This window comes from Lepidochelys kempii, chromosome 1 (genome assembly GCF_965140265.1).
Source record: "Lepidochelys kempii isolate rLepKem1 chromosome 1, rLepKem1.hap2, whole genome shotgun sequence".
Classification (NCBI taxonomy): Eukaryota; Metazoa; Chordata; order Testudines; family Cheloniidae; genus Lepidochelys; species Lepidochelys kempii.
In genome coordinates this window covers 336,864,269-337,349,240 of record NC_133256.1, presented here as the reverse complement: position 1 = coordinate 337,349,240, position 484,972 = coordinate 336,864,269, and the positions used below count along the sequence as shown (strand labels likewise).

Genomic DNA, 484,972 nt, shown 5'->3' with positions numbered 1-484,972 from the left:
GACGGTAGCAGTGTAAGTTCTTCATATGCTGCCTTGCTAGTGGGTCTGAACCCTGAGCTACACTTAACAACTTTAAAGGGAGCCTGATAGTTAACAATGGGAGCTGTTGGATTCTGAGCACCTTGGAAAGTTTGTCCATAAGGGTCCCTTCCTGAAACCTGCATTCAGGCAATGCTCCCACTGACTTCAGCAGAAGGTGAGAAGAAGCACTTTAAGAGTTCCCAGAGTTTCCCTGTATCAGTGGGTGTTTTGCCTAACTAAGGATTTCAGGCCTTCTTGAAGTAGCTAGAGCACCAGATCCTTGTTTTGATATGTGTTCTTTCTTCAAAAAGCATCTGACTGAAAGAGGAATAAGGAAGAAAAGGGAAGTGAGGACAGAAACGCACATTCAAATGACATCCCCCATCTTCCTCTTTCAGCTCTGGTGTGTTTGGGGGTGGAAGTGGTGCTGTTTTCCCTGAAAAGAAGCTGAGACACAAATGGAGGGAGTGGAGGGGAGTGTGTGTGTAAAGTAAAATAAAACTCAAATCGAAGGCCAGATACCTTAGGACAATGACTTTGATCTAAGGACCCCATCTGAAACCCCTTATGTGTGAGTAACCTCGTTACAGTCAATAGGTCTGTTGGAGGAGGAGGAGAGCACATAGGTGCTCGTTTATAGGAAACGAGGTTAATTCGTGTGATAGTTAATGGTTTCAGGAGAACTGTTCTCCCTGTAACATTACGGCACTGTGAAGAGACCTAACCCATCATCTTTTGTATTTATGTAGCCCTTGCAAATGGGTATTATTTCTTTCTAGGAGGAAATAGGATTGTGGTTAGTAAATGGGTACAAAAGTCTTGAGTTAAGCCCTTGTTCTTGGAATGTGCCCTTATTAAGAAATAGGATTTGGTGCTTGTGATGGGTTGGATCACAGAAACCCCCTTTGGGATTGCCAACTGATCTGCCAAGACTACTTCTGCCCTTGCTTTCCCTGCCAGCTTGGGACTCCAGAACCCTGCCTGGTTGTGCCACCTACAAACCCAGACCCAGGTCTGAACCACGTCCCACAAACTGCAGGCTTAACTGAAAGCAGTTTAAGAAGTGTTCCTGTCTCCAACACCCAGATGCCTAGTACCCAATGGGGTCCAAACCCAAAATAAATCCATTTTACCCTGTATAAAGCTTATACAGGATAAACTCATAAATTGTTCACCCTCTATAACACGGATAGAGAGATATGCATAGCTGTTTGCCTCCCCAGGTATTAATACATACTCTGGTTTAATTAATAAGTAAAAAATGATTTTATTAAATACAAAAAGTAGGATTTAAGTGGTTCCAGATGATAACAGACAGAACAAAGTGAGTTACAAGCAAAATAAAATAAAACACACAAGTCTAACCCTAATACAGTAAGAAGCTGAATACAGATAAAATCTCATCCTCAGAGGTGTTCCAATAAGCCTCTTTTACAGACTAGCCTCCTTCTAGTCTGGGTCCAACAATTACTCACACCCCTGTCGTTACTGTTCTTTGTTCCAGTTTCTTTTAGGTATCCTTTGGGGGTGGAGAGGCTATCTCTTGAGCCAGGTGAAGACAAAATGGAGGGGTCTCCCAGAGCTTTATATAGTTTCTCCTTGTGGGTCTAAACCCCTCCCTCCACCTGTGCAGAATTACAGCTACAAAATGGAGTTTTGGAGTCACATTGGCAAGTCACACGTCCATGCATGACTCAGAACTTTACAGGCCAAGCCACATAGCCAGGAAAGCTCAGGTGTGGATTGGCATCTGTCAAAGTCTATTATAAGCTTAAGTGTTGATTGGGTACTTAACTTGCACATTCCATCATATCTAAAGAAGCTGATGAAATGCCTTACTCAAGCTACTTAAAATCAAACAAGTACACAGCCAACTTCATAACTTTGAATACAAAACTGATACATGCATACAAATAGGATGAATATATTCAGTAGATCATAACCTTTACAAAGATATGTTACATGGCATATGTAGCATAAAACATATTCTAGTTATGTCATATATACATTCATAGGCATATCTCCATAAAGCCTTATGAGGTGCAACGTCACAGTGCTCTTCAGTGCTTTTTGTACATGGAACTAACTGATGGAAAAAAGTTTTTTAAAAAATCCCAGTAATCTTCTGATTTTTTTAACTTCTTTAAATTTTGAAATCTGTCAAAATTGTCAATTTTTTGAGTTTTCAAAAAATTTCAACCAGCTGATAGGAAAACCTCAAAAAATTTCAACTAAAATTTTTGTTGACAGTTTTTTCCCTTTGAAAATAAAAATAATAATAATAAAGAAGTCAGCTGAAACCTTGAAATTGGTGCAATGTCAGCTCTAGTTTCAGAGCTATCTCATTAGTGCCACTCCCTGGCATACACAGTTTATACTGGTGCAGTGCTTCCCTTCCCCCAGAGTTTGAAACTAGAATAAACTGCATTATGAGTTTGTTCTGGTAATTGATATGATGATAATATCTAGGTCTTATATAGTACTTTTCGTTAGATCTCAAAGAACTTCACAATCTTTAATGTGTTTATCCTCATAACACTCCTGTGATGCAAGGAAGTGCTGTTATCCTGTATTTTACAGGTGGGGAACTGAGGCGCAGAGAGGCTAAGTGATTTGCCCGAGGGCACACAGGAAGTCTGTGGTAGAGCAAGGACTTGACGCTGGGTCTCCAATGTCCTAGGCTGGTGCCTCTACCACTGGACTTCCTGTAGACAGTCCCACTGGAGACAAGGCCTACAACTTAATCCCTTCAGAAACCAACACTTGGTGGGGCTCCAGAAGTAGACTGGAAAGAACTGTTTAAAAGCAATGACTGCTGGCACCTGAATTCATGTGTTAAAGCACAGAAGATCATCATATTTGTATTTCTGGTCCCCTTTTCCTTTTGTTTAAAGTTTAATTGCAAACATGATTTTCCAATCCACTGTGGAAACAATTCAGTTTGAGGTTCTTCTAGGCTAGTGTCCTTTGACATACGTTTCCTAAATAAGAGATCATCCACTTCTCTTTAATCTGCACATTTAATTCCTTATCAGTTACATTGTTTCAATACTTACCAGGGATAATTCTCCTTAATTATTACCTCCAGCACATGGCTGCACATATGCTGTTTCCATAGCCTCTTTCTCTTGTGTGGAAGTCTACGTTAAACTTCGAAGTTTTGTTAAATTCTGCAGAGTGATGATAAGTTAGTCAGTCTGAGGCTCCCCCATGTTGAGAGCTGAGGGCTGGAATGACCTCATGGCTGTGGAATCCACTTTAAAAATAACATCATGGAGGGGAAAAAACCCAGCCCTGGAATAAATTAACTAGAGTCCTGTCACTTTCAGACACCTGAAATTGCTACTTCTAAACATCTGGCTTTGAGTCACAGGCTTTACAGCCAGAGAAATGTGCTTCTCTTAGAAAATGCCCTTAACACCTCATGGAAATCTTTGGAACCCAAGAGCTGTTTTGCATGCTGTGTGTATATATAGCATAATTTTGGTGTTTTTCTTCCTTTGATCTTTAACCAATGAGGACATTTGCATGCAAATAGAATTTCTGGATGGGATTCTCCTCTCCACTCTGGCCTCTATATGCTGCTCCAGTGGCACCTTGGGGCCTTATAAGCCCTGCAGCACCCGCACAGGGCTACCATAAGTGGTCCTACACTGTTCCTTCCCCTACTTCCAAGCCTTGTCATAGGGGGGATGCTGGGAGTGGGAGGGGACATGTTGGAACAGTCACTATACTATGGAAATTTTGAGCTGCAAGCACCTTATAGACTGCCCTCAGGAGGTTGCTGTAAATTAGAGCATCCAGAAACTCCACACCAGCTCCACGTAACAAACCAGAATAGCATGGGCACAAGGATGTCTTAAAATCACCTTCACCTCCCACTCCTTGGTTGTGCATTCTGTGCTGTACCTCCAGGGGGTGCCACAGAGAATCCCTCCCTCTGTTTTTAAGACCCCCTTTTCCCTTGCTGCTTGTTCCCTGCATGATGATGTAATCTTCTTTGTATGACATCACAGGTATTGCCACAGCAGCCAGTTATGATGTCACTTGTAGAGAGAGTTATGACCTAAGTTTCCTCTAAGCTGTGCAGCCACCCAGCTGGCTATTAAGGGCTGCGCAGGTGGAGAGAGGCGCCTCAACCCGGCCCCAGCCGCGGAGCTGCCCCAGCTGGGGAAAGGTGCATCTCCCCTGGCCCTGGAGCTGCCACAGCCAGAGAGAGGTGCCTCTCCCCAGGCTGCTGCAGCAAGAGAGGGCTGGGGGGAGTCCTCTCTCCTTGCCACAACCCCGGCGCAGCCTGTACCCTAAATCCTGCATCCCCAGCCCCACCCCAGAGCCCGCACCCACAGCTGGAGCCCTCACCCCCCCTCCCCAACCCTCTGCCCCAACCCTGAGCCCCTTCCCACACTCCGAACCCTTCGGCCCCACCTCTGCCACACATCACCTCCATATTGGTGCATACAACAAAATTCATTCCGCACATGGATGTAAAAAATTAGAGGGAACATTGGTTAATACTTCATCAATGGAACTCCCTAATCTAGCTACTAGCCAAGAAGATCTCTTTATGGGGAGCAGCCAAGCGGGGAATAGGTAGCAGGAGCAGATGCAGTTGAAACAAAGGTCTTGTTTTCCTGCAAATACCTTTGTTAGTAAAGACCAAAATAATTATACAAAAATAGGAGAGTTGTGTGTGTCTCAACATCTGTCCACAATCTTCTTTCAGATCTATTCTTTGAATTCCCATTTAAGTCACATCTGGTGCTCTGACATCAATGTATGTACATATGAAAGCAGAATTTGGCCCATAATGTTTTTCAAAGTTTTCCATAAGGCTCAGACAGCTCATTAAACAAGATAATCCTAGCTAATGTTTCCGTTTGTAGATCTGGTACGGGTGCCCTAGTTAAAGGCAACAGCCCCCATTCAACTGTGTTTCCTCTATTTACAGGGTTAGGTTCATCTTTATATTAAATTAATTAACAGTACACAAAATAATTAACATTAAACACTAAAAATATCATGTTATATTTGCAAAGAAAGTAAGTCAGGTGCTATTATGAAGCCTGATCATCCATTTTATTAAAAATGCAATTTGCAGATTCTGAATTCTAGACTTTGCTTTTTTTTTTTTCTTCTGTTTGGTCATGAAAAGCCTGAGCTGCTATTCAGTGAGTTAAAGTATCATTCAGTTCCATTTAAAAGCTAGTTTTGTTTTGCTTTTTAAATACCTACCCTTCCTTACACAGTTATCCAAAATTAAATGTTCACAATTTCATTCTGTGGTGGGAAACTTCAATACAGGACATCTGGCTCCTTGGAGAATGGACTTTGAAGAATTCATTTTGCCTAACGGCAATCTTCCACAACTCTCATGGGTTTGAAAGTTTAGCTAGATCTCAAATTGTAGCAGATTCTCATTTGGCATAGGAGAGACTCTGCGGGCACAATAGCACAGAGAAGGGAGAGAGTGTAATTCAGATGTGGGGGGAAAAAAAACCAGAGTGAAAATGCAGAGTAAAGCACAGCAGAGTGCAAAATCTAGGCCCTCATCTTGTAAAGACAGGTTTCAGAGTAACAGCCGTGTTAGTCTGTCTTTGCAAAAAGAAAAGGAGTACTTGTGGCACCTTAGAGACTAACCAATTTATTTGAGCATAAGCTTTCGTGAGCTACAGCTCACTTCATCGGATGCATACCGTGGAAACTGCAGTAGACATTATATACACACAGAGACCATGAAACAATACCCCCTCCCACCCCACTGTCCTGCTGGTAATAGCTTATCTAAAGTGATCATTAAGTTGGGCCATTTCCAGCACAAATCCAGGTTTTCTCACCCTCTGCCCCTCCACACACAAACTCACTCTCCTGCTGGTAATAGCCCATCCAAAGTGACCACTCTCTTCACAATGTGCATGATAATCAAGGTGGGCCATTTCCTGCACAAATCCAGGTTCTCTCACCCCCTCACCCCCCTCCAAAAACCACACACACAAACTCAATCTCCTGCTGGTAATAGCTTATCCAAAGTGACCACTCTCCCTACAATGTGCATGATAATCAAGGTGGGCCATTTCCAGCATAAATCCAGGTTTTCTCACCCCACCCCCATACACACACAAACTCACTCTCCTGCTGGTAATAGCTCATCCAAAGTGACCACGCTCCCTACAATGTGCATGGTAATCAAGGTGAGTCATTTCCAGCACAGATCCAGGCTTTCTCACCCCCCCACCCCGGAACACACACACACATAAACTCACTCTCCTGCTGGCAATAGCTCATCCAAACTGACCACTCTCCAAGTTTAACCAGAACGTCTGGGGGGGGGGGTAGGAAAAAGCAAGGGGAAATAGGCTACCTTGCATAATGACTTAGCCACTCCCAGTCTCTATTTAAGCCTAAATTAATAGTATCCAATTTGCAAATGAATTCCAATTCAGCACTTTCTCGCTGGAGTCTGGATTTGAAGTTTTTTTGTTGTAAGATAGTGACCTTCATGTCTGTGATTGTGTGACCAGAGAGATTGAAGTGTTCTCCGACTGGTTTATGAATGTTATAATACTTGACATCTGATTTGTGTCCATTTATTCTTTTACATAGAGACTGTCCAGTTTGACCAATGTAAATGGCAGAGGGGCATTGCTGGCACATGATGGCATATATCACATTGGTGGATGTGCAGGTGAACGAGCCTCTGATAGTGTGGCTGATGTGATTAGGCCCTGTGATGGTGTCCCCTGAATAGGTATGTGGGCACAGTTGGCAACGGGCTTTGTTGCAAGGATAGGTTCCTGGGCTAGTGGTTCTGTTGTGTGGTATGTGGTTGTTGGTGAGTATTTGCTTCAGGTTGCGGGGCTGTCTGTAGGCAAGGAATGGCCTGTCTCCCAAGATTTGTGAGAGTGTTGGGTCATCCTTCAGGATAGGTTGTAGATCCTTAATAATGCATTGGAGGGGTTTTGGGCTGAAGGTGATGGCTAGTGGCGTTCTGTTATTTTCTTTGTTAGGCCTGTCCTGTAGTAGGTGACTTCTGGGAACTCTTCTGGCTCTATCAATCTGTTTCTTCACTTCCGCAGGTGGGTATTGTAGTTGTAAGAAAGCTTGATAGAGATCTTGTAGGTGTTTGTCTCTGTCTGAGGGGTTGGAGCAAATGCGGTTGTATCGCAGAGCTTGGCTGTAGACGATGGATCGTGTGGTGTGGTCAGGGTGAAAGCTGGAGACATGTAGGTAGGAATAGCGGTCAGTAGGTTTCCGGTATAGGGTGGTGTTTATGTGACCATTGTTTATTAGCACTGTAGTGTCCAGGAAGTGGATCTCTTGTGTGGACTGGACCAGACTGAGGTTGATGGTGGGATGGAAATTGTTGAAATCATGGTGGAATTCCTCAAGGGCTTCTTTTCCATGGGTCCAGATGATGAAGATGTCATCAATATAGCGCAAGTAGAGTAGGGGCTTTAGGGGACGAGAGCTGAGGAAGCGTTGTTCTAAATCAGCCATAAAAATGTTGGCATACTGTGGGGCCATGCGGGTACCCATAGCAGTCCCGCTGATCTGAAAGTATACATTGTCCCCAAATGTAAAATAGTTATGGGTGCGGACAAAGTCACAAAGTTCAGCCACCAGGTTAGCCGTGACATTATCAGGGATAGTGTTCTTGACGGCTTGTAGTCCATCTTTGTGTGGAATGTTGGTGTAGAGGGCTTCTACATCCATAGTGGCCAGGATGGTGTTATCAGGAAGATCGCCGATGAATTGAAGTTTCCTCAGGAAGTCAGTGGTGTCTCGAAGGTAGCTGGGAGTGCTGGTAGCGTAGGGCCTGAGGAGGGAGTCTACATAGCCAGACAATCCTGCTTTCAGGGTGCCAATGCCTGAGATGATGGGGTGCCCAGGATTTCCAGGTTTATGGATCTTGGGTAGTAGATAGAATATCCCAGGTCGGGGTTCCAGGGTTATGTCTGTGCGCATTTGATCTTGTGCTTTTTCAGGAAGTTTCTTGAGCAAATGCTGTAGTTGCTTTTGGTAACTCTCAGTGGGATCATAGGGAAACCAGTCGGAGAACACTTCAATCTCTCTGGTCACGCAATCACCGACATGAAGGTCACTATCTTACAACAAAAAAACTTCAAATCCAGACTCCAGTGAGAAACTGCTGAATTGGAATTCATTTGCAAATTGGATACTATTAATTTAGGCTTAAATAGAGACTGGGAGTGGCTAAGTCATTATGCAAGGTAGCCTATTTCCCCTTGCTTTTTCCTACCCCCCCACCCCAGACGTTCTGGTTAAACTTGGATTTAAACTTGGAGAGTGGTCAGTTTGGATGAGCTATTGCCAGCAGGAGAGTGAGTTTATGTGTGTGTGTTCCCCGGGGGCAGGGGGGGGGGTGAGAAAGCCTGGATCTGTGCTGGAAATGACCCACCTTGATTACCATGCACATTGTAGGGAGCGTGGTCACTTTGGATGAGCTATTACCAGCAGAAGAGTGAGTTTGTGTGTGTATAGGGGTGGGGGGGTGAGAAAACCTGGATTTATGCTGGAAATGGCCCACCTTGATTATCATGCACATTGTAGGGAGAGTGGTCACTTTTGATAAGCTATTACCAGCAGGAGATTGAGTTTGTGTGTGTGGTTTTTGGAGGGAGGTGAGGGCGTGAGAGAACCTGGATTTGTGCAGGAAATGGCCCACCTTGATTATCATACACATTGTGAAGAGAGTGGTCACTTTGGATGGGCTATTACCAGTAGGAGAGTGAGTTTGTGTGTGGAGGGGCGGAGGGTGAGAAAACCTGGATTTGTGCTGGAAATGGCCCAACTTAATGATCACTTTAGATAAGCTATTACCAGCAGGATAGTGGGGTGGGAGGGGGTATTGTTTCATGGTCTCTGTGTGTATATAATGTCTACTGCAGTTTCCACGGTATGCATCCGATGAAGTGAGCTGTAGCTCACGAAAGCTCATGCTCAAATAAATTGGTTAGTCTCTAAGGTGCCACAAGTACTCCTTTTCTTGTAAGACTTACCCATGTGCTTATTTTTGCACGTGTTGTGTGAACTCCTGGCTCCACTGAAATCAATGGCAAAACTCCCATTGACTTCAGTGGGGCCAGGATTTCACCCATGCTGAATAGCCCCGTTAACTTCAATGAAACTACTGTACTCACAATGGGTAAAGTTAAAGGGGTGCATAAATCTTTCCAGAATTGAGGTTCAAATATGGGGAGGTTGAAAGAGGGACCAGAGCAAGAGACAGAGAAGCAATCCAACCTGGAAAAAAATAAAGGTCATAACATACCCCTTTGTGCCAGCTGAATTATTTTTGTTGTGTTATTTTGTTTGTGGTTGGTGGTGTTTTGTGTGGGTTTCTTTGCTTAGCGTCACATAGCAGAGAGTTTCCTTTATGCAGAAAAATAGCTTGCTTGTTAAATGAAACCATCCTGGAAAAACTAGGAAAACTCATACTTGCTTTGTGCACCTGAATGTAGTTTGAGAGTTTTGCAAAACCTCAACTTCTGTGAGGTTCACCAGCAGGTGCCCTTAGTTTACAAGGTGCTAAGTGCTATTGTTCTTTTCAGAAGTAAGTTACAATAGTCTGATTTGTTTAAATAGCTAAAGGAGTTTTCCACAAGATGGCTCCATCCAGTCTGTAGTGTTTTTTGAACTCACCAGCCCTTGAATTAAAAGGAAAAATACCATCACACAGTCACCAGTGGGGAGAGAATTAAATCAAAATGGGGCCCACAGAATTGTTTATTTTCCAACAGATGTTGTAATGTGGGTTTTAGATTATTCGATGGTTTATTGAATCAATATACAAAGTGCATTTAAAGCTAAGTGTATCCTTGATAGAATGACACCAGATATTAATTTGGCCCAGAGACAGTACTATTGCACTTGATCATGCAAATTAGTGTCTGCATGAACGTATGTATGTGCACCTGAAGAAGAGCTCTGTGTCACCAACAGAGGTTGGTCCAATGAAAGATATGACCTCACCCACCTTGCCTCTCTAATATCCTGGGACTGACATGGCTACTACTGTACTTCATAAAAAGCATTAAAGCCAAATCCTGCCTTGGAGGGGGATGCAAGGAGGAGCAGAAATAGCAAGCTGCTCAATGCTTATGCTTCAGTAATGAAGGCCATATAAGTAACGAAATAGGCAGATGCTGCCAACATGTCCTGCACTGAAAGAACCTGCCAAAGAGGGTAATGTTGGGCATAGGCGCTGACTTTCCAAAGTGACCCAGGCCTTGCCCCCAATCCACCCTTTTCCCCAAAGCCCCACCCCACCCTGCCTCTTCCCACCCTTGCTCCACCCCACCCCACCCCTTCCCGCCCAGTTCCGTCTCCCCAAGCATGCCGCATCCTTGCACCTTCCCCCCTCCCTCCCAGCTTCCTGCATGCCGCAAACAGCTGTTTCGCAGCGAGCGGGAGGCATGGGGAGGGAGGGGGAGGCACTGACGGCCCTGCAGGTCCCTTGGTCCACTACACTCCTCCTGGTGGACGGAGCTGGGCCAGCCTCCCCCGCTCATGCTGGAAACGGGCATGACAGGAAGTAGAAACAGCTCAGTTGGGCTGGAGCCCGGAAAGGAGGCAGATGTCTCCAGGCCGCTGCAGAATGCCAGAGCTAAACCTGCGCTGTGCAGCACCCTGCCCTGCAGGAGACCAACCCTGGGGAGGAGTTGGCGGACAGCTGTCTGCAGCGTACCCTGAGGAGACAGAGGGCCCTTGGACTGTGGAGCCTCCCCACCCAGACTGTGGTAAGAAGTAGCCCAGGGAAACCAGACTTTAGTCCAGGTTTGTTGCTGGAGCACAAGTCAGCATGTTTTGGTGGGATCTCCGCTGACCCTGAGGTGGAACTGTTCGCCACTGTCGGGGCCCTGGGCTGGGACCTGGTGGAGCAGGGAGGACTTGGGTCCCCTTACCCTCTGCCGCCAACCCCATCCCTGGGGGGTGTCGGCCTTTTCACCCCTAGGTCAGAAGGCCTGTGATTTGCTTGTGGCTTGCCCCAGCCAGGAGACTGTGGGCCCCAGACTGCATTGGCTGGCTCCCGTAGCTAGGAGGCTTAGGCTGAAGTCTGCTTCCTGCTCACCCTCGCCCTGAGGGCCAGGGGCCCTGGCTGTGACTGGCCCTTCCTGAGCCCCAAGGCTTGGCGTGGGGACCGCTTATCGTGCTGCCTGCCAGAGGGCCAGAGCCATAGACTGTTAATCGACTGTTTGTTGCCTGATGCAGCAACACTCAGTGGCCTCCCTCTGGGCCTGAGCCTGAGGGACCACTACGAGCAGATATACTCTAGGGCCCATTTTGCTGCTCTAAGCAGTAGGAGGGTGAACCCCTGCCTTCTGCTTGTAGCTTAGGGTGACCAGATGTCCCGATTTTATAGGGACAGCCCTGATATTTGGAGCTTTGTCTTATATAGGCACCTATTACCCCCCACCCCATATCCCGATTTTTCACACTTGCTATCTGGTCACCCCTATTGTAGCTGTCTGTGTGCGGGGTGACAGCACACATTACCTAGCAGGCAAAGGGCAGCAAAACCCTCTGCCCAACAAGATGTACAGCCAGAGACACAGCACAGGTTAGCTCAATGCCCAAAAGCACTATGGGGGAACAGAGAGTCACGCTGAGGAATTTCTGAGATGCATTTTGAAACTTTGCAAGTCCTTGTAACTTTGATTATAGCTATTTCTGGTCCGGAAGTGAGCAGCTCATTTGTTCGCCCACTCTCTCTTGCTCCCTCCTTCCATCCTACCTTCATTCATTTCCTTCCAAAGAGCATCTTCCGTCCTTCAAACAAAAACAGCTCGTTAGGACGGCCAGTTTGTCTAAAGCCAATATTCCGTGTGAAAAGTCATTAACGTTAAACTAGGAGTCCTAAAGATGGAACCCACACCGGGGCCACTGTAAATACTATGTGATGATTTGAAGCATAGAAGCCAATTTGCACCTGTATGACTCCTAATTACATAGGCTTAGCTTCAATGAGGGTGCTTTGGCCAGATCCTGAAAGGTGCTGAGCCACACTCAGCTCCCGTTGACCGCAGGGATTGCAAAGTACCCTCGGTTTCCTTGGCTCACAACATTTCGACGTGTGCCAACGAACCGAATGCCTGTCCAATCAAATAAGGGACGGAGGGTTTCTTTTCTAAGGACAGGTTTCAGAGGAACAGCCGTGTTAGTCTGTATTCGCAAAAAGAAAAGGAGGACTTGTGGCACCTTAGAGACTAACCAATTTATTTGAGCATGAGCTTTCGTGAGCTACAGCTCACTTCATCAGATGTTTACCGTGGAAACTGCAGCAGACTTTATATACACACAGAAATCATGAAACAATACCTCCTCCCACCCCACTGTCCTGCTGGTAATAGCTTATCTAAAGTGATCAACAGGTGGGCCATTTCCAGCACAAATCCAGGTTTTCTCACCCTCCACCCCCCCACACAAATTCACTCTCCTGCTGGTGCTAGCCCATCCAAAGTGACAACTCTTTACATAATCAAGTCAGGCTATTTCCTGCATAGATCAAGGTTTTCTCACATCCCCCCCACCCCCATACACACACAAACTCACTCTCCTGCTAGTAATAGCTCATCTAAACTGACCATTCTCCAGGTTTAAATCCAAGTTAAACCAGAACATCTGGGGGGGGGGGGGTAGGAAAAAACAAGAGGAAACAGGCTACCTTGCATAATGACTTAGCCACTCCCAGTCTCTATTTAAGCCTAAATTAATAGTATCCAATTTGCAAATGAATTCCAATTCAGCAGTTTCTCGCTGGAGTCTGGATTTGAAGTTTTTTTGTTTTAAGATAGCGACCTTCATGTCTGTGATTGTGTGACCAGAGAGATTGAAGTGTTCTCCGACTGGTTTATGAATGTTATAATTCTTGACATCTGATTTGTGTCCATTTATTCTTTTACGTAGAGACTGTCCAGTTTGACCAATGTACATGGCAGAGGGGCATTGCTGGCACATGATGGCATAGATCACATTGGTGGATGTGCAGGTGAACGAGCCTCTGATAGTGTGGCTGATGTTATTAGGCCCTGTGATGGTGTCCCCTGAATAGATATGTGGGCACAATTGGCAACGGGCTTTGTTGCAAGGATAAGTTCCTGGGTTAGTGGTTCTGTTGTGTGGTATGTGGTTGTTGGTGAGTATTTGCTTCAGGTTGCGGGGCTGTCTGTAGGCAAGGACTGGCCTGTCTCCCAAGACTTGTGAGAGTGTTGGGTCATCCTTTAGGATAGGTTGTAGATCCTTAATAATGCGTTGGAGGGGTTTTAGTTGGGGGCTGAAGGTGACGGCTAGTGGTGTTCTGTTATTTTCTTTGTTAGGCCTGTCCTGTAGTAGGTAACTTCTGGGAACTCTTCTGGCTCTATCAATCTGTTTCTTTACTTCTGCAGGTGGGTATTGTAGTTGTAAGAAAGCTTGACAGAGATCTTGTAGGTGTTTGTCTCTGTCTGAGGGGTTGGAGCAAATGCGGTTGTATCGCAGAGCTTGGCTGTAGACGATGGATCGTGTGGTGTGGTCAGGGTGAAAGCTGGAGGCATGCAGGTAGGAATAGCGGTCAGTAGGTTTACGGTATAGGGTGGTGTTTATGTGGCCATTGTTTATTAGCACTGTAGTGTCCAGGAAGTGGATCTCTTGTGTGGACTGGACCAGGCTGAGGTTGGTGGTGGGATGGAAATTGTTGAAATCATGGTGGAATTCCTCAAGGGCTTCTTTTCCATGGGTCCAGATGATGAAGATGTCATCAATATAGCGCAAGTAGAGTAGGGGCTTTAGGGGACGAGAGCTGAGGAAGCGTTGTTCTAAATCAGCCATAAAAATGTTGGCATACTGTGGGGCCATGCGGGTACCCATAGCAGTGCCGCTGATCTGAAGGTATACAAATCAGATGTCAAGAATTATAACATTCATAAACCAGTCGGAGAACACTTCAATCTCTCTGGTCACGCAATCACAGACATGAAGGTCGCTATCTTAAAACAAAAAAACTTCAAATCCAGACTCCAGCGAGAAACTGCTGAATTGGAATTCATTTGCAAATTGGATACTATTAATTTAGGCTTAAATAGAGACTGGGAGTGGCTAAGTCATTATGCAAGGTAGCCTGTTTCCTCTTGTTTTTTCCTACCCCCCCCCCCCAGATGTTCTGGTTTAACTTGGATTTAAACCTGGAGAATGGTCAGTTTAGATGAGCTATTACTAGCAGGAGAGTGAGTTTGTGTGTGTATGGGGGTGGGGGGGATGTGAGAAAACCTTGATCTATGCAGGAAATAGCCTGACTTGATTATGTAAAGAGTTGTCACTTTGGATGGGCTAGCACCAGCAGGAGAGTGAATTTGTGTGGGGGGGTGGAGGGTGAGAAAACCTGGATTTGTGCTGGAAATGGCCCACCTGTTGATCACTTTAGATAAGCTATTACCAGCAGGACAGTGGGGTGGGAGGAGGTATTGTTTCATGATTTCTGTGTGTATATAAAGTCTGCTGCAGTTTCCACGGTAAACATCTGATGAAGTGAGCTGTAGCTCACGAAAGCTCATGCTCAAATAAATTGGTTAGTCTCTAAGGTGCCACAAGTCCTCCTTTTCTTTTTTCTTTTCTAATAATACTTTGAGGGTCGAATGCTGGTCTCGTTGAAATCGATGGAAGTTTTGCTACTGACTTTAATGAGACCAGAATTTGACCATGGGTATAATAGTCTGTTGGGTTTTACTGGGGTTTCCCAGCAACCTAAAGCACGTGGGCTAAAAGGGGGGAAAATGTGTCTGAGCTCTACAGCTAGGGGGCCTGAGCCAATGACCACTGACTTCCATGGACACCAGATTAGGGCCTGTGTGCAGAATGTAATCTGAGCTGGGTTTAAGTAGGGATGTAGCTGGTTTATGCCTGAATTGGAGCTGTGCAGGTCAGGGCAACAGACACAACAGCCTACGTTACACTCTTGGCACAATTCTGAATGTTGTCTCCCCCGGGTCGTCTGTGCTGGTTTGGTGAGTACTTCAGATAAAAGATGGGTCAGGGCCATACCTGAGCAGCTTCAGGCTTTCAGAAATTTCCTGGGGGATATGGGAGCTGCCTCCTACATTTCAGTGGTGCTGAGACTATTGAGTCCCACTGTTGGCCACATTCATTTGAAATAAGGACTATACTGCTGATCTAACTCCGAGTGGAGTCAATTGACTTCAGATGGAGTTGGACTGGGCCCTATATCAAGTGGCCATATATGATCTAGAGAAATTAATAGAGAATTGGGAGCCAGCAGCTCATACATTTAAACTTGGCTCTGTCACTGACTTGCTGTGTGGCCTTGGGGAGGGCACTTAATTTTTTTGTGCCTCAGTTTCCCTTCCTTTAAATAGGGATAGGAAATGGATTTTTGAAGGGAGTTGAAGAAGAAAGTCCAAGTGATCTTCTCAGAGATCCTTCCAGTCCCAAGAGCAAGAGAAGGCAGAAAATACCCCAGAGAACTGTTGACTGTGCACCTGGTGTGAAGCTGAAGGTTTTGGTTTTGTGGAGCATTGGGCCACGTTCCAGGAGGAGAGCGGAGCTGTACAAACAGGATGGCTTGCATCTCACAGGTAGAGGGGACTAATCTTCTTCTCAGGTGGAGACTATCTGGAGCAGTCAATTAATGGGTTTTAATTAGCAATGTAAGAGGAAAGTACTAAGAAAGCAAATGTGGTACAAGCTCACACACTCAGACTCAGCGTGTTGTGAACAAATTGAATCGATGTGACAAAGAATGTGAGAGGAAGAGAAAAAAAGAGAAGAAAATTTTCAATTGTTTATATATATATATACACATACACAATATAACATATACACACACAATATAATATAAATATTGCTAGGAGTCTGGGTAACAAGCACAAGGAATTAGAAATTCTCACTAATGAGAAGAAATTTGATATAATTACCACTAAAATCTGATGGGCTGATTCTCATGACTGGAATGTTAAAATCACTAGCTATAACTGGTTTAGGAAGGATAGAGGGGGTAAAAGGGGTGGTGGGGGCTAGCACTCTATGTTAAACACATCATGACCTGTTTTAAAGTTAGTGATAACTCAGAACCAAGTGACACCATCACAGGACCTAATCACATTAGCCACACCATCAGGAGCTCATTCACCTGCACATCTACCAACGTGATATATGCCATCATGTGCCAGCAATGCCCCTCTGCCATGTACATTGGCCAAACTGGACAGTCTCTACGTAAAAGAATAAATGGACACAAATCTGACATCAGGAATCATAACATTCAAAAACCTGTAGGAGAACACTTCAACCTCTCTGGCCACTCAGTAAAAGATTTAAGAGTGGCAATTTTGCAACAAGAAAAGGAGTACTTGTGGCACCTTAGAGACTAACCAATTTATTTGAGCATAAGCTTTCGTGAGCTACAGCTCACTCACGAAAACTTATGCTCAAATAAATTCGTTAGTCTCTAAAGTGCCACAAGTACTCCTTTTCTTTTTGTGGATACAGACTAACACGGCTGCTACTCTGAAACCTGTCAGAACCACAGTATCTTGAATGCCTATGGATCACTGTGTTAACTAACAAAGCCAAAGAGGGCATACTGATGGGGGTCTGTTACAGACCACAGAAGCAAATCAAAGAACAGGATGAACTACTTCTTAAACACTTCCCTGTTCTCTGTGGAAAGCAACTGTGTTGTTATGTGGGGTGTCACACTGTCTGGAGTGGCTCACGACTGTGAATGACTATCTCAGAGCAGACTGTCAGAAAACAAGGGCAGACGCTCCAAACTGGTGGTATGTTTTATAGTTAGATTTTACAAAGCCAATAACAAATATGAACTCCTGGATCACTGTAACAGTCTTACCATGGAATCACAGACAGTCCCCTTGACCTCTCCAGTCTATCTTGCCACCCAGACAAACTGAAATTTGTGATAAAAGGTTATTAAAACCAAAAATCACACTACATCAGGTTGCTCCTCAGTCTCTCGCCCAGATCAATTGGTACTCCAGACCCTACACCAAAGACAATGCTGGCAGCCAATTCTATAGTAAACTAACTATAGGTTTATTAGCTAAGAAGAAGAATGAGAGCTACTGAGAGTTTAAAGTAGATAAAAATATAATAACAGGTAAATCACAGCTGGTAACTCCAAATGCTGCCAGTCTCCCAAAAGTCTCTTCAGGGCTACCCAGAATAACTCTGGGGATCTCTGTCTTCTCGTTCAGTTATTCTGCACTGTTAGAATCCAAATAGCCCAGATATAAAGGATCTGTCCTTGAATCCATATTTATATCTTCTCATGGGAGACAAACTGACTTTCTTTCTACCCACATGGGTTTTTCCTTTGATGATAGTGAGTGAGGAAGGCACTTAGACATTTGACCCCTCACTATACACACAATGACAGGTTTCAGAGTAGCAGCCCTGTTAGTCTGTATTCGCAATGGTCACCTGCTGTGAAATTAACAGAAAATGCAAAGGTCCTTAAGTCCTTCATTAGCATTTCACAAGATTTCTTTAATGGGTAGTTTAGTTACAAGGGTATTGACCATATAAATGTTTGCTATTACATTATGAAAGGAATAGATAAGCAAAAACAATACTACTAACCTTCCATTAAGAAAAAGAGTACTAGTGGCACCTTAGAGACTAACCAATTTATTTGAGCATAAGCTTTCGTGAGCTACCTCTAGCTCACGAAAGCTCATGCTCAAATAAATTGGTTCGTCTCTAAGGTGCCACTAGTACTCCTTTTCTTTTTGCGAATACAGACTAACACGGCTGTTACTCTGAAACCTAACCTTCCATTAGTTTTATGAAGTTTAAACACACAAACCATTTCTACATTTATAATCAATTTGATCTAATACACAAGAGAATTGACCTGAATACATTAGTCTAGCATGACCTTCTCAGCCAGCATCACAGGGGGCTTCAATCTGGGAGCCAGATGCTGGAGCTCTCAAGCAGCCAATGGTAAGTAAGCATTATTGGAGTTCTAAAAATTGTAGATGATTTTCTAGCACAAACGGTATTGCAGCAATATGCGGTAACGCTATTTTGGACCTTGTTATGTAGGGAAAGCTGAATTAATCCCTAGACTGGAAGTTGGTGGTTGCCTAGGGACCAGTTAGCATGACCTAACTGCATTCAATATGGGCTAACAGAGATTATCCCAACCAGTAATATGTGTTTACTTGATGCTTCAAAAAGGGCTGATTTCCCAAAGCTAAGCAAATTATGAGCAAAATTGATTGGGAACAAACATTTAGACAAAAATGTGAATGGAAATTGGGAGTTCTTTAAGAAGACTTTATTAGATGGCCAAAAAGCCACACTTCCACACTCAAGAAAGAGGACAACTTTGGCTGAAAGCCCATTCTGGTTCAGTGACAAAGTGAAGGCAGCAATCAGAAAAAAAAGCAATTTATGTCCAATGGAAAAAGGGGGAAACAGCAACTGATACAAATTAGAAGTTATGGAATGTAGAAAATTGCTATGTGGAAGCTAAGCACATCAGGGAAAAATCCATGGCTAGCAGGGCTAAGGATAACGAAAAGCAGTTTTTAAAAATATATTAAAAACAAAAGCAATCCTAGCAATGGTACAGACCCCTTACTAGATTGCCAGGGTTAGATGTTAATAACGATTCAGAAAAGGTAGAAATATTCAACAAATATTTTTGTTCTCTATTTGGAAAGAAGCAGGAGGATGTATTCATAACACATGAGGATGGCAAAATATTTTCCAGTCCATTATAACGAAGGAAGAGTTAACGTCTATTTGGGATAAACATTTTTAAATGAGCAGGTCCAGAAAACTTGCACGCAAGAGTCTAAAAAGAGTTGGGTGAGGGGATCTCTGGCCCACTGATGTTCATTTTTAATGAATCTTAGAATACTGGAAAAATTCCAAAAGACTGCTAATGTTGTTCTGATATTCAAAAAGGGCAAGCAAGATGACCCAGGTAACTATAGGCAAGATAGCCTGACATCATTTCCCAGCAAAATAATGGAAAAGCTGATATGAGACTCAACTGATAAAGATTAAAGGATTAGGACTACAATTAATGGGGTGTTGGCTCTGGGAGGGGCTCAGGGCTGGGACAGGGACTTGGGGTGCAGGAGGCGGTATGGGGGGCTGGCTCTGGGAGACTGCAGGTTGGGTGGGGGAAGAGCTATTCAGAACCTGCCCATTGAAGGGGACGGCACTTACTTCAGGTGGCTGCTCCTGGGGGGGCACGTGGCTCTGCGCGCTGCCCCTCTCTGCAGGCACCACTCCCGCAACTCCTGTGGGTCACAGTTCCTGGCCAATGGAAGCTGTGGGGGCGGTGCTTGCAGGCAGGAGCAGCACACGGAGACCTCTGCTCTCCCCCCTTAACCCCCCCGGACAGTGTGATCGACAGGGAGCCGCACTTAGGGTCCATGGGAGCTACCACTGGTTTGTGGGTTGTGCAGTGAAGAACACTGCTCTAGAAAGATAATACCTATTCCTACTTCAGCGCAGAAGACTGAACTAGATGAACTATGGAGGTCCCTTCCAGTCCTACATTTCTATAGTTCTGTGATTCTGTAGCAGGCGTTCTCAAACTTCATTGCACCACGACCCCCTTCCGACAACAAAAATTACTACATGACCCCAAGAGGGGGGACCGAAGCCTGAGCCTGCTCAAGCCCTGGCATCCTAGGTGGTAGGGCCAAAGCCCAAGGCCCACATCCTGGGCGAGGGGGGGCCAAAGTCAAAGCCCAGTGGCTTCAGCTCCAGGCAGGGGCCTGAAACCTGAGCCCCGGTGCCCAGGGCTGAAGCCCCCTCTTCCCCCCATGCACAGGTGTCCCCCTCTCCCCACCTGTGTACCTGATTTCCACTAAGTTGGGGTGAGGGCACAGGGGGAATCTGTGTGTGCTTCTGCCTCTCTGGGTCTGGAGCTGCTGGCAGCTGCTTGTGTCTGACCCTGAGTGCTTTCTTAAAAAGACAGTACTCACTCAAGCAGGCACACACACTCCCCTCAATACAACACACACCATCACACACTCCCGTCAACACACACACGCCTTCACACAGTTCCCTCAACACGCAGCCCTAGAGGGCTGTGAAGGGGAGCAAGGACCGATGTCAGGGCTCCCTGCATCCAGGTTACTTCCCCACCTGGGCTGTGCTGAGGCATCAGGAGATGCTGCTCTCCTGGCCTCCCCTTACACAGCCCCCAGAGAAAGTGACCTGGATGCAGGGAGCCCTGACATAGCTCCTTGCCCCCCCTCACAGCCCCCTAGGGCTGCACCCGGGGGAGGAGCAGCAGTCCAGTGGGGGAGCCAGCAGCAATGCCAGCTGCTTTGTGCATCCAGTTCAGTTTCCCCACGTGGGTACAGAAGGGGGATGCCAGGGTTAGGGGCAAAGGGAGCACAGTGAAGGGGTTAGGGGCTCAAGAAGGAAGTAGAGGAGGTAGGAGTGAATGGGGCACAGAGCTGGGGTTAGGGGCACAGGAGGGGAGGGCAGGGGTTGGGGTGAAGGGGGCACAGTACAGGGGTTAGGGGCATGGGGGGCAGCTGTTGGGGTGCAGGAAGAGGGCAGGGTTGGGGTGAGGAGGCATGCACATTGCAGGGGTTGGGGCTCAGGAGAGAAGTGTATGGGGTAGAAGTGAAGGGGTGCAGGGATTAGGGCACAGGAGGGGAGTGCAGGGGTTGGGGTGAAAGGGGCACAGTGAAGGGGTTGGGGCACAGGAGGAGGCTAGTGTTGGGGTGCAGGAGGGGGGCAGAGATTGGTAGTGAAGGGGGTGTAGGGATTAGGGGTGGAGGAGGGGGAGCAGGCATTAGGGGCAAAGGGGGCACAGTGCAGTAGTTAGGAGGGATGGGAGGGCGGGGAGCCTGGGGTGCCCATGGGGGCCGGGGCAGGTCGGGGGGGTACCATGCCCACGGGGGCCAGAGGCACCAAAATGCAAGTTCGTCCAGGGTGCCATTTTCCCTAAGGCCGGCTCTCATGAAACGTGTATTGTAAATGTTAATTATTTGCTATTTTTCTTTATTAAAATAATGTCATTTATTTTATAGTGATGGAGGGGAGGGGTAGCCAAGAAGAAAATCTCAGGCTTTCTAGTTTGCCACTTTAAGCAGTAATGGTCAGATTCTGTGTAACCTTCACTGCTGGGAACTGAATCATGGACTCTCTGCTCTGAAGGGGGCCTCACTGCTCCTACATGGACTAAATGGGTCTGTTTGCTCTTAGCAGTAGTGCTAGCAGGAATCTTTACAATTTACATCTTCTCCCAGGCATCCAGCTACTAGAGGGCAAGGTTACATACATGGCCAAGTATTAAAGCCCTTGACCTCTCAGTGCATAAACACCCAGGCCTATTGCAGCACGGGTTGTCCTAGATAGTACATTTTCCCAGAAGGTGTATGCCAAGTTACATCAGACTCATGTGGGTGGTGTCTAAATTGGATTTCTGAAGCCATCAGCCACCTTTAGTAAAAAGACAGGTTTCAGAGTAGCAGCCGTGTTAGTCTGTATTCGCAAAAAGAAAAGGAGTACTTGTGGCACCTTAGAGACTAACAAATTTATTTGAGCATCCGATGAAGTGAGCTGTAGCTCAAGAAAGCTTATGCTCAGATAAATTTGTTAGTCTCTAAGGTGCCACAAGTCCTCCTTTTCTTTAGTAAAAAGGGACTATGGTCCTGGAGTTAGAGCAGGGGATTGATAGTCAGCACTCTTGGGTTCTATTTATGATTCTGCCTCTGACTTGCTATGTAACCTTAACCTCTTTGTGCCTCGGTTTACCCTATCTGTAACATGGGGATGCAACAGCTTCCGAACAAAGGAGTTATGAAGCTTTCTTAATTATGGTTTCTCAAGTACATTGCGATGAAAGTTATTAATTAGCACAAAGTACTGAAGTTACTTTGCCCATTAATGGTAGAATCACATCCTCCTTTGACTAACGTAAATTTAACTCTGAGAGAGGACTGCTAGGACTTGAAGTTAAACATAGCATATCTAGCTCTATCAAAGAGTGGATTGTTCTATTTTTCTGAAACAACTCAATAACACAGACAGTAGGTCAGCAATCCTAACCATAATGCAACAATCTGGTTTAGGTGACCCTAATCTATAGGTACCCAGATTAGCTTAGACCTGGCCTGCATGCTATTTTTGTTAAGGTACAATTATGTCAGGGGAGTGATTTTTTTTTTTACATTAGTTATACCAGTACAACTCCTAGCATGAATGCCGTTATACCAGATATACCCATCCTGTACAGGAATAAGCACAATTATACTGGTATAACTGTGTCCACATGGGGAAGGGGGCATGTATACTTTTAACTACTCTGGTATAGTTAAAGTGGTACAGCTTGAGTGTGTAGACAAGACCTAAGTCATTCGTTGACTGTTAGGTACTCAGAATCCAAAAGCTTTTTTTAAAGGTTATAATAAAATGAGCTGTAATAAAAGTGACTCTGTTGTGTCTCTCCTGATGGAGTCTGTCTCGGTTATGCTCCTTCAGGTACTAGAATAACATTATTATTTCTTATATAGTTTCTAAAAGGGCTAGAAAACTTAATTGGCAGTAGAAAGAACTATTATCTCCTACTGGACAAAAAAAAATGTCCTTTTTGTGGCTTTCAGATACATAATTCCAGGCCCCCTGTGTATACTCCATCAGCAGAAAGATATTTTCTACAGCATGTTTTAATGACTGTACCAGACTGTCGGTCCATTAAAGGTTGGGGAACTTATCATGTGTTGTTGTTTTTCTGAGCCTAATGTGAAAGCAGAACTCCCAGAGCTCTCAGTATACTGATAAGGAAACCCCTACCCTCCAATCCTAGCCATTAATTTAGAGTTTAGTTTTGCCCAAGAAAGTAGAAAATCCAAATGTTTTCTTATAATTAGAAGAGCAAATTGTTATTTCTGCCAGTAGTGAGAGCTCAGCTAACAAAGCCAAATAATGGAGTCTCTAGACTGGAGAGACAAGATGGCTGAGGTAATATCTTTTATTGGACCAACTTCTGTTGGTGAGAGAGAGAAGTTTTTGATCCACACAGAGCTCTTCTTCAGGTCTGACCAATAAAAGGTATTACCTTACTGACCTTGTATCTCTAATATCCTAGGACCGACAAGGCTAAAACTGCACTGCATATAACCTCAAGACTGGAGACATTTTTATCATGTCTCCCTTTAGAGGAATAGTTTTCCTTTCCTTTCAGAAATTGGGATATAAGTAAAATATTCTACTTAGTTCAGGTCTTCTAATTTTTCAAATACTAGGCCAGATCCTCTGCCGGCATAAATTGGCATAGCACCAAATTTCAGTAATCTGAAGATCTGTCCTGTAACTTTTAGAAATAATTTTACAATAGTAATGCATTAAAGAGCACTGTGTTTTTTCAATATTTTTGTACATGTTGGTGGGGATTTAGAAAGTTTGAACTGATCATAGACTTAGTGAACCAAATTCTGCCCTGTGCAAGCTACAGTGCGAGTCAGAGGCGTTACTCACAGTGTCTAGGACGTCTGTTGGACAATATGGACGACTGAGGGGAAAAATCCAGCAACATTGGTCTGCGTATTGCACTTAGACAGTCTCTCTCTAAACTTCCCCATGCTCAGGGTAGTTCTGCACTGCCCCAGCATGGGCCTCTGCCTACTGCTCATGATGTCACCCCAAGTTACCTGCCTTAGGTCACAGAGAAAAGATCATGAAAGCTAATAAGAGAACAGAAAAGTCAAGAAGGCAGAATCTCAGCTAGCATAAATCAGCCTCAGGTGCCCCAGTCCCATGACCTAACCATTAGATAGCATTCTGGCTCTAAAAAAGAGACACGTCTTCACCCAGTATCTTCAATGGACAAGTTTCTACTAGTTTAGCCTGAGGAGAATTCTTCTGAATAGAACTATCAGCAGTGAAACATGGAAATTATAGCTGTAAAATACCTGTTAGATCCTTTAGCTTATACTCCTGTCAGTGCAGGATTGTTCACTACCAAGTATACCAAGAGTCAGAATGTCTTTCAGTTAATCTAAACACCATTTTTACATTAATGTATTGTTTGTATTGTGGGAGCACCTCTGAGCCTCCCTCACTAGGCAATATCCAAACACAAAACAAAAAGACAGGCCCTGCCCCAAAGATCCTACATCTAAGGCCTTGTGTCCACTGCACCATGGTGTCGCCTGCAGGGGTGTGAATAGCAGTGTGCACCGAAGTGTTGCATTCTAACTGTCCTGTGTGGACACTGCTGATGTGAACTAGAAGGTTCCAAGTTCACATTAACTTGGTCTACATTAATACAAACTAGGAACTTTTGAGTTTGTGCCAGTACCACCACCCAGGGCACTTAGATCACAACACTCTGGTGTGCTCTGCATTGCACACCTCTGTAGTACACCCTGCAGTGCAGTCTAGGCATAGCCATAATATAAGACAAGAGCCCACGGGTGGAAACAGACACATGGGAGAGAATGAGGAAACAATGCACTAATATTGGTCAGCATGACAGGCAGTGACAGCTGTGTAATTGATGTAAAGTTTTTTGTTGGCATTACAGCAAAGAAGAGTTTTAAGGAGGGATTTGCGGGAGGACAATGAGGCAGCTTTTACAGGGAGCTCCTAACATGCATGAAGAGCGGCATGGGCAGAAGCACAAAGGTGCTTGTTTGAAAATGTAAGAAGGGAGAGATGCAGGATTATTGCTATTTTTGATAAATGTATATACTTTAGGCAACTTTTTTGGGTTTTTCGGTTATCTCTCAGAGTGCTTTACTAGGAATTTTACAGTTAATAAAGTCTAAGTGTTTACAAAGAACGATCAATTAAGGTACTGCATTACTCCAATTTTATACTGAAGTGACTCCCCTGGAATGCAAAGGATCAGTGACTCAGGTCATGTTAAAGATTTAGGCCTCAATCCTAGCAATACTTAGGCACATACTTAATTTTGCTATTGTCAGTAGTCCCAGTGAAATTAATGGGGGTGCTTAGGGTAGCAAAGTTAAGCATGTACGTATGTGTTTGCAAAATCAAAGCCTTAACTTCCTTACATTTTAGACATTTCTTTAAAAAAAACAACCAAGTGTCAACACTCACTTTAGACTTTGGGGAAAAAAGATTGTAGGGAAAAAGTATGCTGTACTATCTGAGAAACAATCTGAGCTCACATAATTAAAGATTGAATCATAATGTGTCTACAGATTAGGGAGTAGAGATAAGGTTGAATATTTAGTCTCATCCTTGGGCCCAGTCCTACAAATCCTTGTTCAGGCAATCAGATTTTTCACATGGGATCCCACTGAAAAATTGGAGTACTCATATATGTAAAGCTTTACAGAATGGGGCCCTTTTACAGTTCCTGACTTTCTAGTGTTCAGCTGCGCAACCTTACTATTGCATGAATAGAGAGACATAGGAATTACTGCACTGGATCAGAGCAGTGAATCACGTAGCTCAGAGTCCTGTCTCTGACTGCGGTCAGCACCAGATGCTGAGGGGAAGGTGCAGAATGGATTGTGCAGACACAGGGCTGATTTGCGAACTTGTTGCCACACCCCTTGATTTTTCTTTGCATGACGGGACTTCAGCTGGGGCTGCGGCCTGCCTGGCAACGATGCAAGAAGCTCCAGGCCTCTCATCTAGTGAATTTTAGCCCTGCGTGGGGGAACACCCGTCTGAGGGTATGTCTACACTGCAATTAAAAACCCAGGGCTGGCCCATACTTGCTGACTTGAGCTTGCAGGGCTCAGGTTAAGGGGCTGTTTAATTGCGGTGTAGGCATTCAGGCTCAGGTGAGAGCCCAGGCTTTAGGACACTGCAAGGAGGGAGGGTCAAACAGCCTGAGCCCAAACATCCACACTGCAATTAAACATCCTCTTAGACGGAGCCCGAGTCAGCTGGCATGGGCCAGCTGGGGATGTCTAATTGCAGTGTAGACATACCCTGAGTGGCTGTTGGCCCCATCTCCGGGGGAAGAGCCAGAGCTGCTGCAGGAAGCAGGCAGAGCTCTCTCACCTCAGGAGCTCACACTGTTCCCACGGGAGGGGAGGGAGCGGGCAGCAAAGAAAGCCCTGTGGCTCAGGGTGGCTCAGTGTCCTCTTCACCCCATAAGCAATGGGAGAGCTCCTCTGCGCCCTCCCTGCAACACCCGGCCTGGGTTGCCAGGTGTCTGGTTTTTGACTGGAACGCCCGGTCGACAAGGGACCCTGGTGGCGCCAGTTAAAAGTCCAGTCGGCAGAGCCATTAAAAGTCCAGTCAGCAGCACAGGCTCTTCCCTGAATGCAGGCTCCCTGAATGCTCTTGGTCCGCGTGGCCTCCAGAAGCGGCCGACATGTCCCTGTGGCCCCTAGGCACAGGTGCAAACAGGGAAGCTCCGTGTGCTGCCCTCGCCCTAGGCGCTGGCTCTGCAGCTCCCATTGGCCGGGAACCGCGGCCTATGGGAGCTGCGGGGGTGGCACCTGCAGGTGCCGGCAGCGTGCAGAGCTGCCTGGCTGTGCCTGCACCTATGGCTGCTTCCGGGAGCAGCACAAACCCTCTGCACCACTCAGAACTCCCTCCTGTAGCCCACACCCCAACCCCTTACTCCAGTCCTGAGCCCACACCCAAACTTCCTCCTGGAGCCCGCACCCCAAGCCCCTGCCCCAGGCCTGAACCCCCGCCTACACCCGAACTCCAGCCCTGAGACAGCGCCCAAGCCCCCTCCGACACCCCACTCCCCTGCCACTGCCCTTATCCCGCTCCTGCATGCCAAACCCCTCGTCCCTGGAGCCTGCACCCCAGCCCTGAGCCCCATCCTGCACCCCAACCCCCTGCCCCAGTCCTGACCCCACTCCAAACCCCTTGGCCCCGGCCCAGAACCCCCTCCTACACCCCAAACCCCTCATCCCCAGCTCCACCCCAGAGCCTGCATCCTCAGCTGGAGCCCTCACCCCCTCCTGCACCCAACCCCCCTGCCCCAGCCTAGAGATCCCTCCAGCACCATGAACCCATCATTTCTGGTCCCACCCTGGAGCCTGTACCCCCAGCCAGAGCCCTCACCCCTTCCCGCACCCCAACCTCCTGTTCCAGCCCAGTGAAAGTGAGTGAGGTTGGAGGAGAGTGAGCACTGGAGGGAGGGGGGCTGGAGTGAATGGAGCAGGGGCGGGGCAAGAGTGTTCAGTTTTGTGCGATTAGAAAGTTGGCAACCCTAGCCTGGGATGGGGCAGAGGGCATTGAAGAGCCCCTGGAGTCACCCTCCCCACGCAGGATCAGACACGAGGCTGGGTGAGGGGCTGGGCAAATATAGAGCCAGAACTGACTGGGAAGCAGACCTGATGAGGATATCAGGGGGGAAGGAGGGGTTGAATTAGGGGTTGAAGGAGGGGGGAAGGAGGGGTTGCTGTGCAGGGGACGGACAGATGTAGGGAGTGAAAGCACCTGCAGCGGGAGCTCAAATCACCTTCATAAATGTGGGAGAGCAGACAACACTAAGGGTGGGCAGGGGGAGTTCAAAATCAAAGAGAGAGCCACAAACTGCAATATAAGCTTTAAATAAAAAAATCTTATGGTTTGTTGTGGGTCTCTGACTCATGATTTTTGAACCTTTGGGTTGGCAATACTGATTCTGCATATGACCTGGTTATTGAGAGAGTTAGCATATAGCTTACATTGAGTTATTGCCATGCTTCCCGTATGCATATGTTGACTTAGTTCAATAGCAGAACTGTTAGGGAATTAACAGGAAGGCAACACAATGTCTCTAGATAAATAACCCCCCTGGTAAACATAGTGGGGTTTATTAAGAAATAATGTCAAACTACCAAGCTGTGAAGATGCTTCTTCCTTGGCCGCAGCCCAAAGTTATACAGCTGTTTTGCCACAGCTGGAAACGGGCAGACTGAAAGGACATGAAATGGTTACAAAGCAACTGGAGCGACGAGGAAGCAGTTGTCAGGCTTGTTCATGAGGAACAGGCTGACACAGGGCCAGGCCCTTGCGGATGGGGTCTGAAGCAGCTGAGCCTTCCAAAGCTTCCAGGGATGAGATAGAGACTGTTTTATTGTGTTTAAAATCCTGGTGCCTTATGCTTTGCTCTGTTCCTGCTGTTCAGGTTAAACAATACTTTGGTTTAGGAAAGCTATCTGGTCACTGTATTCATGACTGGCCATGGCTCCCAAAAGGAAGAATTGTATAGGCAGAACCCAGCCAGGCGTGTTGAGTAATCACGGTTGGTACACATGGGGATGTAGGTTGGGGACCCAGTCTAAAAGTGATAAACTCTCAGGATTCCACTCCAGGACAGGTGATACCTGGGGTCGGGGGGCAATCTGAGAGACCAAGGAGGGCTCAGAGGTTCAGCTAACCCTGTAATTGAAACATGGACAACCGTGGGATAACTTGCCCATAGTGGAAGAGTCTTCCTAGTCAAGTAGTGATTGGCTTATGGCCTGAAGCATGAAAAATTACAGTATACCCTTTTTATCCTAATTGTGACATACCCAGGGTACAATCTAGACTAGTGAGTAGTTGCATCACCCCTGCCCGCTAACCTGGGGTGTCCTTTACACTGCTTTGCTGTTTTTGCCTCCACTCCTAGACTGCTCACAAACAGCCTCTAACATGTAAGTAGCCCCCAGCTATGTCTATGTGCACTTGCAAACTGCCAGTCACACTCAGGCTTTCTCTAGCTTAAAATGCACTGCAGAGTGACCCCGACACACTCACCGTCCCAGACTTTCCCCAGTAATGTATGTCCCGTACTGCCCAGCCCTCTCCTGGACAATACAAATTCACATAAAGGCCATAATTTTATTAATAGAAACGATATGCACAAATCCTGTTATCCCAAATGGAGTTTCCAAAGCACTTCAATTCAAACACATTGGTTTAGATAAAACAATAAAGTAAGTTTACGTACAAAGAGATTACTTGTATTCACTTAAAAGCTATGAGGCATAAAAGTCAGAAATGGCTACACGAGAAATAAAGATAAAACACAACGAATGCCTAACTTAATAAACTATGTTAAATTCAAAGCAAAGTTTCTCTCACCACATGTTCTCATTAGTCTTGTTGGCCAAACTTTTAGGCCGGGACCTGTTCTTCTGTGTAATACCTGCTTCCTTTGTTCCTTCTGGTGCAGTGAATTGATAGACAGAGAGAAGGAGGGAGGTGGGGCACCTTGAAGTGTTTGGCCTTCATTTTTATAGTGTTACTCCCCCTCTTCGAAAACATTTCCAGTGGCATTTCAGGAGACAAAAAGTTTACAGGGGAGGATATCTCCTGCTAGTTTTCCTACTTGTTGGAACTCCCTTTGTGCTTGGTGACTCTGATTACTGCTTAAATGCAAATTAAGCAGAGCACACATTCTTTTGTTTGAGACAGATCTGTTTGCCACCTTCTGTTTGGGCAGGGCTGTGGTGTGAAACATGTTAATAACATCATACGGTGGCATCTTATAACTTTTACAATGTTGCCACAAATATTTTATCAGGACAAGTACTGACCAGCAAATTTTGAGTTTTCAGATGATACCTCACAGGGCATACTTTGTACAAAGATAATTACAATAGTGTGCAAGGGGTGAACACAGGGGTACAGACCGTCTCACTAATGTAACTGTACATGCAGTTAGTATCCAGAGAGATTTCTACTTTTTTGAAATCCTGCTAAGTGTTTGTCCTCAATGGCATTTTGTGGCAGTGAGTTCCACAGATTAATCAGGACTTATGTTAAGAAAAGAATATTTTCTGTCAGTTTTATATTTCAGTTTTATTAACTGTCCCTTGTTCATGAGTTATGATAGAGGGTAACTAGGAGTACCCAATTTTCCTTCTCGATAGCACTTGTTCTTTTGAATAATGTCCCTTAACATAGATCTTTGCATGTATATAATAACTCCAGCAACAAATTAGTTGAGAATGGCTGCATTATCATTGTTTTTATCGTTCACACTAAAAAATTGCACCAAGGCCACTGTGTGTCAACATCAAATTGGCACCCCAGAAGGGATAAGAAGATGTCACCTTCAGATTTGTCGGTCTCCGCTTAGTACTGAGAGCACAGGCGTCAGGAACATAAAACCATCGCACACAATTGGACAGGATTAAGAATCCCCGATTTGCAAGAGCCCAGACTAAACTAGCATGAAAATTGCATCAACCATCAGGCCATTTGCTGTACGTACTGACTTGACGTTGGGGAAGTGAATACTGTCTTTGTCTGAGCTGTGAATAAATACAGGACACCAGCTTAAAGATGTGTTTGCTGTTCAGTAAAATAATTCAGAACCAAATCGATCTGATTGTGTTAATAATTACTATCTCCTTTTAAAATTCCGTAACCATGGACAGGAGGATGTCATGAACACATTGAGAGGAACACCCCAACACACATCAGCTCACTCCATTATTAACAGCAAATGCCAATCTCCTGCTCACATACATACTCATTGACACCCATCCTGTTGCCTGATTGGTTAGTTTTTTACAGAATTGTAGTCTGAAAGCAAAGTGTTCACAGTCTTCAAAATCCTGACCTGTTGCCGTCTGCTATTGGTCTCTCTCTTTCAGATTCACCATACTGAACTGGCATTCTTGAAAAACAGAGCATGAATGAGAAACAGAGGGTCCCCCTTGAAATGTTATTACCTTATTATATGCGGTGTTGCTGTATCTGTGTTGATCCCAGGATATTAGAGAGACAAGGTGGGCCATGTAATATCTCTTATTGGACCAATTTCTGTTTGTGAGAGACACAAGCTTTCCAGCCTACACAGAGCTCTTCTTCAGGTCTACCTTATTATGGCAGTACAGAGGCAGATTGATGGCAGACAGCAGGAGTGGTTAGGGAAAGAGACAGAACAGGAGGGAAAGGAAAGGAGACCTTTAAACTGTCCTTTTTCTTAGGAAATATTCCAGGGATGGACATCTACAGAGCAAACATGATTCCACACCCCCTTCTCTAATTCTTACTCATAATGTCATCTATAATCCTATGTTTGGAGTGTCACAGAATATTCCTGGGCCTGTAATGTGATGCCATAGATCCAGATTATTTTCTACATGTTGCTATAGGAAAACACAGCTTTGTCCAGTAGGTGAGGCGTGCCAAACAATAGGTTCCCCATCCAAAGGGATAATAGGGTATGGGTACAGACTGGGACAGAATGGGATGAAACAATGCATCGACAGAGAGAGGGGCGGGTGGACATTTTAATTAGATTGCATCATGGAAGAGCAGGGTTGTGAGAATATTTTTAAAGGAGAAGAGGGAGGGGATTTAGTGTATGTTAGTTCAGTGGCTATTCAGTGTAGAAGAGGTGGCATGGAAGAAGGTTTGTAGTTGGCAGTGGGAGAATGGGACAAAGGGAAAAGGCAGGAAAGAAGCAAAGTGAAGGGGGCATTACTACTGGAAATACGGCAAGCAACCTGAAAAGCAGTCCTGAGAAGTGAATTGTCACATATCAGCTGGTGAACTCCACAGGCTCTTCCATCACAGTGTGTCTCTGCTTCTGAGAGGCAGAAGCTGCTTATCTGAAGTGCTACTGTGTTCTTGTTTGACCAGGAGGAAGAATAGCATTGAGCACAGCAGGACTCAGGGAAGGGTGATCTGATGTGACAGCTGGTATTCAGAGAGGAACAACCACTCCCTAGCAGCTGGTGTGTACTTCTGCAATAGCTTTTTTGGCTAACAACAGCTAACAATAGCTTTTTGGCTAACAAATAAAAGGAAGTTCTTCTTCACTCAGCGCATAGTCAACCAGTGGAACTCCTTGTCTGAGGAGGTTGTGAAGGCTAGGACTATAATAGGGTTTAAAAGAGAACTGGATAAATTCATGGAGGTTAAGTCCATTAATGGTTATTAGCCAAGATGGGTAAGGAATGGTGTCCCTAGCCTCTGTTTGTCAGAGGGTGGAGATGGATGGCAGGAGAGAGAGCACTAGATCATTACCTGTTAAGTTCACTCCCTCTGAGGCACCTGGCATTGGCCACTGTCGGTAGACAGGATAGAGGGCTGGATGGACCTTTGGTCTGACCCAGTATGGCCATTCTTATGTTCTTAACAGTTGAGTGAAAGTTTGGGAAAACAGCTGAAATTCCCATTTGCTCATTTGACTCACAAAAAAGAACATTTAGAGTCAAACAGACTTGTACAGTTCACCTCCTTATACAGATAGCCCAGGGCATACATGGGAGTCAGCATTGTATAGAGTATGGGATTGGCAGTCAGATCACTTGGGTTCTAGTTTTGATTCTGCCCTGATTCCTGGCTATATACCCTGAGTGATACCTGTGTAGTCCCATTGCCTTCAACGGGGCTTGCATAGGTCTAACTGATTGGACCTTAGTAAACAATTCGGTAGATGCTTTGGAAGGAATAGCCTCCAGCCCACTCTCTTTTAGCTGGATTGCCTTTGCAGAACTAATGGAGTAACTGTTATGATCACTAATGCAAGATCTGACTCTAGATATACCCAGCAGCTGCTGGTCTCTAAAAAGGTGTAATTTAGTCAAAGTAGAACTGCACTCTACACACAGTTGTCTCCAGCCTGGAAAGCTTACCAGAGAAGGTTAGCAAGGGATTGTGTGCATGTGTGTACATGCATGCAGTCTCAAAGAGTTGTAATCCCTCAGGGTCTGTAAATATTTGTGCTAAGAAATCTTTGTAAGATAAATAAACAAAGTTGCTCCTTAGCAGACCGGTGTCACCTACTTACCATTTGACCCTGGCTTCTAGGGTTCTGAGTTAAGGCTGATTAAGACTGACAAACCCTGGTTATGTAACACTTCATAGGCATGTGGCATCCATCTGGATAAGAAAGAAAACATTCCCACAGGTTTTTGCCCTACAGTTCTGTGCATCACTAGAGATGTAGATGAAAAAGATTTGTGCACTGCTCCTTATTTAGAAATTATGTAGAAATCATCTCTTTCTTCTTCCTTTTTTTTTTTTTTTGTGTGTGTGGACTACATAAAGCATTAAACAAAGTCTGTGTGCTCAGACAACCTTTGTAGATTTGCTCTATAACTAGAACCAGAAACTGGATTATTACAATCTCAGGGTTTATTAGCCTTAGATACTGTGCATTCACTTCTGAGCAAGTCCTTCAGCTGCGAGTGATAGCTTAGAAGAAGCCGGCAGGCTTTTAGATGTTGGAAAGTCAGGCAGATGAAGTTTATGGATACGTTTTCCTAGATCTCATCTGTCAAGACTCATTTCAGAATGAATGTTGTCGTTCAGATACTTAAGGTCTTACTGTTGATGTGAAAACAGAGTGGGCATTCATTCTGGTGAGTGATCATAGGGAAAGATGGCTTGGTTCCAAAGCCAGGTTAAACAGGGATAAAGTGAGGTCCACACAGAGTTGAAAACTCTTTTGTTGAAGAGATTGTGTGGAGGCCCAGAGGTAGGTGATAGAGATTTCACCAAATCAGCCTATGAATAGAGGTGGGATTTTTATGGAAGCCATTTTGCACAGTGTAAACATTCCCCTGCAGTGAATGACATTCACAACACAGACACTCCCTTCTACCCCTAAACTCCTAGCATGGGAAAGGTAAAAGAAAAAAAATAATAAAAACCCTCCGGTCATGGGGCACAAAGTCTGATTTAAGTGATAGGTTATATACCACAGTTAATAGTTCTGCAATTTCATATTTTAGATACTTCAGAACTCTTGGGTGAATACCATCTGGTCCTGGCGATTTATTACTGTTTAATTTATCAGTTCTAAAACCTCCTCTATCAACACCTCAATCTGGGACAGTTCCTTAGATCTGTCACCTAAAAAGAATGGCTCAGGTGTGGGAATCTCTCTCTGGAGTGAAGACGAATGCAAACAATTCATTTAGCTTCTCCTAATGGCCTTGACTTCCTTGAGTGCTCCTTAGCACCTCAATCCTCCAGAGGCCCCATTATTGTTGAGTTTTCTGGTTTTGTAGTCTCTCCAATCTCCCTGAGCATTTCACAACCACTGTCACTATTTTAGTTTGATAATATATTACTACGGCTATACTCTTATTATTCAAGCATGGAATTTCTATCCATAGGGTTTCTATGGTACAGGTCGCCCTGCCCACTGTTTTGGGTGGAGTTAGGCAGCCTCTGATCAGACTTCAGAGTAACAGCCGTGTTAGTCTGTATTTGCAAAAAGAAAAGGAGTACTTGTGGCATCCGATGAAGTGAGCTGTAGCTCACGAAAGCTCATGCTCAAATAAATTGGTTAGTCTCTAAGGTGCCACAAGTACTCCTTTTCTGATCAGACTGTGCATGTGATACAGGGGTGGTCTACACTAGAAAATTAGGTCAACCCAGCTACATTGCTGAGGGGTGGAAAAAGTCCAACACCCTGAGCAACATAGTAAAGATGACCTAACCCCATGTAGACAGCGCTAAGAATTCTTCTGTCAAGTTAACTACTGTCTCTTGGAGAGGTAGATTACCCATTCCAGTGGAAGAACCTCTCCCATTGGCATAGGTAATGTCTACACCAAAGCTCTACTGTGGCGCAGTATGCCGAATGCCTGTCTCCCTTTGGTTCATGAATCACAAGCAGAGATAGGCATCTCCCTGCAGCCTGGCCATTGGTGCCAAACTCAGAGTGGGGCGGGAAACACACCTCTTGTTGACATCTCCACTGGCTAGCTTAGGTGGCTCCTCCCCTAGCATGATGGCTTTGTGAATCTCGGGTGCCACAGGGACATTAAGTATCAGGGTGTAGCCGTGTTAGACTGTATCCACAAAAACAAAGAGAAGTCCAGTGGCACCTAAAAGACTAAGGGATTTATTTGGGCATAAGCTTTTGTGGGTAAAAAACTCTGAAGAAGTGGAGTGTTTTTACCCACAAAAGCTTATGCCCAAATAAATCTGTTAGTCCTTAAGATGGCACTGGACTCCTCGTTGTTTTTACAGGGACATTGGCTGCCTCACATAGGCTTTGTGGTTTTGTACTGAGTTCCTAGGATTTTCCTAGGCACCTAAAAGTTCAGTGTTATGATGCTCAAGTGTCACAACGCCTTAGACTGTTTTATGGATCTGGGCCTCAGATCTTAAGATGATGGGTGGCAGTATAAACCCTTAGCTAGCTAGCTCAGGGGTGGGCAAACTTTTTGGCCTGAGGGCCACATCGGGGTTGCGAAACTGTATGGACGGAAGGCTGTGCCTCCCCAAACAGCCTGGCCCCCGCCCCCTCCCACTTCCCACCCCCCTCAGAACTCCCAACCCATCCACCACCCCTGCTCCTTTTCCCTCTGCCTGCTCCTTCCTGGGACCCCCCCACCCCTATCCAACCCCCCCATGCTCCCTGTCCCCTGACTGCCCCAACGGCTATCCACTCCCCTGCCCCCTGACAGGCCCCCCAGGACTCCCACCCCCCTATCCAACCCTTCCTGCTCTGACTGCCCCCTGGAAAATCCTGCCCCTTATCCAACCCCCCCACTCCCCGCCCCCTTACCATGCTGCTCAGAGCGGCAGGACTGGCAGCCACGACACCGTGCTGCCCGGCAGGAGCAGCAAGCCAGAGCGCTGGTGGCACAGAGAGCTGAGGGGGAGGAGGGAGGGGGCTGGGGGCTAGGATGGTCCCGCAGGCTGGATGTGGCCCACCAGCCATAGTTTGCCCACCTCTGAGCTAGCTAGTATTGGCAATCCCAACACATCAGCATGGCACTGATTAGATCTTAGTGCTCAGACCCCCGCAATTCATGAGCAGACATTTCTCAAGAGGAAGAGAGGTGACCAATCTCCCCTTGAGGGCTCTCCCTGGCCCAATCAATGAGAGCAGGAGGGAAACAGGGGCAATTGAGGGTGTCAGGAGAGTCAGCGTGGTACAGAGTGTAGGAGAGAGTCAAGGGGCAGGGCAGATGGATTTTGTTAGGTTCGGAGGAAAGAGCCTGAAGGATTGTTGGGTTGATGGGAGACCAGGTACTGCGTGGCAGTGGGCCGTGTGTGTGGAGAACCCAGAGAGCATTGCTGCAGGGCACTGGCCCGCACCAGTTGTGCCCTCATCCTGTCTCTTAATTCTGCTCCCCTCCGTCACTGCCTTTTCCCCCATTCTGAAGAACACATGGGGGTGCGGGAGTGTCATCCGGGCTTTCACTGATAATATTCTGTGGTGCCCAGAGACTTGGGTGATGAACATTCTTCTGAGCTCACAAACAAAACTAACTCATGGGAGCTTAACCCCAGTTCTGCCACCAACTCGCTGAGGGGCCTTGGGCAAACCACTAAAGCCCTGATTAGGCGCTGCAGCTGCTCAGTGTAACTCACTAGGATACAGTGAGGGGCTTTGTCTCCTCTATTTGTGCTTCTGATATTCAGGCCAGTGACCCCTCTGTGCCTCAGTTTCCCCACCTGTACAAGGAGGATGATTATATTTATCAGGGTGAGGCTATGCAGATTTATAAGTTAATGCTGCTGCAAAATTTTGAAGCTGTGAAATACGAAATAGTGTTATTTTTCAGTTTGATGTATTACAAATCTGCATGCAAAAGGTCTCTTTAGTTGCAGTTCGTGGTTGTTATGGCTGTTAAACAGTCCATCATTCAAGTGACTGGGGCAGTAGCTACTCATAACCCCGATAGGGCAGAGCTGACTGAAAGACAGGCAGCGTGGAAATATGTGAAGTGGTGGAAGAAGGTCTGATTCAGCAATGTGGCTCTTGTTACAGGAGCTCTGACAGTTCTGTCTTGCAAAGAATAGAGTGTGCTAGGGAAAATGGATATTGCTACATAAAAGGAATGGAGTTTGATAAAGAGCCCTGACCCTGCTCACCTTATATGCTTATGCAAATTTAATTAAGAGAGAGAGTGTTTAAAATATGCTATTCAATTAAATAGTTTCAAAGAGTGCAACGTGAGCATCAGTTCCATCAGGGACAGCACCTACATTTTGGCACTTAGATTAGAAACACCCCTTTGATTTACACAGTATAGCAACTTTTATGGAGTTTAATCTTTCATACCAATCAGCTGGAAGCACATTTTTACAGCTGAGTTATAGATCTCTGAAAAAATGAGATTCGACCTTTTCCTAATAACACTCCTTTCTCCCAAACCTCTGCATAACTTACCTTTTAGAGATCTTCTCACAGTCCACTCACATCTTGGTAGACAAGAATTTGGAAAGCTGGAAGAATTATAGTGGCTGATTCCAGCACTTGGACAGTTGAGTGCATGTAAGCAATTCCATTAAAAACTCAGTAAAAACCATCAGCTTTTGCAAAAAAAAAAAAAACAACAAAAAAAAAACAAACCAAACCAACCTTGTGACTCCCGTCTGGAAATTAGAACTGGTCAGGAATTGTCTGACAAATGCCAGTTCATCAAACCCCAAATGTTTTGTGGAAACATGCTGGGTTTGACAATCTTCTGGCAATCCACAGGCAGCTTACCTGCTAGCTTGTCTGGTGGGCCACTGGGGAGCCCAGGCTTCCAGGATCGGCAGCTCCAGGACAGTCCCACAACACAGACTACTCTGAGGCAGGGAGTCCTGTTCTTTCTAGGGTCTGTGGCTCAGCCCTGCCATGTGGACTGTCCTGGAGCCAGGGAACCCCAGGGCTTCCGGTCTCCCTGCTGCGGTACTGGGAACTTGAAAACCCTGGGAGCCCCAGGTCCCAGGACTCCGAGTCTCCTGGTTCAGCTGTAGTTCCCTGTGCATCTAGGCTTCTGTCTTCTGGCAGTCTGCTAGGATGGATGGGGAGCCAGGCCCCTAGAATTCTTGGGAGTCACAGCTGAGCTGAATTTTGGAATTTGGGTCAATTTCACTTTGAAATGTTTTGATTATTTTGATTTTTGTTTTGTTTTGTTCAGAATTTCCCTTCTCGGGAAAACTTTGAAATTCTGCTTTCAAAATATCCCATAGAACAGAAATTCGGGCATTTGACTAGCTCTGTGGTCCCTAGTAGAAGCAACCTCTTGAAGTCACTGCAAATTTTGCCTGAGTAAGGATTGCAGGATCAGAGCCTTTTATCATTGTGACCTGCAAGTGGATTTTATTTTTACCAAATTTGGACATGCTCCTTTAATGAAGGAAGAACAATTTTTATTTTCTTTAAAGTTTGGTTTCTGATGCATCCTTGTAGCTATCCAAGACTATGTTCATGTTGTTGTTGTTAATATTTCTTGCTTGTAATAATGTAGCACTTAGAAGCTCCAGTCATGGACCAGGACCCCACAGTTTTAGGCACTGTACAAACACATAACAAAAAGACAGTACCCGCCCCAAAGAGTTTATAATCTAAATATGTCTGTGTATAGAAGGTTAGGGGTCCCATTGCCCACTTTGGAGGAATAACACTCCCAGGGCAAGGAAATTCCATGAGTTTCCATTCATGGAGCTCCCCATGAATTATTCCATTGTCTGTGTATGGTTTATTCCATCATGGAAAAGAATCTGTGGATCCACACAGTTATTGGGGGCTCTGCAAGAGGGGCATCTTGTGTGGGTGCATCTTGGCTCTTTCCTATCACTGTGATCCTGGAGCACAGCTCTGCTTCCAAGGAGCTGCTCCCGGATGATGGTGGTTGCCCCATCAGGCAAGGGTCAGGGTCTATAACAGAGCGGGGAAAGTGCATAAATGAATATAAACTCAGGCTGTCATATCCTGGATTCTGCTTGGATAGAAGAATTTTGGAGGAGCCACATGGTTCTCCCATCCTGCCTTCCTCCGACCCATCTTCTTTGTTCAGGGTGGCTGATCCCTTCACAGTTCCCATGTGGGGCTTCTACAGGGGAGGGAAGAAGCATGCTGCCTTGACAGAAATCTTCCCTTCATTGGGTCCAGGCTTCCTTCCATGCATGGAAGTTGTTTTGTAGTGAGATAAGTGTGGCCAACTCTTGTGATATTACTGTGAGTCCATGATATTCACGATTTTATTTTATAGCTCTTGTTCCTGGAGCCAAGTGATTATATGAGAATCTCAGCTTTCATTTAAAAAGAGTGCCTTTCTGGCTTCATGGTTGTAGTGAAAAGCTTGACAATGTACCCTAAGTGCACCTTTATAGGCTCACAAATCAGAAGACGAAGCCCAAAATGTATTGATTTTTTTTTAAACTCGTGGTTTTTAAGTCAATCTTATAATTTCTTGAAACCTGACTCATGACTTTTGAATGCTTAGGGATTGGACAATATTGAAATAAACAACTTTTACAGGCCATAAAGACCCTAATGTAGACTACTCTCCTGTGGTGCTTAAAAGTTTTAATTATTTAAATAGACACTGATGCAATTGATTTGCCAATTGTGTAATTGGATGGGATCTTTGTCTAATAGGATGGGATCTTTGTCTAATAATCCCCATTTCATTGACAAAGTTTTAAAAATCATCACCCCTATTGTGGGACCAACAGAAACAATATAGCTCCAGTCCAGCAGTAGTGTCCCATGTGCATTTCCTGTTGAGGCCAATGAGATTTTTAGTATAGCACTGGACATAATATAGTAGCAGTGGTTAATTAACAAACCCACTTCCCTCTTCACTGTTCACTATTCAATGATGCTAATGCTCAGACAAGGAAAGAACAAAATGAGCCAAGTTAATTTCAGCTCTGTGAGGAACACAGGGAAACAGAAGTGTCTGCCAAATGGAAAAGGAGAAAATTAGGAGATAAAGAAATTTTAATTTCCAGTTTCTAAGAGGGGTATTACCAAACAACAATATAAAAGATGATGGAGTATCCTGTTGAAATGAGAGAATTGATTATTTCACGAGATACTGAATTACTTTCCAGATCTTTTCTTCCCTGCTTGTGTCTCTTAATTTCTTTCTCCCTCTGCTATTACTATTTGACTCTGTAATTGTAGTATACAGTTCTATAGCTTTATGCTGAATTCTGCGCTTGTTTATACTGGTGGCAATTCAGAACAACACTGGTTTCAATGGAACTACTCTGGATTGACACCAATGCAACTGAATTATGTTCATGCAACATTAATGCACAGATGAGCATGCAAAAAAGTTAACTGTAAATGTGCAGCGTTAACCTTAACTTTGCATTATAATATACAGCCAAATATTGCTTTCCCACCGAATGCAACCGCATGGAAACCACCAATGGAACTGAAGAGAGAACAGAATTTGGCACTGAGAGCCAGAGCCAGATCCACATCCACAGCTGGTGTAAATCACTGGATTTACACCATCCAGTGAGGTGACCCACAGATTTTAACTTTATGATCATGTACTCAAACAGATTTCTCAAACAGATTTAACATTACATTTAAAACCCCTATGTTTAGAGGACATGAAGGTTGCAAAGTCAAGCTCTCAAAAGTTAAGATATGCCAGAATTAAGGTTCATTGTTTAGTAAATTGTTAGGCCATAAGGGACTATTGTGATCATCTAGTCTGACATCCTGCGCAACTTTAATTTGGCTCTGTGACCCAAGGACCTCTTGAGGGCAACTGTCAGAGGCACCAGAGGGAAAATGGGTTACAAGGATCCTCGGGGAGTTATATTTACATTGTAGTTCACCAAAGAATGTCATGTAAGGTCTCTAAGAAAGCCTGTGTCACATGGATCATCATGATCATTATGAGATGTATGTGCGGATAAGGTGTAAGAAGATACACATATATATTGGAAATTATGTTCTTAAGGCCTTGTAGTTAAAGGCAGGTCTCCTAGAGGTACCATGCCTTGAGACAAACTTGTCCAGACAGGAGGTGGGAGACACTTATCTCCCCAGCTACCAGTTGTGTGTCTTACAATAGAAGTCAATTAGCCTCCTGTGTCAAATGCTAATGAAGAGCTCGCCAGGGACTTCAGAGGGAAATTAATAGGAAGAGGTAAAGGGGCGGTGGGGGGAGATGATCCTGTTTTAGAGGTAGGGTGACCATATTTTCCAAAACGAAAACAGGACACTGTGCTGGGCCCCCTCAGCTGCTCATCTGAGACCCTCCCTCCATGGGGCTGGCCCCAGCTGCTCACCCAAAGTCCCCACCCCATGCGAAGTGGTCGCTGGTCACTCAAACCCAGCCAGTCCCCCAGCACGTGGCCGTCACTGGTCACTTGAAACCTGCTCCCCCTGGCCAGGCTGTCTCTAGTCACTGTAACCCTGCTGTCCCCCTGTGCGCTGGAACTGATCAATTTGGCAAGAGCAAATGGGACAAATGCCCACTTTTGCTAAAAAAGTAGTCAGGACAGCCAGAGCAGGGCTTAAAAAAGGGACTGTCCTGGCCAAAACGGGACGTATGATCATCCTATTTAGAGGTGAAGAGCAAAGGACTGGTCTGGAATATCTGGGGAGTGCAAACAGATGCCCTGGCACCCTTCACTGGGGAAGTAAACTGACAGTGTATTTGCTTCCCCCAAAAGGGTATCTCAGCCAGGCTTGGCTGAAAATGCTGGGAAGAACTTGGGTCAGATACATTTCTGTAGACAGCAGGGTTACTTGCTAGTTAAGTTGAGGCCATAAGTATGTTATTATTTTGGTTCCCTTTGTTTCCAGTTCTGATGAAGTGGGAATTTTTGTAATTTTTTTATGAAGCCTGTGTGCGCCTCAGTTTTCCCTATACATTGTATTGTTATGGTACCCAGTGGGGAAGGAGGGGATAAGTTTGCTCTTAGGTCAAACTAAGAGACATAGCTGTGTACCCATCCACCCTGTCTGGGTGGAATGAAGAGTCATTAAGGAATTGGTTGAAACCAATCCAGATCAACCAGGGGACCAGAGAGTTCCCTGCAAACCCCAGTGACTCATGGATTTCCCAGCCTCTCAGCAGGGAAGCTGGGCAGAAACCCCAGCTTGAGAACAAAGGACTGGAAGGTGTGAGGTATAAAGGAATAAAGGGTTTTGTTCAATATCTTCATAAATGATCTGGAGGATGGTGTGGATTGCACTCTCAACAAATTTGCGGATCATACTAAACTAGGAGGAGTGATAGATAAAGTGGCAGGTAGGGATAGGATACAGAGGGACCTAGACAAATTGGAGGATTGGGCCAAAAGAAATCTGATGAGGTTCAACAAGGATAAATGCAGGATCCTGCACTTAGGACGGAAGAATCCAATGCACCGCTACAGACTAGGGACCGAATGGCTAGGCAGCAGTTCTGCGGAAAAGGACCTAGGGGTGACAGTGGACGAGAAGCTGTATATGAGTCAACAGTGTGCCCTTGTTGCCAAGAAGGCCAATGGCATTTTGGGATGTATAAGTAGGGGAATTGCCAGCAGATCGAGGGACGTGATCGTTCCCCTCTATTTGACATTGGTGAGGCCTCATCTGGAGTACTGTGTCCAGTTTTGGGCCCCACACTACAAGAAGGATGTGGAAAAATTGGAGAGAGTCCAGCGAAGGGCAACAAAAATGATTAGGGGTCTGGAACACATGAGTTATGAGGAGAGGCTGAGGGAACTGGGATTGTTTAGTCTGCAGAAGAGAAGAATGAGGGGGGATTTGATAGCTGTTTTCAACTACCTGAGAGGTGGTTCCAAAGAGGATGGTTCTAGACTATTCTCAGTGGTAGAAGATGAAAGGACAAGGAGTAATGGTCTCAAGTTGCAGTGGGGGAGGTTTAGGTTGGATATTAGGAAAAACTTTTTCACTAGGAGGGTGGTGAAACACTGGAATGCGTTACCTAGGGAGGTGGTAGAATCTCCTTCCTTAGAAGTTTTTAAGGTCAGGCTTGACAAAGCCCTGGCTGGGATGATTTAATTGGGGATTGGTCCTGCTTTGAGCAGGGGGTTGGACTAGATGAGCTCCTGAGGTCCCTTCCAACCCTGATATTCTATGATTCTATGGTTGGCTTCTGGAAGGAGTCTAGGCTCTCTTACCAGAAAGCTGAGTAAGGAAAGAAATCAGAGCGAGAGAGAGGCAGAGCCTGAAAATAGAGTTCACTCCAGCTTGGTTCGGTGGATTGCTCTGGGCTAACTAGAATGTGCTATGCTTTAACCTTCATTTCTCTATGATAACCTCAGGACTTCCAATGCGGTGTTCCACTCGATTAATAAGCGCTACTGTTTTAAGAACTCTACTTGAGTGTCACTATAAATACTCGGTGAGGTACATTAATGCCAGCAGAGTGTACAAGTCTCTGCCAGGAGTCTATCTCAGTTGGACTTACTGAACAGAGCTCACAGGGTGAAGCACGACAGAGGTTCAGTCTCAGGAGGCAGTGAGGCCTACCCTGAAGGAAAAGCGAGACCCGATCAGAAGGGGCTTCTCCAAGAGTCTGTCCCAAGTTGTGGGTGTAGCACTGATCCTCTGGGTCTGGGCCACCAATATTTCTGTTTGCTACCATAGGAATCTCTATTTGTTAAATAAACATATACTTGCTTTCTCTATAAACAAACCCAAATGATGCATGTTAAGTGGAGCTGTGTTCTAAGGTTGACTAGCAAGTGGTGGTCTACTGTTCCTTTGGGAACAGTAGGTCTGGTCACTCTGTGAATGTCCAGGGGATAAGGGGCTGGACACTCCAGGGGATGCTCGGGTTGAAGTGTACCTCTCATTAACCTGTAAAGAGAGAACAAGGCATGAGGAGGCTTAGAGCGGAGTGCTCATGTTGCCAGTTCTGTCAGGGAGCTGACCCTGGGCTTGAACAGATGAGGCTCACTCATGTTAAGGGCAGGTGGTAGCAAGGTGCCTCAGAAGCTTGGGTAGCCCTGGGGAACGTCACAGGGCCTCGTGTGTGTATGCATTATTATACAATCTTTAATTACATGATCACACACTGCTGTTTGTTTGCTTTTTATTTATAATTATTTAACATTTCTTTGTATCCTTCTCATTCAATGTATGGCCCCAGGCTTTATTTAATAGTTGCCATTCAAACCATGTACTGAATAGAACATTAATTTCCTCATGGGCTTTTCTATGGCACTCATCACTATAGTATCTGAGTACTGCACGGAAAATAATTCATTGATCTTCACAATGCTCCAGTGAGGTGAGGAGGTGGTATTATCCCCATTTTACAGATGAGGAATTGAGGAACAGAGATTCAGGCCAAGGTGGTCCACTAATTTTGGGTGAGATCAATTTGCAATACCTAGCGCCTGGTTTTTCAGAGTATTTAGCATTTTATAGCACTTCATGTCCAAAGCACAGCTCCCACTAACAAAAGTTGCAGTCACAAGTCTCAGCTCTTGTGCAAATCTGGCCACAATTGTCTCCTGTTGGGTTCTCAGGAAACCAGGCAGAGGACCTACAAACAGTCTCTATAATCATCACTATCAGTCTCTTCAATCTCAAACTCTGATTCCTCCCCAGAGCACTGTCCATCCTGCACACTGAAAGCGAGGTAGGGGACCCACCTCCCCAAAAAAGAGTATGTGGTCATGTAATCAAAGACCGTATCATAATGCAGGTTGCTCAAACAAATTTAATTCTAGCATTTCCTAATTTTTGAGGGCTTCACTTTGCAACCTTAATAATGTTCTTCTAATGTAGTGAATGTAATTACCTAATAGAATTTTTTTCAGCTTCTCTTTTTTTATTTCATGGAACAATATTGACTCTAACTTCTATCATCAGCAGGGTTTGGACCTTTAGATCTTCAGCACTGACCTCTGAGCTAATGGAGTAACTGAAAACAGTAGTAGGCTATCATCTTGTGTGGACAGGCTACTGTAAGGGCATGAGAGACACTTTGTCAGTGGGTTTCACAGTTATTTGTTGACAGCAGAGAAAGGGAGACTCAGGATTCCTAGCTGCATTTCCAGAGTGTGGTCTAGTGGGTATAGACCCTTCTGCTACTGGGACCCCAGCCTGCCCCTGTACCATCCTACTCCTATCCTGCCCCGTCCTCCATCTACTTCTATCCCAGAGGTGCCAAACTTGCTCGGAGACTTTTGCTGATGTTTGGGGGAAAAATTAGGGAAGTGTGATGGTGGCAGACCAGGTGCCAGCTCATGCCAAGGTTCCCATGCCTCAACTGAATGCTGACCACTACATAGCTGTAATCAGTCTGGCTCACCTGTGTTAGTATTGTTAAAAACAGGTATTAGAATACGTTTAGACTTCATTGAATGCTTGTGAGTTGCTACATGCATTAATCTCACTTACAACATCTGTATCCCATATTGTAATGTAATATTTGAATGGCTGAACTATAAGCCTCTGGCACTATATAAATCAGACAGGAGCGAGAGATTAGCTAGTGTAAAGTGCTAATCTGCAACAGAAGGTGTTCTATCCTGCCCACCAGGAAAGGTTCATCAACACCAGACGGACTATTGTGGGACGTTACAGAGGACAAAAGACACAGTTGTCTTGCTCCCCCTGCCCCGAAGATGAGTCATGCAAACAAATTCCTCCCATCAGCTGAGTTTGCAGCTCAGAGCACATGGCAGGAGAGGGATAAAAACCCCAAGGAGAAGGAACTGATTATCTCTGTTACTTGGACTCTGGGGGGCCCATGTTTACCAAGGATAAGCAAGAGATCCTCAGTGCTTAGCCTGGGATAGCCCTAAAGGGCATAGAGAGATTGCTTATTACAGAGGCTTCTGTTATTTTTTGAAACTAAAGATTGTAAATTGTTTATGTATATATATATATATATATATGTTACCTGCTTTAATCTTGTAAAAAACTCTTATTTCCTTTTCATATTTAATAAATCTTTATATATAGTTTATTATAGGATTGGCAGTAATGTTGTCTTTGATGTGAGGTCTAAGATGCAATTGACCTGGAATGAGCGACTGGTCCTTTGGGACTGAGAGTCACCTGAATATTGCTGTGATTTGTGGTGTAAGGGACCATCTACCCCAAAGGCATGCTCACCTGAGTGGCAATGTAGATCGGAGTACCTATGGGGACTGTCTGACTAATGTTTAAGTTGTTAAAGTGCCTGAGGACTTTACAGATGATGGTTGGTGAAATCTAAGTCTAGCCCTCACAGCCCATTTGTGGTTTGTGACCTGGTTCTTAACCATCTGCCCTGAGGTTGGTACTCATGCTCTTGAGCCACTTCAGGCAGCTTGACAGGACGAATTAGGGAAATTGTTTGGACCTCTTTCCCCCTCCCTTTCTCCATAGAGACTGAGACCTCTCTCCTGGCAGAAAATGGGAGCTTTTCTCATTTCCTTTCCCTATCTGTGGCTGAGGGAGGGGGACTGGGACCGTTGGGCTCCCACCCCCCATAGGGAGAAGGGGAAGATCAGCCCCAGGAAAGTTGCCCTACTTTGCCACCTAGGGCCCTTAATTACCTTGGTCAGTACCAAGCCTGGACCTCCTTCCTGGGATGACAGATTTCAGAGTAGCAGCCGTGTTAGTCTGTATCCACAAAAAGAAAAGGAATACTTGTGGCACCTTAGAGACTAACCAATTTATTTGAGCATAAGCTTTCGTGAGCTACAGCTCCCTTCATTGGATGCATAAAGTGGAAAGTACAGTGAGGAGATCCCCTATATACACACAGACCATGAAAAAATATACATTGCAAGGAGAGTGATCACTTAAGATGAGCCATTACCAGCAGGAGAGTGGGGTTGGGGGAGAGAAAACCCCTTGAAGTGACAATCAAGGTGGGCCATCCCCAGCACATCTCCAGGAGTTAACAAGAACGTCTGAGGAAGAGTGGGGGGGGGGAGACAAACAAGGGGAAACAGCTCCACCCAGTATAATGACTCAACTACTCCCAGTCTCCATTCAAGCCTAAGTCAATTGTATCCAATTTGCAAATCAACTCCAACTCAGCAGTCTCCCGTTGGAGCCCGTCCTCGAAGTTTTTTTGTTGAAGGATAGTCACTTTGAGATCAGAAATCGAGCGTCCAGAGAGACTGAAGTGTTCTCCGACTGGTTTATGAATGTTATAATTCTTGACATCCGATTTGCGTCCATCTATTCTTTTATGTAGAGACTGTCCAGTTTGCCCAATGCACATGGCAGAGGGGCATTGCTGGCACACGATGGCATACATCACATTGGTAGATGTGCAGGTGAACGAGCCCCCAACAGTGCAGCCGATGTGACCAGGCTCTATGACGGTGTCCCCCGAATTGACACGTGGGCACAGTTGGCAATGGGCTCCATTGCAAGGATAGGTTCCTGGGTTAGTGGTTCCGTTGTGTGGTGCGTGGCAGCCGGTGAGTATCTGCTTCAGGCCGGGGGGCCGTCCGCAGGCAAGGACCGGCCCATCTCCCAAGATTTGGGAGAGTGATGGGTCGTCCTTCAGGACAGGCCGCAGATCCCTGACAATGCATTGGAGAGGTTCTAGTTGGGGGCTGAAGGTGACGGCCAGTAGCGCTCTGCTACTTTCTCTGTTGGGCCTGTCCTGCAGTAGGTGACCTCTGGGCACTCCTCTGGCCCTGCCAATCTGTTTCTTCACCTCAGCAGGTGGGCATTGCAGTTGTAAGAATGCTTGATAGAGATTCTGTAGGTGTCTGTCTCCGTCCGAGGGGCCGGAGCAAATGTGGCTGCATCGCAGAGCCCGGCCGCAGACAATGAATCGCGCGGTGCGGTCTGGGCGAAAGCCAGAGGCATGTAGGCAGGAACAGCGGCCAACAGGTTTCTGGTATAGGGTGGTGTCTATGCGACCATTGTAGGGCCTGGTCACATCAGCCGCACTGTCGGGGGCTAGTTCACCTGCACATCTACCAATGTGATGTATACTGTCGTGGAGATGTGCTGTGGATGGCCCACCTTGATTGTCACTTCAAGGGGTTTTCTCTCCCCCAACCCCACTCTCCTGCTGGTAATGGCTCATCTTAAGTGATCACTCTCCTTGCAATGTATATTTTTTCATGGTCTGTGTGTATATATGGGATCTCCTCACTGTACTTTCCACTTTATGCATCCAATGAAGGGAGCTGTAGCTCACGAAAGCTTATGCTCAAATAAATTGGTTAGTCTCTAAGGTGCCACAAGTACTCCTTTTCTTCTTCCTGGGATGATCCTCCTTCTCTTCTTCCTTGGTCACATTCCCTCTCTCCTCCTCCGCCAGCTCCTCCTCCCTTGCAGACTGCACAGTGAGGGCCTCTTAGGAGGCCTGCTGCAGTGATTGTCAGTTGGGCTTGGGGTCCTGGATTCACCATCTGAGCCACAGGCTGCATACTGCCCTGTGTGGATCCTGCTGGTGCACTGTAGGGTCCTGGAACGCATCACAGTCCAGCAGGGTCCACACCAGGCAGTCAGAGTGCAATATGCTGCCTGTTACTTGGATGGTGAATCCAGCAGTGCCCCAACCCATTCAAAATCACCAAGGCTTGCTTCCTATCATACCCGCTCTGCACATGTGCCCTAGGTGGCCGCGGTGTACTTTGTTGTGTTTGTCAGACCCAAGGGGTGGTGAATCACACACACACTGATGCACGCTGCTTGCAAAATTGGTAGATTTAAATCTGAATTAGTAATTGTTGCTATCCACCTCTCCCTCCTACAAGCCCTCCGCTATCCACTCCTGCTCCCCTCACACTCTGCTCCTATCTACCCCATCCCCTCCTGGCTACTCTCTACTCTCCCTCTGCTCCCATCCATGTTTTCCAATGTGCATTACTTTGCATTTATCAATATTGTAGGAAAAAAACATTACCCCAACTACACATATAAAATGATGGGGTCTAAGTTAGCTGTTACCACTCAAGAAAGATCTTGGAGTCATTGTGGATAGTTCTCTGAAAACATCCATTCAATGTGCAGCGGCAATCAAAAAAGCAAACAGAATGCTGGGAATCATTAAGAAAGGGATAGATAAGACAAAAAATATCATATTGCCTCTATATAAATCCATGCAACGCCCACTTCTTGAATACAGCTCGCAGATATCGCCCCATCTCAAAAAAGATATATTGGAATTGGAAAAGGTTCAGAAAAGGACAACAGAAATTATTAGGTTTCAGAGTAAAGGGGTATGGAATGACTTCCAGATGAGGAGAGATTAATAAGACTGGGACTTTTCAGCTTGGAAAAGAGATGACTGAGAGGGGATTGATTGAGGTCTATAAAATCATGACCAGTGTGAAAATAGTAAATAAGGGCATGTTATTTACTCCTTCTCATAACACAAGAACTAGGGGTCACCAAATGAAATTAATAGGCAGCAGGTTTAAAACAAACAAAAGGAAGTATTTCTTCATACAGTGCACAGTCAACCTGTGGAACGCTTTTCCAGAGGATGTTGTGAAGGCCAAGACTATAATAGGATTCAAAAAAGAACTAGATAAATTCATGGAGGATAGGTCTATCAATGGCTATTAATCAGGATGGGCAGGGATGGTGTCCCTAGCCTCTGTTTGCCAGCAGCTGGGAATGGGCGACGGGATGGATCACTTGATTATTACGTGTTCTATTCATTCCCTCTGGGGCACCTGGCATTGGCCACTGCCGGACGACAGGATACTGGGCTAGATGAACCTTTGGTCTGACCCAGTAGGGCCGTTCTTATGTCTTAGACAGTCTTAAGGCAGGTCTACATTTAAAATGCTGCACTGGCGCAGCTGCGCCGCTGCAATGCTTGAGTGAAGATGCCCCTACGCCAATGGGAGAGCTTTTCCTGGCGGTGTAGTTAATCCATCTCCGTGAGAGTTGGAAACTACGTTGACAGGAGAAGCTCTCCCACCAGCATAGCACTGTCTACACCAGGGATTAGGTCAGTATAACTACGCCGCTAAGGGGGGGTGGATTTTTCAAACCCCTGAACTACCTAATTATACTGATATAAATCTGTAGTGTAGACCTGGCGTTAGATACAAACATGTGTATCCAAGACACATGATCATGAATTGAAAGATTTTTTTTTTTTGTAAAGCATAATGTGCCAGGGGAAGAGTTAGAGTGATAAGTCAGGAATTTTAAAAAAAGTGAATATTTGAGTGTTTAAATGTGTAATCTTAACCTTACATTAACATAGTGTGTATCACTATTTAATTTCCTAGACTTAATCAAACAAAAATAAAAGAAAGGAAGAAAAGTTCCCATTTTAAAAGTAGTAGACATCAATAGATGAAGGTCAGCTGTTGCCGATCAAGATCTTCAGAAATCTGTGCCCCTGTGGACTTAACAGGCCCCAGATGGCCAAAGGGCAATTAATGTCTAACTGTAGGTTAAGTATATACATTATACAGACATGGTTTAAAAAAATCCTTAGGGCAACTGTGACAGGGTTGGGGAAAACCCCATCCAGTGTGGGGCAAGTGCAGCCCGTCACACTCCTAACCCCAGTCTATATATGCACCTTTCTTAGTGGGAGAATGCAGCCCAATGGCCAAAGTCAATGAATTGGCCCCAGTCGGCAGGGCAGTAAGGCCCAGTGGCTACGGTCAGTAAGTTCACCCTAATGAGACAGGGCAATGTGTCCCAATGGCCAGCATCAATAGATTCACTCCTCTTAGCAGGGTAGTAAGGCCTAGTAGCCCCAATCAGTACATTTGCCCTTGGGGAGACAGGGCAGTAAGGTCCTAGCAGCCCAAGTTAATAGGTTTGCCCTTGTCGGCAACACAGTGAGGCCTAGTGGCCAAACGCAGTCAGGGAGGGGGCACCATGCACAAAGAGGGGGTGGCAGCCCTGGTAGGGGTGTCCAGGCCCTCCCTCTCTGCTGGACCCCAGCTCAGGGCCCTGGTAGTGGCAGGCACATGTGCCATTGAGTCAGCAGGGAGGTTCCGACCAAAACACACTGACTCACAATGCTGGTTCACTATCTAATTCCCCTGGGCTGCTTCCTACCATAGTTCCCATTGCTGCAGTCTGGGCACCTCTGTTTTATACAGGTTTCCTGGTCTGCGCTGTCCCCTGCAACTCCGGATGCAGCGGGGCCTCAGTAGGTACCTTTGCATCTGCTTGGGTTACAGTATCTCCAGCCTCATACTTCAGCTGATCCTCAGCTGAAGCCAACAGAGAACATCCTTCCTCCCCAGCAGTCAGCCCCAACTGAGCTGAGCTGCTTCCTTTTATACCAGTGCACTTGGCGCATGCCCAGTAGAGTAAAGGGGGCGTGGCTTCCTGAACTCACAATGTAGGGTTAACCCTTCCCTGTCCAGTGCAGGGCGAGTGCACCCCGTCACAGCAACATAAACCCCTCCCAATCGTTAAAGCAGAATAAGCTCCAAACTTTTATAATCTTTTTGTCCCTAACTTGTGTGTTTTGGGGCTCATTTTTTAGCAGTTTGTGTTGATCATCTTAAAGAGCTTAAACTGATTAAAGGCTTTAGACTGATTTAAGATGCAGTAAGGACGTAGATCATTTTAACCTGTCAAAATGGAATAAAAATACAATTTGGGGTGGTAGGCAACTTGGGACTTAAAAGATGGGGATAGGGATGGGGATGCGGATGGGAGGATGCAAGTTAAGGGGTCCCATCTGAGGACTCTGAACCAGTTTAGAAAAGTGCATCTTTAAAATGCTACACACACCTGTCCAAATAAAAATCGAAGAAAAACTCTCTAAAACATTTGCCAAAAAACCCCAACCCAAATCCACTTTTTTTCCCTGTAAGGTTGTACCTAGAGAATGCTTGATAGTGTGGTGTGGTTTACAGGTTTTATTGGCACTCATTTAGGATGACCAAATAAACCATTAAGACTCCATATCCTAATATCTATTATAGGCAGTTGTGCAATAAAAATAGGCAACCTTAATTTTGGTATTTCTTAACATTTGAGTGCTTGCTTTTGCAACCTTAATAAAGTTATTTTAATGTACTTTTTGTGTATAATTACAGTTAATATAGTTATATATAGCCGTTCTATCCCAGCATGTATTGTTATATACTTTCACCTTAGGGGAAGGGTTTCATGTAAGATTTTTCATTTTTTAAAATATACAATAGTTCTCCTGGATCATGTCAATCAAATAGTATTACAGTCTCTCTGAGTTCACCCTGACATGATAGACTATTATGACTGTGAAAGAGCTGATATGGTCTATTGTGTTGATGATCCTTGGCTTATGGGAGTGTCTGATGTACTTAAAATCGTAAAGGATACTGAGGATTCCTACCTTCCTTGTTATTTCAAATATGCGTTATATTCGCGCACAAAAAAGTATATTATATTAGTATGATAAGAGTGTGAGTTAAATTGCCAAAAGAAAACTTGGAGTTATAGGCTGACATCCTGCTTTCTACTCACATGGTTTTGGTGCCTAGAAATTGCAGCATGCACAATACTAGCTAAAATTGTAGGTAGCGTGAGTGTCTGTTGCATTGCCTAGGCATAGAGATGTATGAAAAATCTCTTAGCGTGCTCATACGCAAATGTAGAACGTGATGTGCAACAAAGGGACATCATAAATAAATCCGATGAAGTGAGCTGTAGCTCACGAAAGCTTATGCTCAAATAAATTTGTTAGTCTCTAAGGTGCCACAAGTACTCCTTTTCTTTTTGCGAATACAGACTAACACGGCTGTTACTCTGAAACCTGTCATAAATAATAGTGATGGAAGCTTATGTTATGCTAGTCCTCAAAGAGAAGTTATAAACTTGAGGCAGATTTTATTGGTGAGATTCTTTAGCCTGTGTTGTGCAGGAGGTCAGACTAGATGACCATAATAATTCCTATGATTCTATGACTCTATGATTCTTATGATGATGATATGAACATAAGAACTACCAAATCCTTACCCCTTGAGCGAAAGGAGAACTTTTAATACTGTAAGGCCTATGACACACAGTTAAGCAGATCTTATTCCATCCAGTAGAGGGCAGTATTACACATGCAAACGAGCCAGTTTATTACCATATTGTGTTGTGAGACTGTAATTTAGATTGATATAATTTGAAATCACTGTTAGTATACTACCTCTCATTGGTGTCAAGTATCAGGGGGTAGCCGTGTTAGTCTGTATCCACAAAAACAACAAGGAGTCTGGTGGCACCTTAAAGACTAACAGATTTATTTGAGCATAAGATTTTGTGGGTAAAACCCCACTTCTTCCAGGCATCTGAAGAAGTGGGGTATTTACCCAAGAAAGCTTATATTCAAATAAATCTGTTAGTCTTTAAGGTGCCACCGGCCTCCTTGTTACCTCTCATTGTTGGCCCTCATTATGAGGTGCATCTCAGTTCTGACCCAAACGAATCCACTGCTGAACCCCACAATCCTGGTGTTATTTCACTGTTGATATTTGTCAGTTATTGACATTATTTTCTAATCTTGAAATTAAGATTATAAGAAACTTTACACGTTAAAGAATCTCACAGCATTTTGAACTTTACCCCCTTACTATTTTCCGCTTTGAGAGTGAACTTTGTCACTTACTATATTAAAAAAGGCAAGTATCATACATGTGGGTAGTGGAGGGTAGAGGATAAGGGTAGTATTACATGAGGCAGGTATTCTTTATTAATTTACTGCATTTTAAGGGGGACTGGATAGCTCATGGGATTGGCAATATGGGCTACAGAGACTTTTACCCCTAAATTGCTGGTTGAAATCCAGCCTTTGTCTGTCATGATTAATAATACTTTGCATCTAATTAGTAGCATTACTGTAGTAATTGCTGTAGTAATTAATAATATTTTTCACTTACATAGTGCTTTTCATGTGAAAATATCAACATGCCTTTTTAATGTGGGTAAGCATTGTTGGTCAGATTTTTAAGATCGGGTGCCTGAAGTTAGACACTTAAATCCAAATTTAGGTTCCTAAATTAGGAGCCAGATTTTAGGCCTGATCCAAAGCCCACAGAGGCAAGAGGACTATCCCCAGCTACTAGACGCCTCTGAAAGTGAGGTCACTGATTTAGGTGTCACATTTTAGGCACCCGCTTTTGAAAACACTGGCCTATTTACTTCCATCTTACTAGTGGGGAAACTGAGTCACAGAGAAGTTAACTATTTGAACCTGGTTTCTCACTAAGCCAGTGGAAGATATGAATCTCGAATCTATGTCTCCTGACTGTCACCTGCATGATCTATCCTAGTGCCTGCCACCAATGCCTCCCTTGAGTTGAAGGTTGTTTCGTGGCCTATGTAAAGACACTCAGGGGGGTTGAGTTTTAGAGCAGAAAAATGATTTTGCTGCTAAGGCACTGGACTGAGATTCAGGAGATTAGATTTATTGTGTGACCTTGGGTAAGTCAATAATGTGCCTCAGTTTCTCATCTGTAAAATGGGGATAATCACCCTGCTTTTGTCTCTCTTGTCTATTTAGACTGGAAGTGCTTTGGGCCATGTTTTTTTTTTTCCCTGCCGTGCTCCTACAATGCACCCTGCCCCCCGCGCCCCCCAACCTGGGCGCTACAGCAATGCAAAGACCGATAGCCGCCCAGTTTCCAGTGGACAGGTGTCCATCTGGCCCCCTTGTTTGACAGTCCCTTAGCAAAGAGGCCTTGGAGCTGCCTTGGGCCACTCAGAAAAGTGGGGTGTGGGCGCGGGGCTCGGGCAGCTCCAGCACAGCCTGCAGCGGGCGGCGGAAAACTCCTGGCACGTTCAGTCAAATCCAGCGCTGGACCCCCCGCCCGCCCCCGCTCACCACCCCTCCCAGGCCCGCTTCGCCGGCCCTCTGCAGCGTCCCTGTCGCATCCCTGCCCTTGCTGCACTCACCCCTGCGCCCGCCAGCCGCCGCGGGGCGGGGGGGCAGAGCTAGGCGGGCGGCTCTCCCCTGCAGGGCGGCCGTGCGGACAGAGGGAGGCGGCCCCCGCCGCTCCGGGCTGGCGGGGGCTCTGTGTGGACCGGGGCCCGGGACTGGGGGGGGGGGTTGACGTGCGCGTGTTTTGGTGCAATGCGAATTATCGCCAGTCAGTCAGTCAGTCAGTCAGGAGGGGCACTGACAGGCGGCGCGGCAGCGGGAGAGTCTGGGGTGGGGGTGGGGGGGCGCGGTGGGACAGTGTGTGGGGGGGGCTGTTTCCCCCTCCGCCTCCCATTGCCATAACAACCAGCCACCACAGCCACGGTGCCGGTGCCAGCAGCGGCGGGGGCAGCCTCAGACAAGGGTGGGGAGGGGGGGCCCGGCGGGGGACCCGGGCGCGCTCCGTGGCTCTCGCGCACTAGCTCGGCTCGCTTGGCGCGCACTAAACCCTCCCCCCCCCCTCCCTCCCCTCTTTAGTCTCCTGCAAGAAAACTAACCCGGGCGGGCGCAGTCTCGGAGAGAGAAAACGACTCTGCACTTTGCTGCGGGGGGGGGGGGGGGGGGCAGCAAAAGTAACTCGAGCAGCGGCGTCCAAGCGCGCTCTGCTCCCTGCAGCTGAGTTCGGCTGGAAACCCCGGCGGGGGGGGGGGGGGAATAAAACCCGACAAGGAAATCCCCCCGGCAGGCGGCAGCCCCCCTCGGTGAGAGAGGGGGAAGGAGAGCCGGGAAGAGAGGCAAGGACAGGGACAAGCGGGAAGGGAGAGGGGAAGAGAGGGAGGGCACCGGGAAAGGGAGGGGGGAAGAAAGAGAGGAGGAAGAAATAAGAGCGGGGGGGGGGGGGGGAGGCAGAGAGAAGGGAAGGAAGAAGCCAGGCGCGGGAGCGGAGGAGGGAAGCTGGGTCTGCTGCTGGAGCCAGGCGGAAACCCCAGCCGCCGCCGCCGCGAGCAGGAAGCCTGAGCGGCAGCGCGGAGAGCGGGTGGGAAGAGGAAGCGGCAGCGCAAGAGAAAGCAAAAGCTGCCCGTGCCGCCGCCCGCCCGCCCGCGCTGGGCTCCGCATCCCCGGCTCCTGCCCGGGCGGGAGAGCTGCGCCGCCGCTGCCATGGCCCGGGAGAACGGGGAGGGCAGCGCCTCCTGGAAGAAGCAAGCCGAGGACATCAAGAAGATCTTCGAGTTCAAGGAGACCCTGGGAACGTGAGTGCCGGCGCGGCCGGGTTGCCTCCTGCTGCTGGGGGAGGGTGGGAGCCGGACCCACCGTCCCGCTCAGCTGGCGGGGCCGGGCGGGCTGGCTGCTGCCCATCCATCCCCATCAGGCTTGCGTGTGTGAGTTAGACGCAGATGGGGGGTGTGTGTGTGTATTTGTCTGAGACTGTGTGTCCCTGGTGCCCGTGTGCCAGCTTGCACCCGAGGGTGTGTTTGGTGGGGTGCGATTGTGTGGACGAGCCAAAGCGTGTCTCTTGCTGCGTGTGTGTCGGTGTGTGTGTGTCTGGGATGCATGGGTGTTGGCGTGTCTTGTTTCTGTCTCGTGAGTGTGTCTTTGTGTGTGTCGAGGAGGTGGGCGCTGTGTATGGTGGTGTGTTTGTAGGCATTTGAGTGCGTGGGTTTGTGTTTGTCTCATGAATGTGTGTTTGAGAAGGTTTGTGTTTGTGTGGATTGGGGATGTATGGGTGTGTTTGTATGCATCTGAAGGCTTGCTGATTTGGGATTGTGTCATTTTCGTGTGTGTGGTGTTTCATATATGTTTGAAAATGTGTTAGAATTAGTGTGTGTGTGCTGGTGTATGTCTTGATAGGTATTAGTTTGTATATAAGACTATGTATGCATATATTGGTGGCTATATGTGTTTTAGTAAGTGCGTGAGTGTGTTTGGTTTGTGTTACCGTGAGTGCATGTGCGTGTGTGCGCTATTCTATCCAGCACTTTGGTGGGCACGAAAGCATCCAAAAGACAGCCCTGCTTATAAAATACTGTATCTCACTCTTTTTTTTCCCCATTGTGTGTGGAACGACGTTGAATCGGTAATAGAAATAACAATATATTTGTATGCAGAGAAAATGGGTGTATATCTAATATTGACCCCCCCCCCCAACTGACTCCCTGGTCACTAACCTCAGTATTCAGACTAGTATGTTTGTTTTTATCAAAAATATTAATAGAAGTGTAATTTAAAATATACATAGGCTGAGAAAGAGAGAGAGAGTGCTATCTTGATGGGACAATGAGTCTGACTTCCATGCTTTCTGCTAAAGCTGATGGCAGTCTCTTCGTAGAAAAAATATCAGAAATAATAAGAGTGGGTTGGATGTGTTTCATCTGGTACATTACCATAGTTTAACTGTTGCTTCTTTCACTGTTTTGTTTTATTTGGTGTCTGTTCATAAAGATTAGTAAAATGTTAGACTTTTTGAAGGTTCAGAATAAAGTGTACAGATGGTTAAAAAAAAGGGAACAGGATGTAGTAAAATACTTTTCACTTCAGCAAGGAGGCATGTGTATTTGTTTTAAAAAAGTTTGTTTAAAAGACATTATGAATGTGGATGGCTGTGAGTTCTAGGAGAGGTTAGCATATGGACTGCTTGTATTTGTTGACTGTAGGCTTCTAGAGCATCTGGCTTGGTCACGTTCTGCGTGTCCCTGGCAGCTGTATTTTGAGAAGCTTTACACGCAACTTTAGGATGACTATAAGTGATATTAATTCTAAGTTGTACTTTACATACTGAGCACTGTATATGCCACTTACAAAATACAGTCTAACATAGTATTTCAATTTCTTTCTGCTTCCAAGGGAGGGCTCTCTGTAAACATTAGTATATTTTTGGTTCACCAACTCACTGGTTTGTTTCCTTGTGAACAAACTGTGAGTAAGGATCAGACTAGACATTTAATGTTGAACTAGGTCATGCATCTGGATTATAATAAGTAGACATTGTAATATTTAGTACAATGCATAGTTTAGTTAATCAAACTAATGTTTTACAGCTCTTTCAAGATGCAAAATGCAGTATAAGTGCTAAATGTTATTATTTTAGTTTATTCTCATTCTCTTTGTCTAGTTCTTGTACTGACAACATTTGGTGTAATAAGAAACATGTCCTTACTTGTCATCATAGGTATGTAATTCTTTGCCTGCACCAAAGGGTGTTGGAAAAAGTAAAATCATAACATGAAGAGATTAATTAAAGCTGCAAGTCTGTTCCCTCTGGTTTTCACTATAAATAGGCTTGGCATAATTCAATTTTAATTTTTTTTGATGGATAATATCAATATTTATTTTAAAGCATTTTTTATTTTCATCTAATTAAATTTTCATAGTTGTAGGAAATTATGGGAGGGTCAGACAATAGGAGTGACAGATAATTGTAATTTAATGCTGAGATTAAAAAATTAAAGTTTTATAACCATTAAAACACAAATTGTCAACATGACATGTCAAAGTGTACGAAGTAAATTTAAATCAAATTCTAATACATTGTCTTTGCCTGTTTGTAAATTTCGATTATCAATGGAAATATTTTTGTAGGTTTGTGTGTATGATGAAATCAACATTTACTGACATCTACTTATTAAAAATTGAATCCTTCCAAGCCTAATTATAAACCTCTGTCACCACAGAAGATTGTCTGTGAAGTTCTCCACATTGTTTGAGTTGTGCCACCGAAGACTGCCTACGTCTGGGGACTGATCGATCCTGTCTCCATTGAAATCAGTGGAAGCACGTTAGAGCCCCAAGGTGGCTATGTGCATTTTATCCAATGGTTCAAATATACTGGTGTGACTGTTGCCATTGAAATTCATTAAATGTAGCCACTGAGTAGTTTGTGCCCTTAAAGATTATTTGTTAATGGCACAATTTGCAAGCTCTGGTTATAGGACTCTATTTAACTACAGTTGTAAGCAACAAAGTTTTTAGATGTGACTTAGTTTAATAGTCAAACTGCAAAGTTTTGCACACAAAAAAAGGCAAATTAAATTAGAAATAATTAACATATTATGGAAGCCAGATCAAAGTCAAAGGGAGCTGGCATAAGTAAAGTAGGACTGGCCCTATTATGACAATTATAAATATTTTTACATTTAAAACCCAATATATGTGAATCAGTTCCTTTACCACTCCCGGAGAGAGCATGCCCTAGTAGCAGTGTGCAGGCATATTAGTCAGGAAATCTGAGTTCTAATTTTGTTTCTGCCACAGATCTTCAAAGGTGCCGAGCACCTGCCAATTTCATTGACTTAAATGGGACTTGTCATGCTCATATCTTCTGACAAATTAGGCCATTTGCTGTGCAACTCACAAAGCCCAGATCCTCAAAGGTATTTAGGCAAGGCTCCTAATTTCCATTAAAATCAGTGGAAGGTTGGAACGTAAATAACTTTGAGGGTCTGGGTCCAAGGCCCCAAAGGCCCTCCCATTAAAGTCTGTGGACAGGCTCTCAGTGTTTTAATCGGGAGTTATCTCAGGCTATGAGGGTCAAGTGATCGAGTTCTTTATAACATGATTTACAAACAAAGCTGAAGTCTGGTTTGGTCCCTTCTACAATATAATGCTGAACCACGTTGGAAATGACATATGTAAGCCAATCCCACAATATAATAGATTTTCATAGTGTAGATGGGACCTTAATTTTCTTGACTCAGTTTCCCCATCTGTAAAATGTGTAGAATAATACTTATCTGCCTCAGAGCTGAAAAACTTTGCAGCCCTCAGATGAAAGGTCCTAGATGAAGGTGCATATATTTTGTACTTCTCTTTCACCTTTTATCTAAAAATGTCAAAGGGCTAAAAGCACCTATAACACAAGAGCAGCCCTTTTTCTGTGTTCTCAGCATCTCTCTAGGTGGCTGTGATGAAATCAGCTGTGGTAAGGAAAGCACAGAACCCCCAAATCAGGACAGAAAGTGAAAGAAAAACTGTTTTTCAGATATAATACAGTAGCAGGGACACATAGGGAACTGCCTCCTGTTAGAATGCTGAAGTCTTGGTCATTTGCCTTCAGTGAATGCTCTTGTGCAGTGGTGTTTTCTTAAGGAGTTGGCTGTAGTATGAAACTGGCTTAGATCATACTTCCCCAGGTGCTGGTAGCAGCATGAAATTGACTAGGGTCATAAACATAGCCCTGGTCAATTTCACACTAGGGCTTGGACTACAGGGGAAAAGCTTCTATTCAACAGCAAAATCCCAGTAAATCTCTGCTCCTTGGCAACCCTGAAAGTATGAAAAAGAGGCAACCAGGAAAGGACATAAGAGAGACAGACATAAAGAGACAGAGATAAAAAAGTGAGGTGTGTGAGAGAGAGATGTAAACAGAGAAGAAAAAAGGGGAAGGAGACAGAAATGGAGATGAAGAGGGCAGAAAAGAAATACCAAAGCGGAAATGCTCAAAAAGGAGAAGTGAGAAGATGAAGACATGGGAAGGAAGGAAAGCAAGAGTGAGAGAATACTTTTGAAAAATATCTCTTGGAGCCCAGTCCTGTGGTCCTTACTCAGGCAAAATTCCCATTGACTTCAGGAATTGGGTTCTTTTGTTTTGTATTGACATCACTTTGCACTGGAAATTATGGTCCTGATTTATCCATGTGTTACTCCAGTTTCACCCCATCCAGTGGTGTAAAAATAGAATAAGATGGTGGTGAACCAGACTCTATGTAGGTAAGTTTGGTAGTGCCTTTGTTGCTCCCTTTATCCTCATTTTTGAAGTTGCATGTGTTCACTCCTGAATATTGTGTTGGGACAAATAACTAAAAGTCCAGTTAAAGAGGAAGGTCAATGCAGAAGGAAATATATTTCCCCTAAAACCAAACAAAAACATAGTGATAAATACTGGCCCAGTTCCGCAGCTGATGGACATCGTCATGGCTGCATTAAAGTCAGTACAGTTACATCAATTTACACTAGCTGAGGAGCTGTCCCACTGTTTATCTTTACAAAGTTCATCAAATTCACCTGTTGTAGCTCTAGACAATCAATTCACCTACATGGACAGGTGGAAAACTGCCTCGACTTGCCACTGGGAGATGTAAAGTTTCACAATAGCAATGGAACCTGTTAAGAAAATAGATAATCATTTAAATACCATTCTCTCTGTAACCCCCTGAAATTTTAAAGCCAGGTCAGTGTCATTTTTAAAGCTGATAATGTGACATTCCAAGAGATCATGAGATGCAGAATGCTATCTATGCATTAGGTTAAGAACATAAGAGTGGCCATACTGGGTCAGACCGAAGGTCCGTATAGCCCAGTATCCTGTCTTCCGACAGTTGCCAATGCCCAGTGCCCCAGAGGGAATGAACAGAGGTTGGGAAGGGGAGAAAGCCTTAGGTTGGTCAGCTGGTCTGTTTGATCTAATCATCCTGCATTTCTAAAGCATCTATCATTGTAGAATTTAGGCTCTGTTTACATTACAGTTATAGCTCTGTTGGGGCCATCATTTTGCATGTTTAGAAGGGAGCAAACTCTATTATATCTATGTTATGGGGCTGTTCCTCTTGTTCTGAAAAGGTGGGGTGGAATGCGATTCCCTTAATTTGGTATTAAAGAGATATGGCCCTATTTGCACAGACAATCCCAAACTATGTTATAATAACACCGTTGTTGTGCATGGCCACAAGTGAACTGTAACTGGGTCCCAACCTGGTTGTAAAGTGCAGTGTAGAAGGAACCTAGAGGTGGCACTGTCTGAGGGCCTATCTGTACAAGTCCTGTGTCCTCACTCTTCCTTTCGTATTCAGACACTCACTGTGACATTACTTTTCACTCCCCTCCCACACACTCATTCGCACTCTGTCACACATTCACTCAAAGACTGTCCCATAAGCACTCTCCTCTCACACTCCTTCTCTGTCTCTCACACACAGACTAAAGGCTTTTCTTGCACACATGCACAATGTCACGTATGCTGTGTCTCAATCAATGCTGTGTGTGGGGTGGTGGTGGAGAGTGAGAGTTGTTGCTGTAGCTGCTGCTGAAAGGGTTCCTTAAGGAAGCAGTTTGGGAAAAGAGTTAGTGGCTCAGAGTCCAGAAGCACTGCAACCCCCTGGCTACAAAGGGATGAGACTACAGGCCTGGGAATGGATGTGCCCAGGTGAGCTAAGGGGAGAGACTGAGCGGAGCCTGGGAAATTGTGCCTGGTAGAGAGGATTGCAGTTGTAGGCAGAGAGACCTCTGGGAGGAGGGATGTGCCCAGGAGGAGACTGGGGCAGCAGAGGCGGGAGAGAGTTTGCTCTGGGTTTGACTTTAGGTTTATTTGATGTTAATAAACCAGTCCCAAATAAAGGGTGTTTGTTATTGGACATACACCTCTTTGGATTATTCCTGGGAACCTGTGAAAGGTAAATTGAGGCAGGATGCTGCACAGCCATGTTGGCCAGCAGGGGGCACTACACAACAGGCATGCTCACTGACAGAGTTCCATTCTGCTGCTGACATCACAAGCAGTCCCCGTTCACATGTTATGACTGTCGAGTGGAGTTAAATGGAGAAAATACTGGGTTTTATCATCTGTTTTTCTCAGTTTGATATTCTCTCTGCTTAATTGTGTTAAGAGGACATACATGGGTACCAAGGTATCATACCTTCACATGGATAAAATACAGTGTGCTGCAGGGTTGTTGAATCTAACAGAGAAAAGCATAATAAGCACCAATGGCTGGAAGTTAAAGCCAGGCAAATTCAAATGGGAAATAAGCTCCCCCCTCCTTTTTATTTTTAAACACTGATGGTGATTAACCATTGGAACAAGCTTTGACGGGAAGTGGTGGGCTCTCCATCTCTTGAAGTCTTTAAATCAAGACTGTGTAATATGTCTTCTGTAACACATGCTTTTAGTCAAACCCAAGTTATTGGGCTCAATACAGGAATAACTGGATGGAATTCTGTGGCCTGTGTTATACCACAGGTCAGACTAGATGATTTAATGGTCTCTTCTGGCCTTAAACTCTATGGATCATTGCCATTGGAGCACCTGGATACAAGAGTTGGTTGTGATGTCACAACAGCATGGAACATACAACAACTTCTCTGGGTGGAGGACTCAAAGCTGAGGTACAAATACTAACATTTCTTTACATGTTGTGAAACTGCTGAGAAGTTTTAATGGATACAGTTTTATTGATCCAGGATCAATAACTTATTCTTCCTAATACTTTTACGGTGATACTCATGTTTTTAAAATCAGGTCATTCTGATTGCTATCTTGCAGCCTGACTTTAGAAACCAGCATTTACTAGAGTTAGAAATGATGGGTTTCTACAAGTTGCAAAGTGGATTTTAGGCTCATAGATAGTATAGAACATTAGGTCTAATATTAATGGTAATAGGGCATTGAAATGGGAGGGGGAAAAAAGGCAAGATGGTAATCAGAATTAAAGTCTGATAACTAGTGAATCAACAAGGCTAGAGGAAAAAAACTGCTGTCCATTGGCTGAAAGAGGGAATTCTTTCCAGCGCTGAAGTGATTTATAGCATTACTTTCTAGCCACGATGCTTCATCAGATACCAGATTTTGAAGTGGTCACTGGTCCACTAAACCAAGCAAAACTACTGCCCAGGTACCACAGAGGTCAGGTTGCCTTAAGCCTCCTAAACATCCAGGGCAGGTCTGAAAATATTGTTTAATCAAAGAACTGCAAAAAGGCAGATTGTTGGGGGTAGCCAGTTCACATACAATACCGGTTCCCTGGCATGCGCCAGTTTACTTTACAAATGTTAGCTTCCACGACTTCCCTCTCAGCGCCTTCCCCCTCATCTAGCACCACCCTCCTTTCTTTTTCCACAGTTTGTCTTTCCATATCCTCCATCACTGCAGTCGTTGAGCGCCTCTCAACCATTCATGTATTTATCCTCCCAACTTCCCTGGGACATAGAGAAGTACTGTCATTCCCACTAAACAGTGGGGGTGGGGGTGGGGAGGAGATGGTTAGAGCAGCAATGCAGCATTCGTATGGATTAATAGTAAGCACTTTGGGGCTTTTTTGTTCTGTGCTTGTACAGCGCCTAGCACAACAGGCTCCGGGGCCATGAGTGGGGCTCCTGGGTGCTACTGTAATGCAAATCATTAATAATAATTCATCGATCGGCAATTCACCATAGCATGGCACCTGGTACACCAGAACAAAGTGAGTATAAAATACTGCCATTCTTCAGTAGTGTTCCGCACAGGTATAAATGGCTACATGAGGTGTGCAGCAACAGTCCCAGAGACACAAAGGCCTGGTCTATACTAGGAAATGAGGTTGGTATAACTACATTGCTCAGGGGTATGAAAAGTCCCAACCCCTGGTGTAGACAGGACTAGGTTGACGGGAGAATTCCGTTGACCTAGCTATTGCCTCGCGGGGAGGTGGAGTACCTGCGCTGATGGGAAAACCGCTCCGGTTGGAATAGGTAGTATCTTCCCTGATGCGCTACAACGGTGCAACGGTACAGCTGCAGCATTTTCAGTGTAGATAAGCCCTAACTTGGCTAAGGTTATACAGGAAATCTGTGGTAGAGCATAGAGCTCAACCTGGGTTTCCCAAGTCCTGCATTAGTGCCTTAACCACAAGACCATCCTTCCTCTCTCCATCTCATTGCTGCTGGTGTGAAATCCTTCTTCTCTACATCTCTTGCCACCTGGAGCAGCCTGCCTGCCTCCTTCACCATCCACCTCTTTTCAAATATCAGCTGGAAAAAAAATTCTTTTCTCCCTCTGCTACTCACCTCAAATACTTTTATTCCCTACACGGTGTATTTACATGTTGCTACATGCCGAATATGGTTTTGAATTATTTTTAATTTACATCTGTAAAGCATCAAGTGGTTTGAGCATTGGCCTGCTAAACCCAGGGTTGTGAGTTCAATCCTCCAAGGGGCCACTTCGGGATATGGGGTAAAAATTGGGGATTGGTCCTGCTTTGAGCAGGGGGTTGGACTAGATGACCTCCTGAGGTCCCTTCCAACCCTGATATTCTATGATTCTATGAGTTTATACCAAATAAAGTTGCACTGTTTTGGTTTGTATGATAATAATGAAAGCTTATAATAAGGTTCTCAATTTATTGCCAGTAATGGCATTCACTTAACTGGTGAGTCACAGTTTACACTCATGATTATTTAATAGGACTTAATTTTCCAGTCATTTCCAGTAGTATGAAAACAAGGTTGAACTGAAAAGATATTATTAGGAAGCAGATTAATGAATCAGATGAGGAATGAAAGAGTTCCTCGGGGCAGAGATCTGGCACTTTTTCAGTCTGTAAATAGATTTGAACATCAGTAGTGCAGTATAAATAATAACAATAATAATAATAATGTACGTAGCTGCAAATATATTACTTAATGACAAATCAAATAGCCTAGCTATCAAAATATTTCTGTTGTCATCATTTTCAAAAATCATTCTGACTCATAAATCTAGCTAATCTAACTACTGATGTGTGTTGTCTGGCTTAGCAGTTCCTATAGTTTTCTGTAGATGTGTCAATCACTCTTTTTTTTTTCTTTTTTAAAAAAGGAAAGTATAAAAAACAGATTTTGCAATGAACTTTCCAAGGCCCTTTTCTGGTGTTTTCACATTGAAATCTTTGTATTGAGTTTTATGCCAGATTTAATCACCAAACAACTTGCATAGGTTAAATTAAACTAATATGTATTTTTGTTGTTCAAATTTCTTGGCTGAATTGAAAAGCGACATTTTTTTTTTAACACTAGCTGTGCTGAGAAAAATCTGTTGAGATAATGAGACTCTTGGATTTGATTTGACTGTAAAACATCTGAGACCAGAGCTTCGGCATTCCTATTGCAATAGATCAATGATTTCTCTTGCTCTTTTCCTTGGTAGTATCAGATATCACATTTAGAAAGAACGGTTACTTTGGACAAACAGCCTAGGTAACCAGGGAGAAGAACTAAAATACCATTCCCCCCCCCTTTTTTTTTCAGAGGTTGGAGGCAGAGTGCATGTGGAGAGGTGATTTTGGATTAAAAAAATCAAGTTCTCATAAGGAATCCCTTTTAATTTTCACATAAATTTCCAATTTAAACAATATAGTTGCAGTCTAATTACACTTTCCAGGAGGAACAAAAGAAAAGACTCTTTTTAACAATGCAAATGAACACGGAGAGTTAACATCAGTAGCAATGTAATTAGGAGCCCTGAACAGAGGCTCTTGGAATTGACAGTTAACCTGCTCTCTCCTTTAATATTCTATGGGTTCCATTCCTGCCCTGTTCTCTTGCTCTCTCTCAAAACCTGAGGGCACCTGAAGCAGTGGCATGATCATCAGAGATGCAGAGGACTCACAAATCCAAGCCAACGTTAATAGGAGTTATGGGTGCTCTGTACCTCTGGAGAAAATCGTTTGTGAGTTTTGGTACCTGGATCTACACATCTTGGTCTTTATTAAACTCTGTTAGTTTGGTTTCTCTGTTTGTAATGCTTGAGCTTGCACCACGGAAGTCAATGGCAGTTATGGCATAGGTTTCTATGAGGGCAGCATCAGACCCTAATATATTTTTCAGCAGTGTTGTGAAAATGAATTCAGACTTGCACATCCTTCTAAGATCTTCAAATGAAGGTTGTTCTGTTAGTGCAAGGTATCATTATTCAAGTGTTAGAATATTATAGAAACATGGTTATATCCCTATGGTTTAACAGAATACCCCATTAAAAATGCCTGCCCAACTATGTTATTCTACTACCCAGAAATATGCTTACATTTATGATGCTTGATATGTAAGAGTTCTCAGAAAAGGGTGGAGCGTTGGTAGTTCAAAATGCTACAACACAGTGACCAACCCACATTTGAGAATGATCTTGGGTTTTTTTTGTTTGTTTGTTTTTGATTTGGGAGACTAGCAAATACTGAACATATTGTATATGTTTGGGTCTTGGCCCTGATGAGGGGAATGTAAAGATAACATCACTCTAATTATTATTTGTATTATAGTACCTTTATATAGCTGTGAACTGTAATACTTTGGTCTAATTTTGGTTGTTGGGTTTAGTTTGTGGGAGCTGGGTGCTGTTGGTGGCCTGTGATGTACAGGAGGTCAGACGTGGTGATCTGGTGGTCCCTTCTGGCCTTGAACTCATTAATAGTCCTCAACACAGGTCAGGGCTCCATTGTACTAGTCACATAGTAGTCTATACATTACATAGTAAGAGAAAATCCCTATGTAGAAGAGTTTGCAGTCTATAGGTAACACAAAGGGTGGGAAACAGAGTTAGTCAAAGGTCACACAAGATCTTAGTAGCAAAATCAGGGCTAGAACCCAGGTTTCCTGAATCCTAGTTCAGTGCCCCTATAAACTGGACTGTGCTGTCTCTTGAAGGTGGGTGGTGGGTCAGCACCAGCTTCTTCTAGACATATTTATATAACTTTCCACCTGGGACTGTATATCTAATTAATTTTAATTAGTTAACACTCGTAAAAGACTTTGAACATATAAAGGACTAGCTATGCACTATTGCCACTACTTTATTTTTACTCTTATTACCCAGCTGCTTAAAGATAAAGTGGAATTGATGAATCATAGAAAGAAAAGAGGGAGTAGAATAGTTAGTCTATCTACATGGACAGTGCAGGATCATTCGCAACAGAATTCCATCCTCCTGGGCTTTGCTCAATCTAGTCTTTTCCCCACCATTTCCCTGGAGACTATTCCATTGTCTAATTGCTCTTGCCATTAGGAATTTTGTCCTGATATCAGTGTAAATATTCTTTTTATTTAATTTCAATCCTATACTTCTATTTATACCCCCTTGGCCCACCCTAATAGGTTTCTTTTTTTTTTATCTGTGTTTACTTGGGCTAGAAATTATAATAAAGGAAATAACAGGTTTGAAAGGGTGAGAGAAAACCTAATAAGAACATAAGAATGGCCATACGGGTCAGACCAACAGTCCATCTAAGCCAGTATCCTGTCTTCCAACAGTGGTCAAGGCCAGATGCTTCAAAAGGAATGAACAGAACAGGGCAATTACCAAGTGATCCATCCCTTGTCATCCAGTCCTAGCATCTGGAAGTCAGAGGCTTAGGGACATCCAGAGTATGGGGTTGCATCCCTGACCATCTTGGTGATAGCCATTGGTAGACCTATCCTCCATGAACTTATCTAATTCTTTTTTGAACCCAGTTATAGTTTGGTCTCCACAACATCCCCTGGCAATGAGTTCCAAGGTTGATTCTGAGTTATGTGAAGAAGTTACTTTCTTGTGCTTATTTTGAACCTGCTGCCTATTAATTTCATTGGGTGACCCCTGGTTCTTGTGTTACATGAAGGGTTAATTAACGCTTCCTTATTCACTTCCCCTACACCATTCATGCTTTTATAGACCTCTATAATGTGCTCCCATAGTCGTCTCTTTTCCAAGCTAATGTCCCACCTTACTGACTTGGGGAGCGCTTGTGCTTTTTACCAGGTAAGAATCAGCTCACATGTAGAAAAGAAGTCGGGAATGAGCTGAAGTTTCAACAGAAAACTTCTCAAAGGTAAACAGGTTCAAGGTGCTCAGATACTAGAGTGATAAGGGCCATGTAAGAACCTAGATATATAGAAAACTCTTCGTGCATCACTTTAAGTAGGAGATGTAGAAGGGAAAAAGAGAGTTGTCTGCTGTCATTTACACCAATGTAAATCTTGAGTAATTTTATTGATTTCAGCTGTTCCAGTTTTCTGTAGTTGCTCCAGATTGACACTGAAGTAACCGAGAACAGAAGCTGGCCAACAAAAGTACATCAGACTTGGATTGTTATATTTGTATTTCTAATGCAGAATTGACATTTGCATTGGATAATGCAGTGTACTTTTAGCAGAAGCCGTGAGACCATGTTGTTCAGAGAGATGTTATAGACATAAATCCTAGCCTATTAAAAGATAGAGCTAGATAAAAGGCTTTAGAGAGCTTCACAATCCAGGACATTGAATCAACTGTTATAATTGGTCCTGTCACTTCCCATTTAAAAAAAAAATCAAGCAACTTTAATATTCTTTACTGACAGCTCAGATAATTCTTACTCAGACAAGCAAGCAGGTGCAACCCTGACACATATTAATAGAGATCATAAACAGAAATAAAACTGAAAATATATTAATATGACAGGTAAGCATAGTCGTGTGGCATTATCTGCAATAGGGGAAAGTCAAAAGACCGAGGATGGTCTATTGGTTAAAGCACAGTACTGAGAGGTCTGGGTTGTAGTCCCATCTATGTCCTAGGTTGCCGATGTACAAAAGTCAATGGGAGATCAGTACCTAACCTGCTTAGTTGTTTTTTGTAAGTCCTACTAGATGCCTATCTGTGTCTTTAGGTGCCTAAATACCACTGTAAATCTGGCCCTTAATGCCTCTCTGCTTTTCCCTCCTTGTTTGTGAAGTGGGAATAATAATACTGACCTACCTTACAGGAGTGTTGTGCAACTTAATTCATTAGTAGAGGCCCTCCCCCCCACCAACATACTAAAAAAACGCCAGGGACCAGTGGGAGGCCTTGGGGCTCCTATCTTCGGCCACCAGGTATATATGTATGTGTGTGTGTGTGTGTGTGTGTGTGTGCACTCAGGGCTCTGGACTTCAGCCACTGGGCGGGCTGGGATTTCAGCCACAGGGTGAGGAAGGCTCAAGTCTCCAGGCAGGGCATGGGAGCTTGGGGCTTTCACCCCATGGGGGCACTGGGGCTCAGGGCTTTAGACAGGGCGAGTGCTGGGGCTCGGGGCTTTAGCCCTGAGGGAGTGCTGGGGCTCAGGGCTCCCCGCGGCTCCACTCCCAGTTTCAACCCCATGGGGCAGTGGGGCTCACGGCTTCAGCCCCATGGCTCTGTTCTCGGTTTCAGCCTTGCGGGGGTGCCAGGATTCGGGGCCCCGTGGCGCCCTGAAACCAGCTCACAGCCACCGTAGGGGCTGTGGACTCCTGGTTAAGAACCGCGGTACTATAGGAATGCTAAATTTAAAAAACAAAACAAAGCGTGCAGATAAAATCCCAGATGATGAAGTTGCCACTCTGCCATAAGGCACAGTTTCTGTGGACAGTGGAATGCATACGCTAGGCCTGGTGGCTCTCAACCTTTTTTCACCGAGGACCTAAACACCACCTGAAGTTTCATGTTATGACTCAAGTCCCGCATGCCTATGTCTAGTTTGGGGATAGGGTGATGCTACAGCAACTCTTCTCTTCTTGTGGCTGTTGATGGGGTCCAGTGGTTATGGCAGAACAATGGAAAGTATGATTTTTGAGTTCTGTTCCTGATTTTGCCATGTGTGAACTGAGACAACTTTCTATGTACATGTGTGTTAAATGGATTCTGTGATACTGACCTTACATGTGTGGCTTCATTAATCAGTGCTGGAAAATACCCAGAGATCTTTGGATGAAAGAAGCTGCATAAATGTGTTGTGGTGTTATTACGTAGTTCATATTTCTGTAGTGATGTCAAATTCAAGGGAATACTGGGTCAAATTCAAGTGGAATCATGCCCATGTACACCATAGCTGAATTCGGCTGGTTGTTTTTAATGATGGGTCAAAACCAAAACTCAGCATGTGAATACCTCCACACATTGATTAAAATTTGCCTCTGGATTCAAATTTTGCAGCTCAAGCCAATTTCTGTTCATCTTCTGCTATATGCAGTGGCTTCATGATGCTGTTTTTGTGGTGCATTACTGTATCTTTCCATCTGCTGAAGGGAAAAACCTTTTCAGCTAGACTAAGAATAGGAAATCAAGTTAACTATATGCAGCATTTATTCTCAGTTCCATATGTGAAGCATCCTCTATATGAAAGCTATATCCTTCAGGGGGAGGTGGATAATATGATATAATAGTTCTTTCCCATCTCTAATGTCTGACATTATTCTTTGGTGGTAACTCTTGTAGTGTTTCCGGGACTTTTAACTCATATGGTGTCTGGTGGAGTATACCATGCATGCAAGTTACAAAGCAGCTGTAGTGTATGGGCACAACGTTCTCAAGATAAGAAAGACAGATAGTGAAAGGAGGCATGTAAGTATCTAGACTGGGCCAGTTCCTCTCCAGTTTCTTTCTTATGACTTCATTTTGAGCATTCGTGCTGCCTCATGCACCTGGCAAGTTTCCCACATAATGTGTAGAATATTACAGGAGGGAGAATGACAATGTTGAGTAAGTTTGAACAAAGGAACCAACAAGTGGCCCGGTGTTCATTCAAATGACTTGAGACCCCAGTGTAGGTGAGAGGTGAAGTCTCCTCTTTCTTCATCTGATTCTTCCTCTTTTGCCATCCCTTCTGGTATATTGAATAATTGCTTTCTGGGTCCTTTCTTTGTTCCACATGAATCACTTAACTGGGTGTGGTAGCGGGATTCACAACTTTCCATGGGTTTGCACAGTTTGGGGGGCTGTGAGTGGAGTTCTTCCTTTGGGGTCAGTTTGGGCCTATGGGTATGTCTACACTGCAATGTAAGCCTAGGGTTAGTAGAACTCAAGTTGCAAACCCTGGGTTTGTTAACCTAGGGCTTGCACATCTACACTCATTTGTAATCCCAGGTTAGGAATTGTTGAACCCTTGGTCCCAACCTGGAGCTCCAGCATCTAGACTGCATTATGAGGCCTGAGTCCAATCACCCATATCCCAAACTTCCTAGCATCCTCCCAAACTGCTCTAGCCCATTGTTCGCGATGCAGTGTGGGAGGACTTGTCTATCCACCAAACTTGATTGTCCTGAGGACAAAGAAAGTCAGTCTTTGGGATTGTGGGATACATTTTCTTAATTTTTGTTACCGGAAATGATACTAAATAGCAGAACAAGAACATGAAAGACAAGGGGAATAACTAGAAGAAATATCATTTAAGGAGCAGTTTATATTTTTGATTCCAGATATGTTCTGCTCATTACGTATCGGCTCAGTAGCGTGAACAGGAGTATCATAGAATCACAGAATCATAGAATATCCGGGTTGGAAGGGACCTCAGAGGTCATCTAGTCCAACCCCCTGCTCAAAGCAGGACTGGTCCCCGACTAAATCATCCCAGCCAGGGCTTTGTCAAGCCTGACCTTAAAAACTTCTAAGGAAGGAGATTCCACCACCTCCCTAGGTAATGCATTCCAGTGTTTCACCATCCTCATAGTGAAAAAGTTTTTCCTAATATCCAACCTAAATCTCCCCCACTGCAACTTGAGACCATTACTCCTTGTTCTGTCATCTGCTACCATTGAGAACAGTCTAGAGCCATCCTCTTTGGAACCCCCTTTCAGGTAGTTGAAAGCAGCTATCAAATCCCCCCTCATTCTTCTCTTCTGAAGACTACACATCCCCAGTTCCCTCAGCCTCTCCTCATAAATCATGTGTTCCAGACCCCTAATCATTTTTGTTGCCCTCCGCTGGACTCTTTCCAATTTTTCCACATCCTTCTTGTAGTGTGGGGCCCAAAACTGGACACAGTACTCCAGATGAGGCCTCACCAATGTAGAATAGAGGGGAATGATCATGTCCCTCTATCTGCTGGCAATGCCCCTACTTATACATCCCAAAATGCCATTGGCCTTCTTGGCAACGAGGGCACACTGCTGACTCATATCCAGCTTCTCGTCCACTGTCACCCCTAGGTCCTTTTCCGCAGAACTGCTGCCTAGCCATTTGGTCCCTAGTCTGTAGTGGTGCATTGGGTTCTTCCGTCCTAAGTGCAGGACACTGCACTTATCCTTGTTGAACCTCATCAGATTTCTTTTGGCCCAATCCTCCAATTTGTCTAGGTCCCTCTGTATCCTATCCCTACCCTCCAGCGTATCTACCACTCCTCCCAGTTTAGTGTCATCTGCAAACTTGCTGAGGGTGCAATCCACACCATCCTCCAGATCATTTATGAAGATATTGAACAAAACCAGCCCCAGGACCGACCCCTGGGGCACTCCACTTGATACCGGCTGCCAACTAGACATGGAGCCATTGATCACTACCCGTTGAGCCCGACAATCTAGCCAGCTTTCTATCCACCTTATAGTGCATTCATCCAGCGCATACTTCTTTAACTTGCTGGCAAGAATACTGTGGGAGACCGTGTCAAAAGCTTTGCTAAAGTCAAGGAACAACACGTCCGCTGCTTTCCCTTCATCCACAGAGCCAGTTATCTCGTCACAGAAGGCAATTAGATTAGTCAGGCATGACTTGCCCTTGGTGAATCCATGCTGACTGTTCCTGATCACTTTCCTCTCCTCTAAGAGCTTCAGAATTGATTCCTTGAGGACCTGCTTCATGATTTTTCCAGGGACTGAGGTGAGGCTGACTGGCCTGTTGTTCCCAGGATCCTTCTTCTTCCCATTTTTAAAGATGGGCACTACATTAGCCTTTTTCCAGTCATCTGGGACCGCCCCTGATCACCATGAGTTTTCAAAGATAATGGCCAATGGCTCTGCAATCACATCCGCCAACTCCTTTAGCACTCTTGGATGCAACGCATCCGGCCCCATGGACTTGTGCTCGTCCAGCTTTTCTAAATAGTCCCGAACCGCTTCTTTCTCCACAGAGGGCTGATCACCTTCTCCCCATGCTGTGCTGCCCAGTGCAGTAGTCTGGGAGCTGACCTTGTTCGTGAAGACAGAGGCAAAAAAAGCATTGAGTACATTAGCTTTTTCCACATCCTCTGTCACGAGGTTGCCTCCCTCATTCAGTAATGGGCCCACACTTTCCTTGACTTTCTTCTTGTTGCTAACATACCTGAAGAAACCCTTCTTGTTACTCTTAACATCTCTTGCTAGCTGCAACTCCAGGTGTGATTTGGCCTTCCTGATTTCACTCCTGCAAGCCCGAGCAATATTTTTATACTCATCCCTGGTCATTTGTCCAATCTTCCACTTCTTGTAAGCTTCTTTTTTGTATTTAAGAGCAGCAAGGATTTCACTGTTAAGCCAAGCTGGTCGCCTGCCATATTTACCCTGGTCTGGTGGTCTATAGTAGAATCCCACCACGACATCACCCTTGTTGCTCATACTTCTAAACTTAATCCAGAGACTCTCAGGTTTTTTTGCAGTTTCATACTTGAGCTCTGAGCAGTCATACTGCTCCCTTACATAGAGTGCAACTCCCACACCTTTTCTGCCCTTCCTGTCCTTCCTGAACAGCTTATATCCATCCATGACAGTACTCCAGTCATGTGAGTTATCCCACCAAGTCTCTGTTATTCCAATCACATCATAATTCCTTGACTGTGCCAGGACTTCCAGTTCTCCCTGCTTGTTTCCCAGGCTTCGTGCATTTGTATATAGGCACTTGAGGTAACCTGCTGGTCGCCCCTCTTTCTCAGTATGAGGCAGGAGCCCTCCCCTCTCACGCGCTCCTGCTCGTGCCTCCTCCCGGTATCCCACTTCCCCACTTACCTCAGGGCTTTGGTCTCCTTCCCCCGGTGAACCTAGTTTAAAGCCCTCCTCACTAGGTTAGCCAGCCTGCTTGCGAAGGTGCTCTTCCCTCTCTTCGTTAGGTGGAGCCCGTCTCTGCCTAGCACTCCTTCTTGGAACACCATCCCATGGTCAAAGAATTCAAAGCCTTCTCTCCGACACCACCTGCATAGCCATTCGTTGACTTCCACGATTCGACGGTCTCTACCCAGGCCTTTTCCTTCCATGGGGAGGATGGATGAGAACACCACTTGCACCTCAAACTCCTTTATCCTTCTTCCCAGAGCCATGTAGCAGCAGTTCTGCAGAAAAGGACCTCGGGGTTACAGTGGACGAGAAGTTGGATAGAACTTGTTTGTATCAGTGAAGTCAACAGATAGCACTCAGACACTCAGGGTGTCTTTCTCCATTGTTCTGTGTCTTTTGTGTTGTCATTACAACTGTGCAGATTGGATGTAAACTGCTACCAAATCACCACAGCAGTGTTTTATGCCCAGTTTGCAAGATGCAAATGTCAATGCAAGATATAAAGCAGTGGAGAATCAGGTCCAGAGTGTCTTTGAGTCACATCTGCTGACTTCACCGATACAAAGTTTTGCTCCACTTTACTCTGCAGAACCAATATATACGCAGAGGAGCGAGCAGGATTTTTTCTCCCTGCCTCATGCATCTTTAAAAAAACCCATCAGCCGCAGTACATTCTGATTGCAGGATCTGCGTTGCTGGGGATTATGTCTGAGTCAGAACACAACTGGTCTTGCAGATCCCAGGTTGAATTGCAGTGCCAGTGGTTCCTGAACTCACCTTAAGAGTTGTAAATGGAACCAGTTATACCTGAAATCATGGTGAGGAAACAGAACACCACAATGTTCTTTTGATAGAGTTACTTTCCTGAGTCTCACTACACTTTAATATGAGGGGGAAAAAATCACAAAAATGGGTTACATCTCTATCATAGTTCCTTAAGCAATTATTCAGTTTGTTCAAAGAAAAGGAGTACTTGTAGCACCTTAGAGACTAACCAATTTATTTGGGCATAAGCTTTCCTGAGCTACAGCTCAGATGAAGTGAGCTGTAGCTCACAAAAGCTTATGCTCAAATAAATTGGTTAGTCTCTAAGGTGCTACAAGTACTCCTTTTCTTTTTGCGGATACAGACTAACACGGCTGCTGTCAGTTTGTTCAATGGCTTGACAAGAGAAGCATGAAAAAATCAATTTATAGAGCAGATAATATAAGTGTGCTGTGTTTTTCAGTGAGTATCATAAAAATGTTATGATTTTTATCAGTACAATCCCGATCCATTCATTTGTTTTCAGCGGTATTGCTCAGATAAAGTCCTTCATGGCCAATAATGACATTATTCTCTAGATCACTTGTCATTTATCCATCTCTGTTCTAATCATAGTTTGGTGTGGACCTAAATTAATTATGTAATTGATGTATGATTATGATGTAATTAATTGATGCAGTGTAGCTATGCTTTTTGCTCAGCTCTAAGGCTGGAATTTTCCAAGGGACCTAAGCGGTGTGGCACTCAGCTCCCATTGACTCTCTCAGTCTAAATTGTTCTTGGTGTTTTGTTTTATTTATTTAGTAGCAGAAAGGTTGGTGCAAATGTGAGAGATTTTAAATTATTTTTCTCTAGGAACCAAAAAATCCCAAACCCACATGCGAATAAGCATTGTAAGCTGGAGAGATGTGGGGGTTTACTGCAAACCATGCCTTTCATTATACTGCACTGAATGGCCCTGGATGATGCAGCGGGTTGGCTGCTGGCTGTAATCTGGCTGGTGAAATTTGTCAGTTTATAATGGCTGTTTGGTCCTGTGGGAAAAAAGCTGATGGTCTTAGTTCAGTTCCTAGTGGCAGGGTATGAACCTTTAAAAAAACAAAAATGAAACAAACAAACAACTGGACCGGAATTGTGCCAACTGGCATTGACGAATATACTGGATGGTATTCTTGGCAGCAAGATGGATTGGGTATGTTTGTTCAGCTGCCCTTAGATGGCTAATCACACTGAGGTACGTTAGGAGGGCAGCATTGGGGAAGCTAGTCTGTGGTGATGTGCCTGTTTTATGGATAAATAGATTTCATTTTCTACTGTTGTCAGTGTGGCACTTTCACCAGCATTAAAAAGTTGGGGGGGAAGGGGGGGAGAGGAAGCACTCTGAATTCTGTGAGATCCGTATTATATGCTGCTGTTAAATGGCAGTTCCATGGCAACCAGCTTGTTTCAGGTCATCTGAGCCTTAAATATGTAGGTGTTAGTTGGTCTTATTCTTTGTTTGTTCTCTTCTGTTCTCCCCATGCACTTGGCTAGCGTGATGTAAAATTCGCTCTATGCCACCACCTTCTAAAATGTAAGGTGTTTGAACCTTGTGTTCGTCTTCACGTGTGTCCCACACGTGGAACGCTGAAAGGCCAGGGCTTAATTTGTGCCAGGGCTGAGCCCCAGCACATCTAGGTTTGGCCGTCCATAGCCCCTGCATCTCTGGGCTTGCCGCACCAGTTATGAAAGCAAATCATTGCTTGAGCCCTGGCACCTCTCTTCTTGAGCCCCAGCTCCTCTTTCATTACAAATTGTTGGGAGTCTGAAAGGACAGGAAACAGGAAGGAGGGGGGAGGAGTTGAGAGGCTGGGAGAGAGCTACAGAGGGTGCGGCAGCAGCTTGGTAAAGAGGTTTCCACTTTGAAAATAAAGTCCTGTTGAAGCTTGTTAGTATCTTGCCTGGGTGATGCAACATTTTGGCGACGAGGATGGATCTTCTGCCTCTGAACCCACTTGCACCCTTTCTGCAAATCCCAGGTGAGCCTCCAATTGCTTTTACTACCTGGATCCATATGTTTGAGACTTATCTGCTTGCAATCAGTGCTACAGAGATTTCTGAAGTAAGAAAGCGTGCTCTGCTAACTGCCTCGGAGCAGAAGGGCAGAGTATATTTTACACTTTTCCCCTTGCAGATAATAAATATGAGACTGCACTCACTGCATTAAAGAATTTTTTTGTGCCAAAAGTGAATGTAATAGCTAATCGCTACAGATTTCACCACCGTGAGCAGAAACCAGGGGAAACTATAATGCAGTATATTGCTTCCCTGAGGAGTCTGATTGTAACTTGTGACTGGAAATATGGCAGATGAGATGATTAGGGACCAGCTCATTGAGAAAACAACCATGCTTTATGTAAGAGAACGCTTACTTCTGGAACCACAATTTACACTAGAAAAAGCAATAACCATTGCTACTCAGATTGAGTCAGCCACACCTGAAGCCAAAATAATGAGCATGGATACAGGAGGCACAGTCCAGGCTGTGACTCCTTTGTGGAAAAGTTCACTAACACTGCAGACACACAATTGCAAGAGGAAAACTAATGAAAAACCACCGAATCAGCAAATTCAAAATACAGTAAAAGCATGTTTTCGCTGTGGATCCGCACAACACCTTGCAAGCTACACAGGATGTCTGGCAAAAGTAGCTCAGTGCAATCATTGCAAAAAGATTGGGCATTTTGCTAAAGTATGTTGCAGTAGCCAGTTCAATCAACAGTTGCATGCAGTTACAATACCAGATGTTACTGTGCTGAGGGGGGACAAAATCACTACTGCACATATTCCAGAACATATAAATTGCACTGTAAACATTTCCGCCATACCCTCAGGCAAACCACACTCTATTCAGCTAATGTTGGACACTGGCTCAGCAGTTTCTATACTACCTGATTCCATCTATCTGCATTACTTTAAAGATGTGCCTCTTACTGAACCCAAACTTCACTTGGTGTGCTATTTGAAAAACCATATTCCAGTAGATGGCTTCCTGCCAGTAATAGTTACTTTTGGTGATCGCTGTGTAACTGCAGAGTTCTACATTGTCCACAAAGGCACTCCTATCCTTGGCAGAGATTTATTGGCTGCTTTAAATCGCAGTGTAGTTAATGGACTAATTGATCTTCCTCAGCAAAGCACTCTTGCGGTACACACACCAGTTTCAGCTGGGACCCAACAGTAGGTTGAAGAGAAACTCGGCTGTGCTTATGGGTTTCTTCATAAAGTTAAAATGCGGAATAATCTGATGCCTGTACGACAGAAGTTACGGCGCTTACCATTTTCAGTTAGGGAAGCTGTTTCAGAGGAACTTAGAAAACTTGTTTAAAAGGACATTATTGAAGAGATTGACTCCTCGGAATGGGTTTCACCTATAGTAGTGACGCAGAAGAAGGGTGGAGGCATTCGCCTTTGTGTGGACTTAATGGAGCCAAATAAAGCTATTGTGATTGACAGCCATCCTCTTCCTCACATAGAAGAAGTATTTGCAGAACTCCATGGAGCAAAGATGTTTTCTACTCTTGATTTGCAGAGCGCATATCACCAGGTTATGTTGCATGCAGATAGCAGAGACCTCACAGCATTCATTACACATGAGGGACTATTTAATTTTAAACGTGTTCCATACAGTCTCACATCTGCCCCAAGTGCCTTTCAAAAAATTTATGTCATTGATTCTGAAGAATCAATATGGAGTTCAGTGCTATCTGGATGATATTATTGTGTTTGGAAATACTTCTGAGGAGCATGACAATAACCTGCAGTCTGTACTAAACTGCATCAGCACCGCAGGCGTCCAGCTCAATAGGTCCAAATGCAAATTTAGAGAAACTGAACTCTCCTTTCTGGGGCATACAGTTTCACAGGCTGGACTAAAACCTGATCCAGATCATATCCTGGCAATTTCAAATGCTCCTCCTCCAACAGATTTGCAAACCTTACGTTCCTTCTTGGGTCTTACCTCCTGGTATGCAAAATTCGTTCCCAATTATGCTTCTGTCATTGAACTGTTACGGGAATTACTACAGAGAAGTTCAACCTTAGTGTGGACAACGGATGCACAAGCTAGTTTCGAAATGGTGAAAGACTTGATTGTACATAGGCCAGTACTTGCACTATTCACTCCTGCATTGCCCACAATTATAACTACTGATTCTTGTGATTATGGCCTTGGGGCTGTTCTCACACAACTGCATGAGGACAACACAGAGAGGACTGTTGCATTTGCTTCAAGGACACTAAGTAATGCTGAGAGAAAATATTCTACAGTTGAAAAAGAAGCACTTGCTTGTGTCTGGGCTACTGAAAAATGGAGAACTTACCTGTGGGGCCATATGTTCAAGTTGTGCACAGACCACAGTCCTTGGACGATGTTGCTCACCACGAAAGGACTGGGAAGAGCAGGATACCGTATTGCTCGATGGTCTGCAAGACTACTCTCTTTCAGTTATGAACTGAAATATAAGCTTGGAAACCAAAATGTGGTCGCTGATTGCCTTTCTCGCCTGCCTTTGCCTTCACCACATGGTCCACTGGAGGATAAGGATGTAGTGGTTGCACTTATTACAAGCACTCTCACTGCAGTTACAAGAGAACAATTTCAAACTGCTCGTTCAGCGTGTCCAATTCAACAAAAACAACGGGACTTTCTGACAAAGAGATGGCCCAGTCACCCTAAAAACCTTGACCCAGTTTTGCTGCCTTATTTTAGAGTTCGGGATGAACTTTCTTTGTTTGATGTCTGTGTGCTACGAGGTACACACTGGCTCCTTGTGCCAGAAGAATTACAGTCAAAACTCATACACCAGGCACACAATACTCATCAAGGAATTGTCTGAACCAAACAACGACTACGGGATCTGTATTGGTGACCAGGGATGGACTCTCAAACTGAAGCACTCATAAAATCCTGTGTCACTTGCCAAATGCATGATAAGACAGCAGTGACATGTACCCCTCCATTACAGCCTGTTCCTCTTCCTGAATCTGCATGGGAAAAAGTGGCGATTGACATTGTAGGACCCGTTGATACTGCTCCAGTTGACTGCCGTTATGCCATCACTTTAATAGACTATTTCAGTAAATGGCCTGAGGTAGCGTTTACAGTGCAAATCTCTTCTGCTACAGTAATTAAGTTCCTCTCTTCAGTTTTTAGCAGGGAAGGTAACCCCAAAGAACTGGTTTCAGATAATGGTAGTCAATTTACTTTCCTGGAGTTTGAAACTTTTCTAGCAGAGAGGAACATTTTACACAGAAGGTCATCCCTATATTACCCTCAAGCCAGTGGGGAAATGGAATGGTTTAACAGAAGTTTGAGAGAGAGTTTGCAAATGGCTAAACTGGAAGGGCAATTGTGGATACCCTTCACTACTGATTCCTTGCAAGCATACTGGGCTACACGACATGCCACAATGCAAAGATCACCAGGAGAGTTACTGCATGGGGAACAGATGAATACTAAACTGAACATTGCTGGATTGTTAAAGGCACGACCTGATGCCCCAAACGAGGATGATGTGAGAAAAACCGTTGAACAGAACCAAGCAAAGTCTAAGGCTTTCAGAGACAAGCGGCTGAGTGCTAAGGAACCAAAGTTTGAGTGTGGTTCCTTCGTTAGAATATGAAAACCTGGAATTTTACGCAAAGGGAACCATAAATTCACAGCTCCTCTTAAAATCATCGAGAAGAAGGGACGTTACACCTATTGACTTTCTGATGGGCGGGTATGGAATGCTTCTTATCTTGCACCTGCCTATGCACCAAGAGGAGATTATGCCAACACCCAGTCTGCATTGGATGACTTCACTGTAGTACCAACACAACAAGACATTACACTGGATCCGGGGGTTGAGAGACGGCCTGTCAGACCCAGACAACCACCTGTCTGGACTAGAGACTGTTATGTAGTATACACAGTGTTTTCACTGTAATATTTCTGCCAACAGTATAGTGTCTTGTTTCATATTTGTTCCTGTGGTTAGAACAATAATGTTTATTTTAATTGGGAGAGTTTCTTAAGAGAGGAGGGAATGTAGTGTTTAGATGTTGCTTGTAATTATTAGAATTGGGAGCACTGACTGTTGGGAGTCTAAAGGACAGGAAACAGGAAGGAGGGGGGAGGAGTTGAGAGGCTGGGAGAAAGCTACAGAGGGTGCAGCAGCAGCTTGGTAAAGAGGTTTCCACTTTGAAAATAAAGTCCTGTTGAAGCTTGTTAGTATCTTGCCTGGGTGATACAACACAAATGAAGCACTGCCTCAGGTGTATCTGAGTAGGGCTTTCTTCTGCTCACCTTAGAAAAGATGTGGGAGTTCTCTTTGAATCCTTTTGCCTCTTACATAGTCTATAAGAAGACATCAGTATACTTGCCTACACATTTTAGTAGGCACCTAACTTTGTTGTATATCATGGGTTCTCAAACTGGCAGTCACAGGCAAATTTCACCGAGTCATGACCACCTTTTCTTTCTTTATGGCTAGACAGGAAGGTTCCCAATTTTTTTTTCTGTTGTAACTTGGAGTTTTGGCATGGGAAAGGTTGAGAGCCACTGATCTAGGTTATATGGCTCTCAACACCTATATATGAGACTTGTCACTATAGTTTGTGAATTTCTTTGACCAGGGCCATATAAGTGCCTAGAGAGAGAGAAGGCAAGCATAGTGGCATAGTGAACCATGTAGTCAGTTATAATGAGGGATCTGGCTTAGCCACATATACTCCTGCAGCAAGTCCTTTCTTAGCTGCACGCCTAATAAACTTAGCAAAAACATTTGCTATACATACTTAATATGCTAATTTCTAAGGCTCCTAACTCAGTCAAATGAAAACTAGTACAATCAAAGGCATATCTTGTCAGTGAGGACTACATCAATGGTACATTTCAAATTTCAACTTCTAGCCATCTAGGCTGTAGAGCTGTTTAGAAAAATGGTCATGAGGTTTTTTTGTACTATTGGAAAAGTATATATTTTGTCACTCTCCTTATAGGAGATGTTTTGTTTTGTTTTGTTTGGTTGGTTTGCTCAAACTTTCAAAATATATTCAGCTGCAGGCAGAGGCCAGGAATGGAAATCTTCATCACAAAAGGTGAAAGTTCTGATTTGAGTGAAAAGAGGAGGTTAGAATGGAAACCAATATATAACATTAACTGTAGGTTAACAGTTACTCCCCATTTGTGACTAACCTAGCCAGTGTAAACTTCTCCTGGTAAAGTACAAGAAATAAAGTGCACTCCAGAGAATGCAATTATATGCCATCTGCCATGTAGGCATTTGCAAGCAGTAACTATGGCAAGGCAGTTGGTTATTCCAGGTCAAAGACAGTTCTAATTCCCCCCACAATAACTGTTTTGTCACTCTTGGAAGGTAGCCTGGGGATTATTTAGTTCGCCTAAAATACCCTATTTTTGGCCCTTTCCTCTGCTCTGTTAGCAGTAAGTCACAGTGGTGGAAGAACGGTGCAGAATGGGAAATAGTTACTCTTTCCTGCAAGGTAGTATGAGGAGAAATCACTGCAACCCCCCGAGTCTGACTATGACCCTGAAATCTTGGGCCCTCATATGTCTACCAGAGTTCTGCATGACAATGCCTTGCATGTTCTGGTCCTTCAGTGTCAGCTTAACATCCTGCTTTATTTTGACTGTTGAACTGGGGTACATACTGCATTTCTTTATCTATTGTTGCATTGTTGCTGTCCTCCTGGACTTTATGTTTCGGTTTTCTGGCTAATAGTTTTTTTATTAATGGCTTCATTAAGAAACAGATGTACAGGTCTCCTCTTTGTTTTTGTAACTGCACTCTTGACATACTGTATATGCCCTTGATTGATTTTATTCAGTGTAATACCATCTTCTGGCATCTGTTTATGTTGTCACTATTGCTGAATACTTATATTTAACTTGTGTTGTAAGGACTAAGGTCTCTGCCAATGCTTACTCCAATGCAATCTCACTGACTTCACTGCATTTTCAATGATGTCAATGACAGCAGAATTGGGCCTTAAGAGCAAATTTTATATAACACACACACACATTAATCTCGGGTATAACTCTATTGATTTAAATGGGCGTACTTCAGGGATAAATTTGTCCCAGCGTGTGCGTTGGTCTCTCCAATTTTGCTGATAGTTTTGTGTCTGTAAATGTGTCAGAGCTAAAATATTCCCCCCAGTTTGGAGGAGAAGAGCTCCTTGAAATTATAATTGGATGCTGTCAGTCACAAAATGACACACATTAAACTTTTATACCTGCCTGATCTCCTGAAGCAAAACTTTGTTCAAGGAACAATCAAGATTTTAGTAATCCTTAAACAGACGGATGGGCTTTTCGTCAGCTTTGCCCTTCAGCACAGCATTGTGTATTCCCATATGGAGCTTCTGGTGGCAAAAATAGTGCTGGGCAGGCACTGGATGAAAAATCCACAGAGGGCTGGACTAGGAAAATGCATGCAGAGTCTCACACAGAGCCCTCAATGAAGTCTTCCTTTTTGCGCAGGGCAACGTGGCTGACTTGTTAAGATGCTGTCATGTCAAGTTTAGCTTTGTGTCCCCAGCTCAGTCCTTTTTATAAGCTGGAGTCTGCACTGTCTGTAGGTTTCATCACAGCTGCCATGTTCATGCCCTGGCTGTGAAAAGAAGTAGAGGATTTCATTTCCCATCAGTATCTGTCTCTGCTGTATGACAAGTGCAAGCAGATGTCAAAATGACTTAGAGTGGGATTTTCAACAGTAACTTAGCTCTGCTCCCAGTGAAGTCTGTAGACTGTAGGAATTTTACTATTTACTCCAGTGGGAGCAGAATTAGGCCAATGCTGAGAACTTTTGAAAGTCTCACTCTTAAGGCACCAGGACCCAGATCATGCAGGGCGATAAGCTTTCCCGTTCAAGTCAATGGGATGTGGGGTTGCTCAGCCCCTTATAGGACTGGGTCACAGGTTTTAAATACCTAGACTCCCTGGGACTTTGAATCCCAGCTGGGCTGATTTGACCTTTCATCCCTCCAAGGAGGTTAGATTCAGTTCCATGAAGTTTACTATGGATGGAGTCAGATGAGAACTTAAAAGCAGAGTGGTGTCTGCTGCTCTGCATGCATATTAAAGCTCCCAGTAAGCTGTGTGTAAGGGAATGTGTTTCCCTCAGTGTCCTTCACCAAAAGGTCTCCTCTCCCCTGAGTGCTGGCTGCTGCTGTCTACAAATATATATATATATATATATAAAATTAGTTTTTTTATCTGCCTTCTGGTTTTTGAGCCTTTAAGGGTCACATTTTCCAGGCTTTTCTCTACAACCACAGTGACTAGAAACTTATTTTCCCTTCTGAAAAATGAAAATCCGAGGTTTTCTTAGAATTGCATGACATGGGAGCTGGAGAAAAACACCAGATATGAAGCTGGTGACTAAATCAAAAGTGCAGCCAGTACTGTCTATCCCAGAGAGTGTTGCATTTCATTAGTGCTGGAAAATTGATAGGGTGCCATCCTAAATTCCATGTGTATGGAAAATTGCTACAGAGGTCAATGAGTTTTGGGTGCAGAAATCTTGCAGGCTGGGATCATTGAGATGAAATGGGCTCTCTGAGAGGTGGTGTTGCCTAGTGGATAGTGCACTAGGCTGGAGTTCAGATACCAGGCTTCTGTTCTGAGCGCTGCCACTGGCCTGCTGCGTGACCTTTGGCAAGACACTGCATTTATCTTAGTTTCCTCATCGGTGTAATGGGGATAATGATACTGATCTCCTTTGTAAGGTGTCTTGGGAGCTACAGATGACAAATGCTATATAAGAGGTAGCTTAATGTAAATGATTATCAAAGTCTTCACCTTCACACTAAGATATATTCTAGTGTGTTAGGACTCGGTCTTAATGAAGCATGAGCATCTTGTGAGTGTGCTTGTATGTGAGACACTCAGTGTTGCTAAGGCCCTGTTTTGCTCCCATGGACAACAATGAGCCTTTTGCCATTGACTCCAGGGAGAGCAGGATTGGTCTCCAGAGGACCAATTAGAAATAGGGCAAATAAGCCAAATCAAATGAAATATTTCATTTTTTCTGACACTGTTGAATAACTCGTCTCAGTGTGGGTGGGGAATACAGACAGGGCAGTTCTAGAGGGTTTTGTTATATTTGTATCCAGCCCACTGGTGGTTTTACAACAATGTTTGCTTTAGATGTATGACGTTACCAGGAAATGCTAAAGAGATTGTAACCCAGATAATGTCGGATGCATTCAGTGGAATTCACTGAGTGCATCCGATGAAGTGAGCTGTAGCTCACGAAAACTTATGCTCAAATAAATTTGTTAGTCTCTAAGGTGCCACAAGTACTCCTTTTCTTTTTGCAGATACAGACTAACATGGCTGCTACTTTGAAACCAGATAATGTCGTTATGGGGTTTTCCCTTCCTCTGTTAGCTGAGTTGTAGGTGGGTATGGCTTAGGAGAAGCTGGGAGGGGATGCAAAGTGAAAGTTTGGGGATGGCTGTAGGATTGCAATGGGAGACAGGAGGTGCTACGCGTGGGCTACAGTTTCATTAAAGAATTTTTTGATACTAAGACAGTGTGGTCTCTCTGCATTCATTTGGGCACCCCTACTGTTATGCTATCACCCATTACTTAATTTTAATGCTTGCTTAAATTTGTTAGTCTCTAAGGTGCCACAAGTACTCCTTTTCTTTTTGCGGATATAGTCTAACACGGCTGCTACTCTGAAACCTTAATTTTTTTCGTGCCTCTTGACAGTTACTCACTTATTAAAGGCACTGTAGTAAGAGATCATGGTGAGCCTAGTTCCCGTTTACCCATTGTTGTTCTAAAATGTCTTTTGTAAGTGGAAAACATTTTTATTTTTTCTTTGGCTCTGGAGAAAGGGAAAGTTTGCAGCTTAAATTGTGGAAAGATTTTTCATTAAAGCTGCATGATTTACATCTGCCGGGGAGGTCTGCTGCATTAGAGTGTTCAGCATCCATCAGAAAATCTCCAAGCCCTAAACAGTTTTATTATGCAAAGTTATATACTCGGAAGGTAAAGCACTTTATCTCTTTCTTTTTTGAAGTACAGTTCTGGCTGATGGATGGCCTGTTGAATTTCTCATAAACTCATAGAAAAAGCAAATGACATTGAGCCTCATTCTGCAAAATCCGGAGCATCTTCTGCAAGATACAGGGAGCCCTGAAATTCCATTTTTCTCCTTGGGAATTGAGGGTGCTCTTCAGACTGAATGAGGGGGCTCAAACAGGCCTGAGACCTCAAGAAAACAACCTTCTTCAGGATAGCACATAAGCATGTGCTTGCAGCTAAGCATGTGCTTAAGTGCTGTCCTGAACAGAGATGGATTTAAACGCTTTGAAGTGTTTCAGAATTGAGGCTCCAGTGTCGAGCTGTATAAGTTATTATTTTAATAGTATAAAATAGTGTACTCTTGCTCACCCTTGTTCAGGGGCTTTTTACCCAATAGCTTAACCTACTGGGATTTTTCAGAGATTTCAGTGAGCCCCTTTGGACTGAAAACATGAAGCGGAGAAAGTTGCAGTGAGCCCAAGCCCAAATGTCTACCCTGCAATTTTGTAGCCATGCAGCCTGAGCCCTGCCAGCCCAAGTCAGCTGACAAAGGCCAGCTGTGGGTGTTTTGTTGCAGTGTAGACATACTGTTAGGGTCCCAATTTCAGCAAAGCTTTTAAGTGTAAATGTCAGTCCTTTCCCGTTCAGCACTTAAGCACATGACAGACTCTAAGCATGAGGTTAAGCCCCGTTGGAGGGGTGAAGTCAATGGGTAGGTCTATGCAGCCTGTGGACGTGAGCTTCCCAGCTCAGGTCGACAGACCTGGCCTAGTGGGGCTTGCAGTAGCACTCTAAAAACACCTGTGTAGACAGCACTTTGATGTTGCGGCTTGGACTCTGAAGCCCACCCCTTTCCCTAGGCTTCAGAGCCCAAACTCCCGCTCAAGCCACAACTTCAAAGCACTGTCTACGCCGCTATCTTTAGAGCACTAGCGTAAGCCCTGCTAGCTCAAACCATGAGGCTTGCTTCTGTGGACTGTGTAGACATGCCCAATGAGACTTAGTGCTTACATGTCGGGGTCTGGAGGCGTCACTAGGATCTCTGAAGAGCTGTAGCTTTTCTGGGATGAGGGCTGAAGCAAAAAAGAACCTACGGCTACCGACTCGGCCCTGAACAAAAACAATTTCTTGTGCCTAGTTTGAGTCTATTTCTTGTGTGGGCTGCATAATTTTTGTGGGTGGACCACCCGTATAGTGGTAGAGGCAACTGAAGACTGCTGTTAACATTAAAGATCTACTGTGAGGGACTGAAAAGCCTGTGAAACCCTGCAGGAAATCAAAGGAAATATGCATTATTTACAGGGCTTTGTTTCCTGCTCTGAAGGACCTGCAACGTTTACAGAAAGCACTGCCCTTTTCAGATGAATCCTTAAATAACTTCTAAAAAAATAAAGTAAAATAACCAGATTCCCCCAGCCAAATTCCCATTTAAGGCCACCACTCGTCTCAAGCTGCAGGAGGACCAGCACTGGAGGGACTCTGTACCTACAAGGAAGCTTATTGAAATCGCATCAAGTACAGTGCCAGAATTCTGACAGAAAACCAGAAATGGCTGAATGCCTGAGAGATATGGAAATGGGACCCCTACATTGCTGATTTGAATCCAGTCCATTGTGTTAGTGACTGGAAGTCAATGCCACTTGGTGGCTGGGTTGTGACTTACAGATTGTACATCCATTTAGTTGGTGGTGTTAGACCAGTTCCTAGCATACTAGTGCCCACAATGCAAAAACTGCCATCCTAGCTGGAACAAATTGGCCCTTTTGTTCACAGACTTACCAGAGAGGCCAAGTTGCGGGTGCTCTCCACTTCTGAAATCAGGCCACAGGTGAGTCAAGTTGGACAACCAAAACCAGGGGCCATTTTTGAAGACTATGTGCGTGACTTGCCCATAGTCACTTAGGAAACCTGTGACAGAGCTGGGCTTAGATTCCAGGTCTCCGGACTCTTAGACCCGTACTCTAATCACTAGTCCAGAATTAGGTCAGTGGAAGGTTTGGTTGTGCAGAACTAGATCCTGCCTATGTGTAATGCCAATGCCCCATTGGTGGGTTGTAGGCAGTGGGGATCAAACCTGGAACCTTTTGAGCTTAAGGCATGAGCATCTACTGCCTAAGCTAAAAGATGTAGCTCTCTTAGACAAGGCAAAAGCAAGGTAATCAATCTCTAGCTCGCCTAGCCACCACTAGAGGAGGACAAAGCGACACACTGAGCAAGCAGGGGTTCCATACGTAATACTGCTGATGGTCCTGGAGGCAGGATATGATGGATATAGCAACGTGCCTTCCCCTGGTTGGGTCTAATGCAGTTACTTTACATTAGTGTGTAAGATGTTGTTGCTTTGAAGGCTTACTTATAATGCAGTTGAAGGGTTACTATAGTTTGGCAGTCAGTGGAAATTCCCAGCCGCATACTTTGGTGGAGAAAAGGCAAAAAGAATAATAAAAAAGGAGCCAACTTGTAAAATCTTCCATTGCTGGCAGAAGGCAACATGCCCTCAGCTGGGATGGCCTTCGTTCCCTTAACTTTCTTGCTTATTTTTTACCAGCTTTCGAAATGTCTCTGGAAATTTAAGCTAATCTTTCTCATTCCACTGAGGGAGGCAGCCCTTTTATTCCTTGCACAGATTCAGTTGGCATACATAAGACTTGGCTCTTAGGCTGATGCTTTTCAAAAAAGCCTTTAAAAAGAAAAATAAAAAACCCCCAAACTACCCTTCCCTACCATTTGAGCTGGCCTCCTGAAGGAAGCCTCCTTTATAGACATTCACACTGAATTTTGTTATGCAGAGAGGAGCATCTGTTGTTGAACACAGACAACAGAAATTAAACATTAACTCTCCCTTTGATTGAAAATAGCCATCATCCTTTTGAATACCTCTTAGTTTTTTAATGTGAGTTCTCCATATCAGCTTTGAAAGCCCATGCCTACCCTTTATCTGAGTTGGCATTTACACTGAAAGGTGATTCGGACCCTGCAGTGTCACATCAATGCAGACAATCTGCTGAAAATTATTTCTGGATCATTATGTAGAAGAGCAGGAATTTTTACAAATGGTTCAGTGGTTGATACCTTATGCTCATTTTGTAGCCTCCCTTGGTAAAATTGATGGAAGGAGGCTGCAGGAAAGTCAGCCAGGAGATCCTGGTGGAGATCAGGTCAGTGCTCCCTTCAACAGGTGGGGCATTGGGTGGTGGCAGAGAAAGCTCTATAGAATCTAGGGATCTACAGGAAAAGGAGGGTGCAGATCCATGGATGGGTCTACCCCTCTGTGCTGTCCCCTGAGACATGCCCTCCGGTGGTTAACACCTCATGTATCTTCAGCAAAGAACACGCGTTAATGCTGGTGTTGGCAGCAAACTGTCCCCTTGGCTTTGCAGTCTGTGTTTCTATTGGGTTGGAGGGAATGGTGCATGCCACATAAAGAGGCCTTTCCCCACTCCCGCTAAGGCATGCCATGAACCCCGTGGAAGGACTTGTGGGCGGGGGCAGGTTGCAGAGCCCTTTCATGCCCCTTGCCCAGTTCCTCTTGGCTTCAGCTCCCTGGATAAATGGTCCCCAAGTCTAAATATATTTCATAATGTAGAATCTTAATCTTACAGTACCCTCCTGGGATGGTGTAACTCTAATTCCAGAGTTCAGCACTGCTGCAAGAGCCCTTTGGTGGGGTAGAACTATTAAAGCCTTTTCTGAAACCTACTATTAAAGTCCTTTACGGGTGACAAATTGGAGGGGTGGGCTGCTAGAGAGACTGACCAATCTTGCAGGCAGGAAGGGGTTCTCAGCTTTAATATTTCAGCTCCTGATTTTGTGTCTGTTGAAGCTGGTGGAGTTTTGGCCACTGATCTCAATGGAAGCAAGATCATACCCATAGGTATCTGCTGCGCTCCTCAATGAACATTGTTTTAATGTCTGTCAGTATATGTCCATGTCATCTCCTCTCCAGCCTCACCATTTCAAGCTGTCCAGCAACAGTGGCTCACAAGCCAGAAATTCTCTAGCAATTGGTGGTGTTGACTCAACAGCACAAGTCATTTAAATACCCTCCCTAGTATTTCCCCCTCTTCCAGGAAGCAGCTCTCTGAAGGGCACTCTTGACTGGTTTCATGAGAGCCAGAAACATGCTGTTTTTAAAGGTTCTGATTTTGTTTTAACCTGATTGGGGGCTGAATTATGGTTCTAGGGAGAAGGATGCTTTGTGCAGCAGCCCTGGGTCTGGTGAGCAGCTGTGCCTGCAGGATCTTAAGACAATTTAGCTCTGATGCATAGCACAGTCAGATCTGGTTCATCTGAATCCTGATTTGTAAGGTTGGTTTTAATTAATTTTTTTAAAAAGCAGATTAAATTGATTAGTTTGGAAAATTAATTTTTCTCCCCATTGAAGTGTTTTCCAGCATCTGGCTAGAGACAGAGACGTTATATGGAATATATTTATTTTTTATTTTAAACCTCATTTAATGACTTCTGAAAACTTCCCTGGTTTGAAAATAAAATAAGTGGTGGTCTTCTTCCCAGACCCTCGGACCCCCCATATTTATCTGTATCTCAAGTATAATTGAATACTATTGCAAAATAGCATGGATAATTTCAAGTATATCCTGAAAATGTGAAGCAATAATAGAAACAAAAAAAGCAGTTTGAAGGGGAATCAGTATGGACCAGTGGATGAGGGGCCAGGGCTGCAAGTCAGGACACTTAAAATCTCTTCATGACTTTGTCAGGTACTCATTGTGTGGCCTTAGGCCTCATAACCTCTCTATGGCTCAGTTTCTCCCTCTAAAGTGGGGATAAGGAATAGGAGGCTCACTCTTTAAAAGTGCTTTGAGATCTATGTTTGGAAAGTGCTATGCAAGTGCTAAGCATTATTATTTATTTATTATTCATTAAAATGAGGGTGTCAGGGTTCTTTCCCACTCTGAACTCTGGGGTACAGATTTGGGGACCCGCATGAAAGACCCCCTAAGCTTATTTTTACCAGCTTAGGTTAAAACTTCCCCAAGGCACAGATTCCTTTCTTGCCTTGGGATTGCTGTCACCACCAAGTGATTTAACAAACAATCAGGGAAGGACCACTTGGAGTCCTATTCCCACAAAATATTCCCCCAAGCCTACACCCCCTTTCCTGGGGAAGGCTTGAGCATATATCCTCACCAATTGGTTACAAAAAGATCAAAGACCCAAACCCCTGGGTCTTGGAACAATGGAAAATCAGTCAGGTTCTTAAAAAGAAGGATTTTATTTAAAGAGAAAAAGGTAAAAGAATCACCTATGTAAACTTGGGCTGGTAGTTAACCTTATAGATAGCAGAAAATTCAAAGAGCACAGAGGAACCCCCTCTAGCCTTAGTTTCAAAGTTACAACAAAACAGGGATAAACCTCCCTCTAGCAAAGGGAAAATTCACAAGTTGAGAAAACAAAGATAAACTAATACACCTTGCCTGGCTGTACTTACAATTTCTGTAGTATGGGAGACTGGTTCAGAATGGTTTGGAGGACATGGATTGATGTCCGGTCCCTCTTAGTCCCAAGAGCGAACAGCCACAGAAACAAAGAACCCAAAACAAAACCTCTCCCCCCCCCACCAGATTTGAAAGTATCTTTTGTCCCCATTAAAAAGAAAAGGAGTACTTGTGGCACCTTAGAGACTAACCAATATATTTGAGCATATGCTCAAATAAATTGGTTAGTCTCTAAGGTGCCACAAGTACTCCTTTTCTTTTTGCGAATACAGACTAACACGGCTGTGACTCTGAAATTTGTCCCCATTGGTTCCTTTGGTCAGGTGCCAACCAGGTTACTTGAGCTTCTTAACACCTTACAGGTAAGGAGGAATTTAGGCTATCCCTATGGTTATGACCGAGGGACATGACAAAACAGCTGCTCAGTCCTTTATATGATGATTTGCTCACACTTTATGTTTAGGTTCCATTTTTAAATAGTTTGTAAGGGGTTAATAAATGATTTGTAGATGTTTTAATAGATGGTTAATTAGTTGTTATAGTTTGTTACATGCAACAGATTGCTTATAACTGTCTATGATCCTTTCTACTAATGTGCTTATAGTCATCTATGACACATTGCTCATGTCTGTCACATGCTTACATCTATTAATAGTTTATTAACCTTTTACTAAACTATGAATGAATAGAACTTTAGAATAAAGTGTGACTGATCATTCTTTCAGCACTAGACCGTTATTGTCTTTTCATTGAAGAAATCAGAGTCCGACCTTCATGCAAATCGACAACTAATTGATATACTGATCTTTCCCAGTCCTACTTTTGTAAGGCTTGATCCTGCATTTCTGACTCATGCCCCCCTCAGCACCCTTTCATCTTGATGGGAGTTTGGGGTGCAAAAGCAATGGAGGATTGGGCCTATGACCTGTTTCCGTTACTCTTTCCATTCTCCATCAAATAAGGAATGATGACTAGTCAGTTCTGGCACCTAATTTTTTCCTCCTGAATGTTTAATGAGAGTTTTTGCAGGAATAAGATGTGCAGGATCAAGCTCTTTATTTGTAAGAGTGTAAAAGTCTTTTACTCCAATTTGCTATATCAACACACATTTATAAGAGGAATAACCTTTGATTCCAAGAAACCCCTAAGTATATAATTCCCATAGTTAGCCATATGATTTGCCATTTTAGCAACAGTGTATGTGAGTAGGCAATTATTCTTTGCTAATACTGGTAGGCAGTAATGCTTTACTAGCCCCCTTTTCTTCTTTGCCATAATAAGCTGAATACTTAGAATAAGTGGTCCTAGTATTTACTGGGTAATTATTTAAGTGGATTCCATATTGACATAGAGAGGGGTGACCAGACATACAGGGACAAATTCAGCCACTTGTCTGGAGCCAGCTGTGTTACCTAGGGGATGAATTTGAACGAAGATATAAGATAGAACCAAGCATAGAGCAGAGCAGTTTATCTTGCAGCTCTGATAGCTGTCAAGTTATACCATTTAACACCTATTGAGACACTTTTCACTTTCTTTTGCAAGCTCCCCAGTTACATTTGAGAGATGGGAAGATGAAGTGCGATAACCAGGGAACGTGAGCATTCCTGGTTTGCTGTCACACTGGTCAAAGGAGCCTTCAAGCTCCCTTTGACTGCACGTCCTCTGCTTGGTTTACAAGTTCCTGGATTCTGAGGGCTGGGCTATGCTCAATCTTATGCGAGTGCACAAGGTGGAGAGAGAGTGGAAGGAGCACAGATGTGCTCTGAAGAGCTGCCACTCACTGTCCTATAGTGTTTTATTCAGTCTGTCCATCCCTACGCTAATGCATCCGTCACCATCATGCATAGTCGTACTTTACAATTGCCATGCTCCCTGTATGGTAAGATCTTCATACAAAGATTAAGCTCCCCTCTCAGTAACTAAAATTAACTTGGCTATTAGATATCCTTCCTCCTTGTGTGATGGTCAGAATCAACTTTGAGACTCGTAGGAGTTGGCGATGCAAGCGTGGGAGTAAGAGCAAGCACTTCACAATGGCAAAGGAAGTACTGACTTTCTACTCTATCAACGCACTCAGTATCCACCTGTCAATAGTGTGATATTGCACTCCATATGATGTTATGAAAATATGCTAATGAGTGTGAATATAATGTAACTGGTATATTCTTCATGCAAAAGGTCTCTTGTGAGGTATTACAAAGCTTATAATCTACTGAATGTGTTCATCCTAATTCTATAAATGTATCACTCTTGTATCTGAAACTAGAAATATGAAATATAAATCTGAGGTCCTATATTAATTATGCAAAGTGAGGGTCTTTAATGGGGTTAGGAATCTTTAATGGGGTTAGTCTCCCATTTACCAGGACAATTAACTGTAGATGGCTCTGTTTACTTGTAAGTCTTCTTGTATACATGTGTGCTGGCAAGTGGGTAATGAAATCTTACAGTGACATGTGATCATGCCACCTGAACTAGAATCCATCTTTAACTTGGTGCTTTTCCATTTAGAAGGAGGGGTGGGAACCCAGAGAGGGACAAAGGATTCCCGCCTTGTGCAAAAGATATATAAGGGAGTGGAACAGAACAAAGGCGGCGGCAGTCATAAGAAATCCCCTAGCTACCACCTGAGCTGGAACAAGGACTGTACCAGGGGAAAGGATTGAGCCCAGATTAGAAAGAGGCTAGTCTGTCAAAGAAGCTTATTGGAACATCTCTGAGGGTGAGATTTACCTGCATTGTTTCCTACTGTGTTAGACTTAGACTTGCGTGTTTTATTTTATTTTGTTTGGTAATTTACTTTGTTCTGTCTGTTATTACGTAGAACCACTTAAATCCTACTTTTTGTAGTTAATAAAATCACTTTTTAGTTATTAAATAACCCAGAGTATGTATTAATACCTGGGAGGGGGACAAACAGTTGTGCATGTCTCTCTATCATAGAATCATAGAATATCAGGGTTGGAAGGGACCTCAGGAGGTCATCTAGTCCAACCCCCTGCTCAAAGCAGGACCAATCCCCAATTAAATCATCCCAGCCAGGGCTTTGTCAGGCCTGACCTTAAAAACTTCTAAGGAAGGAGATTCTACCACCTCCCTAGGTAACGCATTCCAGTGTTTCACCACCCTCCTAGTGAAAAAGTTTTTCCTAATATCCAACCTAAACCTCCTCCACTGCAACTTGAGACCATTACTCCTTGTCCTGTCCTCTTCCACCACTGAGAATAGTCTAGAACCATCCTCTCTGGAACCACCTCTCAGGTAATTGAAAGCAGCTATCAAATCCCCCCTCATTCTTCTCTTCTGCAGACTAAACAATCCCAGTTCCCTCAGCGTCTCCTCATAAGTCATGTGTTCCAGACCCCTAATCATTTTTGTTGCCCTTCGCTGGACTCTCTCCAATTTATCCACATCCTTCTTGTAGTGTGGGGCCCAAAACTGGACACAGTACTCCAGATGAGGCCTCACCAATGTCGAATAGAGGGGGACGATCACGTCCCTCGATCTGCTCGCTATGCCCCTACTTATACATCCCAAAATGCCATTGGCCTTCTTGGCAACAAGGGCACACTGCTGACTCATATCCAGCTTCTCGTCCACTGTCACCCCTAGGTCCTTTTCCGCAGAACTGCTGCCTAGCCATTTGGTCCCTAGTCTGTAGTGGTGCATTGGGTTCTTCTGTCCTAAGTGCAGGACCCTACACTTATCCTTGTTGAACCTCATCAGATTTCTTTTGGCCCAATCCTCCAATTTGTCTAGGTCCCGCTGTATCCTATCCCTGCCCTCCAGCGTATCTACCACTCCTCCCAGTTTAGTATCATCCGCAAATTTGCTGAGAGTGCAATCCACACCATCCTCCAGATCATTTATGAAGATATTGAACAAAACCGGCCCCAGGACCGACCCCTGGGGCACTCCACTTGACACCGGCTGCCAGCTAGACATGGAGCCATTGATCACTACCCGTTGTATGCTTTCTTGGTGCAACAGTGCACAGTCAAAGACACAGCAGCAGAAGACCTTTTTGTCAAAGGAATCATTCGATCAAAGTGACCGTCTTGTTGTAAATCCTGTTGGAAAGGCCTCTATGTGCACAATGTAAATTTCAGCTCGCTGGATTCAGTGTGCAACACTAAGCGGCACATGTTCATGGGCTACGTGGAATTTTAATCTCCCCTTGATATCAATAAGGATGTCTCTAGGTTGAAAACCGATTTGACTTCACTTTCAGTGTGGGCCTCATTCTGCAGATGCTTCCTGCACAGAATTCTAGCTGGGGTCTAAGGCAGAATAGGGGCAAGAGTGGAGCAAACAATTTACAGAATAATGACTTGTATTTAGAGTTTGTTGGGAACGCTCAATAGAGTTATGTGAGCTACATTCCTGTAATCTTCTTACTGCTTCAGGGCCAAATTCTGCTCTCGGTTACACCTCTATGAATGTGGATTATCTCCAAAACTGGCATATCTAATGTCAATTTAGCTTATTGACTTTTTTCTGGACTTCTTTACACCAGTGTAACTAAGAGCAGAATTTGGCTGTTAGCCATTAGAACGCTGTACTGACAGAGAACTAGTGAAATGAAAGAGAGAGTGAGGGAGAGAATAAGAGAGAGAGAATGTAGTGATGGACCCCAGGTGGTTTCAGTTTTGCAGAACCAAAGCCATGAGTAGCATGGATCCACATCCTATTTTTTCTTCTTCCAGGGTTTGGGTAAATTACCTCTCTCTAATCAAAATGCCCTTAAATACTGACCCATAGATTTAATGAAAAAGCAGGTCCCTCCTCTGAGGAATGTTTTTTATTTTCATACTGTCTGTTTCACTATGCACTGCTGTGCATTTTGAGTTGATAAGATGAGCTGTACTGACAAGTGATGTATGACAAAACACATGCTTACTTTATCCAACATGATAAAGACCAAGTGAAAAGTAATGGACACTGCTGTCATTTCTATGCACAAAGATAAGCTAATGACCATTGTCTCATGGCGAAACATCCTGACTCAGTCGTAGAAACAGTAGCTTGGGCATTCAAAACAGCAACAATAGCAGGCGACAGTAAGACAGAGTCTATCCTTAGTGCCACCCTCCCAAACTCCCCCTGCTAACATAGCTGAAAGTGGTTTTGAAGACGTGTATGAGTAGGAAGCATAGTGTGTGTGTGTGAGGGGTATATGTGAGGCTCATAACATGCAATCAATTTCCCACTGACTTCTGTTGATATTTGTATATTAGTTTTCTTGACAGTGCAATCCTATTAGCCTCTTTCCCCCACTATCTTAATAAAACTAGCATAGTATATTAATACCTCCCCTCTGAAACTTTGATGGGACCTTCCAAATGGTACTCTTCGCATGAAAACATAAAAGTAATGGTAAAATATTGTGACGCTGGCAGACCTGGTGCTAGTTCTTGCCAAGGCTTCAGGCCTCAGCTGAGCACTGACAAATTCATTGCTGGAAACCAGTGTGTTTCACCTGTGTGGTAGTGTGCTTAAAATGGGTATTGGACTTATAACAAAGTGTTTAGATTTTTATGAAATGTAAGTTGCTTCGTGCATTAACCTCACTTATAATATCTTGATCATGTGCCATAGAGGTAATATTTAAGTTCTTGCTCTGTAAAGTGAGCTGTAGCTCACAAAAGCTTATGCTCTAATAAATTGGTTAGTCTGTAAGGTGCCACAAGTACTCCTTTTCTTTTTGCGAATACAGACTAACACGGCTGTTACTCTGAAACCTGCTCTGAAACTGTGGATTCAATTAGGAGGGATTGTCTCCTGCCCAACAAGAAGGCTTATCAAAACTAAATGGGCCATTGTGGGACATCACAATACAAAGGCTTTGTTAATTGTCCCTTACTCCCATGAAGAGGCTATGTGCAAAAGGGCTCATCTTATCACCTTGAATTCTGGAAGAAGGACATAAAAATAGCTGACAAGAAAATATTTCCTCTCTTTTGCTGTTTGGACTCTCACAGGGCCAGAGCTATGAAACACAAGCAGAGATCTCCAGGGTCAACCTGGGTTAGCCCTGAAAGACATTCAGATCTGACACATTACTACAACTCTATCACCTTTTGAAACTATAGACTGCAGCTCATTTGTGTATATATGTTAGTTTTTAACCTTTGTAGTAACTCACTTGTTTCTTTTTTCTAGTTAATAAATCTTTAGTTAGTTTATTACAGGGTTGGTTACATTGTCTTTGAGAGATCTAAGGCAATGTTTCTCAGCCTTTCCAGGTTACTGTACCCCTTTCAGGAGTCTTGATTTGTCTTGCGTCCCCCAAGTTTCACCTCGCTTAAAAACTGCTTGCTTACAAAATCAGACATAAAAATACCAAAGTGTCACAGCACACTCTTGCTGAAAAGTTGCTGACTTTCTTATTTTTACCATATAATTATAAAATAATTGGACTATAAATATTGTACTTACATTTCAGTGTATAGCATCTAGAGCAGTATAAACAAGTCTTTGTATGAAATTTTAGTTTGTACTGACTTTGCTAGTGCTTTTCTGTAGCCTGTTGTAAAACTAGGCAAATATTAGATAAGTTGATGTACCCCCAGGGGTATATGTACCCCTGGCTGAGAACCTCTGATCTAAGGTACAAATTGACCTAGGGTAAGTGACTGGTCTCTTGTAACAACCTGAATGTGAACAACAGTGGTTTCCTTAACCCACCCAGCAATATTGTTAATCTATCCAGCTATAGTCTTAGCCCAGCAGAAGAATCAGTCCTGTCTCGGGGCCTCTCCTTCTGCCCCTCCACCCCCACGACATAATGATACAGTTCTGTGGTGACCTAGAATCCTTATTTTCGACATCTCCGACTCAAGAAATATTTCCAACACACCTCTGAACAGCATACTAACTCACAGAGACCTTCCTACCAACACTACAAAAAGAAGGATTCTGGGTGGATTCCTCCTGAAGGTCGAAAAAACAGCCTGGACTGCTACATAGAATGCTTCCGCCGATGTGCACGGGCTGAAATTGTGGAAAAGCAGCATCACTTGCCCCATAACCTCAGCTGTGCAGAACACAATGCCATCCACAGCCTTAGAAACAACTCTGACATCATAATCAAAAAGGCTGACAAAGGAGGTGCTGTCGTCATCATGAATAAGTCGGAATATGAACAAGAGGCTGCTAGGCAGCTCTGCAACACCACGTTCTACAAGCCATTACCCTCTGATCCCACTGAGGGTTACCAAAAGAAACTACACCATCTGCTCAAGAAACTCCCTGAAAAAGCACAGGAGCAAATCCGCACAGACACACCCCTGGAACCTCGAGCAGGGGTATTCTATCTGCTACCCAAGATCCATAAACCTGGGAATCTTACGCCCCATCATCTCGGGCATTGGTACTGACAGCAGGATTGTCTGGCTTTGTAGACTCCCTCCTCAGGCCCTATGCTACCAGCACTCCCAGCTATCTTCGAGACACCACTGACTTCCTGAGGAAACTACCAATGAAGTGAGCTGTAGCTCATGAAAGCTTATGCTCTAATAAATTTGTTAGTCTCTAAGGTGCCACAAATCCTCCTTTTCTTTTTACAATCCATTGGTGATCTTCCTGAAAACACCATCCTAGCCACTATGGATGTAGAAGCCCTCTACACCAACATTCCACACAAAGATGGACTACAGGCCGTCAGGAATCGTATCCCTGATAATGTCACGGCAAACCTGGTGGCTGAACTTTGTGACTTTGTCCTCACCCATAACTATTTCACATTTGGGGACAATGTATACCTTCAAATCAGCGGCGCTGCTATGGGTACCCGCATGGCCCCACAGTATGCCAACATTTTTATGGCTGACTTAGAACAACGTTTCCTCAGCTCTCGTCCCCTAATGCCCCTACTCTACTTGCGCTACACTGTTGACATCTTCATCATCTGGACCCATGGAAAAGAAGCCCTTGAGGAATTCCACCATGATTTCAACAAGTTCCATTCCACCATCAACCTCAGCCTGGACCAGTCCACACAAGAGATCCACTTCCTGGACACTACAGTGCTAATAAGCGATGGTCACATAAACACCACCCTACCACCCTATACCGGAAACCTACTGACTGCTATACTTATCTACATGCCTCCAGCTTTCATCCAGACCACACCACATGATCCATTGTCTACAGCCAAGCTGTACAATACAACCACATTTGCTCCAACCCCTCAGACAGAGACAAACACCTACAAGATCTCTATCAAGCGTTCTTACAACTACAATACCCACCTGCTGAAGTGAAGAAACAGTTTGACAGAGCCAGAAGAGTACCCAGAAGTTACCTACTGCAGGACAGACCCAACAAAGAAAATAACAGAACGCCACTAGCCATCACCTTCAGCCCCCAACTAAAATTTCTCCAGCGCATCATCAAGGATCTACAACCTATCCTGAAGGATGCCCCATCACTCTCACAGATCTTGGGAGACAGGCCAGTCCTTGCTTACAGACAGCCCCCAACCTGAAGCAAATACTCACCAGCAACCACATACCACACAACAAAACCACTAACCCAGGAACCTATCCTTGCAACAAAGCCCGTTTCCAACTGTGTCTATTCAGGGGACACCAACATATCTATTCAGGGGACACCATCATAGGGCCTAATAACATCAGCCACACTATCAGAGGCTTGTTCACCTGCACATCTACCAATGTGATATATGCCATCATGTGCCAGCAATGCCCCTCTGCCATGTACATTGGCCAAACCGGACAGTCTCAATGTAAAAGAATAAATGGACACAAATCAGATGTCAAGAATTATAACGTTCAAAAACCAGTCAGAGAACACTTCAATCTCTCTGGTCACTCGATTACAGACCTAAAAGTGGCAATTCTTCAACAAAAAAACTTCAAAAACAGACTCCAACGAGAGACTGCTGAATTAGAATTAATTTGCAAACTGGACACCATTACATTAGGCTTGAATAAAGACTGGGAGTGGATGTGTCATTACACAAAGTAAAGCTATTTTCCTCATGTTTATCCCTCCCCATCCCCCGCCCCCACTGTTCCTCTCACATTCTTGTCAACTGCTGGAAATGGCCCACCTTGATTATCACTACAAAAGGTTTTTTTCCTCTCCTTCTGGTAATAGCTCACCTTACCTGATCCTATCGTTACAGTGTGTATAGTAGCATCCATTGTTTCATGTTCTTTGTGTGTATAAAATCTCCCCACTGTATTTTCCACTGCATGCATCTGATGAAGTGAGCTGTAGCTCACGAAAGCTTATTGTTAGTCTCTAAGGTGCCACAAGTCCTCCTTTTCTTTTTGTGATCTTTGGTGTATAGCAACCAACTATCACAGTCCAGCTTGCCTGAGTGGCAGGATAGACAGGGATGCCCAAGGGGACTGTCTGTGACTCTGTGGTAAGACTGTTATAGTGCTTAAGGAGTTCACATTTGTTACTGGGTTGGTGAAATCTTATTATAGAACCGTAGGTGCTGGAACTATGGGTGCGGCACCCCCTGGCTTGAAGTGGTTTCCATTATATACAAGGTTTACAGTTTGGTTCAATGGCTCTCAGCACCCCCACTATACAAACTGTTCCAACACCCCTGTATAGAACATGCAACCAGTGTGGAGTCTCTGCCCTGCTTCTTGACAGTCTGCCCTGTGGTTGGCATTCATGGTCATGAGCCTCTTAAGACAGCATAACAAATATATGTTATCTTCACCAGTTACATACTTAATATTTTTTTATTCTGGCATTCAGAAAGTATATACTTTAAGTAGATCTTGCTGCAAGTGCAGTGTAACCTTTGGTGAATGAGAACTTTATTCTCTGCTTATGGTTTAATCTAGAGATGGGTCAGAACTTGACTCTTTTATCTGAACTCCCCTTGAATTTGATAGTTTGGATAAAATGGAAACTCTTTCAAATCGTATCCCACACAGAGCAAAATAGGAACATAGGACTTGCCAGACTGGCTCGGACCCGACATCCAATTAGCCTGGTATATTGTCTCTGACAATGGCAAGTACCAGATGCTTCAGAGGAAGGTGTAAGAATCCTGCAGGAAGCAGTTGTGTGATAATCTCCCTCCCCTGCCCCCCCCTTTACTATATCTCATCTTGATCTCTAATACTTAGAAATTGGCTTAAACCGTGAAGCATGAGATTTAGTATCCCTTCATAGCCCTGAGGCATGAGGTTTAATATCCCTTCAAATACTTTTATTACAACTCTGGACAGTCTTGTTATCCATATAAATGTCCAGTCTATATATACAGACTCTCATATAATTTGTATACAAATGCTATGTAGGTAGATCATGTTTTGTCTACTGATTTTGTGTGTGTTCATCTAGTGGGTGTTTCTAGCTGTTAAGGATTTTTGACTTGTATGTCGTCATACTCTCATGTATGTTTCAGACACAAATATATGTTGATATGTATTAAATACATTACAGCCCCCCCCCAACATATATAAAAATGACATATTCTCTCCATACATGAATCCCATAGGCCAGGGGTGAGCAAACTTTTTGGCCCGAGGGCCACATCGGGGTTGCAAAACTATATGGAAGGCCAGGTAGGGAAGACTGTGTCTCCCCAAACAACCTGGCTCCTACCCCCTATCCGCCCCCTCCCACTTCCCGCCCCCTGACTGCCCCCCTCAGAAACTCTGACTCATCCAACTCCCCCTGCTGCTTGACCCCTGCCCCTAACCCCCCCCCCCACTCCCTGTTTCCTGACTGCCCCGGCGCCATCCACCCCTCCACCCCCTAACAGGCCCCCCCGGGACTCCCACGCCTATCCAGCCCCCCCTTTTCCCCGTTCCCTGACCTCCCCCCCCAGAACCTCCGCCCCCTGCTCTCTGTCCTCTGACTGCTCCCTGGGACCTCCCACTCCCTGCCCCTTACCATGCTGGAGCCAGCCACGCTGCCACGGTGCCTGGCAGGAGCGGCGGACCAGAGTGCTGGGGCCCAGTGTGCTGAGGCTGCGGGGAAGAGGAAACAGCGGGCCGGGGGCTAGCTTCCCTGGCCAGGAGCTCAGGGGCCCGGCAGAATAGTCCAGCGGGCTACATATGGCCCGCCGTCCATAGTTTGCCCACCTCTGCCATAGGCCACTTCCATTGGTCCATAATAGTGGGTCTTCCTGGTTCATCTCTAGATTATTGTTTTAACTTGTAGCTATGCATTTACCAGAGTTTTCTTTTATTTGGTATTCTTCTTTACAACTCTTCCAGCTTATTTCCAACACAGCCTGAACATAATTGACTGGCCTCTTTTTTCTGTATTAAAAAATGCCTTGGTCACATGTTGCCCAAGGATTAAGCAGTGAATTAAAAGCAAGCAATTTCGAGAACCACAAATACCCCTTTAAACAACCCCCACCACCCAAAAGGGAGAACGATAAATCAGTTCCTAAATAAACAAATCCTCCTTGCTTGAAGTTGGTAGGGTGTTCTTTCCCCATCCCTTACTGGCCATATCACACATGAATTGTGTTGCATGTTTGTGAATGGTCCAGTTCAACCTCCCCCAGTGCTGAGGGCTTGAATTACTTCATATGCATTTCACCTGGTCATCTGGGTTAAAGTTTTATCTTAAACTGCGTGAAGAGTTTAGAACAAGACCATTCCTCCGTAACTCTTTTACTATTTTTAGTTAATCTCTGTGGTTCCCTTACAGGTGAACAGAGTTTATACTAACGAGCAGAGACAGTCACTGGGGAAGTTAATGATTTGTCTGCTGAGGTCTGTAACTCACTTGCTACTGGTATAGTTAGATTAGGTTTATTTTTCCCCTGAGGTCTCTAAGATCTTTTATCTGAGTCCTCCGCTCTCTCATTTTGAATGGGATCTCTCTGGAGATTTCTGTTTAGGTTATAAATATGCCCCATAAAACATAATATACTTTGCATACATTGTTCTCATGTTTTGCTCCTGCCTCACACTTGCTTAATGTAGCGACTTGTTGAGTAAAGCTAAAAATGGCTCATTCTTTATATCAATGAAAATTACTTTTTGGAGGAGTGGGGAGTTGGGAGAGAATTAGACCCCAGGAGTATTAACATAGTCTTGCATAGTAACAGGTTTCAGAGTAACAGCCGTGTTTGTCTGTCTTTGCAAAAAGAAAAGGAGTACTTGTGGCACCTTAGAGACTAACCAATTTATTTGAGCATGAGCTTTCGTGAGCTACAGCTCACTTCATCGGATGCATACCGTGGAAACTGCAGTAGACATTATATACACACAGAGACCATGAAACAATACCCCCTCCCACCCCACTGTCCTGCTGGTAATAGCTTATCTAAAGTGATCATTAAGTTGGGCCATTTCCAGCACAAATCCATGTTTTCTCACCCTCCCCCCCACACACACACACAAACTCACTCTCCTGCTGGTAATAGCCCATCCAAAGTGACCACTCTCCAAGTTTAAATCCAAGTTTAACCAGAACGTCTGGGGGGGCGGGGGTAGGAAAAAGCAAGGGGAAATAGGCTACCTTGCATAATGACTTAGCCACTCCCAGTCTCTATTTAAGCCTAAATTAATAGTATCCAATTTGCAAATGAATTCCAATTCAGCACTTTCTCGCTGGAGTCTGGATTTGAAGTTTTTTTGTTGTAAGATAGTGACCTTCATGTCGGTGATTGCGTGACCAGAAACATTGAAGTGTTCTCCGACTGGTTTATGAATGTTATAATTCTTGACATCTGATTTGTGTCCATTTATTCTTTTACATAGAGACTGTCCAGTTTGACCAATGTAAATGGCAGAGGGACATTGCTGGCACATGATGACATATATCACATTGGTGGATGTGCAGGTGAACGAGCCTCTGATAGTGTGGCTGATGTTATTAGGCCCTGTGATGGTGTCCCCTGAATAGATATGTGGGCACAGTTGGCAACGGGCTTTGTTGCAAGGATAGGTTCCTGGGCTAGCGGTTCTGTTGTGTGGTATGTGGTTGTTGGTGAGTATTTGCTTCAGGTTGCGGGGCTGTCTGTAGGCAAGGAATGGCCTGTCTCCCAAGATTTGTGAGAGTGTTGGGTCATCCTTCAGGATAGGTTGTAGATCCTTAATAATGCATTGGAGGGGTTTTAGTTGGGGGCTGAAGGTGACAGCTAGTGGCGTTCTGTTATTTTCTTTGTTAGGCCTGTCCTGTAGTAGGTGACTTCTGGGAACTCTTCTGGCTCTGTCAATCTGTTTCTTCACTTCCGCAGGTGGGTATTGTAGTTGTAAGAAAGCTTGATAGAGATCTTGTAGGTGTTTGTCTCTGTCTGAGGGGTTGGAGCAAATGCGGTTGTATCGCAGAGCTTGGCTGTAGACGATGGATCGTGTGGTGTGGTCAGGGTGAAAGCTGGAGGCATGTAGGTAGGAATAGCGGTCAGTAGGTTTCCGGTATAGGGTGTTGTTTATGTTACCATTGTTTATTAGCACTGTAGTGTCCAGGAAGTGGATCTCTTGTGTGGACTGGACCAGGCTGAGGTTGATGGTGGGATGGACATTGTTGAAATCATGGTGGAATTCCTCAAGGGCTTCTTTTCCATGGGTCCAGATGATGAAGATGTCATCAATATAGCGCAAGTAGAGTAGGGGCTTTAGGGGACGAAAGCTGAGGAAGCGTTGTTCTAAATCAGCCATAAAAATGTTGGCATACTGTGGGGCCATGTGGGTACCCATAGCACATTGTGAAGAGAGTGGTCACTTTGGATGGGCTATTACCAGCAGGAGAGTGAGTTTGTGTGTGTGTGGGGGGGGGTGGGCGGAGGGTGAGAAAACCTGGATTTGTGCTGGAAATGGCCCAACTTAGTGATCACTTTAGATAAGCTATTACCAGCAGGAGAGTGAGTTTGTGTGTGTATGGGGGTGGGGGGTTGAGAAAACCTGGATTTGTGCTGGAAATGGCCCACCTTGATTATCATGCACATTGTAGGGAGAGTGGTCACTTTTGATAAGCTATTACCAGCAGGAGAATGAGTTTGTGTGTGTGGTTTTTGGAGGGGGGTGAGGGAGTGAGAGAACCTGGATTTGTGCTGGAAATGACCCACCTTGATTATCATAGACATTGTGAAGAGAGTGGTCACTTTGGATGGGCTATTACCAGCATGAGAGTGAGTTTGTGGGGGGGGGGGGCGGAGGGTGAGAAAACCTGGATTTGTGCTGGAAATGGCCCAACTTGATGATCACTTTAGATAAGCTATTACCAGCAGGACAGTGGGGTGGGAGGGGGTATTGTTTCATGGTCTCTGTGTGTATATAATGTCTACTGCAGTTTCCACGGTATGCATCCGATGAAGTGAGCTGTAGCTCACGAAAGCTCATGCTCAAATAAATTGGTTAGTCTCTAAGGTGCCACAAGTACTCCTTTTCTTTTTGCAAAGACAGACAAACACGGCTGTTACTCTGAAACCTGTCATTATGCAAGGCACTGCATTTAGCAGTATGGAGTGGAAATCTATCAACTGCATGAAAAAACTTGTAGAGATACAGACAGACATCATTTTCCTTTCCAAATGCAAACAGATGGACATCGTACCAAAAGGACTGAAGGTAAAAAATCCATTACAATCTACATACCACACAGACTATGCTGACAGCTTGTGCCACTCGCTCTCAAAGAAACTGCGGAATCACCTGATCAACATCCTCTACAGCAAACAGGGAAAGATTAAGAATGAGCTCTCAAAAATGGATACTCTCATAAAAAACCAACCTTCCACACAAACTTCCTCGTGGCTGGATTTTACTAAAACTAGACAAGCGATTTACAACGCATACTTTGCTTCTCTGCAAAAGAAAAAGGACACTAAACTTTCTAAACTACTACATGCTACAAGGGGCCACAGCAATGGTTCCCTCAACCCACCCAGCAATATTGTTAACCTATCCAACTATACTCTCAGCCCAGCAAAAGCAGCTGTCCTATCTCGGGGCCTCTTCTTCTGCCCCTCCACCCCCACGAACATGATACAGTTCTGTGGTGACCTAGAATCCTATTTTCGACGTCTCCAACTCAAGGAATATTTCCAAAATACCTCTGAACAACATACTAATCCACAGAGGCCTCCAAACCAACACTACAAAAAGAAGGATTCTAGGTGGACTCCTCCTGAAGGTCGAAACAGCAGACTGGACTTCTACATAGAGTGCTTCCGCCGACGTGCACGGGCTGAAATTGTGGAAAAGCAGCATCACTTGCCCCATAACCTCAGCCGTGCGGAACACAATGCCATCCACAGCCTCAGAAACAACTCTGACATCATAATCAAAAAGGCTGACAAAGGAGGTGCTGTTGTCATCATGAATAGGTCGGAATATGAACAAGAGGCTGCTCGGCAGCTCTCCAACACCTCTTTCTACAAGCCATTACCCTCTGATCCCACTACAGCATTTGCTCAAGAAACTTCCTGAAAAAGCACAAGATCAAATCCGCACAGACACACCCCTGGAACCCCGACCTGGGATATTCTATCTACTACCCAAGATCCATAAACCTGGAAATCCTGGGCGCCCCATCATCTCAGGCATTGGCACCCTGACAGCAGGATTGTCTGGCTATGTAGACTCCCTTCTGAGGCCCTACGCTACCAGCACTCCCAGCTACCTTCGAGACACCACTGACTTCCTAAGGAAACTTCAATCCATCGGCGATCTTCCTGATAACACCCTCCTGGCCACTATGGATGTAGAAGCCCTCTACACCAACATTCCACACAAAGATGGACTACAAGCCGTCAAGAACACTATCCCCGATAATGTCACGGCTAACCTGGTGGCTGAACTTTGTGACTTTGTCCTTACCCATAACTATTTCACATTTGGGGACAATGTATACCTTCAGATCAGCGGGACTGCTATGGGTACCTGCATGGCCCCACAGTATGCCAACATTTTTATGGCTGATTTAGAACAACGCTTCCTCAGCTCTCGTCCCCTAAAGCCCCTACTCTACTTGCGCTATATTGATGACATCTTAATCATCTGGACCCATGGAAAAGAAGCCCTTGAGGAATTCCACCATGATTTCAACAATGTCCATCCCACCATCAACCTCAGCCTGGTTCAGTCCACACAAGAGATCCACTTCCTGGACACTACAGTGCTAATAAACAATGGTAACATAAACACCACCCTATACCGGAAACCTACTGACCGCTATTCCTACCTACATGCCTCCAGCTTTCACCCTGACCACACCACACGATCCATCGTCTACAGCCAAGCTCTGCGATACAACCGCATTTGCTCCAACCCCTCAGACAGAGACAAACGCCTACAAGATCTCTATCAAGCTTTCTTACAACTACAATACCCACCTGCGGAAGTGAAGAAACAGATTGATAGAGCCAGTAGAGTTCCCAGAAGTCACCTACTACAGGACAGGCCTAACAAAGAAAATAACAGAACGCCACTAGCCGTCACCTTCAGCCCCCAACTAAAACCCCTCCAACGCATTATTAAGGATCTACAACCTATCCTGAAGGATGACCCAACACTCTCACAAATCTTGGGAGACAGGCCATTCCTTGCCTACAGACAGCCCCGCAACCTGAAGCAAATACTCACCAACAACCACATACCACACAACAGAACCACTAGCCCAGGAACCTATCCTTGCAACAAAGCCCGTTGCCAACTGTGCCCACATATCTATTCAGGGGACACCATCACAGGGCCTAATAACATCAGCCACACTATCAGAGGCTCATTCACCTGCACATCCACCAATGTGATATATGCCATCATGTGCCAGCAATGCCCCTCTGCCATTTACATTGGTCAGACTGGACAGTCTCTATGTAAAAGAATAAATGGACACAAATCAGATGTCAAGAATTATAACATTCATAAACCAGTCGGAGAACACTTCAATCTCTCTGGTCACACAATCACTGACATGAAGGTCACTATCTTACAACAAAAAAACTTCAAATCCAGACTCCAGCGAGAAAGTGCTGAATTGGAATTCATTTGCAAATTGGATACTATTAATTTAGGCTTAAATAGAGACTGGGAGTGGCTAAGTCATTATGCAAGGTAGCCTATTTCCCCTTGCTTTTTCCTACCCCCGCCCCCCCCCCGACGTTCTGGTTAAACTTGGATTTAAACTTGGAGAGTGGTCAGTTTGGATGAGCTATTGCCAGCAGGAGAGTGAGTTTATGTGTGTGTGTGTGTGTGTGTGTATGTGTGTGTGTGTGTGTGTGTGTGTTCCCCGGGGAGGGAGGGGGGATGAGAAAGCCTGGATCTGTGCTGGAAATGGCCTGCCTTGATTATCATGCACATTGTAGGGAGAAAGAAAAGGAGTACTTGTGGCACCTTAGAGACTAACCAATTTATTTGAGCATGAGCTTTCGTGAGCTACAGCTCACTTCATCGGATGCATGATGGCATGCATCCGATGAAGTGAGCTGTAGCTCACGAAAGCTCATGCTCAAATAAATTGGTTAGTCTCTAAGGTGCCACAAGTACTCCTTTTCTTCTTGCATGGTAGGGATTTCAAGCTGTATTGGTTATATGCCTGGTGATAAAATGTTGTGTAGGAAGAAGGACAAGATGGATGAGATAATCTCTTTTATTGGACCAACTTCTGTGGTAAGGGAGACAAGCTTTTGAACTTACACAGAGCTCTTCTCCAGGTTCAGGAAGAAGGCGAGATGCTGCTGCTTTGTCTTGTAACTTTATGTTATCGTGTCTTTTAAATGTCTATGTAGGGTACCCAGAATTTTGGATGGGTTCCCTTGGGTGCGGAGTTCCTTTTAGACTGAAACCTAAATAAACCTGGTTTCAGAGTAACAGCCATGTTAGTCTGTATTCACAAAAAGAAAAGGAGTACTTGTGGCACCTTAGAGACTAACCAATTTATTTGAGTATAAGCTTTCGTGGGCTAGGACCCACTTCATCAGATGCATGTAGTGGAAAATACAAGAGCAGGTATAAATACATGAAAAGATGTGATTTGCCTTACCAAGTGTGAGGTCAGTCTAACAAGATAATTCAATTGACAGCAGGATACCAAGGGAGGAAAAATAACTTTTGCAGTGGTAATGAGAGTGGCCCATTTCAGACAGTTGACAAGAAGGTGTGAGTAACAGTAGGTGGAAATTAGTATTGGGGAAATTAGGTTTAGGTTTTGTAATGTAGATTAGGTGACTGCTCCCAAGTGGCTGAGCTGAGAACTGAAGTCAGGTCTGTTGTGTGGCAGGTCAGTGCCCCATCCTCAAGGCATCCTTCCTAAATGACACACAGCACCATCCCCAGACTTAATAATGAACTGTACTGAAAACATGGAACAACTTCTGGCATCTTCACCAACACCAAAAAAAGGGCTCAATTAAATTTTTTTAAAAACAGTGATTTCAGCCAACAGAGATGATTGCACAGAAGGGCCTCCTAGCACAGGGCCAATGCCACACAGACTGTGCAAATCAAGAGAGGTAGAAACCTCATTCTACAGAGCTTCTTGGATAGAATTGAGGGACAGTGTAGCTCACTGGCTCTCAGATGTTCTGGACTCGCTGTATGGGGAACTCTCCTCTGTTTTTAAAAAGAAATCCTAGATCCCTTGTCAAATAAACATACCTACCATGCTAAGAAAAACTCAGGCACTTTGCAGACCTCATGGAAAGTTGCATTGGGTGTTGTGGTCCACCACCAGAGAACTCAAGTCTGTTATATCTCTCTGATCTGGTCTCACTTGTCACCGTAGCTTGTGCTCCCACTGCTCAACTGATGTTAATTTGATCTTCAGGCCTGGTGCTTCAGGAAGGGACTTTCTGCTGTTTGGATTAATTGAATTTGGGAGGGTGCTGTTTAAAGCCATAATTTCCTGCTCACATAAATGGATATTCACTCCCTCATCAGCTTATTTTATCTTCTTTGTTTTTTGTGTAGTACTGAGTGTAGCTACTTTACAAACATGTAGCACAGCACCAAAGGAATCACTACTCCAATTAGATGAGCCTAGTATAGATGCATCTATTCTGTTCCATTCTATTCAGGTTCTTATACCGCCCTCATCATTGTAGCATCTGAGTTCCTTCCAGTAGTGCATCAAAATAGTGTAACTCACACCTGTTATGTGAGGTTTGTTCTTTCCTTCATCCTCTGTCGTCTCTCAAAGTCATTAGAAGGAGGGTGGGACTGAAATCAAGAACATGTGAAAATGAGGGATGAGGCATAGTGTGACAACTATGGGCACCAAGAAAATCTAGAATAATATATCCATTCTGGATTTTCTCCTTCCAGAGGCAAATAGGCCTGACCCAGAACACTGGATAGGAAACCAGCCTGAGTTTTGGGGAAGTTTGGATTGAATTCAGAGCCAGCTATTAACTGGGCCATTTGGGGCTGTCTGTAGCTCTGGATGTGATGGTTGCTGTATAAATGGAAGTGGGGGGAAATGTACTAAGTGTTTTGGCTAGTGTGTGGGAGGTAATACTGTTCTCGAAATGGGACTCCGTTCGCTACTCTTCACATAGGCAAAATTCCCTTTGATTTCACAGGAAGACGAGGCTGCATGAGGGGTGGGGGATTAGGTCCATAATGTTGTTGGCCAAGCAAAGTGAAGGCTAAGGCCAGGTGTACGCTACTGACTTCTGCCAGCATAGCTGTGCAAGTCAGGGGGTGTGAAGAGGTGTGATCCCTGACCTGACATAGCTGTACCAGCAGAAGCACCTAATGTAGACACAGCTATACCAGTAAAACTGTGCTTCTGCAGGTATACCTTATTCCCCTCGGGGAAGGGCTGGAAGCCCAGTTTTGCTGATATAAGCTGCATCCACATTAGGGACGCTTTGCTGGTATAAGAGTAGCAGCCGTGTTAGTCTGTATCCACAAAAAGAAAAGGAGGACTTGTGGCACCTTAGAGACTAACCAATTTATTTGAGCATATGCTTTCGTGAGCTACAGCATCATGCATCCGATGAAGTGAGCTGTAGCTCACGAAAGCTCATGCTCAAATAAATTTGTTAGTCTCTAAGGTGCCACAAGTCCTCCTTTTCTTTTTGCTGGTATAGTGTGCCGGTATAGTGTAGACATGGCCTCTCTCTCAACTCAGTGCCATTTCTCTGTCTGCAACACTATAACTTTTGAACGCTGTATCAATCTATTCCAAACTTTTAGGGAATGTTCTAGGAATCAATGGGCAGAACCCTATTGATTTTGGGGAGAAATTGAAAAAAATCAAAAGGAAGAAATGGGGAACACACAGAGCCTCTGGCATGTGGTTAGCAAAGCCAGCCACTTTAGCCACCTCTGTAATGGTCTGTAGATCAAAGAACTGGTTGATGGCAGCAATTAACACCTTCCAGCATAACAACACCTCAGTTCCAGCTCTGCCCCTCCTCCCAATAAAGCTGTAAAATGTTGCCTTCCCAGTCTTATATTTTTTTCTTTTTTAGGGTGCCATGAAGAAATGGGGTGCACATAGCCCCGGCATGGAGGAGAGACTAGGGGCCTTTGGCATGGGGGAATGGTGAGACTTGGTGGGGGGAAGGAGAGATGGGGGAACTCATAAGGAAGGGAGGGGTTACAGGGAGTTCATGAAGTAGAGGGGGACGGGAGGGTGGCACACAGGGAGTTTGCAGGGGGACGTAGGGATGCAAGGAGCTCTTGGTGTATGCAATGGACTTGGTCCCCAAAAGCTGCAATGTGTACAACCCCTTAGCTTTAAAGGCTGCCAAAAAAAGAGAGAGATGTGCTACGAGGACAATATTACTGTACTTATAGGAGGCTATAGGTAGGGCGTTAGCTATGTAGTTAATAAATTAGGGTTTAGGTACTACAGTAATTTGGTGCTCAATAAGCACCTAAAATAGATTAATATGCAATTCAATCAAGTCCAATAAGCAAACGTACAATCTCTGCCTAGTGCTATGGCCACTTTAAGTCCACCCACCCCACGACTAATTTTAATACAGAGAGGGAAGCAATTTGCTGACAAAAAACATTGTAACAGAATGTGCTAATAGCTAACTGTAAGGAGAGGATGTTGGATTTTGAGGCAGCCTAGCAACCACACTCAGGTCTGCTGGTGTTTTGGGAAGGGTTCTCTAGGCAGCTACCAAGCTCTAGGGGGTGCAATGCCTTGGGGTGGCAATCCAGTTGGTGGGCTTTCATATGACCCAGTGGAGGAGAAAGCACTGTGCTGTGCGTGTCAGTTGAAGGATGATGGAGGACAGCTTGGTGTTTAGATGCAGACAGATGTCATGCGGGAGGTGGTGGGAAGAGGAGAAGCAAGAGTCAGCGCTAGGTTGAGGGTGGAGGAGGGAAGAGATGGGAGGGGTGAGTGGGAAGGAGCTAGACAGCTGGGAAGGTGGGGAAGGAAAGGCAAAAACTGGGGGAGGAAAGGAAAGACATGGGTTCCGAGGAAATGTCTGGTGGTTAAGGCAGGGGACTGGGAGTCAGGACTCCTGCATTCTAATTCACTTTGCTTTGTGGCCTTGGGCAAGTCACTTAACCTGTGACTTCCTTTTATGCTCTAGAGAATGGGGACAATGGCACTACTGACCTACCTCATGGGGTGTCATGAGCGGTCATCTGTAACTGTGGGGGTCCACGAAGGGACTTAGGCATTGGACAGTGAGCATCATGGTGCCTAACCTTTGGGGGTGCAAAACCTCCAGTAAATTCCAAATCTTCCCTTGGCATCCCCTTTTTTACTTCCCGCACTTCATTTCAGAATCAGCTGAATTGGCAAATCTTGCTTACTGTTCCCTGCCAGGGCTGGACCTGCAGTATATGCTTAAAAGTTGTGGGAGTCATCATTTGCTGTGCTCAGCTCTGCTGATGAGGGGACAGCAGACCTCATGGCATCTTCTGTAACCTGGGTGACCCCAGGTACTTGGTTGGCAGAGCCTGGCTGCTCACCTTTGCCTGCTGGCTAGTCTTGCCTGGAGCCTGTTCTGTAAGAATCAGCCTGTCTATAATAAGCTAATGAGCCATGCAAATGCAGCACCTCCTTCCGCCTTACCTTAGGATCCAGGTTATTGCATAAGCAGGCTGGAGAATTGCTAATATAGTACCTATTTTAAGAAAGGGAAAAAAGGTGATCCAGGAAATTATAGGCCTATTGGTTTGACTTCAGTTGGATGCAAGCTCGTGGAAAGAGAAAGTAGTTAAGGACATAGAGGTAAACAGTAATTGGGATAAAATACAACATGGGTTTACAAAAGGTAGATCATGCCAGACCAAAGTGATCTCTTTCTTTGAGAAGATAACTAATTTTTTTAGACAAAATGCAGTAGATCTACCTGGATTTCAGTAAGGCATTTGATACAGTTCCACATGGGAAATTATTAAAGTGGAGACAATGAGGATTAATATGAGAATTGAAAGGTGGGTAAGGAACTGGTTAAAGGGGAGACTATAACAAGTCATTCTGAAAGGTGAACTTTCAGGCTCGAGGGAGATTATTAGTGGAGTTCCTCAGGGATCGGTCTTGGGACCAGTGTTACTTAACATTTTCATCCATGACCTTGGCACAAAAAGTGGGGGTACACTAATAAAATTTGAGGATGACACAAAGTTGGGAGGTACTGCCAATACAGTAGAATCTCAGAGATACGAACACCTTGGGAATGGAGGTTGTTTGTAATTCTGAAATATTCGTAACTCTGAACAAAATATTATGGTTGTTCTTTCAAAAGTTTACAAATGAACATTGACTTAATACAGCTTTGAAACTTTACTATGAAGAAGAAAAATGCTGCTTTCCCTTTACTTTTTTAGTAGTTTACGTTTAACACAGCAGTGTATTGTATTTGCTTTTGGGGGGAGGGGGCGTGTCTCTGCTGCTGCCTGATTGTATACTTCTGGTTCCAATTGAGGTGTGTGGTTAACTGGTCAGTTTGTAACTCTGGTGTTGTTAACTCTGAGGTTCTACTGTACAGTGGAGGACTGGAATACCATACAAGAAGATCTGGAGGATCTTGAAAACTGGAGTAATAGAAATGAGATGAAATTGAATAGTGCAAAGTGCAAACTCATGCACCTAGCAGCTAACAATGAGAATGTTTGCTATTACTTGGGGACGTATCAGTTGGAACCAACAGAGGAGGAGAAAGACCTAGGTATATTGGCTGATCACAGTATGACTATGAGCTGCCAATGTGATGAGGCCATGAAAAAGGCTAATGCAATCCTAGGATGCATTAGATGAGGTATTTCCAGTAGAGACAGGGAAGTGTTAGTACCATTATATAAGGCACTGGTGAGACTTCATCTGGAATACTGTGTGCAATTCTGGTCTTCCATGTTTAAGAAGGATGAATTCAAACTGGAACAGGTGCGTAGAAAGGCTACTAGGATGATCCGAGGAATGAAAAACCTACCTTACCAGAGGAGACTCAAGGAACTTGGCTTGTTTAGCCCAACCAAAAGAAGTCTGAGGGGAGATATGATTGCGCTTTACAAATACATCAGAGAGATAAATACCAGGGAGGGAGGGGAGTTATTTAAATGCCAGTGTTGACACAAGAACAAATGGAAATAAACTGGCCATCAGCAAGTTTAGGCTTGAAATTAGATGAAGGTTTCTAACTGTCAGAGGAGTGAAGTTCTGGAATAGCCTTCCAAGGGGAGGAATGGGGGCAAAAACCCCTAACCCCTGTAACTTGAAGTCTTTTAAATCTTAATTTGAGGGCTTCAATAACTCAGCCAAAGGTTATGGGTCTATTACAGGAGGGGATGGTTCAGGTTCTCTGGCCTAGGATGTGCAGTAGGTCAGATTAGATCAGTGGTGCCCAATCTTTTCCTGCCACACCCTCCCTTACCCATAATGGAATCTGTCTGCACCCCTTTACCCCCACCCCCGTCCTCCCCACAGTTTCAGGACCACTGGACTAGATGATCACAATGGTCCCTTCTGGCCTTAAAGTCTATGAGACTCTACAACTCTGACTCAAGGAGGCTACCTTGTGTTATGGGCCCCTGTGTGTACCATTATTATGGCATGCATTTCTGAGCTGTCCCGTCGTGTCTGCCTGCCATTGACCCCAGTGTGTCCAACTCCTGGACCTGATTCCCTCCATGGGCTCTTCAGTGAGAGTGCTGAATTCTGGCTGTGGCAAGGTGTAGCATATATGGGTCAATATCTGTGTCACAGGTAAATGAACTCTGTGGAAGGCGCTCCTTGTGTTATTTCTGTCTCAGCACCAGGGCCCTTGCTCTTAAGAATGCATTTCCAGCTGTGCTATTTCAGGACAGATCACCACAAGTAGGATTTTGAAGTGTGCAGTGAGCATCTAATCCAGGACACCTTGTCATCTCTGGTAATGGGGGGAGGCCTATGTGAAGGGTGTCTCTTTTCAAGGTGGATGGTGAGAATCTTTGACTTGCAGCTTCTGGCTGTTTGTGTTCCTCTGTGCTCCTATTGACTTCAAAAGAGGTGAGGCTGCCTCTCTCCCTTGCACGTTATGTAGAATCTGCTTGGGATGGGGCAGACGGCATTAGCCCCTGCTATCCCCTCCTAATCCTCCCTAACCAAGGAGCAGGGTTGCTACCCTATAAAAACAAATAAGTGATAATATTTTTTATATAGAACCTTTCCTACCAAAAGCTCTTCACCCATTTTAACTACTACAGGGACTGGACAGGTTCTGTGGCTAAAGACCTGGAGTGGGAGTTGGGTGATCTGGATTTGATTGCTGGCTCTACCTCAAGCTCACTCAATGACTTTGGGCAAATCACTTGGGAGAGGATTTTCAAATGCGCCCAAGCGATCTCGGAGCAGAAGTACCACTGAAAATCAATGGGACTTGCGCTCCTAAATAATTTAGGAGTTTTGGAAAATCCCATCCTTAATCTTAGGCCCAGCTCCACAAAAGTATTTAGGCACCTAACTTCCATGGAATACCTTTGAATAGCCTGAATACCTTGGGAAACTGACATCCAGATCCACAATCTGTAAAATGAAATTGGTACCTGTCTCACAGTGGTGGCTGGGGACTAATTCAATCATTTATGAAATCTTTTGACATCTTCAGATGAAAGAGGCTACAGGAGGGCAAAATATACGATAGAGATATGGGCCTGGAAACTTGATTCCACCCACCTTGGAATTTGGGGTCGTTCTGGGACTGAATTTTGTGGCTAGGGCTCATCTCAAATTATGTATTATTTGTACAGAAATTACTTCACCCACCACTGAAATGCAGCCATCTCTGGGGCAGAATAATGTAGCTTTTTAACACTCCACACACCAGCTTAAAGCAGGAGGGCAAAAACATCATTTCCCAATAAAAATGCAAGGAGAATTTAGGTAGTTAGGATCTAATTAGTCAATTAGAATTTCATAAGACAGAAGGGCCCAAATCTCCAGCTGGTGTGAATCAGCATAGCTCTATTGCAGTCAATAGCACTGTGCCAATTTACGCCAGCTAAGGAACTGGCCTGTGTCTTTGGAGGTTAACGAGAATTAAGTGTGCGTTACTGTGTTTGAAAATGTGTGTTTAACACAAGAAATGTTACACAGAATTTCAGAAGAGAAGCATTTTTTTCCTGCTTTAAAAATAAAACACAACTGTGCTGCTTTAGATGACACAAACTGCACTGTAACAAATCTGTGCTTTGGTCTTCAAAGCTGCAATGGAGCATCGGTCATTTTTCTTAAGCGCTGGAGTTTGCAAAGGGAGACAGACTAGGCACGTTAAATAAAGTCCCAGGATAGTATTCACTTCAGATTTCACTTTACTAAGCATTTCCCTTGTTGAATCAAACACGGATCGGGCAGACCTTGATCTGAACGGTGGTTGTTAGAGCTGAGGTCTCCTAGAGTTTATTAATTTTAGAAATGAAATGGGTATGAGACCTCTGAACGAGGAAAGACCTCTGCTTGTCTATCTGAAACATGTTTAAATTCTTTCTCATGCTCCAGCTTTGGCCACACAGAGACTGCAAACTCATACTGGATGTCCTTGCCTAGCCTGCCAAGTGGCTGATTTCAGTTTCTTTTAGAGTATCCCTTCACAGTGAGTTACAAAGCCTAAATAACAGTTGAGCCTGACTGTTACAAATTGGGCCCTGAGCAAGAGTTGTCTGGGGCTGTTTTCTTAGGGCTGGTTTGGATGTTGCCCGCTGGTAAGGATTTTGGGATTTGGGCCCAGAGCGAGAGAAGGAGGGATTCTTCTGCTTTCTAGGGACCCCTATATGTCACTGTGCTAACATGCTAGGGTTGTGCAAGCCTCTTAGCCAGCCCTGGAGAATTCACTTGGAGCTAGATTCACAAGGCTTAGGCACCTAACTCCAGGAGAGGGTTCATGGTTGTGAATCTTGGGTGGAGAGCGGTGTTGCCCTCTAACCTGGACTTAAGGAACATCTACACTGCTGCTGGGAATGTGCTTCTGAGCTTGAGTAGACAGGCATGCATAACTTCTGCTCTAGCCAGTGCACTAAAAATAGCAGTTTAGCCAGGAGTAACACTGGCAGTGGCTTGAGCTAGCTGCCTGAGTACAAATGCATCTGGACCCTGTGGGTAGTGTGACAAAGTTCCTGCTCTACCTTGGTGGATCTTGCACTTATTGGTGGATTTGCTCGCCTGGGAGCTTTATGGCAGCCCTCAGCTTGGCCGTTTTCTGAATTCACAGTCCAGGTCGACTCCTCCTGTGTCTGACCAGGAGTTGGGAGAATTTGGGGGGAACCCGGGCCCGCCCTCTACTCCGGGTTCCAGCCCAGGGCCCTGTGGAATGCAGCTGTCTAGAGTGCCTCCTGGAACAGCTGTGTGACAGCTACAACTCCCTGGGCTACTTCCCCATGGCCTCCTCCCAACACCTTCTTTATCCTCACCACAGGACCTTCCTCCTGGTGTCTGATCATGCTTTTACACCTCAGTCCACGTTCTCACTCTCTGCTCCTAGTGCCTCTTGCTCCCAGCTCCTCACACACACACCACAAACTGAAGTGAGCTCCTTTTTAAAACCCAGGTGCCCTGATTAGCCTGCCTTAATTGATTCTACCAGCTTCTTGATTGGCTGCAGGTGTTCTAATCAGCCTGTCTTAATTGTTTCCAGAAGGTTCCTGATTGTTTTGGAACCTTCCCTCTTACCTTACCCAGGGAAAAGGGACCTACTTAGCCTGGGGCTAATATATCTGCCTTCTATTACTCTCCTATAGCCATTTGGTCCGACCCTGTCCCAGTATCTACTTAGGTGGGTTTTGAGTCTTGAAGGTTCATATTTTCAAGCTTTTCTCTGTAGCCATGATGGTTAGAAACTTATTTTATATTTCAAAATGAAACCCCATGTAATCATATGACTCCAGGATCTGGGTCTTTGGGGAAAATGCCAAATATTGCAAGAGTTGGCAATACTGACCCAATCCCCAAACCACAGAATACAGAATATCTTGGTAATAAAAACCTACACCTGAAACCAGATTGTAAAGTACATTTTATATTGTTTTACATGGATTAATGATTTCAACCAATATTATTTTTCTCATTTGTATCTGGTGAGTAATAGCAGTGACACAACTGTTAAGGAATATTTTCCCCAGCCTTTCTCTGTCTTTAGCAGTGGCTACATTAGAAGCCTGGAGTTTGTTTGAGCTTCCTCATTTGTCTCTAGTATTTGTCATTTGCTTTGGCTAGAAGATTGCAGGGCGGCAGCGGTTACTGATCCCTGAGGAGTTCGTTTTTTTCCTTCAACTCCTTTTATACCAATGGGAGTTATTTATACATACTGAGGAGATTAGTTAATGAGCTGCAGTGCAAAATCCAGCTGGGCTTGTCTCTCCCATGGCTATAATAATACCATGTGCTCTTGTGATTTCAAAGGCCCAGATCCTCAAGTGTATTTAGGCTCCTAACTTCCACTGCAATCTATGGATGTTGGCCTCCTAAATACCTTTTGAGTATCTGGGCTGAAATGCTTTACAGTCAATTAATTACGCTGTGCAATGCCCCAGTTGGGAAAGTAAATATTATCCTTTCTTCACAGATGGGAAAACTGAGGCCCTGCCCATTCGAGAGGTGGAGGACTGAGGCAGTGGGAGATTAAGCCATTTGCCCACAGTTGTGGTAGTGAAAATAGCGAGGGATAATATGGTAGTGTTAGGACGAGTCACTGAATACGTCCCCATTATGTCCAGTGGAGTTACTGTTCACTGTGCAGTGACTACGTCAATATTTGCACAACCACTGTACTCTAATTGAAGCCTGCTTTGGGTTTGGTGTGTTTGCTCTGAGTGAGCCGAGTATTTTGGAACGGTGTCTAGGAATTACTAATGCAACCACAGTACAGCACATCTACCCTTGGCCAGATCTTCAGACCAAACACACGACACCACTGAGGCCTTGACCCTGACTACTGTAGCTAGTTTGGGGGTTTGTGACAGAGGCACAGAAAACCTGGAAATCAGAGATGGAAAAGACCTATGAGATCATCTCCTCTGCCCCGGCCCAGTGCAGGATAATGTCCTACATAATAGTTTCCATTGCCTTGTCCAAAGTACCCAGAAATGACTCAAGCAATGGGTTTCCCACTGCTTCCATGGTGATACTGTATCCTGCAGTCTGCCAGTTTTAATTCATTTGCTTCTGATCTTTAGCCTAAAGTTTCCTATTGCCTACTCTGTATTCCCACCCTGCAAAGAGCAGCAGCAGCAGCGAGGGGGAATCCTGCAAATAGAATACAAATCCCTCAGCCCTCCTGTAGTATGTGAAAGTTAGGAAGAGTTTGGAATCAGGGGGTTAAACTATCTGTCTTTGCGTGGGTGCATGGAGGATAAGAGGAGGTTGCCACGAGTCTCCTCTCTTCCCATTCCACCCTTTGTGAACCCTCTCTGTAGGAACAGGGTACAATTGCAGACCCTGCAATCAGGGGACTGCACCCTTGTACCACTCTCTGGGGCACAATCCACCCCAAAGGGAGAAGGGGGGGTGGGCAGGAGATGAAACCATGGCTGTACCCCCCTCATGAGGTGGTGTTCACTCTACATCACCCCTGAAGGTGTTAAAATGGCTCAGAAGGGGCTACTTGACAGGATGGGCTATACCTGGGTGAGGGGTAGGCTGGCTCCACAACCCTAACTGAACATGAAACCCATCTGGGCAGGAAGAGGAGGGGCTTGTCTAAAGCCAGGGAGGAGAGCTGAGGGGCTGGAGGGAGTGAGAGTTGGCAGTTGCTCTCAGAGTTGAGAGAAAGGAGTAGACAGAAGCCTAGGGAAAACAGCAGCGAGGGTGAGACTGCAAGGACCTTAGCTGCTGGTTGTAGGGTTCCTAGGCTGGAGTCCAGTGTAGAGGGCAGGCCTGGGTTCCCCTACCAGCTACTGGGGGAGTGGCACACACAGGGTGGTGGACTTTGAACACTGCCAGAAGCGGTTTGGTTAGAGAGACTTTTGATATCCTTAAAGGGGGGAGATTACAGTGACCTGGTCAGAGGGGCCAAGCCATGAGGAGGAAGCGCTGCAGCTCGTGGGGCGTGAGGGAGGCCGCTGAGTGAGAGACTGGGACAAGGCGATTGAGAAACTGCAAGAGGAGGCGTCAAACCCATGGTGAGCTAATCCCCAGGTGAGCCACAAGGAGGGGCATTGGTGATGAGTGGAGCAAACCCCGGGGCACTTCTCCATGCTCCCTGTACGGTGCAGCCAGCCAGACATGCTGGCTACCTCATCCTAAGGGTGTAGTGCACTCCCCTTGTGTGCTGAGATGTGCCAGAGGGCTTGCACTGCCTGCAGTATAATCCCTCCTAGCCCCCTCTTCTCTAAAATAGGTGTGCATGGTAACCAGATGTTCAGTCCCTGAGAGGTCCGTGAGTGAGAAGAGGAGCATGCACGGCTTGAAAACCCAACTGCCACACACCAAGGGCACAGTTGTTTGGTTTGCTTCCTAGAGGCTAAGCACAAAATGCAGAGCTCCAGACTGAGGGTCCAATTCTGTTCCTATCCAAGTAAATGGCAAAGCTCCCCTTGTCCTCACTGGGACCATGCTCCAGGCCCTAAGTATGATATGCACCTGATGAATGAGAGATGGATTAGAGTGTTCCAGTTTGACTGAGTGTTCCTGTTCCTGGGTATTAAAGTGTCTTTAACCCATGCAGAGACAGCAGGCTTAAAACAGAAAAGCTGAATTTAGTCACGTGAAAAGCCCAACCTCCAGTCCAATGGACCTGTCAGGATTTAATAACAGCTTAGTAGTCCTACACGGTGCTTATACTATGCTTTTCATCCAAGGATCGCAAAGCGCTTTACAACCATGAATTAACGTAGGCTTCATGACGGTGAGGTGGATAAGCCGTATTACCCTTGCACCTGTGGGAGGCTAGCACTTACATTTTCAAAAGTGTCCACTAGTTTTTGGATGGCTCAGTTTTTGGTGCACAACCTGAAACACCAACGTGTTGCAAACCAGGGAAGCCCCCAAATCGGAATGGGGCCTTAGCCACACCCTCAAGCCACCTGGTCAGGCACCACTCTACACTCCAGCATGAAATTCACTCCTGTGTAGAGGATCCACTCAAGACCCAATGTACCACTGCACTCCTTAACGTAGGGCTTGAGTGGTGCCCGGTGCATTGAGCAAACTTCTCTATTCAGGAGAGAATTTTACCAAAGTGCTAGCTGCAGCCAAGTGGCTGCTTTCCGTGCTTATGTGCTCAGGATAGGATGGTGCTTGCACAGCGTGGTCCTATATTTCCTAAACCTTCCCTCAACCCTTGTCTCCACAGTGCTGTGAAGAGTGCTTCACTGTTTCAGCAAAAAACATTAAAAAATACAATTTAAAAAATACTTAAAAACACCAGCAAAACATAATCTCCTTCGAAGATTTAACATACAATAATTGAAGACTGTATTTTAATACAAATTGGAATTATTTAAAAAAATCCAATATTATTTTATTAGAAACATTGTAAAAGGAAAGAATTTCTCACTTCAGGGTTCAGACCCTGTATGCCAAGTTTGCAGCCTGCAGCCAATTTGTACATCTGTTCTAACTCTATGACACTGGGGGAGTAAATGGAAACCCCGAGACTCTTAGTTCTGGCAGTACTAGTGGATGCCACTACAGGTTTTTTACCAGCTCTTAATAGGAGCTAGTTCTTACTTGAGACAGTGTTCCTGTAGGTGATAATTATGGTGAAATTAACTCCAGAGCAAAGGGTCTGTACAGGGCCTTGTGGGAACATCTACATGAGTAAATTTCATCCTGCTAGCATTGAGCACCCATAATAAAACCTGAAAGTTTCTAAGCTGAGAACTGAGCCCAGGTCTGGTGAGACCAATAACCCTTTTAGATGAATATGGGGAATCCTCTTCCTTCTGTGGGTACTGGGGAGGGATATATAGTTGCAAACTGAAATCACACAAAACATAGCAATTTCAGCCAAATTTTCAGGTTAGTTCAAGTCTGAACCTCAGAGGATGTGGACTTGCAGTAGATGACAGCAAATGGAGCCTGTTTCTATGGTCCTTCCTCAGCCAGTCGGAGTTTTGCCTCAGATCAGGCCCCATGTGAAGTGAAACCACTGAGTTTTGCGCAGCTTCAGTCCATCCCTCACCTTCCAGCAGGGTCAGTGCACAATATTACTCTGTAGGGAGCAGGGGCACCCCCTGGTCCCAGCAAACAGGGGGTTAACTCCAGCGTTACCCTTTGTACAGGTACTGAGGGGAAGGGCTGCAGGAGTGGCTGCTTGGGAGACAGGGGAGGGGTGGAAAGTCTTTGGACAGGTCAGCCTCTTTTCTCCACACTCCTTGCTGTATGTATTCCAGTGTGCTGTTCGCTATGCCTGGAAGAACCTTGTGTGTCCCTTCACCAAGCCCCATCTCTAGTTCTTCCTTCCAATACCTCCTTAAAACCCCCTTTACACTAGAAATACTTCTTCCTTCTCCTGCTCCCCATAAATCTCACCACACTCTTCCTTTCCTAAACTCCTCCCCACCCTCTGCCCATGCCTTTCATTTGCCCGGTTTACCTATGATTTGTAAACTCCTTAGGGGGCAAGGGATGTCTATGAAGCACCTTGTAAATGGATGTTGCTTTACATGTGATTTATCTCCCCCCCCCCCCCGGCTCGCAATCATCATATAAAGGGTGGTAGCTCCAAAAATATAACCCACTGTGCACTGTCCAAGTTTCACCTGTCAGTTCCCAGTGTCCATCTGAGTCTTTCTAGTAAAATGAGGACTCTTCTATTTACATAGGAACCTAAACCCCAGTGCCCTAAAATAATAAGTCCTGGCACAGAATCATATACACAAGCAATCTTGCTCTTCTGAGTCATAGAATAACCAATGCCGTAGTCATAGGTACCATTTTAGCTCTGCCTTGACATCATCTCTCTCTATCCACTTATCACTTAAGAATGCTGCCTTTAGAGTAGTCAGTCTCAACCATTAGTTTCAGAGTAGCAGCCATGTTAGTCTGTATCCGCAAAAAGAAAAGGAGGACTTGTGGCACCTTAGAGTCTAACAAATTTGTCGTGAGTTACAGCTCACTTCATCGGATGCATTCAGTGGAAAATACAGTGGGGAGATTTATATACACAGAGAACATGAAACAATGGGTGTTACCATACACACTGTAACGAGAGTGATCAGTTAAGGTGAGTTATTACCTTACCAGATCACTCTTGTTACAGTGTGTATGGTAACACCCGTTGTTTCATGTTCTCTGTGTATATAAATCTCCCCACTGTATTTTCCACTGAATGCATCCAATGAAGTGAGCTGTAGCTCACGATTAATTTGTTAGTCTCTAAGGTGCCACAAGTCCTCCTTTTCTTCAACCATTAGTGTCCCTTTGCTCTTTGAGCTTCAGCTGCTTCATTGCTTTGCACTTTTATGTCAGCTCACTGAGGCATGGTTCATTTGTCTCATCATTCTGTCAAGAGGACAAAGGGTAGCGGAGCAGCAGTTCTGGGGATTGGAAGATTGAGTCTTTCACGTCCAGGTCGTTAACTATGACCCAGGTCAATACAGGACGAAAGCTGTTACAATCTGATGGCCTTTGTGAAACAATTTGGAGGTCATAGCTAAGTTCTTAGTAGGTAGGTTTCAATGTTGCAAACAAGCCCCTGTTGGAACTGGTGCTCTTGTCAGCAGAAGGCCATATGGCATAAGTTTACACTGCTGCTACTCATGCTGTGTCTCTTCTGTGGATAAACAGAGGACTTCATTTTGCAGTGCTGCCATTCTGGAACCTTTCAGTAGCAGTGAAATTTGCTTGTAAAAAAAAAAAAAATCGACTGACCCTTCCCCCTGCAAAAAAAACTATGTTTTCTGGGGAGACACCCTCCGAGTGTGGTGTACAGAGGTTGGTTTGCAGAATGATGACAATCTTTGTTATGACTTTATCATTTGAGGACAAATCCTTGTTACCTTGCTCATACAAAATTCAGTGATTTTGACTACAATGGACCTCCTGCATGAGTAAAGTGAGCAGGTTTTAGCCATTCCTAGCATTCAGACCAAATGTAAGTCTTCTGAAGATACATTCCAAAATTCATACGTATATTCAGTAGCTGAATCCCTACTTCAAGTGTAAATCTCAATGTAATCTCAACTATTGAACTGCCCTGGCACTATAGTTTCAGGGTAGTGGAGAGAGGGTTTGATATACTGGGCTCACAAATACAAATAATTAATAATGATGTATTACAATAATGTCTAGAGGCTCTACTGATATAAGGGGACTCCCATTGTGCTGCCTGCTGTATACATAGTGAGAGACAACCCCTGCCTCAAAGTGCTTCCAATTTAGACAAGACAGACCAAGGGTGGGAGGGAAAAGATAAGAAAAGCATAGAAAGACTTGCTCGTGGTCATACATCTGCATACAGTAGAAGCCAGGTCTTCTGAGTCCTAGTCTTGGGCCCTGTCACAGTGCCTCTCCAAATAGATGTGAGGAGCTCCCACTGCCAGCGGCTGTGTGCATATATCTAATGGTAGAATGTGGCCCCATAGCATACAGTAGAACCTCAGAGTTACGAACACCTCGGGAATGGAGGTTGTTCGTAACTCTGAACAAAACGTTAGGGTTGTTCTTTGAAAAGTTTACAGCTGAACACTGACTTAATACAGCTTTGAAACTTTATTAGGCAGAAAAAAATGCTGCTTTGTATTTCCTCTTTGGGGTCTCTGCTGCTGCCTGATTGTGTACTTCTGGTTTCAAATGAGGTGTGTGATTGACTGGTTAGTTTGTAACTCTGAGGTTCTACAGCTGGAAATGGCCCACCTTGATTATCACAACGAAAGGTTCCTCTCCCGCCTCCCCCCCCCCCCCCCCCCCCGCTCTCCTGCTGGTAATAGCTCACCTTACCTGAAAAGGAGTACTTGTGGCACCTTAGAGACTAACCAATTTATTTGAGCATGAGCTTTCGTGAGCTATCACCTTACCTGATCACTCTCGTTACAGTGTGTATGGTAACACCCATTGTTTCATGTTCTCTGTGTATATAAATCTCCCCACTGTGTTTTCCACTGAACGCATCCGATGAAGTGAGCTGTAGCTCATGAAAGCTCATGCTCAAATAAATTGGTTAGTCTCTAAGGTGCCACAAGTCCTCCTTTTCTTTTTGAGGTTCTACTGTATATGTTGATGATCTGCTGGAAAGGGTACATATAACACCCAAGCAGTATTTTTTGTTTGTTTGTTTTTTAACCTAAAAATAAATCTGTTTTGGATTAATTTGGGGGAAAAAATCTCCTCCAAAGTTGCCCGCCATTATTCTCCCTTTCCTTTGAATTTCAGTGAGCTGTTTTCTGTCAGAAAGTGTTCTTTTCCGCATAATGTAACATTACTGAAAAAAGACCAAACACTCCCATTGTAGCTCCAAGTTGCAAACACATGGTTTTCTTTGGAAACCAAGCAAGACCATGTCTTGTCTGTGGAGACTTTTCCCCCTCACTGAGGGTTTTACAGTTAGTAGAACATTGAATCTTGCTGGCACTCTGCAAGAACTGAGCAAAACTGAATAGTCTTAGTATGTAGTTGGGTGAGGTCGTTGGTTGGTAGAAATAATGCTGGGTGACTGGCACCTATTGTGGGGTGAGAGGGAATCTCTTGACTCCCAGACCAGATTGAGACCATTTTCTTTTTATTCCTCTAGGTTCTTAGCCTCAATAATTCTGTCTGGCAGTAGATGCCAATCATGCAAAGCAGGTCAGAATTTGGCCCTCAATCTTCATGGCATGCAGTCATTCTTCAGCAAAAGTGGTGCTTATGTAAGGGTCACCATTCTGGCTGACAGTAGGGGTTGAAGTGGGATCTTCAGCACTAGGAAGCATGGAGCTCAAGCTAAACAACCAGATTTATTAGCTAGGGCCTGTAAGAGACTCACATACTATGTGGATTGGGCACAGCGGGGGACATATACTCTGAGCAGTGGGTTACACTTCCAATATAATCCTTTGTTTAGAGTGACCAGGTAGCAACTGTGCAAAAATGGGACAGGGAGTGGGGGTGGGGGGTAATAGGTGCCTATATAAAAAAAAGTCCCCAAAACCGTATAGATGTCCTATAAAAACGGGACATCTGGTCACCCTACCTTTGTTGCCATTTTATACTTTGGTAATTTTTCACACAGCATTTATAATGAGAGTACCATTAGTTTGCATGATTAAGGAAACAATTATTACTACCCTTTGTACTTTAAACTTGCAGAAGATGAAGGAGAGCCATGATTTGTTTTTGTTTTTTTTTAATGTAAAAACAGATAACTGTGATCAGGTGCTGTGGTGGAGTTTATAGCCCCCTACACTAAACCAGAGCAAGGCATGGAGCAGTACTGGGCCAGGGAGGTGCTACCCCTCCACAGCTGTGCAAGGAATGCTCCAGGTGGAGGGTCAGTTTAAAAAGGGCACTGGTAGCCCAGTGACAGGGGGAAGCAGTTACAGGCTGTGCTAGGAGGTAAAGTTGACAACTGCAACAGTGGGTAGAGCAACTGTAGCATTGGTAAAGCAACTCCAGGAGCAATGATTCATATTTTCCACCCCACCCCCCAAACTTGGAGCTGAGAGGCCCTCAAGAATTGGCTGTTGTCCCCTGGCAGATGAAGCAAATCCTACTGAGACTGTGACCATGCCCTCAGATGGAGGAACCATAGCCTGGTAGGAAGTGGCCTTGGGGGAGGATAGCTTGGGGTGGACCAGTAAGTGGTCCGGACACTGCTGCCCCTTTGGGGTTGGCATCTGGTGGAATGGGAAGGCCTGGGTCCCCTCTCTTGGATGCCTCCTCTCCTCCCCTTAGTGTTCAGTCACCACAGAGGGGAGGGGGAGCTGGGGAGACTGAGGCCAGTCATATATGACCTGGCATGGTCCCTCTGGGACAGGCAGACTGAAAAGAACTGTGAATCCACTGCCTGACCATTAGGCCAGCTGGTCATTGGACTGACCTGCTACAGATGCCAACAAGATGGTATTTCTGCCACAGAAGAGAGGTGAGTATTTGCAGCAGTATATAGTGTGTCTGTCTCAACCCATTTCTGGCTGGCATCTGGGACACAGTGACTTACATAAATGGTTAATAATAATAACATAGCAGCTTTTAGCTGGCAGTATACTATCAGTATACACATGAGCGTAAGCATAGGGAGCCAAGCAAGCATGAGTTTTGCATCCAAAGTGGGTATTAAATCAAGATGACTCTGTGCATGTGTTCAGGAGTCAGAGATAGGTATTAAAATTGCCTAGCCTTCTTTGGTTTTATTTTTTTTTAAATCAGGGTGTGTGTGTGTTGGGAGTGGGGGGTCTAGTCTGTTTACACAGGATAGACTTGCTAATCAAAGGTGGGAGGGTCGTCATGTGGTTAAGATGCATGCATGAGGCTCGGGAATCTTGAGTGCTATTTATGGATTTTTTCAGAGACTCCGTCTGTGCCATTCTCCAAGCCACAGGGCTGCTCTGTGCCTCAGTTTCCCCATCAGTAAAATAATATCCACTTACCTCAGTGGGATATTACAAAGCATAATGAATTAGTGACTGATGGGTTTTGAGAACCTCAGATGGAAGTATAATTATAACATGCTCTTTCCTGACAGCTTATGATTCTATTTAGAAAACAATGTTGTGGGGTGACTGGGTTTCTGTTTAGGTCAGAAATGTCTGAATCTGAAATGACTCCTGGGGTTTTGATGTTGTAAGCCCAAGTAGCTGAGAATTCAGGCCCTTGCTTTTTGAACAAGTATCTAAAAGTCTTCAGGTCAGGTTCTGCTACCCTTATGCTGAAATCAGTAAGATTATGTGCATAGTAAGACACCATTCAACGTGAGGAAGGCTGGCAGAATCAGACTCTCTGTGGTCGATTTCTTTTGTCTGTCTCCTAACCATATTGTGGAGGAGAGTCAAAGGACAAAATAATTCCTTTTTCCAGGCCATAGGAAGGGCTTCCTTTGGCAGGAGAGTCTCACTTTTTCTAGTTTGAAGCTTTTTACACTAAAGGAAAAATAAACTCCTCAAGACTTAGATATGTAAAGTTCATCTGGGTTAGCACTGCTGAATAAACCTATTATTCTGTTTCAAGGTTGCAGTTTGTCACAAGGAATACATGTCTGTGATGACTAATTTTCCTGGCTCTTTAATCTGAGAGTTCCCCGTGGGATAAACAGAATAGGAATAAAGGTGGTAGTTCATAATTGTCAAGGTGAAAGGAAAGAAAATACCCATATGCTGCACTATGGTGACACTCAGAAATGTGCCAACTTTGCCTAAAATAGATATGGTTCCCTCAGTATCTGCAGTCTTCCAGTGTACTTACTATACTAAATACCTTGAATGCTACATATAGAGAGGAAGCATGGCCTAGTGATCATGCTACTAGCCAGAGATTTAGGAGCCCAGGGTTAATGTCCCAGCTCCATCAGCCTTCCAGTCTGGCCACAGTCTCTTTGGGCCTCCATTTCCCTTCTGTACAATGGGGCTAATAGCACTTTCTACCTGCCTGGGGTGTTGTGAAGATAAAAACATTAAAGATTGTGAGGTGCTCAAATATTCGGGTGATTGGGGGGAGGGATACACACCATCTACAGAAATATTGAGGTCATCTCACTGCAAATATTGAGATATCTAAGGCAGCTGGCAAATTCTTTAGGGACACCATGATATATCATGCTAGTTCATGGAATCAGTTATGTCCCAGTGTAAAATAAAAGTACAAAACTATGGACCCCTTTCTCTCCTGCCTCCAAGCTCTGCTCCACAGATGTATGTGAGGCTTCGAAGTAGCTTATAATGGCCCCCTAATCCTATGGCCATTTTATGCCAGCCTTGGCTCCAGTGTGAGCTAGAGCTGTCCCTAAGCTGCTCTAATTTATGCCACTGGTGTAAGATACCTTAGAGGCTTTATGCCAGTGAAAGAACACAGTAGCATAGAGTAGCTTTACACCCCCCATCTCAATATGCCCATTGTGCCAGGGTTAGGGGAGAAGCTGACTTCACTGGCTTAATGCCAAAAGCTAGGTCCCCTCCGGCAGGGGAAATCCTAGCTGGGACGCTATGGCCAGAATCCAGCTCCTATGCGTAACCAGAATGTGAATAGGCCAATGTGTCCATTGTAAGTAAACTACATCCATTCTGTATTAGTGCCACTAATGTCTTGGGAAAATAATAGGCATTGGAAAAGGAATATCCACAGAAAGGGATGAGCCAAAGTCCATTAAAGAGCAATGAGGAGACTGCTGTGCTTGGAAGTGACATCAATGAAATAGTAATACTTAGCACTTCCATCGAGTCTCACAGCGTGCTTTACAAACTCCAGTGAATGAAGGGCTCACAACACACCTGGGAGGTAGGTAAGATTACTGTATTATCCTTATTCTACAGATAGGGAAACTAAGGCACAAAAAGAGAGGTCACATTTTTCAAACTTGTGTGCATATAGTTAGGCACCTAAGTCTGTATTTAGGCATCTAAATTCTAAAAATCATAATTCATTTATGTGCCTAAATATGGATTTAGGTACCTGTCTATCAATACACAGGATTGAAAATGTTAGCCTAAATGTCACAGAGCATCAGTCTCAGACTCAGACTCTAAGATCTGTTGGTTCCCAGTCCTGTGCATTAACCACAAGATCACTCTGTTATAACAAACTGAATTATTATTTATTAATTACCGTAGAGCCTAGGAACCCTAATCATGGACCAGGACCCCATAGTGTTAGGCGCTGTACAAACACAGAACAAAAAGAGCTTACAACCCAAGTATAAGACAAGAGACAACAGGTGGATGCAAACAAATATGGGGGAAGGGAAAGACAAAAGGAAGTCTGACTGTTCTTTTGTAGAAAACCCTTCTGCGATTAATTAACTTTTGATGTGGGGTAATCTCATTATCAACTTGAGTGTATTATTTTTGTTAGTAGAGAAATGTGTATTTAAAGCTGTAAATGTCCTTGTTACAATGGTTATGATCTACTGAAAATTGAAAGCACACAGAAATTATTGAGAAAGAACCTTGGGACATCATCTGTCTTTCTAAAACGCTGGTCTGAATGTCTTAGGAAGAATATTATTGCAGCAAAGCTTGTGGCCATTTGAAATATTTTTCCGTGTTCACTTTGATACATTCTTGCTGTAATATTTTCTCTCTGGTCTCTGAGCAGACGAAAGATTAATAGAGGTTTTTAAACTGGAATGATTTTCAGGAGGAGATTGATTTTCTTGCCACCTCGGGATCAGTTTAATTTTTGTGTTACTTATGAGCTAATGAGAGAAATGGGACGAGGCATGGAGTACAGACTGTTGACCGATTGTATCTAAAATGGGAGGAACATTGCTCATATATTCAAGACCCATAATCATATAATGGAGATCAGAACTTACGGAAGTGAGCTGACTGCCAATGATGCATCAAGCAAAATGGATAGATATATTTGTAGCCATCCATAAATTGGTGTGCTCTTGTTACTCAATGACTGAGAACTAGGGGTTTATTAATTTCTTAGGGCTGTAAGATACCCTACCCTGTGGTGTGTGTATTGTTGTTTTTAAGGCAAGTTAGTAGCAAAACTCTGCAGCTTTGATATTTGGAAAACCAGTTACGGATGTTGCCAGATAGTGTGCTCTCAGAAGGGTGAAATTCATCCCCTATGCAGAGGGCTATTAAAGGCCAATGCATCCTTAAGCTTGCGGGGGAATTAAGGGAGGAATAGACCTTGTGCTGGTACTTTGCACAGGGGTGAAATTCAGCCAGCAGTGCACAACAATGTCTAGTTGTTCTTCCAGTGGAGATGGTTGCAAAAAACATATACAGACAGGATTACAGGAGTTGCTTAGAAGGACCCATGTACAGGAGCAGCCCTAGGTGTTTTGCTGGCCACGGCAGAAAATGTTTTTGGCACCTCTCTAGAAGTGGCTGAGCAAACCCCCTCATAACAATGGCTAGCCACAGTTCCCTGGAAGCTGGCACCCAGGGTGACTGTCCTGCTCTCCCAGCCGTAGAACTGACTCTGCCCATGTATGTGTGATGACGGCCTTTTTCACTAATTGAATGAGGGCTTCTACAGCCAAAAGCATAAGCTGCAACAGCTTGCATTAATGAGTCAAGGCTTTGTATTTAGGGGTAGTGACAACCCCTGTCCTCTGTGGGTTTGCACAGAGGAGAACCTGCTACAAACACTCACCAGTGGGTTACATATGCATGGTCTGGAAACTGGAAAGCCAGATAAATGGAAGTAGCCTTGTCACAATGCAGTGCAGCCTACATAGAGAAGTAGCTGTTAACTTTTTTCATTTGCGACGCCTAAACATTTTTAAATGGAGGTGTGGAGTGGATCTCTTTGGAAACCTTAGACATAGTCTGCGAATCCCAGAGGTCCGCAAACCACAGGTTGAAAACCCCTGCCATAGGCAACCACCTCTGGGGCCTGAAGCAACTACCCCTGAGGTCAGTGGAAGTCTGTCCATTGATTCTGGTGGTAGTTGGATACAGCCTGTAGGATGGTGCTCACGTTGCGTGCCTCTTCCCCCTGTGCCACAAACTCATCTAGCAGTTATGCCAGCAGGAACTTTCAGTCCACAGCAACGGATGTAAACTCCTGTGTAGAACTGTACCGGAAGAGACCTCAAGACGTCATCTAGTCCAGTCCCCTGCACTCATGGAAGGACTAAGTATTATGTGGACTATCCCTGACAGGTGTTTGGCTAACAATCTGCTCTTAAAAATCAACAATGATAGAGATTCCACAACCTCCCTAGGCAATTTATTCCAGCACTTAACTACCCTGACAGGAAGTTTTTCCTAATATCCAACCTAAGCCACCCTTGCTGCAATTTAAGCCCATTGTTTCTTGTCCTATCCTCAGAGGTTAAGGAAAACAGTTTTTCTCCCTCCTCCTTGTAACAACCTCTTATGTACTTGAAAACTGTTATGTCCCCTCTTGGTCTTCTCTTCTCCAGACTAAACAAACCCAATTTTTTCAGTCTTTCCTCACAGGTCATGTTTTCTAGACCTTTAATCATTTTTCTTGCTCTTCTCTGGATTTGCTCCAGTTTGTCCACATCTTTCCTAAATGTGGTGCTCAGAACTGAACACAATGCTCCAGTTGAGGCCTAATCAGTGCGGAGTAGAGTGGAAGAATTACTTCTCGTGCCTTGCTTACAACACTCCTGCTAATGCATCCCAGAATGATGTTTGCTTTTTTTGCAACAGCGTTACACTGTTGACTTACATTTAACTTGTGATCTACTATGACCCCTGGATCCCTTTCCGCAATGCTCCTTCCAAGGTAGTCATTTCCCATTTTGTATGTGCGCAACTGAAATTCTGTTCTCCCCACAATGTACGTTGCCCGCTGACTGTAAGTTATAGGGCTTGAGAAAGCCCCTTGTCCTTTTGCCTGTGGGAAGCCAGAAGCTTTCCTGGGATTAGCCTCTGCAGAAGGTGAATGCACTAGTTCCTATTAAAAAGAAGAGTTTCTAGCATTTAGCTAAGGTAAAGGTGTGTGGGGGTGGGGAACAAAGCAACAAGACCCCTTCCAAGTAAAATTTTAGTGTTAACGACTGTCTTCCTGAACTTCAGTGCCTTTTGCTGTTATGCTGAACTTTTCCAAGCTGCTGCAGTGTGAAAACTTTGGCTCATTTCACCCTCAGCTAAATCCATTGATAGTAGCCTTGCAGGTGAGCACATGCTTTGCTTGCTGAGCAGATGGGATGCTATGACAACTCAAGTGGATGCTATTATGAGTATTAACCAACCCAACCAACAACTGAAGCAAACAATTAGCCAAAGAAAATAATAGCAAGAGGAACAAATAAAGAGCCTAGTCCTGCAGCTCTTATTCATTGTGAGAAGTCACATCTCTACTCAAGAACAGATCAGATCCTCATGCATGCTCTTGAAATCGAGAAGAAGAGTCATGAGTAAGGGCTGCAGGATCAGGCATTATTCATTCATTCCTGCCTTTGCAATCACTTGGAGCAAATTTCCTTTTTTTTTATTTAAGAAAAGTCAAATTTTGTAACAAAAAGCCCTTTTCATTTTTCCAGTTTTATATACAACTGAGCACCTCCAACACAGTACAGGATAGTGTGTCCTCCTCCTCCTTCTCCGTGCCTCATTGTAATCACTGTCCAGAAAAATAGATATGTAAAAGAACTGAGGGAATTAGGTATGAATCAGTGGTTTAGAAACACTGACGGTAGAGAAGAAAGAGAAAGAATCAGTTGTGTATTCGCTCCCATGTTTTCCTGCTACCATCAAGGCAAGTGACATTCAATAGCTAACAGCACATTTTAAAATTAGTGCTGAATCGTTCATGATTTGAAAAGACCTAGCCCTGCTGGTGTAATTATGCAATGCACAGCTAAACGGGTTCACCTTCCTTTCTTATAACAATAACACCCTCTATGTTAAAAGGATGTGTCACAATCAATACCTCTGGTCCTTTTACTGGCTTATTGTAGGAAAATGCCTTATATCTACAAGTAATTACTTGGTTCTAAACATGTCTCGTATGGGGGGAGGAGAAATCCTACAGAACACAGCATCCCTTAGAATTTGTGCTGCAGCTGACGGTGCATTTAATTCTGTAGAGCAACTTCAGCTTTAATCACGTCCTCCTGATATAATGAGTCCTGACATAGCCTAATTCATCACATTCATTTCCATTGAAGACCTAAAAAGACTTTAAAGGGACTGTGGCTGTTCCAAATCCAACGAGGCATTCGATAACCACAGGTTGGTCTTTTCGATGCTCTCCCTTATGAGCAGGTACTTTCAATTTACCTGATTTTATTTTTATTGGTATAATGTACATAATCACTATCACTTAGTGTTACAATTTTTGACACACTCATACATCTCCTCGAGCAGCAGGAGAAGAAAAAGAAAAGCACTTCTCCTTAGAAGTTGGTGGAATGGCTCTGCAGTAAAAAGCAGCCTCTCAGGAAGGTTTCCCGGAAACCCTGGCTTCCTGTCTGTGGCTCAGCTGTATGTAGTTTACAACACAAAAAGCAATAAAGTTCTTATAGAAAAAGGCCTGCTTATCAAGAAGCTCTTAATAGTAGTTGGTTTTTCTTAACATCCCTTCCTGGCATTACTTTATCACCTGAAAATCTCATTTTGCATTAAAAAACTATTTGTGGTTGCAGATAAAAGCTAAAGGGTTAAAAACTAAAAAGCATATATAGCTCAGGAGGATCCTGGTCCACCACTAGAGCCCATAGATGCTGTGGTAATACAAATCATAAACACTTAATAAGCCAGAATTTAGTATTGATAAAATCTCATGGTATTTGAATGCTTGGGGTTGGCAGTGCTGGCTTTATTACAGCTGCTTGTGCAGCACTGTCTCCTCAGAAGCCTTTCAGCCCTTGATGGTCAGAAGATACTTCTGTCTCATTCCCTGGTTCGCCTTGATCAAGCCTTCAGTCCCAACCCTGCATCAGTTACTCCGCCCTGTACGTGTTACACTCCCAGATGAGGAAGCTGTTATTTCATGAAAAGAAAAGGAGGACTTGTGGCACCTTAGAGACTAACCAATTTATTTGAGCATGAGCTTTCGTGAGCTACAGCTCACTTCATCAGATGTTTACCGTGGAAACTGCAGCAGACTTTATATACACACAGAAATCATGAAACAATACCTCCTCCCACCCCACTGTCCTGCTGGTAATAGCTTATCTAAAGTGATCAACAGGTGGGCCATTTCCAGCACAAATCCAGGTTTTCTCACCCTCCACCCCCCCACACAAATTCACTCTCCTGCTGGTGCTAGCCCATCCAAAGTGACAACTCTTTACATAATCAAGTCGGGCTATTTCCTGCATAGATCAAGGTTTTCTCACATCCCCCCCACCCCCATACACACACAAACTCACTCTCCTGCTGGTAATAGCTCATCTAAACTGACCATTCTCCAGGTTTAAATCCAAGTTAAACCAGAACATCTGGGGGGGGGGGGGGTAGGAAAAAACAAGAGGAAACAGGCTACCTTGCATAATGACTTAGCCACTCCCAGTCTCTATTTAAGCCTAAATTAATAGTATCCAATTTGCAAATGAATTCCAATTCAGCAGTTTCTCGCTGGAGTCTGGATTTGAAGTTTTTTTGTTTTAAGATAGCGACCTTCATGTCTGTGATTGCGTGACCAGAGAGATTGAAGTGTTCTCCGACTGGTTTATGAATGTTATAATTCTTGACATCTGATTTGTGTCCATTTATTCTTTTACGTAGAGACTGTCCAGTTTGACCAATGTACATGGCAGAGGGGCATTGTTATGTTAACAGGGGCACCTGTTATTTCATGGTGCAGCATTGTACAGTAATTCCTCACTTAACGTCATCCCAGTTAACGTTGTTTCGTTGTTACGTTGCTGATCAATTAGGGAACATGTTCGTTTAAAATTGCTCCATGCTCCCTTATAATGTTGTTTGGCAGCCGCCTGCTTTGTCCACTGCTTGCAGGAAGAGCAGCCTGTTGGATCTAGCTGGTGGGGCGTGGGGGCGGAACCAGGGTGGGCCGGCAACCCCCCTATCAGCTCTTCTAAATTCCCTCCGCGGCAGCCGCCCAGCAGGCTATCAATTGCCGGTCAGTTCAGCTGTCCCTTCTCCGACTGCCGTGTGCTGTTCCTGCCCTCTGCCTTGGAGCTGCTTCCAGGAGCCTCCTGCTTGCTGTGCCGGGGCGGGGTGTGTGGAAGAGGGGTGCTAATGTCAGGGTGTCGCCCTCCCCCCATTCCTGTACCCCATCCCCACAGAGCAGGGGGGACGCACGACAGGGCTCACGACAGAGGGAGCTTGCTGGCAGCAGCTGCTGTCTCTACTTGCTGATCTACTTAAAAAGGCAATGTACTTAGAGTTGGGTCAGTGTACTTAAAGGGGCAATGCGTGTCTCTCTCACACAGGGTGTGTGTCTCTGTCTCTCTCTGCCATGCTGTCTCCTCTCCCTCCATTCGTGCTGCCTTGTAGAATGTGAGGCTACATTAACAGCAATGTGTTAACCCTTGAAGGCTCAGCCGAGTGCTAGTTCATCATTTAGCAGTAAGGCATTCCCTGGGAAATATCCCACCCTCTTCCATCCTCTTGACTTCACCATCTCAACCAAGCTTCACAATCATCATTGTTGTGTACAGTATTCAACTGTTTGTTTAAAACTTATACTGTGTGTGTGTGTATGTATATGTGTGTGTATATATATATATATATAAATATATTTTTTATTTATATATATATATATATATATATAAATGTATGTACACATATATACAAAAAAATTTTGTCAGACAAAAGACGAGATATATACATATACATACATATATATCGTCTTTTGTCTGGCAAAATTTTTTTTCCTGGAACCTAACCCTCCCTATTTACATGAATTCTTATGGGGAAATTGGATTCACTTAGCATTGTTTCACTTAAAGTAGCATTTTTTCTGGAACATAACTACAACGTTAAGCGAGGCGTTACTGTATTTATATTTTTGCAAGAATCACACCTGCACAGAGCTCACAAAAACCCACTGCTTGGGTGTTTTCCAGCATCTCTCAGCTCTGGTGCAATCACACCCTGCTCACAAGAGCAGTGGTCATTCAGTAGTGTAGTAACCCTTAAAAAAACTGGGCACTGAGAAAGAGACCTTGCATTACATCCAGTTGTGTGTAAAGCAGACAAGTAACACCCCAAAACAGACCACATTTGCTGTAGCTAGTGTTGCCAGGTGTCCAGTTTTCGACTGGAATGCCTGATTGAAAAGGAACTCTGATGGCTCTGGTCAGCACTGCTGACTGGGCCGCTAAAAGTCCGGTCAGTGGCGCAGCGGGGCTAAGGCAGGCTCCCTGCTTGCCCTGGCTCTCTGAGGCTCCTAAAAGCAGCCACCATGTCCAGCTCCTAGGCACAGGGGTGATCATGGGGGTTCCTCACGCTGCTCCCGACCCAGGTGCCAGCACCGGTTTCACAGCTCCCATTTGCTGGGAACCATGGCCAATGGGAGCTGCGGGGGTAGTATCTGCGGATGCAGACAGCACGCAGAGCCTCCGGCACCTCTGCCTAGGAGCTGGATATGCCGGCTGCTTCTGGGAGCCGTCTGAGGTAAGCGCTGCCCAGCCAGAGCCTGCACCCCGAACCCCCTCCTGCACCCCAACCCTCTGCCCCAGCCCTGAGCTCCTTCCCTCACCCAAACTCCCTCCCAGAGCCCACACCCCCTCCCGCACCTCAGCCCTGAGCCCCATCCTGCACTCCGAACTCCTCAGCCCCAGCCTGGAGCCCCCTCCTGCACCCCAAACCCCTCATCCAGGCCCCATCCCAGAGCCTGCACTCCCAGCTGGAGCCCTCACCCCACCTGAACCCTGGCCCCAACCTGGTGAAAGTGAGTGAGGGTGGGGGAGAGCGAGCGACAGAGGGAGGGGAGATGGAATGAGTGCTGGGTGGGGCCTCAGGGAAGGGGCGGGGCAGGGGTGGAGCAAAATTGTTCCATTGTGTGTGATTAGAAAGTTGGCAGCCGTAACCCTAGCATGTACATTATGACTTCGGAGTGCTACATAAACCCATGGGAAGGCTACACGGTGCTAACTCCCTGCCTGCTGGTAACAAGCTAGACCCTCTGCATTCTGTCACAAGGCTATTAAACCATGCCAATGAAATTTTAATTGGACATAGAAATACATGCAGGGCCTCTCATTGAAGCATGGGGGGCATCTCATTGACTTGACTTCTAGGGGTGCTTGAGGACAGAATTTGTTCATATATTGGGAGAGCCAACCAATTGTAAATACTAGTTTCAAATAATGTTTTGTGCTCAAGACAAACCCATAGAGAAATTCTAAGGAGACTTAAGCATCATGGGATGGATAAGGCCCGATTTCGAAAAGAAATCAGCACCCAGTAGCTCACTTTGGAAATCTGATCATCTCATTTAGGTGCCTAATCCTAAAGGAAAAGGAGTACTTGTGGCACCTTAGCGACAAGGTGCCACAAGTAATCCTTTTCTTTTTGTGGTTACAGACTAACACGGCTGCTACGCTTAATCCTAAAGGCACTCTACAGTCTTTAACTTTCAGGAATCTTCCTATCTGTCTACCACTTTCCATTTGTGTTTATTATCTCTTTCCTGCTATTTGACAACAATTACAAAAAGATCTGCAGCCAGGGTTTAAAAAAACCCCAAAACTAGTATAACAGTTACGCCTGTCATTTGCACTTCTATAGCTTCTGTTATCTAAAGATCCTGAAGCATTTTGCAAGCATTCATCAGTTAAACCTCAGAACACTCCTCTGAAGTTGGAAAGGGATATGCATAGAGATCACATTATCCACCACTGAAATCGGTCACCTCTGGACCAGAAAGCAGCAGCTGTTTAAAATCACACTGCAACATTGCACAAGCCCCGCACGTCACAGTTTGCAGTAGTTCAAAATAATACACTGCCAGGTGGTATGTCTGCTGACATAGGGCTTGTCTACACTGGAAACGTTAAAGCTTTAACGTGGCTTGTGTAGTCGTAGCTCTCCCAGCGCTCTAAAATAACCACCTCCATGAGGGGCATAGCTATCAGTGCTGGGAGCGCGACTCTGGCACTTTACAGCGCTGAAACGAGCAGCGCTCGAGGGAGGAGGGCGTGTTTTTTCACAACCCTGAGCGAGTAAGTTGCAGCACTGTAAAGTGCCAATGTAGACAAGCCCATAGCTAGAAGAGCACCATTTACATTCACCACTTATGAAATCTGAATATGTGACTGAATGCCAGTGCTCAGATTGTCTGAGGCCTGGTACACAGATCCAGTTGAATTGTATATGCGGAAGCTAGGAAGCAATCAGTTATGTTTGGACCCAAAAGTGGTTTCAGCTCACCAGGGGAGAATGCTTTTAAATCAGGGCAAGGGATTGAAAGTCAGAGGCATCTTGGGTTTCATTCCCAGCTAACCCTCTGATTCTTTGTGACACCTTGTGTAAGTCATTTCTCCTACTTGTTCTTCAGTCAACTCAGTTGAAAAAGCTGGATCTCACCAAAAACCAAGTGCTTCCTCTGGCTTGGGCTGAGTTTTGTTAGGTAAATACATTAATAAGACAACAACTAGTAAGCAAGGTTTATCAAGCAGCATGTGCATGAAGGGGAGTAAAAGCCCATGAGTCTTAGGGTACGTCTATACATACAGCTCTGCAGTGGCACAGCTGGTGAAGACGCTCTGTGCTGATGGGAGAGAACTCTCCTGTTGGCATAAAAAACCCACCTCCATGAGCAGCAGAAGCTATGTAGACGGGAGATGCTCTCCGTCTGACATAACGCTGTGCACACGAGTGCTGTAGTAAGAAAAGGTGTACTTGTGGCACCTTAGAGACTAACAAATTTATTGGAGCATAAGCTTTCATGAGCTACAGCTCACTTCATCAGATGCATGCAGTGGAAAATACAGTGGGGAGATTTATATACACAGAGAATATGAAACAATGGGTGTTACCATAAACACTGTAACAAGAGTGATCAGGTAAGGTGAGCTATTTCCAGCAGGAGAGCGGGGTGTGCGGGGGAACCTTCTGTAGTGATAATCAAGGTGGGCCATTTCCAGCAGTTGACAAGAACCTGTGAGGAACGGTGTGTGTGTGTGTGGGGGGAATAAATGTGGGGAAATAGTTTTACTTTGTGTAATGACACATCCACTCCAAGTCTTTATTCAAGCCTAAGTTAATTGTATCCAGTTTACAAATTAATTTCAATTCAGCAGTCTCTCATTGGAGTCTGTTTCTGAAGTTTTTTTGTTGAAGAATTGCCACTTTTAGGTCTGTAATCGAGTGACCAAAGAGATTGAAGTGTTCTCCAACTGGTTTTCGAATGTTATAATTCTTGACGTCTGATTTGTTTCCATTTATTCTTTTATGTCGAGACTGTCCGGTTTGGCCAATGTACGTGGCAGAGGGGCATTGCTGGCATATGATGGCATATATCACATTGGTAGATGTGCAGGTGAACGAGCCTCCGATAGTGTGGCTGATGTGATTAGGCCCTCTGATGGTCACCTGAATAGATATGTGGACACAGTTGGCAACGGGCTTTGTTGCAAGGATAGGTTCCTGGGTTAGTGGTTTTGTTGTGTGGTGTGTGGTTGCTGGTGAGTATTTGCTTCAGGTTGGGGGGCTGTCTGTAAGCAAGGACTGGCCTGTCTCCCAAGATCTATGAGAGTGTTGGGTCGTCCTTCAGGATAGGTTGTAGATCCTTGATGATGCACTGGAGAGGTTTTAGTTGGGGGCTGAAGGTGATGGCTAGTGGCGTTCTGTTATTTTCTTTGTTGGGCCTGTCCTGTAGTAGGTAACTTCTGGGTACTCTTCTGGCTCTGTCAATCTGTTTCTTCACTTCAGCAGATGGGTATTGTAGTTGTAATAAAGCTTGATAGAGATCTTGTAGGTGTATGTTTCTGTCTGAGGGGTTGGAGCAAATGCGGTTGTATCGTAGAGCTTGGCTGTAGACAAGGGATCGTGTGGTGTGGTCTGGATGAAAGCTGGAGGCATGTAGGTAGGAATAGTGGTCAGTAGGTTTCCAGTATAGGGTGGTGTTTATGTGACCATCACTTATTAGTACTGTAGTGTCCAGGAAGTGGATCTCTTGTGTGGACTGGTCCAGGCTGAGGTTCCTGGTGGGATGGAACTTGTTGAAATCATGGTGGAATTCCTCAAGGGCTTTTTTTCCATGGGTCCAGATGATGAAGATGTCATCAATGTAGCACAAGTAGAATAGGGGCATTAGGGGACGAGAGCTGATGAAGCGTAGTTCTAAGTCAGCCATAAAAATGTTGGCATACTGTGGGGCCATGCGGGTACCCATAGTAGTGCCGCTGATTTGAAGGTATACGTTGTCCCCAAATGTAAAATAGTTATGGGTGAGGACAAAGTCACAAAGTTCAGCCACCAGGTTTGCCATGACATTATTGGGGATACTGCTCCTGACGGCCTGTAGTCCATCTTTGTGTGGAATGTTGGTGTAGAGGGCTTCTACATCCATAGTGGCCAGAATGGTGTTTTCAGGAAGATCACCGATGGATTGTAGCTTCCTCAGAAAGTCAGTGGTGTCTCTAAGATAGCTGGGAGTGCTGGTAGTGTAGGGCCTGAGGAGGGAGTCTACATAGCCAGACAATACTGCTGTCAGGGTGCCAGTGCCTGAGATGATGCGGCGTCCAGGATTTCCAGGTTTCTGGATCTTGTCTAGCAGATAGAATACCCCTGCTCGAGGTACTTAGGGGTGTGTCTGTGTGGATTTGTTCTTGTGCTTTTTCAGAGAGTTTCTTGAGCAGATGGTGTAGTTTCTTTTCATAACCCTCAGTGGGATCAGAGGGTAATAGCTTGTAGAAAGTGGTGTTGGAGTGTTGGAGTGTAGACATAGCTTTACACTCCTCTGAGCTATAGAGTAGTGAATTCTACATTGTAAAAATATTTCATAAGGACAGAAGAGGCGAATTAGGAAAGTTCTAGTTGCTAATTAGGAAAGTTCTAGGGATGGTCTGGTTTACTTGGCCCTGCCTCTGAAAAGGGGCTGGGCTTGATTACCACTTTTGGTTCCTTCCAGCCCTATGCTTCTACTATTTCTATGAAAATGATCTATTCAACCGGGTGGTAGTAAAAAGCCAGATGAGAATGTCTGGAGTCTTGCCAAGGGTACAGAATGGGATTCCAGGCCTGACACAACAGCTTTCAGTTCAGTTGCTTCAGTGGGCCCATGCCCAGATGTGTGTGTACAGGAGCTTTTGATTGGAGTAGGGAACAGTTCATCTTCTCTGGGTTCTGTTCTCCCATCTTTACATAGAGAAGAATACAAATATGTGTTGTACTTTTCTACTACCATTAGCATGAGAGTCAATGGGAAGGAAATGGGGAAAAAATGACTTATAGACTTTAAGGCCAGAAGGGACCATCATGATCTAGTCTGACCTCCTGCACATTGCAGGCCACAGAACCTCACCCACCCACTCCTGTAGTAGACCTGTAGCCTCTGGCTGAGTTACTGAAGTCCTCAGAATGTGATGTAAAGACTTCAAGTTACAGAGAATCCACCTTTTTACTCTAGTTTAAACCAGCAAGTGACCTGTGCCTCAATCTGCAGAGGAAGGCAAAAAAACCCCAGGGTCTCAACCAATCTGAATTGAGAGAAAATTCCTTCCCAACCCCAAATACGGTGATCAGTTAGACTCTGACCATGTGGCCAAGATGCACTAGCTAGACACCTGGGAAGGAATTCTCTATGGTAACTCAGAGCCCTCCCCATCTAGTATCCCATCTCCAGCCATTGGAGATATTTTCTGCTAGAAGTGGCAGATTGGCTACATGCCATTGTAGGCAGTCTCATCATACCACCCCCTCCATAGACTTACCAAGCTCAGTCTTCAAGCCAGTTAGGTTTTTTGCCCCCACCGCTCCCCTTGGAAGGCTGTTCCAGAGCTTCACTTGTCTGATGGTTAGAAACCTTCATCTAATTTCAAGCCTAAACATGTTGATGGCCAGCTTACATCCATTTGTTCTTGTGGTATCATTGGCGCTTACATTAAATAACTCCTCTCCCTCCCTGGTATTTATCCTCTCCCTCCCTGGTATTTATCCCATTTATGAATGGGCCACAAGCAGAGGGGAATAGAAACAGAGGAAGGGCTCAACCCTGCCTCCCCACCTCTGGACTCTCCTGATGTCCCTGCTTTTAGTTTGGGTTACATTAGTTATTCCCTCTCTGTCCAGGAGAGAATAGCTGATGCAGTGGTCCCCCCTTCACGACTTGGTGTGTTACATTTTCTTCCCCAAAGCGGTCTGTAGACACCTTGCTATCTGAAACTGGATTAAGTGGTGTTTAGGAATGAGTCACCCCTTCCTGGCTTCAAACCAATGCACTGGGAAATACTGGGCTATCCAAAGCTTCACCTATGTGGCTAGAGGGGACCCAGTTTACTGAGCTAAGCAGCTAATTTGAAATACTTAACGCCAGATTGTCACATCGCTGAGTTTATGCTTTGTGTGTTGAGGTGGGCATGGGCTTTAAGCTGCCTTCCCACCTTGCCATTCCTGCGCCCACTGGGGCTAGTTTTGATCCTTAGTTTCAGGCTAAGTTATGTGGGCTGCAGACAGTGTTCCCCTAGGGACTACTCCACTGGCCAAGGACATCCCCTGGACACTCCCCGAACATGCCCCTTACCTGGAGGTTGTGGTTAGCATAAAGCCGTGTAAGCCACCTGGGGTATTCCCTTGTGCTAGGGGAATCTCTGGCTGCCTGAGCATCACAAGGCAGCTGCCCCTGGACTCTTTGGAATTTTAGGTTCAAATTCTGGTAGGGCTTGTTCAACCCTTCATCTGTCCCAAGCAGATTCCTGTGAGTACCACATATAAGGATACGATTTAGTCATGGAGGTGATGGATTCCATGACTTTAATGAACCTGCTGACTTCTTGGCTTCAGCCCCCTCCGCAGTGGTTGCAGCTGTGGTGGGGCTGGAGCTGTCAGAGAACTCCCTTTTGTCAGGCCCTGCTAATCTTCTGTTTCTCCTCCCGTGATTTTCCTTCCTGTGCTCTTCTACCCAATCTCCTTGTTAATGAGTCAATTAGCTCATTCACTACCCAGCCCCAATCTGATCTGGTAATCAGGAAGTCCTTTCCGTAAATCCCCTTCCCCGGGGACTAATGGGTTAAACAGTGACCCACAGGGTGATTCCCAGCATTCTGTCACATGGACTTTTTCAGGTGAAGCGTTAAGAAACATTGTGTTGTCTGCTCAACATGGTTGGTAAAGATCCCACTAGCTCTTTAAGTGTGCTTGGCCCTGTATTGCTGTGTGGTTGGTTGCCACTCTCCCACCCCAGTGGCGCTGGTTATATGTGGTCTACGAACCACTGGATCCTTTAGGGTGATGTGGACTAATCCATGTACAGCACTTCAGAAATATGAAGTGCTAAGAGTTGTTACTATGGAGGGTGTTGTCATTTCTGTGTGTTCAGTACTGACAGTGTGCCTGGTGCTGCACAAGACTCCGAAGGAGACAGGTTACCTGTCCCTCGTATTCTGCATTGTGGTACTTAGAATAAATGGGAAGATTCTACCAAACAACACTTTATACTTAACATCATTGTAATGAAGCTTTTGTTGTGTGACTCTTCTTGGATGTAATTACATCATTAAACAAACATACTTCAATGTCAACCACAAAAATGCATTGTTAGAACCTAAAATTACATCATTTAATGACATTACATAACTCTTTGTAATTTTATATGAAACAAACCGTGTGCTGTGGATGCTCTCCACATGTAACTCTTGTTTTGAATTTCAATATCTTAGCTGGTGTGGATGTCTCAGTAGATTGGTGTATAGATAGCATGGGTTTCTCCACCAGCACCTTCATGCTGGGAACTCTTATTCAAGCATGTGACTTTATGTACAGGAGTAGTCTCATTGGATTTGAAGGGACCACTCCTGTTCATAAGTTTTTGCCGGATCAGGGTTGTCAGTTGAAATTCAGCCTAAGTTAGCAGAGATTGTTAGTGGTTTGGTGACCTATGTGTAGCTCTGGCTATTTCTGAGGATCCAAAAAGAGGAAGGACTCAAAGGTGCCTGAAATATGAACAGCCAGAAGGGGCTGAACCAGGACCCTGAGTGACGTGCCAGGGAAGCTCAGAGACACAGCACCTGAGTTGGCTGGAGAGAGATGCTCTAGCAGCAGGAAGAGATGCTGCCCCTTGCTGTTCTTGGAAGGAGGGGAGGTGTACAGAACGCTTGGGTCTCAAGGTGGGTGACAGCTGGTTAGAAGGGAGGAATATGTATACTATATCCTGCTTTGGGACCCAGGCTGCTCCACCAGGGGGCTCTATCCATATATGTAGAATGTTTGCTAGCACTCATGCAGTTCCCAGAGAACAGGCGCCAAGTCCATCAGAATTGATACCACTCTGGGCATTCTCAACCGAGAAGCCAAGGACTGACTTCACAATGGACACTGAAGTGGAGCCGTTGAGAGAGCTGGGGAGACAACCTGAGCTGAAGTGCCAGCAGCCCCCATGCATCTGTTATGTCAAATGCAAACAGCACGAGATGTTTCCCGGCTTTCTCGTGTCTCTGCTTAGACATTGGAGTGATGGGGGCACATAAGTACCCAGTCGGAGAGAACGAATTGCTGCTGCTCTGTCTCTCTCTCTCTCTTCCCCCTCTTGCCCCCCCCAAAATGCTTCAGCGTGCTACCTCCTGCTTAGGGCCTAGGCACATTGTCAGAGCAGCATATGGTAATAGTGTTACACCTGTCCCATGGATAAAAGCTTTCAGTCTCCTGGGCTCTCTGTCCAGCTATTTTCATTAGAACAAAAATCCACACGTTCACCAGATAATTTTAAAGGTTACTTTTAATTTTTTGTTTGAAAGAAAACAAAATGTTGGTTTCTTTAAACGTGTTTTTTTAATTAAAAAAAAAAATCAAAACAGGCACCTAATTTTAAAGGGCACACAACTCAGGAGTTATAGAAGCAGCTCGCGTCCTTTCAGCTTTTAAATAAATTCATGTCCGAGAGACGTATTTTCTTTTCTGTTTCTGCTATTTTCAAATTCCCGGAACCTCTAAATGAAATCTGACTCTAAATGTGCATCCTTGAGAAGTGCAACTGCCAAAATTGAAGTCAGACTGTAAAACTGGACTTTTGTCTTGAAAATAATTTATCCTGATGGTTTTTTCCCCCTCCCTGTTTGATTTCATTGATTTAATTTTTGTAAGTGGCTCGAGTGCCTGACAAAGTTGTCTGCATGACAACATGGGAAACTGAAATCCTCTCTCTAGCCACAGAACAGGCAGGGGCAGTGCAAGCTATCCTATACTGCACACACCAATATGCCTCAACTGGATCTGCATGGGCCACCTATAGGGGTGACAGAAGAGTTCTGTCTTCATGAATCTTTTGATCTGAGACTGATAATGGGGTGTCAGTTAGTGTCACTTTTGATGGTATTTTCAAAGGGACAGATTATTCCCTCCATGCCATGCCAACCCTGCTGAAGACAAAGGAGTGGCAAAGGTGTATGTGGAGGGGCAGATTTTGAACCATATAATTGAGCTACCAATGGGACTCCAGTCTGGGTAGCAGCAGAGTTGGCAAGAAAGCTTTGCAATGACTGCTTTACCTCACAGCATTCTCAGCCTCTCCCCACAATATGGTTACTAGAAGGAACAATTGGGGGAGCTTCTGATGAGGTACTAGTAATCTGATGATTAATTACTGATGCAAAACTACTTTGTTCCTTTTCTAAGTGACTTTACTATTCATGCCAGTACAAAGTAATCATCTGCCTTCCTCAGACATGACCAAAGTAAATCCCTATTTGTGTGGTATTATTTTGTTTATTATTAAAGAGCAAACAATACCCACTACTAATATTAAAGGACTACATGGCACACCTTTGGTAGGATATGGTTATTCTGCAAACATAACACCACCCTTCTGTATCTTTAAAGAACATACATTTGTAAAAGTGCTCAGTTTTAAAATGGCTGCTTTCTTCTATGTTTTTTATTTTTTCATGGAAAACTGTTACTTTACATATTGCATAGGGATAAGAGAAAAGCACAAGCTAATAATCACTGCAGTAGGTCTAGAGAAATATTTCAGCACCATATTTAGAGCTAACCTCACATTGCTTGCCTAAGTGTTTTTCTTGATATGCATTTGTTTATTTGTCTCTCTGATTCTCTAAAATTGCCAGCAAAAGAATATTTTACTTAAGACCTGAGCTGAGTCTTAGGTCTGTTAGCTGGGGCATTTACTCCAATTTTACTGGAGTGAAAAACTGAACTCTGCTTTTGGCTAGGCAGAGTCAGGGGCAGTGAGAAGTTACTTTGCCATCCTGCCTACAAAAAAACATAACAGCTGGGCGGCTGGTGTGCTGAGACCACTGCTTACTGTGCTGACCAGTATTGTCCCATTGTTTCCTCGTGCTCCCCTGTCTGTCTCTATCTGTCATGACTTGTTTTATACTTGGACTGTAAGTACTTTGGGACAGGAATTGTCTTTTTATGTGCTGTGTTTGTATAGCACCTAGCACAGTGTGGTCCAATAAACGCTGGACCCCCTAAGAACTTGTGGTAAGGTAAATGATAATAGCTTCCACTTTAGGTAAAAGATTGAGAGTACAGAGAAGGCTGCAATCTCCTTCTCCAAATGATGCCAACAGAAAGGCAGGTGTTGGACCGTGTTCTGCTGCCACCACCTCTGCTCCTTGGTTGCTCAGAAAAGCTGGGCTGAGCTTATTATGCTGCAGCAACTGCACTGCTGGGCTGGGTGAAGACATCAGGCTCCTTGTAGCAAATCAGCTTGTGGTGGTATGTGGCGAGTTGGCAGCCAAGTTGCTAGGTGGCGAATATGGCACTCTGTCCTTGCCTTGAAAGATGGGGTAGGTATTTGGGGCACCCTAATGCACTTTGATGTAGCTGTGTTTACAACTTGGGGGCATCCATTATGCACTTCGAAATTTCCACTGAAATCCCTTGCATTTTGGCTCTGTCGGGAACTTGTTTCCAGGCTTTCACAGGGAGGAAGGTTGATTTTGTGGGTAAGACACTGGGCTGGGATCTGGAAAGTTGTCTTTGATTCCTAGCTCTGCCACAGATTTTCTGTGTGATTTTGGGCAGGTTGTTTAATCTGTCAGTGCCTCAGTTGGCCCCTCAGGAGTGCTGTGAAGATAAATTAATTAGTGCATGTGAGGTACTTTGGGTCAGGGGCTACAGATGAACCTAGATAAATGCACACTAGAGAATTAAGGAGCGACATAGCTTTATGGGCAATGAGCTCTATTATGGAACCTGTAAAAAATAATGAAAAGAGAAAAAAAATTACACTGTCTTTGTGAAAAGGTAGCTCAAAAGGGTACTCTGGCTAGTGCTCTCTTTCCTGGGGTTAGAGTCCAGCACAGAGAATCAGGAGCCCTGGCTGAGGCTCCCAGCACAATGAATGGGAAGAGACAGGTGCCTCAGAATGGGATTCACAAAAAACAGTGTGCTAGGCGGCTCCTCACATAAGGTAGCCAATGGGAGGTGCCAAGCCAAGGGGTGTGTGCTAAGCCTCGCCCCCTCACAGAGGTAGCTGCTTAGGTCCGGGCTGCAGGGAAGCGCCTCCTCTCTTGGAGTTTGGCACCTATGCCAATTAAGCAAGAAGTTGTGGGAGGGCGGGCAACATCTTCCCACATAAGGTGTAGTCAAGGAGCTAGGGTTCTCAACTGGGAAGTGGGAGATCCTGGGTCAAGTTCCCCCTCTGTATGAGGGGAAGAAGGGAGATCTGCCACCTTTCAGGAGAGTATTCTAACCACAGAGCTATGGAATAGTCTCATGTGAGAATCTCTCCTTTTGAAACTGTTCCACTGTGGATGAATAATTTTAAAAAATCATTGGAGCAGGAGGACTGGATCTTGGGTCTCTCACCTACAGTGTGAATGCTCTAACCACCAGGCTACAGAATCATTCTTGTGCTTGTTCTCTCTCTGACACTCTGATTCTTGTATTAATTATTCATAAGGCTATGATTATGTCATGGAGGTTGCGGAAGTCACGGAATCCGTGACTTCCAGAAACCTTGTGACACTGGGGGCCCCACAGCTGACCAGCCACTGCTGGCGGCGGAGGGACCCCCCACAGCTCCCAGCCACCGTGGATGGTGCAGGAACCCCAAAGCTCCCCAGCTGCCGGTGCTGGCAGGGACCCTAGAGCTCCCACCCCGCAGCTGTTCAGCCATTTGAGCAGCTGGGGTCCTCCCCGCAACCCCCACCCCAGCTCCCAGCCCAGCAGGGCAGTGGGTCCCTGCAGCTCCCAGCCACTGTAGACAGGGGGCAGGGTGCTGTACCCTCCTCCTTCCCCATATTGTCAGGGATGTTTTTAGTAAAAGTCAGGGACAGGTTGCGGCTTCTGTGAATTTTTGTTAATTGCCCGTGACCTGTCCCTGACTTTTACTAAAAATATCCATGACAAAATCGTCATCTTAATTATTCACGGTGGAACAGCGTCAACTGGAGAGACTGAATATCCCATAGCCAAGGCCCTTTGTTTTCAGTTTTTATTTTGTTTAAATATTCCTGGAAATTTATCAGTGTTTGTTACAAAAAGTAAAATGGATGAAAATCAGTGCAAAAAATTATAATAGTAATTGTTTTCTGGATAAATATAGGGGTTAATATTGGGTGATGAGAGGACAATAGAAAGCAACAAATAGAGAAAAGTAGGAGTATTGAAATAAAAGCAGTTTAATGCTGTATTTTGTATCACAGACTGTACATTAACAGTATGTACGCGTGCACACACATGAATGTGTCTGTGTATCTTCTAGAACATTATCGTACTTTAACAGCCAACCTTGCATTTATACTCAGGCTAATGTATTATTAACATAAACACATTTACTTAATGGAATATATTGGATTTTCTTAACATAACTGGGATTTTCATGCACATGAGTAGTCCAAAATTTGGGTGAAAATCAGTAAAAAAAACAAATAGCTTTTGTAATACCTGGGAATTCTAAAGTAAAAATCAGTAAAAACTGAAAACAAAGGGTCTGACCCATAGCCAGATGGTTAGGGCACTCACCTGAAAGGTGGCAGATCCCAACTGAAATCCTTTCTTCTTCTCAGGTGGAAAGTACCACATCCCAGGTGAGTACTGTTAGTATATAGGTCTGTTTGTCAGCCTGAGATAGAATTTTGGGTATGACTTTTTGAGACTCTTGTATCTTATATTAACATGTGTGGACAAAGGACAAAGACACTGTGTGCTGCTTCTGCCTGGCCAGATGGGTTTGTTAGTGTAATGGGAAGAGATAAGGGATAGAATTAAAGTGTTACAGGGTATGATGGGAGTATAATATATGAGCATACACTGGAAGGCTGCCTGGCTCCTCTCTCAAGCCAAGGTCAAGCAACCAGTTAGGAGGGGTAACGGGGTTGGGGGCGGGGGGAGGCATAAGACACGCTAAAAACCAAAGAAAGGCCTGGCCTTGGCCAGAACACAACCTCACTCCTTACCTCTCCCATGGGATACAAAAGAGGTGGGACGAAGACCCCAGACTCACGACCCTCCAAAATAGAACGTGACTGTAAGTGGTAAGGGGTGGGACAGGGGCATGCATTTTAGGTATATTTGGGCCTGCTAAGAAGGAGGAGGTGGGAATGGGGAAACAGGCAAGGCTCTGCCGTGTCAGAGCTAGGAAGGGGGACACCGGGTAAATGCTCTGCGGCGTCAGAGCTGGGAACAGAACACTGGGAAACAGAATCTGCTGGTGTGTAGAGCTATGGATGTGCTTGCTTGGAACTAACCCCAATAAACATTGCATTGCCTGCACTTCGGACTTCTGGTCTTCCGCTTACTGTCTGCATGACAGAAACCAAGGGAGGGGGTGAGGGCAAAGCTCTCTAACAAGTGCCCTAACCACTGGGCTAAAGGTTATGAGGGAGATCCTCTTTGTCACCTCTCCCCAACCGTTTAGTGTAAGCTTCTCCATAGAGGCCAAATCCGGTAGGCAAGCTGTGATCACACCTACTGGCTATGGCCCTGCATGTGAGTTAGCTGGAGGAACACCTATCTTCCCCTGGTTCAGGCAGCACTCTGGGGTTTAGGTGTCTGGACACCTGGCATGGGTCTACAGTGCACATGCTCAGAATAAGAAACAGAGGTGCCTAGGAAACTTTTACTGTGAAAATTTAGGTGCTGAGCAAGTTTAGGCACCTACAGGGTTCAGGGGAAGCTGAGTGGGGCTTTGTAAATCCCAGAGGGGCCTGATGCTGGGATTGAGGTGCCTAAAGTGGCAGTTAGGGCCCTTAAGTTCTTTTGTGAATCTAGCTCTTAGCTTCATAGTTTATCTCACTGGTAATTTGTGGATATTAATATTTACACCGCAAGGGTGTCTGTAAAGTGCTTTTGGAATCCTTGGATGGAAGATGGTTTCAATGCACAGGCCTATACATTAGTCTGTCATCACAGCACAGTTTAAAGGTGTTACAAAGCAGGGGCGACACAGTGCCAGAGTCACACTCCTACATAGCTGTAACTCACTTATCACCCTAAGAGGCAGTGCTAAGAGTACTATGTCTACACCACAATTAAATAGCCCTGTAGCCCGAGCCCTTAGCTTGAGTCGCTGACACAGGCCAGTTGCAGGTGTTTAATTGCAGTGTTGACATATCCTAAGGGTATGTCTACGCTGTAATGTAAGCCCAGGGTTAGTGGAACTTGAGTTAGCTGATCCTGGGTTTGTTAATCGAGGACTTGAGCATCTCCACTCATTTGTATCCCCAGGTTAAGAATGGTTGAACCCTATGTCCCAACCTGGGGCTCCAGGATCTACATTGCGTTATGCAGGCCCAAGTCCAACTGCCCATATCCTATTCTTCCTAGCGCCCTCTCAAAATGTGATCGCTCTAGCCCTTTGTTCGTGGTGCAGTGTGGGAAAACTTGACTGTCGACCAAACTTGACTCTCTTCAGAGGACCGAGAAAGTCAGCCTGTGGGATTGTTATACTTCTGGGAGACTCCCAGAGCACAAGTCCAGTGGGACTGCGTCTACACTGTGAAGAAATAGTCCCAGCTTGGCTCAGGCTTGCACCCTCCACTCCCGTGGGGTCCTGGGACCCTGGTTTAGCATGATTTGTGTGTTGACAGAAGGTGGGTTAGGCTTGAGCCTGAGTTCTAACCCTGAGCTTACACTGCAGTGTAGGCATATTCTTAATGTGGTGCCAACACAGCAGGAGAGCTTAATGTGCATTGAAAGTACCAGATTCACAGATGAACTTTGATTTGGTTGTGTCTTGAAAACCCCTCATTTTCCAGGCTTTTATTATTGCAGTTTATACCTAGGAACAAAGCCATATGCCCTTAGGATGTGCCAAACACTACATATGCAGCAGCCCTGGTCTCTGTGAACATGTCACCTCAGTGCTCCACTCTCAACGCTGGCTCCCTGTTGAATATGGAGCCCAGTTCAAGGTGTGTCCTGATTTTCAAAGCCTTCCATGGGTCTGGCCTTTACTGCCTCAGGCCACATGACCTCCCATGGTAGCTGTGTTCCACCAGTACAATGTAAATGCCAACAAACAGGCACATGGGTGGAGCTGTGCAGAGGAAGGTAATTCCTTCTGTGGAGGAGTTTGATATTTTTAAATTGGATTTTGTTCTGCTTCAGAATGACAACCAAAAATTTTGAAATTCTCTGCACAAGGGAATAGACCACCTGCTTCAGGACAGTTGACCTCACGGGGTGTCCCAGACCTATGGACCCTGGAAGACGGGGCTCCTCGTCTCTTAGGCAGTCTGGCAAGGCAGGTTGCCAAGGACCCAGACTGTTAGGAAACTAGGCAAGTTTTTGGAAAGCCAGGTTCTGTTAGATCCCTGCCTGTGTTCTTTCAGAATTTAGTCAAAATTGAACCATCTCCACACAGCATTGCAACTTTGAACTGGCAAATTCCAATGAAAATATGTTTCTTCAGAATTTTTCCGACCAGCTGTACTCATGGGTGCAACAGACGGAACTTTCACAGCAGCTGGATCTAGCCTATGGAACTCATCCTGTAAGGGATAAGAATGACTCACCATTTCCTGAACTAAATGCAAAACTCAGTCCTTTGACTTTGCTTTACACACGCACCCATTCACACAAATAAACAGAGACAAAGAAATAAAAACAAACAAAGAACTATATGCCAATCAAGCTATTTCTCTTACAGGTGCAGAAGGAAGATAAATAGAAAGATGGGTATTGTTTACGAATGATGAAAGGGAGGGGTAATATATAAGTATCTAGATAGATGAATGTTGTTCCATATCTATCTTACTTATATGCAACAATGTGCATGTGTAGTTGATGAGAACCTTGCCTGTCATGCTATGAGGGATCACTTATAAACACCATCTGTGACAGGTTCGGTCACAGAGATCCCCTTGGGACTGTCACCTGATGGGCTGAAATTACCTCTGAGCCCGTTTTCCCTGCCAGCTTGGGACTCCAGAACCCTGCCTTGTTGAGCTGGACACGCTAGCCTGCTGCAACACAGACCCAGGGTCTGGGCCACGCCCCGAAAGCTGCAGACTTTAACTAAAAACCTCTCAAGAGGTTATCTGTCTCCAGCTCCCAGGTCCTAGTGGGATCCAAACCCCAAATAAATCCATTTTACGCTGTATAAAGCTTATACAGAGTAAATTTGTAAATTGTTTGCCCTCTATATCACTGATAGAGAGATATGCACAGCTGTTTGCTCCCCCAGGTATTAATCACTTACCCTGGGTTTATTAATAAACAAAAGTGATTTTATTAGTATAAAAAGTAGGATTTAAGTGTTTTCAAGAAATAACAGCCAGAACAAAGTAAGTCACCAAGCAAAATAAAGAAAATATGGAAGTCTAAGCCTAATACATTAAGAAACTGATTACAGGTAATCTCTCACCCTCAAAGATGTTCCAATAAGATTCTTTCACAGACTACACTCCTTCCTAGTCTGGGCCCAATCCTTAGGTGGTAAGCAGTGACTGGCAGCCCCTTTTGTCCTGCTCCACCCCCTTGACTGGCAGCCCCTTTTGTCCTGCTCAACCCCCTTGTATAGCTTAGGCACAAGGCAGGAATCTTTTGTCTGTCCTTTTCCCCACCCTGCCTCATCAATGGAAAAGTACAAGGATTAAGATGAATTCCAGTATCATATGACATGGTCACATGTCCCTAGTCTCCATTTTTCCTGGGTTGGCCCACACATACACAGGAAGGCTTGAAGGTAAATAAACAATTTACAACCAGTTGTCCTAGTCAATGGGAGCCATCAAGATTCTAAACCACACTTTGCATAATTACAATAGGACTTCAGAGTGATACTTCATATTTTTAGCTTCAGATACAAGAATGATACATGCATACATATAGGAGGAATATATTCAGTAGTTTATAACCTTTGTTATGATACCTTACAAGAGATCTTTTGTATAAAGCATATTCCAATTACATCATATTCACACTCATAAGCATATTTCCATAGAACATATGGAGTGCAACATCACACCAACATCATATATTTACCTATATCAGAGATATACAGCCAGAAACCTGGAGACATGGGTCTAGATTTTGTTGAACCCTCAAAATGTGGAGGAACAGTTATAGCCAGGGTTTTGATTTGACTTCCTTGTCAAACTGGAGAGGTAATACCTGAGTTTGGAGTTTGAACACCAGGGCCCAGATCTGTGGTTTTGTTTCTGGCCCATCTCTAAAACAAAGGCTAATTTTATTCTGAGTAGGTGGCTCACAGTCTTACAACTCAATTGTGAATGAGAGATTTCAGAAAAGTTAAAATTATACCAATACATATCTTCTTAAAAAAACAGAGCTTTTCCTGTTATAGCAGATACAGTCTCCATATACAAATCTCATCCAAAACCCAGGGGAGCCAGTTGATCGCTTTGTATGAATTTTAACACACACTTTGTCTGAACCATCAAATACATAAAATTCAACAGAAGACTCTGAATAGGCCTCACAGGAAGTTACTCGGACACAACTTACAACTTTGCTGTTGTAGTAGCTACTCTCTCACTGTGATGTTATCAGAACTCAGTCAGTTCTGCTTTCCAGGGCCCTAAATTCCATCTCTGGATTTGTATACACAACTCTTACGGAGGCTATGTCTACACTGGCAATTGAATGACTTTTGTTTTTCAGAGGTGTTAACCCCCCTGCTTCTCCCCAAAAGACAAAAGTTTTGTTGCGACAAGTGCCAGTGTGAACAGTGTGTTGTTGGCATGAGCGCTTTCCTGCTGACAACGCAAACGCTGCTTGTTGGGGGTAGACGTTTTTTGTCGGCAGGAGAGCCAACAAACAGCGGTTAGACTGCGTGACTTTTAGCAGTCACTAAAAGCTGTGTAGTGTAGACATGGCCTGAAGTCAGCTGAAGGTAGGGAACATAGCCCATATATTTAGTGTGAGCTGGTACATATTTTGATTATGAAGTCAGCTACTGCTCTAATAGTAGCTGATTTTCCAATAGATGCAGGGTAGAACTGATGACTCCTGACAGATCTTTTCTCTCATGCACTGGTTAAGTTACCTTTGCAGTATCTTCTTCTAACTTCTTATTCCCTCCTCCTCTCTCTGTTTATATGTGAGTAATTTCCTGCAAGATATTTTTTCCCATATGTTTATTTTTAGGTCTTCATTTGTTTACTGAAATCTGTCTAAAGTCCTGCAAGATAGCAGCTCAGAATTCATTCATTGATTTGTAGCACTCATTAGTTTAAATGCCTACTTGAAGCTGAAGGTAAAGAGGTCTTTTTATCTTTCATTTCAAGAGCCTTTTGTTTTAAGTTAGCCATTTGTGGTCTATTGTGCCTGAATCAATTTTATGTAGGTTTAAAGAGGGATCATCTACATTATTCTATTTTATGTTTACTCTTTGGCATGAACATCTGGTTATTGCTGCTTAAAACGGAAACAAAGTTAGATACAGAAACTGCTGAGTTCAGTGATCATTTGCCAGAGAAAACATGTAAAGGAAGATCTATGTAAGAAACGAATCCCAAAGATTTCCCCAGGAAATGCCTTTTTAATAAAACCAGAAATAAGAAAAAATGGGTAATTTAAAGATTAGGCCAATTATTTTGTTTTTCAGCAAGCCACTGCACTTCTTTGATAGATTCATAGATTCCAAGGCCAGTAGGGACCATTGTGATCATCTCACCTAACCTCCTGTATAACCCAGGCCAGAGATAATTCCTAGAGCAGATCTTTTAGAAAAATACTCAGTTTTGCCTTAAAAATTGCGAGCGAGGGAATTTTCACCATGATCCTTGGTAAAGTGTTCCAATGATTAATTATCCACACTGTCAAAATTTACACCTTATTTCCAAGTCTGAATTTGTCTAGCTTCAACTTCCAGCCATTGGAGGATTGTGTTTATCTTTCTCTGCTAGATTGGAGGGCCCATTATTAAATATTTGTATTTGAGTGGGAGCCAGTGTTTAAAATGCGCCCCAAAAGTAGTCACATTTAAATCCCTGTGCATGCCCCTGACTATAAGGCAGGTTTTCTAATCCTTTAATCATTCTCGTGGCTTTTCTTTTCACCCGCTCCAATTTATCAACATCCTTCTTGAATTGTGGGCACCAGAACTAGACACAGTATTATAGCAGTGGTTGCAGCAGTGCCAAATACGGAGATAAAATAACCTCTCTACTCATACTTGAGATTCCCGTGTTTATGCATCTCAGGATTGTATTGGTTCTTTTGGCCACAGCATCACATTGGGAGTTCATGTTGAGCTGATTATCCACCGTGAACACCAAATCCTTTTCAGAGTCACTGCTTACCAGGATAGTCCCCTACCCTGTAAATCTGGCATACATTCTTTCTTCCTAGATGTATGCATTTACATTAGCTGTCTTAAAAAAAAACGTATTGTTTACTTGTGCTGAGTTTAGCAAGTGATCCAGATCTTGCTGAATCAGTGCCCTGTCCTCTTCATTATTTACCATTCCCCCAATTTTTATGTCATCTGCAAAGTTTATCAGTGATGATCGGGGCATGCTAAAGGTGGGGAAAAACAGGGGCACGGTGCCCCCAATAATTGTTGGGGTCACAGAACTCCTCCGGTCCTGGGGCCGCAGTGTGGGGGGAGAGTGAGCTCCTCCAGGGCTGTGGGGGTGGGGGGAAGGAAGAGTGAGCTCCTGCCGGGGAGGTTGGGGGAAGGGAAAAGCGAGCTCCTCTTGGGGCCGGGGCAGGAGGGGCACAGAACATGTACCCCCAAAAGGGGTCAAAGTTAAATTTCTGCCTACGCCCCTGAAAGCTTAAGATTCTGTCACGGGTATTTGTAGTAAAAGTCAACGACAGGTTGCGGGCAATAAACAAAACTTCATGGAAGCCCATGACCTGTCCCTGACTTTTACTACAAATACTTTGCGACAAACAGAGCGCTGCCGGGGTTTGCAGCTGCTCCAGCCCCGCCACTTGCTCGTGGGGCTGACCATGGCTGCTGTTCTGGCAGCTGCTGCTCCGTTAACCCAGGGCTGGCTGTCAGTCAGCTGTGCTGGCAGACCCCCCCCCCCCGCTGTAAGTCTTTTCCTTGGGAGGTTGACACATAGGGACTAGGTTTTCAAATGGAACTACCTGACATAACTCTAGTGGGCCTGATCCAAAGCCCATTGAGGACAATGGGAGTTTTTCATTGCCACACTCGCATTTGCAAGTAGATAATTGCTTGCCTAGCCACTTGATTTTTTCCAAGTGCAAACTGCATCTGTGCACACAAACAGCCTTGTTGCATGGGCAGTATTGCAAGTAAAATTTTAGAGGCCATTTTTGACAATTATGCCCCAGGGTTCCAGTTTTCAAAAATGGCTGCGTAAATTACATTTACAAACCCAGATTTTGAGTGTGAGCAGATATCCACCCATGTGGCATAATTGCCCATTTGCCTACCTAACTGGCATTTGCAGGTGCAAATGCATGATTTATACATGCAGTTTAGATGGATACTTTTGAAATTTGACCCTAGACATAAAACTAGATTACAAAATCAAGAAAAGCTTTTTTTTCTTTTTCTTAAAGAAGTATGATACTGCCCTTTATACCTAAGTTTCAGCTGTTTGAATTCCAATTGTTAGCCCAGAATATTCTATTTCCTGTCTAGCAGCTGTGTTCAATGACAACTGAATGAAATGACGTACAGAAAAAATTAAAAACAATTGGACTGTGAAAGTGTTTACTCAGGAATGTTCATTTTTATATATTATAAAAAAGTTACAAAGTGCAGCCTAGAAGATAGAATATTTTATTACAAAAATTCTGAAATCAGTAGCTAGGCAGAATAAATGATATTTCACTACAGAGAAATTTATTGAAGCAACATCTCTGTTATTGGGAGAATGTAATTGCATGTAAATGCAGTTCTTTATAAAATATTACAGCAGCAATATGGCATGCTTCCAAGAGCTGAACTCTGGGAAGCAAATATTTGAAAAGAGGAGGAAAAAAAAATCTGTAGTATTTGTACCAGCGATTGGTTTTGTGCCTGCAGTTCTTACGTTTCAGTAGGGGATCAAAAATGTCCTTTAGAAAATATGTTGACATGGAAACGTGAGACTCTGCAGAATAAACATCCACACAAACCAGCTTGTGCTGTGATGCTGTCAGATGTCACAAACTAAGAAGGGCCTGGTTTGGTCAGTTATTTATGTCTTATTGCATATTTCACATCTTGGAATCCCTACTTAGTTTTTGTTTATTCCTGGCTCAGGCAAATATCCCTCTGGAGTCTGAGTTTTGCCCGAGCAAACACTAAATAAGGACTTCAGGATATGGCCCATTTTTAAATTTTACAATAGCACTTAGGGGCCCCTGCTGAGTTCAGGATCCCAGTGTGGTGGGTGCTGTACAACCACATGGCGAGAGACAGTCCCTGCCATAAAGAGCTTGATATCTAAATAGGCAAGATAGGCAAAGGGTGGGAGGGGAAACAGAGGCACCAAGAAGTGATGTGACTTGTCCATGGTCACACAGCAAGTCAGTGGCACAGCCAGAAATAGACACCCCTGACCCCCGACCCTCCCTTTAGTCCAGTATGCGATCCACTCTGCTACCTCCAAGGACTATTAACTTTTAGTTATTTTGTTATTATATGATTATTATTATTATTAATTGATTTCTGTAGCACGTGCATGGTGCTTCACAAAACACATAGGAAGACAAGGGCTGTGTGCTAACAATCTAGGCATCCAATTCCGCACGCTTTATTCATGCTTTGAAGGGGCTACTCACGTGGATAAGAGGTACTGGTGTGACGAAGGACTGCAGGATCAGGCTGTAAATAGTGAGTCAGGTACAACGGAACAAGAGAAGTCGAAGATTTTGTATCAGAGTGGTAGGTGGCAATATGGGGTGAATGTAGCAGATGGAAGGCTAAGTAGAAGAAGGGAGTTTAGAGGAGAGCTAGAAAATAGGAGAATAGGGATGTGGTTTGATGTGAACGAGAAGATAAATTGACGATCCTTATATATATGCCTTTTTGATGAGACCTTAAAAACCAAGAACCTATCTGCTTTGTGTGGAAGTTAAAGATTCAACAGCGGTTGTTATAAGAATCCCCCTAGTGTCTGCCCAAAATGTACCATTATTAGACTATATTTTACATTTTTATTTCCATCCCAGAGCATCTTTATGGACATGGGGAGCAGCACAGCAAAAAAATGTTATATTCACACACATATACACACACACACAGTTCCAGTGTTGTAATTTGAAATATTCATTAACAAAAAATAAACAGTTACAGAAATGGCATCATATAAAACCTACAGGAGGGGAAGTGGGTTTACATAGTAATTGCTAAAGAAAATAAAAAGTTTGGGGGAGGGGAGGAACAGAGCAGATGCATTGGCTCTTACCAAGTCTGGTGTCTCTTGTCAGGCCATTCTCTATCAAGGTGTCCCACCAGAGATGAATCTGGCCTGCTTGTTGCAGCAAAACCTCCAGGAACTGTTCTGTTCCTTCTCACTCCCGAAAGGTTCATTTCCTAACTGATACATCTGTGCAGAGCTCACAGGCTACTCTAAAGTCCTCTGCCACGCGCTGTCAGCTCTAAGGCTAAATTCTCAGAGAAGTTTTGCAGGTTGGGGGCAGGTCTCTGCACTCCTAAAACCCAACCAGCATCCATCTCTCTCTCACTCACTGAAAATGGTAAAAATGAGGAGGCTGCTGGTTGTATTCAGCAGAGGTACAGCACTGCCCATGCTCTGCAGGAAATCACTGGAGCAGAGAAGTTTTCTCTAGGTGGTGTGATCAAAATGTCACCATGTAGGCAGGAGCTAATCTAAAGAGCTATTAAAAAACTAACTGTAGTTTGGGGTACATAACATCTGAATTATTTTAACATTCTACATTATAATATATTAACAGTAAGGGCAGATGGAGGGAAAAGGAGGGTGGGGTTCACAACAGCTAATATTTAGGGCCAGATTCAGTCCTCCACTGTGCACCGGCAGGGGAGCAGGTTGTGGGGAACTTCTCCGCACAGCAAAGCAGCAGGGGAGGATTCCATCTTAATGCTCAAGGATGGCGGTAGTAAGCCAGCTGTGGACAGCTCCCCCTACCAGCCATCTGCAACACAGGCTAGCCAGCACTGCATGGTATTCCTTTCCAAAGTTATGTTCCCCTGCACAATCAATCCCATCTTCCTGGCTGCCAAGATTTTTGGAGCAGACAGATGCACTGGCCAAGGTTCCTACATCCTTTCTCAGCACAACCTTGGTAGGATTAGTACCAAGTGTTTTTCTTCACTTTGCAATGCAGTGCTGCCAACTCAGCAATTTTATCGCAAGTCTCACAATTGTTTCCTAAAGCCCTACCTCACAGAGTCATGTGATTATGTGAGACTCTCAGCTTTTTTTTTTTTTTTTAAAATTACGTTTCTAGCCCTCATGGTTGCAGAGATAAACCTGAAATCTTGAATCTTAAAGGGTCAGAAACCAGAAGGAGAATACAAGAATCCCAACATGTATTATTTTTGTAAAATCTCAAGATTTTTCAGCTAGTTTTATAGTTTTGGGGCCTGACATATGATATTTTAAACACTCCAGGTAAGCAGTACTGGCTATGTTCCACTTTTTTTCATCCCATTAACCCAGCCCTTAGGAGACAGGGAAAACTCTTTAAGTTTTTATACTCACTGATATTTAGCAGTGAACTCAGGCAGACAGAACATTTACTGAAAGAGGAAGTAGGCTTCTAGAGGTGACTCTTTCTCAGCAGACATTGAAATCCCTTATTAAAATAACCCACAGGAATGTTTTTGGGGATCATATTTCCTTTGGGTCAGACACAATTCTTCTTCTAGCATTAACCTTACAAAACACAAACTCTGAAACTCTCTGAGGCAGCCAAGGCGGCTAGATTGCACCGGGTTAGCATGTTAGTTTCCAGAATGATGATGTACATTTAAACAGCACCTTTCATCCCACAGTGCTTCACAAACTATATACAAATCTTGCCCTCCCTTACATAGATGCCCAAGACCCCCAAATCAGTGAAACTGCCACAGTTCAACTATGCAGGCTACAAGGTGGTAAGGGAGAGCGCTGCTCCATGGCAGCTTTCTCTGCAACTGTGCAGGGGACATTGAGGGCGGATGGGGCAGGATCATGGGGTCTGGGAACTATGCAGATCCACTGTCCGCTTCTGTGTAGTGGGGGTTGACTGAAGTAGTGGCTGCTGTTAAGAGCTGCGAACAGGAAGCCATGTATATTATAAAACAACAACTTTATTGAACCTGCAAAGTTATGAACAATACTGCTAGGGTTGCTAACGTATTTCAAAAATAAGGGACTGTTTTCTTAGCACCTCTGTTTCACCCCTCCTCCTGATATCATTATTATTTTGATCACAATAATTAATAAGTGACTCCTGATCTTGTTTTAGAGAGGTGGAAAAAATAAGGGATGCCCCTTGAAATAAGGGACTGCTGGCAACCCTAAATACCACAAGCACTATTGTTTTTATGTGCCACTCGATGCCCATCTTTACATACTATTTTTATATACAACTCTCATAACTGCCACAATGCCAAGGTTGGGAACAGAGAATTCTGTACCCTGACCCCAGCAGAGTTCTCCTGATATGAAGTCTACCTAGCTGGGCTTTATATGGGGGATAAGAATTTGGCCCTAAAGTATTTTGCAGATATTGATCTCACTTTGGGCAGGGCTGGAATCCTGACCTGGCACAGTCTTTTGCAGCACTAGTGTGATCCCACTGCAGTAGAGAAGGAAAGAGTGCTTTCCCTGTGGGGAGCAATGGGATAGATACTGTGAAATTACAAAGTTGTAGCACTCCAGCAGAGCATCTGATAGCAGCCAACATGTTAGTCTGTTTATCACAGTGGTGGCAGGAGAAAATGTTATAAATATCATGTAAAGAAAGTGGATCTGTGAGACTTAAATAAAAACAGCAGACCCCGAAGTCAAGGTATTCAGCAGCATTCAAGGGGAATCTAGGGTCAGACTGAGTCCTTCACTCTTTGGCTGGCAGAGTCTGGGAGCACTGTAGAAGCAGCAAGACAGATAGGGAAACATCTGGGAAGAGAAATCACTTGTCCACAATCACTCGGCAAACCAGTAACAGGGTCAGGACTAGGCCCTAGGTCTTGGCAGCATCCTTGCCACTAGGCCACAGCAGCTTCCATAGTAGTAGTAGTTTTGTTCACCAGAAGTTTATCTGGTTCTCTGTTATCTTCAGTGCGAGTTTTGCCTGAGTGAGAGAGGTGTTGGCCTTTATGTTGTCCAGTGAAATTATTGAGAAGTTCCGATGGAAGACATGACTAAGGGTATGTCTACACTACGAAATTAGGTCGAATTTATAGAAGTCGGTTTTTTTTAAATCGGTTTTATATATTCGAGTGTGTGTGTCCCCACAGAAAATGCTCTAAGTGCATTAAGTGCATTAACTCGGCGGAGCGCTTCCACAGTACCGAGGCAAGCGTCGACTTCCGGAGCGTTGCACTGTGGGTAGCTATCCCACAGTTCCCGCAGTCTCCGCTGCCCATTGGAATTCTGGGTTGATATCCCAATGCCTGATGGGGCTAAAACATTGTCGCGAGTGGTTCTGGGTACATATCGTCAGGACCCCGTTCCCACCCTCCCTCCCCCCGTGAAAGCAAGGGCAGACAATCATTTCGCGCCTTTTTTGTCTGCTGCCAGCCAAAGATGTAAAGGATAGATGGAGTGGGTCAGAACAAGAAATAGACCAGATTTGTTTTGTACTCATTTTCCTCCTCCCCTGTCTAGATCACACTGCAGTCAGTCACAGAGAAGGCGCAGCGAGGTTAATCTAGCCATGTATCAATCAGAGGCCAGGCTAACCTCCTTGTTCCAATAACAACGATAACTTTGGTGCACCATTTCTTATTGGAACCCTCCGTGCAGTCCTGCCTGAAATACTCCTTGATGTACAGGCACACCCTTTGTTGATTTTAGCTCCCTGAAGCCAACCCTGTAAGCCGTGTCGTCAGAATGGAGCACTCTGGGATAGCTCCCGGAGGCCAATACCATCGAATTGTGTCCACAGTACCCCAAATTCGAGCTGGGAACGTCGATTTAAGCGCTAATCCACTTGTCAGGGGTGGAGTAAGGAAATCGATTTTAAGAGCCCTTTAAGTCGAAATAAAGGGCTTCACTGTGTGGACGGGTGCAGGTTTAAATCGATTTAACGTTGCTAAATTCGACCTAAAGTCCTAGTGTAGACCAGGGCTTATTCTGACAGCAGCAGGTTGATTGAACCAACATCTGTCACTGACAGGAGGGTATTGGTGGAGTGTCAGAAATGTGAAAAGTTCATCACACTTCAAAACTAACTGAGGGGAAGCTAAAACAAGAGTTCTCAGCATCCTACTGCATATTTCAGCAGGAACACGTATTCCAAAGTTAATGAAGGGATGCTGCCAAAGTTGATAAGGTGGAAGTTGGCCATGAAAATTTTCGTCTGTTACAGATGTTGTGTAAGAGCACATTGGCCCCTGATTTGTTTACAACAGGATGTGTATATAAGTAGGGACTAAACCCTGTCCTGTGGTGTTTGGATGTTTAAAGGGGTAAGAACTAGATATGGGAGGAAGAGGGTATATGGAGCCTTTTCTTTTTCTATCTGAGTTGATTTGGAAAAGAGAAGGCATCGGGCCATATGTGCTTTATATCTTACTTGCTTGGTATTAATGGTGCTTTGCTAATTTCGGAGAAATGCAATCTGTTGAAGATGATGAGTTAAAGAAACTGGATGGTTCATGCTTACACTTGTTTGCTGTGTAGGACTGCAAAGAGTAAAGAATGCTATCATCTGCCAGATTGACATACTGGATTTGGAGCTCAACAATGGACAACACTTAATCATAGACTTTATCTTTTAAACCAGCTGTTCTCAGATTTGTTCATATTGACGACTACTGCTTAAGTCAGAGATCCTCCTGTAGATCCAGTGCCAGTCCCACAGGTTCTCTTTACCAGCTAGTGCCTGATTACATGGAAAAGCAAGTTCAGGGCAATATTAAGGAATGGCCGTGAAAATAAGCAGAATACTTGCAGTGCATGGTTATAGCCCACCATTCTGCATTTACAGGGGGTGCCTCTGAGGAGCCATGCTCTCAGAGATACTGCTGGGGCTCCTGTCCAGTCTGGGGTAGGCTGTAAGCGGGTAGAACTTTAAGGGATCTAGTGCTCCCCAGTTTCTGAGATCCAGTCTGGGGGAGTACCAGGGAGAGCCTCAGCTAGCCCCTTCTCCCTACCCTCTGCCACCCCCCCCGACTTCTGCAGCCAGTGCTGGGGCTTTGTCCATTCTGCCCAGTCAGCAGAGGATTCTGAACATACATCAGTTTTATGCCAAGGTAACTCCATTGTTGTGAGACACTCCTGATTTACACCAGGGTGTGTCTATGTTAGAGAGATCTGAATTAAGACAAAGGCCTTAATTTTCAAAAGTGACTAGTTTTTGGGTGCTTCTGTCTTTGGGTGCCCAAAATGAGACCCTTTCAAAGGGGACTGATTTTTGGGGGCTGGATGTTCAGTACTTCCTGAAAATCTGACTCTTCTGAGGGGTCTCAAGTTGGGCACCCAAAATCACCAGTCACTTTAAAAAGTTTGAGCAAAAAAGTCTCTGGATTTCCAGTAGATCACAGCCATCCTCTGCTTTGAAAATAAAAAATGTTATACAAGGCCTAAATATTAGTAGGACACCTTTCAGAAGATTATAGGGACACTTCATGTTACCATACCATTTGTTTTTCAGATAATGGATGGGTAGCAATTGTTTCTTGTGTTGTGGTCTTGTAGACCATTTAGTGGGAAGGGAGAACTTTCCACCTTCCGTTGTTAGCATTTCTATCCCCGGTCCCCCGGCCCTCCAGTTTCCATAATATTGTTCCCCAGCGTGGTCTTTCTTCCCATGTCCAAAGATGGAGAAACAAACCTGCCATCGCCACACTGAGTGCTAAGAGACCAGAAAACCGATTGTACGTTGTCCTAGCATTTCAGCACAGCCTGTGGGGCCGTTTGAGCCTGAAGGAATGTGCTGCTGTACATGATGTTCCTTGGAAAGGGTAAAAAATGGGTAGGGATGGAGGGGAGGAAGGAAGTGAAATGAACATTGGAATAGTTTTAAAGGCTGCTTGTCTCTCCTATTGAACATGTGAACATTCTGAAAAGTTCAGTCGTTTTGGCTGAGTCAGTGTGTCACAATCCTATCAGAATGCAGCTACCAACAATTACATTGATCAGAGTGTTTGTTTTCTTTTGGTAAAGGGGCAAAGGAAGCATCCATATTAGCTGTGAATACGGTTTAAAATTTACAGTGATTCCCTGCTCTTCTTTCTGAGAATGTCTACACATAGAAGCTAGTCCACACATAAACACCAGTTTAACTAAAATGGATTTAGAAAACAGTTTAGTTAAACGAGTGCAAACCCCTGTGTGCATGCTGTCAGACCTTGTCTGCATTAGACATGCTGTAGTGATATACTGGTATAGGAAGTCATACAACCCCTCCTAGTGTGGATGCAGTTACATTGTTATAAAGTATCAGGGGGTAGCCGTGTTAGTCAGTATCCACAAAAACAACAAGGAGTCCAGGGCGACCTTAAAGACTAGCAGATTTATTTGGGCAAAAGCTTTTGTGGGTAAAAAAACTCTGAAGAAGTGGGGTTTTTACCCACAAAAGGTTATGCCCAAATAAATCTGTTAGTCTTTAAGGTGCCACTGGACTCCTTGTTGTTATTGTTATAAAGATGCTTTGTACCAGTATAGCTATTCCTGTGCAGGAAGGGGAATAAGCTATACTGGTGTAAGGCATGTCTATACTGCTATAACTGCATCCAAGCTAGAGACGGTACTAATAAAACTGTAGTGGTAAAAAATTCCACCTCTAATCAGCATAGCATACCAGTACAAAAACTGTATGTAGGCCAAGCTGTAGATCAGTTGTAAACTGATTATGTCAGTTTAGCTTGTGCCTCTATATTTACCAAAGCAAACTAAATTGAAGTAAGTCAGATTGAAATTGGTTTAAGAGGGCCTAGGCCCCAAGCTGTAATAGGTATAAAATCCCCCTTTTTGTTAAACCAATTCATCTTTGTGTGTGGTCAAGCCCGATCAGGATCTGAATCCTTCCTGCACTGTCAGACACCACTTAGAGCACAAACAAGGCTCCACCATCCCTAACTATCCTGGGCCACTCTTTGCATGTCTCCAGCGTTGTTAAATCCTGTATGATTTCCCTTTCTGAGTATGGTCCACCAGAGGGTATCTTTTGGTTGCTCCCTCTTATGTGTTCCTCCAGCTACTCATGTATCCTATGATAGATGCTCTGGCTTCATTCTTAGCACATGTCCCGGATGTTTTTTTCTTTTCTGGATAACTTTGGAGATAAGTTTGTTGTTGCACTCACTGATGAATCTTGGCATTTGTTATAAATTCATTCTATTTAATATCTATTGTTTTTCTAAGGCATTTGCTTTGGAAGGTATTTAGATATCTAGCTGTACCCTTTGTGGATTAACAGTTTACACAGGCATATGCTGAGGTGGAAATAACATTTGAGTTGAGGATTAGTAGTTTGCTCTTTAAGTTGGAGATTTTTGATGACCAAAACTTGTTTAAGCTGGTGAACGCAGCTGCTGCCTTGCCAAATTCATGACCTCATATCCTTCTAGGTGTCCCCATTGCTTTGCATGTTACTGCAAAGGTATATGAAGTGACTCGTCTCTTGCACTCCTTTACCTTCTAACATAATGCTTGAGTTGGGAGTTGCTGCAGTTCTCCTTTGATTTGTTGTTTTACAGCTAATTATTAACCCTGTTGTAACACGGCCAGCTGACTCTTGAGCCCTGCCTGCCCTGTCACTCTGTGGCACCCTGCCTCTCTCCCCAACTTTAGGGCCTCCTTGAGATCTGCAGACAGGCATCTGAGTTAACATCTCCCCTTGTCTGAGGCTGGTTTAATGACAGAAACAGTTCATGACAATCCTCAGTGTCCCAAAATAAAATCCATCACTTCACACAAGTTCTTCTCTCACCACCAGAGCTTTTTTTTCTATCCCATTCTGTTCTCACAGCCTGTCCTCCCAGCTCCTCTCAACTGGAGCTGAGTCTTCTGGCGTTGGTTGCAGACCCAAACCCAGTCAAGGCCTCCTCCTGGAGCCTCCTGCTCTCTGGGCCTGGCCCCCAATTTAAACTCCCTTGGTGTCAGGGTCTTCTCTGCAGCAATTGGTCTCACTCACTGCAAGTTCCTGAGCTGCCCCCCTTCCCTGCTGCTTGCTGCTGCCCTTCATAGGGAAAAGAGCTAATCTCTCTCAGGTATGCCTCTTTAGTAATCAGGGTTGGCTAGCTCCAGGCACTCCAGCCCTTAAAAGGTGAGACTGAACATAAGAACGGCCATACTGGATCAGACCAATGGTCCATCTAGCCCAGTATCCTGTCTTCCAATAGTTGCAGTTACATAGGACTTTCTCGCAATGCTGGACAATCATCTGGTCTTTGCTTGCATGTTGGCTGAGCTGTCTTGGAGAAGAGCTATGTCATCAGCAAAATCTAAATCTTCCAGTGTCTAGTTGTTAAACCATGAAATGCCTGTGCTTCATAGATTCCAAGGCTTGAAGGGACCCTTGTAGTCAGATAGTCTAACCATCAGTTTAACACTGGCTATAGAACATCCACAAAATAATTCCTTTTGAACTAGAGCTTATCTTTTTAAAAAAAATGTCGCATCTGTCAAACCCCAAATCATTTGACCTGGGAGAACTTAGTGTATGTCATATTTTGGTAAACATCCATGGTTGTGTTATCTGACCTGGGAATGCTACGGAAATGTAAAATGAATGATAACTTGTTTCAAAATTAATTACGGTGAGATAAGTGTTGTGAAACATAGCTGCTGCACTTGGAACTGTCATCACGTTCCCTATGACTGCCTCACCATTGTGTCACTTTCTCGTGTCTACTGAACACTGCCTCACTTAGACAGTCAACTAGCACCTACTAATGTTAAAGCCAGTTTATGGTCTTTCCCATGGTTTTGACGTATACACCATAATGGTATGGCATTTGAATCAGACAAAATAGAGGCCCAGTGTCCCTTTGCCACATACTGAGAAACTTTTGTCCTTTTATCCCGCAATGTACCATATAGATCCAGCATCCCTTTGCCACTCTTAGAACTAAGTTGTATCTATTTGTGAATTTATCTTAGGGAGGAATGTGATAGTTATGCAGCTCCCATTGACTTCATATCCAGCAAGGACCTCAAAACATAGCCAGGGAATCCAAGCTACAGGGTAATTCAGTTGGAAATTTACCACCAAATAAATTAGACATCTGATCAGCACCATTAAAATAACCTTTCTGAAGACAGCATGTTGGAAGCAGTTGTTTAACTGGGCAAATAGTGTAGTTGTGCCCACGTGCACAAGCATTTGGGAAGTAGTTTCTACAAATAATAGACAGGGTGATGGGAGGAACAATACTTAGATCTGACAACTTTAACTGTCACATAATGTTAATGGTTTGAAAATCTGTCACCTCCAAACAAGAAACGAGTAGCTTCAAGGAATAATATACACAAGGTAAATATTGTTGAGGTAAGATGGTGAAATTCATAACTACCTGTAATTAATTAATTATTGTATTTATGTATTTGTATTGTGGTAGTGCCTAAAGGTCCCACTCATGAACCAACCCCCACTATGTTAGGCACTCTACAAACATAGAACAACAAGATAGTCCCTGCCATAAAGAGATTACAGTTGGTTTCCTTGTATGGGATAAAGAGTGCTTATGAGGGGATGCTATAACTGGCTTCTGTTCCTGGCTCTGCCACTAACCTGACAGAGTGAATCCTTTTTCCTGTGCCTTAGTTTTCCCATCTGTAAAATGGGATGATATTTACTTTCATCTGTAACATGCTGTGAGATACAAGGATGAAAAACAATAGAGAAATCTTGACTGTCATTTAATGTTTTATTGATTAAATGGTAATCTGATGTTAGTTTAAAAAAAAGCCCAGGGAGGACTTCTGGAGATTTATAATAATTTAAAATAATCCAGATGCAGGAGAAAATTAATATAGTGATCTGTTCTAAGAATAAGAGGCAAAGACCTCCAAAATCCATTCTTTCATATTAAAAGAGTGTACAAAGTCTTAAGGATCTCTTTGAATTTAAATCATACTTATGAAAGGCTAATGTACCTAGGGATAATATTGGATTAATATATTTATTCTAAATTATCCTATAATCAACCCTATAATTAGGACTTCTGATTTTTGGTTTGAACTGTGTTGATGAGTGGCTGCCTCTCAGCGCCCCCTAGTGGCCTCAAGGGAGCCCTGCATGCAGCCCTCACCTCAGTTTCTCTTCTTGGATCCACACATAAACTCCACCCTGGGTTTTTCCAATCCAGTCACAACAGCTGTCCTTAGGGCCTGATTTATCAACTTACAGTTCAGAACTAAACACAAAAGTTCTGCCTTCAGCCAGATATAGCCCAAACTCCCCTGGTCTGGTCAGAATCCTTTCTGCCTTAGCAGGCTACTCCTGGCCCTTCTAAGCTGGAACAACTCTCTTGGTCTTCCCTGCAGGAGCCTCTCACTACAGCCTCTGAGCTTACTGCATCCACCTTCTGCTCTCCCCCCACCCCCCCAGGCAGGAGCATTTTCTTTATTTACATATAGAAAACATGTCCCCAAAGCATCATTTACTTCAGAGGAATGAACCTAGATGCGTGGGTGAGGCACCCATACCAGGTATGCCATGTTTCACTGGCTTGTAAGTGATGGAAAACTCGCCCAGGTAGTGGCCAATCATCTCGGGCTTGATTTCCACCTAGTTGAAGGTTTTGCCATTGTATACGCCAACCATGCTGCCCACCATCTCGGGGAGGATGATCATGTCGCGCAGGTGAGTTTTGACTATCTCTGGCTTCTCCATGGGAGGGGCCTCCTTCTTGGCCTTGCGAAGGTGCTTCAGGAGGGAATGCTGCTTATGATGCAGGCTGTGGTTCAGACGCCTGTGCTGGCGAGCACTGTACAGCTGCATCAGCTTCTCATAGGACATATCGAGGAGCTGATCCAGATCAACCCCTTTCTTGAGGTACCTTATTCCCCTTAGGTGGGGCTCCTTCTGTAACCAGGGTTGGTGATGCCACAGGCTCTCCAGCCCAGGAGCAAGCTGCCCTGTTACAGGCCAATAAACACCAATAAAACTCCCTGACACAAAACCCCAAACTGTGTTTATCCAATGAATCCTGGAAAAACACCGGAAATGGTTACTTGTACCTAAGCACTTGTCTATAAGGAACAGCGATGGGGGCTATTGGGGTGCGATTTCTAAAGCACACTCATGTGTTGTGCATTAATTGGTCCAAGCAGACCCTGCTGGTTCTCAGTGGTGTTTGAAACACTATGACGCTAAAGCACACCAGGGACTATTACAAAGAGATTACTTGTTACAGTATATATTACAGTTAGCTATTTCAATGTGGAACCTCCCCTCCCCACCCTTTTTGCCAGTGAAGACCTAGCCTTACATCTCTGCAAAGTGGGTATAAAATGATACCAAAACATTTTACTCCTACCTTGCACTAGTGCAGTGGTTCTCAAACTTTTGTACTGGTGACCCCTTTCACATTGCAAGCCACTGAGTGCGACCCCCCCTTATAAATTAAATACACTTTTTTATATATTTAACACTATTATAAATGTTGGAGGCAAAGTGGGGTTTGGGATGGAGGCTGACAGCTAGCGACCTCCCATGTAATAACCTTGTGACCCCCTCAGGGGTCCCAACCCCCAGTTTGAGAACCCCGGCACTAGTGTAAATGACTACAAGACGGGTTAGGTCTGTACTTAGTGTTATGTGGGTAAACCTTTGGAGCAGGAATTTTTCTGGTTGTGGCCTAATCCTCACCCATTTTCCATGTTTGCTTGATTTTGTCACATTTCTTCCACTTGGAATTTGGTTTTGCCTCTGTGTTCCCATGAAATCTAATGAAATTCATTCTTTCTTTCACACACTAGCCAGCTGCTTTGAGAACCACAGAATGAACCCAATGACTAGCGTATATTGTGGAGTGTTAGTTTTTTTCTTGCTTAAGATATTTCCTAGTTGGCTCCTTTTCAAATAAATGCTGCTGTGCAAATGCGAATCAGGTTCTCATGTTTCACGGCTCCCTCTTATGCAGGGGATTTGAGACATGCCTGTTTGGCGAGCCATCGTTTGCAGCTCTTGAGTGCTCTGTTGAAAACATATTACCCTAATAATCCTTTTTGGATTCTTCTGGATTTTCAGCTAATTTATTAGTTTGAACCATTGTCTACACCCCAGGAGGGCAGGGGGTCCTTATTTGTAGGAGGAGAATGACTCAAATTACAAGTGCTTATTGGTTTCTTTTCTATGAATGGTGGTTTCCATAGCTCTATTTTGTTGATAATCAGGCAGTCTAAGGCTGTTGGAAAATTTAGGCTGCAGGAGTAGTTCTTCCATGTGATCATGTGTTGTGATACAGTACTTATCCTCTCCAGAAAAGGCTGCACAGTATGCCGCTTTGAGAATTTTCTAGCCACTTCTCTCTAGGAACCTGATTTGAATCCAGCTGTGTGGCTGGAAGAACGCTTGCTCTCTGATGGCTTTTTCATAGCTTATATGAAATGAGTTGATCTCAGTCCAGCTCTCAGTGGATGCAGGTGTCCACACCACAGAACTGGCATTAATTATCATCTCCGCAGACAGGCCAATGACTGAGTGGACAGAGGAGCTTATCTTTTAAGTTTGCCTTTCCAGCCGAGGGTTGATTCACGTTGGTGAGGAAGCCAGAAGCTGTTACTAGCTGTCCCCCCTGCTTTACCTGTTTGGTGGATGATCAGGACTTCACTGGATAGAACAGTCAGGCTGGTCCTGAGACCACCTGATCAGCCTACACATAGGAATGTCACAGAGGGGTAGAGAGGTTATTTCACCTCTGTAATTGGCACTGGTGTGACTGCTACTGGAATACTGTGTCCGGTTCTGCGTCCACAATTCAAGAAAGATGCTGAAAAAGTGGAGAGGGCTCAGGGAAAAGCCATGTGAATTATTAAAGGATTAGAAAACATGTGTTATTATGAAAGACTCACTGAGCTTAATCTACTTAGTTTATCAAAGAGAAAAGTGACTAAATCATTCTATAAGTACTTACATGGGAAACAGAAATTTGATAACAAAGGGCTCTTGAATCTAGCAGACAAAGGTACAACATGATCCAGTGGCTGGAGGCTGAAGCTAACCCAAATCAGACTTGAAATATTTAACAGTGAGGGTAATTAACAATTGGAACAACTTACCAAGGAATGTGGTGGATTCTCCATCACTGGAAGTTTATTTAAATCAAGATTGGATGTTTTTTCTAAAACGTATGCTCTAGTTCAAACAGCAATTAATTCAGGGAAGCCCTTTGGCCTGTTTATACAGTAGATCAGACTAGATGATGATTGGTCCCTTCTGGCCTTGGAATCTGTGGCTCAGTGAACTACTTCCTGGCATTGGCCAAGATGGCCATCCATCAGCCCAGGGGAAAGGAGCTCAAGGGCAAGTGGTGTATATGTTTTGTGACTGAGCCATTTTCCCAGTTCCTAGTCGATGGATGCATCTGGGCAGAGTTCCTCTGGGTGACATCGACTGCTTTCTCGGACTCCTTCTAGGGGCACTGGGCATTGTCTGGTTCTTTCATGTTGACCCTTTGACCTGTGACTCTTTGACTCCCATCCCTGTGTTTTCATTCTTTGTCCCCCATATTTAGGCTACGTCTACAGCTTACGTCAGCATAACTCATGTCACTCAGGGGTGTGAATAACCCCCCCCCCCCCCGAGCGACGCAAGTTACACTGACAGACGCGCCAGTGTGCACAGCACAATGTTGGTGGAAGAGCTTCTCCCACTGACATAGCTACTGCTGCTTGCAGAGGTGGTTTTATTATGCCGATGGGAGAGAGCTGTCCCCTCATCATAGAGCGTCTTCCGCAGATGTTCTGCATCGGTGCGGCTGCACCGCTGCAGCACTGTATGTGTAGACAAGCCCTTAATTAAATTCTGGGCATTGTAGAACCTCCCTCAGCTCATCTGAGGGGTGGCCCTTTAGTGATTCTGGTAGACTCTGCCTACCATCCAAGGATGTAAATAGCTTGGTACCATTCTCAAGCATTGAATACTCACTCAGCAAAAACAAAACACATAACCCTGCCCCACAGAAAATCCCATTAAACTAGTTACCTACACATTAAGAGAGAGACTCTGTGTGTGATGTGCAAACTTTGATTGTGGATCACTATTGTTTTATCTTCTGCAATAGCTTCAATCCACATGAGGGTGGCTGTCTATTTCATATCTGTATAAGCACCTCTATGACACTCATGCCTATGCACACATTGAGCACTTCGTCTGTCTGTCCCCCTCGTTTCTGTCAGCCACTGATAACCTCTCTCTCTCTTTAATCTATACATTTCTAATATGCACATCACCATGGTTCCTGGCTGCCACGTACACTGTAAAATAAGAGCAGAAATTGGCCATAGACTCCCCAGTTCTTTTCTGACTTGATGTTGTTTCTGATTCTGGATTAAATAAATAAAGTAATAATCTATGCACTTGAATCATTGCAAATATGTTTTGTCAGCTGCATCAGCTGTATTTCTTAGGGATATGAAAGGAAATGGCAGCTTTCATTTGTAAACTGAGCAAATAGACATTACTCTTGTTGCCTGGGACCAATACAGCTACAATGACACCGCTCATAAGCAATTCACATTTACTAAAAAGTAACTATGCCACTCTGTACAAATGAATATTACATCAACAGAGGTTTATCCCTCTGTGCTTTATAGTAATACATTTTTACAGAAGGATGGAAATAATGTAATTAAGGGTAAGCAACTAAATTGAAATGAGTTTTGATTTGCCTTTTATTGAATGCTCCTAGTCTGAGGTTAAAAAATACCTTGTTTAAACAATCTGAAAATGGATTTTAAAATATGATTAGGGCCAAATTCTGACTTTAGCTGCATGTGTGCAAATCTCCTTGATCTGAGTGGGAGTTCTGTGTTCATGTCTTTTGGGCACATAGATAGGTGTTTATCAGCAAGTTACAGGTGTGGTTTGTGATGGGTTTGGCCACAGAGACCCCCTTGGCACTGTCATTCCTTATGTGCTGGAATTACCTCTGAGCCCATTTTCCCTGCCAGCTTAGGACTCCAGAACCCTGCCTTGTTGGGCCAGACACACCAGCCTGCTGCAACACAGACCCACGTCTGGGCCATGCCCTCAAAGCTGTAGACTTTAACCAAAAACTGCTCAGCAGGTCACCTATCCCCAACACCCAGACACCCCGTTCCCAATGGGATCCAAACCCCAAATAAATCCATTTTACTCTGTATAAAGCGTATACAGGGTAAACTCATAAATTGACTGCCCTCTATAATGCTGATAGAGAGATATGCACAGCTGTTTGCTCCCGCAGGTATTAATCACTTACTCTGGGTTAATTAATAAACAAAAGTGATTTTATTAAGTATAAAAAGTGGTTTCAAGTAATAACAGACAGAACAAAGTAAGTCACCAAGCAAAATAAACAAAACATGCAAGTCTAAGCCTAATACATTAAGAAACTGAATACAGGTAAATCTCACCCTCAGAGATGTTCCAATAAGCTTCTTTCACAGATTACAGAGTAACAGCCGTGTTAGTCTGTATTCGCAAAAAAATTGGTTAGTCTCTAAGGTGCCACAAGTACTCCTTTTCTTTTCACAGATTAGACTCCTGCCTACTCTGGGCCCAATCCTTTCCCCGGTACAGTCCTTGTTAGTTCCAGCAGGCATCTTAGGTGAAAAGCAGGGGCTCTCTCATGACTGGGACCCCCCATTGTCCTGCTCCACCCCCTTTTATAGGTTTGCAACAAAGCGGGAATCTTGTGTCTCTCTGGATCCCCACCCCTCCTTCTAAATAAAAAAGCACCAGGTTTAAGATGGATTCCACCATTCTTCCTGGGCTGGCTTACAGGAACACAGGAAGGCTTGCAAGTAAACAGAGCCATTTACAGCTCATTGATACTGAAGCACCCTTAATGGCCTCCACTTAACATGTTTACCTTAGTAATACAAGTTTATATCTTATTCTCCTAACTCCAGACATAGAAATACATGCAAACTAATGGGATGAACACACTCAGTTGATTATAAGCTTTGTAATGATACCTTACAAGAGACCATTTGCATAAAGGATATTCCAGTTACATTATATTTACGCTCATAAGCGTATTTCCATAAAACATTATGGAGTGCAATGTCACAGAGTCCTGTGCCATAGTGCAGGCCTCCAAAATGTCCTTGTCCGATGGCCCATAAGTAGCAGATATTATGAATCTGCAGATCAGTAGAGGCAAGACACTCTGATCTACACCCTGCTTCTCATCTTCCTTCCACACAACACATGTTTCACCTACAGAGGTCATAGAGATTGGAAGGATGTAGAGAAATAGGAGCTATTGGGTACAGAAAGCTTTGCCAATCAGCTGAGCTATCCCCAGTTTCATTTCTTCTCTCTCTCTTCACCAGCTTCTTTCATCAGCTCTCTTTTAATTCAGACCTGCAACACTGAAGGAGAACCTTTTGTGTCTCCAATAGTAAGTGACTGGCAGTCTAGCTGGGGGTACAGAAAAATGTAGCCCACAGGCACCTCATGATTTATCCCACCTTTTCAGTGTGAATAACTTACCTCCTGAACAGTATGTATTATTCTCTATCTGAGGGGGAGGTCAGGATGGCATGGAACTCTGCTGTCCATTTGTAAGTCAATGGGACCACTCCAGTGAGTACCGATTCTCAGGATTGGGCCCCAATCAAATAGTTTTAGACCCTAATAAGTTTAAGTGTGCCAACAATGGAATTAAATATTTGCTGGTCTCAACTATACTATTATCCCCCGCCTCCCTCCAGTCTCAATGGAGGAACAGATTGTGCAAATAGACAGTGAACATTCAAGAATGATTCTTTGTGGCCCTGTACCATGTGCAGTCATTTACACTAGTACGAAGTGGGTGTGCAATACTACCATTATGCATGGTAGCATTTTCCACCCACGTTACTCTGGTGTGAGTGACCGCACAAAGTGTGTTGGAATGGAGAATCAGGCTCTTAACCATTAATAAAACCCCTCAAGTAGGAAATGATGCTTTTAACTTCTGTATTTCCAGCTGATCTTCTAGAGGAAAAATCCAATCACCTGCACATTGAAAAGAAGAAAATAAAGACATTCAGCAGTGAACAAGGCAAAGGGAATTAGCCTTTTATGAATCCTATGCATTAGTCCCCTATATTGTTGTTGTCTGAGAGGACTCTCTTCCATAGCTGCCCCTCAATTAATTATTAGTATTGCTGTTGTGGTAGCACCTAGAAGCCAAGGCTCCATTTGTGCCAGACCCTGTACAAACATAAAAGAAAGACAACCCCTGCCCCAAAGAGCTTACAAGCTACATCTACACTGGATAAGATAGACAGGGGGAGAAGTGTGTTAGAACAGAGGATCTTGTCTCCCTTTCTATTCTATATGATTTTTATTTATTTTTAAAGAGTTTTAGTGAAATTATAGTTATTTCTAGTTTGCCGCATCAACAATCTCTCTAGCTTCAGTTTAACAGCTTTCATGTAGACCTGTTTTATGAACAGATAACCCTGTTCTTTTCTCATGAACGATCAGGGCTCATAATGACGGCATCTGTTGCACTACCTTTGTAACCCTGCTGAAAATTGTGTAACACCTGTCAAGGGAATTGTTTAGTTCGTTAGAACTATGACAGGATTCTTCCAATTACCACATGGTCAGTGTCTAATAGATTACTACATTTTGGGTGCTTTACACATTTTTACAAACACTTAATGTTCTGTGCTTTCCTCTGTAATTTACTTAGCACTGGTAGTGCACATTTCTGGTTGACAGACTAATCAGAAGAAAGGTCAGAGACCTAGGGAGCTTACAATAAGACAAATAAGCACAATGAGAGAGGATGACAGGCCCTGAGAGGAGCAGAGGAAAGGCAGGGGAGAGGAGAGAACAGGGTAGAAGGAAAACTGCTCCTGGGAGAGCATTTTTTGCAAAGAGTTCAGATCAGGTATTATCCTGCAGTTCCATGTTTTTGTCATTTTAGTTTCTTTGTTTTGCTGTTGTGGGCTGTATTTTGTTTTTTAGCATAATCAAGTGTGAGATTGAGAGCTCCTAGGATTGGAGTTCTGTTTACTGATGGAATAAAATAAGCAGACCAAATAGCTGTATTCATACAGCCCAGAAATCCTATACTAATGATTTCATAGATTCAAGATTTCACCCAGTGAGCCTGTTGACTTCAGTGGGGGTTTTGGTATTGACTTTAATAGAGTCAATATTTCATTCATAGATTTTAAGGCCAGAAGGTACCATTAGGATGATCTAGCGTGACTTCTTCCATAACACCGGCTATTGCATTTCCCCTAATAATTCTTGCACCGAGCCCATAACTTCTGGTTGAATTACAGCGTCTTTTAGAAAGACTAAATCTTGATTAAAAGGCTTGAAGTGGTGGAGAACCTGTCCCATCCCTGGATAAATTTTTCCATTAGTTAATTACCCTCATGTATAGAAATGTATACCTTATTTGAATTTGTCTGGCAAATTGGCCATTCACCTACTGTGTGACTTTGGGCAAGTCACTTCTCTCTGTGTCTGTTTACCCTCTCACCCTTTTTTTTGTTGATGTGGATTTTAAACTCTTCAGGGGAGGGAGAGCATTTGTGCATTACCTGCACAGTGGGGTCTTGATCTAAGTTGGGGCATGTAGATAGGCATGGCTGCCCCATAGCACCCCTTGCTGGTCAAGTGTAGTGTGGCTGGCACTCCCTGCCTCAGTTTCCCTCCCCCAAGATTGGTCTCCTTAGCTTTCCAGATAAGTCAAGGCTGGAGATGTGGCTTAGTCCTCTGGCCAAGTCACAAAAAACTTCACCTTTCCAGGGTAGCAAAAGTTCAAATTAAAAATCCCAAACAAACAAAAAGATTAATAAAAAGAAAAGGAGTACTTGTGGCACCTTAGAGACTAACCAATTTATTTGAGCATAAACTTTCGTGAGCTACAGCTCACGTCATCGGATGCATAAAAGTGGAAAATGCAGTGAGGATGTTTTTATACACACAGATCATGAAAAAATGGGTGTTTATCACTTCAAAAGGTTTTCTCTCCTCCCACCCCACTCTCCTGCTGGTAATAGCTTATCTAAAGTGATCACTCTCTTTACAATGTGTATGATAATCAAGGTGGGCCAGGTCCAGCACAAATCCAGGGTTTAACAAGAATGTCGGGTGGGGTAGGAAAAAACAAGGGGAAATAGTGTTGAATAGAGACTGGGAGTGGCTAAGTTAATTATATCCAATTTGCAAATGAATTCCAATTCAGCAGTCTCTCACTGGAGTCTGGTTTTAAAGTTTTTCTGTTGTAATATCGCAACTTTCATGTCTGTAATCGCGTGACCAGAGAGATTGAAGTGTTCTCTGACTGGTTTATGAATGTTATAATTCTTGACATCTGATTTGTGTCCATTTATTCTTTTACGTAGAGACTGTCCAGTTTGACCAGTGTACAGAGGGGCAAAGGGGCAATACCCTCTGCCATGTACATTATTTAGGGGGAAACATTTTGGTCTTCTTTAATTATTATTAAAAAGCCAAAAACCGTGTCAAATCCTCCTTTATTCTAATCCTATGCAGGTCACCTTTAAGGTTGTACATACCTAACCCTCAACTTCTGATTAGAAATAGGCTGAACCAGAGCCCGAGTTCTCACATTTCAAAGTGTTCAGAATAGAGATCTGAATTTTGAAGTTCAAGCTCATTTTTCAGCATCGATGGGCCAGGTGACCTTGCCATACAACTTTCCCTAAATTACACAATTGCTATTTTTCAAATAAAATTTTGGGCTTGAGTCGTAGCCACTCAGCGGGTGAAATCCACACCTTTGCAGACAGCCAGCACAAGGACTATTCACTACTTAAATCCCACTTAAGCCCGTAAAATATGGATTAAGTAGGATTTAAGTTATACATAAGCCTCTGACTAGTCCCTGCAGGAGGGTGAATTTCAGTCAATCTGTGAAACTTGACTGAATGTTTTTTTTTTTTTTTTAATTACACTGACCCTCACTGAGATCATCAGATGGCTTTTTGGTGCTTTCCATAGTCGGTGTAATGGAACACCTTCCTTGTAGACTTCTGTAACATAATTACATGTGAGACAATACAAAACTGCTACATAGGAAGATTTGGATAAATGCAGTTTCTCCAAAGCAGAGTTTCTTTAAAGAGCAAATTCTGCTCTAAAAAATTATTCTAGCAGTGGCTTCATGAGGTTCCATGTTTATTATCTCAATAATTTCCATATATTCCATACTCAGTTTACAAGTAAAAGCTGTTTTTCCCCCCCCCTTACTGTCATCCCTGTAAACTCAGCCTGGGGTCTGAGTCAAGCTGGGTTCTTTCCTTCTCAGCCAGTCACTCATAATAAAGAGCATAACTTGGCCACCAAACTCTGGTAGGCTTGTGCAACCTCCATTTCTTTAATTGGGGTTGCACAGGTGTAACAGATTGGAATTTAGCTAACCATTCTGCTGACACTGCACAAGAAGGGGCAGAAGTGAGCTCACTCTTCCTTAGCTGAACTGCCTTGTTGGGGAGAACTCATTTGTGTGAGTAAATATTATACCAAATACACAGAAAGAACAGATCCATTGAGTAAGAAGGTGCTGTTTCTACACAGTTCTTTTTCAGAGTAGAAGTGTGCTGCAACATTTTATTTTTAAATAAGTAGTTCTATAACAGATTTAAAAGTAGCTATATTTGAAGAAAAAAATGTCAGAAACAGACTTCTAAGAGAAACTGCAGAACTAAAATTCATTTGCAACTTTAACACCATTAATTTGGGCTTGAATAGGGACTGGGAGTGGCTGGCTCACTACAAAAGGAGCTTTGCCTCTCCTGGAATTGATATCTCATCAATTATTGGGAGTGGACTACATCCACCCTGATCGAATTGGCCCTGACCTCAGAAGTGGAGAAGCAGTGTTGAAACTCCCTTCATGTGTCAGTATAATAATGCCTGCATCTGTAATTTTCACTCCATGCATCTGAAGAAGTGGATTTTTTTACCCACGAAAGCTTATGCCCAAATAAATCTGTTAGTCTTTAAAGTGCCACCAGACTCCTTGTTTTTGTGGTTACAGGCTAACATAGCTACCCCCTGATAAATAAGTAGTGTCAGTCCTATTGGTAAATCGAGAGTTAAATATAAAATAGCATCCAGAGCCGATTCATGCCATGCAATGTCTGTGTCAGATGTTATGCCTGCCCCACTCTTTAAATGGATAAGACTCAAACACGTGAAATTTGGAAAGGCTGGATTAAAAGGTTCCGTGCAGTCTCTCATCCTCTGGCTTCACTTTTTAGCATTTTATTTATTTTTATAGTCTTCTTTTCTGTTTATAAGTGGGAACTGCACTGTGTTTGATGTGGGTAATTTTTCTCTATGTTGTGCCTTCCTATTGGCATTTATGAATTAAACAGCAGGACGACATACCAGCAAGAGAGCACCATTGTAGTACAATTAGCAACTTAATCATACAGAGTCAATTATGAGGCAACTGGCTTGGGGAAAATATCACAGATGTTAGAGACAAGCATAACATAGATATAATCTTTGTGCATCGCATCAGGTGGTCCCAGAACTAATTCAGGGAATCCCAATAGCATTTTATGTGATGCTTTGCTCCAGGGACGAAAGGTGAAAGGGTGTTTTAAAAAAAGACAGTGGTAGGCCTGGTCCTGCTCCCAGTGACATCAACTGGGATTTTCTCATTGGCTTCAATAGGAACAGCATAGTAATTGTTAGTTAGGAAGTGTAACTCCACTGTCTTCAGTGGAATTGCTCCTGGTTTCCCACATGCATGCGTGTGGGTGGGGGTCTCTGACCCTTGCAATATTAGGTCACAATCCTACCTGGAGTTGCACAACAATAGGTCCCTGTGGAAGACAATGCACTTTGGGTAGTGACTGCTACACCTGGGAGTGTTTGCAGAACTGGGTCAGTAGAAGGCAAAATTCAGATTTAACACTGGGGGGAAAGTGATATGACATACAAGCAACAAGTTTGTGTGTGTATGGGGGTGGGGGGGATGTGAGAAAACCTTGATCTATGCAGGAAATAGCCCGACTTGATTATGTAAAGAGTTGTCACTTTGGATGGGCTAGCACCAGCAGGAGAGTGAATTTGTGTGGGGGGGTGGAGGGTGAGAAAACCTGGATTTGTGCTGGAAATGGCCCACCTGTTGATCACTTTAGATAAGCTATTACCAGCAGGACAGTGGGGTGGGAGGAGGTATTGTTTCATGATTTCTGTGTGTATATAAAGTCTGCTGCAGTTTCCACGGTAAACATCTGATGAAGTGAGCTGTAGCTCACGAAAGCTCATGCTCAAATAAATTGGTTAGTCTCTAAGGTGCCACAAGTACTCCTTTTCTTTTTGCGAATACAGACTAACACGGCTGTTCCTCTGAAACCAAGCAACAAGATAGGTTGTGCAACCCTTACACCCATTAGTGAGCATTCACCCAAGCCAGGTGTGCTTTCTGCAGTCATTCACATTACTTGTATGTATGAGTGCTCCCCCATGTAAGGGTTACACACCCTACTCTCAAGGAATCAGAGTGATGACTGGAACTCACCTCATTAGTTCCATGATATTTTAAGTAGCCTGTCCCAGAATGCCCATCTCTAGCCACTGTTAGTTCTACTTAAAAACAAACAACTATCCTCAATCTGCACTTTTAGCTACCTAGGAGTCCCCTGCCTACTTATTCTCCGTTGCCTAGCTGATTGAACAGCCCATTTAGGCTGAAATGTTGTTCTTGTATTTTAAAGAAGGGGCATTTTTCAGGTAGCTGATCAGGAATGGCAGGAGCTTTCTTCTTTGTTCAGTCCTCTAAACCAGTGGTTCGCCACCTATTTACCATTGTGGGCCATATTTGCAGCTCTCTATGTGTTATTGGGCCGCAACCACACAATATATATATGCTACCTGTATGGCCCAGAGGATATCGCATGGGCCGCAGCTGTGTGCTGATTAGGCTGCAAGTGGCCTATGGGCCACAGGTTGAGAACCACTGCTCTAAACGTTTTCCTTTTCCTTCAACAACAGTTCATAGACCAAAAATCATCTGGTCGAGCTTTCTGAAGTGCCACGTTCTCCTGCCCACAAGTTAGAAGGAAACCACTGGGAACTTTATTTGGTCTTACCAGAGAGGATGGGTGTACACAAGTTTTGCCCTAGATTGTGACTTTAGGCACCGCCCTGAGCCAAGGGTTGCTATTTAAGATGCTCCACTTCAGAAGTCACTCCAGGAGGCATTGTGACTCAGAGATACCCGTTGGAATCACAGTTATTCCCCTATATATCCTGGATACGGGGATCAGTAATTTACTGCTGGCCTATACCACAAAATAGTACCTCAATTCTGTGCTAGCTCAGCTTCTCTAGTCACTCATTTCCTGCCTGCTCTGGGAGGTAGTGAGCAAATAGCCCTGTTTCTTCCTACCTGCCTAGAACACTTTTGTTTTTCTGAAGTTTTAATGGAGGGTACTTTGGATACTTATGTAAAATGTTTTTGGTTTTTTGGACAAAGTATGATGGAGGTCTGCTGTATTCCACTGGAATTTTTTGGAGTAAAAGATCCATGGGCAACCATGGAGAAAAATGTTTTACTTCCTTTTTGAACAGTCTCAAGGTAAAGACACCACAAGTTAAGGCAGCTGTGTGGCAATAATTGTACTTGGTGGCTAAGTTGTTGCAGGGAAATTACACTACCTTAAAGAACTGAATGTAGGAGTAAGTGATTTAAAGAAGTAAGTCAAAAGTTACAAATACCTTTTGCAGAAATTGATAATACAGAGTTTGGAGGAAAGGAAACATTTGGGAGTTGTGGAAATGGTAAAAGGTAACTGTTGTGAAGATGTTAAAGAGTAACAGTTGTGGTGTGACAAGAAGGAAGTTTTGGTTTAATGATAAAACCCAGTTATATAAATGTAACTGTATGTGCAACTCTGTGCAGTCACATTGGATGGAAGCTTGGTAATTAAATTATCCAGGGGGGTCAGGTAGAGTGGCTGCTACCACCACTCTGCTTCTGTCCCCAGAAGCCTTTACAGCTATTCTGAGGGAAAATAGGCCCTTTTCCCACAGAAATGGTCTATAAGGGACTGCTGCAGGCAGCAGGCGGAGAAATAATCTGATCAAAATTATTTGACTATTGGGTAATGTAATCAAAATCACTAAGATGGGAGTGGTTCCCTGGACAACACATAGTTCAAAGCTTCAATCTAGCCCTTTCTTAGTATGCAAAGATAATATCAATTGTGGCTGATTATCTTGAAAAGATTCACATTAGAGGAACTTGGCAAGGAGATGCTGTATGTTTTATAAGTTCACAGGCATTGTATTTCCTTGTGCTTCTATTGCACGTATCAGCATGCAGTGTCCTTTTGTGTGTGTTTATAATTCTGATTGGTGCTACCGAGAGTTGCCCGTGTATCTAAACAGGAGAGTTGCTCTGTTTCACCTCCAAACCCAGAACTATAGAAAAAAGTTTGGTTTTTTTCATCTAGATACACTACGTCATAGTAATTTAGTGCTCAATCATGTCTAATATGAATCATGCCAAATCATTTAGTCTTATTAAGCCCTTAAGGCTGAAAATCTATATATCTTTTTATAAATATTGTTTTGTTCCTTCTGAATCTGAAATAAATGGAGTGCTTGTTAAAGGACTGATAACTCTGGAGGAGTTAAGCCTCCTTATTTGTCCACAGAATAAGGATAGTCCAGGACCTGTCAGTGTAAAGTTTTTCTCAGTGCATATGCTCACCCTGGAGGGGCAGTCTCTAGGGTTAATAGGCAAGTTCATTCTCTGTGGCTCCTTGGCACTATTGCTGATACTGTCAGGATGGGTTGCAGGTCACTAGTTGTGGTTTTTGTGCTGTGGACACGCATCTGGATTGCGTCCACCAAACTCATTACACACTGAAAAAACACCGCCTGGTAACAACTTTCCGAGCACTACTGATCTGGTCTGGCTTTGAACTGGTGACCTAGTGGTGGAAAGGGACCTAGACAGTTTTATTATTAATTCTTTAGTAGCATCTTTTTTATATTGTCAAGGCATTTCAGGTCCCCATATACAAACACATTAAAAATGCATCATCTTAACTGCCTCTTTTTTTTTCCTTTCTTTTTTTTAAAAAAGCACTGTGTGCACTCTGCCTACTTCTCCCATGGCCGCCCCCTCTGAATGAGTCCCTGGTGTGATGGAAGGAAGAAATGGCGCTGTGGTGACAGCTGAGCCCCCGCTGTGTTTGGAAGGGGGAGAAACGCATGATGTTGTGCCATGATTGTGCCCTGTGTGTTTTCTAAGTTAACTAAAAATTATGACAGTCTGAGCCTTTTATTAATTTAGGCTATTAAAAGACACTTGGTGATGCTCGTGCTTTATTCTTAGTGGGTGAAATTCAGCCTCATCTGGAAGGCATGCTAAAGGACCATGCACAACGTAAGATCCACTTAAGCCCTCAAAATAGGCCCTCAGTGGAACTTACGAGATGGATAGGCCTTGAACTGGCCCTTAGCACAGGGGTGAATGTACACATTATGTGTAATTAAAAATAAGGATATATGTTTAAAATGACGTGATCCTCAGCTGGTGTAAATTGTTCTAGCTCTATGGAATAAGTCAGCATCACTCCTTCAATGGAGCTATGTTGATATGTACCTGCTGAGGATCCAGCCCATAAATTATTTGTCAATAAATAATTTTAGAACCTAGGCGTAAAATAAACAGACTTTCCCTCGTGGGAGAAAAAGAGACCTGAGGTGCTGGTTGTGCTCTGAGATGCTAAATATGTATAAGAAAGATGAAATAACTTCCCCCTATTACATAGAAATAAATAAACAGTAATTGTCAGTCACTCTGTGCATCTGAGGCTTTTAAACCCCCTCCCTGAAACAATTTAAATACAAACACCTGCTAATGTCCATGTAAAATAAGTGCTCCTCTGAAGCTTTTGCCAACAAATTGGAAAGATTTATTTCCTCATAAAGGCTTTGTTGTCAGCTCAGCCAATATGTATTTACACTGTTTACTTTAAGTTATATAAATGAATCCACTGACAAACGCAGAAACCAATATAATGAGTTTACTTAACCATAGAATGTAGTGGCTTGACTTAAAAAGTCACTGGTTTACATGCTGAAATACTGCTTTTTATGTGTGTGCAACTTAGCAAAATAGGAAACGGGGCATCATTTTAATAAAGGCTAATAAAACTTTAAAGTGCAATCCTACTCTGAGAAGTGACTCTAAAAATGGAACCATCTTACTCTCCCATAAAACCGGCCATACTGGGTCAGACCAAAGGTCCATCTAGCCCAGTATCCTGTCTTCCGACAATGGCCAATGCCAGGTGCCCCAGAGGGAATGAACAGAACAGGTAATTATCAAGTGATCCATTCCTTGTCGCCCATTCCCAGCCTCTGGCAAACGGAGGCTAAGGACACCATCCCTGCCCATCCTAGCTAATGGCCATTGATGGACCTACCTCCATGAACTTATCTAGTTCTTTTTTGATCCCTGTTATAGTCTTGGCCTTCACAACATCCTCTGGAAAAGAGTTCCACAATCTGACGGAGCGTTGTGTGAAAAAATACTTCGCTGATCTGTTTGCTGTGTATATTCACAGTCTGTTCTGCTTTCTGTAGTGAAAAATTAAATTTTGCTACTCTTGCTCCTGACTGCCTTGTGGATCTAACACAGCTCTGGGAGAATGAACTGAATTCTGTTCTGGCTCGTGCATCATCAGCAGAATTGTTAATGAAGTTCCCTTTACAGGACTATCTCTACAATCTCAGTGACACCTGTATGACCCCGCTAAAGCAAAGGCTGAGTGTGCAGGGCTGGAACAGACTACACGATCTTTTTTATTTGTGAAATGAGCAAATTTGATATGGAGCCACCGATACAAGATCAGTGTGGAACGATGCCATTTTCACAAAGTCACTTTTCAGAGCAGAACCACATTTCAATACATATAATGGATGATATGTATTTGGGGGACAGTCACTCAGTTACACAGGAGAGAGATACTTGGAAGCAATAATGCTGGAAAAGGTGTGTGGTAACAGTGGACAGCTAGCTGCACCTGAGCACACATTCAGGTTAATGGGCTTCAGTGTTCCTTTGCAATGAACTTTTTAATGTTCATAAAACTGGTATGTGCTGAGGTGGTTTAAAGCATAACACAGGCTTTTAGGTTTGCTAATCTGTGAACCTCTCTCTGCCTCTTTGAGATTTCATTATTATTTATTTTTTGCTGGTCATAATGTGGGAGGGTCTCCTCTCCACCCTCTGCTCATGAGGTTATGTATGTGTCTTGTAGATACTAAAAATCTCTTGCCGGTACTGCGTACTGAAGAGTACCGCCCTACTTGCACTACTGAGGAGAGGGCAGGAAGTTAATGAGAAAGGAAGAAAGAGTGGTCATGGGGAAAGGGAGCAAGGCTATGGGTGAGTGAAAAGAGAAGAAAGATTAGTGGTGAAGAGTTCAAAACTAGCATTTGAATGGGAAAAAGAAACCAACAAGGGGAGACAAAAATATTAGAAGAGGCTGAGTGATGGGGCGGAGGAGGGAAGGAAGATTCTTTCTCGTTGAGTAGAGCATAGCTCTTGGAAAGACATCTCATCTTGATATAAAGACTTCAAGTGATGGAGAATCCCGTCCGTCCCTTAGTAAATATTGTGGTAAAGACCTCTCTACATGACACATGGCAGAAACAAATAATTTAACCCTGGAGTGTGTAAATTTAATGTGCACATTTCCACTGCTTTGGGTGACTTTCATGCTCCTCACGTTATCTTTTCCTTTAAATTCAAGGAAGTGGCAACTTTCACACCCAAATTATGTGGAATTTCTCATTTCAGTTGTTGAATCTGAAGTCTCCTCCCACTTGGCATGGGCTCCTTTTCACTTGCTGATGAATGCGTTTTACTGTGGAAGGGGCTAATTTTTGTGCAAAAGGTATATGTGAAAAGGCGAAATGTGAATTTCCAAATGGAATGGACACAAGTTTTCCAGTTCATAGCAAAATGCAAATATCTCCCGCCCCCAAAACATCAACTTCCGTTGTCTTTTATTGTAACTATTCCACATCTGTATTTGAGCAAAATTAGGAAATCTGTCTGTCAGGCTGTTCTTCTAGCTGTCATATATTTAAAAGACAAAAAGCTTATTTATACATTGTGACCCTTCTTTTGATCACTGAGGGGACGCTGTCCCACTTTGATACGTTTCTAAAATGTCCCCAGGGAGTTCCGTGTGTTCTTAGGCAGAAACTCACTACATCTCCCCCTCCCCCCGACCCCACCCAAAGCCTTTTCAGTCAGAGTAACCCAGAAGGAGGGGTTAGGGGGGTGGAATGCACCACTCTTAATCTGTTTCATTGCTGTGCAGCCTGTCGGTAGCGTCTGTTCCATCCTATGGGCTGGAATGCTAGCCCAGTGGTTCCCACACTTGTTCTACCGCTTGTGCAGGGAAGGCCCCTGGCAGGCCGGGCCGGTTTGTTTACCTGCCGCGTCCGCAGGTTCGGCCGATCGCGGCTCCCACTGGCTGCAGTTTGCTGTGCTCAGCCGAAGTGGCACGGGCCAAGGGACGTACTGACCGCTGCTTCCAGCAGCTCCCATTGGCCTGGAGCAGCGAACCATAGTTTCTGCCTAAGAGCACATGGAACTCCCTGGGAACATTTTAGAAACGTATCAAAGTGGGACAGCGTCCCCTCAGTGATCAAAAGAAGGGTCACAATGTATAAATAAGCTTTTTGTCTTTTAAATATATGACAGCTAGAAGAACAGCCTGACAGACAGATTTCCTAATTTTGCTCAAATACAGTGTGGAATAGTTACAATAAAAGACAATGTAAGTTGATGTTTTGGGGGCGGGAGATATTTGCATATTTGTTTACCTGCGGACGCGGCAGGTAAACAAACTGGCCCAGCCCACCAGGGGCTTTCCCTGCACAAGTGGTGGAAAAAGTTTGGGAACCGCTAGGCTAGCCAAAAGTCATCCATGCCACCTGCTTCAGGTGGATGTTCTCAGCAGCTGGGTCAGCAGAAGGTTGGACCACTGATTCCTTCCCCTGCTCTCCTGAAGTGGCCCATTCCATGCCATAATATTTAGTCACCATCTGTCGTGCATTGGGAGTGCAAAATCCCCCTCTTCCTTGCCATTCCACCAGTGTCCTCATACCAAACTACAGTGGGGCTTAAATAGGTCTGCTGGGGTGAATTTCACCCTGGGAGGATATGTCACTTCCTTTTTGTTCATGTTAAAATGATAGAATTAAAAGAAACATAAAGATTAGCAGCTTCAGGTTTCCAGGGATGTATCCCTCCTTCCTTCCCCACCCCCCCCAAATCAGTATTCATATTACAGTGTCCTCTCAAACATACTGTCCGAGATCCATGCCAGGTTGTTTCGAACTGTTTTACTGATGAGAAGCACAGTGACAGCAGTGTCTGCCATGGTGTGTGCAATGTGTACAAACCAGCATGAGATGGAAATGAGTTCTTAGAAGTTTTATTTTTAAAAATAGGTGGCAGCAATCTCCTAGGAAACTCATATTCATATTAGGAGAATATAATGTATGGTAATGATATATCAGATAGAATAGACTAGAAGTGGCTGTCAGATTGTTTCTGCTAACGTATTCTAACAGGGAAGGTCACAAGTCTATAACAGTTAGTTATGGTTGGCGTTCTTGAAAGGGTTGCCATACTGAGATTATTCCTCTTATGTCATTGCTCTCAGAAAAGCAAGTAATGAGGAGCTTATGGGGTTTGAGAATGGCATACAGAGACTCTGACCTCTAGTTCGGCAGTCCAAGGCAGTAGTGACTGAGAGCCGTTACTGTCGGTGACTTCTGGGTGAAATGTTCTTGGGCTCACGTAGGGCAAATGTAACCTGCTGGTGAGTGTGTTAGCGATCCTTTTGGTGCTCAGTCTGCAGAGGGCGTGAGTCTGTTACAGCCCCACCAAGGGAAGCTTGGTCCTCTAGCTTAAGCTGCAGCACCTCCTGCTGTTATCTTGGAGGTCCCTGGTTTAATACCTGGTGTGTTGGCCAGAATGGTGACCATCACACCTAGATTTTATGCTGTCCTCTGTTCCGTGACTGTCACACAAAGTGAATTTGTGCCCTCAAGGTGAAATTCAGCTCCATGCAGAGAACCGGCATGAGGCCTACACATCACTTAAACTCTGTTTTGAGGGTTTAAATAGGATTGAAGTGGTGCATAGGTCCTTTGCTGGCCCTTTGCACAGAGGCGAATTTCACCCTCAGTTCTATTGTCGGCAGACAGGAGTCCGCGTAACAATGAGGGACCTGTATCTCAACCTGTATTCACCCCTTTTCTGGCAGTGTCAGCAGAGAGGCCAGAGGTGAAAGTAAGCTGTTACGCCCCAGTATGTGTTGTACCAATAAAATAAAAACCAGCAGGATCTTATTAAAGGGAAAAAGGCAAAACACCACATTTATTGTGAATACAGAAAGAATCATAGTAAGCAGTTAGTTATAGTTATAACATTCCATTCAATCTCAAATTTATTCTCACATTCATTCATTCATACAAACATACACACACACACACACAGGTTCTGCAAGGTTGTTATCATAGTTACCAGCCTTAGAGTTGCTCATGCCAAGTCACTGGCCAGGTGGCCTGGACATGAGGAGGGAGCAGGGCCTTGTCAGATGCTCATCTGATGCTCCTGGAAGTTGGTTTGCAGAATCAGACCCCAAAGTTCTCACTTTTTAGAGTCTATTTTTATAGGAATTTCTTCCTATGCCAGTCTATGGGAATTGCTTCATCATGCTGTTGCTGAATCAATCAGCAGATAGCACATTCCTGACGGCTCCAAGATGTTATCTTGTTCTTTGGTTCTCCCATCCTTGAGGCTGTTGGGTGGATTCCAGTCTGCCCTCCGGGTGGGGTCCTCTGGTTATTTCCACTTGACACCTTCTTCAGCCGATGGACACTGGATTCTTAGGCTGGCACCTCCCTGATCATTCAGTTATTATCCACACCAAGCATCCATCCACATACATCCTCTATCTCTATTTTAATCACAATGGTTAATGCAACAAAAGGGCGGGGAGTCTCTGGGTGCTGTTTCTGTTGTTAGAGTATTGCTTTGAGTCTCTCTCTGTGTGAATTGCTTTGAGAACAGACTCTGTCTTAGAATGTACTAACACAATTAGCAGCTTGCAAGTTTCACACATAGAGGGAGAGAAACAGTACCAAAAACCAAGAGACCTCTTAATTAGTAATACCCTGGAATTTAAACTCTGGAGAATCAAACTCATTTGTGATTTTAATACAGAACTTCTTTAATATGATCCAACATAATCCCCCTTTTGACACTAAGATTTATAATCGTCAGTGTCACTTTCTATGTAGCCTATTCAAGAGAAAGTACTGTGAGGCAATTTGAGTTTGTGATTCCAATTCATGCCACATACATGATCCTAGTGATGTATCTTTACTACAAGGTTCTGGGGAAACAGGCAAGGTGAGGCACACCCACTTTTGAGGAGTCCATTCGGTACAACCTCTAGTGTCCAATAGCTTCCCTCCCTCCCCAGCCCACTGGCTCAAGGTCCAGGGTAGCCAAAAGGATCCCATGTGTAATATGGGGAGTGGGTTAACCTTCAATACCTTTGCCTCCAGGGACTGTTGGTGTGCAATTTTGACGACAATTTCTCCCATTAACAAGTCTGGTTTACAATACTGGAAACATATTGCATCCATTCATATTGATAAGTGTCAAACAATGATCTCTTTCTTTTTTAACAAATGCATCAAACCCTTAATATTTCCCAGTATGACCCAGAACATTTTGTGTTCCAAAGTAGCTAGTGCAAGTATCTGCATTTCAGTGCATCCCATAGCTATGGCTGTGTAGTTTCCTATTTCTAATATTTTTTTTTTCTTATGGATAAGCCATGTGGTAGTATTAAGCCATTACTAAAGATTCCATTGGTCTTTTAGGTTACCCAGACCAGTTTGGACCAAGTCTACATTGGCATGTACTTGTTTTTGTATCAGGCTGTCCTGTAGCTGGGACAGAAAGCTTAATTTATTTTTAAGTTCCTACAGGTCTTCAGTATTTTTTTTTTAACACACAACAGTGCTAGCAACAACACAAAACACAAGACAAAACATAGAACACAGAACACAATTTCTATTGTGACAGTAGATTCATGGTATTGGGTTGCTTTTCAGCTGGCAGCTTTTCCTGATTTTCTGAAAGACAAAAAGAACATGTTTCTACCCCTTTTGGGGTGGCAGATTATTGCTTAAAATATTTCTTTTACAAATACCCTTGCTGATTGCAGGCAAAACAGAGAAATTGCCCCCATATTTTCCTGTTTTTGTTCTATAGGCAGGCTAGGTTTCAAAGGCTTTTATCTTTTAAGGGTTATGGGGAAATTATCCCACTGTTTAGTCATTAAATCCCTGAGTTTTCCTTCTTATACAGCAGACCAAGTTTATAATGTTTTTTCTGCTGTGTTAAGCTTTAAGTTTTATTTACAGGTAATAACTGAGAAGCATCATTACCATACGACCTTAAAGGATTTTTCCAAAAATCATACACACTATATGTTGTTACAGGGATACTTATTATCATTAAATTTATTAAAATTATCTTGTTATCCCATGCCTTTTATTTAGACAATTTGTTTGCTGTAGGTATGTCCTTTATCTGCAGCTCCTTTGTGCTGCTAGTTCTTTCCTTCCTTTATCATTTAGGTAATTTGCATTTTCACAGAAACTTCCTGCTTTTGGATTTAAAGCCATCAGCAGCTCAGAGACTCTATCTTAAAAGGGACACAATCAACTTTCACCAGAGTTTTGATTACTTTTAACTTCTGCTTCCAAAACACACAGCAATCTGAAAAAGAAAACCCAACCTATTGTGGCTCCCTTTGGAGCCCTAATAGCATTTTAATTAAGTAGCATGGTATGTTTGCATTTCTTTTGCCCCTTCTACAATATACCCTGCACATGTTCTGGGGCAAATGCACATTCCTTCCATAGTTTAACTTCTATAACATTATCCAGATCCATTTTTACATAAGGTGTCACTATTTCTTTTTTTGCTTACAGAGTTTTCATGTACCTTTATCAAAGTGACAGTCTGATTACTCAGAGCCATTTTAAGACTCAGTGTTTCTAACATTGCTTCTTTTTGTTTTGTGCACCTCACCCCTGCTGTTGCTTCAGAGAGGCACTGTCTTTTTTTAATTTTTTTTTTTACTACAACTCTCATCTGCTGTTTTGTTACAAAAACAAACAAACAAAAAACAAACAAACAAAAAGAATCCCAAAATTTTTTTTTTTATATTCTCCTGATTTTGACTGCCCTGCTGCAGCCACAACTTAAAAACATTTTAAATTTTGTAAAGCATTGAGTTACCTTTTAAGGGTTAAATGCCAAATCCCAAAGCCAAACAACACTAATTACCTGTGTCTAGCAAAAAGGTCTGTCAGTTTTGCAACTTTGAATTAAAGAGTCAAATGGATTTTTAGTGGCATTATTTAAAACAAAAACAAAACTAACTGGTCCTTAGAACTTTACATATTTACACACACACAGACAGATACATACACATTTTCTTTTCCTTAACATCCCTTCCACACTGCTCTGTTTTTTACATCTTACATTCCCTTTATACATTTGAGGCAGTTAAGTTCCAATAGAACCCTCTTATGTTCTTTTAGCAAATTTGACTAAATTGTCCAGTCAAATTATTTTAATCAGATAGTTTATTTTTGCCTGGCTAATTTACAGACATTCCTTTGGAAAAGGGCCCATTTTTCTTTCAGAATGGCTGCAAAGAAACCAAGAATGCTCTAACACTTTTCCTTTTTAACATTTTCGGTTAAAAGTTGTTTGGGTGAAATACAAAGTTTAACTGCTTAATTCCCTCCAGCCTCTGCAGAGTTAACTTTCTTTTTTTTTTTTTTTTTTACTCTCTTTTCTCTTTGTAATTATGCCTGGGGGTGCCGTACATAGGACCTTCTCCCCCTTTACCTGCCTCCCTCCAGCCTCTGCAGAGTTAACTTTTTCACTCTTTTTGTATTCCTGGAGTGCCTCTTTCACTATTTTCAGCTGGCTTTGGATATTTGTAGCCAGCACCTTCCAATTGTCTGCTCCCTTTTCCATTTGTGCCTTTTCCTCTTTACATGAAGACAAGCGGAGGGAAGAATCCTTACATGCCTCCCACAACAACCAAATTGCTGCTGCATCTCTTTTGGCAGCACTAGAAGGTTTGTATATGAGGATATACTGAGCCAATCTATCCTCTAGGTCCGAAATAGTGCAGACATCAGCTAGGGCTTGTTTAGTCCAAGGACTGTGCCCACATTTTTGAAGGATTTGTTTAAAAGGTGTAATTTCTTTAACAAAAGGTGAGGTTGGAGTTCCTTCTGACTCCATTCCTCCCTCTGGTACTGGCTTACCCTGTTTTCTTTTAAACATCTTAACATGGATATTTCAATCTCTTTGTCACTGCTGGTATTACTTAGCAAGTGACACAGCCTAGATTCTGAAATCATAGCTTAATCTATGCGTTTTTCCCCCTGCTACCTTCCCGGAGGCCAGCAGGTCCCCTGCTACCTTCCCAGAGGCCAGCAGGTCCAGTTAACCTATTTCTCCCTGCTACCTTCTCGGAGGCCAGCAGGTCTGGTTAACCTGTTTCTCCCTGCTACCTTCTCGGAGGCCAGCAGGTCCAGTTAACCTGTTCTTCCCTGCTACCTTCTCGGAGGCCAGCAGGTCTGGTTTAATCTGTTTTCCCTACTACCTTCTCGGAGGCCAGCAGGTCCCCTGCTACCTTCTCGGAGGCCAGCAGGTCTGGTTTAATCTGTTTTTCCTGCTACTTTCTCGGAGGCCAGCAGGTCCCCTGCTACCTTCTCGGAGGCCAGCAGGTCTGGTCTAATCTGTTTTCCCTACTACCTTCTCGGAGGCCAGCAGGTCCCCTGCTACCTTCTCGGAGGCCAGCAGGTCTGGTTTAATCTGTTTTTCCTGCTACCTTCTCGGAGGCCAGCAGGTCCCCTGCTACCTTCTCGGAGGCCAGCAGGTCTGGTTTAATCTGTTTTTCCTGCTACCTTCTCGGAGGCCAGCAGGTCTGGTTAACCTAATAGAAATGCCTAGCTCACTAGAGCTGGCGGTGTGCACACCAATATTTACAATAACTGAGGTTTTTTACCAATATTCCCCCTTTCGCAATTCTCCACCAAAATGTTGTACCAATAAAATAAAAACCAGCAGGATCTTATTAAAGGGAAAAAGGCAAAACACCACATTTATTGTGAATACAGAAAGAATCATAGTAAGCAGTTAGTTATAGTTATAACATTCCATTCAATCTCAAATTTATTCTCACATTCATTCATTCATACAAACATACACACACACACACACAGGTTCTGCAAGGTTGTTATCATAGTTACCAGCCTTAGAGTTGCTCATGCCAAGTCACTGGCCAGGTGGCCTGGACATGAGGAGGGAGCAGGGCCTTGTCAGATGCTCATCTGATGCTCCTGGAAGTTGGTTTGCAGAATCAGACCCCAAAGTTCTCACTTTTTAGAGTCTATTTTTATAGGAATTTCTTCCTATGCCAGTCTATGGGAATTGCTTCATCATGCTGTTGCTGAATCAATCAGCAGATAGCACATTCCTGACGGCTCCAAGATGTTATCTTGTTCTTTGGTTCTCCCATCCTTGAGGCTGTTGGGTGGATTCCAGTCTGCCCTCCGGGTGGGGTCCTCTGGTTATTTCCACTTGACACCTTCTTCAGCCGATGGACACTGGATTCTTAGGCTGGCACCTCCCTGATCATTCAGTTATTATCCACACCAAGCATCCATCCACATACATCCTCTATCTCTATTTTAATCACAATGGTTAATGCAACAAAAGGGCGGGGAGTCTCTGGGTGCTGTTTCTGTTGTTAGAGTATTGCTTTGAGTCTCTCTCTGTGTGAATTGCTTTGAGAACAGACTCTGTCTTAGAATGTACTAACACAATTAGCAGCTTGCAAGTTTCACACATAGAGGGAGAGAAACAGTACCAAAAACCAAGAGACCTCTTAATTAGTAATACCCTGGAATTTAAACTCTGGAGAATCAAACTCATTTGTGATTTTAATACAGAACTTCTTTAATATGATCCAACATAATCCCCCTTTTGACACTAAGATTTATAATCGTCAGTGTCACTTTCTATGTAGCCTATTCAAGAGAAAGTACTGTGAGGCAATTTGAGTTTGTGATTCCAATTCATGCCACATACATGATCCTAGTGATGTATCTTTACTACAAGGTTCTGGGGAAACAGGCAAGGTGAGGCACACCCACTTTTGAGGAGTCCATTCGGTACAACCTCTAGTGTCCAATAGCTTCCCTCCCTCCCCAGCCCACTGGCTCAAGGTCCAGGGTAGCCAAAAGGATCCCATGTGTAATATGGGGAGTGGGTTAACCTTCAATACCTTTGCCTCCAGGGACTGTTGGTGTGCAATTTTGACGACAATTTCTCCCATTAACAAGTCTGGTTTACAATACTGGAAACATATTGCATCCATTCATATTGATAAGTGTCAAACAATGATCTCTTTCTTTTTTAACAAATGCATCAAACCCTTAATATTTCCCAGTATGACCCAGAACATTTTGTGTTCCAAAGTAGCTAGTGCAAGTATCTGCATTTCAGTGCATCCCATAGCTATGGCTGTGTAGTTTCCTATTTCTAATATTTTTTTTTTCTTATGGATAAGCCATGTGGTAGTATTAAGCCATTACTAAAGATTCCATTGGTCTTTTAGGTTACCCAGACCAGTTTGGACCAAGTCTACATTGGCATGTACTTGTTTTTGTATCAGGCTGTCCTGTAGCTGGGACAGAAAGCTTAATTTATTTTTAAGTTCCTACAGGTCTTCAGTATTTTTTTTTTAACACACAACAGTGCTAGCAACAACACAAAACACAAGACAAAACATAGAACACAGAACACAATTTCTATTGTGACAGTAGATTCATGGTATTGGGTTGCTTTTCAGCTGGCAGCTTTTCCTGATTTTCTGAAAGACAAAAAGAACATGTTTCTACCCCTTTTGGGGTGGCAGATTATTGCTTAAAATATTTCTTTTACAAATACCCTTGCTGATTGCAGGCAAAACAGAGAAATTGCCCCCATATTTTCCTGTTTTTGTTCTATAGGCAGGCTAGGTTTCAAAGGCTTTTATCTTTTAAGGGTTATGGGGAAATTATCCCACTGTTTAGTCATTAAATCCCTGAGTTTTCCTTCTTATACAGCAGACCAAGTTTATAATGTTTTTTCTGCTGTGTTAAGCTTTAAGTTTTATTTACAGGTAATAACTGAGAAGCATCATTACCATACGACCTTAAAGGATTTTTCCAAAAATCATACACACTATATGTTGTTACAGGGATACTTATTATCATTAAATTTATTAAAATTATCTTGTTATCCCATGCCTTTTATTTAGACAATTTGTTTGCTGTAGGTATGTCCTTTATCTGCAGCTCCTTTGTGCTGCTAGTTCTTTCCTTCCTTTATCATTTAGGTAATTTGCATTTTCACAGAAACTTCCTGCTTTTGGATTTAAAGCCATCAGCAGCTCAGAGACTCTATCTTAAAAGGGACACAATCAACTTTCACCAGAGTTTTGATTACTTTTAACTTCTGCTTCCAAAACACACAGCAATCTGAAAAAGAAAACCCAACCTATTGTGGCTCCCTTTGGAGCCCTAATAGCATTTTAATTAAGTAGCATGGTATGTTTGCATTTCTTTTGCCCCTTCTACAATATACCCTGCACATGTTCTGGGGCAAATGCACATTCCTTCCATAGTTTAACTTCTATAACATTATCCAGATCCATTTTTACATAAGGTGTCACTATTTCTTTTTTTGCTTACAGAGTTTTCATGTACCTTTATCAAAGTGACAGTCTGATTACTCAGAGCCATTTTAAGACTCAGTGTTTCTAACATTGCTTCTTTTTGTTTTGTGCACCTCACCCCTGCTGTTGCTTCAGAGAGGCACTGTCTTTTTTTAATTTTTTTTTTTTACTACAACTCTCATCTGCTGTTTTGTTACAAAAACAAACAAACAAAAAACAAACAAACAAAAAGAATCCCAAAATTTTTTTTTTTATATTCTCCTGATTTTGACTGCCCTGCTGCAGCCACAACTTAAAAACATTTTAAATTTTGTAAAGCATTGAGTTACCTTTTAAGGGTTAAATGCCAAATCCCAAAGCCAAACAACACTAATTACCTGTGTCTAGCAAAAAGGTCTGTCAGTTTTGCAACTTTGAATTAAAGAGTCAAATGGATTTTTAGTGGCATTATTTAAAACAAAAACAAAACTAACTGGTCCTTAGAACTTTACATATTTACACACACACAGACAGATACATACACATTTTCTTTTCCTTAACATCCCTTCCACACTGCTCTGTTTTTTACATCTTACATTCCCTTTATACATTTGAGGCAGTTAAGTTCCAATAGAACCCTCTTATGTTCTTTTAGCAAATTTGACTAAATTGTCCAGTCAAATTATTTTAATCAGATAGTTTATTTTTGCCTGGCTAATTTACAGACATTCCTTTGGAAAAGGGCCCATTTTTCTTTCAGAATGGCTGCAAAGAAACCAAGAATGCTCTAACACTTTTCCTTTTTAACATTTTCGGTTAAAAGTTGTTTGGGTGAAATACAAAGTTTAACTGCTTAATTCCCTCCAGCCTCTGCAGAGTTAACTTTCTTTTTTTTTTTTTTTTTTACTCTCTTTTCTCTTTGTAATTATGCCTGGGGGTGCCGTACATAGGACCTTCTCCCCCTTTACCTGCCTCCCTCCAGCCTCTGCAGAGTTAACTTTTTCACTCTTTTTGTATTCCTGGAGTGCCTCTTTCACTATTTTCAGCTGGCTTTGGATATTTGTAGCCAGCACCTTCCAATTGTCTGCTCCCTTTTCCATTTGTGCCTTTTCCTCTTTACATGAAGACAAGCGGAGGGAAGAATCCTTACATGCCTCCCACAACAACCAAATTGCTGCTGCATCTCTTTTGGCAGCACTAGAAGGTTTGTATATGAGGATATACTGAGCCAATCTATCCTCTAGGTCCGAAATAGTGCAGACATCAGCTAGGGCTTGTTTAGTCCAAGGACTGTGCCCACATTTTTGAAGGATTTGTTTAAAAGGTGTAATTTCTTTAACAAAAGGTGAGGTTGGAGTTCCTTCTGACTCCATTCCTCCCTCTGGTACTGGCTTACCCTGTTTTCTTTTAAACATCTTAACATGGATATTTCAATCTCTTTGTCACTGCTGGTATTACTTAGCAAGTGACACAGCCTAGATTCTGAAATCATAGCTTAATCTATGCGTTTTTCCCCCTGCTACCTTCCCGGAGGCCAGCAGGTCCCCTGCTACCTTCCCAGAGGCCAGCAGGTCCAGTTAACCTATTTCTCCCTGCTACCTTCTCGGAGGCCAGCAGGTCTGGTTAACCTGTTTCTCCCTGCTACCTTCTCGGAGGCCAGCAGGTCCAGTTAACCTGTTCTTCCCTGCTACCTTCTCGGAGGCCAGCAGGTCTGGTTTAATCTGTTTTCCCTACTACCTTCTCGGAGGCCAGCAGGTCCCCTGCTACCTTCTCGGAGGCCAGCAGGTCTGGTTTAATCTGTTTTTCCTGCTACTTTCTCGGAGGCCAGCAGGTCCCCTGCTACCTTCTCGGAGGCCAGCAGGTCTGGTCTAATCTGTTTTCCCTACTACCTTCTCGGAGGCCAGCAGGTCCCCTGCTACCTTCTCGGAGGCCAGCAGGTCTGGTTTAATCTGTTTTTCCTGCTACCTTCTCGGAGGCCAGCAGGTCCCCTGCTACCTTCTCGGAGGCCAGCAGGTCTGGTTTAATCTGTTTTTCCTGCTACCTTCTCGGAGGCCAGCAGGTCTGGTTAACCTAATAGAAATGCCTAGCTCACTAGAGCTGGCGGTGTGCACACCAATATTTACAATAACTGAGGTTTTTTACCAATATTCCCCCTTTCGCAATTCTCCACCAAAATGTTGTACCAATAAAATAAAAACCAGCAGGATCTTATTAAAGGGAAAAAGGCAAAACACCACATTTATTGTGAATACAGAAAGAATCATAGTAAGCAGTTAGTTATAGTTATAACATTCCATTCAATCTCAAATTTATTCTCACATTCATTCATTCATACAAACATACACACACACACACACAGGTTCTGCAAGGTTGTTATCATAGTTACCAGCCTTAGAGTTGCTCATGCCAAGTCACTGGCCAGGTGGCCTGGACATGAGGAGGGAGCAGGGCCTTGTCAGATGCTCATCTGATGCTCCTGGAAGTTGGTTTGCAGAATCAGACCCCAAAGTTCTCACTTTTTAGAGTCTATTTTTATAGGAATTTCTTCCTATGCCAGTCTATGGGAATTGCTTCATCATGCTGTTGCTGAATCAATCAGCAGATAGCACATTCCTGACGGCTCCAAGATGTTATCTTGTTCTTTGGTTCTCCCATCCTTGAGGCTGTTGGGTGGATTCCAGTCTGCCCTCCGGGTGGGGTCCTCTGGTTATTTCCACTTGACACCTTCTTCAGCCGATGGACACTGGATTCTTAGGCTGGCACCTCCCTGATCATTCAGTTATTATCCACACCAAGCATCCATCCACATACATCCTCTATCTCTATTTTAATCACAATGGTTAATGCAACAAAAGGGCGGGGAGTCTCTGGGTGCTGTTTCTGTTGTTAGAGTATTGCTTTGAGTCTCTCTCTGTGTGAATTGCTTTGAGAACAGACTCTGTCTTAGAATGTACTAACACAATTAGCAGCTTGCAAGTTTCACACATAGAGGGAGAGAAACAGTACCAAAAACCAAGAGACCTCTTAATTAGTAATACCCTGGAATTTAAACTCTGGAGAATCAAACTCATTTGTGATTTTAATACAGAACTTCTTTAATATGATCCAACATATGGAGTACCGGCAAGACCCAGTGCACCATACTGGGGCAGCCCGGCTTCCCTAGGGGGCAATTTAAAGGGCCTGGGGCTCCCAGCAGTGGCTGGAGCCCCAGGCCCTTTAAATTGCCTCCAGAGCCCTGCTGCTGGAGCCCTGAGGTAGTGGCTGCGGGGCTCTGGCGGCTATTTAAAGGGCCCGTGGCTCCCCTGCTTCTGTCGCCCCAGCCATTTAAATAGTCACCGGAGCCCCACCGCTGCTACTTCAGGGCTCCGGGGGCTATTTAAAGGGCTGAGGCTCCAGCTGCCTTTGCCGCTCCGGTCCTTTAAATAGCCACTGGAACCCCACCACTTTCACAGGGCTCCGGTGGCTAATTAAAGGACTGGGGCATTAGAAGCAGGGGAGCCCTGGGCCCTTTAAATAGCCCCCGGAGCCCTGGGCTGCTGCTGCTACCCCGGTGGGGGGGGAGGAGGAAAAGGAGTGGGGGGGCACTTATCTTACAGGGTGGGCTGGGGCTGGCTCTGACCCCCCAGCCCCGCCCCTTCCGTCCTAGGCCCCGCCTCTTCCGGGGGCCAGAGCTGGCCCCAGTGTACTAGTAAGTCACTCGACTTACTTTCACCTCTGCCAAAGGCTGAGTCCACTGCGGAGACTGAACTACCCAATATTAGAATGAGGTGCCAAGGGCCCCCAGGAAAGACAGATGAATGGGATCTCCCAGGGTGGGGTAGGTGCTGGTGGCTAATGCAGAGTTTACCTACTGCCTTCCCCTCTAAGGTCCTGGGGGCAGTTACAGTCTTCCCTCCTTTCAGATAAAGGCACCGGAAGCAGCTCTGTCACCGCATCGTGCTGCTGCGATTCTCTGGTGGGCTCAGATGTCACAATGACTGGCCTGCCATGTGAGCTGGCTTCCTGCTGTTTGCTGCCTTTTGCCTTTGAGTTTAGCTCAGCATATGCCCCCCATGCCCTATAATAATTACAACACAGTTGCTTGCTAGCTTCAAACACAAGAGTCAGCACTGGGCAGTCAGGGACAGCCCCTGCTCTCCCCTAGTCACCACCTGTGCCTTCTGGTCTGACACTTCTCTGTTGGTGAGGTCACACCAGGTTGGTTCTGTTGATCTAAGTTGTGTTGGGCCCTGGGTTCCCTGCTACCAGGACTCAGAACCACAGTTCAGTAGAAGCTGTGCTTAATGTGCCAGGCTTTGAATGGAATTAGGGGAGACTTCCAATTCTTGAGGTCTTCGGGAAATTTCTCTGTAGGTCACTGTTGTTTTTGTGAAGATGGAATATATGGGCACAAAAAGTCAAAGGTATTAACATGACACAGTCACTGTCCAACATGAAACAGTATTAAACAAGGCTTGGGGTTCGGTATACAGAGACCTCAGCCTGTTCAGTACCATAGCAAACACATCATTAAAAATCTCTTAAGCCATTTATTAAAGAAACAGAAAAGAAGGTGGGGAAGGTTAAACATTTGAATACATTTCAAAGTATTAAATAAGTCATTCACTTTAACAGCATTCCTTGTTCCCCTTCTCTTTAGCTGGAGAGAGACTTTAGAAGGAAAAAACACTTTGTGTCACAGTCTCTTAGGTTTCAGAGTAACAGCCGTGTTAGTCTGTATTCGCAAAAAGAAAAGGAGTACTTGTGGCACCTTAGAGACTAACCAATTTATTTGAGCATGAGCTTTCGTGAGCTACAGCTCACTTCATCGGATGCATACCGTGGAAACTGCAGCAGACTTTATATATACACAGAGAATATGAAACAATACCTCCTCCCACCCCACTGTCCTGCTGGTAATAGCTTATCTAAAGTGATCATCAGGTTGGGCCATTTCCAGCACAAATCCAGGTTTTCTCACCCTCCACCCCCCCACACAAATTCACTCTCCTGCTGGTGATAGCCCATCCAAAGTGACAACTCTTTACACAATGTGCATGATAATCAAGTTGGGCCATTTCCTGCACAAATCCAGGTTCTCTCACCCCCTCACCCCCCTCCCAAAAACCACACACACAAACTCACTATCCTGCTGGTAATAGCTCATCCAAAGTGACCATTCTCCCTACGATGTGCATGATAATCAAGGTGGGCCATTTCCAGCACAAATCCAGGTTTTCTCACATCCTCCCACCCCCATACACACACAAACTCACTCTCCTGCTGGTAATAGCTCATCCAAACTGACCACTCTCCAAGTTTAAATCCAAGTTAAACCAGAACATCTGGGGGGGAGGGGGAGGAAAAAACAAGGGGAAATAGGCTACCTTGCATAATGACTTAGCCATTCCCAGTCTCTATTTAAGCCTAAATTAATAGTATCCAATTTGCAAATGAATTCCAATTCAGCAGTTTCTCGCTGGAGTCTGGATTTGAAGTTTTTTTGTTTTAAGATAGCGACCTTCATGTCTGTGATTGCGTGACCAGAGAGATTGAAGTGTTCTCCGACTGGTTTATGAATGTTATAATTCTTGACATCTGATTTGTGTCCATTTACTCTTTTACGTAGAGAATGTCCAGTTTGACCAATATACATGGCAGAGGGGCATTGCTGGCACATGATGGCATATATCACATTGGTGGATGTATCACATTGGTGGATGTGCAGGTGAACGAGCCTCTGATAGTGTGGCTGATGTTATTAGGCCCTGTGATGGTGTCCCCTGAATAGATATGTGGGCACAATTGGCAACGGGCTTTGTTGCAAGGATAAGTTCCTGGGTTAGTGGTTCTGTTGTGTGGTATGTGGTTGTTGGTGAGTATTTGCTTCAGGTTGCGGGGCTGTCTGTAGGCAAGGACTGGCCTGTCTCCCAAGATTTGTGAGAGTGTTGGGTCATCCTTTAGGATAGGTTGTAGATCCTTAATAATGCGTTGGAGGGGTTTTAGTTGGGGGCTGAAGGTGACGGCTAGTGGCGTTCTGTTATTTTCTTTGTTAGGCCTGTCCTGTAGTAGGTGACTTCTGGGAACTCTTCTGGCTCTATCAATCTGTTTCTTTACTTCTGCAGGTGGGTATTGTAGTTGTAAGAAAGCTTGACAGAGATCTTGTAGGTGTTTGTCTCTGTCTGAGGGGTTGAAGCAAATGCGGTTGTATCGCAGAGCTTGGCTGTAGACGATGGATCGTGTGGTGTGGTCAGGGTGAAAGCTGACCCTGGGAGCTGGGAGTGCTGGTAGCGTAGGGCCTGAGGAGGGAGTCTACATAGCCAGACAATCCTGCTGTAAGGGTGCCAATGCCTGAGATGATGGGGCGCCCAGGATTTCCAGGTTTATGGATCTTGGGTAGTAGATAGAATATCCCAGGTCGGGGTTCCAGGGGTGTGTCTGTGCGGATTTGATCTTGTGCTTTTTCAGGAAGTTTCTTGAGCAAATGCTGTAGTTGCTTTTGGTAACTCTCAGTGGGATCATAGGGTAATGGCTTGTAGAAACTCGTGTTGGAGAGCTGCCGAGCAGCCTCTTGTTCATATTCCGACCTATTCATGATGACAACAGCACCTCCTTTGTCAGCCTTTTTGATTATGATGTCAGAGTTGTTTCTGAGGCTGTGGATGGTGATGTTCTAGTGATAACTGTCCTATTTGGGGAAAAGTGAAGAAGAGAAGAAATTAGTTGAAATGGGCTGGAGCTGTCATTGCTGCTGTTTTTAAAGTCCAATTCTGTTTCCTAGAAAATGAAACAAGACGCACAAAGGGGAAAAGAACAGCAAAGAGAAAATGCACCTGTCTCAGGTGTTGACTTTCACTTGCAAAATTCACTGCTGGAAACATACAGACACAGCACATGGTCTTGTCAGCCACGCCAAGACCTGGCAAACTTGTATCAGCATCAGGTTGCTTAGGGCTTTGCTTTTAGCTGCCTTTCTGATCACAGGCTTACAGCAGTGCTGCAAAGTATTCAGTCTTGGCTGGCTAAGCCAGAGTCTTATTAGACAGAAGGAAAAAGGAGAGAGAAGAAGAAATAGGGTAGGGAAGGAAAAGGATCCATTTGGAGGTGGGGTGCAGACAAAGTCTCACATCTCAGGAGATGCTTGGGATTTAGCCAGAGCTGGTGGAGGTGGCAGTGTCATCTGGGTCCCTCTCTTTGGCCTGGTCTGATCAGGACATCTCTCAAGATTAACATGAAGGTGGTCAGGAGTCCCAGGAGATGGTGTGGGTGGCAGCCATAATGGTGAAACTTGCTCCTTCCCCCTGCTCTTGTCTTTCAGTCAGCCAGTGTCACAGTAGCCAACTTTTCCCCACCCCTAGAGTCTCTTTTTGAGGACTGCAAATGGAGTGATGGTCAGAATAGCCCATCTTCTCATTATTTTGTCCACCAGTTAGGCCTAATTTCCGACACACCAATTTGGGTTCATTGATTTCCGGTCCCATAACACAGTCCTTGAGTTATATCACTAGGCCTTCTTGTTTGGACTAATTTAGTCTTTCTGTCTCCCTTTTGCATCTTTTCCCATCAACATTTACTGTTCTAGGTTTTCGCAATACTTTAAAAACTTTCTCACAGTTGAGCTCACAATTAAGGTCAGTTTGTAGGCCCAATTATTACAACACCACAGCAAGCCTGGAACTACCCAATAATCTCAGGAATTGTCCTTTCAGAACAGCACTGAGGCGCCCTGAGTGGTTAGTATGGGGAAATTTGTGCTGGTCCTGTACCTGTTCTGTGAATAACCAGGGATATCAATGGAACAATTTACACATGGACCAAGGACCAAATTCTGATCCCATTCATGTCAATAGCAAAAATCCCATTGCACCCACTTCAATGGGAACAGGATTAGGCCCTTATTGTACTTTAAAAAACAAGTCAAACTTGTTTGCAGAAGTTGCTACATGTTCCAGCTTTGCTCGTAACTTCCCTGTACAATTGCACTGAACTAATCTTCTCCAGAATGTTTATTCTTAAACGCACCAGTTACTAGGCAAACAAGTCCATTAGATTTCTTAATGTTCCTCATCTTGGACATAAAACCACAATTCGGATCCTTGAGTTAGTGAGCTCGGGGTGGGGGTGGGAAAGCAAACACCTGTTGTTGGTCTGTGAGAAGTCTGTTAACAATGAGGCTGTAGCTGGAATTCTAACTGCTGAGGTTGTTAATATTAACAGAGTTAGATTCTGAACAATGACAAATTTCGCATTCTGTGGTGCTCGCTCTCTCTCTGTCACGTTCTCTCCTTGTTTTAACTCTAAGCTGTGATTAAGAGTGGGCAAAGATACAACATACACATCCTTCTGAGTCCAAATATTTAAAACAGACAGACACTCATGCCCGGCTGGATGGGTAACAACAGAATAAGAACAAGCCAATTAATGTTTCATAGCCATACAAAGGGGATATTACACAACGGCTCAGCTGTGTGGTGCCGCAGCCAGGAAATGGCCTGTGTCTGCAGTCCTTACTTGGGCTGATGGATCATCAAATTCAGGGGGAGTTCCTCCTGAGTGCAGACTGTGGATGCAGGTCTAAAGGGTTAATTTGGAAAAGGCAGATCTTAAACGTTGAGTCTTGGCCTCAGGATCTGATTGACAAAGCTGAGTTTGCTCTTCAAAGAGGGGAGGGTTGTGGTCTAGTGGATTAGTCATGGGTCTTGGAGACTTGCTGGACTTAATCCTAGCTATGACGTTGATTTACAGTTCCTTCGCGCAACTCACTTAGGACCTGGGCCTTCATCATTTCAACCAGAGCAAGCTCAGACCCTTAACCTCTCTATGCTTCAGCTCACTCATCTGTAAAATGGGGATATGTAACACAGAGGCCCATTGGTGCGTCACTACTCTGTCAGCAACTCTTGTCAGGCCTGACATACTCACTACACCTCAACGCTGTTGTCATAATCTGTATCTAAAAGGTGTCATGTAAGGGTTCATATACAAACTGGTAACATGCTGGTCCTGGAAATCATTGTGGGATGTGTATACAGGATGTCTAGAATGGGTTATAAATATGTGCTAGAATTATGTTCTTAAAATGGAAAGCAATGCCTAATTCATGCCTGTTCCAGACAAAGGCATGTGGTTCTGCCTGTTTGAATGTGTCTGCGATGTACATTAGGCAAAGCGTGACCAAAGACAAAGAAAAGCACATTTACATGCAAGGTAAACAAAGCCATCAACCTAGCGCAGAGGTTCCCAAACTTTTTTTATTATGTACCCCTTTCCAGACCTACCAGCTGACCATGTACGGCATGCCTTCTCATCACTGATACTTTGTGTGTTCTTCTTAACACTACCTGACTTTAGCCATCTGTCAATATTTCACTGTTACAAACAGATATAGTTATAGTGCGACATATACAACTGAAAAAAACCCTGATTAAGTTCCGAGTGCAGTTAGAATGGACAGTTGCTGGGCAACTGAACCTGCGCTGTATGGTGATAGGAAGTGAGGGCTCTGTACATAAGTGTCTCAGTGTATCTGTGTTCTCATTGGTACATCTTGACATAAATTAACTACCGTATGTTATATAATAAATTCCCATAGTTTTAAAGCTCTGTCTGAGTAGCCTCTTATGAAAATGCAATAAATAAAATAATTAATAGATAAAATCCACCATTATACAATTTCTCCCGTGCACCCCCAGAGATGTCTCGTGTACCCCCAGGGGTATGCATGCCATAGTTGGGGAACTCCCGACCTAGTGAATGGGGGAGGGAGATAGCCTCTTAACAATCATGACAGGGGGTGAAGAGTGCACCCCTCCAGGAAACCTTCCTTCTTCTTGAAGGATGGTCAGTGAATTTTGGGGGAAAGCATGGCATCTATCCTCCTGCAGAAGAGAGAAAGGCTTTGTCTGGACTTAGTTTTCAAAGAATACATTTCAAAGGTTTACTGGACTATATAAAAAAGGAGGGAGAATCTCATAGGGGGTCTATCACTTGGAGCAATCAAGGGGCCAGAACTCTTGAAATCACAGCAGGTTGGGTCCTTCAGCCAAGCGGGCTGAACTCTCTGGGAAGTGAGGCAAAGATTGTAACTTGCTGAAGTTAAGTTTCAGTCTTAGAAGCCTAGTTTTACTTTTTGTTTGTAATTATCTGTCTTTACCTCTCATACTTATTATCACTTAAACCTTTGACCTTTTCTTCAATAAACGTAGTATTGCCAATTTCAAGAGATCAAAAATCATGAGTTGGACCCCCCCAAATCATGAGATTTTAAAAAAGATGATATTGTGTTTCTTAGGTCAGTAACTCCCCCTGCCCATCCCCAGGGTGTGCGCATGTGACAATGAGTGTCAACCGCTCTCCCACATGTGTTGGATAGTGTGATTTTGGCCCCTGTTGCAGGAGCTCTCAACCACTCATCTGCTCATCTCCTGACCAACAATTAATGCTGTCTCCCAGTGCCCCATCAGTTCTGTCCCCCAGCCCCTATTATCACCACCCATATCAGCACAGCCCCCCTACTTCATTGTTGCCCACTGCCCTCAGTTCACCCTCCCAGCACTCACCCCATCTGCTCAAAATCCACCATCATACAGTCTCCCACCCCTTCACTCGCCCTGCAGTTCCCAGGCCATAGTTCATCCCTCCCAGCCTCATCTCTGCGTCTCTTAGCATCCTTCACCCTCCCTAGGCCTGGGGGTGGGGGCTGCAGTGGGGGCCTCTCTCCCACTTCTTAGGCTGGCAGGGGAGCCCCTTCTTTCAGGGCTGACAGTGGGAGCATCACCACCTGGGACTGACAGCAGGAGACCGCGAGCAGAGGCTCCCACAGTCAGCCTTGCGAGGTGGGGCTCCGACTGTCAGCCCCAGGCAGCTGGGCTCCCACTGTCAGCCCTGGGTGGCTGGCCTCTGGCTGTCAGCCCTGCGAGGAGGGACTCCAGTTGTCAGTCTTGTAAGGAGGAGCTCTGGCTGTCAGCCCTGGGTGGCCAGGCTCTGGCTGTCATCCCCGCAAGGAGGGGCTCCGGCTGTCAGCCCCACGAGAAGGGGACAAGGGAGGCTGACAGCGGGAGCCCGGCTGTCTGGGGTTGACAGCAGGAACCCCGCGGCCCTGGACTGTTGGCAATTTCTAAGTAAAATTAAGCCTCACTCATGATTTATTTAGAAATCACATCTCTCATGATAAATTTCCCTGTGGATACCATCTGATTCTTTTTTAACTGACCCAGCTGTTTTGGACAATGAATCATTGCCCATCAGACAATTTCTCACATGAAAAGCACCATGTCAAGAAGGGGAAAAAGCATGATGTTTTTAATTGATGTAATCTGCTTTACATTATCAGACAGGATCACCAGAAAACAGATGTGCTGTAATACATGTCTGGAATCTGAGTGTCTTAACTGGGAGAGAGATTTGGAAAACAGTTATGCAGATCAGTTATGCCTCTTTAAAGGTTTGAGTTTAGCATTCAAAACAGAGAGGTTACTACTTTGCTAGCTTGCTCCCACCAGATAAGCCCTAGGAGATGATGAACTCCTTTTGTCTTATAAGATGACAGAGAAAAACACTTTGTGATCACTTTGGAGAGAAAATAAACTGCTTAGCAGTTCATTTCTGATGAGTATAATGGAGAAAAAGCTCAATACTGAGAGCTGTTTGTACAGCCTTTGATTCAGGATAATGCTAATGCAATTATGCCGCAAGGGACATAGATGTAATAGGTCTTTAAAGATAACACTTGCCTTTTTAATAGAGGTAAAGATTAATCATAAAAGAGGACAGTTCAGGAAGGAGGGCTGAAATAAGGGAGTCATGACAGTATTGGGTCAGGTTTTTTTGTCCCTTTATATCTTTGTCTCGGGGGAAGACGTGGCATCCTATTAAAATTTGCACACAACAGGTAACTGAGGACAATGAGTTGATACCAAAGTGGGAGGGGTCCCTGGAAAGGGTACCACAGCCCTTTCGGGTGAGTGCCTGGGAAGACAAACTGCTAGCATATTAAGGGATCTGAGGTGAGATTTGAGACCACAAAGCAAGGGAGTTCTTTTGGATTTCCACCTGGGTGGCTAATGTGGGGATAACCAATTAAAGTGGGATTTCTACATGCAACTTCTCCTACTAATCCATGATCTTAGAATTTGGTCCATGACTGAATGTATATGCTGGAAAAAGAGTTTGGTTTGGGGCATGATGAAGGGGCACGCGCACACACACACAAACGTATATATGAATAACAAGGTAAACTAAGCTGCTCTTTTCCAGTTGAACATCTCAACTATAGGGTTGTCCCAAAGTGTACTCCCAGATAAGGTCTTCAGAACCCTAAAAACGGGTTAGAGCTGCCCTTTCATGATAACTGCGTGATGAGGGCAAAGCTGATCAGGTACTTGGTGTTGGACAGAAACAATAATCAGTTTCTACTAATCTGTCATATAAGATACAAGTACAGGACAATATTAGGTGCTGATTGCATATATTTGTGTTACTTGTTATTTACGGTGCGTGTTGATGCAGATAGATTAAGCTAACCGTAATCTAGATCAAGAGGGCTTTAATTTTAACTGGCTGGTGGCCTGGACTTGGAGGGTGAGATGAATGTCTGGAATAGCTTTCCAAATGGGAGACAGATCTAGTGTAATGGTTAGATCAGAGGACTGGGAGTCAGAACTTCAGGTTCTGTCCTCAACTCTATGTGGCTTACTCACTCCGTCTGTACAATGGGGATAATGATACCTTTGTGAAGGTCTTTGAAACTCTCCAATGAAAGCTGCTATGTAAGTACAAAGCATTATTATTGAAATATATTTTAGGTCACGTAGGACTTCACAATGTGCTGCACACCATGGTGCTCACCCAGACTAGCATGTGACAGGACTCAGATCTTTAGGCTCTAAAACCACAGGCTACTATCTCTTGAGCTAAAAGAGAAACACCTCTGCCTGACAGCAGTAGAAGGCCTGTGATAAACATCTGAAGAGTTTGGAATCTCTCCGGTAGAGGGTAGTAGCACATACGAGCATGTATGTATGCATGGACACACCTACGTACACACACATATACACACGCACACATTCACTCTCTCTTCCTAGCCATTACATTCTAAGTACTAAAGTGGCAGTAGAATATACTGACACACCGTATTGTCGTCCCTTAAAAAGTGTGAGGAAATATGGAGAAATGTGCAAGAAAATTTCTGGAAGTGGTATCTTCCCAGGGAAAAGGCTTGAGAAACGTGAGGTTCTACAAACTTTCCTGACAGCTCCCACTGCTCCTCAATGGATAGCAACTCGAGGAGTGATAGTCACAAAAGTGTGGGAAAATAATATTACAACTTACAAATAATACTTGACATTTTTTAGAATGTTTGCTAGCATATGGGATTTGATCCATTGGGAGAGGGGAAAAGACACTGTTTTTGTCAGTGAACACAGCTATTCACATGGTGAAATTTTGTAATGAGCAAAATAGCAAATATTCTTGCATGTGGAAATGTCTTTTTTTTTTTTTTTTCCAAATAGACAGTTTTTCCGTTTTCATAGCAAAACAGCATTCTTGTAGTCAGATGCAGGGCATTGTACTTTTATTTATTTTTTGGTCTGTGAAAAAATTATGATCTGTGAAAAGGTTAATTCCTTAGATTGTAAATTCTTTGGGATTGGGAGTGTCTTTTTGTTCTGTGTTTGCACACCCCCAGCCCAATGAGGTGATGGTCTGTGACAGGGGCTCCCAAGTGATCTTCCAGTACAAATAATCAATAATAACAAGAATAATTAATAGGAGAAGTTGCTAGATAAGTGTCCTGCCCTCAGGGTACAACCAGCCAGTGAGAGTTTGTTCTGATGATGTAAGGCTTGTCATTTAGTATGTTACCTGGGCCTGGTGTGGGTGAGGTTCTGGGAGAACGGATTTCTTCTGCTAAGAGAACTGCACCGCTCTCTAGCCTCTCACGGAGCTAAATCTTTTTTAGTTCTGAACATTTACTGCCCGTAAACCCCTACATGTTCTTTATGAAAATCTTGCTGTGATCTATATGTTATGGCTCGTCTCACGTCAGTACATTAAGGGCCAGTTAGAGCCTCTCTTCCCCCTTAGTGCTTTTGCACTGGAGATAACCAGGGGTCGCTGAGTGCCGGGAGTGGGGACGCTAGCATTGCAGGCAATGATGAACTCCCCATAGGGGTTTATGTCTGGGTGGGTTGGGGCTGTGGTCCAAGCTCCCTCTGCTGCTGCACATTGGCATATGCCGGGAGGCCAGGGCTCCCCTTTTTCCTAAGATGTATCATGACACGCCTGTGGGTATGTTCCACATGGAGTCTGTGCTATGTCTGCACTGCAGTTAGACACCTGTGGCTGGCCCCTGCCAGCTGATTTGGGCTCCCAGGGCTTGGGCTAAGGGGCTGTTTAATTGTGGTGTAGAAGTTCTGGACTGTCTCTGTTCTAGGCAGACCCAATGCCTCTAGCTACCACTGCTCAGGTGGCACATCTCGCCTTCCTCCCTACTGTCCCTCCACCCATGTAGCTCTGTCTCTAGGAGCTTTAGCTGAGCCCTGTTCATGGATTCCCCCCCTCCTCCCCCCCAACAGCCACCAATTAACAACTTGGATTATCTGGCTAATCACTTTGCCAATTTCCTGTGTTAAAATGAGGGCATCTCTGCTGGCTGTGTTTGCAGTTTGCTAAGTGTTGAGCACTAGGCATATATTTAAACTGTCAATTCATTCGTTTCATTTCTGTTCATCTGATTTACATAACTCTGGGAATTTCCTTATCTGTGAGGACCAACGCTGGGTTTGCTGCTAAGCTTTGAAAAAACGTCTCTTGTGCTGCTGACCCATCCCATTTAATAGCTCCCTTCAGAATCACAAATGTCTTTCATTTACATGCTGAGAAAGGAGGGATGATGATGTTGCAAGGCTAGGACAAGACTCGTTTGTCTAAAATTTTGCACTTTTTGCTGGCACCTTTTAAAAGAATCTTCTTGGTTGGGAGCTGGAAGATGGCTAAGGGGAATTGCTGGACATGAGATATGGAGCCTTTCCTACAGAAGCGCAACTGTAGTGATCTGAGTTCCTGCATGGGTCGCCAGCAGGGTGCGAACTGGGGATTTTCAGTACCGGAGCAAAAACTAAAGGCGTGACTCCATTAGCTCATAGTAGTAGTAGGCAAATATCCGCTAGCAGACCAGCCAGTAGAGGGAGACGTGACACAGACTTTGCAGCTATGATATACTACCACATTACAATAGGGCAACCAGATGTCCCATTTTTAAAGGGACAGTTCTGTTTTTGGGGACTTTTTCTCATATAGGCGCCTATTGCCCCCCACCCTCTGTCCCGTTTTTTCAGTTGCTATCTGATCACCCTACATTAAAACATGTTGGGTGTGGGAGGGACGGGAACCCTGGCGTGACAATGCATTAGTCCTGCATCAGCCTGGGAAATTAAATATGACAAACTCGGTTAAGGAAATCTTAGGGTTGCAGTTTTAAGACCAAAAATTACCAGGAAGTGCTAAAGTTCAGTGGTCTACAACACTGTGAACTTGCCCACTCATCTGTATTGCATATCCGTAGTGTATTCTACTTGTCTCTTTCCTATGTAGTATCTAATGTAATACACTGACAGCATTTGTTAGTATATTAAATTCTATATTGATTTGCAAGGAAGGATGATCAGAGGGAGGTTATGAAAAGAAATACGTTAAAGATTATGAGGCACTCTGATACTATGGTAATACAATAATATCTCACATAGGAAGAAGCAAAAAGCTCAGATAGAAAACTCAGCTTCAGTGTTCGTTTAAATACTAAGAATATCCATTTTCTCTTCATAAATTTGTCAGTGAATGGAGTGTTCCTGAATCTGGGGGACAGATGGCATAAGATGCCAAGCATAATGCAGCAGTCAATCTGCAAACATCCTTATACGGCTGTGGCTGCATTGCAGTTCAGTCTTAACCTGCAATATCCCGACTTTTCCAGTGCTTGATCGCTATAGAATAGAGACTTATTCATTGCAGAATTGTGTGGTGACTGTGCATACAAGTCCCATGTATTTGTTGGAGCCTCTTTTAGGGTGAATTGCAAAGGCTTGATATGTGAATGTTGTGCAGATTTCAACCATAATAATAATAACACTTTTCATTTGCAGAGTATTGTACAAATAACCTTTCTAGCAAGGTATTATCACCCCCTCTTCCCCAATAGATGGAGCGAAGAAGGCAGAGACTTCACAAACTACAGTGAGTCAGTGGCAGAGCTAGGATTAAAACACTGGAGTTCCTGATTCTTAACCCCTTGTTCAGCCCACTAGGCTATATTTCCTAGTGGTAAAATAGGACATGAATGTACTTTAGAGCAGAAACCATCAAGGCCTCATTTCCTTTCCTGGCAAGTCCCGAGTTCAGTATTTTGTGTTTGGACTGCAGCAGTTTGATGAAAGCAATGCAGGAAAAAAGCTCCCTGCTTTATTTTAGTTGTGTGCAGTGTACCAACTATTGAATGGGGGAGAACCCAAAAGTTTAACCATGCTAAGAAAGTTTCACATTGTGCTTTACAATGCATTTGTAATTAATGTAATATATTCTCTTAGGGTGAAATCTACCCCCGAGCAAAGGGCTAGTTTTCAGTATCAGTACTGTCTTCAGTATTGCGGCAGTTTCCTAGTGGAATAAAACCTTTTGGCCTGTTAACAAGGAGGTATCTTCTGGTTTTCAGTTGTTCTGCAGAAGGTGAATTGAGTAGAGTTAAGGATGTTAGGGTGACCTTACCTCTGCATTTCCATAGTTTCAAACATTTTTGTTATTGGTTACAACCTTAAATTTGAATTTCCTGGCTTTCTAACAACCGTTCTTTTGTTAAACTACAGCCTTCTTCCAAAGAGCTTTCCTCCAACATGTATTGTCAACCTTACCTCCAGGTGAATTAAGTTTTTTTTTTGGTCTGGGAACTTAAAATATGGAAGATTTAAAACAAAAAGAAATCAGACTAAAATAAACATTGGAATTCTTATAACTCATTGTGGTGGCAAAGACGGTCAAACCCCTAATCTGTAATGGTAGCTAATAGTGCAACAAAGTGGGAAATGGATCCAGACAAGTCCACACTCCTCTTATGACTATTTAAGATTGAAATTTCGCGATACTGCATTTGCACAGGGCTCTTTGCCAGCATGGAACGTACTGGAGCAAGAAAACCAGGCAGCTTTTGCAAAGGATATAAAACCTCATGTTTCAGGGCATAAGGCAACCTCTATCTAATGGGGGATAGGAAGAAACTTTCCTTGGGAGCAGATTATTATTTTGATAGTAGGGTAGCACCTAGAGGCACTGGCTGATCTCAAGGCCCCATTTTGCTAGGTGCGGTGCAAACTCATAGAAGATGCAGTTCCCTGAGGTTCTTACAGTCCAAGAGTGGAAGGGGAAAGAGATGAGCTCATGTTCACCCAGTAAGTGAGTGACAGAGTTATAGAACCTAGGTACCCTTATTCCTATGGCAGTGCCCTACGCTCTAGGCCACCCTACCTCCCATGCTAACCCATAACTGACTACTATAGAGTTTTGCACTTTCCTCAGAGGCAGCTGATACTGGCCACTGGAGGCTACTGGAGTAGCTGGACCAGTGACCTAATTCAGTATGGCAACTCCTATGTTCCTGTGTACTTTTAGAGGATGTAGGAAAGGAACCTGGGTATCAGCAGAGAAACATAATCTACTTTATTGTCTAAATAATATTGCAATACTTTTTACCTGGAACAAAATTAACCCCCTAAAATGTGGAGCTTTATTGGGGAACCAGGTCTGTGTCTGCGGAGAGGAATGGCAGTGATGCAGGAAAGAACCACTTGCTTCATCAGCAGTGCAGTGAAGAATAACTCTGACCCTTGCCCTTGTTATTCAGTTGTCCATTAGGCAAACAGCAACAATGTTTTAAGCAAGCCTAACAGCATTGTCCGTTGTCTGGAACACGTAATAACAGCATGGTGAGTGAGAGGTTTTTTAAAATTTGTGATAGATGGTTTGCATGGGAAAACAAGCAGCACAGCTGTGTTGTGCAATAGAAGTCAGGGAGAGAGGGAATATTGTGAGTTATGTTACTAAAGCAACACTGGAGCGAATTTCTTCTAGGGTTATGTTAGAGACAAACACGGCCCACTAGGTATAAGGCAAATTTTTCAAACTTGGGTGGCTAACTTTAAGCAAGCGCCAACTCTGAAATTTTTGGCTTTAGCTCATGGGGTATGATTCTGCAGTGCTTTTTCAGACAAAATGCCTTTTAACTTCAATGGGGATATTGCTTGAGCACGGACTGCAGGACTCGGTCCGTTATGTATGATGAATGAGAACAGACAGAAAAAACACTTGCTCTGTGATACAACAGAGTATTGTGAATGGACCAGAAAGTTTCAGTGTGGCCTTTCCCATTCTTTTATATCGATCTATTCTGAGATATGTAGACGGAGAGTCTGGAGACCCATGTTCTGTTATATATGCCACTGACTTGTATGTATGTATGACCTTGTCTTAGTCACTTAATGTCACTGAAATTTCAAAGAATAAACCTGTCAGGCATGGTCTAGATAATACTTAGTCCTGCCTTGAGTGCAGGGAGCTGGACTAGAAGACCTCTCGAGGTCCCTGCCAGTCCTATGATTCTATGTGTAAATGTTTGACTACAGTACAGTAGTAGTACATTACAGTACAGTAGATATTGCACATCCTGGAAGTCCCTTGTTCCTGGCCAGGACACAGATAGAAATACCCCAGCAGTAGTCACTCTTGGTTTCACACTGGACTAGAGTGGGGCCCGGAGCACATCCTCTCATCCAAATACCCATGAACTTTGGGGAACTTTGGATCCAAGTCCAGGTCTGAACTTGGCAGTGTGGGTCCATTTCTACACAGACCCAAGTGCTTTCTGGGACATGACTTAGTGACCAAATTTTTTTACTTTCAGTTATTAGTTTTGTGTTGGTTTGGGTGGTGTGGGTGCTGGGATGGGAAATGACAACAGGCATTAAGTCAGTTGTGGAACCAGCAACAGAATCAGACTCCCGCTTCCCTACTCTGACCAGTAAACCACCCAGTCTCTTAGCTGATAAGAGGTGACAGTGCGACCAGCTAGAACCTTAAGGCATGCTGGAGCTTACCTATTATGAAAGTGCCTGTGAAGACTTTTCCTATTTATTTGTGCCAGTGTGTTTGGTGATTTAAACTTAGCCTGTCTGTGGAGAATCCAGGAAGAGAGAAACAACAATCTGTGGTTGTTTAAGATCTTTTTTGTGAAATGGCTTACTGTTGTTTGGTCAATTTCACATCTCAGAGGACTCTTCACACTGGAAACGGTGTATTTTCACACCATTAGTGCTCGCTGATTACTTTCCATAGCATGGCTAGGGTAAAGTGCACAACAAAACCTAACTGTATCATAATTAAGATTGTTAGCTATATAGAGCTTGACGATGTGAAATCTGCTGCATGACTACTGTTGATTTAGTATGACAGATCACCTGCTAATGCAGTGGAAAACTGTTCAACGTGTAAGTCTCAGTGAATGGAAAATTTAAGTTTTATTCCTTCATTGGCTGTTTGTTTGACAGGGCCTGTATTTGTATTTTTTGTGGCAATGAAGCACATTGAGATACTATGGCAAATGCACTCTGCCATAAGTACATTTCATTCATTTTATCTCAGGATTTGAATTTTCATATTTAAATCACAGTTTGAACAGTGGTTCTCAAACTAGGGGCGCCACTTGTTCAGGGAAAGCCCCTGGCGGGCCGGGCCGATATGTTTACCTGACGCATCTGCAGGTTTGGTCAATTGTGGTTCCCATTGGCCGCGGTTTGCTGCCCCAGACCAATGTGGGCTGCGGGAAGGGCGGCCAGCACATCCCTTGGCCCGCGCCGCTTCCCGTAGCCTCCAATGGCCTGGAGCGGCGAACTGCAGCCAGTGGGAGCCGTGATCGGCCGAACCTGCGGAAGCGGCAGCTAAACAAACCGGCCCATCCCACCAGGGGCTTTCCCTGAACAAGTGGCTCCCCTAGTTTGAGAACCACTGCAGTTTGAACAAACTAGAGAAATGTGGAAGGGCAAAGATTCTTGCACCTTAATACATCTTTATATGCACTACAGTTTAATATTGTAGCTATTGTTTTCTGTTAGAAAACTGGCAAAGATGGAATGCATTTGGATGCAAATACGTGTTCTAACAAAGTTCTTGAAACCCTAATCTGTGCTTGTAACTCTATATTAAAGAGAGTAATTAGGATGGGAAATGATACAAACAAATTCAAATTATAGAAGGTGGACGTCTTGTGGGATGCTGCATGGTCCAATGGTTTTAGACAGTGATAGGGTATCAGGATTCCTTGACTGTCTTCCAAAGTTTGATCACTGGCTGTGTGATGCTGGGCAAGTCACTTAATCCCTCTGTGCTTCTATTATACCCTTTTTTGAAACGTGTTAAAAACGTACCTAGATCACAGAAGCGTTTTGTGGCTTAATTAAAGGTTTGCAAAGACCCAAGCCCCTAGGATGAAAAACTGCATGGCCAAGACTTCTAAAAATAGGAGCCCAAAATTCAGCTCCTAAGTCCGTATTTAGGCACCTAAATAGGCGGTCTGATTTTGCAGAAGAGCTAGGCACCCACCAGCTCCCATTGATTTTCACTTTTGAAAATCAGATTCCTTATTTATTTAATATACTATATTAACTTTAGATGTAGGCTGGGATTTTCCAAGGTGCTTAAAAGTTTTGGAGACTTGGGATGGGATTTTTCTAAATTGCTAAGGGATTTAGGAGTAGTAAATATGCTTCTAATTCCCTTAAGCACTTTGAAAGTCTCACCCTTCGCTATTTCCCATTTAATGGGAACTGGGCATCCAAATCACTTAGTAGCTTTAAAATCTCAGCCATTAGGTGCCTAACTTTAGTCTAATGTTTTTTAAATCTTGGCCTATCTGTGAAAAATACCATACAAGTTTTCCCTTTAGTGTGAAAATAATTTATTGGTCACATTGTGGGAGAGGGACAAAATCCTGCAGGACATTTTCACAAGGTAGAAAACTCACTTCACTTGCTGTCTTCAAAGGCATTGTACTTTTCCACCCATGAAACTTCCGATAAAAATACATTCACACTTCAAAATCTTACCGATCAGTTTGTAAAGACATTGATTTTTGCCATTGATTCTGTCATCCCCAGCATAGTCTTGCCTTCCACAGTTTCAGGACTCCACAACTAGTTTGGAAATGTAGCTTCCATAAGACAGCTCCTTTTAGGGAGTGGATCTGGCAAACACTTAAGCACCTTCATAGCCTCATTAAATGCAATGGGCACACTCACATGCAAAAAGTTTCTCATACTTAAATGTTAGCAGGAGAGGGACTTATGAGAACTTTGTAGAGAGACAGGCTATGTGCATCACGGATTTAAGCCCTGATGCAGGAAAGCATTTAAGCAAGTGCTTGACTATAGGTATGTGCTTACATCCTGTTTGCTTCAGTGATGTAAGCACAAGCTTAAAGTTAAGCAAATGCAGAAGTGCTTTGTTGAAGAGGGGATGGACTTAAGCATGTGCATAAGTGTTTTGCTAAATAGAGGCCTTAATACTTTGGTCACCTTAGAATCAGGAGGGAACTGACCACTTCCTTCCCTGGCTTTCCCCACGGTCTGAGTAATGGATCTACCAGTCTTAGCAGACTACATGAACCATCCTTCCAGCAGCAATACCATGTGGGATGTCATTTGATAGAACTCATCAGCTTAGCAGCAGACTGGAGTCTGATCAATACTTGGAAAGGAAACTCCCAAAGAAAACTCAAGTTCTATGGGAAATATCGATGGAGGTTCACGTAGTGTGTTACTGAGCCAGTGCCGTGGCATGCTGGAATGTGCTATTTGTATGCGATGCAAATGGGAAATCTTGAATCTCTTCTTGTCATTAAAGATCATGTGGCACTTCTTGTTAGATTAGAGGGTTCAGCGTCCTGTACAAATTCCAGGTGTGCAGTTGCATTCTGCTTGTCTAAAAATTCCCCCTGTTCTTTCTACACTTTTGTCTTGTAATGTTGCAGGGCACTGTTAAACAGCTGCTGCCTTCCGCCCAGTAGGAGAAAACTTTGGGATATTTGGATGAAACATACTTTATAAATTGCATTCATTCATCTATAAAGATTGCATTTGCGGTCAACAAGGGAGGGAGGAAAATACCCAAAGATAAAAGTGGGTTGCTGTAAACTAACACCATGGAATGATCGGCAAGTGTCTGCGAGCCCCCACGCAGCTAATACTGCAGATAAAGTTGTCTGTCCAGAGAATATTAGGGAACAGAGTTCAGAAAAGCATTGTAGTGTACAATGGAAATAACTAACTCAGGATGGAATAAGACTGGATTTTGGATTGAATTTACTTATTATCCCTAGTGATGTTTAATAAAATCTGTGTCCTTGATAATCATGCTGCTTTGATGTTGGGTATACAGTGTTTACTAGAACTAAGCAGCCTTTTATAGAGAGTAACATGCAGAACTTTTGCTTATTTTAACCCTAAAGAGGAACAAAGATTTCAAAATATTGAAGACCCCAGAACTAAATTTTTGCTCTTGATTAAAATCTTGATGTTAAAGGAGACATTAGAGCCTTAAACTAAAAATATTCTCTAGCTGGACTGATGGGCTCAGTGGTTCTGGAGCGCTCTGGCTAGGAAGGAAAGTAAGGGATATAGGACATACATGAACAAAACATGAGAACAGAAATGGGTAATGATTGTGGTTTCCTATGCCTCCATTTGCATTTGTTCATTTCTGGGGAAGAGTTGGTGGTGACCTTGCAAGAGGCTGTAGGTCTGCCTCCTTGAATTCAGGGGAAAAGTTGCTATTGTGGGAACTAGTGAGAAGGATTGAAATGTTGGAAGCTGGGGTAAGAGAGTCAATTCCGAATAATGAGGTGGCAGAATGTTCTGATGCTTGGTTGGTTTTGGGAGGAGGAGGAAGAGGGGGTAAGGAGAAGGGAGGGAGAAATACAGTTTGCACAAATAAATGAATAAATACAGCAGACATAGATTCTAAAGTGAGAAGGGGCTCATCAAGTCAGCCCCCCTGCATATCACAGGCCATGAAACCTCCCTAAAATAATTCCTGTTTGAACTGGGCAATGTGCATCTCTGGTGCAACTTCAGTGATTATGCTAGAGTTGAATTTGGCCCTTAAGGCTCAATCCTGCTCCTGCTGAAGTCAGGAGAAGTTTAATGGGAGTTGGATCAGACCCTTAAGGATGGATGAATGTGGCCCAGTAGCTCTACAATTAAACTAAATTCCAGTCCATCCATACACTTTAATCTCTCCCCCCTACATCACCGATGACAACTTCACCAAGACTGTTTGGAGCTGTCTGTAGGTATGTCTACAGTGCAGTCACAGTGTGCTTGCAGCACGTGTAGACAAACCCCAACTAGTTTTAATGTAGCTAGCAGTCAGGCCTCGGCAGTATGTGCGTGAGCACAGGCTGTGCAAGCCCATCCCAGAACCCCGATAATTACTTGTGCACGCTGAAGTCTGTGCTGCTATGGCTTTGCTGCTATCACACCCGGTGGTGGCAACATACCCTTTGATTCCTCTCTCTCTCTCTCTCTCTCTGGCTCTTGCTAAGCCCTGTTCCTTCTTCCTCTATCATATCTATGCAATCCTTTCCTTCCTCTTGATCTCCATCCCTAATTCCCTGGGCCTTTCCTGAATTAATCCCCTCTTGACTACTACAACCTCCTTCTCTTTGGCTTCCGATATGTCTCTCCTCTCCCTTTTAGTCTTAAGGTTGTCGCTGTCTTTCATTGCTCCCCTGGTTACATCCTCTCCCTAACCAGTGATGCCACTTTGGGGGCTGTGAGCCCCCAAAGGAGAGGCGGTTGTAGGTGCCCACCATTGCTGAAAGTTGTCACTCTCGGGATACTTTTCACCACCACAGGCTGCATGAATCTAGCCCAGTGTTTGTTCAATACTCACAACGTGAAGAGTGGTCTGTGAGTGCCAAAAGCTATCATTCAGCGAGGATTGTCCCATTTTGTCCTTCGAATGACAACAACCATTAAAGAAATACGGTGTTAATTATAGTGAGTAGAACTCTTAAGTTCCCAGGAAACATTCAAGGGGCAGTAAATTCACATCCAGGGTCTGGTACAACTTCTGTGCCCAGAGTCTTGCCAGTAAATGGAGGAGGAAACACATTAAAATTTTTACGGCAGCTGAAACCCAGGCATTTCCTAGAGCAGTGCCTACTGAAAAGGAACATAAAAGCCGGGTCTTCATTTGTTTCATTGTTTTAGAACGGCAATGAACTTGAGTTCAAAATGGAAGCTTTCTTTAGTTTTACAGCACCATGAATGTACACAGTAGGTAAAACGAGCTGCCCGGATAAGCGATCCCTTCCTTGAAGCACTTGCAGGCTAAAGACAAGAGACTGCTGTGGTACACAACCAAACGCATGCAGAGCACAGGGTTGTTTATATGCGTCAAAAGCATCCAAGAACAGGCCCCGAGGAGTTCTTTGGAGGAACAGGAGGGTGCTTGGGGGCAATCCTATGAGCGAGAGGCTGAGCACCCTCATTGCCTACAGAAGTCAATGGGAATTGAAGGTTCTCAGCAGCTAGCTGACTCAGGACATGTGTGATCATTGACTAAGCTGTTCTAAGCATTAGGGTTGGCGTGAAAGTAGGGTGACCAGATGTCCCAATAAAATTGGGACTGTCCCAATATTTAGTTGTTTGTTCCGTGTCTCAACCGATGTACGGTCGGGACGCCATTTGTCCCGATATTTTGCTTCGGTGGCACTCTGGCTTTTTTTTTTTTGCTTGGGGCGGCAAAAAACCTAGAGCCGGCCCCGGTGGGGGCATGAGCCTGTGGCTGCCCCCCCACGTGTCCCGTTTTTTTGTTCTTGTCATCTGGTCACCCTAAGTGAAAGAATAATTTCATTCATTAAATAACTACAAGTATTCAGGCGTAATGAAATCACTGCATAGGTCTTTACAAATCCTGTTGCCCTGCTTGGTTCTTTATTGCTCAAGCCGTTAGATACAATGTGTGTGAGCCCCAGAATGCAGTGCATTGGTTCCACGGTGCACCGAAAAGCTATTATCTAAGCCCAGAAGCACTGAGCAGAAGTCAGTGAGGTTACCCTGTTTGTAGAAACGCACAAGTCAGATCAGAATCTGGGCCCATTGTTTAGTGAAAGACCTCTGGAACACCATGCTATCCCGTGCTTAAAAGGTCACTTCTGCACGTAGGCAAAATTCACAACATACCCTTTGTAGCAATCCCAATAATCTATTCCTAACTTCCTGTTATAGTTTCCTTATTACTTACTATGAACTACAAAAGTCTTTCTGTGTAAACAGAAGCGTTCTCTTTCCTAATCACCATCCTCCTGCGCTTCTCGGATTCATTTATCCATTCATGCAATTATTCATTCAGTTCTTTCACATCCAAGGGAGCAATTGTGAGGTCACAAATGCTTGACTGTGTCATCAGATCTATGGATCATGAAGGAAGAGCCTGGCTATGAAAAGGAAAAGCTTCTGTTTATTCACAGACACCTAGATAACCAGCAATCCTGGGAAATGAAAAGTCAGAGAAAGTTCATGGGAGTTTAATGAGGTTGTGATCAAATATTAACATTTTAAGAGCTTGCTGGAGCATGGCTGTGGTTTGTTCAGGTTGCTAGTGACTTGTCTTTTTATGGAGTGCCATGTGGTTGGCAGAATAATGTACTGCTTGAAGGAAAACATATCCTGGTTCTTTTTATTTGATAAAAATATGATAATACAGCTGTATGACCGTAGGCTGTTATCTTGTCAGATAAGCAATTGGCTGTGAGACCTATAGGGCAAACCAAGGTGCTGCAGGAAATATTTTTTGATTAGCCGTACCGTAGAAATTGCCATTCTGAACCAGAACCAATGTTCATCTAGTGTAGTATCCTGTCTCTGACCAGTACCAGATACTTCAGAAGAAGATATAAGAGAGATACATTAAAGGCGGGGGTTTTTTCCCCCACTCTTGGAAGTTAGTGGTTGGCTTGTACCCTCAAACATATATATCCTTTATACATTTTCTCCTATCTGATGTAACTGTGGATGTTCATATTATTCACGTACACACCTGATCCTGTTTTGAATCCTCTTACGCTCTTTCCTTCAGTAATCTCTTGTAGCAGTTTGTTCTGAGGATTAGTTTTACATTGCGTAAAAAGACTCATTAGCTAGTCTTCTTCTCCATCTGAATCAGGATTGAACAAATGGTGCTGGGGCACACTGGGCTGCTGAATGTGCCATCTCATCTTTCAAGGGAGATTTACAGCTCTGGTCCTGACCTCTGGTGATCCTTTCAGATCCCATGGCACTTTTAACAATAATTGGGAAGTTATTCCAAGTATCTTGGCCAAGGATCACTAAGCAAGCGCTTATGAACATTTATGAACAAGGCCTCCTAAAATCTCAGAGAGTGAAGTATTATTATAGGTGGGAAATTTAGGCAGAAGATACTAAGTGACTTACCTGAAGTCACATGTTAAGTCAGTGGCAAAACTAGGAATAGAATTTTGGAGGTTCTAGGTTACAGACCTGTGCTTATACTACGTTGATTGTAAGCGCCTTGGGCAAGAACTTTTCTGTTTCTTCTGTGTTTATAAAGCTCCTAGCACAACAGGGTCCCAGTCCATGCCTAAGCTTTTAGGTGCTGTTGTAATACTACTACTAATAATAATTAATAAAAATAGACCATGATTCTTTATTAAAACTGTCCATTTACTCAGTAAGCCTTGGCAACAGGAATATGCCATGAATGTTAACATATGCATAGTTTATAAAGCAAATGAAAGATGCTATATATGTGTAAAATGTTGTTCTTGATAACACAGATGAGTATAGCAGCTTTCATAGACCTACGTCCACACCTGAAGTACAGGTACAGAAAGGATATATTTTGAGACCAATCTTTTCCTTCTTTCAGGGGTGCGTTTTCTGAAGTAGTTTTGGCCAAAGAGAGAGCTAGTGGAAAACTATTTGCAGTCAAGTGCATCCCCAAGAAAGCACTGAAGGGGAAGGAAAGCAGCATAGAGAATGAAATCGCAGTCCTGAGAAAGTAAGTATTGAATACCTGTATCTCCTTCTACAGTTTGAATTGGCGCGTTTGTCCGCTCTGCGGAGCAGGAAAGGCTGTGGTCAGTGAACAAGAATTGTGATTTGTAAATGTGACTGAGTTGCTCAGCTTATTGCAGGTGGTTGGGAACATCTGGGCATAAACTGTACTGTAAATGTTTTCAGAAATTATCTGTTCTCCTTGTGCATTAATTAATGCATAGTGGTGGGGTGGGGGGGAACGGGTCTGGGGAGCGTAAGATCCCTTAAATGAGGCCTGATCCTGCTTCCACTGAAATCAATGGTGATTTGGCCATTGACTTCAGCGGGTGCAGGAGCAGGCTCATAGATTAACTGCTCTAAAGCAATCTTAAGCCAACCCTAACTCCATGGGATGCAGACTGTTTTAGCTGGTGGCGGCACCTTGTATCACTGAGATTAAATCTTCCCGTCTCTGTTATTGACTTCTCAGTACAGTTCCATTGTAGCTCATTTGTGCATCTCCTATAGTTGCCTCTCTTCATTTACTGCAACATTTGACTGCTAAATTCAATTCAGTGTGTCCTATTTTAACATTTCTCATGATAAAGCAGGATCGCTGGGAAATAGATATAACCTTTTAGGGCCCAAGCCTTGCATTTTTCACACACACCCCAAACTCCTACTGACTCTGACGGGAGGTTTCGGTGTGCAAAGACTGCAGGATCAGGCCCCAAGTCTTGATCATTTGTAAAGTACACATGGATAATCATTTCAGCAGCGTGCAACAAAACCAATCCCAAAGCTTCAAATCAAAACTGCCACAACCATGCTAAAGACACAGACAGTGAGAGCTGAAAGATTGGGGCAAAAGGGAAAACTCAGTCACTCTCAGGCAAACCATCCCAGTAGATGAATGGGATCCATTCCCGTGGAGTGAAGTCGATGGAGCTCCATGAGGGTCTCAGGGGTCTGCCCCAGTTGCAAGATCAAGGCTTAAATTAGACCCCCTACAACAAAAACACATACGGTTCAGGCACAAGAGTGGGAGGGGGCTGCCCCAAAGAGGAGATTGGCAAGGGAAGGTTGAGAGAAAGAAGTGTGTTTTAAGGAACGAGTTGAAGGAGGAAGAACAGGTTGTTGGCATAACCCACAGGTCTCAAACCTGGGCCCGCAGGGTTCATGGGAGCAGCCATACTCTAGTCCTCTACCTGGTAGTATGCTGACAATAGCTTACCTGGGACCCATGAAACCCAGCCCCAGTGTGAGGCTCTGCCCCTAAGGTCCTGTTGGCAGAGTGGCTGTTTGGCCCCCTGGCCCTGCCTAAGCCAGCAGTAGGATCAGGAAGCTGTCTGAACAACTAGGCTCTGCCCTGCTCTGGACTCTGTGCCTTGTGCTACCTGCTTCTGCTTCTCCTGCTTGATTTCCTGGTATCTCAACCCATCTTGACTCCTGGCATATAACTTGTGGTTCCCAATCTCCAGTTTGTCTCCTGCCGCTTACCCCGGGTATCCTGACCTGGCCTGATTCTGGTTCGTGCCTTGTGGTTCTGATCTCGTCTGTCCTCTGCTTCTGACCTCCTGGTCTCCTCACCCAGCTGACTCCTGTCTTGTGATGGTGGACTCTGGCTCTGACTATTAGGTCTGACTGCCCACGACCTGGCTGTGACAGTTGTGTATTGTTGCCGAGCAACAAAGCTCATCTGCAGTTTAGTGGCCACATCCAGGCAAGAGGGGCCAGCAGGACCATCGGGCAGCCTGGAGTAAATGTTGCTCCGATGGAACCATCCAACAATGTTTACATCTTGGTACGAGACTGGTAGTTTTTCCTAGAGTAACGATGGCTTTGCATAAACCTTGGCCCCAGGGATGCAGAGCAGAGAAATCTTTTGGGGTCAGTTCTTGCTTTCTGTTTTGTGAAGTATTGCTCCTATTTTCTGACAAAGCATTTTTTGAGAGAAGAGGGGGCAACAGCACAGGCTACACCATGCGAACTGCAGTGGCAAAGTAGCGTGTGGGTGAAACATGCCTTACTTGTCATACAGTTAGATCCACTTGGTGTGCTGCCCACCCAATGGCGGATTTAGAGTTTGTGGGGCCCTGGGTTCAGCTTCATTTTCGGGGCCCCTCCTTGGGACTCAGCCAAGAAAAAGAACATTCTCTCTTATCTCCCCCCTGCCCCCGTTTTTCGTTCTTTTTCTCTTTATCCTCCTCCTATAAGTAATAGGAAGTAAATGAAAATAAAGTGAGGTACCTTGATGGTTTTTCTAGTCTAAATTATTTTTCTACAGACCACTTGAAAATTGCTGAGGGTCTCAGCGGACCACTTAATGATCTTTCCAAATATTGTTTGTACCGTTAGCTAACTATTGTAAAGCTCTTTGAATAAGAGCACTTTTATTTAAAAAAAAAAAATTGTTAAAAAGCATTGGCGTGTGGGGTCTGGCCAGGATGTATGGTGTGGGACGGGGCTCAGGGCTGGGGGTGCAGCGTCTGGGAGAAAGTTAGGGTGCAGGAGCAGGCTGGGGGTTGGGGTGCAGGGTCTGGCCAGGAGTTAGGGTACGGGAGGGGGCTCAGGGTAGGGGCAGGAGGTTGGGGTGTGGAGTGCTTACCAGGAGCAGCTCCCATTTGGTGCGAGGGGTGCAGGTGGGAACATGGGGTGTGTGTGTGCAGGAGCTCCCGTTTGGTGCTCAGGGTAGGGGTGCGGATGTAGGGGGTTGGTGCAGGAGTCAGGGAGGGCAGGGGGCTGGAGGTGTGTGAGGGGGGTGCAGGAGTCAGGGCAGGGGGCTGGGGTTGTGGGCTGGGGTCATGGGGGTGCTCCCAGCCCCCTGCCCCACCCCAGCCCCCTACCCTGAGTGGCTCACGGCAGAGGACTGGGGGGGCTATGTGTAGAGGGAGTGCGGGGGCCCCACTCCGCCCTGCCCCGATTCCCCCCCCTTCCCCAAGGCCGCAGCCCCACCTCTTCTCCGCCTCCTCCCCTGAGCGCGCTGTGGTCCTGCTCCTCCCCCTCAATCCCGGAACGACCTGAGCACCGGCAAACAGCTGTCTGGCAGTGGAGGAAGCGCTGGGAGGGACAGGGAGGGACGGGAACGCAGCACGCTCGGGGAGGAGGCAGGGAAGGGGTGGGGGAGGGAGGAGCTTGGCTGCCGGTGGGTGTGGAGCCTGCAGCAGGATCCCCAGGAGCCAGCAGGACCAAGCTTCTGCCCCCACAGCTGCCCGACCCTGGAGCCCCCTGTCGCTGGGGGGCCTTTGCCAGGGCACCCTGTGTTTCACTGTAAATCCACCTCTGTGCCCACTGCACATTAGGAGTTTGCTGCAATGAGAAAGACTTGTTCATTTTTATCTCGTAATGTCTCCTACTTAGTTGTTGCTAATACAACCTTAGGTGGTCTCTGTATTTACTCTGAAAATAGATTCACTTTGTTAATGATCCCAGTATTGAATTTGTGTGTGGCACCAGGGAAACACTGAATTTAAAACAAAAAACCCCCACCTTTCTGTTCACAATTGAGGAGGGAGTGGGAAATCAGCCTATTTCACTGCTCAAACAGACACTCCAAATGAATTCTCTCTTTGATAGGCAGATATTAGACATAGCTTTAAACATGGTTGGGTGGATCCTGAGCTGTGGTTCCTAGGCTGCCAAGGTATCTCTAATTGTCCTGCTTTTGTTTCTGGTGAGCTTAATGCCCAGGGTAACGTTTAGTGTGTATGTTGTCTAATTACTGGTTGGAGTGCCAGAGCCTTGGGCTGATTTACAAGACGGTAAGGATTGGTGGTAGCCCTGTCTGATCCCGAGAATGGTGCATGATTGTAGGAGGTGATAGAGATTCACCCCCATTCCATGAGAGAGAAGGCTAGAGGTACTAGGAGTAGATGCAGAGATCACATACTAATAGATTCTACGGCCAGAAGGGACCACTGTGCTCATCTAGTCTGACCTCCTGCATAACACTGGCCATGGAACTTCCTCAAAATAATTCCTGTTTGAACTAGAGCTTATCTTTCAGAAAAAGCATCTCATGTGAATATGCAGACCTCTTTGGATCCCAGTCCTTCCCTTTGTCCTTGCACTGTCCCCAGGTTGCTAATGCCATTAGCTCTCACAGGAGAAGAGAAAGGACCACTCTAATTGTGACACAAACATAATATTTGTGACCTCTTTGGGGAAGAGTCTCTGGCCAGGAGTTCTGTCTTCCCCCTCCCTCTGCCCAATCTGCAAAGGATGACAGTCTGTTACAGCCCCAGCTAGAGAGTGTTACCTCAAGCTGTGACAGCCCATTCTTTTAGCTGTGGAGGTCCCCAGTGCAATCCCTGGTGGCTTGGCCAAGAGTAGCATCCATCACATAAGGAAACCACCCAAACTAGTGACAGAGGCATGGGGGGTTCACCTGAGAGCTAGGAGATGACACTGAGGAGGCACTCAGCACTCACAGTACTGCCCTGACTCCATGATGGGGGTTGCTTCCTCACAACTGATAGGCAACCACAGGAAACCTGAGAGGGGCAGTGTGCAACAGCACTCTTCGCTGGATGACAGCTGCCAGGAGACAAGGCCCCATGAAGATGAACAACCCAACCCCGACCCAGTCAAACGTAGGAGGGAGAAGACAGAACTCCTGGCCAGTGGGTTACACTTACCCCATTGCTCCAGAGGAGGTTTGTCTGCGCCTCCCTTCCAAGTCCATGTAGGTCTCTGCAGCTGCAGAGTCCCACCAAATCATGCAGTTCTGACACATGAAGAGTCATAGAGTATCAGGGTTGGAAGGGACCTCAGGAGGTCATCTAGTCCAACCCCCTGCTCAAAGCAGGGCCAAAAGTGCCAGACTGATGATTTGGATCCTAGTGAGTATATCATATATTAAAATGGAGCGTAGTATTACCTTTCGTTGGGGATTGGTCCTGCTTTGAGCAGGGGGTTGGACTAGATGACCTCCTGAGGTCCCTTCCAACCCTGATATTCTATGATTCTATGATTCTTTCTATTTAGGATCAAGTTTACATATCATAAAACCTAATATGAGAGCAGGAAATGGGATTCAGGACTCCTGGATCCTATTCCTGGCATGCCATTGATTTCCTCTATCACCTTAAGTATCTCACATCTTATTTTATGCAGCTATAGTTTGTGAAACAATTTTTTTCCTATTAACTTTTTATTAAATTAATGTATATAGAACAACAAACTATACATAAAACTTCTTATAAAGTGTCAACCACTGGCTACCTAATCTTAACTATATTTAAAACATTTGATTATATATAATATGAATGGTTAAAGTATAAATTAATTATTTTTATTGCACAGTTTACAAACAAACATTGTTTATTGGGAAAACAAAATTAAAATAAGGTAAATAACAGAAGCAAATGTTAGAGGAGGGGAAAAGAGAAGAGGAGGGAAGAAAGTGGGCAGAGAAGAGGTGAAGGTGAGGGGGGCCTGTACTCATTTAATAGGATCATCCTGATACTTCCAGGAGAGCATTCCATATCTCTGAGATACTGGGTATTTCAGTTATGGTATACACTTCTTTACAGGGTGGCCAATCTTATGATGTCTGTGCTCCAATCTTCAATTGTGGGTTGCTTTTTGGATTTCCATTTTTGTAGCACTAGTCTTTTAGCAATTATTAGTGTCAAAGTTTTTCATATTAATTTAGCTTCCAATTAATATCCATTAGGTTTAAAATTACATGTTTAGCTTGTTACACAATTTTATTTGTTAGGAAAAAAATAACAGCAATTAAGTTCTGGCCAAATATTCAGATGTACGAGCATTCGTGGAGCACATGGGGGGTTAAATTAGCGTCTGCTGAATTACACCGGCAACATTTGTCTGACTTAGCGGCACCTGTTGTGAACAATCGGAGAGGGGTCCACTGCATCCTCCGTATGAGTTTCCACAAGATTAATCTTAACCAGAGGTCCAAGGAGCAATTCAAAGCACTGGCTAAAATTTGTTTCCATTAGTTAGCAGAGAATAATTGGCCTATTTCCTCCTCTTGTATCTTTTCTAGGAAATCCATGTTTAATTCAAGTTTGCTGGCCAGATTCGCAGATAGTGTTGCCATAGGTTTTGGTAATCTGGGTAATATCTGAAGAAATGAAAGCAGTTCATCTGAGTCTGGGATAGTGCAGATATCAGGGCCAAACTAATGGGAGATGGCATGTTTAAGTTGGATGTATTGCCATTCCTTCTTAGTCTCTAGATAAGGGGTAGTCAATAGGCGGACTGTGAGCCAAATCTGGAGCGCCAGAGGCTTTTGAACGGACCGCAAAATATTTTTATTATTATCATTATTGTTATTTTTATGTACAGAGAAATTGGAAAAAAATTATTAGAATAAGATATCAGTGAATTGAAAGGATTAATCAATAAACAGAGAAATTGGAAAAAATTTATAAGAAAATTTAGGAGAAATCCATTCAAAAGTTTCTCAAAAATCCATTCTCAAAATCTTAAGTGTTCCTTCAGTGAGAGCTCATTCCTTTCCCACTGAAATCAATGGCAAAATTCTCTATTGCACAGGAGGAGCAGGCCTTTGAACACAAACAATGCAATACCAGAACAGAACAATGATGCATCTCGTCTGGCGGCCTGTCCCTGACAAAAGCTGGTGGCCCCATTTCACCCTTTAGCACATGCCTAACTTTAAACAGTGAACCGTCCCAGTAAAGTCAATGGACTGTTCATGTGCTTAACTTTAGGCACGTGCCAAAATATATTGCTGAAGCATCGGATACTTCAGACAAGGATGAAAATCCCACAGTACACCTGTGTTCAGTACTACCCCAAAAGAGCCCCACACCAGGGACCAGGTTATGCCCTGACGCATGATGGTTAATAGCCTTTGTGATTGCTACCCCAGCTGTATGTAACTGCACAGAACGCAGAAGGTTGGCCAAAGTTGTAAACACATTATATTTCACTGTGCACAAAATCTAGTTTCAGATCAGAATCTGGGCTTTATTATTTTAGGCCACTCAGTGATTTAATTATTTTTAAATGGAAATGTTGAGATACTATGTGCTACAATTAGTTAGGGGAGGAAAGCTGCTTACCATTTATTAAGGCCTCAGTAAGCACTTGGGGCTTGATCCTAAGCCCACAGTGGAAAGATTCCCATTGATTTCAGTGGGTTTTGTATTAGGCTGTAGGTGCCCCACCTAAAAGGGAATAGGGAACGCAGCGTGTTCTCCACCTTGCTGCTGGACTGGTCTGCTGGCCAGCGTGGAATGGGGAGAGGAAGGGCCATGGTCAACTTTTTCCTTCCCGTTTGGGGTGGCCAGCACGGCTACTGCCACAGGCCTTAACCAGATCTTTCACTGAGAGAGGTGCAAGGACTGTGATAGATGGACCATGGAACCAATCCTGTACCATTGAAATCAATGCATGTTTACCAGTAGCTATGGTATAGGATCAGACCCCAGGTGTTACTTGCATCCCCCGCATGCCCCCTTTCACATCTGTGCAAGGGCCACGTGTGACTTCCATCTTGACTGTCACATCAGGGAGAGAACTGGGGATCTCCAGAGCTAAAACCATGAGCTGCTACAGCTTGAGCTAAAAAAGACATGCGTTCTAGATGGAGATGTAACAGATTCATATCCCCTGTGGAAGGGGCACAGTGGGGAACCTGTAACACACACTCACCAGTGTGTTACACAAGCACCCTGTGACCCTAAATGAAAAACTGCAAGAAAAATACAAAGATGTGGGGGGAGGGATGGGGGTGGGATATTCTGATTTACTTCCTGCTTTTTAAGCAAATAGATCAATGAACTCCACTCAGTTGCTTTTGTAGAATAGTACAAAATCCTTCCATTCATGGTTATTGTGCGGGTGGGAATGTGTTGAAAGATGAATTTACTTTTAAACAGATTCTCATCGAGGGTAGGTGATGTGGTAGACTCCAAACAAGCACCAGTGTGCGGCTCTATTTAAATTTTTTAAAATTTTCTCTCTTTTAAAACACAGGGGAAAAAATCTGCTGGATTTTCCTCTCAGTTGCACTGGTTTAAGTCAGGAGGAACGATACTGGTCAGTGGAATTACATCTGTGGAAAACCAGCACGCCAAAATGGAGATTCAGGCCCATTGAGTTCAATCGCTGACTAAAAAGAAGCAATAACCCATGGTTAAGAACAGTGCATGTCCCAGAGTTTAGACATGTTTTTAATTTGACATCAGTGATTTGAGCAGCCTGTGTGTTGTGAAACAAATACCGTATGCTACTCTAACCATAGTCTGCTTTAGCTATTTCCCACCGAACATGCTCAACAGTGGTTTTTTTCCAATTCCCTGTAAATGATCTGATTGTTCCCCCCCCCACAAACCTATAAAAAGCCCTTAAACTCATTACCACAGAACATGCCACTTTTCTTTAAAAAAAAAAACAACCCTCCCCCCACCACTGTACCTACCCCCATTCCCAGAAAAAAGAGTGCTAACTCCTTCCCATAATCCCAAATCGTTAAAAATTTTCTTAAAATTGGGGAAAGGGTGAGTGTGTAATTATTGCTGTCTCGTAACTCAAAAACAGCCAAAGGGGTCTCAGGCCAAGAGGTTTCAGAAAGGTATGAGCTTGTGAAAACAAGAGATTAGAATGGAAACTGCTGTGGAACCTTAATAACATTATTAGTTGTATTGCACTAATACCCAAAGGAGTGGTTCAGATTCCGTTGTGCAAGGCCCTGTACATGCATAACAAAAAGACCCCAGTGAGCTTGCAATTTAAGTAATATAAGCAGGTGAAGTCCCCACCCAACTGACACACGGTAACAAACTCTGTAAAAAATATCACCCTCTCCTGGGGTTTATTTTAAATGAACACAAGGATCATTGAAAAATATAATATCATCTAACCCTTCTTCCCCACCCCTATGACAACTCCCTTTGAGAGGTCTTTGTCCTAGGCCCCCACCTCCTTTTTACTCAGGATGGACTCTAATGAGCTATGGCTGCCCCAGTGAGTCACTAGTTATTACCCTGCAGGGTTTCAGCACCAGCTAACCAGGTTCAGCAACAGCATAATGTTGTCACCCAGTGGCCAAGCTTCACTGCTGACTGCTATCATATTCTCACACAGTAAGGGGTAAGATCCACAAAGCTACTTAGGCACCTAAACCCCAGACTTAGGCACATAAGTCCCTGTTTTAGGCGTCTAAATCCCAGTTTTGGCTCCCACTGAACCCCATAGGCACCTAAGCTCACCCAATGCCTAGATTTTTCAGAGTAAAATTCCCTGGGCACCTGTATCTTCCTCTGGGCATGCTCACTGCTCCCTCTTTCTAGACGTTTGGATGCCTGTCCTCCACCTAAGCCCTAGAGCAGTGATGGCCAACCTGCGGCCAATCAGGGTAATCTGCTGGCGGGCCGCGAGACAGTTTGTTTACATTGACCGTCCGCAGGCACAGCCACCCGCAGCTCCCAGTGGCTGCGGTTTGCCGTTCCCGGCCAATGAGAGACGTGGGAAGCGGTGCGGTCCGCCAGTGGATTATCCTGACAGGCCGCGTGCGGCAGGTTGCCCACCACTTCCCTAGAGGGATATACAAACCAGGGGAAGACAGGCATTCAGCCTCCTAAGTTGCATAGGGGGCCTGATCTGGTAAGCGGAATCAGGGGGTGCCTACTGGATCATTCAAAAGCAGCAGCAGCTGCTGCCACCCACCTTGTAACTTTTAGCCCAGCAGTTAGAGCACTTGCCTGGGATATGAGAGACCTGGGTTCCAGTCCCCTCTCTCTGCCAGAGGGAGAAGGAAAGTATTTGAACAGGGGTCCCCAAGCTATCAAGAGAGTACTCTAACTACAGAGCTATGGGATAGCCTCATGTGGGGCTCCCTCAGTCTCTCCTGTTGAAGCTGTTCCACTGTGAATAAAAAAAGAAAGAGTGATTGGAACAGAGGACTGGACACAGGGGTCTCCCATCTCTTAGGTGGATGCCCTGCCTAACCCCTAGACTACAGAATCATTCTTGCTCTTTGGCCCAATAACCATTTAAGTGTTTATCCACAGTCACTGGGCCAGAGAGACAGACAGACAGACACTGGCCACTGCCTTAATTCATAGTAATCAGCACTCTTCCCCTTTTTGGAAATGAACAGCATGTCTGGGGCGGGGGGAGACCCACTTAGCATCTCAGTCTGTCAAGTAATATTATTATTTCTCTGAAACTGCCCGTATAGACAAAACAGGCTTTTTTTTTTCCAATGAATAATAATGAGAACATAGGTTGCCTCAGCAAGAATTGAAGAGACAGCTGGTCATTATATTAAGCAGTCACTTTCAGAGCAAGCTTTTATGTAGATTTACTTGTTAAAATCTGGCTAGCTCATGCTGTTGCTATTTTGCTGTAATGACAGAAGTTTAAATCACTATCGAGTGCAAATTCAGTGCTTCCTAATGGCCAGATCCTGCCCAGCCCTCACCATGGATACTGAAGGATAGTGTTTCTATGTAAGGTTGGAAGGCTGTGGAGGAGACATGCAAATGGTCCCAAATCCTCCTCGGTATCATGGAACTATGTTACTCTCCTCATAGCACCATGAAAAGGTGGCTCGTGACTGGGGTGTAGATCGTGGAGTGTGACCAAAGGATTCCTGACTGTACTGTTGTTATTCTTACTTATGAGTTATATTGCAGTGGCATCTAAGAGCTCTAGTCATGAACCAGGATCCCGTTGTGTTAGGCACTCTACAGAATGAAAAGGCGACTCCTTCTCCAAAGAGTTTACAACCCAAGTATATCCGCTGAGCTGTTGGGCAACCTTGGGCAAATTGCTTCACCTCTGTGTCTCGGGGTCATCATGAGAATAATGATATAAGCCTCCCTTGTAGAGCACTTTGTGATCTATGGTTGTAAAAGTACTATATTAGAGCCAGAGGGATCATTATTACATGGATTGACTAGCCAAACACCTGTGAGGGCATGCAGAGTATAGCTGCTACTAAGGCCAGCTCCCTGTCCTGGCGGGGCAGAGGCTCCTGTCCCACAGGGAGCTGTAGCTGATGCTCTCCTGGAGAAATACTAATGCAGCTCTCAATTCCTCCTGAGCAAAATCTGTTTGCTAATCATAGAAAATGGGCCGGTACCTCAGAGCAGATAGTGGGACTTCAGGTGAAGTGCAGGTAACTCTTTGTTAGCCTGATCATGTATTCCTTTAACAACCATGTCTCCCATTAGCTTCTAGGAAGTTTAGGGCACTTCCGGAATATAGAATTGGCCAGATCATCCCCTCAGCCTCTGCGAAACAGACATAAAAGCACAGAGTCTGCTGGGTAGTCAGCCTGCAAGAGAGGAGCCCTGCCACCTTCCCTATTTTCCTGACTCGGTAGGAGCCTGCACCAGGCCTGGAATCTGTGTTATTGAGGGGCCTGGTCCTCTGGGAAGTCTCAAACACATCCCCCCTCCCAGGGACAATGTGAAGTTGGGTTCCTCAAACCCCTGTTGTGGGCCTCCCCTGGGGAAGGGTCCAGTTGGGTGCATTAGATCGGATCCTGCAAGGTGCTGAGGTGGCTAGAAGTGGAAAAGCCCACTAAATACCTTTGAAACTCTGGCCCTGAGTCTGTGCTGCGAAGAAGAAAGCGCCATGACAACAGGCAGAATCAAGGAGGGGGGAAGGAAAGAGAAACACAGGAGCTGTAGAGAGAAAGGTGCTATCTAGGAGCCCACACCTGTGTATTAGATGTGTGTGGTGATGGGTAGTGTATGAATTGCCATTAGTTTGGGATACCTCATAACTTATGAGTGGCAGAGTAAAGTGAGTAATAGGACAGATATTCTATATTATGCCATACTAGAGGGGGTGTTTATATCACAATTACTGCAAGGGAAATCTGAACATCAGACTCCATGGCGTAAGCTGATCAGCTGTGGGAGTTGGCAAGGCGTTCTCTTTTGACAATTTGTTAGTCTCTAAGGTGCCACAAGTACTCCTTTTCTTTTGACAATATGCAGCAGCATTACATATATTTCCATCTTCCACTGAAATGTGAGATATTCGCTATGGCTGGACTGGAGAGTACCAGACTAAATGGAAAGTCTTATCTGGCACACGCTGGTATTTCTATCTTCAGTGTGTGTCTAAAATATGTTTGCCGTGTTTATAAGTTGCTTGTGATATTTTTTTTTGTAGAAATTGGAGATTTTAAAAAAGCCTGGTAAATTATCAGGTCAATAGGGGCTTTGTCTGGGTGCAGAGGGTTCACCTGCTGGGAGCTTGTGGCTGAATCAGGGCCCTTGTAAGTATATGTGTCTGGACACGCCGACGTTGCTAAACTCGGTGGGTCAATTCGTCATTGTCCTGTGGTCTCTTTGTGCCAGCTAGGCTGATAAAATGGGGCCTCAGGCAGGCATTAAGTTCCCCTCCGGGGAATATCCTGAGGCAGGGGACCTCTACGCCCAGCCACAGAACTGGCGTCACCAGCTCTGCACCATCTTCTCAGCAGCCCCAGGTTTGGGCAAGTCAGGAGTACAATGGGGGCAGTTCCTGCAAAGTTCCTTTAGATAGGAGAGGACAAGCTAGTGCAGATCCCAGGGGCAGATCTTGCAAGCTCCTGAACAGAGGAGGTGCAGACTGCATGAACTGCTGCCCGTCTGTCCCAAGCACCAGTGCAGCAATGCTTCTGACCTGCATATGGGACAGTGCATCTTTTGCAGTTGTACTATTTTAATGCTGCTTTAGCAACAGACTCTCTGCTGCTTATGCCCATGTCATGACCCGAAGAAGAAAAGTACTTTTGCTAAAGATGGAATCAAATAATTCCACAGTCAAAAGTCATCCTATTTCTGACCAACTGAAATGTTTTGACACTTTGTAGAGGGAGCCCTAAACACCCAGGATTGCTAAACATCACTGGTTTATGTTTCCTGGTAGATTAAACCTAAGTAGACATGGGGAAGCAGATCAAGGCTTCATAAAAATCCTAAAATACATTAAATGAGAGAGAGAAATTCCATTGAGACTAGTAAGAGTCACAAAATCCTTTATATCCTCTCCAGTTCTACAGAGTTGTAGCTAGTTTCATCTACATGCAATATGTTCAATAATTGCTTTAGTAATGTTATGTTATAAGTCTGTGTATTTCAGCACACCATATTACTATATATACCTAGATCATTTAAATGGTACATAGTATGATAAGTCAATTTTACTCTAATTGTTTCAGGGCAATCAGGCTCTATTTTTTCTTTCTTTTTTGGAATACTGAATCTCAGTTACATAACTGTTCTTCAAGGTCAGCGTAAACCCTGACTCATAAAATTGACATATCCTGAGAGAAAGGGTAGGTCAGAATTGATTAAAGAACATCATAGCTCAGAGGGCTGGCCTATATAATAATGTAGCTGCAGAAGCAGCTGCTTCTGAAATATCCATTTTAAAGTGTTTGCAGATTCACGGTCTGGATTTTGCAGCCTTAGTAAGAACTTCTTTTCAGTGCCAACTGTGTGTTTCGTTTAGAGAGACAGGGATGGTAAGGTAATAGCTTTTATTGGACCAACTTCTGTTTGGTAAGAAAGACAAGCTTTCAAGCTTACGCAGAAGTCCCCCCAGTCACTGTGATCAGTGGCAAAACTTCTGTTCATTTCAGTGGAAGCAGAATCAAGCCCAATATCTCATTAACATAAATAGTAATAATTATCTTACATTTTATATATAAATTAATACAGAAAACTACTGCAAAAGAACATTAAGGATGCAAAATCAAGCACTCAAATGTTGGTAAATGCCAGAAATAAGGTTAACTGTGCATCTTTAATTTAGCCCCCCAGTCTGTGTGCATTATAATACAGTCTTTAGTTACAGAGCTGTATGTAAGCTCGAAAGCTTGTCTCTTTCACCAACAGAAGTTGTCAAATAAATGATATTACCTTGCCCACATTGTCTCTAATAATAATATATATTTTTAAAATCCTCAGAAATATTTTGGTTTTTAAATGAAAAAGCAAAATTAAAAAAAATAAGTTTTCAAAATGATTTGCAGTAAAACTTTTTTCAAGTTTTGAAAAAAACATTTTTTTCTTTTTGTCAAAAAAAAAGGGACAATTTTTGACCAAAATGAAAGTTTTACATGAGAAGCCATTTTATTTTTTAAATAGTTAAAATAATTTAAAAAATAATTTAAAAAATATTTCAATAAAAAAATGTGTCCAGCTCTAGTTAAAAATCTCATTGCATGATTTGCAAAAATAAATGTGTCCTGGTCAAATTCTGAATTGTATATTACAGTCTTCCTGTCTACGGTGACTTCACCTTAAGTATTAATTGGGTGTAGTAGTCTTTGGTTCTTGCACTAAAATATTGTGATGTATTGTTGGCCACCACTTTCCAGATCAAAGATGGCTGCATTTCAGTGATGTGAGAAATGACTTGTACATCCATATGTGTAGTCTTACAGCCTCATTCACTATTCCTTCACATCTGTTTTATGCCACTGAAATCAATGGCATTACACTGGTGTAAAACTGGTGTTCCAGAGCAGTGAATCAGATCCACTGTTCGTAAAGCACTGTGCAAAGGTAAGAACAGAGGCAAACAGGGCCTTCAGTTTGGACAGCCTACTCTTAGACCAGTTTTCCTCTCTACCCAGATACACACAGATTTCAGCAGATTTGTGGGTTTTAGGAACTAGCCAGCTACCCTCAAGGACTAATCTAGAAGAAAAGGAGGAAAACTCATGTGGATTACTCCTGTGTAGGAAACAAGCTGTGTCTAATTAAGCAAGAATGGATAGCTATGTGGATTCTACTAATATGTAAAGTAAGCTAAAACTAAAGGCTTTGATGTTTAATTAGACTGAATTTTTCTCTAGTGCGCAGGTGCAACTCTACTGGATCAATGAAGCTGTAGCAGTGTAACTGAGAGGAGAATTTGGTCCATTATCTTTATTTGGCTTTTTCACAGAACAAGGCAGGTTGGTGTACTGCAGGGGTAGGCAACCTATGGCACGCGTGCCAAAGGTGGCACGCGAGCTGATTTTCAGGGGCACTCACACTGCCTGGGTCCTGGCCACGGGTCCGGGGGGCTCTGCATTTTAATTTAATTTTAAATGAAGCTTCTTAAACATTTTAAAAACCTTATTTACTTTACATACAACAATAGTTTCATTATATTATTATTGACTTATAGAAAGAGACCTTCTAAAAACGTTAAAATGTATTACTGGCATGCAAAACCTTAAATTAGAGTGAATAAATGAAGACTCGGCACACCTCTTCTGAAAGGTTGCTGACCCCTGGTGTACTGTAATGAGCATATCCATGCCTTAAACTGCTAAGAATGAGGCTTAACTACATGCAGCAAAACTCCCTCTCTGATCTGAAAGCACTGATATGCAACTTCCGAAGAGATCAGAGTTGGCAAGAAGACACACGGGAAGTATTTGAAGAATAACTATTCCAGAAATGAGAAACAGGATTCCGACACCAGATTAGAGTAGTTTGCATTTGCATTCTTTCATCCAAGGAACTCAGAGGGCTTTATGAACCCTGGGGCCCTATTTTATCGTTAAAACCTAGGAAGCTAGGTATGTAATATTACCAGTGGGTCAAATTCTGTTCTGTGACACCCCAGTGTAAAATACAAAATAACTCAGTTGGAGTCAGTGGAACGACTCTGAATTGACTGAGAGCAGAGGATGGGCCCTGTTACTGTAAATGCTTTACAAATGGATAAAACGTGAGGCTAAGTGACTTGTGTGGAGGCACAGTGAATCACTGTTTGAAGTGTCAGTGGAACCCTGTGGCTCAGTCTTCCTCTGCATTTGCCTATACTTCTGTCCAAAGTTCTCATGAGAGGATGGATACGCTTACAATTCAGGGCCCTTCCTGCTTAACGTAGGACATTTAAAACGGCATTTGCTTATGTGAGGAAAAAATACTTCTTGGTTGCTTTACAGTAGAGAAGGGCCAGAACCAGAACACTGGATCCAAATACCTTCTCACATTTGGCGAAGTTTGCTTGAAATCTGACTGTGGATCGACCACTCAGCTAAATCCAAGAGCTATAAATCAGGGCCCCACCTCCATATTTAGGCACCTTCCTCATTTTCAAAAGCACTGAGCACCCAACAGCTTCCACAGAATATTCCGGATATGGACCAGGCCTTATGGAAGAGTGCCATTGAATTTATTTGGGACTAAACCCATACATTTCTCTAGCAATGTAACAGGGTTCTGTAGAAGTTACTATGAATTTAATAGAGGGTATTATCACTATAGGTATTTTGAATCATTTCTATTAAATTTTAGGGGATGGCTCAAAAATTCCATATGAGAGGATATGATTTTCTGTAGGACTTTGTAATAAGGGAAGTGGCATAATGCCATGTAATATTATATATGTTCACATACTTGGACCTAGATTCAAGGTTGGTCTCGGTGCATGTTTGATGGTGATGTGGGGCAAAGGTGACCTTTACTCATCATTATCCACACCTGTAAATCTGGGCCTGATCAGCTGCTAGTCTGGTCTCCAGTGGCAGCTCCTCTTTGCTCTGACAGCCAGCAGCTCTGACAGCCATTGCCAAGACATGGAGATGTTCCAGCCATGGTGCCATTCACTCAGATATGCTGGGATAGATTTGGCTAGATATGCCCTCCTACACTGGAGGAATCTTCAAGGGGCCAGACACATTGGCTTTCCAGTTGCGTTGTACTGCTGAAGTGGTGCAAAGTAGCTGGAGTGAGGGTCCAGGTTCCAAATCCTACAATATATTCTGTGTGTGATCTGAAATTCAGTTATCTGGGAGGCTAGAGAACTGTTCTGTGTTTAATGTGTATTTGTTTTAGTGTTTTAAGTTGTTTTGGACTATTTTATTTATCTTGTAATTTGGTATTTTTTATTTATAATAGCTACTTAATTTTTTAAATTAAATGTATTTTAAACCGCCTCCCCGCCCACACACATCTTATAATAGATAAAGACAAAATAAGTGAAATAAAATCCAAAGGAAGTATTCTTAAAGTGTTTGGGCCAAATTCCAAGCTCAGATATAGGCAAGAGCTGATTTTGATTGTAACAGAATTGCAAATCATGTGTATCTGAGAAATAAAATTGTCATATCTTGAGAGACAGGCAATATAAACTTTACCTTGGTTAAGAATTTGGCCTGCTAATAACCTGCTAACCCATTGTTTGTATAAAATAAAAGTTTACATCATGTCTCTGATTAATGGCTTGATCCAAAGCTTTTTGAAATCAATGGAAGCTTGATTTAAATGAGCTTTGGATCAGGCCATAAGTCGATGGGACAGTATTTGCATGAAATTCTGCTTTCAGTTACACCAGTGTAAATCCAATAGCAGCCCCACAATTTTGGAGCTATCCTGGAATTATAGCCATATAAATAAGACTGGTATTTGGCCCATTATGTTAAAAGGAGTCACCTGTATCACATATTGCGCCCCGTCTTGCAATCCTTACTCATGCAAAACTCCCTTTGACTTCAGTGGGAGTTTTGCATGAGAAAATTTTTTTAGGTTTGGGCCTTGTATTTTAAGTAGGAGACCGATATGAAAGATTTTCTTATCCTTTGGGCTAGTCTAACAGTTGAGCACAGAGTGGTGTGGACAGGGCTTATTTCAGATTAAGAACAGCTTGTTTTGGTTTTGCTTACATTGGTAAGAAATCATCTTAATCAAAATGGAAATAGGACATTCTTAATCTGAAATAAGTGTCCACACTAGGGAGTTGCACTGATGTAACTACAGTAAAACCTCAGAGTTACGAACACCTCAGGAATGGAGGTTGTTTGCAACTGAAATGTTCGTAACTCAGAAGAAAACATTAGGGTTGTTCTTTCAAAAGTTTACAACTGAACATTGACTTAATACAGCTTTGAAACTTTATTACGCAGAAGAAAAATGCTGCTTTCCCTTTATTTTTTTAGTAGTTTACGTTTAACACAGTACTATACTGTATTTGCTTTTTTTTTTTTTTTTTTTTTTGGTCTCTGCTGCTGCCTGATTGTGTACTTCCGGTTCCAAATGAGGTGTGTGGTTGATTAATCAGTTTGTAACTCTGGTGTTTGTAACTCTGAGGTTCTACTGTATTTTGGATTCTAAACCCTTTTAGTTAGATCAGTGCTCGAACGTTGTGTAGACAAGACCTTTGACAAAATAAAGACTAATATTTCCTCTGAATTGCATCCACACTTAGTTATTTCTGTATGTGGTTAGCAGAGATATTTTCACTCAGGTTTTTAATCTTTATAAGAGATATAGAGCTCTGTGGGTTAGTTTTGTTTTCAGTACGGACAGTTTATGTGATTACATGGCCTATGGAATCATTTCCCAAAGGAAATATGGCAAGAGGCTTTTACTTTGCCAGACGTTATATCAAATTAAAATTACGGAGGGTTACGTTAAACAGACACTATTGCCTCCTTTATCTCACTTGTGCAATTTTTTTTCCAGGACAGCAGACATAATAAGTCAACACGACCTTATTTATAGGCAATCAGTTGCTTTTTAAAATTTTTATTTTTATTTTTAACTACATAGATTTCTTCTCTAAAAGTACAATATCAAATGACTGTAATAAAAACTTTGAAAAGGAAACGTTAACAAGTAATCTTAAAAAGAAAAGGAGTACTTGTGGCACCTTAGAGACTAACCAATTTATTAGAGCATAAGCTTTCATGAGCTACAGCTCACTTCATCAGATGCATATCGTGGAAACTGCAGCAGACTTTATATATACACAGAGAATATGAACCAATACCTCCTCCCACCCCACTGTCCTGCTGGTAATAACTTATCTAAAGTGATCATCAGGTGGGCCATTTCCAGCACAAATCCAGGTTTTCTCACCCTCCACCCCCCCACACAAATTCACTCTCCTGCTGGTGATAGCCCATCCAAAGTGACAATAGAATATCCCAGGTCAGGGGGGGATATCCCAGATAGAATATCCCAGGTCGGGGTTCCAGGGGTGTGTCTGTGCGGATTTGATCTTGTGCTTTTTCAGGAAGTTTCTTGAGCAAATGCTGTAGTTGCTTTTGGTAACTCTCAGTGGGATCAGAGGGTAATGGCTTGTAGAAACTCGTGTTGGAGAGCTGCCGAGCAGCCTCTTGTTCATATTCCGACCTATTCATGATGACATGATGACATGATGAAAGAAGCCCTTGAGGAATTCCACCATGATTTCAACAATTTCCATCCCACCACCAACCTCAGCCTGGTCCAGTCCACACAAGAGATCCACTTCCTGGACACTACAGTGCTAATAAACAATGGTCACATAAACACCACCCTATACCGGAAACCTACTGACCGCTATTCCTACCTGCATGCCTCCAGCTTTCACCCTGACCACACAACACAATCCATCGTCTACAGCCAAGCTCTGCGATACAACCGCATTTGCTCCAACCCCTCAGACAGAGACAAACACCTACAAGATCTCTGTCAAGCTTTCTTACAACTACAATACCCACCTGCAGAAGTAAAGAAACAGATTGATAGAGCCAGAAGAGTTCCCAGAAGTTACCTACTACAGGACAGGCCTAACAAAGAAAATAACAGAACGCCACTAGCCGTCACCTTCAGCCCCCAACTAAAATCCCTCCAACGCATTATTAAGGATCTACAACCTATCCTAAAGGATGACCCAACACTCTCACAAATCTTGGGAGACAGGCCAGTCCTTGCCTACAGACAGCCCCGCAACCTGAAGCAAATACTCACCAACAACCACATACCACACAACAGAACCACTAACCCAGGAACTTATCCTTGCAACAAAGCCCGTTGCCAATTGTGCCCACATATCTATTCAGGGGACACCATCACAGGGCCTAATCACATCAGCCACACTATCAGAGGCTCGTTCACCTGCACATCCACCAATGTGATATATGCCATCATGTGCCAGCAATGCCCCTCTGCCATGTACATTGGTCAAACTGGACAGTCTCTACGTAAAAGAATAAATGTACACAAATCAGATATCAAGAATTATAACATTCATAAACCAGTCGGAGAACACTTCAATCTCTCTGGTCACGCAATCACAGACATGAAGGTCGCTATCTTAAAACAAAAAAACTTCAAATCCAGACTCCAGCGAGAAACTGCTGAATTGGAATTCATTTGCAAATTGGATACTATTAATTTAGGCTTAAATAGAGACTTGGAGTGGCTAAGTCATTATGCAAGGTAGCCTGTTTCCTCTTGTTTTTTCCTACCCCCCCCCCCCCACAGATGTTCTGGTTTAACTTGGATTTAAACTTGAAGAGTGGTCAGTTTGGATGAGCTATTACCAGCAGGAGAGTGAGTTTGTGTGTGTATGGGGGTGGGGGGGATGTGAGAAAACCTGGATTTGTGCAGGAAATAGCCCAACTTGATTGTCATGCACATTGTGTAAAGAGTTGTCACTTTGGATGGGCTATCACCAGCAGGAGAGTGAATTTGTGTGAGGGGGTGGAGGGTGAGAAAACCTGGATTTGTGCTGGAAATGGCCCACCTGATGATCACTTTAGATAAGCTATTACCAGCAGGACAGTGGGGTGGGAGGAGGTATTGGTTCATATTCTCTGTGTATATATAAAGTCTGCTGCAGTTTCCACGATATGCATCTGATGAAGTGAGCTGTAGCTCATGAAAGCTTATGCTCTAATAAATTGGTTAGTCTCTAAGGTGCCACAAGTACTCCTTTTCTTTTTGCGAATACAGACTAACACGGCTGTTACTCTGAAAGTAATCTTAAGTGTTTACTTGATAGCTACAATGCTAAACCTAGAACAGATGGATTATGAACAGCAGTGAGGTGTTCAGGGTGTGTTTATATACACTCATGGAGACGCCTGCCTGTACAATCAAGAGCTTAGTCAAAAATCTTGTACATTTTATCTGTTCTGTTTCCAAAAGTGCAGCAAGAGCGCGATCCAAAATTCATTTGAAGTCTTTGAGTATGTTCTGGATAAGCTGCAAATCTGCATCCCCTGCCTTGGCTGCCACCTTGATTGACATATTGGGGATTAAACTGGGGACCTCTAGAACTAAAATCATGAATATCTACAGCTTCATCTAAAGAGCAAGCTCTGTAGTTGGGAGCTATAATAGTCTCACAGATGCTGTGGATTGGACACTGACAGTGATGTGTAACACACGCTGAGGCATAATTGTTTGAAAAATAGACATCAACATGGAATGTACTTGTTGTTTCAACTTTCTTTTAATTACTTTTTACCAAATACCAAACAGAAGAGTCTGCATGTAGTAGCTGTATTTGGCATAGTAAATATCACCCCTTAGTCATCTGTTTTCTAAGCTGAACAGCCCTAATCTTTGTAGTCTTTCCTCAGATGGAAGGGATAGAGTGTTTTTCCAGATGGAAAAATAAGAGGAAAGGGTTATTATTAGTTTTTAAAATTACAGTCTATGCATCACCACAAACATATGTATGTGGCATGATACACAAAACTATATGAATAATTGTACCTGGCTCTTACATAAGGATTTTCATCAGTAGATCTCAGAGTGCTTTACAAATGGAGGTCAGTATCATTATCCCCATTTTACAGATGGGGAAACTAAGGCAGAAAGAGGTGAAGTCACTTGCCCAAGGTCACCCAGCAGGCGCGTAGCAGATTGGGGAAAAGAACCCAGGCCTTCAGAGTCCCAGGCCAATGCTCTATCTGCTAGGCAACCTCCCTATTCTAGTCTTCCCCAACTTTTTTAGGATGGATAAAGTACAGTTGTGTAAGGGTGCTATCATAGCTACCTTTACATTTTTTTAGACCTGGAGGAAGTTGATGAAAATTTTTGTAAAATTTTGGTTTTCATCCTTTTTGTTTTTTTGTTTTGTGGGAGGGAGGAGGGAGGTGAAAACTTTTTTTGTGCTGCTCATGTGCTCAGAAACTTTTTTTGTGCTGCTCATGTGCTCAGCAAGGTCCAGAACCCTAAAGACATCATCCCTGCCCTATTGCAACACACACATCGCTAGTTACAAAATACAGGGATTTACCCAGGATAAATAAGCTCTCCCTTTTTCATTGGATGCAGTAGAAACCCAGGGCTTGACTTGCTTCCATTGAAGTCATGGAAAAATTCAAATGTAATGGAACTATAGGCTCTTATAAAAATCCAAGCCTCAGCTCATACCAAATAGGAGAAAAAAATTAAAATTGACTCCAGGAGCTACAGAGTTCACCCTAAACCTCTTCATTGCTTCACACTAAGACATACATGCCTGCATAATTTCATGGAGATCAGATTTTACTCTGTGCTTTGATTCTTCAGTATTAAAGTGAGAAGGAAAATATGATGCTGAGCAAGAATATTCCTGCATTCTGCCCATACATTTCTTTATGAATAATAGGGTGCACTTAGTAGGGTGGAAGGCAAGATTCCGCTGTCATTTATACTGGTGCCAAACCAGAGTAACTCCATGGAAGTTAATGGGAGTTAGTCCAGATTTTCAACAGTGTAATTGAGAGCAGAATGATTAGGCCTGAGCAAACATACGAAAGGAAGTATAGTACCATGGCTAGTATTGGGCCCCATTTACTCCCTTGAGGATTATTCTCTGCAGTCTCTGAGATGGATTCTTCTCCCACACAAATTTCACACTGGCATCGCTTCTTTGATTACTATGGTATTACTCCTGATTTACCCTGGCATAACTGAGACCAGAATCAGGCCCTCACTCCACACCAGCTTACGCTGCTTCGCTCCACAGGAACTTCAGAGACTCCAGCAGACAGCTGCCAGCCCCCCTCCATCATCTCTCCTTCTAGCCAGAGCTGGAACCTTGTGGAACATCTAGGGAGAGCTTCTGTGAAGGGCTAACTAATGCATGTCCTGGAGGCAGAACTTTTCCTTCCATGTCTTCCCATCTGGACTGGGTCCCCTCTTCTCTGCATGTGGACATTATGACAGCAAATCCCCACCAAGCTCAGTCCTGAGACGACTGGAATGATGGATTGAAATCTCCTTCTGTCACACTGAGTCCATAAAACTCAATAGCTGAATTTGGTTAAACTCCCCCCTTAGAAGCATATACTTCTAACATGCTTGCCTGTGGTGACATTGTTTTCTTTCAGCTCTAACGTGAGAGCTGTTTTTATAATAGAGCCAAGTATATTTGGGATCATTCTAAATGTCTTTTGGAGCGGAAGACTGCTGTCAGTGTTTCCGGCCGTTCTTTAGTGTTGTCTCCTATGACTTACAGCTGGCTAAATGATCTTCAGGCTTGGAACAATCTTTTTTCTCACTGCCTGTACGTGTTCCTAACACAGCTGGGCTAGGCAGTCTGAGCAAGATGATTTGTGGGGGTAAGTACTTAAAAAAAATGTGTTTGGTTCAAGTGAATATGAATGGTTCCTCTCTACACCATTCCACATGCATGGGGATTTTGTGAGCGTTAAGGTTCTGATCCTGCAGACTTTGAAGTCAGTGAGTGCAGAATGGGACCCTAAGGGCCAGATTTTGAAAAGCATTTCGACACTTAAAGAGGCAGATAGATGCCTAGTGGGATTTTCAAAGGTGCCTAAGCAGGTTAAATATCTGACTCTCACTGAAGTCTCTTAACTCAATGGGAATGAGGTGCCTAACTCATTTAGCTGCTCCTTCCAGTTGTAGAGGACTAGATGGTACTCCCTTCAGAGCTCATCATCATGCCTTAATTAACCATCATGAGTCAATGGTGAGTGATGCCGACTGTTCCCTCCACTTATGGGCTAATAATGTATTCTCTCCTCCAGCCCCTAGCAGTCATGGGCCAGCATCCAAATCTGATTCAATCCTACATGTCTGTAGAGAGCCCAATCACTAGACCACTAGCAGGCTAACACAGGATTCTTCTCAGTGTGGGTATCTGGGATTTTCGGATCTTTTGAAGGCAATAGGATTTCAGGCTGAAACGATGAATATTTTATAGCACTCAAAGCTTCCTAGGTGCTTTACTTGCATTTGGTAGTCTCCTTAGTATGGGGTGTGGCTTTTTTCAACCCATTTGCTTGTGACTGGAGGGATAATTTACACAGTGGGGCATGAAGGGTGAAAGGAGAGGGGGGTTTTCAGTTGGTAAATTGGCTCATTTGAGCAGTGCACATTTTCTTCTCCTGTCAGGCAGCTTTAGCTTTCCTATGCAGCAGTGAACCAGCAGGTGGCCCTTGGTACTTTGCTGACCTTCACAGCATGACAGAGTCACTTTAACATGGATGAATGATTTCCCTCTTGTGTACCAGATACAAACAGGAAGCCTTCAATATAGGGTCTGCCTGCCTTCTCTTTAGTCTGCCTCTTTTCTCTCTTTCTCAGAGGTGTTTTTCCTGTGCCTGTCATGAAGAGAAAACTCCCTTCTGCATTAACGATTGGGCTTCTCCATACCGTGGCTCTCCATTCAGAGTGCAAGGACCTGTGTCATTTAGGAAACCCCTTTAAAACTCTGTTCATAGAATCATAGAATATCAGGGTTGGAAGGGACCTCAGGAGGTCATCGAGTCCAACCCCCTGCTCAAAGCAGGACCGATCCCCAATTAAATCATCCCAGCCAGGGCTTTGTCAAGCCTGACCTTAAAAACTTCTAAGGAAGGAGATTCCACCACCTCCCTAGGTAACGCATTCCAGTGTTTCACCACCCTCCTAGTGAAAAAGCTTTTCCTAATATCCAACCTAAATCTCCCCCACTGCAACTTGAGACCATTACTCCTTGTTCTGTCATCTGCTACCGCTGAGAACAGTCTAGAGCCATCCTCTTTGGAACCCCCTTTCAGGTAGTTGAAAGCAGCTATCAAATCCCCCCTCATTCTTCTCTTCCGTAGACTAAACATCCCCAGTTCCCTCAGCCTCTCCTCATAAGTCATGTGTTCCAGTCCCCTAATCATTTTTGTTGCCCTCTGCTGGACTCTTTCCAATTTTTCCACATCCTTCTTGTTGTGTGAGGCCCAAAACTGGACACAGTACTCCAGTTGAGGCCTCACCAGTGTCAAATAGAGGTGAATGATCACGTCCCTCTGTTGTTAAAGAGCCATGGCCAAAATCCACAAAGGGATTACATGTTGCAATGCCTAATTTCTAGGCAGCTAGGAAATCGCTGGAACAACAATCGGATCCACAAAACCTGAGTTACGCGCCTAGGCTCCCTATACAATGAATGGGGAGAGACAGATGCTTAAGAATGTGATCCACAAAAGCCAGCATGCTAGGTAGGCAGCTGCCTAAACTAGCCAAGGGGAGGTGCTGAGGAAAGGGATGTCCCCTCAGCCCTGCCCCTCAGGAGTTTGTGCCTATCTCTGATAGTGAACCACAGCCAGGAACCCTGCACCTGGAGTCAGGCAGCTTAGGTGCTTGCCTAACGCCACAGAAAACAGCCAGGGAAAGGAAGCAGCAATAGCCTCCCCTATAGCCCAGTGGTTCGCATACTCATCCACCATGTAGGAGACCCCAATTCAGTTCTCCCTTGGGCCTGATGAGGGGAATGGATTCAAACAGGGGTCCTCCTGCCTTTCAAGAGAGTACCGAAAACTGGACTATGAGATATTCTGATGGGGTCTGGCTCAATCTCTCTTGTTGAAGCTGTTCCACTTTAATTGACTATTAATTGGAGCAGAGAGAGTGAGAATCACTCTATAGTCCAGTGGTGGGAGAGCGCCTGTTCAAATGTCTTCTTATGAGGCAAAGGCAGGAAGTGAACCAGGATCTCCTATATTCCCTCCTCCGTCTATCTACCCCCCTGTTTGTGGCTGGTAACTAGGTTTAGGTGAGAAATAGGTATCTGTCCGCATAGAGTGAGCCAGCAGTATGCACACCCAGAGGCAGAAACATAGGCACCTATAGGACCGTTCGAGTGGAAATTTAGGCACCAAGGGTAGGTGCCTACAAGGTGACATGGCAGTCATGTGGGGGTTTTGTGGATTGTGGTGGTGCCTAAAATCGGGATTTAGGTGCCTCAGTCCCCCTGTGGATCTGAACAAATGTGTCCATATATGAAATCTTCATTCTACCTAGAGATAGGCCCAAGCCACAAAGTTTAGATCAAGACATGAACTTCCCCATAGGCGTATTTGGAACAGGGTTTTCGGTTTAGACATATCTCTAAAATGAAACCTGCCTTTATTCCTAGATTCATAGAGTTTAAGGGCCAGAAGGCACTATTAAATTATCTCGTCTGACCTCCAGTGTAACACAGGACACATGAACTTCCCCATAGGCGTATTTGGAACAGGGTTTTCGGTTTAGACATATCTCTAAAATGAAACCTGCCTTTATTCCTAGATTCATAGAGTTTAAGGGCCAGAAGGCACTATTAAATTATCTCGTCTGACCTCCAGTGTAACACAGGACACATTATTTCATCCAATTACTCCAGTATTAAGCCTAGTAACTAGATGGAGATCCACCACTGCCCTTGAAAAGGAGTACTTGTGGCACCTTAGAGACTAACCAATTTATTTGAGCATAAGCTTTTGTGAGCTACAGCTCACTTCATCGGATGCATACTGTGGAAAGTGTAGAAGATCTTTTTATACACACAAAGCATGAAAAAATACCTCCCCCCACCCCACTCTCCCGCTGGCAATTGCCCATCTAAAGTGATCACTCTCCTTACAATGTGTATGATAATCAAGTTGGGCCATTTCCAGCACAAATCCAGGTTTTCTCTCCCCCCGCCCCCACACACACAAACCCACTCTCCTGTTGGTAATAGCTTGTCTAAAGTGACCACTCTCCTTACAATGTGTATGATAATCAAGGTGGGCCATTTCCAGCACAAATCCAGGGTTTAACAAGAACGTCTGGGGGGGGGGGGTAGGAAAAAACAAGGGGAAATAGGTTACCTTGCATAATGACTTAGCCACTCCCAGTCTCTATTCAAGCCTAAGTTAATTGTATCCAATTTGCAAATGAATTCCAATTCAGCAGTCTCTCGCTGGAGTCTGGATTTGAAGTTTTTTTGTTGTAATATCGCAACTTTCATGTCTGTAATCGCGTGACCAGAGAGATTGAAGTGTTCTCCGACTGGTTTATGAATGTTATAATTCTTGACATCTGATTTGTGTCCATTTATTCTTTTACGTAGAGACTGTCCAGTTTGACTAATGTACATGGCAGAGGGGCACTTCAATCTCTCTGGTCATGCAATTACAGACAAGAAAGTTGCAATATTACAACAAAAAAACTTCAAATCCAGACTCCAGCGAGAGACTGCTGAATTGGAATTCATTTGCAAATTGGGTACAATTAACTTAGGCTTGAATAGAGACTGGGAGTGGCTAAGTCATTATGCAAGGTAACCTATTTCCCCTTGTTTTTTCCTACCCCCCCCCCCCCAGACGTTCTTGTTAAACCCTGGATTTGTGCTGGAAATGGCCCACCTTGATTATCATACACATTGTAAGGAGAGTGGTCACTTTAGATGGGCAATTGCCAGCAGGAGAGTGGGGGTGGGGGGAGGTATTTTTTCATGCTTTGTGTGTATAAAAAGATCTTCTACACTTTCCACAGTATGCATCTGATGAAGTGAGCTGTAGCTCACGAAAGCTTATGCTCAAATAAATTGGTTAGTCTCTAAGGTGCCACAAGTCCTCCTTTTCTTTTTGCGAATACAGACTAACACGGCTGTTACTCTGAAACCACTGCCCTTGGTAGTTTGTTTCAGTTGCTAATCACATTCACTGTTTTTTTTTAAAAGTGCCTTATTTCTAATTTGAATTTGTCTGGCTTTAACTTCCAGCCATTATTTCTTGATATGTCTTTCTCTGCTACATTAAAGAGTTCCTTAATACCGTGCATTTTCTCATAGACTCACAGGGCTTGGCTACACATACATTTTATAGCGCTCTAACTTGCTGGCTCAGGGGTGTGAAAAATCACCCCCCTGAGCGCAGCAAGTCAGAGAGCTTTAAAGCGCTAGTGTAAACAGGCTCCGAGCGCTGGAAGCCGCGCTCCCAGCACTCGGAGCTAATCCCCTTGTGGAGGTGGATTACCAGGAGCCCTGGGAGAGCTCTCTCCCGGCGCTCGCGCGCGACCACACTCGCACTTCAAAGCGCTGCCGCAGGAGCGCTCCCGCAACAGCACTTTCAAGTTTCCAGTGTAGCCATGCCCATAGATTCCAAGGCCAAAAAGGAACCACTGTGATCACCTAGCCCAGGGATGGGCAAACTTTTTGGCCTGAGGGCCACATCGGGTTTCAGAAATTGTATGGAGGGCTGGTTAGGGGAGGCTGTCAAGGTTCCTCCCCCACTCTGAACTCTAGGGTACAGATGTGGGGACCTGAATGAAAAACCTCCTAAGCTTATCTTTACCAGCTTAGGTCAAAACTTCCCCAAGGTACAAAATATTCCACCCGTCGTCCTTGGATTGGCCGCTACCACCACCAAACTAATACTGGTTACTGGGGAAGAGCTGTTTGGACGCGTCTTTCCCTCCAAAATACTTCCCAAAACCTTGCACCCCACTTCCTGGACAAGGTTTGGTAAAAAGCCTCACCAATTTGCCTAGGTGACTACAGACCCAGACCCTTGGATCTTAAGAACAATGAACAATCCTCCCAACACTTGCACCCCCCCTTTCCTGGGAAATGTTGGATAAAAAGCCTCACCAATTTGCATAGGTGACCACAGACCCAAACCCTTGGATCTGAGAACAATGAAAAAGCATTCAGTTTTCTTACAAGAAGACTTTTAATAAAAATAGAAGTAAATAGAAATAAAGAAATCCCCCCTGTAAAATCAGGATGGTAGATATCTTACAGGGTAATTAGATTCAAAAACATAGAGAACCCCTCTAGGCAAAACCTTAAGTTACAAAAAGATACACAGACAGAAATAGTTATTCTATTCAGCACAATTCTTTTCTCAGCCATTTAAAGAAATCATAATCTAACACATGCCTAGCTAGATTACTTACTAAAAGTTCTAAGACTCCATTCCTGGTCTATCCCCGGCAGAAAAAAGCATATAGACAGACACACAGACCCTTTGTTTCTCTCCCTCCTCCCAGCTTTTGAAAGTATCTTGTCTCCTCATTGGTCATTTTGGTCAGGTGCCAGCGAGGTTACCTTTAGCTTCTTAACCCTTTATAGGTGAGAGGAGCTTTCCCCTGGCCAGGAGGGATTTCAAAGGGGTTTACCCTTCCCTTTATATTTATGACAGAGGCTCTGTCAGGCTGTGCCCCTGCTCCCTATCCGCCCCCCCCCCCCCCGTGCTTCTCGCCCCCGGAACTCCTGCCCCTGACTGCCCCCCACCACCCCCATCCAACCCCCGTCCTTCCTGACTGTCCCCCCCGGGACCCCTGCCCCCTGTTCCCTGTCCTCTGTCTGCCCCGACCGCATCCACACCCCCGCCCCCTGACCACCACCCCAAACTCCCCTGCCCTCTATCCAAACTCCCTGCCCCCTTACCGCGCAGCACAGAGGACCGGTGGCTGGCGGGGCTACAGCCGCGTTGCCCGGCCGCCCAGAGCATTGCGCTGGTGCAGTGTAGTAAATTGCTCTCCCTAACGGCTACCAGTAGCACATTCCTACGCAGAGCAGTTTAATACACTACACCAGCAGCATGGCACGCTGAGGCTGCGGGGGAGGAGGAAGAGGGGGAGGGGCTTGGGGCTAGCCTCCTGGACCAGGAGCTCAGGGGCCGGGCAGGAAGGTCCCACGGGCCAGATGTGGCCCGCGGGCTGTAATTTGCCCACCTCTGACCTAGTCTGACCTCCAGTGTAACACAGGCCAGAGAACGTCCCCAAAATAATTCCTAAAGTTTATCTCTGATACATCTGATCTTGATTTAAAAATTGCCGACGGAGAAGCAACCACTACCCTTGGTACATTTTTCCAATGGTAAATTACTCTCACTGTTAAAAAATTTCCACCTTCTATTTCCAGTCTGCATTTGTCTAGCTTCAACTTCAAGCCAATGGATCATGTTATACCATTCTCTGCTAGATTGAAGAGCATACTTTAATCAACCCACCCCTCAATTTTCTTTTTGATAAGCTGGACAGACTGAACTCCCTAAGTCTTTAGACCAACCCCATGGTGCTAAGGGGACAACGTATGGCCTCTTCTCTTATATACTCTCTTCTCCAGAATCCTGTGAAGCTAAGGGATGGATCTGCCGTGATTTATAGAAGATCCATGGGACAAAAATAATACACCGGCAGGAGTCTAATCCTGAAAAGAAAGCTTGATTTAGTAATAGTCCACGGCTGTATTTTCTCTTTGTTTATAAAGTAAATTCTTGCAGTAGGGTTAGATTAACTCAGCTGAAATGCTGATTCACTGGTTGGGAGCTGATTTAACTCTGTGAGCTCAACCTCTGGTACCAGCAAAGTACAGGGTATATGTGTGGAAACTGAGGAGGGGAAGCAGCAGGGGAGAAAGAGAAGGATAGATTGGAGACCCTAAGGATTAGGAGAGGAAGCTGCAATGGGAGCAGGTAGTGTTGGCAATGGGCTGCACTAAGGTGTAGCTAAGACTGGGATAATATTGATTAGGCACAGCATGGACTGTCCGGAAAGGCTGCAGTGGAAGTAGGACGTAATGAGGATTCAAAGAGAGTCACAAATGGACTGGACCAGAAATCAGGGAGACTGTCCTGTACAGGGAATTTTGTGGGGGATTGGATATGCGTCTCTTGTTGCACCCCTCAGGATGAGGCTTTGAGTAAGGACCACAGGATTCGGCCCATGGGCTTGGCATCTCCTGTGAATGAATACATTATTTCAAAGAGCATATTATTATTATTTGTACTGCAGTTGTGATCCAGGACCCCATTGTCCTAGGCACTGTACAGGCACAGAATAAAAAGATGATACCTGTCTACCAGCAATCTAAATATAAGACAAGAGGCAACAGATAGATACAGCAAATAGATGGGGGAGCAGTGGTGCTGGAACAGTTTTAATGTTGGGGGTGCTGAGAGCCATTGAACCAAACTGTAAACCCTGTATATAATGGAAACCATTTCAAGCCAGGGCTTGTGGCAACACCTCCAGCAACCCTAGTTCCAGCACCTATGTAGGGGAGCACAAGGAAATAGCGAGACAATCTTTGTCAGCATGATAACTGTGGACTCAGCACACCAGCTGCTTAACCTCCTTTGTCAAATTTTTTGTAAGCCTCACAACAAAGGAGAGTTTTAAGGAGGGATTGGAAGGAGGACAGTGAGTTAGTTTTGTGGCTGTTTACAGGGAGATTCTCCCAAGTGTGAGGGACAGCATGGGAGAAAGCACCAAAATGCTTGTTCAGGTCTGTGTGCAAACTAAACTCTTCTTTGCATCTCTTTCTCTCAGCAGCCTGGCATGTGCTTTTTACTCTGAGATTCTCCTGCTTAGCAGCAGGACAGAGCTATGCGTCAAAGCTCATCAAATGGTTACAAAGCCCCAAATAAATAATTTTTCTGATACAGAAATGTAACTATTGTTGGTCTATATAAAAATACGTGTTTGGCAACATCATCTAGAGCCAAAGGATTGTGGGATAAAAACAAAAATTAATTAAAAGCTGCTTTGCAACCCCCTGCTTTGCCTTGTGTTAAAAATAAAACTGAGCCTCATGAACAGTTGGTCTTGCAGGTTTGTAAACAGTTTTCTTCACACCTCATCCTTTCAATTTTGATAATGTTGGGGAATTATGTTGCTTATGAAAGAGCACTGCTTAGAGCAAAACGTATAATGTAGTCAGGAGTTATGCATGCTTTTCTGCACAGTTCCCTCAATGGAACTTGATCCTTCTAGCCTGTGATAGATAGTTGTGTGGGCCCTCAACACTGGGATTCTTTTACCTTTCCCTAATATATATAGCACAGGCACCCCTTTATATAGGGAAATAAGTTCATATATAAAATAATAATATCGAGCTCTTTTCATCCATAGGTCACAAAGCACTTTCATTAAAAGTTCAGGGTCATTATCTGCATTTCACAGGTGGGGAAACTGAGGCACAGAGCAGAGCTGTGACTTGCCCAAGGTCACACAGCAGGCCAATGGCAAAGCCAGGAATAGAACCCATGTCTCCTGACGAGTAATCTATATGCTAGTCGACAGTGACTTCCTATGTATAACATATGGGTGTGTTTGGATAGTTTTATTACTGAATCTCCCTTGGGGACAGTCAAGAAAGGGTCTAAATCACAAGAGAAAGGTTTCACAAACTTGAACTCAAAAAAGGTACTAGAGGTTCCCAAAATGTCAACCCCTGCAAGGCTGGTGGGTCCCCAATATAGAATAGAAAACACTCCTGAAAGAGGAGTGCTTTTGGGAAGTTCTATAGCCTTTGTTATACAGGAGGTCAGACTAGATGATCACAATGGTCCCTTCGGCCTCTGGAATCTATGAACAGGTAGGAATCTAAACTAGAATTCTGAACCCCCTCAAATGCTGGCAAAGTTTGGATTTGCCTATAGATCTGAATTTTACAGCTAGCCTCTAACTTTATAATGAGCCAAGCCAATCCTGGGTCAGACCATAGCTGGACTTGGGAAAATATCACCAAACTTCATCACTAAGATTGAAACACAGGGCCCGATCCTAATTTTGGTTACATCAATGTAAATCCATTGACATGAGTGGATTGTTCCAGTTCTATGCCAGTGTAATTGAGATCAAAATCTAGCCCATTATGGAAAAGGGGCTTTGATCTCCATCATCGTTTACCGTTTGAGTCAATCAACAGGAATCCATATCTGTGTTGTAAAGGAGTGGCTAGTTCAGGAGCTCATACACTAACTGAGCAGATGATAGAATAAATCATTTTAATTTTGCATGTTGCATACAGACAAACAGAACAGCCTGCTGCTTGAAGCAACAGTTCCTGTTCTATGTTAGTTTCTTGGTGAGATGCTCAAAATAATTTATCCGTTTAGAAAACCGTTTTTGGGGGGGGGCGAATAAATTGTCTCATACAGAAGAATGGTGCACAATCTATTACCAAATAGGCTTGTGTTAAAAAGAAGCTGGTAATAGCCTGTCTGAAATAAACACGCTCAGGAGCCTTGTTTTGCTGGACAGCAGACAATATGATTTCTGTAATTTGCATGTGTGCTTCTGACTTGGGAAAGGCTAAAGAAGTTCAATATTGTCAGTGCATGGCATGCATGTCAACGCTAGTGTCTCCAGACTTAAAGTCACAAGGCTTTTGGTGTTTTGGTGCTTTACTAGTGTCATAGGCACCACAGTAGTATAGGCAGGTCACTGTCCCTATCCTCTACATTTGAGCACACTGCTGGGCTTTCTTCTGGTCTGGTTCTTTGGGAAGTACTTTGTTGAAGAAATGAGTCTGGCAGCATGATCTGAAGATGGAAAAAGTATTGTTACGAGTAGGATTTATTATTTGTTTTGCAATGGTAGTACCTAGGAGCCACAGTCTTGGACCAGGACCCCATTGTGCACTATTAGAAACTAGGAGTGGATGCTGTAGTGAATGGGGAGCCAGTGTAGCATGCTGGGATAATCGAATACGATAATTGTTTTGACCCACGGTAGAAGCAAACTTCGTTATGCATGAGCCCTAGTTTCTTTGTGAACTCTTTGACCAGAGCTATGTAGAGTGCCTTACGATAGTCCAGAATAATGGTGATGGCCACAGAGGACTGGATGCTAACTGGAGTTGAAAGAAGGGAGTTTTAGTGACTGCTGTATTTGAGTGCCCAGGGCCAGTCATGAGGCCAGCACAACCCCAAGGCTTCACTACAGTTGGACAAATGTCCTCAAATGAGGATGAGGTGGTGATGCTTGCCAGTTCTTTGAAATCTTTCCTTCTTCCAGTGAATCTATTGTGTACTAAACAATGCCATGAACCCAGTGAAGTTGCATGCTGGACTAGATTGTACATGGTTTGTTTATTTTGCACTGATGATTTCATTCAGGTAGCCAGGTGTGGCTCCATGCTTACGTGACATTGTAACCAAGCCTCTAAGGAATGCAGTTGTGTACGTACATGTAAATAAACACGTCCTCTAATTATTATTTTAATTACCTCACATGGAACTGTGCAACAGCAAATAATTGTGTAGGGTGTGACACTTGTCAAACTGGCATTCAACTGAAAGAAAATGTTGTCTTCAAGATGTAGCGTCTTGTCTTTTATATTGAGCAAGTTTCTTAGCCCTAAGCTATTAAGGCTTTGGGTGTGATATTTGCTAGTGTGGGATCTTTATCTTGGCGATCACTTTTGTTTATTCAGTGTCTGTTTAAAAAAACAAAAAAGCCCCCTGCAAGTAAAGACACATTTTTCTCATCAGTAGATTCTATATTTGTCACTGATTTATCTTCCATGCCTATAATAACGTGCTTGTGTGAAAGTGTGACAGATTTTCGTTACCAATCTGCCTGGGGCCACAGCTGATCAGGCTGGGGCCACAGGATCTTTTTGGGGAGGAGATGACGAGGCACACCAAGTGTCTAAATTTTAAAACTTTATTAATAAAATAATAAAATAACAGCTGAGAGCCTTGGGAATGCTTCCACGTCACTCAGGGGAAGAAAGAAAGCATTAATGCCCCAAGCCCTAACCCACCTTCATATTCACACACGCATGTCCCAGACTGGCCAAGTCTGGATTTAATGTCAGAAGAAGGGGCGGGGGAAGGTGGACGGGAGTGCTGTCCTGGGCCCAGGCTGTCCAAGTCTTGCTGTTGCTCTCCGAGTTGCTCCAGCTTTCAGGAGAGTTTTAAGTCCTGGGCTCCTTTGGGGGTGTTTCATTCTGCGACCTCTGTTCCTGGTGCTCTTTGTGTCAGTCCAAACCAGCTTTCTGTGGTCTCTTCACCTTTCCCAAAACACCCCGGTTCCAGAGACACAGGTTGTCTTGTCGGTGTTTTTACTTTCCGCAGCCCTGGACTGTGTTTCGATCAGGCTGACCTAGCTGTTTTTCAGGTCTGTGCAGTTGGATTTTATTTTCTTACAGCTGCTTGGGAAAGCCTCAAGCCCCCGTCTTTTGGCTGTCAGACAAGTCTCAGCTGTGAGCAGTGTCCTTGTCCTTCTGGGGCCAGCGTCTTGTCTTCTGACTGAGCTAGCTGAAATGTTGAGTTAACCCGTTCTCTGCTCTCTTCTTCTTCTCCCCCCCTCGGCAAAGGAAACTTCCACTCCCCACTCACACACCTTTGACCCTCCCAAAAATGCTTTGCGATTCTTGCAACAGTGTTAGCCACATACAATGCTGATCTGCCTTCCCCGGAGACTCCCTGAGGGAGGAGGGCCATTGAGATGTGACATCCCCCCCTTGACCCCTGTCAAGGTTCATTCCCCACTCTGAACTCTAGGGTACAGATGTGGGGACCTGCATGAAAAACCTCCTAAGCTTATTTTTACCAGCTTAGGTTAAAACTTCCCCAAGGTACAAACTATTTTGCCTTTTGTCCCTGGACTTTATTGCTGCCGCCACCAAGCATCTAACAAAAATAACAGGGAAAGAGCCCACTTGGAAACGTCTTTTCCCCCAAAATCCCCCCAAGCCCTACACCGCCTTTCCTGGGGAAGGCTTGATAAAAATCCTCACCAATTTGCATAGGTGAACACAGACCCAAACCTTTGGATCTTAGGAACAATGAAAAAGCAATCAGGTTCTTAAAAGATGAATTTTAATTAAAGAAAAACTAGAAGAATCACCTCTGTAAAATCAGGATGGTAAATACCTTACAGGGTAATCAGATTCAAAACACAGAGAATCCCTCTAGGCTAAACCTTAAGTTACAAAAAGACACAAAAACAGGAATATACATTCCATTCAGCACAGCTTATTTTATCAGCCATTTAAACAAAACAGAATCTAACGCATTTACATTGTTGCTTTTTTCCCCTTTTCCTTTGTTAACAAAACAAGGCAGTAATAGCAAAAGCCCAGAAACACCACAAACAGAAGTGGTGAAACTGCTCTTGCTGCTTTAAATCTGCAAAATTCGTCAGGGCAAAACAATGTATGTCTGGTGGTATTTCTCTCTAAAAATCCTCGGGTTCCTAATGTTTGGGCCTCCATTATTAATTTTACCACTGTTCAAAATTGGCCATAGTAAAAAAAAAGGTCAATTATCCATTGACAGAGGGCGCAATTGTAGCTTAGCATCCTAAAAAAGTGGGATCACATGTTGTCTGGGATTGAGTGGTCCATCACAACGTGTAAAAGGTGACTCCCACCAATAACATGGCTAAGCGGTATGTGCTGACTACATCTTCTATCAGCACATATGGATTGCAGAGGGCAACACTTGGCAGCTGTGGCCTATAAAGCCCCCTCAAATAATATGTAAAAAAAAGGCAATGCCAGGCCGCTTTTATAAGGTAGGTCAACACATCTGCTGAAAAGGGAAGGCACCAAAATATGCCCCCCACTAAGGCCCATGTGTTTACCAATACCTCTGCTTGTGTTTGGAGGACCACCTACCCCAGGGTGTCCCTTAATTTGCTGTTACACTCTCAGGTGCAAAATTTTTCAGTGCATTGGCTATGCAATGGTTATGCAAAGTATGGTTAATATCTCTAACTATGTTGTGTTTAATTTTTCATAAATTACACCCAATGTTTTCCTGCCCTTGACGCACACCTGGGAACAACTAACCATATTCCAAACAAATGCCTCCTCCTTTACAGTGTTGCAATATACGTTTTTTCTGAAAAAAAGCTGCCTTTGTCACAGCCATTCGGACAGGGCATGTATGTCAACAGGGGGATGTGTTATGCTGTGTTCAATTACATACAGGATTTTAGTGAAATGTTTTTACTGCCGGGCTTTGGAGCAACAGGGAAGGACAAGCACACCCACTTTTGAGGACTTTACTACGTACAACCTTTGGTGTTTAATTGCTTTTTTTTTTTTTTTTTTTTTTTTAAAGTCCACTAGCTTGTGGTTTGGGGTAGCCAGAAAGATTTCATGTGCCATATGAGGTGTAGGCTAACTTTTTATATTTTTGCTTTTAGAGCCTGTTGGTGTGCAATTTTAACAACAATTTTTTTTAATTAAAAAGTTTGGCCTTACTATGCTAAAAACGTACTGCATTTATTTGTACTGACAAGTATTAAACAGTGATTTTTTTTTTTTGCTTTAGCACGTGTGTTAAAACCATAGTGTTTTTTTATATTACCCAAAACATTTTGTGTTTTAAGATGAACAAAGCAAGTATTTGCATTTTAGTACATTTTTATAGCTATAGAAGTATTTTTTTTTTAAATTTTTATTTGTTTTTGTATTTGGCTGTTCTGTAGCTGTATTCAGGCAGGACTCAGAAATGAATACCAATATATAAAAGAAAGTGTGAAAGAGGGAAAAAGTACCTCATAACATGTGTGAGTCTGTACAGTTCACCACCAAAAATCCATTTACATTCCAGAAAATAAGTGTTTGTTTAAATAATTTCCTTCCCTCAAAATTCAGCCAGGGGATTTCTTTTTCATACTCTTCCTCCTGGGATGATGATGTTTTTGCATTCCTAAATCTCTTGGTTTCATCAAAATTAAGTATATTTCAGCACAGGGTAACTTTAAGTTACACAGTGAGATATTGCAGCTGCTGGCTCCGTGATGTGTATTTAATAAATTTATATTCCTCTTTCTAAGTGGGATTGCTTGTGATGTGTCAAGAACTATGTGGAGAACGAGGGAAATATCTGTATAATTTTGATGAATATCACGTGCACTTCAGTTTACTTGTTTCATATTCTCCTGCCTGACTGCAAGGAGTTAAATCAAAGAAGGCTCTTAGAAGGAAACACACGGGAAATGAAACAATGGCATGGATAAGATAGGTCAGAGAGAATACCAAAGGTCCTTGAAGAAACAATAGGGATGCTATTAATTGGGGGAAATGCCCACATGTCTGGTTCCAACTAGACTAGTAAGGTTTATGCTTAGGGTTGCCAACTTTGTAATATTTAAAAAACTGACACTCCAGCAGGAGTGGCGGAACCTCCCTTGCCCCTCATCTTCATCACAAGGTCCACCCCCTGCCCCATCTCCTCCCTGAGGCCTTGCTCCTGCCCCACCCTGCCCCTGAGGCTCTGCCCCTGCCCCACCCCTACCCCCGAGGCCCTGGCCCCATTCCCTCCTCATTCCCTCTACCCCCATCGCTCGCTGCTCTTCCCCCTTCCTCCTCCCTCTCTGCCTGGCTTGGGAGAGATTTGCTTGTGGAGCCAGGACTGGGAGCTGCAGATGCTTGAGACAAGTAGGAGGCGGCCCTGGCTCAGTATGGTCTGGCGCGGGTGATGGCACAGTGCCTCCCTGCCTCCCCTCTGACAGTAACTGGACTTTGGGTGTCCGGTCAGTAGATCTGACCGGACACTGTCAGATCCCCTTTTTGACCAGACTTTCCGTTCGAAAACCCAACACCTGGCCATCCTATTTATGCTGCCCAGGCCCAAACATAGGATAAAAGGGGTTACTAAAACCTTAAAGATCCTGGCCTATGGAGGAAGGTGGGTTGAGTGGGCAGCAGCACCTGGAGAGGTGTCTCTGACAGAGAGACGCCCAGAGAGCATGCTGCAGCAGTGCAGCCTGCTTCTCTCAGCCCAGAGACAGAGGTAGCTGGGTTAAGTGGGGTTTTCCAAAACATACAAGGAAGGAATAAAACATAGATAAGACCGATTTGTATAGTCTTTTTTTTTTTTTATCCCTTTTTCTTGCTTGCTATCTGTCTTTGGGTAAATAAATAATACGTGTTGCTAGGACGCTGTTTTGAGTCACATTAATCAACCATGGGTCAAAGGTCCCCAAAGGAAAAGGGGCTTCCAGGAGTCAACCTAAGTTGGGCCTATCATGGTAACACTGTGGCCAGAGGGCTGCTTTCCAGAGATCCAGTCCAAGAGTGAAAAGAAAAAGAGTACTCGTGGCAACCTTAGAGACTAACAAATTTATTAGAGCATAAGCTTTTGTGAGCTACAGCATGCATCCGATGAAGTGAGCTGTAGCTCATGAAAGCTTATGCTCTAATAAATTTGTTAGTCTCTAAGGTGCCACAAGTACTCCTTTTCTTTTTGCAAATACAGACTAACACGGCTGCTACTCTGAAACCTGTCATAGTCCAAGAGTGGTTGCACTACTGGGTTCCACCCTTTGAGAGAGGTGAAGGAAGCCAGCCCTGTCACCTGAAGCTTGCATTCCAGAGCAACTGAACGGGGTCTAAAGCTCAGCTTGCCCTGGAGCTATGACAAACCATATTAATGTGCTTATGGAAAGAAACCTTTACATTTTGTTCTCCTAATTACTGAGGAGTACTTGTGGCACCTTAAAGACTAACAAATTTATTTAGCATAAGATTTCGTGAGCTATAGCTATACTCCTTTTCTTTTTGCGCATACAGGCTAACACGGCTACTACTCTGAAACACTGAGGCAAATTCTAGTCCCATTGAAACAACAGGAGATTTTACCATTGACTGCCATTTTAATATTTGCATTGCAATACTACCTAGAGGCCCCATAGTGCTGGGCAATGTACATAGGCCTAATACGAGGCAGTCCATGTAGTGAAGAGCTTGCAGTCTAAGTAGACAAGACAGACAAAGAGTTGGGGGGGAAAGGAAATATCATCGTCCCCATTATACGGAGAAATTTAACTTGCCCACAGTTGCACAGAGAGTTTGGGGGCAGAGCTGAGAAAAGAATATAGATCTCCTGAGTCCCAGTTTAGTGATTCACCCACAAAACCGTTACTCCTCCCTGTAGAGAAATGGTGCTCTGATCTGGGGAGAGGGTCCCTGCTCTGCTCCCTCATCCACATCAGGGACATCATGGTGGGTTGTTGTTGTTTTTTTTTTTTGCTGATTTGACCTTTTCTTCCCTATCCATTTTTTACCTTCACCGTTTTCTGTCTCTTCTCTTCTCTCCTCACTGTCTCAGTCTCTCCCCACCATTTTCTCTCTCTCATTAATTTCTCTCTCTTTGACTTCTTGGGATGGGGTATAGAACAGAGCTCTTCCAAGAACAGTGTTTGGGAGGATACCTGGGGTGATAAATGAATTTGTTTCTTCTGAAGGTGGGTGAGTTTACAGCCCTGAAACTGGTCTTTAAAGAGAGTACTACAGACTTTTTTATTAATTTAATGAATAATATGCTACCATAAGGAAAAAATGGCTCATTTTCCCTTTACTTTGCCTAAGCAGTGTGTTTGCAGATCATGAACACATCAGGCTCTTATGCTGATCTCACTTTTATTAGTTCTATGCCTATTTAACTCCTTTGATTTCAGTGGAATTATTCCTGATTATCCTGGTGTAAAATCAGACCCTTTTTCGCTCAAACGTCCACACTGGGTAAAGTCTGCCATGAGCATTGGCAGCTCAATCAACAGCACCAGTGAGAGGTGATGTTTTTCTTTACCTGTGCTGCTGGTAGGTTCTGTAAACCCAGCTTTGTGGGTGGCTGTGGCATACCCTGAATGCATATGCAAAAATCAGAAAGGTACCCACCCCTTTTGTCAGACTCACATGAACTCTGGGGCTCTAAGGAAGGGGATGCACTGTACCTTGTCTTTTCTTTTTAAGCTAAGAGACCTTTTTTGACTTAGCGCTGTGTACCAAAGGGAATGTATTAGGCCATGCCGGAGGCTTTGCATCACCTTGGAAAATAAAAACTTGGGCCGCAGCTCCACTCGTGGTCAGCTGGAGTTGTGGGGGTTCAGTGACTGCAGAAACCCCAGCAATTTAATTTACCCAAAACAGGCCTATAGATCAGCTCCCTAAAGTCAGCTGTGGACTAATGATCGTGCAGGAACTTCTCAATGAGTTCTAAGGCGTGATCTAAAGCCCATAGACGCAAATGGGCTACCCAGCTTCAATGGGCATTGGATCAGATACATAACCCCAGCTCTGACACTCCCTCCCTTCTTGGCTTGAGCATAGCACATAACCCCCTACTTCAATTTCCCCATTGATAACATGGGGGATAATAAATGCCACGTTCAGAGGGTGTTGTGAGGATTAATTGCCTGAAGCTGGTGTATATTTGTTTGTCTTAGTGTTTAATATTGCTGCCCCTCACTGTAGTAAACTTGATTAGCAATAACAAAGTCCCTAGTGACCTTCACATGGATGCTATGTCCCCTCCCTTTTCAGGGTATAAAAACTCAGTGCAGGGTAGAATCCTTTAGTTGGGTATGTGTATGTCTACATGGCAATTAAAAAACAGCTGATTCAGGCTCGCAGGGCTCGGGCTAAGGGGCTGTTTAATTGCAATGTAGACATCTGGGTTTGGGCTGGAGCCTGGGCTCTAGGAACGAGATGGGAGGTTCTCAGAGCCCAGGCTCCAACCTATGCCTGAATGTCTACATGGCTATTTTTAGCCCCATAGCTTGAGCCTGAGTCAATTTGCCTTGGACTTAGAGGCTTGGTGCTGTGGGATTGGTGGTTTTTTTGTTTTGTAGAAATACCCTTTGATACTCTAGGCCAGGCCAGGGAGTGCCTTGAAGGACCCAGACCTTGAACTTGATTTGAAATTCTTTGGGGAGCTAGCATAGGGGGTGAAGGACAGATTTGATGTGTGTTCCATTTAGTTGGAACATTTGATATGTATTCCATTTAGTTGGAATTTTTCAAGGAGCACCATACAGACCCCTTTTGTTCTCCTGAGCAAATGCTCACACACTGCACAAATGGAAGCACAAATCTTTCCACGTAATACCTGACACACTATAATTACACAGCAAAACTGGAACAAATAACAGCTTTAGAGATTACCAGCATGCATTATGGAGATTCTGTCAGAGGACAGAAGAGAACTTTCTGCCTTAAAACAGATGGGACTTTTAATGAAAGGTTGGTTAACTTGCTGGGGAGAAGAAATCCAAAGTCAGAGGTGAAAATAAGAAGTGAAAACAAAACCAAAAAGGCAAACAAAAGAAAATGCACTGAGTAATAATTAGACTAATGCAGGATTTACCTACTTAAAGGTGTTTTTACTGCTTGTGTTGAGAGATTAAATACTGTCAAATCTGAAAAGTCTCATTATCTGCTCTGAAGTATATTTATACGTGTCAAAAGGATAAATGACGTCTCAGAACCAACAGGTCCCCTTCCTCCCCCCGCCTCCCATATCTGGATATGGAATCTGTAAATCATAGTTCAGCAGGTTCAGTTTTAATCAAAATGATAAAATTGAATGGTGTTTGTATTAAGCACATGTCTGACTGGTGTAACGTTAATTACATGGCAGATTATGAATATATATTTTATCAGAACCATGGGCCTGATTCTTCTTTCACTTACACCCGTTTTACACAAGTGTAACCCCTTTGGGGCTGATTCTCCACTGCCTCCTACCTTGTGTAGTCATCTGGATCAGTGCAAAGTGAATGTAAAATGTTACCAAATCAGAATGCACAAACATTTTGCACAAATGTAAATGAAGACACCAGATTCCAGGCAGTGGAGAATCTGGCCCATTGGCTTGAGTGAGTCACACTCCTGATTTATACCAGTGTAGAGACTATTCTGGCTCTTTGGGTTTGTGTGTTTTCCCTAAAAATTTCAAATACATTGTGGGCAGTTTATGCTGAATTGCAGACTGGGTTTGTTTCCATGATAATTCCAGCCCCATTAAAATCTGCATATTCTTTTTTAATCTTAACCTAGAGGTGAACTTTTTCTTAAGTATGAGCACAGTATTTCCAGCCACATTTTGGAATTATGCTAGTGGGGGGAAAGACACTTTTTTCCATGTTTGCTTTAATTTTTTTTTTTTTTTTTTTTTGCATAATCTAAAAGTTTGAAGTTAGGAACTTCCAATTTAAGCCTGCAAATACTTACTAACCCAAGTAACTCTATGCATGTTACAGTTCCTTGAGAACACTTAAGTGTTTTCAGGATTGGAGTCTTAATTTCATTTATAGGTCTCGTTTATGAAGAAAAGAATTCATTTTGAAGGAAATAGTTTTTTTTAATCAAACATTATTTATTTATTTATTTATTAAAGTTGACAGAAACATAGAATAATGCAATGATATATAAGCTGAAATACAGCTTAGACAGCTAAAGCAATTTAAAAAAGGGGAAAAATGGAGGACACAATTCTTAAATGGAAAAGATGTGTCAAGCCTCACAATAGATTATAGTATCGTATCTAAGTAGCTCTGAATTAAATCCCAAGAGGCCTTGCTAGACCTGTGTGAAAGATTCACAATAATACAGCCATTTGCTATGAATTTCTGCAATGCCAAGTTTTGGCTGGGAGACAAACTGGAAATATTGTGGGAAAGGTTGTTGCTTGTATGTCTGATGAAGTTCAGACATTCTGCAAACCTTTACTTTAGATCTCCAGACCGCCGATAACAAGACCTAAGAACTTATCATAGATTCATAGATTCATAGATATTTAGGTCAGAAGGGACCATTATGATCATCTAGTCTGACCTCCTGCACAATGCAGGCCACAGAATTTCACCCACCACTCCTAAAAAAGACCTCACACCTATATCTGTGCTATTGAAGTCCTCAAATTGTAGTTTGAAGACCTCAAGGAGCAGAGAATCCTCCAGCAAGTGACCCGTGCCCCATGCTACAGAGGAAGGCGAAAAACCTCCAGGGCCTTCCAATCTGCCCTGGAGGAAAATTCCTTCCCGACCCCAAATATGGCGATCAGCTAAACCCTGAGCATATGGGCAAGATTCATCAGCCAGATACTACAGAAAATTCTTTCCCGGGTAACTTGGATCTTACCCCATCTAAAAACCCATCACAGGCCATTAGGCCTATTTACCATGAATATTTAATTACCAAAACCATGTTATCCCATCATACCATCTCCTCCATAAACTTATCGAGTTTAATCTTAAAGCAAGATAGATCTTTTGCCCCCACTACTTCCCTCGGAAGGCTATTCCAAAACTTCACTCCTCTGATGGTTAGAAACCTTCGTCTAATTTCTAATCTAAATTTCCTAGTGGCCAGTTTATATCCATTTGTTCTTGTGTCCACATTGGTACTGAGTTTAAATAATTCCTCTCCCTCTCTGGTATTTATCCCTCTGATATATTTATAGAGAGCAATCATATCTCCCCTCAACCTTCTTTTAGTTAGGCTAAACAAGCCAAGCTCCCTGAGTCTCCTTTCATAAGACAAGTTTTCCATTCCTCGGATCATCCTAGTAGCCCTTCTCTGTACCTGTTCCAGTTTGAATTCATCCTTCTTAAACATGGGAGACCAGAACTGCACACAGTATTCCAGGTGAGGTCTCACCAGTGCCTTATATAACGGTACTAAAACCTCCTTATCCCTACTGGAAATACCTCTCCTGATGCATCCCAAGACGACATTAGCTTTTTTCACAGCCATATCACATTGGCAGCTCATAGTCATCCTATGATCAACCAATACTCCAAGGTCCTTTTCCTCCTCCGTTACTTCTAGTTGATGCGTCCCTAGCTTATAACTAAAATTCTTGTTATTAATCCCTAAATGCATGACCTTACACTTCTCACTATTAAATTTCATCCTATTCCTATTACTCCAGTTTACAAGGTCATCCAGATCTTCCTGTAGGGTATCCCTGTCCTTCTCTAAATTAGCAATACCTCCCAGCTTTGTATCATCTGCAAACTTTATTAGCACACTCCCACTTTTTGTGCCCAGGTCAGTAATAAAAAGATTAAATAAGATTGGTCCCAAAACTGATCCTTGAGGAACTCCACTGGTAACCTCCCTCCAACTTGACAGTTCACCTTTCAGTAGGACCCGTTGTAGTCTCCCCTTTAACCAATTCCCTATCCACCTTTCAATTTTCCTATTGATGCCCATCTTATCCAATTTAACTAATAATTCCCCATGTGGCACAGTATCAAACGCCTTACTAAAATCTAAGTAAATTAGATCCACTGCGTTTCCTTTATCTAAAAAATCTGTTACTCTCTCAAAGAAGGAGATCAGGTTGGTTTGGCACGATCTACCTTTTGTAAAACCATGTTGTATTTTGTCCCATTTATCATTGACTTCAATGTCCTTAACTACCTTCTCCTTCAAAATTTTTTCCAAGACCTTGCATACTACAGATGTCAAACTAACAGGCCTATAATTACTTGGATCACTTTTTTTCCCTTTCTTAAAAATAGGAACTATGTTAGCAATTCTCCAATCATACGGTACAACCCCTGAGTTTACAGATTCATTAAAAATTCTTGCTAATGGGCTTGCAATTTCTTGTGCCAATTCTTTTAATATTCTTGGATGAAGATTATCTGGGCCCCCTGATTTAGTCCCATTAAGCTGTTTGAGTTTCGCTTCTACCTCAGATATGGTGATGTCTACCTCCATATCCTCATTCCCATTTATCATGCTACCATTATCCCTAAGATCCTCTTTAGTCTTATTAAAGACTGAGGCAAAGTATTTGTTTAGATATTGGGCCATGCCTAGATTATCCTTGACCTCCACTCCATCCTCAGTTTTTAGCGGTCCCACTTCTTCTTTCTTTGTTTTCTTCCTATTTATATGACTATAGAACCTTTTACTATTGGTTTTAATTCCCTTTGCAAGGTCCAACTTTTGGGTGATCATTTAGAAAGGAACCTGGAAACCTTTAAAGATTGTTCAATGTTAATCATGACATTAATTACTGTACAAGAGGTTTTAAGTATCATTCTCAAAAATCATGGCGTGCGAAAATAATTATCTGTAATTGTGAGGTTAGACATGCACTTTAAATAGCACCATGCAAACTTGTGGTAGTGATGGAAAACAGCTATCCTCTGATGACTGTTCTGTTGCCTGTATGAATTGGTTGTATGAATGCAGTGGACAGGGGTCAATACCACAAAATCATTACCACCACCTCCACAGACACCTACCCTTGACAGAGGCTGAACTGCTTAATCCCCTTCCTCTCCAAAGATACTTTCCTTCCAAATCAGAATTCAGGTACATTTGGAGGGGGAATGCTTGTTGGGTCTTGGTCTCTCCCTGCATTGTCAATCCAGCATATTTTTATTAATGGATGTAAGGTGGAAAGAAAATGGATTAAAGTAAGTAGCACAAGATTCATTTATGATGTATGACTAAGCCTTTGGCACATCAAAGGCAGGAGTTATGTTATCAAAATACCCATGGCCCATCAGCCCTTATGCAGCATTTAGTGCCCTTTATTACAGGCACCACTTAATAGCTACCTTTCATTCTAAACACCTTGAATTAGTTAGACACCACGTTTTGGAAAAAATGAGTCACCATGTGTGACTTGGATGTGTGACTTGGCTGCATAAAGTATTAGAAACTACAGCACTGCAGTGTATATCTCTGACTTGTTGGAAATCAGACTGTTAACTGCCAGGAAACAACTAATTTTCCATCTTTCCTATTTTTCTGATTCTGGTGAACGAAACCTGAGAATTCACAATGGCAAACATCCCGTCATTATCCCCTGTAGTCTCTGAAATATACTTGTGGCCATTATTTTTCATAGAATTCCTGCTCCTGCCTATGATTCATGAAGCCATAAAAACAGCTAACGAATGGGCAGTCACATCATTTAGAATGATGAAAAAAGAATCTCTGTGTCATTTCAGATATTGTTCTCTAGCCCTGCTGCACCTACAGCATGTAGGGTTTGTTGTCCCATGCCATTAATTACTGTTTATAACATCAATAATGTGCTTGCAACCAGTTATTACTGTATAAATGCTGTCTGATTTGTTAGCATTCATTATTAAAGGATTCTTACAATTGTTAACCTTCCATGCTATGGAGAAGTAACACTTTCAAAAGTGACCGAGGTATTTTGTAGCTAGATCCACAAAAGATCTTAAACTCAGCATTGCAATGAAGAATATTCGGCATCCTGCTGTCCAGTGGAATCCATACTTAGGCACCCAGGCTCCCTATACAATGCATGGGGAGAGTTAGGCACCTAAGAATGGGATCCACAAAAACCAGCATGCTGAGCTACGCTAGGCAATAGAAGAGGCCAAGCAGAGGGGTGTGCATTAAGCCTCACCCCAAAGGGATTTAGGTGTCTAAATCCACGTCAGAGGTATGGTGACAATACTTCCCGTTTTGGCCGGGACAGTCCCCTTTTTAGGGCCTGTCCCAGACATTCCGACTTTTTTGGCAAAAATGGGCATTTGTCCCGTATGCACTTAGCAAATGGAACAAATGCCCAGTTTTCCCAAAAAAGGGGGGTGTACTCCCCTGGGGGGGGGGGGTTGGAATTGGCAGAAGAACATTCAGGTGGGCAAGTGGTGACAGGAGGTCCTGGCTGGCACGGGGCTCGGGCGGTCAGCTCCAACCCCTGCGGGCCAGCACGGGGCTCAGGTGAGTGGCGAAGCCAGGTGGCTTGGGCCAGTCCCATGTGGGATGTGGGAGGCTCGGGCCAGCTCTGCCTGGGGGGCTCAGGCAAGCAGCGATGCCGGGGGGCTCAGGCCAGCTGCATGGGGTGTCCCATTTTTGCTTTGGGAAATATGGTCACCCTACTCAGAGGGAGGTCCCTATCTCCACTTAGGACTCACAGCCATGAACACTGGAGTTAGGCGCCTGTGCTCTTTCTCCCAAAAACCAGAAGTGGTGGTAGCTGTACTCGTTTATAACCTTTCGCTCAGTAGTTAGCACGCTCAATCAGGATGTAGGAGACCTAGGTTCTAGTCCCCCATCCTGCCGGATGTGGAACAGGGAATTGAACTCATATCTCCCATCTTTCAGCCGACCAGTGGGTTCTGAGACATGCTGGGGTGGCCTCTCTCTCTCATTCTCTTCTGTTGAAGCCATGCCACTATCTGTCAATAATTAAATATTAATTGAGCTAGAAAGTGTGAGAGTGGCTGTATAGCGTGGTGGTTAGGACACTCAGCTGGCCTGTAGGAGAGTCAAATTTGAGTCCCGGCTCTAGTGTCTATTTAATTATTTATACAAAGTGGAACAGTTTCAACAGGAGAGATGGATGATGTGGTTCAAAGATCTAAATATTTGGGCTTAAACTCCTAAAGTGGCAATTAGGTGCCTAAATCCCTTTGTGGATCTAGCCCTGTAAGCCTAAATCTCATTGAAAGTCAATGGGACTTAAGAGCCAAAGTCTTTTCACTTAGATGGTTTTGAAAACTTTACTCCCAGTTTCCCAACATGGTAAGAGTAACTGAATGCTACAGTCCTCTAAATTGGAAAGGCTATTGTCCCAGTTAAGTGGCTAGAGTGACCAATTAAATGAAGAGGCTATTTAAAAAAAGTCTTAAAAGACTGATTAAAGATTCTGATAAATTCGTATCTGGATTTCAAATACCCACCATTTTAGGGATGTTTGGCTCTGGGTTCGGACCAATATATATAGCACAGCCACCTGCTCCTCCCCTGCCGCTCCGAATAAATTTTGAGGGTTTGTGGTACCAGATTTTTTTCTACTAAAAGTACAAACATATAAATGATACCTACCACACTTCATATTTTTCTTTAAAAAAAATTTTATTTGGCAACTTCTGTGTTAAACGTCTAGAGCAGTGATTCTTAACTGTGGTCCACCGTTTGTTCAGGGAAAGCCCCGGCACGCTGGGCTGGTTTGTTTACCTGCCACATCCGCAGGTTTGGCCGATCGTGGCTCCCACTGGCCGCAGTTCGCCACTCCAGGCCAATGGGGGCTACAGGAAGGGTGGCCAGCACATCCCTCGGCTTGCGCTGCTTCCCGCACCCCCCATTGTTCCTGGAGCAGCAAACCGTGGCCAGTGGGAGCCGAGATCGGCCAAACCCACGAACAAACTGGCCCCGCGCGCCAGGGGCTTTCCCTGAACAAATGGTGGACCACAGTTGCGAACCACTGCTCTAGAGCATAACATTTTAGACCTATTCATCACCTGGTTAAATACCACTTAACTCATCAGCACCCCCAGCCAAATACACTATTATTAAGGAGAATTTATGCGAATAATAATAGCCTGTTTAAACAGCAGTCATTACCATTCACTGTATCAAGTTTTGCTTTCGCTTGATGGACTTATTTTAGACTCTATGGCGGTGTAACTGAAACCAGAATCTGGTCAACTAAAACTCCTGGGAGTTTTGCCTGAGTAAGGCTACCAGATTTGGCCCCGTTGAATTACTCCATGAATTGATTCTGCTCAGTGTGTTTAATTTTTTTCATTGAGTATTTCTTCTCTTCCATTCTCTGCTCTGTTCCCCCCCATCTCCCCTAAGAACATAGCAAATCCAATAACAAATGAGTTAGAGCGCGTGTCTGAACCCACAATGTTAGTGCGAATTCTAAGTTAAGCAAAACAAATCAGCCCATCTCTAGCCTTTACACTTGATGTTCAGGAGCTTTAAGACCCAAGTCCTGAGTCTCTTCTCACAATCCATGGTGTAAGTCAGTAATGTAGCTGAAACTGATAAGAGTTATGCTGGCTTCACTGATCAACCCATACGTTTGGATAGTGGCACTGTTTCTTCACTGAGTTTAGAGGAACCATGAATGTGAGTACAGTCCTGTATAATAAATAACTAGTTTTAAAATTGGCACAATATCAGAATGGACATTTGCCCGAGAGCCATGCCCCATTATTTCCCTATTGGAAAGTGTCTCTACGTACTTTGTTACAGTACACTATATACATGACTCGTGGCAAAAGCACTTCACATGGGCAACCGAGGAAAGGTCCTGATGATAGTGATTATGAAATATGGTTTTGCCTTTTAATTTCACACTCTGCCTTCCTCAGAAAATATGGCTCCCCAAGCTCTTTGGGTAACAGAGTTTGTGGCATGTGGCTGCCCCCTCTGGTCTTTTGTTGTGCATGGAGGAGGTTGAGGCAGATGGCAGAAAATCAAGGGAGTCTCTGTTGCACAATATGGTAGGTCAAGGTCAGCCACAGGAGGGCTGAGATGCCACGTTTAGGATACCTGAGGACCCAGTGGAACTCTTATTTTCAGGCCTAAGGCTATGAGGCTTAAACCCCTGTATGCCTATAGTTGGCTAGTGCTAAACTGGGGGCAGGGTGTAAGGGAGTCTCAGAGGCACTGGTTTTGTTGGCATTCATATATGAAATCAAGACTAAATAAAGGAGAAAACCCAGTGCAATTACTAGCTCGCCCTGCACAATCCTACTGCCTCCTGTGAATATTTATAGCTCCTCTTGCAGGAACCAGCCCAGTGGGGAAATCCAGCAACCAATGTGGTGAGGTCTCACATAAACAAAACAGGCTTTAATTGCTCTGCAGGTGGGGGGCTGATGGGGCATGGGACAGACCTGTGGTAATTGAGGCTGTTCCACACATTTTGTGTTGAGCGAAAACCTGGTCTGCTAGCTGAGCCTGCTTTGGAACTTGCTGCCTTCGTCAGCAGGGCAGGAGGAGGGAGTGTTTTATATTGAATTTGAACTGGTTCCACATATGAATCGGGCTCGGTGTTTGTTGTTTGACTATGTATGGGGAAAATACCATTTCCAGGCATATTCCTATTTGGATGTGACTATGAACACAGCCAGTACATACGGTGGGCCAAATTCTCCTCTTGATTACATCAGTGTCCTCTAGATGCTTATCTGGCTACCATAACTATAGTATCTTAACGCCATTTGCATTGGCAGAAAAACTCATCTCCCTCTTCCCTTCAAGCACAGCCTAGGATTGAAGTGCCAGATCATCAGAATTTCAGGACATTGTCAGATCAACTTTTCCAGTCAGCCTCACCTCAGTCCCTGGAAAAATCATGGAGCAGGTCCTCAAGGAATCAATTCTGAAGCACTTAGAGGAGAGGAAAGTGATCAGGAACAGTCAGCATGGATTCACCAAGGGCAAGTCATGCCTGACTAATCTAATTGCCTTCTATGACAAGATAACTGGCTCTGTGGATGAGGGGAAAGCGGTGGACGTGTAGTTCCTTGACTTTAGCAAAGCTTTTGACACGGTCTCCCATAGTATTCTTGCCAGCAAGTTAAAGAAGTATGGGCTGGATGAATGGACCATAAGGTGGATAGAAGGATGGCTAGGTAGTCGGGCTCAATGGGTAGTGATCAATGGCTCCATGTCTAATTGGCAGCCGGTATCAAGTGGAGTGCCCCAAGGGTTGGTCCTGTTCAATATCTTCCTAAATGATCCGGAGGATGGTGTGAATTGCACCCTCAGCAAGTTTACAGATGACACTAAACTGGGAGGAGAGGTAGATACGCTGGAGGGTAGGGATAGGATACAGAGGGCCCTAGACAAATTAGAGGATTGGGCCAAAAGAAATCTGATGAGGTTCAACAAGGACAAGTGCAGAGTCCTGCACTTAGACGGAAGAATCCCATGCACCGCTACAGACTAGGGACCGAATGGCTCGGCAGCAGTTCTGCAGAAAAGGACCTAGGGGTTACAGTGGACGAGAAGCTGGATATGAGTCAATAGTGTGCCCTTGTTGCCAAGAAGGCCAATGGCATTTTGGGATGTATATGTAGGGACATTGTCAGCAGATCGAGGGACATGATCATTCCCCTCTATTCGACAGTGGTGAGGCCTCATCTGGAGTACTGTGTCCAGTTTTGGGCCCCACACTACAAGAAGGATGTGGAAAAATTGGAAAGAGTCCAGCGGAGGGCAACAAAAATGATTAGGGGACTGGAACACATAACTTATGAGGAGAGTCTGAGGGAACTGGGATTGTTTAGTCTACGGAAGAGAAGAATGAGGGGGGATTTGATAGCTGCTTTCAACTACCTGAAAGGGGGTTCCAAAGAGGATGGATCTAGACTGTTCTCAGTGGTAGCTGATGACAGAAAAAGGAGTAATGGTCTCAAGTTGCAGTGGGGGAGGTTTAGGTTGGATATTAGGAAAAACTTTTTCACTATGAGGATGGTGAAACACTGGAATGCGTTACCTAGGGAGGTGGTGGAATCTCCTTCCTTAGATATTTTTAAGGTCAGGCTTGACAAAGCCCTGGCTGGGATGATTTAGTTGGGGATTGGTCCTGCTTTGAGCAGGGGGTTGGACTAGATGACCTCCTGAGGTCCCTTCCAACCCTGATATTCTATGACTCTATGATTCTTCTATCCCTCTCTCCCTCACATTCTCTTCATCCAAGCCCAGCCTTTCCCACTCGCAGACTCTCAGGCTGTTCCTTCCTCCCACAGACAGATTCTCCTTCCCAGCCCCTAGGGTAGACTCTTATTTTCCTCCCACTCCTAAGTCCTTGATCTTCCTGCCAATGGAGGCAGCCCAGCCCAACAGGCAGCTGGCTGGCACCACTTTGCCTGAGTACTATGCTGTTGCCTGATGCTCTGCCTCTGACTCACTGCTGCATCCAGGCCTCCTCCTTTGACTGTGGGGTCTGAATGTCAAGTTCTTGTCCTAATCCTCTCCTGTTTCCCTTAACATGGGCAAAGCAGATCTTTGGCTAACAGGTACCCGAGATGACACACTGCAGATTGTCCCATCTTAATGCATGTTCCTACTCTGAGAAGGGTTCAGGAAAAACTAACACCTTGTAACTCATCAGAACATGCCTGTCTCTCTCTCACCTCCTCCCCGCTCAACCCTCCCCCCCCCCGCCAGTTCCATCCATCAAAGCTCCAGCCCCTACATTTGAAACTCCTTGAACTACAGAATTCAGCTTCTACTCAGCTTTTCCATGACTTTTGGGTGGCACTGCTATTGTTTCAGCCACCTGATTACAGTGGCTTATTTTTGTAAGGTGCTGGCTACAATAACCATGTTTAACTCAAATCCATAGCAGAATTATCCACTATACCCCAGTCAGTGAGACCTGTGCAAGCCTTATTTCCTCTAGAGGGTTTGCACATGTGTCGCTGTGGTCCTGATTTGAAGACCCTGGGCTTTTCACGGGGGATTGCTTGAAGGAGCTTGTGGGACCTGGAGAAGCAGGCAGTTGGGTCTGGCATCATTAGTAGAAGGATTGTAGGGGAAGTAGGCAAGGGCAGAATTGTGAAGAACCGTGAAGGTGAACACAAGAATGCGTAGATACAAAACTGATAGGTACCTTACCTAAACCACGTAGAGAATTTGCAGGGAGGTCCAGTTAATAAGACTCCAGCACAGGAGTCAGGAAAGCTGGGTTGTGTTCCCATCTCTGCTACTGTTCTGCTGTGTGACCTTTGGCAAAATCACTTCCCCTGGCTGTGCCTCAGTTTCCGCACCTGTAAAAGGGAGCTCCTGGGACTTCTGCACTTTTGTAAAGTGCTTTGAGGGCTATGTGTGAAATGAGCTACATAAAAGAGCTGAGGAGTATTTATCTTCTACATGGAGTGATCAGACAGTTTTAAAAACTCTTGAGTCCTAGTACAGTTTAGCCTAGCAGCTCTCGACATTTTTGTGTAACTCCTCTGATCATGGTGTGTGGCACTCACTCTACATTTGCTTATATTCATACCAATTCCAGAGATACAAGGAGACAACTAGAAAAATCCCTGTGTCTGTGTGAAATGAATATTTCAGGGATGTCTAATATCCCTTTACGTAAGTTTACTGCCTGCAAAATGATTTTAGATGTAACAGGATATCCCTGCACACATCTCAGTCATGTAAGATGCACTGAGGTTAGGAAAAGAACACTGTACCAGTTATCAATGAAATCTTCATTCAGTGTAAGCCAGGAGTGCTTTCTCATCTTGTGGTATGGCATACCAGGATAGCTCTCCTGTCTGTGGTTAGACTTTACCCTTCCAATGAACCTCAGCCCTATTTTCTAGGGGCTTGATCCAAATCTCACTGACGACAATGCAAATATTTCTGTTGACTTGAATGGGCTTTGAATCATGCTCTGGGCGTAGAAGAAAAGTGCCACCTTGACGCCTGTTCACTCCAAAGTTCTGCTTGTTGAGGCTGCCAGTTAGTTCAGAGTGGCAGTGATTTTTGAAACATTGACACTTGGAAAGGGACAGACAACCTCTGACTCACTTCTCAACGGCCACTGATCAGCCTTCCCATGATGTTAGCTTTTGCTTACTATTGGCCTGAGCTGGATTTAAGCTAGTGACCAGCTCTGTATCACAACCACTCACCTTAGACACCCAATCAGTCTGAAGTGCCCGCATTAGCCCTCAGAGCCCTTTTTAAGACTTGCACTTGTATCTGCCTTTCATCCAGGGTTCTCTAAATACTTTACTAGATGGCTTAGTATTAGCCCAGTTAGGTGACTTTCCTGTAATTATGTCACACATCAGGTCAGTGGCCAAAGCAGCAACAGAACCCAGGTCCCCTGCTGTAACCAACAGAGAATCCTGCCTCTGTAATTAGTGATCTGGAGTAATATACATGTGATTCTCATTCAGGGTCTCAGTCTCTGTGACAGCAAGAGCTGGCAGAGGTATAGAAGCAGCTCAGCCATACCGGGGTGTACTTTCTTTTATTATAGGGCACTATATGTTGATTTGCTTTGGAAAGCAATGCTGTTGGGAAGGGTATATAAAGGGCTGGATTAATCCACGGTGTGGAGGGGCAGTAGGGGTGGGGAGGAGGGTTGGAGAGCGAACCCACCCTGCACTCACTCTACAGCAGCTGTGTTCTTGTCCTGTGGGGCTGGGCCTTGCTCCCTGCTCCAGGTGTTGTGACCTTGCAGCGCCACTCAGATGATTCGGGTTGCCATGCTGGGGTGGAGTGTGGTGCTGTGGGTGGTTGGTGCCCCCTTGGTGGGGAAAGTAAGAGGAGGTTGGGGAGGTGGAGTAGGAGAATGATTTGGGGGGCCCCACACACATTTGGGCCTGAGGCACCTGCATAGTTTGCCTATGCGTTAATCTTGCCCTGCGTATATATGTATTAGTGACAGGCTTGAATCACACACGTCATAACTAGAGCTGGATAACCCAAAATTCATACGTGTTTATGTCCAGGGATTTGATTTGCCCCATTAGTGAGAGTTAGGACAGTCACAGGGTTCACAGCCAGATGTGACTACACAAAAGTTGAGGGTATGTTTGGATGCAGGGGTATAGTTCAGCCCTTCTTTAACATATAATGATAAATCTGAAATAGTGGCTGGACCAGTCAACAGAGGAAACATGCTACTGAATTCAGAGTGACTTGGAAGAGTTTGGCTTATGTGTGCACAGGAGCCTTACAGAATTCAGTGTTGCAAAATGCAGTGTAACAAGGCTGGAAACTAAAAAATAAACACATGGATTATAGTCACAGTGAGTATAATATATGGGAGGACACAGTTTAGGAACTATGGGGCAATTGTGGATGGGTTTGGCAGTGGCCACATATGCAAGCTTAGGTTTTCCCAACCATGAAATTCTAAACATGTGGCAGTTGTGTGTAGTGTACTCCACTAGTGAAATCTCATTTGAATATTTTATGCCTCACCAGTTACCAGGGTTTAAGGCCAACGTTTGAGAGGGAAAAGATTGCATGCAGAGGAAGGCAATTAAAATAATTCAAGGCTTCAAGGACCTGAAAGTCTTCCTGGATTTAGCCTGTGGATCTTAGAATAAGGGAGACTAGGGGAGATCTTAGAGAGGATGGATAAGATTCTAAAGACAAGGAAATGGATTGATGCCAGTAACAAGCTGTGTGACAAAGGAGGAGGCTGCCCCAAATAGGTCATGGTTTGTGCTTAAGTAGGGAATTACTCTATAGCAAGAACAATTCCTGGGAAGTTATTTGAATCAAAGATGTATTATTTGAATCAAAGATGTATTAAATACAGAATACACATTGCCATAGGTGGATACAAAAATAAATGAGAGCCACAAGGTGGGTGAGGTAATATCTTTTATTGGACCAACTTCTGTTGGTGAGAGAGAGAGAAGCTTTCGAGCTGCATAGAGCTCTTCTTCAGGTCTGGGAGAGGTACTCAGAGTGTCACAGCTAAATACAAGATTGATACAAGTTTAATATTAGTAGTTAGCACATATTCTAAGGGACCATTCATAGCTCTAGAGCAAGGCAGGGAAACCATTTCAGAATAAATTAGTAATTAGTGAACATGCACATAGGTCCATTTCTTTGCATACAAAATGTTACATCCAATGTTAAAGTAATTGCAACCCTGAGGTAACTAAATCGACTGGTAATATCAGTGTTAAAATCATCATCTTCCAAGGTTAACAGGAACAGAGCTGTGGGGGCTGTATGGTTCATCCTGGGAGTCGGCTGTCCCAGCTACTCACTGCTGTGAGTCCCTTGCAGTATGCTGTACTGCAGTAGGATATTTCACAACACTCTTCTCTGCAGTGACCTTTGAGGAAGGGCAGAGTAGATAAGTTGTAGCTCTCATTGCAGGACACCTTTCTTCTCCTCTCCCCTTCGAGCAGTACATTACATTTCCTTTCTGTTGTTTCCTATTTGATTCAAGGGAGTATTTATTAAGTCTGGAAAACCTCTTTCAGGTTTGTATGGCTCAATAATAAGAAACTTAAGAACATGGCTGTCTTAAAACCAGTGATTTTACAGTGACAGCAACAAAAAAAGGAGATGTTTTAGCTTTGTAAACTACCATTATGCAGAGTCATCTGTGTCATAGAAACACTCAGCATCTGCCTGCTTTTGTCCACATCTCTCCTCCATGTATAGTTGAGGCCAATTTACTATGTGGGCTTCTTTAAGTTTATTTCCTTGCTTTATCTCTATTTTGTGTGTGTGTGCATGTGCGTGCATCTGATTTATTGCTGATGAAAAGTGCTAAATTGAAAACACTAGATTGAAACCAAAGTCCACTATCGACAGAACCTGCCACACTCTGTTTCACCTCATGTGCTTCCACCCTTCCCTGGAGGAACAGCCCTTTGGAGGCAAGATAGCAGTCCAGTCTCAGTAGCCCATTCAGTCCTCAGCCTCTTTTGAGGGGTCGTCCAGACAGAAAGTTAATGTGCAGCAAGCAAGGGTGTGAATTTACAGCCCATTAGCCACTCCACACTAAGGCCACGTCTACACTACAAAATTATGTTGGCCTAACTTACATTGGCATGAAGCCTCCACAGTTATTAAATTGCTTGTGTGTGTGTGTGTGTGTGTGTGCACTTGGCTTCTTGTGTCGGTAGTGTGCATCCTCACCAGTGTGGGGCATTCTGGGTGGCTCCTGAAAGCCGGTAACAGTCAATGTAAGCAATGCCGTGTCTACACTGACACTGTGTCGACTTATTTCAGAGTAGTAGCCGTGTTAGTCTGTATCAGCAAAAACAACAAGGAGTACTTGTGGCACCTTAGAGACTAACAAATTTATTTGGGCATAAGCTTTCGTGGGCTAAAACGACAAAGTGGGTTTTAACCCAGGAAAGCTTATGCCTAAATACATTTGTTAATCTCTAAGGTGTCACAAGTACTCCTCGTTGTTTTTGTGTCAACCTAATTACATTGACAAGGATACTATGCTGCTTGGGGAGGTAGTGTTAATTAATCGGCGTAGAGAGGCATTTATGGGAGCTAAATTTAAGTGAAGACACTTCCATAGGTAGGTCATAGAATATCAGGGTTGGAAGGGACCTCAGGAGGTCATCTAGTCCAACCCCCTGCTCAAAGCAGGACCAATCCCCAACTAAATCATCCCAGCCAGGGCTTTGTCAAGCCTGACCTTAAAAATATCTAAGGAAGGAGATTCCACCACCTCCCTAGGTAACGCATTCCAGTGTTTCACCACCTCCTAGTGAAAAAGTTTTTCCTAATATCCAACCTTAACCTCCTCCACTGCAACTTGAGACCATTACTCCTTCTTCTGTCATCAGCTGCCACTGAGAACAGTCTAGATCCATCCTCTTTGGGACCCCCTTTCAGGTAGTTGAAAGCAGTTATCAAATCCCCCCTCATTCTTCTCTTCTGAAGACTAAACATACCCAGTTCCCTCAGCCTCTCCTCATAAGTCATGTGTTCCAGTCCCCTAATCATTTTTGTTGCCCTCCGCTGGACTCTTTCCAATTTTTCCACATCCTTCTTGTAGTGTGGGGCCCAAAACTGGACACAGTACTCCAGATGAGGCCTCACCAATGTTGAATAGAGGGGAACGATCACGTCCCTCAATCTGCTGGCAATGCCCCTACCTATACATCCCAAAATGCCATTGGCCTTCTTGGCTACACTGTTGACTCATATCCAGCTTCTCGTCCACTGTAACCCCTAGGTTCTTTTGTGCCGAACTGCTGCCAAGCCATTCGGTCCCTAGTCTGTAGCGGTGCATTGGATTCTTCCGTCTAAGTGCAGGACTCTGCACTTGTCCTTGTTGAACCTCATCAGATTTCTTTTGACCCAATCCTCTAATTTGTCTAGGGCCCTCTGTATCCTATCCCTACCCTCCAGCGTATCTACCTCTCCTCCTAGTTTAGTGTAATCTGCAAACTTGCTGAGGGTGCAATCCACACCATCCTCCAGATCATTTATGAAGATATTGAACAAAACCGACCCCAGGACCGACCCTTGGGGCACTCCACTTGATACCGGCTGCCAACTAGACATGGAGCCATTGATCACTACCCATTGAGCCTGATAATCTAGCCATCTTTCTATCCATCTTATAGTCCATTCATCCAGCCCATACTTCTTTAACTTGCTGGCAAGAATACTGTGGGAGACCATGTCTAAAGCTTTGCTAAAGTCAAGGAACAACATGTCTACCGCTTTCCCCTCATCCACAGAGCCAGTTATTTCGTCATAGAAGGCAATTAGATTAGTCAGGCATGACTTGCCCTTGGTGAATCCATGCTGACTGTTCCTGATCACTTTCCTCTCCTCTAAGTGCTTCAGAATTGATTCCTTGAGGACCTGCTCTATGATTTTTCCAGGTCAACGCAAAGCAGCTTATGTCAACCTAACTGTATAGTGTAGACTAGGCCTAACTCCCTGGGTGGATACTCTGTGCACAAACAATGCCCCCGGGCAATTTAGCTTAGTATAGTTTAGAGTGTATTAAGCTAAAGTGCACAAAGGCACTTTTAGTAAGAGTGTCCACAGAGGGAGTTAGTACAGAGTAGCTAGTGTGCTAAAAATTCACACTCTATTTTGCTGCACACTAACTTCCTGTGTAGATAAGTCCTGAGATTGCCTGCAGGGTTGCCCGTTAGGAGCAGTGGTGCTGACATTGGGATGCAAGTTGGACTGAACCAGCAATTTCATTTGATACAGGCTGCTGAAGAGCCCTCAGAGAGCGACAAGCCTTGGTTACTAACTCAGGCTTGCACGGTGATTTTTAAAAGCCTAGGCTTCCAGACTTTCCACTGTGGCCTTTTGTATATCAGGTCAGAAAACACACACACTGTTCTCTGTAAACATGGTTTCAAGCAGTTCCTTTGTGTGCAATTGCTGCTGTCTTAGTACTTAGTGCTCTGAGCGATCTTTCCTGGATGCTATAAGTTGCTATGGATTGTTCTGTCAATCAATAGAATATTTGAGACCCAACCGTGAGGATATAAGATGCATCCCTGTTGGGATGATGACTAAAATTCATCAAGAAGAGAATAAGTTTCCGACTGGAGTATACAATCGCAGAGCGTGATCTAGTTGGGCCTTCAAGCTTCAGGGGACTGAGTGGGGAGGAGGATGGGGAATGTCAGGATGAGTGAGACAGGAGGTTTTTTTTCTCTCCAGCACAGTATTTCTCTGCATCGTCGTCATATGTTTGCATCATTTAATTTCATGCCCCACATATTTGACAGAGTCTGATCAGCAGCGAGTTGTTATTTTGGAAACCTGTGTTTCATAAACACCTTTCTTGTTTTCCCATGGTTTTTATTCAATGTCCTTCTAAACAACCACCTGTGATCCTACTCCCCCATGTAGAAATATGCCAGATGTGATAACTATAATTATTAATGAAATCCTAATAGTTTACACTTGTATACAGCTTTCATCCAGGTTCTTAAGATGCTTTATCAGATGCTAATTATCATCAGTTACACACTAGACTAGCAGTTATGTGACCTCTTTGTGGTCACACGGCAAGTCAGCAGCCACAGCAGCAACATAACCTGGGTCCCCTGCTCTAATCAACAGATAATGCTGCCTCCAGAATTAGTGATCTCTAAAAATATACAAGCGATGGTCCCTGGGACAAGCAGGAGCTAGCAGAGGTGCAGAAACCGCTTAGTTATTCAGGGATATACTTTCTCTCATTATATCTCCACTTCCACATTGTAATCCTTTGTACTTCTGCAGCAGTATCCTGTGACATTGCATTCAATATGATTTTATGAAAGTATGCTGATGAGTGTAAATATAATGTAACTAAAATATGCTTCATGCAAAAGGTCTCTTGTAAGGTATCATTACAAAGCTAATAATCTACTGAGTGTGGTCATCCTATTTGTATAAATGTATCACCCTTGCATCTGAAACTAGAGATATGAAATATAACTCTGAGGGCCTATTGTAGTTATGCAAAGTGTGGGCCATTGATGGTGGTTTGGAATCTTGATGGCTCCCATCAACCAGGACAATAGACTGTGGATGGCTCTGTTTGCAGGCAGGTCTTCCTGTGAGTCAGGCTGGGAGAAATGAGGGCTTGGGGTCTCACAGGACATGTGATCGTGTCACCTGACCTTGAATCCATCGTTAACCTGGGGTTTTTCCATTGAGAAGGAGGGGTGGGAACCAATGTTCCCTCTCATTTTTAACAGGTTGCGTGCGCAAAAAATTTCTTCTGTGCCACCGCCGAAGCAAAAGAAAAAAGAAAAAAAGCCAAAGCCAGAGTGTATGCGGTGTTTCGCCGTGTGCATGGGGTTTAAGATCTGTGTGCGCGCACACAGCTTAAAGGGAACAGTGGTGGGAACCCAAAGGGACAAAGGATTTCTGCCTTATGCAAAAGATACATAAGTGAGTGGAACAGAACAAGGAAGAGGCCATCATGAGAAATCCCCTAGCTACCACCTGAGCCAGAACAAGAGCTGTACCAGGGGAAAGGATTGTGACCAGACTAGGAAGGCATCCAGTCTGTGAAAGAAACTTATTGAAACATCTCTAAGGGTGAGATTTTATCTGTATTCAGTTTTATTAATGTACTAGACTTAGCCTTGAATGTTTTATTTCATTTTGTTTGGTAATTCACTTTGTTCTGTCTGTTACTACTTGGAACCACTTAAATCCTACTTTCTGTATGTAATAAAATCACTTTTTACTTATTAATTAACCGAGAGTGTGTATTAATACCTGGGAGGGCAAACAGCTGTGCATCTCTCTCTATCACTGTTACAGAGGGTGAACAATTTTTTAGTTTACCTTGTATAAGCTTTATACAGGGTAAAATGGATTTATTTGGGGTTTGGACCCCATTGGGAGTTGGGCATCTGAGTGTTAAAGCCTGGCACACTTCCTAAGTTGCTTTAAATTAAGCCTACAGCTGTCAGGGGACGTGGTTCAGACCTGGGTCTGGGTTTGCAGCAGGCTAGCGGGTCTGGCTCAAACCAGGCAGGGCACTGAAGTCCTAAGCTGACAGGGCAGGAAAGCAAGGGCAGAAGTAGTCTTGGCACATCAGTTGGCTTCCCCTAGGGGGTTTCTGTGATCCAACCCGTCACAATATCCATTCAAGGACCTTGCAGTTGTTTTAGAAATATGGGAGTGAATTTCACCTTAGTGCAAAGGGCCAGCCAAGATTCCTATGCACCCGAGTCACCGCTTAAGCATTTAAGGTGGTGTTATGTAATGCAAGTTGCCTTATGTGTGCCCAATGTACTATGGATAAAGTTTAGTCTCTGATCACTCAGTGCCATGTGCTAGTCACCACTATCTGCTGCTGCATGAAGCAGAGAAATATCAGTTATCATTCACGGACAGATCCTGCTCCTATCAAAGTTAGTGGGATAGGTCTCATCCTGGGAGCAGAATCCGTCCTTTCAGAAATTTCAGTTTTGCTTTAGGAAGCTGTGACGTAGACTTTCCCTAGTAGTGGACACAGTGGTTCTTAGTGAACATCTATGAAATAGGACGACTTGCTATCAATCCACTTATCAAAGCTGCTCTCAGTTTTTTTGCAACAGTTTTTTTGGCAGGTCAGGCCAAACAAATAAATACTGAGCAAAGGAAGCCCAGCCTGTACCTAGTGCATTGTAATCGATAAGTTTTAAAACAAATCAAAGCAGCTCCTGGGAGCTCTTGTCTGTACACTGCTACTTTTAGAATAGTAACTGGTGGCATTTTGGTTGCTCATATCAATTTGCTGGTATAAACTCAGGTTGGTTATCTGATGCTTCGGCTGAGGTGTTAGATGCTGCTCAGATGCACTGTTCCCTTCTCTTAGTGCTGATGCAGATACAGTAACTACCTTCCTTTATTTTGCTAGCCTTTGTGTTTGGAAAAAGCATGTAAGTAAAGTCAGAGATTTTTTTTTATAAGGCCAGAAGGGACCATTAGATTGTCTAGTCTGACCTCCTCCATATCACAGACTATATAGAATTTCACCCAGTTACCCCTGCATTGAGCCCAGTAACTTCTGTTTGACTGAACCATATCTTCCTGAAAGGCATCCAGTCTTGATTAGAAGTCATTAAGAGCTGGAGGATCCACCACTGCCCTTGGTAGTTTGTTCCAATGGTTAAATCACTCACTATAAAAATGTGAATTAGTCTGGCTGTAGCTTCCAGCCACTAGTTCTTGTTATGCCTTTCTCCACTAGCTGGAAAAGCCCTTTAGTGCCTGGTATTTGAGATGTAGAATGATGGAGTGAGACTAGAGGCCTTTTCCTTTTATGTATTTATTGACATCCTCATTCTAGTTCAGCACCTTACAAATGTTGTCTGAGCCACTTTCATGAAGCTTGTGAAGTAGGCAGTATTATCTCCATTTCACAGACAGGGACACTGATCATGGAGGACAACATGGTGTGTGTTTGTCTGCATGATGGAGGTGCACAGGATTTGTCTATAGAGGGACAGAACCTGTCTGCGAAAATGGTGAATGGGATGTGTGGGAGGGCTGAGGTCTGTTAGCGGAGGATGCCTGGACGCATTTTGTAATGAATTGTGTAGGATGAGGTTTCTTTAAAGCAACCATAACTGTTTTTTAACCAAGGTAGTTTGGCGAGGGGGGGGGGCAATATCCTTCTCATCTAAACTGTCGGCACTATGGTATCTACACACTGTGCTGTCACTGTCCTGGTCCTGTCATAATGTTGTGTCATCAAGTAGTGCTGAAACATCAATGTATTGTCTAGCTCAGAATAAATACAGGGTCCATTTTTTCATCTCTTCCAGTTAACAGGAAGTGGAACGGATGTGTTGTAATCAGGACTCTCCCATAAAGTCCAGGGTGGGGTGGAATACTCTAGGAGAAAAAGATGGATTTGGTTGGATTAGAAGGAGATGACTATGCAAGAGAGGAGAGGGAACAGGAAAGTTCAAGAGAGGAAGGATGGCCAGGGGTTAACATGAGTTTATGACCCTGCTCTCCCATAAACTTCCTGTGTAACCTGGGACAAGTCAGTCTTTTTGTGCAGCAGTTCCTCATCTGTCAAATGGGAATGATAGCAATACCCAACCTCACAGAGGTGTTGTGAGGATACATACATCAGACTGTGTGGTGCTCAGATACTGCAGTTATGGGGACCAGGTAAGTACCTAAGATAAAATAAGTACCTAAGATAAAATAAATCACACATGGATATGCATCCAGGCATTTTGGGGCTTATCAGAATGAATCCTCTGAACCTTTTGAGATTCACACTGCACTAATAGCCCAGGATAAATGCAGAACTAATTAAACCATTCAAGCTCTCTCTTGCTGTCAAGTATCTCCCTAATTCTCACTGAACAATCCTCAGCAATTGATCTAACAGAACATCTATTCAAGAGAATGGAATGCAAGGACCTACTTGCTGTATCCAGCCATTTCTGGATGTTCTGAGCCAGGGAATTGTGCTGACACACACACGGTAGAGCAGGCTTGTCACTTACCCTGCTTACACATGTCCAATACCACAATCAGGTGGACGCGCCAGTGAAGAAAGTTTTGTCACTCTGTATCAGAACTTGAAGCTATTTCTCTTTCCTGTTGTTTTTTAAATGATAGTTCTGCTCAAGTTGAATGTCACTGCAGCTGAAGGAGTACTTGTGGCACCTTAGAGACTAAAACAATCAGGGGTTCCCATTGATTATAGTGATTTCTGCTGGAAGGTACAGAGCTTGATCATCTATGGCCTTCATTGAGAGAGCCAGAAAGTTGGTAATAAGCACCCATGCCTTCCCTAGCCCTCTTGCTAGTATAACAGGTCTTATGAGCATTTTTATTGTGAACTTCTCTTTTCTTTGAAGAGTTTTTAACTCAAAACGTAAACCGTCCAGCCCTCCTCCACCCAGAGAGGATAAAAATAAAAGTTGACTGTTTGGGAGATGCTTTCCAGTCACTTAGCTCAAAAATGTAGCACTAGTTTAGGGCTTGATTTTCAGAGGTGGTGAGCCATTGACTTCAAGTAGCATTGTGGTTCTCTGTACTTCCAAAAAATCAGTCCCTCGTGGTCTTTGCCTGAGGCAAACTGGAGAAAAAAAAAAAAAAAAAAAGTCTGCTCGTCACATCACAGAGCCACACCAGATAAATGGTTCCTACATATTCTGCTGGCCAGGCAGCTGCCGATTCTGCTGATCTGATGGAGCCACTGCGGCAAAACTGGCTGTGTTCTTCCTAATGGAATTTTACAAACTCTTGATCCATATTGAGGGCTGATGTTGTATATTTATTTAAATACAAACAAATCCAGCTTTGAATGTAAATGACAAAGTCAGCGAGGGTTGGAATAAAAACAAAAACGCACAGTGGGGTGATCTGCTCAGTTACGGCCTCTTTCATCAGGAAAATCAGGTGCCAGAGAGTCCTGCTTTCCCTGTTATCTTTTGAGTTTGGGGATGAGACAGGGCAGGTGACTGGAGAAATTTAAGGCAACTGCTCTATATAATTTTGGAAAATTTCCATAGAAAAGCCAAGGTACTAGACAGCCATTCCTGCACACCAAATTAAGACTTAAAAGCTTATCTTCTTCAGTGCTCTCTTATCAATATTATAACGCTTGAGCTATGATGCCGTTTCTCTGGACAATTTACTGGAGCAACAAAGGATTTTTCAGATACTTCCGGAGAGCAGAATACCTATAGCCACACATGTATTGCTGTAGGATGTCCTACAGCATGATAGATTTGGGTTAATACGCCACTGATACTGAACTTCCTGAATATGCAGGTTTTAAGGCAGATCATTACTTTGTCTTTTATATGAATGTGGTTTTTCATTCCTGAATGTAGGTCTGATCTCTCTCTCACACGGACATCTATGGCAATCTTTCCATGATGTCACTGGAAGCTGGACCAACCCAATATGTGCACATTATGATGAGTCAGAGCCTGCAGGATGCTGACTACTCTGCACTTTCATCAACTTCAGTGGGAGTGTCGGATGCTTTAGCTCTGCTCAGTAGTGGACTTTGTGTACCTAATTTCACCTCTCATAAGTCAGGGGGTGGAATTAAGCCCCCAAAAGTTTACTGGGTTTAGCATTCAATGATGAGTGTCCTTGGCTATTCTTTCTGCCTGTGTGTGTGTGTGTGTGTGTGTGTAGGTTCTTTAATCAGCACATTCTGCTTACAGTTTTTTGGGGGTCTCGCTCTCACTTAAGGCAATCATCTCAACTTTGTATAATTAATGTTATAGCCCTTTCAGTTAAATGGTTAGTCTCTTTAGTGTCTTAAATTTAGGGTTAATGCAAATTAAATGTATGCTTTAGAAATTGTTTGGGATTGCTTAAGCAATAATCCCAGAGAATGTTGGCATACTGTGGGGGCCATGCAGGTACTCATAGCAGTGCCGCTGATATGAAGGTATACATTGTCCCCAAATGTGAAATAGTTATTGGTGAGGACAAAGTCACAAAGTTCAGCCACCAGGTTTGCCGTGACATTATCGGGGATACTGTTCCTGACGGCTTGTAGTCCATCTGAAAACACCATCCTAGCCACTATGGATGTAGAAGCCCTCTACTTCAACATTCCACACAAAGATGGACTACAAGCCGTCAGGAACATATCCCCGATAATGTCATGGCAAACCTGGTGGCTGAACTTTGTGACTTTGTCCTCACCCATAACTATTTCACATTTGGGGACAATGTATACCTTCAAATCAGCGGCACTGCTATGGGTACCCGCATGGCCCCCACAATATGCCAACATTTTTATGGCTGACTTAGAACAATGCTTCCTCAGTTCTCGTCCCCTAATGCCCCTACTCTAATTGCGCTACATTGTTGACATCTTCATCATCTGGACTTATGGAAAAAAGCCTTTGAGGAATTCCACCATGATTTCAACAATTTCCATCTCACCAGCAACCTCAGCCTGGACCAGTCCACACAAGAGATCCACTTCCTGGACACTACAGTGCTAATAAGTGATGGTCACATAAACACCACCCTATACCAGAAACCTACTGACCGCTATACTTACCTACATGCCTCCAGCTTTCATCCAGACCACACCACACGATCCATTGTCTACAGCCAAGCTCTGCGATACAACCACATTTGCTCCAACCCCTCAGACAGACAGAGACAAACACCTACAAGATCTCTATCAAGCTTTCTTACAACTACAATACCCACCTGCTGAAGTGAAGAAACAGATTGACAGAGCCAGAAGAGTACCCAGGAGTCACCTACTACAGGACAGGCCCAACAAAGAAAATAACAGAACGCCACTAGCCGTCACCTTCAGCTCCCAACTAAAACCTCTCCAGCGCATCATCAAGGATCTACAACCTATCCTGAAGGACGCCCCATCACTCTCACAGATCTTGGGAGACAGGCCAGTCCGTGCTTACAGACAGCCCCCCAACCTGAAGCAAATACTCACCAGCAACCACACACCACAACCACTAACCCAGGAACCTATCCTTGCAACAAAGCCCGTTGCCAACTGTGTCCACATATCTATTCAGGGGACACCATCATAGGGCCTAATCATATCAGCCACACAATCAGAGGCTTTTTCACCTGCACATCTACCAATGTGAAATATGCCATCATGTGCCAGCAATGCCCCTCTGCCATGTACATTGGCCAAACTGGACAGTCTCTACGTAAAAGAATAAATGGACACAAATCAAACATTCAAAAACTAATTGGAGAACAATTCAATCTCTCTGGTCACTCAATTACGGACCTAAAAGTGGCAATTCAACAAAAAAAGCTTCAAAAACAGACTGCAATGAGAGACTGCTGAATTGAAATTCATTTGCAAACTGGATACAATTAACTTAAGCTTGAATAAAGACTGGGAGTGGATGTGTCATTACACAGAGTAAAACTATTTCCCCATGTTTATCCCCCCCAGCCCCACACACACACTGTTCCTCACACGTTCTTGTCAACTGCTGGACATGGCCCACCTTGATTATCACTACAAAAGGTCCCGTCCCCCCGCTGCTCGTTGCTCACCTTACCTGATCACTCTCGTTACAGTGTGTATGGTAACTCCCATTGTTTCATGTTCTCTGTGTATATAATCTCCCCACTGTATTTTCCACTGAATGCTTCTGATGAAGTGAGCTGTAGCTCGTGAAAGCTTATGCTCAAATAGATTTGTTAATCTCTAAGGTGCCACAAGTCCTCCTTTTCTTTTTGCGGATACAGACTAACACGGATGCTACTCTGAAACCAGTAAATCTACAGTTTGCAAATCCCTGCACTCTGATGTACTACTGCCCTGAGAACTCAACATCCAAATACCACCTTGGCTGTTCATTTTATTCATCTGACAGGAGAAGAAAAACTGCTAATGCTTTAAATATTTCATCATGAAACATTCCTGCTAGCTAAGTAATAACCGTATCCTGGGCTGCCAGGCACTCCTGACAGCTTATACGGAACTGGGTTCAGTTCTGACTGTGTAAATCGCAAGCGCCAAGTAGCTATTTTTAGTTAGATGTTTTCTGTTGGGCAGCTACTTAAAGTTCACCATTTAACCTTGCACTTATCTTTTGTTGTTGTTGCTTTTCAGAATAAAACATGAAAATATAGTTGCACTGGAAGACATATATGAGAGTCCAAACCACTTGTATCTGGTCATGCAACTGTAAGTACTGCCATTAACTAACCAACCAACCTATCTATCTTGTCAAAATTGTCAGCATTTTTGTTTATTTGTTTCTTTAACCAAGAAGGTGGGAACAGATTAGAAGTATTTACTCATTTGGCTATGTCTGAGGAAGACCCTGAAGATGGGTGAAGTGATGCTTAAAACACTATGGGCCAGATATTGATGCTTTTGCTGAAATTGTGTAATATTATTCTGTGAATAGTCTGTCACAGTTTCAGGGTCACTGCACTTGCATTCCCCTCCTGGTGGTCTATCTAGGGCACCCACTCTAGGCTCCTGGCTTCTCAGCTGTCACCTGTCTTAGGCAGAAACCCCTGTCTCACTCCCTGCTAACTAGGGTAATAAGCTGCACAGCTCCCCAATTTACACTGTGACATCTCCTGCAAGCCAGACTGCCTAAAAGGCCAGTGTCTGCACTTTGCTTTCCCTCTAGAGCCTGAGACTAGTGTATTGCTTGCAGTTAGAAGTTACCACATAACTCTTTCTAAACAAGCACATTTATTCTTAAGGTGAAAGTATTACAGACAAAACACATTAAAAATATAAAAGAACTTGCATGCATGCTAAACAGTTTATTAGAGATCACCCCCCAACTCCAACCTTTGGCTCTGGTAGATGTTAGTCCTTCAAAACCACAACTTTATACAGCTCGTGCCTTTGATCTCCAATCTCCATGAACAGGCAATCAGCAGACAAGGACCCACTCCTTAGGTTGTAGCTTCAAAAGGCTGGGTTTTTACATAACCGGGGGTGGGGAATTTGCATTAACCTCTCTCTAGGTATTCCCCAGGAAATACACTTCACACTTAGGGTATGCATCCGATGAAGTGAGCTGTAGCTCACGAAAGCTTATGCTCAAATGAATTGGTTAGTCTCTAAGGTGCCACAAGTACTCCTTTTCTTTTCACACTTATTGTGACCAAAGTCTCCCAGGCCTCACATCACATCTCCCCCTAAAGAGGTTACATACAATCCTGGCTTATGGCTATCCGACCTATGGCATAATACATAAACTTTGCCTTAACACAATATATCGCTAAAGAGATTTAAATCTAATAAGGTCTCTCCCAAGGTTATGGAAGAAATTGCAATATCTGTCAGTGTCTCATTCAAATCAGCAGGGCTACTCACAGAGTAAAGTACTAGCTGGATTGTGCGAGGGGATCAGTATCTGGCCCCATATGTATAAAATTTCTACAATTCAGTTGTCTGGGAACCACTCTCCCCTTTTTCATTTTTCTGAAATAAAAGATTGTGAAAGCAACCATAAGAATAAGCCCTGGCTGATGTAGTCTTTACTGAGATATAGAGGATCAAAGATGATAAGGACACGTGTGTATTTAAATATGGAAATGAGAAGATGGTACCCATTAGCCAACTGTGAAAAGAAATGTCTGCCTTGTCTGACCACAGTGCTCAAACAATACCAGTGGAGCAGATGAGGGGCGTACACTGAGCACCTGTCCAAATATTGATCTCTTGGACGGTAAGAGAGTCAGATGGAAATCACTTGCCACCACTAGTGGAATATAGGCTCACCTTGACAGTAGTTCTCTGAATATTATTTCTGTCCCTCCATGCTCCCATTATAATCATGGCAACTTCTTATGTGGAGACAACATTGAGAATTATCTCTTGATTCTGGTGTGGCCAACTCATTACGTGAACTGATACAAGCTGGAAGTATCAGAGAGGGCAAAACTAGAACTGGATGGACGAAAGAAAAAAAGAAAAACATTAATGGAAAGCATTCACTAAAGGTCTGATCCAACTCCCACTGAACTCAATAGGAAGTCTATTGACTTCAATAGGAGCTGGTTCAGATCTTAAATTGAGAGCCTAATTCTCCTTTCTGATGCTCACTGTCTGTCTGTCATTGACAGTGCAGATCTCTATTGCATACTCTTTTCTGTATTCATTCTTTGTGGTGAAAACCTTCTCTGACATTACAGAGTAGAGAGATGAGTCAAGCTTTGTTCTATTACATGAGAAATTCCTTTGGCAAAACCATAACCTTTCTTCTCCTCCATTCTTCCCTTCAATCCTGGTTGGAGAGAAAAGGATCATATCACCTAGTTGCAAAGGGAGTTCCTCCAGTTGTTACTATGTGGTCACTTCCATCAGAATACTAAAAGGGATTGGGTAGGGGGAAATACAAGAGTTGAGAAAGCAGGTGGAGATTCAACGTTTTGCTTTTCAAAATCTGGTTTAGAAACCCTGAGTTGAAATTAAAATGTCCTCCTACCTACATATTGCTATACATTGTCCAGTTCTCAGTCAGCTGGATCATCCCCGTGCCAGATATATTTAATCTTATTTATTATGATAGCCACTAGGAATTGAACCAAAGATTGGGAGCTTGCTGTGTGAGGTGCTGTACAAAGAAGATAGTCCCTGCCCAAAGTACTGCAGGGGAAGTGGCAAAGGAATATCAGAGACCTAAAAATTCCAACAAACCAACTGAATTTCTCAAAATATCAATTTTGTGACCAATTGTCTAAGACTACTTGCTTTTGTTTAACGTCTTTAGTAAAATATCAAATATTATTTATTAATATATTTAATTTCAGGTAAACCCTGATTTTCTAAACTCCATATGTCTGAATCTGCATCTCACCTGAAATTTGTGTCTTGCCCTGAATCCAAATGTTTATTTAATCTAAAATCCATTGTTCTGAAATTGTGGTTTTAAGGTTTCAGACATTCAGTACTACTTCCGTAAAACTGGAGTTCACCTGTTTTCTCTGTGTTATTGGTAACCTGCTAAGGGACTATTTGGGCTGAAATTAAGAGGAGGAAAATTGAAGATCAGGGAAGACTTCTCCACTGTGAGATCTCAGACCCAAGGAAGTAGTAGAAGCCTCATAGCTCAAGTTATTTAAAAGCAGACTTGACAAAGCACTAGAAATATCTCAGAGAGAACAATTCCACACTGTCAAGGAGATAGGTATTCCCCCTGTCTGGATTCTTACATTTTTATGGGCTTGTTTTCACTACATTGATATCTCAAACTATAACTTGAGTTTTGCCCTAACCCAACTTCCTTACACACATATGGCAGTGGTGGCCAACCTGCGGCACCCTTTCCACAGCACCCATTGGCCGGGAACGGTGAACCGCGGCCACTGGGAGTTGCGGGCGGCCATGCAAATGTAAACAAACAGTCTGGTGGGCCACCAGCAGATTACCCTGATGGGCCGTGTGCTGCCCATGGGCTGCAGGTTGCTCACCGCTGCACTATGGTCTTTAGCTTAAGTTGGTGCTTTATGCTCCTGCTAGCTGGCTTTCTTGGGTGGGTTGAAGCTGGAATGTTGCTGACATTGGAGCTGGTAATGCAGTGGGAATTCAGCTGCTTTAGTTACAACAACTCATTGGATGCTAATACAATCACTCTGTTAATCCAATCCAGTGTTGTTTGCAGTGTGGTCATCACCCTCACTTCCTGGAGTGGAGTATCTTGAGTGTACTAGCTCAGGGTAGCAGTTGCAATGAAGAGGAGCCCTCTTATGTGTATTTTAGCTATAATTTGGCATGCCAGGGGGATATTTATCAATGTATTTTTCTTCTCATTCATAATTTACCTCTTCATTCTGTAGCAAATTCTCTTTTTGTTATTTAAATATTTGTAAAACAGGTTGACTAGAAGTTGGATTTTAACGACCTCAGCTGGGGTAATGAACGCAGCTCCATTAAGATGCATTGGAGCTCCACTGAAACCAATAGAGCTGATCCCATTTATACTAATCGAGGGTGTAGCACTAAATATTTCCTTCAGGTGGAGTGAAGGGAAGAGTTGTTTCATGTGTTCTGATTGCTATACACTAGATTGAGATTAATCCTGTATTTCCTGTCTTTTAAAATATGAGGAAAAATCCTATAGAAATTACTAGATCTTTTTATTGCCTTTTATCCCAGGTACTTGCTGCAAGTCAAACAAAGCCAGACTGGTTCTGGCTCTGCGTGGGATACAGCAAGGAAATACTCTTCTTCCAGTACTCCCTAGGGAGAGGGTCAAATCACCCAAGTGGGAGGGGAGGAGGTAGACAAGTATTCAGCCCCGCTGTGTGCTGGCCCATAGCATAGACTTCTGAATGTTTGGCATTTAGGACTAAAACGCCACTAAATTCCTAAGAATTAAAATCAATTTAACGTGCCCCATTTCCTGGATTCCAAATAGGAAGATTTACACCTGACGTTTCCTAGGGAACATCAGCTGGTTGCTACCATAGCTCAGATACATTATGTGGAGCTAGGCACCCATTTGATTACACCTCTGCCTAATTTGCTATTATATTTCTTGTGTTTTAGTTCTATTTCTTGTGTAGTCTTCAGTTATCTCTTGCCTTGAAAAAGCCAGTCCTACTCGGTTTTACTTATATTTAAAACCTGCCTTTGTTTGGAGGAGCAGCGTATAACTTCAGCTGTACTCTGGGAAAGGGCATTTTGATTAAAATAGAGACGATCGGAGGGAACATTAGAACCATAGGTAGTTTACAGGCAGAAAGGTATTTTTCTTCTTTGTGAGAGACCCAAAGATCCCCCAGCTTTGGGAGGGTTCACTGTTTGAGTATGGATCTGAATTTGGGGGCTGGCCTTTTATTTCTGACAGACTGTAATGAATGCAAATCGGAGAACCCCCCAAACTTTTTGGGGGTTGAAATCTAGATCTACATTTTGTAGCTTGGATCCATCCATCTGTGCTCTAGATGTGAGTAACTCTGAATGGTGTTAATAGAAAAAGAGCCCTCCCTTCTACACTGAGCAGGGAATACACTCCAGAGTTCTAGCTGTTTAAAACAGGGCATAGGAAGGGTTGTAAGCTGCACTCTGATACCCTGGGAGTAAACGGTTTGGAAGGCTTCAGAGCTTATAGTACAACGTTTGCAATTTTGACCATGCATAAAAGCAAGTTTTTCTGGTTTTAAAAAAAAAAAAAGGGTCACTAAATGTTTTGTTCAAATAACATCAACAAGTGATGCTTCCAAGACAGCACAAAATCAGTGTCAAATCCATGTCTGTATAACACGGTGTAGCGACAGGACAACTCACCAGTGCAGCGCCTCCTACGGGTTGTCTTGGGAATTAGCTCTTCCAGCCCAGAGCGCCCTCTGCAGGCCAGTGTCTTGCCTGCCGCTGGCATCCGTGTCCCTCCCGGACCCCGGTGCCCTTGACCCTGGGGCTCTGCCCCAGCAGTACCCCCACACTCTGGGTCTCCCCTCCCTGGGGAACACCCAACCCTCTAAACCCACCTTGCCTCAGTGGCTACTGCCAGTCATCATCTAACCCCCACTCACTAGGGCAGACTGCAGCGTAATGGTCACTCATCATTGGCAAGGGTTTAGGACAAGCTGCCTCTGCCTATTCCCAGGCTGCCCCTCTGCAGCCCCAGTATCTTTCTGGGACTTTACCAAGGCCTGCAGCCTGGGGATTTACCAGGCTGGAGCTCCCCAGTTCCCTTTACCCTTCCCCAGCACTGCTCCGCTCCGCTCCGCTCCGCTCAAGGTACCTCGCTCTCAGGCAGCTAGCCCTTCCCTCTCCAGGACTAGAGTGAGACTCCACTACTTCTGGCCCATAGCCCTCTCATAAGGGCCAGCTGGGCCCTGATTGAGCTGGCCACTGCTGTGGTCAGCTACACAATCAGCTTTGCTTGGCTGTTTTAATTCCTTTTCTCCAGCTGCAGCCCTCGCCAGGGCTGCTTTAACCCCTTCAAGGCCAGAGCGGGGTGAGCACCCCGCTACACACTGCTTTGAAAAAAGTATTACTAATTTTCCCATGGGCTTTTTTGTGTAGTGCTCATTGCTGTAGTATCACGGTGCTTGACAAATATTCATTATTTACACAACAACCCTGTGAGATATGGGGCTATTATTATCCCCGTTTACAGATGGGGAACCAAGGTAGAGAGAGATTTAGGTCAGAAGTATCCACTCATTGTGGGTGCTCAGTTTGAGACATCGAGGGCCTGATTTTTCAGAGTACTGAGGACATGGCTACACTGGAAACTTCAAAGCGCTGTCGCGAGAGCGCTCCCACGGCAGCGCTTTGAAGTGCGAGTGTGGTCGTGCGCGAGTGCCAGGAGAGAGCTCTCCCAGTGTTCCTGGTAATCCACCTCCATGAGGGGATTAGCTCCGAGCACTGGGAGCCGTGCTCGGAGCCTGTCTACACTAGCGCTTTAAAGCACTCTGACTTGCTGTGCTCAGGGGGGTGATTTTTCACTCCCCTGAGCCAGCAAGTTAGAGCGCTATAAAATGTATGTGTAGCCAAGCCCTTACACATTTTCTATGTTTATAGCATGGCTCCCATTGACTTTAGTCGCAGCTGTGAGTGCTCAGCACTGTCAGGAATAAGGCCTTGCAGCTGTGAGTCTCCTGACAGGCTAATGAGCACAGCTGGGCCACATCAGCTAGGCCAGCTGACAGACTGCCTCGCCTGAGTCTCTGAGGAAGTTAGCAGGCCTTTTCTTAAGCCCAGCAGCAACTCCCTAGCTGTTCAATGCACATGCTTGTGGATTCCGCTTCCCTCTGCTTGGCTTACTTCTGTCCTGCACCCAGCCTTGATTCTTCCCTGTACTTGGCTGTTTTCCAGTCTTGTCTCAGCCTTGCTCCTGCTCTGGAACCAGCCCTGCTCCTGTCTTCTCTGTCTCCACCGATCCCGTTCTGACCTTCGGCTCCAGTTCCTGGCTTTGGCTCTGTCTTGACCCTTGGCTTTGGCATTCAAGCCTTGACTTTGGTTCTGACTCTTGGCTCTGATTCCTGGCTTGGACTCTGCCTTGGCTCTGGCATTTGGACTCTGACTCTGGTTGTGACTGTTGCTCTGCCCACAATCCGGTCTCCTAACAAACATTTCTACAAATCAGATGCCAGGGTCTCAAGTTGGGCACCCAGAAAATAAGGCATACGCAATTAGTGACCACTTATGAAAAGTTTGGGTTAAGTGACTTGCCCAGCATCACATAGAAACTCTGTGGCAGGGCAGGGATAAAGTCCATGTCTCCAAAGCACCACTGAATTGCCCTAAGCATGAGACTGACCTAGCAGTTCTCGGCCTCATTCATAACATACTATACAACTTCTGCAACAAATGAAGCATGAGTCCTACTGCACAACACTGTTTCATCCCTGGAGCACAATCCATTCTATGTGCTGAACAAGGTAGGGAGGGATCCTGTGTGGGAAGGGGGAAACTGTGTGATCATGTAATTAAAGAATATATCATAATGCATAGGTACAAGGGGGCCATGCTAAGGTTTAACAGGCAACCTTAATTTTGGAATTTCCTAACTTTTGAGTGAATTTGCAACCATAATGTGCTTTTAACATATTTATTTCTGTGAAAATTCTGTGCTTTTTACAAAAGCAAAATGAAAAAACAGAAATTCCATCATGTGGCATTGTATTGATACCCACATGGGTCCTCAGCAGGGTGGAAAACTTTAGAGCCACCACACATAAGCTATTGGAATAAGTGACAGCAGTAATAGGCTATGCAGTGTTTTGTAGCTGTGTCAGTCCCAGGAGAGACAAGGTGGGTGAGGTAATATCTTTTATTGGACTCCTAGAAACCATCCTCCAACCACTCACCACACAAAGGCCCAGCTTCCTCCAGGACATGACCGACTTCCTCCACAAACTCTGCAACATGAACAATCTCCCTCAGAACACCATCCTTGCCACCATAGATGTCATTTCCCTATACACCAGCATCCCTCAAAATGACAGCATAGCTGCGTGCGTCAAATATTTACAAGACAATAGACAACACTCAGATATTCACCCCAAACACATCGCCAGACTCATCCATTTTATCCTCACCCATCACAATTTTACATTCAACAACAAACACCTTGTCCAAACATGACAGGGAACATCTATGGATACTAGGATGTCTCCCTAATATGCCAACCTCCTCATGGGCCACCTTGAAGAAGCATTTCTGGACAAATGCAACACAAAAACAATGATATACTTGCAGTTCATCTGATATTTTCATCCTCTGAACAGACAATTTAAATTCTTTCATAGATTTCCACCATAACTTCAACAACTATCCATTCACTAAATTCTCTCTGGAACACTCCCACATCAGCATTGACTTCCTGGACACCATGATCAACTTCAACAATGGAACTCAACAGACAAAAAAATACAATAAACCCATGGATCACCACACCAGCCTTCATAGATCCATTAACCAGTCCAAACACACCAAGAAATCTGTTATCAATAGCCAGGCACTCAGATACCACAGGATATGCTCTGAGGAGAAAATCTGAGGAGAAAGTTCAGGCTATACACCTTAAACACACTTAAAACTGCCTTTATCAAACAGGGACACTCCACCAGAGAAGTGGATCACATCATGGAACAGGCCACCCAAATACCCAGAGAGAACTTGCTTCAACAGAGAAATAAAACCCTGTCGTATCACACTCTCCTAGTTGTCACCTACAACCCCACACTGGAGCCTATATGCTGTATCATCAAACAACTACAAGCCATACTTGGTAAGGATCCCATCTTGAAAGAAATATTTCCTGAATCCCCTCCTCTAGCCTTCAAATAACCTCCCAACTTCTTCAAGCACATCATCAAAAGCAAGCTCCCCACAAACCAGTACACTCCAACTCAAAGCACCACCAGACCCTGCCAGAACAACAGATACAAAACCTGCAGAAACATCTCCACTGCTACAATGATCAACACCCCCACAACACACCTTTCCAGATCCATGAGTTCTACACATGCCTATCACAACATGTGGTGTACCTCATCCAGTACATTAAATGCCCCAATAACTACTGTGTGGGTGAAACCAGACAATCACTGTGCTCTCAGATAAACTCATACAGGAAAATGATAAAAGACAAAAACACCATATCACCTGTGGGTGACCACTTTTCACAAAGCGATCACTCTATATCTAACCTATCAGTCCTCATCTTCGAAGGAAACCTGCACAACACTTTTTCAAAAGATGAGCCTGGGAGCTTAAATTCATAACTTTCCTACACACTAAAAATCATGGACTATATAAAGACACTAGATTTATGGCTTATTAAAACAAGCTCTAATCCACTAACAACCCTCCCCCACACCCTGCTGCTTCCCCCCCCCCTTCCTTTCCTCCCTATGACTGGAGGGCTGTTAACGGGCCACTTCACTTTGAATGGCCCCTTGAAACATGTGTTAACTCAGGGGTGGGCAAACTTTTTGGCCTGAGGACCACATTGGGGTTGCGAAACTGTATGGAGGGCTGGGTAGGAAAGGCTGCACCTCCCCAAACAGCCTGGCCCCACCCCCTCCCACTTCCCACCCCCCTCAAAACCCTCGACCCATCCAACCCCCACCCCTAACCACCCCACAGGACCCCACCCCCTATCTAACCCCCCCCCGTTCCCTGTCCCCTGACTGCCCGCTCCCTATCCACACCCTCACCCCCTGACAGGCCCCCCAGGACTCCCACACCTATCCAACCCACCCTGTTCCCCATCCCCTGACCCCCCACGAACCTCCGCCCCATCCAACTCCCCTTCTCCCTGCCCTCTGACTGCCCCCCAGGACCCCCTTCCCCATATCCAAACCCCCCCCCCCCACTCCCTGCCCCTTTACCATGCTGCTCAGAGCAGCAGGAGCTTGCAGCCCGGCTGGTGCCAGCCACACTGCCCGCGCTGCCCGGCAGGAGTGGCGGGCCAGAGTGCTGGCAGCGCGCTGAGGCTGCGGGAGAGGGGCTGGGGGCTAGCCTCCCTGTCCGGGAGCTCAGGGGCTGGGCAGGACAGTCCTGTGGGCCGTAGTTTGCCCACCTCGAGGTTAACTACTTATGCTAAACTATCTGTTCCATTTTGTATTTAACTGTGACACTCTAATAAGTTTCCTAGATCTGAAGAAGAGCTCTGTGTAGCTTGAAAGCTTGTGTCTGTTGGTCCAATAAAAAATATTACCTCACCCACCTGGTCTTAGCAGCAATAGGCTGTCATCCAATTTGTGTACCAGCAATAGAGGGGATGGGATATTTTGCCAGTGGCTTTCAAAGTTATTTGCTGAGAACAGAGGAATGGAGAGACTCAGGAATCTTGGGTTCACTCCAGAATCTGGAGGGGAGCGTGCTCTAGTGGGCACAGACTGTTTTGCCAAGTCTCCCCAAACGTGACCCTTTCTGCCCTGTCCCTTCCAACCTGTTCCTGTCCCTGTCCCAGCCTTGTCTCTTCCCCACTCATGAGTCTTCATCTCAGTCCCATTCTCCTCACTTCAGTCTCAGTTTCCACTCCTCAGGCATCTCTTCTGGTCCAGTCTCCTTATTCAGCCAGTCCCAGTTCCCCATCTCTGGCGATCTCTTCTTTACCATGGCCTGCTGTAACCCCCACCTCCCACGCCCATGTTCCCACTCCTAATCTCCCTCCCTGGGCTCCTTGTAAAAGGTCAGTATCCTGTCCTCCCGCGCTGTCTCCTTGCTCCAGTCTCTTTGCCCAGTCACTGCCAGTTCTCACCCAACCCATAGGTTGCCAGTACCCGGCTCCTTTCTTAGCAAGTCTCTCTTCTCCCCGTGGCCCCTGGCTCCTCATCCAGTATCAGTTTCCCCCCATCTACTGCTTTTGCCTTCCCCACCTTGTTTCTTTTCCTGGCTCCCCGTCTCTTTGGCCAGCTAGTCCCAGTCCTCACTAGTCTCCTTGTCCCAGTCTGCTCCACACACCACTCCTGCAGGTCTGGCTTTTGTTCCCTCTGCATTTTTAACAGGCCACGTCCTCTGCCACTACCTCAGCCCAAAAGGGTTGGGGAGGAGTGCCATTAAGAACAAAGGAGAGCCGGGCTCCCTGCTCTAAGCCTGACCAGCATAGGGACAGCAAAAGGCACGTTCCTGTTAGAGAGGCCACCTCCCTGCCAAATGTCATGTCCCTACTCCACAGCCTGACGGGAGCTAGAACTGTACAAAGAACAGGTTGCCAGGATTTTGTAACATGGTCATAGACTGACCAATGTATTTTTCTGTAGCCTCGTTCTCAGACAGGGCTGAACCATTTTGGATGAAATCTTCTAGAGGAATTCAGTCCAAAGCAGACACCCAGCATGTAGAATTTCAGCCCAAATGGTTAAAGATTGGTGAAGTTATAAGCAACTGAAAATGCGGTCTTATAATAGAAAGTGTTGGGTGACCTTAATAATAGGTGGTGCTACCAGCCGCATGTATAATATAAAAATATGAAAATGAGATCGGAGCTATTCCCGCTTCCACATGAGGATTCTGCAAAGAAATTACTAATACTGCATAATGGAGATGTGTGTAGAAAAGCACCATAGAGCATTTGGGATTGATTTTTCCCAGAATTGTTGTAATTTCGTGCTTCCTCTGTGAATTCAAATGATGAGCTTTCAAACTAAGGTACCCACTGCTCCATTCCTAATGTTGATGCCATGTAATAACATTAAGATCTGAGCAACTAGTTACCTGCTGAGAATGAAGACAAACAATAAATAATTGAGAGGGGTTTGTTTCTTTTGTTTGCGGAGTTCAGTATTTCTCCAGGGGATACTGGAGAGGAGTGGGGAAGCTGAAGTATTTCCAGGAGTAAATGTTTGGTTGAACTCATTGGCTTGTTTTAAAGATAAGATTTGTTTGAGATTAATCATAGACTTTCTGGTTGCCAGAGACTAAAGTGGGGGTGGGTCATTCACCAACAATAGCCGTATACCATGTTTCCTGAGATTTAGCAGTTATTTCCTCTTATATATATATATACAGGGATATGCCACTGTATTTTAGATACACTGGTGCAGTTATTATTCACAGATCATATATTGACTTTTTAATGATGTATATTATATACTCTGATATTTCTCGTTCATGCTAGAGAGCCATATATTAAAATGGATCTAATTTGGATATGCATGTATTTATTTGATACATAGTAAGGGACAGTAAGAGACCCCTACAAAATAATATTTCTGAGTATGACGGCCCTCCCACAAGTGATCATCATCAGGAATACTTGCAAGAGTAGTATGGAGCAGGATTTCACTCTACGTTATAACTGGGCTCTGTCCTGTTTTCATTGAAATCAGCTGGACTTCTGTCAATTACTACAGTGGGAACAGGATTGTGCTTATTGTCTAGAAGTTTAGGCCCCAGATTTGGCCTGCTTTTGAAATTATTTTAAATCTGATCAGGAGCTTCTTCCAAATTCCAAGATCTATATGTTCAAAAAGTCCTCACTCTGGCCTGGAAATCTGTGAACCAAATGTTTATTTGGCACCTACATTGTTTTCATGCGTGGAACTCAGTTGTTGATGTACAATTTGTGGGCCTGATCCTGCCACCCTCCACTCGCACGTATAGGCCTTCCTCATGTGCTAGTCTTGTTGAAGGCAATTGTAATGTTCAAATGAGAATGGCTTGCAAGAGTAGGGACACACACTCTTTGTTTGCACCTATGAAGCATGTAGCTAGGGATCTAATGAGAGCTAGTTTGAACACCCACATCTGAGTTTGTGTGCAAAACGTTTGCTGTCCAAATGAGGCCTTGATCTAGAAACAGTCCCTTTGACTTCAGGGGCTCTAAGGTTCTGATCTGGTGAAGTGCTGAACACATGTAACCTCAGTTCCCACTAAGCTGCACAGCTGCCTATTAAGCACCATGCATGTGCTCATGGCTACAGTGGGGAGAGATTCCTCTCCCCCGGCCCCAGCCCAGCCACGGACCTGCTGTCGCCGGGGGAGATGCACTTCTCCCCCGGCTCCAACCCAGCCCTGGCACAGACCTGCCGTGGCCGGGGGACGCACCTCTCCCCCGGCCCCAACCCAGCCTGGCCCGGACTTAGAATCATAGAATATCAGGGTTGGAAGGGACCCCAGAAGGTCATCTAGTCCAATCCCCTGCTCGAAGCAGGACCAATTCCCAGTTAAATCATCCCAGCCAGGGCTTTGTCAAGCCTGACCTTAAAAACCTCTAAGGAAGGAGATTCTACCACCTCCCTAGGTAACGCATTCCAGTGTTTCACCACCCTCTTAGTGAAAAAGTTTTTCCTAATATCCAATCTTGCCATGGCCGTGGGAGAGGCACCCCTCCGGAGGAGCTGGGGGGAGTTCTCTCTCCCCGTCACAGCCCCGGGGCAGCCTGCACCCCAAACCCCTCATTCCCAGCCCCCCCCAGATCACCACCAGCCAGAGCCATCACCCCCACTTCCACACCCCAAATCCCTGCCCCAGCCCAGAGCCCCCTCCCACAATCCAAACCCCTTGGCCTCACCCCACAGCCCAGAGCCCCCTCCTGCACTCCAAACCCTTCATCCACAGCCCCACCCCGGAGCCCACACCCCCAGCTGGAGCCCTCAACCCCCCCCCACCCCAACCTTCTGCCCCAGCACTGAGCCCCTCATCCCCAGCCGCACCCCAGAGCCCGCACCCCCACCCAGAGCCCTCACTCCCTGTAACGATGCTGGTTCTGGCAGGACCCAACTGAGAGTGCCAATTCAGGACAAATTGCTTCAAGCAGGGCAGTTACAGCCCAAGGCTGGAGTTTTTCCATCTCTAAGGCAAACCAAACCAGCCAAACAGAGCAGACTTTGGTCTCACCCCACTGGCTAACAACAAGTCACACAAGCAATTCCCTTAGACACTCCAGTTTCCCAATATCACCACCAGTGACACTCGTTATGGGGACAAATGGTTATGAAAACCAATACCCCAGTAAAAGAAAAAAGGTTCTCTCGATCCCAAAGGATCAAGCCCCAGACCCAGGTCAATATACAAATCAGATCTTACCCACAAATCACGCTGTTGCCAATCCTTTAGAATCTTAAATCTAAAGGTTTATTCATAAAAGGAAAAAGATATAGATGAGAGCTAGAATTGGTGAAATGGAATCAATTACACACAGTGATGGCAAAGTTCTTGGTTCAGGGTTGTAGCAGTGATAGAATAAACTGCAGGTTCAAATGAAGTCTCTGGAAAACATCCACAGCTGGGATGGGTCTTTCAGTCCTTGGTTCAAAGCTTCAGTGTAGCAAAGTCCCTCCAGAAGTATGAAGCAGGATTGAAGACAAGCTGGAGGAGCTGCAGCAGCTTTTTATATTCTCTTGTCATGTGGTCTCTGCTTTCTTTGTCCCAAAGACAAGCTGTCCATCACATGGCATGGAAAAACCTCAGAGCTCTGTTCATAGGTAGGTCCCTGCATACCTTGCTGAGTCCCAAGGTGTATCTGCCTTCTCTCAATGGGTCAGTTGTGTAGCTGATGGTCCTTAATGGACCATCCAGCAGGCTAGGCAGACCTGACGCCAACTTGTCTGGGGTGTCACCCAGAAGAATAGCACAATTTTGAACTACAGACAATATAGAGCCAATACTTATAACTTTAAATACAAAAATGATACACATATACAGATAGCATAATCATAACCAGCAAACCATGACCTTGTCTTAGACACCATATTGGACCCCCTTTATACCAGATTTGGTGCTGCTACAGGACCTTGGTTGCAACAGTGTTCTATACAGTCCCAGTTCAAGTCAATAACATCACACACCCCTGCACCCAACCCTCTGCCCAAGCCCTCTGGCCAAAGCAAAAGTTCCTCTCTTTGGGGGTATATAAAGTTCAAACAGCTAAGAACAAAACAACTCCTTCTGCCCTCCTCTGAATAAACAATCCTCCTTGCCCCTTCCCAAGCCAAACTGTGCTGGATCTGGCTGACTAACAACATTGACAGTAACTTTAACTCACAGGCACTAGGCGTTCTTGATTGTTGAAAGATCCTAACTGTAGTTTATTATTATAGTTATTTATTTATATTACAGCAACAGCCTGATGATTTGGGGTCCCACTGTGCAAAATATCAAACAAAAAGATGTGAAGATGTCATCCCTGCCCAAAAGAGTTCACAAGCTAAGAATTTTGATTGGAGAACCCAGGTTCTACCTGTGCTGTTCATGAGCTATATCTCCACACACGCAGACTTGTGGTAACCTTGTAAAAGTTCTGGAAACCAGCTGAACCAGATACTTACATATCTGCACTAAAGTCTATAGACTTTATTATTATTATCAAAAGCTATATTTCTAAGCACACACTAAGCCCACTGAATATTAAGTAAATAAAAGGTAGAAACTGAAGCACTAAGCAGTAGTTAAGCATTGAATTTCTTGTTTTAATAACCAATGCATGAATGCTCTCTGAATGCAGTGGAGCATATACTGTATTTGAAAGTGACATTTAAATTAAAATATTCAGCCTCAAAGAAAAACAACAAACAGTTAAGGGAAATGCCTTGTTTGCCAGTTTCCCTAAGTAGTATAGCAAGTATATGCTATATTACAAAACACTGGTACAAATACCACACAGATATCACATCAGGATGCTAATTAAACCAACACATAGACTTACAGGACAGGATGCCTTCTAGAGTTTCGTTCATATGCATGTTTCCCATGACTCATTACCCAGAACTAGAGTCAGAACTAAGTCTATGTCTACATTGCTGCCTATGTCAGCAAAATTTATGTCGCTCAGGGGTGTGAATATTCACACACACACACACACCCCGAGAGCAACATAAGTTACACCCACATAAGTGCTGGTATGCACAGCGCTATGTTGACGGGAGTTTCTTATGCTGTTTGCAGGGGTGGTTTTTAAATGCTGAAAGGAGAACTCTCTGTCATCAGCAGAAAGCGTCTTCACCAGACGCGCTGCAGCGGTGCCACTGGATCGGTACAGCTGCACCACTTAAGCACTGTACGTGTAGACGTGGCCTTAATGTCTAGTTCATGAGGATATTTCAGTGTCTGTCTCTGCAGCAGGACTGGTGCTTTAACAGCAGAATATACAGTCCTCCAAACATGCAGCTTAAGCAGGAGCTGTGCAGTTTACATGGTACATTAAGTATGAAACAGGCAGGATCTACTGTGTTTACACTTAAGATGGCGTCTAGAGTACCGGCATTCCACAGTAGATACACACCTCAGTGAAAGACGGGCTGCGTCCACACTGGTCACTACACTGTGTGACTACAAGCCACAATGAAAGGCACTGGCCAAGAGGAAAGGCTCTGGCAACATGGAACTGCCAGAGCCTTTCCCCACTTCCTCCCTGCTGCCTGAGCTGTTCTCTATTGCCTCCCTGCTGCCGGAGCCTTTCCCCTTTGCTGGAGCCTTTCACTGTGTGGGGAAAGGCTCCAGCTGCGAGGAGGGAGAAAGACACTACACTGCTAAAAATAGCAATATAGACATGGGAGGCTCTGCTTGGGCATCTAGAGAGCCCATGTAGGATATATACCCTAGGGTTCAGGCATGTAAGGCACTGCACTCTACTTGCCTCACCCTCTACACTTCTGTTCATACCCATGCTAGCTGGGTGGGCAATATCTGTACTCTACACATTACTGTAAGTGTAGACGTACCTGGCGCTCAGCAGCTGGTTGGTTTCATAGATGAGGACAGGAAACCAACTAGGTCTCAACATAGTGTACTCTTCTTTATTTCTAATAGTGCCATACTTCTGATGTCCTGCAAGCGTCTGACTGGAACATTTAGTGGGAACTAAGAGTTTGAGTGCCCAACTCCCGTTGAAAACCACTCTTAGACCACTTTGCAAATGCCAGCCTGTTCCCAAAATGTTCATTCTTGGTGATGAGGAATAGGACACATGATGGATTTTCATGATGGAAGGGCCCAATTTTCAGAAGCTCTGAGCACCGGTAGCTCCAGAGGAAGTCAGTGGGATCTGTGAGTTCCATGCTTCTAAAAACCAGGTCCAAAGATCCCACTGCACACTAGCATTGTTTTCTGTTTGTACCAGGGTCCAGAAGTTTGGTTCTCACCATCTTTTCCACTGTCCCCTCACCTCCTTCCTAACATGTCTGAAATAAAATTCTGCTCTTATTTACTGCCTAAGGCTCCTGCAGAGGGAAGCTTGAACATCAGTGTTGGATGGGGGTCCTTTGCCCTTCCCACAGTAAGTAGTCTTTAGAACAGGGGCAGGCAAACTTTTTGGCCTGAGGGCCACATCGGGTTTCAGAAATTGTATGGAGGGCCGGTTGGGGAGGCTATGCCAGGCTGTGTCCCCGCCCCCATCTGCCCTCCCTTACTTCTTGCCCGCTGGCGGCCCCCCCTCAGGACTCCTGCCCCATCCAACCACCGCTGTTCCCTGACGGCCCCCCCTACAGGACCCCTGCCCCATCCACCCCCAACCACCCCGCTCTCTGTCTCCTGACCGCCCCCGGAACCCCTGCCCCTGACTGCCCCCCACCGCCCCATCCAATTCCCCCTCCTTCCTGACTGCCCCCCGGGACCCCGGCCCCCATTCAACCCCCCCGTTCCCTGCCCTCTGACCGCCCCGAACCCATCCACACCCCCGCCCCCTGACCACCACCCCAAACTCCCCTGCCCTCTATCCAAACCCCCTGCTCCCTGCCCCCTTACCGCGCAGCACAGAGCACCGGTGGCTGGTGGGGCTACAGCCGCGCCGCCCAGAGCATTGCCTGGCCGCCCAGAGCATTGCACCGGTGCAGTGTAGTAAATTGCTCTCCCTAACGGCTACCATTGGCACATTCCTACGTGGAGCAGTTTAATACACTACACCAGCAGCATGGCGCGCTGAGGCTGCGGGGCAGGGGGAGCGGCGGGGGAAGGGCAAGGGCTAGCCTCCCGGCAGTAGCGTAGCTATTGGGGGGGGGGCGGGGCAGCAGCCGCTCCCCCGCTGAGCACAAGTGGCACCTTGTCAATGTCTTGGTGCCTTTTAAATTTTCCCCTGTTGAGGGAACAGGGGGACCAATCCAAAAAAAAGGGCGCCACCCACGGCGGCGCTTTAACTCACCTGGCGGCGCTCTGGGTCTTTGGCGGCGGGACCTTCACTCGCTCCGGGTCTTCAGCGGCACCGGAGCACCACCGAGTGAGTAAAAGCGCCGCAGCGGGTGGTGCTTTTTTTTTTGGATCGCTCCCCCCTGTTCCCTCCACCTGGCTATGTGGCTGCCTCCCGGGCCAGGAGCTCAGGGGCCGGGCAGGAGGGTCCCGCGGGCCGGATGTGTCCCATAGGCCATAGTTTGCCCACCTCTGCTTTAGAAGAAAGCAAAGGGGTATAACAAGAAGATAACTGGTCATGATACGGAGAGCAAATATGCTTGCTTTTAAGAGAGACAAGATGCTCCAACTCTGTGGTGATGGGTACAGTATAGACAAGACAAGAGAAGTGGTTTACTTCTGTCATTAGTAGTTATATGGCCCCCATCACCGTAGTACCACAGTCCTCAATGTGTTTATCCTCCTAACAGCTCTATGGGGTAGGGAAGTGGCTTTCCCACACTTTAGAGCTGAGGCACTGAGAGAACAAGTGACTTTCCGAAGCTCACCTAAGGAGTCTGTGGAGGAGCAGGGAATTGAACTGAGGTCTCCAGCTTGCACCCTTGCCCCGGACTATGCTTCCTTCTTTTACTTTACGGAAGAACACCCTAAGATGGTAAGAGTTCTGCTACCCAAGCTTCAGCTGCCTATCAAAGGAATCAAAACTGGGTTTTTCAGAATCTAGATCTGGTATTTAATAGAAATGGGCTCAAACTTCAAAATATGTGGGCTTAGATTCAAGCCATCCCTAGTATTTAATGGATTCAGAATGTCATTTTATTGGTTCGTTGTGGTTTGTCATGCTACAAAGATGTATTGACCAAATGACACTATACTGATACCATCTTTGAGATAGCCATCTAATCTACAGGGATTAATTGCACTATAGTCCAATATTTTCCATCGGGACTGTGCAAGTTACTGAACTGATAGTAAACTGAACCACTGGTTCTGTACCACTTGGAAATGAGCAGTGGTTATTCCTCCAGGAGCAGTTTCTGCATATTTTTGTGTTTGAAAGAAAGATGATTAAATTGACCAACGTACACTCCAAAGTCCGTGATAGGAAACTGTTTCTCTTCCTTTCTGTGCCAGTGGCTGAGAGGAGGTAAGCAGGGTGGAAAAGTTTAAAGTCCAGGAAGTGATCAGGAATGAATAGGCAGACGTTTTAGTAACAGATTAATGAGCAGCAGAGTGATTCCCAAGATGAATTTTAGATGTGTCCAGATAATTTCCTGCCTGTAATTGTAAGGATTAGGTATGATTCGAAGTGTGGGATATGTACTAATTGGATGTGGCTAAACAAGTCCTGGTCCTGGTTTCCCTTAAGGAAGCACGGCATCCCTCCTACCTGCACTGGCAAGACAAAAATAAATAAATAAATCACCAACTCTTATTATTAACAAAAAAGCTACATAAGGACTGGGAAGGTAAATAAAGATTTTTAAGTAAGATATCCAGATCTAGCTTTGTACTATGGTGCTGAAGAAGAGAGGAACTTCTGGAGGCTGCTATTCATGAAGCTACACTTCCTAATTTCTGAGCTCCATGCTGCACCTGGGTATGTGGGGGCATGTGCCGGTGCTGCATAACTTGTAAAAATTACCCACAGCATAGGCAGGCGTGTGATAGAGATGAGTCACAAGACACACAGTGATGTATAACTGCCAGTAGCCACATATAATATTCCTGCCTCCCTGAGAGCAGGAATGAGACCTTTCTCTTCAAACAGCAGGCAGATTGCTATTTAGAGGCATAGCAATTTTCATCTCATTTTGATGGATTTGAATAACTATTTCATGTTTTCATGCCTTGCCTTGCCCAGAAGTTTCATTGCTGGTTACTTATTGTTCGTATAGTAGCTGAGTTAGTCTCTTACATTTAGCTCTGGCTCTAGATGTAGCCGGTAATTTTAAATCGTACAGTGCCAGCACTAAAATCAATAAAACAGCTAGCAGTTGGGGCAAAGTAGCTTTACTAGGAGATGCATAATAAATATTAAGTCCATGTATAGCACAGTACAAGAGCACATTCTGATAGAGTGGAATGCTCTTAGGCAGCGCACTGAGGTGTACTAATTATTACTGTAAGTAGCTGCACTGCTTTGGAGAGATGAGGACTTCCATAGAAGCCTAGAAAGATTTAAAATGAAGTAATATACTGTACCAAATGAAAATACAAAGCTAAAATTGCCATTTGCTGAAGTTTTATTCTTTATTTGGCAACCTCTGTTTTAAAACTTGCCTCTCTCCCCGAGTTTACTCATGGAGCACTGTGCTACACAGTGTGAGTAAAGGTGGTCAAGTCTGGTTTGTGAGGATTATATTCTGATAAAAATTAGTAAGCAAGTCCCAAACTCAGTTTTACGAGCACTGTTGCCCCCAAGCTCCAAACTCTCTCTCCTTGGCATAGTCGGGGGGTTGTTTTGTTGAAGTTCCCTTCAGCAAATTCAAATCAATGTAATGCTGACTTGCAGTCTTCATTTTAATTACATTATCAAAAGGCCATGTGTAAAACCTAATGGGGAAAAGATCCCATTTGGCAAGAGGCCAAGAATATGAAGCCTGATCATCAAATACAAAAGCATTTTATATCTGTATTGAAAGCAAGCTTGAAACTTATTTTAGATTCATCTCGAGCCTGATCCAAACCCTTTGAAGTCAATGGGATTCATTCCATTCTTTTCAATGGGTTTGGGATCAGGGCCCTAAGGAGGGATCTTCTCATATCTAGACCTTTTTAAGGCAATTCAGATTCCTGTTTGAAGTACTGTGTTGTCTTCTTTTGTAGTGTTATGGTTACCTCTGCTTACAGAAACTATTTTTATAACAGCTGCAGGAATTCTTCTCATAGTTTTGTGCTTTGGCCATTCTCACTGGAAAATTAAATAATGGGTACAAATTTTCTGGATTTTTTTTCCCAAAATGGTATTTAGTTCTGCTGTGGTTTTTAAAAAATGGAGTGTTTTATAGAAAAGAAAAAACAATCCTTGTGGTGATAGCTTTTTTGATTATGCATTTTTAGAATATGCACTCATCATATTTGGATAAATATCATATGGGCACATCCTGTCCATGTTAAAGACTATTTATCCCTCAATCTGGGAGGAAACTGTACTCACAGGGCCAAATCCTGCACTCCTTATTCACTCCTTACTAAGACAGAACTTCCACCGAGGGTTGTGTGACTTTGAGCAAGTCATTGGTGCCTCAGTTTCCCAATCTGTAAAATGGAGGTAATGATACTAACTTTGTAAAATGCTTTTAGATCTATGGATGAAAAGTGCTGTATATAAGAGCTAGGTGGTATTATTATTTAACCATTCAGTACTTCAGTTTCTCCCCAGCTGTAAACCAATGATACCCATCTTTGTGTAGAACTTTGACATCCTGAAGTGGCAGGTGCGATGGTTCTTTCAGCTTCACGTCATTTTTGAAGGGAGAGTCATTTTTCAGCAAATTAATGTCATTCCATGAATTACACCCTGAAATCAACTGGAGGAGAGGTGGAATATTAGGGTCTTTATAGAAGTGCAAAGAAGAAGTATAAGTGAAGCTGAGGTTTGAGTTCTTGCAATGAAAACCTGGCTAGCTAACGTACAACTCATCCAATGTCTTTGGGATGGTTTTGCCATACCTCTATCGTCACTGGTTAAAGATGGAAATGATGCTTTTAGCTCATATTTCCTGATGTTATGCCCACTGAAGTCAATGGAGATTTAAAAAGGATGAGGGCTTCCTACTTGACAAATGAATCATTAGGATATACACTTTTTACAGGATCTTCGAAATATTTTGTGGGCTAAATATTGCACAAGGGGTGCAAGGCATTTGCAAACAGCTCCACAACTTAAGAAATTTGATGGATAAAATAATTTTCTTGAAGCCCTGAAAACGTCTTGTTATTACGGAGTTTGTTTGGAGAGCAGCAAAGAGCATATCTAACACCTTTTGTTTTACCATAGTCTTGAAGTCATGTCCATTTTAGGTACCTATAGGGCCCCTGTTACTATGGTATCACCTCATAACTTCCCTGTAAGGTAGGGAAGTACTATTATTCCTATTTGACAGATGGGGTACTGTGGCTCAGATCCTCAAAGGGATTTAGGTGCCTAACTCCCACTGACTTCAATGGGTCACCAAATGAAATTAATAGGCAGCAGGTTTAAAACAAACAAAAGGAAGTATTTCTTCATACAATGCACAGTCAACCTGTGGAACGCTTTGCCAGAGGATGTTGTAAAGGCCAAGACTATAACAGGGTTCAAAAAAGAACTAGATAAATTCATGGAGGACAGGTCCATCAATGGCTATTAGCCAGGATGGGAAGGGACGGTGTCCCTAGCTTCTGTTTGCCAAGAGCTGGGAATGAGCAGCAGGGGATGTATCACTCAGTGATTACTTGTTCTGTTCATTCCCTCTGGCGCATCTGGCACTGGCCACTGTTGGAAAACAGGATATTGGGCTAGATGGACCTTTGGTCTGACCAGTATGGCCAGTCTTATATTATGTGCTATATTGATTATTAGAGGAGGGGGAAGCCACACAAAGCTAGTGGACAGAGAGATGCAGGGGCATCATTTGCTATAGGTAAAGCTCAGATTTTGTTACAGATATTTTTAGTAAAAATCATGGACAAGTCACGGGGGTCTGTGAATTTTAGTTTATTGCCCGTGACTTGTCCGTGATTTTTACTAAAAATATCCCTGACAAAATATGGAGGGAGGAGTGTCCAGCACCCACAGCGGCTGATGGCTCTTCAGTCCCCCCCGCAGCTGTCACTGACTGTGATAGCTGAGCCACTGCAGGGTCCCCTTGCCACCTGTGGCAGCTGAGCCGCTGTGGGGTCTCCTTGGCGAGCTCCTTGGGAGGTCTGGGGTCCCCCTGCCGCCCGACGGCTAGGAGCTGCTGCAGGCCTGCCGCCAGCAGAAGCTGAGAGTTGTGGGGCTGCCCGCTGACAGCTCCAGCCCGGGGCAGAAAATGTCACACAGGTGTCTGGAAGTCATGGATTCCATGACCTCCATGACATAATCACAGTTTTATCTATGGGACAGTTGCCTTCCACTGACCTTGGTTTACCCGCACCCCCCGACTTTTCATAAGTCTATATGCTCCATTATGTCTGCCACTCCCCTCCTCCCTGGCTTTGCTGGATAGAATATAATTATAAGTTCTACATACTGACACAACTTTGCCCTCCTCTCCCAAATTTTTCTGAAATGACGTCCCTGGATACCTGTACACATCATGTCATATAATGCAGTGATGGGAGAGAGAGAGAGAGAGTGTGTGTGTGTGTGTATACACACAAAAATAGACTATGCCACCACCAACTGCTGGAGAGAATCAGAACTATTCATCAGTATGTCAGAGGCTCTTTACTGCTAGATATCAGCTATGGTTCTCCTGCAGGTCAGTCAGTAGGGTTCTGTGCTCGTGAAGCTGTGTTCAGGCTCTGCTGTTGCTCTGAAGTTCTGAGTAGCTAGTGTGCATCATAGAGCCAGCAATGAAGTTCCTAGGTAGCTTTGTTGCCTGTGTAATGAGTGATAATGGAAACCACAGAAAAACTATAAGGCGGAAAAAAATAGATATGGTTGAGTATGAGCACTTAGAGAAGAGAGATTTCCTGATTCCATTCCCTCACCAATACCATCTGGCTGAATGTTTATGTCACTGCAATCCAAGACATTTTTGATTAATTAATGCTGTTCTTCATGTAAACACTAAACACAATCATTTTGACAAAGTACTTTGACATTTTGCCTCCTGGGTTATGAAATTCTCTGCCAGAGACTGTTAAATCTGCTCCTTTCTCAATGGGTTTTACAGCTAGATTTGCTATTTTAAGATGTTTGATTCATGTTTGCACTTTACCGTCTAGCTATAATATATATAGATAGAAGATTTTTTTGTCATTGAATTTTGGAAGCTCTTTAAGATACACCAGATACTATAAAAGATGCTTTAAAAATAAAGACAGGTTTCAGAGTGGTAGCCGTGTTAGTCTGTATCAGCAATAACAACGAGGCGTCCTTGTTAGTCTGTATCAGCAATAACAACGAGGCACCTCTGTCATAAATATAAAGGGAAGGGTAAACCCCTTTGAAATCCCTCCTGGCCAGGGGAAAGCTCCTCTCACCTGTAAAGGGTTAAGAAGCTAAAGGTAACCTCGCTGGCACCTGACCAAAATGACCAATGAGGAGACAAGATATTTTCAAAAGCTGGGAGGAGGGAGAGAAACAAAGGGTCTGTGTCTGTCTGTATGCTGGTTTCTGCCAGGGATAGACCAGGAATGGAGCCTTAGAACTTTTAGTAAGTAATCTAGCTAGGTATGTGTTAGATTATGATTTCTTTAAATGGCTGAGAAAAGAATTGTGCTGAATAGAATAACTATTTCTGTCTGTGTATCTTTTTTGTAACTTAAGGTTTTGCCTAGAGGGGTTCTCTATGTTTTTGAATCTAATTACCCTGTAAGATATCTACCATCCTGATTTTACAGGGGGGATTCCTTTATTTCTATTTACTTCTATTTTTTATTAAAAGTCTTCTTGTAAAACACTGAATGCTTTTTCATTGTTCTCAGATCCAAGGGTTTGGGTCTGTGGTCACCTATGCAAATTGGTGAGGCTTTTTATCCAACATTTCCCAGGAAAGGGGGGGTGCAAGTGTTGGGAGGATTGTTCATTGTTCTTAAGATCCAAGGGTCTGGGTCTGTAGTCACCTAGGCAAATTGGTGAGGCTTTTTACCAAACCTTGTCCAGGAAGTGGGGTGCAAGGTTTTGGGAAGTATTTTGGGGGGAAGGATGCGTCCAAACAGCTCTTCCCCAGTAACCAGTATTAGTTTGGTGGTGGTAGCGGCCAGTCCAAGGATAACGGGTGTAATATTTTGTACCTTGGGGAAGTTTTGACCTAAGCTGGTAAAGATAAGCTTAGGAGGTTTTTCATGCAGGTCCCCACATCTGTACCCTAGAGTTCAGAGTGGGGGAGGAACCTTGACAACCTCAGAGACGAACAAATTTATTTGGGCATAAGAGGCCGTGGAATTTTTGTTTATTGCCCGTGACCTGTCCATGACTTTTACTAAAAATACCCGTGACTAAATCATGAATTGTGGTGTAGTGTTTTGCTCTGAATTTGATTACACTACACTGGGTCGTTTCCCTTCAGTCTCCATCCCTTAAGGCTTAGTAAGTAGAGCACTACAGCTGCTTCTATGTGAGCAACAGAGGGAGTGAATAACTTGTTGGAGATTAGGCAGAAGTCAAACATATGGTGCAGAAAGTGAAAGTGGATGCAAGTGAGACATAACATTTCTCAATGATTGGTGCCTGTGTGACTGTGATGCTCGTGTGTTTAGGAAGACTGATAATATTCTACCACAGGAATTACAACTTTCTACAACATGGAAACAGCAGCACTGTAGAGTGGGGTAAAGGACACACCACTTTACCTATGGGAACAAACTCTTGCCCTTTTCCTTCTAGCTGTAAAGAGAACCAGAGGCTAGTAGCAGGAAAGTCTCCCAAGCCTTTCAGGAAGGATGGTTAAGGCACAAGTCTGGAACTCAAGAGACCTTGGTACTATTCCCAACTCTGCCACTGATTTCCAGTGTGACCTCAACTCACTTTCTGCTGTAATTTGCCTGTCTGCAAAGTGGGAATGGTGTAATACGTTCCTAACAGGAGTCTAGTTAGTATTAATTAATTTGTTGTTGAAGTCAATGGGACTAATTGAATAAGGGTATTAGAATCTGGCCCTTAATATCTGTGAAGTGCTTTCAGTTCCTCAGCTTGAAGATGCTGTAGAAGTCCTGAGAATTAGTCAGAGTATGTGCTGTTGGATTGGTAGTTGTGACCACTGTGAAAAACATTTCAAATCACATAATATAAAGTTTTATAATCTCTCACCAAGTGTTCTACTAAGGCATGTGTTTAGTAACTTTACACCTCCATCTTTCATTGTCATTTCACATAAGGTTATATATCACAATGAAAATTACTCAATATATTGTATTCTGTAACGTTATAAACTAAGGTAGCCAACAAGAACATGCATATTTATTTGTTCTTATGAGATAGGTATGTAGCTGTACTAAACAGTGTAGTAGTATGACATCCAAAGTCATAATGGGTGAAATCCTGATGCACCTGAAGTCAATGGCAAAATTCCCATTGACTTCATTCGGGTCAGGATTTCACCCAATATGTGCGGTATAGAGGTGGATGCAGTTAGAAGCATGCATGAACCACTGAAGGTAGCGATCACGTACATTTGTATTAGTATGAGGATGTTGTTAAGGATCTAACAATCTGAGCCTAGGCTGGCTCATGACTGAATGGCTGTGTCCAGAATTTGAATATCTGGAATATCTATTTCTTTATTTGTGAGTAGGTGGAGATGCTTATTGAAGACAGCAGGGGATTAATAGATGCTTTCCCCAAAGGGCACAGTCCTGCAGACGAGGTGAGTGCCCTAATCACTGGATTCCCTTTCTTCCCCTTCCTGCCCTCTTTAGGAAAGTTCAGTGCCAAACTCAAGGACCATATTGCGCCCAGACCCTTCTCAAGGGCACAAGGAACAGGAAAGTCTTCCTGTTACAGCTTTCTTACCTGGACATATGCAAATGGGCATGCACAGTCCAGCCCCAAATCTGCAAAATTTGTTACTTATACAGCACCCCCGGGGGGTGCTAGGTACTCCAATACTACAACAATGGTAGGTGCTCTAGGTGAGCTGAAAATAGACTGTATTGTTCTCAGAATCCTAGATAGAGCCCCAAATGGCTAACAGACAAAAAGACCCATGAAGAACGGTGGTAAGGCAAGTGGAATGAAAATAAAGTTAGTCAGAGGTGGATCAGCCCCCAGATATTTGTTAGTGCAAAAATTGTTTTCCTACCAAACTCTATGTGCTTCTATATACAGCTTTTTGGTTGTAAATTATATTAATGGCCTCAAGGTCTCAGACCTGTTGAATAGTCTTGAATGATGGTTTCCAAGGCAAAACGCAACCCGCATTGTGTTTATTCTACTCAAACTTTGAATGCACCACATTAAGCCAAACATGGGAGAATCCTTTAGAGTGTGAATATCAGCACTGTTCTCAGATAACATATTATTCCTCTAGCTAGTTCTTTCCTATATAACACAGGCCTCTTAATGGGATTAAGTGACAGTTACCTGTTTTAGGACAATTCTTGCAATACAAGCTGTTCTACTTTGCTCAGACTTGAGTTCTCATTTGATATGTAGCATAACATTCAGTGGAATCATATACTTCACTATTAACTTATGAAGAAAAAAATATTGATTTGCAGAACCTATTGGACCTGAAAGATTGAAAGCAGAAGCTGTTGGCCACAAGGTGTGCACTTCCAACAATATACAATGCTATATATATATATATATATAGCAAGTGACATTTAACCCAAAGAATCAACCTTTGGCAAGCACCGATAGCTTAACTCGACATAAAGGAACTTCTCCAAAATATATTTAATTGTTATTTCATTTAGCCTCCCGGTACATGTAGCTAAATTGTAGAATAGTATTTACGTCTTTCTTGTGTGTTCCCCTGTGATTCCAGCATCTTAATTGGCTGGCTGGGTGTCTTGATGGACCTGGTCTTAGATCTACAAGAAAGAACGGCTACATGCTGGGTGGAGATGATATAAATCCACCCTGTTTACTCAAACACATACGTTCTGCAGATGAATCACCAAAAAGACAGTTTTTTAAGGGCTGAGTTCCAGCAGTTGATTCACTCTTCTTCGTGAGCTGAAAATAGACTGTATTGTTCTCATAATCCTGTATAGAGCATCTTGAAACCTTATATAATGTGAAGGGGGTTTTTTTTAATCTTTTCCTATAGCAAGAAAATGAACTTATTCAGTTGTGCCTACAGATAGTGATGCTAATTAACTGGTTTTTGGGTTTTTTTTGCAGTTTCCTCAATATTTCATTATAATTTCAATCTCTTCATTACAATTACAAACCTTATATACACTACATGTAGTTTTCACAATGAGCATTACAGAATCTTGGCAATATATGTAAAAAATAGAATCACATATCTATGTGAAAACCCCATAAGCTTATCAAACAAAAGTTGAGCTGCTTAGATTCATAATGCCCTGGTTATTGTCTTTACTGTGAAGTTTCAAGCAGCAGTAGCATAGCAACGTGTTCCTAGATAGCTATGGCTTTATTTAACAAGTGATAAAATTTAACAAAGTGATAATGCAAACCACAGAAAAAGCAAATTTGGTTGGGAAGCTATAGAACGGGGGGAAACTTCAGATCTTTCAACCAAATTTAACAACCATGATTTAGCACACTTTACACGTATTTGTGGCTCTGGCACAGATGGTCATTATTCTGTGTCAGCAACTCTTATCAAGCATGACATGTTCACCACGCCTAACACACTTGTCATAAGCTGTATCTAAAAGGTGTCATTGTAAGGTATTGCAGACAAATTGGTAGCATTCTGGTCCCGAACATCATTGCATGAGGTATGTATGGTAAACCCAAAAAGGATTTTATATGTATGTGCTGAAAATGTGTTTGGCAAGCAGTGCCTAAGCCAGGCTTGTTTCAGAAAAAGGCATGTGGTTCCACTTGCTTGCGTGGGTCTCCTATGTAAGACAGGTAAGGTCTGACCAAAGACAAAGAAAAGCACATTTACCTACAAGGTAAACAAAGCCATCAGAAGAGGAAGGGGGGAAAGATGAATACTTAACCACCTCAATTGGGGATGGAGACTATATCCCCAGGAAACCTTCTGGCTTTTTGTAACAGGGTCAGTGAAATTTGGGAGATAAAAGCCGAAACAGAAAGCCATTTTGCTGTCCATCACTTGGGGAATTCAAGGGGCTAGAGCTCTTGAAATCACAGAATGTTGGGTCCTTCAACCAACGGGGTTGGAGTCTCTAGGAACCAAGTTTAGGTGAGAACCCTGCTTAGGCCAAGACTGCAACTTCCTGAAATTAAGTTTTAGTTTTAGAAGCCTATTTTTACTTTTGTTTGCTTGTAACCCTTTCTATCTTTATTCCTTATATTTAGTATCACTTAAATCTATGTCCTTTTGTTAAATAAACTGGTTTTCCCTTTACTATAAATCAATTCAGTGCTGTGATTGAAATAACAGTGTTTGTCAAACCCCAGTTAAATTAATGAGCTGCAGTGTATTGTCTCTTTAAAGGAGCAAGAAACTTAATAACTTCTGTGAGTGTTCAGGGAGAGGGCTGGACACTGCAGGGCAGATGGTCTGGGGAAAATTCAGTAATGAGAAGGTGTTGGGTTCCCCCTGCAAAAAGTAACTGGGCGATGGAAGCCAGGGTGTGACTTCCATAGTTGAGGGTTAGCTGTTGGTGCCAGGGCTGTGAGCCACAGCAGCATAACATTGAAGGCACCCAGAGTTGCAGGGCAGGCAGTAACACAACCCCTCCTTACTGGTCTTGATTGAGCCCAAAGATTGTCACAGTGGCCAAATCAGATGTTAGCCTAGGCTGCAACCTGGGCATGTCTTTTGAACTCTGTTTGCCCTATCTGTGCTAGCCTCCTAACATCTGCTAGTTCCCAGTTTGGTCACAGCCAAACTTTAACTACATGCTTAAGCGTGATTGGTAAATTTGGGTTGAAAGCCCTGTGACGCCACAGTCTGAGGGTCAATCCAATAACTTTGCGGTTTCCTTTTCCTCAGGGCTGTAGTATTTCATTAATGTTTTCTGTCAAGTGACCAATACATACTGTACAACCCAGAGGAAACAAAGATCTTTGATCTGGTCCGGCTCCTTAGTCTAGCTGTCTTACTAGTATTGGCCTTGCCTGAGGAGGTTTGAAGGCTAGGACTATAACAGGGTTTAAAAGAGAACTAGATAAATTCATGGAGGTTAAGTCCATTAATGGCTATTAGCCAGGATGGGTAAGGAATGGTGTCCCTAGCCTCTGTTTGTCGGATGGTGGAGATGGATGGCAAGAGAGAGATCACTTGATCATTACCTGTTAGGTTCACTCCCTCTGGGGGCACCTGGCATTGGACACTGTCGGCAGACAAGATACTGGGCTGTATGGACCTTTGGTCTGATCCAGTATGGCCATTCTTATGTTCTTATGGCCTGTGGATTGCCCTCCTGTCCCATACAGATGGCGAATAGAAATCCTTTCATAATTGAATGAAGACCCAGCACTAGTATGGGCTTGTCATCAGTAGATCTCAAGATGCTTTACAAAGGAGGTCAATTTCATTATCCCCATTTTAGAGGTGGAGAAACTGAGACACAGAGAGGTGAAGTGAATTGCCCAGGACCATCCAGCAGGCCAGCAGCAGAGCTGGGACTAGCAGCCAGGCCAGTGCTCTAGTCACTGAGTCAAGCAACAGCCCTATCAACAATTCATTAACAAAGAGCAGCTAATCAGATTATAGCACCTCACTCATCTCCTCCCACATTCAGAAATAATTAACAGAGGGGCAAATCCTTCCCCTCAGTACAGCCTGAGTATCTGGGGAGGCAGTTTCACATGACACCATTGGAAGGACTCCAAAGTGAGCAGAGCAGGAGTAGAGCTGCCCCCAGCTGTTAAGGGAGCCCTGAGGCTGCAGTAACTCCCATGACTCCTGCACCCCTCTCTTTGGGGACCAGCATAGGTGAGCTGCTGAAAATCCACTGGTCTTGCTTGCCCTGCCCTGCCCCAATCCATCTCGTCCAACTCTGTGTGGGGTGCCATGATTTGTACTCTCTGTGGGCTTCCCAGACCCTGCCCACTCACCCCATGCAATGTAACTGCATTGCAGTGTGTCCGAGTGCCTCCGTGCCCACAGCCCAGGCCTTCTCCATTGCTGTTGATGTCAGTAGGAGTCCTTCCTTTGACGGGCACTGGATGGATCAGGCCCCAAGGGAGAAGTCAGGCCCCTTTGTGTGTAATTGTAACAAACAAATAGTTTAAAAGTTACAGGGGGCAATACAGTGTTTGTGATAAGCCAAAGAAGCAGACAGCTTTTGGAAAAACAAATCCCCTTGCAGCACGACCACACAGGCCAAACAGCGCAGGCATGGACTGAGACTGATATTCATGGAAAGAAAAATGGGGTCTAAGTGTCTTCCTCCTCTACATGCTGAGACTTCCGATCCTGTCATTGGATCTCTGCATACAAGCCTTCACCAACATGCAGAGCCTCTTTGAAATCAGCAGGGCTCTTCACAGGGGTAAGTTTCCCTACACAGATCCAGTTACAGGATCAGGGCGTAGACAAGACTGACTTCAGGTCTCTCAGATCCTTGAGCTGACAGAGGTGGGGAAGGTTGTTAAATTACCAGGCACTGGGAGGATGTTGCCAATCTCAAGCTAATTCTAGCAGCTGGTATGTAGGAGTTAATGCAAAGATGACGTACTGCACTTCACATGGAGTGTGAAGAGCAGCTCTCTGGTGAGTGAAGGGAGGAGGGAATTTATTGGAGAAAAGCTGTCATCTGAGCTGCTTCTCACTTCTGCTTGCAATCCTACATGGTGATGAGTCAGAGCCAGCAGGGTGTGCTTCTCTGGTGGGCTGAGGGGAAGCCCACACTCCAGATGCCTGGAGCCTTTCCACTGTTTAAAAACAGAAAGGTAAAAAAACCCAGCCCAGTGCAAGATCTGTAAATGCTATCTGTCCAGTTTAAGAGAACTCCGGTTGTGAAAATCTGGCAATTGCAAAGAAGGCTATCTAGAATTCAAACAGGGGCAGGGAGTAACTAAGAATCTGATTGCTTATCTGTCTACTCTCTAGAAAGGCATATGTTGTCATAATAATATGGAACTTTAATGAAGCCAATTTTGGGGGTGACTTGCAGAAGAATTAGTTGGGAAATGGGTTGGGGTTTTTTCCACGGAAAACTTCAGTGATGCACATTTTCCATTTCTATCAATGTTTTTAGCAGAAAATCTTAACTTTTTTGTTGGAAAACTGAAAACCCAAAAACTGATTTATTTTTTGTTTGGTGTTCAGCCAAAAATCTTTGGTTTTCACATTTTCAGTTTTACAATGAAGAATTGAAACTTTTCAAGGAAAACAAACACTTTATGCAAACATTTCCAGTTTGTCAAAAACTCAATTTTCCATTGAAATATTTTTTGGAAAAATTTCTGCTAGTCCTATTAGAGACATTAAAAGGTGAAAAGTGAAACATATTCTAGTGAGTTTTAAAATACAGTGTGGTACCATGTGTACCACGAAGAGCTCAAGATTTCCCAGTGATTTTGACATTGTAGTCTTTCGTTTTCTAAGCATATAAAATGGTCACTGCAGGTGCCTCACAAATGATTGCTGAGTTTATTACGGCATTTAAAAAAACATTAGTACATTGAGACTAGCCATGACAAGAACTACAGAAATGATTAAGAGGCTGGTAGAACTGACTGAGGATAGATTAAAAGTACACATGTTTAGTTGCTTGGCCAAATGATGATTAAAAAGGGATATGTTAACTGTGCACAAGTATCTGGTGAATGCAAACCCCAAGGAAAGAGAGAAGAACTTATTAGTGTAGCACAAGGAAATTGGAAAAAGGTGCCAGGGCTCTTCTGTTGAGTCACTCTGTTACAGCAATTAGAACCTGGCATGTAGCTGCTGAAGTTCTGGTGAATCATTGTGGCAGGCGTAGCTCATTAAATCTACTTCTGACATGTGGGAGGTGGCAGAACCCGTTTGGGAAGAGGGAATAGAGACAGACACTGACTCCTAGCGGAGGAAGTTTAGGCTGAGTGTCAATGTTGTGGTGTTGGTGTCTGTTCCAAAGCCCACTGAAGTCAATGTGACTTTCTACAGACTTCAGTTAGTTGTGTTCCAGGCTTTTGTTGAGGATCGGGTAGGGACGCAGGCCTTTCCCAGTTTGGTACAAGTAATAAGATTTCCAGACTCCCTCCAGACACAAAGGGTGCGGGATGAAAGAAGTCCTGAGATAACTAGCACAACAAGAGTGATAGAAACCCAGGCTGCAGCCCAGCAGGAAGACTAGCAACAGCTCTAGGAGGTTTCAGAGTAACAGCCGTGTTAGTCTGTATTCGCAAAAAGAAAAGGAGTACTTGTGGCACCTTAGAGACTAACACATTTATTTGAAAGCTTATGCTCAAATAAATTGGTTAGTCTCTAAGGTGCCACAAGCTTTAGGAGGAGCTGCCTCAGAAAAGACAACAAGAACAGCCAATCGCTGTGAGGAAGCTAAAGCTGAGGTTTCTATGGAGTTGTTGCTTTTGAGCTATCTGTAATGCCAAACCTCAGGGACAACAGTATGGACAGTAAATCAAGGTGTGAGTGGAGTATAGGGTGGGCACTCAAGCTTGTTCAGGGAGCTACCAGGGTTGGGATAAAAAGAAAGCTAGTAAGTGACAGGATATTTATTAAAATGATAATTGGGATCCACTTTCCTAATGGTGTGATCTGCTAGATGGAGAAATCATCCTCCAAATAAAATTATGGGAGCCCGGTTGCTCAAGTCATTTAAAACAGAATAAGACATAGCATTAGGGAACCATCCTACACAGTTGTAGGGAACAATCTTACACTGGCAGGAGGATGGACTAAAGGACCTAGGAGGTTTTTCTCATTTCTATTTCTACAGTTTCAAATGTTCTTTAATACAAGAAAAATCAGAAGTAAAACTAGCCAATTTTAGGGATATAAAAGAGATGGTAGAGCATGGGTAGTTATGTTTCTTATCATGCTGTATTTAGATTTCTTTCTTCAAGCAGTTTGGTATTTGACTAGAGATTCTGGGATCTAATGGGATGGGGAGGGACTAGGATTTATTCTTTCACAAGAGTAAGATTTTTCTGGCTAGATAGAATTGATCTGTATGTCTTACAAGTTTTATGGGTGGCTTAGCTGGAAAATTATTTAATTAAAAAAAGTCATTGAATGAGATTCTTTGGGCTGGTCTATCTTGAATAAATTACTTTAGTGCAAATGAGTTTATTAGTTTAAGAAAAAGAGAGAACGTATATAACTCCTAAAGTTATTCATGACATCAATCTAAGCAGATAAATTAATGTATATTAGATTTTATATTAACTTTCTGTTTCATTCTGGAAAGACTTAGAACTGTTTTTTCTTATGCTGCAGTTTTCATCTCATTAAATTTATTAATAATTATACAGCTGCAAAATGAAAGATTCATTCCTGCTAGTGTAATTTACCTTCTAATAAGTATAAAGATTTTGATTAGCCAGACTTAGAACACAGAAAAACCATCCCTGCCAGCAGCTGTTGATGCTACCAGCAAATTTTGCTTACAGGCATAAACTTTTATTATTATTAGGACTGTCAAATGATTAAAAAATGGCAATTAATCATAAAAGTAGTCGCTATTAATTGCAGTTTTAATCACACTGTTAAACAATAATAGAATACCAATTTAAATTCAGCCTGGAAGCATGTTCTCTGGAATGGTGGCCAAAGCATGAAGGGGCATATCTGGCATGTAAAGACCTTGCCAGCCACAACAGTGTCATGTGAATGCCTGTTCTCACTTTCAGGTCACATTGTAAATAAGAAGAGGGCAGCATTATCTCCCATAAAAGCAAACAAATTTGTTTGTCATAAAGATTGGGTGAACAAGAAGTAGGACTGAGTGGACCTGTGGGCTCTTAAGTTTTACATTGTTTTGTTTTTGAGTGCAGTTATATAAGAAAATAATTCTACATTTGTAAGTTACAGTTCCACAATAAAGAGGTTATACTACATTACTTTTATGAGATGAACTGAAAAATACTATTTCTTTTATCCTTTTTACGAGTGCACATATTTGTAATAAAAATAATATAAAGTGAGCACTGTACACTTTGTATTCTGTTGTAATTGAAATCAATATATTTGAAAATATAGAAAAACATCCAAAATTTTTGTAATAAATTTAAATTGGCATTCTATTATTGTTCAACAGTGCAATTAAAACAGAGATTAATTGCGACTTTTTTTTAAATCTAGTTAATTTGTTTTGCATTAATTGCTTGAGTTAACTGCGCTTAACTGGCAATTCTAATTATTTATTATTTGTATTATGGTAGAGCCTAGAGTCCCCAGCTGAGACTGGGTCTTCATTGTGCTAGGGACTGTGCCAACAAGTGGAGAGCCTTGAATAGTAAATAGACAAGACAAAGAGGGGAAAGGGAAAACAAAGGCACAGAGAGGTGAACATGCCGTAAGGTCACTCAACAAACAGTTCAGTGACTAAGTCAAGAATAGAATCCAGGTCTCCTGAATCCTAGTCCTAGCCAATTCCAGGACCCTTCTGCCTCCCTTGCCATTTTGAGTTGAGAAGTTACCTAGCTGTGTTACTAGCACTTTCAATATTCCTGTGTACTGTGGTCAGAGAATTTGTTAAGGTAAATTTGTAGTCCCCATCCCTGCAAACACTTATTGATGTAACTTGACTTATATAAATAGTATCATTTTACAGGTCAGGTCGTGTAATTATAACTGCCGATGCATCAAGTGTCTGTGAATGAAAAGATCTCAGCTTATGAAAACCATCCCAAGAAACTCTTTTCACACTGGTAAATGGCCTCTTTCAGAGTCAGGCTTACAAAGTTTGCGTGCTAGCTAATCACTAAAGAAACAGTTGTGCACAAAAGGCAAAACTGCAAATACTATCCAAAGATCTCAAATTCTGGCTGCTCTCAGGCATAGCATCCAAACACAGTGGTGTAGAGGCTCCTCCTATGGGAATTGCAGAGAAATACAAAGGATTAAAATAATGGAAACAAGTAAAAGGATGATTGAGAAACAGGAGGAGGAATATTAGTTAAATATCATAGTAAAATTCCGAAAAGCCACTTTGAGTGATCTACCGTAAGTGCCAAGAAATAAAAAATGGTGTTTGCATTTCCTTTACTGTGCGGTTTCATAACTTGCCATCTGTTTATAAATGATTTGTGTTTCTGAGCATTATTCATTTTAGCATCTATATGCACAATGACCCAGGAGTGAACTCTCCCAACTTGAAATACAGCCATATGTATAAGAAGTTCCCATCAGCATCAGTGCCGTGCAGGGAGGCAAACTGCCACTCATCAAAATGGAAATATACACCCCAAATGAATTCGGTCAGGCAGTAACATCCTGGCAGGCTACCTACATCTGTCAGAAGTCTGGGAACATCCATCAGGATCTAGCAACTCCACGAGCTAGCTACAGTCATTCAATATCTTTCAGAACACTGCAGTGTATATCCTGCTCTTGAGATGGGTCCATAGCTTTTCTTAGTGTGTGTTTGCATAACGCCCCTATTAATGGGAGTGGTACACCCGCTCTCTTCAAGAAGTGAACATACCCCATGTCATGAGTTTCCACAGTTCCCATTAATATCACAGCAAGATACTGCTCACACCAGATAGCAATTGTCAGTGCAACTCATAGACTCAAGGTCTTCATAGGATCATAGAAGATTAGGGTTGGAAGAGACCTTGGGAAGTCATCTAGTCCAACCCCCTGCTCAAAGCAGGACTAACCCCAACTAAATCATCCCAGCCAGGGCTTTGTCAAGCAGGGCCTTAAAAACCTCTAAGGATGGAGATTCCACCACCTCCTTAGGTAACCCATTCCAGTGCTTCACCACCCTTCTAGTAAAATAGTGTTTCCTAATATCCAACCTAGACCTCCCGCACTGCAACTTGAGAACATTGCTCCTTGTTCTGTCATCTGCTACCATTGAGAACAGCCTAGCTCCATCCTCTTTGGAACCCCCTTTCAGGTAGTTGAAGGCTGCTATCAAATACCCCCTCACTCTTCCTTTCTGTAGACTAAATAAGCCCAGTTCCCTTAGTCTCTGCTCATAAGTCATGTGCCCCAGCCCCCAAATAATTTTCATTTCTCTCCTCTGGAATCCCTCCAATTTGTCCATATCCTTTCTGTAGTGGGGGCCCAAAGCTGGACGCAAGACTCCAGATGTGGCCTCACCAGTGCCAAATAGGGGGGAATAATCACTTCCCTCGATCTGCTGGCAATGCTCCTACTAATGCAGCCAAATATGCCGTTAGCCTTCTTGGCAACAAGGGCTCACTGTTGACTCATATCCAGCTTCTCCTCCACTGTAACCCCCAGGTCCTTTTCTGCAGAACTGCCACTAAGCCAGTCAGTCCCCAGCCTGTAGCGGTGCATCCGATTCTTCCATCCTAAGTGCAGGACTCTGCCCTTGTCCTTGTTGAACCTCATCAAATTTCTTTTGGCCCAATCCTCCAATTTGTCTGGGTTACTCTGGACCCTATCTCTGCCCTCCAGCATATCTACCTCTTCCCCCAGCTTAGCGTCATCCGTGAACTTGCTGAGGGCGCAATCCATCCCATAATCCAGATCATTAATGAAGATGTTGAACAAAACTGGCTCCAGGACCAATCCGTGGGGCACTCCACTTGATACCGGCTGCCAGGTAGACATCGAGCTGCTGATCACTACCCATTGAGCCCGACGATCTTGCCAGCTTTCTATGCACCTTATAGTTCATTCATCCAATCCATACTTCTTTAACTTGCTGGCAAGAATACTGTGGGAGAACATATCAAAAGCTTTGCTAAAGTCAAAGGATATCACGTCCACCACTTTCCCCATATCCATAGAGCCAGTTATCTCATCATAGAAGGCAGTCAGGTTGGTCAGGCGTGACTTGCTCTTTGTGAATCCACTTTGACTGTTCTAATCACCTTCCTCTCCTTCAACTGCTTCAAAATGGATTCCTCAGAGTTGACTTCCTTACAGGAAAGCACCGTCTTATGTGCAGTCCCCCCAGTCGCACTGTGTCGGACGTGGGTGAATGAATTGTTTTAGATGGGAGCAAGGATTGGACGTGCATTGCATTTTTAAAGGTGATAACGATGAATGACATTTAGGCCTTATCTACACTAAAAGTTTTGTCAGCAAAAGTTATGCCACTTTAATTAAAGCGCTTTAATTAAAACCATGGTTGCATGTCCACAGTAGCTCCTTGTGCCAGCAGAGTGCATCCACACGAACAGCTCTTGCATCAATACAGGGAGCAGTGCACTGTGGGCAGCTATCCCTCTGTGCAACTGGCCACAGGGTGGTTTGGGAAGGGTTTGCAATGCCTCAAGGGGCAGGCACAGCCTCACACAGTGCAGGTTTCTCAATCCCATCTTTCCAGGGGCATCACAGTAGATTGTTTGCGGCTTTTTGAACTGAAGTGGGCGGGGGGATGAGGGAGAGGAGAGTGGTGTGTCTGGGGCGGGGGAAACAGCAGGCTGACCGACCTATCCTGTGGCACAGGGAGAGGGACACCCCCCCCACACATCAGCCCCCAGCTCTGCTCAGCACAGCGGTCTCTCTCGATGCTGCCCGCTCTGCCTGCCTATGGTTCTGTGATTCCCTCCAAGTTCTCCCACAGCCTCCTCAGCTGCCTGGAGTGGCATCCTGAGCAGCTGCGTGAGCACTTCAAGCTGAGGAATGTCAAAGCAGCGCAGCAGTCCCACCCCACCCCTGCTCCCTGGAGCAGCAGTCTGCTTGCCGCTGTGTTCCTAGTGCAGTGCAGAACAGGAGCATTCCAAGTTAATGGTTTGCTCTTTGTTCCCCAAACAGAGCAGAAACGGGGCTTTGAAAGGGGAGAGTTGCATGACTTCAAGGCAGCAGAGCTCACAACAGTGAGCAGAGAGGTCACGGCAGGCATTGTGGGATACTGGTGGAAGCCAGTTATGTCGACAAAACAGACATCAGTGCCTACACTGACGCTTTGTTGCTTTAACTTTGCCACAAAAAGCTTTATGCCTCTCGTTAGGATGGTTTTATTTTGTTGGCAAAAGTAGCTTTGTAGGGTGTACACCTCCCCTGTTTTGTCAGCAAAAGGCAGCTGACAAAACTTGGTAGTTTAGACAAGGCCTTAATCGTCTTCTTAAATGAATACGAACTATTTTCTCACCAGGGCTCATTGACTGAATGTCAAAAAAAGCATGGCTCCGCACAGTGGGAAAGAAGCAAGTACATTGATTTGAGTGTGTCAGATAAATCTAGTAATGACAGTAATGGCCCCTCTTCATGATGCAGATTGTTACATTAGGTTTTCTTATGAGAGTGGAGAGAAAACCCTTATGTGCTCACATAATGTCCAAGGGGCCATTCTACTCACTGTGCATTCGCACAGCTGACTTAACCCAGCTGGCAGTCACACTGCGATGGTGGTAATAATAATGCTTTCTGCTGGACATGGGCCCGAAATGGAACACCAGATCTGACTCTCGAACTCTTGGGAAGTTGGAAACCAGGGGTAAAATTTTTAGAGACACCTACATGACTTGGGAGCCTAAGTCTCATCGACAGTCAATAGGACTTATGCTCCTTAGTCTCATAGTCAGCATTGACTTAAATTCCTAAATACCTCTGTTTGCACCTTTCAACTGAGGACCTCTAAGCACTTTCATTAAAGATTCACCATACACCTGTGAGGCAAATAAGAATTATTATCCCAGATTTACTGATGGGCAAAATGAGGCACAGAGATTAAGTGATTTGCCTTAGGTCACACAGGAGTTCTGTGGCAGAGCCAGGAACAGAACCAAAGAATCCTGAGTAGAGTTGACAGGAATGGCTTGTGTATTGTTAGGCCATAAAAGTCTGGCTGTGTCCTTTAAGATCTTCAATAAGTGCTTGACAGGATTGAGCTTTCTGTTTATCTACAGACCTAGTCCCTGATTCAACAAAGCACTTAAGCATATGCTCAATTTGAGCATGTATTTAAATCCCATTTATTTAATTGGTACTTAATCACATGCTTAAAGTTATTCACATTCTTAAGTTCTTTGATGACTCAGGGCCATATAGAATTTAATCGAGGTAAAACCAGTAAATTAGCAGTGACTTTAAAAAAAACCCAAACAAGCAAAACAAAAACCAAACCCCTTTGGAAAGGAGATTGTTCTCTACTATATTCTATAGGTTTTTAAGGTATCCCATAGAATTTTATAGCAAGGATATAATTCTCTATCAAATTCTATAGGATAGTGGGGAAAACCTACTGGAAAGTAGGGTTTTTTTTTCATTTTGTTAAATTCTTTTAGGTCCGTCCCATAATGGTATATTATTTTACTACTTAGTTTAAAATGTTCTTTTTTGAGGGAGGATATTTTTGTTGGTGTGTTTTTTTTTGTTCTGTGACCGTAACTTTGTTCCCCATAAATGTTCCCCATAAAAGTTCTATGAAATATGCAGCAGTTTGCAAAAAAGAAAAAAAAATCTTAAGGTAAATATATCATTCATTTCACTGGAACAGCTAAGCATTCTGTATCTTTCCAGTTGTATTTCCAAACTGGTGGCGAAAAAAAATCCCCCCCCCTTTCTTTTTTAGAGCCCATGCTCTAGTTGGCAGTTTTCAAATACTTACATTTTATTTCCATTAAACGTAACAATATTTAATTCCTTTCCAGTTATGCTCTGTACTGGCCAGTGTAGTTCAACAACAGAGTACCGACAGAGGAAGTGGAGAGCCCAAGAGATGGATTTTAATTAGAAGGCAATCAAGCCACCAGATGGCTCCCTGATGTTTTAAATCTCCACTTGGGTGTTATAAAGTGACTTTTCTTGAAAAGAATAGCAGAGTAAATTTTTAAACAATGCCCCAAAGCTGAAATGTAAAGCAGGTCTGCATGGTTGTGAGCATAATTTGTAGACTCTGAGGTATAGGTTGAAGTATTTTGTTATATTTGTTTAATAAAAGGCATTAATGTCTGCAAGCCATAGTCTCCTTCACAACATGCCCCCTGCTTACTTCTCAGTATGATTTTCATTTAAAAACCTATTTGCATTCTTAGGTTGAATTAGTGGTACCTAATTTAAAAAAACAAACAAACAAAAAAACCCCACAAAAATTAAAATCAAATAGATTCCCACGTAAGCAAATTTGTGCTTTTTTTTCAGCTCTCTCTGGCTCTCCGCTTCAATATTCTTCCAGTACTGATAGCAGTGGAAGTTTGACACATGTAATAACAATATTCGGATCTTACAAAGCTGGCACTCTCATTTGACAGATGGGGAAATGGAGGCATAGGGCGGGCAAGTGACTTGCCCAAAGTCACACTGTGAGCTAATGGGAGAGCTGTGAATGGAATGAGAGTATAATATGGGAGATGAGATTTGCTGTGAGTTTCTGAGCAACAAATGTAGCCCTAAATTAGGGAAGTGCAGATAGAGTCAGCTTCTGGCCTCTGATTTCCACCTCCCTCATCAGGAGTCCTCAGCAAAACAAAACTAATAAGCCTCCCAAATCACTGAAGATATCTCCTATTAAAGCGGAAAGGAAAGTGTCAGAGCAGCACAGATACGGCAAATGGTGCCTTAGCAAACTAAACACTAAGACTCTGAAATCATTGGTTTGTATCTTTGCTGGGCTGACTCATTCCTTTCTCCTTCAGCTGTAGCTTGAGTTCCATGCGGATTATTATTGTGCGGGGCTGTTTGGGATGAGATTTTAACCATGTTTTGTCTGTTCTTTGTGGCCACGAAGGGCCTGATCCAAAGACTATGAGCAGTTAATGGAAAGACTCATATTGATCTTGGATCAAGACCTGCATATGCGTTAGCACTTCTTGGTGAGAATGAAGTTCTGCTCCTGTGTCCCGACAGAAGTTGCCCCTTAGTATTCTGGTGTGTGCCAGTTGTTTGCTGGCCTCCAAATCAGGGAGGGCTGCATTGCAGTGGCACCTAGAGAGGAGATATTCAAAAGCACAATTGTCAGGTGGCCTAATTGCCATTTGTGATTTTAAAAGTCTCCCCCTACATTTCCACATAGAATCATAGAATATCAGGGTTGGAAGGGACCTCAGGAGGTCATCTAGTCCAACCCCCTGCTCAAAGCAGGACCATCCCCAATTAAATCATCCCAGCCAGGGCTTTGTCAAGCCTGACCTTAAAAACTTCTAAGGAAGGAGATTCTACCACCACCCTAGGTAACGCATTCCAGTGTTTCACCACCCTCCTAGTGAAAAAGTTTTTCCTAATATCCAACCTAAACCTCCCCCACTGCAACTTGAGACCATTACTCCTCGTTCTGTCATCTTCTACCACTGAGAATAGTCTAGAACCATCCTCTTTGGAACCACCTCTCAGGTAGTTGAAAGCACCTATCAAATCCCCGCTCATTCTTCTCTTCTGCAGACTAAACAATCCCAGTTCCCTCAGCCTCTCCTCATAAGTCATGTGTTCCAGACCCCTAATCATTTTTGTTGCCCTTCGCTGGACTCTCTCCAATTTCTCCACATCCTTCTTATAGTGTGGGGCCCAAAACTGGACACAGTACTCCAGATGAGGCCTCACCAATGTCGAATAGAGGGGAATGATCACGTCCCTCGATCTGCTGGCTATGCCCCTACTTATACATCCCAAAATGCCATTGGCCTTCTTGGCAACAAGGGCACACTGTTGACTCATATCCAGCTTCTCGTCCACTGTCACCCCTAGGTCCTTTTCCGCGGAACTGCTGCCTAGCCATTCGGTCCCTAGTCTGTAGCGGTGCATTGGGTTCTTCCGTCCTAAGTGCAGGACCCTGCACTTATCCTTATTGAACCTCATCAGATTTCTTTTGGCCCAATCCTCCAATTTGTCTAGGTCCCTCTGTATCCTATCCCTACCTGCCACCGTATCTACCACTCCTCCTAGTTTAGTATCATCCGCAAATTTGCTGAGAGTGCAATCCGCACCATCCTCCAGATCATTTATGAAGATATTGAACAAAACCGGTCCCACGACCGACCCTTGGGGCACTCCACTTGATACCGGCTGCCATCTAGACATGGAGCCATTGATCACTACCCGTTGAGCCCGATAATCTAGCCAACTTTCTACCCACCTTATAGTGCATTCATCCAGCCCATACTTCTTTAACTTGCTGACAAGAATACTGTGGGAGACCGTGTCAAAAGCTTTGCTGAAGTCAAGAAACAATACATCCACTGCTTTCCCTTCATCCACAGAACCAGTAATCTCATCATAGAAGGCGATTAGATTAGTCAGACATGACCTTCCCTTGGTGAATCCATGCTGACTGTTCCTGATCACTTTCCTCTCATGTAAGTGCTTCAGGATTGATTCCTTGAGGACCTGCTCCATGATTTTTCCAGGGACTGAGGTGAAGCTGACTGGCCTGTAGTTCCGAGGATCCTCCTTCTTCCCTTTTTTAAAGATGGGCACTACATTAGCCTTTTTCCAGTCGTCCGGGACTTCCCCCGATCGCCATACGCTATATTATGCCTGCAAGTAATGACAATGGCAAAAATGGAAGCCATTGCTTAAAAATCTATCTCTGGATGACTTGACAAAGTGGGGAATAGAACTCAGGTTCTGTTCTCTAACCACTAGACACCTCTATCAGGAAGCAGTTCTGTATTCACAGACTCTGTCTCCAGCTGATTGGTTTTATGAAATGTTGTAGGAGCATTACTCTTATACCATAACATAGTTACTTGTTACACATTGGAACCCAGAGAAGGCTACAGTGTCTGTGTACTGCATCTGGTGCATCTAGGACAGGGGTCGGCAACCTATGGCACACGTGCCAAAGACGGCATGTGAGCCGGTTTTTAACGGCACGCGACTGCCTGCCGGGTCCCGGCTGCCAGCCCCGCTCAGCCCGCTGCTGAACCCAGGCCCGCAGGGAGCTGAGTGGGGCCGGCAGCCAGAACCCCTGCAGGCAGCAGCGTGCTATTAAAAATCCTGCCCGCTCCGGCCTGCTCTTCTCCGCCGCCGCCGCCTCCCCTCCCCTCCCCCGCAGGGGCAGGGTGAAGAAGCTTGGTCCTGACGGCTGCTGCTGCAGGGCAGGCAAGCTCCCCCTCCCCTGCCATGCTGGGTTCCTGCCCCTCCTCCTCTCCCTCCTTGCCACCGATCAGCTGATGGCCCTTGCACGGGAGGGGGAGAAGCGGAGCCGTAGCGTGCTCGCTGCTCCGAGGAGGATGCGGAGAAGAGGTGGGGACGGGGCCTTGGGGAAGTGGGGTGGAATCAGGGCATATCCCCTCGAGCCCCCTGCCGTGAGCCACTCTGGGCAGGGGGCTGGGACCACCCCCACGACCCTAGCCCACACCCCCAGCTCTCTGCCTTGATCCCTGCACCCCCGCGCACACACTCCCAGCCCTCTGCCCTGACCCCTGCACCCCCTCACACCCCAGCCCTCTGCCCTGACTCCTGCACCCTCCACACATACCCTGACTCTTGCAACCCCCACATTTTCACCCCCACCCTAAGCACCAAACGGAAGCTCCTGCACCCCCTAAAAAACATTCCTACCTGCACCCCTTGCACCAAGTGGGAGCTGCCCAGGTAAGCACTCCACATCCAAACCTCCTGCCCCAACCCTGAGCCCCCTCCCTCATTCTAGCTCCTGGCCAGACCCTACACCCCGACCCCCAGCCTGCTCCCTCACCCCCAGCCCTGTGCTCAGTGAACTCCCACCGTCAGCTCACTGCAGAGAGAGAGGAAGAGAATGGGCTAGAACCAAGGAGAAAGTAGGTACCCACTCTATGTGGGCAGGGCTGGGATCCCAGACCAGCAGCGGGCTGAGCGGGGCCGGCAGCCGGGACCCTGGCTGGCAGGAGCCGGCAGACTGAACCCCAGACCAGTAGCAGGCTGAGTGGCAGCGGGCTGAGCCGCTCAGCCCACTGCTGGTGTGGGGTCCCGGCCGCCGGCCCCGCTCAGCCCGCTGCCGGTCTGGGGTTTTGGCTGCTGGCCCCTTGCCAGCCGGGGTCCTGGCTGCAGGCCACGCTCAGCCTGCTGCCGGCCTAGGTGAATGGAACCCCAGGCTGGCAGCGGGCTGAACGGGCCGGTGGCGTAAGGTCAGCATTTTAATTTAATTTTAAATGAAGCTTCTTAAACATTTTGAAAACCTTGTTTACTTTACATACAACAATAGTTTAGTTATATAATATACAGACTTCTAGAGAGAGACCTTCTAAAAAACGTTAAAATGTATGACTGGCACGCGAAACCTTAAATTAAAGTGAATAAATGAAGACTCGGCACACTGCTTCTGAAAGGTTGCTGACCCCTGATCTAGGACATTACTTTTTTACTACCTGTTATTTCTACTGGGCAGCCACCATTCTTTTTAAAGCACCGCAGACCTTGAGAATGGAAATAATGCAGCTGGATAGCCATTCAAAATGCGGCTGCAGTCAGGCTGCTGGGAATAGAGTGCAGCTTGCTTTGAATCTAAACTCTCAAAGTACTGGAGAGTTCAGATCTCATGCACTGGTCTGGACCACCATGGAGTTGAACCTTGCTCCAACATTCAAATCCAGAGTGAACATCCCCAGAATTCATGAGGAAATTGAGTCTGGGAGTTTGGGCCAGAGCTGCCTTCTTTTATTGGAAAAAAATAAAGACAACTTCTTCAGTAAAAAAAATCAACATTTTTTCACATCAGTAGTTTATTTTAATTGGGTACCTTACCAAGTTAAGTGCTGTGTAAATATCTACACACAAACACATAAATACATACATTTGGAAAAAAAGGGATTTTCAACCTCGTGTTTTATATTTATTGTGAAGAAACATTTGGTATTTCTGTTTTCCTAACTTCCTGAGAATACACCAGAAAGGATTCCTCTTAATTGAACCCTTAAACTTTTAATACAGTCACTGGACTGATACGTATTTGCCATATGTTTTTCTTAGCTGTTAAATGGTTGACTAAGGCCTTTACGTGGTCTGTAAAACTGAACTGATGACATTTTAATATTGTACAGGGAATACTACAGCCAAATAGAAACCAGATGTTTGTGGTGCTGCAACATTTAAATTGATCAATTCTTGCTTTGGGGTAAAGGAGCGGGACTAGAGAGCTGAGTATAACAACCAGGGCAACATAAATAATATGCCTAGAGCAGAAGAGCATTTTCCTCATTGGCTGTGAATGTTCATCAGTTTTATAACACATTATTTTAAGGAGATCTAAAAGCACTTCATAAATTATCTGCCTGAAATCTGTTTTCCATATTGTTCTATAACAAAGAGCTAAAGTGAATAGCCTCCTCCATCCCATAAATACACCTGGCTCACTCCCTGGACAGACAGACAGACACTCTTCTTTGTAAGACCAGGCCAGGATCTGAGTTTTTTCTGTCATCTATTGTAGGTACAGAAGCTGCAGAATAAGATTGCTATGTACCAAAAATGGACATATTAACATACTTGTTATGGGGATGCGTTTAGGCTCCCACAGAGATCATAGAATTATAGAAGATTAGAGTTGAAAGACACCTCTGGAGGTCATCTAGTCCAACCCCCTGCTCAAAGCAGGACCAACCCCAACTAAATCATCCCAGCCAGGGCTTTGTCAAGCCGAGCCTTAAAAACCTCTGAGGATGGAAATTCCACCACCTCCTTAGGTAACCCATTCCAGTGCTTCACCACCCTCCTAGCGAAATAGTTTTTCCTCATATCCAACCTAGACCACCCCCACTGCAACTTGAGACCATTGCTCCTTGTTCTGTCATCTGCCACCACTGAGAACAGCTGAGCTCCATCCTCTTTGGAATCCCCCCTTCAGGTAGTTGAAGTCTACTATCAAATCCCCCCTCACTCTTCTTTTCTGCAGATTAAATAAGCCCAGTTCCCTCAGCCTCTCCTCGTAAGTCGTGTGCCCCAGCCCTCTTATAATTTTCGTTGCCCTTCGCTAGACTTGCTCCAATATGTCCATGTACTTTCTGTCGTGGGGGCCCCAAAACTGGACACAATACTCCAGATGTGGCCTTACCGGTGCTGAATAGAGGGGAATAATCATTTCCCTCGATCTACTGGGAATGCCCCTACATATACATCCCAAAATGCCATTGGTCTTCTTGGCAACAAGGGCACACTGTTGACTCATATACAGCTTCTCTTCTACTGTAATCCCCAGGTGCTTTTCTGCAGAACTGCCGCTTAGCCAGTCAGTCCCTAGTCTGTAGCAGTACATAGGACTCTGCACTTGTCCTTGTTGAACCTCATCAGATTTCTTTTGGCCCAATCCTCCAGTTAGTCTAGGTCACTCTGGACCATATCCCTACCTTCCAGCATATCTACCTCTCCCCCCAGTTTAGTGTCATGCGCGAACTTGCTGAGGGTGCAATCTATCCCATCATCCAGATCATTAATAAAGATGTTGAACAAAACCGGCTCAAGGACCAACCCGTGGGGCACGCCACTTGATACCAGGTGCCAACTAGACATCTAGCTGTTGATCACTACCCATTGAGCCCAACAATCTATTCAGTTTTCTATCCATTTACAGTCCATTCATACTTATTTAACTTCCTGGCAAGAATACTGTGGGAGACTGTATCAAAAGCTTTGCTAAAGTCAAGATATATCATGTCCACCACTTTCCCATATCCATAGAGCCAATTATCTCATCACAGAAGGCAATCAGGTTGGAAAGGCTCAACTTGCCTGAGGTGAATCCATGTTGACTGTTCCTGATCACCTTCCTCTCCTCCAAGTGCTTCAAAATGGATTCCTTGAGGACCTGCTCCATGATTTTTCCAGGGACTGAGGTGAGGCTGACCAGTCTGTTGTTCACCGGATTCTCCTCCTTCCCTTTTTTAAAGATGGGCTCGATATTTGCCTTTTCCCAATCATCCGGGACCTGCCACAAGTTTTCAAAGATAATGGCTCTGCAGTCATATCAGCCAACTCCCTCAGCACCCTTGGATGCTTTAGATCTGGCACCATGGACTTGTGCATGTCCAGCTTTTCTAAGTAGTCCTTAACCTGTTCTTTCACCACTGAGGGCTGCTCATCTCTTCCCCATACTGTGCTGCCCAGTGCAGCAGTCTTGGAGCTGACCTTGTGTGTGAAGATCGAGGCAAAAAAACCATTGAGAACTTCAGCTTTTTCCACATCATCTGTCACTAGGTTGCCTCCCTCATTCAGTAAGTGTCCCACACTTTCCCTGACCACCACCTTGTTGCTAACATACCTATAGAAACCCTTCTTGTTACCCTTCACATCCCTTGCTAGCTGCAACTCCAATTGAGCTTTGGCCTTCCTGATCACATCCCTGCATGCTCAAGCAATATTTTTATACTCCTCCCTAGTCATCTGTCCAAGTTTCTACTTCTTGTTAGCTTCCTTTTTGTGTTTAAGCTCACCAAAGATCTCTCTGTTAAGCCAAGCTGGTCGCCTGCCATATTTGCTATTCTTTCTACACATTGGGATGGTTGTTCCTGCGCCCTCAATAAGGCTTCTTTAAAATACAGCCAGCTCTCCTGGACTTCTTTTGCCCTCATATTAGCCTCCCAGGGGATCCTGCCCATCAGTTCCCTGAGGGAGTCAGTCTGCTTTTCTGAAGCCCAAGGTCCGTATTTTGCTGCTCTCCTTTCTTCCTTGTGTCAGGATCCTGAACTCGATCATCTCATGGGCACTGCTGCCCAGGTTGTCACCCACTTCTACTTCCCCTACCAATTCTTCCCTGTTTGTGAGTAGCAGGTCAAGAGGAACATGACCCCTGGTTGGTTCCTCCAGCACTTGCACCAGGAAGTTGGCCCCAACAGTCTCCAAGAACTTCCTGGATTGTCTTTGCACTGCTGTATTGCTCTCCCAGCAGATGTCAGGGTGATTGAAGTCCCCTACAAGAAACAGGGCCTGCGATGTAGAAACTTCTGTTAGTTGTCCAAAGAAAGCCTCGTCTACCTCATCCTCCTGATCTGGTGGTCTATAGCAGACGCCCACCACAACATCACCCTTGTTGCTCTTACCTCTAAACTTAACCCAAAGACTCTGCAATTGACTTTAATGGGAGCCAGTTCGGCCCTTTGTTGTTTTATAACATGAACATAAACAGAGCATGGTATGCTTGGAAAACATAAGAGCACATTCCACCCCTGAGGAGCTGGCATCCACTCCACTAATTACTTAGCTATCTGAGGTGTTAAGGGCCAAATTGTGTGCCTCTATCTTCTCCAGCCTGGATCCCAGTCTAGTCACATTCTGCACATATGCACTCTGACGTAGAGAGTCTGAGTGGTGACAGGTCTTTTTGGTTTGGCTGCTTAGCTTCAGCCTGGCCATTCGATCCTGAACCCTCTCCCAGGATGTAGGCAGTGCATGCACTCAGACACACATGGACTGCTGTATGTGGTAACTGCTCCTGAGGATGATGTAAAGAGATGCCAAGTGGAAGGATGGGGAACACCCTGGGGAGATAGAATGGCTCAGCGGGTCCACAATGGAAGGTGCCCCACACCAGGATATCCCATTGCTCAGAGGTCAGAGCACTCTCTGGAGAGGTGGAAGACCCTTGTTCAAATCCTTTCCCCCCATCAAATAGGGGGAGAATTGAACCTGGTCTCCTACATCCCATGTGAGTGCTCTAAGCACTGGGCTAAAAGTTATAAAGTGGGTAGAAATACCTCCTTCTCTGGCTGGTTTCTGTAGAATTAGGCACCTGCTTAACTCATGCTGGCAAGAAATGGCTTAGGCACCTAAGCTACGTGGCTCCAAGAGACCAGCTCCTATTTGTGAATTGCTAGTTGCACATCTCTGCAGCCCAGACTTAGGTGAAAGGGGCGGGGCTTAGCACACACCTCTTGTCAGCATCTCCCATTGGCTAGCTTAGGCGGCTCCCAGCCTAGCATTCTGGCTTTTGTGACCCACCATCTAAAGTGCCTATCTCTAATGAGGCCAACTGGCAACTCTCTAACACTAGCTACTAGAAAGAATTAAAAGAAGACCCCATACCACAGCTTGCACAGGAATTTAAGGATAAAATCAAATTCTTCCCTGGAAAATTCCAAGAGAAACTCTAGCACCTCATCCCCTACAAACCCACCTCAGGGACCTTCTGTATTCTTCTCAAGGTACACAAACAAGGGAACCGAGGCAGACCCATCATCTCTGGCCATGGCACTCTTACTGAAGGAATATCAGGACTCATAGAAACCATCCTATCCTCAAGCTACTCACCACCCAAAGGGTCAGCTTCCTCCAGGACACAACCACAACTCATACTGAATAGGGACCTCATACTGAAAGAAATCTTTCCTAAACCGCCTCCTCTGGCCTTCAAACAACCCTAAACCCGCTCCAAGTTCATCATCAGAAGCAAGCTCCCCAGAGACCAGGCCACACCAACTCAAAGCGGCACCAGACACTGCCAGAACAACAGATGCAAAACCTGTAGACATATCTCCACTTCTACAATGATCAGCACACCCCACAACACACCTTTCAAGATCCATGGGCCCTACACATGCCTATCACAATATGTGGTATACCTCATCCGGTGCACTAAAGGCCCCAATAACAACTATAAGGGTAAAACCAGACAATCACTATGCTTTCGAATGAACTCACACAGGAAAATGATAAAAGGCAAAAACACCATATCACCTGTGGATGAACACTGTTTGCACAGGTTTCAGAGTAACAGCCGTGTTAGTCTGTATTCGCAAAAAGAAAAGGAGGACTTGTGGCACCTTAGAGACTAACCAATTTATTAGAGCATAAGCTTTCGTGAGCTACAGCTCACTTCACAATGATCACTGTATATCTGAACTCTCAGTCCTTATCCTCAAAGGAAATCTGCATACCACCTTCAAAAGACAAGCTTGGGAGGCTAAATTCATAACTTTGCTAGACACTAAAAATCATGGATACAGTGTTTTAGCTACGTCAGTGCAAGGATATTAGAGAGACAAGGTGGGTGAGGTAATATATTTTATTGGACCAATTTCTGTTGGTGAGAGAAACAAGCTTTTGAGCTTCTACAGACCTGAAGAAGAGCTCTGTGTAAGCTTGAAAGCTTGTCTCTCTCACCAACAGAAGTTAGTCCAATAAAAAACATTACCTCACCCACTAAAAATCATGCACTGAATAGAGACACTGGCTCTATGGTTTATTACAGCAATCTATAACTCACTAACAACCTCCCCTTGCAAGCTGCCTTTTTTTTTTCTTTTCCCCTCCCTTCCTTTCCCCCCTATGACCCGAGGGGTGTTAATGGGCCACTTCACCTTCAGTGGTCCCTTGGAATATGTTTTAATTATTTATACTAAACAATCTGTTCACCCTTGTATTTAGCTGTGACACTCTGTGTATGTCTACACTGCAATTAAAAACCTGCAGCTGGCCCAGGTCGGTTGACTTGGGCTTGTGGGATTTAGATTTAAGGGGATGTTTAATTCCAGTGTAGACATTCAGACTAGGGCTGTAGGACTCTGTGAGGTGGGAGGGCCCCAGAGTGATGGCTGCAGCCCGAGCCCAAACATCTACACTGCAATTAAACAACCCCACAAGTCCTAGTCAGCTGGTGCGGGCCAGCTGTGAGTGTTTAATTGCAGTGTAGAAATATGTTTCCCAGACCTGAGGAAGAGCTCTGTGTAAGCTCAGAAACTTGTCTCACTCACCAACAGAAGTGGATCCAATAAAAGATATTACCTCACCCATCTTGTCTCTCTTTCTTTCCCCACGCAGGGAGCCTTTGTGAATCGCAATGTGTACCTGTGATTTTGTAGGTGCTAAAAGTCAGGCATTGCAACACTCGGCATCACAAAGCCTCAGTGCCTTTGCAGATGTGGGCCAGAGAGACTAAGGGCTTGTCTACATGGTCTGTTAGTGCGCAGCACGCCAAGGTGTGAATGTATGGTGCTCTAGCCTGCTGTACGTTAATTGGTATTGTGGAGCCTGCTGCTGTGCAGTACAAGTTCAGTAGTGTGCTTTGACAGTGACTTGCCCAAGGTCACACACAAAGTTTGTGGCAGAGCAGAGAATTGAGCACAGGTATTCTGAATCACAGGCTAGGGCTCTAACCACTGGGCTATGCTTACTTTCTTCCTGCTGGGTTGCACAGCAGTAAGATGCTCAGGTACCCCTTACTTCCACCTACCTGTGAGTCATGATTTGTCTCATATTGAAGTGCTTTAGGATCCATTTGGAAGGCAGCTGCCGTGAAAACATCAATTATGGTTATTATATTAATAATAATGTTGACTTTTTTATCAACACCAATTCTATGAAAAATCCTGTTTCCTTATAGTGTGTGCTTTGGTTTAATATGGAACTGGAGTAGCATCTGTGCCATATTTACCCAGTCAGGCCATCTGGACTATAGACATTTAACGTTTTAATGTTTTTACCTTGATCTTTTGGCTAAGGCCAAGTGTAATATCAACTTAATGAGTTTAATATATCCCCCGAGGGACTGAGTTCTGCCCTGGCAGGGGGAATGGATTCAGTGGGCCTGATTTTTAAGATTGGTTTCTCATTTTGCAGCCTCAAATAACTGCTGCCGTACAGGTGACTAACCGTGTGCAATATAGATATTTACATCCCAGCGTCTGTGCCTGCAGTGTGCAGACCCTGATATACTGCGTAACAGATGTGGTGTAAATGCCTCAACTAATTGTGGGTGCAAAATGAGCGTTTGGATTGAAGCTCCTTAAAGACCAGGCCCGATAATCTAGTATGTCTTTTTCATTTCTAACTACTTCTGAGTCTCTGATCCTAATGATATTAAGACCTTGTTTACATGGGGAAATTGAATCAAATAACTATTGCAGAATAGCTCCATGTATGGACACTCTTTTCTGGAATAAGAATCGCTTTATTCTGAAATAATTGCTCTGCTTTGTGAGTTGCACAGCTAAATTCCCATGGTTACTGCTGATGACTGTATATGCCACTGTGGTGCTGTGTATTGAGGACTATGTTGAAATTGCAAGCTATCACTATAAGAGCGTTGGGGTTTCCAGGTTCTGCTAGCAGATGAGTGGGCTCTCTAGCAAATCATATGAACAGAGTCAGTATGAAAAGAGCCATCTTAAAGCAAGAGGGGTGAGTTGTGCCTCACTGCCATAGGGAGCAGCCTGTTTTCTCTCTGTGTGTTTTTTTTGTTCTTGTGTATTATTAGGCTGATAATGAAGAAATGAAGTAGTGTTATGCTGCAACCTTCCAGCAAGAATATTTATCTTTTTATCTAATTTCTCTGTTTATGATCTGCACATAACAGCCACAAACTTGATCCCTTGTCACACTGAAACTTAAGTACATTTTGAGCCAGATCCTCAGTTGATGTAATTGGCATAGCTCCGCTGAAGTCCATGAGGCTACACCAGGGGTGGGCAAACTTTTTGGCCTGAGGGCCACATCTCAGTGGGGAACTGCATGCAGGGCCATGAATGTAGACCTGGGGCAGGAGGTTGGGGTACAGGAGAGAGTGTGGGGTGTGGGAGGGGATGCAGGAAGGGGCTCAGGGCAAGGGGTTGGGGCAGAGGAGGTGTGTGCAGTGTACAAGGGGGCTCAGGGAAGCAGGTTGGGGTGCAGGAGGGCATGCAGAGTGTGGGAGGGGGCTCAGGGCAGGGCTGCAGGGAGGAGTTTGGGAGGGGGCTCAGGGCAGGGGTTGGGGTGCAGAACGGGTACGGGGTACAGCAGGGGATTGGGGTGCAGTCAGGGTGCAGCAGGGGGCTCAGGGAAGGGAGTTGGGATGCAGGGTGCAGGAGAGGCTTGGGGTGCGAGCTCCAGCCCGGCACTGCTTACTTGGAGCGGCTCCAGGGTGGCAGCGGCGTGCACCGGGGCCAGGAAAGGATCCCGGAAGCGGCCAGCACCACATCTCTGCAGCCCCTCGGGGAAGGAGGCGGAGGGCTCCGTGCACTGCCCTCGCCTGTGGATACCTCCCCCGAAGCTCCCATTGGCCGTGGTTCCCCGTTCCCAGCCAATGGGAGCTGCAGGAGGCTTCCGGGAGCGGTGTGGGGCCTGCGGCACCACGGGGGTGGCAATCCCACGGACTGGATCCAAAGCCCTGATGGGCTGGATCCTTCCTGCGGGCCATAGTTTGCCCACCCCTGGGCTACACGATTAAGGATCTGGCCTGTAGTATTTAAGTGCCAGAGTTCAATATCAAATACATGGCATTTATCATCTTACTATATAGACTGCAAAGTCTTTGGGTCAAGGTCTTTTTCTTGATATTTGCTTGTGAATCTTGTAGTATGCTGTGAGTATTACATAAACAACGATAATATGATTTCTGTGATAATTTTCTAACTCCTCTCCCCTCCCCTGCCAGAATTCTTAGAGGATAGAAGATATATGGCATGTAGCACAGGAACATAAAAAGTGCAATCTTTGTCAGTAAGTGAGGGTTATTGTTTGGTTTTGATTTCATCGGTTTGGTTATTTTTGATTTTGGCTTGAAGAGAAGTTGCTGGTTTTATATTTCATGTTATTGTATTTTTAACATTTGGATAAGGCATCTACAGTCCAGGAGTGATCCTTAAAAATCATTACAAAATGAAAAAGAAAGCTTGAATTATTGTATTTCTTTTCTTTTTTTAATACTGTACATTTATTTAATAGGTATTAACAGGTTTACAAATCCTTGCCATGTAAATATCAGAAATAAAACAATAATCATTACAACTGTGAGCTTTTTGTTTAAAGAAACATTATACAGAAATATAGTTATTAGATAATTTTATTTCTAGGTCAAAGCTGAATCCCTTTATTCTATAAAACTGTGAAGTCATTTGGTTTTATCTACAGGAGCGTCTGGGGTGTTATCATATGCCACTTAGGCCAAATTAAATACACTGAAGATAAACACTAAGTCCCTAAAGTCATTAAAAATTTACTAAATTGTTATAGTGACAGTTCAATCCAGCTCCAATAGCCTGCAATTTCCTTACAAAAACATGCTTGCCCATTATCACGACAACTTGCGTTCCTGAAAGTTATGTATTAGAAACAGGATAGCATTGTTTGCTGATTTACATTTCTTCAGTGTCCAAAACCTCATTGGCACACAACATGCTTCAAGGCTCATCTACTTATTTGGGCTTTTTCATGGGAGATGGATAGTTGAGCAGGGAGGATTAGTTAGGTGGCTGTGATTTAAAGCTGGTGTATTTCTGCTGCTTGTATTGTTGTTGCTCTGGGATGCACCTAGGGCTTGTGGATGGTGCTTTATAATATTTTTGGAACACAAGACATTGGGAGGGTTAGACTGGGGCTTTAACACACAGGGCCTGCCGGGGCTGGGGGGGGAAGGGGAGGAGGGGGTGGTGTGTGTGCAGTATGGAACTGCCTTAGGAGGAACTCTGGGAGGGATTATGCACAGGGCAAATGCACACGTTGCTCCATCTATTAGTAGAGTGCAGCATGTTTTCCCTGGTGCATCAGCCCAGTTCTGTGTGATGTGGGGGGTGGGGAAGAGGGACTATAGTCTTCCTTTCTACCCTCTTTGGAATAGCTAGCAACCCACAGGATATTAGTAAGGGGCTGTCCCTGACAGGGGTGCTGGAACAATTTATGTAGTGGGGGTGCTGAGAGCCATTGAACCAACCCTGTATATGATGGAAACCACTTCAAGCCAGGGGGTGCGGCAGCACCCAAAGTTCCAGCACCTATGGCTGATAGAGGGTACTGCAGTTGTGTCTAGTCCCTGTGAGGGAGGGACACTAGAAGGAAATGCTTCTTGTATCCTACCTTTCCACCCTCACACTATTTGCAGACCCACACAGGGGCAAGGCACAATCTGGCCCTGAACAGGTGTGTCAAGGTTCCTCCCCCACTCTGAACTCTAGGGTACAGATGTGGGGACCTGCATGAAAAACCTCCTAAGCTTATCTTTACCAGCTTAGGTCAAAACTTCCCCAAGGTACAAAATATTACCCCCGTTATCCTTGGAATGGCCGCTACCACCACCAAACTAATACTGGTTACTGGGGAAGAGCTGTTTGGACGCGTCCTTCCCCCCAAAATACTTCCCAAAACCTTGCACCCTACTTCCTGGACAAGGTTTGGTAAAAAGCCTCACCAATTCGCCTAGGTGACTACAGACCCAGACCCTTGGATCTTAAGAACAATGAACAATCCTCCCAACACTTGCACTCCCCCTTTCCTGGGAAATGTTGGATAAAAAGCCTCACCAATTTGCATAGGTGACCACAGACCCAAACCCTTGGATCTGAGAACAATGAAAAAGCATTCAGTGTTTTACAAGAAGACTTTTAATAAAAAATAGAAGTAAATAGAAATAAAGAAATCCCCCCTGTAAAATCAGGATGGTAGATATCTTACAGGGTAATTAGATTCAAAAACATAGAGAACCCCTCTAGGCAAAACCTTAAGTTACAAAAAAGATACACAGACAGAAATAGTTATTCTATTCAGCACAATTCTTTTCTCAGCCATTTAAAGAAATCATAATCTAACACATACCTAGCTAGATTACTTACTAAAAGTTCTAAGGCTCCATTCCTGTTCTGTCCCTGGCCAAGACGACTACAGACAGACACACAAACCCTTTGTTTCTCTCCCTCCTCCCAGCTTTTGAAAGTATCTTGTCTCCTCATTGGTCATTTTGGTCAGGTGCCAGCGAGGTTACCTTTAGCTTCTTAACCCTTTACAGGTGAGAGGAGCTTTCCCCTGGCCAGGAGGGATTTCAAAGGGGTTTACCCTTCCCTTTATATTTATGACACGCCCCCCAAATCTCAGCTAGGGTGAAACACTGGCTGGGATTTCTTCCTGGAGCTCTAGGAAACCAGAGTTAATAAGACACATGCATCTCTAAATATACTACCAAGTACATAAAGACTAACAATATTTTTCACATCTCAAGGACGATTTTAACCAGTTGATTCTGGGAAACTTTCACGGGAGAGTGCATCAGCCACTTTGTTAGAAGCTCCTGAGATGTGTTGGATGTCGAAATCAAAATCTTGGAGAGCTAAACTCCACCGAAGAAGTTTTCTGTTAGTTTCTTTGACGGTGTGAAGCCACTTTAGTGCAGCATGGTCGGTTTGCAGGTGGAAACGCCGTCCCCAAACATATGGGCGTAGCTTTTCCAGAGCGTAGACAATGGCATAACATTCTTTTTCAGTGACTGACCAGTTGCTTTCCCTCTCAGACAGTTTTTTGCTGAGAAACACTACAGGGTGGAATTCTTGATCAGGTCCTTTCTGCATTAAAACTGCTCCCACACCACGCTCGGATGCATCTGTGGTTACTAGGAACGGTTTGTCAAAGTCTGGGGCCCTTAGTACAGGGTCAGACATGAGTGTCGCTTTAAGCTTGTTAAAGGCCTTCTGACACCTTCCGGTCCACTGAACAGCATTTGGCTGTTTCTTTTTGGTTAGGTCTGTCAGTGGGGCAGCGATTTGGCTGTAGTGCGGTACAAATCGTCTGTAATAACCGGCCAAGCCTAAGAAGGATTGAACCTGTTTCTTTGACTTTGGGACAGGCCACTTTTGGATAGCATCCACTTTGGCCTGTAGGGGGCTGATAGTTCCTTGACCCACCTGGTGTCCAAGGTAAGTCACTCTGTTTAGGCCTATTTGACACTTCTTAGCCTTAACAGTTAGTCCTGCCTCCCTTATGCGCTCAAGGACTTTTTGTAGATGTTCCAGGTGGTCTGCCCAGGAATCCGAAAATATGGCCACATCGTCAAGGTAGGCGACTGCATATTCTCCTAATCCCGCTAGGAGACCATCTACAAGTCTTTGGAAAGTGGCAGGTGCATTTCGCAGCCCGAAAGGGAGTACATTAAATTCATACAGCCCGAGATGTGTGATGAAGGCTGACCTTTCCTTGGCAGATTCATCTAGCGGTACCTGCCAGTACCCCTTGGTTAAGTCCAAGGTAGAGATGAACTGGGCCCTTCCCAGTTTCTCTAATAGTTCATCTGTGCGTGGCATGGGATAGTTGTCTGGGCGAGTTACAGCATTTAGCTTACGGTAGTCCACGCAAAAACGTATTTCCCCATCTGGTTTGGGAACTAGAACCACTGGAGATGCCCATGCACTTTCAGAGGGGCGGATTACACCCATCTGTAACATATCCTGGATCTCCCGTTCTATAGCAGTTTTAGCTTGAGGAGACACCCGGTAAGGGTGGACCCTAATTGGGTGAGCATTACCTGTGTCAATGGAGTGGTATGCCCGTTCAGTCAGTCCTGGGGTGGCTGAGAACGTTGGCGCGTAGCTAGTGCACAGCTCCTGGATCTGCTGTCGCTGCATACGCCCAAGGGTCATGGAGAGGTTCACCTCTTCCACACCACCACCACATTTCCCTTCGTAGTAAACACCTTCAGGCCACTCAGCGTCGTCTCCTCCCTGGGCTGTAAACTGACAAACCTTTAATTCTCTGGAATAAAAGGGCTTTAGAGAATTAATATGGTACACCTTAGGCTTTCGGTTGGAGGTGGGGAATGCTATGAGATAATTAACAGCTCCCAGGCGCTCCTGGACCACGAATGGCCCTTCCCACGATGCTTCCATTTTATGGGCCTGGAGCGCCTTTAAGACCATGACCTGGTCTCCTACTTTGAAGGAACGCTCTCTGGCATGTTTATCATACCAGGCTTTTTGCTCTTTTTGAGCATCCTGTAAGTTTTCTCTAGCAAGGGCTAAAGAGGTTCGGAGGGTGTTTTGTAGGTTGGTTACAAAGTCCAGAATGTTAGTTCCTGGAGAAGGTGTAAATCCCTCCCATTGCTGCTTCACCAACTGCAATGGCCCCTTAACCTCACGGCCATATACAAGTTCAAATGGGGAAAACCCTAAACTGGGATGTGGTACAGCTCTGTAGGCAAAGAGCAACTGCTGCAATACTAGGTCCCAATCATTGGAGTGCTCATTTACGAATTTACGTATCATGGCCCCCAAAGTTCCATTAAACTTCTCCACCATGCCATTTGTTTGATGATGGTAAGGAGTGGCAACCAAGTGATTTACCCCATGAGCTTCCCAAAGGTTTTTCATAGTTCCTGCCAGGAAATTAGTCCCTGCATCTGTGAGGATGTCGGAGGGCCAACCTACCCTGGCAAAAATGTCTGCTAGTGCCTGGCACACACTTTTAGCCCTGGTGTTGCTTAGAGCTACTGCTTCCGGCCATCGGGTGGCAAAATCCATGAAAGTCAGTATGTACTGCTTTCCTCTGGGTGTCTTTTTCGGAAAAGGACCCAGAATATCCACAGCTACTCGCTGAAATGGAACTTCAATGATGGGGAGTGGCTGGAGAGGAGCTTTGACCTGGTCTTGGGGTTTTCCCACTCTTTGGCACACCTCACAAGACTGGACATAGGTAGAAACATCCTTGCCCATTCCCTCCCAGTGGAATGACCCCCCCAAACGGTCTTTGGTCCTGTTCACCCCAGCATGGCCACTAGGGTGATCATGGGCTAAGCTCAAGAGCTTGGCCCGGTATTTAGTTGGAACTACCAACTGTCTCTGAGGATGCCAGTCTTCCTGGTGTCCCCCAGAAAGAGTTTCCTTGTATAAAAGTCCTCTTTCTACAACAAACCTGGATCGATTAGAAGAGCTGAGAGGCGGTGGGTTGCTCCGTGCCGCCGTCCAAGCTCTCTGGAGGCTTTCATCTGCTTCCTGTTCGGTCTGGAACTGTTCCCTTGATGCTGGAGACATCAGTTCCTCATGGGATTGTGGACCTAGGCTTGGTCCCTCTGGAAGCGATATAGGGGATGGAGCTGTTTCTGTTGACTGTGAACCGCTCTCCGCTGGTGCACTATGTTGGGATTCAGGCTCCGGCTGAGCCTCTTGTGTAGGGTTATCGGCTGCTGCCAGTTCAGGTTCGGTGGGGCCCTCTGGTGTTGAGGTTGCAAGTACTGGATTCAGTGCTGACACGGGGTCTGGTGTTGGTTGTTCGGCTGGTTCCGGTTCTGGGACTGGTTCCGTCTGGGTCTCTGGGACTGGATCCACTACTGCTGTTGCAGACATTGGCCTGGGGTCCAGGTCCATCACCTCTGACTGGGTCCTGATAGAAGTTTCCGGAACAGAGCTAGGCCTCACGGCTTGTTTAGCCTGGTTGCGGGTGACCGTTCCCACCCTCTTGGCCTGCTTCACGTGATTGGCCAAGTCTTCCCCCAACAGCATGGGGATGGGATAATCATCATAGACTGCAAAAGTCCACATTCCTGACCAGCCCTTGTACTGGACAGGCAACTTGGCTGTAGGCAAATTGAAAGAGTTGGACTTGAAGGGTTGAATCGTCACTTGGATCTCTGGGTTGATTAAATTTGGGTCCACTAAGGAAGCATGGATAGCTGACACTTGTGCTCCGGTGTCCCTCCACGCGGTGACCTTCTTCCCGCCCACACTCACAGTTTCCCTCCGCTCCAAGGGTATCTGGGAGGTATCTGGGCCTGTGGACCTCTGGTGTGATTCCGGTGCAATGAACTGTAATCTGTTGGGGTTCTTGGGGCAGTTGGCCTTTACATGCCCCAGCTCGTTACACTTAAAACATCGTCCAGCTGACGGGTCACTGGGACGAGGAGGGTTGCTGGAGAACGGGGTGGTGGGACGATAAGGGGTCTGGAGGGTTCTTTGGGAGGTAGGTGGGGCTTTGGGCGGCCCCCGGTAATAGGGTGTGGTCTGGGGTGGTCCCTTCTGGTCTCCGCTCCAACTGCGACCAGTTTTCTTCTTCTCTGCCACCTCCACCCATCTGGCTCCAATCTCTCCTGCCTCGATTACAGTTTTGGGTTTCCCATCTAGGATGTATCTTTCTATTTCCTCAGGAACACCCTCTAAGAATTGTTCCATTTGCATTAGGAAGGGCAAATTTACTGGAGATTCAACACTTGCTCCTGATATCCAGGCATCCCAATGTTTCACAATGTGGTAGGCATGTCGGGTAAATGACATGTCTGGTTTCCACCTTAGGGCTCTGAACCTCCGACGAGACTGCTCGGGTGTTATCCCCATTCTGACTCTCGCCTTGGATTTAAACAGTTCATACTTGTTCATGTGTTCTTTAGGCATTTCAGCTGCCACCTCAGCTAAGGGTCCACTGAGCTGTGGCCTCAGCTCTACCATGTATTGGTCGGTAGAGATGTTGTACCCAAGGCAGGCCCTTTCGAAGTTTTCTAAGAAGGCCTCAGTATCATCACCTGCCTTGTAGGTGGGGAACTTTCTGGGATGGGAAGTGGTACCTGGAGAAGGATTGCTAGGGTTTGTTGGTATATTCTGCTGGGCCTTTATCCTCTCCACCTCCTCCACATGCTTCCTCTCTTTTTCCTTCTCCTCCTCCACATGCTTCCTTGCCTCCATTTCCCTCTTGTGTGCAGCCTCCTGTACCTCCTTCTCCAGCCGCATGAGTTCTATCTGTCTTTCATGTTCCCTTTGTTTTTCCTCAGCCTGAAATTTGGCTAATTCCAGCTGTAGTCGAGCTGAGGATTTGGTCATTCTAACCTCTCTGTTTTTAACTAACTTTACACCTGAGGTTTAGAAATAAACAAACAAAACTTGGCTGTAAAATTTTGCTGTGCTGGAATAGAATACCTATTCTCTGATAGTGATTGTCAGCCTACAGAAAAAGACAATTCCCTTGTCTCTGCTCTGGGCCCAAATTAAAGCAAAAAACCTCCAACTACTTGGAAACCTGCTTACCCAGCCCAACGAAGAAAAAAAAAAATTTCTTTTCAAACCTGTGCTCCTTGTAAAACAAAAAAAAAAAATCAAAATCCTAAAAAAAACCCTGCCACTTTTGTCTCCAGGCAAATGGGTAGAGCACACACCCCCTATTTACTTTTAGGAAGAAAAGAAAAAAAAAAACAAACCTCTGGGTTGGAAGACTGTGAATTTCCCTGCAGGAGTTAAGTACCCTGCCTCCAGGCAAATGAAACCTGCAATTCACAAGATAATCCCCTTTTGTCTCTGCTTGGCCACAAAGCAGAGAGAAACCAAGCTGCTTTCAGTTTCAAAGCTGCCTTCTGGACTTCCTAAAAATTCCTTTTTAAAATCTGTATTTCTAGTTCAAAAAATCTCAACTGGATCTCAAAATGATTTCAGGTTAATCCCACCACTGTGCCACCATGTCAAGGTTCCTCCCCCACTCTGAACTCTAGGGTACAGATGTGGGGACCTGCATGAAAAACCTCCTAAGCTTATCTTTACCAGCTTAGGTCAAAACTTCCCCAAGGTACAAAATATTACCCCCGTTATCCTTGGAATGGCCGCTACCACCACCAAACTAATACTGGTTACTGGGGAAGAGCTGTTTGGACGCGTCCTTCCCCCCAAAATACTTCCCAAAACCTTGCACCCTACTTCCTGGACAAGGTTTGGTAAAAAGCCTCACCAATTCGCCTAGGTGACTACAGACCCAGACCCTTGGATCTTAAGAACAATGAACAATCCTCCCAACACTTGCACTCCCCCTTTCCTGGGAAATGTTGGATAAAAAGCCTCACCAATTTGCATAGGTGACCACAGACCCAAACCCTTGGATCTGAGAACAATGAAAAAGCATTCAGTGTTTTACAAGAAGACTTTTAATAAAAAATAGAAGTAAATAGAAATAAAGAAATCCCCCCTGTAAAATCAGGATGGTAGATATCTTACAGGGTAATTAGATTCAAAAACATAGAGAACCCCTCTAGGCAAAACCTTAAGTTACAAAAAAGATACACAGACAGAAATAGTTATTCTATTCAGCACAATTCTTTTCTCAGCCATTTAAAGAAATCATAATCTAACACATACCTAGCTAGATTACTTACTAAAAGTTCTAAGGCTCCATTCCTGTTCTGTCCCTGGCCAAGACGACTACAGACAGACACACAAACCCTTTGTTTCTCTCCCTCCTCCCAGCTTTTGAAAGTATCTTGTCTCCTCATTGGTCATTTTGGTCAGGTGCCAGCGAGGTTACCTTTAGCTTCTTAACCCTTTACAGGTGAGAGGAGCTTTCCCCTGGCCAGGAGGGATTTCAAAGGGGTTTACCCTTCCCTTTATATTTATGACAAGGTGACATTCATGCTTTCCATAAAACACGGGAGACAGTCTGAATTTTGCTGATATCAGGGCCTTGCTGCAGAATTTAGGTCCTGTGTGCTACTGAATCTGTGAGAACGTGGCTGAAGCTTTACTCAATCAGCCCAGCTCCTGGACAAGTCTAATTAGTTGTGTTCATTCTGACTTTGTTTTTCCCAGCTTCAACATTTACAGTGCAATAGTTTAACTTGCTTATAGAGCAAACCTCTCATTAATCTGCCTCTTAAAGTACATTAGGGAAAATGAATGTGATGTGTATTGTTTCCTGTTGTTATGGTAACATGGCACTGTCCATTTATGTTCTTAAAAACATAAGAAAGTGATCTTACTGTGTTAGTGTAACAGTAAGTTGGATGGCACCAGTTTGCTCTCCTCATTAAAACAATTACTGCAGAGTTACTTGCATTAACTGCCGATGACTTAATCTGAAGTGTTTTCAGTTGCAGGGCATTTAAAATGTCTCTCTGTAATATGTGAGAATACATTGCAGCCCAGGAACAATAATAAATAAACAGACATTTAAAAACTCTCCTTGGGCCATGGAATGGTGCCAGTAAAAATAGAACATCTGGCAGCAGACCAGCCTGGATTCTTAAGACATTTCCAAAAGTTCAGTATCAAATAACTACTTTTTTATAAATCTTCCTTATTTTGCTGGAGTCCTCATTATTAACATCAGGGTGCATGTGTTTTCATTTGTGTGAATAGATTCCCGGAAAATAACTCTCCATGCTGAGTCAATGAGTTTCATTACAAACATCTCAATGGTCTGGTTTAAGTCTGCTGCCAGTAGGTCAATAATTGAGGAATTATTAAAAGAAGCCTTGGGGCTTGTTTGTTTTATGTAGGCACCCTGGAGATCTTTTGCGTGTTATGATCCTGATTTATCTTTCAACAAAAGGCTTCCCTTGAGGTGTAGCTTTTATTCTTTTTAAAGTGCAGTACATTCTGCTACTGCAGATACTAACAATGCTGACTTTTTCTGTTAATCAGCTAACTATCTGATCTGGTTTAGCCATCTTAGTAACATCAGGCACCAAACACAGAATTAATGATCACGTTAAAATTGTAAAGACCTCACTCTGCCCCTTCTGTGTCCAGGTACTTTTAGTGGGGTCTCTGTTTGCCTTTTTTCCCCTTACACTATTGCAAGAAGGTCTTTGTGCACAGGTGGGTTTTGCATTGTGCTCCATGAAAGGTCAGACATCCGTTCATTCTTATCTCCTCACTAAGGAATTCCATGGTGTCAAAGTTTGACTCAGACTCACAATTTATCAGACCACTCTGTTTTATTAGCAAAGCTGCTCTGCTAATACATTTAGAAGTGAGCCCCCCAGTGGGGCTTGTGTCTCTTAATTTATACAGTATTTCAGAGAACAAGTTACAGAGAAGTTACAGACAAAAGAAGAAAAAGATTTTAGTCACCACCCTTCGAGATCCCTGAGACCAGTCATGTATCTTCAATTACCTGCCACCCTTAACAATCTCCTTTAACAGCTTCCAGTTAACTTAACTAATTGCCCTTCACACCTTCCATTCTGATGCCTGCTTCTTGGACGTGCTGGCTCTATCTTAATTGCTTCTCCATTCAAAAGCTAACTGTCCCTACGTGTGCTGCCTCAGATACTTTGTAACATGTTTTGGCATGCCCTCTCATATACAATGTATCCAGCATGTCCCCTTATACAACGTTATACTTATACAATGTTATACTTCCACAATGGTCAAGGATTCTCCCCCAAGAACTATCTGTTTCAAGAGCTTCCCACTGAGCTGAGCTTGGAGCAGCATTCTCATCAAATGCAGCTGTCTTGGTGGTTCACATGGTGGTTCTGGTTTTATCTGGAGAGTATTAGGAATTAGGACCAGATGCAGGGTTTTTTTATGTCTGTTTTGTGCATTATAAAAGCTTCCTTGAGGCCTTGAGAGCCTGACTACACTGCCCGCCCTCTGTCCAAACAAAAATAAATTAGCTGGTCCTTGCAGGTCCCTGCAGTGCATTATCAGCACAAACTGCAAGGCCTGGAAAATCAGCCCTTGCTAATGGGAGAGGACATCTGTTGATTTCCAGTGCAAAAAATTCCAGGTGCTGTCTAATCATGATATTTTAACTATGAACATTATTTCTAACCTGTTATTGATACACAGAAAATAGAATGAATAAAACTCGCTTTTCAGTGACAGGATTCTCCAGTTCTGCAGTAATTATTATTGTTTGTTTATTATTTGCATTATGGTAGCACCAGAAAGGCCCTAAACAGAATCAAGGCCCCATTGTATGAGACATTGTAGAAATAGATAGAGAAAATGGTCCCTACCCCATGGAGCTCACAATTGATTATGATTTATTATTTGCATTTCAGTGTTGCCTAGAGACTGCAGTCATAGATCAGGTCCCCATTGTTCTAGGTGCTGTACAAACACAGAACAAAATCTAAACAGACAAGACAGATGAGGTGGAGGAAAGAATAAATGGGGGGGATGAGTTAATAGGAGCATGGGAGTAGAAGGAAGGAAGGGACGGGGGGCTAGGAAGAGTTAGAGGAGATAGAGGAGCATGTAGGTCAGGGAGATTGTGGCTAGCAATGGAGGGAGTTTGAGGGAAAGGGGCAGAGCGTAGGGTCTGTGAAGGTCATTGGTGTCCATAAGATAGAGAAGAAGCATCAGTCTCTTCAACTCTACTGCTCTGCTACTGCTGTTTCTGACTTCAGCTCCAGACAAGGGAGGGCTTTGTGGGCTCCACCCCTCGGAGCCGCCCACTCTTCCCATTTGGTTTACTTAAGGCTGAATGATTCACCATCTGGGCGAGGGTGTGGTCCAGGGGCACAACAAGATCCAATGTCTAGAAGCTGAAGTGAGACAAATTTAGACTGGAATTAAGATGCAAATTTTTAATAGTGAATGTAATTAATCATTGGGCAGAAGAACTTAACGAAGATGTGTGATGGATTCTTCATCAGTTGAAGTCCCTAAGTCAAGATTGGATGCTTTTCTAAACAGTAATTCAATCAGAAGTTACAGATTTAATGCAGGAATTACATGGTCTGTGTCATACATGAGGTCAGAACAGATTATCATAATGGTCTCGTCTGACCTTAAAATCTATGAATCTGTCATATTTTATCTTGAGAAAGTAAATTGAAGAGGTTTTTTAAAAAAATGTCTTTGTGGTACATTCAGGCCAGAGTTGAGTGAATAATTCTAAGTGAATAATTTATTTGATGGATTTCATCTCTGTCTGTGTTCGCCAGTCATCTGCAAGAAGCTTACAGTTTCCTCAGATTTGTTGTTCAAAAGCTGCTGAACAATTTCTGGGAATAATTTTGGTATGCAGATTTTTCATGAGTGGGTTTTTTTATATTATAACCTGTTAAATAAAGTACCTGATTAAAATTTGATATTGTGATAAATTTGAATTGTGTTGACTCATTTGGATTTGACATTTAGCTTTCATTTTATTGTTTCCATTCGCTTTCTAGATTAGCTTAACTTTTAGAATTAGATTTCTGGGACAAATAGTTGCATATTGAGTTCAAAATGCATTTTCTGGGTTAAATTTACTCCTGGGAAGAGGACCAACTCAAAGCCTATGCACTACACAGGTCCTGTAGAAGATCTCAAAGTAAACGCTTAAGTGGGACTCCTCCTGGTCATCTGCCCATGGATGAATTTCACCTTCTGTGACTATTATCTAATATAATCTTAAAAATCACTGATTCCATAAACATTTCTGACTGCAAACTTATTCACTGGAATCTGGGTGGAAATCTAACTCAAAAGTTAAATGAACACGGGTAAGTGAATTTTTAGTGTTTTATTTGAACAAACAGCAGCAAATGTGTTGAGGGCTGAAACCTGCTCTTATTGGGACATGCATTATGTTTTTTCTTTGTTCTCTTCAGAATCAAGACAATCCTTACTGATACATTGGCAGTTCTTTTAGATTTTCACATTTAATAGCTGTTACCATCACTTGCGTAATTTAAGGCCTCCATTTTCAGTTATTTCAATTATGAGTATTTTTAGAACCTCGTTTTTCCTAGTAAATGCTGGCAGGACATTGGGGTTAGTTTCCACTGGAAAACAAGTTAAAGGGAAAATGGAATCTGATCTACTAGTCCTGAAATCTGACCTACTTTTAAATTGCTGTCAGGTGGTGAATCTCCTCTGGATTCTAAATATCGATTTATTCTAGATAGTACGGTAGAAGTGGGACAATAGTTATAAAATATACTATTCCAGCCCCAAGAAATGTAAGAAAAATTCCTCAGATGTGGTTTTGTGTGTGTGTGTGTGTATGTGTGTGTACAGTGGATATACAGAGCTTCACTCCTCTACTCAGTGGCAGCAGACTCAGAAAATTTCAGACGACAGAGTCGCATATACATATATGTATATAATATATGCATGTGCGTGTGTGTAATATGTAAAAGTTGGGCAAGAGAAGTCATGCTCGGACTGAATTGTTGGAATTCCACATAAGAAAATGAGTAAAGCAGAGAGTAATTTCTTCCTCAGAATTAACCTCATCAGTGAGTTAACATATACTTTTTTAAAAACGTATTTTAAGCCCGTTTTTTTTTAAAAAAAATAACATTTTAAGATCTCAGTGAGACCCTTTGGGGACTGAATTATAGTGCATGTATTCTAATGTTGGGAGGTTGATGACGCTGAGTCTTTGGCAACCAACCTGACAACACATTGAATGTGAATTAATGGTGCCATAATTCACCCTGATTTTTGACTTTTGATTTAATTAAAAGTTGTTGGGGGAAAACAAACACATAACTAATTAACATTCCCCTTTAAAAATACATATGAGAATGTGCACACTTTAAACCTCGTAATCTGCAGATTTTAATCTTTTGCTTGGCAACTGTTGGTGCCACCAAACAAATTTAAAAGGACAGCCTGAGTGGAAACTGTTTAACCATCATCTGCCTTTCAGTTTGTTTGTGGGCTGCTAAGCAGAGCTTGAGACTTAAAATTTGCTATAGAATTTCTTAGGGCCTAGCTACATTAGGAAAAATTACCAGTGCAATTTCTCTAATATAGATAGATGCCTAGGCTTACTCATAATTATACCACTAGTATCACTGTAAATGACAGTCACTAGTTTCACCATAACTGATGTGTCTCAGGCCAGGCCTTGAACTTGTTACATATAGAGTTAAAATACAGTTCAAGTCAAAGCTTGTCAAGGTGTTCTGAATTTTTGTAGCCCTACATTTTCCATTGTTGCTATCACCAGTGAGAGCACCAGTGTAGACAAGATCTCACAAACCACTCTCGTTTTAAGCATCATGTCATTGGCCTTCTCTGAGCAGGGTTAGGTGACACTATGTAAAACACAGGCTCTCACCTGCAGCTATTACTGCTCCCACCGTTGCTACCACTATTAGAGCTGAAGTGGTGTTGGATCCAGAGGGAAATTTTGGACAAAGCCTAGTGTAGACCCCACCAAGAGCTACAGCTGTGGAGGGGTTCTATGGAAAAAATAATGTGTGATTGTGTAACTAAAGACAGTATCATAAGGCATATGTGCCAGGTTCAAATTAAGATTCCACAGGCAATTTCCTAATTTTTTATTATTTTACTTTGCAACCTTAACATTCTTTTAACATTTATTATTACTTATTTAATTTTCTAGGTTTTTAAAAAAGCAAACTGAAAAAACCAGAATATTCCACATGTGGAATTGCAGTTCATTGTCAGCACAAACCTCTGCCACATGAGCTAACAGAATAACTCACAGCAGTAGTAGGTTGTCATCCTCTGTGAGGGCCTGCACTAGAGGCAGATAAGGCACACATTTTACCAGTGGCTTTCACAGCTATTTGCTTACAGCAGAGGGATGCTGAGACTCAGGAATCATGGGTTCTAGTCTAGGAAGTATACTTCAGAGGTTACAGACACTTCTGTCCCAGCTTGTGCAGCATGTGCTTTACTCAGTCTTCTTCCTGCCACTGCCTCCCCCAACTTCCCATCAGCTCCTTGTTCCAGTCCTGGTGCCCATTCTATATCACCCAGCCCCTACTAAGCACCTTGCTTTGATCCCTGTGTCCCAGTCTTCCCTGGCTCCACATCTCAGACCAAGTCTTGCCTCCTCAGTTCCTTGTCCCAGCCTCCCACCCCAGCTCCATGTCCCAGTCCCCATCAGTCCTCCCCAACTCCACATCCTATCCCTCCCCCCAAGTCCTCACTGGCTCTGTTTCCCAGATCCACAGTCCCCTAGCTCCTTATCCTAGCCCAGGTTACCTGCTTGGCTCCTCTTCCTGGCCCAGGCTAATTCCCCCAATCTTGGCTGCATGTATGAGTCCCTGTCCTTATCCCCTTCCTACCTCCTTGTCCCAGTCTCTCCCCTGACCATTCCCTAAGGCCCAGTTCCTCACCTCCGGTCAGGACCTTCTTCTTTCTCCTCACTGCCTGGGTGCCAGCAGGAGGTGCATCGAGAGCACAGGAGAGACAGTGTCCCTGTGGAATTGCAGGAAAAGTTCTACTCGGCCTCTGGGATGGAGCGGACTTAGTTGCTCTTTGGGGATAGGATGACCGGATGTCCTGATACTAGGGGCTTTGTCTTATATTGGCAACTATAGTCCCCGTCCCCCTCCAAAAAAAAAAAAAAAAGTGTCCCGGTTTTTCACACTTGCTATCTGGTCACCCTATTTGGGGATAGCACATGTGCAGTCAGGATGAGGGATTAGAGCATGCTTAGTGTAAATGGAAACTTCAGAGAATTTAGCTGCAACCCTCTTAAGAAGCCTCTACTGAGCATGTACAAACTGAGATTTTCAGAGGCTTATAGTTTGAACAACCTTGGGCAGATTTTCATGAGGGTGGCAAAACCCCTAGCCACATTTCAGCTCCTAGCTCCAGAGCATGAGGGAAGTAGAGATTCTCAAAGAAACAGTTGTATATTTTTTTAACATAGGCAAAACAACATTTTTTCACCTAACCTCATTCTGAGAAATGGCTGAAAAATTTCTGCTGAAATTAAAAAAACAACAAAAAACCTGAGGCAGACAGCCAGCTTGGCAAATTTCATCCCAAACCATTAAAATTTGTCAAAGTTATAAGCACCTGAAAACAGCATCTTTTAATGGAAAGTGTCAGGCAACCTTAACCGGAGGCATCACTACCTGTGCCGCCTATAATGCGTATGCTTCTATCTGTATTTTTTTAAAAACAGACTACAGTTAGTCTTGTACTCTTCCTCTGATGGCCTACGAGCACATATTTGTGAAAGGGCCATATTTAAAAGTCCTGATTTAAAGCTACAATAGCAAGGAAAATTCTTGACTCGTTCAGTTTGAATATTTTATGATGTGCAGTGAATGAGGCATCTGGTGCAATTTTCTAAGGTGCAAGCTGAATGATGCAGGGCTCTGTAGGATTTATAATATTTTTATAGTAACAAACATCCTTACCTTATTATTAACACCTTAGATTACTGGCATTAAGAGAATTTTAATTGCCTAATTATATTTACAGGAGCTCAGGCTAGATCATTATAATGGTCCTTTATGGACCTGAAATCTATAAATTACACTATTTTGGCTGTTTGTTCATTGTCTTTTTGCGTTTCACTAAGTTGGAACAATGAGACGAGAGCAGCTAGTATGTCTTTCCTTTGGGATTATGCGCTAGTCATATTTCCTTTAGTTTGTCATGAACTTGCACAATGCAAAAGAAATTTAAATGCAAACAAGAAAACCAAATTTTCATTATTATTTTTTAAATGAAAACATTTGTATTAATAATAGTTCCTGTAAACCCTTCTGTTTGATAAAAGTAATATTTGGAGCCTGAACTTCCCGGTAGTGCCCCTTTAACTCTCTCAGACCATTCTTATCTCACCTGATTGTCCCAGCTCTGTACCTGATGGGCTGAGTTAAGTGCTTTTGTTGGCTTATAAGAACCCTGCAGTAAGTTAATCAAATTTAGAAAGTGTGGGCCTGGTCCTGCTTCCACTGAAATCAATGTGTGTTTTGCCATTGACTTCAGTAAGAATAGGACGGGGCAAAGTGTTTAACATTATCATGAAAAAGAACACAAGCCCTCATATGCAGTCATAAATTTATGTTTTAGATAGCTTACACTAGGTGCTGTTTTCATCGCTGAGTTCTTTCATCGGTACTAGATCCTTTAGGCTTTTTATTATGACTATACTGCCTTTGTGCTGGGATTCCCAGTGATGTCAGCTCATCCCTGCCAGCAAGTCTGCACTGGAGAATTCAGAATGGCAATGTTCCTTACAAAGGGCGGGTTGCTTATGACTTGTAGTCTAACATGCTAAGTTGGTTGAGCCTCATGCAATTCCAGTGCTTCACATTCTACCACATTTACCATTGTATTCTACAATGATTTTAGCGGAACATCAGAAGATTAAGAGATTGCTGCCACGGCAAAGATGCCGATGTAAAAGACTGGAAGCAAAGATATTGAGTTGCCTCCATAATACATTTACCCCAATAAATTGTTACTAGGAAGTCCCAAAGCAGTTAAGTGTTGACAATTAAATTCTAAGCAGTTAAACAGTTGACTGATGATTAGTAAAAGCCTCAATTTTTGCTGACCTTAATATTGGCCAATACTTAGGGTTCATACCTATTCCACATTTCTAGGATCATCCCCGTTTCAACTGGGTGACCTGTCATCCCTCATCCCTGATGGGTGAATATTAAGTCCCAGTGAAGCACCATCACAGTTTTGATGTGATGCCAAATTAAAACATTGTGTTTTGTTAAAGATACATCCCTCTATTGCACTGTGACTTGAAGATGTAGTCATGACATCAGGCAAACTTCCCAGTAGCAGTTCTTCATGAGGGATTGTCCTCCTGATACTTAATAGCTTTACTGGTTTCTGTTTATACCAATATCGATGATGTCATCAATAAGACTTTTATAAAAAACAAACAAACAGTTAAATTGTCAGCATTAAACATATACACGTTTTGCCAAATGGCACAGGAGCCTGTGTATTTACAAAAAGAAAAGGAGTACTTGTGGCACCTTAGAGACTAACCAATTTATTTGAGCATGAGCTTTCGTGAGCTACAGCTCACTCAATAGGAAGTTGAATGGCTGTATTAAGGGGAGGATTTATACCTTAAAAATGGGTATTGCCAACAAGGGAAAAGAATCAACAAATAAATTATCATTTAAATATAACTAACATCTATTAGTTCCAAATTCCAATATATACATTATTTTATAAAGATTAACATTGTAACTAGTGACGTGCCCTCTGCAATGCAGCTACAGCAGATCTATCCCATTCTGGTAGTGGACTGGTGGTTAGCCTTAAGAGAACTTGGAGATAGAGCTATGCAGTGTCATAAGTTGGTCCTGTTTTGAAGATGGAATAGAGGTGGGTCCAAGCTGCAAAGCTCAGGTGCAGATTTCAGGTCCCAGGTGCAACGTTCACCACCCAGCACACAGGAGTGTTTGGATCCTGGGTTTTGACAAGAGGGAGAGGAGGCAGCTATGAAGTTGAATGAGATGTTTGGAGATGGGGTTTTATTTGGACTCATCTTTATCTGGTAATAAAAGTAAATTAGAGTTTTTAAAAAGTAATGTACTGCTGAAGGAAAGTGGGATTGAAAACAGAACGTGGCTGGCTTTCTGCTGAAGTAATGGAACCCTCTGTAGTGTTCTTGAAGAAGCAATGAATCTGAGGTGACAGATTCATTTATCAAACGCTTTCATTTATCAATTACACCATCAACATAATGGATGAAACTGGGCTCAGTGTCTGACCCTAAACTTGGTCAGAGGCCAGATTCTGACACACACACTCCTACTGGGTAGTGCCGACGCGACAAGTATTTCCATTGAAATCAGTGGATCTTCTCATATAATTTACTACTCATCATTGATTCTTAGAATCTATAAGTGTGTGTTTCATAGTAACTTGAGAGTTTGGTCTTAAATGTAAATCCCAGGTGGGGAGGACCAAGAAGTTAAAAAATGGAAAACCATAGATGGTGACTCTGTTTGTAATTTTTCATTTTAAGAGATAGCTCTGTGGTTTCTGATTCTTTCTCATGAGAGCTTCATGAAATTTTCATATCAGAACCCAAAACCAGGGGAGTTAAGGATTTTGTTGCAAACCACAAAGACAGATACTAGATCTAGATCCAAACTTCATCTCAGTGACAGGCACAACTGGAACAGTCCTGAACTTGGTGGATTGAAAAGCAAACTTTCTGAAAGTTCACAGTGGGGGTTTGTATCCTGCCCACTAGTGTATATATTCAAACTGTGATCTTGGAGCCAAATCCAGAGCTGGTGTTTTAGATCCAAGGTTCTGGTTTGGCCTGTCTCTGTTTTTGGTGAACGTGAGTCAAGTTTTGAACAAACTGGTCAAGCTGTGGTTTCTGGTTGAAACCATGCAGGTTTTTTTATCTGAAACCAGAAAAAAAAAAAGTGATGTCAGCTAAATTTCACTTGGCTTCATTTGAAACACATGAACTGAAGCAACAAAATTGTTAAAGGGAACCTTCCACTTCCTTAACGAACCAAATGTCTAACAGCTCTATTTATAATATCTTCTGTTTTGACACGCTCCCTCCTATAAAACCAGAGGCTCTAATTCGGATCTCATACCAGTTTTATACCTATCTGTCTGTATTGACTTCAGTGGAGTTATTCTTTATTTACATTGGCAGAGAAGAGAATCAAGCCCAATTTACCATCAGATCATGAACATCCAGTTACTCGAGCCTTTATTATGCACAATAAACCGAAGCAATGGCAATCTGTGTCAGTACATTCTTATGGAACTGCATATTATTCTAACTCAAATTGCCTGTCATTCCTTCTACCTATCCCTTTTCACAAACTCAGAAAATACACAGTATTAATCTGTCTGCTTTCCAATAACAGTCTTCCACTGTCAAATGCTTTTATCTTATTGTTTTGCTTTTAATTTGACCATGCCGATATATATTTAGTTAGACCCTACTTTAATAGTCTCTTCTCTCATTATTTCTTTTCTGCATTTCTCATTATTTCAAATGATGCGTGCTAGCTCCAGGTGCATATAGCTCTATTATATATATTTTCACCCGTTTTTTTACTATTTCAACAATGCAATTTATTCTTATTTAATCTGAGGAGAAAAAAGGAAACAAAAACGAGAGATTTGCAAGGACACAATCAAGATGGGTACGTGTCTTCGGGTGACATTGACCCCGGTGCAGGAGATCAATACAAATGTCTTAGCGCTATGCTGGCTGGCTGTTAAGTTGTGGATTTCCCTCTTACCACATAACTACATGACCTTACTGCTGTCACCCTTGTCCTTCCTTTCCCTTCTCCCAGTATATTTTGAATTCTCACTTGTTTTGTCCTGCCCACTCTTGCTCCATGGAATGAAAAGCTTATGATCCATGTCTTTTACTTGTTTTTCTGAGGCACCTACCATTTGTGCTCAGAGAATTAGTAATGTTGTCTTCCACCTGGCTAGGAAGGCTGCAATGGGTTATTTCCCAGTTGTAGGGAAAATGAGTTGCAATAGATACAGGATACTAATAATAGAATAGCAGTAATATCCAGCTCTTGTATAGTGTGTTTCATCAGTAGATCTCAAAGTGCTTTACAAAGGAGGCCAATATCATTATCCCCATTTTACAGATCAGGAAACTGAGGCACTATGCAGTAAAATGACTTACCCAAGGTCACCCAGTAGTCTGGTTTATTTAGTATAGACGTTTTGGAACAAATGTTAAGTGTCAAAAGCAAAGTTCAGCTTACAACTCACACATGTAAGCACACCACTTCCAGAAAATGGCTCTTTGTTCAAACACTCAGCCAGACAGTATGTGGGGGCTGGGGGGGGGGATAGCTCAGTGGTTTGAGCACTGGCCTGCTAAACCCAGGGTTGTGAGTTCAATCCTTGAGGGGGCCATTTAGGGATCTGGGGCAAAAATTGGGGATTGGTCCTGCTTTGAGCAGGGGGTTGGACTAGATGACCTCCTGAGGTCCCTTCCACCCCTGATATTCTATGATTCTATTACACACTGTCTTGAAGCAGGGACAATGGATCAGGACAAGGCACCTTTCTTAGCAAGGGTGGTATTGTGGTTGGATGGGGAGTCAGGATCTGCTTCTGTTCCTGGCTGTGTTACAAACTCTCTGTGTGATCTTGGGCAAGTCATTTAATCTCAGTGTCTGAGTTTCCTTAGCTGAAAAATGGGGATAATACGCATTCTGGCCTACCTCATTTGGGTGATCAGTGATTGTTGAAACAGTGTTTGATAATTCCAGATGGAAGGTGCTGTGGAAGTAGAAAGTATTAACTTTTTTATTTTTCATTTTAACTCAAACACGTGTCATTGTTAGTTTTATTAAATTCAGTACCACATCTACTTGAGAACCAACGGTCCACCTCCTGTCTATGCAGATATTGGTATACATCTCCTTGCTATAATAGCTAAGTAGCTCACATCACCCTGTGTGAAACAGAGAAGTATTATTAGACATTTTACAGATGGGTAACCAAGACACAGAGAGAGATCACGTCTTGCACAAAGTCACACAGGAAGTCTGGGGCAGAACTAGCAATTGAACCCCTGCTTTCTGAGTTCTAGTCCAGTGACTTAATCTCAAGACCATTCTTTGTCTCCTTTTAAAATAAATGGTCAGCAGTGACTCATCAGAATGTAGAGCGCACTGAACTGTAAGAGGGCCAGACACAAGCCCCTTTTTGTTGAATATGCATCGTATACCCCTAGGCACTTGTTATGTTAATATTACTCCAGATTCCTGTAGCACCTGAGTCATTACCAGGATTGAACTGCCTCCAAGTAATCACGCTTGGCTGTTCCTGTCCAGCCGTTTTCCTTGCATAGAAACAAGATCAGAATCAGCGAAGGGAGAAAAACTGCAGCTGCTCCAACTCCGTGTTATACAGACGTTTGGTGAAGTACATCCAGTCAGATTAGATAAAAGGAGTACTTTGTGGCACCGTAGAGACTAACAGGTGCCACAAGTCCTCCTTTTCTTTTTGCGGATACAGACTAACATGGCGGCTCCTCTGAAACCTCAGATTAGATAGTGACAGCTGCGAGGCAGAGACAGTCTCCTTCCAGTCACACAGATTGCCACAGTGATGAGAAATGTCTCCTTCCATATCCATCTGGCCAGGAAACTGCTTCCCCGTCCTCTAAGACAAGGACCTACCTACACTGCCATCACCTCCAGCTTCACATACGGCTACTCTTGCTACTTGAGGCTGAATGTAACTGCCTCAGAAAGTGGGGAATTTGTGGCACACCCACCGGCAGCTCATCCCATAAGTGACAAAGACCAGTGCAAACATTGCGGGAGGGCTTCATAAACGCTTCATAAACACCTAGGGCTCCCTGCTCACTTCAGAACAGCCTGCGAAGTCCTGGTCTCAATATAATGGGCTGAGTCTCAGCTACTGAAGAGTCTGCTCACGCTCCAAGACAGGGATGACGCAGCTAGAGAGACCCAGGTTTAGACCATTAGGTGCTGTGGGGCAGAACGTTCTTGGGGGCAGCTATGAAGGGCAGAACGTTCTTGGGGGCAGCTATGAAGGGCAGAACGTTCTTGGGGGCAGCTATGAAGGGCAGAACGTTCTTGGGGGCAGCTATGAAGGGCAGAACGTTCTTGGGGGCAGCTATGGCTATGAAGCTTCTTGCTTGAAGAGACAAGGCTTTGTCTATCCCAGGGCTTGTTGCACCAGTAAAGTTATGCCAGTGTCGATGCACCATTGCAAACCCTTGGCACCAGGATACCAAGTGTCTTGTGCCAGTGCACATTACCTTGCACTTGCAACACAGGTAACCCATGCAAGAGAGTAAAGGATGCCATATGCCTCCTTTGGTCCCTGCATGAGGCGTACTTGAAGTCACAGTCATGTCCTGAATTCGTAAGAGGTAACCGCCCATGGAATGTCTATCTTGTGTGTCTGCATTTCTGCTCTGCTTTGCAGTGCCTCATTCAATAGGCTGAAAATATCTCCTGTGTGTTGAAAGTAAATTATAAACAGATTGAGCCTGGGTACAGTAGATCAACTGAACTAAATTCAAGTTAGAAGAGCTTTTGATTAAGAGGTAAAGGACTTGTGGAGTGTGTGTGTGTGGGAAATCTCAAGTAGTTCTGATTAAAAATAGTAGGGAGTTATTCTCTTTGGGAGTAGGGGAGGAGAGAGACCTTGCACATAAAAGCACATGCTGTAAATCAGTGTCTAGTAAAGCAGTATATCTCTGGAATTAAAACCAGGGAACTGTGTGAAGTGCACAACATAGCACACAGAGATTTCATAGGGAAACATGCTGTATTCAATCACACTAACTATGGAATGGACTACATTTTCAGTGCAGGGAATCCACAGGGTACAAGAGGGGTTGGGGGAAATATAAAAAGACAGATAGTTAATAAAAGCCAGATTCAATAAAACTGTATCTGCCTTCTGCGGATGGAGAAATAGATTCTTTGCACAGCATTTAGGAGACTCTTCCATGGCAAGGAGAATGGAGTCTGGATGGATTTTATATTGAATGTAGATCTAAAATCAAAGATTTGGGGCAGCATTCTGTGCAGTATTGAATAGCACCTGCCTGTCCATTGTATCTATTCACTTTTCATTCTATAGCTCCTATTGTGGCAACCAGATAATCTTTATGTAGGAGGATTCCTATAGGATGAGCATTCCAACTTTATGCAAATGAAATGCCCAGGATGGAGAATGGACAAAAGTCGCCACAACCCAGGGTGTGGAGCTGCATCGCATCTCCTCCTCTGCAGCTGCAGCAGCCGTAGGCTGTGGTACCTCCTTGCCACCTGGGCTAGATGTTATAGCCTCGAGAACTACATAATGGATCCAGGAGCCCCTCACCTGGCTTGCTGCCAACCTGCCTGTATAGTGCCACCTTCTGCATCAGCCTGTTTCTGTGGCCAGCACAGAGCCCCCCTCTATGGTGCATAGGGAGTGCAGAGAGCCTCTGCATGACCACTCTGGATCCAGGCTTCCAGCCCTGGTCTGTGTGGAAGTAAAAAGTTTAAGTGACGCAGAAGGGGCTCCCACGGGGCCTGATTCATAGCTTATCGGTGCCAGTGGGAGCCTTTCCATTTATTTCAGTGGGCTTTGGATCAGGCCCTGGGTGAATTTCACCTCTGTTGGATAATTTCATTTTAGTTTCAATATTTCAGTGGCTCATTCAGTTTAGTTGCTTAGTAACTAACTGGTGGATTATTCAGTTTAAATGGCTGTTTTCTCCTAGATTTCATTTCAGTTTCCAAGTTGAACATGTTAATTTCCAGGAGCAGCATTCTCTTCTGTTTCAGCTCCTAACTTTCCTTAGGAAGTGACCTCATATCTTTATTCAAACAGATTATTGCTTGGAGTGCCTGCAGCTGAATTACCTAGTGTTTGTATAATGTAAAGCTCCCACCACATGAGCATTTAATAACTCTATTATTTCCCTTTATTAGGTTTGTTTCTAAAGAACATTTCAGTCTGTTATTTATTATATGTTAAGTGGTACAGCTTGCAGAAAACACATCGCATTAATTTTATTTTTTTTAATTTGTTTTCCTGCTAAAATAGAAATCTTTTATTTGTCCTGGTGGGGCAGTTAAAGTTTCTTGCTGACAGTTTTATGATTTCAATAGCTCAGTAAAGACCTTCCTCTTTTTTTCACAGAAAGTTCCATTAAAAAGTTTAATGTGGACCATTCTTTATGTAAGATGGGTGTAGGAGCATGTTATTTCTAGCAGAGCAGAAGAGAAGTGTAATGTAGTATAAGTATAATATTGGGATGGTTCCATTTTATTTTTCTCTTTGATTTATGAAACCCTTTCCCAGTCTGGGTTACCTGGTGGGGAACTGATCTCATAATCTTTGTTCTCTCGTTAATAAATGTGGTCTGCCAGAGTCAGTCTGAGGCCAGGCTCGCCCAACAGTCTTGTAACATAAACGTGTGTCTAAGTTGTGATATACGAACAAGTAGGAATGGGTAAAATGGTGAAGCCTCTGGAAGAGGCTGCCTATCTTTTCTCCCCAGTAGGAATCCGAAAGCAGTACAATGAATGAATGTGCTGTAGGTATCAGACACAATTACTGTATAAATCTCACACAGACAGGGGAAGGAGAATAGAACTCTGCCCTCCAGCTCCAAAAACACAAGCCTTTACCACTAAAGCATGAGTCAAGATGCTGACAGTAGTAAGACCCCTATAATCTTCCTGGGCCAGCCACTAGACGGCGATGTCAGACTTTAACTTACACACACAAAGTGCATTACAGCTGGACAGTATCAGAAATGCTCCCTGTCCTTCCTCATCTACTCATGGATCTTGCTGGCCTAGGAAAGTGTAATTACCCTGTGCTAGTTAGCCCTAGTGAGTCTGGCCCAGTGCTTTTTCTTTAGCCCTTGTCAAGACAGTATACTGGACTAGATGGGCCATTCTGTTATGGTAGGGGAGTCACGATGTTTTTTGTTTTATAATTATTATCTTATTGTTTTCAATCAAACTTTTTCTTCCATTAGGTGGATTCAGTGTTGAAAGCAAACTGACAAGCTTCTGTGCTAGGGGAAGCCCCCCAAAATCCTAATATTTGAGGCTTCTTCTACTTTGTCTGAGCATCCCCGTAATACTAGACAGTCACTTGCTTGAACTGAATCTGATTCTGTACTCTCATCGGCCATCATTTAGGGTATATGTACATTGCTGACACAGAGCCTAGCTTTAGTCTAGCTAGCTTGGGTGCTGGAGCAGTGGAACTGGGGCTGTATGGGCTTCCATATGAGCTATACAAGTCATCCCAGGGTCTTGGTTAACTAGCAGCTTCACTGCTCCAGGACCCGAGCTATCTAGATTAAAGCTAGCTTGAGTGTGTCTACCCAAGCTGCAATCAGCTCCAGTGTAGACATACCTTTAGAGAGTTATAAGCTCATCTTCACACTTCTATATTCCATGATGTTTTTCAGCGTTTCTGGAGGCGAGCTTTTCGACCGCATAGTAGAGAAAGGGTTTTACACCGAGAAGGATGCAAGCACTCTGATACGGCAGGTCCTGGATGCTGTCTACTACCTGCACAGAATGGGCATTGTGCATCGAGATCTCAAGGTAAGGCCACTTACTTATTTGTATCTCCACATAGTATTAATGAGTGTGGGCCCAATTACCACAAAGCCTAACTCTCACTCTTCAGGACTACCGTGGGACTACCCATTTGAGTAGAGATTCATCCTTTGAATGAGGCTTTGTATAATCAATACCGTCGCCTATCTGAACAGCTGTCCTGTGTTTTATCTAGAGTAGTGATTCTTTATCTTGTCTCATGAAGGGCCTTATCCTGCCACCTTCACCAACATTAGTGGTGAGTGGGATTACAGCAAATCTATCCTCTGGGAAAATGACATCCGTTACATTAAGAATGTGAGCTCTTCTGGGCAGACGCATGTGTTTTTACTGCTGAAAAGTGCCTTGCAAGTTTACAGTGCTACATTAAATACTACATACTACTTATGATGAGGGATTTGTGACGGAATCCCTGGGTTACAACCTGGAATTATGGGACCGCTGTGCCCCCTTAACTCTCCGGCCTGGGCTGTCTCTCGCAATTCTTTGCTAGTGACAAGCAAAAAACCCCTCCAGGCATTGTTATCACTCAGCATAACAGCATGTGGAGCCCCACACCCAGCTAGATTGCATGAATGGTCCCTAAGCCACTCATGAATCACACAGAGAAAGGCACAAGCCCATTCCCCCCAGCTCTCCAGCTGTGCATCCCAAAGCTGTACCATCTTGTCCTGGTCAGAAGCCTGACCAGTGTAAGTTTGTTAGACAATCTGCCCCTCTGTCGGGAGAGGACATACGGAAGCCTTTGTAAATTAAGCTGAGATTTCTCAAGCACTTCAAGTAAAACACACTGTTTTAGGTAAAATACAAAACATATTAGCTACAGAAAGATAGATTTTAAGTGATTATAAGTGGTAGGCATAAAAGGTCAGAGATAGTTACCAAAGAAAGTAAAAGGTAAGCGCACAGTCTAAATCTTAAACCTTATTACATTAGGTAGTATTTAGATCAAGCAGTTTTCTCACCACACTGGATGTTACAATTCTTAATATACAAGCTTCTCTCTCAAGCCTGGGACCAGTCTCCTCAATTGAAGTCTTTGTCTTTCCAGCATTCTTGATGCTTCTAGCACAGGTGGAGGAGGAGAAAGGCCCAGGCATGATGCCACTGCCCTTATTTTATACCCTCAATCCATGTGACTGGAAAATATTAGCCCAGACATGTTCTGGTGGGCCTTGCTGAGTCACAGGATTAAGCAATTCCCCCTGGTGTGGTCTTGTGCAACTGCCATTGAATTGTAAATCCCTTGATTACAACTCCACTGCTGATTAATGATTGTTGAACACCCTCCTGGGAGTGGTTTGCCTCCTTTGTATGTCACTAGCAAACTTACCACATATTTCAGTAACAACCATGCAGCAAAATCCCATAACTTGATACACACAAATGATATACAGATTTGGACAGGACAATGGGTTTCAGCAGATCATGACCTTTCATATTATATCTTACATGGCAAACTTTGTGTGCAATATATCATAATTATATGACAGGGGTGAATATGGGGGTTCCAGGGTACTGCTTTTATGTACAGAGTGTCACAAGATTAATTGTTTGGAAAATGTTTACCAATTCCCTATCAATCCCGCTTTAGGGTCATTCCATTTGAGCCAATGTTTTTGTAAGTGCTTTCTGCACAAGTGATTCTTTTCTGAAGAACACAGTGTAATTGTATGATTTTGAGATTAGTCTTTGTTCCTCGCTGTACCCGTGTGTTATTAGAGCAGAATCTCTCATCCCTTCTATTCAAATAATAGCATTATTTCTTCGTGCTTTTCTCCTTCCATTTTGAATGCTGCCATTGAGATGATAAGCAGATATTTCTTTGTAAAGATTTAATGGTGTGCATAGCTAGAGAAAACCAGTACATTTAAGATTTGGGTACCCTGAACAATACAGTAGCAGAAGGCATATTTTTTAATAAAAGACAATAACTGAATATATATACTCAGCATTGGGGTCACAAATTTATCACTTAGTGTAGGATAAAAGTGAAAGAGCAAACTAATGTAGCTTGTAACAAAATACAGACTTATAAGAGAGAAAGGATGGTCTTGTGGTTAAAGCACTGACCTGAACTAAACTGCAATTTAAGTTCAATTCCTGCCACTAGCTTAGTTTCCCTGGGTCAATTGCTTAGTCTTTCCAGCCTCAGTTCCCCATCTTTAATATGGGGATAAGAATTCCTTGTCTTCCAGGATTATTGTGAGGATAAGTTTAATTAACATTTGAAGCACCTAGTGACTCTGGTGATGGGAGCTATCTAAATACTTGGTTAGGCGGAGGTCAGAGATGGAAAATGCTTCTCCATTTTGAGATAGGATTCACTTTTCCTCTTAGGGTATAGGACCTGTACTCTTTTACAGAGGCCAATGGATTTCTTGGCTATCAGAAGACTGAGGAAAAGTGGTCTCAGCCAAGCAATCCAATGTCAATGACTTGGTGGGACTTTATAACCATCTCTTGTCCCTCAGCTGTTGATATTCTGGCCTATTCCCCTACGTTGTCCTCCCAGGTCACAAAAGGGGAATCCAGGCAGCATCACACTCTGGTGGTAAGAGAGTCATGACTGAAGCTTCATGTTTTCCATGGGTGGTTTCATTTTTTATTCCAGTCTTACAAAAGCAACTTGCTGCTTCAAATCTTTGTTGAGCAGATGGTAAGGACTGTACTGTGCCTCTCATTGCTTTGTTCATCTGTTCATTGGTTCTGCTTCTGGACCGTTACATGTTGGTAAAGTTTTAGAGCTTGTCTACACATAAACAGCCACAGTGAATACTCCACCTACGCCAATGAGAGGAGTTCTCTCATTGGTCTAGGTACTCCACCTCCCCGATGGCGGTAGCTAGGGGGGGGAATTCATCTGTTGCCCTATCACTGTATACAGGGGCGTTAGGTCAGTTTAACTGTGTCGGTCAGGGCTGTGGATTTTTCACACCCTGGAGCAACGTAGTTCTACTGACCTAATTTCCTAGTGTAGACCAGGCCTTACAGTTTTGCTGTAATTCCCAAGTTTGTACCAGGATATTATACTTCTCCACACCACCCTGTTAACATGCCTGTGACAGGCCAGTCTGCCCCTTTAAGGGCCAGAGAACTGGGGAACAGCCAGCCCTATTCTGGAGAGGAGACCAGCAGGAAGTTGGTGGGAATCATCCAACCCAGTTGGACAGAATCTAAATGATAGCAGCTGGTGATTCCCAGCTACAGGATGTAAAGATGAGCCCAACTCCATCAGGGAACCTGGGCCCAGCAGAGGGTTGGCAGTGCACGCCGTTGTAGCTGCTGCAGAAGGCTGCAAGAGGGCAAGCAGGTCCTGTGGACTCCTAGGCTGGGGAAATTCCTGACGCTTACGCTGATGGAGGCCAGAGGATCCCACAATCAAGATTGGGATTGGGACTTTTACTTTTCAACATCAATAATTAACTATTGCTATTATAATCATTATTCTTAGAGCACCACTTAACAGATAGGAAAGGCAGATCTCTACCCTAAGAGATTCTGATTTAAATAACACAGCAAAGAATGACAATAAACAAAGGGTGGAGACAGTGGTTAGAAAAATGAAAGGTCCTGAGAGATTCTGATGGGTACAGACTCTTCTTGTTAGTACCCTTTTTAATTAATCAGTTAATACCAGGGCTGTCAAGCGATTAAAAAATTAATCGTGATTAATCGCACGATTAAAAAAATTAATCAGACAAACACGTTTGTTTACTTTTGCAGGAGATAATGCTGCCTGCTTCTTATTTACAATGTCATCTGAAAGTGAGAACAGGTGTTCTCATGGCACTGTTGTAGCTGGCATCGCAAGATATTTGCGTGCCAGATGCACTAAAAATTCATATGTCCCTTCATTTTTCAACCACCATTCTAGGGGCCACACATCCATGCTGATGACGATAACCATCCAAAGCAGCTTTCTTTTTTGGTGGTTTGGATTCTGTAGTTTCCGCATCAGAGTGTTGCTTTTTTAAGACTTCTGAGAGCATGCTCCACATCTCATGCTCTCAGATTTTGGAGGGCACTTCAGATTCTTAAATCTTGGGTCAAGTGCTATAGCTATCTTTAGAAATCTCACATTGGTACCTTCTTTGCTTTTTGTCAAATCTGCAGTGAAAGTGTTCTTAAAATGAACAACATGTGCTGACTCATCATCCAAAACTGCTATAACATGAAATATATGGCAGAGCAGGGGACATACAATTCTCCCCCAAGGAGTTCAATCTGAAATTTAATTAATGCATTTTTTTTAATGAGCGTCATCAGCATGGAAACATGTCCTTTGGAATGGTGGCCGAAGCATGAAGAGGCATACGAATGTTTAGCATATCTGGCACATAAATACCTTGCAATGCCGGCTACAAAAGTGCAATGCAAATGCCTGTTCTCACTTCCTGGTGACTTTCTGTAAATAAGAAGAGTGCAGCATTATTTCCTGTAAATGTAAACAAACTTGTTTGTCTTAGCGATTGGCTGAACAAGAAGTAGGACTGAGTGGACTTGTAGGCTCTGAAGTTTTACATTGTTTTGTTTTTGAGTGCAGTTATGTAACAAAAAAAAATTCTACATTTGTAAGTTGCACTTGCATGAGAAAGAGATTGCACTACAGTACTTGTATGAGGTGAATTAAAAAATACTGTTTCTTTTGTTTATCATTTTTACAGTGCAAATATTTGTAATAAAAAATAATATACACTTTGATTTCAATTACAACACAGAATACAATATATATGAAACTGTAGAAAAGCATCCAAAATATTTAATAAATTTCATTTGGTATTCTATTGTTTAACAGTGCGATTAAAAATGTGATTAATCGTGGTTAATTTTTTTGAGTTAATCGTGTGAGTTAACTGCGATTAATCGACTGCCCTAGTTAATACATTCAAATATAGAGCCATTTTGATCTCTATTCTATAAGACTGACTTCCTTACACTGGTGTGCTTCTGACAGGTATGAGGCCTTGTCTACACTGGAGGGTAAGTCGATGTAAATTACGTCGACTTAACTTACATCGACTTACCGTGGTGTCTACACATGTACAGGAGATGTCAGGAGATGCTGTTCTGCCAACATAGCTTCCGCTTCTTCTTGAGGTGGAGTAATTATGTCGATGGGAGAGTGCTCTTCCATCAACTTATTGCGTCTTCACCAGGCCCCCTAAATCAATACTACTGCATCAATTGCAGCAGCACCGATTTAGCCCATAGTGAAGACAAGCCCTGAGATTGGAACTCGATCAGGAGTAAAACTGTTTGGAAAAAAAATCATGAAAATGTTTTCAATTTTTTCTTGGTGTTTTTTTTTTTTTAAATATTGAAGATTTTAGAAATTAAAATGTGTGCAGTTCAAACGATTGTAACCCCCCCCCACTGGTTAAAAGGCAGGACTGTGGGGGGAGAGGTGGGATTTCCTGTTTATTTTTTGAATTTTGAAATGTCAGCAGTATTTTGAAATTCAGAAAATTTCAATCAGCTTCTAGTCAGGAAAGAAAGTGAGGAGGGAGCTCTGTGATGGAAGGGGTAGTGAAAGAAGTGAGGGTGGAGTGGGGTGAAAAAAGGGAATGGGGCTGCTTGTAAGGGTGGTTGGAAAATTAGGAAAACTTCATGAAAATATATATGAAATTTCATTTCTGTTTTTATTGTACTTTTGCCGTTGTCAAAAATGTCTAAGCTATTCTACTGTGCAAGGTTAGGGAGGATGCTCTGAGGGTGGGGGAGATGGGGTAGCAAGAGGATACATAAGGTGTCATATATGGTAATAGGAGACAAAGGAAGCAGCAAGGTGAGCCAAGCTGGCACAATTTGGGACCCAGGTGTGGGGCTAGAGAAACAAGCCTGGTTTTGATCTACCTTGTACCGTGGTAAATCAGGGGTAATTCCCATACAGCCAGACACCAATGTAAAACCAGCGTATGTGATGCAGGGGTGTCAAATGCATTTCATATGACGGGCCTGATCCAATACTCTGCCACTTGGCATGTGCCACATTCAGCAAAAGTTATTAAAATAGAAATAGATAAAGAGAAACCATGTTGCTAATTACATTTATTTTAGATGTTAGTGATTGCTACTGTTGCTCCCACGATACCTGGCACCTATTAGCTTGAACTAGTGCATCAACATTTGAAGCAAATGATCGGGCTGAGGCTATCTTGAGTATCAGGTTCAGGTGTGTGTCGCTTAGCTCAGAAAGTAGCTTAGATTTGTTGATATTTATGATGGGGAATACTTGTTCACACACATATATGCTCCCAAACATGGAAAGAATTCTTGATGCAAAGGACTTCAGTTTGGAATAATTTGATCCAGATATTGGTAAACTTGGAAACACCAATATTGGAAAATTTGCCCTTCAGCAGTATCACACTACACTTCATTAAGTTCCAGTTGGAGCTCCTCTAGTACATCAAGCACATTAACAGAAAAGGTTGTGCTGAAAATTGCAAACTCTTCTTCTTGGTTCCTGAAGTCAGAGAATCATTCTTGAAATTCCTTTCTCAATTCAGCAATTTTGCCCATGGTGTCATCACACTGAGTCCTAACAGTGTCACATAGTGATTTCAAGGGAAGGTAAGTGTGCCAAATTACTCTGGGAAAGTTCCTTCCCCACAGCTGAAGCTCAGTTTCAAAGTTGTGAATGTTGTCATAGTATTCTGTCACTACTCGGTTGCTCTCCTGCGTTCTTGTGTTGAGCAAGTTCAAACGCTCTGTAATATCCACTATGAAAGCAAGGTCTTGAAGACATTCATTGTCCTGTAATTCAGTGACATCTTTCCCTTTGTGATCCATGAAAAGGTGGATCTCTCAACATGATTCAAAAAAGGGTAACAAAAATGGCTAGGGACGTAGAACAACTTCCATATGAGGAGAGATTAATAAGACTGGGACTTTTCAGCTTGGAAAAGAGATGACTGAGAGGGGATATGCCAGAGGTCTATAAAATCATGACTGGTGTGGAGAAAATAAATAAGGAAGTGTTGTTTACTCCTTCTCATAACACAAGAACTAGCGGTCACCAAATGAAATTAATAGGCAGCAGGTTTAAAACAAACAAAAGGAAGTATTTCTTCATACAACGCACAGTCAACCTGTGGAACTCTTTGACAGAGGATGTTGTGAAGGCCAAGACTAAAACAGGTTTCAAAAAAGAACTAGATAAGTTCATGGAGGATAGGTCTGTTAATGGCTGTTAGCCAGGATGGGCAGGGATGGTGTCCCTAGCCTCTGTTTGCCAGAAGCTGGGACTGGACGACAGGGTATGTCATCACTGTTCTGTTCATTCCCTCTGGGGCACCTGGCATTGGCCACTGTCGCAAGACAGGATATTGGGCTAGATGGACCTTTGGTCTGACCCACTATGGCCGTTCTTAAGCTTCAACAGAATCCCCCAATTTAGCCACTGAACTACAGTTTGATATGGTAGTCCACGATGAATGTCACATTCTTCCAACACAGGCTGAACTGATTAGAGACCTCTAGCTCGAATAAAATTTACATTTTAATAGCCACATCCATCACGTGATTCATTTCCAAAATTTTACTACAGAAAGCTTCTTGATGTAAAATACAAAGAAAACTGCTAAACTGTTGGTTGTGGTTGATCATTTGCAATTAGGTCTTCAATTTTGTTGCAACTCCAGCTTTCTTACCTACCCCTGAGGATGCTCTGTTTGTGGCCAGACTCAGAGCTCTTGTCCAGTCCACATCCAATTTGTTGAGAGCTTTCACTGAGTTGATAAAGAGATAATTTGCTGTTGTTGTGTCTACAGTTCTACAAGCTCCTTTGCTATATACACGTTCTCCATGAATGAACGCTGCTAGCTGAGATGCGTCATTTACATCTGTGCTTTCATCAGTTGCAGTTGAAAAAGCAGCAAAGTACTTTGCTTTGTCCTGCAGTTGACTGTTCAGATTCTCAGCTAACTCATTGATTCTCTCAGCAATTTTGTTTTCTGAGAGGCTGATATTTGCAAAAGCTTCCCACTTATCTGGACACACTACTTCTGAAGCTTGCAGCATGAAGTTCCTCAAAAATTCTCCCTCAGAAAATGGTATTGATGAGACAGCTATTTCATGGGCAATCACATAGCTTGCCTTAACAGCAGAATCACTTACATGACAAGCGTTAGTAAACACTAATGGCTGCTTTTTCAACAACTGTGCTAATTTGGAGTATTTATCTTCACATAATTTTCTTGTTTACTTATCATACTTCTCATCCTGGTTTGCTTCACGGTGTCTTTGAATGTCGTATTCTTTTATCACAGCTACCTGTTGCTTACATACCAAGCACGTGTGCTGTCCAGCCATGTCCACAAAGAAATATGAAATTCTCCATTTTTCCTGAAAGGCAGGACATTCGTGATCTGCTTTTCTCTTTATGGATAAAGACGCGATGGCCATGTGTTACAAGCTGAATAAAGAAATGAAGGAAGGGAAGAGTAGAAGGATATACTCCTGCTCCTTTTTCTTTTCTTTTTTAATTTTTTATTTAAAAGGGAGTCCACCAGCTGCAGGAGGCATTCAACTTTTAACTTATTTGAAGTTTCCTTTTCTTTGACTTGTGAGGTGAGGTATCTAATCTCCAGCCAACGGGTAAGCGCTCGTCAGTGCCATTTCCCCTTGCCCAGACACGTATCAGCTTCCACCAGATTTATGCTTCCCCAGTGCCTCTTAAATGAGACCGAGCGGTTCTACACCTGTGTGCAAGGTACTGCTGGATTGCTGCGCGAGAGTCTGGACTACAGGAGTGTGATTTGCAGAGTGCACCGGTGCGTTGTGCTCTAATTCCCCCGTGTGGAACCTGCTGGCACACACTATATGCATTGATGCACTTAGTGTGCATTGATCTCGTCCTGTTTGAAACAGGACTGCACCAATGCACACTAGCAGGGTACACACGGGGAGTTAGAGTGGTGACACACTGATGCACTCTATGAATCACACCTTCATAGCGTGGTCTCCGGGATCATATAGACAAGCCCACAGAGTCATGGGAAGTCTGTGGTCCAGATGAAACTGTACCATGGAATGGGTCCAGCCTATGGGCTGTACCCTTAACATCCCTGTGTAATGTCAGAGGAAGGTCCACGGGTAAGGCAGAGATAGAGCTATGCAGGACGTTGAAGGCGAGGGACTCACGAGGCACCATGAGAGCATTTAGAAAAGCAGTATACACAGCACAGCCAATTTTGTTTTGTTTTTCAGAAGCCCTGTTTCCTTTTTGATCTCAGCCCCTTTAGAAGACACTGGGCAAGGTCATACGTTTGTTTCCACTTGTGTGTTCATGCGCATGTGAGGACAAGTGGATAACATCATTGTCTACTATGTTTCAGTCCCACAAATTAAGGCCCAGCAACCCTGCTTGGTGCTACTCTGGTGGTGCACAGCAGCCAGAAATCTGGCTTAAGTACCCCATGACGATACTCCGTATGTAAGGGGAATATCTGGATGGTAGAGAGATGGTGTAACGGCTCCTTCACTGCTCCTTTTCCCAGTTCAAGGGAAATATCCAGGGAAAAAGGAACATGGCCGGAGTATCCTTATGCCCCAGTGATCCTGACTGCCCTATGGGCTATTGGCAGTCCATACAACTTAAAACAACCTCAGGGCCCTAAGGCCCTCTTTGCAATAATCTCCCTCTCCGCCTTGTCACCATGCCACACTGAGAGCTGAAAAAGCAAGTACTAAGGATCAGGTCCTAAACATTTAATTAAGTCTCTTCTCTGGTATCCTTGGGTTCTTGCTCAGTGTGAGTGTTGTTGAAATATTTTAAGAGTTCATAACCATCTGAGTGAAACATAAAAATGTGTCTGACTTCCTGAGTTCTGCTATAAGATAAGGTGTCAAATTCAGCCCTAGCCCATTGCTATAGACGTCAGTGGAGTTGCCCCCTTATACACCAAGGCTGGATTTGGCCCAACAAATGTAATGATGTTGAATTGCCCCATCTGTCTCATATATTATTTCCTGGAAATCCACATCTGGAGTGCATATTGGGTTTATAGAAGAAATGTGTTAAATTGTAGTAGGAATTTGTTCCAATTTCTTGGCAGAAACTGTTCCAATACTATGCCGCAAAGCTGGTCATCTCGTGCTGTAAAAATGTAACAAGTTTAAGGCCTGGCCCTACATGGTGCGGAGTGTTCACACCTTCCCCAGCTTCAATGGGAGCTGGGGAGAGACGGGGGTGCAGCTCAGCACCTCACAGAGGACCCTAAGTACCTTACAGACTGAATCCCTTAGCAATGGAATCACCCTAGGAGGTAAAACTTCAAATTACACTTCCCAGAAGTGTATTGTATTTAGTAAGACCTGTATTGTTTGTTAATAACATAACAAATTATTAAAAGCAGATGTATTGAACATTTTGGATTACCAATAATGTAGCACATTGGTGTCCGGGGCATGATTCTGATCTCGAACCAGATTAACATCAGCAAAACTCCATGGAGTTCAGTGAAGAGACTCCTGGTTTCTACTAGGCCCCTAGTTCATTATTCTCAGCAGTGCAATATTTTTTCTGATTAACTGGGGCCAAATCAATGTTGGTGTAACTCTGTTAACTTCAATGGCATTTACTCTTTTATCATTGTTTATTTCCTACAGGATATATATAAAAATTCTCTAACACTAATGGGATTTTTTAAACTACAATTTAACCCCGTACTGCATCTATGTAAAATGTTTTGAATGTTCTACATAGTACTTACCATTTATACTTGCACATAAACCAACCCTTCTGTTTTATCAGCATAGAGTAAAGAGACTATCGTTGTTTGTATATAGGTCTATCCCCTTATATCTCTGGTCAGGAGAAAGAAAGGAGCCATGGTTCCTGCTTGGGGTGTCAAAGTAAAGGAATGGCTTCAGAGATGCTACATGCAACATCTGAAGAGGAGGGCCTCTGGCTAGTTGCCTTAACAGTGGCATTGATTCATTTCCCACAGAATCCTTCTCAATCACAAGAATAAGTTGGCCGGTACTGCCTTTGAAGAATGTTTATTAGGGGCATTGGTTGAGGGTTCTGGGGAATCCCCTCCCCTCGCTCCAAAAATTGAATATAATAAATGTAAAGTGTCACCTTGTTCTTTACTGGACTCATATATTCATAACTGTTTGTCTCAAACTTCTTCCTAGCCTGAGAACCTGCTGTACTACAGCCAGGATGAAGAATCCAAGATCATGATCAGTGACTTCGGATTGTCAAAGATGGAGGATAAAGGAGACGTCATGTCCACAGCATGTGGAACCCCAGGATATGTTGGTAAGTGGTTGGGTCATAATCATCATCAGTTATCCCAGGCGTAAGTGAGAATGGTGGTAATATAAGAGAATGCTCTGACTGTGAATAGTAGGTGAAAGATTTTGCAGACATTAGCTAGAGTTTTCTGAAATTAATGCTTCTCTTTCTTTGGTCCTTTTCATCTATTGTGTCCTGATCCTGCCATGTATTTATTTTTGTGGTCAACTTGGGTTGTGGGATTAAGCTCCATAATTGTATTCCTTCAAAGGGTGAGCTGTTCTGAACACAGGGCCTGCTCTTGAGCTGAAAGCATTTGAATGATATCCTTCTAATCCATTTCTTTTTTAAATCACATATGAAACTGAGACACTTTAACATAGGTATCATTTTGTTTTTAATGATAAAGGATCACATTTCACAAATTCCTTCCAAGAGACGTATTAATAAGAAAAAGGGATGAGCTGCATTTATTTTTAAGTCTCAAATAAACCTCTTGTCTAACCACACTGAGTTATATCGACTCATAGAAATTTCATAGAGATGGGAAAACCCTATGTGTAGTCCAGTCCTCTGTGTGTGTATATATATATATCTTCCTACTGTATTTTCCCCTGCATGCATCTGATGAAGTGGGTTTTAGCCCACAAAAGCTTATGCTCAAATAAATTTGTTAGTCTCTAAGGTGCCACAAGTACCCCTCGTTCTTTTTGCTGATTCAGACTAACACGGCTACCACTCTGAAACCTTTTAAAGAGACTTTATTTAAAATGCAAACATTATATTTCAGAGGAGCATTCAAAATGGCAGTAGCTGTTCCAATACTGTGATACTATAAGAGGTTACAGTGTAAAATTCATCTTTAGTGTAATTCCTTTTAAATAATTACATTGAAATAATGCCGGGGATACCTTTGGCCTAGTGTTTCTACCTAGGAAGGATCTGAACTTTAAGGTTTTCAGTAGCCAGAAGTAGGTGTTCTTTGCATCTGTGCTGACATACAGTTTTGTGTGTATGGTCAAATGAGACTGGATTTTCCTACCTGACCCTGACCTCCTGGTTTCTTGACTCGGCCTGACTCTTGGTATCTGACTCTTAGTTTCTGATCTTCTGGTTCTGAACTCCAGCTGGTGCAGGGACCCAACCCATCCACCTTATGGTAAAACTAGGCCCAGCTGCCTACATCGGAGCCCCGACAGTTTGTACAGACCACACAGTCATCCCCAAGGGCAGTGGCACTGGAACACTTTTAATGGTGGGGGTGCTGAAAGCCAGCCCCCTTGACCCTATCCATACCCCCCCCCCCAACTCAGAGCTGTGGCAAGGAGCAGGGCCGTGTCTCTAGGCGGGGGGGACCTGGACAGGGCTAAGGGGGCTGAGGCTGGGGCCACAGCTGGGGGCAGCTGTGGGGTTGGCAGCCAGAACCCTTTCCCCACAGGACCCAAATATCACCATCACCCCCACTGAGTAGCATGCCTGGGAGCTGGCAGAAAATGTTCATGCCCCCACATGAGCCTCCCATGAGGAACACCAGTGCTCCCAACTGGCCCGTTCCTGACTGGCCCACTCCCACTACTTGGCCAGAAGGAGGAACAGGAAGTTGTTCCTACAGCTCTGTTCCACCCTGCTTTGAACTACTCCCCCAGCACTACCTGCTCTTGTCTCCTGGTCCTGACCTCCCAGTTTCCTGACTCGGCCTGATTCCTGCAATCTGACTCTAAGTTCCTGATCTCGTCCCCTGACCTTCTAGTTCTGAACCTTGACTTGCGCAGGGAGAGGGCCCCCTGCCCTTGGCTAACCACTAGGCCTAGCCACCTATGTCCTGTCCCTGACAGTACCTTTGCTTTGGACCCTGACTGAGGGAAGGCTTGTTGTATTTGTGTTTTTAAAGGGACAGGATATTTTTTATTTTATTCAACTGTTGTGCAATAAAATCCACCTAGGCATACTTTTTCCTCCTCCCACCACTCCTATGCAGTCCTGTCTTGTATGAAAGAATGGGGTTCGAATTCATGATGTAGTGTAACTGGGTACAATTCTGTTCACTTTGTTTGAGTTGCACCTGCTTATGCCAAGTATTAATTTGGCTGTGACTCTTATGTGGGCAGGGTAGTAAGGGACATCTCCTCCTTCCCGTTCTACTCTGGCATCCTACAGCATTAAAATGAATATATACCAAAGCCCTGATCCTGCAGCCAAGCCCCCATGGGTGTGATCTTGTGCTCCATGCAAAGTTCTGTTAAAATCGGTGGGGTTCTGCATGATCACAGGACTCTACCTGCTCTGATACAATTGAAGAATTGGAGCTCAGTCTATAAAAATACTGTACTCTTTAGTGATCACTCAGTTAAAGAGCTGATTTCCAGCACAGCAAGATTGCTCTTCCCTTTCAATCTGCAAGTTGCAATAATGGTGAAAGAATGGCCCAGCTGTGTTTCTAGCATTCTCCTGTGTGCATTGTTTCTAACTGTTGAGAAACCCACATGGGGAGTTTAATGACTTTGGCACTACCATTTTTGCTTAGTGAGTGCCAAGTCACCTGAATTTACATACATTTAGGAGGAAATAGAAACCACTCAGATCCCATAGTGATAAGCATGGTATAAAATCTTAAATGTAACACAGCAGAGCCCATGACACAGAGAGACAGGTTCATTCATGGAATAACATTATCTCTATATTGCACAATATACACTTGATTTTATCTTGGTAACCTTGGAAAGAGAAACAGTTTTTCTTTTGTCTTGATCACTCTGCAGTAATCATGGCCTTATATCTCTTATTACTTTGTGAAACATAAGACAGCCTGCATTAGGTTACATTCTGGACTCTGCTTTATTTAATCAAGCTGAATCAGGGACCTTGTTTTTGAAGCTCGATAGAGGAATTGAGCAAGAGCTAAAACAGTACATTCGATAATTCTTCATGTAGGCTGCTCAGCTCTCTTAATTAAAATGTTTCAGCAGGTTCTCCATGGGCCACTGGCCAAAAACAATAAGTTTGTAAGAAACATCAATTTTAAGATTCTGTTTGTTGAAGAGTGGCTGAACATGAGAGAGTCTGACTCCAATCTGGCAGAGAATAATCTCATGCTGCCTCTTCATGTTGCCATTTACACATTCTGGAAATAAAGTTCTTCCTATCACGTGAGTAAAAGTTCTGCCACTTTAACTCATACTTAGGGAGTTCTGATCACTCACTGTCTGGATACTGACCCGCCACCCTTAGAAAGGTGACTCCATACTCATCATTATCTTGCTGATGACAAGACTCTAAACACAGTGTTAGGTCTCCCTGGTAGATTAAGGCAGCTCATCACTGAAGTGATGGCTTGATTGTCTGACCTCTATTAGGAGGGTGGTGATGCTGGATTCCTGATGGTAGAGGTCTTGTGTCTTTGAGGTCCATTCACAATCTTTCTTTCTGTACTGAACTATTTGCCTCACTACCTCTGTTCATTTTTTGTCAAGTTTTCACTGTAATCATGCACATTGGCATCTGAATCCTACTCGTTAAATAACCTCTTATCCTGAAATACGATCAGATCCCTCTGCTTTATGTGCACAAGTCTTTGCACCACAGATTTCAAGTAAAGGCTTTGGCACATACAAAGTTACATGCTCACATCATTACTTCAGCTAAGACAAATGGGCTCCCCAGGTTCTCTGAACTCTCAGATAACGGAATGACTTCCATGTCCTCCATTACATTTGGATTAAAGCTGTATGGTTAAAGCTCAGGACGGAGAGTCCAGAGATTTGGATTCTATTCCTGACTTCCCCACAGACATCCTGTGTGTCTTTGGGAAAGTCACATAAACTGCTCTGTTGTTCCATCTGTAAAATGGGGATAAAACCTACCCAGCACGGTGGGGGAGGGCATAAAGATTCATTCATTAATGTTGCAAAACTCTTGGAAATAATGGGAAGTGCTATAGTTATCAAAGTTGTTGATATTATTTATTAAAATTCACAGGTACTCCCAGCTCCACAATTTTGTGTGGAGTCATTGGATGATAACATAGCGTGTATCTATCTTTATAAGCTTATGGGAATAATTCTTTTCTAGTAGTTGTATTTTCATGTCTGCCTCTCTAATTTTGTTTTTGCTTCACAGCAGCCATTACCCTTTTAAATGTTCATTTTCCCCCATTTTCTTTTCTTCTCAACATTTCAAAATCAGAATACATTCATGCTGTAGACCCCACTGCTTCAAGGCACTGGTTATGTTGATACTGACTCAGGGGTGTGAGCCAACACAGCACACTTGCAGTATTCCTAAAGAACAGACAGCTTTGCATTTGCATCATATTTAGAGTTTTGTTCTGTTTTTTTCCTCTTCTGTAGAAGCTAGCTCCTCTTCAATATTGTCTCTTTTTCGTCATCGGTTGCCCAGACAACACTCTCCAAGCACATTGAAATTGTGCTGTCAGTCACCATAATTATGCCTGCCACGAGGCCACTGCTGGTGCGATACCTGATTGCACGTCTTCTGCATATTTTCTCTGCAATTTATCTACATCAAACAGCTTTCCTGGGTTGTAGTATCACCAGAATTTTCAGCAGTAGCCTAATGGCCCTGCATAAATGTAACTTTCCTTCCTCCCTGGAACACAAAATGAATTATTATGCAAAGGTTTAAGGGTGATGGTGTGACCTAGTGGATAGCTGTTGGACTGGGATTCAGATGACCTGGGTTCTAGTCCTGGTTGGCCTGCTGGGTGACCTGGGACAAATTGGTTCAATTTCCTATGCCTCTGTTTTCCTGTCTGTAAAATGGGAATAATGGTGGTGACCTTTGTAAAGTGCTTTGAGATCCATTGATGAAAGGAGCTATATAAGAGACAGGGGGTATTGTTATTATATAGCCAGATTTAGATCTTTAAGGCCTTGTTCTGATCTATCTTACACCAGTGTACATCGGAAGCTACAATACTTAAGTCAGTGACAAAAGATTAACAGTTTTAGGGGTCAGTTCTGCTACACCTGACGCACTGAGCTGTAAAACTGTTAGCCTTTTAACATGCTGAAAATGGATCATTTATTCAGACTCTTTTCTTCCCGTCTTTCTGTCCGTTTCTGATACGTGACAGTACTGTTCCAATTAGCTTCTTATGCTGCACGCACTGCCATGGTGCCTGAGTACCATGACTAGTAAAGATTTTAGTAGACTGGAGAGGCGAGGTTTTCCTCCACCGAAGCCCTGCCGGTGTAGTCCCTATCGTTTCATGATAATCTAGGTGTTGAATGACCGTCTTTTTCCGCTATTGTTTCAGCTAGGTCATCTGGTGCTGCAGTAAAGCCTCAGTGGCTGGTAACTCCCAAGATCATCCCTCGTGCCTTTTTTAAGATAGGTACAATGCCCAGTGCTTCGTTATCGTAGCTGGTTTTAAGGAGAAATCGCCCACTTTTGTTAGTTCAGCCGCTTCATTTTTAAACCCCTTGGGAACATGTGGCTCAATACCTCCGGGCAAAAGGCAGGTCTGTGAGGTTATTAATATCCACAATTATTATTATTATTTAGCATTTATATTGCAGTAGCGCCCAGAGGCCAACCCAGTAGGGACCCCATTGTGTGAGGCACTGTATAAACACCGTGGCCTTGTCTTCACTAGCGAAACAAAGGTGGGCTCTTAGCTCGAGGTAAATGATGACAAGGCAGTTTGTTGTTTTAACACAAGTTAGCAGGTCGAGGGTCGTCCTCCTGCGCCCGCCCCCTGGAAGTCTTTAGCTGACCTTTAACTAGTAAATGATAGTTCCTTCCCCAAACAGCTTCCAGTCTAGAAAGTGTTGAATGCACTCAAGTTCTAGCCAAGCTGATGGGAGAAGGACTCTGCACTTTACAGGATCAAGCCCTCTAGTGGCTGGGACAAAAGTGAAGCTTCATATAGGGCTGTTCTACTTCCATTGGCATAGCTACATCTCTCAGGGGTGCGAACCCCCCTTCCCCGAGAGACATAGCTCAGCAGACCTAACCCCCAATGTAGACAGTGCTAGGTCAACGAAAGAATTCTTCCATTGACCTGGGGAAGTGGATTAACTACAGTGACAGGAGAACCCCTCCCAGCGCTGTAGTGAATGTCTACACTCAACCACTACCACAGTGCAACCTCTCCGCTGCAGCTGTGCCGCTGTAGCGTTTTAAGGGTAGACTTAGGGCAAAGCTTCACGAGCAACGTCAAAGCGTTGCTGCGGTAGTGCTTTAAACGGGGCTGTGTAGTCGCAGCACCAGAGCTGGGAGAGAGCTCTCCCAGCGCTGACAAAAAACCACCTCCACAAGGGGAGTCGCTCCCAGCGCCGGTGCACTGTCTACACTGCCACGTCACAGCGCTGAGACTTTCAGTGCTCAGGGGGGTGTTTTTTCACACCCCCTGAGCGAGAAAATTGCAGCGCTGTAAAGTGCCAGTGTAGACGAGCCCATAGGCTCAGTTTTGTTCCAAAAGAGGGTGGTAAGTGATACACTGAACTGTTGTCTACCTGGTTCAGTCATTTGCTAAGCAAACAAAATGTGTAAGTAGAGTTAAACGTCTTGATACATATCACTGTTTTCTTTCTAAAAAGTAAATGATTACTTATCAAGTTAGAATGCCTCGGAAATGGTCTGTGAGGGTCTAATGCCTAAAACCAGTAGTACATTAGCACATTAACTAGGCTTTTAAGTCCCAGCGCTACAGATTAAATCAATATGAATAGTTCAGAGAAGGTCTTATTCTTTCAGGAGGGTTGTCAGAGATACTGGTTCTGTGGTAAAAAGGTGACTGTTAGGATAATTTAACCTGATTAAACTCAATTAGGGTGTTTTCCCAAGAGATAATTTTACATTTTTACTTATTTAAGAAGGCTTCTCACATTTCAGTCTGTCCATATGACAATTACATTCTTCTGTCCCAGGCAAGCTACTGCCTTGTTGTCGGGGAGTGAATTTAGGGCTCAATCCTGCAGCCTGCTGAGCGGTCTGTCCTCGATCCAGCCAAGTGCCCAGGCACATGCTTCATTTTCAACACATAAATAGTCCCACTGACATTCCTCCCACCCGGCGAGGACAGTTTAGAGGTCTTCAATGCTAGTGGCTAAGTCGTGTTTCAAGCGGAGTTAGCGAACATGATTTTAAAAAACACCTTTTTCTCCTAGTTTAGACAGGGAGTAAAATTTTCAAAAGTACCTACGGGCATGTCTACATGACAATCTTAAATCGACCTATGTTACATTGATGTACAGCCACCACAGTAATTACTGCGGGGGAGATGTGCTCACTACCCTCCTTTTGTCGGTGGTGCATGTCCTCACCAGGAGCATTTCCACTGACTGAAGAGGAGCAGTGGGGGGGGCTGAGAGCCAGGGCTCTCAGCTCTGCACAGCTCCCCACCTGGAGCCTAGCTGACCCCCGAGCTTCTCACCTCCCCATTCCCAGCTGGGAGCTGGAGCAGCCACCCAGGGCTTCTCACCTCTGGCAGGAAGATCCACACCCAGAGGCTGGTCAGCTGCCAAGTTCCTGGCAGGAAGAAGGGAGCCGAGAGCCGAGAGAGGCAGCTGGGCTCCCATCTGGGAGCCTCAGTGCATCCAGTACTCTCATGGGGGGGGGGTGCATCCAGGAGCCCAGGTGGCAACCCAAGCTGGGAGCCTGGATGGCAGCCCGGCTTGGAGCAGAGACCTGGCACCAGCCTGGCTGGGGAGCCAGGAGCCAACTTTCTTGTCAGCTGAGCCAGGAAATAGACAAGACAGCCAACAGCTGATGTAAGGAACGCAGTGTCTACACAGACACTGCGTCGCCCTAACTACACTGACATAAGCCCTACGCCTCTCGTGGAGGTGGAATTATTATGTTGATGTAGTAGGGCACTGACACCGGTGGGAGCCAGGCTGTAGTGTAGACACTAACATAGTTAGGTCAACATAAGCTGCCTTATGCTGACCTATCTCTGTAGTGTAGACCAAGCCTAAGTTACTTAGGAACCTAAAGGAAAGATGTTTAAAAGTTACTAGAAATTTTAGGCATCTTCATTTTTGGCTTGAGACAACTTAAAAGGATTTGATTTTTGAGAAGATGGGTGCTCAGTACTTTCTGAAAATCAGGCCTCTTTAAGGCATCTCAAGTTGGGCACCCAAAGGTAGGGGCATCCAAAATCACTAATCCCCTTTGAAAATCTTAGCCAAACCAAAGTCCTGTTTCCAAAAGTGACTTAGGAGTCCAAGTCCTGTTGACTTTCAATGATATTTAGGCTCCTACATGCCTAAGTCACTTTTGAAAACGGGACTTAGGTGCTTTTGAACATTTTATTCAAGACCTTAAAGACTATCCCAGGCAAAAACAACAAGGAGTCTGGTGGCACCTTAAAGACTAACAGATTTATTTGGGCATAAGCTTTCGTGGGTAAAAAACCCACTTCTTCAGATGCATGGAGTGTTATCCCAGGCAATACTTCTCAATTATGCCTCATTACAGAGCCATGGTCCACACAGATCTGGTGGTATCCCTGTTTAGATCCCTAAATTAGGCACATCAGGAATGCTGAATCATGGAAATATAGTTCCATGGGACTCTCTAATGTATTAATCCCACCTAAATGTAACCTTACTGCTCTAGGGCCCAGTCCAGCTCCTACTGAAGTCCATGGAAAATTTCCTTCAGTGGGAGTTGGAGTGGACTCTTTGTGTCTGTTTTTCCCCCCTTCATTTTGGGTCTTTGTTTTTCATTCCTGAAAGGCCATTTCACCACATTTCTGATTTGCCAGAAATCCAGCAGAGATCTCAGCTCATGTCAAAGCTGTAATTTTATTATAGCTTTGGATAGGACACCAGGCCAAGGCACGAAAGTAATTAACAGATTTTCATGTTTGCTTTTGAGTTACTTGGTATCACTTTGAGCCAAATGGTGGAAAATACCAGTAAGTCTTTTGGAATATCTTTATTAGCAAGTAACAACACAAGGAGTTGTTTAGGCAGTAACATGAGTAATAAAGTAAAAATAAAGCATGAGTACTGCATTTGTCAGACCTTCCTCAGAGACTGTAGCCAATTGCAGCACAAAGTTCCGGCACCCCCATTGCATTAACGTACAGAAAATAGGGATTGTTTGTATGTTGTCATGGCTGAAGCTGTGTAAATTCCAGCTTGGCCACTTAAAGCTTTCTTTGTAACAACAGATAGGAAAGAACCATCCCTTAAATATGTGTTCTACCTCTCCCTGTGTACCACAGGAAATATTTCCTCTCCCCCCCTTGGAGTTCACACCTTTCCTGTACTGTAGACTGCAATCATTCTTTACAAATACTGTTCTGCTCAGTAAGGAGCTGCACCCAGCTCAAGCAGGTGACCTGGATGCTCGGGGGGATCTATGGGCAGGTGGACGAAGGAGGCATCCTCCTCACGAGCTTATGGAGCTGCTGCAGAGCTGCTCTGTGAATCCTGCTTTGCTGTTGTGGCTGAAGCAGTCTTCAGTAACCCTACTACAGAGGAGGATTCATGGAGTGAGATGTTCTCCAGCCCTGACTCTCCCTAGGCCAACCAATGCCCTGCCCTCCCCAACCCTCCGTGGCACCTCTTGGAATCCACTATGACTAAGGCTAAGATTTTGTCACAGATATTTTAGGAAAAGTCACAGACAGGTCATGGGCAAAAATGAAAAATTCACAAAAGCCCGTGACTTGTCCCTGACTTTTACTAAAAATATCCATGATAAAATGAGAAGCCTGGACAGTTGCGGGTGAGCTGGGACTTCCAGGGGCCCCCTCCGCTGGGGGCTCCAAACTCTGGGGGTTCCTCCTGCCACCAAGGATCCCGGGAGCTCGGGGGATCCCTCTTGCTGCCCGCGGCGGCGGGGAGCTCTGGGGATCCCTGCTGCCGCCCACAGTGTTGGGGAGATACAGGGATCCCTCCTGCTGCCCGCAGCAGTGGGCAGTGTTGGGGGTCCCTCCTGCAGTGGTGGGAGCTGCAGAGATCACCCCCACCGCCTGCGGTGGTCAGGAGCTGCAGGAGGTCTGCCGGCCGCTGGCAGCAACCGGAGACCCTGCGGCTCCTAGCCAGGGCTGGCTGAAGTCACGGAGGTCTTTGGAAGTCACAGAATCCGTGACCTCTGTGACTAGCCTTAACTATGGCCCTCAGATCCCATTCTACAGTACTACTTCCTAGAAAGTCATTTCCTATTTTGTGTGTGTTCAACTGATTGTTCCTTCCTAAGTGGAGTACTTTGCTTTTGTCCTGATTGAATTTCATCCTATTTACTTCAGATCATTTCTCCAGTTTGTCCAGATCATTTTGAATTTTAATCCTATCCTGCAAAGCACCTGCAACTCCTCTCAGTTTGGTATTGTTCACAAACTTCATAAGTGTACTCTCTATGCCACTAGCTAAATCATTGATGAAGATAGTGAGTAGAACTGGACCCAGAACTGTTCCCTGTGGGACCCCACTCAATATGCCCTTCCATCTGACTGTGAACCACTGATAACTACTCAGTGGGAATGGTTTTCCAACCAGTTATGCACTCACCTTATAGAAGCTCCATCTAGGTTGTATTTCCCTAATTTGTTTATGAGAAGGTCATATGCGAGACAGTATCCAAAGCCTTACTAAAGTCAAGATATACCACATCTACCGCTTCCCCCATACACAAGGCTTGTTACCTTGTCAAAGAAAGCTGTTAGGTTGGTTTGACATGATTTGTTCTTGACAAATCCATACTGACTGTTACTTATTATTTTCTAGACATTGACTGCTTAATTGTTTGCTCCATTATCTTTCTGGGTACAGAAGTGTACCATAACTCCCTTTTGTTTCCCCTACTTTAGGGAAATTGGCACTGGTGTAGCTACACTGAAGTAGCTAGCAGTTAAACTCCTAACTCTGGCATGCACCATGCTTGTGCTAGTCCAACTTACTATGCAGTGTGCCCTGATGTAGGGAACTTAGAAGTCCTGGGTTCAATTCCTTTCTTCCTGTGGTACCTGGGGTCCATAATCAACCTATAAATATTTAGATCTTTTAATTTTCCTCCCTGATTTGTTGCTCTCCTCTGGAGATCACATGTATAAAGGTGGGATTTCCTGTCAGTTTACCTGAAATCACGTGTAACAGGAAAAATAGCATTATACTTTGTTCTTGTGGGATGGCAAAAACTGCCAGCAGGAGATACAATTATGGGAGCAAATGAGGGCCACGTTCAGCCCTCGGGCTAGGGGGGACTACTGGTAGTGTCCTGTCAGCACACTCTAATAACTAACTTCATGCAGCATGCTCAGCAAGCTTAAAATCTCATGTGCTAAACTCTTTTCAAGAACATGAACTGCTACTATCCTTCAGCATTCAGTTATTGCATTTTCTGGGAACTTATTAGTGTGTTCTAACAGAGCACGACCACTCACTTTGAAGGGCCGAAGCCAGCAACTTTTCTAATTCCTTTTCTAAAAATCTCTTTTCAGAACAACCCTTCCATTTTTCTTTCCAGATTATTTTAAATGAAATTGTGAAAAACACCAGGTAGCCAGGGCTGGGAAGTCAAGTGTTCTGTTTATCTGAAGAACAGAAAGAGGTAGTGCTATTTTCTCTCACGTGCCTTACTGCCTGCTATTTTCTCTCACATCTTGACTACCTCTCCAGAGATTGCCAGCTGCAGTCTCAGTGGGCATCATTTCTAGTGGTGCTTTTGGGGCTATGTACGTTGGACTGCTTACAAATTAAATGAGACCATTTCACAGCTGTCCACCAAACCCCCTTGAGATGGCAGTAATGCAGTCACTGCTGACATTGGCTGGATATGAAACATGATGACCCAGATGTGAAGAGCTCTGTGTGATAGAAGGTCCTATTTTTTGCCTTTAACATTTTTGATTGGTCATTGTATATAGCATTTTAATCCAAACACAGATGCTTATAAATGCTCAGTATTGTTTTATAACATCTGAAACTATATTAGGCACTTCACAGGCATATAAAGAAAGATATTTAGATTGTAAGCTCTTTGGTGTAGGTATCATCCCTTAGTTCTGTGTTTGTACAGTTCCTACCACAGTGGGGCTTAGTCAATGACTGTATGGCTCTTCGGCATTATTGCAATATCTAGGGGCATGGGTGAATTCTCTGTCACTTGCTGTCTTTAAGTCAAGACTGGATATCTTTCTAAACTATATATTATTGCTGAAACAGAAGTTGTGGACTTGGTGCAGAAATTATAGGGTGAGGTTCTTTGGCCTGTGCTATGCAAAGAGGTCAAATTAGATGGCCACTTCTGGCCTTAAGAGTTGTGAATCTGTGAAAACAGATAATAAGTCTCTGCCCCAGAGAGCTTAAAATATTACTGGAGACAAGAGAAATGAAGCCCTGCACCAAGAGAGCAGGGATGGGAAGAGGCAGAGAAGGATCATGAGTTCGCTTTGGTGGCTAGGCCCACATCTTGGTGGCATTTTCTTAAAATAGATGTTTTATTTTATTGCAATAGGATTATGATTAAGGCTGACTTTTTGCTTGGGGTTTTTTTGCTTGGTGGAGGTAGAAGGGGGTAGTGGAGGAGGAGCTAAGGGGAAAGAAGAATGGAGGAGGATGACAGAAAAGGTAGGAGAGAAAGGGGAAGAGAAGACAAGAAACTGGCAAGGGAATGTGTGATCTGGTAGCAAACATGGGAGACAGAGGGATGAGAGGAGCACAGACAGTTAGACAGCAGGTGTAAATAAAAACAGTCCTAAAGGTATGTTTGGTGTTCTGATTACATCTCCTTGTGGCTGGTATGTAGTATGTACATTACATGGCCCCCTGCTCCAAATTCTGCTGCTGGAAGAGTGAGCAATGCTCTGGGAGCTGGAGCTTTAAGCTCTTCTCACTGCTGCTGGGGCAGCCTCGTGTCCTCAATGACTCCTGGGGAATCCAGGGAGGGGTGTGGTGATGGAAGCTGCAGTCCAGTCTCCTGCTCCCTGGTGCCAGCATACAGCCCTTGGCTTCATGGAAATTTAAGTTGAAAACCCCTAATTTCCACCAGTGTGTAAACCTTTAGAAAATAGCAGCTCCCCAGGGTCCTTGGCAGAAGTGAGTAGGGCTTTTTGCCACAGGGCGTAACTCATCACATATGTTTTAATGAATTAGACCTACAGAAAGAAGGTAGTGAATTCTTCCCCACTTGTTAATTTCACTCTCCCTACCTCCATTTTCTGTCTCAGTTTCTCCGCAGCCATTTGTCTTGTTTTACCTCATAGCACCAATGGCCTCTTTTTTTTAAATCACAATTCTTGCTTTCGCCTCTCGGAGCAACATGAGCAACTGGTTCTCACAGCTCTCTCCGACTTGTTTCTTCAGATCACTGGACACATGAATTTCTTTCAGAATTCCATTGCCCTAAGTGTTTCTCCCCCAGCATATTGATCATTATGAGGTTTGGTCTGGTCTGGCCTGGCCTAGGGAGGAACGTTGGCCCACTGGTTTGGGCACTAGGCTGGGTCTTGGAAGACATGGGTTTCATTCCTTGCCCTGCCATGGCCTTCCTGTGTGACTTGGACTAGTTAGTTAGTGTCTCTGTTCTTAAGTTCTCTACTCATGGGGATATTGCGAGGATAAATACATTACAGACAGCGTAGAAGGTGTGTAGGGCAATGAAGGCCATATAAGAACTGTAGATAGAATAGGTGTCCGCCACTGCTATTATCACAAATCCTGTCCTCAGATGCATGTATGGAAGTCCTGTTGATATGTATCAAAAGCAGATTGGGCCACTGTTCTTGCCTTCTTTTCTTCACATGCCCCTACCTTAATTGCTGAGTTATTGCCCTTTGAAACAAAAACCTATAGCCATGCTACTTTAGCATTCAGAAAACTCTTTAGAGTTCCAGCTCTTCTGCTTTAGAAGCCACCATCCTGCAACAGATGCAGACGAAGTATTGCAGTCATGCTCACCTAGGGCATGATCGTGTGATGTGCTTAGCATCATGTTGCAGGAGGCTCTAGTCAGATTGGGCCCCCAGTGCAGAGAGGAGTCTAAAAGGAGAAGTATGGTACTTTGCAGGCTTCTGAGAGGCGTGAGTGGTGCAAACTGAGGAAAGGACTATGGCCCCTGTCCTGCAAAAGGAACAACGTAGGTGGAACCTTGCACTACATGGAGTTCCACTGAAGTTCAGGATCCACCCATGCAGAGTCAATGTCAGGATCAGAGCCTGCAATGACTGTTAATGTTATTATTGACTTGAGCCAGAGCCTGCTCCCATTAAAGTCAATGGCTGCTTTGTCACTGACATCAATAGGAGAAGGAGCAAGTCCATTGTTCATATATTCCACTCTCATAAAAATTGAGGCATGTTCTCAGTGCACAGGATGGGGCACCAGGAACCTCTGAGTTCTAATCCTAGCTCTGAAACTGACTCGCACTAGGGCACCAGGGCAAGTCCCTTAACTTCTCTGGGTCTAGTTTCCCCCTGTGTAAAATGGGGATGAGAACACTGGCCTACCTCACAGGCATGCCTGAGGGTTCAGTAGTGTTTGTGTCTGAAGATGAAAAAGAATTGTCCAGCATATGTGCTTAACATATTGTTAATCCTATATTTGAACAGAAGTGTTATCATTTGTTGTTTTGTAGTGGCCAAAGTCTGGTAGGCTGTTCTTCCTCCATCTCTAAAGTGAGCATAATATTTGCCCTACATCATAGGGCTGTGTGAAGCTTAATTCATCCTAACCTACAAGGCTCTTCGTAACCTCACTTCCAGCCATCTCTCTGTTCTCATTTCCTCTAGACTTCTCCCAGTCATTACTCCTTACATCTCCCAAGTCTATTCTTGGCAGATGAGAGCAAGGAGACAGTATCGTAAATAGGGTGCAGTATGAGAGAAGGCTTGAAGCCAAGTCCCTTGTCCTCCTTAAATCCCTCCTTGTACACTTTCCTCCAAGCAACTCCTCGTCATTAATAACTTCCACGCCCTCCTCCTCCAGAAATTTTGTCCTGGGTTCCTTTGCCCTGTTTTATTTAGACTGTTCAGTCTCTGCAGCAGGAAATCTTTAGCTAGGCGCTCTGTAAATGTACTGCATTGTGTACAGCAAGGGGCCAGAGTGTGATATGCTTGACCACATTAAGTGGCCCCTTTCTTTTGGAGTAGCCCCATTGTCTTCAGTAGGATTACCTGCAGAGTAAAAGTACTACTCAACATGAATAGTTGTGGCAGAACCTGGCCCTTAAAATCCTCAGTACTCATGAGAAAACCCTGTGCTTTTAAACCCAACACGGCAGGTCAACTTTATAAATATCATGAGCAATGATTTTTGCATTACTGTGGGCATTTTGCTTTGAAAATTCAAAAGCTTCTTTACATGAAAAAGATTAAGGCCATGGGGTTTAAAATTCAGTGTTAAGCATTTCCAGATGAAAGCTACCAGCATAGACATAGTTCTCCAGACTTTCATGTAGTAAATGTGCCTTTTTAAGGTTCAGTGATTTAAAAAAAAAACCCAAAAGCCTTTGAATAAATGTTCAGCCTCCATCTTCCATGGGATATAGTAGTTAACAGTTTTAAATGCAAATGAGGCTCAGTTCTTTTGTGTGTGTGTGTGTCTAGCTCTAATTCCTAGCTCTTTTAGTTTCTCTCAGTTATTGTGGTCTCTTTGTTCCTTGAGACATAAGGGCAAGTGGCTCCCTCTGACTCTGACAACCGCCATGCTTCATTAGTCAGGTTGTAGGAGGTACAGTGACAGCTGTCTAGCTCTTATCCCTCTCCTGGAAACTTAGCATATCAGCTCAGTGACACATGGTCCTCAATTTGAGTTGCTTCCTGAAATCTTCCATTTGATAGCACAATGCCACAGAGCTGCCAACTTATAAATGTACATTTGAGTAATTGTGCAACACTGTCTTGTTTTTCTTCGCATTACCAAAAGTTCTTTTGACGGGAAGCTGATGATCCTGTGGCCTGATTGTCTTTTATATTTTTTTTATGTGCTTGTTTTTGTTTTCAGTCCTCTAATCTCTATTGGAAGATGATGAGCTAACTCTGCATTCGGATTCAATTTTCTTTCAATAAATACTCTTTAAAACTTTCTGGTTTGGCCTTCTAATATGAGGCCTGAGTCTGGGAGTTAGGGAACAAGTCAAGGTAGTCTCAGCTCCCAAAATAAATAATGGGCATTACACAGAATTGGGCCTGGGATGTTGTGAAGGCCAAAACTATAATAGAGTTAAAAAAAGAACTAGATATGTTCATGGAGGATAGGTCCATCAATGTCTATTAGCAAAGATAGTCAGGGAGGCAACCTCATGCTCTGAATGTTTGCCAGAAGCAGGGAGTGGATGACAGGAAATGGATCACTTGATGATTACCTGTCCTATTCATTCCCTCTGGAGCACCTGGCATTGGCCACTGTCGGAAGACAGGATACTGGGCTAGATGGACCTTTGGTCTGACCCCGTACGGCCATTCTTATGTTGGCCAAGGGATTCTATGAATGACCGTGGAGTCCTGCATGTTGGCAACACGCACAGTTTTGGTCTTGTTACATTTAGCTATATGACTTTTATTTTTCCAGCTCCTGAAGTGCTGGCCCAGAAACCCTACAGCAAAGCGGTGGATTGTTGGTCTATTGGGGTAATCGCATACATTTTGTAAGTATCTGTTAATTTTATAACTATAGGATCTGTAACACATACTCACCTGTGTATATTTTTCCTCTTATCAAGGGAAGCTCACCCCTATTGTCTGAGTCCACAGTAGCTGGAAAGGATATGGGAGTCAAGATGGAAAGAGTCTGGGAACCCCTGGGCACAGGGACATGGTGATGCAGTGGTCATTCCTGCTGACTAGGGAGCTGTGCCTATAACAGTGCTGGGGATCAATGGGCACCAGCTGAAACCTGCTGTGTGTGTATGAATGTGTGAGGTCAACCTCTAGTGGTTGGCCTACAGGGAAGAGAAGGGACCTGCTGCTTGTGTTATCTATGGGAGATTCCCTTCAGCTCAAGTGAGGAACGCCGAATTATAAATGTCAGCATTCTGGGCCCAGCTCCCTGTGGGCGTATGTGGGTTAGATCGTAATTGTGTATGTTGTCTGCAGCCTTAGATTCCTTTCATCAATTGGCATTTGTACCATGTGTGGTTCCTTGAAACATGTTTAGGCTGCTGCAATAGGCTGGCTCAGATAGGCCAAACAGGGCACAGCTAACATGACAAACTTGTTCTCTTTGTTTACTGAAGCAGGGAACAACCCTGTTGCTACTAAGTATAACAGAAGCCAGGTTAGACCTGTTGATGCTTATATTTCCAGTGGTGGTATTTTTCCATTTTATACAAATGTCACAGTCAAACAACTCTGCAGCAAAAAGTGACTAAAGTGCTACAGCATCAAATTGTTCCTATTTGGTTCCTTTTCCCTTTGTGTAAACATTTGATGGCTTGTCAGCTTGCGTAACTTTTGCGTAATGCAGCACAGCTATTTTTGTGTGCACACCATATAATTGATACATTATCCATTGCTGCACAGTGCATATTGTTTGTCTGTCAACTGCATTTTCTTTTAGTCCCGAGTATAAATTTTATGACCTGTTTTCCCCAGTGCCACCCAAATGGTGGTTTACTTCTTCTTTTTTAAGTATATTGCACTGTTTTTCTTGAACAACAACAACAACACAATCCTAAATAATGTCAGTTTTCCGACACTTTCGCTGTTCTGCTTGAGTGTCTGCAGTGTTCTCCTCTGAAAACATTGCTGACTGGTGGATTTTCCTCAGAGCAAGTTTTAACAACAGAAGGAGGCAGCAGAATTTTGCAGAGAGAATTAAAGCTATTGGCACTGCTAAATCCCTAGAGCCAAATCCTGCCTTTTGTAGTCTCAGGAGCACTGAAGGAGCAGAGCTCTTCCAGGCAGGATGGACGTATATTAAATAGGGCTGTCAAGCGATTAAAAAAATTAATTGCGGTTAATCGCACTGTTAAAAAAGAATAGAATACCATTTATTTAAATATTTTTGGATGTTTTCTACATTTTCTAATATATTAATTTCAATTACAACACAGAATATAAAGTGTACAGTACTCACTTTATATTTATTTTTATTACAAATATTTGCTCTGTAAAAAACAAAAGAAATAGTATTTTTCAATTCACCGCATACAAGCACTGTAGTGCAATCTCTTTATCATGGAAGTTGAACTTACAAATATAGAATTATGTACAAAAAAACCCCTGGATTCAAAATAAAACAATGTCAAATTTTAGAGCCTGCAAGTCTACTCAGTCCTACTTCTTGTTCAGCCAATTGCCAAGACAAACAAGTTTGTTTACATTTGCAGGACATAATGCTGCCTACTTCTTGTTTACAGTGTCCCCTGAAACTGAGAACAGGCATTCACATGGCACTATTGTAGCCGGCATTGCAAGATATTTACATGCCAGATGCGCTAAAGATTCATATGTCCCTTCATGCTTCAACCACCATTCCAGAGGACATACATCCATGCTGATGATTAGGGCCCTACCAATTTCATGGTCATAGGCTTTTAAAAAATAGTAAATTTCATGCTTTCAGCTTTTTAAATCTGAAATCTCACAGTGTTGTAATTGTAGGGGTCCTGACACAAAAGGAGTTGTGCGGAGGTTGCAAGATTAATTTTTTTTAATCACGGTTAATTTTTTTGAGTTAATCGCGTGAGTTAACTGCGATTAATCGACAGCCCTAATATTAAATAATTCAGAGATCACTGAGGATGCCATTACTCATTAATATTCCTTTAAAAAAGAGTGGTGTTTACTGCCCTCAAGCCCTGCCACCTAACAGCTGCAAATATGGGGCTGCAGGGCCCAAGGCACATTGCTGAGTGAAGCACTCCTCCTCATGTGTTTTCCTGAAGCTTTGAGTCTTAGGTTAGTAATAGAGGGAAAGTCTAGCAAGGTTTTTCTGTCCATTTTTAAGTCAAGCCCTCAGTCCTGCCTATGCTAAGCATAGTACTTCAGCCTGGCTCAGAGGCTAGATGGTAGAGAACAGCAGGCCAGAGGCTTGGCCACTATTAGCATCTCTTTCCCAGTTACAGTTCAGTGTAGAGTTTTTACCATAGAAATACTTATGTGTTGTTACGGCTACACACAAGCAGGCCTGGCTAGTGCTGTCTGGTTGTGCAGAGATAAAATTAGTCCATGTTCTATCCATGTCCTCAGCTCCATTCAGCCATGGCACATGCAGTCAAATGCTTTTTGCTGCTGCTGTTTCACTAGTTGCTTTTACGCTCCCTAATACCCCTGTTTTATTATTAGTTGTGTCGGAAGGCAGGAGCAGTGCTCATGAAGATGATCAACAGTGAACCCCTCTGCAGCACTTGGTTAAGAAATAATCCTCCCAGTGATCTGTGTGTAACTATCAGATAGAAGGTTTCAGTCCTGCCCCTTGACACGTGGCTCAAGCAATGTTACCAATATACACTCTTTTCACACCAGTGAAACTATGTGTTTTGCAGGCATCAGTGCAACAGTATCTCCTATTTGTTTTCAAAATCAATGTGTGCTTGTGTTTTTCAAAAAAGATACACATACTGCTCTGAAGACTTAAAATTCCACTACCCTATCGGGAATTCCCTGCCCAGCAGGGTGAAATCCATTGAATAACAACGAGGTCCTATAAGAAGAGGTGGAATTTTAAGGCTTCTGGATTATATATCTAATAGGAATCTAATTTTTACTATATACATTAGAAAGTATAATAATAACAATGATTTGCCATACCAGCTATGACATAATGTATTTGCCACACCATTACTCAGACATCCCATCTCCAGTAATACCCAATACCTGATGCTTTGAAAGAAAGTGGAAGCCCCTGAGATGGACTTAGCCAATGGTAGATGTTCGGTGAAAAAGAGAATAGGATTCCCTCCCAGTCTTCATAGTAAATAGCCCTGCAGGCTTTTTGATACCACATTGATGGGAACAGTATTAATGCCTGGATGAAGAGAAAGTGACCAGTTTAGGATCTTCAGCTAAGATGATAATTGGCCTGAAATGAGTGACTACATCTGACTTTATACTTGCATTATTCGCTCACACTTCCAGAATAACTCTCTCAACCAGGCAGAGAATGCTACTATATCTAGACTGGCTAAAAAGTTCCAGTGGGTGAAGGTGAAGCCAATACCTGCTTAACAAGCCAGGCTGTTAGTTCCAATCATTGTGTGTGTTGAGGGGGGTGAGATTCAAAGTAATTTCTGGGCAGAACAGAAAACATTTACCAGAGCTTACTTCCTCTTAGCATGTCACCGTCGTTGGATTTAAAAAGATGGCAGTTTAGGGGAACCCAATTCAGAAGCAGGGCATAAATGAAAAATGTTATAAAATATTGTTACTGTTAGTGATTTAACTACATCCAAACAGAAACACACACTCTCCCAGGATAGTCTTGAGCTTATGACATTGAGAAAACAAACTATTTCTTATGCATTGCTATTTTTGATGAATATTTGGCTATATAATAGATCATAAGCACACAGAAAAATGTAACCCTGATACGTGAAGATGTCTTAGGAAATGCTACCCTTCTTTCAGTGCCAGCCTCTAATGCTTTTTTATAAATCACAGCCAGATTTCAGCATCTGCTGCAATGGAGTTTTTTTAATCAAAAACTCATTTTATATAAAAAGTCATTACTCACAAGAACTAATTTTAGCAGCTTGCAACTTCCTCTTATTCCAGTTGTAACATTTTCCAGTTTGAAATAGCTTCATTGTTGGGCTCCGTTTCCCACTGGTGACAAGGCAGTTTTGGTATGTGTTCAGTTTAATAGAAAAAAGAGTGAGAGACTTTATCAAATTCCTATCCCATGGGTTTGGACCCACACGGACAAGCTCATGAATGCCAGGTAGCTAAAATTCTGGTCCCTCAGATTCTTGTACATGGCGAATTTTAAGTTAATGGAAGCAAAAAATAGAAAATTGCATTATAAAGTTGAAAAGAATTATGGGTTGCAGCATGTTCTGCTTGAGCCTCTGGTTATTTATATTTAACAAATTATTGATAGAGTAACATCGTTACTGTTTTACTATTATTATTTGTTAAGCAACAGTGATCTGTAGAAGGCAGTTTCCTTCCCAAAAACCGTGCCATCCCTGTTGTTGGGTTGTTTTTTACTTTGATGTAGATGTGCATGAAATGATACTAATAACTTTATCTTGAAATGTTCCCAAAGTACAGTACAAAATGTAACAACCTGATATACAGGAAATAATTCCCACTACCACTGAGACAAAGCCCCCTACAGGGAGAATTGTGGCAGGTTTAGTAATACCAAGCATCACTACCCAATACCTTAGGAGAGGAAATGAGCAACGACATCCATCCGACACTGCAGGGGGAATTAATGAAAGCAGAATGTGGTTACCCATGTTGGAATTGGCCAGGATGCCAGAGTTAAACCCTGGGAAAATACAAGCCAAAATCAGCCCTTCAGTAGCTTCATTATTCTTGTTAATGTGCTCAGTGTTCTCCATATTGTTGTGCCCTGGAGAGCTGTACGGTTCAGAGGTGGTAGTGTCAGCCAGAACGAGTGTCTCTGCTCAAAATGAGAAAAATACGTATATTCCAACAATAAGTAACACTTGGACAACTTCCCATACAGGGCATTGCTTCAAAGTCAGACCTGTCTGCCCCAGGCCTTACCTCTACCCATTACAGAGTGTAAAAGGGGAACACTCACCCCCACTGCTGCCTGGGGACAGGTATGAGTGCAGCAGGTGGCTACCCCTTTTCAGTTATAGTCCTGTCCTTCAGCTTCTCCAAGTGCTTCGGGGCTTTCACCTTATTATGGGCACTTTGCTGGTCTGGGCCCTTGAACAGTCAGGGTCTTCCCCAGCTGGACTCTACTGAGGTGAAGGCTTCTGTTGATGCCCTGTCTTTTGGGAGTGGCTAGGGGAGGCTGGGTCCATCCTCTCCCCCGGGCTCCAATCCAGGGCCCAATGGTGAGTAGCTATGTCCTGCACGTTAGGATGCTGCGCAGCTGCCCCCTGGACCACTTCCTACCCAAATTGCCCTTCTGCTCATGGAGTAAATTACAGAATCCCAAATAAAGTCTCTGACCTTCCCAACTCTCTCCTTTGTAGGCCTGATCAGGTCTGTTTTCCCAAGTCTCAGGCCACAAGAGCTCTTGGGAAGTAATTCCCCAGAACTCAGAGCAGAGTTCTGCTCCCTTCCACTGCCTACTCTCCTCTGAGCTATTCTACTTCCCCTTTTAAGCCCTGTCTCCAGCTTGTACAGACTTTGCAGGTGTGGCTGGGCAGGGCCGCCTGAGCCCATTGCTGCTCCTTAACCTCTTATTCTCTAGTGTGGGGTTTGTGCACACCTCACACAGAGATTTCAACATGTGCTATTATATCAATAAAGAGTGTGCATGATTTACCCTGGTACGTTCTGCATTGCAAGCTATACGCTGACCATATGCATGTGATGTGTAGAGCCTCTCCTGTAAGTGGAATCACAACCACTGTGCAGTGGGAACTTGTGTAGCTTGTTTTGTTTTGTTTTGCTTTGGTAAGGAAATAGGTACATTAAGCAGGCCCCTACAGCACTTTCCCTAGAACATCAGAAAACGTGGTTCTCTTTTGCGAGTCCGGCTGTTTTTCTCATATTAGCATCCCATTTTATTATTTGGTTACAGGTTGGGAGTAAATTTGGGGAAGGGTGGGAATGGTAGGCACAGAGAAAACATAAGAAACAGCCAGTTGCTATTTCTGATGTGGCAAGACCCTTAAATAGTCTTTAAAGTGCTTATTTCTTTGGTGAAACTTCAAGAAAATGATGACAGCTAACAACTGATTGAAACTCCCCCAGGGTGAACTAGAATTTTCCCACTGGAGAGAGATTGTGTATTTTATTTTGACTATTCGCATAACTAAAGAAATGTAGCAAAACCCTCTGAAAAGGAGGTCATTTTTTTCACACAGGATCTTCACAATGGGCCAAATCTAAGTCACAGGGATTTTTTGCTAAGTAAGGATCAAGTAAAAACTAGGTAAGAACCTTGGAATTTGGCCCAGAAAGTAGAATTCCACTACAACTTACTGCCATCATAAATTGCATGTGGGATGACTTCAGGACTCCGAGCAGGGTCCTTTCCCATTTTGCCTTGCAAAACAAGTCCATGCTCAGTGTAAAATCCAAACTCATCTCCCTTCCTGGGTTCTGGCTCTATTAAACAGATTATAGATTCATAGATCCATAGATATTACGGTCAGAAGGGACCATTATGATCATCTAGTCTGACCTCCTGCACAATGCAGGCCACAGAATCTCACCCATCCACTCCTGCAATAAACCTCTCACCTATGTCTGAGCTATTGAAGTCCTCAAATCATAGTTTAAAGACGTCAAGGTGCAGAGAATCCTCCAGCAAGTGACCCGTGCCCCATGCTACAGAGGAAGGCGAAACCCCCCCAGGGCCTCTTCCAATCTGCCCTGGAGAAAAATTCCTTCCCGACCCCAAATATGGCGATCAGCTGAACCCTGAGCATGTTGGCAAAATTCACCAGCCCAGATACCCAGGAAAGAATTCTCTGAAGTAACTCAGATCACACCCATCTAACATCCCAATAAGATGACATAAAATTCTGCTCATACCTTCTCTCCATGCTTGGCTTCTCCTGGGGTTCCTCTCTCAGGGCTGCCCTGCCCACACCCTATATCATCTTTCCCTAGAAAATTGCTGCTATCTCCGATATATCCAGGTAGAGGTGTACTGAACCATCTGGCTCAGTGAATTGGCAAACCCACTTACTCCTAACAGGGTGGGGTGTTTCAGCTGAACACTACCAGCCACATACAAGCACTTCCCTATGTTCAACATTAACAGAGTTTCACTCTATGCCAGTTCACCTATTAGCAGGTTCTGTTGCATTGCCCATGGTAGGAGACCTTGGAAATGTCAGGGATAGTTAATAATAGCTAATCAGCTGGAGCAAGAGCTTGTTCTTGCACTGTGATGAGAGGAACATGTAAATATCTGAATGGAGCAGGGAAATGACTCCTTTAGTTCTGGAGTTGCCAGCAGAGCTGACCAGATGCAGAGAGTGGAGCACATTCCTCTAGAGGATGGTGCGCATGCCCCCCTGGAGGAGCCGTGGAAGGGACTACTCCTGCTAAGGGAGAATCTCTCCTTGAGCTCTTTCTTGGGCATATGTTTCTGTACGGCTCCCTAACACAGGGAGGTATTTAACTGCCACCATCTGTCCCTGCAATTACCTGAAGGCGGAACATTTTTCAGCCATAAACCTCTGTAAACCCAACTTAGCTCTTGTACCTCGGTCAAAGTAATCAGTATACTGTACACTTTAAATGAGTTATTACTCTCGCTAGAGCCGCCTGACAGGACATGCACATGCCTGTTCACTGGAACAGGAAGGAGCGTGCAGACCACGAGAGCCAAGGTTTGTAATTTCCTCAGGACTTTTTTTTTGTTTGTTTTTTAAGGAGGATACTGGAAAATGCAGGAGAGTGGCCAGGAGGTATGAAGCCTCTTATATCTAGATCCCGGGATAAGAGCCCACCCAAGGAAAGAGTGATATATTTCGACCACCCTGTAGATTGGTTAAAACCAAAAGTTAAATAAATAAATAATAAATAAAATAAAAATAGTGAAAAAAATAAAATGTTGAAATTTATATAACTAATTTTATGTACAATTATGTACAGTTTATTTAAATAAGTAGCTCTACTCCCTGCAGCTCAGCAATACAATTCGGTATAACCCACAAGTAGGAAATGAGCCATTCATAAGTTTCTATTTCCCTCCCGGTCATTCTCTGCCCTTACAGGTCTTCACTCTTCATTCCCAATATTCCAATATCGTTGGGAAAACACCTTTGAGGATGTGGGCCTGAGGCTCCTCAGTTCCCAAGTCTCTTCAGCCCTTTTGAAAATGTCACCCTTAGTGCGCCAAGGTGGGTGAGGTAATATCTTTTATTGGACCAACTTCTGTAGGTGAGAGAGACAACAAAAGTGGGTCCAATAAAAGATACTACCTCACCCACCTTGTCTCTCTAATATCCTGGCAGGGGTGAAAGTAAGGGGGTACGGGCCGGTATGGCGTACCAGTAAAAGGTAGCCGCCAGGACCAGCCCGTACCGCTGACTTTAAAGCGGCCGCTGATGGTGGGGGGGGGGGGGCGGGGCAAAAGAAGTAGCTGCCCCGGGGCCACGATTTAAAAGGGCCCGGGGCTCTGGCTGCCTCTGCCGCTACTGCGGCTGTGCCGGCCAGAGCCCTGGGCCCTTTAAATCACCGCTGGAGCCACGGGCAGCGCGGGCCAGGGAGCACAGACGGACTGGCTGGGGGATGCTGACCCCCCCAGCCCCACCCCTTCTGCCCAAGGCCACACCCCTTTCGGGGGGGCCAAAGCGGCCCTGTACCAGCAAAATCTGCATTTTACTTTCACCCCTGTATCCTGGGGCCAACACGGCTACAGCTACACTGCTTACCAATAGTGTGTAGCCTGCAAAGTGAGCAGCACTCTCCCACTCTGGCATGGAAAGGCTACAGAGTAGAGTGCTCACACTGAGAGAGGCTAGAATTCTAGTCAGTTTCCTTTCTGTGTGTAAAGTTTTAACTACTACCCTTTGCTGAAGAGCGAAACTGGGTAGGTTCCTTTGTATCAAGAGCTCTACTCCTGAAGGTAGCTGCACAAGCAAGATAACCATAATGGTATTATTCAGGATGAATAGCTTCCTCTCCGTGTGTATATCATGGAGGCATGATCAGTCCCTGTGACTGCGGGCTCTGAGCGTTGATATTTGCCATAATAATGTAGGTTATGTTAATATTCTTAAGCAGTCATAGAGTTAAGTAACTATGGCGCTTTATCCCAGTTGTCTGAATTATTTTTATTTTATGTTTTCATTGATCAGGCATATGGCATGTCAGGTCTTGTTTAGATGCATAGATAGACGGTTGTGATCATCTAGTCTGTCCTCCTGCATAACACAAGCCATGGAATTTCACTCATTGATTCCTGCATCGAGCCCAATAACTTATGGCTGAGTTAGAGCATGTCTTCTAGAAACACATCCAATCTTGATTTAAATGTAAGAGCTTGGCTGGTGTGAAAACATCTTATCAGTCTTTGATGAGGACACTTGCCTGCAGCAGAGTACATCTGGTTTGAAAGATAAAAGGCCAGATTTCAACTTCAGTTATAGCTCAGTAAATCCAGAGTAACACTACAAATTCCCATGGAGTTACTCCAGATTTATTCTGTTATACCTGAGATCAGGATCTGGCCCAGTATATAAAATATATCTATAAAGCAGACTGAATCTTCAGAGTTAACAAAATATTGATAATTTTACTCTGTGTGTTAAGTGGGTTTAAATAACCTCAAGGGCAGGAAGCTGGCTCTGTGTTATACATAATGCTACTTTTTTATATTTTACAGATTTTTTTCACTTACTGCTGTTGTTGCTACAGACTAATGTTTCAGATAAATCCTTTGTTTGTTTACAATGGCTGGCTCTCTTGAATTAAATACTTTATTTAGGTTAATCATCCTGGGGGTTAAGAAAACGTTATGAAAATATTATATGAGTTCTGTATCGGACAGGTGTGTGAAAAAACAATTCACATCAGGGCCTAAAGAGAAGTGTAATCAGGGTGCTTGAATTCTCATGATGTTTTTTTGTAGCTGCTGCCCTGTTAAGATTTGCTCCGTCATGGAATGGGCAGGAGTAAAGCTAACTTGTCGTGGTGTTTTCTTTCTCCTTAAGATATCAGCAGCTTGGGCCAGCAAGTCAGAAGCAAATTCTTTGTCTGGGAAGGGTAGAAGAATAATGCTGTGATAGTTGCAGTAGTCTCATTTGCTGCCTTTGTTTCCAAAGCGGGAAAATAATGCCTTTTTGCCAGTTGGATGGACTGACTCTGTTCTCCAGATGATATTGAACAGTGTGTGGAACCATTAACAACCGCTGATCTATCACTTCTTAACCGTTCTGCAGGAATTCCACAGACTCCTGCCTCCTTATTTCCCTTACACTTCTTTACAACGCTGTGGAGTTTGTCAATAGTGAATTCGCCAGGATCATTTTGTGTGTAATGGGTCAATTCATCAGCAGCCTTAATGTCAGGGTGCAAAGAAATTGGAGGTGCATTTCAAGTTCACTCCAGCATGCCATGCACTCCGCTTCTGTATTGATTAGTTGGCCAGAACTGGAGTAGACCACTCTGAATGAATTACATTTCTCCTCAGTGAGGTCGCATAAGTGTTTATATTAGGAGGCAATGTCGTTTCTGGCAGAAGCTGTGACAATCAGGTTCCAGACACTCCCAGGGGGTCTGAACCACAAAAAATAAGCAGTTGAATCAACTGATTGTATACAATATCATTGTACTATAAAAGTGTATCTAGTAAGGTCTTTTTTGAAAGCCAGTGACACACTGGTGATTAATATAATTGTGAAATGCATGTATTAACACTATATGAGGAATTATGGATACTCATTGATATTATACTTTAAAGTCTGTGGCCAAACAAAGGGAGAAACAGGTTTTCTTCCAGACAGGAGGGAAGGCAACTATCTCCCTGTCACCAATGAAATAAAGCATTGTAGAACCAAATCAGTGGACACCCCATTTACATAAGAGTCAACAAGAGGACGGGAAGTCCATAGGAAGAGAAGAATAGCGGGAGTCATCCTGACCCTGGGGGCAAAACAATGAGTTTGGGGAAATATAAGGAAAAGCAAAAGCCATGTTGGTATCCGTCATTTGGGGACAAAGGGAGCAACATTCTGTGAACAGTGGATCCTTCTGGCTCGAAGGCTGGGGATTCTGGTAGCTTGATGTAAGTGAGAAAGCTGCTTAGGCCATGATTGTAACTTGCTAAAGGTATGTTTCAGTCACTAGACTGACATAAGTGTGTTATAAGAGATCTGTCTCTTTTTCTCTTGCTTAGCATCACGTAAATCTGCATTCTTTAGTATTGCTATAAACCATCTCAGTGCTGTTATATTAAAGTGAAGTGTGGGTCCTCCGCTAAACTAACAGGCTGGGATGTGCATGGCCTCTTTGGAGGCAGCATACTTAATAATTGCTGTGAGAGAGACTGGACACTGCAGAGAGACATCTCTTGGGACCTGGGGTTCACGGAATGATACTTGCAAGGTAAGATTTAGACTGGCAGAGTCTAAAGGAGTTTGCTGGTGAGGCAGACAAACCAGTTGGCAAGGAGCTGTCACACTGTTTAAGCTCCAGCAAAGCTCTCTCTTGCTGAGGCGGTATGTTAACACGGTGGCTTACCGTTCTGGGCTCCCTGCAAAGAGCATCACAGAAGCTTCCTCAAGTGTGATGGCTTTGATTTCCATGAAAGGTTTGCAGTCAGCATGTATTACTTTATTACAAGCACCCTGTAGCTTACAATATGGGACCACACATTACTTCTCAAATGAGCCAGGCAACGTTTTTCAATGATGGTTAAGAGATTAACAGAGATCCAGGGCTTCTTGGCACTTTGTTTGGGGGTCCAGTGATGTCATAGTGGCATTGATTGTGTGGGATCTGAAGTCCTTTCAGGTAAGTTCAGCATCAGTACACTCTGGCAGGGCTCAGACCTGTTCAAGATTTCAACTGCACAGTGATTTCGAATGCTATAGTTTTTTAGGTTAGATAAATCAAATTTTGCCAACCCAATCACTGCTTTGCCTGTGCTTTTTAGTCTAAGACAAATTTGCAGAGACTACTTTATGTTCTTCAGTGGCAGATGGACAGTTTTCAATGATAAGAGATTATCATGTAATCAAACATCTTCTTTGTTTGGCCATTTTTACTCTGACAAGTAAATTGGTGAATTTGCTTCCTGTGAAACCAGGTGTTCATAATGACAAGCTCATGAGAAACACGCAACTGTAAAAAGTGTTCACCTTCCAGGGTAACAAGCCCAATAACGTTTTTTCATGCTTTACTCAAATTATCAACAATAGCCTTAAATTCACCCAGGAGAATGACGGTGTCGTCATTCAGGGTAGTTCACAGAAGATTGCTGAGTTGATTGTAGATCTCGCTTGTTGTCATCAGAAGCTTCATTGGCTGGAGCATAGCAAAGAATAATTGTCCATGTTCCATGCTTATGCTGGTGCTGGGCTTTGAGTAGGTGACTGGAAATTGGTTCAAACGAAGAGAACAATTTGCAGATATGACGTTTAAGGAGGAGACCCACTCCTTCCTTTCTCATGCCCTGAGCACCTGACTGCATAAGATGATAGTTGTCTATTCTTTCTTCCCCTCTATCTTTAAGGTGGGTTTCAGTGAGGCCAGTGATTGGCATCTTTAACCTGGACATTTCTCTAATGAGCAGCTCCTTTGAGCCTTCCTTATTCAGGGTTAACACTTTTTCTGTTCAATACATAAAAGACCCCTACATGTGAGATTAATTTTTAATATATCATAAATCACATTGATCTGAGGCAAACACATTCGTTACTTTCATAGCAGTTACTAGCCCATCCAACCTTAGGCCTGGGCCCTGTGGGAAAAGATGAGAACCCCAGAGTGGGCTCCATCCAGTCTGGCAGGATTGGTGTTGCCCTGTACAGTGCATTGAGCACAGGAGGTTAGACTGCCTACCAATGAGATGTGGCGGTACGGTTGAAGCAACAAGTGCAATACCAAAACTGAAGCTGCTCAGATGAACGCCTCTCCCACCTCAACCACTCTGACAGGGAGTCACTCTGGTTGATCTTGAAACTCATAGTCCTCTCTGACTCACTGTGTAGAGTTTCTTCTCTTACATGACTCCTCGAGCTGCAGTCCTGTAACTGGGAAGAGAACTGCTTTCTTCCAAACTAGGTTGGGTGTTCAACAGAGTTTCATTGCCACCCCAGAACTCTGCAATAAACCATGTGCTTGAACAGACACTAAGTAAATGCATTTTAGGCATGCATCTTGATGATAAGAACCTCTCCAGCATCGATTTTGCCAGTGACATAGTGCTAGTTGTCAAATCAATGCACAAGCTGACTGCTGTGCTTAAAGCCCTGGAAAGCTCAGCTGCAAAAATCAGCCTGAAAATGATTTGGGGGCAAAACCAAAATTCTTCCTGTCAGCAATTCTGAATACACTGCAGGTTCTAGCATATTAGTGGGCAACCTCCCAGTCGAGATCGTTGGTGATTTCACCTACCTCGGCTCTGTTGTTGGTAACGTGGGCTGCACCGAGAAAGAACTAGAAGCCATCATTGGAAAAGCAGTGTCAGTAATGGGGTGCTTCATCGAGAGTGTCTTATGCAAACTGAACACCCTGATAAGGAGAGGGACAAAGCTGCAGATATATAATGCTTTGGTGGTCAGTATCCTGATCGATGGGACTGAAACATGGCTCCCACTGTCAAGATTAAAAAGATTAATTCAGTACCATTCAGATTAAGCATCTTTGAATGATTAAAAACATCGAATTGTAGAAATTCAAGCCAAATGAAGATACCTGTCTTCTAACTAAACAGGTCCTGTGCTTTCAAACGGTTACCCAGTGCTCTCTAAGGTGGTATTGTCTTTTGTTCCAAATGCCTGTTGCCGGCACCCAGTGCCGAGAGGCTGAACAACAGCTGGAGTGGTTCGTTACCCGGTGTGCTACACCCAATAATCACAACGGGGTGGAGAAGCAGAAAAGTTTATTTGCAGCTGCAAAAAGGTACAGGGAGAATAAAATCTCAAATCCTGCACAACAGAGCAGGAAATTACACAGGCTTTTATACATCCTTTTTTCCAGCATACTTATCCAATAGCAAGCTGCTCCAAGTATCCATATAGCCAGCCAATCCAGTTTCCAGCTAGTTCCCTGATTCTCTGTATCATTTGTTAAACTATACATAAAGCTGCTTTATTCAGCATTGTTCTTCCATATCTCCCCTGTTTGGCCTTGCTTAGTTTCAGGCAGTCTGACTCTGCAACATACTGTTGCAGATTCTCAGCATAACTGCTGTGTGTGCCTCCAGGCGGGGGGGCCAAGGACACTTGGGCCTAGCACGCAGAGCTGCTGCGAGTGCCTCCAGGCAGGAGGGGAGGGGGCAAGGACACAGGGGCCTAGTGCGAGGGGGCTTCATTGACACTTGTGGTCTTCCATCCCCTCGAGTTACCTAGTGGCCATGCCCCAGTGTTCCCAACATGCCTACCAACTTCTCTGTGATAATCATCTTCGACTTTGACCCAATGAATGCAGGATGGAAAAGACCCCCTCAGACACAGTGGCCGGACAGCATCAATAAACACTTGTTCCTCATAGGTGTAATGTGCCAGATTTGACACAGGACAGAACATTATGGAAGCATATGGCCCTGACACTGCTCAAGTGACAGCATGAGAACTAACCTAGCCTAAAGATAAGGGATGAAGATTGGTGCAACTCAGTGCAGACATAGTACTTGGAACAGAGCAGATAGAAAGGTCCTGTGTTACTGTGAGCACAATTTGCTTAAATGCTGGATCAATCTCTAGAGTACATTTGTCATTTTACAAAGGTGATGTTCAGACCTGTATGTAAAACAAGACAGCTGGGGGAAATCTTTTGAACACTTTAATTAAAATGCCACTGCTCATCTGGTCTAACTATACAGACAATGTTTTATGTATGCTAACATTCTAGTTATCTTAGTGCTAAGCTTCCAGAATGTCTAGTTATAAATACATAGGGCCAGGAGATTTGCCTAAGTAAAGATAAAACAAGGATTCCAGGTTTGGATCGCTTTTTGTTAGGTGGATGCAAAAGATCAAGCATTAAATTTATTTGTTGTTCTTTGTCAAATATACCTTGTTAGCATCTAGATACTATGAGGGCTGGAGCCAGATAAATACAGTAGGTACATAGTGAGAGAGATGATATGACACCTACAAGAAATTAGCCAACTAATAATGGGTAGGTTGAGACACAGTTGGGTAGAACTAGAATGTATTTATTTAATTTTAAAAATATATAGAAAATTATCTATATGTTGGGTGTATTCACCCTCCCTTGCCCTTTATCAATATGTTGCTTTTCCCCTTAAAATTTAAGCTCTTTGGGGCAGGGACTATGTGGGTAAACAGTGCCTAGTGCATTGTGGGTATTACCCAAATCCAAATAATAATGATTGATAAGTACAGCTTTTCCTTAGCAGTGATTCGGGAGTTTTATTTTCTATGGGACATTAAGAGTAAGATGGGATGGATGGGCAAGCAACCTTCCCCTCATAGCTAGTGCCTCTGGCAAAAAAGGAACGGTACACTTGCACTGCAGCTGGATACGTGAATGGCAACTCCTGTAGATGTATCCACACTAGCTGTCCTCTAGTTAGCTTGCTAAAAATACCAGTGAGGATGCTGTGGTACAGGCTTCTGCGTGGGCTGCACACATAAGTACATGCCCAGGAGGGCCAGGCAGTCTTATGCAGCCAGCACTGAAGCCTGCGTCCCCACACCCTCACTGCTGTTTTTAGCGAGCTAACTAGAGGACAGCTAGTGCAGGTGTGTCTATACGAGCTGCCATTCACACCCCTGGCTGTAATGCAGATGTACCCAGAGAGCGCTCAGGGCTGGTCCTGATGCTGCCCCTACCTTGCTCCAGCCAGCAGAGCTTGTTACAGGTGCCATGCTTCCTTTGTGCACTCCAGAGTTCCGAGGGTAGGGGATGCCTGCCAGCCTAGTGAGCCTCTGCACTGTCACCCAATTGGAGCCGCGTGGGCCCTACACCACTGGAAGGAAGTCGATTTAAATTGTGTGTGGACTGTTCGGGGGGCCAGAGACTTCAGAAGGGCTAAGGAAGGCCATGGAGAAAGGTCCCAGCTGTGATAGAAGCTGTGCAGTGGGTTCTGATCTCTCTCTACAACATGGAGCAGCATCCCATGAAAACTTTCTCTACTCCCCGATAGGGGCAGAGATGGATGAGGGGGTCATGGCTATTGTGTCTGATCCTGTGGGTCCATTGGCCAAATGCCCCCAGCGGGGCACAGATGGCTCTGCCACTCTGCCACTCTGTAGTAGCAGCTGTGCCGGGGTTTCAATGGAGAATTCCTGCATAAAGTCCATCTTCATTTGTGCTTCGCACAGGGGTCAGGATTGGGCCTTCAGCAATCAGGACTCTGTTTGTAGCTGCAACAAGGCACTTGTTCCTGACAAAAGAGAGCATCTATTAGAGAAGCACGTGACTCTTTTGGGAAGCTTGAATGTGCCATGTATTTCAGCCATGATTCTCAAATATGAATTCCTCCTCCTCATTTGTTACCTTCTCCCCAGAAAGCGATTAAAGTGTTTCACATCCCCTGATCTGTTTTGTTTATTAGGCTCTGTGGATATCCTCCGTTTTATGATGAAAATGACTCCAAGCTCTTTGAGCAGATTCTTAAGGCGGAATATGAATTTGACTCTCCATATTGGGATGACATCTCAGAGTCTGGTAAGGAGCTCATTTAATTGCAATAGCCATTTCTTGCACATTCCTTCATATTACTGAAGTCTACCATTCATACTTTCCAAGGGTGAAATTTAGATCTCCATAGTATGCCCAACTCCTGTTAACTTGAGGTCAGAGGGAACTATATGTTCAACTGAGGGCAGGCTTTTAACCCAAATATTTTTTAAGCATCATGGGAAATTATTTCTATGAGAGCCTCAAATTAATTCCTGTCTCCTCCCAGTGTCAGGCATAAAACACCAAAACTTGACTTGTAGAGAAGACCATGACATGAGAATTCGTATTCAGCCCCAAGAAAACAACATACTTTCTTTTTTCCAGCATATCTGAATAAAATGCACATTTTCATCTGTCTCCAGTAATAGAAAACAAAATAACTCAGCGTTTTTGTCCTGAATGTGTTTGCTGGCCTGATTGATGGAGCTGTGCAGTGTAAACAGGAAAGAAGCAAACCCAGGAAATCAATGAATGAAAATGGCTAAAACAACAAGAAAAGAAAAATCCCATCAGTCCCTTGGGAAGGGAGGGCATGTGGTCAAGTAGTTATAGCACTAGGCTGGGAGTCAGAAGTTCTGGATTCCATTCATGAATCTGCCACAGACCTCCTGTTTAACCCAGGCATGTTATTAAGGTATGTGTACACTGGCGTTGGAGGTATAATTTCCAGCTCGGACAGATGTACATGTGCTATTTCTGATCAAATTAGCATGTTAAAAATATCAGTGTATCCACCACAGTACAGGTGGCAGGATGGGCTACCACCCAATTATGTACTGAAGTCCCAGGCAGGATTGTGCTTGGGGCAGCTAACAACTTTCTAGTGCTACAAAATTTCATACTGTGTACATCTGGTGCCCAGATACCATAGTGATGGTAGAAATCCATCCAGAGGAAGATTTAGGGAATTTAGGAGCACAAAGCTGAAAGTCAGTGGGACTTCTCCTGAGAAATCCCCAGGGTACTTTTGGGAATCTCCCCCAAATAGATCAGATTAACACGAGGAGCCTAAATCAAGCCACTTCATTCCAAATTTGGCTTCTCAGACAGGCACTTAGGTCACATTTTTCAGGCTGCCTCATACACCTTTGATGTCCTCCCTTCAACGGTCTTCTCTCCATTTAAAAGTCTCCTGAACACACACTGCTTCAAGCCCGAGTGAGCTGATCACATTCACCACCTATTTTTCTTATATTTGATATTTAAAAAACAGCAGCCAAAACATTAACAGAACCACCCAGATGTGACTTGACTGAAATGAGTAATCACAGGCTCTGTAACGCTCGTCCTTCTTCACCCCATCCCCTCACTCACGGTGTCACATTTAAAATGTAGCACACAAATCCTTTGAGGCCAGTGACTGTGTCTTCTGTGAAGCCGCTAGTTTACTTCTGGGGAGGCCTATTAAATAATGATTAAATGGTTAAAATAGGAATGTGGAAATTTAAATATCTGTCTGACCTCCCTAAGAAAGAGTTGGAATGCTCAGTCTCTGTGCTCAAATTTGATAATTGACTCCTGTGTCTTTATTATTATTAATCTTGCCTATTGGGCTAGTCTTATGAATGGCACACTTCATTTTGATGAGGGTCTTGTATGAGTGGGCGGGAGGGGGAGGGAAAGGGGAAGACAGTCATCGTGTCATACATCAGTGTCCTTAAGACGAACCTTTAAATACCACGGTGTGTCCTTGCTTCTCCAGATGTCAGCCCAATTGCTTTTGCTTATTTTATTTTATTTTTTACAGCTAAAGATTTTATTCGGAACTTGATGGAGAAAGACCCTAACAAAAGATATACCTGTGAGCAAGCAGCCCGGCACCCATGGTAAGCAACTAACACAGTACTTCTGTTGCAATGACCTCAAGAAATGAGACTTTTCTTTAATTTGTGTGTTCAAAGACGAATGTTTGCTGCACTATGCTGTATACGAGCCTTTGCTGAGTAACTTATTGCTGCAACCCCTGTCTTTGGCCCCTAGTTCTCCCTGCTTGTTCCAGGGTGTCTGAAATTAGGCCCTGAACCTTCAAAAACTTTAAGCTTGCCAGTAGTCCCATTGAAATCCTTGAATAATTAGTTAATTGCTGCTCTCAGTTATACTGCAGCAGTGAGGTTGCATCAGCAAGGTTGCATCAGCATGAATCAATGCAGAATTTGGCCCATTTTGCTAAAACGCAGATTGAAGTCAATGGGACGCAATTAAACTTAGCCATCTGCTTACTTATATGGCCCTCATCCAAATAGAGTCTGAGCACCTAACAACTACTGAAACTCTTTGCCTCACAACACCTTGGTGAGTCAGGGAGACCGGGAGATATCATCCACAATTCACAGGCACAGTGTCGACAATGATATGTCTGCACTGCTTAACTGGCATTAACTAACCATGTTAGCTAATTTGGGTTAAAATAGCAGTACAGACACAATGTGGCTAGCAGCTGAAGTTTAACCCAAGACTCCCCCTCAAGGGACTATGTCTTCACCGCAATTTGAACCCAACATAAGATCACACTTTTTTTGGCAGTGTAGACATTCAAGTGACTTGCCCAATATCATGCAAAAAGTCTGCAGCAGAAGCAAGAATTGAATCCACATCTCCTGAGTATCAGGCCGGTCCCCTCTCCATTAGGACAGTGGTTTTCAAAAGAGATGTACGAACTCTCATCAGGGTGTACACAATAAAAATCCTGTACTGGCAGACAACGCACTTTATTTAATAAGACTTGGCAATCTAATCATAGATATATTATGACCCTATCTCAGATGGGGGTACGCAGTAGTCTACATTATTTGGAAAGGGGTATGCAGTCTAAAAAGTTTGAAAACCACTGCACTAGGCCATCATTCTAAGCACTCAGGGGATCACAGTTTTCGATACAATCCTTTAGGGCAGGGATGTTGGTGCTGTGAGATGCTGCTTTTGGGAATTGTACAATAATAACAATAATTGCAAAGGAAAGGATACTGGAATCAATGACAGTAGAAATCCTTTTCCACTCAGGAACATCACAGCTACTGAAAATATCACTGCATTCTGCGGTTTCATAAGGGTGGATGGTACACTAACCAATGTGTTTCCTCAGCACCTCAAGTTCATCCTGCATGTACCCGTAGCCATTTATAAAGTTGCTGAACTTGAACAATAATAAGTTCAGTAGCTTGATTTACTGCAGTACTTGTCCTGTGGGGGAGTTGGAGCACAATGGCCAAGTTCTGCGCTCAGTTACATTGGACAACCCCACTGCAGCAGTATACTTGAATGCAGAATGCAGCCAAGTTACAGCACTGGCATAAAATGAACATGCAGAGATGTTAACATAACAGTCATTTGCTTCATGTATCTGGAACATGGAAATTCCAAAAAATATGCTCTGGTCTCTTGAGGAGCAGTGAACTTGGTTGTTCAGAACTGCTCCCACTGCAGACTTGAACATGTAGCACACCTGTCTAGGTACCTGGCACTAAAATTGGATTTGACGTGTAATATGCTTGTAGCATAGTTTGCAAATTATGTAGCTTGGGTGCACAGTACGTTATCCATTTAAAAAACATGTTACGTTTCACTAAGGCTTAAAAGTGGTAGCATGGAACAGATTCCTAGATTAGGATTCAGGGTGTTTGGTATCCTTCATTGAAGTTCATTGGTTCGTCTGCATTTCATTGTTACTTTAAATTCTGGGACAGAAGAAAAGGTAGATTGTCTCCAAGTTTTTTACAGCAGAACACTGGAGCTGTAGCGGATTATGATCACTTGCTGATTGTCTGGGCACAATGAGCCTTGCAATACCCCAAATTTATAAACACATGACTGATACTGCTTTCATTCACCTATAGGAAAATTATCCTCCTCTACCTAGCAGTAGATTGTGTAATGGTATGGGATGTAACCTGATGTTCAGAAATCAGTGCAATGCAAAAACATGTTTCTTGCTATGCTGGTTTCCTTGCTGATTGCAATGTCTAAAAATTAGGGTCATGGTTTGCTCCTCTAGTTAACAAGTGACTTGTGATTCAGGTCAATGAATTGTGAATGTATACAAAGCAAGTGATAGTCCTGGAAATCTTGGCATAATGGCATGGATTTATCATAACTAGAGTACTACATCAGACAATGACTGCAGGCTCTAACAATAGCTGTGATTACAACTAGATTGATACTCAGTCTTTGCAATCAAAGGGGCAAAAACAACTGGAAAAAAGAGCAATATATCTCTTTTCTCATAATAAACAATAAGACATGAGACACGGAGGATGTCACGCAAATAATCTAGGAAATTGAGATTATTTGTCTTCATCCTTCCACCTACCCACTACCATAAATACATTGCATATGTAAAATATTAGCAAGATCAATGGCCGGCATCAATATGAACCAGAAATGTGGAGAAGTCAAAACATAAATCATTGCAAGTCTCCTCTGTCCCATCAATAACAGTACCTATTGTCTTGGTAACAAAAAGGAAATTTGGGAAACTGTTTGTAATTTTTGTGAAGGAAAAAAGGTGTTTTCAAATTATACAATTCTGAGCCTCAAGAAATTAACCAAGTGATAGAAGTGGATCTTCCAAATAAAAAGTAAAGAACCAGAAATACAGCTCCCAGTGGGGAACTGGATGACCTTTTATATTTCTGAAGGACAAATTTTCTGAAAAGTTATTATCCAAATTACACAAAATGTTCAAATCCAAGTCTTGGCCTGGTGACATCACTGTTGGTTTCTGGACTATAATAAAGAAACGTGGCAAGACCAGCACACAGCTGCTGAGCCCTACCAATGGAGCAGGAAGATAAAAAGTGTTGTTTGGTTTTTTGGGTTTTATGTTTGTTGTTGTTTTTTGCAACCTGTTGCCAGAGGCCAGTGGAAAATCATGCTCCATAAATTTTCCTGCTTTCCACAGAATCCAACCTTCTGTTTAAAATCAACTAAAAAAAAGTTTTTCAGTCATTTCTGTTGCAGAGATACTTTTCTGCAAGTGTGGCTTTACAAGACAGTGGTTTATTTATAAGGCCTTTCCCAGCTATGTAAAGCATCGCTGAATCCAAGTGTGACGAGTTGCCCCCCTTCAAGGTGCCACCTGATGTGCTGAGATAACACTGAGCCCACCTGTTCTGCCAGCATTGGCCCCCTTTTAACCTGTCTTGCTGAGCCAAGCTCTTAAGCCTCCTCTAGCACACACACAGTCAGGGCCACACACAGCGGCAGAAAGACACAGAAACTGAGATCAGCTCTGGGAAGACTCAGCTTAAGGAATTTGCCCCAACATTCAGGGCAGACCCAAAGGTATACTGTCATGTGCTATATAAAAGAATCTGCACAGTGCAAGCCCATAAAAATTCACCCTCTTCCGCAATGTGAAGAGAGATATGCCCTCCTTGCCCTCCTGCCCCAGTTAGAAATTGCATAAACTGGGTTTCCTAATAAACAAAGCAAATTTATTAACTATAAAAGGCAGATTTTAAGTGATTGTAAGGGATAGCAAACAGAAGAAAGCAGATTACTAAGCAAATAAAACAAAGCATGCAAACTAATCTTGATTCACTAAAGAAATTGGCTACAAATTGTAATTTCTCACCCTAAAAGTTGTTTCAGGCAGATTACAGAGATTCTTGAAAACCAGCTGCAGCTTGAAACTTCAGGTATTATTACTCACAGGCTATTACTCAACTTTCCAGCCTGGCTCAACTCTTTTCTCCCCGGTTCAGTTCTTGCTTCCAGGTGTTTCCAGTGTCTTTTTGGGTGGGGAGGCAGAGGAGGCCCTGATGATGTCACTCCTCTGCCTTATGCAGCTTTTGTGTATGGCAGGAACCCTTTACCTTCCAATGGAAAAACACTGGCATTCCAAGAAGTGGGGTCAGTATCAGGTGACTCAGACCCATGTCTCTGCAGGATCGTAGCAGCCATTACTCGCAGGCTGTCTGGAGCATCCACAGGAAGACTAAGCTCTTTCACAGTCCACTGTCTTTGCTGAAGGACCATCAGCCCTGTCTGGCTTTTTCGTTGTTTTACCTGAAGGGCTAGTTGTGGGTGTCACCCAAAGTAGCACATTTGAAATACAGATACATGGTCAATATTCCTAGCTTCAGATACAAAAATGATACAGGCATACAAATTGGATAAACGCATTCAATAGATCATAACCTTTTCAATGATACCTTACATGACCCATCTTGCATAAAGTTTATCTGAGTTATGCCACATCCATATCATAGGTATATTTCCATAAAGAATATGGAGTATAACGTCACACCAAGAATCAGAGGTTAGAATTGTAAATGACAGGCTTAGTCCAATGATTCTCAACCAGAGGTACACAGAGGTTTTCCATGGGGTACATCAACTCAGCTACATATTTGCCTAGTTTTACAACAGGCTACATAAAAAGCACTCATGAAGTCAGTACAAACCAGAATTTCATACAGACAATGACTTGTTTATACTCCTCTATATACTACACACTGAAATGTAAGTACAATATTTATATTCCAAATGATTTATTTTATAATTATATGGTGAAAGTGAGGTGGTCAGCCACTTTTTCAGTAATAACGTGCTGTGACACTTTTGTGTTTTTAAGTCTGATTTTGTAAGCAAGTAGTTAAGTGAGATGAAACTTGGGGATACGCAAGACAAATCATCCTCCTGAGAGGAGCATAGTCGTCTGGAAAGGTTGAGAACCACTGATCTAGTATATCCCTGCAGTAGGGAAGTTTAAAGAATTAACTACATTCCCACCTCATCCCAACTGTTAATTCCCGGATAGGTGAACCTTAAAGTCTAGCTGGGAGACTGAACGCTTTCATGGTGAAGAAAAGGACTTGAGGGATCAGGACATGTGGGCTCCAGACCTGCTTCTGCCCTTGGTTGTGCTGCTAAGTCACTTGATCTATCTATTTTTGAACTTAACTGTCTATAAAATATGGGTAGTAGTTACGTACCTCACTGGAATGAGACCAAATCACGAATGTTTGTGAGGCTCTAGGATGCTATAGTGATAAAGTGCCATCTCAGAAAATGAAGCGAGGCCAGTCTAGAATGAACCAAACACTCACCTGGATATTGCCCCCAGTTCCATGCTTTCTCCATGTCTTTGTGATGGGATTGCTCTGTGCTCAGTCATTCATCAAAGAGAATTTTCATACCTGTTTGCTTATGCCAGGAAGTGATAGGGTTTTTACTGGTCCCTTTGTCATTCTAACCATTGTCTCCATTTGCACTAGGCTGCATTACCATCAGTCTGAAGGAGGGGAGCTTGGGCCTCTTGATTTCACCAGTCATCTGGCAGTGCGGGGTGAGGGGGGGTTCTTCATAGTGACAAGGCCTCTGGGGATTCAGCTATTGCCTTTCCAGAGCCTATACGGCTCAGTGAATGGAAAGTTGAGTCCATTATTGAGGTCTTGTCTCCTACTGTGCCACACAGTGTTGCGACACTTTGAAATATGGCAAGGTATTTAGGTTACAGAGAGAGACACTACTGTGGCTTTATAAACAGACCTAGGGGTCTGCCGGCATCCCCTTTCCATGCATACCCTTAGTTTTAAGCACAAATAAATACTCATTTGCAAATCTCACCTTCCAAACAGGCTACATCATGCCAGGGGTTGTGATGTAAATGAACGATGTGCACAGTTCCAGAGATTTTGGATGAAGAGCTCACCCGAACGTGCCATATTTTCCTGCAGCCGTCACAAGGTCTTGCAAGTCATACTCTGCTGCAGAACTCTGACTCTCACAAGCACACCCTTGTAACTTAATGGGGCTCTGATGAGAGTAAAAACTATTTGCATGTTTGCAAGACTGGGCCTGTAGAAGATAAAAGTTTATGTGAGGCTAAGAGGAAAAGAGTCCCATTGCAATGGATTTTTAAGCTCTTTGGGACAGGAGGACAGAAAGTGAAATCCTGGCTTCACTGCGGTCAATGGGAGTTGCTGTTCACTTCAGAGGGGACAGGATTTGACCCATAGTCTTCGCAGCTGGATATAAAACATCTAATTGGCGCTCTACAAATAATAAATAGTAGAACAGATGAGAGAGCTCCACATTGTCACAAGGTGACTTGGCCCTTTAAGGGCAAAGGGCCACGCCCCAACTGTGATAATCAACTGCGTCCCCGCTGAGGCTATGGAGTTAGGGGTCAGGTGATAGCCTGAAGAGCACCTTATAAAGACCAGCAAGAGCTCAGCTGAGCTGCAGAATTGCAGGGAAGGGGTAGGTTCTTGTAGTACTTGCTGGGTCAGAGCAAAGACCTGGCAGGGCTAAGAGAGGTGGAGGAAAAGCCTCTGGGAGATGTAGCCCATGCTGGTAGAGGAACTCCTTCATTTTGGTTTTATGCCTAAATTTTCTGTTTAACTAACAACTTGTGCCCTGAGTGAAGGGCCTGGAGCATTGTGGCATTGACCTTCCTGAGGGAGAGCCCATCAGTTTATGCATGCAATGATATTTTCTTGCTTCCTCCTCCATTTTACACGTTTTACTGTGGGGCCAGGTCTTTGGGATCTGTCCCAAGCAATGAGGTAAAAAATCAAATAAAAGAAACTGTTTCACAAAACATATCGGAGTTTGATTGTGGAAAAAAAACATTTTAACTATGCAAGAGAAAACTACCTGCCCAGTAAGAAAGGCTTAATTATTCCAGAGACAAGGTGGGTGAAGTAATATCTTTTACTGGACTCACTTCCGTTGGTGAGAGAGACAAGCGCTTGAGCTACACAGAGCTTTTCTTCGGGACCCAAAGACAAGCTGTGTAGCTCAAAAGCTTGTCTCTCTCACCAACAGAAGTTGGTCCAATAAAAGATATTACCTCACCCACCTTGTCTCTCTGATATCTTGGGACCAACACGACTACAACAATGACTGCATTCATTAGTTGTCCCAGTCGTGCACCTACACAGATATAGCTCACTTCAAAGTGTGCCTATGACTTTAACTATCACATCTTTTCAATAAAAAATTCCCAAGGAAACAAGCAAATTGGGAAGACTAAGGGCTTGATCCCGGCAAATGTTAAATGTGTGAGTAACTTTATGCACCTGAATAGTCCCATTGAATTTGGTGAAACTACTTGGGTGTCTACAGCTACTCATGTGCTTAAGGTGTTTGCAGGATCAGGGCCTAAGAAATTAAAACGCCTCTTCCCAACGATCCATTTTTCTGAACTGTATCTGTTCCCCAGATGCCTGTGTGTATGTGCTGCTTTTCTGTTTATAATCAAATGGCCTTGGCAGGAAGACAGTATGTTTAAACTCAGAGTTGGCAGAAAAAGGAGGCTAATAATTACAATGAAGTATTGCAAAAGAAAAAGTGCAATATCTAAGCCCTGTTGGTAGAGATGATTACATCCTAAACTGCATAATCTGCACATTTACACAGTTTCTCCAGCTTAAGCTACAGGTGATTTATACTCTCTTTTGCCAGGGTTATCGTTTACCTTTTGTTGCAAAGGTGAATATACGGTTTCATCATTCCATTGTGACTTTTCAGAAAATGACATGGAAAACTAGGGTAACAAAAGAAGGGTTGTGATTTGCTGCAGCTTGATACATTTTAATATTTTCTATGCTAGTATTAATGATAGCAATTGTGTTTATTAAATGTATTATTGCAGTGTTGTCCACGATATGAGAGAGATAAGGTGGGTGAGTAATATTTTTGATTGGACCAACTTCTGTTGTTGAAAGAGACGAGCTTTCAAGCTCCACAGACCTGAAGAACTTTGTGGAGATTGAAAGCTTGTCTTTTCCACGGTCCCGGAAGAGATATTACCTCAGCTACCTTGTCTCTATTAAGTATGTTGCTAGGGCAGAATTCAGATCCTACTCTAAGGCACATAGCCACATAGCTCAGAGTGAAGTGATTAAAAGCGAGAGGTAGAAACCCAAAGGTCTGATTTTTTTCCATCAGGATACACAGAGCTGTCACTGAAATCCGTGAGAGGTCTGTAGTTCATGAACGAGCCCTAGCTCAGCCTCCATCAGTCAGGTTGGAGGGAAAGGAACCAGATCACTTATATGCTCCCTAGGAGCATAGATGCTGGAACGAGAGGTGCAGGGGGGGCTGCCACTCCCCCTGGCTTGAAATGGTTTCCATTATATACAGGTTTACAGTTTGGTTAAGTGGCGCTCAGCATTGTTCCAGCCCCCCTGCCTAGGAGAGGAAGTATGGTCCAGTTGTTATGGGGCTCAGCTGGGATTTGGAAGACCTGCATTCAATTCCCTGCTCTGCCACAGACTTCCTTGGTGACCTTAGACTGTCTTCCTCACCTCACCGTCTGTAAAATGAGAATAGCGGCACTTCCCTCCCTTATAAGGGTGTTGTGAGGATAAATCCAGTCAAGACTGTGAGGCACTCAGATACTCTGGCGACGGGGGGGGCCATATAAGTACTAGAGGGGGCTTGATTTCTCCCTACCCGTGCAGAAGCTTGTTGTCCTGCTATTGCTTGGGCCTCTGCAAATTATAATAGTCCCACTAAGTGTATATTGTGTGCTGGACGCACTAGTCAGATAAGAAGTCATATCCAGGGGAGGAAGAGAGTTTACAAAGAGCTCTGTTTTCAGAAAGTGTTGTTTGAAGTGTGAAATGGCTCCCTGAAGGGAACCAGGGATGCGAACAGCATGAAATGAAACTCCTCTCCGGCTCATCCCTGCACTCTATTTATTTTGGAGTATCTCCGATACTGTATGCACGTGTGTGTGTGTTTGTATATGTGTATATAAAATCAGAACTGTTATGTTCCTCCAGCATTATCCATCACCGCTAACCCCACGTTTCATGTCGTCATACTCCAGAGTATTTCCAAGCAGTATTTGGCCCGTAGAAAGTTTGAATTGGCTGCCTTCGATAAGCTTGAGGGTTCTGAAGATAATACTCGATGAAAGATTCTGACTGCCCTTGTGGGCAAGGAGGGGCAGGCTGAGAGAAATATGTGCTTGCAGTATTTTGCCGAAGAATCATCCAAAAGGGAGTGTACTGTTTTTGTCCCTCTTGGAGGTTCCTTTCAAGTTCAGTAATGCTCTGTCTAGCTAGATAGTAAAGGTAGAACTGAACCCAGATAGATGGATAAAATAAATCAGATTAGATAAAATAAGATGTGATGAATACATTAATTTATTTTGCAACTTTAGGGCTAGATTCTATTATGTTTACTCAAGATGAACAGTCCCAATAGCTTCCAGGGAACTACTTGTGGAGGAAGGTGCTACTTATTATGGCAATAACAACCTGGCCATTGCTGTCCCTTCCTGGAAGTTCTTGAGCTCCCGCAGCTCCCACTGCAAGCGCACCTCATTGGAGCAGGCCCTGAGTTCTTGAGAAAGTTGTCAGACTTCCCATACTGACTTCTGAAGTCTTGGATGTATCCACAAAACCTAGCTTCTACCCACTGCGCTATCAATGGGCTTCATACCTCAACCCTCGAGGACAGTTCAGCTCCTAGGGCTCATTTGGTCCTTGACCTTTGCACTGAGATTGTCCACAGTGATGCCAACTAGCGTCGCTTGTGATGCGGATACCTCTCCATTCACAACCAGACTAAAGGCTAGCTTTCTCACAAAGAGCGGTCAGGTTATAACAACTTTCAGATACGGTAGACGTATGCCAGATTGAGCCAGTTACCCAGCAATGAAAAGCTCAGTCCGTTTAGCTAGTCTTCGTCCAGTCCTGTGTGATACTCAGCACCTCACTCTATTCCAGTCCTTTTTTATTGGCCAGAGGCCTTACTCATGTTGCTTTTCTAAGTAGCTTCCACCTGCAGTATTCATTAATATTTAAAAAGTGTTTTGAGATCCTCCAGATGGAAGGACTTATATAAGTACAAAGTAGTCTTTTTCTTCTTGTTTATTTCATTATTATTTTTATTATTATTATTATATTATTTTATTTTATTGTACGATTGGTTGAGGGTTGTCCTGCAAGAAAATTGCCCATACTTACAAAGATATATGGTCGCCATTATGTAGCTGAATGCTTCAGAGTCTTTAATGTATTTATCCTCACAACACCCTTGTGAGATAGGGACATATTGTTATCCCCATTTTACTGATGGAGAAATTGAGGCACAGAGAGAGTAAATGACTTGTCCAAGGTCACACAGGAACTCGGTGGCAGAGCAGGGAAAGAACTGGCTAACACGCAACAGGATTATGTCCAAACTGACAAATTGTTTTTACAAACGATAACAATTGTATTTAGTTGGTTGTGGTTTCATGAATATGTTTACAGGCAGAAACTGATTGAGGCAGAAACAGATCATAAGCCATTGGAAGCCTTGAAAACAATGGTCAAAACACCACCTGATCTTCAAAAAATGATCCCCAAACTGTGAAAGTATCACTTATCTATGAAATCCAGGCCCGGTATAGAGTCGCGTATAGCAGATGAAAAGAAAAGGAGGACTTGTGGCACCTTAGAGACTAACACATTTATTTGAGCATAAGCTTTCGTGAGCTACAGCTGTGCATTCTAGAGCACCTTTAAAATAGTAGGTTTCAGAGTAACAGCCGTGTTAGTCTGTATTCGCAAAAAGAAAAGGAGTACTTGTGGCACCTTAGAGACTAACCAATTTATTTGAGCATGAGCTTTCGTGAGCTACAGCTCACTTCATCGGATGCGATGAAGTGAGCTGTAGCTCACGAAAGCTCATGCTCAAATAAATTGGTTAGTCTCTAAGGTGCCACAAGTACTCCTTTTCTTTTTTTTTAAAATAGTAAAAGCAAGAGATTATAGAAGTAAATACATTCCCAAGTAGTGGTGCTGCCCCTGTTTCTAAAATAAAATTGGACAAGCTCAAGTGGGAAACATAAACTGTTCCTGTCCAGTTTATTAACACTTTCATTCAAGGAGCACAGTTTTCCACTAGCCCTGCAGACAAACGGTATAATGGTCTCAGCTGGTACCTTGTTAAGCAACTGTTCTTTCACCAACAATATTCATACGTGGGGCATAGTGTTCCTGAAATTTATGAATGACTTTGTTTACCAGTTTGTAGGCCCCTTTGTGCTCCCGCTGGGAAGGTACTGCAGATCTCAATGTTTCTGGACTTGTCAGATTTATCAATGTGGAGGATTGCATCCTCTCCAGTTTCTCTGCAATGTCACTTGGCTTCCAAGAAACTTTGGGGGCACTGTAACTGTCTCTTGCATTTTTTTTTTTTTTTTTTTGCCAAGGTCCCTGCTAGTCTGAAGGTTTCAGGTGGTAATGAATGTGTGAAATCACCCAGGAACCCAGCCTTTACTTCTTGGTTTCAGCCCCACGACTTGGGCCAGGCTTACAATAAGGATTTACCTCTGTCCTCTGGCATGGTATCCTTGACTCCTGTGACTGCTGTTATAATAGCCCTTCTGGCTTGATGGGCCAGATTTACCCCACGTGTAATTCCACTGAGATAACTGGGTTTACAGGAGGGATGAATTTGTCCCTTTGTGCATAAATATATTATTGATGCAAGAACTGGAAATGTTTAACGCTGTGTCTTGTGGAGATTGAGCTAATCTCATACAGTCCACGTTTCTTTGCTAAGAGACTCCATGTCTTTACTGAATGCGAACTTACATTAGTTATGATGAACAACTCCATACATTTTGGTGTGGCAGGAAAATCTCCAGTGCAAACAGAATTCAGGCAGGCTGGAGTTCTTTTGGAAACTGCCACGTGTTTGGAGGATAAAATGTTCATGCTAAAACTTTAGAAATCCTATATAGTACAAGAAAAAACTGGTGTTTTTACCCAGATCTGTATTTGTACTAGAAAGCAGCCACACACCAACAAAATAAAATGGAAACAACATTGGGTGTGCTAGCAGAGACAGGGTTATAGGTGGCCTTTTAACCACCACGTTGTCTAATCCTGCTTAGATCGAGTCTACATTACACAGTGGTCAAAATGCCAGTGTCCTTTGGCACTTTGTTACACTAATGCTCCCATCAGTGCTATCAGTACTGGTCTAAACCAGTGGTAACAACAGTGGGAAGTCAGAGACAAAAAACCTAGAATAGATGATACCATAATTTCAATAGATGAACAATCATGCTCTACACTGACCACCTCTGGTCACCTTTATAAATGATCAAAGGGTTGGAAAACGTGCCTTATAGTGATAGACTGAAGGAGCTTGATGTATTTAGCTTAACAAACAGAAGGTTAAGAGGTGACTTGATCACAATTTGTGAGTACCTATATGGGGAACAGAAATCTGATAATAGAGGCTTATTTTATCTAGCAGACAAAGATATAACAACATACAATGGCTAGAAGTTGAAACTAGATAAATTCAAACTGGAAAAAAGATGCAATTTTTTCACAGTCAGTGTGATTAACCATGGGAGCAACTTGCCAAAGGTTTTGGTGGATTCTCCATCACTGGTATGTTTTAAATCAAGATTGGATCTTTTCCCTAAAAGACCTGCTCTAATTCAAACAGGAACGATTTCAGAGGAGTTCTATGGCAGGTGTTATACAGGAGGCCAGATTAGATGATCACCGTGGTTCCTTGTGGCCTTAGAATCTTTGAGTCCATGAGTTATAAAAGCGAGAGGTGTTACAGTTAAAGATGGCTGTTTGAGAGCAAAGAATCTGTAAAAAGATCTTGTTTTTCTGTTTCAGGATTGCAGGGGACACAGCCCTCAGCAAAAATATCCATGAGTCCGTCAGTGCTCAGATCCGAAAGAACTTTGCAAAAAGCAAATGGAGAGTAAGTGCAACATTCTCAGGGGGTTACACTCCAAGCCAGTAACACTTACCTGTTTTCTAAAGGATGTGCTACCTTCCTGTACACTGAATTGTGTTACAGTCCTTTAAAGGGATGATGCAACATCCTTTTTTGTGGCTCAGAATTGTAGATAGAATAGTGCTACTTACATCACTAAGCTACAGCTGCTGTACAGGGGATTGAACCAGGAACCTCCAGACCCAAAACATGTGAGTTGCTATAGCTTGAGCTAAAGAGTCAAGGCCCTGTAGCTGCTGCTAGAACAGATTCCTGTCTTCTGCAGGTTGGACACAGAGGGGCCCGTGAGAGAGAGCAGCGTTTACATAAGCGATTCTCACTGGCATTAAGAGTTACAGGATCAAGCCTTGAGAAAGGGTTTCATTTTTTATTTTATTTTCTCTGTATCTAGTTTACGAAAGAGTAACTCCTTAACGTTATTATTTTAAAATAGATATCTGACAATTCTGAAAGAAAAGAATAAATTCACAACCAAGTGTTTCAGTGGGTTTGTTTTTTTTTCTCTCTCTCTCTCTTTCCAGCAAGCATTTAATGCCACAGCAGTTGTGAGACATATGAGAAAGTTACATCTTGGCAGTAGCTTGGACAGTTCAAATGCAAGCGTGGCAAGCACCCTTAGCCTGGCCAATCCGCTTCCCGATGGAACAACCAGGAAGGATTGTAAGTACGTGACAGCATAGCAACGCTGCTGCCAACTCCTAGCAGGGTATCGATGATCAATCAGAAGTCACCCTCTGTTGCTCTCTCCTGCAATGTGTGACAGCTTTGACAGTAACCTGGATCAAAGCTCGTATCACTCTGCTTTCCTCCCATCAGCTCTGTGTGAGCCCAACAAATTTGACCCTACGGTATTTTCACTTTCCCCATGGGGGGAGGGGGAGCGGGGACTATTTTCTGATTGACTGTAATATTTACACCTTGGCTGAGACATCAGAATCAGTGGGGAAAATCGGCTCTGATGTCAGTGGACACAAATCGCTTTTATTTTAGTAGCAGTCATACCCTCTTACAACAAGACCAGATTTGGCCCAGTGTTTTGATTGTTCTACATCATGACTGGTATTTCAAAGCTGCCTAAGGGATTGAACACCTGCCCTATTTTTTTTCTGAATGTCAGGGAAGGGTGAGGTGGCAGCAACAGGGATCATTTGGGAGAGTGCAGGGTTTCCTTCACAATGAAGTTCATTTTATACCTACCCTTTGAACGTTGATTTACTCTTCCCTGCTCTCTATCTTTTGAGGTTTTTACATCACAAAAAGCCAATTAAAATGGGGGATATAAATTTAGCCATTAGATCAGGTCCTCTTATATGGAGATTTAATATGTGCGACTGAATAGGCATGCTAATGGCTTATTAAACTGCAAGTTACTGCTCAGTTTTAGTGGTGGTTTAATTGGCTCTTTCTACAGCAACATGCCACAGTGTTTGATTCATTGTACTATTGTACTATGGTGTGTATGGAACTGTATGTTTAGTCCTTAATCACCCTACTCTTTGGGACAGATTTTGGCTGACCCTGCTTTCTCCCCTTCCCACCCCTGTCCACCACCCTGCACCCCTTTGCAAAGTCCTGCCATACTCTGTTCCTGAATGCAAGGAAGTACATAGGGACTCAGTTAAAAGACGTGACAGCCCCCGTTCTGGCATGCGCACCCTCCAGCACCTTGGAAGCACTCCGACTGCATCAGCCAGAATGCCTGCAAGGACTACAACGGCTGCCAAGCCCCTCTGCTTCCTCCCACCCAATTCAAGCAATGTCAGCCAAAATAGAGCTCTTTCCATTTGCATTTCAGGCACCATAGAGATTCATACAGATAATCTTCATCAGTGGAAATATATCCCACTAAAACCTTTTTGCCTGGAACACACCACTCTAGCCAAGTTCCACGTGCTCCAGCAGCTTACAGGAAAGCACTCCTTTTCTCCCAGGTGGTCTTCTTAAATCACCGAACTGTCACCCACATATGAATAATATGATGCCTCTTATCACTTCTAGTGTGGAGCTAAAACATTCTCACCATGGTAGACTGCAGCAGAGAGCCTGTTGCATGAAGATCTGAGGTTTCATTTTGAATCTGAGTACAGTACACAAATGTGGGACCTAAGTTAGACCCAGAGAATCTGATTGCTGATTTCACTGCTAACTGTAGATAACGGAAGATTAAACTGTCTCTGCTTCTGATCTCAAATGGGTTTTGATTATTATAATGAGGAAATCGCTGTTCACAATGGTGGTGAAGGGGAGGATGAGACCAAGAACAAAATTCACTTACAGCTGTTACAAATGCTAAGATAGCCCAGTACAGTATCTGGCAGTGGAATGTTGCAGGAATGATGGATTAAGCAGCCAAGGACATTAAGAGTGGACCAGACGTGCTGAGTTGGTTATGTTTGTATGTCACCTGGAATTTAAGGCAGAAAAGAACTGCAAGATTCCCTAGCGTCCCAAACTGAACACAGTGAGAGATCTTACTAGTGAATACACAATAAATTAGAGAGAACAGTTAGAGGGAATGCACCAAGCAGTGGTAGAACCCCAAAGGAACTGCAAATACAACTCATGAAAATAAGGGAAAGTTTATACATCCAATACAATCTGCAGATCAACTGGGTGCTGGGAAAAAGGAATATCTCTGAAGAGCTCTTTCCTGCCTCCTTCTTTCTCATTAGTTTTATGTGGGAAAGAATTTCTTACATGGGAAAAATACTGCACAGCTGCAGATAGATGTACAAGTAGGTCAAGTGACTTGCCTGTGGTCCCACACAAAGTGAGTGACTAAAGAAAATCCAGGTTCTTCCTGCTTCACAGATATGGGGCTTCATTCCCCTTTCACTTTCCCTCATGTGAATCAGGAATAACTCCACTCAAGTGAATGGCTTTTACTCTATATAAGAAGAGGAGAAGCCGAGCTATTCACTGCAACCAACCTTTAGTTCATTGCCAGCCAGTGTAACACATTAGTCTCTCTTCAACCCACTGACCAGTCTTGTTTCAAACAATGCCTCCAAAGTGCCTCTCAAGTAGTGCCTCCAAAGTCAGCTCTCTGTTGGGATTCGGGGAAAGCCATGCTAGCTGTACAGGTTCTGTCATGCAATTCTGGCTGTGCATTGTAATCCGCATGTTTCCCCCGACACAAGAGGGAATCCCCAGAGATCCAGAAAGTGTGGCCATCACTTTCATCTTCTAATTTTTCAAACTTAATTTTTTTTTAGAGAACGTCTGATAGAGGGGGAGCGGAAGAATAGAAATAGGGCACAGAGTTATACAGATTCAGCCCTTCAGCATCAAGAGATGCTTATTAACAATTATATAACAATGAAGCAAATTATGCAGCTCCGTTATTGGAATGTATCTTATTATTCAGATGGCAGTGCTCGAAGTAACAAGCAGCTGTGATTGAATGGCGAGCTACGTAAATCAATTGCTGTCAGTGCTAAGATTTTTAATACTGATTAATACCATTAATAGTAAATGTTATGCTGTCACAAAATATATTGGCCCTCTGCACGTTGGTATTTGTACTGTAATAACAGGTTTCAGAGTAGCAGCCGTGTTAGTCTGTGTTCGCAAAAAGAAAAGGAGGACTTGTGGCACCTTAGAGACTAACCAATTTATTTGAGCATGAGCTTTCGTGAGCTACAGCTCACTTAAAGCTCATGCTCAAATAAATTGGTTCGTCTCTAAGGTGCCACAAGTCCTCCTTTTCTTTGTACTGTAATAGTTTCACCACTGATGAAGAGCAGCCGGGACTACAATAGTCTGAGGTTAGATTTTCCAGGGTACATTCTACATTTTCCTGCTTGCGTGAGAACATGAGGCTAACTCAGAAGTGATGCATTAGGGCAGTATAAATTACATGTCGGTAAAGGAGGCATGAGTCTAAATAAGTAAATCAGGCCATGCCCAGGATATGGGCCAGACTCTCAGCCCTGTCTGGCTGCTTTATGCTGCTCAAGTGTCGGGGGAAACATGCGGATTACAGTGCACAGCCAGAATAGCAGGTCTCTACTGTGATGGAAAAGGGGATGTGGCTGGGATATCTTTACATACAAGCGATCCCCAGATGCTGGAATGTCCTTTTGGCCAGGGGCACCTGGGGAAAAGTTGTAGCGGGCTTCAGGCTGTTTATACTGGGGATCAGTCTCAGGATGGAAGGAATGTAAATGTGACTGTAAACCATGTCAATTGACCCACCCTGTCGTCCTTGAGCAGATGAGAGAATCTGACCCTAATGCTCTTAATTGTGATTTTTAATCTGGTTAGGGCAGTCACTTTAGCTCAGAAGTGGGCAAACTACAGCCCACGAGCCACATCCGGCCCGCGGGACCTGCCCGGCCCTTGAGCTCTCCGCTGGGGAAGTTAGCCCTTGGCCCCTCCCCTGCTGTCCCCCCTGCCAGGCGTGGGAGTCCCGGGGGGCCTGTCTGGGCAGGGATATGGATGGGGTCTAGGCAGTCAGGGGACAGGGAGCAGGGGGGGAGGTCCAATAGGGGGTGGGGTCCCAGAGGGGCAGTTAGGGGCGGGGGTTCCCAGGAGGGGACGGTGAGGGGACAAGGAGCGGGGGGGGTTGGATGGGTCGGAGCTTCTGAGGGGGGCAGTCACGGGGCGGGAAGTGGGAGGGGGCGGATAAGGGGCGGGGGGCCAGGCTGTTTGGGGAGGCACAGCCTTCCCTACCCAGCCCTCCATACAGTTTCCAATGTGGCCCCAATGTGGCCCTCAGGCCAAACAGTTTGCCCACCCCTGCCTTAGCTGCTACCCGTTCAGCAGCCTTTCTAACACCACAGCTTGTTTGTGCATCTGTATTCCAGGCTGCCTAACTATGGTTGTACTGGTGCCAACAGGGAAAATCTGGGCAGGTATCCCAGTGCCTTAGCAGAGGATAGAGCATCAGTGGACGTGCACAGAGAGTAACGTCAGCAGCATGTGGTGCAATGCACTCCGGGAGTTCCTGCCACCCAGAAAACAGGATGGGAAGAGAGGACTGGCTAAACCAATTACACAGACATACTTAGGGCATCCTGTTTGCACTGCAAAAATCCTGTGTGCCGAACCAGCACCAGGAATACTGCTGTGTGCAGCAGCCCAGGACTCTGGCGGCGGGGACGCACTTAGTTACCGTCGTCGCTAACAGAGTTTCACCGTGTGATGTGCCGTCTCCAACCATGTATAGAGCCAACCCTAGCCGTTTCTGGGTACAAAATCTGTTTGAAGTTGAAGTGCATATTAGAGTCAGTCAGAAAATAGGGGGTTGGGTTTGTGGAAATTTTTGACAAAATTTGTTGTTGTTCTTTGTTTTCATTGTAATTTTCTGTAGCTTTTTCTGACTTTCGGTTGAAATATCAAAAACCAAAATATTTTGGTTTTCAGGCAAAATATTTTGGCTTTCAACTGAAACATTTTGGGGTTTGGGTGTTCATTTTTTTGGACCAAATATTGAGGTTTTTGTGGAAAGAAGACACTTTTCAAACACAAAATTTAGCCAAAAAAAAAACAATTTTCAATCAAAAAAACAGTTTCGGCAGAACAATTTTGACCATCCCTGGTGCAGATGTCTGTGTAAGTCTGGGGGATTAGTACAATTCTGGAGGGCTTTTTAAAATCAGAAAACTCTTTATTATAAAAGATGCAATGAGTCTCCAATCAAAAAATATAGCACCATTCTAACTAAATGGGTACCGTAATTGGGCATATTCTCTTCATGATCCATGCATGAAACGCCTATTGATACTGGTGGAAGAAACTGCACATGGAACAGCGGGGAGAATATGCCCCAATGAATCCATAGCTGCTACTTCATCGCTGCAGGAAAAATGGGAAAACCATGCTGGGTTGTCCTTCCAGTGGCTATTTCCTCCCTGCTTTATAGAATGACCCAGGTCATTTCTGGCTCAGCAAATCAGAGTTCGAACAGTTTGCTCATCGGTTTTTCTGCCTTTCCTTTTAGGTATGTCCCCATCTTCTCTCTGTAGTTTTGTTTCTTCTGCTTCTTCGGGTATTTCTGCAGTAGGAGGAGAACGGAGACCCAGGCCAACCACAGTAACAACAGTGCACACGGGGAGCAAGTGATCAGCGGAGGAGGATGGAGACGGGGAAGCCATCGGGTTGAGCGTACCTAGTCCGAGTGATTTCATCCTGCATTGTGCACTCGGCGAAGGACTAGAAGAGAGAAGATTTTTTATGGCCATATTTTATACTGCAATTCTGAAATGTTTCATTTAGCACAAACTGCAATGACTCCAGGGGGAACGGATTTAACAGTCTCTGGTGCTGTATATATGAGTCTAGCAATGTTCTAACTAACAGACGCGCAATCTTTTTCCTGGTGATTTACTCTCTTCTCAGTGTAGGTAACAGTCTATGTTGTATTTTTTTCCCATTAACTAAAAAGGTCTCGGCTGGATTATTTAAATAGAGATAATTTTTGAGAAATAGACTTTTTTTTTCTTTTAGCAAGTACTTCCAGTTGCATCCCTCCTTCCAGTTTGCTGAGGGATAGGTTACTTCTGTAGGTAGAGATTTGCATTGACCTTACAAAACAGGAAGGTTTCAAAGGCATGCATGCCATTTTTAATTCCTAAAATTGGATTGTAAACCTGTCCAGATCTAGGGGTGCCGTTACACTGAAACAATCTGCTTTCCCTCTCTTCCTCCTTCTTGGAAACAATGGTTCAAGCCCTTAGTTCAGCAAGCATGTGAAAAATGATATAATGTCTCATCCTGCAGCTCTTATTCCTTTGCTAAACCCCTTGTGGTTCATCAGGGAGGCCACATAACTAGGAGTCAGGAGAGCCTGGGTTCTATACCATCTCTGCCACTGACTCACCGCTTGAGCTTTGGGCAAGTCACTGCCCAAAATCAAAAATTTCAAATGTGGCTTCTGATTTTGAGTACCTCCAGTTTGGGGCCTCCTTATTGAGAGCTGGTGAGCACTGCAACCCACTGACTTCAGCTGAAGTTATTGGTAGCTCAGCACCAGGCCTAAGGTGCCCCAAGCTGGGCACCAAAAATCAGAAAGCATTTTTGAAAGTTTTGGTCTTTAAAAAAAAAACCAATGCCGTGCCTCAGTTTCCCCATCTGTAAAGTGGAGATAATGATACGCACTGCAATGTGGACGCAGCCAGCCTTTCACTGTGGCCTGTAAGCTACCTGTACCCTATACACCACCGCAAGCATAGAAAAGGCCAAAAACGGGGCACTGTCACTGCTTTATCATAAATGTTTGAAATATCTTGGAACAGAAGAGAAGGCAGTGTTCAGAGCTCACCGCACTTACGAACCTTGTGAGACGTGTCCAGATCTCTACGAGTCATTCCCAGCTTTGATTTTTCTTCTGGGAGGAGAAAAGGTAGAAGGGGAGTTCATGGGAATCAGGCACATTTAAGCTATTACTAGCTCCCTATACCCCAAATACGTCCATCTCCACAGGGAGGCAGGAATAATTTTTCCTTAAACTATTCTGTTGCCACATCCATGTCAGCTATTGTCTGTAAAGAATTAGATGAACCAGTCACACACACATCTGAATGTATACAGCCATAGTGAACATGCTACGAAAAATCATGACATTTACTTTTCATTGAGATTTCAAAGATGTAAGGTGAAATCCTGCCCCTATTGAAGTCAGTGGAAGTTTGGCCATTAACGTCAGAGAAGCCAGGATTTCAAGAAAACCAGGTGGCACAGAGTGCTAGCTCTTTACAATGATGTCATTGCACTAGCCACTCATAAAGATATTACATATAATAGATCTCAGTTGAGTCAGTACTAATCTGTGCACCATTTTCAGTCTGGTGATTTGGAGTATAATTTAACCAGTTTCCTCCAGAAATTCCCAACAACCCCATATCATATTGTGCCTAGCACAGACATTCAAACTATAATGATTTAATGTGAACTCCATAAAACACTAGTGTGCATCTGACTTTCCACTGTGGATATCTGACCCTCCAATATATCACCTTGTAAAACCTCATAGATACGTCCAGTCTCTGACATAATGGGCCAGATCCCCAGCTAATGTAAAGTGGAGTCATTCCATTGAAGTCAATACTCTGATTTTCACCAGCTGCGGTTCTGGACCAACATGTGATAGTGACATATCAGAGCACTGATATGCATGTGCAGTTTTTAATAGAGTCATTGCTCTTCAAAGAGGTTATTTGGCTCTGTTCTCAAAGCAAAATCAAAAATCCACAGCCATTAATTTCTAAGAATCAGGTTCAAATGCCTGATACTGGTCTCATTGAAGTCAGCGGTAAATTTCCTGTTGGTTTCAATGGTGCAGAATCCTGCCCCAGATTTGGTAGACAGGAACAGCAGTCAATGCTGTGGGACCTTGTCGAGCTGAGCCCCTCTTATCCAAAATCCTACATTATCTAAAACTGGAGTGGGCCCCTGGACATACAGTGTTTTTCATTTAGGGCCTTATTCATATTCATACTAAGGTCTCTTTACATCTCCCTGGCAGTGTAAAGGGGGATTAAAGTGGCTGTTAATGCAATTTATGCCCACTCTAAGACCCATTTGTGCTGCCAGACTGGTGCAAAGGGACCTTAATTTAAGTCATAATAAGGCCCTAAAAGCCTCAAGTTATCTCAAAACTTCATCTTCCAAATAAATTCTGATCTCAGTTGCACCTGTGTAAATATATGAAGGAACTCGATTTTGAGTCAGTGGAGTTATACCACATTTACACTTGTTTAACCCAGAATTTGGCCGATGGTGCTTTCCTGTATATGCTGCTGCATATAAAATGAAGCTCAAGTGGCCCCTATTTGCATTCTTTTCTAACATCATACTGAAGTTTCTGATTTTGATTTAATTGCTTATAACAATAATCAGAATATGGCATGGTCCAAATTTGTCTTGCAAAAATAAAATGTTTTCCTTCTGCAAAATAAAGAGGAGTGACATACGTAAAGGCGAGTCCATTGCAAGAGCACACTCCCTCAATTGATTTTTGGTCAATTTTCTGCCACTGTCCAGTATGTCTACAATACCGCCCTGCTGTATGCTAATAGTATCACATTTAGCTGTGGCTTTACAACAGTTTCCATTTCATTCTAGCCTGAAAATTAGATTTGTCTTAATGTTATTCCACTGGTATTCCACAAGAACTGGATCATTTTATTATTGCTCTGTTCGGACTAGAACCTGAAGAAAAGGAACAGAAGAAGTTAAAAGTAAAACGTTTCTTTCTGCCAGAAGTTGAGGAGATGGAAAGCTTTTGTTTCTCAAGAACTGTGGCTGGGGATCTGACAGGTATTTGTGGGGAGCAGAGAGCGGAGCTTTTTACTGTGCAGGTGGGAGTGAGGTATGATAAGAAAGCACGGCTGGTTATTTTCCAAGGGGCCATCTCATCAAACCATTAGTGGTTCACTCACTGCATGTGATCTCTATCTCGGAGACTTGCCCATGAGTTATGCTTCTCTGAGTTATGCTTCTCTTAGCTTTATTTGTTTAAGTGGCACCACTGTGATTTGTTAACTTTTTTTTTCCCCTGGACTCCCTCCTTCTAGTCTTTGCTTGCAGCCCCGATTGTTGAATTGTTACCTCCAGAGTCACAGTTCTCATCTGTGACACCAACACCAATGTTCTTGTCAGAAAAACATAAAACTAACCCAGCTAACGCCAGTAGCCTGCCGGAGACTGGTGACTGTAGGCTGCCAGGGAACTTTCTGAGACTGAATGTCAGTTCTGCAGTGTCAATACCACACACTGCTGATTTTGCATTTGACTTTTTATTCCTAAAGCAGCCTAGATTTCCCACTGGATCACCTCTGGAAAGACAAACTGGATATTGGCCCTGCAGCACAGCTAGTGAGGAGGCAGATGAATGGGAAAATACTGACTGGGGCAAAATGAAACTCACCCTCCCCAATTATGCTTTAGTTATTTCTGGGCAGGTAATGTCTCTTCTGCATTGGCCACATACATGCAGGTGCCATCAAACGCGACGGTTCAGAAAAGCTTTATTATTTCACCTTCTTCTAGTTTGTCTGTTAGTATAGTGGACTTAAATTTAAAAAAAAACAATAGTAGACACTGATTCGCTGCTGCTAAGGATTAAATGATAATGTAATGTGTATTCTGTGGGGAACATGATTTTTAGGTTGTTCTGAAAACAGAAATTAAATGGGAACTTTAACATTGACACCAGCTTGAGAAAAAAGGACATATACCCTCTGATCCATGTATTTCCTGGGTTTGCTTTGCTATTGTTGACAACAGTTGTATCTATAACAAATTTCTCTCCTTCACAGCCCTGGTTTATTTTCTCCCTTTTCTGCCTGATCCTTCTTTGACAGCAGAATCCCATGTTTATGACATCACAGTTAGTTGCCATGATGGTCATTGTAATGTCACAAGTGAAGCATTAGGAGAAAAATCTGGACATCACCACGAGAAGGGCCATACAAGTACCTTGATAGAAAAAATCTTGGCACTCGAGGGCAGGGGCTTGCCCTGGGAATCTCAGCGCTGGGGTGGAACTCATGGCGAAAGGAGTTTTACCCTTGCAAATTGACAGCGTGCGATTGGATCAGTTTCATCATTGCTATGCCAGCCACAGACCATGTGACTGGTGTATTCCTCCTCCATAGAAGAGAGTTGTAGATGCGTTTTCATGGTTACAGACCAACGGCTTAGCCTGACTTCTCCCCTAACCCACCCATGCCTACCAAAGACTTTGTAAACTATGGTGCAGGGTTGTGTGATGCAGAAGGGGTATCGTATACTGCAGAATCACACCCTTCCCACTGAATCGGGGCCCTCCATGCCTGCAGGGAGGGTGTGGGGGTGTGTGGATGGAAGGTATCCTGTACTGCAGGCTCAAGCAGGAAGAGCAGATAAGCCATGAGGAAACAAGCCCCTGGTCGAGCCCAAATAGCTTTAGTCATTAGCAAGCAGTGAGAACATTCTGAACAGAAGTGAATGTGGAGGTGGATCTATATTTATCAGATTCAGTGAAACCTGTGGTAAAGTTTCCACCCCCACTAACCAACAACTTCTTGTCTTGAGCAGAGTTGGGCAAATACTGCAAAACATTGGGTTGAATTTACAAACAGAATTTAGACATCTGTGTTTGTTCTCTGCAGATATTCCAGGGAACCAATTTACTGGCTAGAGTGTTTGCAGAGAGAGACCCTGGAACCCCCAGTTCAGCAAGGTACAGAAACACATGCCTAACTTTAAACATTTTTGACTCCCATTTGACTTTAATGGGATTCATCACATGCTTAAAGTTAGGCATATGCATAAGTACCTTCTGAATCTGGGCTTCAAACTGTTGTTTCTGCAGATATATCAGTTCAATGGCACTATTTGTGATCTTCACGTTGCGCACATGCTTAAGTACCTTGCTGAATCGGGGCTAAATAAATACCAGAGAATATTCATGGGAAGGGAATTTTGCATTCATTATCATGACCATTTGAACCAGAAACCTGATTCTAAGAATTATGCTCATCCACTCAAAGAACAGAAACCTATCATGTGACTTGTGCGTCTAATTAAACAGTATCAAAATCAAATGCACCAGAATGTTCACTAATACAAAGTAGTATCCAGCCAGTAATTTCAAGTAACAGATATAGGAGGGAATTGCAATCTGCTCTTGGACATTTGGTGAAAAAAAATTCATTTGGTAAATTATTCAACAGAAGATTATTCACCCAGCAGTAGTTTTATGTGATCCCTGAAACTTATCCCAAATTTCCAGCTATATCAGTAATATCTTACCCTTAGATTCATGTCTGCTAGACAATTTCTTTAGTGTGTGTGCAATATCCCCTTGGTGTGATTACTTATTTTATACAGATTTCACGGATATTTAAAAGTTTGCCCCAAGACATAAATTCCTATTCTGGCTTCACTTAAGATTGTATCCATATAAACTACATTTGTAATTAAGTGTATGAGCTTCTTAATATCAGATGCTATTTTTCAGGACCCCACCTAACAAAACAGCTGATCAGTGCATTGATCTTTGGTTTCTATTAGCGAATAGCACGGTCAGATTCACGGTGCCTACATTTTTCCATGATAGAGAGGGAAAACAGGGCATGTGTGCTCTGAGTGTCGTGAAAATCACTGCTAAACTCACAATGACATGAAAATATCCAATTAATGCATGATACTGCACGGCATGTATTAAATTGTACTATTTCTACATTTCCCAAGCCTTTGCTGTAAACACATTCTGGACCCAGTCCCCTGGGGTTTCTTTTAAGTTTGGTTTTGAAATGACTATATGTATATCTGTGTAACCCGAAATCCATTGTTATCTAGCGCTAACTGCAAAAGCTGATGTTTTGTGAACAAAACACTGCAAAGCCTGAGAATGTATTTTGTCCTTTTACTAAATGCTGTGCAGTTTTTAAGGAAAGATCACTATCTAGAGGGGCTTCATTCTATGCACCCGTCAGTTACACCTGTCTTGGTGCAGGGAAATCAAACTGTTGTGGGTTTTTTTTTCACATATGCTTAAAAAAATTATCTACAACTAAAATCCCTTGTACTAGATCTACTGCACAGTGAGGGCTGCAAAGCAAACATGTTAGTTGTATCTATGTCTCTGTGCTTTAAGATAACAGGAAAACTTAGACTGGAATGTAGGCTCAGTCGATTCATATTTTCCCCCTTTTCCTGAGAAGCGCTTGGAATTTGGCTTTTGCAGATCAGTTGCAGAATGCTCTGTTGGTGTGGACCGAGCCAGTTGCTGACTATCTTAAAGTCGTGTTGTTCCCAAAGCATCAAGTGTCAGAACTTTTTTTTTTTAAGTTGCATTTAACCCATTGCGCTCCATGCGTTCAAGCCTGTATTTATCAACAAAAGACTTCAGCCCTATTTTCTGTACCACCTGGAAATGATTCTTGTCTTCTCTTCTGCTGATCGCTCTCTGCAAATCATTTGACTCATGATTTCCTTTTCTGAGGCTGGACAAGAGAGAGGAGGTCACACACAGCTCTCAGTAATGGTGCTGGAACCCCACTCAACTAATCAGCTGAGAGTGTAATTTGCCTGATTGCTCAGTGTTTGCTCTTTATATTACAGAAGAGTTGGACATTACTGAAAGCTCAAAATCCACAAAGGGAGCCAGCTGAGAGCTATGAAATTGCTTGCCCATAGGAAGATGGGTTCACTCATTTCTTCACAATCAATTTCCCTGGAAGCAGCATGCTTGGCAGGGGAATTTCAGCAAAAGTAAGGCCAGGGTGATGTAGGGAGTGAGTTTAAAACCTTCTAGCTATTTTGAGAGTCCCAGGTGGGACTTTCTCCTACCCTTGCAGCCCTGCACAGGGGCTGACTAGAATCCCACTGGAAAGCATAATCCCTCGCTCCTCAATGCTTTTGGTGTTAGCATCACAAGATGAAGCAGGAGTTGCTCTTCCTGCTGGCTGAAAGGGTACAGGGAGGGGTGAAGGGGAATGGTTATGCTATGGCCCTGCCCTCCGCATTAGCCCACAAAGCAGTGGGCAGTGTGCTGGGCCTTCTGCAAAGTCTCAATTCAACAAAGAATTCCAAGCACATCAGTCTCCCTGAAGTCAACAGAATTTGTGTGCCCTAAAGATAAGCATGTGCTTATGCGCTTTGTGGAATCAGGGCCCAAGGGAGACAGAGGTGCTGCTGTGCTGTGCACACAGAGGAAGTCCTCAGTCAGAATCCCTCCCCCATCACCCTCTACACCCACCAAGCACAGCCTGGGGTCACAACGGCTGAATCTTGCCCTAGGTGAGAAAGCCAGGTCAGTATTTACCACCTCTTTATTCATACCCAGCTTCTGCAGCCCTGACATCCCACTTACTTGAGTAGAACATTGAACCAGTCATCATAATAGTCCCTTCTGACCTTAATATCTATGAATTAGCTCAGAGTGAGTTACTAGGTGACTTGTGTTTCTGCTCATCCAGGCCAGTGATGTTTCTGAGTCTTTGCTTCTGGGTGGGAAGCAGCATTTCTGCATTTTATTTATTTTTAACATTTGGCTTGGGACAAAAAAAGACCCAGCCTGCCCAGAGGGAAATTTGGGAAGGATTCCCGAAATAGCACTCGACTGCAAAACATCTCTTGGTTTATTTTTACAAAGATGCGAGCATGTTTTATTAACAAAAAGGAATGAAAAGCTTACAATTTTAATCCAGGAATGTCAGTGTGCCTAATATTACAGGTCTTGTGATTGATACAATTTCATAACAACATCCTTGTCCAAATGAGGGAAATAGTGTATTTACTCCATGCATGTACTAAGGCATTGCAAAAAGTTTAACCTGCGTAATGGGTTTGCGAATCTGCAAATTGTTAATGGGGCTACGTCGCAAATGATTCTCTGCCTTGACAATCATGTATACATATCGAGATTTCTATCATAATGATAAGTGAAAGGGATGATTAATTGTTTTCCTCCAATAAATCCAATTAAATCATTATGAGCTGAAGTGTCTTACTACTTTCAGGTACACAAATCCTTCTGCATGTGTGGGAGAGGAAGAAAATTGTATGGCTGAGATGATTATAACATGTAGCTCTTATCCTCAGTAGATCTCATAGGAGGTCAGCACCATTATTCCCATTTTACAAATAGGAAACCTGAGGGGTGAAGTGACTTGACCAAGGATACCCAGCAGGCAAGTACCAGAGCTGGGACTAGAACATGGGTTGCTCGAGTAGCATGCCAGTGCTCTATCCACTAGGCTACCCTGTCTCCTGTTATTGCAGTAGTTACAAAATTTTAATGAGTAAGAGATGTAATTTTGGGAACAAATATTTAAAAAAAAAAAACATCCTCTTTCCTCAGCCTCATCTTAAAGTAAACTTTGATGATTATAGGTGGTGTGACAAAGTTCCTCCTCTACCTTGGTGGGTCCTGTGCTTATTGGCAGATTTTGCTTGCCTCAGAGATTCACAGTAGCCCTCAGTTTGGCCACTTTTGTGGCTCAAATCTGCCATTCACTCAGCTAACCTCATCACTGGCCAGCATGGGGAAAAGGAAGGAGAACAATCCCTGCAGTCTCTGCTAGTCCACCTAGTGGGTCAGGGGACAGGCCAGGGACCTTTCCCTCTGGTGGGACCCACAGTCCAAGTCAGCTCCTCCTGTATCCAATAGGAGGATGGGGGGAACCCAGGCCCACCCTCTACTCCAGGTTCCACCCCAGGGCCCTGTGGATTACAGCTGTCTATAGTGTTTTGTGTAACACCTGTGCGACAGCTACAACTCCCTGGGCTACTTCCCCCTGGCCTCCTCCCAACACCTCCTGTATCCTCACCACAGGACCTTCCTCCTGATGCCAGACAGCATTTGTACTCCTCAGTCCTCCAGCAGCACACCTTCTCACTCTCAGCTCCTTGCGTGCACTTCACTAACTGGAGTAAGAGCCTTTTTAAACCAGGTGTCCTGATTAGCCTTAATTAATTCTAGCAGCTTCCCAATTGGCTACAGGTGTCCTAATTAGCCTGCCTGCCTTAATTAGTTCTAGAAAGTTCCTGAGTGTTCTGGAATAGTCCCTGTTATTTTACCCAGGAAAAAGGGACCTGCTTAACCTGGAACTAAGGTATCTACCTTCAACCACTCTTTTGTAGCCATCTGGCCTGACCCTGTCACAGGGGCTAAAGCCTTAGTTAGTGTAAATCACCAATGCTCCAATGACTTCAGTGAACTTGTCCTGATTTACACCAGTGAAGGATCTAGTCCAATGCTTAATGTCACCTTTCTCTGGTACATGGAACAGGTATTAATTATTAGGATCACTCAGTCATGCAAATTAATGATTCCATCATTCTAAGTATTTAGCTCCCTCAAGTCCCACTGAATTCAAACAGACCTACAAGCAATGAAAAAACCAATTATTATCTAGCCCATCTCCGGGTCAATACGGGATATGATGCCCAAAGAGAGGATATATTATTAATTAAATGCTCTCGAAACATTATTGTTTTATTTGCTATTGAAACAACACCACCAGTGTGCTAGATAGTGAAAGAGAGAACAATTCAAGATCACTGCCCCAAAAAGTCATCATTCTGAATAAACCAGGTCCAATAAAGGATGGGGAGATGAGCAACAGCAGAATTTCCATCTGAGCATTGCAGGATCTAAGGCCTTTGCTGCAGAATGTAGGGCCAGCTCTCCAATGCCTGGTGTGTAATGCACAAACTACAGTGATTTACAAAGTGATTTACCCCTTTGCGATTTCCATACCAGTTAGTTTTGTGTGCCTATGCTTTCAGCTCTGCCCCTTGTCAATGAGGCATGCTGTATTCGGTCACTTCTGAAGCTGTCCTGAATAGCTCACTGTGGGGACCAGTGCAGCATTGTTTAAAAAGATCTGTGTTGTCATTTGAAACGATTATATAATCCAAAGTACTGTGGCACTGCAAAAATGTATTTGTTTAAAGGACTTGTACATTTATCTCCTATGTATCGCTGTGAAAGTTTGCCCCTCAAATAGCTCCTGAAGCCGCTTTGTGAAACAATGACCTCTGACAGAATGTCACATTAGAAGATGTTAGATAGACGGTCCCAGGTGCCTCTCGTGAGATCAGTGGAGATGAACTTTTGAACCATTATAGCAATATCAGAAAGTGGTTCTGTGGTACATCTCGTCCCTTTGAAAATGTGATTATTTCCGCATTGTACCAATGAACAGTCTTCTTCAGCAGGGGGCTGGGAAGGCTATGCAGACAATGGGCTCGGCCCATGGGAACTGCTTGTGTCACTCGACAGAGACCCCTCCAGGCAAGCAAAGAACATCAAAAACTATCCCACCCAGTGCTTCCTAAAGAGAACAGTGACTGCATGTGAAGAGCTTGGAACGTGCTGGTGGGTTGGAGAAAGAGACAGGTAAACAAAGGAAACGGCTCCTAAGGACATCCAGGAAGCAGAGGATGTTGCTAGTTGGATCATACTGGTAGGGCGGAAGATTAAGAACCGGAAGTTCTGAGTTATGTTCCTGACTCTGTGTCCTCGGTTTAGTCAAGACACAATTTTGTGTATTGGTGTGAGGAGCTCACAGAGATACAAGTGGTTTCACCACAGATAAGTGCTCTGTTACTGGCAACTGAGGCAAAATCTCTCGCTACAGGACTTTAACCACCTTTCATCACCTTAGGATGGATCCTCAGCTGGCTTATATCAGCCCTCATGATTTCAATGGAACGGGGCTGATTTACCCCAGCTGAGGATCTGGCCCTTGAGTTCTGTGTAAAATTCCAGGAAGCTGTATCAGCCTTACGCCAGCTTCTTGGCTGTAAGATGGCTGGCTGCTTTGTAGACTCAACAATTGCCTCGTGTGCACTGAGCAGTGGCTAGTCCCCTGTGAAACAGGAAGGGAAGATCAGCGCAGAACAATTGAAGGCCTTTCACTACAAGGCAGGATTGCGTACATCTTGTCGGTGTTTACTTGACCTCGCTGCCTTCACCTCGCGGTCGCGGGCTCAGCACCACATTCTTTGCCTCCCTTTTCTTTTGTAAAATAAAACAGTGCAATGAAAGAAAAGGGACAGGACAGAGACAAGGTTATTGAAAATATTGCTACTGTAGCCCTGCCAAGAAACACAGCCACATCCACTCCTAAGGGGAAGGCCATTGGTCTTATCTGAAAAGGCCTGGGGAGCATTGCGAGCAGAGAAAGCATGGCATAGAGAGTACCTTGCATGCCTTACTCTTATTCCGTACAGTGAGTTGCTTTCCAACTACCTTCACTCTGTCCTATGTGGAGCCTGTCCTCGCAGATCCTGCTCAGACACTGCTGCTGTGGTTTGAGATTAGTGGGAGTTTTGCCTGAGTGAGGGCTTCAGGATTGCAGGCACAGAGAGGGGAATGAGAGCAATGGAAGGGCTGAGCTAAAGGGTGAGTGCCCCAGGCCTGGCTGCTGCCGTGCAGCTTCCTGTATCGGAGTCGCACCTTTTACTATGGACTTAAACTTTACTCGATGCCCAGGCTCAGCTCTGGCTTCAAGGCCGTCTCTCTGGGGCCCCATCCTCATTCCTTCCATCCCCTAAATGGAGAGTCCTACAGCCACGCCAGGGCTGAAGATATTGAGGATTTCGGGCCCAATCCCACTAATGCCAATAGCAAAACTCCCACTGCCCGCAATGGGAGCGGGGTTGTGCCCTTAGCTTTCAGGAGAGTGCCTTTTGGTGGGCCTCGTCTGTTAGGAAAGTGAGACTCGGGCTGATTCAGTGACCAACTTGGTCTCCTTTTATTAAAAAAGGATGTTCCTTTGCATAGGGGCCCTGATGGTCCCTCCCCACTTTTTTCCTGGAGGCTCTGTCCATTGATGGGAGGAACCGTCTATGTTATCAGCATGAGTTAGATGAGACTCCCAGAAGACAGAACCCCTCCAAGTCCCCCCCTCAGCAGCCTCAGTGCGGCAATGGTGCGGGAACATGTGGGGAAGGAGCGTTTGTGCCATCTCTCTAGGCGCTCTGGTAGTTGCAGCTATTAGAAATAAAGGGGGAACGGAAGAGGCAGAGGAGTGGGGCGAAGGTGGTGGGAAGGGTGCCCTTCCCTCCTGAAGAGCAAAGGAGAAGAGTGCTCTTGGAGATAAGGCACTGGTCTCAACCCATCTGCATTCAAATCCTGCCTCTGCCAAAGACTCCTTGAGTGAATCACTTAGGCCCAGATCCGCACAGGTATTTAGACACCTAACTCCCACTGAGATCAAGGGGAGCTAGGCACCTTAATACATTTTGAGGATCTGGGCTTTACTCTTTCTGTGCCTCATTTCCCCATTTGTAAAATCGGGAGAATAATTCTTCCTTTTCTCCCGCTGTTGGTTTGTTTAGATTGTAAGATTGGCTGGGGGGAACTGTCTCTTCCTGTGTGTATGTACAGTACCTCGCACAATGGAGCCTCAGTCTCAGCGGGGCCTCTGGGCGCTCCTGCAGTAGAAATCAGACAGAATTGCTGAGATCTGTGAGGGGCATTTTGGTTGGTGCGCTTTGTAGTCAGCTGAGTACTTCCAAACCATTTAGCGTGTCGGGTTTTTGAATTACATTGCTGTATGTTCCTGATTCTCTGGCTTGTTTACTAAACCTGAATTACCAATTACCCAATTTCATTTTTCATCCTTTAGTTCTTGTTTTTAGAACTGCAGCATCTGGCCCTGTGGTGGTTGGCTGATGGTCTGTTTACAACCTTCATAAAGGGCTTCATTTAGGAAGCAGTAACAGGACTAAGGGGTCCATTTGTTAGGCAAACCCCTGGGCTGTGTGGTTCCCTTGGCAAGGAACGTGCTCTGCGATACTATTGGCTGTATTTTGCTAGCATATAAGAACCACATGGCTTTGCTTCGCATCACAGTCTAGTTATGGCTAAAGACAAATACAAAATTACAAACAAATGTTTACTTCTGTAGGAGACCATCTGGACTGGGACCCTCCATTCCTGAGAGCCATATATCAGTTTTATATGATAACACCCTCAGCAAGTTCGCAGATGACACTAAGATTGGGGGAGAGGTAGATATGCTGGAGGGTAGGGATAGGGTCCAGAGTGACTGAGACAAATTGGAGGATTGGGCCACAAGAAATCTGATGAAGTTCAACAAGGACACGTGCAGAGTCCGGCACATAGGACGGAAGAATCCCATGCACTGCTACAGGCTGGGGACCAACTGGATAAGCGGCAGTTCTGCAGAAAAGGATCTGGGGATTACAGTGGACGAAAAGCTGGATATGAGTCAACAGTGTGCGCTTATTGCCAAGAAGGCTAACGGCATATTGGGCTGCATTAGTAGGAACATTGCCAGCAGATCTAGGGAAGTGATTATTCCCCTCTATTCAGCACTGATGAGGCCACATCTGAAGTAATATGTCCAGTTTTGGGGCCCCCACTACAGAAAGGATGTGGACAAATTGGAGAGAGTCCAGTGGAGGGCAACGAAAATGATTAGGGGGTTGGGACACATGACTTATGAGGAGAGGCTGAGGGAACTGGGCTTACTTAGTCTGCAGAAGAGAAGAGTGAGGGGGGATTTGATAGCAGCCTTCAGCTACCTGAAGGGGGGTTCCAAAGAGGATGGGGCTCAGCTGTTTCAGTGGTGGCAGATGACAGAACAAGGAGCCATGGACTCAAGTTGCAGTGGGGGAGGTCTAGGTTGGATATTAGGAAAACCTATATCACTAGGAGAGTGGTGAAGCACTGGAATGGGTTACCTAGGGAGCTGGTGGAATCTCCATCCTTAGAGGTTTTTAAAGCCTGGCTTGACAAAGCCCTGGCTGGGATGATTTAGTTGGGGTTGGTCCTGCTTTGAGCAGAGGGTTGGACTAGATGACCTCCTGAAGTCTCTTCGAACCCTAATCTTCTATGATTCTATTGAGAGTCAGCACTTACCCACAGAGGTATCTGAGGTATCACTGTTATATCCTATGCTAATTATAGGGATAACTCAGATACCACCATGGACAACTGTTAACAGCAATTGCTGGATAATGGATATACTTCCAGATCAGCATACAGGGAGATATGTGGGACTGCCACCATCTTGGCTGACTTACTGGGCATCGAACCCAGGACCTCCACAGTGAAAAGCATGAGCTACTACAGTTTGATCTGAGGGCTACACTCGCCAGCTAGCTTCTATAGGTGGGTGTTGCAACAGACTCATAGCCTGTGTGGCTTAGGCACAGAGCTGGACAGGTAACATACACTGACTAAGGGGTTGCACACAACTCAACAAGCTGGGTGCATCTAACACTGCACTACAGGACTGAAAACAAGTGCCTAACTGCAGGCACTCACGGCTGAAAATTCTGGATTTACAGCTTACACCTACATGGTGCATTATGAAACCAAATGGAAAGACAAACCCCTGCTCCAGGGTCCTCACGCAGATGAAGACAAAACACCGGACAACAATATTGAAGCTAAACAGGCCTGGGTCAAGGAAGGAGAAAATCACTGAGGTGAGATCCATAGGAGAGGAACAGCCCTGGGCATAAAAGATTTGTGGCTTAATGTGAGGGGAGTAACCTGAAAAGTTACGGAGTGTGGGTGAAAGTGACAAGGAGAATGGCTAGGCGAGAAGATGTGGAGATTCAGAGAAAGTAGGGAGGTAAAAATGAGTTCAAACATGTAAGGAAGGGCAGAGACAGCAAAAGCCTTTTGAGCTGCTCTGATTTTCATTTCACTGGCCCCTAGAGTAGCCCATAATCTCAGAGGTGCAATATAGAATCTGGCCCAGCGTCAGCATTTGATTGGTAAAATTAGCTTATACTCAGAACCTATCACAGACAAGGTGGGCTGGAAGGGAAAGAGAGGTGAGATGGAGGGAGGCCAAAGAAGAGGGGTTTGCAAGAGATAAGCAGAGAGATGATCAGGGCATGGAGCAAAGGTTGACTGAGGCTGGAGAGGAAAGGATAGATTATAGGGATGTCATAGAGGAAGAAATGACAGGATTTGACAAGGGCTTGGATGTGAGGAGAGGAGGAAGGAGAGATGTTGCTCCAAGTTATTTCCTCCTTAGACCACACTAATCTAGAAATGGATTTGGGCCAGATTCAGACCTGGGTTGATAGCACCTCAAAGTCTGATAGGGTTTGGATCAGGTCTGGTTTGGGATCATCTGCAATCATCTAATAAATTTCCTCTCCACTTTGATTTCATCAGTTTCCCACTTGTATCCCTGAGCTATGGTGAGAGGCTTGGAATCTTGGATATAACACAACCACCTGACTACCTTGCTCCAAAGTAATTTATTGTGAGGCAAGAACATGACAATGGGGGATGTTATGGTATGTTCATGGCATACACATACAGAAAAGTTAGATAAAAACCTAAAATACTCTTGCTGGAAGGTTTCATCATAACACTATTTTATTTCTTAGAATTCAGAACCCTAACACACAAGAACCCAAACCAGAGAGAGGAAAAACAGGAGGCTCCTTAAAACAGAGAGGCACAATTCACTCCACTTTAGGCTCTCTGTTGACTGACTCTGATCGCATGCTTTCCTACAGAGCCTCTGACCCTGCAAGCAGGACCAGGAAGCTCTTACTCTGAAAGTGATAGCATCTCATTTTAACACAGTTTACAACATTATGCCTGTGGCAGGGCAAATTTGCCCTTTCTAGACCACAAATGGCTCAGAGACCTTTTTTAGGTAAAACAGCTGGTGCGGTTCATTTACCGCGTTCTTTTCCACCACCTTTACAGAATATGCAGCTCCTGAGGCAAGAAAGGGTGAGATCTCATGTGGCTCTGACTAGAAGCCTGCCCCGCTTTTTCTCTTGCTCCCACATATGCTCTTCCTCCCTTTTTCAACTTCCATCCTGTGCCTTTTCTACCCTGTGGGCTATTGAATTTATTAGCCTTTTAACTCTCTCCAGCCCATCCCAATCGATCAGCTGGGCATAGTTCCTGTCATAAATATAAAGGGAAGGGTAAACACCTTTAAAATTCCTCCTGGCCAGAGGAAAAACCCTTTCACCTGTAAAGGGTTAAGAAGCTAGGATAACCTCGCTGGCACCTGACCAAAATGACCAATGAGGAGACAAGATACTTTCAAAAGCTGGGGGGAGGGAGAAACAAAGCCTCTCTCTCTGGCTGTCTATGTGATGCTTTTGCAGGGGATAGAACAGGAATGGAGTCTTAGAATTTAGTAAGTAATCTAGCTAGAGATGCATTAGATTACGATTTCTTTAAATGGCTGAGAAAATAAGTTGTGCTGAATGGAATGTATATTCCTGTTTGTGTGTCTTTTTGTAACTTAAGGTTTTGCCTAGCGGGATTCTCTATGTTTTAAATCTAATTACCCTGTAAGGTATTTACCATCCTGATTTTACAGAGGTAATTCTTTTTACTTTTTCTTCTATTAAAATTCTTCTTTTAAGAAGCTGATTGCTTTTTCATTGTTCTTAAGATCCAAGGGTTTGGGTATGTGGTCACCTATGCAAATTGGTGAGGATTTTTATCAAACCTTCCCCAGGAAAGGGGGTGTAATGTTTGGGAGGATTTTTGGGGGAAAGACATTTCCAAACGGACTCTTTCCAAATTATATCCCTGTTAGACGTTTGGTGGTGGCTGCGATAAGTCCAAGGGCAAAAGGTAAAATAGTTTGTACCTTGGGGAAGTTTTAACCTAAGCTGGTAAAAGTAAGCTTAGGAGGTTTTCATGCAGATCCCCACATCTGTACCCTAGAGTTCAGAGTGGGGAAGGAACCTTGCCAGTTCCCATAGTCAGCTGTGCTCGGGAGCAACTAACGAGCAGCAGCGGTCAGCATGCTGGCTTAACTGCTGTTGTCCAGCATCCAGTCACAATGTTCCTGGGTTGGGCCCATCAATCAAATGTTCACTTGTCTCCCTTCTGTCCATAGGCCATTGATTTACTTTCAAGTGTCTTTCCCTGGTTCTTCCTCTGAACAAGCCCATGAGTGGAGCACAGCTTAGTATTATATCATCACCGTAATGCTTCCATCAGCAATCCCCAAAATGTCTGGTAAATACGTGAATCAGAGAAAAACTTGTCATTTTTCAATGTTTTTCTTTTTTTTAGCCCATTCATTTTGTGTGTGTTTGTGAGAAAGAGAGAGAAATATATTGAGTGGCCTACGGGTTGTATTTTCCTACACATCATAAAGTTTAAACAATTCCTCATTCTTGCCAACTCATTGTCTATGCCTGTCTTCAGGGCTCCTTTGGGATCTTAAGGAAACACATGGACAAAAGTTTGCCACAGATTCAAAGCCAGGAGAAGGCAGCCGGGTCCCAATCAGCTACAAATGCGCACATCAGTGATCCACAGTGATTGCTGCCAGGAGGCTCAGTCAATTAGAATGTAAATCTGATAATGTAATATTTCAGCTTCTACATGATGGAAGGAAGCAGGGGACCCCTTCCTCGAACCACTGCTCATCCCCCCCAGCAAAAAAACCCTCCCATTTCGCTGCTTGCGGTGGTGTGGAGGTTTTGTGGTTTGAGGTGGCCCACCAGCGACAGCCTGCCTCACATTGGAAGGGGAAGTTCAGGAAGGTGACGTCTGAGGAAGGCCCAGGGTGCTGAGCAGATGTTCCATTGAAAAGAAACACTTTGTTTCTGAATAATCTCTTCAGAGGAACAGGCCAAAGGTGCGGCCCCCTTTTCTTCCTAGGGCGAATGGAAGCAGAAGGTGTGGGCTACTGGTTGGAACAGGGGGCTGGCACGAGGCGTTAGGATGCCTGGGTTCTAATGTTCAATCTGCCACTGATTTCCTTTGCGAGCTTGAGCTCAACTTTTTTGAGACTCAGTTTCTCTATCAATCAAGTGGGACTAATAAGCAACTGCTGAGCTCTGTGGAGGTGAGATATTTTCGACTCCCAGCATATGGAGATATAGAAAGAAGGGTTTTTTCTATCTCCAATACAAGTGGGGCAAGATGAATAAAAGGTGCCCCACTCCATGTAGAAAAAGATGGGCAGCATACACCAAATCAGCCACCCTAGGCACAGTGCCCCAGCAATACACAACCCAGGAACTGCTTCAAGAAAGTGTGGATGTGGCTACAGGTGAAGAAGAGGCCTGGGGACCAGCAAAACATTGCATGTGTCCCCTTCCTGCAGCACGTGGTCAGAGAAGGTGGTAGGGGGTGTAACTTAAAGCTTCCAGAGAGAGCTTGCAAGCCTGTATGTGCATCAGTGCAGCCACATCAGAAGAGAGATGCTAATGTGGAGGGGAACATCAGGGGAAGAGTGAAGGCTATAACAGCTCACTGACATGTGCCTGCATCCCACAGCCAGCTGCTCACAGATGGGATGGGAAACAGCAACTGACAGCACCCAGGGGCCAGATATTAAGCAGGACTAAGGCTGCAAGGAGCACTTTGCACCGCCCTGCAGACAGCCAGAGGCAGAGCACGGAAAGTGGGCCTCTGGCAAACACGGCATCCAGCTGGAGGGGACCCAGGACTGGTATTTGGTCTGCCAGTGTCATGTAGCAATTGCACCTGTCCCTAGCTGGGTGACTCCAGACGGGGTCACCTGCAGAATGATGCGGGTTCTTCTGTCTTGCTAGCCAGTGTCCCTGCCCTGCACTGGCCCATCTCGTGCAGCTTTGAACCTCTCTCGCCCACTCCAGTACTTGTCCCTGGCTCCTTGTGCCATTACCCGGCGTCATTCTGCTGCTTTCCGTCCACAGTTCCATGCCTTTGTATGGATGAGGGTCGCCCCTTGATCCCCTCTCCTTCCTCACTGCACACTGCCTGAGAACTGTATGGGGTTGGGGCTGCTGCTCCCCAGGCTGCTCCTCTGTGTCCCCCGTGATATAAACTATCTTGCACCAAAGCAGGTGACAGGGCCCCACTTTTCTCGTCTCAGAGAAGCGGTGGCTCTGCAGCTCCCCCCACAAGCATCCCCACAGCCTGAAGGGAGGACGGATGTCCAGGGCTTAGCGTACTAGGACTTAGGCTCAAGTCCCTGCTTTGCCACTGACGGTGTGCCCTCGGGCAAATCACTTAGACTCAGCTCCTCACCGCTGTTTAGAGGTCTAACTCTCAGTGAAATCAATGGGAGTTAGATGTCAAAATACCTTTAAGCATCCGGGCCTGAAGACTGGATTTTTAAAGGTATTTAGGCACCTAAAAATGCAGGGAGGAGCCTAGTGGGAGTTTCAAAAGCACCTAGCTTCTTAATGCCTATGGAAATCAATAGCTTTAAAAATCTGGCCGCACGGGTACGTCCGTACTACCCGCTTCTTTTGGTGCCACGCAGAGACATACACAGGTAGCCCCCAGCCTGGGTATAAATAGCAGCGTAGCTGATGAGACACTGCTTAGGCAAGTAGAGTGAAGATGCGCTTGAGGGTACGGGTGTATACCCACCTACATCCCCTCCATAGCTCGCGACTCACCCATGTGGCGCCTCCCCATCTACACTGCTGTGGTTAGCAGTGTAGAGTCCTGCTGCCTCCTCGGTGCTGGAACCCGTCCCTGCCACAGGGCACAACCCCTGCTGCAGGGAAAGGTTCCCGGCGTGGCTGCAGTAGGCTTTCACTGCTGCGTGCTGCTCCCCGTGCCCGCCACCAGAGGTGTGTAGTGTAGACGTAACCTGACAGCAAATCTCAGCGCTTGGGTCACCTGACCCAGGCTTGCCAGGCTTGCACTACAAGGCTGAAAATAGCACGGTAGCCATTCGGGCTCGGGCAAGTGCCTGGGCTCTGAAACCTGGCGGGGAGGGGAGGGTCTCAGAGCCTGGGACTATTCAGTGTAACAGCTGCGGAACTGGGCCCCACGAAGCTCGCGTTCGAGTGGGACGTGCTGGAGCACTAATTATGGTAGGGGAGATGGGAGAGGAGAAGGTGCACAGGCAGGAGGCGTAAGAGCTGGGAGGCTGGAGAGCAAAAGGTTATAAACAGGGTGCCGGCGGTGAGGGTGTTGGAATTAGGGACAAAGAGGAAGAGGTGGATTTGAAAGATGCTGTCGAAGAATCTGGACTATGGTAAGAACCTGGATACAAGGAGTGAAGAGTATGTTCTGCTTAGCTTCCTCCAGGGCTGCTGCTTTGCCCTAAACTTTAGCAAGGCGGTGCCCAGATTAGACCGCAGCCTGCCAGGTGTGGGTCTCACCAGCACCACAGGAAAGGGACTGCTACCAGAGGCTTTGGGCCCTGATGCCTCTGTGAATGCAGCCTTGAACGTCATTGCTGCCTTGGGAAACTGCTCTCACAATCACGCCTGCCCCTCGCTCCGCATTACTGAGTCCCAGCTTTCTCCTGCCCATTCCCCCCGCCCCCCCCCCCCCGATGGATTTGCTAGCAAACTTCACACGGGAAGGGATCCCGCTGGTGATTTTCTTCCCATTGCTCTAATCTCTCTCCCTTCTCCGCCCTCCGCGGCGTTTGCAGCTCCTCCCAACTGCATGCCAACTGTTCACGTGCTGCTAACTCCCTCTTCCAGGTCATTCGTGAAGATCTGACCTAGGACCAGCCTTGACACTAGTCTATGTCTGTACCCTATTAGCCATCAGCCCACCAGCTCAGTCCAATGCTGCTTATCATCAGCCTGTCCCCAGGCCTGTTTCTACACTAAATGGAAACTGCTGCTGTGAAGTTAAAGAGCCAGAAATGCGAAACCAAAGAAAATCTGCAGTTAATTAAAAATAAAGGGGATTAAATACACAGCAGATGATGAATATAAAGTTGAGATCAGAGAGCTCCCCAGCAGGAGAGGTCAGTTTATTATCCCTTTACTGAAAGTTCATGCGCACGCAGATTTTGGTCTCCAGTTGGTGCACAGGGATTTAGATGGAGAAGTTCCAATAACTTTTATAAAAATGCTTAGATTCTGCCTCCTCCACCACACTTAGGCCCTAATTCAACAAGATGCTTAAGCAGAATGTGCTTTCATTTAAAATGTGTACTTAAGTGCCTTGATGAATCAGAGCCTCATACCCCCTGATCCAAATCCCATTGAAGTCCAGTGAAAAACTCCCATTGACTTCCATGAGCACTGGATCATAGATTCATTGATTCAGAGTTTAAAGCCAGACGGGACCATCAGATCATCTACTCTGACCACCCTCATAACACACGCCATCAAATTTCACCTGCTACCACTGTATTGAGTCCAATGATTGTGTCTTCTCTAAGGTGTTTGATTTGGTACCACACAACGACTTTGATCAAAAAACTAGAAGGGTATAAAATTAACGTGACACACATTAAATGGATTAAAAACTGGCAAACTAGGGACTCTCAAAATGTAATCGTAAAAAGTGAATTGTCACCAAGCAGGTACGTTTCTAGTGGGATTCCACAGGGGTCAGTTCTTAGCCTACACTATTAACATTTTTATCAGTGACCTCAAAGAGAAGAAAATCATCACTTGTAATGTTTACAGATGACACAAAAATTGGGGAAGTGGTAAATAATGAAGCGGACAGGCCACTGATTTAGAGCGAGCTGGATCACTTGGTAAACTGGGCTCAAGCAAACAGTGTGCATTTTAATACAGCTAAATGTAAATGTACACATCTGTGAACAAATAATGCAGGCCATAATTACATGATGGGGGAACCTAGCCTGGGAAGCAGTGACTCTGAAAAAGATTTAGGGGTCATGGTGGTTAATCAGCTGAACATGAACTCCCGGTGTAATGCTCTGGCCAAAAGAGCTAATGTCATCCTGGGATGCATAAATAGGGGAATCTTAGGTAGGAGTAGAGGTTATTTTACTTCTATATTTGCCACCGGTGTGTCTGCTGCTGGAATATTGTGTCCAGTTCTGGTGCCCACAATTCAATGTGGATGTTGATAAATTGGAGAGGGGCCAAAGAGCCATGAGAATGATTAAAGGATTAGAATACATGCCTTGTAGTGACAGACTCAAAGAACACAATCTATTTAGCTTAAGAAAGAGAAGGTTAGGGGATGACTTGATGACAGTCTATAAGCTTTTACATGGGGAACAAATATTTAATAGGTTTCAGAGTAACTGCCGTGTTAGTTTGTATTCGCAAAAAGAAAAGGCATACTTGTGCCACCTTAGCGACTAACCAATTTATTTGAGCATAAGCTTTCGTGAGCTACAGCTCACTTCATCGGATGCATACTGTGGAAAGTACAGAAGATCTTTTTATACACACAAACCATGAAGAAATGGGTGTTTACCACTACAAAAGGTTTTCTCTCCCCCCACCCCACTCTCCTGCTGGTAATAGCTTATCTAAAGTGATCACTCTCCTTACAAAGTGTATGATAATCAAGGTGGGCCATTTCCAGCACAAATCCACGTTTTCTCCCCACCTCCCCCCCACAAACCCACTCTTCTGTTGGTAATAGCTTATCTAAAGTGATCACTCTCCTTACAATGTGTATGATCATCAAGAGTGATCACTTTAGATAAGCTATTACCAACAGGAGAGTGGGTTTGTGGGGGGGAGGTGGGGAGAAAACGTGGATTTGTGCTGGAAATGGCCCACCTTGATTATCATACACTTTGTAAGGAGAGTGATCACTTTAGATAAGCTATTACCAAAGGAGAGTGGGTTTGGGCCGGGGATGGGGAGAAAACCTGGATTTGTGCTGGAAATGGCCCACCTTGATTATCATACACATTGTAAGGAGAGTGATCACTTTAGATAAGCTATTATCAGCAGGAGAGTGGGGTGGGGGGAGAGAAAACCTTTTGTAGTGGCAAACACCCATTTCTTCATGGTTTGTGTGTATAAAAAGATCTTCTGTACTTTCCACAGTATGCATCCGATGAAGTGAGCTGTAGCTCACGAAAGCTTATGCTCAAATAAATTGGTTAGTCTCTAAGGTGGCACAAGTACACCTTTTCTTTTTGCAAATATTTAATAAGGGCTCTTTAATCTATCAGAGAAAACTAGAACATAACAAGCTGGAAGTTGAAGCTAGACTAATTTGGACTGCAAATCAGGCATACATTTTTAATGGTCAGAGTAATTAACTCTTGGAAGAATGCACCCAGGGTAATGGTGGATTCTCCATCATTGACAATTTTAAAATCAAGAATGGATGTTTTTCTAAGAGATCTGCTCCAGGAATTGTGGGGAAGTTCTGGCTTGAGTTGCACAGGAGATCAGACAAGATGATCACAATGGTCCTTTCTGGCCTTGGAATCTATGAACTAGTCTTCATCTGAAGACACTGAGAGTTAGAGAATCCACCACTTCCTTTGGTAGTTTGTGCCAATGTTTAATCAGGTCCTTACCGAGCAGGCTGAAACACTTGGAATCTCACTAATGCTGACCATTGTGAGGAACCATTCATAGTCACTACACTGTCGAAAGGGAAACTTTTGTGAGAACAATGCAACCACCTCTTCACAGAGTGATTGATGTTAATGGCATCTAATTCAGGTTGCCAAACAGTCTCCCTTATAAACCTCAATGTCCTGACCCATTCACCTTTCAAGGTGGTCTCTGCCTTAAAGTGACCCTAGCAACTTAGGAGACCACCTCTTTGGCCCCAACAGCTGTGTTCTGTTGGAAGAAGGAAAGCATCAACCAAGAGCAGGCAGGCTTGTGAGTGTAAGAAACAGAACTTTCACAGGTAACTTTTATTAGGAATATGGAACCAAGTGCCCCAAATAAGAATGACCAGAGAATAACCACGTCCAGAAATACAGGCAGCACACATTTAATAGCTTTGGTTGGGTTTTTTTTGTTTACTGGTTTTAAAATATAACTAGAGCACTATCATTGCCCACCGGCTTCTGCTGCTCAATCTGACTCTCATGAGCTGGCTGAGTCTTCTAGAGAGTCACATCAGAAGTGGGTCTTGAAGAGGCATTTGAAGGCGAGGGGAGTGGGCTTGCAGTCTAGTTTGAGGAAGGTTTTTCCGTGCATCGGAGCTCGCCCAGAAGAGGCCCTCAGGTCAGAACACCATCAATATAAAAATGTATGCTTCGCATTGGAGGCCATTCATTATTATTAATACTATGGTTTTATTATTTATGTGTATTGCAGTTGTGGTAGCTCCTAGGAGCCCCAGTCATGGACAGGACCCCACTGTGCTGTGGGGCTAAGCAATCCCAGAACAAAAAGACACGCCCTACCCCAATGAGCTGGCAAACTAAGTGAATATCAAAGTGTGTGGCTTTTCATCTGTGACTTAGTGATAAAGCTTGAATCATAGGCCCTCCAGATCCCAGTTTGAGGAACTTGCTTAAGACTCACATTGACTGCATTAGTCCTCAGCAAGGACTATCCCCATGAAAAGGGTTTGCAGGTCGGACTTCTAGGCCCAGATCCTCAAAGGTATTTAGGCATCAAACTCCTATTGAAACCAACAGCATGTAGGTGCCTAAACATCATTGAGGATCTGGGCCCTAGGACTTTACTCTGTTTACAGGACACCTGTTGCCATGTCTCAGTGGGTCACAGCTGAGAATAGGGCAGACTCACCCCCAACTGGTGGTTACTCTATCATTAGATTATACCAAGCCAGTAACAAAAGTAAACTTCTGTCTCACCGTATTGGTTAACCAGAAGTCAAAAATGCAGTCTCCTCTGGCACTGCAGCCCTGTCTCACCACCCAGACATGGGACTCCATGATGAGTGGTTACTGAAAACAAATTTCATCAACTATAGGGGCCTTCCAATCTCAAGAGATTAGCCACTTAGCCAGGTCAATATATAACTCAGCTCTTACCCAATAATCATGCTGGTGCCAGTCCTTTAGTAACTAAAAGCTAAAGGTTTAATAATAAAAGAAAGAATACGAGAGTGTTACCTTCCATCAAGAGTATTTCTGTTTTTACCTAATTTCTCTGTGTGTATGCTGTGTGAACATAATGCTGAACACCTTCGATCCCATGCAGTCTCAGATCCTTGCAGCAGACCTGCTGCATTTCATAGGATCAAGGCCTTATGAGGTGCCAGTACTTGGCATTGGTCCTGAGCTCAGTGCACCAGCCTCTCTGGGGATGGGAATGGCTATTGCCTATAAAGACTCTTCCTAAGATACCTTAAAAGTGCGATCATCCACCGGAGATGACTGTTTATATATTTTGATTTATAAGATTCAGATCCTCTGGATCAAGAATGCCTCCTCTCTGTACTTTGCCCTAGTCTTTCGGATCCGCCTATAGGGAGAGCAACTGTCTTGGTGTTTCATAGCTGAAGACGCAACGTCTAATGTAGTTGGGGCCTGACTTTCTTTCTTTCAGGCCAATCTGGCCTGGTTTCTCCTAGGACAACCCTAGCTCCGATCCAATGTCTCCTCCCTAGCTAATCCTCATCTGACTTTTCTGGGGATAGCTGTGTTCAGACTCAGCTTATCCATCCAAAATGTTAGGAGTCAGCACCAGCCTGCTGTATAATAAAGATTCTTTGGAGCTTTCCACTTAACAGGCTGGAATCTACATCTGGGCCACCACACACCCTCCCCAGGATATAGCCCAGATCAGACCCTGAATAAATTGCCTGCTTACAAACATTTTTCACGGGAACGCTTACTACTGCCCCTCCAGTGCCTTCTGTGTTTGCTCAGGCCAGAAGTTTGCTCAGTTTCTTCTCTTGCGCTATAGATGGTGCCACCCATATCAGATCTTTCAGTGTGGCATCCTATATCCAGTGTTTATGATGTCATCAGCCTTGATGTAGCAGTGCATGAAAATCTCAGCTTTCATCTTTAAAAAAGGTTTCTAAGTTTCTAGCCCTCATGGTTGTGGAGAAAAGCTTGAAAATGTGAAGTGAGTGCACCTAAAGCAGGGTGCCCAAACTTTTCCTCTGGCACCCCCGCCCTTATCAGTAATGGGATGTATCTGTGCCCTGGGCTGGGAGCAGAGCCAAGGCCAGGCCAGGGCTGGGGGCTGGGAGCGGAGCCATGGCTGGTAGTGGGAGCTGGGACCGGAGCCAGGACTGCAGCTGCAGCCAGGGGCTGGGGTTGGGGTGAGGCCGGAGTGGAGCTGTGGGCAGAGCAGGGCTGAGTGGTGATCCCTGCCCGCTCCCCATGGTGGCTGGCCCAGGCCCTGCTGTGCCACTCCGGACATTCCTCCATGGCCCCCTAGGCGGGGCACGCCCCACAGTTTGGGGACCACAGACCTAAAGACTCAGAAGGCAAATTAACTAAGCCTAAAATTTCGTAGTAAATAAAAACACCCCACAATCCCTTATGATTTTGAAACTAATCTCATGAACTGGGGGGACCTGACTCGCGATGTTTGAATAGTGGGGCTTGGCAGTACTGCAGCCGAGGTGACAATGATGATCCTTTGAGGCTTTAAAAGGGATATCTGAGGCACTAGCGTGGTGAATCAGGCTCAGGAATGTTGTCCCAACCATCTGCCTCCCCGCTCTGGCCACTAGAGGCTGCTAGGCTGCTTTTGCACAGCAGGCTACAATAAATACCAGGGTGCCCTGTGCGCTCTGATTGGGGCAGAGGCCCAAAACAGATGCTGTACAGTGGGTCTAACCCCACCCCAAATTTGAGAGAAGTGGCAGCTCCGCTGCCCTATCACAGTGCAGGAAGGGGAGACCAGTGGAGGTAAGAACTCCGCAGAAACCCCGACCCCACAGGCTGGAGACAGGGGGCAGTTTCTGCAGTCTGGCACTGGCTGGGGCTGAGGGAGTGAGAGGGCTGAAGGGGCCTGCTAGGGGACCAGCTGGGAGAGTGCAGCTGCTCAGGGATCTGGACACTACAGGGGAAAGGGTTAGGGTTAGGGTTAACTACGCTCATGGGAGAGAGTTCTTCTGTCGGCCTAGGAGTGTCTTCACTTAAGCACTACAGCGGCGCAGCCAGCGTAGACCTGCTCTGAGTATCGCTCCGGATTTACACTGACGTCAATGAGATCACAATGAGGCGCAGAGCTTCCAGAAGCTCCAGGTGGAGTGTGGTCCAGAGTGGCTGCTGCTACACCCCTTAGCCAGGTGCAGTGCACGTGTCACCGACTGGTCAGTGTGTTATTGTGTCCGATCCACAGAGCAGGAGGTTATCCCCCCACACACACACACTCCACTGAAGTAAAAGGAGGCCAAACAGACGTGGACCGGGTGTGGATTCAGGTTTGGCTCTCAGGCTCTTGTGCTGAGGTGTGTTAAGCCTGCGGATGGCAGTCGGGGAGAAGCAGGAGGCCTGAAAGGGTACTCTCATCTGCAAGTGGAGCCTTTCCAGTAAGCAACATCCCTCCTGCTTTTGGAACGGTGATTTCATCTTTGCCCTTGAAATGAGGGCCACGCAGTGCTGCCAGCTCAGTGCTGTCTCGTTCTCGCTACCAGATGTTTGATTTATTCTGGAGCCCGAGCGCTAAATGCTCAGCCTACCCATGTAAACGTGGCTCTCCCCCCTCGCGGATGCAGCAGTGTCTCTTATCCCTGTGTGACCAGCTGGAACCGAGCCGAGCACAGTAATCAATCACAGCATTCAAGGTTCAACGGGTCATGGTGGGCCTGCCAGCCATTATCCCTGCATTCTACTTAGCTGCATAATTGTTCACAGCTTTGTGTTCTTCTGGGAGCTGCTCAAACTTATAATTAGTGGAGCTGGAGCCTCAGGCTGGAGCTCAACGAGTTGGTTTCTTGTTTGCTGCTTGGTCAAGAGGGGTTGAATTTTGAGCCTGGTTAAAGCATTCGTAGGTATTGTGCAGCAACATAGATGAACCCGTTGAGCCCTGGCACACTCAGAGCGGCCAGCCATGCCGGTGCTTCGGGGGAAATTGTGGTGCTATGTGGACCGACACTTCTCACTTATACTGCAGGGGGAGGATGGTGCCTTGATTAAAGCATTCGCTTACCACATGGGAGACCTGCGTTCATTGCTAGCTCTGCCGCAGGCTTCCTGTGTGACCTTGGGCAAGTCACTTAGGGCTAGATTATTAAGGGGGGACTGGGCACCTAACTGGGCCCGTAGGTGCCAAAGTGCAACATTTAGGCACCTCTGGCATTCACAAAACTACTACGCAGCTCCACCTGGCCCTGCAGGCATTTAAAGTCTATAAGCACTGAAATTTCCACGGATGAAGTGTTCCAGCTACCAAAATTTCTGCCGATGGGTATGCACAGAACTGCCTTCGCCCAGATACCAGCAGGCTACTTGGTGCCTAACTCACACCCGGCCCCTGGTGGGACTCACAAAGGAGGCAGTCCCCCATCTGTCGGGCCCAATCCAATAGGTGGGCTATGAGGCTGCTTTACAGCACACTGCCAGACTGGGCGCGGCACAAAACCCTGCTGCGCAGCGGTCACCACCCTCTTCGATCCCTCAGCCCAGTGGTCAGAGCACTCCTCTGGGGCACCCAGACACAAATCTACCCTTTGCCTGATTGCACAGACTTGAATCCGTGTCTTCCCCATTCCCAAGGGAGGGCCCAAATCACCAGGCCACGGAGTCATGCTCATGCTTTTGTTTCAGTCCAGTGCTTCTTCAGGTATTTTATACAAAGTGGACTAGATTCAACAGGAGAGCTTGAGAAAGGTCCACACCAGGATAACCTCCTATATAGCCCACTATTTGGAGTGAGGGTGACCACATGTCCTGATTTTATAGGGACAGTTGATATTTCGAGCTTTGTCTTATATAGACGCCGATTCCCCCTGCCCCAGTCCTGATTTTTCACAGTTGCTCTCTGGTCACCCTATTTGGGGCACACAACTAGGAGGTGGGAGGTCTGGATTCAAGTCTCTGCTCTGAATCCGTCAGCATAGGGATTTGAACCTACTCCTCTTACGTCCTGGGTAAATGCTCTAACCACTGGGCTATTGGGCAGGGGAGGCATTTCTTGAGAAAGGGCTGACCTGGCTTAGGCACCTAACTGGAGGAGAGCACTCATGCCTCTCTGTCCCTCAGTTCTCCATTTCAGAAGAGTGTTGTGAGGATAAATACATTAAAGATGTGGTGGCAATGGGGACCGTACGCGGTACCCTAGATAGACAGTAAATACAGTTTCCAGAGATGTGTCAAGTGAAAGCAAACTTCAGAATGTGACGCCTGTAGTCACCAACTTGAAAGACATCTTTAATGTTGATATTGTAGTTCAACTCAATAAACATAGGGAAAGAACTGGGCATCGGCTGTACACCAAAAAATAAATACAGGGCCTTCAGTGCTTGTCAGCTGTCCTGGTTGCCGCTTGATCTTTGGTTGGCAGCTGTAGCATCCCTGGGCTGTGATTTTGCTAGATCTGACTAACCAAGCAAGGTCCGGGCTGGTGAGCAACTGAGTGAGACATTAGCAAACTCCAGGGGAAAGTCTGAATATTGCAGCAGGTGATGCTGGTGCTTCAGGTACGGGACTCTTCATACCCTGGAGTATGTGCTGAACCAAAGCCCCTGCAGTCTGTTAAGGGCACTGTTGGAGGCAGCCTGCAGCAATGCACCAGGGCTCAGCACAAAGGCTGAACCTGTGCTTCTCAGTAAGGTACTAGATGGGTTGCCGAGATTACGCGTCACAAGCACCTAACATACCATTACTGGAATGCCTGCCAGTTCTTAGCAATTGCTATTTTGGGAGCTGCTATGCTGCCAGAGGCCCAGTGTGCTGGATGAGAGGTAAATCCCTGACCCCTTCTGGACACTAAAGACGCGTAACAAGAGTCAGGGTGCCTGCCCTGGTGCCTTGGCCAAATTGCAGCTGCCTATATGAATGCCCCTGCTGTCTCCATTAGATGTGGTCATCTTCATTTAAATTAATCGATGCTGTTGCGAGGTGCTGTTAAATAGCTGCCTCGTTCAACCACAGAGGTGACTGCAGTTCAGGGACAGGTGAATTTGGGGTGTTGGGATACACTGGGTTCAAAGACACTGCGTAAATGTAAGATCCTAGTTATTAGTTGCTGTTTATTGTCTCTCTTTCCTTTAATACAGATTGCTACTGACATGATTCCTAAAAAGCTGTTGAGATATGAACATCCCACAGTTATAGCGTGTTAAGGGTCAATGTTCATCCAGAGTGCTTTACACCGGTGACACAGTGATCACTGCTATGGCCAAGTGAGTCCACTTGCCTTTGGATCTCTGCAGTGCACATGTGCGACTCTGTTCCACGGTGGATCCCACGGTACCTCTACTATAGATCTCACAGAAATAACAGCCCAAGAAGGGACATGGATTTGCTCAGGAGATGCTGCCTTTTTAATTTAGAGTTTAGAATGATAGAATATCAGGGTTGGAAGGGACCTCAGGAGGTCATCTAGTCCAACCCCCTGCGCAGAGCAGGACCAACCCCAACTAAATCATCCCAGCCAGGACTTTGTCAAGCCTGACCTTAAAAACCTCTAAAGAAGGAGATTCCACCACCGCCCTAGATAACCCATTCCAGTGTTTCACCACCCTCCTAGTGAAAAAGTTTTTCCTAATATCCAACCTAAACCTCCCCCACTGCAACTTGAGACCATTACTCCTTGTTCTGTCATCTGCTACCACTGAGAACAGTCTAGATCCATCCTCTCTGGAACCCCCTTTCAGGTAGTTGAAAGCAGCTATCAAATCCCCCCTCATTCTTCTCTTCTGCACACTAAATAATCCCAGTTCCCTCAGCCTCTCCTCATAAGTCATGGGCTCCAGCCCCCTAATTATTTTCCAGCTTGGCTGGAAACTGTAGACAATTGACCATAGGTCAACATTAGCCCAGGTTTTATCTGTTTTGACTATTTTGATTTTGTGTCTAGTGAAATGGATAAATAGGACTGACCCTGTGTTTCTAATGACATTCAGTTATGGCCTCCCAGGTTGCATCAGACGCCTGTTGGCCAATAGTTGTTATGCCTCAGGGGACTTGCTTTTGCTGCCATATGGCTGTCTGGGGGAGTCATTTGTACCTCAGAACACAGTATGACTGTTGTGCCAGTGAGTGGGGATGCATCACATAATAGAATCAATCCTTTATGTAACATGTCGCATTCAACCTCTTAGCTGTCCCATTCACAGCTGCAGATCGTGTATTTGAGACAAACACTGTGGTTGGGTTTGGAAAAACTGAATAGTTTTATGACCTTCAAATGTCTTTGTATCTGTGCAAGCTAAGATAATGATATGGGTAATTAGAGCTCACGCAGTGGGTCACAGTGTAATCTCTCACCGGGGTCAGTGACTCAACATGTACAGGTCTGAGCAACTGACAAGGCGTGTTATCGGGCTGGGTATTTTTTGTTGCCTTCTCCTAAAGCATGTGTCAGCGGCAACAGCTGGAGGCAGGATACTGGACTGGATGCACTGGTGATTTTAAACTGGTATGATCAGTCCTATATTTATAATGGATGTAATGTGTGCTGTCTTTTGGACTGACATTTAATACTCCTATTCTCCCTATTCCACCTGCCTTAGCAGCTACCCTCCATGGCAAACTGATTTGCACTCATAGTTTTTATTCCTCATTTTTAAGGCCATTATGATTATTGAAGGGTCAAGCTCCTGTCTATTGGATGCTCACCAGGCTTCTGTGTTTGGACCCATGTGCTGGATCCCTGTGCTCTTAAACTCTCCAGGATCTAGCTAGGCTCCAGGCACAGTCCCTCCCTTGGCCTCTAGACTCATTCCCTGCACATAGACTCTCTGTCTGGTGCCCCTTCTTGGAAGTGGGATCTCATGGTCCACCTGCCCTAGCCCCAAGGCCAGTACTGAACCACCCAAGGCTGCCGAGTAGCTTAAGCCCGCGCTCCCCAGAGCTCCACCCTTGTGGGTACGCTAACATAAACCTTGAGGGACACATGATAGTTGAAGCAAATAAGACAGCCTGTGCTGAGGGATTTCTAAACCAATTGCTCTTTACTTTAGACAGTAAAAGAAATATACAGATCCATGCAAAACAAGAAATACCTGTACACAATTCCCTACTTTAGTCTTGAGTGTTCTTTGGGATTCAGTGTCCTTTCAGGGTTCCAGGTCCTCTCTCCTGGACTTCACACCTCCAGTTTAGGCTTCTCTCCCAGGTCATGAAGTCTCTTCTCCTGCCCCAAGATCACTTTGTGCTTCTGACCAGCCTCTGAATTTTTAAAATCCAGCACTAACACTTTGGTTCCTTGTTCCTCCTCTTGGTTTTTTCCATTTGCTGGCTGAGATCTGGCTTTACCTAGCTTGTAGTCACCCCTTTGTTCTGCCAGGGCAGGGCTTATTCAGTTGTTGATGGTCCTTAACAACCATCCCATTCAGAGGCAGACACCCTGGTGCCAGTCCCCCTCTCCTTGCCACAAGAAGTGTGATGCAACAGTACAGTATCAGTACCGCAACCATAAGGACATAAATGTACAGAGAGTTCACAATATCAGAAAGGATTCACAAGTTGTACATAGAGAGTCCCCCCAAACCATCACAACAACACTTTGTATGATAACTGCCTCACTGACATAGCTGATGTCAATGTCTTAAATGATGTCTGTCACCTGAGTACCTAAGGGGACTTGCACGCAATGAAGTCATTGATTTGGGAAGCTTTTTGAATTCCCTTTACCCAAGTGGATCATCCTTCTGCTTCTCAGTTCACCAGTTTCCTCTTCTATGACCACAGTTGAACCTTCAGGCCCTGTATTAGATGTGAGTAACTCCTCTGCCAGATCTCTGAAGGTACTCATTCAAGTGAGGACACTGAAAAACACACTCCTAATGTCCCATCTCTTAAACTTACAATGTAGGTCTCAGGTTGCGACAGGATGAAATGGACATGGGGATTAGGGGGAAGTGGATTGGGAGGACTAGCATGAAAAAACTCTTCCTCCACGAAACTGTAACCATTTGTGAGGACAATCAAAGGAGATACAAAAATTTTTGCACCGTGTGATGCCTTGGGAAACCAGCAACATTTCCTCCCTTCCCATCCAATTGGGTAATTTTATGGGAAATATTCCTGGAACATCATCCGGACTTGCACCCAGGGAGACCTCAGTGGCAGCATTAGGTCACCTCACCTCTGAGACTTGTGGGATTGCCTCACCCTGGCCCCTTGTTCATTAACAGTTGCTTTAAGGGTAATTTACAGCTTGTAGGCAGCACTTGACACATAGCAAGCCTTTTATTTGATACCGGTGTTACCCAAGGTGCATGTAAAGATTCCTCGGAATCACTGATCCTACAGCTCCTTGAGCGAGAGGGAGCCAAGCAGACCACACAATCATTACTCAAATCTGCCAGCTGTCTACATGGCTGGTCTGGGGCTTACTTTAGCTTTCCATATGGGGAGGGCAGATCAGATGAGTGGCAGGAAACCCTCCGGTGCCAGTTTGAAATGGCCAGAGGCTGTGGTAATGAATGGTTCACACAGTATCTTAGCAGTGAGGAGAAGTGAATGGTAGGGGAAGCACCGTGAACAAACAGGAGACAAACAAGAAGCAGCTGCTGCCACTGTGCTCCCCTGTGCTAGAGGGATGCAGGTTGGGTGGCTTTTCCAGGGGAGATTAACTGCCCCAAACTGGAGCCCATGCTGCAAGTCCAGACCCAGAGGGAAAGTAACCACATTCCATTGCCTTCAGTTAAACTCACCCTTGCTCGCCAGACGTGGGGAAGGATGGCAAGAAAACTGTTGACCCAGGTAGATGAAGCATAAAATAAGCCTCATGGTAGAGAAGTTCGCTTATTTCTTACTGTCAGTGCCACTCTTCTGTGGAGGAATTCCAATGACTCCAGTGGGTGTGCCCTTGGGACCTTAGCTGGTGCCCTTGGATTGCTTATACCAGGCAGCTTAGGAAGTGAAGAAAAATACCAGATGTGATTTAGGCTGCAGGAGGAGCTTAAGCTGGATATAGTTGCCTGAGTTGGATTTTTGGCAGAACAATTCAGATAGCAACCTACATCTGCTGTAAGTGTGATGGGTTTTTCAATGGTCCTGGGTTTTATGTAATATCTAGCACCATGATGGGGCTCTGTGTTCGTACAGACATACAGGGGAATATACCTCCTGTTGAATTGTCAACATCCCAACTCATTCTCTCTGGCTCCATGTTCCAGTCTCTTTGTCCATCCAGTGCCAGTTCTACACCCACAACCTAGTTCCGTGTCAGATCTCCCCATCCCTCTTCTCCATACTGGTTCCAAGTCCCAGTCTCCTTGTCCAGCCAGCCCAGTCTCTTCCATTCTGCATCCCATTTTAGTGTGTCTCTCCTCCCCCGATTTTTCTCATCAGCTTCCAGTCCCAGCCTCCGGTCCCCCTGGTTCTCAGTCCCAGTCTCCTTGCCTAACCATCTGACATGGAAAATTTCAGCTCAAACAGTGCAAGTTTGGCAAAGTTCTAAACAACGGAAAACAGGGTCTTATAATGGGTAGTGAGGGGCTACCTTTATAACCAGTGCTACCTACCCTGCCTGTAATTTATTTACTTATTTTGTAAGCTTTTTGGGGCAGGGACTTTATTTTTGTTGATGGTTTGTATGAGCCAGCACAATAGGGTCCTGGTTTTCTGGGGAGATTGTGGTGGGGGAGACACAGCATGTGATCATGTAATTAAAGACTGTTCACAATGCATATGCACAAGAGGGCCGAATTAAAGTTGTAAGAATCTCTTATCATGGAAAATGTTAGACAACTTTACTAGAAGAGATGCTACCAACTCCCCAACAATGTATTTCATGTATCATGGAATCACAGAAGATTAGAGTTGGAAGAGACCTCAGGAGGTCTTCTAGTCCAACCCCCTGCTCAAAGCAGGACCAACCCCAACAATGTATAAATAAAATAATCTACAGCATAGCCAAAAAATTACTTGAGACAAACATAATGCATCATTTCTCTTTCTTTCTCTTTCCACTTTGGAGTAAGGTCGTTTTCATTGGCATCTAGAAAAAGGAAAATAATGTATTGACAACAGACTGTGACATTTCCCTTTCCTTTTCCCCCCCAAGTTGAAGTCTGTAGCTGTATTATTTTATAAATAATAATAAAAAAAATCCCCCCCCCCACAACTTAAAAGAGTGACCTGAGCAGTTCAAACAGACAGAGCACTGCCATATAGTCATGTCTTTGTCTTATGCTTCAAATGGGGATGGTGTGCTTCATCTTTCCTTTTGTTCCTCTGTATTTTTGGACTGGAAATTCCCTCTGGTGGTATGTTTGATTCTAAACTCCCTTTGCTTGGAGGATCGTATGTTTCCTCCAGCCAGCAAGCAGTGCAGGTGCTGTATTTGGAGATGTAAATAAATGATGGAGGGACGCCTGCTGTCCTGGTCTTCCTGCTGTCGTCATCATCAGTTTCAGCTTTCACCAGGTCCCTCGGGAATTGAGCAACAGCAGCCCATGGGGTGACCCATGTGGAGTATGACATCGTCAGATAAAGGAAATGACCCGGATGGAGCTGTCATACCCACACAGAGCAGATGTGTGTCTAACAAGCAACAAAGAGTTTAAGACGTGCTTCCTGCGCATGGGTGCGCACTGTACAGGAGGCTGTGAAAAAGAAAGAAAATCTGGATTCTGTGGATTCTGGCTCATTGAATGAGTTTAGCATGAAAGCCCCAGCACAGCCGAACATTTCTCAGGAGTTCTTGAAACATAAGCACAGGCAGGAGGAGCCGAGCAGATGACGTAATAGAAACTGCCAGACTTCAGGCAGAGGATTTGATTGAGTCTTGTAAAAATTAGTGTTTGGATTATGGTGTCTCCTCTAGAATAAACAGAGCGAAATAGAAAAAGGAAACTGTAAATCCTTTTCTCTGATCCAACAAGCATGTCCGTTGTGTAATCACGGGGGAGAACACCTGGAGAAAGCAGCTCTTTTCAAACCCCTGTTTACATTGGCCAAGGTAGAAAGGACTAGAGAGTAAGATGCTCCAGGGTGATTTCTCAGACACATGAGCGCATTTCATCTTCTTTGCATCTTTACAGCAATGGAGTGCCATGCCCGCCCCCCTCGAGAGTCCTTCGTCTCATGAGATGTTGCTCATTTTAGTACCAACGTTAGCTCTGTCCCACTCTCTCCCGCCTCCATTGTAGAAAATGATTTATGTCAGAAATGCGGAATCCTCCAACTGATGTAGAAGTTTTAACTGACATTAAAGATGGTGAGACTCTGATGCTGTGGTAATGGGGGCCATGTAAGTCTCTTAGCTAGAGAGAAGTTGTGGAAAGCATTCTCCGTTTCCTGCATGAGTCCGTTTTTTTGTATCCCTCTGTGATGGGGCAGAGCGGCCCCGCGCTGGTACCGCAGAGGTTAACCCTTCCTTCCTAGCAGAGGAAGCCAGGCCCTGGAGGCTCTGCTGGGCATGCTCCAACTGGAGAACGGGTTTAAAAGTCTGCAGAGCTGCTCAGTGGGGGCTGACCGCTGGAGGGGAAGGAGGCACGCCATCAGCTCCCCAGGAGGGACAATGTGTGCTCCAGGATCCGGAGGCCAGCAAAGCTGGGACGTACCCTGATGCTCAGATGGAGTACATCACGGGAGGGGAACAGACCAGAGGACCCTCTGAATTGGAGAACCTGGAGGTTATGGTAGGAAGTGACCCAGGGGAACTTTAGAGGAAAATGGCATTAGAGCCGCACAGAGGCTCGGCACGTTTTGGGTGGATCCCCACTGAGCCGGTGGCAAGGGGAACTTGCCACTACCAGGGCCCTGGGTTGGGACCCAGTGGAGAGGGTGGGCCCGGGTCCCCCTACCACGCCCTGCCCCATACACACACACCACAGGAATCATATGGACTCTGGTCGCTAGGCCATGCTACCCTGTCTGAAAGAGGTGATTATATGGGTGCTGGCCATTGGGCCACACTGTCCTGACACTTGGGGAGAATTACATGGACTCTGGCCGCTAGGCTGCACTACCCCATCTGCAAGGGGAGAGTTATATGGACTCTGGCCATTGGGCCGCACTGCTCCACTGCTGGGAGTGATTTATATGGACCCTGGCCATTGGGCCTCACTGCCCTGACACTTGGGGCGAATTACATGGACTCTGGCCGCTAGGCTGCACTACCCCATCTGCAAGGGGAGAGTTATATGGACTCTGGCCATTGGGCCATACTGCTCCAACACTGGGAGCCATTTATATGGACTCTGGCCATTAGGACACACTACCCCGGCCAAGGGGTAATTGCATGGAGGGAGGCCATTAGGCCTCATTGGGTGCCCACAGAGAGGCGAGCACATGAAATTCGGAGTGGCAAGGTCGGACACCCCATCCCATCCCTGCCATAAAGGGGCGGGGTGGTGCCAGGACCGCCACACCCTCCTTTTTGGTCTTATTCACACATCTTGTCCCCCCGCATTTGGGCACTGGCAGGTTCTAGAAACTGCTGCCATGGTTCTATAACCCAGCTCTGTCACGGACTTGCTGTGTGAACTTGGGTGAGCTACCGATCTCTTGGTGCCTCTGGGTGAAGGCTTAATGAATGAAAGTTTATAAAGCACTTTAAAGGCTACAGATGAAAGGTTCAGTGGAAGTGTGACGTATTGTACTGCTGCAGCATTCTAACTTGTGATCGGTGTCCTTCCTCTGGGTCTGTTATCTGTTGGTCCCCAGAAAACAGTCAGCTCACATGGTTTTGGCTCTCTTCCTTGCAGAGAAAAGCCTAGTTACCTATGAAAGAGGCAGGAAACAAGGAAGAGGAATCAATCGTGTGGTGGTCAGTTAGGAACTGGACTGTGATCTCCACCTCATTTCATAGAGGCTACCAAACTGTCATCAGACAGCGCCAACTGCAGGTCAACAGTAGCTGGGCTGAATTCAATCACCTGTAGATACGTCCATACCTTTACCAATACTCTGAGCCAAAGGCCATTTTATAATGATAAATAGCCACTGTCTCTGGACAAAAGTGATCATTTGATCGGTTCCTTTGCTTTGAATGGAAATACAATTGGATTTATGCAAGTCAGCACAGATCATATTAAATTTGGCCACTGAGTCGGTTGTTTTCTAGATCACAGAAACCTTTGCTGTGCAGGCTGAAGGCAGCCAGATGGCTGCTGTAGAGACACACACAGTCAATTGTTTAGCTTCAGAAGGGATCAGGCCAAAAACCTGTCAATTTCCAGTTTATCCATAATAAATGTATTCCCTTTGCCTTTGTGCCGACTCCAGTGTGTGAAGGCCTTGGGAAACCCTGAGCCTGATTCTCTTGACCCCCCGCCTCAGTTTCACACCAGTGTCATTACCAGCTTTGGTGATGGTCCCCTCATTTACACTAGTGCAAGTAAGAGGAGAAGCAGATTCATTATATTTAAGTGGAGAGGCCTAACCAGGAGCACTGGGCTGACACTGTGGAGACCCGCAGTCTCGTGCTGTTTATCTAAGCCTGCTGAGCTGTCAATCCAGGGCACTCTAGTGGGTTTTTGAAGGAGTAGCAGGGTCTGAGGTTTTGTTGAGCATGTAGACAAGGAGTGCAGTAACCATGAGACTTGAGTTTTTGCAAGTACTCCTAGTCCACACACACTGTTAATTGCTAGCAGGATCAGGGGCCAAGGCTGGAAGAAAAGGCTCCAACTTTCCAACAATGGAAAGTGTTTTGTGCCAGCCCTCACATGCACTGGTGAGCTGGAAGAGCGGGGCAGCCTGCCAAGCTCCCTTTCTCCGTCCTTGTAACTTCTGAGTTTAAACACCAGTATCTGAAATTCTTTAATCAGCAGTTATTGTCCAGGGTCATCTAACTGCTCATCAGACTGATGGCTCAGTAGAGAGAGAGAGACGGCATCATGCTGTGATCTGAGACACCAGCGTAGGTAGTTCACCATGGGCTCTGCACAAGGGGCAGTAGGGCTGAGGTGATGCTCCCAGTGGCAAGGGGTTGTGCTGTGTCACTCACGAGAGTGTCTCGCAATTCTGCTGTACAGAGCCCTACCACAGAGGGTTGTGATATTAGTGGACATGATATCAGTGAGGAGGAAAAGGGCCCTGTGATGGGATGAACCTCACCCCAATCAGGAGTGAGAAAGAGTTAAAGGGTCAATTAGTCAAGTTCACTTCACCTGGATGGTAATTAGGTAGTTACTTGTCAGCCAGAGACAGGGTTGTACCTAGTCACACACAGCAAAAGTGGCTGCATAGGGCACTCGAAAATTTGGGGCACCACCGGGACAGCAGGTAAGAGCGGGTTGGCTCCCGCACGCCCAGCACACGCTGCAGCCTCCTTAGGCAGGGGCCATATTCCCAGAGCCGAATGAGCCGGTGTGGCGCATTCTGAGTGAGGGAGAGGGTACGGGGGTCTCTGCGGGGTCCTGTGATGCTCCACTGCCATGAGGTGGGCTGGGTAGCTCGGTATCCTTTGCTGCCTCGTCCCTTCCCCTCCTCGCCTCGGGCTGCAAGCCCAGGCGGCCGCTGCATCAGGTGTGTGTGAAGCTCAGTGTGAGTCAGCAAGGGGGGGGTCTTCTGGGTGTCCGCGGGCAGGGGTGGTCAAAACTAAAGCTCATTTAAAAACTATCTCCGCTCTACAGTGAATCAGGAACGCTTGACTGGTCTTGCTATTCTTGCAGTCGAACAAGACATCACTTCGTGTTTGTCATACGATGACATGATTACTGATTTTGCAGCCAAAAAAAGCCAGAAAGCTTGCTTTTAATTAAATACAAATCCTTGTTTCAATACCTCTTGACAGTAATTTCCAATAAAATGTTGACAGATTAAAAAAATTATATTATTTGCCTCATTCTCTCAATGAATCAGAATTTTTTCCATAGCTAGCACCACTTCTTCAGTGCAAGCGTAGTCCATCAGCATTACAGTGTGCTTCATTTGTTTTAACTGTTTTTAATAAAGAGCGTGTGGCAAGTTTTTTCCAACACTGTAAGCTTATGTTTATGTTGCTAAGAGCAAGTCGGGCACAGGGGCACCAGTTTCATAATACTGCGTAGGGCCCCATAAATCCTAAGGACGGCCCTGGCCAGAGAGCATGGGACTAAAGAAGGATCCAGACACCTGGGCCTTATGAGGGCTGAGAGAGCTCAGCCCCAGAGGAAAAGCCACAAGGAGGAGCAACAGGTGGGCTGGTTCCTGTGAAGGGTGGATGCCCCAAAGAGTGTGGTGGTACATCGACACAGCCCACGGCAGTGAGCGTCCCAGCTGGGTCGACCGGCCTGGGCTCATGCTACCACAGTAAAGACAGCTATGTAGACAGAGCTTTGAAGCTCTGGCTTGGGCTCTGAAGCCTGTGGGGTGGGGAGAGGTGAGCTTCAGAGCCTGAGCTCCAGCCCGAGCCTACCTGGCTAGTTTTAGCATGGTAGTGCAAGGCCTGAATCTGTCAACCCAGGCCGGGCGGCTTGCTGCCCTGGGCTGTGTAGCGAGACCCTTGGAAGGAAGACTTAGGCTGTGCAGAACAGGGCTCGATTCCAGAGCTGGGGAAAGGCAGAACCCCAGGAAGGGTTTGAGCCCAGGGTTCAGGTTGATACAGTTGGACATTTTGTTACCCTGGAAGGGGTGTGACCTAGTCGCTTTTCAGTGGGGGGGTTGAGTGGTGTGCAAAGGTGGATGGCCTACAGGGAGTGCTCGAGAGGAAGAACCCTCGCAGTGAAGTGTCCGGACACCAGGGGGTGCCCTTGAGATAAGGGCACCCTATTACACAACCGGGATATAATAGTGCCACAGGATGAAAGGTGTGTTTGAGAAGTGACTGGGTCTGTGCACTGTTGAAGATGCAGGCAGTGGCTGGAGAACATTTGTTAGTGCTTCAGCGAAAAGGAGAGCCAAGGTGCGAGGAGTTACTTTGAAGAAGACCTTCCCTCTCTGCCCTTGCCGCTATATTTCTTACATTCACAGGACGGCGAGTATCACTGACCCTGGAACCGGATAGGTCTTCCCACCATACAGCATGTGATGGGCACCTTCCACTGTAAACATGCTCTGCTCAGCTCTTTGACGCAGGTCTGGCAGCCATTCTGCAGACTGATCTGTGGTGTATCTGAAGGGTGGGGTGCTGAGTGAATCTGATTTTCAGCTCCTCCAGCATATAAACAGTCGAGGGATTATCTGCAGAGGAACAGGCTTGGCATTTACAAAGACTCTTACTTAGTAGGAAACTTTCCACTCAGTTTCCACTTAGTCTTGGATTTAGATAATTGAAAGCTTAACCGGAACTCTTAACACCCTTGTGCTTCCAAACAAAACATGCCAAGACAGCCTATTCTGATAGTCAGGAAAGAAAGGCTTAGAAGAACTCGAAAGGGTTTGATAATTAACTCTGGAAGAATGCTATAACAAACTCTGTGTGTGAGCGTAGGTGCATCCACGTGTGCATATGGACGAATGTATGTATATACACACACATACCCTGCACTGGGTGGACTCAGAACTGCTCTGCTTTGTTATAGGCCTTATACTGACAGCCATCAAAGGGAGATTCTCCTTTAGCTTGAGTGGTCGAGGCCTGTACTTTTGGAACAAGAAGATCTGAGTTCTAGACTCACTGAGGCGGCAAACTTCCAAATGGTCATTCAAAGCAGCATTAGTGAAATTATAAGATGGTTACGGATTTCTGAAAATTTTATGCCTGGGCCCCTTCCTTCAGCAGCTTGAGGTTTCAGTTACCTGAGTTAAGCACACTTTAAAGGAATTTGACCTCGAGCTATCCCTCCCAGTTATAAGCATTTGTTCACCACAGTGAGAAAATGCTAAATAAAATATAGCCATTGCTCCGTTTTCCTGTTTTCAGAAGTCTGTTTTGGGAAATCGGTTCACAGGACATAGCTAAGCTTTGGGGCTGCTGCTGTCCGCTGTTTCTGTAGGAATCAGGTAGATGTGGGAATTCCAGTGTGTGCAGGAATTTAAATCCTCCTTGAGCACAAAAGCCTTTGAATATAGGGTAATAAGGAGATAGGGTAATAATTCTGTATGGCTAGCTCTGGTGACACTAAACATGATGGACAACGTTCACCCTGGGACCATGTAATAATACTTTTGTCAGTAGCTTTATACCATGAACAAATTTTGCCCATTTTATGATGATCCAACCTGACTGCTCTCAGAGCATCATAAACATAAAGGGAATGGTGTAATCTTAGTCTCTGCAGTGGCTGAGATTGGTACAGTATCCTCTCTCTTGGTCTCTGAGGGTATCGCTATTTAATTTCAGTTAATGTATGTAAAGTGCTTTGAGGATGAAACCCAAGTGCCAAGTACTATTTCCTTTAATTAATTCTGAGCTAATTCTGATGCATGAATGTCTCCGTTTGCTTTCCAAGCATCCATGGGGATTAGAATACAGCCGCCATGCTCATTTCACTTATGACTCTTCCACCCAACTTGAAGCTGCATCTCTCTAGGATACCATCTCTTATTAATTAAAAATGCCCCTCCAGCCCTAGGAAGGCATGGCTTTGGAAGCAGCACTTGACTCCACAAGCAGGAAACCAGCACGGCCTTCCCTCCTCAGCGAGAGATGTAAAAGTTCTGCTGCCGATCAAGGATGGATCAGCACAAGGAGGTGAGCAGAGGGAGAAGCAGTTGTGTAACAGATGCAGCATGAGGTCACTTCCCCCCTGTCAGCTGGGGGTGCTGATGTGGTGACAGGGAGCCGCTTGGGCTGGAGTCTGGGATCAGGGACCCTCTGGGGTTCCACAGCTCGGGCTCCAGCCCGATCCCAAATGTCTACACAGCTATTTTACAGCCCCGCAGGCCCGAATCAGCTGACCCAGGCCAGCCCCGGCTGCTTCGTTGCTGCCTAGATCCTTGTTCTCTTCACTGTGCCAGCTGCAGTCATCCTAGGCCTAGATGCTCTCTTCCTGAGCCTGCTGCTAACTGTTCATGGCTTCTGGTAGTGAAGACGCACGAGGAAACAAATTGCTGCTGATGGATCACATTTCCCCTAGGCAGGAATCCAATTTTGCTGCACTTAGGACTGGCACTTTTATTCTGTGTGGAGAGCGAGAGCCAACCAGCCAAGGGACAAAGAGCACTGTAAACCCCTCTGGATAGATCACATGCCAAAAGATGGGGCACCCTATGGCTCGTCCAAAATTCTACTGACAGCCATCGTGACGTTTTTGTTGATGTCGCTGCCTGGGGCACATGAGTATCATTTTTCATCTGAGGACCTCAACGTCCTTTGCGGAGATGAACTGTGAAAGCCTCACAGGACTTCTGGGGATGTAGGTCTGTATTTTCCAGGAGGCAGACTGCGGGGCAGAGAGGCTAAGTGGTTTACCCAAGTTCACACAGTGAATTAGTATTGAAGCAAGACGAGATCCCAGGAGACCCATCTGTAACCATTAAGCCATGCTCGTTTGGTTCCACTACAGCCTTGGGTGGAATGCAGTGTCGCATATGGAAAAGACGAGAAACACGTAGCCATTAAATGCTGGCCTCTGCTCTACTTCATATACCTGTGGAAAAATGCCTCTTCTCACTCTCAAACCCACCAAGAAAGAATTAAGTTGATTCACACTTGGGCTAGAATAATTGCTTGTGGCTGAAATATAATTGGCCGTGGGTAATTGTTTATTTAACAGTGAAAACTAACACTAATCTGTAGCCCACTGTAGCATTACCCTTGAATAAAGCATGCTGAATTGCTGTGCCACTCACTTAGATCTTCTGCCCAGTGTTACTGTAGGAGACTATGGAATGCAGGAACGCTTAGGGCTTGATCCCGCATGGTCCTTGAAATCAATGGGAGCTGAGAGCACTCAGTACCTCACAGGATCAAGCCTTTAGCAAAGCTCATATGCTCAGTTCTAGCAGATTGCCCTGTCAGTGTATTTTTTACATTCATTTGATTGTATGCTGGATCCTAGTGCACTGTCTTGGTTTTATACCATGTACATGAAAGCCTCCAGACCTGTAATTCAGGACCTTTGTGTGATTCTGCCCCCCCCCCCCCCAAACCCATGGGAGGAAGATGCAGGAGAAGATGATGAAATCATTAATAGTACTGACACTTGCAGTTCTGTACAGCACTTTATGTCCTCAAATCAAAACAACAGTGGTGGCGAGATACCACCTCTAACATATTTCAGAAGCTGGCAGTTGGAAGAGAACAGAATTGCAGTACTAAGTAGCTTCTGGAATAGGGTCTTGCTACTGGAGTTAACCATACAGAAATGGGGCCAGGGCAGGGTCTTATCTAGGGCGGGTCAAATATTTTCTGTCAAAACTGTTTTTTTGATGTTTTTTTTATTTCTGCTTTACATGAAAAATTTCAATATTCTATCAGGGAGAGGAGGGGAATGAATGCTCAAAACCAGGAAAGGCTTTCGCTGATACATTTTGTTGTTCAGCCAAACTTTGGGGCCAAAAAGTTGACATTTTCTGCGGGAAATACGTGGCAATGAAAATATTTTTGTTTTCATCAAAATTTTCATCGGGGAAAAAAATCTTTTGTTCTGACTGGCTCTAGCCTTGTCACAGATTTAGGTAGTGCATTTCTGGGATGTGGATTCCAGAACTCAGACCATTTGTATAAACAGCTGAGGTGCACCCATCTGGAGACACAGAGAAACTAAAGGATGTAGGGGGAATAAAGTGAGCGCAGAATCAAGAGAACTATTCCTGGATGTTCAGGCCTGGATGAACCAGATCATCTAGTCTGACTTCCTGCGTGACACAAGTCACTGAATTTCAGTGTCACTGTCCCCTTTTTACAGCTGGGAAAACTGAGGACATAGGGAAGTTATCGTCTTATCAGATGAGGCGCTTGCCAAGCCAATTTGTGGCAGCCTCATCAGCCAAGTTCAGAGCCCTCAGACCACCAGCAAACCTTATCTGAGGGCAGTCATCCATGACATGTGACACTGTCTGTCTCTGGGCACAGCTGCATGTGGGGCAATCTTGTTGGCCCCAGGTGTGAAGGCTGGCTGCACATTGACCCGGGCCCATTCAAAATTGGTATAGGGAGGTGAAGTGATTTTACCCGAGGTCATACATCAGGTCAATGGCAATGCTGGGATAGGAACTCGGCTAGAGAGAGCGTGTGGTTGGTAGGCAGGGCACTAGATTGGGACTCAAGAGAGCTGTGCTCTGTTCCCATCTCTGCCACTAACCTGCTATGTGACCTTGGGCGAATCATTTCAGCTCTCGTTGCCTCCTGTTTGCCTTTGTCTCTGTATTTAGATTGTAAGTACTTTGAGGTTGGGGCTGTGTCCTATGAAGGTTTGTACAGTGCCTAGCACAATGAGATCCCAGTATGGACTGAGGCCTCTACATGCTACTGTAATATAAATAACAGCTCTCCTCATTCCCACTGGACCACACTGCTGCTCTTTGTCTTATCATTTTTGGCAACACAAATGTGCCTAGACTAAAACTGATGTTGGAAACAGTGTTTTGAGTGGCAAGTGCTTTGAGCTTGGGTGAAATATCAAAGTTACTGTGACTGAAATTAAAATAATTTGTGGTTAGATGGGGGGAAAGTGGAAATTTATAGCAATTACTTAGATTTATTGCTGGAACCAGTTGACAGGCTTTGTCAGGTTCATCTGCTGTCCATGTTCTGTCATGTTCTTTCAGTCAGGCCTCTGGATGTTTTTCCTTTTTGGAATGGAAACCTTTGTCCCTGTGATGGGGGATTCTCTGGACCCGGGAGACTTAATATTTCTGTGAACAGGATAAATTGGGATTTTATTGGGATAGGATTAAAAGTCAAAATGATCTGGACAAACTGGAGAAATGGTCTGAAGTAAATAGGATGAACTTCAATAAGGACAAATGCAAAGTACTCCATTTTGGAAGCCTCAATCAGTTGTACACATACAAAATGGGAAATGACTGCCTACGAAGGAGTACTGCAGAAAGCGATCTGGGGGTCATAGTGGACCACAAGCTAAATATGAGTCAACAGTGTAACAAAAAAAGCGAACCTCCTTCTGGGATGTATTAGCAGGAGAGTTGTAAGCAAGACACGAGAAGTAATTCTTCCGCTCTACTCCGCTCTGATTAGGCCTCAACTGGAGTATTGTGTCCAGTTCTGGGCACCACATTTCAGGAAGGATGTGGACAAATTGGAGAGAGTCCAAAGAAGAGCAACAAAAATTATTAAAGGTCTAGAAAACATGACCTGTGAGGGAAGATTGAAAAAATTGGGTTTGTTTAGTCTGGAGAAGAGAAGACTGAGGGGGGACACGGTAACAGTTTTCAAGCACGTAAAAGGTTGTTACAAGGAGGAGGAAGAAAAATTGTTTTTTTTAACCTCTGAGGACAGGACAAGAAGCAATAGGCTTAAATTGCAGCAAGGGAGGTTTAGGTTGGACATTAGGAAAAACTTCCTGTCAGAGTAGTTAAACGTTGGAATAAATTGCCTAGGAGGTTGTGGAATCTCTGTCACTGGAAGTTTTTAAGGGCAGGTTAGACAGTCACCAGTCAGGGATGGTCTAGATAAATAGTCCTGCCAGGGAGTGCAGGGGATGGACTAGATGACCTCTTGAGGTCCCTTCCAGTTCTATGATTCTACGATCAACCCTAAAAATACTGGGCCAGATTGTGATCGCCATTGCAACAGGATAAATCTAACTTGAGTGGAATTAGTCTGTGGAGTGCAATTGATACCAGAAGCTGGACTGTTGTCCCTAGTTCCCGAACACAATTATTCTGTCCCCCGCACTCCAATAAAATAAATAAACCAACACAGAAACAGAGCATGGCTGTTCCCCCAAATTAATAATCAGAAATATGGGAATCATTGTCTTGCCTAGATTTCTTTGTTGATGCAATCCAGAGAAAGCTGCTAACACTGTCCTCCATAATTCCTCCTCCTTTGCTGCATGATTTGCTTGTCACCACCTGTGTGGGGTTGTTAAATCATGATGATGCTTGTGGTTTATGAGAGGGAATCATCCAGCTCACTTGGTTCGGCTGTGTCAATAGACATGTTCTCTAAATCTGGAGGAACTTTCATGCTATACCATCTGGGGCCAATCATTGGTGGCCTCCCCTTCAAATCTGATGAGTGTCACCAACCAAAGACTGAGTGACACAAACCATTGACATGTGACCAAAGACTGACATAAGTAAGACCTGGGTTTTGTCACACGTCGCACCATAGCTGATAAATTTCATATGTATTTTAAACCATAAACACATTGTTACGGATTGCTCCTCACTGTGTGAATCAAATGAAATGGTTCTGTAATCTGCTACAGATGTGGGCAGAGGTTTGAGGGGGTCCCTGCCCTGGCTGTTAAATGATTTTTGGGGGGGGGAGTTCTCTACTTGGGGTGTCAGGGGGAGAAAGAGAGTGATCAGGCTACCCCCAAATTCAATTCATGCTGTTCCCCACACCAACACAATTCAAGTTATGGAAAAATGGAAGTTTCTTGGAGCAACTGTATCATCCTTTTGTTCTGTGTTTGTACAGCG

The 484,972-nt window shown here is 44.1% G+C and overlaps 1 protein-coding gene across 2 annotated transcripts; it reads left to right on the top strand.

Moving 5' to 3' along the window:
• Positions 1-55,284: 55,284 nt before the first annotated feature.
• CAMK1D (calcium/calmodulin dependent protein kinase ID) lies at positions 55,285-445,841 on the top strand. 2 transcript variants are annotated; one of them, XM_073328749.1, is made up of 11 exons: positions 55,285-55,618; positions 224,542-224,673; positions 292,354-292,428; positions 371,955-372,093; positions 383,254-383,380; positions 399,841-399,916; positions 416,572-416,684; positions 418,447-418,525; positions 431,294-431,381; positions 431,939-432,077; positions 437,362-445,841. In XM_073328749.1, exons 1-11 carry the CDS (start codon positions 55,527-55,529, stop codon positions 437,481-437,483), a joined length of 1,182 nt encoding a protein of 393 aa, XP_073184850.1. In that variant the 5' UTR covers positions 55,285-55,526; the 3' UTR covers positions 437,484-445,841. The 2 variants fall into 2 exon arrangements, with proteins under 2 accessions (XP_073184850.1, XP_073184851.1); XM_073328750.1 differs by having other exon boundaries at positions 431,939-432,081; positions 437,362-437,475.
• The last annotated feature ends 39,131 nt before the right edge of the window (positions 445,842-484,972 follow it).

What these genes read in the sequence shown, in the direction of transcription:
- CAMK1D (XM_073328749.1), top strand. Translation starts at nt 55,527, where the DNA reads ATGGCCCGGGAGAACGGGGAGGGCAGCGCCTCCTGGAAGAAGCAAGCC. An exon ending in TTGTGCATCGAGATCTCAAG is followed by an intron (nt 372,094 to 383,253) that starts GTAAGGCCACTT and finishes ACTTCTTCCTAG; the next exon opens with CCTGAGAACCTGCTGTACTA. An exon ending in TTGCAAAAAGCAAATGGAGA is followed by an intron (nt 431,382 to 431,938) that starts GTAAGTGCAACA and finishes CTCTCTTTCCAG; the next exon opens with CAAGCATTTAATGCCACAGC.